The sequence below is a fragment of the Sarcophilus harrisii genome, chromosome 3 (assembly GCF_902635505.1).
Source record: "Sarcophilus harrisii chromosome 3, mSarHar1.11, whole genome shotgun sequence".
NCBI classification, from domain to species: domain Eukaryota; kingdom Metazoa; phylum Chordata; class Mammalia; order Dasyuromorphia; family Dasyuridae; genus Sarcophilus; species Sarcophilus harrisii.
In genome coordinates this window covers 67,091,603-67,668,229 of record NC_045428.1, presented here as the reverse complement: position 1 = coordinate 67,668,229, position 576,627 = coordinate 67,091,603, and the positions used below count along the sequence as shown (strand labels likewise).

Below are 576,627 nucleotides of genomic sequence, written 5' to 3'. Positions count from 1 at the left end.
CCTTTTTCCTTTCCTGGAATTCAAAGCCTTCCATAATCTGATACTATTTTGTCTTTGTAATCTTATTTTATATTTTTCTGATTCAGACCAAAAGACGTCTTTTCTCTGTCCCCTGAGAATCCCCTGCCCCTGCAGTTTCCTACATCTCTTTTGCTCATGGTGCACCTTATGACTGAAATGTCTTCCCTTTTCTCCTCACTATGCTCTTTTCCTATTCAACTTTTAAAGCCCAACTCAAATGCGATCTCTTCCATGAAACCCTTTCCATTTCCCCTTTTAAGTAACAACTCCTTAAATTTCATAAAGCATGTTGTTTGCTACCTCTTTGTATTAGAAGTATATGGGTCAGTATTATAACCTTCTGCTACCATAAGCTCCATGGTTACATATTATTTATATGGTATATTTTCACACTTTTCCTGATTCTTACTATAATGTTCTATCCACAAGTGGATGCATTAAACTGAATTGAGTCTATATCCTGACCCCTCATCTTTTCAGATTAGCCTTCAAACGCTAAGTTTGACCCATTCTCTCTCCTTTAAAAGGCTGGAGAGGAGGAAATAAGTATTAAAAATTAATATTGATACACAAGCTTCATTTATTAATTTGGTTCTAGAACTAATGGTATTGTTAATAACTTGTGACCAGAACAATACACTACTATAAAAATATTAGGAGTGTTGATTGTTTTATTTCAAATAAAAATCTGGTCTATGTCATAGTTTTCAGTAAATCTTATGTGTTTTGGATGCTTTGAAAAATAAAAATTCACCTAATTTTTGTGGATGACCCTGAACTCTTCAAAAATATCATAGGGACTGGTCAAAACAACTGCTTCAAAATCCTTTTCATGGAGACCCAACTAAAAAGAAAATGCTTTGAGCAGAATGACCAAATGTCATTCACTGATGAAACATGCTCCCCACCTCCTGACAAAGAAGTGATGAACTCAATGTGCAGAATGGAACACATGGACATGGTCAGTGTGGAAATTTGTTTTATTTGACTATGTATACCTATCACAAGCATTTTCTTTTTCTTCCTTTCTTTTGTTGTTGTTCTTTTCAGTGTATTGTAGGGGGCAGTAGGAGAAGGAAAAAAATAAATGCCTGTCAATTGAAGAAATAAAATTTAATTAAAAAACTTTTCATTAAATTTAAAATTTAATTTAAAAAACATCACTTATGTTTCATTCTTAAGAAGCAGGATGATATAAGACAAATCATGCTTAAGGATCTAGGTTAAAATCCCAGTTTAGCTATTTACTATATTGTGATCCTCAGTTTCTTCATCTATAATATCTACAAGTGTTATGCCTTAGTTTCCTAAATTGTTCTGCCTCAGTTTCCCTGAATTGTTCTGCCTCAGTTTCCCTGGTGGCAACCCCCCTTCCTGGCCATTAGGACTGAGATGATTAGGGCTGCAGAGCTCTCTCCACTGTAGCCTTCCAAAGAGTTATAAAACCCCAGATGGCTTATCTCAAATGTTTGGGCATCTTTCTGGCTCAGACATCCTGTCTTCTAGCTTCTTCACTTCCAACTTATAAGAATTTATGATCTTTCCTTCCTTACCCCCAACCTGTCAGAACTGAAGTTATGGTCCTTCCTGGAGTTTCTGCTCACCAGTGCTCTGCCCCACCCCTGCCTTTGTTTCCCTGGTTGCTGGAACCCTATAACACTCTCTGAAATCCCTCGCTTGTCATTAGATGCTTTGAGACAAGAGTCCCATCCAGTCTGCTGGCTAATATGGCCGCCAGTCCTACTCTTCACTATTAAAATATTAAAAACCCTCTAATCTCTGTCTTGCCTCAGTTTCTCCAGCATTAAAATAAGCGACTCTAAGGTACTTCCCAGATCTAAATCTATGATCCTCTTCTTTATTTTTTTTGCAGTGCTTAGTACAGTACATTAAACATATTGTTCTGTCATTTCAGTTGTGTCTAACTCTTTGTGACTCCATTTGGGGTTTTCTTGGCAAAGTAGTTTGTCATTTCCGTGTCCAGTTCATTTTATAGATGAGGGAACTGAGACAAACAGGATGAAATGACTTGCCCAGAGTCACACTTCTAGTAAGTGTCTGATACTGGATTTGAACTCAGGGCTTCTTGACTTAAGGCTCCATGCTTTATCCCCTGAATCACTTAGCTAACTCCACCTTAAGCGTGATAAGTGTTTAATAAATCCTTGTTGAATCCAGAATTCATAACAATGTGACCAAATAGGTAATAGATTGGGGTAAAGTATCATCCAAAGTGTCTATAAATGTAGTATATCATCTGTGCTTTAAAATAAATCATTTTTAATGAGAAATAATAATAGCTATCTATCAAAATAATACCTACTATCAGAACATTTACCTTGCTAATATATGTAGGGCTGCACTGAGGCATATACGGCTTAGCTCCTTCTATAAACCAAAAGTTCATATTTATAAAATAATCTTTAATCTCTTTACTTCTGGCTCCATTCCTGATGGGACACACATGGTTCTTCTCCATCCTTAAAAAAAAATCCTCATTTAACATTACTATCTCCTCAAAACAACCTGATTAGCATGGCAAAACCTGTCAGTATAGTCTATCTTTGACTGTCTTAATGATTAATTTGGTTTTCCACGTGATCAATATAGTTGTGTACTTCTGTATCAATCACATTGAATGGCTGCGGCAGACCACACATTGACCAGCTGTGACATATTATAGCCTGGTTCGTACACATAGACACAACCCTGATATCTTTTCTTTTTACTGTCAGACTCCTAGGACAAGCTGTCTACCTTCACTTCCTCTTCTCTCACTCATTTTTCATCCCTTTACAAACATGCTTCCAATCTCATTTCTCAACTAAAAATATTCTCTTCATATCTCTTAATGCCCATGTCCAATGGCCTTTTTTCATCTTCATCCTTGTTGACTTCCTTGTAATATTTCACACTATTGACTACCCCCTCTTAATGCATAGTCTCTCCTCGTTGGATTATTGTACTACTGATTTCTTTTGATTTTCCTGTTACCTGTCTGACAATTCCTTCTCCTTTTCCTTTGTTAGATCATCTATCCATATCCTACCCCCTAAGTGGGTATATTCCTCCAGGGTCTGATTTGAACCTTCTTCTTTTTCCTCTATGTATAGTTTTCTCTTTTGATACTTAATTAGTTTCCAATGATTCAGTTATTATCTCTACACAAATAACCCTATCCCTAATCTTCTGATCTCCAGTATCAAAAGCCTGGTAGATGCCCTGCGTAGATAATCTCAGCTGCAGAGTGTATAAAACACATCTTGTATCTGTCAAGGGGATCATCACTCTTCTTAGTTACTCAGATTCACAATTTTAAAGTCATCTTCAACTCCATTCTACTTCACCCCAAATAATTAATTAGCAGTGTGGTTAAAAAGATTGAGAGACATAATTTCTCAGTAATTTAATCATTTTTTAAAATAATGCCAGCATTTTGATAAAATAATGGTCATTTGGTTGACTCTCTTAGATCTAAGAGAGCTGGTTTAGACTTATATGTCCATTGGAAGCTGGGTTTTCCCAAGGTAGCAATCAACTCTGATTAGTTAACAGATAATGAGAGAATGATTATTATAATGAGGGGCTGGCCCTGAACCTTGATTATATCATTTGCTTCTAAGTTACCCTCAGCCTTAAGCAGTTTATTCAAGTTATTGATCCCCACCCAAATCTGAGTAGAAATCAATGGCTTTCCCACTTCAGTGGGGCTAACTAGAGGAGAAGGTTAACTTAATCTTCAGAGAATGAAGTCTTGAAATGAGGATAAAAGGGGGGGGGGGGGGAATCTGAATCTCCCCAAATTATTGATTATTAATAATCATTTCTCTCAGCTGTCAAATCATATTCATTTTACTGCCACCATATCTTTCATATCAATATTATTCTCTTGTTGGAGACCTTAACTTAAAAAGGCCAGGGTCATCCATTTCACCCAGGGCCGTATCTAGTTGACCTGATCAGTATTTGGCCACTAGACCCAAATGGCTCTGGCCAGGAAAGTGAGACAGGTGACCTTGTACAGACTGCATGTCACCTCCCTGATGTCACAACCATTCTCTCTGTTTACATAGTTCTCACCTTCTCTCTTTAGAACTATCACATTAGTCTCCTAATGAGTAGTCAACCTTCAAAGCTTCCCTTTGCACAGCTCTCCCTCACTTAAATCCAATTCACTTGCATATTATAACATCACCTTCCTGATATCATGGTCATATTAAACAATGAAGGACAAACAACAACTTTCCATTTCTAATCCATCCTCCACCCATCTCTCAAATCAATATTCCTAAAGTCCAAGGGAATGAATGAGAACACCATTTCCTTTGCTCAAAACAGCTGCATTGGACCCACATGTGCAAAACTGTCTGGGGCAGCCCTTTTTGTAGTGGCCAGAAACTGGAAACTGAGTGGATGCCCATCAGATGGAGAATGACTGAATGAATCATGATATATGAATGTTATGAAATATTATTGTTCTGTAAGAAATGACCAGCAGGATGAATACAGAGAGACTTGGAGAGACTTACATGAACTGATGCTGAGTGAAATGAGCAGAATCAAGAGATCATTGTACATGGCAAGAACAAGACAATTATCAATTCTGATGGTCGTGGCTCTCTTCAACAATGAGTTGATTTAGACCAGTTTCAATTGTTCTGTAATGAAGAAAACCATCTACACCCAGTGGTGTAGACTGTGGGAACTGAGCATTTTTATTCTTTTTGATGTTGTTTTTGATGTTGTTTTGATGTTGTTTACTTGCATTTTTGTTTTCCTTCTCAGGTTTTTTTTTTCCTTTATAGATCTGATTTTTCTCATGCCCAGCCATTTAAACATATATTATGTGCATATACACACATGTATGTTTGCATACTTATACATAAATATGTGTGTACATTTTTATGTGTGCATATATGTGGATGCATGCTATCTGTACCACAGAATACTATATAATATGTATGGCTATGTATACATTTGCATAACTTATGCACATATGTATATATATATGTGCGTGTATATGTATATGTAAAGTGTAAGTGCATGTCCATCTCTGTTTTGTTCCCAGCAATATCAGTTCATGCAGCAAAACAACATGATTGGCATGGCAGAACCAGTCAGTATAGTCCATCTTTGGCTGTCTTCATGATTGATTTGGTTCACCACATGATCAATACATCGTGTACCTCTGTATCAATCAATTTGATTGGCTGCCACATGACCAGATGTGACATACCGCAGTCTGGTTTGTGCATATAGACACAACTCCAAACGTCAAGTAGACCTGAGTTCCCTGAAAAATGACCTCAGCTAGATGTATCTTGCCTAGTAGAGGTATTTCTAAAGGAGATTTTTAACTTCATTTCTTCAGGAACCTGCTAGGATTTTTCTCCTAGCAGCAAAAAGTCACTAGACAAAGGGAAGAAAAAGTATAAGGACATAGTTATATTAATATGTCCCTCTAGCAGTTCCTTAAAAGGTTTTGGTATCTTCTATATTTCCTGATCATTTATCAAATTCAGTCTGACACAGATATTTCACTGGTCATTGTTTTTTGTTCAATAACACTCCAGAGTTCAACCCATTGCACTGCTTTTTATTGCTTGCTATTTTTAAAAAGATACTTTTTGGAGGAGCCCCCCCTCCTCCCTTTTTCCCCTTGTACTGTGTAATTACTGAACCACATAAAGCAGTTATAGCAGGAATTTATCACTTTCAGGTGGAAATACTCCCAGCCAAATAAAAGATAGAGTAGGAATGCCAGAAGCAATTTATAACAGGCTCACTGACATTTTGTGTTGAGAAGCTCTACCAATGCGTAAGCATCAAGCCATAAATCCCCGCCAACGTGACTGAAGCAAGCCGCCCTTATTCTTGAAGGGGATGGGGCCAGCAAAGGATACTGGGATGTGCAGCAGCAACCATTCTGTTGACAAAAATCACCCAAAACAGCTGTCAGTAAAATTTGCAAACAGCTTGTTTATGAATTTCTGTTGTGTTCCAACAGCTGTTTGTGCAGGCATAAAATATTCATTTAGGAAATGAGCATTGCCCCTAGTTTAGTTTCCATTGTACTTAAAGATTTCCTCATCATTTTCATCAAAATCCAGACAATCATTTTAAATCCCTTTCCAAAGAGAAGGGAGAGGTAACATAACTTATTCTATTATCATACTATAACTTTCTTTAAAATTGCTGGCCACTCATGGAAAACATTTTGGTTGCTTTTATAAGCATCCACATCCATATAGAGCCAGCCATATCTTACATATCATATAAAACAAGATATTTTATTTACTGAACTAATTTCACTAATATTCCTAATAGTCTTTGAAATTTTTTGCAGGAAATTTCAATTTTAGAAAGATGACTTTAATTGACATTATAAATAAAGAGTTATTTGCTGGGCAAGGAGCTCTGTCCATTTTAACCTTTAAATTTAGCTTCAATAGTTGTCTCTGTACCTTAAAACTGAACTACTTTTCTTATTGCCTAAAAGGTCATTTCCAGGATTTTAAAGAAAAGCCAATGCTCTGAAGATTCCATTAGAAGAAGAAATAAAGCAATAAATGATGATTAAAAAAATTGGTATTGCCCAATGTATACTCAAACCAAAATTAATTCAGTGGTTTTTTTTTTTTTTAGATGATTACCTCAATATCTGAGTATAGCTAAGGGGAACCTATGTCCAGGGATCCCTGGGATACATTTAACAACTATATGTTTATTACATAGTATTTCATGTTTGTGAACATATCCTACAATCCAGGCCAGATCTATTCAAGTGTATTTGCTTTTCCTTCATTACCCAAATCATTAAGAGAAAATTATTCTTCACTTTTTGATGTCTAAATTTCCTAAAGAAAGTATCTACAATGCCCAGATTCATCCCATAGTAATATAAAGCACCCATTTAATTTTATGTTGCATAAAAGCACTGTATTTCAGAAAAGCCCTAGCCCAAATTCATTACTTCACAGCCTTACCAACTACCTTATTATTCAGGTCAGAAACCAAGCCCTAGAGCAGAAGTGGTTAATCTGGATTTTATGAACTTAAAATTTTTGTTGATACCTGTATTTAAACCTCACTAGTATCCTTCATAATCTATGTATTTTATTTTATATATTTAAAAACATCATTATTAGTGATTCATAGATTTCATTGGGCTGCCAAACAGTTCTCTGACACAGGAAAAGTTAAAGACCTTTACCCTCAGAAGTTCTGCCTTCCTGATTAGTGTGATTAGGCCTCTCTTAAAACACCATTTCAAGAAAATCCAAAACACTATATTTCACTTCACTCTTTCCTCTCTAACCACCTTCTCCAGAGTCTTGACAAACCAGAATTCCTTTCTTTTCTTCCTCTCTATTTCCTCTCACTTCCATATGGTGATTTTAGGCTGGAGCTACAAATCACAATCAAATCAATACTGCATTTGTTATTGGATTGGCTGTATTAATCTGTTCTTCTACGACCTCACTCACTATTTCTGTAACATGGACAAAACTATCCCTTTATAGTTACCACTCTCTTCTTACATGTGTTTTCTCAGATTGTAAGCTTCTTTATTTGTCAAGGACAGTCATTGCTTTTAAATTTCTGTTCCCCACCAAAAAAATAAATAAATAAATAAGTACTTAATCCTTTTTTCATTCATTCATTTACAGACTTGAAAGACAGTAAAATGTGAGCCATACGAGTTTTTGTTTTTTGTTTTTGTTTTTTGCAGTTTCCTGTTATTCTGAGACAAATTTAGGATTTTCATAAAATTGAACTGGAAGGAACCTTGGAGAGCATCTAGTCCAACCCTAATTTTTTAGATAGTTTTTTGTACTGAGAAAATCATTTAACAGCTTTTATTGAAGGCGGTTTAGTTTATCATCTGAAGATGAGAGATTGTCTTCCAGCTGCTTCTGGATTTCTCACTCCTGTGGAGAGATCACAACACATTGTGGGAACTCTATAAGGACCAGGCTTCCCTTCTAAGAAGGGTGCCTTTCTCTTATTTTAAATTACTCTAGGATTAAACAGACTAGAGAAGGCCCTTACTGGGAAAAGGAGAGTAAATATCTTAGTTTTTCCTGTCCCCAGTGCCAGTTTCTTATAGTATTTAGGTACCTAATGAAGCCTAGAGCAGAGGAACCTCTTAGAGGGAGTAGAGGGGACAGGCTACCCTCCCCTGAAATCAATGAACCAGTGTTGCTACATGAGCAATAAGTCAAATCTAACTGATAACTTCAGTCAGAGTTCAGATGAGGAAGGTGACTTATGGTCCACCTCAGATTCTTAAATCCTGTAGGTTCAGCACACAAAATACTCTGGGAATGCTGAGACCTAGGCCTTCCCTCTGAGAAAGGAGTTTTTTTTTTTTTTTTCCTTTTTTTAAAAAATTTTAATTTACTTTTGGGTTGGGAAAGGCCTTTAAAAAAGCATAAAAGACAGTTGTCTAGAAAAAGTTAAAAATGATGCTTGTTAAATTATATCATCATGTATTTGGAACTATAGAAGGATATGAATTACAGAATTTTTTTTAATGAAACATGGACTTTCCCTGACATAGGGAAAGAAAAAAAAAAGATAAGACTTGAATCTCTCCAAGTCACTATAGAGAACCCAGCTTAAACTATGACTCAAGACCTCATAGGGGGTGTCATAACTGAATGTAGGGGTTGTAAAATTATTATTTATTATATACATATTTTGTATACCTATATGCCTGGGGTCACATAAAACTTTCTTGGGCAAAAAAAGAGTTGTGAGTAGAAAAAGTTTAAGAAACTCTTGTCTAGATTTTGGAACTATGGGTTTTGTCTGAATCTAATTTTGAGGAGAGAAACAAATGCTAAATTGGGGTTGGGAGTTCACATATAATGAGGGTAAGAAAAGATTCACTGAGCTCTGATACCTCTGTGGAGTGAGAATGACTTTTTGATTGAGCTATAGAATCAATTAATCAAAGGTGTAAAATAGGTGTGAATAATTCCTAGACACTTCTATTGAAACAAAAATTAGATGCCAACCACTTAGTTAATTAAGCTGGGAAGGAGCAAAGTGCTTTGAGCCATTGGGATTGATTTAAAGAATTAGACACACCTCTGGATTTATGTAGAGAAAGAGATTCCATTAGGAAAATTCTAGCAATTGCTTCAAATTTGGGAAGCATTTTAAGGAGCTAGATCTTTGTCCCTGTACCCAGATGGCAATAAGGGTAGGGGACAAAGGGTCTTAGGGGGATGGAATAGGTAAAGCCTGAGGGAAAGTCACAATCCCAGTCCCATTCCTCCCTCAACCCCATCTTCCCATTGACCACATTAGAGAAGCTGAACCAGTATAGACAGTACAGACCAGTATGGACAATATATCCAGATGGAAACTGAAAGAAGAGGGACTAGACCAGGGGTCCTCAAACTACGGCCGCATGCCAGATGTGGCAGCTGAGGACATTTATCCCCCTCACCCAGGGCTATGAAGTTTCTTTATTTAAAGGCCCACAAAACAAAGTTTTTGTTTTTACTATAGTCTGGCCCTCCAACAGTCTGAGGGACAGTGAACTGGCCCCTATTTAAAAAGTTTGAGGACCCCTGGATAGACAGACAACGGAAAAGCGACTTCAGGAAACATGACATCTTTGGGGTGGAGGGAATTGAAGCTCTGCCCCTCAGACCTCAGCAGAGAGCTCCACACACCTCCAGGGACTTCAGGAAGATAGGAAAGGAACTTCCATCTAACCAAGATCATATTCACTGAGGTGGAAACTTCCTCAGAGACACAAAACAGGATTTGAATACACGTTCCTGAGTCTAAACCCATTGCCCTATTCACTGCGCCACTTAGAGTTTTGTTCTTACCACACTACATTACAAAATGTCTTTATATAACCTGACCCTTTATACATCAAACTGTTATGCCAAAGTTCCCTTTAAATGGGGGGACCAGTTCCTCCATTTGCCCTATTTCGTATTCTGCCTTAGGTTATATGACCGGCCCCTCTTAATGGTTGAGATAAAGGTTTTATAGACATTCCTTAATGTCATTAGAATATCAGTAACCTCCCTATCCTAGGTTATCCCCACCTAGGTCCCTCCATTCATTATGTCATTGTTCTTGTTATTCCATAAAAGGCTCACTGCCCCGATACTCAGGGCTAGACTCTTTGAGATGATAGTCTCATCTAGCCCTGGGATCAACATGGATGCATTGGTTCCAGTATTTTTCTCCATTTAATAAATTATTGAATTGGTCTCTAATCTCTGTCTTGCTCAGTTTCTTCGGCATTACAAAACCAAGTAAGAATTGGGAAGAAAGTTGCCCTGGAGAGGATTTTTAATGAAAAACAAGAATTATCCCCATATCATGGGATATATATGTGTGTGTGTGTGTAGAATGAAGAACAACAAACAGCAACAGCAATCATTATATTGCCTTATTCATATACCTATTATTTACAAATCCTCTTAACAAAGATTTTATCTGTTTTGATATTTTTCAAAGGAAAAAGGGGAAAGGAACATTTATTAAGTGTTTTTATTAGCTATACAAATATAATCTCATCTGAATCTCACAACAACTCTGGGAGAAAGTTGCTGTTATTATCCCCATTTTATATTATCCAAGTGAAGGAAACTTAGACAGAGGTTAAGTGTCTGAGTCATATTTGAAATCAGATATTCCTGACTCCAGGCCCTAGAGATCTATCCACTGAGCCACCTAGTGACCTCCTTCTACCACCTAGCTGCCTTCAAATCATCTAAGATAATCGTTTTACTTAGTAAAACATTATATAAATTCTCACTTTTGTCCAGGATTATATGGTCTCTCTCTGGCTCTGGCCAAGCAGAAGCCTTCTCTGCTTGCTTGGCTTGTTTCCAGAGTCAAAATTGTTGAAATGATGTAAAGGGATGGGTTTACATCCTTAGGAGGAACTAAGATGATAATGATTCTCTGGATGAATGGAGTAAATAGGAAGTATGATTTGTAGTTGTTTTTTTTGTTTTGCTTTGTTTGTTTGTTTTTTAAGTTAGGAAGACCCTTTGATACTGAAGGAGACCATTTAATTAAAGGTCAGCAAACAGGTATGCATTCATTCCTTCATTCCACTTCCATTTATTGATTGCCTATTATGTGCAAAACATTGTACTAAGTAATGGAAGAGATAAAAAAAATTAATTAGGACATGGTTCCCTGATCTTATAGAACTTACAAGTTAGCATGGAGACAACAATTTATACACAGATATGCAACAGGTTTGAAGATCTTAGTTTCACAGGTCAAAGTCTCTCATTTGGGTCATTTCCACTGTTCAATAAGTGACCACTGAACCCAGAGGGCTCTGGAGAAGAAAATGAGGCAGGTGACCTTGCATGGCCCTCCCTCACTTAAATTCAATTCACTTACATATCATGGCATTATCTTCCTGATGTCATAATTCTCTTTGAGAACAAAGGACCAACACCAATACATTAAATATGGGTAGCCTAGGATTTCCTTGAATATATCCCCCCTCAGCTATTCTCAGGATCATGATTCAAATTATCAGTTCCAAGTCACATTTTACATTGATGAGTTCACAAATCTAAAAGGAATTGCCAACACAATGGATAACAAAGTCAGCATCTAAAAATATCTTGAAAAGGGGTCTAATAAGATGTTTCAAAAAGGATAAATCTTAAGTCCTTCACTGATGTATGAGACATTTATTTCACAGATATAAGAGGCAAAACTAAATAGCAATTTGGGGAAAATCTAGAGGTTTTCATGGACACAAGCTCTATAAGGGTCAACAGCGTAATGTGGAACCTAAAGATATTGATATAATGTTGGCTTGTACTGAAAAGACCTAGATTGTTGACTAAGGAGCTGATAGTGGTCTTCACTCTTCCCAGATGAAATCATCCGTGTAGTATTGTGTTCAGTTCTGTGAATAAAGTTTACGAGGAATATTGATCAATCAGCTGAAGAGAAACTAGAGGGCAATCAGAATGGCAAAGGACTTCAAGACATCATGTTTTTGAGGATTGTTTGAAAAACTAGATATGCTTAGTCTGAAAAAGAGAAGGCTTGGGAGTGGAGGCACATAAAAACTGTTCTTCAAGTTCTTGAAAGGTAGTTATATGGAAGAGTGATTAGATTTACCACACAGGGAAAATGAGGTAAAAATTGCAAAGAAGTACATTTAGGCTAAGTAAGGAAAATTATTTCACTATTAGAGCTCCCTTTAGGGAGCATGGGTTCTGCCTGCTTGATGACCATTGTTCTCCAGAGTAAATTCTTTTTCCAGGACAGATTAGATGTACTAGATGGGTTAGATGGGTAAAATAATCCCTAGTACTTAGGGTTCCTACTAACTCTAAAATTCTGTAGTCCATTAATCTTTTGGGCAGACCAAGAGGGATGACACAAAACTAATAAGAAAAAATAATTTTATTTGTAGCTCTTGTTGTTGAGACCAAGGAAAGGTTTTTTTTTTAAATGATTGCATTAAGTTAAATATATATATTTTTTAAAAAACAGCATTTAATAGAGATTCACACTATCAGTTACAATCCTGCTTTTTGTCTGTAAAATATTTCTGTTTATATTTTTTTAAATTTATAATAAAACAAGACAAACTTTTTTTTCCTCTTCTTTTACCAAGGCATGAATACCTGGAGAGTAAAGGGGGAGAGAAGGATTTGGAAAGGAAAGTGATATAAAAATAAAATATATCAATGTTAACTTTAAAATTTTTTAAAAAAATATTTATTGATTTGGTTGTTTTTTATTTTAATACACATTGCTTTATGAATCATGTTGGGAGAGAAAAATTAGAGTAAAAGTAAAAAACTATGGGAGAGAGGGAAAAAAAAAACAGAAAAAAGAAGTGAACATAACATGTGTTGATTTACATTCAGTCTCCTTAGTTTTTTTTTCTGGATGCAGATGGCATTTTCTATCCAAAGTCTATTGGGATTGCTTTGGATTACTGAATCACTGAGAAGAACCAATCTTTCATAGTTGATCATTGCACATTCTTACTATTATTGTGTACAGTGTATTCATGGTTCTGCTTGTTTTGCTCAGCATCAGTTCATGTAAATCTTTCCAGGTCTTTTTGAAATCAACTTGTTCATCATTTTTATTAGAACAATAATATTCCATTATCTTCATATACCACAACTTATTTAGCCATTCCCCGGTTGATTTCTACTCATTTTTCAATTCTTTGTTATCATAAAAAGAGCTGCTACAAATATTTTTGCAGATGTGGGTCCTTTCTCCTTCTTTAAGAATTCCTTGAGATACAGATCCAGTAATGGCACTGCTGGATCAAAGGGTATGTACAGTTTTACAGTTCTTTGGGCATAGTTCCAGATAGCTCTTCACAATGATTGGATCATTTCACAACTCCACCAAACAATCCATTAGTGTCTCAGTTTTCTCACATTCCCTCCAACATTTGTCATTATTTTCCTGTCATCTTAGCTAATATGAGAGGTGTAAGGTGACATCTCAGAGTTGTTTTAATTTGCTTTTCTCTAATCAATAGTGATTTAGAGCATTTTTTCATATGACTATAAATGGCTTTAATTTCATCATCTGAAAATTGTCTCTTCATATCCTTTTAGTATTTATCAACTGAGGAATGACTTGTATTCTTATGAATTTGACAGTTTTTTACATATTTTATAAATGAGACCTTTATCAGAAATACTGGCTGCAAATATTTTTTCCCAGCTTTGCACTTCCCTTTTAATCTTGTTTCTCTTGGTTTTGTTTGTGCAAAAACTTTTAGTTTAACATAATCAAAGTTGTCCATTTTATCTTTCATAACGTTTTCTAGTTCTTCCTTGGTTATAAATTCCTCCCTCCTCCAAAGATCTGATAGGCAAATTATCTCTTGTTCTCCTAATTTGTTTATGGTGTCATCCTTTATGTCCAAATCATGTATCCATTTTGATCTTATTTTGGTATGGGATGTGAGATGTAGGTCTATGCTGAGTTTCTGACATATTATTTTCTAGTTTTCCCAGCAATTTTTGTCAAGTAGTGAGCTCTTATTCCAGAAACTGGAGTTTGGAGGTTTATTAAATAGTAGATTGCTATGTTATGCCAAAGTCCCCTTTTAATGGGGTGACCAGTTCCTCCAATTGTCCTATTTCGTATTCTGCCTTAGGTTATAATCATCCCCTCTTAATGTTTGAGATGAAGGTTTTATAGACATTCCTTAATGTTTGACAAGATAAAGGTTTATTCATTTCATATGTCATTAGAATATCAGTAATGTCATTGTTCTTGTTATTCCATAAAAGGGTTGCTGCCCCAATACTCAATACTCGGGGCTAGACTCTTTGAGATAATAGTCTTGTCTAGCCCTGGGATGAACATGGATCCATTGGTCCCAGTATTTCTCTCCATTTAATAAATTATTGAATTGGTCTCTAATCTCTGTCTTGCTCGGTTTCTTCAGCATTACAGCTATAAGTCTTGATTATTGTGTCATGCATACCTAATCTATTCCACTGATCCACCACTCTATTTTTTAGTGAGTTCCAAAAGATTTTGATGAATGCTGCTTTATAGAATATCATTTTAGGTTTGGTACTGTTAAGCCACTATTCTTTGTATTTTTTTTTCCCATTAACTCCCTTGATATTCTTGATCTTTTGTTCTTCCAAATGAATTTTGTTATTATTTTTTCTAGTTCTATAAAATAACATTTTGGCAGTTTGATTGGTATGGCACTGAACAAGTAGACCAATTTAGACAGAATTGCCATTTTAATTTTTTAGCTCAGCCTAGCCATGAACAATTGCTATTTTTCCAATTGTATAGATCTGACTTCATTTATATGAGAAGTGTTTTGTAATTGGGTTCATATAATTCTTGGGTTGGTGTTGGCAGGTAGACCCCCAAGTATTTTATTTTGTCTACCATAATTTTAAATGAAATTTCTCTATCTCTTGCTTATGGGCTTTGTCAGTAATATATAGAAATGCTGATGATTTGTGTGAGTTTATTTTATAAACTGCAACATTCTTAATGCTATTAATTGTTTCAAAAAGGTTTTTGGGTGATTTTCTAGGATTCTCTAAGTATATATCATCATATCATCTGCAAAGAGTGATAGTTCTGTTTCTTCATTGTCTATTCTAATTCCTTTAATTTCTTTTTCTTTTCTTAATATTACAGGCCAATATTTCTAGTATAATATTGAATAATAATGTTGATAAGAGGCATCCTTGTTTCATCTTTGATCTTATTGGGAATGTATCCAGCTTCTCTCCATTATATATAATGCTTGCTGTAGGTTTTATATAGATACAGCTTATTATTTTAAGGAAAGCTCCCTTTATCCCTATATTTTCTAGTGTTTTAATAGGAATGGGCACTATATTTTATAAAAAGCTTTTTTGGCATCTATTGAGATTATCATATGATTTCTGTTGGTTTTGTTATCGATATGGTTGATGATGGTAATAGTTTTCCTGATATTGAACCAGTTCCTGGTATAAATTCCTGATATAAATCCCACTTGGTCATAGTGTATTATCCTGCTGATAAGTTGCTATAATCTCTTTGCTAATATTTTACTAAAAAATTTTGCATCAGTATTCTCTGTGTAAAGGTAAATATATAAAGGAGATATAAAGGAGATTGATCTGTAATTTTTATTCTCTCTTTGGCTTTTGCTGGTTGAGGTATCAATTCTGGTTTTGTGTCATAGAAAGAATTTGGCAATATTCCTACTTTACCTATTTTTCCAAATAATTTACATAGTATTGGAATTAATTGTTCTTTACATGGTTAGTAGAATTCACTTGTGAATCCATCTGGGCCTGGAGATTTTTTTCTTAGAGAGTTCATTAATGGCTTGTTCAATTTCTTTTTCTAAAATGAGACTGTTTAAGTAATTTATTTTCTGTTAACCTGAGCAATTTATATTTTTGTGAATATTCATCCATTTCAATTAGATTGTCAGACTTGCTGCCATACAGTTGGGCAAAATAACTCCTAATTATTGCTTTAATTTCTTTTTCATTGATGCTAAGTTCACCCTTTTCATTTTTGATGCTGGTGATTTGATTTTTTTCCTTTCTTTTTCCTGATCAAATTAACCAAAGATTTATTGATGTTGTTGGTTTTTGCATAAAAATAGTTTTTTCTTAATTTCTATTTTATTAACCTCTCCTTTAAGTTTCAGAATTTCTAATTTGTTATTTAATTGGGGGGTTTAATTTGTTCTTTTTCTAGCTTTTATGTTGCATGCCTAATTCATTAATTTCCTCTTTCTCTATTTTATTCATGTAGCTATTTAGAGATATAAAATTTCTGGTAAGAACTGTTTCGGCTGAGTTTTTTAGGTTTTGGTATGATGTCTCATTATTGTCATTTTCTTGGATAAAATTATGGATTGTTTCTGTGATTGTTGCTTGAACTACTCATTCTTTAGAATTAGATTATTTAATTGCCAATTGGTTTTTATTCTATCTTTTCCTCATCCTTTATTAAATATAGTTTTTATTGCATTGTGGTCAGAAAAGGAAGCATTTACTATTTCTGCTTCTCTGCATTTGATTGTGAGGTTTTTGCTCCAATATGTGTTCAATGTACTGCAAGGAAAAGGCCCTTCTTTCTGCCCCTATTCAATTTTCTCCAAAGGTCTATCATATCTAGGTTTTCTAGGATCCTATCAACCTCCCTAGTTTCTTTCTTGTTTTGTGGTTAGATTTGTCTGATCCTGAGAGGGGAAGTTTGAGGTCTTCCCCTAGAATAGTTTTGCAATTTCTTCTTGGAAATGGCTTAAAATCTTCTCTAGGAATTTGCCTGCTCTACTACTTGGTGCATACATATTTAGTATCATTACTTACAGTTACCCTTTATCATGATGTACTTTCTTTCCTTATGTTTTTTAATAAGATCTGTTTTTACTTTTTGCCATCGCTGCTTTTTTTTTTTAACTTCAGCTGAGGTATAATAAATTCTGTTCTAGCCCTTTACCTTTACTCTGTATATGTCTCTCTGTGTCAGAAGTGTTTCTTGTAAATAAGACATTGTAGGAGTCTGTTTTTTAATCTATTCTGCTACTTGCTTTTGTTTTATGGGAGAGTTCATCCCATTCACATTCACAGTTATGATTACCAGTTCTGTATTTCTTTCCATCCTATTTTTTCCCCTGTATATACTTTTGTTCTCTTTTTCCACTCTGTGCTCAGTCATGTGTGTTTTTTTACCTACTCCACCCACTACCTTATCTTCTATCACCTCTCCCCCTTCCCTTATTTATATTTTTTACCACCCTACTCACTGCCTTATCTAATATCACCTTTCCACTTTCTCTTAGAAATGTTTTTTTAACCTACTCCAAACACTACCTTATCTTCTATCAACCCTTCCCCCCCATCTCTTATTTTTCTCACTAGCATTTCTGCCCTCCTTTCTTATTTTGTCCCTCCCTTTTCTTTTCTTCTTTCTCCTTCTATTTCTTGAAAGACTTAAATAAATTCCCATATCCAACTGAATGATTAAGTTATTATCTCTTAGTCAAAACTGATGAGATCAAACTTCAGACTATGTTCATCCCCCTTCCTTCTTTCCCTTGATTGTAATAGATATTTTGACTTCTTCATCAGAATTAATTTTCCCATTATACTTCCCCTTTCCTCTTTTGCCAATACATATCTTTTCCCACCTTTTAACATCTTTTTCTTTGATATTATCACATCAGAGTTCATTCACCACCACACCCTCAGTACATGTGATGCTCCCCTCTGTTTGTCCTAGTGACGGATGAAGTTCTCAAGAGTTATAGATATCGTTTTCCCAACTAGGGATGTAAATAATTTAACCTTTAAACAATAAATATTTCCTTCCCTATATACCTTTCTATGCTTCTCTTGATTCCTGTGATTGTAGATTAAATTTTATGTTTAGTTCTGGTTTTTTCAGTAGAAATGATTGTAAGTTTTTTATTTCATTGAAGCTCTGTTACCTCCCTTGAAAAATGATGCTGAATCTTGCTGGGTCGTTAATTCTTGATTGTAACCCCAGGTCCTTTGCCTTCTGAAATATGGTATTCCAGGCCTTCTAATCCTTTATTATAGAAGCTGCCAGATGCTAAATAATTCTGATTATTGCTCTTTGATATTTGAATTGTTTTTATCTGATAGCTTGTAGTACCTTTTTCTTGAAATTGTAAATTTGGAGTTTTGCAACAATGTTCCTTGGGATTTTCCTTGCAGGATGTCTTTCCAAAGGTAATTGTTGGATTCCTTCAGTCAGTATTACCCCCTCTATTTCTAGAACATTTGGCAATTTTCCTTAATGAACTTTTGTAGAATGCTATCCTGGCTCTTTTTTTAGTCATGGCCTTCAGGTGGGCCAGTAATTTTTAGATTGTCTCTTCTGGATCTATTTCCCAGATCAGCTGTTTTTCCAATGATGTATTTCACACTTCCCCCCATTTTTTCATTCTTTTTAGTTTGTTTGATTGATTCTTGCTGTCTCACAAAGTCATTAGCTTTCATTTGCCTTGTAGTTTTAACGTGTGATTTTCTTAATTTAACTTTTGTGTATCTTTTTTTTCCATTTGGTTCATTCTACTATTTAAGGAGTTGTTTTCTTCAGACAGTTTTTTTCTTTCATTTTCCAAGCTGTTGAATCTCTCATCAGTACCTCTCATTTCCTTTCTCATTTTTTCTTCTATTTCTTTTATTGGTGTGTAGAATAGAGAGATAAGGTAAAGAACTTATAGGAATGTATAAATTCTTTTTCTGTATTTTATTTTCATTATTTCTGTATAATATGTGCAGGCCCATATTTACTTGAGCCTTGGCCAGCTGTAAAATATTTACATAACCTGAGCTGATGACATTTATCAGTATTTCACATTTATCGATATTTAGTCTATTAGATTGACCACTATCTGCTTGATTTAGCCTGAAGGCCTGATTTTTTGTTTCCTAGAAATCAGGTGATTTGGGAAATAGAAATCTTCCATTCCAATCTCTCTGAATAGCAACAACCCATTAGATGCCTCCCCCTCCCCTTCTCAATGCTCTCTTATTTATGATGTAATCTCTTGTATAAAAGCTGTGTATCTTTACTACTTCTTTAACTTTCCTACCGCGAGCTTTTTCTTTCTTATTTCATGATGGGATGGCTCATCCTCCAGAGGTTGTAATAAACAATTTTTCTGCTTTCTATTTTGAGTGATCTCTGAGTAGCCATTTTGGGTAAGGGTCTTCTACATCCCTCACATTGGCCTTTGAAAGTCTCTTTGAGCTTGAAACCAATTTATATCACTTTTTGAGATTTCCTCTGTGGACATTCTGACCTCCTCTGAGTTTGTGTTTTGTTCTGCCTGGTCACTATAGTAGTTTTCTATGGTCAAGGTTCTTTTCTGTTTTTTGCTCATTTTCTTTCCTTTTTTTTTGGGGGGGGGTGTATTTCCTTTTATCTTACTTTTATAGTTGACCTCTGCTCCTAGGGAAAAGGGACCACTGTCTCAAGTTTCCTGTGCAGCTCTGGGCCTTAGCTTTGAGCATAGGAGCCCCTTATGTTTGCAGGAGGTAACTTTGCCTGTTCTTTTCAGGAAATAGGCTGGTTTCCCAGAGTTGGCCCTCTGAGCTGGCACTGGAAGCTGCCCCACTGATTTGTTCCTCTGTTGAGCCAGGACTGAGGGTCTTAGTTGCTGATTTGCTATGATTAAAACCCTCTTACCAGGTTTCCCACAATTTGTCTGAGCTGAGCTGAACTCTCTTTGCTCCCCAGTTAAGACTGAGCTTTCTTGAAGTTTTTCCAGTCTATCTTGAGCTGAAGAGAGGTTTCATTTCCTCAGACTCTATTCAGAGACTTGATTTCATGTTGTTTTTGAGGGAAACTGATAGAGCTCAAGCAGCTTCCTGACTGTACTCTGCCATCTTGACTCCACTCCCAGAAGTCAAGATTGAGGAAGGTTTTAGGAGAATCTCCTTAGAATTGTGGAGGTTTTGAATGACCTTCCATGATGAGAAATTTATGGAGGACTTTCTAAGGACAGAGAATGCTTGGCTAGACGGATTGTAGACATTGAGGAGAATTCAAGAGTTTTTGTGTTTTGGGGTAGAGATGGCGTAGAGGTGGTTTTAGAGGCCTTGAAGAAGTGACTTCTGCCCAGATTTGGGGTCACTAGACAGAGGAGGCAGAAAGGCAAAAGCAAAATGAAAAAAAAAAAATGAGATATTTGTAGACTGGAACCAAATCAAACTAGCAAATTATAGCCATTGGTGAAAATGAAATCCAATCAATACTTCACTTCTTTCATTTGCTTTTCTGAGTTTAAATACAAAACTCTTTCTTCAGAACTTCCTTTCAGAGCAGCTTAGAGGCTATTTGAGATGTTTTTATTATTTTATACTATAAATTATTTAAATATTTATCTAAATCTACAAGTTTCCCGTTTGAGATTGAGAAAGGGAAGGGTAGCCTATGGCAGAGATGAAAAGGGTTTACATTATAGGGATGAGGGAAAAACCCATGAAAATGTAGAATCGGGGATGTTTGTGAAGAACAGCAAGAGGCCAATGCCAATAGATTATAAAGTAGTGGATGGGAATTAAGTGTCAGAAGATTGGAAAGGTAAGCAGGGGTTACATTTTGAAGGGTGTTAAAAACCAAATTGACAATTTTATGTTTACTCCTGAAATTTATAGAGAGCCACTTATGGAGGGTAAGGAAAAAGAGGGGAGATGCATGTGTTTTAGGAAGATCACTTTGACAGCTTCGTGGAGGAGGATGGGCTGGAGTGGGGAGGGAGTTGAGGCAGCAAGACCAACCCAAAGGCCAATTATGAGACCTTGAGGGCCTACACCAGAGTAGAGACTTGTATGAGTGGAGGGAAGCAATATTGTGAAGGTAGAATTGACAGAATTTGCAACAATGGAGGAGGGAGAATGAAAAAGTATGAGGAGTCAAAAATAACATCTAGTTTCAAGCTTGGGTGACTGGGAAAATGGTGGTGATCTCTACAGGGATAGGACAATTTGGAAAAGGGGAGAGTTTGGAATTTAATTAGGTATTAAATAGTTGTGGCAACCATTTTCTAAAGCTGCTGTCCCTAGCATTATTTCCTGAGAGTACTATTCTCCATTCTCAATTAACACCCCCTGCTTCCTCAATATAGAAGGAGAAGGATACATTACTTATTCATGGAAAAGGGGTAGAGAAACTCAACAAATCCAGGGCTTTGGAGTTCCTGGGTTCTCAGCAAAGCAACTAGAGAGAGTCACAGAGATAGCTACTGATTTCTCTCAATGTAGCAGCAACCAGGTAGAGTGCACTAACCTGCCTTGGTATCACAGGTGCTTCTGACTGCCTTCTTAGCCCCAATGTAATCTGGAGGTACTTCTCTCTTACCTCATCTTTCTTGCCTTTTTAAAATTAGTTTATCTTGAGAGAACCTGCAACCTTCCTTTTTAAATGGTATGCTTTACATTGCATTTAACCACATATATATGAACACACACAAATATGACAATATTTAATAGAGTACTCAGACTTTTGTGAACATAGAAACCCAATGGAAATTCAGAGAAGATACACTTTTGAGGGACAGAGTCAGGGAATGTTTAACAGATTAAGTGGAACTTGATCTAGGCCTTGAAGGAAGGGGAGACCTGAAAATTAGGCAGCAAATAAAGGGAAAATTTTTAACAGCATGAGTGAGACAAGAACAAGCTAGTTGTGTGCAAGGCATACTTAAGGGAATGACAGTATATATTAGGGAATAATAAGAGAAAAGGTTGAATAGGTAGGATAGGGTTAGATGATGGAGAGCCTAAAAACCAGGCAGAGAAATTTAGATTTATAAAGCAGGGTGAGAAACATTCATAGTTTTACTAAAGGAACTATAACCAATAGGAGAAATGAAAGGTTGTACTGCCCAAATAATTCATCATCTAATGGCCAGACATATTGTGAAAGCAGTATATAAGGAAATTCAGACTGATGCTTAGACTTGGAAAACTATTCAATTTTTCTTAAGCATAAGTTAATAAGAGCTTGGACTTGAGTGGCAATGAGACTGGAGAAGGTGGAACAAATGCAAGAAAAATACTCAGATTTTGGTGGCTAACTGGATATGTATTTATTCATTCTGAGGAAAGCTTTGTTTAGTAGTAATGTTGCTAACATATCTCATAAATCAATTTCTTCATCTCTACCTGCTTAAATTAAAAGTTTAAGAGAACTTTGAATGACGAAATTATTTGCATCTCATTCTTCAAAGAGAGCTCTTTATTTTTCTTTGATGGGATAGGAGGGAAGAGCTACTGTGCTAAATAGGAGCCGGCCAAAGCTGCACATCCAAACCCCACTTTCTTGCCTCCCCCCCCCCCCACAAAAAAATCCTAAACAAAACAAAAAACAAGACTTGCCAAGAGCGTAGTTGGTCATATTTCCAATAATAATCTCAACTGCCCCAACATTTGTTAAAGTAAGGCACAATTATTAGATAGGTAGGCCAGCAATTTTTTTCTAAGGCACTGAATTGTGGGTACAAAATTGCTTCTGCAAAAGAAGACACTCTCTTTTAAAAATATGACTTACGCAACTCTCATTACAATCAGTAGACAAATGTGGCATGCTTTGAAATTTCTCCTGTACCTCTCCAAGTAGAAATTAACTTTTCCCTTTGGAATTATAGGTTGTCAGAATAAACAGGTGAGGCACTGGGTAAAGATCACAAAACCTAACTCTTTCTGTCCTGATGCCTGAATTGCAGACAAAAAGCCCTGTAATTTAAACTGAAAGATCCTCAGGCTCTAGGTAATTTTTATTATGTGGCATGGGTACCACACACACTAAAGAACCTTAGGTCTAAAGATAATTTGTTTTAAAGACTGAATTAAAATAGCAATTTTCTCTCCTAAAAGATTAAATATAATATTAAATCAAGCTGAACCAGAGCCCCTGTGCTCCTTTTTTTGTCCCATTCAGTTCCCAATAAAAAGTTGTCCCTTTTTACAAAATTATAGTGTTATTATGCTCACTAATCAAGCAATCTTGACAGGCTTGGCAGTGCTAAGGATTTTTCATAATTATTCAAACTGTTAAAAGCACTACTTTAATATAATGAGAAACCGCCTTTTGAAACATTGGGCAAAATACAAACAATAGAAGGCCCGTAGATTTATTTTTTGTGTGTGCAAAGCTGAAGTTTACATATAAGAAATATAAGATGCTAATATAGACTGTATAAGACAATACAATAGATAAGTACATCATCTTCCCTTCCACTATTCGAAATATGTTTAATCTTTCTCAATAAATCAGTATCAATGTGTGAGCTTCCGTTGCGCAGAAAGATAATCTGTAGATTTGCCAAAATTTACAACTTAGTTAAATATAGGGCAAGCTACAGCAGAGTTTAGCTAAGATCAAATATATATTTTTATTGAGGCAGGATATAAAATTAAGGTGATTTACTATTGCTAAATTTATAAGGCTAAAGAGTCTCGGATACTAGAAATGAAGGAAAGAGAGATTCCTTCGGTAAATTACCACAGACAATTGGACAGTCAGAAGTGCAAAGGAGCCCGACAACAGAGGAATGAAGAATAAACAGATCACTAAATTTGGTTTATGCAGTATTTAAACACAGGCAAAGCAATTCCAGCCTTTATAAGGCATGTGTATTTTAAAATCAATTTGTAATGTGACAGAAAGCCAGTAAAAGAGTCTGAGCTCTGGTGTGATCTACTGTGATAGTTCTATGCAAACATGAATCAAGACCAACCTCATCCTGCCAAGCCAACAATGGTCTTAACCTTGCTCGGATTGGTAATGTGAATTCTTAACAATGTGGTTCTTCAAAGAAAAGTTTAAATTGAAAAATGGTCTCATGGTTCCTGGTGAAGAAGGCAAAGGGAATCATATTCACGGTCAACTACAACAGATCAAAAAGGGGGAGGAATTTGGGGGTGGGGAGGTGCTACTCATCAGGCAAAGGACTATTTAAATGATCACAGCAGAATTTGGAGTTCTCTGTATTTTAGTCCCTCCAGCAATTCTGAGCATAAACACTGTAGTTACACTATTCATTTTATTAAAGTGCTGGGTAGGGTAGAAAAGAATGGGGAAACAAATGTGAATGCAAAATGTGAAATGTCTGTTGCTTTTGAGGAAGAAGAGATCTTTTTTCCCCCCTAGATATTCACTTTTATCCTTTTTTTTTTTCATTTTTTTTATAATAACTTTTTATTGACAGAACCCATGCCAGGGTAATTTTTTACAACATTATCCCTTGCACTCACTTCTGTTCCTATTTTTCCCCTTCCTCCCTCCACCCCCTCTCCTAGATGGCAAGCAGTCCTATACATGTTAAATATGTCGCAGTATATCCTAGAATGTGTGCAGAACCGAACAGTTCTCTTGTTGCACAGGGAGAATTGGATTCAGAAGGTAGAAATAACCCAGGAAGAAAACAAAAATGCAAACAGTTTACATTCATTTCCCAGTGTTCTTTCTCTGGATGTAGCTGCTTCTGTCCATCATTGATCAATTGAAACTGAGTTAGATCTTCTCTTTGTCAAAGAAATCCACTTCCATCAGAATACATCCTCATACAATATCGTTGTTGAGGTATATAATGATCTCCTGGTTCTGCTCATTTCACTCAGCATCAGTTCATGTAAGTCTCTCCAAGCCTTTCTGTATTCATCCTACTGGTCATTTCTTACAGAACCATAATATTCCATAACATTCATATACCACAATTTACCCAACCATTCTCTAATTGATGGGCATCCATTCATTTTCCAGTTGGAAGAAGAGACCTTAAAGATCCTTGAGACCAAACAAATCTAATTTAGGGACCTACCCAAGGTCACAACCATCTACATTTTTGGCCAGCGTCAGGCCTTCCCCTTCCCCACCTTCCCTTTTCAGCTCTCTTTTGTGTGTTATATTCCCTACTTTAGATTGTTAGCTTCTTGAGGACAGGAAACACCTTTCTTTTCCTTATTTATAATCTCAGCTTTTTGCACAGTGCCTGGCACAAAGTAGAACTTAATTACTTTCTATTCACTGAGGGACAAGGGACAAGCCAGGATTGGACCCTAGACCTCTTAATTCTACATCCAGAGACTGCTGCTAAAACGGTCAGTAAATAGTTGAATGGAATTGAAATGGGTTAAATTGAATTAAAAGTGTGGTAAAAACCTACCTAAATCACTTTACCCTGCCTCCCCCCAGTGTATTCATCAGTACAAAATGACAATTTAAAAACATTCTTGAGTACTAATTTTTAGAAATCCTTAGTCTTTTCTCTTTTTGACACATATATGAATAGTGACATCTTTCTACAACATACTGATTATATTCTTTTATATAAGTTTTAATAGTTTAACAAAGAGCATTTCATCCCTGATTTTCCCAACATCTGTAATCACTACAGAGAAATATCCATTTGCCCAACTGATATGTTCATGAAAAGTAATATATAACCAAAAATTTAATAAACTGAATTATAGGCAAGCTTCCCTAGAGCGTTTAAAATATGGAATAGAATTACTGTAGGGATCAAATAAGATAATGTAAGTGAAGAGATATTGAAAATGTAGAGTGCTATTCATATGTGATGCATTTTATTGGGGGAAGGGGAAAATCCTAGAACACAGAAGAGCCCCCTGGTTTAGGCTTTCAATCCTGCCTCTACCATTATGACTTCCTTGTTACTGAGTTATTTTACTTATTTCTGATTTTCCATGACCCCATTTAGGGTTTTTGGGGGGCAAAGTTACTGTAGTGGTTTGTCATTTCCTTTCCCAGCTTATTTTACAGATGAGAGAACTGAGGCAAACAGGATTAAGTGACTTGCTCAGAGTCATACAGCTTATAAGTGTCTGAGGTATATTAAATTCAGGTCCCTGATGCCAGAGCTGGAGCTCTACTCACTAGGTCTCCTAGCTGCCCACAACCTTGTGGGAAACATTATTTATCTTGAGTAAAATCCCCCATTTTCTTATGTGTGACATGGAAGTCATAATATGTACCTTGATTAATACACAGTATTGATTTAAGGATCAAATTAAATGATATATATGACAGTATTTTATTTTATTTTTAAAAACTTTTCATTTTCAAAATATATGCATGGATAACTTAACAACATTGACCCTTGCATAGCCTTGTGTTTCAGATTTTCTCTTCCTTCCCTTCACCCCTTCCCTTAGATGGCAAGCAATTCAATATATGTTAAATGCTAAAATATATATTAAATCCAATATGTATAAAGATATTTATAAAATTCTCTTGTTGCACTAGAGAAATCAGATATGAAAGTATTTTAGAAACTACAATTTAAAATGTACTTGTCAGTCAACATACGAGAATTTGTGTAGAAAGTTATACTTGAGCTGATCTTTAAAGGAAGATAGAATTTTAAGAGATAGGAAGGAGGGGCATGGGGGAGAGTCAATACAAAGTCATGAAGGTGGGAGCTGAAGTGTCATGTGTGAAAAATAATAAGAAGGCCAATTTAACTAAATTGCAAAGTATGGAAGGGAGACTAATGCATAATTATGCCAGAAAGTAGGTTGGGGTCAGGATGGGAGGGGCTTTAAAATGTCAAATGGAAAGGAATTTATATTTGATCTTCAAGGCATCATTATTTTTTACAAAAGAATCCTTTTATAAAGCAACAACTTTTTCATTTTAGATCATCAGGTTTTCTTCAAAGATCCCGGGAAAGGGATGTGAATAAGTATTTTATGGTACCTACTGTGTTAAAGTTTTAATCATTTGATCCTCACAACAACCCTGTGAGGAACTGCTATAATCCCCATTTTACTCTTGGGAGAACTGAGGCAAAAATAATGGTTAAAGTGATTTGTCCAGTATTACATAGCTAGCAAATGTCTGATGTCAGATTATATATATTTATATATGTATCAATAATATAAATTATGGCCTCGTACAACAGACTTATAACATTGGATGGAATATCCATGCCAGGAGTTCCTGTAAAATATTCTACTCTGATGTTGAAGACAGAGTAACTAACAAATGTCCTTTGCCATCATTCTTGAGATACTTTCTGAAAACTCGGATTTTATGACAAAGCACAATATTCACCTCCATGAATTATCTATATTGGCCCAGAGGGTCCAGGTTCAATCAGAAGATTCAGTCCTTCTCCTGAAGAATTGTGGCCCGTTCCTTATTAAAGTGGCACAATGAGGGCAAGGATTCAATATTTCTTAGTACCTTCTCTTGGCACAAATGGCCCCAGGAGTCCATCAGAATGACCAAATCTCTCAGCCTCTTCTAGTTTTTTAAAATAATAATAATTCCTCCAGTTCAAATCTGGCAAATGGGGGGAAAAAGAGAGATTAGGGTTTGTTTGTTTGTTTGTTTTTTGGTTTGTGTGTGTGTATGTATGTTCTTGTTTGTTTGTTTTTTATTCAGAGAAGCATCAACAATGTCACAACAAGGGCATAATCCATTGTAGCTTCAAATCATTTAATATATAGCTGCTGTGTGTCTAGAATAACATCCTTGGGACTTTAGTCTCCCATGTAACAACTCCTTGAATTTGGAATCCACATTTCCTCAGGTTCCCCAGTGAGCAGTCCTTCCATGCAGCAACAGAGGAAGCTTTTCTTAGCATACCTGTACGTGTGACAGATTCACATGAAAGAGGGTGATTGCTATTGAAAGCTGAGTGTAGGTTTCCTCCAGCCTCTCTTGACTGCCTACCCAGGTCACAGCAGGATCTGTCTGCTCCATTCTGTCATTTATCATGGCAGTAGTATCTACTTTTTCCACAGCTGTAAACAATAATTGATTAATTGATATATTGATATATTACTCTAAGATTTGTTAAGTGCTTTGCAATTAGGATCCTTAAAACAATCCTGGAAGGTAGATACTTTAGTTATTTATGGGAGCATAGGATGGATCAATGGTTTAGAATGTAATGTATATGACCTCATGGATCATCTAACTCAACTTTATCATTTTTCAAATGAAGAAATCAAGACCTAGAGAAATATAGTTTTTTTAATAGTGGATTTTAAAATTTTATTTTAATTTGTCGCAATAGTATTTTATTTTTCCAATTACCTGTAAAGGAAATTTTCAACATTCATTTTTGTAAGATTTTGAGTTCCACATTTTTTCTTGCTCTTTCCCTTCCTTTCCTCCTCCACAAAACACCAGACAATTTGATATAGGTTACATATGTACAATATTTCTATATGAAATTACTTTTATAGAGTTATCCAAGTAGTAAGTAATAGAACCAAAATTCAGGTTCTCTATCTCCAATCTAATAAGACATGGTGACTAAGAACAGATCCCATACCAGAGGATTGGGGTTCAAATCCTACTTTACCACTGTGTGACTTCAGGCAGGTCCCAACCTTTTTGGGCCTCCCCACTGTGTTCATTTATAAGAGAAAGAAGTAGACTAAATGACAACTTAAAGTCCCTTCAGGTTCTAAATCTATGATTCTAGCTTCCAAATATAAGTGAGCAGTGCTATTTTAGTTCATAGGAGAAAGAATAGATGTGGCTTTGGGGTTCTAGAAGAGATTCAGAATTTATCTAGAATAGTATCTCAAAAGTAAAATGTCATAACCGTATCCCCAGGAGTATACAATCAACAGTTTGGAGCTTGGGAAGATGAGTCACATTTTACACTCCTCCCCAAATCAACTGGGGAACTTGTTTCCAATAAAACCATACCTGCCCTTTGTCAATTAAAACTCAACAATTCTACAATTTTAATCTCCTTTGACTATGGACATTGACCTTTTAGTGTGGTTATGACCTAACTTCTTACCTAGTCATCCACAGCAGCAGCTGCTGAGAACCATTGGCAACTTCACTCTTCACTCTCCCCCACATATTTTCCCCGTGAATCTTGTGGCTTGGAAGTGTGCTTAAATTTATTTATTTATTATTTATTTTTTAATAGCTAGGAATGTGTCTTCAAGAAAGTTTTGAGACCACTGGCCTAAAATGTTCACCTTAGGAAGCAGCTCTGAAATTAGTGAAAGGTTGATTTTTCCTTAAATAAACAAGTAGCATCATGTCTCTGAAGGTGTTAAGAACTCATTAAACAAACTTCTTGGCCCTTGATTTGAGTGGGTGGATGGGGGGTAGCAGTTGTAGAGTAGGAGTGCATTTTAAAAAAAAGCTGCTAACTATTCCTTAACAATTTATATTAAGCACACTATCTATTCTTCAAGGTTAATTTCACAAAAATGATCCTTGTAGAAATAAGGGCAAAAAGCCACAAATCAGCATAGTAGCTATTTAGGGAAATTTCAATCATGTTGACATGAGGCTTTAACTCAGATATGAAAATCACCCTCTCCCCGGTGAAGAGAATTGTTTACAATGGCTCTTTGTAGAGTATATTTTTGGAGGACCACTGGAAGTAAAGTACCTTTAATGAATGAGAATTCAGTTCTCATTAATTAAGAAATTAAGATCTAGGAAAAGAATAGAGATACTTATATGCTTATTCATTGAGTTCAGGACCCAGAATATATATATTTTAAATTTAATAGCCTTTTATTTACAGGTTATATGTATGGGTAACTTTACAGCATTAACAATTGCCAAACCTATTGTTCCAATTTTTCACCTCTTACCCCCCCCACCCCCTCCCCCAGATGGCAGGATGACCAGTAGATGTTAAATATATTAAAATATAAATTAGATACACAATAAGTATACATGATCAAACCGTTATTTTGCTGTACAAAAAGAATCAGACTCTGAAATATTGTACAATTAGCTTGTGAAGGAAATAAAAAATGCAGGTGGGCAAAAATATAGGGATTGGGAGTTCAATGTAATGGTTTTTAGTTATCTCCTAGAGTTCTTTCTCTGGGCGGAGCTGGTTCAGTTCATTATTGCTCCATTGGAAATGATTTGGTTGATCTCATTGCTGAGGATGGCCAGGTCCATCAGAACTGGTCATCATCTAGTATTATTGTTGAAGTATATAATGATCTCCTGGTCCTGCTCATTTCACTCAGCATCAGTTCGTGTAAGTCTCTCCAGGCCTTTCTGAAACCATCCTGTTGGTCATTTCTTACAGAACAATAATATTCCATAATATTCATATACCACAATTTATTCAGCCATTCTCCAACTGATGGGCATCCACTCAGTGTCCAGTTTCTGGCCACTACAAAGAGGGCTGCCAGAAACATTTGTACACATACAGGTCCCTTTCCCTTCTTTATGATCTCTTTGGGATATGAGCCCAGTAGTAACACTGCTGGATCAAAGGGTATGCACAGTTTGATAACTTTTTGAGCATAGTTCCAATCTGCTCTCCAGAATGGTTGGATTTGTCCACAACTCCACCAACAATGTATCAGTGTCCCAGTTTCCCACATCCCCTCCAACAATCATCATTATTTTTTCCTGCAGGACCCAGAATATTAAGCATAAAGTCATGCCTGCAAAAGACCCTTAGCTTGAAAACAGAAACCTATTCAAAGTTGTAGAAGGAAGATGTAGGACTTGAAATAGAGAGAAAAGTTAAACTTAGTGGGATGAGGAAATCTTTTCAGAAGGTAATGTTGTGCCACAGTTCCCTTTTATTGTCCTGCCTCAGTTTCCCCAAATTGTTCTGCATCAGTCTCCCTGGTTGCAACCCTCCTTTCCTGTTTATTAGGGCTGAGATAATTAGGGTTGTAGAGATCTGGCCACTCTGGCATTCCAAAAAAAACAAAAAACAAAAAACTCCAGATGACCTATCTCAGATACCTAATTGGCATCCTCTATCTTTAAGTTCCAGACTTTCTGTTTCTAACTGACTACTCCCTTCTCTCCCAGTTTATCAGAATTTATGGTCCTCATCCCCCACCCTACCAAAACTGGATTGATAGTCCATCCCTGGAAATTCCATTTCTCAGTGTTCGGACTCCACTCTCTGCCTTTGTCTCCCTGGTCTTGGAGCCACATATATAATTCATTGGAATCTCACATTCCTTGCTGCTGCTGCTGAATGCTTTGAAACATAAGCTCTGGGACCAAAATGGATCCTTTGGTCCCCAAAAATCTCTCCCTCTCAGAAATCCAAATAAAATATTAAAAACTCTCTAAGCTCTATCTTGCCTCAGTTTCTCTGGCATTACAGTAAACATGAGAGATATAATAAAGAAAAACAGTCCTGGCTTTGGCTCTCTCTAGGGCCTAAATTCCAGTCTAGAATAAATAACTTTCCTCACTCAAATGATCAAAACTCAGTCATGAGTGACTAGTGAAATTGTTTCAAATAAATTGACCATGCAGTTAAATACAGGTTACCTCCAAAAGGATGAACAGAGCTTTTGACAAGATCAGTGCAATATGTATAATGCCAACACTGAAAATCATGGGAAAAATATTTGCAGGGCCTGGAGACTCTCTACACCTAAAAATACTCTTAGGAAGATGGTCTTAAAAAGTCAGTCTTGCCAAACCAAAACCTCCAATTGAGGACTCTGAGGAGCTAGACAAAATTGGGCCTATTTACTCTGGTTGGAAGAATTAAATTAGGGATAAAATTATCTAGAAAAGAGTTAGATTAATTTCTTCTGTTTGCTAGGAAAACAAGGATTAACTAAAATTGCATTCCTCTTCCCTTTGTTATTTCAAATTTCTATGCAGAAAAGAGATTCATCACCTGTAGTTTGCCCACTTGAGGATGAATTCTTTGGCCATTACTAAGGTAAAATTCATGTTGCCTTTTTTCCCCAAAAAATGGCACCTAGGTCTATGTACTCCCCCCTTCACTTTCTGTAGTGCAAATAGTGGGAAAGGGAATCAAGAATCATATATTTTTAAAAATATCTATAAACTTTAATTTAGATTTTGGTATTATAAATGTGAGATCCTTATCCAGTGACCAGTGAAGGATTTATTACTAGAGGAAATTAATCATGTAAATTTTGACATTCTTGCTATAAATATAAAAAGAAAGAAGAAAATTACAAGCTAGCTCAGATGACAGCCTTGGAGACATTCACAGGACTATAGATTTAGGGCTCGACAGGAACTTAGAGGTCATCTTGTCAAACACCTTTATTTTATAGCTGAGGAATCTGAGACCTAGAGATAAAGTGATTTGCTGAAGATCTCAAAGGTAATAAGTATAAGAATTGGGATTAAAACCCAGGTCTTTGCACTGTTCTGAATTGCCAGATTGCGTTTTATTGCTCTCCCAAAGTAACAAGAAACATTATTTCATGAATCAAGTATTTTCAATTATGAAAATACTTTTAATTTATGTACCAGCATCTATTTCAGAGGATGAATGGTAATGAAATTGTGTATAGAACTTTTAAAGACCCTTAAAATTAAATCAACATATACTTTAAAATGTGGTGATTTCATTACAAAGGCAGGATTATATAAGGATGAGGAATTTATTAAAAAATATGGATTGGGGATAAGGAATGAAATAATAATCAGACTACAGACCATCATGCCTCTACTTTCTGAATACTGAGAAAAGAAATGGAACACTTTGGACATCGTGACAACCAATAGTATTCAAAAGAAATATATCCTATAACACAAAATGATTTGTTACTGATTTGACTATAAATGTGAATTATCTGTCTGTGGAGTCAGTTCAGCAACTTGTTAGAACAAAGACAAAAATGAACATCGAGCACCAAGACTAGAGTCAGGAAGATTTATCTTCATGTGTTCAAATCCAGCCTTAGACTCTTCTCAGCTGCATAGCCCTGGGTGAGTCACTTAACCCTGTTTACCTCAGTTCCTCAAATATAATAATGAGCTGGAGAAGGAAATGGCAAACCACTTCAGTATCTTTGCCAAGAAAACCCCAATTGGAATCACGAAGAGTTAGACACGACTGAAAAATGACTGAAGAAACAAAATGAATAAATATGATAAAAAGATGTGGTGTACAATTAAAATAACTTAATCCTGACATAATCAAATTATTGATGGTAAAAAATGGGATGTGGACAGAATGTAGACACTGGATGTAGACAAATGCTACAATAATTTAATATAGAAGTCTAATTGGTATAAATCAATTGCAATAACAAGGAGCCCCAAAGGGCCTAAAAAGCACATTAGTCAACAAATATTGGCTTATTTTCCAAGCAGAGAGATACAACAGCCTAAGGCAACACCAGTTTAGAATATACATTTGTTTATAAAATCTTACAGAGGAGGATGATGGAAAATTATTAGCAGTATTGCCTCATAAAACAGTGAGAAGCAGTAGAGGATAAAACCACTTAGAAGGAAACTGGATGGGAAATCCAACTAAGTAAAGTCATCCTGAAGGCATTTGAAGATGAAAATTGAAGAACAGCAAACAGGAGTAAAGTGAAAATAGTCAGCAAAGATTTTTTAAATTAAATATTGTTTTTTAAACATTAAGTATCTCTCCCCGCTCCCCTCACTAATCCCCATGAAAAAAGAAAAAAAACCTTCATAATAAATATGCACTATTAGGGAAAACCAATTCTCTTATTGACCATATTCAAAAATTTGTTATCTCATTCTGCATATTTAGTTTGTCACCATTCTGTTAAGAGATAGGTAGAATTCTTCTTTGTTGGAACTCTGTAATCATGGGTAATTACTGTCATGAAGAAAGTCTAAAAATTGTTCATTTTTATAATACTGTAGTTATTGTATGAATTTTTCTTCAGGTTTTGCCTGCTTCATTTTGTATTTATTAGAAACCTCATTTTTCTGAAAACATGTTTTTCATCATTTCTTAAAGCACAAAAGTAATCCATTCATATAACTTAATTTGTTCAGCTCTTCCTTAATTGATGGGCCCATCCTTAATTTTCAGTTCTTTATTACTATGAAATAACTATTATAAATATTTTTGTATGTAAGGGATGTTTTCCTCTTTCTTTGATTTCTTTGGAATAAAAGCTTAGTAGTTGTATCACTAGGTCAAAAGGCATACAATTTAGTATTTTTTGAGGAATATAGCTCCAAATTGCTTTTTAGAGTGAATATACTAGTTTACAATTCTACCAACAATGCATCAATGTTGCCATTTTTCCATAGCCCCTCCAATATTTTTCATGTTCCTTTTTGGTTGGCTTTGACAATCTGATAGGTGTAAAGTAGGTAGAGGGGAAAATACTAAAAAAAAAATCTAGGATATTATAAATACAAAAAAGAAATGATAATGGAAAAATCAAAAACTATTAATCTTTAAGTCTCTTTTCTTATCTATGTAGAATTTTATGAGCTTTATCTAAACACACAGATAGGATATTCTAAATGAGAGCATTAATAGGATTCAGGCAGGCTTTTGTGATATTCCACAACAGATCACAGACTGAACTAAGATATAATTAATTGAAAGATATAAAGAATACAAGCCCCCCACTGTGACTACTTTTAATATCAGTTTTCCATCTTTTTTTTTTTTTTTTTTGGTCATATTCATTTCTGACAATTTCCCTTGTTCCCATTCAGTGGGCCAGCCCTTACATCTGTTTAAATCTCTGTTATAAAGATTTAAAAAGGAGAAAAACAGTTTAGCAAATCAGCAGATTGATTGTGTCTGGCAGCATGTGCAATATTCCAAATCCATATGCTCTTATCTTTGTAATGAAAGAATGAAAGTCCTCACTTCTTCTCTAGGACTAAGCTTGATATTAAAATTAAACAGCATTGTTTCTTTTTATTGCCCCTCATATTTATATTGCTGTAGTGATCAAATAATTAAATGTTAAGTACTTACTATTGGGGGCAGGAAGCCCCCATACTAAAAGCCTGAACATAAACCTCCCCCTCCCCAAGACCATCCCTGCCTTCAAGGACCTTACATTAACCATGAGAGAAAAAGTGTACATCTATATATGCAAGAGATATATTATTATATTGTATATTATATATTACATGTTACATATCAATTATATAGAAAATGTCACATTTTGATATATACATTATATATAATATAATAATAAATATAAGATAAATACAAAATACTTATAAAGTAACTTTGAAGAGGAAGGTTAATTGCTTATAGGGCAACCAAGAAAGGTTTCTTGCCAAAGGTCGCAATTGAGCTGAATCTTGAAGAAAGCTGAGGATTTGAAGAAATGGAGAATGAGAATGGAGAACGAGAATGGAGAACATTCTTATTATGGGAGATGAGGATATGAGAGCTATAGTGCCATATGGATTTTAGGAAAAGCACTTTATCAACTTGTCGTTCAGTCATTTCATTTGTGTCCAATTCTTAATGACCCCATTTTGGGTTTTTTCTGGCAAAGATACTAGAGGGCTATTTCCTTCTCCAGAAAATTTTCTCCAGCTCATTTTCCTGATGATGAACTGAGGCAAACAGATGTAATGTACTTGCCCAGGGTAAATCAGCTGATAAATGTCTGAGGCCAGATTTGAACTTGGGAACATAAATTCTAGACTGGTTCTCTGCACTTCAAATTGAAGTGGAAGACTTAAGTCAAGGAGATTAGTTAGGAGGCTATTGAAGTAATTTAGGTGAGAATTAATAAGGGCTTGACTAGGTCATTGCATGAATGGGGAGAAAGGAATGTATGTGAGAATGATAAGATTTGGCAACCGATTGAATATACGGGGTGAGAGTTAGGTGTTAAGGATGACCTTAAGAGATGACTTGAAAGACAGTGGGAACCTTGACAGATATAAGAAATCAGGTAATGATTGGGCTTTGGGAGAAAGATAATGGGTTCTGTATTGGACATGTAAAGGAAGATACTTTTAGAACATTTAGTTTGAAATGTTCAATAGGCAGGTGATATAGAAATGGAGATGAAGAGAGAAATTAGATGTGATTAAACAGGCTTGAGACAAGAATATAGTCTTTTAGTTCAGGTATAGGATAGGGAAAAGAAGACTTGTTTGCACTGCTTGTTTTGACTCTACTAAAACTTTTATATTTTATATTTTTATATTTATATAAAATTTTATATTTTAAAAAATACAATAAAACTTTATTTAAAATATTAAAATCATTCTTACATCCTAGCCATACAAAAGCAGGTAGTGGGTTGGATTTGGCCCATGTAATTTGCCATCTGCTGAAAAGAACAAAGAGAAGAGGATGAGGTCATAACCATGGGGAATAGCCACAGTTAGTGGGCATGATATGGATGAAAATTCAGTAGGGAAAACTGAGAAGAAATTGTCAAGACAGATATGAGAATTGAGGTGGAGCATGGTCATGAAAACCAATGGAGAATGAAGTATCTAGGAGAAGTTGGCCAACATTGTCAAATGTTGCATAGAGTTTAAGGATAATGCATTATGAAGAGGCCTTCAAATTTTAGTTTAATATATCACTGATAACTTTGGAAAAATGCAGTTTCTTTTTTTTTTTTTCTTTTTTATTTATTTAATAGCCTTTTATTTACAGGTTATCTGTATGGGTAACTTTACAGCATTAACAATTGCCAAACCTCTTGTTCCAATTTTTCACCTCTTACCCCTCCCCCAGATGGCAGGATGACCAGTAGATGTTAAATATATTAAAATATAAATTAGATACACAATAAGTATACATGACCAAACCGTTATTTTGCTGTACAAAAAGAATCAGACTCTGAAATGTTGTATAATTAGCTTATGAAGGAAATAAAAAATGCAGGTGGGCAAAAATATAGGGATTGGGAATTCAATGTAATGGTTTTTAGTCATCTCCCAGAGTTCTTTCTCAGTTCATTACTGCTCCATTGAAAATGATTTGGTTGATCTCATTGCTGAGGATGGCCAGGGCCATCAGAACTGATCATCATATAGTATTGTTGTTGAAGTATATAATGATCTCCTGGTTCTGCTCATTTCACTCAGCATCAGTTCGTGTAAATCTCTCCAGGCCTTTCTGAAATCATCCTGTTGGTCATTTCTTACAGAACAATAATATTCCATAATATTCATATACCACAATTTATTCAGCCATTCTCCAACTGATGGGCATCCACTCAGTTTCCAGTTTCTAGCCACTACAAAGTGGCTGCCACAAACATTTGTGCACATACAGGTCCCTTTCCCTTCTTTATGATCTCTTTGGGATATAAGCCCAGTAGTAACACTGCTGGATCAAAGGGTATGCACAGTTTGATAACTTTTTGAGCATAGTTCCAAACTACTCTCCAGAATGGTTGGATTCGTTCACAACTCCACCAACAATGCATCAATGTCTCAGTTTTCCCGCATCCCCTCCAACAATCATCATTAGAAAAATGCAGTTTCAATTGAATACTTAGGCAGAGAAATTTTTTAAGGTTTTTAGCTGAAGTAGGGAGGAGAAATACAGGATAATCGCCAATGGATATGATAGACTCTATTTACTTTTCTGATTCTCCATCTTCCACCTCCATCCTTTTGCTCAGGCTATCCCCAAGACTCAAACATACTGCACTCCCTTTCTCTTTGGTTTCTCAGAATCTTCAGATTTCTTTCCAGACTTAGCTCAAGTATTACTTGCTAAATGAAACCATTTCTGATCCCTGAGGCTGCTAAGGCAGCACCCCACAAGCACTTTCTATGTATTTGGTTATTTGTAAAAAGAACTATCTATGTATACATCCTCTCTCTGACCTAAATTGTAAGCTCTTTGAGGTCAAGGACTATCATTTTTTTCCTTTGTGTTGCCTGGGCCTAGTACATGGTAGGTTCTTAATTAATACTTGTTAATTAATTGATTAAACTAGAAATAGGAAATCTGGGTCAAAAGGTACAGAAATTTTAATTACTTTTTTAAAGCATAAATCTAAATTATTTTTCAGTACAGTTGTCACAATCCACATTTTCACCAACAGCATATTAGCATGGCTGTTTTCCCCTACACTCTCTCCAACATTGAATTTTCATCTTTTTTTTTTTTTTTTCATTTTTGTCAATTTTCTAAGTATGATGGCAAAACCTCAGAATTACTTTAACTCATATTTCTCTCTTACTGGCAATTCAGAACAATCTTTCATGTGGTTATTAAGCATTTGCAATTTGTCTTTTTAGAACTATTTGTTCATATCCTTTGACCAGTTGTCCACTGGGGAAATGAATCTCAGTGTAATAGGTTTGGGTTATTTCCTTATAGATCTTGATTATCATTCCTATATCAGAAATATTTCATAGAACATTTTCTCCCCCAATAAACAATTTTTCTTTTTATTCTAGCCATATTGATTTTCTTCATGCAAAAGCTTTTCAATTTCATGTAATTGAAATAACCTATTTGATTTTTTGGTAATGTCTTCTATATTTGCTTGTTCAAGAATTCTTTGCCAGACATAGCTGTAAAGGGTATCTGATCTTTTTTTCTCTTAAATTTTTTTTTTATGATGTGACCTTTCATATTTAAGTCACACATCTATTTTCAACTTATTGCAATATATGGTGTAAGGTATTGATCTAAGTTTAATTTCAGGCATATTGCTTTCCAGATTCTCTAGCAGTCATTGTCAAATAAGGAATTCTTCTTTAGCTTAATGTTCATTGATTACAAAAATGCATTTGATTCAGGAGGTCACCACCTTACATTCTTTCTAACAAGATCTTTCTTCCTCTCCCTCTCTCTTCTCCATGTGTCAAAAGTATTCAAGATCCTTAAAAAGCAGAACACTATATACTCCTTAATATTGTTGTGCAGTCATTTCAGTTTTGCCCAACTCTTCATGACCTCATTTGGATTTTCTTTGCAACGATAACAGAATGGTTTACCATTTCCTTCTCCAGCTCATTTTACAGATGAGGAAACTGAGGCAAATAATGCCTTGCTCAGGGTCACACAGCTAGTAAGTGCCAGAGGCTGGATTTGAAATCAGAAAGATGAATCTTCCTGATTTTAAGTCTGGTACTCCATCAACTGTGCCACCTAGCTATCTTTATCCCATAATAATTATTAATAATAATAAATACACTTAATATATTCATATGTGTATATACATAATATCCCTTAAAGATATGACAATAGAAATAATCATGTCAAATAATTAATATCAGATTGGGCAGATGCCTAAATGTAATATTTCTTTGAGCTATGCTCAAATTAAGAATCAAAATTCCCTTGCTTAGCATTTAACTTAGCACCCACCTACTTCCTGCATTCAGGGGAATCACCATTGTTCAGTGGACAAAAAGCATCTGGCTCTTCAATCCAAAGGACCTGGGTTCAAATAAACCTATTCTGACAGTGAATAATTGTGGGCACATCATTTCCTGGGCTTCAATTTCCCCCATTTGTAAAATGAGTAAGATGGGTCAAATGGTCTCTGAGATGATTTTCAGGTCTAGATCTCCACAAATGCAAGCTCTCTGCCCGTACTCCATCCAGTCCCTGACCACAACATCACCAAGAATTTTTTTTTTTCTTTTTGCCGTTTTTGCTGCAACATCCAACTAGAACCCTCTTCTTTCAGGGAGTCCTTCCAGTCAGTCCCTCAATCAGTGTTGGTCTCCAACCAAGCATTTGACCAAGACCAGCCTTGAGGCTGTGTCCTGACATTAAATGAGTCCACAGAATTAGGAGCAGCTGTATCCCCTGCAGCTTCAGGGGACACAGCTGTCTTTCTTTTCCATCTCACATCATCCCCAGCTCCTGAAATTGAGAGAGGTAATTTGCACAACCCAGTTCCATTCCTTTATTCTTGTATAATATTCATGGCCTTGTAACCTTTTGAGATCGAGATCCAATTAGGGTAGACAAGTAGGTCATGCTTAGCTTCAACTCTGATGGGGGAACCATTAAACAGAGTTAATTACTGTAAATGGAAGAAAAGAATAAATTTTGAGCTTTATTTTTCCCATTTTGTTTGTGGGCCCTAATTATACAGTTGTGTTTTGTCTTTTGGTTAGAAAGGCGAATATAATATTCAGTATGCTATCTCTCTTTGTATTCTCTCCTCTGTTCAGGATTATGTCTTACTAAAGATAAAAATTGCCTGCCAGCTGATGAAACCTTACTTTCACTGCCAAGAAAAAACAGACCGGCCTAAGGTCATAAAATTGGATCAACCAGATTTGCTATAGTTGGTGTGGCCGCACCCAGGAGCAGTTATTTTACAACTTTCACAGTGTTACATGACTTGAGGTGAACTGAGCTGAGTAAATTTTGCTGTCCTAGTTGGAGTCCATTATCATATATAGATGTGATCTGTGCAGGCTTTACAGAATTATAAAATCTTAAAGCTTGCAAATATATTATAGGTTATCCCTGTTTCACAGAAAGAGATGGTTCTCACCCAACTCTCTACTCTCCCAAATGATCCCATTCCATCCTGTCTTCTCTAGCACATTACCCTCACTCTCCATATCCCTATCATTCTTACTCTCACTAATTGTTTATTTCTCTCTAATGACTGCTTCCCTATTGCCTACAAATGTGCCCATGTCTCCCCCATCTTCAAAAAAACCACTTGATCTGTTCATCCTCACTAGCTATTATCCCATATATTTCTTCACTTTTGTGGCTAAATTCCTTAAAAGCTCAGCCATAATAACTCTCTTCTTTTCAATTCTCTTTTTGACCCTCCTGCTTCCAGTCTCATCATTCAACTGAAACTGCGTTCTCCAAAATTACCAACAATCTCTTAATTGTCAAATTTAATGTCTTTTTCTCAATCCTCATTGCTCTTGACTTCATGTCAGCCCTTGACACTATCATTGACTCTTTTCTCCTTGATACTCTTAAGTTTCTCTCTAAGTTTCTATAAGATTACTGTATATCCTTCTACCTATCTGACTACTACTTATTATCTTTTTTCTGGGTCATGCTCCAGGTCATTTTGGCTAATGGTGAACATCTCCCAGGATTCTGTTCTGGGCTATCTTCTCCTCTTCCTAGATACTATTTCTCTAAGTGATCTCTTTATCTCTCATAGATTCTACGATTTTCATCTTTGTCAAGGATTATCAGATCTATTTATCCAATTTAACCTTTTTCTTCACTTCAGATTTTCATCTCCAGCTGTCTATTGGACATCTGGAACTGGATGTCTTATAAACATAATAAACTCATTATTTACATTTTCAGTTAGTCTAAAACTAAATTCATTATCTTTATCTCCAAACCCTCCCCTCTTCCAAACTTTCCTATTACTGTTAAGGGCTCTCCATTATCCTAATTCTGAAGGTTCACAACCTCACTCTCTCCTCTCCCATAGTCAATCTGTCATCAATCCTTTGGATTTTCCCTTTATGACATTTTGTATTCACCCCATTCTCTCCTCTGATACTATCTCTATCCCATTGCAGGCCCCTATTACTTCACACTTGTATTATTGCAATAGCTTGCTGATTGGTCTTCCTGTTTTAAGCCTTACCTCCATTCAGGAAGTTATCTAAAGCATCAGTCTAATCATATCAGATCCTTCTATTCAATAAATTCCAGTGGTTTTCAATCCCTCAAGGATTAAATCCAAAATCCTTTAGCATTCAAAACTCTTCCTAACTTAGTCCTTCTTACTTTTCTAGTCCTCTAACAATTTACCTTTTCCCTCACTTTCACACTCTCTGATCCAATCTTTGTACACATTACACTCCATCTCTTCATTCCAAGCTTTATCCCTGGCTGTTCTCCATGTCTGGAATACTCTCCTTTCTCATCTTCTCTTTCTTGATTTCCTGGATTCCTTCAAGTCTTCAGCTAATATCCCACCTTCTGCAAAAATCTTTCCCCAATCCCTCTTAATGCTAGTGCCATCTGTCTTGATTAGTTCCAATTTATCCCATATAAACCTTGTTTGTACATACATTTGTCTTCCCCACTAAACTATGAGTTCTTTGCCAGCAAGGAATGTCTTTTGTCTTTCTTTTTTCTCCCCAGTGCTAAGCATAGTGTTTAGAACATAGTAGATATCTAATAAATGCTTTTTGACTGATAACTGACTATAAAGTTGAGTCTTTTATGCTGTGTGGCTATAATGCTTGTGTTTGTGTGGGGAGGTGGAACTTAATTTACACTAGACTATCTAACTTGATCTTTCACTCTTGTAAAGAACTACCCTGCTATTGTTGACCCACTAAATTATTTTTCTTGTGTATCTGATTAAGGAGAACCAAAAGTAAAGCCATTCCATAATGTATGAAAATGTTGATGGCTGGTTCAGGCTATCTGCAAACTCAGGTTTGGGAATGTAGTCAAGTAAGTCTCAGGACACTGAAAATCAGCTGATAGCATAAAGCAGATCAGGTCTAGGTGCTTAAAAAGAAGTAGGTCACAAAAGAGCTGGAAGTACTGACATGACCAATTAATGATGTTTCAGAAGAAACAGGAGAAATGACTCTCTCTCTCTCTCTCTCTCTCTCTCTTTCTCGATGTTTAGAGACTCTGAGGAGGTTAAATAGATGTTTTCATAACTGACTAAAATTTGGATTTTGTTAGTTTTATCTTACAAGGGGAAGAAGTCACCCATTGCCCACTAGGAGTTTCTGATTTGATCTATTAGAAGCAGTGAAGAAGCCAGCAGGAGAGGAGTTAAGAAAATACTAGAAGAGGTAGACGATAGGAAAGCTTCAACTGTTGTATTTGAAGGCTGCTGATTAAAAAGAGAAACATTGCTTTGCATATGAGCAAAAGACTGGGAGTCCTGATTGGAAAAGAGCTGCAGGTGTTTTTTACCTTATTTATAATTTAAGAGAAGTAAAACTTCTCTGAGGTGACTTGTTCTTTACTGCTCCCTATTATTTGAGAGTGAAAAGCAAAGGGAGAGAAAATAGGCTTTACAGCTGCTTTGTTACACACGACAACTTGAAGCTGTTTGGACAAAGCAGAATCTGGTTGATTGAAAAGTGCTTACTCATTGGGGGGGGGGGGAAATGAGAGAGAGAGACAGAGAAAGACAGAGAAAGTATAAAAAAGAAAGAGAGAAAGTGGGGGGAAGGAAAGAGGGGGAGAGAGAGAGAGAGAGAGAGAGAGAGAGAGAGAGAGAGAGAGAGAGAGAGAGAGAGAGAGAGAGAGAGAGAGAGAAAGAATAAGACAACTTGAAGAGTTGCAGTTTTCTGGCTTAAGGAAATTATCATTATAATATACCACTTTCTCTGGGCCCTTTTAAGGGCAAATGTGAATAAAAAGATCTTGTCCCTGTTTCATCAACTTGAAAAGAGAAGAGGAAGAGTTCTACAGCAGTGGGGAATGAGGACCATTGGGGAAGCAGTTAGCAAAGAAATAATTTCATATACTGTCAGTTGTTCTTGTGTGGAACAAAAACTTCAAAGTTTGTAGTCAAGAATTATGTCTTGCCCTTCTCATTTGGGTTTTCTTTATTCATGTACTTTCCTCTTAGGTTTTTATAAGAAAATAACCTATTCTCCCCATAGAAAATGAATATAATTGTAAAAAAGTATGACATTTTTATATGCGGATTGTGACGTTTTATTACTTCATTTGCTATATTTTAATTACCTATGATGTTATAATTATTTTTGTTTTTGCCATTTATTAATACCGTAAGTCTGGGGTTCCAGGTATGAAATTACACCAAGGAGATATACCTGTAACAACTCAAACTTTCGTATAGTCATAGAATTAAAGTAGGAGATAGGCAGGAAAGTACACTCCTACAACTTACTTTCTAGTCTAGCTCATGAGCCCTCATTGATATAATTGCCATTTATAAATCAGACATTGTGACACCATTGGGTCTTAAACAAAGTATTTATTAAGCAACAAGGCAAAAATAAGAATAATTATAACATTATAGATAGTAATATATAGCAAATGAAGAGTGGAGGCCATGTCCAAGCCAAGTATTACATTTAGCAAACAATTAACTGTTTCATTGGCAAGGGATTTACCTGCCCAAATATGGATATAGGTCTTAATGTTTAACTGTATGTCCTTAGAAGAGAAAAGATTAGGAAGATTAATAATGTGTTTTTTGGAGGTTCCTAACATAGCTGACATTTCCTCGACTGAACTGGGCCTGAAGCAAGTAAGAATTATTAACATTTATACTATCCTATAAGATTTTTCAAAGTTCTTTACTCATATTATTTCAATTGATCTTCTCAACAATCTTTTAAGGCAGGTACAATTATTGTAGATGAGGAAACTGCATCAGGCAGAGGTTAAGAAAATGCCTCATGTTACACAGATAATAACTACCAGAGGAAGGACTCCAACACACAACTTACTGTCCCTTAGCTCATTTCTTTATTCATCAGGTCTTTCTCCTAATCTCCTCTTTAGGGACACCCAGCATCAAATAAAGCTGTGAGCCAAACGCTTATATGAGAAAATATCTGAATTATTCTACTTTTCTGGGGCAACTACAAGGACAAGAGCTAACGAGCTCATTTTATCTTCCTAAAAATCCTGTGAGGTGGATAGAATAAACATTATTGTCCCCATTTTATAGATAACAAAAAACTAAAGGAAAGAGGATTGAAAGGACCTGCCTGAGATCAGATATCAAGTTAAATGTCAGAGCCCAATCTCAAAACTAAGTCTTTGGATTCCAAATTCAGAAAGCTTTTTCCTAGGTCATTATCCTATGCATAAATATACTTTCTTTCCTTTTGAAATGTTAAATACAAGAACAAAATTGAGTAAATAATTGGCTCCCTCTTCCCTGCTTGTGGTTATTTAATAGATAAATTCTTGACAAGAAAGAAAATAGTCTTCCAAGTTTAATTGCTTTTTTCTCAGTTAAAATAATTACTCCTAAAACCATCCCTAAATTTGGTGAGAATTTCTAGTTAGAATATTGTTAAACTTGGTTTTGCTGTGAATTTAAGTTAAAAAAACAAACAAACAAACTATTAAACCAATAAATTCCATCTATTTAAAATTTCATTCTATTCTTGTGATATAATACATATTTACAGCTTTCAGGAGAGCACTGGCCCCAGACTTGTTGCTAGGAGATGAGAAGCTTCTGACCTATCATAATTTAAAACTAGCTCTCTTCCTCAGGATTTCTGGAAATAGTCTATTAAAAAGAAGTATTCATTTGCTTTGAAACTTTGTCTTTATTAGTTCGAATTTTTAAATTGGGCTTACACTGTGAATTGAGATAATAAAAATGAATATCAAGTTTAAGTTGATTTCTTTTTTCCTCTAAGTGGTAATTACGATGAGGGAATCTGGTAAAATTCTGTTCACACTTTGGGATTCACAAAATGCATCTTTACAACCAAAGTAGGAAAATCATTATGGTGCATTGTATGGGCCCATTCATATACTGTAGCACTTGGCTTCACAAAATAGCTGCATTTGGATGAAGTATCTTCATTACTTAAATTGTTTTGCATCTAGATGTAAACGAATTGGTGGTTTTTCCTATTACTGGCCAATAGGAAATAGGACTAAGAAGTGATTGGAACAGGAATAGAAGTCAGCCTTTGTATCCAGATAGTTTCTTTTCTTCATTTTTAATGATGACTGTTTCCAAGTAAAATGTAGTGATTTGTTTCTTTTACTGAAACATCCAACATTTCGTGGAAATGAGTGAATAAATGGACAGATGAATGAATTAAAAAGTGTTTTATGTGCTAGATATCATGCTAGAAGCTGTGGATACAAATATAAGCAAAATAGTTCCTGTTCTCAAGGAGTTTATATTTTAATTGGGAAAGGAAACAAATAAAGGGAAGCAGTGGCCAGAAGAGTTTCAGAACAGAAAATCACAAGGATGGTGAGTCAAATTATAGGATAATTGATGGACATATCCTTTCCATAAATGGTAGTTTTCATTGATTATTATTCCTTGATCAAGAGGTGGAAAGTAGGCCTGGGACAGAATTGGTTAAAAGATGGTTAGGGTGTGAAGAGGTTAGGACTATGATGGCTAGATATAGTTTATTCACATGGCCCTAGGGTGAGATCTGGAGAGCAAGGTCAGGGAGTGTACTGATAAATATTTAATAACTGGTTCTATGCAAGACACATTTTTAAGTTTAATCTACATTATTAACAATAACTGGTTCTACACAAGACATATTTTAAATTTTAATTTGTATTATTAACATGTCTAAATCTGCCTCAGATACTTACTAGCTATTGGGATACTGGGCAAGTCATTTAACTCTGTCTCACTTTGTTCATCTGTAAAATGAGAGGAAGAAGAAATTAAAAACCCTCCAGTATTTTAAACAAGAAAACTCCAAATGGAGTTAAGTTCAACATTAACATGTTTCTCATCATTTTATTAACTCTAGACAATCAACAAAACAATAAATCAAACTCTGACTTGCAGCATTTGCTGATTTTTAAGATGTAAATGCTCACACTGAAAATTTAACAATTGGTTTCAACACATCCTTGAATTAGGTGAGAGGTGGAGGAAAGAGTAGGTGGGTGACCTAGTCAAACTGTACATATACCACTGGCTATAATGACTTTTGTAGGGTTGTTAAATCTAAATAAAAATGGGTTTGACAACATTGAGTTTTGTTTATGATAAAGCATGCTAATAATTAAGATTTTGGTTATTTTTTGAAGATGTGTGGAGTTCTTTAAGCAAATAAACTGGATGAATCAAGTGTATTTAGCCCCTTTAGGGATCCTCAAGCAAGTGCTCGATGACAACTTGTTCACTATGTTGTTGAGCATTTCTTACTTGTACAGAGAATTGATGAGGTGATGCTTTGGAGCTCTGAGTATTCCCATACTTTTCGATATCCTTTATATACTAAATGATATTCTATTACATGTATGCACCATGTTTTGCTTTTTTTTGATCCTTGGGAAAGTATTTTCAGTTCTTTGTTATTATAATAAAAATACTGCTATAAATATTTCAGTATTTATGAGACCTCTTTTTCTATTCATGAGATAAATTTAAGCTGTAATTAGTGAAACGAGTTTTATCATTGAGTGATCTCCCCTTTAAGTAGAGAGCAGAAAGGCAGGTTTTAAAGGTCAAGGTAAGAAAGAATAACTAAGACTGTTAGAAAGTATAATTAATTACCTTAGGAAGGAGTGGCTCTATTAATGGTCTTTAAGCAGAGACTAGATGATGAATACTGGTGTATTATACAAAGTATTCCTTCTCAGGTATGAAGCAGGTGTCTGAAGTTATATTTAACTGAGGTTGCTGCATAGCAAGCAGGCTTTATGCTTGTTCTGACCCTTACTGACTTTCTTATTGCTTTTGGCACCAATGGTCAGTCCCATTAATTTTTCACATCTTTTTCTCAAAATCTCTACATTCTTATTGACTTCCCTCCTCAAGGTTTTTTCTATCACAACAGCCTGGGCACTCTGATCCTAGCTTCCTCTCTACATTATCACATACCTTCCCCATATTCTTGGCTTGCAGAATACCTCTGCTCTTTGTCAGATAAGTTATCATACTTGTCTCTCCCTCAACACACACACACACACACACACACACACACACACACACACACACTGTATATTACAAGATTAAAAACTAAGATTAATTTGTCTTTTAAAAATTCTCTTAGTAGAATTCATTATATACTATTTTAAATAATTTTATGATTCTGAATGGAGAGATGCGACAGACTTTTAACAGAACATTTAAAAATTCTTGCAATATTTTTGATAAATGCAAAATTGTGGCTGGCGGTTTTAATCATGTAAATTCTTAATAGTTGATCAAAAAGAAAAGATGCTCCTTCAGTGATATGAGTGAATTATGTGGCTGAATAATTATATAATTCACTTATAATAGAAAACAAAAATATTTTTCTAATTAATAATAAATCAAGATACAACTATTTTTTTTTAAAAGTAATGGCAGTGACAAATTGCTGGCAGGAAAAAAAACTAATAAATAAATGTGATTGCTAAAGTTGAAGAGGCTAATGCCAGTCCTTGGATTGGTCTGAAAAATGTCAAGTCCTATATTCCTTGAAAAATAAAATGTCTGCTCAGGGCACAAGAGAAATAGGCTCAGGAGATACTTCTTGAAATGAATGAAAAAAAAAATACAATCAACCACTCTGAAATCATTGAAAGACATATGCACCTTTTTACTTGGAATAAAAAAATGCTTGCTCATTTGTTTGATTTATGAACTAGTCAAATGTTCCAGAAGAGGAGCAAGAAGTGTAACTTTTCCTTAATTCAGAATATAGTATACAGGAATCATCACTTGGGTGATATCTGAGATATCAGCAAAGGATTGGCATAGATTAGACCTACAAGGGAACAGTCATCTAATTTAAAAAAAAACCTATTTAGGAACAAGTCAAACAAAACACAAACTTCAATAACAAAAACAATAGCTTTCTTTCCTAGCTGATTAGAATCTGAAATCCCTAGATTTCAGATTCTTATAAAAGACAAAGACTTTTATATTATTAGTTTAAAAATACACATAATTTTTTTTTCAGTCTTTTTTAATGTTGTGTGACCCTTCATGACCTATCTGAGGTTTTCTTGGCCAAGATACTGGGGTTGTTTGGTATTTTTTTTCCAGCTCTTCTTATAGATGATGGAACTGAGGCAAACAGGGTTAAGTGACTTGACCAGAGTCACATACCTAATACTGTTTGAGACCAGACTTCGACCCAGGAAGATGAATCTTCCTGACTTCAGATTTGCCACTCTATCTACTGTGTCAAGTAATTCCCTTCTGGGAAAGTTACACACTGACAAATTCACACAAAATGGTAAATTATTATTAGTAGAACCTTTTCTCAGACAGGGTTTTAGTAATATGCTCAAATATGGGTTTGAGCTAAGACTATTGCAAAATGACCTTGGGGTACTGAAAATCAATAATCAAGTATTTATTAAGGATCATTATGCTCTCAAAAATATATTTGGTGCTGAGGACAGAAAAACAAAAATGAAAGTCTCCTTTCTCAGGGAGTTTATGATGGCTGTTGAGAGCAAAATAGTCTCAATTTATGTATAGCACCTCCATAAAACTACTGCTCTTGAGATTTAGAAGCAAATTTGTGGGTTTGTATTCATAACATAACACCTTATGAACAAACCCCAATTTGTGTTCTTATAATTAACAACCAGACAATAGACACAATTAGGTATTTGCAAAGATATTTGCTAAAATGACAAAACCACTACACACCCCCAAACAAACAAAAAACCAGTAGCCATAAAACTTACTAAGTCTTGTTTAAAATAGTGTGTTTTTCCCACAAATTCCCACAGCAGTCACATGGAAGAATGGTCACAAAATACAGTAGTAATTAGACCCAAAATTTGTAACATGTGGCTACCATACTTGGTACTATAAGATTTGGTTCTTTCTTCAAATCTCTGTTGGGTATGTTTCTTAGTATGGCTACAAAGGGTCTGTCCATCTCTACAGATAGACTCAAGCCTTCAAGATTAGTTTGCTCTTAAGTCCATATCTGTCTCTCCTCACTATTGTAAGAAGTCCCATTCCTTCAAGTTGCTTTTTTCCTTGAGGGTCTACATTTCTGTAAACTTCTCTGTCTGGATTATGTCTTTGCTTGCTCCATTACATCTTGAACTCTTGAGAAAGGAGTATTTAATTCTCTGCTAGTCATCAGATCATTTCTTGTTGTGATCTCTTTCACAATGACTTCTTAAGCCTAAACCCCTAAGCTTTACTTTTTTAATTCATTCTGATTCTTCACGAACCCATTTAGGGATTTCTTGTTAGAGATACTGGAACATTTGCCATTTCCTTCTCTAGTTCATTTTAACGATGAGGAAACTGAGGCAAACAGGGTTAAAGTGACTTGTCCAAGTTCATAGGGCTCATGAATCACTGAGGCTGGATTTGAATTCAGGTTTTCCTGACTGCAGATCTGATGATCCATCTACTGTGCTACATACCTACCCCTAGACTCTGGCTATTTAAATTTCCCAGAGGGATGGATGATTAGTTTCTTCAGTTAATCTCTTCTAACTTAATCAGAATGGTATTCATACTTCCTAAAGGAATGATTCCTATTTAAGTCTGTTAACGACTAATTATATCTGTTGTTAATTCTTTGTTTTCTATGATCAACTTGGTTAGAGAAGGGAAAATCACATCCCCTTTGGCTTTATACTAAGTATACTAAGTACGCACTGGGTCTGTATTTTATTTACATTTTTATTTTAAAATATTAATTTTTTAAAACTTGAATGTAAGCTAAATTTTTTAAAACTTGGAATTTTATTTTAAGTACACCAAGAGAAAGTTACCATGACGTAGTAGATAGAAAACTGATCACAGATTTGGAAAAAAAAACCCAAAAACAAAACATGATAGATTTAAATCCTATCTCTGATATATACTAATTGTATGATTGCATATTCAAGGCAATTGTAGTATGGAACAGGTGCCTATCTTATTGACAGGAAAAATTTCTTCAAGGAGAATTTCCTATTCCAATGAAATCACAGGTCCCACAAAAAAGGGGAAGCATGTACCAAAAGAAGTAGTTTTTCCAAGTAATAATATGCATTTTGTAAATTATGCCTTGAATGACCTATTTTGTAAGTTTGATATTTATATATTGGATTTAAAATATATATTTACCTCTCTGTCTGGTTATGAAATCAACAGGAGAAAATTTTGCCTCTCTGCCTGGGATATGCTGATTTGTATTGCTTGCTTTTGCAAGATTTTGCTTGTCTCGACTTTTAAAGATTACTTTAGCTCCATTACTGTGATTTTTTTTCTCATAGTATGCACCAAGAGTTTAGAGTAAGAGTGTGTGTATCTGTCACTGTTGTGCTGATGCTGACATTTACTGAGAAAAGAGTCCTGTCTCAAAGAATCGAATACAAACACATACTTTCAATAGAATGACACAAAGTCATAGAATCGCTGAATTGGAAAGGACTTCAAAAATCACCTAGTCCAACTTGTTATTGTGACAAAATCCTGACCTCATGAGACCTGATAGGCAGAGGCTACTCTGTTTCAGAGGAAGGAATCTATCTTGGCATTAGCTTTAATCCTCCTATGGGATAATCACCAGTAAATTGGAATAACGTAGCTTATTGAATAGAGCTGTGTTAGAAGCTGAAGACTTCAGATTTAAAGTTGGGATGAAATAAAGCAATCATATATCATTCACTGAACAGTTAAACAGAAGAAATTTTCTTATCTCTAATGGAGAAAGGCTATACAATAGCATTTAGTTTGGGTAGTTATAATCTGTCTCCAAATGAAAATGCATCTAATTGGTGGGGCAGGATGGGATGACTTACATGATCTTGTAACATCTGCCAAATGTGAAAGAAAGAAATTAGCACTTATTAAGTGGTTATTATGTCCTATGTGCCTTAGCCCTCTACAAATATAATCTGATTTGATCCTCACAAAAATCCCAGAAGTTAGGTGGTTATTGCAGCTACATGGCACAGTGGATAGAGCACCGTGTTTGAAGTCGGGAAGATCTGAGTTTAAATTTGGCCTAAATATTTATTAGCTATGTGACTCTGGGTAAATGACTTAACCCTGTTTGTCTCAGTTTCCTTATTTGTACATGAGATGAAAAAGGAAATGACAAATCACTGCAGGATCTTTGCTGAGAAAACCCCAAAAGGGGTTATGAAGAGGAAGACATGACTGAAATCACTGACCTACAATAGCAGGAGATATTACCATTCCCTTTTTTACACTTGAAGAAATTGAGGCAAATAGTGGCTTGTTTGGATCACCCAACTAGTGTAGGAGAATGTATTTGAACTCGGGCTACCTCTATTAATCTCATGTGGTCCTTAGATGACCAGGAAACCTTATCAACACAATCAGAAGCTACTAAAAAGCTGTGTCAAGGGAGGCAATGAAGCCCAAATTTTGTCATCCTTTGGGAAAATCTAATCAGATTCATTAGGGTTTAGGAACCCTATCCAAACTGATTTTATTACAGCCTGAATCTTGGGAGGAGTGCACTGAGACATGAGTTTGGACTCTCTTTCACAAAGGAACAAAAAGGATGATGCTTTAGAAACTAAACCCCAGATTATAAGGTACCTTTCAAGATCTTCCACAGTCACTGACTTTGGAGTCACAGAAACTGCATTTGAATCACAGGCACTACCATTTACTAATTGTGTGATCTTAGGCAAATCCCCATGAATGAAGATTTCCATACTGTCTCTAGATCTCATAGATCCTATGCTTTGTATTTAGTAATTTCCACTATGCATTCTTGACAGGCAGGCCATTGCCCCAGTATCTGTTTAAAGATTTCCAAAGGTAAGAGTGATCTAGATTTTTAAAAGCAGTGGATTCTTATGTTCTTTTTATGGTTAAAAACTTTTTCTATATTTTTCTTTTTTTGTTTAGAAAAACAGAAGGCAAAACAAAACAGAACAGAACATTGTCATATGTACCCAGCAGAACATCAGCGAGGATTCAAAATCTTTCCATTAAAGAAAGGATATATAATAGTAAAAAAACTTATATTCATGAATGTCAATCTTTTCTATACTTCCTTTTAAGTTGTTCTTTTGTTCTTGACTGAACTTTTTAAATTTTATTTCCCCCCTCCCCTCCCTAACTCCTTTCCTCTCAAGAAGGATTTGATTAAGTAAGGATATATTTATGTATACATATATAGATATAGATATATTTATACACACTGTGCCCCACTCCACTCTATACACACATCTTTCTATCCCTGCTCACTCTTTGCTTTAGCTCTGCTCCTTAACTTGCCTTGCTATTACTTAACCTCCCCCCACCCATGAATCCCTCCTTTGTATTTTTATACCACTCTTTGCTTGATCCTCTCCCCTTATCTCCCCCCATTATTTTTTTTACAGATTTTTGGAGCGTGTTGTATCCTTCATGATATATAGGGAGTGTTGCCTATTTAGATCATTCCCAATGTGAATAGATTTTCAGAACTAAGAGTTATCATCCCCCTTCTAATACCTCTGTATCTATTCTTCCTCTGTACCTCATTTGTATAACATAATTACCAATTTTAACTTAACTCTGCCCCAGTCTTTCTTTTGAGCAACCCAATTTTAAACATGTAGTATACATTTCTATGTAAAAAAAATGTAATTTGGGCATATTAAATTGCTTGAAAATTGATCTTTGACACTGGTTCTTATAAGTTAAATCTTTTATTGAGTTTGGGTTTGGTTCAAAGTAGTCCTAAAAATCTGTAAATTTGTTGAATGTGCATTTTTTTCATTCAATATTATATATAATTTAGCTGAATATGATATTTTTGGCCACAAAACAAATTCTTTTGATTGTTGTTATATATGATTCCAGGATTTATAGTATTTTATTTAGGCTGCTAAGTTCTGTACAATTCTAATTGTAGCTTAAGTTTTTTTTTTTTTTATTGTTTTTTCTTTGATCTGGAAATTTCAAAATTTGGCAAAAATAGTCTTATATGGTTTCCATAAAGAATCTCTTTGAGGTGGTGATTGGTGGACTTTTTTTTTATTTCTACTTTTCTCAAATGTTCTATCACTATAGGACAGTTTTCTTGGATTATTTCTTGCATTAATGTATCAAATTTCTTTTCTTTTAGTTACAGCTTTCAGATAGTCCAATTATTCTTATATTTTCTCTTCTTAATCTATTCTCCAAATCTGTTGTTTTTCTTAAGTTTCACATTCTGTTCTTTTCTTTCATTCTTTTTATTATGTTTTGTTATTTCTTGGTCTCTTATAGCTTCACTGGCTAATTCTAATTTTCAAAGAGTTGTTTTCAGATCTCCTTCTTTAGTTGGGTAATTTGTTTTCATGATCTTTTTGTTTGTACCAGGAGGAGCCCTGTTCTGCCAAGTCTTCTTGATTTTTCATCATTCTATGTTTACCTTGAGATGTGAAATTTTTCTGGTGGGTGGTGGGGGTAGAATCTGGAGAGTTTGAAATTTACTGACCTACTCCACCATCTTCCCAGAATCTTCCCTCTTATGTTGTCCTAAGAGCTCTAGTTGCATCTAAAGAGCTGCACAGAATTCTACATTCTCTTCTTTATGATAACTATTAAAATACAATGATTCCCAAAAGCCTTATTGAAGAATTAAGCCTTTATCGCTCAAAGATGCAATAGCTTAAATCTGCACTAAGATTTCTGGGATACACTGTCTCTTCATAGGTAACCTGAGCTTCAAAATCCATAGGGAGACTCTCTCTTCATTTGTAGAAATCAATATGGAAGACTGTTGTAGGGATGGTCTATGATGCTGGGATTTCTTCTGGCTACCAGTTTTAAGAGAAATATGTGTGATCCCACTTTCTCTTTTTAGGCCACTCTGGGAAAAAACTGACATGAGAAGAATTGACATTCTCCATCATGGCCCAGCTTGCTATTCTAGAGACTTTGTAGAATTTTACCCTCCTGTGAAATCTACTCCTTTGTTCTTGATTGAGCTGTTACCTCATTCCAAATAGAACTCATTCACTCTGTTTTGTCTGATATATATTGTTCAATGTATGCATTCTCTGATTCCTGTTTTGCCATCAACTTGATGGCAATGGATTTTTTTGCTAATTACTATCCATATTGACTATAGAAGTACTATTTAGTGGAAAGGCAGTCAAGCCTTGGTTATAAAACTTGAGGTAATCCTTTCCCTGTTAATGAATAATAAGTTTAGTTTGAACCTAAAAACTACATCCCTCAGACTAGTAATATTTAAGGGAACAGATAGAAATAATTTTAGCTTAGGACCTGTCTCTCTGAGGAGAATAAAGTGGTAGCCTTCAGCCCTGATCTCTTGCTTTCTATCTAGGTAGGAATTAAAGCTTCCTTTGGAGAAGGCTATTCTGCTAGCGATGTCTATTCTGCTTCCCTTTGGGTCACACAATGACAATCTCCAGTTACATGTGGGAAACAACATAGTTATTATAGAATCACAATATTTGAGGGTTGGGAGGTATAACAGCAGCCATCTAGTCCAATTCATCCTTGAAAGAAATTCCCACTCCTACAAATACTCAACCTATATTTGTTCAACCTCTGCATGAAGATGTCCAAAGAATAAATACCCAGTACCTCTGGAGGCGGCTCATTCCAATTTTATACATCTCTAATTGTTAGGAAGTTTTTTCTTGACAATCAAGCCTAAATCAGCTGCAATTTTTGCAACATTCACACCCTTTGTTCCTGCTCTGTGGGGGCTAAACAGAAAAAAAAATTAATTCCTTTTTCATGCAAGAGATTTTCAAATACTTGAAGACAGCTATTATGTCATCTCTGAGTCCTCTCTGCTTAACACAACCAGTTCTTTTCTAATTTGTAAGTAGTTGAAATATCCTCTTGTTCCCCTTTCCAAATTAAACATTCTCAATTAATTTGACCATCTCTCCTAAGGCAGTTTAAAGATTCATCACCATTAGATGTTCCTCCTCTTAATACAGAATTGATTGTCTGTCTTTGTAATGTATTGCATTCAAGACTAGATGTTAGTATAATAAAGATCAGTGTAATAAGTACTCAGATATACATACTAATATGACATACATATTAACGTGATATACATACTAATATAATAAATAATTTATTCAAGAAAAGAAATTTAAGATAAAAAATCTGACATTTATATAGTTTCTTTAATTTCATAAAGTGTTCTACATTTTTGTCTCATTTGATCTTCATAAAAACCTTCTGAATGATTCCCTTTTTAATGAATACACTAATGTTTTGTTGTTGATATTCAGCTGTATCCAACTTTGTGGCCCTATTTGGGGTTTTCTTGATAGAGATATAGAAGTGATTGGCCATTTCCTTAGCTCATTTTACAGCTGAGGAAATTGAGTCAAATAGGGTAAAGGATCCTGGGATCCTAGGATCACATAGCTTGTAAGTATCTGAGGGCAGATTTCAAAGAATTTCAGGAAAATGAATCTTTCTGATTCCAAGTCAAGCACTCTCTCCACTAATCCATCCAGCTGTCATATGGAGGCTGGTGATATTAGATATAGTATTTGAACCTGGTTTTCTTCTATTTGCAAACTCAGCCCTTTTTGCATTATCTCTGGATTATTTCCATTTTAAAGATGAAGAAACTGGATGTTTGAATGGCTAAATAACTGTTGCTAACTGTGAGAGAAAATTCTAGGATAATTCTTGATGAACTTGAGTGCTAGGTACAGAAAAAGAACATTAGTCTGTTTTGCATCTAAAACAAGACAAGGAAATACACTCAGTCAGTGAGACAAAGGACATCTTCTGTTCACATATCTTTACTTAAGGTACATTACTTAATTTTTTCCCTCCGTTATTCTGGGGTATTGGGAGACTTCTGCTCTTTAGTAGGTCTGTATGCACCTAACCCATCTTTTCCCACCATCCACTCCTTTATCAAGGCTTTGATTATATTGCTCTCATATGGCTGCACTTTCCCAAAACCAGCCAGCCATTTCCAGCGCACCTGTGGATTCCCTAAGCCTCCCATTGACTTTAAAGTGGAACCAGCCTGTGATCCTTGGAAAATTTAGAGGCTATTATTGTTCAGTAGAATCAAATAACCAATTCATGCTAGCAAGACTCCAGAACAATGCATGTGATATCTAGGCATTACAAAGTGATTGTTAGTCTTATTTTTTTTTTTCCCCCTACAGCAACCTCAGAAAAAAGTAGTAGGCTTTTTTTTTTTTATAATCCTGTTACTTATATTTGCTCCAGTTCTTTTTTGCTGATAATAAGGTTAAACAATGTCAAACATTTAAAATCATGAAATATTCCATATTGGTCTTCATTGTTCTTCCTGCTTTCCATGGACTTTATTCCCCCATATTTGTGCCTCATTGGTCTAGCCTGATCCAGTATGCTTGTGGCAAATTCTAGGTCTAAGATCTTGTGATTCTTAGAACTGCCCTTAATAAATACACCTTACAACTTTTGCCCACACAAAGTCGTAACTCCCGTGATTTGCTTCTATATTGCTATTTACTTGCTTTGTATCTTATCTTGAAGCTGAATTTAACTAATAAATTAATCTGTGCTGAGGTGAGGAAGCTAGCTTATTCCCTTTCCATATAACCTCTCTTCCCTTCCAATTAAGCAGTAACAATCTGGAGATAATTATCCTGCCATTATTATTTTACTCAATTAGGTGAGTAATGATAGAAGGAGATATTGTAGGCAGTGGGGCTTGGGATACCTATCTCTCAAATATCATCACATAAAAGATAATGGATTATAATTCCACATAGGTCTAACTTTAGTTAGGAACTTTTGTTTTTGGGACACTTAATCATGAAACTTTGCCTGAGAAGCTCTTCCATGAAAATTGTTGAGCCCAATGTGAAAGGTGTATTTATTGCATGGGCATTTAGCATTTGTAAGTCATTCAATATATATTACCCAGAGAGATCACATTTGTTGTTCTCCTAGTATTTATTTCCATTTAGAGAAAGTATGACATAACAAAAAGATAGCTGTATTGAGAGGAAGAGGAGCTGGTTTCAAAACCCAACTTTGGCCACTTATAACCAGTAGGACCTTGTGTAGCTTACTTACCTCTCAGTTTTTGTCTTTAGTTGTATTACTTGTCTCACAAAGTTGTAAGAAAATTGCTTTGCAAACTTTAAGGCACTGTAGGAATATGATCTGTTAATATAGTATATTAAATGTGGTATGTGGTTCTAGGGCTGGATTTGGAAATACCGGTTAACCAGGTTCAGCAAAGAATGGGTAGGTTAATCAGTTCTGCAATTGATGAGACTGGTAGTTTAAGCAAAGCATATCCTTATTTCTGTGACTGGAATATCTTGATGAGCAAAGAGATGGGATTAGAATGAGAAATACTATAGAAGATAAAAAATTCTGGTGGTAAAATTATGGTAGATAATTTTTTTTCAATTCTTATTTAATTTTTAATTTATGGAATAAAACAAGCATTTACACCACATAATATAATTTAAAAAAATCTATTATGTGCTACTTGTTATTGCTTTAAATACATGATAAAGTTATCATGTAAATTTTTCTTTTCCCCTTTTTGCTTTCTTTCTCCCTGGAGATGGCTGTTAATGTTTTAAATATATGATATTTATAATACTATTTATTTATTAAAATTAAATATTGATGTTTTAACTAGTATCAAAATGTTCACAAATTTGTATCTGAATCACATTCCTGATGTGATGCAGAAGAGCAATTGCTAGTTCCAAATGATGTGTTTGGGATTTAGCACCAAATGATGAGATTGTAGGCACCAAATATTGGAGTTTGGTCAGGTGAAGAATTCACAATAGCCATTCTCTTTGGCAAAAGGTAAGTTTATTTAGAAGAAGTTACAGATAAAGAGATATAATAGACAACAAAAGTAGTAAATATGAAATAGGAGAGCATATAGTTAGCAAGGAAAGGTTTTTTTTTTTTGGGGGGGGGGGGAGTTGTTTTTGACAATTAATGATGGAAAAGATATGTTCCCTAGTGGAACTCACAATTAGCCAGGAGAAAGAGAATACTCTGTGAGGAGGGAGCAGCCCTTAGTTGGTAAGCTAAATCTATAGAAGAGTTTAGCACCCTAAAAGAGTTAGGTGTAAGAAGGAGAAAGGCATCATCAGGCATGGTGGGATGAGTGAAGAGACAACATAAGGCACAGTAGGGGGATGAGAAGAGAGTTACTATATGACATGGGGGAGATGTGAGGGGAAAGACACCATCAGGTAGAATGTTGTGGGCTATACCCCAAAAGGGGTTCAGCAAAGATGTTATAAGCCATGGATGGATTTTAGGGGAAATTTAACCTCAGGAATTTGATATAACTCTGATTTCTGACCAGACATAGCTAAGTGGCTATGAGGCTAACCTGTTCCCTATCAGAGAGTGCCCTTCCCTGTCTACTCCAGAGAGTAATTCCATTAGTACTCCAGTCCCTCTTTGCCAACTGCATCCAGTTACTCAGGGCCTTATCATTCCTTTGAAACTTTCCTTTTCAAAATTCCCTTTGTTTCCCTTAAAAAAGGTAACGTTTCACAAGCTAGTAAAATATCTTACATTTATTTAGTACTTTAATAGTTTATTCTAATTGCTTTCAGAACCTTAACTTCTTAGCTCAAGAGATTCATCATCCTTCCTCTGCTGTAGAAGCAGAGAATATGACATTATTCCCTTTTTCTTTTTTCTTTTAAAATTATTTTTATGGATATCTTTTGTTTTTACTTAAATTTTTCCTTGTATTCTTCTCCTCCCAGAGAGCCATTCCCTTTCTTTTCATTATGCTGCTAGCTTGCAAGAGTGGAAAGAGAATGGGATTGTGAATTAAGAGACCTTGGTAATGGTCCCTACCTTCTCACTAGCTCAGTGTGACCCTTGAGACATCACTTAATCTCTCTATGGCTGTCTTTCCTCACCTGTCAAATGGGGATAATTATAACTTTCTCATAGTATTGGTTTTTTAGAGGAATCAGATGTATAAGAGAGCTTTGAAAATTATAAAATGCCATACAAAATGGAGATAATTTTATTATTATGCAGTCCAAAATGCCTTTGCTCTTATTCAGATTTCAGTCACAAATTGAGCATTTAGACAAGAAGTAGCAATTTCATATAAGGCATATAGCAGGGTGAAATAAAGCAGAAAGAAACATTTATTCTTGCCTATAAGTTTCTATTATATTAAGTCACTCAAAAAGGAAAATGTGTATCTATTTGTGTCTTTAGTCAAAGAAAGGAAATATTCTTGAGCAGATACAAAGAACAAAGTCATTCTTTTAGGCTAAGGTTTAGACATCATTAAACCTTCTATTCTGTTCACCTCCACTCTCCTGCTTTCTCTCTAATCACTTATCCTACCAATAACTGTTGGACTCAAACAGAATTAAAGTAATAATCAAAATTTAAAATGCCTTTTTTTTTGTGGGGGGGAGAAGGTTAAAAAAATCCCCAACCAACGCTTTCAATAAATATAAGATCTCTGTCAATACCCTCTATGATTTATTATTATTATTATACATAAGATCATCCAATAATAGTGTCTTGCCTAGGATTCAGTATAGTTAAAAATTTTTTATAATTCAATTGTGTATTTTTATAATTAGAAATGTCAACAGAATCTTCAACTCTTTTTATGATTATTTTTGCTGCAGGGCTACAGACCTGTAGTCTGGAAGATTCAGTATCTAGTCTGCTACTTAAGAGGATTTGAATTCCATTCACAATCACCCAACTCATGGCAAACAAATACAGCACACAAAAATTCCTAAGCAATCATGTTTTTCAGGTCACTTTCCAATTTTAATGTCGTGTATGCTCAGGATCAGACTATCTCAGAGGAGTATACCGGACCCATTTTTCATAGCTAGGACTTTTATGGAGCCTAGTATAGAGATAGCCTGGTGTACCAAATGAAATTTTTGCTCAGAAACATGCTAGTTTCCTTCAGTCAGAGGGGTATTAAACATTTCTTGGATCAATGGATGTAGTGGATTGTTGTGAATTAGAAGGTGGGAACCTATTGCTTCTTCCCTTGATTTATATCCCATTCCTATTCTTTCTCTCTAGTTTCTACTCTTTTTGCTACAGCTTCATAATAAGAATAATTATCATCTTTGTCATAAAATGACCCATTCAGTTATTATTAGGGTAGGGTAAAGAAAGAAGGTGAGAATATGTTGATTTTGTAATTTGACCACGAATTCTGATTTGCAAATTAGGACATAAATATATAGGGTAAAAGATATATCACCTTCCCATTTCTGCCACTCTCAAAGAGGAAATTAAATCTCAGACAGGTTAAATAACTTGCCTAATACCACACAGAGGCTAATGGAAGAGAGAAGAGAAGCAATTACTATTGATTCTGAGAGCTGGAAGTGACTACTGGATGCCTACTCAAAAAACTTCCGTGGCTTCCACTTACTTCTGGAATCAAATATAAGAATAGAAGCAGCTAGATGGCACAGAGGATGGAAGACCAGCCTTGGAATCAGGAGGACCTAAATTCAAATCCAGTCTCAGACATTTACTATTTGTGTGATCCTGGACAAATTGCTTAACTCCGATTGCCCCCCACCCCCCAAAAAAGGAAAAACAGAAGCAAATATAGTCATTTATTTGTAATTTCAAGTTCTTCACAACCTGGTCCCTTCCTACCTTTCCAGTCTTCTTACACTTCCTCTTTACATACCCTATCATCCAGCCATGATGACCTTCTTGCTGTTACCTGAACAGGACAATTTAAATTCCTATTTCCATGCTTTTACACTAATCATCTCCTATGGCCACAGTGCTTTCTTTCCTTCAAAACTCAGCTTAAATAATACCTCTTAAAGGAGGCATTTCCCAGTCCCTAAATACTAAGAGTCTTTATCCCAAAGGTTAACTGATGAGGGTGGAGAAGACTCTATCAGACCCTCAAACTACGGCCCATGGGCCACATGCGGCAACTGAGGATGTTTATCCCCCTCACCCAAAGCTATGAAGTGTCTTTATTTAAAGGCCCACAAAACAAAGTTTTTGTTTTTACTATAGTCCGGCCCTCCAACAGTCTGAGGGACAGTGAACTTTAAAAAGTTTGAGGACCCTGCTAGATCTTTGATAGTTGGGGAAGTCCTTTATAGCAAGCAGTGGCACTAGAAAGCCTGAAATTGATTATCTTGACCCTTTGGTTTTTTTTTTTTAATTGAAACTTTTTATTTTCAAAACATATGCATGGATAATTTTTCAACATTAGCCCTTGTAAAATCTTGTGTTCCAATTCCCTCCATCCCTTCCCCTAGATGGCAAGTAATCCAAATATATGTTAAACATGGTAAAAATATATGTTAAATCCAATATATGCATACAGATTTATATAATTATCTTGATGCACAAGAAAAATCAAATCAAAAAGGAAAAAATGAGAAAGAAAATAAAAGATCATCATAAATTGGCAAGATCATCAGAACTGGCCTTAATCTGTTGAAAGGAGCTACATCTTCATATAATCTTGCTGTTGCCATGTATAATGATCTCCTGGTTCTGCTCATTTCACTCAGCATCAGTTCATGTAAATCTCTCCAGGCCTCTCTGAAATCCTCCTGCTGATCATTTCTTATAGAACAATAATATTCCATAACATTCATATACTATAACTTATTCAGCCATTTTTCTAACTGTTGGGCATACTTGACCTTTTGATCTAATTGGATCTTTTGTTATTACAATCCCACCCCAAGTTGAATTTTTAGCTGAATTCTTTGCTTTGCAAAACCATCATAGTTCCACAGTTACTGTATCCAATCAGAAAGCCAAGTTATGATGTCAGCCCTGAGGAGAAATTATATTTCTCCTATAAAAGATCAAATCTTACTATAATCCCCCCCAAAACAAAACAAACTTCTTTAGGAAATTAGCTCATTTTATGGCACTGCAGGTTCTTCAGGAACTTGCCACACCTTAATAGCATTTTCCTCCTTAATAGCATCTCCCCCTCTTAATGGCAAATTCTGCTAGAGATCTTAACCCTCATTTTTTCCCTTAATTAATTGCTAAAAATCCCATATCCCACTCTTAACAGTGTAATAAAATCTTTACTTCTTGATTTGGAGATCATCTAAGTCTACAAATTCTTTAGATGATCCTCCAGATACTGGCCCATAACCCTAATATACTTTTGGGATATCACTCCATACCCTATCAGTTATTTTCCATTTACTCTATTTTTTATGCATCTAATTATACTCATAGTATCTGTCCCACTAAAATGTCTTCCCTGACATCAGGAGGACCTGAGTTCAAATCTGGCCTCAGACACTTAACACTTCTTCCCTGTGTGACCCTGGGCAAGTCACTTAACCCCAATTGCCTCAGCAAAACAAACAAATAAATAAAATGTCTTGAGGGAAGGAATTCTTTTTGCTATCCCCAGCACTTAATATATGTAGTAGCAGGCATGTTATGAGTACTTAATAGATGATGATTGATTGATTGATTATGGCTAAATTCCTCTGCATAGAAAACACGGGACACATTAGAGGTAGGAACATAATACACAATCTAGAAGAAAGGCATACTTTATTGAGCCCTTCCACTATTCAGTCTGCTGCTAATTCATTTGCTTGATGAAACTTGAACTATAAGAAGCTCCCTTTTTGTTTTATTACCTTTCAGTTTTTACCTTATTGTTGTAACTCACTTCAGAATTGATGATAGTCCCATTGGAAACCAGTGCATCTCTCCATAGGCAGTAGACTGAATCACTCAGTTTTCCCTCTCTCACCAACCCAAAACCCACATTGCCAGTTGCAATGAACTGGACAGTTACTTTTCTATTTGGGCAAATTTGTGTGAAAGGAGTGACTTAGAAGGTTCAAGAACATCTAACTTCCCTCATTCACCACAGTGGAAATTAGATTTTTGTTATCTGGAGTTTTACCTTAGGAATTGTTTTCACAGAATGGATTCCCATCCCCTCCATCACAATCCCCTTCCCCCCCCAATATTGTGTAGGAATGAATGCAGTTATATATATATATATATATATATATATGTATTTTATATATATATATATATGTTTTTTTCAGATACATGCAAAGATAGTTTTCACATTCATCTTTGCAAAACCTTGTGTCTCATGTTTTCCTCACTCCTTTTACTCTTCTTCTGTCCTCTAGAAAGTAATCAACCTACAATAGGTTACACATATGCAGTTCTTCCTAACATATTTCCATATTTGTCATACTGAACAAGAAAAATCAGATTTAGAGGGGGAAAAAAAACATGATTAAAAAAACCAAGCAAAGAACAACAACACTAAAAAAAGAGGTGAAAATACTATGCTTTGAGTCTCCATAGTTCATCTCTGGATGCAGATGGCTCTTTCCATCACAAATCCATTAGAACTGCCGTGAATCACCTATTGTTGAAAAGAGTCATGTCCTTTACAGTCGATCATCACATAATCTTGTTGCTGTGTACAATGTTCTCTTGATTCTATTCATTTCACTCAGCATCAGTTCATGTAAGTCTTTACAGGCTTTTCTGAAATCACCCTGCTTGTCATTTCTTATAGAATAAAAATATTTAATTACATTCATATACTTTAATGAATGTGGTTATAACAAAGATTGAACTGGATAAGAAAAGAATAAGACCAGGTAGGAAAGAACTCTACTGCCTCTTATCAAAATGAAAATGGCTCAAGCTAGAGACATCCTCCTCTTCTGTAGTACATTGGAATTTGGGGTGGTGGTGATGGAAGGACAGATTGCCACTAGCATTGGGACTAAGTTTTTTGGGTGTAGCTGTCAAGGCCAGAGATTGGCTACAGTGGGAGAGAAAATAGCTAAAAAGAGAGGGATGCTTGGGGTAGGTGTATGAATAGGAAGAGAATGATGATAATGGCAGGAAAACACAGAAGAGGGAGTACCAGAAGGACCATTAGTATTTCAGTTGCCTTAGAAAGCCTTTCTAAGGCTGAAGAATTACAACAATTTTTGTTTTTACAAAAAAGTTCATGCTTTTTTTTTTTTTTTTTTTTTTTTGGATGCTGCATTTTGCAATGCAGACAAAGGAGAGGGAAGAACAGGACTGATGGTCTCAAAAAATTCTGATCCTTGTAGTGGAATTAGTTAAACCAACGTCTAATTTTCCTTTAGATCATAAGTTCCTTAAGGGCAGACATTGTCTTTTCCCTCTTTTTATATTCCCAGTACTTAGCACAGTGCCTACTACATAGTAGGTAGGCACTTAAATGTTTATTGATTGATTTTCCATCATAGTCTATTGGCTATTCTTTTAAGATCACCACGTGTTTTTTTTTTTTATTAGAATTCCCACTTTGATAGCTCAAAATTGTTTACAGGTTCCTTATTCCTTAAATGATAATACATAATAATATTCTTTTTAAAAAATGTACTCCCATATTTTTAGAATCTTTTATTTTACTTTATGACTACTTCCTCCATTGATCACACTTTTCTATGACTTAGTAATTGATTTTTAAAAATTGTTTTGCTTCAAAATTCACCATCCTGAAGCTAACATGGTGATTACCCTCATTCAAACTTAGTTGAGTTTAGCCTTGGTCAATAGACACCTGGTCTATCAATGGCACAGACTTATTGACTTATTAACTTATCCACTTGAAATTTAGTTTCTGAATAATTCTTCTTTTCTAATTGGTATTCTAGAGTTTATTCTTTTGATCATTAAATGTGAAGACATGTAATGAAACCATTGGACAATTTTCAGTTACTATGTGTCTTCTTTTATTCATTTATTTATAGTTTTTCATCACAAGGAATATCCTCTGTAAATAAGAATGATATGCCTTGGAAGTATTTCTGAAGGTTATAGAAGGATAGATTTTTTTTGATTGCTATTTTTGCTTTTACTTTAGTTTTTGGTATATGTGAACTAAATTAATTACTTACCAGAAGACTGCCTGATATTTGGTAGTATGTCAAAGTGTTTCACAAAGAGAAAAATAGAGTCTTCATTCCTTCCAATCTCATCTTTGATTTTATGGAGAAATTAGCAAAGAAAAATGAGTTACTGACAGAACCTGTACTCTATCAGGGTTAATATAAAAACATCTAGAAAACAGATTGTTTAATAACTAGTTCCTGGCACTGCTGACTAAGGCTCAGTCATGAGAAGAGATTTAGAAACCATAGCAGATGTTTTTCATCATTTGATTCATCTTTGGGATTCTGTACTTTCAAATCTATAATACTATGTACTGAACATAATACTCCAGACATCTGATAAGGTCAGAGTTCAGTGGATCTATCTACCACCTCTCTGGCACTGAATTCAACAACTCAATTAAAATAGATTCTTATTAACTCTCTTTTGGTGCCATATCATCTGTGGACTAATATTTAAATTAAATATCACTCAACCTCCCAGATCATTTTCAGATAAACTGCTTCGTAGTTAAGCCTCCACTGTCCACTTGATTTTTTTTAAACCAAATGTTTTTGTTTGTTTTTAATTCCAGCTTCCCCATCTCTCTCCATTCTGCTTAGGTGACTTAGACCACTTTTTCATTAAAGCATCTCTCACCACCATTGTGTCGCTACTCTTTCTTTTAGAGAGTAGCACCTTAGTGTTGGAAAGAATTTTAGAGATTATCTAGTTCAACACTTTTATTTTAGTTTCAAGAAAGTTGAGCAATGTTTTCAGAATTCTTACTTTGTAATAATTGACTTCAGAGAAAGTTATAATTGATTTGGGAAAACTACTCTCATTATTTTATAATTAAACTGTTTAAAATATTATATTATGAATATGTGTTATGTATTTTATAATATAGTTAATGCATATAATATATTATATTTAATATCATTATTAAATATATATTACATGAAATATGTAATAAATGCTATTACAATTAATATAAATATAAATAAATATTATGTATATTAATAATCTATATTATAATATCATTATATTGTTTTAATATTCTCAACCCAATCCATGCTTGGTCCCATCTTCTTCATCAATCCATGGCACAAATTTATTTTTGGCTATTTCCAGAAATCACCAAAATCAATTAATCAATTAATCCACCAATCATTTATAAAGTACTTATAAAGTATCATATGCCAGGAACCATGCTACATACTAGATATACAAAGACAAAGAATTAAATAATCCTTGCTCCTGGGGAATTTTATCATCCAACAGAGAAAAACAACATATATAAATATATGCAGAATAAATACAAAGTAGTAAATTACAAAGCATTCTAGAAGATAACTGATTTAATCTACTGATATTTCACAAAATATGCCATACATTCAGAAAGCAATAGACAAGGAGTTCCAATGATATTTTGATAGTGTCAAACAGCATTATAGGACAATATCCAAGTTACAAATTGATCATTTTGAAAGGCTCAGTATAGTTGTACTAAGAGGGTCATAGGGGAAATGAGCATTTATATATAGCTCCTATTATGTGCCAGCACTAAATGCTTTAAAAGTATTGTCTCATCTCATCCTTTCATCAACCTTTCAAGATAGGTGCTGTTATTATCCCTATTTTACAATTGAGGAAACTGAGGCAAACAGGATTAAGTGATTTGCTCAGATTCATAATTATCTGTGCCCATATTTGAACACAAGTATTTTTGATTCAAGACCTGGATATGTTCTATCTATTGAGCTATATGGCTCTCTCTGCTACATGAACCTTTAACCCTAAAATCTAAAATATATGACACTATCTTTTTTTTTTAATATGATATCTATTTATTGTTTAAAATGGTCCTTAGTTATAAAGCAAGAATACATGTAAACTTTACATCTGTGCCATACTCAGAATCATTTTTTATTCAATGAGAAATCCACTAAATAATTAACATATACTGCCTTAAATAGTAGCCTAAACAAATAAGTACTATCACTGACATTCATTATTGAAATTCTGGACTTAATTTCTTTTCTTTTTTTTTTTTTTTATCTTTTTCTATAATATCTCACCATCTCCTACTATTTCCCTTTCTTTTTGTCCTTCCCAACCTTTTAGAAATCTTCTTTTCTCATTCCTTCTTCCTTCAACCTAATCATTATATTGTTACAGATACTTAGGGCTAAATAGACTGCTGACCTCTATAATAATCTATAGTATATTATTCTAGCCTAAAACCTGTTCCCCCAGTTACTAGGAAATAGTAATTCATTCTTCATGGGTCTCTGACATAACCTTTGACTACTCTGCCCAAAATCATCACATTTTTTTGGTAGGCAATTGTCAGCAAATTAATATATTAAAGTGACAACTATATATTAAAGTGATAACTATCACTTAGTAAATGTGTGACCTTGGATAAATAATTTCATCTAGGTTTCTATTTATCCTCAGTCGTAATGAAGATTCTTGTTGTGGTAAAATAGATTGGCCTATCTTTTGATTGTCTAGTTTCTTTTCAACTCTGACATTCTATGATTTCTTTACACAATAAATATTTTTCCCTGTAGTTATTATTCAGTTCCACAAATGTGGGATAAAGATATTAAGACCAATGCTAGAAAAAAAAAATGTGATTATCCAAATGTCCTTAAAACCTGAACAAATATGCTTATTGTCGCATTGTTGAGCTTTTCTTCCTTTATCACTCAATTTAAAAAGGAAATGAACAAAACCATGGTATGTGTATTTTCTAAATTCACAGCTTTGTTTCTGGCCTTCTATGAATTTTCTGGAACCTTTTCCCTGATAAGTAATTGAATGTGTACATAAGATGAATTACAACATAAACTGGGAGAATACCAGTCCACAAATCCGCTCCCTGGAAAATATCTGCTGATTCAGAGGCGGTAATTCAATCCCCAACAAACAGTTTAGCAAAGTCACAAAAAGAATATTCTTTATAGCTTCCTATGCCATCAAGGAATGGACATAGTATTCGGCTTTTAAAAACTAGTAATCAACACAACTTGACATAATTCAAAAGAAAGGACTCTGCATAGTATTGAATGCTGGTTTCTTCCCCGAGTTTTGAGAATTGTCTCCTTTCCCAATTTGGACATCTTCAGGCAAGGCAAGTCAGGTTAGATCAATAAACATTTATTAAGCACTTGCTACATGCCAGTATTATGTTAAACTCTAGAAATGCAAAGAAAAGCAAGAATTCTTGTCATCAGGAAGTTCACATTCTGATGAGAGAGACAACATGCAAACTATTATATACATACAAGAGAGATGCAAGACCCATTGGAGGGTACTTCTCAAAGATAAGGCTTTAGAGATCTCTGGAAGAATCTTAATACAAATTATGTGGATGGGGAGGGAGAAGGGAAGGTGTAACTTTTTGGTCCCTGCGAAGCTTGAATAAAATCCTCATCCCTATTGTTGATGGAAATTGTGCTGGTTTCAACAGTGTAGAGAAGTGGTAGCCAAGCGTAGCTGTGCTCTCAGCAAGGACTTAGCCTTAATTAGCAGAACTGTAGGCCACATTACCTCTACTGGAACCTCCCCACTGTCAAGCAGCTGCTTGCTTTTCGCTACCCTCAATTCATGTGCATTTTTGGACAAATTGAATGGTCTTGCGGGTTAGACAGTCATTTAGCTTTTCCATGCCTCTGTTTTCCAATCTGAAAAACAAACCCATTTTTGTTATTATGTTGGAGGGTGGAGTGGTGTGGAAGGGTTTATGGGCCTATATATCTCTGTCTGTAAGGTATTCTGAGATTATTAAATTGAAAGTGCTTTATAAATTAAAAAAGAATACCACTTATCTGGCAACCTCATCTACATGGAATACAGCCAGAATTCAAAAAGTAAGCCAGAAACAATTAATTTAAAAAACAAACAAAAACCAACCCAAACCCAAGACTCTAAGCAAGAACAGATTTTATTAGTTCATTAAGTAAACATTTTTAAGTGCCTAGTCATGTGCTAAGCAGTATGCACTGTTAGCAAACATCTATTAAATATCTAGTATTTGCAATATAGAAAATAAAGCTTGGACTTTTTACTGATAGAATACCCTTACAGCTTCATTTGAGGAATTTAATTTTAACTTACATATGATTCTGAAAAGTTCATCTTTGTATTTTTTCTCCAACTCAAAATGGCAGCTAACAGAGGAAAAAAAAAGAGGAAAAACTTTTAAAAAGTCAGAGAACTTTAAAAGCCCAGTGGCCTTGGGGACTATTTTAATAAGACAAATAGCTGTATTTCCCTCACTAGGTATCATTATTATTGTGTATTACATCTGTATGATGTTCAAAACAGAAGAAAAAGAAAGGAAAAAAGAAACAAGGAAAGAAAAAGAAAGAAAGAAAAAAGAGAGAGAAAGAAAGAAAAAGAAAAAAGGAAGAAAGGAAGAAAGAAAGAGAAAAAAGAGAAAGAAAGAAAAAGAAAGAGAGAAGGAGGGAAGGAGGAAGGAAGGAAGGAAAGAAGGAAGGAAGGAAAGAGGGGAAGGAAGGAGGGAAAGGAAGGAAGGAAGGAAAGAAAAAGGGAAGGAAGCAAAGATTAAAAAAGAAAGAAAACAAAAGAAAAAGTTCATTCACTATTCAGGGACTTCTATTATCTGGAAAATTCCCCTATGTAGAACAATTATTTCATTCCTCAACAATAGTCTTATTGACTTCTCTAAAAAGGTAAACTTTACCATGTCTTTTGCATTTCAATGGACAGCTTATGTTTTATATATGTAAAATTTATATATATATATAATATATAAATAATTTGTGAGCCAAAACAAGCATTTCTATAACATAGTATAATTAAAAAAGATGATTGCACATGAAACTGCAAATCCACTATGTACAGCTTGCTATTCCTAAATATATAATAAATTGGGTAAATTTTTCCTTCTTCTACCTAGAAATAGGTACCATTAGACACAAATATGCATATATGTGTAAAGTTATTCTATATATACTTTATCAGTTTTTTCTCTGAATGTAGACAGCATCTTTCTTCATATATCCTTTATAGCTAATTTGTGTATAATAATAAAAAATAATTTTTTAAAACCAATATTACTGTTACTGTATACAATGTTTTCTTGGTTCTGCTCATTTCACTCTTCTTTATTTCCTGCAAGACTTTCCATGTTTTTCTAAGATCATTGAGCTCACCTTTTTTTTTGCTTATTTGTCTCATTTTATTTTGTTTTGTTTTATATTTTCCTCCAGTTACATTCAATTTTTTTTTTTACATTTGCTTTAAAAAATTTTGAGTTCTAGGTTCTCTTCCTTGTCCTTCTCCCCACAATAAAGAAACACACTTGAAGTTTTGCAAAACATTCCGTGAAAAATTAAGTTTAAAAAGAAGAGAGAAAGAGAGAATGCTTCAATCTGTATTCAGACACAATCAGTTCCTTCTCTGTATATGGATAGGATTTTTCATCATAAGTACTTCGGAGTAGTCATGGATCATTGCACTATGGAGAGTAACAGTAATTTTCAGCTGGTCATCCTAGAACATTGCTGTTACTTTGTATACAGTACATTTCACTTTATTTGAGTTCATGGAGGACTTTCTAGGTTTGCTTGTTTTTTCTTTCTGCGAGTACTCTACTCATCATTTCCCACAGAACAATAATGTTCCATCACAAACACTTATCACACTTGATTGTGTTATGTCACAGTCTCTTTTGGACTGTTCTACGAGTTTCTCTTATCTCAGTCTCCCCAACTATTTCCTTTAGTTGTTACCCCACTTCTGGTCCATTAAGATTGGGAACCATTTGCCCTAAGGTTATAAATTATTAGCACACAGGATAAACAAGAGAGTGGAATTCCCGACTCTTTCCTGTTCTCAAGAACTTACAATATCTCTCTAAAATAGTCCAAGATACCTCACTGACATCTTTATCTCTGTGTATTCAGACATCCTGTCCCTGGGCTTTTAGGATTTATGGCCTCCCCTATCCTGACCGAAACTTTCTCGCCCTTTTCATTTTCTTTGTTTCTAAAAGGTATTTAAGAGTTTGAGATTCTCCTATTCATTGCTGGAGGCTGTATGCTAGATGCTGAACGCAGGATACCTTGAGATGACAGTTTCCTCCAGTCCTGGGACCAACATGGATTCCTTGATCCCAGTATATCTTTATCTCTGTCTGACTAGATAATTTGAGATGAGAGTCCTGTCCAGTCAATTATACTCTCCAATTAATAAAATATTGAAAATTCTCTAATCTCTCTCCTGCCTCAGTTTCTCCGGCATTACAATTGAGCCATTTCCCAATTACTGGACAAAACTCAGTTTCCAATTTTTTGCCCTAAGAAGAGAGCTGCTATGAATATTTTGGTACATATAGGCCATTTTCCTTTTTTTTTTTTTTTAAATCTCTTTTGGTATTCATGTTTAATAGTGATGTTGTTAGGTGAAAGGATATGCATGAATTTATAGTCCTTTGGGCATAGATCATATCTTTTGATCATTTATCAATTGAGGCATGGCTATTTTTTTTTCATAAATTTGTCTCAGTTTCCTCTGTTTGAGAAATGAGGACTTATCATAGAAACTTGCCTCAAAGTTAAAAAAAAAATGCTATGTTCCCATCCCCCACTTAATTTTTTCCTCTCCTTTCACCCTGTCCATCCTCAAAAATGTTTTGATACTGATCACTATATACCAATATTCTCTCTCTCTTATCATCCTAACCCCATTCCATCCCCCTTAAATTTTTCTGCAGTTTAAAGATACATTTCTATACCAATATTGAATATGTACTTTATTTTCTCTTTGGAGCTCATCATTTTTTATAGTACAATAGTATTCCATCACAATCAATTTTAGAATAAAAGATTTTCATGACACTTGAAATTTGTTTTTACCATTTTGTCATTTTTTAAGACCGAATTACTCCATGTCTTTAATTTTGATTTAAAGCCTTACATGTCTTTGGCACATACTAGGAAGTACCAGTGTATCTTAGCAACGGCAATATTTAGGATATTTAATAATTTTTCTGCTATTAAACTTTTCTGATTACATAGTCTTTTATATTAAAATCAGTAACAATCAAAAGGAGAGAATTTGATTAAGAATTAAAAGACAATAATCCTCAAACTGAAAATGTATTTTACACTTTTTCGAGGGTAGTAGTGATGATTTTTTTTAAAAGCAGTTCTATTTTCGTCAAAGGTTTTAATCAATTTTAAACTAAGGAAATGGGAAAAAGTTGGCCAGGTATTGGGATAAACTTTCTTTCACTAATGAATATCCCTGAAAAAAATTTCCTAAGCTTCTTTATATTGAAGCATCCAGCTCAGAAATCAACTGTTTTTGTTTAATTAGCTTACTAAATTGCAGCATTATAGATTTAGAAGGGACTTTCTGAAATCATCTGGTGGTACACTCCCTACCTTTATACAACTGAACATCTAAATTGCCCAGCACAGATATCCGCCTCCTTATAAGATCTCATTCTACAAATGTCCAAGTTTCCAGACAGTATAGAAATAAATTTCAAAATGTTCCTCCAAGTAAATGTCCCAGAAGATACATTTAAATCAGTCTAAGCTGAATTAAGCAAAACCAGAGATAGAATGAATGTAATAAACTTGGAAGCTTTTTCTAGCCAGAAGGTCTCCCAGCTTTGTGAAAGTGACTTGGAGTGCCCACTAGAACATTGTAGGGTTTTCTTTAAGATTTTTCCCATTTAAGCTCAGGGGAATTGTTCTGTGACTAAAGTTGTGGGCAGAAACAATGCAGCACATTGAAAGCAGAGAGAGACAGAGAGAGATAGAGACAGAGACAGAGACAGAGAGACGGAGAGAGAGATAGAGAAAACAGAAAGAGACAGAGAGACAGAAAGAGACAGAGAGAGAGACAGAGAGGCAGACAGACAGACAGAAACAGAGAGAGACAGAGAGAAAGAAAGAGCATCAAATTTAATGTAACCCTCAAATTTTTTTTTTTTTCTCCAAGGGAGAAAGAACATAGCAGCAAATTATATGCATATGGATGATGATGGCCAATTACATTTTCTATTTGATGAAACATGGGAGTGTCCATCCGGTCATTCCATAGGCAAGGGATTGCAAACTTCCAAAGCTTTGGGGCACTGTAAAGCTTCCTCTTATCCCCAGGTGAATCTTTCTGGCTGGTACATAACAGAAGTTGGCAAAAAAAAGTTAAAAAAAAGAATGTTTTAATCAGAAATATGCACTTTAAGAAATCATCTCTCTTAATTTAGGTCCTTCTCAAAGAATTCAATCAGGCTTAACTTTCAATTACTCTTAAGTTACATTTTTGATTTTCTGAACTTCAGTGCCCTGGATTCCTGGGTCCCAGAAGGATTATTTTGTGAAGACATAAAAATGGTAAAAGGAAATTTTGTCTTAGAGTTTAAATCTGAACACAAATCTCCTGATTCTGGATAGTTAGGTGGATAAGAATATTTAGCTATCTTTAACTTTCTCTTCTCTTCGCTTGAACTTGTTCTTTTCATCTTTTTTCATGGGCAGATATCCAGTTCTCTGGAATGACTTACATTCAGGCAAAGACAAATTAAGTAATCCTTGACTTCAAACTTTGTGACCTGAGACTTTTGTCATATTGTTAATAATAATTAAAGCTCACATTTATATTTTGCTCAATGATTTGCAAAGTGCTTTAAGTATAGTATTTCACTTGAACCTTGCAATTATCCTTTGAAGTCAACAATATAGAAATTATTAACCTCATTTTATGCTAGGAAACTGAGAGACATTAACATATCCATGGTAACACAATAGAAGTCAGCTGAGATTTGAACCCAGGACTCCTGGGCCTCAAATCCGAATGATGGGGCATGGGGGTACAGAAACATTGGGCCCCTCCAAGATATGTTAGGGTTTCAGGACTCTCTGCCTATAGTCCACTAAATGTTGGGGAGAGGAAATTTTGGACCTCAAAAATCTATTGGGGTTTCAGGCAGTTGTGGTCAGGTATCTCAGAAGAATTTGTAGGCTAACACATCTCCAAAACAAGAGACAAAGAATTTATTATTACACTATTGACTGGTAGGCTAAGTTTCAAAAGGGAATTTTAGCCACTAACTAGGGGAAAGTGCAAGGGAAAGATGTCATTAGGCAGACTAAGTTCTCCAAGGGGAGATAAACTCCTAAAAATTAGTTTAGTGATTATGGTACCAGTAGGCTCTTTTATAGGGGGAAAAAATAACCTGTGGCTTGCCATCATAACTTCTGTTATGAACGTTCCGTGCAAGGAATTCAACAAGGAACAAAAGACCTACTTAAGAACAAAAGACCCATTTAAGAGAGAATCCTGTCAGTGCTCCTCCCTGCTTGCCTCAGGGAGTACTTTGGTGTCCAGTGATAGTGTACAGTAATTCAGACTCTCTCTAGTCACTCTCCCTCCCTAGAGCCCTTCTAGTTATCTGGGACCTAGGACTTCATCACTTCACTCTACAATTCTTTAATGCTTTCCATATTCCTAGTTTCTATCTACCATTATATTCCCCAATCTGGCTATTAGTTTGAGTCAGGAAGTCTATTGAGGTCAGCCTTCTCAGTAAATTTGCATTTGAATCTACTTTTATCAATTGTATTAAAATTTTAAAAATGTATTAAAATGTATTAAAATTAGAAATAACAATATTTTAATGATAAAAATCATAATGGTAATGATTGAGAGATGTAAGGTTCCCCAAATGCTTTTTATATGATATCTCATTTGATCTTCACAATAATTCTGGAAGGTAGTTGCTATTATCACCCTTATTTTGCAGATGAGGAAAATGAGGTTGTGAGCATAATTTGTCCAAGGGCAAACTAGAATTTGGGGCAGGATTTCAAATCAGGTGTTCCTGACTCCAGGTCAACCATCTATCCACTGAACAACCAACCTAATTGCCTTTAATGAATACCCATGCCATTACATTCTAATTCTGTCTCAACCACTGTGGTGTAAAGCTGACCTGGACTATGCCAGCAGAATGGGCTCTTGCAGGTGTTACTAACTAGGAAAGACCTGAGGTATAGATTCTCTGAAGGATTATACATCTGCCCACCAAAACCCAGTGTAGTTAAATTCATTGATTTTTCTTACCAGATTATTCTTAGGATGGTGATTTTTTTTTTTCTTTTTTAACTCACTACAATTTTTAATGACTTCTAAGTTGAGATCTGTATCTGTAGGGGGGAGAAACCTCCGCAATGAAATTAGATGTTATTGAATTTTGGAACAATTAGCAACAGATGAATGTTTGCCAGATTTTTTGGCTGTGAGATAGCTTGTTTGGATATATAAGCCAAAGAGTATTGGGCAAGTGGGTCAATGAACCCAGACATGAGTTCTTCTTGCTAGTTGTATGACATTGGGCAAACCATATAATCTTTGGGGACTTTAATTTCCTCTCCAATTCATGAGGAGGATAGACTAGGTGACCTCTAAAGGTCCCTACTAACTCTTGAATACTCTGATTTAATTGTGATAGTATTCTCTCTTGGTAAACATCATAGCTGCAATGATCTCACAGGCCACTTGTGTGATTGTACTTTTAATTGGATATAAAAAAACCCATTCTACCAAGAGTGAGACATTTACCAATGACCTGACTTCAACCTGGGATTTAGTTTCCTCAACAAAATATTACAATAGGAGGGATTTGGACTCGTTGACCTCTAAGATTCTTCAAGCTCTTAAATCTATGGTCTTATGATCCTTCTTTATCATGTAAATCAAATGTTCTGGATTAGAAAGCTATCTGGGCAGCCACTGACAAAAAAGAAAATATCCCTTGGGCTAATAATAAGTTAGAAGTAAAGCAGATGTAAGTCAAATTCCAGGGAGCTCTTTTCTTCCTAAAACATAATTCATAGCTTAAAAAAGCCTCCAAGAAACCTGTGATCCCACTGCTTAAGAGATAAATAAGACTGTCTGAGAAGCCAGACAGGTAAATACATCTCCCATATTGCTCTACTATAGTCCTAAAATTAATCCTGGGACCATAGTGCCTCCAAATTTCCTCAGGATCCTTAAATGCCAGAGAGAAAAACCATGCTTACAAGAAACCTAAAATTGCGTATGCCATTCAGTTTGTTTTCCTGAGAATGTCAGTTCAAAGATTTCAGAAAATTTAATTAATAATTTAGGTACTCTATGATTTCACATTTGTTTTTTCCTCCTCTGTGGTGATTCAGCCTCACTATAGTTTGGGCATTAGTTGAAAAAAATTATTTTACTCTATTGGTTTTTCATTTTATGCCATAGGCTATGGAAGACTAGATACAGAAATACCATCAAAGACAAGTAGCATTTTTACAATTTGTGTTAATCCTTCTATTGTGGTGAGATGCCAATAGCCCCCTGAAAGTTACAGTTTTAAATAGCAATTATTTTAAAACATGTTTCTTTTGTACACCCCTTGTAAATTGGATTATGTTTTCAGAGGTTCCCATGAGCATTAGCCAAAAGCTATAGCTAAGACTTTTCCAGTAATATAAATCATCTTTATAGGTTCACGGGTATTTTATAATAAAGGTTGGGATTTCCCTAATCTTTTTAATGTGAAAATCATGTTTCTTTCTCAACATTAATCCTCATCCCATTTCTTCTACTCAACTCACATGTTAAATTTATCTAAGCGATCAGATACATTAGCAGAAGAGTTGTTTACTTTCTTCTACCAGCCAAACTCTTTTCAGCCAAATTACCTGCAGGTTACTTGTATCTGTCTTCTGACCTTTTTGCTTTATAGGAATCAGGAAACTCAGTTACTGTGGAATGTTGGCAGGGTTTGCTAGGTTTATAAATTATTCAGCTGTCCGCTGTATTAGCTCATAAGAGGAAGCCTGTCTTTGCAGAATATATGGCAAAGATCACAAAGAAACAACTACAGCATCTTTTTCTTTTTTGTTCAGAAAGAATGTTGTATTCAAATGAATATATAAAGAAAAATCTGAAGACCCGAGTTTCACCAGCAACTTGCAGCATATTTTGTTATTGTGGGCATGTGCAGTTTAGATAGTCAAGTCCTTGTATTAAAAAAAAAAAAAAAAATTAATGTGCTTGAAATCTAATGTGTTTGAAGTTTCCAGTTCTGAGCCATATCTGAGCCAAATGATAGGAAACCCCAAACCACTCCACATGGAAGCTCTAGTCAAGTAGTTGGTACCATGGATTGGGAGATAAAATCTTATTAAAATTAGTTTTGGGGGCTATGCATTATAGAAAAAGAGAAAACAAAAAATCAAGGAACAAAACAGTATAATTGTTGTTGGCACTATCATCTTATCTTAGAATTAGCAGAAGTTTATGGTACCTGAAAACATATTAAACATCATTCCACCAAATATTGTTGCAGAATAGGAGGCAAAGATAATTTTGGTATATGGAAACATTTGCAGAACACTACTATATTGATGTCATTTTTAAATATAAAAATGTATTGATATCATTTAGTTCTGTATTTCTTAAAGGCTCCACATATCCTTCTTCTTTGTCCCTTGCTGTAGGTCATCCTGATGTGGTTAGTAGGCAGTGCAGAGAGTTGAGGTGTGAGAATCTCTTTCTGGCCAGCACAGGTCCAAGGCTTCAGCAGAACCTGAAAAGTTTGACTGGCAAAAGGGAAGTTTTGTTGTTGGCACTGCAGAAGCCAGCTTTACTAGGAAGACTGACTTCCTCAGTGACAAGGTCCTGGCAGAGAAATAACAAAAGGTTTTCACTGAGAAGAGGGTCTCTTTACAATGGGCAGGAGTCTTGGCAGGCAAGTGTGCCAAGGAGAGAGGTTCCTTGACAAGATATAATCCTGCTAGTCCCACCAAGATAACAGAATGAAGCTACTTTATCTTGATTCCTGAGGAATCTCCCAGATTCTCCCAGAGGAGAGTTTCTTAGCATTCATCCCCATGGCTCCCTACCCATAGTCAAGGATGACAGTTTCAGGGTTCCCCCCGTCATTTCCTCCCTTTCAAGTCGTCACCCCCAAATTCATTTGGGATAAAGGGGCAAAGGTCTCTTTTTCTGTAATTGCTTCAAACTGGGAAGGGTTGTAGAGATGTCCCTGAATTCACTTGGGGGTTCATGCCAGGAGGGGAGGTGTGCGGTCTGAAAACAGCAGCAGGCATCTAAGGGGTGTTGTGTGTCCCAATCAGTCATCCCATGATCTCCAGGCTGGAGGAGCTTGAAGGCTAGAGGAAACAGATCTCAGGAATAGATTAAAAGTGAAGTGTCATCCAGGGTTGAGATTGTGATGTTTGGGAATGGGACCTTTTGCAAAAAATGCATCAGGTCTTATCTGTGCCTTAAGGATGATGATGGCCCATCTAATAATGCTGAATGCCCCCATTGCCCATGGAGCTTCCTAGCTGCTTGCACAGCTGTAGAATGCTAAGGAGCTAATTGCTGGCAGGAGGAGAGAAAATGCTAGGAGCAAAAAGGTCTTGTCCTTAGTAAAAGTGTTAATAAAATCGGAAGCGGTTTCATTGGCCAGCTAATTGATTGTGGCTACAAGGTTGGAAAGGTTGGATATCCTCATGTTCTAAGTATCCCACCCAGAGGGCTAGCATTACTGTGCCTTTAAGAACTAAAGAACATTTCCCACAAATCCCTGCTTTTGTCTCCTGAAGGGGTGGGGGCTGTGTTTGAGGTGTTGGCATTGTATACAGTGAATGGATCACTTAAGTAGCCTAGGGTGAAAGACCAATAATGCTTGGATGTAGATCACTCTCATTCCCTTCCTCTGTTCCAAAGCTCTAGTCAGATACCTGTTAAGCCTCCAGATATCTATTAAGCCTCCCACCAAGCCACTGATGCTGTCGTGGTGGAGTGAGGGGAAACTTGACCAAGCCCCAGTCTCCTGCTGGAGGGTAGGGCATGGGGGGGGGGGGGGGGGCTGCTCGTCCCTTGTAGGCAGTCCTTCCTCCAGTGCTTCTCCTGCTTAAACTCAGGATAAGGACTGGGGAGTTTAAAGCACAGACCTCTCTGGTTCCTGGAAATAGCAGCCAAGAGTAGGGACTTTTCTCCAAATCTTGATCTAATTCCGTGGCCTCTCTCCTCAACTATAGCCTAATTCCTATCATTAAAGACTTCAACAGCTATTTTTAAGAGAGAAATTTGAGGGACCAAATCTGGCTTCTGCAGCTTCCTCCGTATATCTGGGGCAGATTGGTTAACATTAAACATTGTTTAACATCTCCCCAGGACAGATCAAGGAGGACATTGGCCTTGGACCCCTTAAAAGGCTGGGTGGGGTCCTCAGAGTAATGGCCAAGTTTCTCTTCAGTCTGGGAGAGATTAGAATCAGGATCTTAGAGGAGGAGAAAAAAAGCTGGAAGTCCCAGGATTTAGTTCACTCTATTTAGAAAAATAGAGTTAAAGAGATATTACTGGACATAAGCTCCTGTTCTGAAAGGGATTTAGAAGCCTCCTAATATGGACTGCATAGAGATGCAGAGGGGAGCTCCCTTGTCCTTAGAGGGGCTGGAAGGAGGGAGTTTGATTTCCTTCCAACAAATTTAAGCAGCACCCTACAACGTTGTTTTAATTTAAGGTTTTTAAGTTTGAGATCTTTCAAGCAGAATTTGTTTCTGCCTAAGAAAGTATCCTTAGAAACAGAGGTGTTTTGTCCCATTTTGCCAAAAAGCCTTAGTTTCCCTGATTCTATAACACCTCGTCCTTTTTTAGACATCTCTAGAGATGGAGAGATGACAAAATGCTCCCTGAATAAGGAGGCCTTTTTGTCAGAGAATGCAGGTATTCTCATTCAGGTGTCCCTGAGAAAATTCTGCTGGAGCCTGGGGCTCCTATGATCAAATCTTCCCTGGTATTTGAGTGTCCAGCTATAGAATAAAACAACAAGAAAAGGCTTTACCTCGCCCAGATTTTCAGGGATTTCCCAGTTAGGGAACCAAATGATGGGGTTAGTGGTAGCAAAGAGAGTTGTGGTGTGAGAAATACCCTTCTGATTGGCACAGGTTCAACATGAAAGAATTCATGAACCCAAAAAGTTTGGCAAAAGGGAAGTTTTATTCTGTTGGCACTGAGAAGCCTGCTTTGCTAGGAAGACTTATTTCCTCAGTGGCAAGGTCCTGGCAGAAAAATAACAAGAGGTTTTCACTGAGAAGAAGGTCTCTCACCACCTTTTTTTCTCATTCCTGGAATAGATTTCCTTGTTTCACCATTTTTGGAAACGCCACTTTCCTTTTTTCAAGGTCCAACTCAAATACTGTCTGTCACAAAACTTTCCCTAACCAATTTCTTCTCACCCACTCTGATCCCTTTCCTTTGGTAGGAGTAATAACTCCCCCTTCAAATTCTTAAACCTTTTTCCCCTGGATCTTTCTTTATCTCATTTTCCTTTATATTTGAGTTCTTTGTGCCTTTCATCTCTCTTTTTTCTATAGTATTTTATGATTTGAAGAATTTTATGATTTTATGATTTTGAAGGGCCTGCATGCTAAAGGTAACCCTTTAGCAGGTAGGACAATGCCTTACACATTTCAGGCACTTAAAATATTTGTTGACTGACTGAATGGGTTCCCATTTGACTACAGATGACATTATTTCCCACTTTTTCTCCTACTCTGCTTTTGACAGTAGCAAGAAATTCTTTAAGTTTCTTTTCTTCTTTCTTTTTCTCTCTCTTTCTTTCTTTCTCTCTCTTTTTCTTCCTTTCTTTCTCTTGAGATTTTGCAAATGATAAGAATGTCTATTAAAGAAGATTTATGAACAAAACAAGAATTATAAGCTTACTAAAGCTCTCAGAATCAATCTTGGTTCTATATGCCAAATGAAGAGAACTTTTCTTTCTCAATACTCTTTCTTTTTGATCAAGCCTTTTCTACGAGATCTTTTCCAAATTAAATCATTTATTGTTCTTTCATTGGTTTATTCAGTCTGGGAAGTAAGCTTGATGTCTCATTTTCACAGATGTCTCCCCAATCTTTAGATTCACATGTGGACAACCAGGATGTAAGAGTAAATACTTACCTTTTAGGATTGTCAAATAGACAAGTTCTTTCTTCTGGGCTTCAGGCATTCTATCCATATTTATCAGTGTTTATCTCATCCTTAAATCACTAGCAACTAGTTTAGAGAAGCCCTGTTATTGCTTCCTGTTTCTCTTGGTAAGACTCCTTTCCATCTGGTCTTGCAAGTTCTCTGCCCTTGATCTTCCAGCATTCTGATCTATTGAAGGATATTGAGAATCTGAAGAAGGGTAATCATGATGGTGAAGGGTTTTGAGTTCATGCCAAGAGGCAATTGAAGGGAATAAGATGTTTAGTCTGGAGTAGAGAGGACTTAATGGGGACTCAGCAGCTATCTTCATCCTCTCAAGCAACAGGGCACAGAATTAGAAGCAATACGTGGAGGTTGCAAAGAGACAAATTTAGGTCAGAAATAATGAAATTACTTTCTACCAATTAGACTTGTCTGAGAATATAATGGGTTATCCAGGGAAATAGTGCATTCTCCCTCACTTGAGATGTTTGTTCAAAGACTGGATGACCATTTGTCAGCTTTATTGTCAAAGGGGTGTTTTTATACTAGATGGACTAATTACTAGATGACCTTAGAAGTCTCCTCCAAGTCAAGGAAAGCCTGTAATTTTGTGATTCTGCTTCCCTCATCCTTCGGCGATATTAATACTATCACTATGATCCTATCTTGCTCATTTTTTTCTCTCTGCTCAGCCTGACTCAAACAAACTCCTCAGCTATATTTTTTCAGCTGACTGCTGTGGGTAATAAAATTTTCTATTCTACCTACTACCCTAGACTAGCATTGGTCTTGAGATCTGTGAGCATGAAGCTAAATCTTTCTGACCCCCACTCATTGATCCTTGATGTCTCTATGTTGCTCCCAACATTCTATCTTCTCCCAGAATTTCTATGTGATTCACCCTCCATCCCACTGTCTGATTGTTTTTTCTCCACTGTATTTCACTTGAAATCCTTGAGGTTTTCTTCTGGTCACAGAGAGATGCATACTTTCCTCTCTAAACTGTTAGATTTATACATATCTGGTCTTCTAATGTTTTGAGGATCTCATTGCTAAAATGAGATTATGGCTCCAAGACCTTTCAACCCAATGGCATACTTTTTCATTTATACTGGAAATGGTTCATTTATACTCAGGAAGTGCCTATCAATGGAATTTTTCTCTTATTCATAGGGCAGGACCTGGCATAGTAGTACAAGTATGTTACAATTACCAAATTACATACCAGTCATTCAAATGACTTTTCTCTAGCAATGTCATTGTTTAAAAAAAAAAAGGGTCACTGAAACTAACTGTAATTTTATTTCCAATTATAATTTCTGCATATTATTTTTGGTTTAGGAAACTGGTTCCATTTGAGATACCCTTAAAAGAGACTGACAGATTAACCCCAATTATACCTTCTGAGTTTCAACTAAATCGAGAAAAAAAATTAGTCCTCTTTTTATCACAAAATAGAAAGAAATTATAGAGAAGTGTTATGTCATCTCATAAAAAGCAAGACTAAGGAAGGGAGAAAATAAAGCAAACTTTTGTCACTAAAATGGAGCAGGGTTGACTGACTAGTAAAATAATTAGGGACCAAATCTCTGATGAGTACAGCCAATTTTACAATGGAAACCAATCAGATTAAATCGACATCAGATGCTACAATTATGTTCCACAACAGATGTATAACAGAAAAGCTGGTGCACCTGTTTTGTTCAGAGCAAAACTAGACTGCATTTAGTTTGAGAAGCAGAGGGTGACAGTAAAGCAGGGCTTCTCACTGAACTTGTTTCATTGAGAAGGCATCTCAGATTTCCTTTTTTAAATAAAAATATTTTTTATTGATAACTTCTATTTTAATTTCTACCAGCACATAACATGTCCAAAAATATGAACAAGAATCAATTTAACAGAGTAGTACAAAGCTGTAAATTGTATTTCCTAAATGTTTTGTTGCTGGCTGTTGTCATCATCATATATATGCAGTAAGTCAAGATTTGTATTACTCTTTTGGTTCTGACACCCCTTTCTAACCTGCTCCCTCCATAATTACTTAGAATCACAGATCTGCCCAACTTGAAATGCCTCAACTCTAGGACTTGATTTCCTGGCTGGGATTTCCATTTCATGGGAGACCCCAGTCATGCTCTCATGCCCAGATCAACTCACTCTCCAGATTGCTCTACTTTCTTACCACCAGCCTTACTTCAGTATAGGTACTCTTTTCAAATCCCCACTTCCTTTAGGGACTATATTGCTTTCTGGCATTTGTAGGCCCAAAATTACATATTTGGCACATAAATGCTTGATAAATATATGCATATATGTCTCCCTCTATCTATCAATATCTTGAGCTAAAAAGGACCTCAGAAACTATTTATTCCAATGACCTCATTTTATAAGTGAAGAACCTGACTCCCAAGAAGGCTAAGTGAAGTTACTTAATCAAGGTTACTTGAATAGTATGTTACAGAGATACGATTTGTACCCAGATCCTCTGACTCCAAAGTAAAAAAAAAAACATAGTTTTTTAGTTTGTCTAATTCTACCTTCCCTTCTTCTTCCTATATTTCGAAACCTTCCTATAGTTCTCTGTATTCTTCATTTTGCATTTCCTTAGAGCATAATAATATTTAATCACATTTATATGTTACAGTTCACTTACTCAATGATATTCCAGTCACTGAGTATGTAGTTTCTCTTTTGGGAGCTATTACATGCATATTATTATTATTACTATATATATTTTATATATTTAGCATTACTATGAATATTTTTGTTCTGTTGGGTCTTTTTCTTGTTAGTGACTTCCATAAAGTATAAATCTACAAATGAAATTGCAGAGTCAAAGGGCATGAAAATTTTTTGTAACTTACATTGTATAATTCCTTCCTGGGAAGGTACATTGCTTTCCTAGAGTAGGAATGCTAGTTACAAGAAAAGACAGAGAAAAACCTCTCATTTTCTTTAGCATTACAATTTTCACATGAGGCTGAAAAAAATGGATTTATGTTAAAATTTATTTGGCAAGATGATATTAGGGGAGTTTGGGTCATGAAGCTGACCACCACTGCCCTTGGATTTCCTTTAAACAAATCAATGGACCAAAGCTCATGAATGAATGAAACCTGCAAAACAGGGGGCTGTGATGAAGACATCACAAGGGCACCATGTTGCCTTTTGGGAATGAGGCCCTGGGAACATCCCCAAAGGAAGACCCAGAACTCTATACTCGGCTATGGTCAGAAAATCTTATTTCAGAAGGCTAATGAAATCATTTGCTTCCTAGGATTTTCTAGTCATAGAATCACAAGAAGGCAAACATATTTCTCTCACAATGTCAGAAGGATTTGTGATACACTAGTTAAACAAAGAGTTCTAAATTTACACAGCTAATTATGTGTTTTCCTTATTTTATAGATAAAAAAGTAGCTGATAGAACTGGAAAATAGAGTCAAGGAATAGACCTATTTAAAGGAACAGAACCCCAGTGCCAACTCTGTTTTAGCCTAAGACAAAGGAAAGCTTCAAAGTTTCTCTTGAGTTCAAGAATCATACAATTATGACTGTAATTAATTAGTGATTAATAGAGAATAAAATAATTAAGACTTTTTTTTTAAAGGAACAATCCCCAAGAGATAAGCTGCATTACTAATGAAAACAAGTGCACTACAATTTGGCTTGAAACATTTAAAAATACATCCTTCTGATGAAAATAGAGAGATACCATTTCATTAATCTGCTAATTTCCTTTATAAAGGCTTTTTTGTACTCTCTAGTCTTCTAAAAGTCAAAATCTCCATTTCAATAGAACATGTTTAAGAGGAGGTGAAAGGAGGAATAAATGAATACCTAAGTTTAAATTTATTAAGATTTGCTTTAGTGACAGGTTAAAGAGCTCTTTTATGTGTCTTTAAAAAAAATATGTATGGAGCCTAACTTAACTCTGAAAAACAGGATTGGCATCTCATTCAAATTGCTGGAACAGGATTCACTTTTATCTGGCCATTTCAACAGGCTTAAACTGTCACTGTCAGAGCAACAAATGGCTTTTGCTCCCAGACATCATGCAGAAATTGCTCCTGCAGCCTACTTCAGTCGGGGAAGTCAGGCTTTGGATAATTTAACCCTCTCCTCTCCAGCTTCTTCTGATTGATAAGAAGGGAAAGTGAACCACGAATCTCATAGGAAAGGGAGATTGTTATTGTTTGTTTTTCCAGATCCATCAGAGACAGCAAATGACCTAGAAGGCTCTTAATGGGAGATTGCATCAATAAAGAAACACTTCAGTACCTAGTTTTGTGCCAAGTGTTGTCATAGGTACTGGAGATAAGGGACAAGTGACTCACATTTCTTAACTCCTCCCACTCCCCAATGTTTTCTCATGGAGCTATTTATCTGTTCTGAAATATTACCTATTGATTATGTTACTCAGTTCAATTCAGAAAACATTAAATGCCTACTGAGTACAAATGCAAAACTGTCTATTCAGATCCCATTTATCTAAGAGCTTACAATCTAGTGGAAGAAATATTATAGATAAACAAATAAGGATGATACAATGTAGAGCAGGATATTCTTTAAAAGGTGGAGACTCTCCACCTTCCTCCTTCTCCTGCCATGGCTTTTTTTTTCTTTTTCTTTTTTTCCTGAGGTAATTGAGGTTAAGTATCTTGCCCAGGTCACACCTAGGAAGTGTTTAGTGTCTGAGGTTAGATTTGAACTCAGGTCCTCCTGACTTCAGGCTAGTGCTCTATCCACTGCACTACCTAGCTGTCCCTTATTTTTTGTTTTGTTTTGTTTTTTTGCAAAAAGATTTCTAAGCTTTGCACAGTGACTTTCCACATGATAGATACTTAAAGAATGCTTGCTGAATTAAATTCAAGAGTTGCTAGAAAGTGAGTCAATTAGTCAACAAGCATTTATTAAGTTCCTCCTGTGTATCAGACACTGTCCAAAGTACTGGAGAAAGAAAGAAAAGAAAAAAAAAAATAATCCCTACTCTTAAGAAGTTCACAAACTAATGGAAAGACAACATGCAAATAATTACATCCAAACAAGATATATATACAAAACAAATTGTGGATAATTATTTGAGGGAAGGAACTAGTTGAAATGAGAATTAGCAAAATTCAAATGTGGGATTTTATTTGGAATTTGAAGGGAGTCATAGACAGCAAGCGATGAAAGGAAAAGGATGATAATTCTAGGCATGAGGGTTCCACTGAAAACGTCCAAAGTAAGGAGATGGAGGGTCTTGTGCAAGATATAATAGGTAGGTCAGTTTTTTGGATAAAAGTATATACTTTAATGTGATTAGGAATCACATCTGGCAATATATATAATAGAATATCTTATAGTCAGCTAGCTGGCACAGTGAATAGAGCCCAGGTCTGTAGTCAGGAAAAATCATCTTCATGAGTTCAGATCTGGTCTTAGACACTTACTGTCTGATCTTTAACAAGCCTCTTTAGCCCTATTTGCCTCAGTTTCCTTATCTGTAAAATAAGCCGGAGAAGGAAATGCAAACCTCTGCAGTATCTTTGCCAAGAAAACCCCAAATGAAGTCATGAAGAGTCAGACACATTTGAACATGACTCACCAACGCAGCAATATTTGACAGTTTTGGCAGAATTGGCAAATGGAATTTATTTTCAGCATTTTGCTAAATATTTTTGTTATCCTCTTAGGTACTGCTAGATCCAGGACAGGCACTCAGTGCCTTCATGCTGCTTTTCTGATGCTTAGAGTACACCATTGTATTGGAGCAGCTACTGGCGTGGTAGATAGAGCACCAAGCATTGAGTCAGGAAGACCTGAGTTCAATCTGCCCTCTGATGCACACTGGCTGTGTGACACTGAGAAAGGTATTTAGGCTCTGTTTGTCTTACTTACTTCATCTCTAAAATGGGAATGATAATAGACTTACCTTGCAGGGTTGGTATAAGGATCAAATAACATAACATTTGTAAAGTGCTTAGCAAGGTGTCCAGCATTTAGTAAGTATTGCATAAATATTAGTATTTTCCTTTTTTTTTTTTTTTTTGCTGAGGCAATTGAGGTTAAGTTACTTGCCCAGGTGTCACACAGATATAGAATGTGTTATGTGTCTGAGACTATATTTGAACTCAGGTCCTCCTGATTTCAGGGCTGGTACTCTATCCACTGCACCACCTAGAGACCCCCAATATTGGTGCTTATTATTGTGTTCTTGCCTGCAACCATTTCCTTCCTAATCCAAGGCCTTCTAAACCAGATATCTCCTTCAACCTCATCAAAACCAACCTTCTATTTCTTCAAGGCCCTTTTCTTTTCTATGATGCTGACTTTATTTAGAAAATTAATTTAATCTCTGAATAAATTATGGTTTAATGAATCCCCCCACCTCCTTCTAGGACATCACATTTTATTTGAATGAATAATGTAGGCATTTCAGGTGATATTTGGAGGTAAGGAAGTCTTCCCTAGAGCCTATCAAAACACCAAACTGATCATGATTGCCTATTTCATGTATTTTAAAAACCATGGTACATAGTACCAATGCATAGGATAAACAAAAATCTCAAGAACTAGAGATGTCTGAATGTGTGCCTTAGGAGGTAGTGAGACTTTTCAGGCATATATAGATGGGATTCATACTTCAGGTGTGGATTGGACTAAATGACTTAATAATAAGAATATTAAATATATATAGTACTTGAAGATTTGCAAAAAATTTACATACATAAATCTCATTTGGTCCTTATAGCAATTCTCTGTGTTAGGTGCTATTATTATTTCCTTTTACAGATTAGGAAATAATCTGTAAGGCTCAGAAAAAGTTAAATGATATATAGAAGGTCACGAGCCACAGTTTGGACTTAGGTCTTCCTGATGACCTTCCTAATATTATCCTATCTGCACATCCAACTTCTTGGGTCTCATCCAATTCTATTATCCTGTGGTTCTTTAACTAGGTAGATGGACATATACATTGATTATTATTAGGGTCATTTGAAGTGGATCACAAGTTTTCATTATAAGCCCTGAACCCCCTAGATTCATCTTCATTGTCTCAGTCAGTTTTATTCCTCCTCCTCCTCCTCCTCCTCCCCCTCCTCCTCCTCCTCCTCCTCCTCCTCTTCACTACAACTTCCAATCCAAGTTGACTCATTCAAGGAAAAAAAAAGTTGGCAGTTATTACAATGTATTTTGTTTTACTCCAAGATTTAAAATATTATGTTGATGAAATTAAATATCTTCATCGATCCCTTTTAAAGCTGAAAAAAAAAAAGCCAAATAACACCTATTTTTCTGTCCAACTGTCATTCTGAGCCAAGGCAATAAGAAAATGACAATCAGCCAAGATTGTAAGTGCACAGATATTTCAGGTATACTATTCCTTAGAAGCTTGTAGGCTCTCATTCTGGATGGCAGAATGGCAAACCATTAAGCCAATGGCAAGATCTAGTTTTTTCTAATGTTCTTTATTAGTATCTAAGTCATTTCCACACACTCCACAATTACCTTATAAATTATAGGAAAATAAATGCAGCTTCAAAATGTTGAGGCTTTTTTTTTCACCTGAACAATAATAGTTGCTGTCTCTGCCTATATGTGGGCTTCAATACCCTGCAGCATAGAAACTATTTTTAAAATAATCCAAAACAAAACAAACAAAAAACTGTCTTGTTTTTCAAAATGTTTTGCATTAAAAAATACTTCCACATGAGTTACCTATAATTAAGAACATATTTTGCCCCCAAGCCTCACTTCCCTAACCAGATCGTTATTTATTTCTGAGATGTTTGACCCAGTATTTTTATATTTTTAATCTAATTCTAGAATGTGCCCAGTTTGATAAAAGTCACTGTCAATGAATAAATTACATTTGAAAATATGTGGACAAAAGGAACATTTTATTGAAAGTAATGACTGAACAAAACAGTTGGGTAAAAAAGTATCTGATATGAATTGCTTCTGATGTGAAAATTAATTTTTTACACTTGTAATTCATTTAAATAAATGAAATAATAAGTCCCATTCAAGTTCAATAATTTTCAAATGACAATAGACAGTTTTTTGGATGGTTCTTTCTTTCCTCGAGAATTCCTCCAGCTGGGAGGAAAAAAAAGGTGATATTGGACAAGTATAGGTGAAGAAAACTCTCTTGAATAGACAACTAAAGTATGAAAATTTAACAAGAATTTTCAAATGGAACTATCAATTATCAGTATGAGACTTGAAGTCAATTGCAAAAATGAATTCATAACTTTAGCTGTTTTTAGAGATTTTGTTTAATTGTCACTTCTATGTATAATTCCCAGTATTTATCTTATACTGAGAGGAGGAACATGCTGTTTTAATTAGCATATTTATGCCACAAATGCCATGAATGTAGAAGTTGCCCGAAGCCAATTTCTTTCTTTTTCTAAAACCTCCATGACCATGATATAGTTTGAAGAGGTTAAAATACATCAAATTGATCTAGTCAAGAAAGAATTACTCTCACAAAGTTTTCTTCCTGCTAAATTGAAGAAAGAAAGCATCTGTTCTTGAATGATGAGTCTTGACTTTTCTATTATTCTTACCTTTAGAGACATACTGGGCTATAGAAAGTCTTTTCTATAAAATATTTCTGTTTGAAACTAAGATGTGACAAATAATGAATCTGTGAAATACATTCAGAGAATTTGGAACTTTGTAAGGCCAAGAGTGAATTCATATTGGACTATATGAACACAATTTATAGGGGCAATATTTAATTTGATTAAGAAAATAACCTGCTTTAGAATGCCCTTAAACATTATAGAACCATCTAATGCAGTGTACTTTCTTCAAAAATGGGCTGTTTCTTTTTCTGTATTTGTGTCCTCATTGCTTGTCACCTAAAAGGAACTTAAATGAATACTTTTCAAATTGTATACTACTATATAATAATGTTCCAGATTTTTTAAAGGATTTATAATCTAGGAAAAAGCCTGCTATCATTTTCATATGAAGTATAACTATCTAATAATGAAACCTAATTTTGTTTTTCATGTTTTTGGACATTATATACTATTCCAATGATGTAGCCATTGTTTTGAACATTGTTAGAACTTCTCAGTGAGAATTCTTATGATTAATGCTATGTTTACTTGGAATACTCTGCCAGATACCAGAGGTCTGAGTTTTCTTCCTGTTAGCAGTTGTGCATAGTCTTCACACTCCCACACACTATCTGGGATCACCTCCTCTCTGAGTATGTTTATGCCCATTTGGGGTAAACCATTCTAGTCAATTGGGGCAAACCATTCTAGTCAATTGGGGCCTTTCATGGGGGACAATTGGGAATTCCTCTTGCTCACGGAGAAGAAACCTGGAATCTCAATTTCCTCTGAAACCACAGCATGGTTTGTCCTTAAGGTTAATTAACAAGGTTTCTCTCTTCCTCCCTCCTCCATTGTCCTTCTCCTTCTTTGCCTTATTACCTCCACTTAAGTACACTTATTCATGAGTATCAGAGTAATTCCCTACTATAATTGTCTGCTCTAGGTCTTATACAGACACATCTCATCACAGATCCCAAAAACTGTTTCTGTTTGATCACCCATAGTGTCCATGACTTGAAATGAATCAAAAAATTCAAAGGGATTTATCATTGGTTCATAAATTGATTTCTCCACCCCACTCCGCAAAGGTTTTAAATAAGAGTTTTTTTTTTTTTGTTTGTTTTTGTGAGACAATTGGGATTAAGTGACTTGCCAGCTAAGTATTAGTATTAAGGGTCTGAGGCTGAATTTTAAGTCAGGTCTTCCAGGACCAGTGCTCTATCCACTGTTTCACCTTATGGTTGCAAATAATGTAGGATTTTCCAAGAGACTTTCTCTAAATGGCTAGTAATCATTTGGGTTGGTAAGTTTAGGTTTGTTGTTTGGGACCAATCTTATTACTTTATATGGTCACATATTGTTTTAAGACAAAACTAGTATTATCAAGTTGAGCATGTGCCTTCCTCAATAGTTCTGGTGCAAATAATTATAGTTAGAATTTATACAATCTTTTATGGCTTATTTCATTCAATTCTCATCTCAACTCAATGAGAGAATGCTATTATTGTTCCCATTTTACAGATGAGGAAATTGTGACTGAAAAATTGTTAACTTACTTAATGTCTCATAATTAGGAAGTATCTGAGGTCATATGTGAAATCTAATCTTTCTGACTTAATCCAATCACTTCTTGACTATTTCCTGGAATCTTGCCTGTTATAGTGGTTAAGGAATGAATATGGTCATAAGCTGGAGCAAAGAACAGGACTTTCCAAGGGCTGGTTCCAGTGCAGGAAATAAGAATGAGTGTCTCTCAGAGGAATGTAAATTATATGTTCATAATGTGTTATTTTAAATTATCACATCAGCTGGGGAATCAATCAACAAGCATTATTTATTACTTGCTATGTGTCAAACAGTGATAGGCAATAGGAGTCCAAGTTAAAAATGAATCAGTTCTTGTCCATAAGTTTACATTCTATTGGGGATGTTAATACATATAGAAAGATATATGCAAAACATATTAAAAATAAAGGTAATTTGGGGAAGGAAAGCTCTAAAATCAATGGGGATCAGGAAAGAGTTCATGCAGATGATTGTAGTAAGCTAAATTTTGAAGGAAACCAGAGATATTAAGAGGCAGAGTTGAGCAACGAGTCTATTCTAAAGAATATAGTCCAAGGAGGAGATAATCAGTATATGGAGAATTAAATGTGAAGGATTTTCTTGGACCACATAATGTGAAAGGAGAGTAATTATTATTGCAGTAATGCTGGAGTAGTAAGTTGGAGCCAAGCTAAGAAGGCCTTTAAATTCTAGACAGAAAAATCTGTTTTTGATAAATAAAGCTAACAGGGAGCCCCTGGTGTTTGTTAAATGGGAGAGGGACTTGACTCTTTGTTTTAGGAATATCACTTTGGTAGCTGTATGGAGGATGGATGGGGAAGCTGGAGGTCAGAGGCAGGGAGAACAAGATTACAATGTTTCAGTTAAATGGAGATAAAGATCTATATAGTAGTGGTTGAGAGAATAGGGAAAGGGAGATAATGGGAGAAATGCTACAGAGAAAGGATCAAATAAGTTTGGGAACTGATTGGATAGATTCAGTAAGAGCAAGAAAGAGCAAGGGGTCAGAAGTAGAAAAAAATCACTTCTAAAAGAGGAATATATAGTATCATCGAGAAGATAATTTAAACTCTTTGAGGGCAGGTATTGTTGTTTTATTTTTTTTTTCCTATATCCCAAGACCATAGCATAATATGCATAGTAAGCATCTGTTATATTTGCAATATCATTGCCTATAATATAAGTATGGATGGTCCACCTTTCTTGGGTGATTCAATTAATTACATACTGTAGTCTGAATAATAGGTGTCCTCATCCATTTGATTTTTTAGTGAAGTTAATAAAGATGTAATCTTTTAAAAATATTTAATTTTTCCAATCACATATAAAAACAACTTTTAACATTTATGTTTTTAAAATTTGAATTCTACATTTTTTTCTTTTCCCCTCCTTCTTCTTCCCTATCATTGAAAATGCAAGCTATTTTATATAGATTCTACATGTAAAGTCAAACAAAACAGATGTCTGTTTTAGACATGTGAAAGAAAAAAAAAGAGTGCTATTGTTTTTTAAAGTATGCTTTGATCTGAATTCAGACTTCATCAGTTCTTTCTCTGGAGATAGATAGAATTTTTCATCATAAGGTCCTTCAGAATTATCTTAGATCTTTGCTTTCACTGTTGTATAGCTAAGTGATTCACAATTGATCATTGTACAATATTGCTGATATTATGTACAAGGTTCTGCTTTTGTTTATTTGTTTTTGTTTCACTTCATATATGTCTTTCTATATTTTTTTTGAAAGGCATTCTGTCCATTATTTCTAATAGCACAATAGTATTTCATCACAATCATACCATGACTTGTTCAACCATTCCCTGGTTCAGCCATTCCATTAACATCCTTTCAATTTCTAATTATTTGCCATCACAAAAAGAACTGTTACAAGTGTTTTTGTATAAATAGATCCTTTTCCTTTCTAAAGAAAATCTCTTTGGCATATAGGCTGAGTAGTGTATTGCTGGGTTAAAGAGTATACACAGTTTTATGGCCTTTTGTGCATAGTTCTATAATGCTCACCAGAATGATTGGATCAGTTCATGACTCCACCAATCATGCATTAGTGTCTCAATTTTCCCACAAATTCTCAAATATTTTTCATTTCCTTTTTTATGTCATGTTAAAAAATCTGATAGGTGTGAAGTGGTAAAGTTTTAATTTGCATTTCTCTAATCAATAATGATTTAGAGCATTTTTTTCATGAGATGGCTTTGGTTTCTTCCTTTGAAAAGTGCCTATTCATAGTCTTTGACCATTTATAAATTTTAGAATGAGTTAAATCCATGTAAATTTAACTCAGTTATCTATATATTTGAGAAATTAGGACTTTTTTCAGTCTTGATGTAAAAAAAAAAAATTTCCCCCTAGTTTTCTATTTTCCAAGTAACCCTGGTTGGATTGGTTTTGTTTGTGCAGAGCCTTTTAAATCTGATGTAATTGAAACCATCCATTTTACATTCTATAATGCTCTATCCATCTATTGTTTGGTCATATGTCCATTTCTTATCCATGGATCTTATCCTTAGATCTAATCTATTTTGACTTATCTTGGTAGATAATATGAGATGGTGATTTATACTAGTTTCTGCCAAACTGCTTTCCCGATTTCTCAGCAGTTTTTGTCAAATACTGAATTTGTGCCCCTAAAGCTTTGATCTTGTATTTATCAACATTAGATAATGGTGGTCATTTATTACTGTGTATTGTACACTTAATGTGTTCCACTGAACCACCACTTTATTTCTCAGCTAGTATTGTACTGTTTTGAATTCATCCTTTTCATTTTTGATACTGATAGTCTGATTTTCTTCTTTCTTTTCTTTTTTTTTTTTTTTTACATCAAATTAACCAATGGTTTATTTTATTGCTTTTTCAAAAAAAAAAAAACAAAACACCTAGTTTTATTTATTAACTCACTGTTTTCTTATTTTCAACTTTATTAATCTCTCCATTGATTTTCAATATTTCCATTTGTTGTTTAATTTGGAATTTTTAATTTGATCTTTTTCTAGTTTTTTTTTTTTTTTTTAGTTCCATGCTCAATACATTGATTTCTTCCTTCTTATTTTCTGAGATGTTTAGAGATGTAAATTTCTCCCTAAGCAATGCTTTGGATTCATTCTATGAATTTTGATATATTGTTTCATTGTTGTCATTCTCTTTAATGAAATTATTGATTGTTTCTATCATTTGTTCTTTGCCCTTCATTCTTTATGATTAGATTATTTACTTTCCAATTAGTTTTTTAATCTATGTTTCCATGGCCCTTTATTGAAGATAATTTTATTGCATTATTATCTGAGAAAGAATGCATTTAATATTTGTTTTCTGCATTTAGTTATCAAGTTTTATGCTCTAATATATGACCAATTTTTGGGTAGGTAACACGTACTGTTAATTAATCTTCTCTAGAGGCCTTTTATATCTGACATTTAAAATTTTTTATTTATCTCATCTTTTTTCTTATTTTTTTTTTTGTTAGATTTTTTTCTGAGTGGGGAAAGTTGAGCTCCACCCTAATATATTTTTACTGTCTATTTCTTCTTATAAGTCATTTAACTTTTTCTTTAAGAATTTGGATGTGATGCCATTTGGTACATATAGGTTTAAGATTGATATTACTTCATTGTCTATGGTACCTTTTTAGCAAAATTTGTTTACCTGCTTAATACTTCTGTTTTAACCCCTTCCTTTATTCTATGTATGTCTACTTCAAATGTGTTTCATGTAAACAACATATAGTGGGATTCTGGTTTTTAATTCACTTTGCTACCCACTTTCATTTTATAGGTGAGTCCATCTCATTCACATTCAAAGTTATGATTACTTGGTATTCCCTCCAACTAACTTTTCCTCTTGCTTTTCCTTTCCCCTCTTTCCTTTAACTTTGTCCCTCCTCAAAAGTATTTTGCTTTAAACCACCACCTTCCCCAATCTATCCCTTTTTATATGTGTTTCCCCTCCCCCTTCTTTTGTCTCTCTTCCTAATTCTCTATAGAGTCTGTATGTTATTCTCTCTTTGAATCATTTCCAATAAGAATAAGATTCAAGTGTTGATCACCTTCTTCTCTATTATAAAAGTACTTCTGTGCCTCTTATGTGAAAGAATTCCCCTCATCCTACTTCTCCTTTTCTTTTATTCCAGTGTATCCTTCCTTCTCCTTAATTTTATTTTTGTATATATCATTCCACCTTAGTTAATTCACATCCATGTACTCTATCTATGTAGACTCCTTCTACCTGCCATAAAAATGATAGTTTTTAGGAATTGCAAGCATTATCTTCCCATATAAAAATGTAAGCAGTTTAATATTATTGAATTCCTTATGATTTTCCTTTCCTGTTTACCTTTTTATTCTTTTCTTGAGTCATATTTAAAAGTCAAATTTTCTATTCATCTCTGGTCTTTTCAACAGGAATACTTGAAAGTCCTTTACTTCATTAAATATTCATTTTTCCCTTGAAGGATTATAGTAAGTTTTGCAGGATAGGTTGTTCTTGGTTGTAATCCTAACTCTTTGGCTGAATATCATACTCAAATCCTACCAATATTTTAAGGTAGAAGCTGCTAAATCATGTGTTATCTTGACTATGGTTCCATAACATTTGAATTGTTTCTGGTTGTTTGCAATTTTTTTCCCCTTACCTGGGAATCCTAGAATTTGGCTATAATATTTCTGAGAATTTTCATTTTGGGGTTTCTTTCAGGAGATATTCAGTAGATTTCTATTTTACCCTCTGGTTCTCAGATATCAGGTCAATTTTCCTTGATAATTTCTTGAAAGATGATGTCTAGATTCTCTTTTTTAATTATGGCTTTCATGTAGTACAATAATTCTTAAATTATCTCTTCTTGATCTATTTTTCAGGTCATTTATTTTTCCAATGAGATGTTTCATACTTTTTTCTATTTTTATTTTATTGTTTCTTAGTGGTTCATAAATTCATTTAGGGTTAGAGTCATTTTCCCAATTCAAATTTTTAAGGAATTTTTTCAGGGTGGTTTTGTACTTCCTTTTCTACTTGATGCATTATGCTTTTAAATGCGTTCTCTTCTGATTTTTTTTTTTTTTAACCATTTGGCCTATTATATTTTTAAGGTATTAATTTCTTTGATACTTTTTGTGCCTCCTTTACTAAGCTCTTGATTATTTTCTCATGATTTTCTTGCACCACTCTCATTTCTCTTGAAATTTTTCTCTCTACCTTTCTTATATAATTTTTCAAACTCCTTTCGATCTCTTCTAGGAATTAATTTGATGAGGGGGTGGGGTAGAGGAGGAGTGGGGAGGTTGAGATCAATTTAAATTTTATTTTGAGGCTTTGCATGTGGCTATTTTGGCATTATTGTCTTCTGAGTCTGTGTTTTTGATCTCCACTTTCACCATAGTAACTTTCTGTGGTCAGTTTATTTATTTTTGCTGTTTACTCATTTTTCCAGTCTATTTCTCGTCTTTAACCTTATGTTATAGTTGGGCTTTGCTCTCAGATTGAAGAGTGCATTGCCCCACATTTCAGGTATTTTGTACTGCTGCTTTCAAGGCTAATTCTGGGGATCTCTTAAGTTTTCAGTTCTTCAAAGATCTGCCACTATGATCACTGCTCTCCTGGCTTGTGCTCTGGTCTGAACTCTTTTTTTTTTTGCCCAGGAACTATGACCTAGGTCCTTTCTCCTACTGGTATTAGTTCTCTTCCTGGGACTGTGATCCAAAACTATTTGGGAGCAATGCAACAGAATCCTGCTCCCAGTGCCAGCGAAGGGTACTCTGTAATCTCCTTCTGATCAGTGATCTGATCCCTTTACCATCTGTGGGCTGAGAGCTCTGAAAGCCACAGCTGCTGCTTTAGTTAACTTCAAGGCCTGCTGCTGGTTTACCAGTATGTGGCCTTCAGTAGCACAGCCTGCATTGCACTGTGTAACACTCTCACCCCAGTGAAATAGACATTTCCTGCTGACCTTCTAAGTTGTCTTGGAGTAGAAAATTATTTCACCCTGTCTTTTCATGGGTTCTGCCACCCAGAATTAGTTTTGAGGCATTATTTTAAAAATTGTCTGGAAGGGAATTTGGGAGAGCTTGGGTGAAACCCTGATTTTATTCTGCCATATTCTTAAACTTTACTCTTAATCACTCTTTGTATCTATTTGCAAGTATATGACAAAACCAAACTATTGGAATAACTGTTGGAAAGGAAGGCCAGAGGGAATTAGCAAAAAAAAAGAATAATGAAATCTTGCTAAAGAAATACAGGTCAGTTGATTTTAAGTACATATGATGATATGAACTAACTGCTACTGATGTCTTGCCAAGAGCTTATCTTGTATTTCCTTCAATAACTTGATGTGAATAATTTTTCACTTAACAGAATAATTGTTTTGTTCTGCTAATGTCTTTAAAGTACTTGAAAACATTTCCTTGTTTTCCACAATTGATTCACTGAACAAATCTTCTTCCACCCCGAAATCAGAATATAGGAGATCTTCTGCACTGTGTTTTATTCTAAATTTTGATTATTCATCTGCTTACCCAAACTGTCTTAGACGCAAAAGCTCTTTGTTTTTAAAAGGACATATGAAGCTAGAAAATCAATTGTGAAGATGAGGGAGGGTAGGTCATATTGTCTGGCTTCATGCTATCAAATAATATTGATTTCCTGTAATTTCTTTCTTGGCAAGTTAATTTGGGGTCAGTAAGCCCAATGGGAGGGCAATGGTTTCTCTGATTTAAAAAAAAAATTGATATCCCAATATATTATCTCACCACTTCAGAAAGAAGAAAATATTTATAAAGCACCTATTATGTGCTAAGCGCTTTATAAATATTATCTCATGTAACCCTCACCACAACCCTCCTCTTTGCAGGGATGTTACTAGCACCGTGTTAAGTATTATTATCTCCATTTTACAGTTGAAGAAATAGAAGCACAGTTTAAATGATTTGACCAAGGTCACCTAGCTAGTAAGTGTGTCTGAGGCCAGATTTGAACTTGATTTCAGACTCAGTACTTTATCCACTGGGCCACTTAGCTGCCCCTTAAGGAAGAGGAGAAAGAAGGCAGGAAGAAAGGGGGGGCAAAAGGAAAGGTAGGAAGGCAGGAAGGCAGGAAGAAGGCAGGCAGGGAGAAAGGAAAGAAGGAAGGGAGGAAGGAAGGAAGGAAGGAAGGAAGGAAGGAAGGAAGGCAGGAGAAGAAGCAGGAGCAGAGAAGGAAAGGAAAGGAAGGAAGAGAGGAAGGAAGGAAGAAGAAGGAAGGAAGGAAGGAAGGAAGGAAGGAAGGAAGGAAGGAGGAAGGAAGGAAGGAAGGAAGGAAGGAAGGAAGGAAGGAAGAGGAGGCAGGCAGGGAGAAGGAAAGAAGGAAGGAAGGAAGGAAGGAAGGAAGGAAGGAAGGAAGGAAGGAAGGAAGGAAGGAAGGAGAAGGAAGGAAGGAAGGAAGGAAGGAAGGAAGGAAGGGAAGGAAAAGGAAGGAAGAAGGAAGAAGTAAGAAGCATATGAGTAATATTTGAAGAAAGTTTTAGAAAAATAAGTCTCTCTTCATATATTATGAAGTAGTTATTTTTAATATTTGGACAAAATTAAATTATGATTTCATAATAAACTAAGCTGGTTATATATTAGATTGAGGACTGGAAAGTAATTGTTAAAATATTTTGATGAAAACTTATTATTAATTGTTTAATTCAATTGAATTAGGATTCATGCCTTTGGTTAACAAATTTAATTTATGAATGAAAAACTTGATTACTTAAACTTCTGTATTAATTTCTTTAATTGGATTAAATTGAGTTAAATCCCAAGACATTTGTTTGGCAAGCAATAGTTTTCCTCTATTTCTCAATCCTGAATTGGATGAATATCCAATTGTACAAAATGTTAAAATGCAATAATTTTCTCCAGCCTTTAATTTCTTCACTGTAAAATTGGATGATTTATATCCTTCCTTGTAAAATAAATAGATTAAAACATTGCAAAATATTTTACTTTAAGCTACACTTAACATCCAAATTTCTTTATCATCCCTTAGGTAAATAGTCTAAATATCTCTAGAACCAGTGTTCTTCAAAGCCAGTCCTTCCAACTCTTCAACCACACTTTGAGGTTGCTAAGTCTTGGTCAAATAGAGGCTTAATCCCAAAAGCCCTTTCATAGCGAGGATTCATGCCTTAAGAGACTTTACTGACTTTAAAATTAATGAGTTAACTTATTAAGGTTAGAAGTCCTTTAAAACACCTTGAAGAAGATTAAGTCCTGTGTTATATAGTGAAACGAATTATATGAATTTATTGCCTATACTTTTGTTATCTTTTCAAAGACATGATTTAGTCATAGAAAAGTCTGAATCCAGGAACTCAAGATACTGTACTCATGGAGTATATTCTAACACTGTTTCTCTTTTGTTTACAGAAAAAGAAATAAAAGCTGTTTTCTTTCCAACAAATTGGGTGTCAATTTCCAAATTACAATTTGCTGAAATATTGTAATGAACCATTTACTTTTCTGCTGGCAACAACTACAGGAATGAGAATATACTTTTGTGCTACCATTTCCTTGTAAGTAATCAATTTACTATGGAAACCCAGTTCTTTCTGGCAGTTCTTGCTCATGGATACAGTAGCATAATGCATTTAATTGAAATGTTAGGTAGGATTTAAATGGTTCTCGGATAGAGCTGAGACAAAGCTTCTCCCGAAAGGAAAATTCAACATTAAATAATAGTCTGCGCTATGTATCATGAAAACAAGAAAGGGTAGAGCAATTATGACAGAAGCAGATGGAATGAATATTTTGGAAACTATTTTGGTACGTAACCACCTGGTTAGGATAACAACAGAATGCTCCCAATGATTGTCCCATCTATGTTGGCAAGCCTCACCACTAAGCTAAGAATACATTTCAAATGTAGTAGAGAGATGCCACATGAGGTGAAGAGAGCACTGGACTCAGACTCATAAAGCTCTGCCATGAGTTGATTTCATAACCCTGAGCAAAGGAAAGGATTGTCTCAAGAGCTAAAAGAGACCTCATTGGCTCATTAGGGTGATGATTCTAGATACGGTAAAACCTGAGTTCAAATCCAGTCTCAGACACCCTATATCTGTGATTTTGGATGAGCCATTTAACTTCTTAGTTTTCTTAAACTGTAAACTGGGAAAATAATAGAACTTACCTGCAAGTGTTGCTATAAGGATAAAAGAAGTGATTTGTAAAGAGCTTAGCATAATATCTGACAGAGTAGGAATTATATTTTTTGAATCTCCTCACTTTTCCATCAATTCATTGTTAAATTCCAATACTACCTATCACCTCCCAGATAAAATACAAAATTCTCTATTTGTCTTTCAGAGCCTTTCATAATCTACTGCCTTCTGCATTTCCAATCTTCTCATACCTATTTCCTTTTATTTATTTATTTTCATTTTTAATAGCTTTTTATTTTACCAAATACATGTAAAGATAGCTTTCAACATTCACCTTTGCAAAACCTTATGTTCCAACTTTTTCTTCCTTTCTTCCTCCACCCTTTTTCATAGGTAGCAAACAATTTAATGTAGGTTAAATGTGTGCAATTCTTCTAAATATATTTCTATATTCATCATGCTGCACAAGAAAAATCAGATCAAAAGTGAAAGAAAAAAAAAAACATGGGAAAAAAGCAAACAAACAACATTACCAACAAAAACAAGGTGAAAATGTTATGCTTTGATGCATATTCAGTCTCCATAGTTCTCTCTCTGGATGCAGATGGCTCTTTACATTGCAAGTCTATTGGAAATGGTCTGAATCATTTCATTGTTGAAAAGAGCCAAGTCTCTCATAATTGATCACTGCATAATCTTGTTTCTGTCTCTTGGTTCTACTCACTTCATTTAGCATGAGTTCATGTAAGTCTTAACAGGCCTTTTTGAAATCATCCTGCTGATTGTTTCGTATAGAACAATAATATTTCATCACCTTCATATACAATAATTTATTCAGCTGTTCTCCAACTGAAGGGCATCTACTCATTTTCCAATTCCTTGACACTACTAAAAGGGCTGCTACAAATATTTTTGCACATACGGTCTTTTACCTTTTTATGATCTTTTTGAGATAACAGACCTAGTAGAGATACTGCTGGATAAAAGGGTGTGCCGTTTTATAGCCCTTTGAGCATAGTTCCAGATTACTCTCCAGAAATGGTTGGATCAGTTCACAACTCCACCAACAATACATTAATGTTCCAGTTTTCCTATATCCCTCCAACATTTATCATTTTCTTTTCCTGTCATCCTAGCCAATATTAGCGGTGTGAGGTAGTATCTCAGAGTTGCCTTAATTTGCACTTCTCTAATCAATTTAGAGCATTTTTGAAAATATGACTAGAAATGGTTTCAATCTCTTCATCTGAAAATTATCTGTTCATATTCTTTGACTGTTCATTATTTGGGGAGTAGCTTGTCATTCTTACTTCCTAAGACATACTCTTCAATCCAATAACACTTGCCTCTTAGTTGTTCTACTATCAAGATCCCTTTTTCTCTTGTTCCCATCATTTTCTCTAATTACCCATGCCTAGAATATTTTCCTTCCTTCAAGTTCCAACCAAAATCTGTTCTCTCCAGCCTTGTGCAGTCATCCTTTTCTCCCCTAATTGTATCCAATCCTTCATGATCTCATTTGGGTTTTTCTTGGCAAAGATACTGGAGTGATTTGCCATTTCCTTCTGCAGCTCATTTTACAGATAAGGAAACTGAGGCAAACAGGGTTAAGTGGCTTGCTCAGGATTAGTAAGTATTGGAGACAGATGTGAGCTCATGAAGCTGAATCTTCTTGATTTCAGGTCCAATGTTGAGTCACTAACTGTCCCTTAGCTTTTCCTAATTCCGCTTAATTCTAATGTTTCCCTTTTCCTGTAGATAATATGTCTATATGTATTTGTTTGCTTGTTATCTTTCCCAATAGAGTAAGCTCCTTAAAAGACATTTAGCACAGTGCCTGCCACATAGAAGGTACTTAATAACTTGTAACTGACTATCCAATCAAACTTCTTTCTCCTCATTTTATAGATGGGGGCAGAAAAGGAAGGAACAACTTTTATTGTTTTATTACTTTATTTGCATTTATTACTTGATTTGTTTAGTCATTTTAGTTGGGTCTGATTCAGTTGAGGTTCTTCACAAAGACACTGGAATGGTTTACCATTTCCTTCTCTAACTCATTTTACAGATGAGGAAACTGAGACAAATAGGATTAAGTGACTTCCCAATAAATGAGGCAGGATTTGAACTCAGATCTTCCCGAGTCCAAGTCATCTTAGGTGCAAGCATTCATTAAGAACCTACAATGTCTCAGGCCATGTATTAATCTTATACATTTTGTCACTTATTTCTCACAACAATCCTATGAAGCAGGTATTTTTTTCTTCCATTTTGAGATAACTGAGGCAGAGAGTGATTAAGTGACTTTCGCAGGATCCCATAGCTGGTAAATGTCTGAGCCTGGATTTGAATTTGGGTCTTCCTAACTTTATCCAGTGTGCCACTTAGTTCCCTCATGAGGATGAGAAAATTGAAAACTAGGAAGAAAAAGTGATTTATTCAGAGCACAGAGGTAATGTGCATCAGAAGCTGGTTTTGAACCTAGGCTGGTAAACAGTAAGGTGCAATGGAAAGAATGAAGGATTTGTAGTTAATTAGTGGTTTCAAATCTTGTCTCTGTTACTTACTACCTGTGTGAACATGAAAAGGTCACAAACTCCCCGGGCTTCAGTTTCTCATTTGTTAAATCATGGGTTCTATTGAGAGCCCTTCCATCACTAGATTCTCCAACTTCAGAGACAATATTTTTTCTACTATAATTTTCTGCCTCCCAAATTCCCTAATCTCTCAGCCTCCATTTCATCATTTAAAAATGAGAACAATAATAACTTAGGTTGCCTGCCTCCCAGAGTTGTGCAGAAAACTCCTTGAAATTCCAAATAACTGTGCGTTACTATCATATTCGTTATGGTTTTTGCTGTTGTCACATTATTTGTCTCAGTTTTCCCACTTATAAAATGGGTATCATCCATTTTGTCTCTTCTTTTAGCAGGCAAAGGTTATTTCATATAGAATGAAGGAAATCTGTTTCTTAAATTCCTTGAGAAAAATCCCTCTATGAAGCACTGCCATTACAAAAATTAATAGCAGTCCCAAATGCACTGCATTTTTAATGATGTGCATCTTATCATGGAGCAGTAACATTTTAAATTAAACTGTTGGCCACCAGCACATTTTTCCCTCCCAGCAATTAACTTTATCCTAGAAAGTCTTAATTCCTAGCTTTCTTAAATGACTATAATCACATGAAATGTTAAAACAAAATCATTAGATAAATTTCTACATCAACACCAGACTATAATAAAAAAAATAGCCATAGTATCAAATAGTGTTGTAAAAATAATATCATACTCTCTTGGGATATTTATGTATTTCTTCTTTTTCCCTCCCTTTCCTACTTATTTTGGGAAATGGATGTAAGAATCACAAGTTCAGGTGACTCAGAGGCAATGGAAGGACACATGGTGATAATTTATCCCAAGTAAATTTTTTTTCCCCCTGAGGCAATTGAGGTTAAGTGACTTGCCCAAAGTCACACAGCTAGGAAATGTTAAATGTCTGAGATCAGATTTGAACTCAGGTCCTCCTGACTTCAGGGCTGATGCTCTAGCCATTGTACTACCTAGCTGCCTGGGTATGGTGATAATTTAATAAGTGGAAGCATCTTACTTATGATGATATGGGTCAAAGAAGGTACAGGAAAAGTCATGTCAAGGGTACACATGGCAAGAGGTCATTTGGCAAAGTGGAAGATATGCTAGCTGAAGTAAGAGGAATGAGTTCAAATCCTATTTCAGACATTTATTACTAGTGTAATCATAAGCAAGTTATAATGTCTCATTTTCCACATCCATCAAAGAAGGGGAGGGGGTGATGAAGTATATGTTTTATGAAATCTCTTTCAGCATTAAATCTTGGATTGTCTATGGACAATTTACAGAAAAATATGACAAATGTCTTGTCTGGGCAGGATGAAAACCTTGTCTAAATTTTTTTCCCAGTGGAAGGAGTACTCAGTCTGATGATGTTTATTGAAATGTTTAAATTAACAACCTTCTGTTATTCTAGGGCAGGAGCTGAAGACCATAGATTTAGAACTAGAAGACATCCTAGAGATCATATAATATAACACCCCCTCTCTCATTTTACACGTGAGACCACTGAAACCCAAAATAGTCCAATGACTTGCCTTAGTATACAGGTAGTATGTGGTAGAACTGAGATTTTAACTCAAATTTCCCTTACTTTAAATCCAATATTTTTTTTTCTATTGCACCATTTCTATTGTACCTCCTCCCTCCTCTAAAAGAAAAAAAAATAGAGAAAGCAAATATAACCTTTCTCTTAGACCATAGCCTAAGAAAATATAATTAGTTAAAATTTTTATTGATATTTTTTGTTTCTATATCATCTTGATTTCTTCTATATCCCTTTGTCTCCTTCCTTCCAAAGTACCATTACTCTCAACAATGGCTTTTTTTTAAAAAAAAAAAGAGGAAGAGGGGGGAAGTTAACAAAATTAATATTAAAAAATGGATGTTACATATAATATTCCATATCCATGAACCTTCTCCTCACCTCTCTCCTTAATTCTGGAAAAAAGGGGGAAAATAGCTTCTTATTGGTCTGTTTTTGGGATGTTTGTTCATTATATTTTTGCAATATAATTTTGATTGTTTTCTGGCGGTTGTTCTTTCCATTTACATTATTGTAGTCATTCTGTCATTTAGTTCTGCTTACTTCAGTTTGTATCAATTCATGTAAGTCCTTCCTTTCTATTCAAAATATTTTTTCCTAGACAATAATATTCTTTTGCAATAATTTATAGAAATAGTAATTTATATTAAATAATTAATTGTTAATTTTAGTAATTAATCTTAATAATGCTTTTCAGAAGAATTGACTTTTTTGTTTCTAGTTTTTGCTATCAAAAAAAGTGCTGCTGTAAATATTTTAGTGTATGTGTGGAACATTTCTTTTTTGTTGATGACCTCCTGACATCAATTTTTTTGATCATCAGTGAGTTGTCTCAAACAAAGTGAGAAGATAGGTATATTGCTTGGAAGAAAGTAGAGGAAATGGAGAATCATATATTGGAACAAATCATAATAGATTTGTTTCCCTACTTTTGAAATTTTGTTTTCTATTGTAAGGAGGTTACTACTTTAAGAGCAGATTTCCACAGCAGAAACAAAATTGGATACATCTTTACATGCAATGAAGGTAATTCAAATCAAGTAATTCCTTTTTGGTAGCATCATATAGACTGAATATATTTGTTTGGAGAATTATGTTATCTTAAATCACTGTAAATAATTTAGAGATGTAGAGTCAGAATTCAGTACAAGATCTGAATACTCCCCAAATATTTTTAATAGGAGGCACACCCAAGATGACAGAATAAAGACAAGGATTCATCTGAGCTCTTCCCAAATTCATTCAAAAACCTTCAAATAATGACTTTAAACAATTTCTAGAGTGACAGAACCCACAAAACATGGAGTTCAATAATTTTCTGGCCCAAGACAACTTGGAAGGTCAGCAGCAAAGAGAAAGGGGGGGGGTGACAGAAAAGAGGGGAGATTGGAGGAGGGAGAAGTCAGAAGCAAAACACTTGAGAAGGGACAGTGAAAAAAAGAGAATAGAATAAGGGGGAGTGGAAAGATACAGTTAGCAACAGTAATTATGAAAAAAAATGTTGAAGCAAGTTTCTTTTATAAAGCCCTCCTTTCTCAAATATATTGAGAACTGAGTCAAATTTATATATATATATATATATATATATATATATATATATATATATATATATATATATATGAGCCATCCCCCAGTTGAAAAATGACCAAAAGATATGAATAGCTTTCAGATAAAGTAATCAATGCTATCTATGGACATATAAGAAAATACTCTAAATCATTATTGACTAAAGAAATGCATTTCTAAGGTACTATCTCAGGCCTATTAGACTGGTTAATAGGACAGAAAAGGAAAATGACAAATGTTGGAGGGAATATAGAGAAAGTATCTTTGGAGTTGTGAACTGATTCAAGCATTCTGTAGAGCAATTTGTATATGTATAAAGGGCTATAAAATCATGTATACCCTTTGACTTAGTTATACTACTAATTGATCTGAATCCCCAAAGAGAAAATAAAAACAAAAATGAAATTTATTTATACGAAAATATTTATAGCAGTTCTTTTCTGTGGACAATGAATTGGACATTGAAAGGATACCCATCAACTGGAGAATGATTGAAAAAATTATGGTATATGATTATGATGGAATAAATTATGCTATAAGAAATGATGAGCAAGTTTCTCTCAGAAAAACTTGGAAAGACTTGCATGAATTGATGCAAAGTGAAATGTCTTGTGTACAAAATAATAGCAGTATTGTAAGATGATCACCTTTGAACAACTTAACTTTTCTCAGCAATACAATGATACAAGACAACTCTGTTGAACTTTTGATGAAAAACACTATCAATTCCCAGAGAAAGAAATTATGGTGTCTGAAAACAGATTGGCACATACTTTTTTAAAAAACTTTTTTATTTTTCTTAAGGGTTTTGTTTCTGTTTTCTTTCATTATGGAAATGTTTTACCTGACTATATATCATGCAAAACATTGTTTTTACATGTAACTGGGGGAAAATAAAAAAAAATAAGAATAACCTAAAATAATGTCAACATATGTTAATAAGCCTTGATTATTAAAAGAAATTGTGTAGTAAAAATATTGTGGTATATCCCGATGTAAAGCAAAGAACTACAGCAAATAGGAGATTGAAATAGGAAGATAGTTTTACTCAAATATTTGTTTGAAGATGCACAAATGCGCCTGATATATTTGGGAAAAATTTGAACATAACTCAAGACTGAATTTTGAGTTTATTTGCTGAGAGAAACTGTAAGAATGAAGAAAACTCAAATATTTCACTAAAACTCACAAGCTGCAACCCTTTGGAAACCAAATTCCACAAGCAAAGTTCAGGTCTTTCTCTAAATAAAATACTCTATTTATTGCATATCTTCTTGATTACTAGGAGCTTTGGGTAGAGGAAGACTGGTTCTCTACTCATGCACTCCATGCTCCCTATCTTCCACCATTACAGAGGCTTCCATCTCTCCATAGCTGTTGATTTTGCTAACTTTTACCACATGTGGAAATCTGGGTGCAGACCAAATAGGATCCAAAAGCCATAGATGGCTTTATTGTTTATTGTAGTATTTGTGTATTTTCAAACATTTTTCATGTATAAAACTGTACTACTGTTTTATTTAGTAGATTCCTATAATTTTTTTTTAATATCTGATGAAGTTTTTGCTGAAATAATAATGGAGTTTTTCAGTGTTGTGCCCTTAATTTTATTTTCCTCATAGTACCCATGATTTTAATTTGGTGATTTTGTATAGCACAGTGATTTTTAAATATGCAGTATTCAATATAGCAGCAATGACAACATAAGTAAAACAATGCCATTTCAATTGCAGAGTAGATCCATATGCCACAGGAATGCTGAGGACTCAGTGTTTGGGAGGTGCTGCTTTTCTTTTTATCAATGCTAAAGCACTGAAGAGCCCTTGTTGATTACTCTTGGAAATCAAAGGAAAAGGAAAATGTCTCTTGACTTGGCCTGAACAAGGACCCCTAAGATCCTTAGATATCCTTAGATATAACTCAGAAGAAATAATTGATAATATGGTACTGGCATTACCCAGATGCTCCTCATTCTTTGCTCCTCTCTCTTGTTCTGGCACCTGGTCTTCAGACTGCATCATGTCTCTGCAGGTTTCTTTCTTCCTTCCTTCTCTTCCTCCCTCCCTCCCTCTCTCCCTTTTTTCTTCCTTCCTTCCTTCCCTCCTTCCTTTCTTTCCTTCTTTTCTTTCTTCTTCCCTCCTCTTCTTCCCCTCTTCCTTTTTTCTTTATTCCCTTCTTTCTTTCTCTTTTCTTTCTTCACTTCTTTTTCTTTTTTCTTTTCTTCCTTCTTTCATTTTCTTCCTTCTTTCCATCTTTCCTCTATCTCTTCCCTCCTTCACTTCCCCTTCCCTTTTCTCTCCTTTCCCCCCCTCTCCCTCCTCTCCTCTTTCTGCTCTTCTTTCCCTCCTTTTTCTCCCTCCCCCTTTCTTCCCTCTCCTTTCTTCCCTCCCTCTTCTGCCTCCCTTCCTTTCCCTTCCTCTGTCCCCTTCCTCCCTTTGTCTCTTTCCCCCTCTCTTTTCCCTCCCTCCTTTCCCTTCCCTCCCTTCCCTCTCTTACTTTCCAACTTGCTTTCTCTCTCTTCTTCCCTCCCTTCTTTCCTTTCCTCTCTCTTTTTTCTTTCCTTTCTTATTTCTGGTTTCTTCTCTCCTTTTCTACCTTGCTGTGTCTCTCTCATTCTTCCTCTCACAAACCAGACACAATGAATGCTTCTGAGGTAATGTACTGATTTGGGGGAGATGTGGTTGAAAGACTTTCATATACTTTTGCAAAAGCAAGCAATCAAGACCCAGAGAAATGAAACCCTTTGCCTTTTGTCACATAGCTAATAAATGACACCAAGTCATCAAGACACTCAGTCTGAGGATCCAAAGTTCAGAGCTAGAGGGACATTGGAAGTCATCCAGTCTACTATCTCTATTTTACATACAAGAAAAGCAATCGAGAGAGGGCAAAGTCACATTGGTAGCAAATGGCAGTGGTAGGATTTGAACTGAGATGCTTTTTCTCCAAGTTCAGAATGCTTTCCACTGCACTATAGTAGAATGTCTTCCTGGGATGCATGTTGAAATTTTTTAAGATTGATGCCATAGCTTTCAAGTAAAGCCTTCCTCCTGACAGTACTGGTTACTATTTTGCTTTTGGTTCCTTCGTAAGCTTTGAGCTAAATGAAACACCTTATAAGTTTGATTTTGTTTTGTTTTTTCACTTCATGTTTATTGATTTTCAACACTGAAACAATTGTGCCAACACTGGCATTGTTTTATACATATTATATATACAAAATGTTACACTGAGCAAAACATATATAGAAAACACCCTAATAGCTATTATCAAGGATTCTGTCCCACAGCCACCCATGTAATCTGACTTAGCTTGTGCATTTTGGCTAAAAGTAATCTTTGAAGGTGCCCTCCTTCCCCAAAGTTACTCCCTGGGCAGAGGTGTGCCAAATGGCTTCATCAATAGCTGAAGAAAACTGCCTGCCTGCAGCACATGATTTCTTTCCCAGTTTCCCAGGCTCAATATCTGCCTGGTTGACAGAGCCATCTTTTCCCTGAAAGGGTATTTTTTTTTTGATCCCTAAGTCCCCTTATTGGCAGGGATGACAAGTCAGAAATGGGCATATATTCTCCTTACCACCAGGGTAAACTGTTCTATGCCACATTCTTATAGAAATGTACTTTCTTTTGGGTGGATGGGAGACAATATATTCCCATTGATAAATAGGTCCACGGGCTACCTATCAGGACTCAGTGCCATGCATCCATTCTATGGCCACAGTTTGACATTGATGTGAATCTGATCCTCACTCAGTATGGCTAACAGTGGGTGCATTCTTTTGGAGAAGATGCCTATCCTGTTGTTTTCTTACATTTGCAGTCTTTGCAAGACATTTCTATATCTCCCATTTTCTCAAGTTTTCTTCTTCACTCTGATTTTTGGACTCATAGTAACTACATCTCATGTTTTATTTTAAAAATTTAAATGAATAAGGGAAGATGTTGCCATCCACTCTCAAGCAGCTTTGCATTTTCTTTGAGAAACCTCACCAAAAACACGTTACTCTTCTTAGAGTCCTGCATGTGTACGTTCTTTTCAATAATGACGATACATGTCGTTCCTCGGGCTCTGCAGTTCAGTTACCTTGCTAGTCTCACACAATTCTAAGTTTTCATGCAACAGAATAATTTAAAACTAAGATACAGTGATGAAATGGCATCTCCGGTGGTTCCTTTTCACCATGAATGTTTTGGCAATGACCAGGTGGGAGTGAGTTACCCAGGGCTAAGACTCAGGTTGCTCATCCTGAGAGTCGCCACTGATGCTGGAACCTTGGCTGCTCGTTTCCAAGTTCACATGGGCTTTTTGGTCTTTGGCAAAGTCAATGAAAACCTGATGTTTCAAAGGAAAGCAAACAGTTACTACTAGATCAAATTAGATCAAAACACAGGGGTGTAGAAGGGGTGCTTACAGAAATGCATATACACAAGAAGTGAGACATGGTGCTTCTCCAAGAAAACTCAGAGATGCACCAACACATGTTCAAACACTTAATTTAAAAATGTTTATCTTAATTAATAACAAAATAATTATGAACATATTATAGACTCTGCCTAAAACATGGTCTGGTCCGGTCCATCAGATTTTAGGTTTTCTTGTTTAAAATGCAATAGGTATTTGCTAATCATAAACATCCTATTAAAATTAATATTGTAAGTTTAAAAGCACATAAAACTAAAATTAAAAGGATGTCAATTAAAAGGAAATCAGCAACTGAAGGAGGCACCATATGGGACCTGTCCAAGCTTCCAATATAGCATGTAATTTTTATATAATAGACTAATTAATTGATTAAATTTGAATTTTCTAAAATGATTGCCTGCCAAGATGAGGTAAGAGGACCCTGGCTTTATCTTCCCATATGTTTATATCTCTGATGGAAATTTTATCAGGGTCATGGGTCAGTTTATATCTAAACATTTCAATACAATTTTTTCTTCAGTCAATCAAATGACATCTATTAAGCAAAACCAAGTCTTTTACAGTTTTTTAAACATCTCATTAAGCTGACTAAGGCTTTTTTTTTTTTTTTTTTTGAGGGGAATGGAGAGGATGTTGATGCTGAGGAAAGTATTGAAGGTCCCAGAAGAAAAGACACAAATTAAATCTTCTATAATGTGAAAAGATACATGGAACCTCCTGCAATTTTCTGTATGCAATAAGGAAAGGGAAAGTCAGAAACTGTGAAAATAAATAAATAAATAAAAATAAAGTAACTACAAGAGCTTTGGCTCAATTCAACTTTAAAAAAATGTTTCCTGAATGCCTCCTGTATAATGCACAGAGGCATCACTCACAAATATATTTCTATTTCTATATAACTCATATATATATATATATATATATATATATATATATATATATACTCATAAAAACAGGTATGATGCTGGAAAATTAAAAGTTCACTTTCCACTCCCATTTTTATGATGGATACACTGAAGATTTTCTGTAGCACTGAGTTGGGTAATTTATAGTAAGTTAAAATGGAACAACTGTGTTAGAGGCTGATTTATGAAGCCCTTATTTATACCAAGTTAGATGATAGAAATGTCATTAGAGAATACTCTTTGCAAAAGCCCAATTGATTCAATTTTGTCAATCTATCCAAATTTGGATAAAGATTCTATTTCAATATATCTGCCTACACTCTTGACTGGATTTTTGCTCTATAAAGGTGACTGATAAAATCATTTACTTTGGAATTCTATCAAGTAGAAACTTAAGTAAAGCATTAATTGCAAGTTCACTTGTTGAATTAAATATAAACTTCTTATTGTTTTGTACAGGTATCTGCTCACTCTTCATTAATTCATTTATTCAACAAATATTTGTTTTATTGTGAAATGCATTGTGCTGGTCACTAGAAGAGATACAAAGATAAAAATGTTTTTTTTTTTTTTCTGTTCTCAAAAACTATATAATCCAACACAGATATAAAACATGTTTGAATATATGAATGTTAATTATCATACAAATTAGATTGTAAGTTCAAAGGAAGAATTATAAGATGTGTGACAGATCATTTCTAGCTGGGGGGAATCAAGAAAGTTTCATAAAAGAAATGGCACTTAAGCTGGACCCTGATGAGCAAGGACAGTATGAATGAGCAGAGATAAGGAAAGAGAAGGGGTGGTAAATATTCCAGACATAGGAGACATACTAGCCAATACTAGAACTGAAAATCATCAGTTGTTCATTAAAGAAATAATTGCTTTCATATGGTTAAAAAAAATCCACTAACAACTTTACCCTCAAACTCAAATATAAATTCATCAAAAGCTATGCTGGGATTTGTGGTTACATACAAAAATACTGCTCTAATTAAAGGCAAATTCTATGTCATTAAAAAGATATAAATGGGGCCAGCTAGGTGGTGCAGTGAATAGAGTACCAGCCCTGAAGTCAGGAGGACCTGAGGTCAAATGTAGTTTCAGACATGTAACACTTCCTATACCTGTGTGACCTTGGGCACACTTAACCCCAATTGCCTCAGCAAAAAAAACCAACCAACCAACCAAACAAACAAACAAAAAAAGGGACATTTACAGTTAACATTCACATTCAACAGCATGTAAAGTTTAAGGGATAAATCACATTTTTCTTACCTCTTCCAGAGTTGTCTGACTCACTAAAAAGTTTGTGATATTTAAGGCTGCCTTGTTTGTTTCTAGCAGATCAAATATATTTGCTACTCCTCCCGCTGTGACTGGCACATGATACTCCAGCATACTAAGATGTTGGTCCTGTGAGAATCAAAGAATACAATATATTTTGGGATGTCAGGTAGTATTGACTTGTCTAGACATAACATTAGTGAGGACTAAGGAAACTGAAGACATTTTCCCTCAGTAAATGATGTTGCAGAGTAAATATTGACTACATTGTAAAATAACAGTTTGCAAAGATGAAATGAACATTTTCACAAAATCTAAAAGATAGAAAGCAACATGAAAAGCTAATGAAAATAATCAAGTGCTCTCTATTAACTTTATGTAAACATTTATTCCAAAATCCTATAGACATCACTTTGAGAATTAATATCTTTCTATGAGAATTATTCAAAGTTACTGAGAATTGGAAATTTCACACTGCCTTCTTTTTCTGTCAACACTAGATTTTTTAAAGTTTAGAGCAGGACACCTACTCTAGTTAGGTAGGTCAAGTGCTTTATCCTAATTGAAGAGATAAATAAAATTGAGACCTGTGGGGCAAAAGGGGACCTTTCTAGCGTTTAGTATCTTCCCAGACCAGAATCATAGTTCACAGTCCTGGGCTCTTTCCACTATAACCAAGCTGTCTTTCCATAATTCTGGATTTTTTTTTTGCAGTTATCTTAAATCATATGACAGAATTGCATCAAGAAACCGACAAGAGAAATATCCTAAATTCATCATTCTCCTATAAAAGCTGCCTTACTTCTTTCATGCATGGACAATACTACATTTCCTCCTGCCTGTATTACTTTCAACACTTAAGGCCAAGTCCAATTTCTTATATTCTCAGAATGCTAGCACATTTTCATTTTTATAACTGATGAATCTTCTTCGGATGACTAAGTATTTATTCATTTTTAAGATCTATAAGTTAATAAGGATATATCCAGACCACTTTGAAGATCTCTTGCAAGTAATGAAGCTGGGATGATTATCTGAAGTATACTACCTTCCTAAGACTATATACATGTGTATATGTACATATACATGTATGTATATATTTATCATGTACAGGTATACACATATATATGTATGTATATTATATATGTACCTAAATATAGTATATTAGTATAGTATAGGCATTTAGATAATGCAGTAGAGTGCCAGAATTAAAGTCAGGAAGATTCATCTCCTAGAGCTCCAATCCAGCCTCACACATTTACTAGCTGTGTGACCCTGAGCAAGCCACTTAACCCTGTTTGCCTCAATTTCTTCATCTATAAAATGAGCTAGAGAAAGAAAGGCAAACCATTTCAGTATCTTTGGTAAGAAAATTGCAAATGAGATTGTAAAGAGTCAGACACAACTGAAAAATAACTAAACAACAATAACAACAACAATATATTCTTTGCATATATGATATATTTGAATAGTATATATATACTTAGCAAATATTATATATATACATACACATATAGAATGCATTTATATATACATGTCATATACATACACATATGTGTATTCTGTTGTTGTGATTTGATTATTCAGCCTGACTCTTCATGATCCCATTTGGGGTTTTCTTGGTAAACATACTGGAGCTGTTTGCCATTTTCTCCTCCATTCATTAAGGTAAATAGAGGTTAAATGATTTATTCAAGTTCACACAGTTAGTATGTGTTTGAGGTTGTATTTGAACTTAGCTCTTCCTTTCTCCAACCTCAGTGTTCTAATCACTGAGCCACTATATCCATACATGTATATATATATACACATAACTAAACATATATATATATACATAAATATTCAATAGATAGATCAATATTATATACAAACAACAAAGTAAAGCAACAATCACTATCCCATTTCCTGATATCTTCCCTCTGCCTCCAATTGAGGATTAATATTAATTTTTACTACATCCTGAAAACTCTGGTCTCTATACATTTGTGAAAATATTTAGTAGACAATATAAATAATAATGTTGATAGTTTGTATTCTTAGGATTTTATTTAACTTTATAACATGTTCTGTTCATAATAACTCTGTAAAGTCAAGTATCATTATTCCCATTTTACAAATGTGGAAGCTAAGATTAAATGGCTTACCCAGAGTAATACGATTAGTAAATACCAAAGCCAGGACCTCTGATTCTAAATCCATGCTCATATTGTGATTATTCAATAATCCTCCAAGTCTATATTCCATTTGAAATCACCCTTTTTTCAATCACATATTTACCTTTAGATATGTTTTTGGGAAGTGTAGTTGCATGAACTGTGTCAGAACTTCCATATTTGCTTTACTGTTTTTAAAATGAACCTTTACAGTAAATCCTCTTCCAAATCTAGAAGGAAAAATTGAAAATGTGATGTGAGCAATGCTATAGTAAAGTTGTTTCACTGGAAAACTAGGTGAAAATCAATTATTTAATTGTATACAAACTGACCACATTTTTTCTTTAAAAAAAAATATATATATATATATATTTCATTGTAGGACAATCAGGCTAATTTTTGACCTGAAAAGATTTTAATGACATGATTTAAAATTTTTGTCTACAATGACATGCAATCAGATTCTTTGAATAAAAGTTACATTTAAAAATATCAATATTTTACAAAGCTTAAGGTTGAACAGTTTTTAAGAATCTGAGCCCTAATTTGAATTCATATCTCCTGACTCCAGACCAAGCACTCTATATGCTATGGAACTACCTAGCTTCCTGCCCACTCCTCCCTTCCTCCCTCTCTCTCTAGATTGAGAGAGACTTTGGTGATTATAGGTTATCAATTTTAGTATAAATCAGTATTAATAAAATTATTTATGTGTTTATTTCTACACAAGAGATTCCTCCCCTCCATATATACATTTACCTTTACAGGCTTCCAAAGTGGTAAAATTATAAAGCAATTTGTGGAAGAACTAGGAAAATGGTAATTAACTTACTATCAAGTCTACAATTTAATGTATTTGTCAAAGTTCAACTCAACCTGAATTACAAAATAATAGTATAAATGCCTTATCTTAGTCTACTTCCTCTCTCTTTCTATATATATATGTATATATAACATATATATATGTGTATATAATTTTTCTGTCAAACACATCATGAGAAAAACCAACCTCAGTAAGCTTTAGATGTTTCCTATTGTCAGGTTTTAAAAGTAAAATAAACCCAAAGCAAATATTTTTTTTTAATTTTAAGGGGAAGATATTAATTTCGTTCAAATGATTAGCTTCCCCACTCCATTTTCTCAATTCATTGCATAATAGACAACTGAAATGATCTTTGAAGCAGAGCCCCGCACATATCTAGATCCATTTAAGAAACAATCTATTGGTTATTAACCTGCTTTTTATGTGCTGTAAAGAACCAATGCATTGGAACCTTCCATTCACCATAATGGCCAATCTGGTACAGAGAGCTTCACATTCTTCCATGCTGAAAAATAAAGTGGAAAAATCTTCAGTATTCTATAACAGGATTATAATTAAGTGCTCAACTTTGATTATGTGTGTCTTTTAATGAACTAAAAATAATGACTTCATTACTGGACTTTTGTAATTATGATGATTCTTCTTGCTATGTTGATCACCTCCCTCTTAGCCCATTATCTTACTTGTTCTCACCTTTGTACTTTTGCTGCTATCATCACTTCCAAATAGAATCTGTCCCTGATTTTCCACATAAATCTATTATTTCTTTCAACATATCCCAATTTATCATTTCAAAATTTTCCCTAAAGAATTTGTCTATTTCTTCTCTAACTTTTGTCTTCCCAGTTTGGCTGAAGGAACTATAATTTCTTGATTTCCTATGAGAAGATATCTATGACTCCTAAATCTCAGAGGAATCAGGGTCTTTCCATGTCCTACAAATTCTTGGTTCCCAAAGAAGTGACTATGAATATGGAGAAGAGGAAGCAATCCTTTATTAAGAGATCTTATATTAAAGAGAGTAATGGGGATTTCTGTCACAAGATCTAGGGTGCTTTGTTTAGGAGTAGAAGTGGATAAAGTCTATATTAGGATAGCAATCTTGAGTCACCAGTGGAAGTACCAGAATAAAAGACAGTAAAGGTAAATGATATTTTTAGGTGCTAAAGGCATAGAATATGCCAAAAACTGGAGGCTAGGGTGGGTTAGGACTAGAGTTATAAAGTTGCCCTGCTTAGCAAGACCTGGAATCTGTCCTTGGTGCTGAAAGGGATTTCTTTCCCCACTGTTTCAGCTTCCTGTCCCATCTTCCACCATAAGTCTAAGATCATTGTCTCTGGAATCAAAGGAGTTGGGTTCAAATACTTGATCATCTATATGACCTTGGGTAAATTATTAAATCTGTGCTTAGTTCCTCATCTGTAAAATGAAGACTCCAAGGTCACTTTCAATTCAGATCTAATGATCATATGATGCTCCTTTTGTTTCGAAAATCTTTTAATTTAGAAGGATTTTGGGGTTGAATTTACTGGGTGAAAATCACAAGAAAACCAGAGGAACACTGAGATCTAGGGAGGTACTTGCCTAGTTAGAGATGCTTAGTTCCTAAATAGAACTATCTTCTACCTAGTAATTATCAAGGACACAGGAGGAGGCCCCAAATAGCATCCTCACAGTTCAATAAAGAAAATGACTTTTTTAACATTTCTGAAGCAATAGTGATTACTCGTATTCTCAAATTAATTATAATGATAATAATAGTAATAATAACTAGCATTTATATAGAGCTTTAAGGTTTACAAAACTCCTTACAAATGTTATCTCACTTTAGCTTCATATAACACTGGGCACAACTTATTCCCATTTTACAGATGAGAGAATTGAGGCAGATGAGATTAAATGACTTCCCCTGAGTTACACAGTCTAGGCTAGACTTGAACCTGGTCTTCTTAATTCTATGTCAAGCTCTAGTACTTAGCCCAGGAATACCTTCTTTTGTTCAATCCATAACATAGGAGAAGAAAACACATCTAGAGTTGTATTCCTTTATTCCATGGCCAATTCATGTTGACTGCTCTGGTGTTGGTGAATAGCTCATCTAGTCAATGACATGGAAAAAACTGGTTTCCTTCCCTAAGTTTCAGCACTATCCCTTAAAAAGAATAAAATAACTATTGAAAGAGAGGGATCCTATTTGTACAAATTCCTAGATTTAACACTGATTAGCAGATTATGGAATATGGGCCAAAGGCACTTGGGGGTTTTGGAGAACAGATAGGTGATTTCATTGCTTAAAAAACTTCTGAATAGTATGTTCCACACATTAAAGCAGATCAGCAATTGTTTTGCAACTTCCAGTACTAGACAGTTGGCTGGAGCATTCTGAAGTTAAGTGGGGTGTGCCAGTGAAAAACCCTATCTCAGAAGCAAGATTTCAATCCAGGTAGTCCTGATTTTAAGGCCAGATCTCTATTCTCTTTTCCATGATTCCTCTAAACCAGGGGTCCTCAAACTATGGCCTGCGGGCCAGATATGGCAGCTAAGGACGATTATCCCCCTCACCCAGGGCTATGAAGTTTCTTTATTTAAAGGCCCACAAAACAAAGTTTTTGTTTTTACTACAGTCCGGCCCTCCAACAGTCTGAGAGACAGTGAACTGGCTCCCTATTTAAAAAGTTTGAGGACCCCTGCTCTAAACAGTCTTCTTTATAGTTTTAAAGTTTGTGAGAATAATCCTAGCATATAATTACTTTGTATTAAAGAATATGTTATCCACATCCTCCCTAATCTAATCTTTAAATGTATGTTTAGATTATGCTACATACTTATTTAGAAACTATTAAACAAAGATTAAGTTTAAACAGATAGTTTGACTAAACAAATATATAATTAAATTTAAATAGATGATGGTTTGTATCCTATATCTTCAAGGTGACTTAAGTCTGTATTCTTGAATCTGCCACCACATGTTTCCTAGAACATTGCTATGTATATATGAAGGCAGTCAATAAATCCTTATTGTTTTAATGAATTGTATTATAACTAATTGTTTTCTTGAATATCATCATGAAGATATATTTCAGAGTTTGTATTCTTAGATCTCTAAGTTTCTATAATTCTCTTTACCTGTGAGAAGTAAGTATCACTGAGCATTTGTTTTGTACTTCTTCTGAAATGATCTTCCAGAGATGTCGTTTAGATTTAGGATCCATTCCAGAGCTTGGCTCATCCTTAATAAAAAATCACAAGAAAAAGTAATTAATCAAATTAATTAATTTTTGGATGTGATGCCTTACATGAATCATCACCACATCTGGCTTCCCTAGACCTGAACTCCCTTAACGAGGTCCTATGACTGACTCATTTTAGGTTCCAGAGGCTTGTTTTTGCAGCTGTCAAAAAGCACCAAGATTAATCATTTTAAATTGTCGTTCCATTCCCCAAAGTGACTATGCAAAATGACACCTAGTTATTCTACACCTGCCTCTTCTGTTTTTTTGGTTGAATTTCTACCTCATCGTCTGAGAAAATAAGGTTGGCACTTTTCTCTCTGCATGGCCAGGTCCAGATCTGAGGCCGGAATGCTAGGCTTTGTCCCCATCTCACATGACCTGAGCCAAATTGTCAGTCCCCTTCTGAATGTAGAGCTATTTATTATTGTTGCTGAGAATATTCTCTCTAGTTGCAACAGAAAAAAATGGGATTACATGTGAGAGTGCTTGGAATGGTAAAGAAACTTTGGAATGACATTAGCTAGTGGTTCATAGTCACAATCTGGGAAGATATTTTTAAAATTATGCATTATTTATTGAACTGTGATAATTTTGATAAAAGCAACATACATTTACCTAGTGATTTAGAATTTAGACAGCATTTACTTTAAAATGCCCCTTTTGAGATGGATAAAATGAGTATTATTATTATTGCAGTGTGCCAGGCAGTTTAAAATATTACTATTTTAAAATGAGGAACATTTGCCTCAGAGATATTAAGAATTTGTCCATGGTCAAAACTGCCAGTTGGCAATGAAAGAGCTTGAACTTCAGCACTTCTATATCCAGTGTTCTTTTTATGCCATGATGCCTCTTACTGCACCAGGTTGGTGGTTTAAGCCAAAGAAAATGTACAAAAGATAAATGTGCCCTTAAGGAACCTATATTCTTTTTGTCTTATGATACTAAGTGCATGTGTGTGTTACATATGTATGTATACATATCCTATATAACAAACATACATATAGCATATTTACATAAATATGTACATATATGCACAATGGATAAGTGCAAAAAAATGTATATATATACATATATGTATATGTATATATATATACATATCTCTATATATCCATTTGGCTATATCTACCTGTATCTATCTGTCCATCAATCTATATGTTGAAGAGACATTGTAAATGGGAAAGTTGAATCCAATCAAATAACAAGTATTTATTAAGTGCTCTGGGAATACAAACACAACATTAAACAAGTTCTGCCATCAATAAATTTGATTAGGGAAGAAAATATATATTCATGTAAGAATATACAAAAGTAATCCATGGTCACTTATGGAAGAAAGGACTAGCAGCTGGGGAGTTCAGGAAAAGCCCTAAGGCCTTTGAGTTGTTAAGAATTTTGAAGGAAGCATGGCATTTATAGAGGCAGAGGTGAAACAGGAATACATCAGCCTGTGGAAAGGCATGGATATAGGAGACTGAAAGTTGTGTGGGAGAAACAACAAAAAGTCATTTTAAGTCCAATTTTACTTAACCATAAATTGTGAAGGGGGACAGTGTAAAATAAGCCTTGAAAGGTAGATTGGAACCACCTTGGGAAGTTATGTTCCAAACATAAGTTTGTCTTTGATCTTATTTGTACTAAGGAGTCAATGGAATCTATTAAATAAGAGTTTTAATGACATGATTAGACATATGCTTAGGCTACAGCAAGTGAATTGACAGATGTTTAGAGTATGGATTAGCAAATAGAGAGATTTCAGGTACAGAGACCATTTAAGAGTTCTGCAATATCAAAAGGTAATTCATTAAAGAGAATTAAAGCAAATGAAACTGCAAAACTTTTTAATAATATTCAATGTTTCCCTGAAATAAGGGTTATTCTTTTAAATAAAATATTCTATTGATGTTATATGGCTATAAATTATGGAATACTAGAGTATCAATCAGAAGGTAGTGGTACAGCACAAGGTGAACGTGAACAGTTCACAAAGTCAGATAGTGAACATTTTCTTTTTAAAAATGACCTTTTGGGACCACATGTGCAAAAATATTTGTTACAGTCCTTTTTGTGTTGACTAAGAATTGGAAATTGACTGGATGACCATCAATTGCAGAATGGCTGAATAAGTTATAATATATGAATATAATGGAATATTATTGTTCTATAAGAAATGATGAGCCAGCTAATTTCAGAAAAAGCTTGGAAAGATTTGCACGAACTGATGCTCAACGAAGTGAGCAAAACCAGGAGAACATTGTACACAGTAACAGGAACATTGTGTGATGATCACCTATGACAGATTTAGGTTTTCTCAGCAGTACAGTGATCCAAAACAGTTTCAATAGACTTGGAATGGAAAATGCTATCCACATTCAGAAAAAGAACTAAGGAGACTGAATGTAAATCGAGTATTGTTTTCACTTTTTTTGTTTGCTTTTTCTTTCTTGTGGTTTTTCCCCCTTTTATTCTTGTTTTTCTTTTATAACATAACTAATATGGAAATATGTTTAAAATGATTGTACATGTGTAATCTATATCCAATTGCTTGCTATCTTGGAGAATGGGGAGGTAAAGAAGGGAAAGAGGAAAAATTTGCAACTCAAAGTCTTACAAAACTGAATGTTGAAAACTATATTTACATATAATTGGAAAAATAAAATATTATTGAGAAAAAATTAAAATGTCCTTTCTTTGTTAGAAAATTCTGGTGGAATGTCTCTAAGTCAGTTTCGTTTCCTTTTTTTTTTTTTTTTTTTTTTTTTTAGAGTAGCCTAAAATAAGCAATGATGAAGTAAAAGACTCCTGACTGCAGCCTACATAGATTAGTTAGCTGTGATTTTGTTCATCCAGGAGGATGAACTATCCAAAAAATCAAGATTATAGAAACTGCTTCACTGAGGTAAGCAGGACAAGGGATTCAGGTGTGTTGAGAAGGCAAGCACCTCCTAAAGGACCAGAGCATGCAGACTTACAAAATAGAGTGAGATGAAAGCTGGAAATTTATAGAACATAACCTTTAAGGTCCAGATTTGTTTTGGGAGGGGGGATTTATTACTGAGAATTGAAGAGTGAAGAATAGGCTTCATAACTAGCGAGCCAGAAGGACTGAATGAGGTAGATGGGATCAGGAAAACAAGAAGTCCTTTCTGATGATCAGACTCTGAAGTCTAGAAAAAAAAAAAAAAGATTCCCAAAGGCTATGAATGGCAGCTCAAGGTAGTCAATTTTTACAAACAGAAACAGAACTGGGTTAGCATCAAAGAAATTAGGCAGGACTGTACTAAAAAAGTAGAATATATATGTAGCTGGTGGAAGATTATAAACTATAAAAACTTTTGCAATCTGCAGGGGGGAAAGTGGGGAAGGGGGAGGAAAAGATGACCTTTTAATTAACCAGGAATTAAGCCCTATCAAGTTCTGGCCTTAAGTTGGAATTCCCAGGAATTATTCATGACACATCTTATTACTCTGCTGAAATCCACATAGAGTTCTAAACTTTCAAAAGGAAGTATCATTTTCTGGCATCTTGCTTGAGTACAAAATTGATCTTTGATGTTAATTGATTTAGATGAAACATATAGACAGAAAAGTATGATCTGTGTGAATTTGTGAAAATGTGATCTGCTTTCTCTAAAGCTTAGCAGCTTTGCTATAAACTATTCACCTACCAATAGTAGAATTGATGGCTTCCCAATCAAAGCTATTGCAGTTGATAATTTTCTTTTTGTGCCATAGCTGCACATACATGTTGATTTTTCTTTATAGGGCATCAGCTGAAGTCTCCAAAGAAGTTTATAAACAGTCTGTGGAAAAAGCAACAACAATAAATTAGAATTATACATACACATGTATACCTTACAAAAAAAAAGTAGAAAAAAAAAGAATTTGTCTTTAGGAACAGAGAACTATACATGATGACTGGATTTTTAAAGGGAGATAGATTAGGGGGAGGGTCAATAATAAGAAGAAACTTCCCCACAGTAGAGTTGTCCCAAAGGGAATTCTCCATTGCTTGAAAGTTTCATCAAGAGCTATCATAAAAGGATGCCATGATTTAGAAGGAGTTGAATGAGATTATCTCTAGGATTTCTTCTAATTCTGTGTCTGTGATTTTATGATCTTAATCACTTCAATAAAACTAAGATTACTAGAGAAGACCATTTTTCTTTTTTTTTGTGAGGCAGTTGGGATTAAGTGACTTGTCCAGAACCATACAGCTAATAAGTATTAAGTATCTCAGGATTTGAACCTTGGTCCTCTCTACTCCAGAGATGATATTCAATCCACTGAATCATCCAGCTGTCCCCCAGAGTAGGGAACTTAAAACAAATGATGATGAAGTTTAAAATAAAAACACAAAGTGTCTTTTTAAAAATAATCATGTGAGATATTTGTTTCTTAATTTATAGAATAAAATAAGCATTTCTAAACATAATATAGTAAAAAAGATGATTGTACATGAAATTGCAAATCTTCTATGTACAACTTGCTATTCCTTTCAAAAGTACAATAATATTAGTATGTGAAATTTTTTTCTTTCCATATGAGATAATATTTATAAAGCAGTTAGCACAATGTCTGACACAAAGTAGGCACTATAAATGCTTGTTCCCTTTCCCTTCCTTTTTCTTTCCTATAACCATCCACTCCACAAAATTCTATGTTTGAAACAAAGGTCTTCAACTAAATAAGAAAGGAACAACAAAATAGGATAAGGAGATGGAATAGAGATTAGACTTGTGACTTCATTGATATAGGAATTTTTAGGAGGAAGCTCTCTCTACCAATGCAGATTAGCATTTCCTCTATAGCTTATATTCATAGAGAGTCTTCTAGGTATTGAATACTTAAGTGACATGGAGCCAAATTGACTCCAATGAAAGGATAGAATTTGATATCTCATCTTCTTTATTTTGAGGTAAATTTTCCATCAATTGTGTCTTTCTGCCTATTATCTTTGCAAACCTGCCTTGTTGAACAGAAAATGTAATATTTTCATTTTTAAAAAGAGTATTTATTGGTGTAAACAAAATCTTCTCTATTTAATCACTCTTCAGCCTAGAAATTTCAATAATACTTCTTGAGATGGTTAGTAAATATGTCCAGAGACTTCCTTCAGTGTCATTTTCTTTTGATTGACTCAGATATTTAGAGCATGTTCTTCCATATGACCCACCTCCCATATTTCAAGCTTAACTACAGTCCAGACTATACCATTTTAGTGTTGACCCTTCACTTGCCTTATTTTTAATATTTCATTCCAAGAATCTTTCAATATTCATTTTAGGATTCAAGACCGATGATCAGAAAAAATATACCCATTCACTCCTAGGTGTTTCTTTTAGAAAATGAACTAGGGTTATTGACACTTTATCAAACTGCAACAGCAGCCATGCCTATAAAATATGTTGAAGTCTCTGTTAGTAGTGGCACCATGAAATCCAATGTGCCTTTTGCATTTGGCATTTATCCTTTCAGTGGAGTGTATCTTCAGAAATTTTTCAACCTATCTAAAACCTTAGGGACACAATTTGGAAACTATTGAAGCTCAGCACAAATAATTAAAAAGAAAGAACAATGTTTTGAAAAAGTGGCTATACATAAAATATGAAATGTTGAAAATAGGTAATAGATACAAACATAAATAAATCCTGACAGAATCTAATAACAACCTCACAGGTTAATATTAGATGAAAATCCTGATATTCTTAGTGAGAATTTGCATCTACATGTAAAAGCTGGTGGCTCCCTTTTCTAATGAGGGACTAAAAACCATTTTTTTCTTGAGGAATATATTGTATTTTAGGAATTAGTAAAATAAAAAGAAAAACCCTTAAACATTTAGCTATGGTAGACAATTCACACATACATACATACATATATGTATACACACATATGTATGTTATCTTCTTATAAGTATTCTGTTCTTGTAAGTTTGGATTTCTTTATGCATTTTGAGCATAGAATTATATCATAGATAGAGGGTAGAAGAAACCTTTGAAGTCATATAATCCAACCCTTGCCTACACTGTGATATTTACTCAAGGGATGCTCTTGGAGTTATTTCTAGTGTAAAATTCTGCTAGCAAAGAGGATCCAAGCTGAAAAAAGGTACAAACCCTAGAGCCTTAAACATGTCTATAAACTAATCCATTTAATCTTTAATAAGTAAAGAGCTGTAGTTGATCACTAAAATCAAAATGGAAGCTGCTCTATTTGACCAAAATTTCAAATTATGCCTTGAAGTTCCCTTCCCATATGGTTTAAGTACTTAGTGAAATGATTGCCCATTCTGAATATACCTAAGCTTTATTTTCATAATCACTTCTATCTTTAAAGGACTGATCGATAATTTTGGTGCAAAGAAAGTTATTGGTTCATTTTTATTTATTTTTTGAAACTCCATAACTGAGTTACAGTGAGTTTCCCCAGAGACCTAATCAGTAGTGAACATGAGCTAGAAATCTTAAGGCCAATTCAAAGGTCTCAAAATCAGTTGTAGCTGATCTGAGTACTAAATTATACATAGGTACCAAGGCAAACTCCAGCTAAACCCCCCTGTAGGTATGTAATCCCTCATTTGGCATTTGAGAAAGGAGAGACTTTTCAGAGAGTTTTCAAATCTGAAATCTACAATCTGGAAGATGATGCTCATTTCCTCTTTCCATATAGTGCTTGCAAAATATTTAAAGCCCACATGAAGTCTATACTTTGGCACCTTTGACCCTTCACCCATTTTACTTCTAAAATTTGGAATGCAAATGTTCAGCAGGCACATTCAGAACAAATTCTAGATGATATAATGTCATAAAACTAAAGGACATTGCTAAAGCCTGGCTTCTCATGACATTGGCAATTACAATAGTTTTCATTTGTCAAATTGGTGGGGGTGTGGAACAGGAAGAATAATGGTTTTTCCAATGAGCTCAGCTTTTCAATCCCATACTCACTTCCTTAATGTCTTTCTCTGGAATTCCATGGATTCTGGCATAAAAGTACAGATGCTCTTCTACAGTCACCAGATCATCTAAAGCATCTTCCTGTGGGCAGTAGCCAATTGATGAATAGTGTGTGTCAACTCGACCAAGGGTTCTGAATCATGGGGATCAATGGAAGAGACAGAGATAAAGACAGAAATAGACAGCCAAATGTACACACATATATACATACATACAGAGAGAGAGAGAGAAACATACACACAGATACATACACAGACACACACACACACACAGAGAGAGAGAGAGAGAGAGAGAGAGAGAGAGAGAGAGAGAGTGAGTGTTAAATAGATAGGCATATAACTTTGGTAGCTTACATAAGCTAAAAGGGAGAAATGTATTATATAAGTTGATGGCTAGTTTATTGAATAATAATAATATTTATATGTTTCTTTAAGGTTTACAAAGAGTGCTTATAATTATTATAATTTGTTATTATAATGACTCTGGGTGGGTATTGGTATCCCCACTTTACAAATAAGGAAACCAAGGCAGATGGCAGTTTTTTTTTTTTTAAAATAACACAGAGTAACACAGCCTGGATTTCTACTCAGTTATTGCTAACTCACAGTGATTCTAGAAAGTCCAGTTTTCTTACAAAAGCCTACAACCTCATTACTAAAATAATTGAACATATTTTTCTTTACTTTAATGCTCCTCATCTAAATCTTTTAAAGCCATCAGTAAAGCCAAATAGGGAATCAGATATTCAGTATTCTCTCTCATCAGGATGGTATTTTGTTACTTAGGATAGCAGTTTTTCATACCCGGTTTGATTTCTGATCAGAATTTTTCCACTTGTTGCGATGATGTCTCCAGTCAACATTTTGAAGATAGTGGTCTTCCCTGCTCCATTCACTCCCAGAAGACCAAAACACTGGTTTGAGAAAAAGATTTATATAGTCATGAAGAATTTATAGAATATAATGAAATGATATTCCTTCTTTCTTTTTCATTTTGACAGTCAGTTATTGGAAAATTAAATGCTAATAGAATTACTTTTGGATGATGAAAAATAGTTACTCAAGTTGTATCTCAGCCCTGATACTTACTAATTATGTGATAAATGGACAAAGCATCTCTCCTAGTCTCAGTTCCTTGATATATAAGATGGGAGTGATAATTTTTAAACCACATATCTCACAGGATTATTGTGGGAAAGTTGTCTGTTAACTTTAAGGAATTGTGATAATTTTAATGATTGATATAAAATTCTAGCTCTTTTTTCATAGTTTTATGATTTATATTTCAAAATAAATGATTGGGCATGTGACATTTACTCATCCCATATATATATATATATATATATATGTATATATATATTATAGTTTAAAATATCATGCATGTGTTTACTATTGACTCAAGACCCAAATGACAGCATCAGCTATTAGACTCTATCCAAACCAGCTTCCAAAATAGGAAGGAAGGGTTATTTACCTAAGGCATTTGGTCTTGGTTTGGGATAAATATGTCTGCCATCATATATTGCTTGCTCTTTTTAACCTGATACTGAGTTATATATCATATGATTGCCAGTTTTTAGGCAAATCTACCAAAGGGTGGGACAACTATGCTTAATATACATGGCAAAGAAGCTCAATCTCCAAAGGAATGTGAGGTGACATGAGATAGAGACTACCAAAAGATACAGACATTACAGAATGTGAAGGCTAGAACTTTCTTCATTTTAATTATCCAAACATTTTCATATATACTTAAGGTATACTGCTTTAATACATTATGTTAAGGTACAACTACACGATAGAGCACCAGGTCTGAAATCAGAAAGATTCATTTTCCTCAGTTCAAATCCAGCCTCAGACCCTCACTAGCTGTGTGACTCTGGACAAATAATTTAACCCTGTTTACCTCAGTTTCTTCATCAGTAAAATGAGCTGGAGAAGGAATGACAAACCATTCAAATATCCTTGCCATGAAAATTCCAAATAGGGTCATGAAGCATGAGGAAATACTAGTTAGAACATAACTAGAAAGTTATGTTCTAACTCCTTGTCTGAAAGTGTACCACAAAAAAGATTTGCTGACCTGTATAAAATTAATGAAGATTTACAGGTTGTCTCCCATTGATAAAAGAATAATTTTGCTGAATGGCTCACTCTAGCAATTTCTCTATGCTACTATAGCTTTTCCCTTCAAGCCATCCATCTACCTGGTCTGTATTCTGTTTGTGCCATTTATTTAGAATTTAAGTTCCATGAGGACAAGGACTGGTATTGGATTTCTTTGTATCCCTAATTTTTGGGGTCAGGGTAGGAGATAGGAACAAGCATTTATTTAGTTATTAATATGCCAAGCATTTTACAGATATTATTTCATTTGATCTTTACAATGACCCTTTAAGGTAGATGCTATTTTGGTCCCCATTGTATAATTGAGGAAACTGAGGCAAACAATGGTTTGGATGACTTATCAAATGTCATATGGTTTGGAAGTATCTGAAGGGAAATTTGAACTCAGGTTTTCCTGAGTCTAGCTCAAACATTCTGTCAGTTTTACCATCTAGTTGCTCTACATATAGTGTATATGACATAATAAATGTTTAATAACTACTTTTTGATTGACCTTTGAATTCCATAAATGTAGGTATTTATTTCAAATCCATTTAGTTTATAACAAAAAAACACCTAGGTAGAAATAATAGGAGAAAGTAAGCAGGAATACACATATTTTTCTTTTAAAATTTGCTCTTATTTCATTGGAGATGGCAATTCTATGTTGTTCTATTCACATATTAATGGTTGAACAATAACACAATCAGGATAAAGAATGATTTTCTACCAACTGCTTTTAAGTTTTCCTCAACATTTTATAAACATCTTAGTTACATTCTAACATTTTATTCATAGGGGAGAAACCAAGGAAAAAGGATTTTATACCAGTATTCAAAGATAGAGAGACATCCAGAGAGACAGAAAGACAGTGAGAGGCACAGAGAGAAATAGAGAAAGATAGAGAGAGAAAGACAGTGAGACACATACATACACACACACATATAAAGCTTATTGTCTCTCTGTATGTCTCTCTATCTTTGTGTCTCTGAATCTGTCTTTGTCTCTGTCTCTCTGTCTCTCTCTCTCTCATATCTCCATATCCCCCTTTAGAATAGGTGCAATATTTTGTATTGAAAAGGGTTCAATAAATTTCACTGATGGACTTCTAATCTAATAGTCAAGACAGGCAAGGATTTCGCCTGCCACTGCCAGTTGAAAATGAAATAGACTCTGATGTTGAACTAATCATTTTGTTTGCTTTGGAGAGTCATAAATCCAAGGCAGAAGATAATCTCTAGTTCAGTTATTCCAAATGCCTAGATGATGAGCAGAGTCACTGCCAACTCTTAAAACCCTGTGCTATTAGAGAAGATTGTAAGTTCATAGTATAAAATGGCACTTGAAATATGATTGTCCTCTTTTTGATGACTTATCCTAGAACCTACCATTATTACTAAAGGTTCTTTGCAGGCTTTTCCAGCCTTTTCTAGCTCTGCTATTTATCAATGGAACCTTAAACTTGCTTCATTTTGGTCATGTCTTGCATAATGGGGGTGGGGTGTTTCAAACCTGTGATTTCATTGATATGGAAAACTCCACCCCATGGGACAAAAAACAAGCTGGTCATTCTGACATAAAATGAAAATACCCTCCATCAGTATATATTTACAACTTTCCAGGTATTTACAGTTTTAGAGAGCTGCTTGGGATAATGAAAGTTAAGTAGTTTTACTGCTTTTAAAAGTAAAGATTGGTTCTGAATTTAGGTCTTCCAGTCCTTTAGACTTTAGATCCATTATTCCAATCTTTCATTTCATATGTTAATTTCCCAAAATATGTGGATAATACAGATACAGATAGCTTTAGAACTGGAAGTTAGAAGATTAGAAATCATCTAATGCATGGGCTAATGTGGGTCCAGAAAATTAAAAAAAAATTTTTTTTAGTAAGTATTTCAATACAATTGGTTTCCTTGGTTATCCTAATTGTTTTATCCATTCAAAATGTTATTTTGAAAAGGGTTTTGTGACCAAAAATTCATTGATTCTAGTTAACCTCCTTCAGTTTACAGATTTAGAAATGAAAGTAAAAAGTAAGTAAAAAAGAAAGATTAAATAAAGAAAATGAAAATATTGTTCCTTTCTGAGAGAGGTTTAATAACTTACCTCTCCAGCTGGTATACCTATGCTTATATTGTTTACAGCTATGATCTTTTTGTGGATAAGTTGGTAGGTTTTTGTGAGACGCTGGAGTTGTACCAAGTCGAATTCGGCTCCTCCGGTTTCCACCCTTATCCTTTCTGCTCGAACATCTTCATCTTCCTCTATGTTCTCTAACATAGATGACGAATTCATATCTCTGAGTAAGATTCTAAACAGAGGCAATGATGAACTTGTATCAATGGCTTTTGAAAGAAAAACACCCATTTTAAATTTCTTTTAAAAGAGTCTCTTTTCCTGAAAAGAACATTATCAAATACAAATTGCCATTTCCTCCTAAATCTTCTATTTATTAGATGATCTAAAAACTATAAGAATAGGCATTTGGATTCTACTACAAATTTACTGGGAGATATGGTAATGAAATGTTTGTAATCCCAGTGGAACTGTCATAATCAATATATATATATATATATATATATATATATTTGCTATCATTGTTAGGACCATTAATTCTAATCTAGTTCATAGGAAGGCCTTCAGAATTTCTATTGTCAGTCCAAACAGCACAACTTCTAATCACAGCAAACATTATCTTACTTATTCTTTCTCCTTGTTTCAATTATCACCAATTTGAGTCTCAATTTCCTATTTTCAATGTAAATACTCTACCTGGGATATGACCAATGCAGGAATGCTAAAATCTCAAATTTGTCATACCTAAAACTGAGCTTATTTTACCCTTCCCACAGGGTTTCTATCTAGTACCTTTTAATTGCCCCTCAATGTAAAATAAGATCCTTCTTTTGACTTCCCTATTTGGTTTAATGACACAATCATTCTTTCAGGCACAGAATCACTTTTTTAAAAGTTTCTTAAATTAATAAGTTGCCTACAGCTTATGAACAAAGACTGGAATATTGATCCCTCCCAATCCATTCTGCCTCCTGTTCCCTCATGGCTTCTAAATATCAACTGTTTCATGGTACTTTACCTGATTTTTTTAATCAGCCATTCATTGATTAGGAGTCGTAAGAAAAAGAATACAGTGCCTTGAACAACCAAGGCAACGAACATTGCGCCTAATTTATTCATCTCAAAAGTTTCATTGGGATATTCCACTCCATAGGCTTTTAGAAAGTCTAAAACAGATTGTTGTTGAGATAGTTCAATCAAACCATAGCCAAAACAGAATTGTGGGAAAATCAGGAAAATCCGTTTAAGGGTTTCAGAGATGAGTTCCAAAGTCTGAAAGAAAAAAAAAAAAACCAAATGAACTTAGGGTTTTGCTTCTGAGGAAAGAATGGCAAAGATTAAAAACTTGGTGCTGGTTAATTTTGTATGAGAAAGTAAGACTAACACTACTTTATTTCTATGAAGTTCTGAGATAATTTCTTATTCGTCACTGTCTTCCTCCAAAATCTCATCTTGATAATATGCCAATGAATCACAAATTCTGGCAATTCTACCAAACTGAGTATGAATCCAATAGTGGTATATGTTCCTTTTTTTTTTTTTTTTCCCTTTCTTATGATCAGAGTAGTTAAGTCCTAATCACTAGGCTAATCATGGGATAATGAATTTTTTATCCTTGTCTTTCTTGTTCAGTCATTTCATTTGTATTTGACACTTAGTGAGATTTCAGGTTTTCTTGGCAAAGATTTTGGAATGTTTGTCATTTCCTTCTCCAGTTCATTTTATTGATGAGGAAACTGAGGCAAACACGGTTAAGTGACTTGTCCAGTGTCACATAGCTACTAAATGTCTCAAGTAAAATTTGAATTCAGGTCTTCCTGATGCCAGGTGTGGTGATTTATTCCCTGCATCAATTCTCAAAATTTATTCTCCAAGTTGTAAAGGGGTTATATTACTCTTCAGAAGAAGAAATGCCCATCCAGGTGACCCTTCCTTCCCTTAAAATTACTAATTACTGAAACAATGATTACTATCCTACATTTTATTCTGATACAGTAGTCCAAAACTGAAACAAATTCAGCAAGATTAGCAACCAGTCACATTTCACAGCCAAATTGTTTTAGGGTTTAGACTCAGCCTTTAGAATCTTCATATATCCTTTTTTTTTTCCTGAGGCAATTGGGGTTAAGTGACTTGCCCAGGGTCATACAGCTAGGAAGTTATTAAGTGTCTGAGACCAGATTTGAACTTGGGTTCTCCTGACTTGAGGGCTGATGCTCTATCCACAGCACTATCTATCTGCATATATTCTGAAGCAATTAATTGTCATCTTTGGAAGAGACTGAGAAACTCTAAACAATCGTCATGCCTTTAATTAGAATGAATGCAGTCTGGCAATTGGGATCAATTCAGAAGTTTGGGTCTGGTGTAGGGTTCACAAAAAGGCACTTGTGAAGAAAGGACAGTATTGCAGATATTCACTTACAACCCTATCTTTTAAAGAATATCTGCTTTTATATTAGATGGTGGCAGTTGCCTACCATTAGAAACTTCATAATATTTGGAAGAATTAAAATGCTTGGTAATGAGGAGGCAGGGAAAAGGAGGCATGTGAATGTGCAATGCAGTGTGTAAATGAATTTTGTGACCTTGAGTAGCAACTTCATGTCTCTGAAATATTTTCCATTCTATGAGTTGATCATTATATGAGATGAAGAATATACTACATTTTGATGGGAAGAAAATACTTCATTTTTGCATCATTCATTGTTTGAGAAAACCATTTCCAGTGTACTGATTTCCTTTCTGCTCATTGGAATATATACAAAGCACCAAACAAACCTTAAACTTCTGGGACTAATTAACTATGTGATCACTTAAGCAATTTTGTTGCCTCAGGGACTCGGTTTCTTTTTTTGTAAAGTTAATTAATTATTTGTGTATTACTCAGCAAGCAAAATATATTTATTAATTATCTGTTGTAGGTAGGCCAAAGAGCTAGACATAGAGTTATGACAGGGGAAGCTTTTAAAGTATTATATAAATGCAAGTTATTATTGTTATTATACTATTATTTCTGCTCTTCATATCTATCTATACCTATATTATGGATGTAGAACTATAAGCAGCCTCATGAGATATTTATTCCAATCCTCTTATAGAAGAAAAACAAACATTTCCATTCAGGCAGACTGACTGGTTGGTTGCTTATACATGATGATATGAAAAATTTTAGTTTGTTGAATATTTTTTAAACCAGAATTTGCACTGTGTAGAAAGCCATGATTTTTTTGTAAGAAGTAAGCCTTAAAAAGCTTTTCAAAAAACATGAATTTATCCTTCTTCCCAAATAGCATGCTCTCAAAAACATTTTCCTTCTCTATCCCAAGGTCTCAGAATATGAAAAACTCTTCCAATTTAGACTTGTGAACATTGAACCTTTTGATATATTCACTGAAATTTAAGAGACTAATAAAGGATCTCACCGGATCATTAGGCTTTTCCTTGGAAAGAAAATATACCACTGACAGTGAAACAATTGAATTGATGCCAAAGAACAAGTTGATGCAAACGTAAGTGATGAAGGCCATTCCAGTCTCATGGAAAAGTCCCGCTAACAAGTACATCCAAGAAAATGTTGCATACCTGTAGGTCAGCAATAATAAAAATTAAAATTGTGTTTTTTAATCAAATCAATTGTTATTATATTTTTATATCATTCTATATGTCCCCTCTCCTCCCTTCTCCAGACAGAACAATCTTATAAAATAGAATTTTAAAGTTATGTCTTAATATTTAACTTTTTTTTAATTAAAGATTTTTATTTATAAAACATACATATGGGTAATTTTTCAACATTGACCCTTGCAAAACCTGTTCCAAATTATCCTCTCCTTCCCCCAACTCTCTCCCTTAGATGGCAGATAGTCCAATAATGTCAAATATCTTTAAAAAAATGTTAAATCCAATATATGTATGCATATTTATACAGTTATCTTGTTGCACAAGAAAAATCAGATCAAGAAGAAAAAAAAACTTGAGAAAGAAAACGAAATGCAAACAAACAACAAAATAAAGAGTGAAAATGCTATGTTGTGGTCCACACTTGGTTCCTATAGTCCTCTCTCTAGGTAGAGGGCTCTCTTCATGACAAGATTATTGGAACTGGCATCAATCATCTCATTGTTGGAAAGAGCCAAGTCCATCAGAATTGATTGTTGTGTAATTTTGTTGTTGCTGTATAGTTCTGCTCATTTCACTTAGCATCTGTTCATGTAAGTCTCCTCTAAAATTATCCTGCTAATCATTTCTAACAGAACAATAATATTCCATAACATTCTTAATATTTAACTTCTACAAATAACTTGAATTTTTCAATATTAAAATAACATGGTGCAAAACAATGGCTGCCATGTTTCATAGTTGGATCCCAACCATTCTTATTACAGAAAAAAGTCTAAGAATGTTTAATATTTTTTCTTTAATGACACAAAAGTTTATATTTTTAAGAAACAAATTCTATCTGATTTTAATATCAGGTTGATGCTGACAGGTGTTCCTTATTCAAGACCAATATAAGAAATAATAAGGATAACACATCTTAGCCTGCAATGAGTACTTTTTAATGACAGTGATATTCTCCCTAAGTAATTAAACATATAACCAAGAGATCAAATCACATAAAGACATAAGTTTTATGTCATGTTATGTTACTTAGAGATGTTAACACACACATACATATAAAGGCAGAGTTAGTTATAATGGAATGTAATAAATGGAATAAATTTTAAATTTTCTAAAATTATGTAGCCCATTGCAAAAACAGTGGAAACTTTGTCCCTGTTTGATAAATGCAGAACAGAGATTGGTCATCCATAACTATAGCTTCTCCTCAAAGACTCATGAATTCATGGGAAGAGCAGTTAGTCAAATCTTGGTGATTTCAACCAAACTTCAAAACAGAAAACAGTATCATATCAGTGTGTATGGATTTTTCCCCCCTGCAGTTATAATATTATTTTGACACCAAACAGAGTACCACACACAAAAATGCACATATGGTTTTAATTATTTTCAAATATTCTACTCTTTCTTATTTTACCAATTGCATCAAGGAAGTAATAAAGCAAACTCCCTCAGGCTCTTAAGAAGTAATTTGTCTTTGTACTATTTTTTTTAAACTTGGCTTAAACAAGACTATATAAGAATAAGATGCTGTTTTAGATACAGATCAGAGAACTCAATTTTTAGTAAATCATCACAGATTGGATAATGAGCTTTAGATATCATTTTTAATCCTCTCCAGCATTTCCATTCATTCAACAGATTCTTCTTTCAGAAATGGGAAGGACACTTACCCAAAGAGCAGAAGGAGGAGAGATACTGCCCCTAAATTATTTTCACTGGAAAAAGCAGGTAACTTGAAAGCTGCAATAACTCCAATTGACATTGCAACAGGTACTAGATAGAAAACCTGTGGGAAGATGTAAAACATGATGTGCAACGAATGGAAAAGATTTATTTTTAATTCAATATCCTGCATAGCCTAAGAATGTAGAATGATATACAAAAATATGAGCTTTTTTGGTCTCAAGCAAGTGTGGTTGTTTGTATGAGTGTGTGTGTGCATGTGTATATGGATATAGACACATATATAGATATGTATATAAAGTACAAAAACATTTCAGTTGAAGTGTTGCTTTTTCTCACATGCATATTGCTTTCATTTTAGAATGGATCTCTTCCAATATTAGGTAAAGTTAGTCTTCAACTTTGCAAACTCTGCGAGTCGTCCCAAATAGTTCTGCCTCTAAATTGGGGAACTTGAGGCTATTTGATGACAGTATTTCACCAAAAAGGTTAAGCCATTTAAGTGTCTTGGTATTAGATTTCAGTCTTCAAAATAATTGATTTTATTTTGAACATTGGAATTCTTTCAGGTAGTTGTTTGACAATTTCTAGCTGTTAGAGTGAGTCACTCCATGACAAAACAGCTGGAGACTAAGGTCCAAATTTTCTTAGAATCACAGGTATATTAACAAAGACTTAGTATTTTCTCAGCAAGAGAAAGGTATTAAATGCTGAAAAGTAGTTTGCCACAAGATGCACACCATTGGAGGAGGCTGCAATTTAATTTGGGAGAGAAGTTTTCTGAATGAAAATGAGGACACAATTGATAATGGTAGAATCTGTAAGCTATGAGTCAACTTGTGCAGAAGCCTATGGTTTAAATGTTCTTAACAGTTATCACACATTAACGATACTATCAAGGCTAAAAAAGCCATCACCATTCTTTTAGTTTTGACTTATAAAATGTACACATTTCAAACCCCGCTGGGCACATTTACAAAATGGATATGCACTTAATTACTCTCAAGCACTTTAAGTCAATGATCTTTATAGTGAGCTGCCCACCCAATCTTATTATGATCAGGCAAGCACAGGCTCTTCCCAGACTTCTGGCCAATAGTTTATATGATTAAAGTCAAGAATACCCCTTACAATCAGGATCATCTTTTGCTACCAATGAAAATGCATCCTTACTGCACCTACTACATAATCAAACATGAGCCATATCTTGAATTTTTCTTATTAGTTGATGATATATTTAAGCAAATTTAAATTGCTCTTTTAATTAGGTGATATTATCAAATGGCAGTTTTTTGCCTCTATCCAGGCAGGCAGTGAATCAAGAGACCTGATTTCAGTTACATTTTGACTTCATTTTCCTTGGTACAGTAAGAGGATTGGGTCAAATGACCTCTAACATTCAGTACAATTCTAAGATTATTTGAAGAAATAATCTCTCTCTCTCTCTCTCTCTCTCTCTCTCTTTCTCTCTCTCTCTCTCTTTCTCTCTGTTTTTGTCTCTGTCTCTGTATCTCTGTCTCTATCTCTGTCTCTGACAGTCTCTGTCTCTCTGTCTCTCTGTCTGTCTCTCTCCTTTGACTGTCTTTATTACTCAGACTATTAAGAACCCTGCTTTAAGTTTAAAATTGAAATTAAGCTAAAGAGAAGTCATTTGATTCAAAGTCTTTTCATTTTACATAAAAGGAAATGGAGAAAAAAAACTAATTCTGAAGGGGATTTTGAGGACATATCTTTTGCAGTCCAAATCCAGTGCACTCTTCCCAATATCTGTTGTTTTGGGGCTGTAGCTCAGGGGTTTTTTAAACTTTTTTTGCATGTCATAGATACTATTGGCAGTCTGGATAAACCTATCGATGTCACTTCAGAATGCTTTTAAGTGCATAAAATATAATACATAAAGTTACAAAGGAAACCAATTGAAATATAGTTATTTTATATTTATCTATCTATATGTGTGTATTATCTCTACCTATCATTTATCTCTCTCTATATGCAAACACATTAACTATCTACCTATTTTTTGTCTTCTATACAAATGGTCATATTTCTATCTATTTCTCTATCTATGTCTGTCTGCACAGAGGTTCTGTCTATCTACCTTTTTTTTGTCTATCTATCAATCATCAGTTCATTCATCTTCTATATGTATTTGTATACATATATATGAGTTATATATGCAAATATGTGTACATGTAGGGAGATGTGTGTGTATATGTATGTGATATGTTTAGATATACATGTGTGTGTAGTAGTTCATAGATCTCAGATTAGGAACTCCAACTCTACTTCTTTCAGTGTTATGTAGATACCAAAAGAGCCTAGAAGTTTGTGGCTGTAATTTTCATGAATCAGAATAATAAGTCTTAAAATGAAAATAAGCAATGATGCTCCCCTGGATCCCTCTTGTCACACAGACTTCGACTCTTTTTGAGCCACTTACCATGTCATAAATGAAGTTTGTGATCCAGTAACATGTCACGCCTATGCCTGAGATGTGCTGGAGTTGTTTAGCTTTGGTCTGATGTTCCCTTACAACATAGGTCACAAAGCTTGCTGTGGTGACGGAGTAGCCCATCAGGATGGAGAGAGCCACTAAAATATCAATTAAACTGCTAATCCTATGCCAGGAAGAAGATGGAGAAGGGAACAAGGGTCAGTTTGGGAAGCTCATTTTCTTCGAAAATAAGAAAAAAAAAGATTTATGTCTAAAATTATTGAGAAAACAGCTTGGATATCTGGCTAAGTCACTAAAAACACTGCAAGCAAGGTAGCCAGAATAATATATATTACTTGAACATGCTATAACCCTGAAATAAAGGTGATTGAAGATTATTTTAGTAAATGTGAGATAGAAAAGAGCTCAGGCTCCCTGGATTACAGCATGTAGGCACAGGGCACATCCTTCTCAAGAAGACAAAGTCCTTAGAGCTTTAGAGGAAAGGTGAAAGGCATTTAAGAACTATATTAACAAAGATTATTTTGGTCTGCTATCAAGGAATTCCTCTTTGCAATCTTTCTCTGCATCCTTGCAGAGAAAGTGTCTTTATGACCAAGAAAGCAGGCTCTTCATCACCTCTACCAGACTGACCTTCATTTATATGTGACAGTGAGTTCAAAGGATGGAACTTTCTTTTCTGTCAAATATCTATTACAACAAAGGAAGATAGTGACAAGTTTATCAACTTACGTAGCTTGTTCTTGGTCTTGTACACCTGGGTATGGGTGGCTATACATGACAATACCTTAAAAAAAACATGATTATTATTAACAGATGTCACATGATGGTGACATATTTGTTCCTCATTTCCCATTAAAGAATAATGTAATTTTTCTTATCTGAACAGCTAAAAACTTGACTTTCTTTGGTTTCATGGTCATGATTGGTAAGAAAAATATTTTCCATAAGTCCAGTACCGCTTAACTTCAGTATTCACATGTGGGGTAAAAATAACAAATATTGTATTCCATGGTTTATTAGGGATTCCAGAAATCAAACTTAATAAAGTTACTAAATTGGTAATGCAATTAATTTTAAACTAAGTATTTGAGCAAGTTTTACATGCTATTCTTTCCTTCCTTCCTTTCTTCCTTCCTTTCTCCCTCTCTCCCTCTCTCCCTCCCTCTCTCTTTCTCTTTTTCTCTCTCTCTCTCTCTCTTTCAACCACCCCCCCCTCTCTGTCTTACCCCCTCCCCCCTTTTCTTTCTTTCTTTCTTTTCCTCCTGACTTCAGGGCTGGTGCTCTGCCACCTAGCTGTCCCTGCATACTGTTCTTGTATAAAAGATGAACGATTGCAGGGGACCCTTGCAATCCTCAAACTACGGCCCACACGCCAGATGTGGCAGCTGAGGACGTTTATCCCCCTCACTCAAGTTTATGCAGTTTCTTTATTTAAAGGCCCACAAAACAAAGTTTTTGTTTTTACTATAGTCCAGCCCTCCCACAGTCTGAGGGACAGTGAACTGGCCTCCTATTTAAAAAGTTTGAGGACCCCCGGAGATGATAGTACAGTTAAGTAGATTTGCAACTGGTTAAATTATTCACTCAAAATGTAATCATTTAAGGAATTAGGAAATTAATTTGGAGTAATGTCTCCAGTCACCCAAGAATCTGTTTTGCTTCTCTGTTACTTAAATAGCTATTTTTAAAAAATCAGTGACTTGGAGGTAAATCAAGTCCATCCTCTGACATGGAAAGGTATATGAATATGAACAAATTCAATCATATTTTCTGTGACCTACTCCTCCATTCCATCGCAGTTATACATAAGGATAATTGTACCCTTGATCTTGTCATCTCATGAAAGTATTACACACTCCTGATCTGAAATTCATTTATTTAATCACAGCCTTCTATCTTTCCATTTTTTCTTTTGCCAAATTCTTCTCAAACCTATTTTTGCCCTCACCATGACTTTCATTTCATTATCATTCCTACTCTGTTTCCTAAGTTTATAGATTTCCAACTAAAAAGAAATCAACAACTTAGAAGACATCATGTCCAACTCACTGATTTTATAGATGAGGAAACTGAATCCCATAGAGGTCAAGTGGTTTGCCCAAAGTAATATAAGCATTAAGTTGCAGATTCCCAATCTTAATAGTATAGTTAATTCTATAACCTACATTATAAATTTGAAGTCATAGGCTATCTTTTTGTATACTTAATACAGTGCCTGATCCATTTGTTGTTCAGTCTTTGCAGTTATGTCTAACCCTTTGTGAATCTATTTAGCATTTTCTTAGCAAAATACACTAGAGTGGTTTGCCGTTTCCTTCTCCCACTCATTTTACAAATGAACTAAAGCAAATGGGATTATTTGACTTGCCCAGAAAGTATTTGAGGATAACTTTGAGCTTATGAAGATGAGTTTTTTTGATTCTAAGCCCAGTTAACTATCCACTATGCAATCTAGCTTTCCTCACAGTATGTATTAAATGAATGTTAATTGAATTTAATTGATGAGTTCAGCTGTATACTACCCTATATTCTTGAATCTCTTGGCTCCCTTCAAACTGCCATTTTCTAATTTTACATCATTCCTACCATCCACCTTCTCCAATCCTGTTGACAATGATATTGAACAGAGCTGAAGGTAGTCACTCAACCATTCTTTTTGGCTCTTCTATAAATTTGTTATCTAATCTCAACTGGACCTTCAAGTCAGCAAGGCAATTCTTTTACTCCACTTATTTTTTTCTCTTGCCCACCATCTTCCCTACAGTTCAGTATTAAATCTTTTTTCCCTTCTTCAAGCCCCGACATCACCACTTCTGACCATTCTCTCAATTAAAAACCTTTCCTCATCTGTTTTTTGGGGCCAGGGGAATCTAGTATATTAAGATACTATCTTTACTCTGGAGGCTTCTTTGTCATTAGTTGTTCATATATCTTGGGTGATTGCTGGGATCAGTACTTACTTGATTTAAATAATATGTTTGATTTTGGTCTCACTATTGAATGAAGATAGGAGTGAATTCTTAATTTTTTTACTTTGTACTTAAGTATAAATAGTAATATTTTATGAAATTAATATTTTCTATTTTTAAGAAGCATTTACCATTGAGAACCACCACAGAGTAATCACATTATACCATGGTATCCCAATGGTAAATCCAGGAAAACCTAGATTTGATTCTCCAATATTTTCTAGTTCTATAGCAATGGGAAAAATTTCATTTGGCCATCTGTGTAGTAATGATAACAATACCTACTTCTGCAGATTATTTAAAATGATCATTTCTATTTTTCTTTTTTTAATTAAAGCTTTTTATTTTCAAAACATATGCATGGATATCTCTCAACATTTATCCTTGCAAAACCTTGCATTCCATTTTTTTCCCTCTATTCCGCCCCCTCTCTCCCCGAAGGCAAGTAATTCAAACATGTGCAATTCTTCTATACCTATTTCCACAATTATCAAGCTGTATAAGAAAAATCCAATCAAAAAAGAAAAAATGAGAAAGAAAACAAAATGCAAGCAAAACAACAATAAAAAGAGTGAAAATTTTATGTGGGATCCATACTCAGTTCCCACAGTTTTCTCTCTGGGTGCCAATGGCTTTTTTTTTTTTAAACTACAACTGGCCTGAATCATCTCATTGTTGAAAAGAGTCATGTCCATCAGAATTATGATCATTTATATTAAGTGCTAGGGAATCCCTAAAATATGATAAATTTTTCAGTTAATATTATACTTTACTTTTATAACCATTTTCTAATACAATTAGACCAAGATAATTCTCCAAATTTGTATTTAGGCTCATTTCAATGAGAAAGACACTCAAGTCTGAAACGTCCAATTGTTTGCTCCTCTTTCAGAATAGTTCTTAGGAAAAGATCAAATTATTTGTCACCTAAGAAATTGCTATAAATATTTACTTGTGATGGTTCTCACTTTAATGACCACTGATTTTTACCTTCTTAAGACATTTTTTCTCTGAAAAAAAATTAGCTTTCTGATATAATAGATATGCAACATTTTAATTTCTTCCCCATTCCTTTTTTTCCCCAGTGTGTTTTAATTTTTGATCCAGGCCTGTGTACCAAAAAAAAAAAAAAAAAAATGTGGGGTAATCTTTTCTATAAATGCAAATCATTAACTCATCTGTCATGTACAGTGTTAAAATGGGATACAAATTAGGATACTGAGAATTTAAATTGATTGCTCATGGTTACCCTGTTAGCATCTCTCAGGATCAGGTCTTATGATGCCTTGAAGCCTCTAAGCACTAGCCAGCTTTCTAGTATTTTAGTCATAAAAATAATTTTTTTCTAATTACTAGTGAAAATGGTAATAATTCTTAATCACCTGGGAATGGTTTGCCTGTATGCAAAGAAAGAAATCCCTTTGTCCTTGGCACAGTTTTACTGTTTTGCAATCTATAAGCCAAGGTTACAATGGTCCTATTAATATCTCCAAAGAGCGAACTAATTATTGACCAGAAGAAAAACACTAAAATATAACAGGCAATCTGTAAGCATTCTTTAGGAAAACCTTCAATTGTTTGGTCTTAAGTAAAGTGGTAAGTCTCTACCATGTCTCTTTAGCAATGAAGGAAAAAAAAAAAGAATTTTTATGTCAAATTAACCACTAGAGGGAACCACATGTATATAATAGGTATTGACATGGCTAAGCAAAGCTAATTAAAGTATTTTTATAAGCACTAGAGAATTCAAAGAAAATCAATTTTTTCAGGCTAAATGAGATTCCCAGTTCATACAGAATATAATAAAGATGAGTTAAGAACAAGTACATTATGGAAAAGGAAAATATAATTAGTTAGATTCTTAAAGATATTAATATTACCATACTAGATTCTCTATAGACTATAAAACAATAGAAATGCATTGAAGGCTAACAGATTTTCAATTTTGAATAAAATCTAATTTTCCTTTTATGTAAAAAAGAAACTAAAATATTGCAAATCTGTTAGCTATGTAAACCAAAGACTTTTTAGGAAAAAATGTTGAAAGAAAGTTTTGAAGGGTATGAAAACCAAGTATTTTTTTTTTTTTTTGGTATTAATCATCCAACCTGTCCAACTCACAATGCAGAAGTTTGCATATTTAAATCTGGTTTTACAGATATTTTCTCATTCTAGGATAAAGAGCTCTGATATGAAGGTTATCCCTTGTGTGCTTCAGTTAAAGGCCTTGTTCCAATATCAAAAGCAAGATCAATCTCTCATTCACAGGGCTTCAGGCCTGCCTGATGTATTTTTTATCTCATCATTTCTGAGGTTCTTATACATCCTATCAATATTTGCTCAAACAACAAATAACTTTTGCTTTAAGTAAGACATCCTCCTAAAAATCAATTATTCAACTGTATTTCAAGCCATGTTGTATCAAGCCCACTTGATTTTGGTCCCCATTTAATTTAATTTACCACTTTTGATTATGCCTTTTATTGATGTTCTAGATTTAAGGATTATCAATCACATGATTTTCTTCATGGTTTCTCCTGCTAGGAAAGAGCTAATTCAGGTGGGAAACTTACTATTTTCTGAGAGCAAACCAGTTAGATGTTTGAATAAACATTTGATTCCATGGACTGCTTCTAAAAATCACCACTATTAATTTGGCACACCCTGATCAGACCCCAGCACTGGAATTCAGGGGCAATAAGGTGAATATTAATATTTCTGAATATATTTTATCATTTCTTTCTGCTCAAAATATTTATTCATTTAAAAATTCAATATTGATAAATAACTGTGTTACCTTTAGTTTCTCCTCCATCTTAATCCTTGGATGGGTAAGGGAAAGTAATCAGAGAAAGTACAGGGAAGAAGAGAGAATGGTTGGATGAGCAGTAATTGCATTGGTAAAATTAGTCTCTTTCAATCTAATTTGAAAATGATGTGGCACTTCATGAAACTAGTGACTAGTAAAACCAGCTAAATGCCCTACATCTTTATTCTAAATGCAGAGGCATATTTATAATTATATTTTAAAATAATTTGAGAATAATACAGATAATTCTTAGCAAAAAGAAAAAAAATAATCATTGATACAAATTCCTATTAGGGCTTTTTATATCTGTTTTCTTCCCTTTCCAATCCATCTTCCATGGAACTATTATAAAGCAAATTAAAGGTTTTTCTCAAGAACATCCAGAAGCACCTTACTGCTTCTAGATTAAAATACAAAGTCCTTGGTTTGGCATCTAAAGCTCTAAACAATCTGACTCCACCCTGCCCTATAAAGACATTTTACACATTCCTTCCATTTATATATTTTGTTCAGTCATTTTTCAACAATGTCTAATTCTTCATAACCCTATTGGGGGTTTTCTTGGCAAGAATACTGGAGCAGTTTGTGCTTTCCTTTTCTAGTTTATTTTACAGATGAATAAACTGAGGCAAACAGGATTAAGAGAGTCATCCAGGATCAGACAGTTAGTGTCTGAGCCCAGATTTGAACTCAAGTAGGGAATCCTCCTGACTCTAGGCCTGGTGCTCTCTCTATCCATTGGGTCACCTAGCTGCTCCCAATACCTATAAAAGTTTTTGAAATATTTCAGACATGCCCAGCTACATAGTCTTCTCTTCCCCATGCTAAACACTCTAAAGTAAAGTACACTGAAGTTAAGGTATTCACTAATAGCATTTCAACTTGCAAATATTAACCCTTCAATTTTTTTATTCAGTAAATTTCTACACATAAAACAAAAAGGAACCACAAGTCCATTCTTCTTGAAGTAGAAGGAAAACTCTTCATTTTCTATAATATCATAGCTTGATTCCCTCTTTTTGCACAAATAATATGTTAGTTACTAACTCATAGCGATGTTAGGTAACTGTCAAAGTAAAAGCATATTTCTCTGCCATCAGTATGTCTGCCATTTCATCTACTAGATAAAGCATTTGCCAACCACATTTTCTATTCATGCATTCACATTTGTTCTCAATTGTGATTTAGAAGATGAAAAATATCTGTCAAGCCATGATAAAAATGAGTTGGCAAGTCTGTATTAAGCATTTACTACATTCAAGGCACTATGCAAAGCACAGGGTATATAAAGAAAGGTAAAACCCCTACTCTTAAGGAGTTCAGAATCTAATAGAGAAGGCAATATAAAAACAACTATGTATAAACAGGACATATAGGTATAAATATCCATATTGTATATATTTATATGTTCATGTATATTTATGTGTACACATACATGTAACACACAGTTATAGATATGTATTTTGCACATACCTATACACGTGTACATATATACACAAATATGTACATATAGAGGATTTTGTATATAAGTATACATATATACATATAACACATACACATACATGTGTATGGATATATGTGTTTCTGTTATGTGTGTGTGTATAGAGTAGACTCAAGATAATCAATAAAGACACAGTTTTTGGCATGTGGAAAGAATAGAAAGTTTAATTCAAGAAGTCTCAATACTAGGGCTTGCCTGCTAGAAACCTACCATGTCTGGCAGCATCATAGTCTGACATATTAATTCGAAGAAGGAAGTTGTTGAAGCTGTTGAGGTAAGCAGGAAGGGAGTGATAACCTTCAGGATCGTACCACACCTATTGCAATTCCGAGACAAAATAAGATCAACATCACCCTCAGAATTACCCAAGAAAGCTTCATGTTTAACTGTCACCCAGTGTAAGAAAATTCCTAATACATTTAAAAATCCAACTTGGAAGTTAATGACATTTTGAGTTGTGGCTCAGAGTCCAAGACACAGCTACCTCCATGTGTCTCAATACAGGGAATTTGAAAGCATATGTAATGGAATGGTGTTAACTTAGATTACAAGTCTGATGTAAAAATTAGCGAAGTATCATCCATTCTATGAAGGGTCATTAGCAATGTTGAACCTAGAACTAAAAACTGCTTTCCAGTAATATTTTTCATATAACTATGTTGAAGAAACAAACAAAAATAATAAACAAAGTTGTCATTTCTTGTGAATCAGTGTTTATTTTAATATAAAAGACACCTTACTTCCCTGTCTGATCTTCCTCCATTAATTGATGTATTATTCCTATCTGAGCTTCAACAATTTAATGAATTATTATATTAATCTGTATAAAAGACCCCAGGCTTTAAAAGGCAAGTGTGCCTCAACTTTAGAAACTCAATATCTTAAAAATACAGATTAGGGTTTATTATTATTTAAAGTAGTGAGTTATTCTCTAATTCATTTGCTGATTTGTCATTTTGTTGAATTTTGGAGACCTTGTGACAGGGAAGAAATTAAAAATTAAAATGCCTCTTGAAGATGAATTAGAAGTCAAAATATCTTGGAGATTTTTATGATTCAATTTATAAAACTGCACGTATAGGCAAACTTTTCAGAAATACATGAATGATGCAAATGGAATCACATCTATATTCTTTATAAAAACTTTGGCAATCACCTTGCAAATTTTAATATTTTGAATTGTTTGTAAAGTGTGAAACAATGATTAGAAAGTACCTTGGAAAGTGTTCTGTTTTCAGGAATGGTTGTTATATCAAATTGAAGATCCTTAGTCAGAGGCAATCCAAAACTCCATCCTCCATACCTATAAGAAAAAAAAGTTAATATTTATTTTAATGGGAAAAGGGTTATATTTTCTTTCATTCTAGATAGCATAAATGGGAATTCATGTTTATGTTCTCTAAGTTTGGACTCAATAATTCCTTGAGTTGGATAATATGATCTTCATAGTTCCTTTCAAATCTGTATTCAATAAATCTGTAGTACTATAAACTTAAAAAAAATTTCCTTTATGCCTTTTAAAAATACATTTTTTCAAAGCTCTGTTAATCATTTCTCTCCATGAACATTAGACTAGAAGCAAGTTATTGGTTTTAGGGGAAGACTCAGCTATTTGCATAGACTCTATCCTTATTGCATTTAATATGTAGTGTTCTGTTTTGTTTTTCAACACTCCTAGGTTAACTGATTGATGTTTTCATCTTGATTTTTTATTCTTAGTGCTTCATGAGTAGAATACTCCCCTTCTCTTGATATACACATCAACTTATAGTAAAAGAATTATGTCTTGAGCTATGCTAACAGCTCTGACTCTGCTCCTTTCTTGACAGTTGTCATATGCAAATAATACTTTATTTATATTTTAGATGAGCTACCTGAAGAGACTTTTACTTTAACTTTTCTAAGTCTTTCACGCTCAGGTTGACAGAAGTGGATCTGACAGTGCTGGCCTATGCCGATAGGTAAGAATGTGTCCACTCAGATTCGATATTCTTAAAAAGCTTAGAGTATATTTTATATTTTGACATTTTTTTCTTTAAGCAAAATAATTTCAAATTCTTAACTCTTCTTCTTGACTTCTGTTTTATAATTCTAATCTCGTTACTATTTTCTTTCCCCAGGTCAACAAATTTAAATACTAATTTTGTCAAGAACTATGTATGTGGCAGAATGTTGGAGGGGATGTGGGAAAATTGGGACACTGATACAGTGTTGGTGGAATTGTGAACACATCCAGCCATTCTGGAGAGTGATTTGGAACTATGCCCAAAAAGTTATCAAACTGTGCATACCCTTTGATCCAGCAGTGTTACTACTGGGCTTATATCCCAAAGAGATCTTAAAGAAGGGAAAGGAACCTGTATGTGCAAGAATGTTTGTGGCAGCCCTCTTTGTAGTGGCCAGAAACTAGAAACTGAGTGGATGCCCATCAATTAGAGAATGGCTGAATAAATTGTGGTATATGAATGTTATGGAATATTATTGTTCTGTAAGAAACGACCAGCAGGATGATTTCAGAAAGGCCTGGAGAGAATTACATGAATTGATGCTGAGTGAAATGAGCAGGACCGGGAGATCATTATATACTTCAACAACAATACTATATGATGATCAATTCTGATGATTGTGGCCTTCTTCAACAATGAGATGAACCAAATCAGTTCTAATAGATCAGTAATGAATTGAACCAGCTACACCCAGGGAAAGAACTCTGGGAAATGAGTATGAACCACTACATAGAATTCCCAATCCCTCTATTTTTGTCCACCTGCATTTTTTATTTCCTTCACAGGTTAATTGTATACCATTTCAAAGTCTGATTCTTTTTGTACAGCAAAATAATTGTATGGACATGTATACATATATTGGATTTAACATATACTTTAACATATTTAACATATATTGGTCAACCTCCCATCTGGGGGAGGGGGTGGGGGGAAGGAGAGGAAAAATTGGAACAAAAGATTTTGCAGTTGTTAATGGTGAAAAATTACCCATGCATATATCTTGTAACTAAAAAGCTATAACTGAAAAAAAGAACTGCTTATGTGACACTAAAAAAAATCACACATTCTGTTTCATCTTCTATGAGATGAGGGTTTAGGAATAAATGATCTCCAACTTTACATTTTCTGCCTAGAAGGAATAAAAATTAGGGAAAAGGCTAGTATATATTACTGATCAAACTCACTAACCCTTCTTTCATATGGCTTTATTCATTTTTGAGGTCACCTTTTTGAAAAATATTTTATTCTTAACATAAATAAAATGGGCATTTCTATATATATGGTAGAACAATAAGTAGGATTCTACATGAAGCTGCAGGTCTCTATTAATCTAGTTTATTTTTCCTTTTAATGTACAAGAAGAACAGTTTTGTAGCTTTAAAAACTGTCCTGCTTGTCTGTGCTTTTTACTGGACTTCCTTCTCTTCTTTTTTGCTACAGTTAAAAAAGAACAAAAAACAAAGCTCATAGACTTCCCTCCCTCCCTCCTTTCCTTGCCTCCTTCCTCTTTCCCTTCCTTCCTCTTTCCCTTCTTCCTTCTTTCTTTTCTTCCTTCCCTCCCCCCTTTCCTCCTTTCTTCCTTCCTTCCTTCCTTCTTCTTCCTTCCATTCTTCCTCCTTCCTTCCATTCTTCCTCCTTCCTTCCTTCCTTCCTTCTTCCTTCATTTCACCTTATCTCTCTTTCTCTCTTTCCCACCCCATCCCTATTGGAAGAAGGAGGGAAAACAAAATCATAGACATTATACAATGAATGGATCTTCATCTCATAGGATTTGGACTCAAGAAAGCCTTTTGATTAATTTTTTTAAGTCGACTGTCCATTGATATAATTTTTTTAATCAATGTTTTAATCTTGGATAGTAATCAACAATCTCAAGAATGTTATTAAGATGTAATCAGCTCTTCCAGATTTATACAAATAGTTTCTGCCTAGGCTTGTCATACTGTAATCACTGTCCCACATAGCTGGCTACTGATTTAATAGAAGGCATGGGGCTTAATTAACATGTTTTCTATATAATTGATATTTGTATTGGATTAGCTATTAGTTTTTCATTTCATTTTATTTTTCAACAAAGAAGCATTTATTTTCTCTCACTCCAATCTTCCCCCTTTCCAATTAAAAATAACAATAAAAGTAAAACAAAATCCTTGTAATGTATGTACATAGACAAGGAAAATAAATTTCCACTTTATGTTTTAAAAAATGTCTCAAAATATATCTCATTCTGTATTGTGAATCTATCACTTTTCTATCAGGAAGTAGGTAGTAAAGATTATTATCAGTCCTCTGGAATCATGGTGAGGACCAATTATTAGCAAACACTTTCATATAAAATTAAGATTGATAGTATATCAAGAGTTCTTTGGAGCTCCAAAGCAGTATCAATACTCCAAGCAATTATATTTGAACTTAACACTAACCTTGGGACAGCAGTTTTAGGGATGTAGGTAACCTCAGCCATCAACTAATTCAATCTCTTCATTTCACAGATGGGCAAACTGAAGCTCTGAGGGGTAATGTGACTTCTTTGATTTAATATAAGTAATAAATAGCTGAGCTGTAATTAGGACTTGGGTCCCCCTTCCCTTTACCAAGTGATGTTTTCATTATAAGACTCTGCCCTATGTTCTTAATCTACTTCAGATATTAAACATGCTCCTAAAAACAATTTAATTTATATTTTGTCAAAATGAAGTTTTAAAAATGATGTTTACAGCTTCCACTATTTTTTTCTGTAAAGGTATTGGAGATTTAGATTAAAATGAAAAGAAAATGGAACCATATAAATTATCAATAACAATCCCTTTCTCCTTGACTAATAAATTAACATTAGAATGTTGCATTGAGAAAGCAGCAAGTATTTCCAAAAATTAAAAAAAAAACCCAAATCAATCACTTAAGACATATTATGGACTAAAAAATTAATGTTAAAACTCTATTATAACATTGTTAAAGTAACTGTTTATTTTTACCTTTTTTGGGTGAATTCATTAGCTGTTGAAATAAGGTAATTTTCCATGTGATGCCCACTGAGGTTATAAAGGACTTGAGAAGAATACGTTGTTCGGTGAGGTGGGGAGTAGTTAAAGTTGGGACATTCCTGAAAGAGTAAATTAAAAAAAGAAAGAAAGAAAAGGAAGTTACTTCTGACAAAAGCCAAACAGATCAAACAGACTAGTGTCAAGAAGCTTCTCTCTAATGGTTTGTCTTCCATTGCAAGTGTTCTAATGAGATAAGAACGTCTCCTGACTAAAGAGCTTGGAAAGAAGTCAACTCATCTGTGCCAAGAAATTAGGACAAATAGCTATTATTTATGTAGAATGCACTTTATTTCTGATTTGTCATACAGCCAGCAGGAGGGACACAGGTTAACTAGTATGTGACATCCCTTGAACTATGCTGACAAGCTTGATATGGTTGCAGTGTAAATAACAAACAAACACTAGAGTGATTTCAAACTCCCTTGGTAATACATGGGAAGAAAGAAGAGGTTGCAAAAATAAAAGAAAAACATTAGTTTCAGTAAGTTACCCAAGACTCATTGTCAGGGATTGAAAAAAAAATAGCATTTACAATTTTAGATGACAGATTCAGATGCAAGAGACATTTGTAGATTTAATTTTCTGTATTTCCAGGTCCTTAAATGCAAAATTCTAATATTGGGTAATGGTTGAACTAATTTTGGTGTAGGAATAGAATGGAATATTATTATGCTTTGTAGAATGATGAATATGAAAATTCATAATAGGTAGCATGGGAAGGCTTATATGATCTACACGGAGTAAAGAAACAAGAAGCAGAGAACAATGTTTCTAGCAATCAAAACAATGTATATGAAGATAGCATGAAAAAAATTCATAGAATTCAGATAAAATGCAATGGCTACTGTTCTTTTCAGATGTATGATATTGTTGGAACATGTTCTATGTTCTTTCTGGTAAAGAGGTGATGGACTATGGTCAGGAATGCCAAAATAACAATCCTACTTTTTGACTCAGAGTTACATGTCTATGTATATGCGATCTACATACTCTCCATTTCCTATTACTTAAATACCACGGAGAAATAAATAGACAAGATGGATTGAGTAGAAGAGAGAATCTATCCCAGTTCTGCATCTCCTGAATTTGGCTAAAGTGTGATATAAAACTAGCAAATATATTTTGGGAACCATTAACTTTAGAAATGCAAAAATAAAACACCCCAAACAATAGCTCCAATAGACACAGCATAGAATTCTAAATGTGAAAATTTCAGCATGCTTATCAAATATATTACTTATTAGAAAGTAATAAGAAGATTACTCTTGGCTATTTTCCCAGTTGTTTTCATGTCAAAATCCCAATCCATCAGAGCAAAGATAACTAAAGCTACTTTGTAATTGCAGCAGAATTAATAAATTTAGTTAGCAGAATTTAGTTAGGATAGATCCTGCAACCACAGGTCTTCAAATCATATATTCTTTCCTTTTGATATAAAACTTCCAATTAAATGTGGATGTCTATTACAAGTAAAAAAAACCTAAATTTCATTAATCAGTGTATTAGTTGTACACATATATGAGTGAATGTGTTGAAATAGACTCATATAGAGTATTTTAATACTTAAAGTAAGAGTATTTCTCTTATCTATTAGCACTCCCTCCAGAGAACCTTAGTACAAGAAAATGTGTATTATAGTGGAAAGAACATCAGACTGGAGATTGTCATTGAGGAGGATCAGAACTACTATTTGCTTACTTATGTGACCTGGGTTTCCAAATCTGAAAAAGGAGATTGAAGTAGGGGATCTCAAAGGTCACTTTCAATCCTAACATTCATGCATAAGATTGACTTTACTTCTGAATAGTGTGATTTGTTCATTATGGTCTTTAAGTAACTAAATTGGATACATGTAATTATAGAATTAGGTATATTGAAAGAGATGCAAAATGAATTTAGGTGAAAGTTTTAAAAGTAGATAACTGTGTGATCACTGTTAAGCAAGGAGGATTTTAAAAATGCTTATTCTGATTACATTTGGACTCTATAAGAGACCCGTTCTAATGTTGACCACAAATATTCCTTTGTTTAATAATCAAGGAATCATTGCTGAATCCTGCCTATTATCATCAGCAACAACCTCCACAGAGTGATGTCACTAATAAATTGTATTTATGGAAAGCATTTTTCTTTTGCAATACAATAGATAACCATCCTGGTTGCAGGATGTGATTATATTCCATTTGGAAGAAAATATATTTAGATCTCTCCCCCCAAGGGAAGGTAAGTTGACAATATAGTGAATCTCAGAAAATAACATGTCTCTTCTCCCTAACCATCTTTAATTTCCCCAGTGAATTTGAGACTCTTAAAAGGTGCTGAATTGATATGCCTGGAAACCAAAGTGCTTATCTATGAAATAGGGGCAGGAGAAGTGAAGGCAGAGTAATGTTTTCTGCCTCTTTCAGTAAATGTGCTTTTATTATAATCTGGAGGTGTTACCAAGAAACATACAGGGCTGTGTTTTAGCCCTAGCTATCTTTTCAGCTGAGCTTTACAGGAACTGCGTTGCTGTATTTTCAAGTGTGACAGTTATGCTGACATGTTGTTGTGTCACAGAGTTTTCTAGATAGAGCTGAACTGAGACCAAAAATTCATTTTTTGTTAGTTGTGAACAAAAGCCATCATAAATTTTCTTCCCTTTAAATATATGACCCAAGATGGAGTTAAACCAATGACCTGTTGAAAAAGACTCTGAAGGTAAAAATCAATATCTTCATATACCGCAAACCAATCTTATTGACTTATTTGTTTCCTGTATTTAAGTGGCAGTAGAAGCAACAACAACAACAACAACAACAACAACAACCTTGTAACCTACATATCTCTTGCATGCTTCAAACAATCCATTTTCCTGAAATTCATAAATACCTGGATATTTTCTGAACAGGAACAGACACCAAAGTTAGTGATGGGTTCTCCGCTTGTATTCCATTGACCTAAAGTACCTTTCTTTAAACATCTCCTGTAAGTGAGAATAAATAAGAGGTATGTTGCATTTTTTTCTCCTGGTAAAGATAGATGTCATAATGTAGATTCAGATAAACTAATCCCAGAACTGATTTGTGAATTTTTCTAAAATTAACATCATATAGCTCTATATATCCCAAAATTTGGAGGATAAGCAAGGGGAGCTTTTAACTGTTTAAGAAGCACTAAGCCAAATTATTCTGAATTTTGTAGTATCTTAGAAATTTATTTTTGTAGTATCTTAGAAATTTATTTGGAGGCACAAGCAACAAAATAAACTAGAGAAGATTTAGGGAAAAGATGAATAGTATTGAAGAGATACTTCTACAAATTTCTTTTTTCCAAATATGTTTTCTTCAGATTAGGAAACTAAAACATGATGGAAAGAAAAGAAAATGGAAAAGAAAAAAGATCTTACGTATCACTGGTGTTCAAACATATGGTATCTATTCCAGGGAAAGTAAGCATTGCAGAGACTAATGGTTCTGTGCTTGGGTGAGAGTTCCTAAAAAATGAAAAAATATATTATGATTCTTCCATTATTTCTTGACCACACACACACACACACACACGCTTCAAAAAGGCTATGCATGTTATATATAAGTTTATAAGAAACAATCTGTTCTAAAAACTTTATGTCACAGATATGGATATGTGTTAGTACTGTGCAATCTATAGATGGCTATATAATATGCATTTTTGTCTTGTCTTCAAACATTCAGAATTCTGCTGATGTATGACTGTCTAAATCAGTGGATTAGTCTGCCCAAAGCATCATATTTAGATATAATCCTATTATTATTATTTTACATATAAAATTATTACATAGAATTGCAATCCTAATCCTATAAAATTATTTAAATAAATATTATTTTATATAATTCTATTATTATTAATATTTTAAGAACTATCAACAGAGACTTCGTATAGACTTTCGGTTAAAATCATTACCTAAGGTAACTTAATCAATGAACAATTAGTAATAGAGCCAAGATTTAAAAATAAGTTCCTTGATTCCTCATCCAGTGATATTACACAAATTGCTATCTTTCTTTTTTTTTTGTTGTTATTTTGGGGGATCATAGTATTGATAATTCAATGGGCAAAGATCCATGTTACTTTAGCTCCAATAGCTCCAAGGATTAAAGTATTTCTATCATTACAAGTGTCTGCCTGGTTTATGCTAGAATTATTGCTCTTAACAAGATTAAATTGTATCACTTCTCTGTATTGTTTTATATTGTTTTTCTTGCATGTGATTCAACACATGAAGCCTTTGCTTCTAAGGTACCTTACATCTTCTCTATATGTATCTAATCACTGACATTTCCTTCCATTAAAATATAAGTTTTGAGGAGAAGGGTTTTTTTTTTTTTCCCCCTGAGGCAATTGGGGTTAAGTGACTTGTCCAGGAACACACAGCTAGGAAGTGTTAAGTATGTGAGATCAAATTTGAACTCAGCTCCTCCTGACTTCAGGGCTGATGCTCTCTATATTGCACCATCTAGCTGCCCCAAGGGTTGGCTTTTTCTTTCTTCCTAATTTCCAGTGCTTGGTATGTGCATTATTCTTAATAAATACTAAGAGGTAGTTGCTGAAATTGGAAAAAATGTTACTTTATTTTAGAAAAAAACTTACCCAAAGAAAGCTGTCTGGTCATAGGTGCCGTAAAGGGATGGAGAAAGCTGTATCTCAGGATAAACCGTGCCAACATTTCTCAGCGTACCAAGACCCATCGCTGTCGTTACAAAGACAACTGGGAGGATAATCTGAGCGATGAGACCTTTCCAGTTTCGACGAGTATGGTGGAACCGCTTAATGAGAATGGCCACGATCTTCTTCAGCAAAAGTCCCACCCCATCTAGTCTCTCTGCTCTTGTCAAGACTTTGTCTATTTGAGAGAAACAGAGATGATCTGTTGGTCAAATCAGGAAATACATCTTCCAAAAATATGTGTAAAAGTTGTAAAAGATGCAGACAAACTCTGCATCACACATCAAGTTACACAGGAAATTTTTTTATATTCACAGTAGTATTTTCAGCATTAATATGAAAACTGCACAGGCAGACTAATATTGCCCTGATCAATCTCATTTTACAATAAAATTGTTAATACATCATAACCAAACTCTACAGTGATGCCATTTAGCTGAATGCACTCTCATTACATTTTTGACCTCACTCCATATTTATGACATTGCTCTTATTAACTTCCCTCTGTAATGTTGTTTCTCTTAATGTCACGTCTCCCTAAAACCAATTAATAACATTAGGCAGGTTATGCCTGATAGTCCCCAAAGACTGAGATAATTTTATGTGGGCTCAATGTGTATTAGATCAAATGGGAATAGAGTTCATAAATGCTAAAAGGAAGTTAGAGCATGAGCCCAATTTAGGAACAGAGCTCATAATAGTAAGAGGGAACTAGTACATGAAGTCACTCTTAAGAACTTCCTAAAATTCCTGAAATGTGGAGTCATCCTCTCTGTTGAGAGTTAACCAACTATTAAGTCTGAATGGTGATGTGTGATCAGTTATATTCAATACAACTTAGTTAAAGTTAAAATCTGTTTTATCTCAAGAAATATGGGTTCACTCACCCTTCTCTAGAGTTAAGACATATGTCTACAGTATTCAAAGCTCAATCCTTACTCTACTATGAGAAAATAAAAAAACTCATCAGTTCAAAATTTCTTTCTCATGACTCTCAAGCACTAAACATGTGCTGAAAAATTTTCCATGGCTGCTAACAGTTAAGAACATTTATAAAAAATTTTACTTCTTGAATAGGTCCTTTCTAGCTGATTTCTATATTCCTTCCCCCAATAGGTTCAAATATGAAAGTTTCTCAAAAACTTGCAGCAAGGCACTTAACATGTGAGAAGATGACAATGCTGTGGATATTTTAAATTTTATATCATGAATTATGCCATGCAGAAATCATGATCTTCATTTAGCTGATAAGGGAAATACAAAGCTGGGTAATTTAAAATGGGTTCCAATTAAACAGAGTGAACAAGTTTAAAATGCAAACTCCTATCTTCTCAAAAGGGAATAGTATAAGAAGCTGAATATTTTAAGTTAATTAGTATGCTTTTCTGTTTCTTGAGAAATTACATGTGGATGACTTACAGGTGTATCAAATAGGGTAAATGTGCTTTCTAAAAGATAATGTCAATGAAGGGAACATTTTGACTGAAGAATAGTTCTGAACTGTGAAACAAATGCAAAGGCAAATATATAACATTGACTCTCTGAAGTAGTCATTTGCTAATCAAAGTATTAAATTCCATTGACTCTATGACTATAATCCCCCAAAAGATTACAAATGAGTAATATGGCAGAGGCCAAATGAGATTGAAGTTGCAGAAATGTATAAAAACCCGCAATTATCTTTTAAAAGTTTCTTAGTAACTCTAGAAGGTTAATTAAAAGTTTTGCTTCCAGGAATGTTTCTTGATCTCAGCAATTTTCATCTTTTTTTTTTTAATCCTACATTATTTTAATATACTCATATTTTTCGAATTCAATTTATACTTGCTTCTAAAATGGCCCCAGTGCTGAAATTCTTGATGAAATACTATAGACTAGTTCATAGGCTTGCCTTTGGTAAAGAACCTAGCACCATAGAAATTATAGACTCTTTAGAGAGTTGGAAGGGATATATAAAGACATTTGAATATAATAAATTGAACTTCCTATAATTCCAACCAAAGTTACTCCATCTGGGAATTTATTGTCCTTATGTGACATCTAAAATACACTTTAGAATTATAACTCATTTTTAAAGAGCTTAAGCTCCTTTTTCCCCCTTTTCTTCATGTTTCTTCCCCTACTTACTAATATTTTTCCAATTACATATCTTTACACAGTATTCAAAATTCATTTTTATAAGATTTTTGAGTTCCAAATTTTTCTCCCTTACTTCCCTTCCCATTTCCTAAGACAGCAAGCAAGCTGATATAGGTTATACGTGTAGACTCATGGCAAATCTATTTCTTATTAGTAATATTATAAAAGAAGAATCAAAACAAAGGAAAAAATCATGAGGAAGAAAAAAAAAACAACGAAAAGTAAAAATCTTATGATTCAGTCTGTATTCAGATCCCATCATTCTTTCTTTAGATATGGATAGCATTTTCCATCATAATTCTTTTGGGATTGTCTTGGATCACTGTACTGCTAAGAAGAACTAAGCCTATCATAGTTGATCATTATACAATGTTGCTGTTACTGTGCACAAAGTCTATAAGCTTCAACAGACTGCCAAAGTCTGATGCCTGTGACCCCAAGAGGCTAGGGATCCTTGCTCTATATTAATAAGGAGAATCTCTCACGTTATCTTCTCATAAAACTTTTGATAAATTTATTTCTAATAGGGTTAAACAATGAAGGAAAGAAGGAAGGAAGATAGGAAAGAAGGTATATAGGAAGGAAGGAATGAAGGAAAGGAAGAAAGGAGGGATGTAGGGAAGTAGGGAGGCAGGAAGGATTTTAAAAATAATTTGTAATTAATAATAGTAAACCATAGAATTAATGTCTGAAAGTCTCTTTTAGTAATATATAAAGAATGTGTCTCCAGATAGTTCCCTTCATTTCACTTATTGAACTTAAGAACAAAACCAAAGTTAAATGTGTACCATCTCTTTCAGTGGTGATGCTGCTGCTGCTCATAGAAAGATCATCAGGGGTCATCATGCCATTGACTTTAGTAACTCCAGTTTTCTTTGTTGCAAATTGTTCTGTACTCATCTCTCCATCTTTCTGTGTGTCTTTAGTCAGTTTCAAAAACACCTACAAAACAATCCCAATTACTTCATAAGTGGAATAGCAAACATTTCTTTTCCCAGGAGGTATGATTTTGACTTTGCACGAGTCCTACATGTGTTGGAACAGATGTTTTCCATTTCTGTAGGGCAACAGTTTTATTTTAGGAATGAAAAAATAGGCTTCCTGGTCACATCAACATGTTTATTCTCTCAGATGACTTTTACTTGGAGGAAGAACCTGAAAACCTATTTCTTAGGACAAGATGATTTTGTGAAACATAACTTTAAATGTTCTTCCTCCTTTAAAAAAGTGAGTATTTTCCTTGATGTTTCCTGACGTTCACCCTAGCTTTCAGCAATAAATGGATGTAAGTTCATACCTCTTCCACAGTAGTATCAGAAATCCCATAGCAGCCAATGTTAAGATCACTCATGCCGCTGTCAAGAGCTCTTAGGAGAGAGAGATAGGCTCCAGAAACTTTGGTATTGAATGGGGGTAGCACATAGACAAGTTCTCCACCAATATCCTCCTTGAGATAAGCTTCAGGTAGGTGTGATTGGATCATGGAGGTTACTGCCAATGTGTTACATATTTTACTTGAATGTAGATTTGGGCTCTGGAAAAGATAAAACAATTGAAATAATTATATATCCATACACATGCATGTATTATCTATAATACATATATATACATATACACATATATGTTATATATAATTATATATACATATATCTACATATAAGTATTCAACATTGCATAAAAGGACCCTAAATCCATAAAAATTAGATTTCAGTATATTACTGTCTTTCTTTAGAACATAACTTCCAATTAATCTAGGAAAAAAATTGTATGGTTTTTAAATTTATGAGGTCTAATAATAATAATAATTAATAATAAAAGCTGACATTTATACATGCCAGGCAGTCTGTTAAGCACTTTGCAATTATTATCTCATTTGAGGTTCACAATAACCTTAGGAGGTAGAAGATTTTATCATCCTCACTTTATAGTGAAGAATATGACCCAGTTAGAGATTTAGTAACTTGTACAGAATCATATAGCCAGTAAGGATCTGAGATTGGATTTGAACTCAAGTCTTTCTCACACAAGACTTAAAATTCAAACCACTGCACTCCTTCACTGTCCCACATCAAATTTCAAGAAATTTCTAGGAAGAGATATAACTAGCTTAAGATTATGAAAACACACAAGCTTGGAAAGTCTAATGCTCTTTTGGCTAATTAAAGGTCTACCTTTAGTCAACATAATCAAATTTTCAATTTATATAAAGACATTATTGGGAAGGCATTATAATTCCATTTTTCCTCTCTGTAAAACTTTACATACCTTAATTTCAATGGGCAGTAAATTAAAATTTCTTAAATGATTCTATATTTCTTTCTTTGGAATAAAGCAACAAGTCTATAATGTAGTCTTTCACATTTCTCTCTTTCTGACATAAAAGCCTCACTCTGGAATTATTACTTAAAAGTTAGAAGATATTAAAGTATGAAAACCTAGTTGAAAGCCCTTAGTCACTCCCTTAGGGATATGATATATTGGTTCTTCTAGTACATAATGAATTTTATCAACAAGGCATAAAAACCTCAGTGTTATATTTTGAAATTAATTCATTTCAAACAACAATAAGAAGTCACTTAAATTTTTCAGGTGAATTAGTGAAATTTCTTTTCTAGCTCAACCAAATATAACAGACCTTTTTCTTAGTGAGAATGAGATGGTAGCCATCACCGAAGGCTTCCTTGAGGAAAAAGGGGGACCCACAGCACCTAAGGCCTCCATGCTCCAAGAAGGCAATTCTGTCACTGAGCACTTCAGCTTCATCCAAATGATGTGTAGAGAGAATTATTGTTCTTGCTAAAAAACATACAAAGACCATTTATTATGTGAAATGGAGAGTTAGGTATCAAACCAGGAATTTAAAGGGGAAAAGGTGGGTTTTTTTCTAAGGCAAAACCAATTGATTACAATTCTCTAAGTGGATCTAAAGTGATCACTAAAAAATAAAAATCTCTTGAATTAATATAAAATTGAAAGAAACGAAGTGTTGATTATGATTTATATCTTGTCTACTTCTCTCTTATTCTGTTTCACAGAACACAGGCAATGTAGGCAACAAGGTAGGTAACAAAACACTTCCCAATATATCTGTCTCAGCCTTGGTTACTCAGCTCCACTTTCCATTATTACTTTTTTCCACAATATGAAAATATTTTTAAGGTTTGTGAATATTCTTCCCTGATTAATTCCACTCCACTTTGATTGCTTCACATCCTGTTAGCACTTATTTAGTATGTTTTCAGTATATTTTCATTTGTGTATATTTTATATCTCTAATTGGATTCCAAGTTCATCTAGGGCAAAGTGTCTTTGGTTTCATTTACATGCCTCCAAAAGTCTAGTTGAGCTTTCAGTTCATAATGAACACTTAATAAATGTTGCTGAGGAGTTTTACCTATAGCTTCAAATTTTCCATTCTAAACTATTGAGTTTATTTGTTGCCAGAAAAGGCTTTCATTTAAAGGTATTTTTTCTATTAGAGTTTTACCTCTAAAAGCCAAGAGTTTCATACCTGTTTTATTCTTTGTGATGACTTCCCATATACTTCGACGTGAACATGGGTCAACTCCAGTGGAAGGTTCATCTAAAATTACAACCCTTGATCCACCAATAAGGGCAATGGAAATGGACAATTTTCTCTTCATTCCTCCTGATAATGTCCCAACTCTTTTATGCCGATGATTATACAGACCAGTATCTTTTAAAGTCCTTCAAAAACAACATAATATTTAGAAATAAAAATTTGGAGATTCTGGAAGAATATATGGAAAGTGGTATATCTACATATATACACAAATATGTATGTATGCCTATACATACTTATTTAAGAGAATATTATTACACAGTAAGGAATTGTAAACATGAGGAATATAGAGAAACATAGGGAGATTTACATGAATTGATGCAGTTAAATAAACAATGTACATGACTAAAGCAATAAAATCTCTCTCTCTCTAAGAACCTAGAGAAACTGAAAAACCAATAATAATCCTGGGAAACAAATAATAAATTATAACTCCTCTCTAAACAGAGAGTTGGGGAGATCACTAGGAGAGAATGTTATTTTCATTTTCAGATAAGAGCACATACAGGTTATTGTTAATCTTTTTTTTGTTGTTATAAGGAAGAGTTTGATTCTGAAAGGAGTAAAAAGAGGTTTTTTAAAAATGACAGATATAAATATAAATATAAAAGATATTAATAAAGCATTTTAAATTTAAAAAATACATATATCAACCTATCTTTAAGGATTCATTGAGCATCTACTTTGACTCATATTTATATTTTATTTTATTACATATTTTAAATTTTTATTTACAAATTTTTGTATTTTAATTTACAAATCATTTTTGTCATAGCAATCACATAATGTTGTCTTGTTAAGTATTATTACTCCCATGTAATAGTGGAGGAAACTAGATCTAAGGAATTAAAGTTACTTGCTCAAGAAAATCCAGGATTAAAACAAGTTTTTCTGTCTAAAGTTTTTTTTTTTTTTTCAAGACTCCAGATACTGTGGGACTGTGAGTAAAGAAAATATGACTCATGGTCCCTGTCCTTAAGGATCTTACAATCGAAATACAATCATCTATCAATGTTAAAGCACTAGCCTCCATAAAATAATATTATCTCATACAGTAGAGCATACATTGAAATGCTAAATCATGTGTTACAAACTATAAATTGGTATGAATTTAGAGAAGAGGGAGAAAGGGGAAGTCAATGAAAGCTGAATTGCTTGAGGAAAACTTTCTAGAAAAGCTGATTTGATTTGGGCTTTAAAGGATATAGAAGACTTGGATAGATAAAATGGAAAGAGGGCATTCCAGATGAGGGAGACAACAAGATCTAAAGCAAAGTTGAAAATGGATATGGTATACTCAAGGAGTATACATTTATAAGGAGAAGACAATTATAACTTAAGTGAAGGATAAATTTGAGAAGTAGTCAGAAATAAGGGAACAGGAAAAACTAAGATTTTGGAGAACCTTGAGAACTAGGAAGAGGCGTTCTAACTTGGTACTCTATGAAACTGGAAGCCCTTGAAGGTTTTGGAACAAAGAAGTGACAGAAAGTAGTATTAATGGAAGAGTGGAATGTATAAGAATTAGGTAGCTGGCATGGTAGATAACATGGTGGATAGGGAATCAGGGAGATCTGAGTTTGTATTCTGTCTTAGGCACTTATTAGCTGTGTGACCCTTGGGCAAGCTATCTAACCTCTGTTTGCCTATTATTTTCTCATCTATAAAGTCAGTAAGACAATAGCACCAACCTCAGAGAGTTGTGTTGATTAGTTGAGATAACATTTGTTATCTCAAAAAAAAAAAGACTCTTAAAACTTTGAAAAACTATATAAATATCATCTAAATAGTACATCAGAAGAGGAAAATAGAATGGAATATGGGAAGTTTATTCAAGTAACTTAATTTCAGTTATCCTGATGGATGAAGAAAGCTTAAAAAGGGAATAGTATTAGAAATAAAAAGGAAACTATGGATATAAGACACATTCAGGTATAAAAATTGGTAGGACTGGAGTAGCTAGGTAGTATAGTAGATAGAACACCACTCCTGAAGTCATAAGGACCTGAGTTCAAATCTGACCTCAGGCACTTAACACTTCCTAGCTAGTGTGACCTTGGGCAAGTCACTTAACCCCAAGTGCCTCAGGAAAAAAAAAAAGAGTAGAACTTAATTATTGATTGTTATGAGCCAGAACTTGAAACAAGGTGATAACTCAAAGGAGATGTTAGAATCCTAGTGTTAACTCAATGGAATAGATACACTGCTTATTGGTTCACACATTAGAGCAAATCCTTACAAAGTGATAAGTCAGTTGTCTGATTTAGCATGGTACTTAGCAAATTCTCTAACTCACTGATGTATTTAAGTACTCATTGGAGTTCACTCTTTTGGGAGATTCATAAATCAGTATTCAGTATGAGATTCACAAGTCAGAAACCTATAATCCCACTCTCAGAGGAGGAGTCAACCTTTTACACCAAGCATAAAAAGAGCTTCAGTGAGCCAGTCAGAGTCAGTTCGGAACATTGCCAGGAATCGGAGGAACACTCTGGGAGGAAGCCCACAAGCCCATTCTCGGAGGTGGAGTCAGATTCATTCCATCTTCCACCTTTGGGTTGGCTGGAAGGTGAAGAAAGCAGAGGCAAAGGACAAGCTGCAAGAGCTCTTGGAATCAAGGAAGGAGAAAATAAACATTTGGATTTTATCAGCTGGCTGTATTTGCAGTGATTATTACTTTGAACTGAAACCAAGGCTGCCTCCAGAAAACCTCCCCAAGAAACCTGCTCCCAGAGAGAACCATCATTTATTATAGAAAAAGAAGAAGAACATCACAATTGATGATAAGGAATAAATCAAAGATTTAACCCAAGTAGAGGAAAATGGTGTTATCATTGATAAAAACAGAAAAGTTCTGAGATGTAACTAGTTTTAGAGGTTTTGAATTTGAAGTGAAGGTAAAATAATTTCGAATCTAAATACAGAGTTCTTTCCACTGCATAATGTGACCTTTGACTTTCCCTTCTTGGTTTTCCTCACTGGATCATCTTCATCTTTTATTGCCCTGTGTAAACTTTTCCTAAAGCTTACTCTATCCTATTCTCATTCTCTCTCTCTCTCTCTCTCTCTCTCTCTCTCTCTCTCTCTCTCTCTCTCTCTCTCTCTCTCTCTCTCTCCCTCCTATAGATCTCATTCATTGATGGCTTTAATGATCAACCCTATGCGGACCAGTGACAAATGAAACTGAAGATGTCTCTAGTTCTGTCTTCTTAATCTAACTTTGGCTTTGTATTTCCAAACTATCCACTGAACATTTCAAGTTCAGTTCAGAGCATGGGACTTGGCGTATTTGTATTTAGGGTAACCATCATAGAGTTGATATTCAAAGCCATTGTTGGATAAAAACTACAAAGAGAGTCTAGATAGATGAGCAATATTTATAAAGTGCTTAGCATAGTGCCTGGCCCATAGTAGGTGATATATAAATGCCAGCTATTTTTATGATCATCATCCTAAACAGAAAAACAAGATGGTTTTAATGTCACTAAATTCAAGGAAGGAGAATGATCCAATGTAATCTCTCCTTGATGAATAACTCAGAGAAAAAGATTTGTAAGCAGGTGGCAGCATCAGAAAGATTAAAAATATTTTAAATTTTTTCCTATTAAACAGTTGGATAACATGAGAGATATAGTTTGCTGTGGATTACATTACCTTGCCACATTCCATACCTTTTTACTTCCTCATGTAGTTGTTTTTTGTTCCAGTGAGGAACCTTGATGGATCCATAGAGAAGAAGGTGTTCCTTTGTTGTTAGATAACTGAATAAGACATCATGCTGCATGCAGACACCCATGTTCTTTCGAATAAGATCCAGATCAGTTCTAGTGTCCTTTCCATAGATAAATATTGTGCCTGTTGTAGCACTAAATAACCCAGTCAACATGGAACTGGAAATAAATCAAAAGAGTAATTAGACATGAATCAAATAATTAAACTGAACTTATCTTGCTAAACTTGTCAATCTATTTGCAAATTGTATTTGAGCATACTAACTTCAAAAGAATAAATGGGAAAACCTAGCTACAAAATAAAAAATGAGAAAAAAACCAATTGCATGTGTGGCCCTGTCTACTTGAGAGTTTCATTCAAGGGAATTTCATTCATTCAGATTGGAGTCAAATGTGGTATCACATCTGTCTGTACTTCCTGTTGCCAGGGAGGGTAGTGATGGTGGATTCCATTAGCTCAGGAGTTCTGAGCTGCAAGGTGGGTATCTGCATTGATATGGTGATTCTACTGGGAATAGAGGTCTCATAGATGACCTAATGAAGGGCAAATGAGTTCTAGTTGTTTTAGGCTTCCATACCAAATAGAAAAACATTTAGTTTGAGTTGCCCCTTCACTTCCAGCCTGAGAAAAACAGGGATTTGGTCAGTCATTTCAGTTCTTCATTTGGTTTTCTTTGCCAAGTTTCAGATGTTGCTTGCCTTTTCCTTCTCCAATTCATTTTACTAACGACAAAACTGACACAAACAGGGTTAAGTAACTTGTCCAGGGTCACACAACTAGAAAGTGTCTGAAGCCAGATTTGAACTCATGAGAATGGGTCTTTCTGACTTCAGATATTCTCACTACACTGTGCTACCTAGTTGCCCATAAGTGATCGTTGTAGTAGTCTTCTTCTTCTTTTTTCTTTTTCTTTCTTTCTTTCTTTCTTTCTTTCTTTCTTTCTTTCTTTCTTTCTTTCTTTCTTTCTTTCTTTCTTTCTTTCTTTCTTTCTTTCTTTCTTTCTTTCTTTCTTTCTCTTTCTTTCTTTCTTTCTTTCTTCTTCTTCTTCTTTTCTTTCTTCTTCTTTCTTCTTCTTCTTCTTCTTCCTCCTCCTCCTCCTCCTCTTCTTCTTCTTCTTCTTCTACATAGAGAAACTCAATCTTTTAAAAAATGAGGCAAGGAAAAATTCATCCATGTCTGCATATTTGTACAATTCTTGTTAATATATTCCCATGGTATCAAAAATCTTACTCATCAGCTACATGCAATGTGGCATATTAAAGGGAAGTCACTAGAATTTAGGGGGAAAAACCTGTCAAGAATGTGATCCTTCTTTACACAAGAAAATATAAGGTAAGATTAAAGAGGAAAAGAAATAACCTGTGCACGCTTATTTCCATTTGTTTGGGATTCTATCTTCCAATAGGCAATTGGATATACTATATAATATTACAATCATTCACAGCAACAGTAGTTCAAGAATCAAGGTGAGCATAAACAGATTTTTCCCTTATTGCTTCAGGTTATGGTAGTTGGGTCTATGGCAGTTTCCAAGAGATTAATTCCTCATGAAGGCAGGCAATAGATGGTCCATGAAGTGGCTCATCTTTCTTTTATATGTAGAGAATAACTAATGTCTTTCTATATTTGAAGATGAGGATGTGTTAAGGTGAGCACGTGTTAAATAACATGTTGTAGGTTCTCTTGATAAGAATATGCCCTTCAAGAACTTACATGGTAGTGGTTTTCCCAGCTCCATTAGGCCCCAGCAATGAGGTGATATGCCCTTCATAAAAATTCAGATTGAGATTATCCACTGCAACTTTGGAGCCATACATTTTGGTGAGACCATGGAGAGCAACTCCAACTGTGAGATCTTTTGGTTCAGGCTCCAGATTAGGAGGAAACATATACTCAGGACCTGGATCAGAAAAAAATCATCAGTATACAAAATTAATTTAGTTTTTTTTTTTAATATCATGGAAATACAACTGCAGGTTCTAAATTATATTTGAAAAAATATTTGTCAGTAGATAACCATTTGAATCATCTCTGTTATAGCCTTTGGCCTTTTCATCTAGTTTAAAAATGAATAAGAAAAGAGCCCAATAATCCATACTATTCTCAAAGCTTTATGTCTTTTTTATCTGCTTGAAGAAAGGTGTCGCTGAATGCTATATGAAAATTATGATTTCTCATTTATTTAATTACTCTCAAATATGAGAAGGGCCATTCTTTGCTAGGGAAGACAAAAGTGGATTTTTTTATTAACCAAAAAGAGAGGATGATCTCAATATGTGAAAAAAACAAATGCAAAAATTATCAGAAAGTAATGTGGCAAATTTTATGGGAAGCCTATTGAAACCATCTCATTACTTTATAGTCAAGCCTGCATATGCACTGGAACATAATCTGTGTGTTATAATTATAATTAATAACAATAAGGTCACCATTAAAATATAAAGTTTTATTTAGTATTCTATGGTTTATAAGACACTCTCCTCAAAACCTGTGATAACAGATGAGCTAACCATTGGCGTCCAGCTAGTAATTGATACATGTAACTGTCAAAATGAGCTAGACTCCACTAGTCAAGTTTGGTGCTCTTTCTATTCTAATTTGCAATATATACCATCATTTTTCTATGTGGATGTTCAGTGGGACTTGACCATGAATTATTTTTTTCCAATTAAGCAAATGAATCAATAAATATTTATGAAATGCCTACTATGTGCTAGGTATTGGTGATACAAAGGCAAAAATGAAAAAAAATGTCTTTCCTTGAGGGGCTTACATTCTACTAGAAAAAGACAATTTGAATGCATAATAAGTGGGTCATGCCAATTTCTTCATACTCTTTTCTTTTTATCTTGATTCTCTTTGACAAAAGAAAGTTGGCTAGAATGAGCAATTAATTCTGTATAAGCCTTGTGATTATTTTATCCTTTAACTGTTGTAACTTCAACAGTTCACATAGGGCCTGACATATATATTAGGTGTTTAAAAAAATGCTTATTGATTACTTGATTGAAGAAAATAAACTTTTTTCTCTGTAAGGCTAACTAGGTCCAGAAGTGGTTCTGAAATCTTACCCTGATTAGAATCATATGCTAATTCCCTGAATTAATGAGCCTAGTCCAAGTCATAATTTAATCCCCATAAGAGTCCATATACATATGTGTAGGTATAACCATCCATGACTAACAGGATAATAATTTTACAGTTTGGAGAAACATAATGAAAAGCATCAGTCACATGATTCCTCTGTGAATCAATCCTCCAATAAAACATTTTATTAACTCACTTGTCTTACTGCCAGATATATTGGTGGTCTGCATCATAATATTGGTGAAGAGGAAGCTATCACTTTTTTCATGCTTTACTTCTGCACATCCAAAGTGCTCCTTCCAATAGGAAGGAAGAACTGGAAAATACCAGGGAGAAGCCACACCATAAGTCCCTGAAATCAAAATAAAGAACGATGATTATTAACTATTAATGAGCTACATTCAAAAATGAACAAAATGTATTCATTAATCTATAACGTAAAGGAGTTTGATCAGATGAATTATAAAATCACCTCCAGCTTGATAGTCCATGTCACTGTGTCCATTTTGCTTTTTTAACATATAAATACAACTAAATATCAAATTAAAAATGCTAACCAATTTTCATTTTTTCACCTGCATAGCATCAAGGGGGAAAAGAAACTACATTGTCATAAGATTTTTTTTGTATTTTATATTCAAAATTATTTGTATTTTATTGTCAAAAGTAAAAAGAGTCATTATGATATAGTTATGTATAGAATAATGGTTTTTAAATTTTTTTCACTTGTGAGTGATCCCTTTTTACCTGAAAAATTTTTTATGTAAATCTGGAGATACAGATATATAAAATAGGTGTACAAATCAAACATTTACTGATAACAAATCATCAATCAACAAATCAATCAAATCGCAATCCTCCATTCAGTTATGTGATCCCATGTGGGGTAGTGATCCATGGTTTAAGAAGCTTTGGTAGAGAGAACTAGATTGATGGCAGGAAGACTTGAGTTCAAATCTCACCTTTGATAAATACTGCCTGTGTGATCTTGGGCAAGTCATATAACTTTTCAACACTTTAGGCAATTCATTATTAAAGGGAGGTGTTAAAAAGAGAGAAGCTTTGTATAGAGAGTAATGTAAGGTAAAAGACAGTAGTTTTCAAAGAAGATAGAATGTTCAAACCCTGTGGCAAAGTTGATATGACTAAGGTCAAATCCCTAAATGGAGGAGAGGTTGCTTTGGGACCAGAGGAAAAAATCCTTTCTTGTTGGTAGTTTTGGGGGATGAAGTGTTAATTTCCCAGTCTGTGGCCAGTTGGTCAGAGAGAGCTAAACCAAGAAAAAACAAACTGGGGGCAATGTAGCAAGTTTAGGCAAATCCTTTCCAACTTCTACATCCTCCTAATTGTAGAAGGAGACTTGAGAGGACTGTGATGCATTAGCCCAGGATGACTAAATTCATAGCAATATGACTAGAACTCAGTTAACAGCAAATCTAAGCTTAGGCAAGATGAAATTGGGTGTAGATAAGGGAGAAAGGAAGAAAAGCAACCTAGAAAGGTTGTTGAGGAACAAGACACTTGGATTAATGACATGTAATTTTGGATTACTGCCAATCTCTTTAATTATTACTAAAACCATGTCTCCCTCTCTGTCCATTATCACTCATCCTACTAAATGATCTTTTGGTAAATCTTATTAAAATACTAACAACGTGGTGCATTATTAGTGGGTCACATAAAAGTGAGTGGAGGATCCACTGAGGTCTTTCCCCTAGAGAGATTCTGGGGTTTAGGGAATTTCAGAAAGTAAGGGTAAGTAGTATTTGGTACTATTGTGTTGTGTGCTGTCTTGCTTTAAAGCTTAGAAATTCTTAACTTAGAATCTGTAAACTTAAATTGATAAATATTTCAATATGTTTACTTTTGTTGTTTTACCTATTTTCTTTTATGAATTTAAAAATGTGATTCTGAGAAGAGACTCACTAGCTTTACCAGACCTATTGCCAGAAGGGTCTATGACACATAAAGGTTAAGAACCCCTGGTCTAGCTGGTATGAAAGGAAAGCATATCCTTAAGGCTTTTGTCATCATATTACCTGATATTCATAAAAACTACCAAGTAAAAGTGAAGAATGCTAAAAAGGAAGAAATATTATGACACTGTTTTGTAAGATCTCTTCTCTTGAAGCTATTTAACAAACTGACATTTATAGTGAACTTTAAAGTTTTGTAAATCACAATACACATATTATCTTATTTGAGTATTTTACATCAGCCTTGTGAAGGAGGTACTATTGATAATATCATTCCCATTTTATAGAAATGGAAATGGAGGCTCAGAAAGTAGAAGTGATTTGACCATGGCCAAGCAACTAGTAAGTGTCAAAGGCAGGATTTTAACCTAAGTCTAACATTCTAATCATGATACCATATTGATTCTCTTACACAATAATATCATCATTGAATCATCTGCTATGTTTTTAAATCTGGATAAATAAGAAATTAATAAATGTCATCACATATATATAACATATCACCTAAGACCCATAGTGAAATAAGGGTTCTAAAAACCTCTTCTATAAAGGGTCTCATATGTTCAGTTTGTGTAATTAATAATCATTCAAATCATCTAATTTCTAAGAAATACAGAAGGCCTGAATTGATTTGATTTTGTTTCATGTTCCTTGAGATTCTCTAGGTTAGGAAATAACATGAGAATAATAGGCTAAAATGTGATTTCCTCTTAGAATGGTTTTTAATTTTAGAAGTGACATTTAGCAGGCTTTCTGCACACTCTCTTCCCCCTCCAGTGTGGTATTACATACGTTTGAAAGGCAGAATGTCATAGTGGATAGAGTGTGATTCAGAATCAGCAAGAATTTCTGCTTCTGACATATTAGCTGTGTGGCTTCATATAAGACACTTAATCATGAGATTACAAGGTTCAGAACAGCTGCTGATTTGCATGGATAGAGGAAATTTCTTTATGGGGAACTGGGTACACCAATGAAATTCCAGGTACCCTTCCATACATACATACATATATATATATATATATATATATATATATATATATAATGATACACTATATATATACATATATATAATATACACACATATACATAATATATATTACACTATATATAATATACACACATTTTTAAATACAAACACATATATGTATATATGTATGGGAACATGCATTATATAAATATATTCACACATGCTCTGAAAGACTGTCTCTTCCATCTAGTCATGTGAATGTTTGCAAAATACTTAGAACTGATGTGCATAAAAGGCCTTAAAACTCCAATGGATCAGTGATATGATGTGGGTATGTCTACTAATGGTCACTATTCCAGCCCATTCAGTATTATATTTTATATCATCACAGCATCAGATTATTTGCTAGAATCGTGTTCTCACCTGGGAAAACATTCCTAACATACCACGCAATAAGAAAGTAAATGACAGAATCAATAAGAATTAGGCAACATAACCAGCCAAATGAGGTGGTATCATCATGGACGGGAGAACTGTACATATTTTCCCATTGAAGACCTACAAAATAAATACAAATAATGTTCAGTGAAACATATTATGACTGTGAAAGATGAAAATCCAATTTTAAAGAAAGTGAACCTACCAATGCCCTGTTCCTCATATTGGGCAATGTACTGACTGGCGTAACTGAATGCAGTCGGGGACAGTAGACTCTGTGAGAAAAACAAATAGCAGTGATATTTCATCTAGTCAACATGTATTTTACCCAAAGGGACCTTAAAATACTTAAAAGTTAGACACTGGTATATAGAAAAATGGCATTCTCTAAGTATACTTCGAAATATGGAAATATTCCTTAAATAGCACCCTGTTACCACCAGCACCACTGCCATCACCACCATGCACCACAACCAAGAAACTAGGGAATAATAGGGCATTTTGATAGATTTAAAAAAAAATTCTGAGGAATACAAATAGGAAAAACATCATTATTCTTTGTGCTGCCCAAGAATGTATGTTATAAATAACCACAGGTTGTCTCTTATGCTCTGAAAATTGTTAGATTCCTAATGTATGTTTTGACAGAAAGCAAAGTGCAGTATGTAGAGTTAGGGATAACTGGTTAAAGGATTGTTTTTATCATGTGCTTGCTCACCATTGACAAGTCAGTAAATCTCTCAATAGTTACTAAATGGGAACTCTCTAAGACTATAAATTACTGATGAGTTGCCAATTTGCCTCAAAAGGATGGATTTTTTTTTTTTACTAGCTTTGTCCACACAAATGAAACCACAGGTGTAGATATCTCTCTTCTACTATAATGGTAAGTTTGAATAAAGGCAGCTGAGGGGGGGGGAGGGGGGGATGGTGGTTAGGGTACAGCGATGGAGTTAAGAAAACTTAAGTTCAAATCAGGCCTCAGACATTAACTAGCTTTGTGACCCTGGGCAAGTCACTTAGCCTTGTTTGCCTCAATTTCTCCATCTGTAAAAAAATGACCTGGAGAAGTAAATGGCAAACCACTCCAGTATCATTGCTAAGAAAACCCCACATAGGGTCATGAAGACAGAGACATGATGACATGCCTGGAAAATGATAAACTTAACTTTCATCAAGAAAACGTAATTGATAAAGAGAAAATTTCAATTTAAGAATTTATTTCACATAACATAATCATTCAAAATTTAGAAATCTACAAATAAGCCCAGTGTTTCAGAATAAGAATTAGAAGACACACAGGAAGTATCATGCAAATGAAGACAAGTTTCCTTAAACTACATATCTCAGCCTATATGTACAACACTTCTATATTTTCGGGCATAGATGTCCCTCTGACTTATATTGTGTACCATGATTACAGGAATATTTTAGGGCTTTAAGCATTGGGCCATTCATGAAACAGCCATCTAATGTTACGTGGCATTAATACTATTCTTTTTTTTTTTTTAGGGCAGTATATTTTCGTTTTCAGTTTTAATAGCTTTTTTTTTCAAATACATGCAAAGATAGTTTTCAAAATTCACTTTTACAAAACATTATGTTCCAAATTTTTCTCCTTCTTCCCTTTCTCCTCCTCTCCTAGACAGCAAGCAATTTTATATAGGCTAAACTTGTACAATTCTTCTAAACATTTTTCCATATTTTTCATGTTACACAAGTTATACTATTCTTCTTAAGGATGCTGATAATCATTACCATAAAATAAAGACAATTAATTCATCATTTAGACATTGAAAAAGATGAGAAAAAGATGTTCAAATAGTTTTTGAAGCTATCTTCAAAATTGTCTTCACGAAGTCATATGCCATTTTGGACATGCAAATATATAAAAATGTAGGATAAAACTAAAGACTGGGTTTGTTTTCCTGCCACTTCAGCTTTAAATTTAGAAAAGCAAACTTTTAATTGGTGTCTAAGAACAAAAATTATCCACTTGTCACACCCTGGTAATTTCCACAATAGACTCACCATGAATGTCTTGACTATAAAGCTCAATTCACTTTCAACTGTAATTAGAACAATGAAGGGGAAAAAGGCAATGATGTAGATGAGACTTCCAATCAGGGCAGCAATATTAGTGTTGTTGAAGAAGACACTGATGAGGTAGCTCATGGCAATAACAGAGAAGCTATAGTCCGAAAAATATAGGAATAAGATGAATCCATTTGTTTTGGGGAGGATATTCCCAAACTTGAGTATTATAATAAGAATAATGATAGTAACAAGCAGGAATCCAATGCTCTCCAAGAGCCAGGCAAAAAAATGGCTGCAGGAATTCACACCCATCATCTTCATGTACTGTTAGGAAGAAAGAAAAGGGGTGGTTGATTTTCAAACTGTTCAACCATAAAGCAACAAAGCTACTATTAAATCACTTCACATGACTTTGGTCAATAGGGATTAATCTCTTAGATCCCATGATTGGTCATCTATGCATTTTATTAATTTATGTAAATATCATATTAACTGAGTGTATTGTCAACACCAAATTTACCTGTCTTAGATTATGTTCTTCAGGAGTATAATCTGTAATCTGTAATCAATTACCTTGGTGACAGTTAACTAATTGGTATTAATCCTATCCTATATCTAGGATGTAAATAGAACCATGGAGTGTTAGAACTAGAAAGGATCTTAACATTACATTGTCTAACCCCATTATTTTACAGATGGAGAAGCTGAGACCAGAAAATGGAAATGATGTGACCAAGGGAACACAATCTTTTAATATTTAGATTTGGAACTTGAAGGTAAATCTGTTGAAATCTAGCCTGACAATCCTTATTGATTAAACTATTGATTTTAGATAAAAATTTTCTTTTTATTATTAAAACTTTTTACTTTCAAAACATATACATAGATAATTTTCAATATTCACCCTTAAAAAACCTTGTGTTCCAAATTTTTTTATTTTCCTTCCACCACCCCCTCCCTCAGATGACAAGTAATCCAATATATGTTAAACATGTGCGAGCCTTCTAAACATATTTTCACAATTATCATACTGCACCTTTTTCCAAAAAGGAAAAAAAAATGAGAAAAAGAAAATTCAAGCAAACAACAACAAAAAGAGTGAGAATACTATGTTGTGATCCACCCTCAGTCCCCACAATCATCCTCTCTCTGGGTGCAGATGGTTCTCTTCATTACAAGACCTTGCAACAGGCTTGAATCATTAGATAAAACTTCAAATCAATTCTATGTCATATAGAATTTTACAATAAATTTTATAATATGTCACAAAAATGCATGCTGACATAATTCACAGAAATTGTGTCTCGTGTGGCTTTGACATTAGAATTGATGCTCATATAATAACTCAATTGTTATACTAAATATTCATGAATACAAAGTCTAATTTCAATAAAATATGAAAAAATGGAATAGGTCATATTTTAAAGAAGTAAAACATAAAAGCTTTATTAGGAATAGTATTCCTCTTTTCCTCAATTTTCCTTGAAATTTATTGATGGTTCAGGGTAAGTTTGTAGCCCTTAGCTTACAAAATACATGTTAACACTTTGAGTGAATTCATGTAACTGAGCATCCTCTAACTCTCTCTCTTCATTGATATTCTTTGGCAAATTAATTCAATCCAATTACATAACCAATTGAGCCCTTATTGTATACAAGGAATCAACCCAATTGAGTGATCAACTCAGAGGTTCCCCAGGAAGAAAAATAAATTCATCATGATCTTTCTTCCAATAATGTGTCATCTCTCATTGGGGGAATTGGGGATGGAAGAAAAGTAAACGAGGCCCTTTCTTTAGGAATTTGCAATAGTTTTCAAAACATATTACATCTCTAGGCCTATTTCATTCCCCCTATTTTCCCTACTCCAACAAAAAACCCCTCTATAAACATTTATAAAATCCATTCCTTTTGCAAAACCAAGATATTTCAAGTATTTTCTTTCTTTTCAATTTTGCCAAAGGGGAAAATAATAGGGAGCTCGTTGGATCTTTTGGTCTACCACTGCAATAGTGAATTTTTATTCTTTGCAACTTATCACATTTTGATAACTCTGCTGCTCCTCTTGTTCCCATAGAAACAGATACCTGACTGCCAACAGCCTAAGCTGCAGGCTATAAGGTAATCATCCCTGGGTAAAAACAAACCCTCCCCCCCACAAAACAAACAGACAAACAACAACAACCACAACACTTGTGATTTTTCCTCAACTTCACTTTCATTTTCATTCTCTTTTTCTATGGTCTTGTAACACAATGCAATGGAAGTCCAATCTTAGTCTCCATAGGAATGAAAACAAAGCTTCCTGATTTAAAGTGACAGATTGAGGTCACAAGTTTCTCTCATCTACCAAGTATAATGTCATTGAAAGTAAAATGTTTATATGAAAGCTTTCGTGGATATCTACAGACTCTATCACTTGAAGAGATCTTCAAGATCATCTTGTTCAATCTTGTCATTTTATAAATGGGGAAACTGAGTCCAAAAGAAGGAAAATAATGTACCCGAGATTTCATGGAAAGCAGGTATAAGAATTTGAATTCACAGCTGAGTCCTTTCACAACAAATTCAGGGCACTTTCCATTTTGGTGCAGTAAATATACTATAATCTTATTCTCCTGTCCCTATCTTATTCATGATGACTGATTGGTGTTAACATTGGACATAAGTTAATGATTTATGTGCAGAGATACTTTAGGTGAATTTTTTCTTTCTTTCCCAATATTTGTATTTTTGGAGTTTTACTGAGACTGCTTTATCTAGCAAAACAAAGACTGAAATAAATGAAATCATCACTTCAAACTTCATATTCTCAAATCTAATGGAGCAGGCCACTATTAAAAACACTTCTCCTCTGTCCCCAATTCTAGCCTAGAAAAGAAAACAGGATTTTAGTGTTCTTAAAGACAAATCATTAGCACAAACATCTTTGTTTTTCATCTCATTTGCAGAGAAATTGTAATTTTTAATGATCCCAAAGGGATCAATTTAAGGTTTTTATTAATTCAATTCACTTCATCAAATTTATTGAGTTCTTCTACTAGGTATGAGATACTGCATGATACTTACAGGGCAGATAATAAATGTGGAGTTATATGAAGCCTGACTTTGGTTTAACCAAAGGGCATTTCATTTTTTTTTGACAATCACAATTCAGGTTTTCACCTCTGAACTAATAATGAAATATATCTTCTTCCTCTCAGCAAAGAAGTGATAGACTATAGATACAAACCAATGGTTATTTATGTGTGTTGTGTGTGTGTGTGTGTGTGTGTGTTTCTTATTTCTACTTCTTTGTTACATATAGGTTTCTATGTTTTGGAATGCAGTTTGGATAGAGAAGTGTATCCCATGGGAAGTGGCGGTCATAAAAATGAATAATATCAATTAAACATTTAAAAACTTAGGTGAAACAGAAGTTTCATGTCTTGTGATGACGATTTAAGATGGCTATATTCAATTTAACATGCAACTGTGTCAGGATGTTCTAATAATTGACTTGAATGTGTATACCTTGGTTTATAGGTAATTAGAAATTTCTAAAATGGTTCACTTACTAAATAAATATCACATAAATATGAAATTAATAGATATGCTTAGATATTCACCAACAGGAAAGAGTCTTTTTTAAAAATATAGCATATGATAGCTGTAGATATGTCAACAATTTCATTAACTTGGGTATAAAATCTCTAGACTATTATCAGTCATGAAATACAGCTGATTTTTGATATAAACACCTGTACGTTTTTTTCCTTGACATTGACATTTGTAGTGTGACCCTTTTATATATTGAAAGTCCCTTTGTTTACTGACTTGTCAGAAGAGAATTCGGCAGACCTGAAGAATAGACTCAAACCCACTTAACTCTGGTTTGTAAACGTTAAAGACTCAAGATCAGAACATCATTTTCTAGACTTAGGTAAAGAGAGTCTTGACCACTGATCTTCACAAGAACCCAGTTATTTTGGTGCTATGGACAGCTATTGGAAAATAGGTTTGGATAATTATATCTTCTTTCTAGGAACTGATGCTGCATCAGAATGCTAACATGGAGTATAGTAGTTGTCCAAAAAGAAAAGGGGCAATCCCAGCATGCAGCAATTTGTTTGCATACACAGCCAAAATCACTATAATAATAAGGCAGAACCCATCATGCTGGTAAAGAATGGCTCACAAAAAAAGATGTTGGCTATACTTTGCTTTGTATAAGTCTTCTGTTCTGGAATCAACTTCACAAACAGCCTTGTTTGTGTTTCCCAAACCTGCCAAAAGTAATGATAGATCTGCTTCTCAAATTTAGATGTGATTTATTGCTATCAGTAGTGCTGTACCCTATTGAAGATAAGGTAAGATGAAGGGGATAGTCCAATCAAGATCAGATTGACACACAGCAATTGCCATGGAAATTTTAAGCTTGGGCAGTGACAAAAATATTGAGAGACTGATGTTGAGGAGAATTTAACATAAAATAAAATTAAGGAGAACTCAGAAAAGACTGGATCATATATTTATATATATATATATATACGTATATATAATATACGTATTATATTTACATAATCATCTTGATTATGTGTAAATGATCTGTGATCTCATAGATGATGTTCCCCTCACTACAAATTTAAATCCCAAGTCATATAATGTGATTTTTCTCAAATCATCTCATAAATTCATCATAGAAGTTTCTGTATGACTCCAAGTCATGTTTCTAGTGTGATATAATAATCATAAGTATCAATTAAAGGGCAATGAAATGATGTATGATCGGCATGAGCATGATTGGTAGCAAATAACAAAACAAAACAAAAAAGAACCATGGACAACTTGGTTACAGGATGTCCTCAAAGAAATATGTGATTTTTAAAATAATAAGGAGTGATATGTGATATGAGGAAAAGAGTGGGCAGGCCAACTATTCTACTGGCATCTTCATGATTTTGGAAAAAATCAAGGAAGGACCCAGTATGATAGAAAGATCCACTTGTGGTAAGTTTTCTATGTAAAATTTAAAACATTTTGTCTAAAAGTGACATGAACATAATTAGGAGAATATTGCACACAGTAAACTATTATATTGTAACAATGATCAAGTGTGAAAGATTTAGGGACTCTGAGCAATACCATGATCTAAGACAGTTCCAAAAGACCAATGATAAAAAAAAAATGCTATCTACCTCCAGATGAACTCTGAGTAAAGACTGAAGCATATTTTTTTTTTCATTTTCTTTTTCTTGCCTTTTTTTTTTTTTTTAGCACGACTAAAATGGAAATATGTTTTGCATGACTTCACATGTATAATTGATATCATCTTGGGGCATAAAGAAGAAATTTGAATCTCAAATTTTTTTAAATGAATGTTAACAATAAAATTTTAAAATACAAAAAAAAAGATTTTGCATAAACAAAACAAATGTGGCTAGGAATTTAAAATGAACATAAAGCAAGTGGTAAATCTTTCTCTGATGGAAGTTTGATATTCGGAATATAAAGAATTGACAGAAATATATAACTAAGAATAATTTATGCCCAAGAGATATGCAGGTAAAAGATATGTGTTTTTAAAATGAAAAAAATTCCCTCTGCTGGAAGAAAAATGACTAAATTCTTCATACTTTTGGCCCAGTGATGCTACTATGGAACTTCCAAAAAAGGTCAATGACAAAGGACAATGACAAAATCCCATAATTAATAAAATTTTCATAACAACATTGTAGCAGCCCAAAATTAGAAATAAAACATCCACTGCAGAAATGGTTGAACAACTTGTGTTATCTGAATGCTATGTAATGTATGGTACTATAAAGAATAAAGCAAGGAATTCAGGGAAAGATTTGATAAAGAAGAGATTGCAAGAAGAGAATGAGGCTGGAGAAAACAAAGCAAAGGGAACGATAGAAATAATGGCTACAAAAATGTATCTGAGAAGCAATACTAAAAGAAACCAGAATTTAGTTGTCACATAATGTCTATAATAATTTTTTTTTAGTAGCACAGAATTAAAAAGAAGTTCTAGGGATCTCAAGATGAAACACTTTCCTCTTCTTTCTAGAGAGGCTTTTGTGGACTGTGATGTCTATTGTCACCTATGCTTTCTGAGACAATCATTGGATTTGTTTTATTTTGCTTACCTGCTTTTCTTTGTTATGTAAGAGTATTTTATAGAGGGTGGTTTTATGGAAAATGATAGTAATATAAAAAGTATTCATAAAATATTTATTTTAATTGTTTTATTTTAGTTGGGTTTTAAAAGGTTACAATGAGGAAGACATAAATAGCAGGTTTCCAGAAATTAAAAAAAAAAAGGTTTAAAACTGGCTGACTTGTTTGCTTCTGTAAAGAATCTTATCTTGTGCTAATGTGTGCTCTAATTTCATTAGAAAGTCTGGTGGAGCAGGATTCCTAGAAAAGGCAGAGAATGGGATACTAGCAGCTACATTAAGGTACTAACTTAATAACAATGTTATAACCTTGTCCTGCATTGAGGGGAAAAAGCAGAGACTGAATTGGCAGAGATTCCTGGAAATCTGGCTATTCATAAATAGGACCATACTGTATTTGTATAGCAGTAGTCTAGAGAACTAGAAGCAAATGTTTGTAAATTATTCTGGGCCTCTGAAAAAACCCTTTCAACTTAATAGGCTGTGATCATTATGAAAAGCCCTTTGCTGATAATTCAGGAACTGTTGGATATTGATGTCTATGCTATCAAAATGCATAAGTAACAAAGATAAGGAGACAAGGGGACAGCATTGTTTGGAGAAGAGTGCCAACTGAGGCAATGGTATGTAAAGGTGAGGTAGGAATGCTGGTGTTGGTTCTGCCATTAATAATTAAGCACTTGAACATGGGCAATTCACACCCTCTACAAGTCTTGTTTTCTCCACCCATAAAATAAGGAGATTAAAATAATCTCCAAATCACCTGATTTATGATATTTAAGATTAGTAGTTTACGTATTATAAGAAAATAAACCAATATGACACAATGTGCCAATTTCATCCATCACAAATCACTCTTTTATCTGAAATGATCTGAATTTGTAATATTTAAGATTTATTATGAGAAACTATTTATGAGAACTATTTTGTTTAACTATTACTATTATATTAACTATTTAACTATTAATATTACTACTAACTATTAATTATAAACCAATATGAGACAATGTGCTAATTTTATCCATCACACCAAGCCGAAAGATGTTATTGATTTTGTTTGGGAGGAAGCATCCTATCCAACAATGTGATGAATAAGAAATTGGAAATGGATTAGATCACATGACCTTTGAGAATTTTTTTTTTAAAGTCTGGTGACAATATAACATCAAACTCCATCCAAACATTATTTATTGAAAACATAGCCCAGAAGACCAAGCATTGGGGTTTACAAAAATCTGATACAAGATTGCTTGCTTTGAGATTCAATGTATAATTCTGCATTCTGAGAAGCAAAATTGCAGAGCAGAGCCATTCTCCCTTTCATAGTTTCAATTTAGAAAAGTCTGCAAATCAGTAATACCCAGATATTTCCAGAGACTGTGGTATCATCATTATGAGTCTATACACTGGGTAAGGCAGGAAGAATGATGTTTTCCTAATAAAGATGGGAGGCTCTTTAGCTCTTACAGAGAAAGCTGACCAATCACTGGCATGCATAGGGAAGCTAATCTGCAGAACCTTTTTATAGTCATCAGCTCTCTCTTGTCATCCATCTAGACCCTATAGAACTCACTCTAATAAAATTCTCTTGCATATGTTCAATATGTTCACCCTAGCTTTCTTGAGATAATTCCTCTTTTCTTTCCCCTCTTAGGAATTTGAGTTCCCTCATTAACATGGAAATGTTCACAGCATTCTTGGCATTCTAACAGAATTTCAACATTGGATAACATTGAATAACATCTTTAAAATAATGTACTATTTTCACTTTGATCACTACCCCACCCAGGACAGGATCCTGAAATCAAGAGCCCCTCATAATAGCAGTATCCCTCCCGAACCCTTGACCTAGCCCACTGGCTCTTCTTTCTACCTGATGCCTGGAACCATGATTAAGGGAGACAACTCTTGGGAAGAAGGGATTGGCATCTTGAACACCAATTCAGAAAAGAAAGTTTTTACCCTTGAAGTCAAGTGGCTCCATGTCAGAAATGGATATTGTTATCCATAGCAATGATGTAATAACAGGAGATATATTACTATGCCCTACCCTCCAAAAATGACTAGGCCTTTTCATCTAATTTTCAGCTAAAACCATCTACATTTTCTCCACTGAAATGTGATCTCATTGAAAACAAGGGTTATCTCCATTTACTTGTATCCTCAGAGATTTGCACGAAATAAATTCTTAAAAATATTTTTCTCATTTCTTCCATATTAAAAAAAAACAGGAAAACATAATATATTCCAATATGCCCCAAATCTGTTTTTCTACAGCGATATTAAGTATATATATGGCAGGGGGAAAAGACAGTGATTGATGGAAAAGGAATTTCTAAGATGGGAAATTATTTCCAAGGTATTTTAGAAGGCATTGTATACAATGTGAAGACACACACACACATACACACACACAAGATGGTTATGGAAACTTTTTCTGGATTCCACTTTGTTATTATGCAAATAATCCTCCAGTTCTGGTAGTTACTATTTACACTTCCATTATCCAAATTATAATGCAGTTATTTTTGAGCAACAGTTGCATTTATGATAATACTATCATTATTTATTTATATTGCTAGATATATTAAAATTCCACAAAGAATATTCTATATCCTATTTCCCCAAGTTTGTAGGACTTTCCCCTCCTCATTTACATTATATTCTGTTCTCATATTGTATACTTTCTAGTCGAATGGAAATTTCTTGATGGCATGTATTATTTTGTTTTTGTTGCCTAACACTAGGCTTTGCATATGGTAGGCATTTAATAAATGCTTAATGGACTTAGATTTTTGTGTATGGTGGAGGAGGAAAGCAAGGGGTTGTGAGTTTGTTTAGAAAAGGCTTATCCATTTTCATTATGATTCTCAAAGGCTTTTCCCTTAGAGCTAATTCACACTGTGTGGTTAAGCTTTTCATGTTCATGCTGGTCTAAATGAAATCACAGCAACTAATTTTAATAAGAAATGAACTTATTTAAAATTTTAGGGTACCATAAGAATTCTCAACCTACCTCGTGGAGCCGCAGGTCTTTCTCATAAACAAGTTTTTTCACAAAGGCAGCTATAAATACAACCCAGGCTACCATAAGCACGATAGGAAGTGAATAAGAAACACTGGTTAAGAAGCTGAGGAAAAAAAAAAAATAAAGATAGCACTTACCAAAATGGATAATAGCAGAGTTGGACAATATAACATTATAAATATCCTTTCCCTCACAATGAAAATATATGCATGTTTTGAAAATAAAAGTAACCATTTTGTAATGTTTAGACTTATGTATGATTCTACAATATCAGGAAGAGTTGTTTGAGAAACTCTCCCAAACACAGATGAATCAATCACCTGGAATGGGAAGGGAAGCCAGGTGGTACAATAAATAGAGCACTTGCTCCTTGAGTCAGGAAAACCTGAGTTCAAATTCAGTCTTAGACATTTACTAGCTGTGTAATCCCGATTGAATCCAAAAAGAAAGAAAAAAATTGAGGACATAGGGCAAAAGAGGATCTGAATTGCCATTTTCCTGACTTCAAGATCAGCCCTCATTCAATATTCCATGTTTCCTTTCTGTTAATCTGATATTAATGAAGCAAAATTAATTGGGGCAGGGGCTTTCTGATTCCATGCTTCCTTGCTCTCAGTACAATCTGAAATTCCAGATAGGTAGTGTTATGTTTTAGAGATTGGTTTTGAGTAGTTTTGGTAAGAAAATTGACTTATAATCTTAAGAATCAAGATTTCACTGGCTGATACAAAATTGAATAGAATGGAGAAAAAGTTCATAGTATTCCCTTTGTTTCACTAAATGATTCATCTATTCAAAAGAATGATTTTTTACTCTTAGGAAGCAATTAGATACTGTTTCAATTGAAATTTATAACCATGAACATCCTGGGGTAAACATTTAGGCAAAACACTTAGGGGCAATTTGATGAACACTGTACGAAAGGTCCTCAGAATCCATACTACAGTAAGTGGGCTAGATGCCCATATGCAGCTGTAACCTGAGGAAGACCAAAAAAAGCCACCTACCCCCAGAACATATACTCTACATGCCTGTCAAAAGGACTAAAGTTCCCACCATTATTATTTCTTTTTTGGAACTAAGATATAGCTTCTAAAGAGCTTATGTAATGAAAATGTGTGTGATTCTTTAAAAAATCATCATTACTCATGATGATATTGTGCAATTAGCATATTTATTACACAAAATGTGAATGCTCATGGAATGGAAATAACATCCAGAGTACTTTTTTAAAGGACTCTTTTTTTTTCTTTTTGAGTTCTTTTTATTATTAAAGGTTTTTATTTTCAACACACACACATAGATAATTTTCAACATTCACCCTTGCAAAACCTCGTGTTCGAAATTTTTTGCCTCCCTTCCCCCCACACCTCCCCATAACATCAATATATGTTAAACATACAATTCTCCTATTCATGTTTCCACAGTGCACAAGAAAAAACTGATCAAAAAGGAAAAAAAATAGAAAGAAAACAAAATACAAGCAAACAACAATAAAAAGAGTGAAAATACTATGTTGTGATCCACACTGAGTCCTCACCGTCCAGAGTAGTTTCTTACTTCTTGATTTTGCCCAAAGTTAGTAGTAGTGCTCCTAATTACCATCAAAACCAATTCTATTACTCTTTTCATTTGATAATGAAATCTATATTCTTTAATCCAAGAGATTGAGTTATAACCCAGATAGGGTGCTGGCTATAATTGTATCAGAACTCAAAGAATGTAGCCAAATCCAAGAAGAAGGAATGAGTAGGTAATAGTCAGAAATCAGATGGGAATTTTAATTTAATTTACCCCCAAGTCTCTCTCAGATCTTTTTACTATTCAGGCTAGCCACTGAAGTTCACACACAGTTCATGCAACCGAAGTCCTAGCAGCTCTACATAATAGAAGCAGCTAACCTTGACAACCCACAAGAAAGAATTCTCATCTGTCTTCCCTTATCATTATTCAGCAAAGGGTTACAACCTCATCTCATCTAGACTTCTTGAAGCAGCCAAGGGGGAGAGAGTGAGGCATCAACAGAAAAACAGAACAGCCCCAAAATGATGCACACACTCCAAGGGCAGGTTGAATAATAAATTTTGTTACTTTAGAGTAATATTCACATGTCTCTAAGTCCTGTGTAGGTGGATGGGCTTGAAGCACATCTTTCTCTCTCTCTCTCTCTCTCTCTTTTTTTAACTGTTATTGGAGTAGGAGTCATTTTGCTCTAGCAGACTGGCAGACTTAATGAACATTAAAATTTACTGCCTGAAAAAAGTTATCTTTAATTGTAAAAGATTCATTTGCAAAGCCATTTGAAATGTTGCAAGAGTCCTTGACAAAGGTACTACTATTCCATAAAGTCATCCCAGATTTTTCTTGGAACATTGACATGCTTCTTAGAATGCTTATCACACAGTAACAATTCAGGCAAAGATTCTTTCTCTCTCTATTTTCTGATTTCTCCATCAAGTTTCCCATTTACTTTCAGAAAAAACTAAGGGCTGGAAAGAGGTAGCACTCAATTTATTCCTGTTTGTTATGCTTTGAACCATTGGTCTTTCTTCCTTACTTAGCACCTCTATCTATTAAGACAAGCATTGTCATAATGGAGCATCCTTCAAGATGGGGGATGATCCCCATGGAGGCCAGGAAAACTCATCTTCTGAGTTCAAATAAGGCCTCACTTACTAGTTGTGTGACCCTGGACAAGTCACTTAATCCTGTTTGCCTCAGTTTCTTTATCTGTAAAGTGAGCCAGGGAAGGAAATAGCAAACCATTCCTGTAACCTTGCCAAGAAAACCTTACAAGAAAGCCCCTTTAATGAAGGTTTGTACCAAGCATTTGATTCCAATGACCATATTTGAATTGATACCAAAAGATGCTCATGGAAGCTGCACCTAATTAGGTAACAAAGTATAGAGACTCACTTGTCTTTCATGAAACAGGGATAGGGGATTGCTTGAACTTGAACTGCTATTTCCTGTGAATTCCTCCCAGTCTGCAATTCAATTATAGCTCTTTCAATGCTATCCTGTAAGTAGATGAATGCTCTGCCATAGATCTGGTTTTGTGATGGAGAATTATGTGGACCAGGAGCCCAGAGCTTGTTCCGAAGGCTGCTGGTTGTTTGTGCTGTCTTGAGACTCATTCGGATGGTGTATTCTATTAGAGGAGGAAGGGAGCTGCCATCAAGATTATCTTTTCTCTGCCTGGTTCTGTTAGAAGGAAGCTTGAAAATAACACCTATAATGAAAATGATGAAAGAAAAAAAGAAAAATCATTTAATGGAAGAGGCTATTTGCTATAGTTTGGAGGCCTACATAAGAGGAAGGTCAAACATTTCCCCATCTGGGTTAATGATAAGACAAGAGGTCTAGGACTCTTGATTTATCAGGAGGGAAGAGGGGGAGGAATAGCACTTTTTAATCAAGGTGTAACTTGTGAAGTTTCAGTTTCTGAAAATATAATATTAAACTCAATAGTAGATTAAAGCCATTACCCACTATTTATAAAGATGTCAAAATTATTACAATTATGTAATTAATTTGACCAAAAAATCGTCAATCCTGTGACCTCTAACATTAAGATATCCTGAGGAAGAAAACGATGACTCAGAAAATCTTATAAGCATCACTTTTGCTGACCTTGTGACATTAATTTAACTCGGGCAAATTCATCCTATTTTCTTCTATTTTTACAACCTCAGGTCACAAGGAGGTATCCTTAGAACCAGGAAGATCTAGATTTGTGTTCTGTCTCTGACATGTCCTTGGACAAGTGATATCTTTCTGTATTATGGATCACTCTATCATGGTAATGGAAGGTCACTTGTGGGAACTACCACCATCAATATAATCACAGGCTCACTCCTTATTTTCCATCACTACAACCAGTAACACAGTCCAATTGCACAAGACACCCTCTACCCCTCTATTAGGTAAAACACAGAACATAGGGAAGCACATGAACAAACATAAGGGTCAAAGCAAATGAGCTTCCTCTCATTACAGGTCTCCAAATAAAAGCTGGATATTCAAATATGATGCAGAGCATATAGAGATTTTCAGGTATATGTGTCGTCTTCCAGAGATTCTTCCAACTTAAACATTCTGCCTTTCTCTCATTTTGCCGGAGTGGTATAGCACAACTGCAAAAGATTTGTTTCTCTTTCTGACTAAAAGCATGCTTGCTTTGGATATAATTGTGCCAGGGATGAAAATAGAGTTCTTGTGTATAAGCTGTGTTGTTCAGTTGCCTGAGGTCTCAGGCCTAGATAATATGGAAAGCACCTTGAGAATCTGATTGGGATGAATCTCTGTGTTGCCAATGGAATGGTTCAAACAAAAGCAGAGTTGAACTTACTTCCAAAGAGTTCATTGTTCTTGTATAGCTTTTGAGCTTCCATCTCCATTTCAGCTATTGTTTTTGCTGGCTGAATGCGATCATATAATACACAGGAGGAAATGTTAACTGTCAAGGAAGACAGTGTATTAAGCTGATCAATGAGACCGATGTTGTTCTGTAATTTTAGCCTTAGAATATCTGGAGTATTGAAGCAAAACAAAAACCAACAGGGGAAAAAAAAGAAAACATCACAATCCTGATTCTCATAATGATGTACCAAAAGCACTGATTTACCACTAAATATTACACATAAAAGGAAGCTCTAGAAAATTAAAGACATGGGGGAAATGTGCTTTAATATGAAAAAATTCAAAGAAGCATCAGGCAAAATTTGTTCTGTAGTACAAATATTCAACAGAGAATTTTTATGCAGTTGACATTAAAAGTAACAATGCCAAGATCAAGTTAAAGAAAAATTTAAAAACTTACATGTTGTAATATTTAAGATCAAGATCAAGAAGCTAATTGTTACCATAATGCGGTATGATACAGTGGAAAGAGCTCTCGATTTGCAAATAGAGGATACAGCTAAATCTTGGTTTTTCTACTTCTAACTATGTGACTTCAAAAAAAAAAAAGCACAACTTTTCCGGGGCTCAGTTTCTTTTTCTGTAAAAGGCAGTAGGGGAAGATTAGAGGTCTCTAAGGTCCTTCCCAGTTCTAAATTTATACTACTTCATAGTTCTCTATATCAGTTATTCCTATTTCCTATTCCTACAGCCTTCAGTAGTTTAACAGCACTATCCAGCATACATCTTCTTTCCTACTGGGAAGCACTCACAGGATAGGAAAGAACAATGAGCTAAATGGCTAAGTAGATAAAACATGGAACTTGAAGGCAGGAATACCTGAGTTCAAATACTAACTCAAATACTTATTACCTATGTGACTATAGGCAAAAATCACTTAACCTCTCTGTATCTAAGTCTCCTCATCTGCAAAATGGAGAAAATAATAACATATACATCCCAGGATTAAATTCCATTACATATGTAAAGTTCTTTGCAAATCTTAAAGTGCTAAATAAATGCTAGCTATTATTATCTATCAGTTACTAGAGGGCAAATTACAAAATAGGAAATGAAGGATGAATTTAAAATTAGCTAAACAAACGGTTGCCTATGGGAATATAGAGAAAAGCTGAGCAAAGGAAAGTATAGCTAGAATATGAGAATAATAACAGAGTAATTTGCAAATGAAATAAGCTATGGAAATATTTCTTTTTAAAAATTTTATTTAACATTTTCCCCAAGTTACATTTAAAACAATTTTTTTTTACATTTCTTTTAAAAACTTTTCAGTTTCAGATTCTCTGCCTTATCCCTACCCCAACCCCCATTAAGAAACTACATGTAAAGTTATGTGAAACATTATATTGTAAAGTTCTCTTCCTCCCCCCCCCCCCCCCCTTTTTTGTGAGGCAGTCAGGGTTAAATGACTAGCCCAGGATCACACAGATAATAAGTGTTAAGTGTCTGAGACCAGATTTGAATTCAGGCCCTTCTGGCTCTAGGACCAGTTTTTTTTTAATTCATTGTTCCATTTAGCTGCCTCTGTGGAAACATTTCTTAAAGAAAATGACTAATTATATGACAAAGATATAGATATAGATACTTAAATTATTTAAGGGTTATATGAGTTTCCTTGATATTAAGTTAGATTAAATAACTTAGAATTTATGGCATGGATGCATGGATGGGTGGATGGATTTGTTTTAAACAACCACTCTTTTTCTTTGATTTTATAATCTATTGTTATGAATGATTTATATGAAAACAAACATGAATATAACATTATGGTTGGTTGAATTTTCAACTTCTGACTCGATTGTCATGAATAAAAATATACTAAATATTTTGAGTTCTTCTTCACTAACCAAATGTCCCCCAAATCTTTTTTTAACTTCTTTGAAAAGCATTTTGCACTAGAATTTAAAGTGAATGGCTTTTGGTGTGGAAAATGGTGGGGGAGGGGGGAAATTATGGTTGAACAGTGGCCTCCAGTGGCCATAGGAAATCAATACAATGTAATCTGAGGCAGAGATTCTCTTGCAATTTTGAAGGATATTTAATTGGAATTTAAAATACAATGGGGACAAATGAAAAATAGCACATTTCTCTTTACCTCTATTCCATTCCAAATGGAAAATTTTCTCTTTGATCTTACCACAACAAACTCTAAACTACCTAATAATTACATGACCATAAGTCTTAAAGTTAAAATATCATCAGCCTCATATTTTAAACCTTATCTCTATATGCTCCAAAAATTTTCAGAACTGAAAATCATTTTATCCTTGACCCTTTGACTCAAAATATTTCTTAACAGAAATGATAGTTTAAGTGATTTTTTTAAAGACAGAAAATCCTTTATTATTGATTCTCTCGTGTCCCAGATATTATTTGGAGGCTATACTTAGATATAGTTACTTTCCAGTGGTTTGTAACCTATACCATCAATGAAGCAGCCCCCAAAACAGGGATACTACCTAGTATGAGGATGTGCTTTCTTTCATTCCACCTCTTTCTAATATTGAAGCTCTTATACCAAGGGTTGCATAGCAACAGCACATCAGACATAGACTGAATGAGATGACTTGCATCCTCTGGGTTGAAGGTGGGGATGTGGCAGAAGGAATACCTAAGTTCTCTCAGCTCCTTTGCATCCTCTTCACACATCCTTTTAAATGACCTTGAAAGAGAAGAACCCATTCCTGCTTTGCTAGCTATTAGTTTATTTTCATTACAAGACAATCCATCATCTTTGTCTTTCAACTCATAGCCTGATGCATATGCTCCACTTGTGTGTTAGCTATGGCTCAACAGTGGGCATAAAATGTTAAAAGTCTGTGTTACTAATGAATCATTTTGCCCTCATCCATAACCAACTTATCATGATGTCAGCATGCATTAAAATTAAGATCTTGCTTTGTGTTAAGAACTTTGGGTAATGAAAAACAATGCTTTATATTACGAACTTGAAAGTCATCTGTGATCATTAAAGGAGAAATTGCACTTGAAGGGTTTATTTTTGTATCATTACTATTTCTGAGTGCTTAGTGTCATCCATAATGAGAAAGATTAGCTATCTGAGAAGGTAATCATCAAAGAAGAGTTTTGTATCCCTTGTAAATTAACTTTAGGTAGCTGAATGTCCATGTGAATAGAGGGCTAGGTCTCTGGTCAAGGGGACTCTTCGTCTTGAATTCATATCTGGCCTCCGACACATAACTAGATGTATGAGCCTTTGTAAGTCATTTAATTTTGAATGCCTCAGTTTCTTGATCTGTAAAATGAGCTGTACTATCTTTGTCAAGAAAACCCCAACTAGGATCACAAAAAGTAGGAAATAACTGAAAAACAACTGAATAACAATAAGTATACAGCTGACTGAGGAGGCAGGGGATGGAAAACGTGGCAGAGGATTTATTTCCTTAAAGTAATGGAATAACCAGAACCTAGTGAGAAACAACACAGAATACAAAATGGAAAAGAGTTCTGGTGTAGGGTGGCATTTTTTTTTTTCCCCTGACAGAATCTGGGAATAAAAGGTCCCACGAAACTGCATAATCTAACAGTGACTTACCAAGCTCATTTATCTGTTTCAGGAGTTCAACGGCATCCAATCCCACAGAGAATTTTATAAAAACTTGCACAAAAGGATTCCTCAGAGTATTCTAACAAACAATAATAATAGAGAATTAGTTTAAATGCAAGAACAAAACAAGTTTAATCATTGTCTCCCTAATAACACCCACAGTGAGAGGCATTAACAGCTACTGTGCATTACCAATGCATCATTTTATAAAGGCTTACATTCAAATCCCTGACAAAGGAAGATAGTACGTGTGCTGCTGGTAATGAAGAGTTGGATCTTTGTTTAATTAGTCCTATAAGGAAGTAAACTTCAAAATGCAGGATCATTCATTGCTTGGCATCCCAATGTTGCTAAATATGATTATGACATGCAAGACTTGGGAATTGTATTCACGTTAACCTTCCTCTACTCTCTCTACAATGAATGCTATGATTTGTGTGTGTGTGATGAAATGGGAAATTCTTCTTTACATATGTAGAGGTAGACTAATAATAATGTATTGCAATGACCTAAGAAAGGCTCAGATAAGCATTTAGAGCTACTTCTCTTCTTCCTTCTTGCTAAAGGGTGAAATAAAGAAGGGCCAAAGAGAAATGTGGAGAAAGAAGAAAATTATAAAATGATTGTGAGAAATTATATAGGAAAAATGCTGCTGGAGTTTAAGAGAATTGTTAGGGTATAGTAGATAAATAAATGGAAAATCAATGGAGTTATTGGAGTGCCTAGCTTTGGGATTTATTCACTAAAATAGTCATATTTTTGACTACAGATGATAACTTTTGAATTTCAACTCTGAATATTTTGGTTTCCTAAGCTTCAGAAGTTAGTCTGTGTCCATTAATCTCCCAGATTTTTACATCTAGTTCCAAAAATCACAGTTGGAAATTCTTCTCTCACACCAAGAAATTTCTGCTGTCTAGGAAGACATGAGCCAGTTTAGCTAATTAAAGAAAAACTTACCTGGTTTAGAAAAACTTGGAATTTCTGGCTAAATAAGTAAAGGTAATTGCAGTAACTAAAGAAGACCCTCTACTTACTTTCTTTGAAAATCTTCTACTGCTCAATTATTGATTGTCAGTGGAAATGGCTTTCTAATCATTCTCTAAAATCAGATGAGTATTTATACTTAAAAATACATTGTGGAAGGAAAGCAATTAGCAATGAAAAGTGGTTGCAAAACTCTTGAAAGAAAATATATTGTAAAGATTGGTCACAGCTAGTGAGGGAGCTTATGGTATATCACTCATTGTAAAATAAAAAAGCTGTTAAACCAAAATTAGAATAGTTAGCATAAAATACATAGAACATACAAGGAATGAGATTTTATTTCTCTGAATAGACATCTTTATAAATGAAAGAAGAAGAGACTGATGGTATGGTGTGCCTGGAATATGTGCATATCATCGCTGAAGTTTGCCTGTCTGATTCTATAGAGGTAGTTCAAACTTATTGAAAACTAGAGATCAAACACCTTTGTTATTTTTTTTTCCTGGTGCTTGTTATTTCATGTAAATAGTTTAAGCGACTCAATCAGGTACATTGACCCCTGATGTTACTACTTTGCCACCTATAACCATTTGATATCATTTTATAGATCTATATATGTTGTCTCCCAATTAGAATGTAAGTTCTTTGAGGGCAGAAGTGGTTATACATACCTCTATTTTTGTATCACCAGTGCTTAGTTCAACACCTGAGACACAGCTTGCTAGACTTAGGACACTTTTCCTTCAGTGAACAAAATCCTATCTTTTTTTAATTACTTTATTTTGTTTTGTTTCTTTTGTCCACATGTGTAGAAAGATAGAATGATATTCTCAAAATACATATTTGGGAACAGAATGAATGTGCTATATATCAGTTGGCCATATGTACAGAGAGCACCTGCACAGTATTTCCTCTATATTCATGGCTAATATTACCACAGTGGAAAAAAAAAGGTTTTCTACTTAGAAGGCATTCATCCCCTAAAAGGGAAAGTCTGATTCAGTGTGTGTTAAGTATCTCTGTGGGCAATACATTGCATTAGTTGCTATATCTAGCTATTTTTTCAAATCTTTTCAAGTTTTATATTTTAAAAGGTTACAAAACCAATTATATGTGCGTCATAATGGGACTTAAGTCTGGCTTGAGATTTCAACAAGAAGTAGTGATGAAATAGGTTCTTTTGGTTCTAATCAGAATACAGCATACAGTGGAGGAATCCAAGCAGTCTACCTCATGGGAGTTTTCAGGACTTGCTTGGGGCAGGTTTTAGAAATGCACTGCTGGCTTCTCTTCTGTCTCATTCCTCCTGGCATTATAGGAATACACTCAGCTATCAAAAGAGAACCGGTTTCTATTTTCCTAACATTCATATTCTATAGAAATAGAATAAACAATAAGGTATTACTCTATTGGGCTTGGTAAAACTATTCTTATTCTCTCAGGAAGTGAAAATGGATATGTAGATAAATGATTTATTTTGGCCTAGAGTATAGCAATAATTCTTCTATCAATTAATAATTCTTAGATGAACATGGTTGTAGTTTGTTTCCCAAGCATGCTATGTCATGGAATATGTCCATTGCCAATTTGACTAAGAAAAGTTTAATGAGAAATTACTGGAGATCTTCAAAAGAAAGCTAAATGATCATATATAGGAAATGCTGCAAGAGGGAATTCCTGATCAGGTATAGGTCAGACCAGATGGCCCCTAGTGAGTCTTCTAATCTCTGAGTCTGTGAGATTGGCTTATAACAGAAAACTAGTTATTCTTCCTCCTAGGAAAATTGGGGATTCTTTAGGTAAGTCCAAAAATGTTAACCGAGAAGCCAGAGGCTATATAACACCTGAGAATAAAAGTGGAAAAATATATTTGACTTTCATATCAAATTCTTAATGTATTAGTGCAACTGGAACATAATACCAACCTGAGATACTCCAAAAATCAAGTACAGTTTTCAGATTATTGTTAGTTTAATGATGTTGAAAGCTTTCCTTTAGTTGCAAGAGGAAAACACAATTGGGAGCAAGGTAAAATATAAAAGTTGTTCTTTAAGGATTCTCCCTGAAATCCTGGAAGATCTCTTCAAATTTAAGGTTCCTTCCTTTGATTGGTCAAGCTTCTCCTCAAAGATACAATTTAAGACAACTGCCCAACCCAACCATATTTACTTTTTATTCTTCTCAGGGATTTACTTCTGACTTTCTGGCTCTTTTTTCCCATTATGTCCTCCTCACATCCATTAATTTCTTGCTTCTTTTTATATGTTGTCTTCCCCCATTAAAAAGTAAGGTCATTGAAGGCAAAGGTTATTGATCTTTTTGTTCTTCTACTTCTATGGTTTAGCACAGTGCCTAATAATCTTTTTTTTATTTGATTTACACAGCATTTTCTAATTGTAAGTAGATATTGGCTACTTCTTTTCTCATAAATTCCTTGCAGGGTAAGTCATTGCTCTTAGAGGGAAATTATGTGAAGAAACTAATATTTCTTACTAAGATGTTGGTTACAAGCAACAAATACATAATAGCAGGAAAAATTTTGAGTTTTTAGTATCCTTACAATGGTCCCATATTGTCTATCAGAATTAATAAGATAAATAAGGAGATGTTGAAGGGAGATGGATTTCAGGGTCTCCTCTAAAAAACGTTTTCTACAATTAGGTGTGTTATAGAAGGAAATTGGCTTCCTTGGGAAGTAATTGGCTTCTCTTCACCTGGTTGGACCATCATTTGTTAGATATGGCATAGAGAAAATTTCTGTGCCCTCTGGGTAACACTAGATAGTCTTTGAGATTTCTTTTAACTCTGACATTCTGTTTTTTCCTTCTAATCCTGCTCATTTTAATCTATCCAGTGTAGCCATAAATTTTGCCTGGGTACCATCCACTTATTTATATAACAATAATAATTAACATCTCAAATAGTTGTCATGCTTATTAAGGTAGATGATAGAATCATACAGGATTACCTGAAGCATTGGGATGGTTTGGTTTAACAGATGGAATGAATTCATGAATAGTGGTGACTTATCCATCCACTCTTGAGATTTTTCTCTCAATTCTGCCAGTTGTCTCAGTGTTACATTAGACTAAAAAACAAAGAAGAAAAAAATTAATCTGTTAGGGATTTTCTATACTAACCTGTTACCTATTAATCACTTTTATGGAAATTGGTCTAAAGCAGTTAATTTTAACCAGGAGTCTGCAAAGTTGTTTTAAAAAAACATTTTGAAAACTATGTTTCAATGAAGTTAGTTTCCCTTGTAATCCTATGTTTTTTATTTTATGCATTATTCTGAGGGGTATCTACAAGTTTCACCAGATTTCCAAAGGGTGCCATGAGATTAAAAAAAAAGATTAAGAACTCCTAATCAAAAAAGTGAAATTAAAGTGAAAATAATTCCCTTTATTGTCAATGTTTTAAGCTTCTTTAAACTAGCTAAGTATTATTCATGAAAATTCTGAAGGCTTTTAGAATTATATATTTAAAGCTAGTCCAAGCTTAGCCTACTCCATCACTTTACAGATCGAGAAACAATGAGAAAATCTCAATATGGGTTTGAATCATATCTAGAATTCAAACCTAGAACCTCAGGCTCCAATATAGCAAGAACTTTTCCCAAGGATTTCTTTAATGTATTAGCGTGATGAATGATCTTTACATGTCTTTTCTGGGGGTTTCATAAATATACTGTTACTCCCAGTGTAGAAAGCAGACATCAAGTTGCATTAGGATTCTTTGTAAATAATAAATTTCCCTGTGATAATCTACAAGTATTTCAGAAACAAATGATTCTCAAAGAATTTGTGCATCGGTCTAAAGAAAGATTATCGAGATATATAGAGTATTTTTTGTGATAAGTTAGTTTAGTTTAGGGACATTCAGGTGTAATTTTTTTCAAAGCATCAGTTTAGCACATAGTGTAGCTTTTCTGTTCAACTTCAGAAATGTATTTAAAATGTCATAATTTTGGAACTGGATAGTTCCATTAATTCTTTATTTTTCCTCATCTCTTATTTTTCAGTTCTTCAAATTTATATGTTGATTCATTTGTTAACATAAGAAGCCAGTTTTCAAAATTCAGAAGCAATTTGGCAGGGAAAGGGATCCTGATAACCCTAGATCAATCTCTGGCTCTGGTAATTACAACAATGGTGTAAAATTCAAATAAAAACAGATTGCCTCAGGCAGTATATTGATCTGGAAAACCACATTTTAAGATTATCTATGTTGTATTGTATTTTTATTTATTTTGTCAAAATGTTCTCAATTCCATTTTAATCTGATTTAAACTACAGAAGTTGGTTTTCAGCTTGCCAGAGGAGAGTCTGACTTCTCTACTTTATAATTATACCTATATGGATGTGATCAGATCATTTCAACTTGTTGGGCATTCACGCCTATAAAAGGATAAGATTGTATTGGTTTCCAAGGTCTCTTAATGTTTTAAAATTTACATAAAGTGAAGATTCAGTAATATAGGAAGCATTTATGTTACAGACTAGTTTTTAGAAGAAATATAGAGGTCAGAGTTAAAGTCAGGAAGACTCAAGTTCAAGTCCTCCCTCAGACACTCCATGTGAACTTCAAGTGAATCATTTGAAGTCTCAGCCTGTTTTCTCAGCTGTAAAATTGGGATAATAATAGCACCGATCTCAGAGTTGTAATGAGAATCAAATGGAATAGCATATATAACATGTATTTTACAAATATTAAAGTGCTAGCTATTATTATATAAATAATATATTAATACAAAATATATAAATGATATATAATATATAAAATAATAGCATCTATAATGATATAGAATATTCTACATCATTACAGATGCTATTATTTTTATTTTTTACTATTTTATCTTTACTATAATGCCTACTTTTCTTATTTTGTTTTTATGTTAAGTACTGTTCATATACAAACTTTCTGATTCTTAATTTCTTGAAAATTTTGAGGTCTTTTCGTTTGCAATAACTCCATTTTGACAGTGGTATATTGACATGGTTTATATTTTTCCAAAGGATTAATTATACTGCTTTTCTACAGACAGTGCTAGTGATGGAAATTATTCTTGTGATTCTCAAGAAGGATGTTAATGGAGTAACTCTTAATGGCCTAGGTTTACAAATTGATTTATAAATTCATGCTATTTAAATAGGAAAATATCAGTTAGGTACATGTCCAAACCTTTTCCATAATCGCTTTTGTGGTTGGGGTATAAGGTGCATACATAATCTTTCCCAATAACAATGGTTTCAGGAAGGCCCAAATTACAGGTCCAGCAGGCATATTAACGATATCTTTATAAAGGGAAAAGCAAAATGGTGCTGCAAGGAGAAATAAAATAAATAATTAAATGCATGTACTTTAAATAGCTTTTTGATTACAAATTAACCTAGAGTGCTATAATTCAAAAAATTCAAATATTTTAAGGGGTAAATGGTTCTTTTCTGTTGTGTGATTTGCTTGGCTACTAGTTAGAAAATACCTTGACTTCCAATACATTTTGAATCCACTCTGAAACAACTGAGAAACTCTAAACTAACAAATCTTCTTGAAAATGGCATTTTTGTGGTGCTCATTTCAAGCCCACTTACTTGCAGTCAAGGGAATTCCATATTTTAAAGCTATTTGTTTTTTGCTCAAGTTGTAGGTCAAAGGGTCTTTAGTGTGGTTGCCCCCTTTGGGCTTCTGTGAAGAGGGCAACATGGCTGTTAAGTAGTCAGTAGTGATTCCTTGAGAGCACAAGGCTTGAGAGATGGTGCTAAATGATCCTTCAGGGCCGTTAACATGATGGTTTCTATATATTGCCTGTGGGAGAAAAATCAGAGGCATATTAATTAAAATAAATCACTTGAAAAAGACCCAGCTGCATTAAAAAAAAAAAAAACTCAGCTCCCTAGATTTCGACGAGTTTCATCAAATAACATCCATTCATCAAATAATCTTCATTATAACAATAATGACAATAATACATAAAAATTAAAATAACAAAAATAACAATGATAAATAATATTTATATTGTGCTGTAAGGTTTGCAAAACAATTTACAGGGTATGACAATTAAACCTCACAACAACTCTCTGAAACAATTATCTGCAGTTTAAAGATGAGGAAGCTGAGAATTACTAACAATTATATTACTAGTCAATGTCTGAGACAGAATTTGAACTCCAGCTTTTTCTGACTCCTAAGTTCAGCACTTTATTCACAGTTTCACCTAGATGCCCTTCAAAATAGGGACATGGCATTGGATTTGCTGAATATAACTAAATAAGATCTCCAATCAGATGAAAGCTATGGAACAGTTAAGTTTCAACATGGAATCAAAAGACCCTGCATGGGCTACATCTATATGAACTCAACCAGTAAGATGTTGACAAAGAAGTATTAGACAAATGATTGAATCAGACGGATTTATTGATTAAAAAAAAAACCCAAAGAGATTTATAATGACAATTCAGGACCAGGTTATTGCCACCAGAAATTAGAGAAGGGTTCTCTTTAAGAGGGCTTATTGATCAATGCAAGTTATACATGGAAACAGTCAATACTGTTCAACACATCACTGTCAGTTAAAAAAAAAAATTAACACCTACTGAATAACTAGCAAGACATGCCCTGGGGGCAAGAAATCAATTTCAGAAGTTTGCTATGTTCTGTAGAAGAACAGCTTACATCTCAATGGTTTTATTCAAGTATAAAAGACACTTATTTTATCTAACAAAGGAGTAAGTTCAAAGAACATTAAATGTTAAAAAAAATAGTAATAAAATAATGACTTGATTTAGGACAATTTTAACCTAAATTTCTCCCAAAAGTATGAGGACAAGATGAAAAATAATCATAAGGAGATAGTGTGGTATAGTGGGACTACAGAGTGGGAATTAGAAATTGGAAGAACTAAATGCAAGGCTTAGCTGGAACATGTATTGTCATTGTGATCATTTAATCTTTTATTATCTGTAGGCAATTCTTCTTTTATTAAAGCTTTTTATTTTTCAAAACATTTGCATGGATAATTCTTCAACATGAATCTTTGCAAAACCTTGTGTCCCAATCTTCCTCCCTGCCTTCTCCCACCCTCTTCTCTAGATGGCAGGTAGTCCAATATTTATTAAACATGGTAGTTGTATAGGTTAAATCTGATATATGCATACATATTCATTCAATTATCTTGCTGCACAAGAAAAATAAAATCAAACCAGAAAAAAATGAGAAAGAAAAGAAAATACAAGCAAACAACAACAAAAAAATTTCTTGTGAAAATGCTATGTTGTAGTCCACACTCAGTTCCCACAGTCCTTTCTCTGGGTGTAGATGGCTCTTTTCATCACAAGACCATTGGAACTTGCCTGAATCACCTTATTGTTGAAAAGAGCCACATCCATCAGAATTGATCATCATATAATCTTGTTGCCATATACAATAATCTCCTGGTTCTATTTACTTCACTCAACATCAGGTCATGTAAATCTCTCCAGGCTTTTCTGAAATCATCCTCCTGATTATTTCTTATAGAACAATAATATTCCATAACATTCATATACCATAACTTATTCAGTCATTCCCCAACTGATGAGCATCCACTCAGTTTCCAGTTTCTTGCCACTACAAAAAGAGCTTAGGCAATTGTTTAAACTAAGAGTTTGTAAGAGTTGCCCATCTAAATTTGTAGAGGTAGCTTTCTTAGTTGTGGTTATCTGTGTCAACGAAATCTCAGGTCCAGCCCAAATACCAAGAACAAAAATTACATATTACATTTTATAGTTTAAAACCATAGTTTATAGTTTTGAGCTCTGCAAATAACTATAATTCATAAACGCAATATACTTATGTGTGTGTATGTACACATATAAGTGTGTATAAATGATAGATAGATGGATAGATGCATGTGTATGATGTATACATCCATCCATCTATCTATCTATCTATCTATTTATCTATCTATTTTTAGTTCCCTTCTTTGCTACTATATTCCTTACCATCACACATGTGAGACACATAGTACTCACCAATTTAGCTTTCTATATGATCAGTCTAAGAGATTCTAACACTTAGGGACTGAGGGTAAAAGGAACAGAATAAGCATTTGAAGTTCTATGTTCCAGGCACTATGCTAAGCATTTTATAAATATTAACATAAATATTTCATATATAACACCGCATATTATATATATATATATTTCATCTTCACAACTCTGTGAGATATAGGTACTATTATTGTTTCCATTTTACAGTTGAGGAAACTGAGGTAGACAGAAGTTAAGTGTCTTGCCAATGATCATAAAGCTAGTAAGTGGATATCAGATCTTCCTGAGTCCAGTCCATCTCACTACACATTACGCTGCTTAGCTACCTCATACCTATTGGGAGGTTTTATCTCTTTATTATATACAGCAGATGCTGGGTATAGCTCAGTGACTATGATTCAATGATATGCTAGAGCCAGCTCAAATTTGTTTATGAGTTACAGTTGTTAAATTTTCAGTGTGGGCATCTACACCTCAGGAATCAGCAAACAGAACAAATCAGCGCTTGATTTTGTTGGGTTTTTGATTGTCTATATTTAAGAAAGTGATGGAGAAAACATTTAATAATTCAGATTAAATGGAAGTGTGAGATGAATTGTTTTTTGCCAGGAAGACATTTATTAAACACTTATCAATACACAACTGGTAATATTTCTACAGAGATTTTATAGAAAGAGTATTATTAGTTAGTCCTATTCATACCTGGGATAATGGCACACTTCGAGACAGGTGTATTTGTTTTAGTGACCTCATTTTGTCGAACAGTGGTTGGGTGCCATTAACCATTTGATTGAGAAAGACTTTCAGTTTTATAATGAGTTCTATCACTTTATCTACTGGCTCTTGATCTTCTCTAGGGAAAAATACCTAATAAAAATGGAAACAAAACAAATGATTTGAAAAAGTCTATGAAGTTCTGGCCAGCTATGTAATTCACTATCTATCCTGTCATTCATAATCATACACTACACACCAAGAAAGCAGAAAATCTTGTATACTTCAACTAATGTACCCAATTCACCTCATTCAGGCAATTTCCTAACATTTTGTTTGTGTGATACTAAAAGAAGAAATCAGGAAATTATACCATGCTTCATAACTGGCAGAGATTCCTAGACCATCAGGTGTTAGTTTGCATTTTTTAATAGATGACCAGATAATTAAAACCACTTGTAACCCACCTTATTGTAAATTGACCAAATTTAACTATTGTTTATATTTAAATAAGAGGAATCACAATTATTTTGGAATGTCGCCTATTGATTCCTACATAATTTTTCTAAATCACAATCAATTTATTTCACCACTTGATATGAATATGTGTTTCTAGGTTGATATGAATAAATTCTTTTTTTTTTAAACCAGAAGCTAATTTTCCTTTCCAGTCAGTATCTTTGAAGCATTAAGTAGTGATCCTCCATTTGTCAAACACATAGTCATCAATCCTACATTGGGATTTTCCCATAGGAATATGATTACCACCTTAGACAGGCTTTATCTGCTAGGAAAAATTAGAGAGCTGCTTAATTACTGGATTCCCACAAGAAATACCATATCTGGTTTCTGCTCTGCAGGAGCATTTCACAGAAGGAAATGGAAATGCAAGGGAATGAAATAAATATGATGGAATGAAGAAAATAGCTTTGCTTCCTGTGTGTCTTGGATTGCACTTTGTACAAAATGTTTTCAGCTATAAATCATTAGAAATAGGAAACCAAAACATTATCATTCTTAGTGTTATATTGCACCCAAAACAGCCCATCAGATTTAGGCCTATAAATCCCAACTGTTTTCAAGAACCCATTTTTTTCCCAAATCTCTCACTGTGTGCGTAAATGTGTGTGTATGTGAATGTCTGTCTCTCTGTCTCTGTCTCTATCAGTGTGCATGTGTATATGTGTGTCTGTTTGCCTCTGTCTCTTTGTTCTATTTCTCTCTCTGTGTGTATATGTGTTTGGGGTTGGGAAGAACACTAAAAACAAAGGATAGGGATCTATGATTTCTATGATGGACCTATGATTTCATTGATAGAGAGAACCCCTAGATGAGAAAACTCCCTTTACCAGTGTAGTTTGGCCCATTGTGGGCAACTTCTCTGAGAGGGAGGCCAATGGCACAAACAGGTTAAAGGTTTAGAGGCAGAACTAGAAGCCCAGTTGCCTGGCTCTGAGGGTGGTTCCCTATGCTACACAGCTTATGAATTTATGAAATGGAAATTCAGAGTAATGTGATTGCTCAGTGTTATTGCTCCAATCAATTTAATTCTATCAGCATTAAAGAGTGCTTGATGTGTACATGGGGCTTACTAAATTAAGCATATTTACTAGACTAAAGATATAAAGATTAATAAAATGAAACAGTCCCTGTCCTCAAAGGAATTACATTCCATATATATATATATATATATATATATATATATATTTCAGAATTTGGAAGCTATAGTGAAGATAGTCTTTTGGTGTTGAGTTTGCATATTTGTCTTGCAATTTTCATATTCACTACATAAATATACATTTCATATCTTCTAAATGTAGAGTACACTAATTGCTGAAAAATTCCAGCCCTAGAATGATAGAGATTTTCCATTCTTTTTCAACATGCATTTATCTATTCATGCCTCTTCACCATATATTTTGCAAAATCACAAGGTAATAGATTTAGAGCTAACAGATAGCACAAAGGTCAAAGCCAGACCTCACTTTTTAGGATTAGAAAACTGAAACCCATAGAGTTTGAGTGATTTACCCAAGATTACACAATTCTAGAGATGAAATTCAAACCCAGGCCTTCTGCCTCCAAATCTAACACTTTTCATTCTACCGTGCTTTATATTTATAACCCAAGCCCCTGCCAGAAAATAGCAGAGCTTTATTCTATTGCTGGTTATTCCCATGAAATAGGGATCCTAACTTTTGATTGTTAGAGAGCAAATAATGAGTGTCATGGAGCTTTTAACATTTGGGCCAATTAGAAAATCCTACTTGTATAGTTCTAGGATAGCATCAACAAATCCCAGAAGGCAGACATACAGCATAGGCTACTACATCCCACCCTTCTCAGCCCCCACTCCAAGAAGACATGGGCTGCTGCCATTTTTTGTTGGTTTCTCATAGGATGCAATATGCTAGAATAAAAAGAGAATTTTGCAAGGAGATGCATTAACATTTGAAGATTACAAAGAGCAGATTTAGATTTGATGTAAGGAAAAACTTCTTAATGCTTAGAGTTATCCCAAAGAATGGAATGAAGTGTCTTCCCTCTAATAGAAAGGTCTTCAAAAAAAAAAAAAGATTGAATGAGTACTTGCTGACCACTTCATCTGCTGCCCTACCTGATTTCAACTCCATGGAATAAGAGGCCCATTCCAAATTAAGCTCCACAAATCTCATCAGTATTCTGCTAATTCAAATCTTGACTGATACCATGTCCCTCCTTGGATGGTAGAATACCAAACTCCCATCAACACCTTCCTTTATAGAGGACAGAAACTTGACTTTGTGACTCACACTTGCTCTGCTAGGTTTCAATTTCATGTAAAAAGATACCTCTTGGTGTCCCCTCTCCCCTACTCCCAGTTTCCTTCCTTTATGTATTATCTTTCCCATTAGATTATAAACTCCCTGAAGGCAAACACTATCTTTTTATTAACTGTATTCCCTAAGTTTAGCATAGTGCCTGGCAAATGCTAAACACTTAATAAATATTTATTGGATTGGATTATTGAGTGTATATGTTTGAATGAGGATTACTTTTTGGGTACAGGTTGAACTGGTCACTGAAATTGTCTTTTCAGCTCTAAAATTCCCTGATTCTGTGATCTTATAAGGATTAAATCTTTTTAACTTCCCCTTTCTTCTTTCACCTTATTTTTGCAGGTACTAGACACACACAGATATAGAAGGAATTGTTCTTTCTTTGTTCTGGGGGAAAATCATGGGTCTCTGGAGCTAGGGCAGGGGAAGTTAGGAGAATAAAGGAATCATTGTTATCATTATAGAACTTTTCCAGTCTCATTGCTTCAAAGACCTAATTTGCATTTTCAAAGCCCGAATTTTGGGTTCCCAAAAATGCAGCTGGAGAAGGAAATGGCAAGTCAGTTTGATATCTTTGCCAAGATCTTTTCCAGTATCTTTCCCAAATGGGGTCACAAAAAATTGGATATGACTAAAAACAATTGAACATGGAGCAAAACAAAATAACCAATTAATGGCTTTAGCTATGGTTTTTCTCTATTGGGAATGAGTGGAGATGCATTTGAGATATAAAATCCTGGAAATTTCCAAAGCAATAATCTCATAGTTGCCTAAGTGAACCTCTTTTCTGCTGTTGTCAAGAACATTAGTGAATTTTTAAATAGTAATTAAAGTAAAAGCAAAAGATAGCTGACTGACAACACAAACAATATTTACCTTGTAGGTAAAGTTATAAATGTCCAAGTAATGCAGAAGTGTAATTCCTGTAAGATAGGATAGACGGGATCTCTCTGGAATGGATAGGTTGCAGAATTCCATCATTTCGACTTCCAATTTCAGATCAGTGACATTAGAATCACAAGGATACAGCCAGAATATATGAGAAATGATCTGTAGTTTTGAGGGAAAAATATTTTTTCATTAGCCTGCCTTAATATGACTCATTCATCCTCCCATTTTGAGTGCTATCATATTTCAGCTTTAAAGTACAACAAATATTTTATCATTAGAAACCTAAATGTCTTTCTCCCACCCTTTTTCTTTGCTCCTTTTCTCCTTTATCCCTTCTAATTTTTTTGGTTCCTTTTTCTTGTTTTTAAAGTTCTCAGTACCATCAGATAAGCAGTATCCATATGTAATACTGACAGACCTAAGGCCTGGGCATTGAAACAGGGAAAAACAAACTGGAAGTAAAGGGGAAGAAAAAGAAAATAGTAAGAATAAACAGAAAAGAGACTAGGGAAGAATAGAGAGAAAAAAACAAAAGGGAAGATTTAGAAATTCTCTCATTTTACATATATAGACAGTTCAGGATTTAGAAGATATGGTAAAGATATTTTTTGGGTTCTTTTTAAGTTTACAATATTTCAAGTCTGACCTAGACTCACTATATTGTTCTACCCAGGTATTAACTCAGAGTTAAATTATAATAATAATAGTTCATATTTTTATAAGGTATTTTGGTTTTTCAAAATACTTTCCTTCCAACATACATTTGAAATAGTTGGAGCTAGTAATTTTATGGGCAGCTAGTTGTTGCAACAGATAAGAGTTGTAGGCTCAGAGTCAGGAAGACTCATCTTCCTGAGTTTAAATCTGACCTCAAACAGTTACTAGTTATGTGATTCTTAAGTGACTTACCCCTGTTTGCCTCAGTTTCCCCATCTATAAAATGAGCTGGAGAAGGAAATGGCAAACTACTCCATTATCTTTCCAAGAAAACCCAAAATGGGGTCACAGAGAATTGGGTATGACTGAAAACAACTGAAGAAATGATCTTATTGCTCTAGAATCATAGATTTAGAAGTACAAAGGCTCTAGGAGTCCATTTAGACCAGCTCTTTCATCTCACTGGGAAACTGAGGCCCAATGAATTTAAGTAACTTCATTAAGGTCATCATATTCCTTTTTAAAGTGAAGTTGAATGACTTGTCCAGTCACTTTGCCCATAAATCAAAACAAGAACTCAGACCCAAGTATTTGTTCTTTCTGTTCCTCAAGAAGCATTTATTAAGTACCTAACATGTGCCAAGGACTTTGCTAAGATTGGTGATACAGAGGTAAAAATAGTCCCTGCTCTCAAGGAGCTTATAACCTGATAAAGGGAGGTAAACACACAAACAAGAAGATATATATACAGGATATATTGGAGCTAATATACTATTAGAGTAGGCAGAGAAGAGGCAGGCTTTTAAAATATACATCTTTATTTTGGTTAAGACGCTGTGTTAGGTAATGGAGATAATAAGACAAGAAAAAAATAGTCTTTGCGCTTAAAGATCTTACATTCCACTTCTGCTTATATATAGCTTTACATGCAGAGATGTATGACTATTTGAGAATGTTAAGGGAAGTAGGACCAATTGCTCATACCAGCCTTTTCACATTTCTTTGTATCACAAATTACTATTTGAAGTTGGTTTGATGGTGGTTGTCCTTTGTTCCTAAGGAGGAACAAAATGACATTACTATGTTAGAGTCAAGTTACAGTGTGTCTGACTGGGGCTGATCAGACCAATATGAGCTCGGAATGCTCTGCCACAGGCTGGATATAAATAGTCCCTATGAACATTTAGGGCAGCTTCTCTAACTTTGGGCATCTCGCAGTTCTGAGCTAATTCAATTCTGATTTCCTCCTAGAGCACAGAATCTTCTCTGATGAAGGCACTCCATGCTGGGTCGTCCTGTGTCTGTCTCCCATGCCATGCAACCAATTATTGCATATGTCAACATAAAGCCTTCTGAGATACCCCCAGGGGAATTTCAACAGTGTTCATAGATTTCCATTGAGTTAAAAAAAAAAAAAAAAGGCCAAAAGGACCTGAATTTTGAATCAAATGACCAGAGTCTGACTCTGGCAGTTACTAACTGTATGAACTTCTACTGGACATTTTAGTCCATCAACCAACCTGTATTAAATGCTTATTATAAATCAGGCTAAGTCCTAGGGTCTAAAAAAAGGGAGAAAGTAAGGAGTTCTCATTCCTCTCTTGGCCTGTTTCCTCCTTAGAAAATAATCCCTGAAGAGTTTATCTGGATAATCTTGTTTAAAAACTAACAACAAATAAACCAAAAAACCCTAAAGCAAAAATCATCATCATCACAAGGCAATCTAACTTCAGCCAATTAAAAAATTATTCTGAAGGCCAGTGTGACTTTTCACAAATGTGAATCATGAAAAGTAGTTTATTTTTACCACAAATGTTCTAAATCTATTGTCCTTTGATCCTAAAATATGTGTGATAATGGATACACTTTTCACAAAAACATACAAGTCATAGGATGACACAAGATCCATTACCAGAAAATCAAGGTACAAGTTGGAGGACTGGAGGTCACAAGGAAGGTAATTACCTCTTGGTCAACTTGGCTATGTGCAAGAAATTTCCAGTAATGTTAAACCGAGGCAACCTTACACTACCAGAAATATGCTTCTATAATGAGTCAATCCAAAATAGATACCATTTTATATCTTTTAGAGATAGAGACTCTGTAGACTGAGCTATGGGAATCAAAAAGATGAAAGGCAAATAGGAGAGCCAGGGGATGACACATGATAAGGGAAAAGGGAGAGAGGGCAAGAGAGAGTGAGAAAGAGACACACAGACAGGCATACAGATGGAGAGAGAGACAGACAGACAGACAGACAGAGAGGGACAGAAATAGAAACAGAGAGACAGAGAGAAAAAGAGAGAAAGGGGGAGGGAGAGAAACAGACAGAGACAGAGAGACAAAGAAAGAGAAGAAAAGGGAGAAGGAAAGGGAGAGGACAAGGGAGGGAGAAGGGAAGGGAAAGAGAGACAGAGACAGACAGACAGTATCAGAGAGAAAAGGGAGGGAGAGAGGAAGGGAAAGATAAAGATAGGGGGAGAGACAAAGACAGAAAAAGGAAAAGGGAGAGACAGAGACACTGAGAGACAGAGAGATAAATAAAGTGCCTAATACAATTAAACTCTGTGAAAAGAGGAGAGTATTATAAGTGGGAATATGGAAGAATTCCCCTTTTCCTTTCTTTACCAGAAAGAAAAAGAAAGTTTTTGAAAATAAGAACTCTGGGAAAGTGATTTCTTCATAGCTTTTGAGAATAATAAGAACTCTTGCTGTCCATCCATGTGTTCTTGTTTTTTTTTTTTTTTAAACAAGATCAAAATGATTCTATTTTTCAGAAGCAAAAAACATGATTGCAAAATCAATACTGAAATTAGAACTTAGGTTCACATAAGCCAAAGGAGAACTCAAGGGGAAAAACCAAATGGATGGTGTTTGCTATCGCAAGGGACAGCAAAGTACAGGCTATAGGGTTAGAGTTTTCTAGGGGGAACTCATTAACAGGGCATCAGCAAATGGAAACGTCTGTGTTTTTGTACATTGAGACTTCTTTCAAAGACAACTTCAGTGGTTTTCCAATGGTCTAAAACAAGAGAGCGGACTTCCCAGAAAGCCATTCATGGCATGTTTATAAATGAATCTTTAACTGTGGTACCTCTGCTTCTTGTTTTATTTATTTATTTTTAAATTTTCCTTACAGACTTTCTACCAAAGAAGCAAGAAAAAAATCTGAAGCATATATCTAATCTCAAACAGTTAAAACATGGCACCACGGGCCAACATAAATTTCCACAAATACCATATTCTGATCACAAAATTTGATTCTAAGTACAACTTTGAGACATGTAACATCATTTTTTAATTTTTAAAGTGTTTTTAAACATTTTGTTTTTGCTTTTTCCAAGAAGTTGCATTGGGGATAGAAAATAATTGTTTCTCTTAACTGGGTCACTAGAACACAGGGACTTTGACTTAATTGAGATACTCTCCTTCAATGTAAAAAGTCCCTTCAGTTACATAGAAATAATCAATAAGCATTTATTAAGTGCTACTACAAGTCAGTCACTAGGCTAGATGTGGGGATAAAAATACTAAAATGAAACTTTTCTTCAAAAAAGCTAATATTCTTTTGGGGGAGGTATTATATATGCATATATATATCTATATCTATCTATATCTATCTATCTATCTATATATATATATATATATATATATATATATTTGTGTGTGTGTGTATATAAGGAGTGTGATCCCTAGAGTGGAAAATATGCTTTTGCTTTTGGCTAGATGATAATTGGCACAAAGGTTCTGCCCACTCCAGTCTCTGTGACCAATCATCTCTTATGCAAATTCCACCTCTGACAATCAGCAGGTATTGTGTCACCTTAACAAGGTACATATTTTTCAGGCAAGAGCCAAGACATGTGTTGAACTCCATTCAACCCCTTACACATCAACCCATCACATAAATGTGTACAAAGTCTGTACAAAAAAGAAAGGAAAAATAATTTGGGGAGGGCACTAGAAGATGAAAGGATCAGGAAAGGCTTCAGATGGCACTGAAGTTTGAGTATATGCAAACTAGAAATTCTAAGAGGTAGAGGCAAGAAGGGAGGCAAGGACAAAAGCATGAAGATATAAAATAATCTGTCCTGTATAAGGGACTTTAAAGAGCCTTTAGGATATGTCAGGAGATTCCAAAAGAATTCCCAGGAACAGGAAGAGGAGAAGAAAAGAGAGGAAAGGACATTTTATTTCTCTCTCTGAGACTCAGCTTCCAGCTCTGAACCTACATATAATCCACTGAGAAAGGAAGAGAAATAGGAACTTCAGTGTTCACGGTGTTGCTTCAGGGCACTGTAAAATCTCTTAGAAGATAAACCTTGCATACATCTCTGCCTATAGGGCAGAGTTATATTAGTGACAAATGTTGAATGTGACAAATGTGACAAATGCTAACTGTTACTTCAGCTTTACAAACAGTGGAATTGGGTACAAAGTCTTTCATAGTATACCTCAGTTCTGTTTTCAGGGATGGGCATTGCCAAGAGTGTATCAATACTTGTATTGGGCATTCCTGTTGTTCTCTGGAGATCTACTTTCAGCTGGTCAATATTTTTAAACATATCTATTAATTGACCTTTAAAGGAAAAAAAACACATTGGATTTGGGTTACAATACCATACTTTTATTCATTTTTTAGCCCCACTGAATCTATAGAACCCTCCACAATTTTTTAAAGAGTAAAGTATATATTTTCATAGATGCCCTGGGCCATGATCAAAATATTTCTCACTTCTGGCAAATGATTTGCTATGCTAAGAACTCTACCTGTCCATTTAAAATTAATTCTTATGAAAATCTCATTATCCCAAGGCATTCTAGTACTGGGGAGGGAGACATGGAGAAAGAAGTGGAAAGGACTAGATTTAGTTAGAAGACCCGAGTTTAAATCTTAATTCCATGAAACCTCGTTGATTGGCAATTTTTTCATCTGTGAAAGAGAGATAATGATATTTATACTACCTACATCACAGGATTGCAACAAGAATCAACTGTTTTTATACATGTGGATGTATATAAATAAATATAGTATTTTATCAATGTCAGCTTTTATTATTATCTCAAAGAAACAAGTTAATTTATGACTTGAATTTCTATGCAGTGTTCAAAATTAAGTTATTAGTGATCCAGAGAATATGTAGTTGGTTCCTCACAGAATATAGAAGTGTCTTGACAAAACTGGAAGTCATTAAATATTTCTTGGTTTGTAAAATCACAGAAAATCAAATTAATTTATGTCCCAAGTTTGTATCATTACCATATATTGAGCAGGGATGTGGATTTGACCTCTAAAATTCCTTTTAAAACCTTGATTTCTATAATTTCATACCATCTTCCCATATAGTCTTTGGAACACACACTCAAAATGTGTCAAAGCTACCACATTCAAAATATGAATAGAAATATGTAAAACTCAAAATGGTTCTAAGGCAGTGACTACAATTATTACTTTTGTTTGGGCATAATTGCTTTCCCATTGCATGCATAATGAAATAATAACAATTGTATTCCCCTTTCTCAGCAGATCACAATCTCCACTCTGCAAATACCGTTTTTATTATTTTTATTATGCTTCTTTTATGTAAATGTGCTTTCTTTTATTTTTGGACTTTGGTTCTACCCAGTCTTATAGCTGGCTACAAGTTGACAAAAATTCTAAATGCCTGTCTTTTCAACGTGGAGATATGCTAAGAAGGCATACATTCTATTACAAGAAACAAATGTTCAGGAGCCAGGACATTGATGGAAGGGTCTTAGATAAGAGGTCTTTAGACAGGACTGCTTTTTTCTCCTTAGATTTTTACATATGAGACAATTAGCTACATCTGATTTTTTTTCCCTGTAAAAGCAACTGACATGTAGTGTGCTCTTAATATAGCCAATTAAAAAGTAGAAGATGTAAATAAATTTAATTTATAATAATAATATAATATATATAATTATATACAGCATATAATTATATATAATATAATAATAACAAATAAAAAAAATTTAAAAATATCATTTGCTCTTAGCTTAAAATCTTTGTGCACTCTCCTCCTCCCTGAGCTCACTGGGTGACTTTGGGCAAGTAAGGTAATATTTCCTAGCCTTACGTTTTTCACATGTAAGAAATGATAGTCAAGGAAGTTGTTTAAGTTCCTTCAAAAACTGAAAGGACTCATCTCTTCTTAAACTGCACTATAAGAAGTACGTGCATGCTAATAAGTCAGATTTTCAAATATGGATGGGAAAACACCTGGTTTTTCAGAAGCAGTTGCGCTGTTATTGACATGCAGCAAGGGTTCTACGACTGGTATTAACTGTGTGATATTTTCCAAGTAATTCATTTGCAACACCTGTTCTAGGAACCTGGAACAAAATAGAAAGAGAATAAAATATTCAACTGAGCATTTCAATAATTTTAGAAAGATTCTGCCAGGGTGGGAAAAAAAAGACAATGGAGAAAACTTACCGATCCATGTTTAAATTAATTTTGTTTGGATCCCCAGTAAGCAAATCCTTTAGCTTCTGAGATATGATATTGTCATGGTTCAGTAAACCTGCTGCAATTTCTGTGCCGAGCTCAGCTGCTTCAAGGAATTGCATGTGGAAGTGACTCCCTTCACATAGCTTTCCAAAGCTAATATTAGGAAACTGGCAGGTTTCTTCTATCGAATCGAAGATCTCAGATTCACAAAGAAGTTTGGTCACGTTTCGGAGTTGTAGCAGCTTTTCAAAACAACAACAAAAGTTATGAGGAAACATGAGAATTCAGTATTGTATTGTAGCCTCTTTCTATGCGCCGCACCTATGTGCACAATCAGCCAATGGAAGGTCTGGACATGGCAGAATGTTTTCCCACTTTGAGTTAAAGGTCCTGGATTCAATCATATCCATTAAGTGATTTGGGGGAAATCTTTAAGCTCCTTTAATTTCCTCATCTGCAAAATGGGAAGTTTGAAATAGATGCCTGGGTAGCCCCATTCAGCTCCAGATGTATCATTCTATAATCTTTGTTCCTATTAGACTCTTAAAATGTTAACATTAAATGTATCTCCGTACTCTCTTTGAAGTAGTGAGAAAATATCAATGTAGTATATGACATACACTGTCAAGATTGCTGATGTACTGAATTGACTTTTTTTCTTTCTTTTTTCCTTATCTCTTGCAAGAGATAGTTTGCTAGGTGAGGAGAAGGGAAGGTTATATTTGGGGGAAAGCTTAAGCTTAAATAACCATATTTAAACAAAGAAAATCAAATTTTAAAATTCCCATCACTGGCTAGTGTTTTTCAATATAGTAGCATCCCATTAGATGCCTATGGCTCCTTTCAAAGCTTAGGTCAAGTGCCACCTCTTACAGAAAGCTTTTAATGATCTTCCCAGTGACAACACTGACCCATACAATGGCCTGAAATGACTCTATATTTGGCATTTATCTCCTATGTGCTTGTTTCCTCCCATTTATAGAAATAAGCCCTTTAAGGATGGGAACAATTTCATTTTTGTATCTGTATCCCTAGGGCTTCACACAGTGCTTGATACATAGCAACAACCTTATTCTACATTACATTTCCTATCATGATGTACTGTAGTAAATGTATGTTGAACTGAATTAAGTAGAATTAACTTGGTAATTCAAGCTTAAACTATATGTAATTCATGCCTATATCTTAATTTTACAACATTCTCAGCTGATCTTTGTGATGAATTAAGAACAATTTCCAATCAGAAGCCATATTTTGTTCACTTGTGACAACAATGACCTCTATTTTAATTCCCGACTCTAGTGCTTCATCAAGGTACAGAGGTGACTCCGGGTTCTCAAATACCAGTGTAGTATAATCAAGCTAGAAAGACTTCAGCATCTCTTGCATGAACCCCTTCTTTGTCACCACCACTCATGGCCTGAACAACTTAAATAGCCTTCTCATGGGCTTCTTTCCTAAAACCTCCTCTTTCTCCAATCCATCCTCTATCAGCTACCTGAGCAATATCATAGAAACATAGGCTGACCATGTCATTCACCTCCTCAAAAAATACAAATGGCTTCCTGTGACTAATATGCTTGGCATTTGAAGCTCTTCATAATTTGACTCCTGTTCATTCAGTCTTATAATATGTTACCTTTCTTAAACATGGAATCCTCTTTGGTTTAACCAAATTAGACTTACTTGTCACATCTCCATCTTTAGTTTCTATGTCATTGTATAAACTGCCCACCATACCTGTAGTGTACTCCCAATCTACTCTCTAAAAAACTCCCTAAGTCCCTTCAAGGCTCAGCTTGAGTCACCTTTTCTTACATGAGGCCTTTCCTGATTATTCCCATATGTTAGTGTCTCACACCATCCCACCCAATACTGGAAATTATCTTATATTTGCTTAAATATTTTTTCATTGACTTTTATGTATATATGTTGTTTCCCCCAATGGAATATAAGCTTCTTGAGGAAAGGGAATAGTTCATTTCTGCCTTCATATTTCAACCAGGCACAAAAATAAGAGTTTCATAAATGCTTGATGATTGATTTTAGTGGGGCTTCCCCTATAGGGAAACTCATTACCAGAAAGTTGGCTAGAAGACCAATTATCTTATTTTGTAGCAAAAGTCATGAAATTATCTAGTAGGGCATGGAGTGGGTTCAAAACAGCATTGTGCTAGAATATCCACAGTGATGAAAACAGAGAGAGCAAAGAATCATTGTAAGCTATAGGGAAACTCACAAAACATTTTCCTTTCTGACTCTGTCTCCATGTGTGACAACTTTGTCAATAATGCAGAAGATTCTCTACAGAGCAAAGCAGCCAAGATGGAACCCTGAAAATCAAATCCTTAACAAATCACCGTATCATAGGTGTTGGAAGAAGAGTTGAGCTGAGGTCTTCTCCTCCAAGGAAAGCCCTCTATTCATTGGGCAAAACTGTCTTTATGACCTTTGATATAATATAGAATTATAGTATATAATTACATGTCATTATGACAAGAACACATGCTTTTCTTGTTATATGACTACAGATGTAGCTTGAGAAATCCCTGCAGCATATTAACTATAAGAGCTCATATCATTCAAAGTATTAAGGGATTCAAAAGGAATAAAATAATTACAAGGATCTATGTAGTATCCCCTAGCCATAACAGTCTTTTATAACTACCACTATGAAATTATCATATAGGTATTAAAAATGCCACCAAATCACAGAATCTTAGAATTAGAAGGGAGCTCAGAACTCAATTAATTCAACTCATACATAAATATAAATTTTCTCTACAACAAAGGATTCAAACAGTGGCATATTATAATACTACCTAATGAGGCAAGAACCAGATTAAAATACAATTGGTAAATATATAACAAACTAAAGTACAATAGAATACAGATAATGTTAACATATGGTTATCTAAATCAATATGTGGATGTATGGATCATTATGTAGGGTGGGTTCAAGGCCAGTTTTCTATTGAATTTATGATAATATACAATGAAGAAGAAATCCCCACTTCTTGAGGCAGATTCTAATTTTTAGAGAACTCTATTCCTTAGAAACAACAGCTAGGTGATACAATGGGTAGAGTGCCTGGAATCAGGAAGACTTCTCAAATCTGGCTTCAGATATTTACTAGCTGTGTAACTCTGGGTAAATTACTTAATCCTGTTTTCCTCAGTTTCCCCCTTTGTAAAATGAGCTAAAGAAGGAAACAGTAAACCATTCCAGTATCTTTCCCTAGAAAACCCCAAATGAGATTAAAAAAAAGTTGGACATAGTTGAAACAAGTGAACAAAAATTTGTTAGGATGGTATGTCAAGCATCAAATCAAAATTGATCTTGCAACTTCTATTCATTGCTCTTGTTTTACCTTCTAGGGTCAAGAAGAATTTGTCTAATTCATCTACCTATGGCAATCCCTTCAAGTGATTGAAGACAGCTACCATGTCTCTCTATGTTTTCTCTTTTCCCATTCTAAACAACTTCCATTTTGTAGAACTAGTTCTCATGTGGTATGGCCATTTGTCATTATGGAAGTTTGGCATTTTGTTACAGGTTTATCAGTAACAAATAAGCAAATGCCATCTTCTTGCAACTTGAACCCAATCTCTTCGATTTCAAGTGCAGTGCTTGTTTTCACCATGCCATTTAAATTTCTACCTCTACAATGTCTGATGGCCAGTCTTCTAGTGATTATTGAAAGAAAGAGAAAGAGAAGCATACTATTACCTTAACATTTTCAAATTCCAATTTGGTTATTGTAGGATATAACAAATACTTTCAGTGAAATGTGGAGAGGAAAAATGCTGTATATGTATTTTAAAAGGATAAGCACCATTAATGATCAGAGTACATTCAAGGAAAACCAATATGAGTTCTCATACAACACATTGAATTTGATAGATCTTTTTTCCAGGCTGGACTAAAAGACAGCCTCCTTGCTCCAGGCTTAGAGCTTTCAAATAGGAATTAAATCTACTGTCAGTGTTATGGGACCCATCAAAGAGCATAACCATTATAGGGAAGCATTAGAATTCTACAGCAGTATTTGTTGTTTAGATTGTACTTCCTTCCCAACCCCCACCACCTTTACTCTGCCTACTCCCCAGCCCCTAAATCCAATTCACACAAAATCAAAAGGCAACCAATCATCACACACTGCCTTTGACTTTTATCTGTTGAGTGTGGAGTCTTGATGTGGGTCTAAAGAGCTAGCAATGTCACTTTTACTACTATTGCCACCAAAAGCCTTGTCAATTCAACTGTCCAAACGTTCAATATAATATATAGTCAGTTAATCCTATTTATTTAATAGGGCAATATTGTCTAATTCTTCTCTATACGTATACGTATATAGATAGATACAGATATAGATATAGATGAACTCTCTTTTGGAGAGATCACAAAACAGTATTTGAGAGCAGTGAGGGGTTTAGAAATCACTTGGTCTAGACTTCTCATTTTGCAAATAAGGAAACTGAAGCCCAGGGAGTTGAAGTGCCATATTTAAAGTTACACAATTACACCACAAAATAGACACAGTGAGTGAATGAGTGAAATAGCCAGGATTTGAAGACAAGTTTTTGTTGTTGTTTTTTCTTTTTACACCAAATCTAGTGATTTTTCCAGATCTCATTTTTGAGATTTTAATCTATATTTGGATTAACATAGTAATATGATGAGGGCAATAGATAAATTAAATGGGAAAGAGCCAGATTGGTCATGAAGAGCCAACATGACCAGAAGAAAGAGAACTGTGCTTAGAATTAGGAAAATTTAGTCTGAATCCTATATCTGGCATTTACAAGCTATATGGTTATAATCACATGCTTAACCTCAGTATTCTCATCTACAAAGTGAGATAACAATACCTGTGCTCACAAGGCTGTTGCGAAAGTCAAGTGAGATAATGTATGCAAAGTACTTAGTAGTCGTTACAGCATTATATATCCATTATTAACATTGGTTATGGTGGATTTAAAATTTAATTTTACTGACTCCCTTAGAAAGAATGTTGTTCTTAAAATCCACTATCTTGAATTATAAGATGTGGGAGACTTCATGATATCATAGCTTATTAGGTATATGTATAACTACATTGGACAGCTAGGTGGTACAGTGAATAGAGCACTTGGCTTGGAATCAGGAAGACACATCTTCAAGAGTTCAAGGCTGGTTTCAGACAGACAATTACTAGCTATAAGTGGGCAAGTCACTGCCTTGGTTTCCTTATCTGTGAAATGAACAGAAGGAAATGGCAGACCACTGCCAAATCTTTCCAAGAAAATCCCAAGTAGGTTCCTTCTGGATCAGGAAGAACTAAAATAACTGAATAATAACAATAACCTATATTATAAATCATGTTATATCCAGAGAAGCCAGTTCAGAAATTACCAACATTTTAAATATTGTGATGATAATTGTTTTTTTTTCCTTTTTTTTTTTTTTTTTTTTTTTTTTTTTTTTTTTTTTTTTTTTTGTATCCTGTACTCCCTAGGTATGAAAGCACTAAAGAGGAAATGACTTGATCCATCAATATGTTTCACTTGTGAGATCTAATCATATCTGTTTTGAAACTCAGTTATTCAGACCCCAAATATCAGGGTTCTTTCAAAAACAGGATCATTTGTACACATTTGGTAAATTCAATTGAATCTACCACCTTAATGAGATAACCGTATCATTAGGCACAAATTGATTAATAGGTACAATTTAGAAGAAGCTGAAATAGGCCATTTCATACTATTGATTTTCCTAGGTAACAGACACATGTTAAAGCATACATACATGCATACAAAAACAAAAACATCCTAAACCCCTCAAAAACAAAAACATGCCATTCAAAGAATCCATGTTTCTCTCTTCTCCATAACATTCCTGAACCAAAGAACAGCAAGAAATCCATTTACAATGCTACCAGTTTGAAACCTGAATGAAATAGATGTTTCTTCAAAAAAGAAAAATAACATGATGGGCTTTTTTTTTTTCTGTTTTGTTTTTGGAGTCTTACTTTTGATCTTATGATTTCTGAAACTGGAGGCAAGTAGTCCTCATAAGAGCCATTTCGATGAAAAGATTTTTTGAACCGAATGGTAGATTGTAGAAGTTTTAGATTTTCTATTAAAAAAAAGAAAAGAAAATGTCATTTTTAGAGTGAGCTTAGGATCATTTTAGAAACAACTCTTTTGAAACACTAAAGTATGGTTTATCATAAAGATATTTTGAAAAAAATAAAAACTATATTGCTGAGTTTAGTTAGAAAAATATGATTTTAAAACTGGGAAAATACACACTTAGTTTACTTTAATAATATTCTTGGATATTCAATGAAGAGACAAACCTTTTTCAAGCAAGAAGCTACCTTGAGGGATTTTTGTTACTTATAATATGCTTTTATCTGTTACATCTTTTAATACATTATTAAATTGAAATATTTTTGGAAAAACAGGTACATAATCAAATGTCCTTAGAAATCAAATGTCCTTCCAACTTTGATTAATTCATGACTGATTAAACAGAGTCCAGACTTTTCATTTGCTAGTGAGTCCTGTTAATTTTTTTTTTTTTTTTTGCAGTAGGCAGAATGTATATCTCTTAGGAAAGAATGCAAAAAAAATCCGTTAAAGGATAAAAAGAAGAGGGAAAGAAACATTTGATTAAATGCAACCTTCATGGTTGTCCATGCAAGCAGAAAATTGAAAATGAAAAAGAGAGAGAGACGGTAGGAAGCAAAATGGTATGCCATCACCACTGTCACTCCTTCAGTCAAGGTAACTTGTGTCTCAGTTTGTGAAAGTGACTGAATCATCTATATGCATTATTTTTGTTTTTCATTTTAAAAAAGAAATTAGAGGCTGCTGTAGCAAAAGGCCATGTTTACAATATTTATCATCTCTACACACCTGGCGTATGTTATTATTAAACAATATATTAATACTAGGAAAATAACAATCTCTTATATTTAACACTTATTTTTATATGTTCATGAACACGAGTGAGCAAGGCTTTCTCTTTTGGTTAAAGATATGGCAGATTTTTTTGGTATGAAAAAGGTTTCTAAAATTATGAATACTGTTTCAACCATTAAGAAGAGGATTACCTGGTGATTCATTGACTAAATTGTCAGTTACATTTCTCACACACATCAAGTAGGGTACATAAGGACTCTCAGCAGAAATGTTTAAGAGGGCATCTTCAAAGTTTTCCAGGATAAGGAGCCTGTGAAAATTTTAGAAAATGTACCAAATTATAATAAACACAAAACAAAGTTATACAAATGAGAGATTTAAAATTGTTGTTAAGGTAAATCTTAATCTTTTTAGTCCCTATGTTGTTATGTTGACTTTTCCCAATGAAAACATTTAGAGAATCTTAAAGCTGCAAGTCATTTTGTCCAACTCCTTGTTATAAATTACTTACTCAAGTAACTTGGTCATTGTGTTAGGTTTACTTTTTTTTTTTTTTTTTTTAATTTAATAGCCTTTTATTTACAGGATATATACATGGGTAACTTTACAGCATTAACAATTGCCAAACCTCTTGTTCCAATTTTTCACCTCTTACCCCCCCCACCCCCTCCCCTAAATGGCAGGATGACCAGTAGATGTTAAATATATTAAAATATAACTTAGATACATAATAAGTATACATGACCAAAACATTATTTTGCTATACAAAAAGAATCAGACTCTGAATTATTGTACAATTAGCTTGTGAAGGAAATCAAAAATGCAGGTGTGCATAAATATAGGATTAGAATTCAATGTAATGGTTTTAGTCATCCCCCAGAGTTCTTTTTCTGGGTATAGCTGGTTCAGTTCATTACTGCTCCATTAGAAATGATTTGGTTGATCTTGTTGCTGAGGATGGCCTGATCCATCAGAACTGGTCATCATCTAGTATTGTTGTTGAAGTATATAATGATCTCCTGGTCCTGCTCATTTCACTCAGCATCAGTTCGTGTAAGTCTCTCAGGCCTTTCTGAAATCATCCTGTTGGTCATTTCTTACAGAACAGTAATATTCCATAATTTTCATATACCACAATTTATTCAGCCATTCTCCAACTGATGGACATCCATTCAGTTTCAGTTTCTACCACTACAAAAGGGCTGCCACAAACATTCGTGCACATACAGGTCCCTTTCCCTTCTTTATAATCTCTTTGGGATATAATCCCAGTAGTAACACTGCTGGATCAAAGGTATGCACAGTTTGATAACTTTTTGAGCATAGTTCCAAACTACTCTCAAAATGGTTGGATTCGTTCACAACTCCACCAACAATGAATCAATGTCCCAGTTTTCCCACATCCCTCCAACAATCATCATTATTTTTTCCTGTCATTTTAGCCAATCTGACAGGTGTGTAGTAGTATCTTAGAGTTGTCTTAATTTGCATTTCTCTGATTAATAATGACTTGGAGCATCTTTTCATATGACTAGAAATAGTTTCAATTTCTTCATCTGAGAATTGTCTGTTCATATCCTTTGACCATTTTTCAATTGGAGAATGAGCTGATTTTTTATAAATTAGAGTTAATTCTCTATATATTTTGGAAATGAGGGCCTTTATCAGAACCTTTGACTGTAAAAATATTTTCCCAGTTTATTGCTTCCCTTCTAATCTTGTCTGCATTAGATTTGTTTGTACAAAAACTTTTCAGTTTGGTATAATCAAAATTTTCTATTTTGTGGTCAGTAATGATCTCTAGTTCTGCTTTGGTCATAAAGACCTTCCCTTCCAGGTCTGAGATGTAAACTATCCTATGTTCCTCTAATTTATTAATGATTTCATTCTTTATGCCTAGGTCATGAACCCATTTTGACCTTATCTTGGTGTCGCGTTAAGTATGGATCAATGCCTAGTTTCTGCCATATTAGTTTCCAATTTTCCCAGCAATTTTATCAAACAGTAAGTTCTTATCCCAAAAGCTGGGATCTTTGGGTTTGTCAAAGACTAGGTTACTATATTTGTTGACTGTTTTATCCTTGAACCTACTCTATTCCACTGATCAACTAATCTATTCCTTAGCCAATACCAAATAGTTTTGGTAACTGCTGCTCTATAATATAATTTTAGATCTGGTACAGCTAAGCCACCATCATTTGATTTTTTCATTAATTCCCTTGAAATTCTTGACCTTTTGTTTTCCATATGAACTTTGTTGTTATTTTTTCTAGGTCATTAAAATAGTTTTTGGGAGTCTGATTGGTATAGCGCTAAATAAATAGATTAGTTTAGGTAATATTGTCATCTTTATTATATTTGCTCGCCCTATCCAAGGCATTTAATATTTCCAATTGGTTAGATCAGACTTAATTTGTGTGAAAAGTGGTCTGTAATTTTGCTCATAAAGTTTCTGATTTTCCCTTAGCAGATAGATTCCTAAATATTTTATATTATCAGTAGTTACTTTAAATGGAATTTCTCTTTGTAACTCTGACTGTTGGATTTTGTTAGTGATATATAAGAATGCTGATGACTTATGTGGGTTTATTTTATAACCAGCAACTTTGCTAAAGTTGTGGATTATTTCTAATAACTTTTTAGAGAATCTCTGGGGTTCTCTAAGTATACCATCATGTCATCGGCAAAGAGTGATAATTTGGCTTCCTCATTGCCTATTCTTATTCCTTTAATCTCTTTCTCAGCTCTTATTGCTATAGCTAGCGTTTCTAATACAATATTAAATAGTAACGGTGATAGTGGGCAACCTTGTTTCACTCAGATCTTATTGAGGAATGGTTGCAGTTTGTCTCCATTACATATGATGCTTACTGATGGTATTAAATAGATGCTGCTGATTATTTTAAGGAAAAGTCCATTTATTCCTATACTCTCAAGTGTTTTTAATAGGAATGGATGTTGGATTTTATCAAATGCTTTTCTGCATCTATGGAGATGATCATATGGTTTTGTTAATTTGGTTATTAACATGGCCAATTATATTGATAGTTTTCCTAATATTGAACCAGCCGTGCATTCCTGGTATAAATCCTACTTGATCATAGTGTATTATCTTGGAGATGATTTTCTGTAGTCTTTTTGCTAATATCTTATTTAAGATTTTAGCATCAATATTCATTAGGGAGATTGGTCTATAATTTTCTTTCTCTGTTTTCAGCCTACCTGGTTTAGGTATCAGTACCATGTCTGTGTCATAGAAGGAATTTGGTAGGACTCCTTCATTCCCTATTTTATCAAATAATTTATATAGCATTGGGGCCAATTGTTCTTTAAATGTTTGGTAAAATTCACATGTAAATCCATCTGGTCCTGGGGATTTTTCTTAGGGAGTTGTTTAATTGCCTGTTCTATTTCTTTTTCTGAAATGGGACTATTCAAGCAATTTACTTCCTCCTCTGTTAGTCTGGAAGTCTATATTTTTGGAGGTAGTCATCCATTTCACTTAGGTTATCAAATTTATTGGCATAAAGTTAACAAAATAACTCCTTATTATTTCTCTAATTTCCTCTTCCTTGGTGGAAAGTTCTCCCTTTTCATTTTTAAGACTACTAATTTCATTTTCCTCCCTCCTTTTTCTAATCAGATTTACCAAAGGCTTATCTATTTTATTGGCTTTTTCATAGAACCAACTCTTAGTTTTATTAATTAGTTCAATAGTTTTTTTACTTTCAATATTTTATTTTCTCCTTTTAATTTTAGAATTTCAATTTAGTATTTGATTGGGGGTTTTTAATTTGGTCTTTTTAGTTTTTTTAGTTTAGCAATTCATTAATCTTTTCTTTCTCTGTTTTATTCAAGTAAGCCTCTAAGGATATAAAATTCCCTCTTATTACCGCTTTGGCTGCATCCACAAATTTTGGTATGATGTCTCATCATTGTCATTATCTTAGGTGAAATTATTAATTGTATCTATAATTTGCTGCTTCACCCAATCATTCTTTAAGATGAGATTGTTCAGTTTCCAATTACTTTTTGGTCTATTTCCCCCTAATTTTTTGTTGAATGTAGTTTTTATTGCATCATGATCTGAAAAGAAAGCATTTACTATTTCTGCTTTCTTGCATTTAATTTTGAGGTCTTTATGTCCTAATATATGGTCAATTTTTGAATAGGTTCCATGAACTGCTGAGAAGAAAGAATATTCCTTCTATCTCCATTCAATTTTCTCCAAAGATCCAACATACCTAATTTTTCTAATATTCTGTTTACTTCTTTAATTTCTTTCTTATTTGTTTTGTGGTTTGATTTGTCTAATTCTAGAGGTGCAAGGTTGAGATCTCCTACTATTACAGTTTTGTTGTCTATTTCTTCTTGCAACTCTCTTAACTTCTCCTTTAGGAAGCTGAGTGCCATACCACTTGGTGCATATATGTTTAATATTGATATTGCTTCGTTGTTTATGCTACCCTTTAGCAGGATGTAGTTTCCTTCCTTATCTCTTTTAATTAGATCAATTTTTACTTTTGCTTGATCTGAGATAGGATGGCTACCCTCTTTTTGACTTCACCTGAAGCATAATAGATTTTGCTCCAGCCTTTACCTTTACTCTATATGTATCCCCTGCTTTAAATGTGTTTCTTGTAAACAACATATTGTAGGGTTCTGACTTTTGATCCAGTCTGCTATCTGCCTCCTCTTTATGGGGGAGTTCATCCCATTCACATTTACGGTTAGAATTACTAAATCTGTATTTCCTGCCATCCTAATAACCCCAGATTGTGCTTTACTTATTCTTGCCTCCCCCACCCTCTTTTCCCCTTTTAAACTTATGTCCCTCTTGTATCACGATGCTTATCCTCTTTATAATCCCTCCCTCCCCCTTTGGTCTTTCCCCTTCCTTCCCTTATTACTCTTTTCTTTTCCCTTTTCCTCTCCCCGTTTTAATGAGGCCAGAGAGAATTTTCTCTAAAACAAATGTCAATTATTTTTCCTTTGAGCCAACTCTGATGATAGTAAGATTCACACAATGTTCCTCCCCCTCTCTAAATTCCCTCAGATATGATAAGTTTCCTTAGCCTCTTTGTGGGATGTGGTTTCCCTCTTTTTATCCCTCCTTCCCACCTTATTCTGCCATCATCCCTTTTCCATATCTACTTCCCTTTTTTATGTTATATCAGTACTATCAAATTTTACATGTATTTTTTGTATATCCACAACAGAAATACAATTCTCAAGAGTTATTTTTACCTTTTTCTGCATCTCTTGAGTTCTATTCTTGGAGATCAAATTTTTGTTTAATTCTGGTTTTCTTCAGAAACAAATGGAATTCATTTGTTTCATTAAATGTCCATCTTCTTCCCTGGAAGAAAATGCTCAGCTTAGCTGGGTAGTTTATTCTTGGCTGCATCCAAGTTCTTGTGCCTTTCGAATATCATATTCAGGCCCTTCTTTCCTTTAATGTAGAGGCAGCCAGATCCTGGGTGATCCTTATTGTGGCACCTCGAGTATTTAAATGGTTTTTGGCTGCTTGTAAATTTTTCCTTTATCTGATAGTTCTGAAATTTTGCCACAATATTCCTTGGTGTTTTTATTTTAGGGTTTCTTTCAGAAGGTGTTCGATGAATTCTTTCAATGCCTATTTTACCTTCGATTCTATTACATCTGGGCAGTTCTCTTTGATGATTTCTTGTAAAATAGTATCTAGGCTCTTTTTTCCATCATAGTTTTCGGAAAGTCCAATTATCCTCAGATTCTCTCTCCTAGATCTATTTTCCAAGTCTGTCATTTTAGTCAAGTAGATAATTCATGGTTTTTCAGTTTGTCATTTTTTGGTTTTGCTTGACTGATTCTTGCTGTCTCAATGCATCATTAGTTTCAATTTGTTCAGTTCTAATTTTTAAAGAATTATTTTCTTCATTAGCTTTTTACTTCTTTCTGTATATGTCCAATTGAGTTTTGAATGTATTGTTTTGGTCTGTGGAATTTTTTCCATTTCACTAATTTTTTTAGTGAATTATTTTCTTTCAATTCACCGATCCTACTTTCTAGTGAATTCTTTGTCTTTTCCAATTCACGGATCCTACTTTCTAGTGAATTCTTTATTTTTTCCAATTCACAATTCTTACTTTCCTGTGATTTTTTTATTTTTTCCAATTCACCAATTTGCACTTCCTGGGAATTTTTTAACTTTTCCAATTCGTATTTCAGGAAGTTGTTGCTCTCTTGTAAGGCTTCTCTTTCCTTTCCCCATTTATCTTCTAACTCTCTTTTGAGACTTTTAATGGTCTCTTCTATGAGAGCATTATGTAAGGAGGACAGTCTGATGCATTTTTGCTGTTTGAGGTCTCTTCAGGTTTGCTGACCTGCTCTTTTTCTGCATAGAAGCTGTCGATTGTTCTTTTCATCTTTTTATTCATGTTTTAAAGCCTTTAGGGTAGGTCTCCTAGGCAAGGGGGTTACCAGCTTCCTCTGCAGAGCAGGGAAAGATTAAAGCGATTTCCGGCTCCGAGGTATGGGAGTGCTCTGGGTGAGAGTTTTCCCTTCCCCCAACAGGAAGTGGATTCAGCACTGGCCGAGCTATCAAACGGCTTAGTAGGGCTGAGTGGATTATCGATTGCCCTAGGCTAGAGACTAAGTGGTGAAAGTGTCACTGCCCCAGGCCGGAGCCTCTTGTGGGACTGTGAGTATTAGCAGCTGAGCGCAGACCGCAGACCGCAGACAGCCGACAGACGGGAACTCTGCCCCAGTGTCTCTGCCCAATGCAAATCGGCCCTGGAAAAGCTCTATGGCCCCAAGCCGAGCTCCCCACTGTGCAGATTGGAGGCTAACCCGGGCTGCGTCCTCCTGCCGTGCAGGATCACAACTGCCCCAAGGAAAAGCCCTTACTGCGGGTTGGGGCTGCGCGCTTGTGCTGAGATCTGTGCTTTCACCCTCGGTTTGAGACTCTCCTCGGAACCTAATTTCTCTCCCGTCTCGCCTGATCCCCCCCTGGCCCCGGAACCAACCTTTTTTGGCGAGACTACAGATTTTCTTCGGCCGGTGAGTTGTTCTACTTCTTATCTTTCCGAATTGTAGCAGTCAAGACTATTTTTGAGGCTCGATATAATATTGGTAACGAGGGTAAGAGAAGAGCTTAGAAAGTCGCGTGTGTCTTCTCCGCCATCTTGGCTCCGCCCCCCCCTTAGGTTTACTTTTTACCTGAAAGTCTTATATGGTTGATCCCAAGAAAAGAATTATTCCCTTAATTTAACATTCATTCAAATTTATATTTGCTATATATACCATATTAATTCATAAGTATATTTTAATTAAAATATAAAATATAAATTTCTTTATGTATTCTTATGGAGATTTCTATACAATCAAATCTGAAAATATATATGTAATTTAATTCAATAAGTAATTTTTTAAAAGACAAATTGTAGTTAGCATAGGTCAACAAACCTAAGGAAATCAACACTTTAAAAATTTCCTTCAAAATTACTAATTATGCTAATTAAAAACATTTATTTTAAAAAATTAGCTGTCATATGTAGATAATCCGAGTGTAAATCTTTTGTTATTATTTTTGGAATTATATATGCCCATATGTGTGAATGTGTCTGTTATCTATTCATCGATAAATTAGAAACTCTGTGAAGGGAGGAGCTCATCTTTTGTTCTCCCCCAGCTCTACCTGTTACAATGTCCAGCACATGTATCAGTACACAGTGGGTATATAACAAATATTAATGACTTTGTGATAACTTCTTTGTAACAAAATGTAAGAGATGAATACTTTGATTTTTGTTAAATTATGTTACAATTAAATAGAAGTGCCATATTGGGATTATAAAAAACCTCTACTAGGAACTTTCTCCAAAGGCTTGGCTTTTGTGCTCTTTCTAACTTCAAATTACTTTGTGTTATGCATATGAATCTGCATGTTGTATGAGGAATAAAAGATCTTTGAGGGAAAGGATTTTTTTTCCCATGTTTCTCTTCTATTTCCAGTTCCTAATAGAATGCTTTGCATGTAAAAGATATTTAATAATATTGAAAAGCAAAAGTTAAGTGTTTATAATCCCATACATATCAGTGTTGACCATTACCTTTATAATTTGTTCTGATTGCTCAGGCAAAGTACTTGTTCATTTAGGGAGGAAATGTATGTACACTTACTGGGCAGCCAGACTGCTTGGAGATAATTTTTCTTCACCTTCCTCATTCCAATGAGATGTTGCATTGCTTGGTCCACCTGGAAAAATAGCATTGATATTGACTGTCCTTTAAAACTTTTAAAAAACGTTATTAGCTTTTTTGTTGTTATAAAACTTAAAGTAGAAACTTCCTGGATCTATTTTGAATTAATGAAACAAGAATAAAATCTTGAGGGTTTTTTTCCCTTAAAGAAATGATGAGACACCTTTGATTTCATAAATGTTAGAAACATTTTATAAAAAAAAAGAAAAACATCTGCATACTAAACAACCTTGCCTTGAAGATCAAAGCCCTATATTTCTAACAAATTCTAGTCTCATTCAAACTCTACAGTCAAAGTATCTATTCTGCCTTAGGCCTGGAAACATAGGTGGCTATTGTAAAATAAAAGCAAGATCAAATGCTAAACAAAGCAACAGGATAACTTCCAGTATTTAGGGTTTTGACCTGAAGATGTTCTTCCTTCAACTGAGCCAAGCTCTGCTTAGATGCCTACTGACATCATTGTCTATTGCTTCATTGCATCTATGACCTTTCCTTAACACAAATTCCTGATCTATTATGATTGCAGCTGAAAATGCAGATTGGGCCATGTTAGCAGAACTGTTTTGGCTAGCTTCAAATATCGCATGTATCAAATGTTTTGGCTAGCCTCAAATATCAAATGTATCATGATACATTGAGAAAGAGGTTGGTCTGGTGCAAATCATATTGAATGTTGAAAGATTTAATCCAACACCTTGCATTCACCTTAGAAGTTAAACATTTTGCTAATTCAACTTCCTGCAGAAAGTCATATTGTAAAAATATAAATATCCAATAGCATTATATGAACATTAAAAAGGAAAATGTTCTCAATGGTTGCAACATAAATAAAAAAAACATGCATTACACTAATGCTTTTATCTATCCTATTTGGTGAAATGATATCACCGTGCTTCTCAGTGCAATCACCTTCTCTTGAGATGCTCTTCATTCTTTATAAACTAATACATCTCAGTAATTGCAGCTTTTATATTCAACCCAATCTCTATCAATAGGAGGTTTTATTATTGGATCTAATATCTCTTTTGTTTTCTCCAGTTAATGTATTCTAATGTTGCCTATGAGCTCTTATTGACACAATATAGTGTTATTGTACAGTCTGCCAATCAATGTAGCAACTTAACTTCTTGTATTAATAAAAAGAGCTCTACAATTTCAAAAGGGTCTTTCTCTAATTGTTAGCTTAGTCATATTTCCATAGTTTTTGCCTCTGTTATTATTGTTTAGTACCAGAGAACTGTTTAGTTTGATCATCTCTGCTCTCCTACAGAATTTAAATCTTACTGATCATGAGGTAAGACTTGCCCAGGCTCTTTTCAGGATATAAGTGATGATTTCTTCCTTGGAATAACTAATTCTAAAGACAAAGGAAATATCAATTAAAATGAAAGCTTGGGAATGAAGAGGCCTGGGATAGAAAATTGTCTGTCATGAATGGCAGACATGTTTGAATGTATGAGGTAAACCAGTGATCTCTTATAATACGACTAATAATAATCATAGCTGACATTTATATAGTACTTTAAAGTTTGCAAAGATCTTTGCTTATATATTAGCTTTTATTGCTCTTTCTAGGGTTCCCTCTGGATCTACCACTAGGTTCCCATGTGATGCTAAGAAATTTGCTTTGTGTGTATAAAAAAGTAATGGAATTTCTCTTCCTCATTCAATTAATAAAATGAATAACTAGGAGAAATGATTTTTTTAACATATGAATATTGGCCCCAACCCTGATGCCAAGATGGGAATAAATTGACTTTCTGAAAGCAAATTTGGTCTCTCGTCCCTAAGGGACTAAAAATATCTTTGAAAAAATGATGTACTAAATAGATCTTAATGAAGTGTAAAATTTAATGGACCTCTATCAAGTCAGAATTTACTTCTTTTTCACTGGTGAGATCAGGCATGTTTAGAAAGAGTATACATAAAAATCTAGCATAGTAATAACTTCCACAAAGCAGGGAGGGTATGGCTATGGGGATTTTTTTGTTTCATTTTGTTTTACTAACTTACAGAAAATTTCACATTTTGTTAAAAAGCAGACTTCAATGAGGTACAAAGTTAAACTTTGCTTTTAGAACTCCAGTGTTCCAAATTGTAAATATTAAAATTCTAATTACCTATATGAACATTCAAGAACTTAAAAAACCTAAAGCATACCAAAATTACTATGAGTTGTTTACTTAGATATTTTAACTAACTTTTTTTATTTTATACATTTTTCTCCTTTCTGGGTTAAAAAAACAAAAAACAAAAAACAGTGATTCACCTGAAACGGTTGAAAGTCCACTATCACAATAAGGAAAGAGGCCTAGGGGCAGTAAAATGTTTCAGTGGATAGAGCACTAGCCCTGAAATCAGGAGGATCTGAGTTAAAATCTACCCTCAGAAGCTGAACACTTCCTAGATATGTGACCCTGAGCAACTCACTTAATTTACACACACACACACACACACACACACACACACACACACAGAATGTTTCCTGGTTGCTGACTGGATAAAATTATTTTGAGGGAAAAGTTGAGTTATAATATACATACACACATATATATTTCTGCATATATATATATATATGTACACATGGGCATGTGTGTATGCTCGTGTTTGTGTGTGTGTATAAAACTTTTGCTATCTCTGTTAATCTCAACTACTATTTATTTCTTTGGCTTTAAGAGCACTTGAAGAGCTTTTGAAACTTTTGTCCTTTGTGAAATTTCACAACTTTATCACCTTGCTCTATAATTATAAGGTGTGAGTCTGATGATAAAAGAGGATGGTGGCGAGGAACTTGATAAAGGTTCTTGAAACTTTAAAATACAAATGGAAAGACCACAAAGAAAAAGAGTGATAATATATTAGTGAACTGACACTGAATATTAGGCCTAAGTTTTGACTGCTTTGGCTCTTTTGCTGATTTTTTTTAAAGATCATTAAAAGACACATGAAACTAAACTATCACATCAATCCTGCCTACTAGTCATTAATACAATAATCAGACAGAAAGAAAAAATTTGTAAAACTAATAAAACTTTTCAATTTAGGCTTTCTACTGGTTATTATCCTAATTCCTTTGCCTCTTGCTTTTCATTGAAATAGGATAATAGCACTGTTCAGAATTGATTAAAAAAAAAGCCTATTAGAATCATGGAAGAAGCATTAATATTGCTTTTATTGTTGTCTTGAAGATTAAAAAAAAACTACTACATAGGATTTCGAAGTGAGAAATTATATCTATGGGAAAAAAATCACATGACAAAGAGCGGTTCCTTCATTTATCCACAAGTGAAAATAAATGAGAGCAAGAATATATGTGAAGGAGGAATTATTTTAATAAAATTCCAGATTCTCTCCTTCTCCTCCTCCAAAATATATGATACTGTCCTCCTACTTAAAAAGTCACCAATAGAGGGCATGATTTTTTATTTGTTTTATTACTAGAGATGGTGGAGCTGTAGTAATCCTCAAATCCTTGACTTGTCCTCCTTTAAAGCAAAAAGATATCCATTTAGAATGATGAACAGGGGTTATTATGTTACCGTTAATGACCAAACTTTACCTATTGATTGAAGTGCATGGAGGAGTGAAAGGGGGAATTGTAGAGTAACAAAGATAAGTAGACTTCAGTTGAGTTTATGATTTATGATATAAAATAAAAGCTTATGATTGGTTAAATTAAATGAGAATTACCCTCCTAATTCCTGCCTTCAACACATTAAAGAGTCTTGCTGAAGTGGAATCCTGGATTTTATATCCAAAAGTTCAAATTCATTTACCAATAATGGTCATTTCCATGTTAAACAAAAACCTAACCAAGCACAATCTATTTCCCTCTTTGTTTCTCCACATTCTGAAGATCATTTTGGGATAGTCTTTAGCCAAACCATAGACAACATATAAATCCAACATTACATGTTATAATTTGTACTTGGTTCACTTTGATGCTATTCTGGACCATATAATAACACTTTGACCATAGTAACATTGAAGTGAAATACCTTGGTCTGAAGAGTCCAGAGTGTAGAGCAGATGCTTAACAGACTTCTGGATGGTCTTGAATCCTTCGTTATTCGTGACACGTGGAGAAACCTTCTGCACTACCAACAGAGCACTAACGAGTTGAAAAACAATTAAACCAGATTGTGTTTCAAGGTTTACAGACAGAAACAAAAGGTTACTCAAGTGGAAAATGGCTGGAGAGTAGGAAATTATTCCTATAACATAACAGACAAGAGGCTGCCTTTGTAATTTAATTACTTGTTTGCCTATTCATGCACAAAATCCCAGCATGGTGTTCTCAAGCCCAAGTGGAGCATGACATTCACAGAAAACCCACAGCCTCAAAATAGCATTTGTTTTTTAAAAAGGCCAAAACATGAAGTAAGTAAAGTTCACATTAGTTTGACATTCTGCTGTTAAGATTATAAAGGAGAGGATGGGTAAAACTGTTTTTTTTCCTTAAAAGAAACAAGATTGGAAATCATATCCAAGATTTAATAACAGAATCATAGAACCACTAATTTGGAATTAAAATAGATATTGGAGGTCATGAAATCCAATAGTTTTGTTCTTAGATAGGGTCCATGAAAAAAAATGCTGAATATTGAAGTATATCATGCCATTTAAAAATACTATATATTTTTTCAAAATCACTCATATTTTAGCTAAATTCCAGACTGTACCTTTAAATGTATTCATGAAGCCAAAGGATGATAGGATTAGAAAGGACCTTTTTTTTTTTCCCCTCCAGACCCATAATTTCATTAGTATAAGGAGCTCTCAGGTAAGGAAATCCCTTAGACCAAGAATCCTTCTATCTTGATTGGAACTAAAAATTAAGGGCCTAATTAATTAATTTTCAGCACTTACATAGGCCTGGTTGCTTCTGCTAGGACTAACGACTACCTCATAGGAAATAAGACTAATTAGAAAATTCACACATTATGCTTATGTTTTACTTTATCTTCTAAAGCAATGGATGGCATAAGAAAATTACTTTCTCCAGATGATAGCAATTTGTAAATGAAAATATATTTGCACAAGTACAGGTATGTTTGCATTTTACAAGTAAGGAATTTTAAAATAGTATCAAAGAGATAGACATTCAACATTTTCATTTACTGAGAGTGGCAATCAAAACAAAAGGTTTTTTATCAAATGATCACCTTTAGGCAAACAAGCTGAGATTTCAGTTCATATATTTGATGAATTAACTGCCTTGTTTTTTCCATGTCAAAAAGGAGATAACAAGAGCACCTGTTTCCATGATTGTTGTAAGAATCAAATGAGATGGTATTGGTAAAAGTGCTTAGCACAATGCTTGGCACATGGTAAGTACTATAGAAATACTTATTCCCCTTTTCAAAGCACAAAAAAGGCTTCCAAGTACCTTGAGTTTATTTTATATCATTAAGTAGTTTACTGCTAGTTGACAATCCGGGAGCAGGTTCACTCTATGTGATTTATAATTCAATAGTAAATCTTCAAATTTCTTTCCTACACCACGTCTTCTCAGTGCATATGTGCAATTTGGAATATAAAATATAATTCTTTTCTTATATTCCAATTCATGTAGGCAGACCGTATGTGTGACAATAGAGTTTGGGTTTAACTTTTAATGTTTTCAATGAATGGATCTCATATTCAAAGAGAATAGGGTCATGAAATGTTAATCCTAAAAGTCCTAGAAATGGTCTTCCTCTATTCTAACAATCCTCCTCTCCATGGCATTTGGTATAGGGAACTCCAAGGTAAGGAAATTCCTCTAATGACAAAGATCAACATCTAATTTGCAACTTCATGTCTTAGAGCAAGAATTGGTATAGGAGGCCAAAACTAAGAATTATTTTTACATATTTAAATAAAACTTTAAGTGTAAATAAGCAGAGTAATTTAACAACCCCCGTTGTAGAGGACTGTTTGGGAGAATGTGAAAAATTAAGTATATTATTCAGACAAGTTAGTCTTACTTAGCCAGTATCAGACATAGGACTTGACCACGTCTTCCCAAATCTATGGTGACCTTCATTTGCCATTTAACCTAATCTCATCTTGATATCTTGATCCCTTGAGTCTGACTTCTGAATTATACTTTAAAATCCAACTTGTTGGTCCCACACTGAGATTTATGCTCAGCTTTAGCCTATTACCTGTCCTGGATGTCAATGTTTTCTTCTCTGAATAAATTAAGGCTTAAAAAAAAGTTCTTCTCTCCTTGTTCCATTTCCCACTCCACAAAAAATACTTCCCACAATTAATTTTCTGGGTGATAATGATTTGAAATATTTTCTCCTGTAAACTAGTTTTTCCCTTCTTCATCTACTCAAAGTGAAAATTTCCGTAAAACATCCATAGGAATAAGGCAAAAAAAATGAAAGGTAGAGAATCGTACACTTGTTAATATATGTCTAGGCCCAAAATTAGCTTTGACCTTTACTTGTATAGCTTTCGAGCACTCTCGGTTTTGCTCAATTGTGTCACAACTGCAACATTATTGAAATCTGATTTGAGTGATTTGGGGTTTGGAACCATTTATCATTGAACAGAACAATCTAGAGGAAATGAGGGAGAGTATTTATGAGGCTCATTTGTGACTATTACTTGTTCACTAAAGACCAGGACAAGAGCAGTGAGGCCACAAGCTAGGAGATAAATATTGTCAAGCTTGAGGGAACTTATGGCTTTTTAAGGAACATCTTGCCAGTATAGAAACATTAATTAAAGGAGGCCCAAGTAAAGAAAAAGGTTTACAAATTGGGGACAATTAAGTAGCCACTTAAAGAATGACAATTGTTTAGGACCAGATAAGACAATGAAATGACCTTTTTTTTTTTTTAAATTAATAAAGAACTGCTATTTCTTTCTTTCTTTTTGAATTCTGTCAAGAATTATCTATGTAATTATTATCTAGTAATCCAAATAATTATAACAAACAACATTTTTCTATCAAATAAAATAAAAAACATAATACCAGTAATTGCTAGCATTTATACAGAATTTTCAGTTTGAAAAGTATTTTAGAAATATTCTTACTTGGTCCTCACAACAACACTAAGACATAGTTTTTCTTATTTTCATTTTACAGATGAGGAAAATGAGGTGGATAGATTGAATTTGAACTTAAGTTTTACTGATGGCTTTCTAATTCCAGTTCCAGTGATTTATCCACTGTGCTACCTGATTGCCTCAATATATTTCTCTTTCTACTGATATCTACTGTATCACATATAGAATTAGTGTTTGTTTTTCCACATGAAATTCACATGGGGGGGAGTTTATGTTTGTTTGTCTATTTGTTTTATTCAAACCTATGATTTCCTTAGTGTAAAGAATTTCAAAACTGTAAGTTCTCTCCACTAAGGCAAACCAGCAAGTTTTCTGTAACTTAATGATATCAAAGAATTGGCAAGATCACAGAGTGATCAAGTCCCTTGTCCCTTGGTCACTCATCCAGTACGAGAACTCAGATCTTCACTCAAAAACTTATGTCTCGGTGTCTTTCATTCTCACACATTAATAACAGGATATTCATATGAAAATTCTACTTTTTTTTCTTGTAATTGGAGCCCAAGCTCATTTTCTTAGGTTGACTACTTTTTACTTATTAACATCACTTGGTGCAGTGGTCTCAAACTCTAATAGAAATGATGGACCATTAAATTAGACATAAGCCTCTTGGAAGCTGCATATTGACTTTAGAAAATCATAAATTAACATTATGTATATTTATATTACATTTTTGTTTATTTATTAAATATTTTCAATTTAATTTTAATCTGGTCTAGAGTGTGGTGAATTGCAGGTTCCTCAAGGGCTTTGTGTGTGACATCTCTGGCATAATGAATAGAGAGTTGGCCTTGGAGCCTGGACACATAAGACATATTAGCTTTGTAGTAAGTTTTCATTTCTTCAGACCACACTCTCAGAATAAAAGTTACAGAGAAATTGCTAACTTGAATTGGGACTTTCCTCTTGCAAATTTTTCCCTATATCGATGAAATCACAGATCCAATTCTTCCTATCCCTTACATTTTTAAGAAAAAAAATGCACTTTCTTCTTATTAATGTATCTGCTTTTTTCACACTGAAAGGAAGACGATGGTAAAATAGAAAAGAACCTGACAAAAATGACATGTTTTTGAGAAAGCAGACTAATTTTGCAAAGGAATGTAAGGACAGTAATTACATTTCAGACATTTAAAACTGAATGAACCATATCCTGTACTTGAAAACACCCTGTAAAGAACATTCTGGCACAAGATCTACAGGACATAGTCTAAATTGACCTTCACTCACCTTGCCTCTGTCATACCAAATGTCTGTAATTACATGGTGTGGGATTGTATGCTTGGCATTTCAATGAACTAAATACCTTTTCGTGGCCTTCATAGGTGACCTTATAAACATACTTTTATAAGCAATCCCTTCCTACCTGAGTCTCCTATACCCTTACCTGTTTGCGTTATGGAGGATATCTAATAACTCGTTTAATTTTGTGTCATTTTGGAACAAACTGGGAACACTTGAGAGAAACCGCCACAATGCAGTTTGATCCTGTAGTTGTGAAAAGAATGACAGCACTCTGGCTGATTCTTGGAAAACTATCATTTGATTGTTGGGGTTAGTTGAGATCTGAAGAAAAAAATCAAAGGAACAAAAATGATATTAGAACAGTTTTAATCTTCACTCACTGATTTGGAAAATGTGACTGTGTTTTTTTAAAAAAGAAAACATTTCTTTCAGAACTTACTTATTTCTAAAAGAGCTTCTATTTCTTAAAGTCCCAACCCCCATGATGTGAAATTATATATAAGGGAATGCTTATAGTAGCATGGAATAGGCAAAATTAATTACTTATAACCTATTTTATGGATACATGTTTATTATTATTATCTCCTGAAAGTAGGGGCATTTTGTTTTTTCTCTTTCTTTTCTCAGGGCCTAGTATAATGTTTTAAAAAGACTTAAATACTTATTGATTGGTTGATCATAAATGTTCCATAAAATTGAGATTTTCCATTAAGTAGGGAAAATTAGGGCTGGATCACTGCAATTTCACTGAAAATTACTAAATTGATGTTAATCTACATACCTTTAAAAAGTTTTTTTTACTATTATTATATTCTACAAAGAATATTAAAACTAGATAGTGATTGCTAATGTCTCTGGAATGAATGGAGAAAAGAAATTAAGTTCTTGGATACGGGGGAATGGTCTTAAGTATAAAATATCATGTTTAGATCTGTAATTTAAGGCTCAGCTTAAGTGCTAACTTCTACATGAGAGTTTTTCCCTTATGCTTTTCCCCCCTTCTTCTCTCTTGACCCATTTCCCATCCCTTAGCCCTTCCTCTCCATCCCAATCATTTTGAATAAACTTTTTTTATTACTTATTTGCATAATATTATTAGAACATAAAATCCTTGAAGGCAGGGACAATTTTGATTTCACTTCGTATACTTAACACTTAGCACAAGACCCTGGCATTTAATAAACAACATTTGAATTGTATTACTAATGTTTATTTGGGAACCACAGGAGAATGCTCTTGAAGATACTCTGTGATATTTTTAAGGGGAACGTTGACCAGATTCAACTTATGATCCATCAAAAAATGTTACAGCTGGAAGAGACCATAGAGATCATCTGGTAGGACACTGTCCCCTTCCATTTAATAGAGTGGCAGAGCCAAGTCCAAAAAGTGGATCTCCTAATTCCTAGCTCAATACTCTTTCCAAATTCTTTCCTTATTAATGCCCCTTTTAGATTATGTGTTACTATTTTTTTAATTGTTACTACACTTTCACATGTCATACATCTTGAGGCATTCCCATAATGATCTCCAACATATGTGAACTCTAATCCACACTGAAACAAAACCTTATCTCATAATCCATGGGCAGGTATGCCTTAACAGCACTGCAACCTTTTAGATTCAATATTGAAATAATGGTGATCCTACACAAGGGAGGATGTTGCATAAGATTAAACAATTCAAGAAAAATCTTGAGGAGACACCCCTACAATAGTGAGGTATAGACATTATGAGAGCAGAGAAATATTCCTGCAACCATTGCACCACTGATCTAGGTCAATGCCAACCCTTTGACTCAGAGTGACTCAATAGCAGAGGAAGGATGGGAAACAGGTGATGTTTGACTCTTCTAATTAAGCACTTTCAACTTACCTGAGAGAGCTGGTTTCTTAGTTCTTGGATAGATGATTCTAAGAGAGTTATGTTGGAAAGGCAAAACTGGCTGAAAATATTTTTCCCTAGAGTGTTCCACGAAAAAGTGTCATCCACTGTATAGGATGGATGATTCTCACAGATTTCTCTTCTAAGGTTTTCTGAAGTTGAATTTTCCTTTAGCATCTAGAAAAAAAGGAACCAACAATAGCAGTCAATATAAAAGATTCAAAAGTCAATGTTCTAGGGTTCTTGGAAATTATCTTTACTAAAACTAAGCTGTCTTTAGTGAATGCTCAATAATTTCACTTAGAATAATACTTTGAATATAATGAACACATATATATGAAATCATGTATGTATGACAGAGAAGAGAGGAGGGAGAGAGAAAAAAGAGAAGTGAAAAAGAAAAAGACAGGGGAAAAGGAGGAGTGAAAGAAGAAGGGGAGAAAGTATTGGGGAAATTCTTGCCATTAATAAAAGTACAGAATTTACATAAGCTACATTTAAATAAATTAGTTTTCCTTCTCTGACTAATCTAAATGTACCATGGAATTAAAAATCTCTGCCAGCAAAAGAAGTTTTTAAAGCATGAAATTTTCTTTCTTTTTTTCTTAGCAGGGAGCCAGAGAGACTCAGGAGGTACACCTATATGTGAGACTATCCAGAAAATGTTATTATTTTTGAACAGGACAGAAAAACGAAGACCCTTAGTATAAGTGTTTTAGGATCTATAAGTGTTCATTTGTGAATTCCAAATTTTGACTCATTTCTCCTTTGTCATGTTTCTCTTTCAAGTGAGTTATGGATCACAGAATTTTGGAGCCAAAAACAACTTTAGTGATTATTTAATCCAACCCTTTCATTTTTCACAGATGAAAAATATGAGTTTCATAAAAGCGAAGTTTAGTGTGGAAAGACTCTAGAGCTGTACGATTGAGTCCTCTAGAGTTGTGTGACTGAACAAATAACCTCACTTCTCCAAGATTCAAATTCTTTATTTGTAAGTTGAGCATTTTTGACCAGAAGAGTTATAAGCAGGAAGGAACCTAGGAAGGCCTGTGAATTAGATCAAGCTTCTTGTAATTAACAAATGCTCTCAAGCTAAAAAGTTTTGCTAATGGAGTCCTAAAGGATTCCCTTATTGGTAGGAAGTCTCTGATGTGCCATTCTTATCAGCCTTAAATTTGACCACATTCATTATGATCAATTAAACAAGGCATATACAGGGGCACATTTTGCTTAACTTTTATGATTCTACAGAATTTAATGCCTGAGCATGACCAACACAAAATTCAACTACTATCCTTTGTCTCCTGTTCTGCCTCCAAATATCATAGGAAAATACAGAACAATCTAGTCTGAAAAGCACTCTAAATAGTGCCTTTTCCATGTTTCCACCTACTGATCTTTGTTTCACATGGATACACATGAGCAAGTCCCTAGGATTAATTCATCTGATCATTCCTGGAAGGGCAACAAAAGCCATGATACAGGAAGGGGAGAAGAGGAAAAGTCAAGATTATTTGCAAAGGTACTATGTTGACATCCTTCTTCCGTTACACCTTACTCTAATTTTTACCACCTGTATAGTATAGCAGAAAGACAACTGATCTTGGACTTGAGATAGACCCATATTCAAATCTCTCTACTACATACTAGTTGTATGACCACGAACAAATGATTCTCTTTTTAGAGATTCAACTTCCTCATCTGCATATGAGACTAATAACAATTACATTGCCTACCTCACAGAATTGGTAAGTATGAGAATTCAATTAGATAATCTATGGGAAGGCCTTTACAAATTTAAATATATCAACTATTATTATGAATTCTTTTATTGGAATTACTGTTTTTTTTTAATTTACTGGGCACTATTGGACAATTTCCAAATGTCTTCTTTTGCAAATTAGGAAAATCTTAGAATTTCATCACTATTGAATAGTTTTATTGAAGGGTTTAAGTCAGTTTCAGTTAGGTTAATAAACATTTATTAATATTTACTGTGTGCCAGGCACAATGTCCAATACCTGGAGTACAAAAAAGAGGCAAAAGACATCCTTGTCCTCAAGGAACTCACATCTAATGATGTAGAATATAAACATACATGTACAAAATCTTATACAAATACATACAATGTATTTTCAGATTCTATGCTATTTATCCAATTAAAACGCAAGATGAATTCCTAGAGGTCAACATAGCAGAGGGTAAAATGAGACCATGTAATTTTCTCCTAGTTTACACCTTGTCAAAGTGGCTTGAGAACAGAATTGAGTTGCCATTTTAGGATCCAGGAAATATTGGATACTTCACAGTGTGCTTGGTTCAAACTCAGATTTCCAGAGACTGGACTAGTTTAAATGATAATAGTTGCTTCCCTTTACAATGATGAGCATTAATAAGCATATTTTGTTCTATGGCAGTTTATGTTGGAATATCAACAGAGCAGGAAATGTCATATCCATTTTGTCTTTCAATATGCCATTTATTTATGAGTATATTTATTGAACTATTTATGCTACACAAAAAGTTAACTTACCCCCAAACACTTGACTAATATAAACACATATACTTATTGATGAACTTGATTACAGAATAGTGTCTAAAGACAAATACAGTGCCTCAGTGCACTTTTAAGTAGTAAAATATAAACTATTTAAAGTTTAAGCTGCTGAAATCTGCACAAAAATTTTGTACACCCTGTGTATTTTTCTAAAGTTCAAAAAATAGCAATTAATCACTGCACTATAATTCTGAGTGGTCGATAGGACAAGCATTATTACTCCTCTCATTTTAGTGATGAGTAAGTAAACAGCGGCTAAAGGTGACAGAGATGCTGCTTGAGATAAAGTTTAAACCCATGTCTTTTTTTCCCTCTAATTCTAGTACTGTTTCTCCTCTTCCTCCTCCTCCTCCTAATAATAATAATAGATATTTATTCAATGCTTTAAGACTTGTAAATATGTTTTATATACATTATCTCATTTGCACCTCACTACAACCTAATGCTATTATCTCCATTCTACAGGTAAAGAAATTAAGGCTCAGAATGGTAAGAGATGGGCTGTACTTGGAATCAGGAATATCTAAGTTCAAATGCTACCTCAGATACTTTATAGTATACAACCCAGGAAAAGTCATTTTACTTACTATCTCTAGATTTCAGTTTCCTCATTTGTAATATGAGGGAGTTGGACTTCATGACCTCTAAAGGTCACTTCCAGGTATGATCTTAAGTCGTTTTCCCATGACTATACAACTAGTTAGGGTCAAAGTAAAGATTTGAATCCAGTTATAGCTGATTCTAAATGAAGGATTTCCTTGACCATGTCATATTGCCTCAGATACAACTGTTAGTAGATGCATTTCCTCTTACTTAAATTAGTATTACATTCCTTATACATTTGAACCTTATAACAAAAATATTATACAGCTAATTGTACTTTCAATTATCTGTGGATAGTTTGAACAGCACTTTTATTTTAAATAATGAAATGGTTGAGGCCAGTTCCAATGATCTTGTGATGGAAAGAGCCATCTACACCCAAAGAGAGGACTATGGGAACTGAATGTGGATCAGAACATAGCATTCTTACTTTTTTGTGGTTGTTTTCTCTCATTTTGTTTTCTTTCTCATTTTTTTCCTTTTTAATATGATTTTTCTTGTGCAGCAAGATAATTGTATAAATATGTATACATATATTGTATTTAACATATTAACATGTTATTAAGATGTTTATATATATATATATATATATATATATATATATATATATATATATGATGTTAACATGTTAACATCTGTTGGATTATTTGCCTTCTAGGGGAGGGAGTGGAGGGAAGGAGGAGAGCATTTGAACACAAGGTTTTATAAGGGTCAATGTTGAAAAATTATTTATGCATATGTTTTGAAAATAAAAACTTTAATTTAAAAAATTGGTCCTTATAGGTTTTCTTTTTTTTTTTTTTTGAATGCCCCAAACTGGTATTTTCTTTATTTCTGAAGAGTCCCCAAAGTTATATCTATTATCTTGCAGCAGCACTTAAAAGTAAGTAGATGGACATGAAATGATTAACAGTAGAAATTCTGTGGGTAAGTTTTACAAAAGATATTATTAAGGATAGAACATTTCGTCTTTGGGGAAACATTTGCAACAGAAATCTGCCATTCAGATTTCCAGAGGCAATAGTATGGAGGAGTCAGCAGGTTTGATGTACTATTTTAGTCTGGTTTGTTTTTATTTCCCTCTTTAAGGGATTAAAGGATCTTGTCGTATGATACTTTCCCTCTTGCCAAATAAGATCTTGGATATTGCTGGGGACTTAAAAATGAGCTAGCAAAAAATATAGAAGACCCATAGGAATCTTTAAATTCAGTTTCTAATGTGAGAACATCTCAGGACAATACCATCCTGGCCACTGGCTCCAGAGTGGAAGGAATTTAAGGACCACATTCTCCATGAAATCAAAAACTATAGTCATGTATTTATAATGAAAAGTTTCCAGGAATGTATTAGCATCTGCTTTTTTACAAAATTGACTTTCAGGACTTTGAGAGAAAAATGCACTGAAGGAGAAGAAATTTTACTTGGGAAAAATGGAACTGAATCACAGTCATAAATTGTAATGACTGACATTTAGAGAATATTTTAAGGTTTTCTGAGACCTTTGCATTCACTCTCTCCTTTGAGTCATACAACAACTCCCTAAAGTAGGTGATTTTTCATTTTTCTTTAACCATGTATTAAGCTTTAAGTAATGATGGAAAAATTTTTTATAACTTCCTCTAGAAATATTCATCCCAAAGTCCTATATGGGGTACCTCATTGAACACCATCTATTCTCTAGATAATCTGTTCATTGTGGTGTGCATACCGAAATTACCTTTTCCAACTTTAGAATCTGTGCAAGCACCTGACTGCTGTTGAATGTGGAGATGGAATCTGTTACGGTGTTTTCTAAATCAGGTCTTGAGCTGGAAAAGACTGTAAAAATAATGATAGAATTAGTATGCCAAGCAAAAACTATTGTAGAATAGCTATTTAGCCCATTAGGAATTATGAGGGCCCTCATGTACCATATCCTTCAAAATCACTGCCTGATACACATCTGTCTTAGTAATTTCATCTTCATTCAAAAAACAGCAATGATTACAAATTTCTGACTGTTTCACCTCATCAACACTCCTGAGCAATCTTTTAGATATTTTGATTCTAGGTTAAGTGCTTGTACTTCATTACTACTATTTTTGCCCAATTAATCAAGTCCTATCTATTCCTTTTTAAAAATTTCTAGGTAGCACATTGGATAGAATGCTGAATCTGGACTCAGGAAGTTCCTATTTCAAACCCAATCTCAGACACAAAACTCACTGTATGGACAAGTCACTTAACCATTATCTACTTCAGTTTCCTCATCTGTACAATGGGGATAAATAGCAACAACTGCTCCCCAGTTTGTCATAAGGATGACATAAAATAATATTTGTAAAGTACTATGAAAATAGTAGTTCACATTATTATTATTACTGTTCTTTTTATCCATCATTTCAGACATCTACTTTAAAGATCTACCAATAAACATGAAATGTTTGTGATCTTATTTTAAAGTAGTTAATTAGAGGAAAAGATATAAGAAAACACAAATTCTATCTTCCCCCAAATCTTAGCTATTTTCATTCAAAATCAAAGGCTAACATCATCATCCCAGAAAGCAATGCTCTCCTTCCATTAAATAACATTCAAAAGAACTTCATGAAGTACGATTTCCAATGTGATACCTATCTCTAGCTTTGTGGAATCCATTCAGGGGAACAGACCTCATGTCTTTATTATTTATACACATCAAGCCAGTCTCTTCTATAAACTAAAGTCTGAAAAATCTCATTTTCACAGTGAAAATACTGTCTATATTTCAAAATAATGTTCTGAGCCATTAATAGCATGTGTGTTTTGAGGGTTTCTTTTTATTTCCTTTTTTTTAATGTTACTCCCATAGTGGTAAGAAATTGATGGATTTATATCTCTTTTATCTTTATATCTGATGCCCCTTGTAACCAAGACTATGTACTGAGGAAGTGAGAGATGCTATTTGTGGCCATGAAGAAGAACCCTAGAAATCAGTTTCTTTGGCTCATGTAACCACAGCTTCATTACATCTGTGCTTTCACAAATAGAGCTAAGCAAACAACCACAGATGATTACATGTGTTTATGTGTTCACTACAGACTAATCTTGATCCCAGGGCTTCCCTTATTCAAAAGGCAGAATTACATAGGAGATAGAATGTGGAACTGAACAACAAGAATCACAAAATCATAGAATCTGATAGTTGGAAGGAACTAAGACATGATATTTAACAATTGTCCATTTAGTCTTTCTATTTGAATAGAAAATATTTTGGGTCAAATCTACTTGTTACACATTAGCTGTGTTGCCCTAAGCAAGGCACTTAGCCTTTTTGTATCATAAACAATCCCCTAGATCAATGAAGATTCTCTGTGCTGACAAAAATCACAAATTCTTCCACTTATTAATTCATATTTCCACTGACATTGTAGTGAAATTATTCAATATATTATTGAATGTATTTAATATCTTAACCATCCAAAATTGACATTTCTCAATGACAATAAAAACAGGTCTACAATAAAACTATATTCTCAATTTATGGGATTCTACAGGAGCCAACCAGTGATGACATCTGAGTCACTGTGATATGAAAGATAAAGTTTCTGATCATTTTCTTTGCAATCATACACCTTACTCCTAATTTTTTGAGAGTTCCTCATTGCTGCTAGGAACTGGGCATGATCCCTATTCATATATGATCAAGAGCAATGTGAAAGTTGCTCATATAATCATTAAGGACTCTGCCAATTAAAGGAGGTCTTAGTATGTGTATATTCTAAAGAGCTTAATATAAAAGCACAGCCTCCCCCAACCAATCATAAGACATGTTTCAGTCTCTTAGGGATACCTTTTGGGGCAGTCCATTTCAGTTTGGAAAGTTTAGAGAATAGATTTTCAAAAGATTAGACCTTCACCTGCTTTACCAAAAGAACAGAACATTTACCCAGTGATGTATTCCTTCTTTCTGGAAATTTAACACTCCGAGGTGATGAATTACTGTCCTTCCTCAGGTTGGATGACTTTCTCTGGATTTCACTAGAGAGGGATAAGAAAGAATCCTGTAACTTTACACATACTAATTTCCCACTGCAGTTACAATAATGTATTACATAGAAGATTTCAGGAATGTGATACCACTTTTCTCTCATGCTTCCCTTAATCTACTTTCCAGAATTTTAACGGATGAACTCATCAAGAGTTACATGACCAATATAAAGATTCTTACAAGGTGAACTTTTATTCATGTGAAATGGTCCAAAAGATAGTTAAGAAAAGTTATTTTTGTTTTAACCTTGTATTAAGCTTTCAAAAAAAGATGAAAGGTTTTATAATGAAATATGAAAGCTTATATGAAAATTTATTCTTTTACTGAAGACTAGACAGAAATATCATTTGAGGGCAGAGAAGGGTACATGAAATCTGTTTATTTTTTACCATGAAAGGAAAGAATATCTTTCTATGTAAAGACATTTAAAACCAGATTTGAATGTGGCACAAAATGAATCATTTCTATCACATATTCAGATAAATGCTAAGACATTTCTTGCAAGGAAGACAAGGTATTGTGTTAGTTTATTTAATAAATTCATTTCGTATAAACAACTTTTCAATTTCTGTATGACAATTCATTTTCCAAATAAGGTTACTCTATTACAAGGAACCAGAACAGGAGTTGATCAGATTAACATTTGGGAGAGAATCAGCAGATGATAGAAGAGGGCTTGAAAGGGGATCTCAGATGTCATCTAGTCCAGGGCTTCTTAAAATTTTTTCACTTGTGACTCTTTTGTACAAGAAATTTTAGAGTAAATTTTTACTCTAGGTATGTAGGTATATAAAATATGTATACAAATAAAAAAAAATGCCAATAATAAATCATAATTTCATGACTCCCCCACATTCAGTTACAAGACCCCATATGAGGTCATGACCCACAGTTTAAAAAGCTAGAATCTAATCTAGCCTTCTCATCTTCAGATGAGGAAACTGAGGTCCATGGAAGTCCAGATATTTGTTTAAGGTTACAGAGATAATCAGTCTTAGGGGCAAGATTTGAACTCAGGTACACTCCATTGGATAAATCATTGGATGTTCATAGGAATCAACCTTTGAATAAAGGAGAATGTAGACTATATCTCCGGATTTGGACCAGTATAGTGTGTGTATGTGTGTGTGTGTGAGTGTGTGTGTGTGTGTGTGTGTGTGTGTGTGTGTATTTTTGGTCTGTATTTAATAAAGGAGCTTGGCAAAGATGTATAGAGATTCATGTCAGTAGTGAAGAGGAAAATTTCCTTTAACTGTTCTCCTTATAATTAACTTAATTTTTGAAAATCAGACTAGAATTTTCAAACCAAACTCTCAGGTATTTTCTAATTTAGTTGATTTCTTCTTGAAATTTGGATCATTTCCTTTCTTACTGTGCCACTTTTAAAACAGTAAAGAGAAAGTAACATTTGTTTGCCTTCCTTAATGTTTTTCCTGTCTCTTCCTATAAAATGTGCTAGGTGCAGCAAAAGTCCTGCATTCATTCATAAGGTATATGTGAATTATTCATGACTAGATACTGCTCCCTTAAGTCCTTTCTCATTCCTTCTGCTGACTGTTTGGGATGGGAAAACTAGGCAAGATTAAAATAAGAACTGACCTAAACCTTTTTCCTTTTCTCAAGTTGAAGTTTTTGAAAGTTTGAGAAACTTGAGTTAACTTGGCTATTTTCTCAGTACTTTTCAGTTTGGGTTACTGCAAGAAAGACTAGAAAACCATAAAAATTTTAAATTGTAAAACAGTTGTGTTCATGAGATTTTCTCAAGAATAAAAACCTAAGTTCCTCAAAAGAGTGTGAATTGTTTCATCCTTTGAATTTATAATTCCAATGCTTCGTATATAGTTGATAGTGAATAAATATTTGATTGATTGATTAAATAGAATAAAAAAACCAAATAATATAGGCTGAGATGAGAAAAATAGGAGGGCAGTAAAGAAAATAATAGTAATTAGTGATAAATGGAAAGGAGAGAGGAGTGTAAGAATACAGAAAAGAAATCATCATAAGGGACCAAAAAAGCAAATGAAAACACCTAAGTTTAAGAAAACCTTAAGAATTCATTTAGTATATTTTTTTACTTCCAGATGAGACTAAACCATCTCAGAGGTAAAAATAACTCTTTATTAGTATATATACTCTTTTATAGCATATATATATGTATACATATATATCTACATATATATGTATATATACTATTTCCTCAGAGAATATGTGTGTTGTGTATGTGTGTGTGTGTGTGTGTGTGTGTGTGTAGAAGTGCAGGTCTCCACAACACTTCTCTACTTTTTCCCACTTTATCTCTCTCACTCTTTTCTCCTTTTTCTAGCACTCCTTTATTTGCTACCTTCCCCATTAAAATATGATCTCCTTGAGGTCAAGGATTATTTTGCTTGCTTGCATTTCTATCCACAGTAAGTGTTTAATAAGTATCTCTCTCTGCATGTGTGTGTGTGTGTGTGTGTCTGTCTGTCTGTCTGTCTTTCTGTGTCTCTGTGTTTCAGTCTCTCTCTCTCTCTCTCTCTCTCTCTCTCTCTCTCTCTCTCTGTCTATCTGTCTGTCACTCTCTCTCCTTCCCTTCTCTCCTGCCTCACTCTCCCCATCTATTCATCCATCTATCATCTTATTTATCCAACATTCCTTTCACTTTTCAATACATACTAATTCCTGGGTTGTAGGAATCTCTTTTGCTTTTTGGCTATACTAATTCCCCTATCATGTTGTACCTATGATTTTCTTCCAAATGCAACATCAGTGCATGAGATATACTCTTTCCCTCTCATCTCCTACCCACTCTCATTCAAAATTTACATCTTCTTTGCCAAGACCTTTCAGGGACTTCCTAGATGATTGGCAAGTTAATTTTGTAAATTTATTTAGCTAGATTTGAATTTAGCTAATTACAATATCTTTCATGGATTGGGATACTTTCTCCATTGTGAATACTTTCTAGTGCAGTCATGTTTTCTCACCTTGTTTGATTTTTATACCTATCCTTCCATAAATTTGTCTACCCTTTAAGTAAGTCTTAGTAGGACAGAGGAATTTGCATCAACCTGGGTTGAGTATGTGATCCCTTGTTATCACTGAAAAACTAGCATTTCTCTTTTTCTTGTCATGCATGTCCTTGATATCTTTTATGTCATTTTTTTTTTTGCACAGAGGTACAATTGATAAAAGTCTACTTATACCAACCCATAGACTTCTCTTTTAGTGACTCATGGTTTTGATTAATAGAATTATGGTGTTCCATGATTTAAAGACTCATACTATCATCAGGAGAATATTGGTGTTTAAAAATGAGATTTCATACAAGGAAGCAACTTGGGATCATGGACAATACTGAATAATTTCCCACATGCAAATCAGGCTATTTTCCTATTCAATTCTTGGCCAGCTCATTGCCCATCTTGTACAAGATACAGGTGCTTATCTGTAAACTCAAAGGACTGTCTATTCACTTATATATCATGCTATGATCTTGCATCCATTTTTTCCCTCTTGTAGATTGCTGCATCAATCACTCCTGAGTGAATAAGGGTGTCTCATTAAGAAAGCACTAACATTAGAATTAGAATGAAGAGATTCATCATAATGTCAAATGAAAATAGAATATATCTGGAAAACCTCCCCTTTCAAAAGGAATAGTTCTTCCATTTGGACTCTATACATTCCATAACACTCTAGAAGACTCCTAGTGAGCATATGTTTCCCTATTTTATGCTTCAATTGATTTTAACAATAAGATCATTAAACAAATCTGTCGTTAAGAGATGGATTTGTCAAGGAATATTTTATGATCTTAATATATGTAGTGAAGATATTTTGAGTTGGAAAAGCCTTAAAAGCTACATTTTCATCTAACAAATCAAACTTTTTTGGTAATAAAAAACAAATAATGTTAATATATAAAATGAAAAGCTATTCATCTAAGACAGCATTAGATGAATATGAACAATCAGTCCCCCAAATAATAGCAAATTGTCCACAATAATATCAAAAATCATTCTAAATCACTAATAATTAGAGATATGAAAATTAAAACAATGATGAGAATTCATGTTATGCTCAGTAACTCAGTAAAAGTGGCAAAAGATGGAAATAATCTATATTGGAGGGAAAATTGGCCTACTAATATATACTACTGATAAAGCTGTCAAGTCATTCAACCATTTGTGGGGAGAAAACCTTTGAATGATGTAGAAAAACTGACTAAACTATTTAGACACCTTTCATCAGAGAGCCTGTTGCTCAATAAATATGCTCCAAGGACTTCAAAATTAGAAAACAAAAGATCTTACACATATCAAAAATTTGTCAGTAGCATTTTTCATGGTATCAAAATTGAAACAATAACATTTCACAATTTCATAATTCATTGATTAATTGTTAAGCAAATTTAGGTATGTAAAGTTGAAGGAATATTATTGTGCTTTATGTAAAATTCAGGGAATATAGAGTACCCCAAAATGTGTGTGAGGTGGTAATATGAAATAAGAATGGAAAGGTATGTTGGAGCTATAGTGTAAGAGTTTAAATGCATGCTGAAAAAATGTATGTTTAATCCTAGGAGCAATTGAAGATGTTTGTTTGTTTATTTTTTGAGCAGGAGAGAGATTCAATGGGAATTAAAATAAAGTTTATAGTTAAGAAAAAAATCATACTGTCTCTACCACCATTTCTAGACATGACACCCCATTTGGGGTACTAATCGCCTTGCTACTTATTGCAACATCATGCTATATATTATTGAAATAGTTTCCTGCCCCAAGCCTTTTTCTGTACCAATCTGCCTTATATATGCTAGGAACAATGTCTTTCTCAAGATGGAAAACCAAGCCTTCTCTTGACTATCTAGGCACTTTCTCCCAGTCTACCCAGTGTCCTGGGTAGAACACATCTGAAATAAATGCTTGCACAAAAGTCAAGACATTTTTCTATTTTGCTTATACAAAGTGAGATTTCTGCATTGCTTTTTCACCCCATCTTTGCATAAAAGTTGAAATAGGTAATGCTTTGACCAGTCAAATACTCTGAAAAGAAAACAGCAAAATGAAATTGATAAATGGGAAAATGCTGGCCAAAATATGAGCAATTTTCTCTTTTTTCACTTCATAAGTTTCTTTCTCCTGTAACCCCAGTCCCAAAGCCTACTGGTACTCAAGGTAATGTTGACCTGAACAAGTACCAAAAAGTCTGGGCATTGTGGAACTGCTATTTGGTTAGAAAGGGGGCAAGACACGTTTATAAAATTTGGAATCCTGCTTTCCCCAGTTAATAAAATAACATCTAAAAGTTAGCTTAAATCTGCAAATCATATTCCCTAGATTAGCAATATTTAAAGGAAGTTAGATATAATCATAGTCTCATAAACCTTCTTCTCTCTGAGGTCAGAGTAGTCTCCCATAACAACCTTTGCTTTGTCTTCCTTCCTGACAGGAAGTAAAGTCTCCTTTGGGTAAGGATGAGGGAAGAAGAGACTAAAGAGTTCTATCCTACCTTTTTTTGAGCCACATAATGACACCTCCATGCTACATGTTGAGAATAGCCTTCTCAATACTACTTGATATCTTTTAGATTCTAAATCAAAGATGTGATGTTCCTCAATTACTCAGATCTTATTATTTCAAACTTTCTTTGCAGGAAAGTCAATAGGGGCAGAATGATGATATTTGTATCCATTGGGATGAGATTAGTGTCACAGTGATGGAAATACAGTAGTTAGTTCATTGACAGTAATTCCTCTATGGGATCGGGGCGGGGGGGGGGGGGGGAGGGAAGGAAGAGGTGGAATGGGTGAAGGAGTGACTCTAAAATAGTCCTACCCTTCTTCTAGATTACTCACAGATGCATCCTCCCTTATGTTAACCACATGAGCAATTACAGAATGCAACACTGTTCTAAGATATTCTTAAAGAGTAAGGGAGGAAAAACAGGAGGGGCAAGTTATTTAGGTCAGGATCATCAAGGGTTACAAAAAAGGGAGAAAACTTAAATAGTTCTTATTTTCAAAGTAGCAAGTACTATGAAATGGGAAGAGAACTACAGTCATTCATTAAAAGGCAAGTCATATCAAAGCTGATGCCCAAAGCAACATGAACTTAATAACAGAAATCTGGTGCTAGGGCAGCAAGGTTCATAAAAAATCTTGGCAACTGACCAATAAGAAAGGGGCAGAGTGTGATTATGGCTTCTCAATGAATTTGACATGGAAATGAGTATCATGGGCTTCCTTTCACATCACTGCCAAAACCAGTATTTCTTTCTTCTTTCCAATGCAGAAAAGAAACAAACATTTTCCTTTCTAAATGAAATAACACCATACCCCAGTTTAGCTACAAATTCATCCAAGAGAGAGAATTCAGAGCTGCTAAAACAGCAGCTATATGACCCAGCTTCACCACATGGCTATATAAGGCATAAAAGTTAATAGCATGGTGGGAAAGAGCATTAATGCAGTTTTATTGTTGTAGTTAATTTTGTAAATTAAGTTCCAATTACCTGCTACTTCCAGAAAATACTGACTGTGGTAGAAGTGGGAAATTGATGCAAAGTTACTAACCAGCTCTGGGTTATGGATGTTACTGATAAATTACAGCAGGTGAGTCTAGAATAGAGCTTAACCTCTTTTTGTGTCATGGTCCCCTTTGACAGTCTGATGAAGTCAATAGACCCCTCCCTCAGAATCATGAAAAAAAAACTAACATGTGCACTGGCCTAGCCCCTAAATCCCTATATCCTACCCCCAACACATCAAACAAATTCTTACTCAAACTCTTGAACATCTTTTCATTGTCAAATGTAAATTCTTTAAAGGAAAAGATTTTTTCACTTTTTAAAAATTTGAATCCCAAGCATCTGGCTCAGTGCCTGGCACAAAAGTGCTTAATAAATACTTACTGATTAATTAATCCATTGAAATAGTGTCTCTGCTTCCAATCTTCCCATCCTCCAAAATGATCTTCTGACTATGTCATTCTTCTCAACAGTTATTGATAGCTCCCTATTGTTCAGCAGTTCTCAAAATGTGGAGTAAGGAGTAAGGAAATGTACAGATCTCTAAGAACCTTTTTCTGAGTTGAATTGAACAAGATCCCAGAGACCATCCAGTCCAACTCACACTTGAACAAAGATCTTGACGACAGCATACTCAATGATTGGTCATTCCATCTTTGTTCAATAATCTTTCAAAGAAAGAACTCACTACCTCACATTTTTCCCCTCCTCTTATTTGTTAAAAGTCCCCCTCTTCTTTTCTGTATTGAAATCTTTCTCCTCCTTCAAGTCCCAGATTAAATACTACCTTCTTGATTTCTTCTGAAAATTACCTCCAGATCTATATTGACTTCTCTCTCCTCAAATGTTCCCAGAACATTTTGTCGAACTCTCTTCTTTGGCTCACTTATCTTGTATCCTAGTCATATATTTATGATAGCTCTCCCTTTCAAATATAAAATTCTTGAGGATTTATAATATAATCTGTGGGGTTTTTTTGTTTTGCCTCTCAAGTATTTGGACTTATTTGCATATATAGGTGTTTAGTAGATATTTGTTAATTGAATCATAAGCAGACTGGAATTGAATCCTAAAACTCAAAAGTTTTACCCTGAGCTCAAGATTCCAATTTCACAAGTATATGGTGGGCTAGGTCATATCTCTTTTAAAAAGAGATCTGAGAGTGTTGGGTAACTGCTTATCCAAGATGGGTTAGCAATGGGATATGGCAAGCAAGAAATAAAGTGTAATCCTATGTTATGTGTAAAGAGAAATAATATTCAGAAGTAAGGTAGTGATAGTCCTCCTTTATTGTGATCGTGATGAGACCACAAGTGGATCACTCTGTTCAGTTCTGGTCACCACATTTACAACAGGAAGAATATTAATAAATTGGAGCAGATCCAGGATAGTGCTACCGAGATGGTAAGGAGGTTCCACTTCAAGTTTTATGAATATTGATCAGAAGATCTAGTGATGTTAAGCTTAGAAAGAAAACTTTTGAAAGAAAAGGAAAGAAGTATGATAGCTGAGGGGAAGTATCTGAAATAATGTCACTGGAAGAAGGAGATGACTCAAAAAGCTAAATAAAATATATTGGGTGGAAGATAAAAAGTTGCAAGTTTAAGCTTGAGAAAAAACATTTTCATAATTAGAGCGGTCCAAAAAAAGAATAGACTGAATCAGGAGTTGATTCCCTCTTCAAGGCTTTTCCTGATATCTACCAAGGGCTGGATATCTACTTACTTGTCAGGTATATTGTAGAGGGCATTTTGATTCAGTTTTGGATTGGACTCTGGGATCTTTTTGAGCCTTAAAATTCCAAGAATTGAAGCTAGAAAGTAATTACTGACAAATTATCTCCTCTACTTCCCCAGGAGACAGGAAGATCTTGAGACCCATATATTTGAATTGGGTGGAAAAAATTTGATACTGTGAACCTCAAGGGAGGTTCTTTTCCGGTAATAGTATTTTACTTTTTTAGTTACATGTAAAGATAGTTTTTAACATTCAGTTTTATAAAATTTTGAGTTCCAAATTTATTTTCCTTTCTTCTCATTCCTCCCCTCTCCCCAAGATGGCAAGCAATCTGATATAGGTTATGTACGTACAATCATTTTAAACGTATTTACACATTTTTCATGTTGCGAAAGAAAAATTAGAATGAAAGGGAGAAAAGAAGGAAAAACCAAACAAATAAACAAAGGTGAAAATAGTATGTATCAATCCACACTCAATTTCTACAATTCTTCCTCTGGATGCAGATGACATTTTCCATCCCAAATCTATTGGAATTGTCTTGGATAACTATATTGCTCAGAAGAGATAGGAATAAGAATTTCTGAGCAATAATGGTTATTAATTTGGGGTCTGATCCATTGTCAATGAATAGTAAAGATTTTGTGAGCAGATTTGTGAATGCCATGTTATAACCTTACCTATTGTCCTTCAAAGGCAAGCTAAGTAGGGTAGTAGATAAAGCACTGGCCCTGGAGTCACTTTTAAGACCAGTTAAGTTCTATCTACTTCAGTTCTCTCAACAATAGCAGCTCCTACCTCCCAGTATTGAAATGATAATCAAATGGGATAATATTTATAAAGTGCTTAGCACAATACCAGATACATAGTAGATGGTATATAAATGCTTGTTGTACCTTGCCCTTTCCTTTCCCAAAGGGGAAGACAAAAGAAAGTCCCAGTTCTTTTATGGCTTGCCTGCTAAGATATCTATCTAGTGCTAGTTTAAGTACTAATTAATTTTCTATATCTGGGAAATTGTAATTGTGTTGAAAGAAGAGTTTAAAATGTCAACCTAAATTAATTTACTACAATAACAAAACGAATACAAAGTAGCAACTCTATCCCTGAGTCTGTCCTTAGGCATCTTTTGAAACAATTCTAGAGCTGTTTGAATCTAGTACCATACAATTTAAAATGGCTCTGGATTAAAGGAAACATACTATATCATATAGTGATAATTATGATAAAATCAGACCCCATGTTACAAAATCTGATTCTAAATAATAATAACCACTCATTGGCTGTTATAGGTATGTTTTTTCTAAGAGATTACTTTTGTCTTCATTTCTAATATAATTACTTCAAGATAGATATAAATTCTTGACACTGGGCAAGTTACTTAATCACTAAATGCCTCCAGAAGCTCTCAAAGACTAGATTAAAGAGTTAGAGTTCTGTATTTTTGATGGAATGCTTAATTCTAGGAGTTTATACACACACACACACACACACACACACATCAAATTGAAGTAAAAAATAAACACATCGCTAAATGAGTGGATGCAGAAATGCATCAATTAAGAAATTTCTTTGAAAATTTTTTTCTTTAGTAGTTTTTTGATGTGCCTCCTGTACCAAGCTATTGACTCTTTTTCATGTTTGTCTCATTTCTTTTCCTAATTTTTCCTCTACATCACTCATTTGATTTAAAAAATACTTTTTGGACTCTTTTAGAGTCTCAGACTAATTCACATTTTTCTTTGAAGCTTTGCATGTAGCTGCTTTGATTTAATTGCTTCCAAATTTGTGTTTTGATCTTTCCTATCAGTAATTTTCTTTGGTCAGGTTCTTTTGTTGTTATTTGCTCATTTCTGTTTCTTGTTTTGCTAATTACTATTTCTTGACTTTTGATTTTATGTTACAGTCGGGTTCTGATCCAGATTTTTTTTTTTGGCTGCTGTGTTTAGAACTAGCTTTAGAGGTCTGCAAGATTTTAGTTCTTCCAAAGTAGGTATGATTTGAAGAGAGATGTGGTTTGTGGTTTGATCTTTGAGTGATTACAAGCATTTTTTTGCCCTAGAACTGTGACCCGAGTCCTTACTCTTGGTAGTACTCCACTTTGCTTTGGTAATGCAATCCAAAATCACATATAGGCAATATAACAGAGTCCCACTTCCAGTACCAGCAAAGGATCCTCTGTATTCATCTTCTGATTAGTTATCTGATTCCTTTACTGAGAGCTCTGGAAGTGAACTCTGAAGATTCGGTTACTTCCAAGGCCCACTGCTAGCTTGTCAAGGCACAGCCTCGGATGGACTATGTTCCACTCTCACTCCAGTGAAACAGATGTTTCCTGTTTAGCTTTTAATTGTTTCAGATGGAAAAATAATTTTATTCTAGCTTTGCATTCATTCTGTCTCTCCAGAAGTTATTTTGAGACACTATTTTAACATTTTTGGAAGGAAATTTGAGAAAACTCAGGGGACTTCTGCCTTCACTCCACCTTCTTGTCCAAGATTTTTTAATAGGGAAAGTAAAATTTCACCTACTAATCTTAAAAAAAAACAAACAAACAAACAAAAAAAAAAAACCTAGATTCCTGGGGACCTTTTTAGAACTGCAAATTACATTGAGAATCTCAGAGAACTTTCAGTTAAGCTAGGTCTAGATTGCATATCTTTCATTCTCTGGTAAGTTTTACTTTTATTATAGGCATCTTAAATTCAACATGTCTAAAACAGAACTCATTATTTTTCTTTTCAGACCTTCCACTCTTCCAAATTTTTCTTGGGTTATATCTCAGTCAAAGTGAGATTTGTTAAAGATTATTGGGGACACAACTGGAACTAGCCAATTGAGCAACACACATCTTCCCTTCCCTAGCCTTGCCTTCCTTTCTTTTCCCTTTTTTCTTTCCTTTCATTTCCTCTTTCCTTCATTTTTCTCTTCCATTCTTTCCCTTTGTCTATATAAGACATTTCGCTCTTACCTATACATGCTCTGCCCAAAGGAATGTAAATCTGGATCTCTGAAATCTAACAAGATATCTTGAGGTTAATAAGCTAGATTTCTTTTTTTTTTAATTCTTTAAAAAAAATTTAAATTGTAGCTTTGTATTTTCAAAATATATATATGGATAATTTTTGACATTCATTCCTACAAAACCCTGTGTTCTAATTATTTTCCCTCCCTTCCCTTTCTTCCCCCACTCGGTAAGTGATCTAATATATGTTAAACTTGTGCAGTTCCTCTATACATATTTCCATAAATATCATGCTGCACAAGAGAAATCAGATCCAAAAGGAAAAAAAAAGAGAAAGAAAATAAAATGCAAGTAAACAACAACAAAATGAGTGAAAAATACTGTATTGTGGTCCACATTCAGTTCCCACTGTCCTCTCTCTGGATGCAGATGGCTTTCTTCATCACAAGACCATTGGAACTGGTCTGAATCACCTCATTGTTGATGAAAGCCAAGTCTATCAGAATTGATCATCACATAATCTTGCTGTTGCCATGTATAATGATCTTCTGGTTTGGCTCATTTCACTTAGCATCATCATGTAAGTCTCTCCAGGTCTCTCTAAAAACATCCTGATAAACTAGATTTATTTCTTCAGGAAAATACCTTAAACACAAATTACTCTGGCTCTCTATGATTAACCAACAACTGGTCTCAGGTCAACCCTCAGCTTGGTCATTGTTTGGGCCCTGATTAGCTCAGAATGAAAGTAAATGACAATTGTTTTTGTTTTGGCCAGAAACACTGAAAGTAGTTTGTCTTCCTCTGCCAGAGTTACATATATACATACAAACATACATATACATATAAATGTATGTATGTGTATATATCTATATACATAGATGTATATGCTCATGTATATATTTATGTACACAAATGGAGAGATAGACACAATAAAAAAGTCCTCTGCCTCATTTCTTACCTAGCCTTAATCACTGAATGGTCATAACCTCAGTTAGACTGAGACTTATCTTACAAAAGCCAAGGTCTCCCACTGCATCCAGGGCCATCTCTAGTCATCCTGATCTTGCCACTGAACCCACATGAACAAAGAGGAGAAAGTGAGACTGGTAACTTTGCAACATCCCTTCTTCACTTAAATCCAATTCACTTGTATGTCACCACACGGTCCTCTTTGGGAACAATAAACAAACAATATTACTATCAAGGGCACTGCCATCCCCCCAACTTCTACCATTTTTTGTCCAAAACCTTCTTCCCTCCCCTTACTTCTTATACCATCCCACTGAGGATCATCTCCATTCATTCTGATCTATATTTTGCTTTTGGAACCCGAAGCCTCTGGAGGAAAAAGTGAGGCAGGTGACTTAGCACAGCCCTCCCTCACTTAAATCCAATTCACCTGCAAGTTTTGGCAACACCTCTCTGATGTTGTGCTCCCCTTCCAGTACAAAAGACAAACAACTCCCACCACCTATTCCCACCACAGTTGCCTTTTATATTACCTTCTATCTACTTTAAAAATATCTGTTTTAATATGGTGTTTCCAATTAGAATAATAATTTCTTGAGAACATATTCTATGTTTTTGCTTTTTCTTTGTATTTAGAGTACTTATAATGTTTGGCATATAGAAAATACCTAATAAATGCTTATTGATTGATTCCAGTAGTATGTGGAATACTTGGAAAAAGTAATGAGGTTAATTCATTTAAATTTTTTAACCATGGTGGTCATGCATTTGTGCTTATACTAATATTAGACTGACTCAAAATGTTCAATGTGAGCATTTAAAAGAATATTGTTCTGGCTTCACTTCCTTTTATTAGCTCTCTGTCGGTTGAGTATGGAATTTCATTGTTTTCTTTTGTTGTTTATAACTCTGATATTTAAGGACTATTATTCCAGGGAAGGGGCAGCTAGATGATACAATAAATAGAGTAGCATGTCTGGAGTCAGGAAAACCTGAGTTCAAATGTGGACTCCTTCTTACAAGCTCTGCGACCTTGGGCAAATCACTTAACCTTGTTTACCTCAGTTTCCTAAGCTGTAAAATTAATTGCAGAAGGAAATGGCAAGCCATTCCAATATCTTTATCAAGAAAAACCCAAAAGGAGTCATGACAAATCAGACATGACTGAAAATGACTACAAACAACAACAACATTCCCAGTGAAGCAGGCAAAGTCTGTCGCTCTTAAAGACCACACTTCAATGACTGTTAGAAATATTGTCCCCAGAAGTTGGTATGAAGACTAAACATTTCAAGGCTCATTTAAGCCCGCAATGAAATAGGATGAATAACAGCGAAGCTCAAATTTATATTCAAAAATTTAAAATGACACCAAGAATTGAAAAACTATTACAGCAAAATAGCCTGATTTTTTGAAATCTTAGAAAACAATTTTAAAATTTAAATTATATATATATACAAATAAATACAATTGAAAAAAAATCTTAGAAAACAAAGCCTTTAAATGGACCTGGAAGTTCTAGGGCACATTTATAAACCACTATAATGTAGCATAGGTTTCTCAAAAAGGAAAAATAGTTTTAAAAAAGTAAGTTTAAAAATTGTTAACCATTGTTATAAAAATGTTTGTTATCAAGCTAGAAAATATAGAGACTGGAATAGTAGAGATTTTTAAAGATAATTTTTTATTCTTGAGATTCATTTTTTAATTCAAAGAAGTCTAGGTAAGCCTGTAAGTTCTAGCTATCTTTACCATGTTATAAACATCTACCCTCAAAAATGTTTTGGCAATTTAAAAAAAAAAACCCATAACTCTAGCGGGGCTGGAAGTATTATTCCTAATAAGAGAATGAGAATCTCTATTAAAAATATTATATAGAGAGAAATAAACACCTTGTAATTATAGAAACTTCCTATAGAAATGAAATATTGCAGCAAGATGTTTACATCTATGCCTCCAAGTTAGCTGAACATGCTTAAGAAATGTCCTTACCTTTCTTTAAAAAAGGTGCTATCAATTCCTTTTCTGCGCAGTAAATCTTGTGGTCCATAGGGAGTATCCTTGCATTTGGTATCTGTATCACAGAGTAGTGTTTGCAGAAATGGGAAAAAGCCAGTACTAGGAAGGTTTCGAGGTGCAAGGTAACCTGAAAATAAATTCATAGAATTTTAAAAGTAGTTTCACTATTTAATCTGGCATGAGAAATATGCTCTGAAAGGTAAAAACAATACAAGAATATTTCTCACACCCACACACCCCCACACACACCCACATTATCTTCTGGTGGAAGGAAAAAACTGATTCCTCTCAGTAACTTACCCTTCCACATTAATATTTCCCTTAAAGATAAGGAGATGGAAGGATATTTAAGTTGTCTGATTTTTTAAATAAAGTTATTCTTTTGATGAAAGGAAAGTCTATCCTACATCCCTACCAAATAATCTTGAGATCAGCTGACTAGCATCCACTCTGTCTTTTAAGACACTTGTAGGAAAGTGTGATCCAGGTTTACAAGTATACTATTATGCTTTAATTTTTCCTGATTTTTTCTTTCTCTTTGAGGGAACTGAAGAGATTAGGATGGCAAGTGACTAATTGTAGGAATTTAGTAAACCATACTGATTTCATCTCATGACTTGATTCTGGAGATAGCTCAGTTCCCTTTCTATTGATTATGGGTCTAGTCCAATTTCTGACTTGTGAAAAAACTTCCTTCAGTTTAAGAGACCCTTAACCAAGATCTCTAAATTATGCTGACCAGAAATCCAGTCAGGTGCAAAGACTGATATAAGGAGTTTTCTCATAATTGGACATTTTAAGCAACCCATATGTGTTATTTGAAAACTAGCCCTGTACTGATCACTCAGCGATTGTTTCCATGTTCCTTTGATTGTTTATAAGCACTTGGGAGGAGTGGGATACTCTCTTTTTCTGAATTCAGGTAACTGGACCTGTTAACTCTCTCCCTCCCAATTTAGAAAGTCTTTAATCTTTCATCTGATTAGAAATCAGATTACCTAATGTATTGGTTTTTTTTTTTAATTAGTTATGTATACAGGACAAACTTGTACATTCAAGGGATTCCATGGTGAAGCAGTTAGACAGTGCAGTGGATAAAGTTCAAGACCTGGAATCAGGAAGATGTGAATTCAAATCCAGCCTCATATACTTAACAATCTGTAACCGTGGCCAAATCAGGTAATATTTGTCTCAGTTTCCTCATCTGTAAAATTAGGATAATGATAGTACCAGCCTCCCAGGGTTGTTGTGATTATCAAATAAGATAATAATTAGAGAATATAGCACAAGTGACTGGGACATAAGTGCTATATAAATGATAATTATATAGGAAGCTCCCAGAATGGAAGTTCTTCTACCAACTTTCCTCTTTGTAATTGATAGAGATTTTCTTGGTGCATTAAGAAGTCAGCCTCTACTATGCTTAATTCTAAGAAATTGTTTGACAGGAAAAATTTTTTCCAAAAGTATTATAGCTGTTAGAAAACAATAGGTTTATAATTTAAGTTTTTTATATCCTTAACCATAATATTTGCCATAACAAATGCAACAATGTATTTTGTTCAGTCCTTTCAGTTAAATTCAGTCCTTCTTGATCTTACTTGGGCTTTTCTTGGAGTGGTTTGCTATTTCCTTCTCTAATTCATTTTACATATGAGGAAATCAAGGCAAACTGGATTCAGTGACTTGCCTAGAGTCACATAGCTAGTGAGTGTTTGAAGCTAGATTTGAACTCACAAAGAAGAGTTTTTTTGACTCTAGACCCAGCATTCTATCTCTCCACCTAGGTACCCTAACAATGGACTAAATAAAAGATAATGTAAGAGGTGAACTGTAGAATTCCAATCTCTATGCAATTATTTGATATCATGTGTAGAATGACACCATAACAGTGAACTCTCGATAGGGTAGCTTTTAGAACTGAGCGAAACATCAGATTGATGAGGAAAGTGAAAATTAAAACAAACAAAAAACCCTCTACAAAATCTTTAGAATGATGCTATGGATTTGAAGTTGTGGAGAGCATTGCCGAAGGTATTACTGAAGTCTGCTTTACCTTTGAAGAAAAAACAAAGACTAGGGGAGAGTAAGAATTGTACAGCTCAGTGGGGAGTCACATACCAGATGAGAGAAGAGAAAAAGGAAATCTGATTCAAGTAACATAAATACATGTGGATATAAAAATTACTTTAGGTAACAGAAAGTGAAAACTGGAAATAAAAGGAAATAAGATATGGAGAGATGAAGAGGAAAAAGAAAAACCATAAGGAAAAAAATGAAGAATGATATTGATGTGAAGGTTTTAAAATTCGCTCTCAGAATAAAGTTCATGCAACTAAATCCCCACTTTCCCTGATGACCTTAGCAACCAGTGTCTTCTGATGCCATGAAAATCATTGCTTCACCCAAACAATTTTGGCACAAAACTTATTTTTGACTCATAACCAATCTAAATCCAAACCATAGTGGACCAAGAGTAATTCCCTTTTGTGTTCTTCTATCTTGACAAAATTCTTTGTAGGTTATAAGACAAGTTCCTGGTCTCCCTCTCACATTTCCCCTTTATGAAAAAATTCCACTACAGTAGACTATATATGGATAAAACTTCAATATATTTAAACCTCTTATAATGGCTTCTCTACAATGATTACTGCAACTATAACAAGACTTTGATTACTAGTGTTTCACTCTCTTTGGGTGTGGTCTGGGGAAGGAAAAAATTAAAGTATATAGTGTCTCCACCCTTCAATGCACACTGCATCCCTCTTACCTGTTCCTAATTTTCAAGGTAAAAAACAAAGGTGCAGCAGAGATAAATCAGAATCATTATCAGCACCCACTTTGTCCCTGACTACTGAAGGGCAAAGGAACTGAAGAGGAGTATGTTATAGTAAGAAGACAGACAAGAAATATTAGGTCAAGGGAATGAATAGTGCCAAGAAAAAGGCAGGGACCTTCATACTAGCAGGTATATTTGTAGCAGGTCCAGGCAGGCACTGCTCACAATTAATAGGGAGTGTCTTAAGAAGAACTTGCTCCAAGTGATTAATTAGCACTGAAGTATTCTTTGGTATATGCAAGGATAGATGTGTCTCTTTTCCAGAAATCTAAATTTATGTAACAGATCAGATGACCCAAGGGCTACAACAAGCATCACAAGCCAGTTAGTCTAACACCATCATTTTAAAGAGAAATAAAATTATTTTTCAGTGGGTGATTATTCCATTACAAATAGCTTCTTGAGTTATCAAAGAAGTTTTCTCAGTGTTCCCTTCAAAAATAAGTTGCCCTCATACCTTTGAAATGTCATAAAATTTACAAAAATTTGGTTTCCAGAGAACTTTTCAGGAATACAACTGCTGTATAGAAGGTGGTCCAGCTCTTATAGGATTAAGGTACCAATATGGATATAAAGGAGGTAGGGGAAAGTTCAAAGGTGTATACAGTTTCTAAAAAAATTAGAAAGTCAGACAAATCCTTATGAAATTCTCCTAAAGAACTACCACTAGATATTTTGATATTCAGAGCAAATATAACAAACTATGCCAAGGGCAAGTGACATGAAACAGCATTTAGTTGTGGGCTAGTGAAGAAAAGACCAAGATTTGGAAAGGTTTAATGTGAGGTCATTGTCCAAGAAGGTCATTTTGTTAGAGTAGAGAAATGTGAAGCACCTGGTATGGTGGAAATTAAGGTGAATTTGAAGTCAGAGACTCTAGATTCTTATCCTAGGCTCTGCCATTTATAAGGACTAAATTTATGTTCCTATGATCTTGTGACCTCAGTCCAATATCCCATCATACATTAATACCTGAAAGAGTCTATGAATGTTACCTAGACTAATACCTTCAATTTTACAAATGAAGAAAGTGAGAACTATATTATTTACATGACTTGCTCAGGATCACAAATTTTGTTAAATAATTAAGGTACAATTTGAATCTGGGCAATGACTCCTTATTCAGCACTTTATTCATGGTATTCAGTGAGATAACAAATGTAAAGCACATTACAAAATAGAAATGCTATCATCATCATCATCATCATCCTGACTCCAACATCCAGTAGCTTTCTATTTTTTTTATTTTATTTTTTTATTAATTAAATGTAAAAGGAAGCTAGTTGATACTGTGGATAGAGCACTGGGCCTGGGTTTAAGATGATCTGAGTTTAAGTTTGGCCTTAGACCAAACTAACTCTTTGACCCTAAATGAGTCACATAACTCCTATTGGCCTCAGTTCCTTATCTGTAAAATAGGAATATATTGGAGAAGGAAATGACAAACTACTCATTCTAGTATCTCTGTTAAGAAAACTCTATAGACAAAGTCCATGGGATCACATAGAATTGGAAACAATTGAATGACTGAACAACAACAAATCAGGTGCTAAATTCAACCCACTAAAGAAATATTTTGAGTTCTATTGTTAAATTCTACCAATCTAGTGCCCTGGAACAAAGGCCAGTGACTCTATCTGAGTTTATAAATCTATAAATCTATACTCCTCAATCAGAAAGGAATACAAAGTTATTAAGAAAATTCTATTGTTCTCTGAGTTAATCTGCCTATTTTGGGTCTTGGATCATGATATTATAGATACTCTCATAAAGTATATAACTATTTCAAAGTTGCCTTTACTGTTAGAATTCTTTTTATGGATTACAAAAAGCTAACTACATCATCTGAACAGACACTCCAGCAATACCTACTGGCATTCAATGTCAGTTACCTTATTCTTCCTCTCAAGAAAACCAAAGCTGTCATAAATCTTGGAGATCCTACAGGTAAAATTCACACTCACATAACCAACATGATAACAGAATTAACACTTCACTTTTCTTTCAGCAAAAGGGAAAATGGAGTTGAGAATCCTTTTTCTCACACTGATTCCTTTTCTAAAGTTTTGACATAATGAGACCATGGATAGACTTTTGAAAACTTTTGATTTGGGCCTTAAGATTGTACTGGCCAAAAGTCATCTTTTGTGTCTATAGACTTCAAATCCTAGACTTCTCTTTAAGTTTACAAGTGACACAATAAAGTAAAAAAAACCATACCCCTCCACATCACCCCCAAAAAACATACATATTCCCAAAGTATCTTCCTGGATAACACTCAATACAGTCCAATATTATTTCAGGACTTGAGCCAAACCAAACTATAAACCATGGACTGGAACAAACTGCATTAATTTGATGAATAGCAAATTAAACTAAACTGAAATATTAGATTTTTTTTCTTTGCTGAATCCTAAAGGGAGCCAGTTTATTTTTTTATTCAAAACAGGGTTCAATTCAAGGCCAAACACTTTAAAACTTTAAATGCTTGGTAAATAATTGAGTTATCAGCCAACATAATTATATAATCAACATTTCTCAGCTTTTCTGTGTTTAACTTTCATGACGTCAAGCATGTGTCTGATTTTTTTTTTTGTAACTGCATTTTTGCTTTTGCTTTAGCAATCACACATTTGCAGCTTTCTGCAGTAAAGAAAAAATGGCAGGTGCAATGAAGACATTTGTGGAGTGTTTGATATCCTATTAAGTGCTTCCCTCATCTGTTCATCCTACTGTTTAAGAATCAAGACCTCTGGGTACATTCAATGGATATTTTCATTGGTTACCCTATTTAAAACTCAAATTTTGTTTTGCAAGTATGTACCCAACACATAGTGTAAATCCTATGGGCTCTAAAGTGACAGGCTTCTTAGAGTATGACTAAAGTCCCAGTGACTTTTTCTCTTGGTTTTTAGAAGCTGGCTAAGACAGAGAAGTTTAAATTAGGAGAATATACAATACAAATTCACCATCTGAGAGAATAGAATTTAAAATTTTGGTTAAAAATAGTTTTAACTTTTTAAAATAATAATAGCTTTATATTTTTCAAAGTACATGCAAACATAATTTTCAACATTTACACTTCTTTGCAAAACCTTGTGTTCCAAATTTCTCCCTTCCTCACTGCCTTCCCCTTCCCCTGGACAGCAAGTAATCCAATATAGGTTAAACATGTGCAATTCTTCTAAATGTATTCCCACAAAAATGTCTTAGCTTTAAGAATTTAGTTTGCTATATGATATTTATGGTACTGTAGATTTTATGTGTTATAATAAGTGGAAATTGTTTTTAATCAGTAATTTTTAAAATTGAGATGTTAGCACAAAGAGTCACAAAATTCCAGAGAATTAGTAGCAAGAAAAATGTTTTTCATATCACCAATTTTATTTTGTGTACTGCATTTTATGGGCTATGTTATGATTAACTGTGTTATGAAAAATGTTCTATTATCATAATTAATGTTTTGTTAAAGAATTGTATACAGAAAAGTATATTTTTTTTAGCAATTTCTAAAAAAATTTATAGTTTTTGGCAGTTGCAGGAACCTAACTCAATAATCCCTCCTAGTTCAATGTATCAACAGTCACATTTTTGGCTTTCCCACAAATTTTCTCATAATATTATTCCCCAAAAGTTGAGGATTAACTGTATTTCCTTTGAAGGCCTGTGGCCAAAATTATCATATCCAGTAAAATTATCCATAATTTTGAATGAGAAAAATGGACATTCAACAAACTTGCAGATTTCAGGACTATTAACCAAACCCAAAAATAATAGAAAATTTCACATATAAGAGCCAATATGAAAGATCATTTATAAGGAACTTAACATGGAAAAACTGCTTAAACATGGACAAATTATTTATGTTTTTATATGCGTACATTTTACATTTAAGATTCACATCAGCAATAGGTTAGCTCAAAAGAAAGATTGTCAGCATTAATTTAAAAATAATAATCATGTCATACAAATGAGGCACAGAGGAAGAATAGACACAAAGGCATTAAAGGAAGAAGAGGACTCACAGTTTGAAAATCTACTCAAATTGGGAATGGATTCAATAGCATATATACTATATGCTATATATATACCACAAAGAGTACAGCACCCTCCAAAATTTATAAAGAAATAATGGGGGGAGGATTGGACAGATGGGGAAGTAAAGGGTAAAGAAAGAAGACAAGGGAGAAATCTTTGGGTGAGTTGTACCAAGGCAAGTTATGGAGTAGAATTTAATTAAAGAGGCAGCAGGAATAGAAAAGATATGTGTGTAGGTGGTTTGTGTATGAATGTATATATGTATATATCTACATAAATATATCTTTTCTTGACTGTAGCTTGCTTGGGGGTAGGGGGGGTGAAAGGGTGAAAAAAGAATAAAATACATAATGTACGTACCAGAGAACCAAAGAATAATTTACAAGTAAAGAAAAAAATTAACATTCATAAATATAATTTCTTCTATTAATATATGTATATATACATATATATATGCATATACTTCCTTGATCTGGTAATTTGTAGTTATATAATTTGAATCTTAGGTCTTTATGACCAAAGCAGAACTAGAGATCATTACTGATCACAAAATAGAAAATTTCGATTATACCAAACTGAAAAGTTTTTGTACAAACAAAACTAATGCAGACAAAGATTAGAAGGGAAGCAATAAACTGGGAAAATATTTTTACAGTCAAAGGTTCTGATAAAGGCCTCATTTCCAAAATATGTAGAGAATTAACTCTAATTTATAAAAAATCAAGCCATTCTCCATCTGAAAAATGGTCAAAGGATATGAACAGACAATTCTCAGATGAAGAAATTGAAACTATTTCTAGTCATATGAAAAGATGCTCCAAGTCATTATTAATCAGAGAAATGCAAATTAAGACAACTCTAAGATACCACTACACACCTGTCAGATTGGCTAAGATGACAGGAAAAATAATGATGATTGTTGGAGGGATGCAGGAAAACTGGGACATTGATGCATTGTTGGTGGAGTTGTGAACGAATCCAACCATTTTGGAGAGTCGTTTGGAACTATGCTCAAAAAGTTATCAAACTGTGCATACCCTTTGACCCAGCAGTGTTACTACTGGATTATATCCCAAAGAGATTATAAAGAAGGAAAGGGACCTGTATGTGCACGAATGTTTGTGGCAGCCCTTTTTGTAGTGGCTAGAAACTGGAAACTGAATGGAAGTCCATCAGTTGGAGAATGGCTGAATAAATTGTGGTATATGAAAATTATGGAATATTACTGTTCTGTAAGAAATGACCAACAGGATAATTTCAGAAAGGCCTGGAGAGACTTACATGAACTGATGCTGAGTGAAATGAGCAGGACCAGGAGATCATTATATACTTCAACAACAATACTATATGATGACCAGTTCTGATGGATCAGGCCATCCTCAGCAACGAGATCAACCAAATCATTTCTAATGGAGCAGTAATGAACTGAACTAGCTATGCCCAGAAAAAGAACTCTGGGAGATGACTAAAAACCATTACATTGAATTCCTAATCCCTATATTTATGCACACCTGCATTTTTGATTTCCTTCACAAGCTAATTGTAGAATATTTCAGAGTCTGATTCTTTTTCTACAGCAAAATAACGTTTTGGTCAGGTATACTTATTGTGTATCTAATTTATATTTTAATATATTTAACATCTACTGGTCATCCTGCCATCTAGGGAGGGGTGTGGGAAGTAAGAGGTGAAAAATTGGAACAAGAGGTTTGGCAATTGTTAATGCTGTAAAGTTACCCATGTATATATCCTGTAAATAAAAGGCTATTAAATAAAAAAAAAAAAATTAAAAAAAAATCTTTCCTGAGTTCTGCTGGGCATATAACAATGTTCTCTTTTGTTTTGCTTTATTTTGTTTTGCATTTCTTTTCTTTTTTTTTCTTAGTCTTTTTTTTTTCAAATTAAATAAATTAAAAAAAAAAAAAAGAAAAAAGGAATGACTGGGATATTAAGCATGTCTGTGGAATCCTGACTGTGAAAACATATAATACTAGTAATAGAATACAATAAAGGTGGCTTCTTCAGAGGGCTAAGGGAATTTCTGGGCTAATTATTAGGTCTAGAGTGGGGGGCAGGTATGAAGGAACTGAAAAATTAGAACCTCCATTGTCTCATTTCTTTTTCTCTTACCCTTCTTTTTTCCTCCTATTTTTTTCCTGTTTCTTCTCTTCTCTGAATTCAATATGTACTTATAGATTTCCCCTTTATTTTATTTATCGTTCTTTCTCACCTTCCCCTTTCCTACCCACTTATATCTTCTCTATCCCCTTTGTTGGTTCTTAATATATCATGCCCACTAACCTTGGGTCTTTCCCAAAGTTCTGCCATCTTAAGGATTCTTTTTATTTCTATACTATCTCACTATCTCACTCACTGATCTCATCTGTACCTATGGATTTAATTATCATTTCTATGAGGAAAATTTCCAAAGCATATGTACAGTGTCTGGAATAGAGTTGATATTTAATAAATGCTTGTTAATTACATGAATGACTGAAATAGGGAACTAAGTTTCAGACTCAGACTATTCTATCCTTATTTTTTTACTTTTCCACACCTCATAGGATAAACATGAGTTTATATAAAAATTTCTGGTAATATTGGTCTATTTGCAGAATTCAGAAAGGAATTTTCCATAATTTCAGGTGTTAATGAAAAAGAAAACCGCACTGGGCCAGATCTACAAAATATTTAAACTAGTTTTTGGAGCAACATGTCATTTGAATTCCCTTTAACTGCCTTGCTGTCTTGCCCCCCTTACATAATTAATTGTTGACAACTGATTGTGAGCCACAGTAGATAGAGGGCCAGGTGTGGAGTAAGGAAGACACCTTCCTGAGTTCAAATTTGATCTCAGGTTCTTACTAGCTGTGTGACCCTGGGCAAGTCATTTAACCCTGTTGGTCTCAGTTTTCTCATCTGTAAAATGAGCTGAAGGAAATAGCAAAGCCCTTCAATGTCTTTGCCAAGAAAATCTCAAATGGGATCATGGAGAGTCAAACATTACTGGAAAATGACTAAACAACAATCATAACAATGATTCTAACAGACATTGACACAGGATAGTTTCTACAGTCATATAATACCATCATGTGGAAGACTTACCAGTCCCTTAAAATGAATTTAAGTGAGATCTGGTACACGAAAATGGGGCAACATTCCCCAAGAATTCTAGCCTCCACAGGCTACTTCATAGATCTATCATTAATAAATGTACTTCGATTTGCTGCCAATGTGATTAGGAAGCTCTGAGTTGAGCACTTTGATAATAATAACAGATAACGGAAATTGGAATTGATGTCCCTCTGTATTTCTCTTTATTTTTACTAGAGCAAAGCAGGCTAAAGCTATTGGTAATGCTTCTATTTGCCCTAGAAGAATATTTAGGGAAAAAAAATGTCTCTTTACTTTGTGCTAACCAATTATGAAAAGGAAATTCTGAAAAAGAAAAAAAAAGACCATTATTTTTGCATTTGTTCCAGATTTTTTTACCTTCTGTTATTCTTTAAAAAAATAGGATTTGGAAGCATATTGAAATATGTGGAAAAATAAATCCTATGAATAATTATTTAGGCTTGATTAATTGAATGACAGGCCTACCTTCAATGAATGGAAACAATTATAATAGGAAATTATGATGTAAATTGAGAAAAATAATAATAGTAGACTTCATCTTTAAAAAGCAAAGCAACTACTGAGGGATAATAAATACCATATCATTTTATGAAAATTATGCATAACTTAGAAAATTTCTAAATTTACTAGAAATATTCTTACTTCATTACCTAGAATATAGACACTAAATATAACTTTTTATTTTACTTATAAGTATTGAGTGGTTTAATTTTCATTATTCTTAATTGCATTTATCCAAAGTAATAAAACTAATTATAATATTAAATAATTAAGCCTCCTCTTTGTGACCTCTTGTATATCCTTCTTGCATATCAGTATATAAAAATATATGGAACTTGATTTCTCCCACATTTTAATTTGTGATTAATTAGAATATACCTTAGTTGATTTTGCCCAATTTCCTCTTTCCTCTTTGATGATAATCATTTCAAAAATTTCACCATGGATTCTTTCAGAAGAATACCTGAACATAACAAAGATGACTTGGGATTTGGGTTCATTCATGAAAGTTAGCATTATTTCCATAATAGAAATTAATTTAGTTATTTGTAGGATCTTGTTTAGAAAATGCCTTAATACAGTATAATGCAGTATAATATTTGGTCCAGTTATATACCATGCATGATTTTTTTCCCCATTCAACAAATGCTTACTGGATACCAACTACGGTATCCAACCAACTACTCAGAAATTGTGTTGGGCATTGGTGACACAGAGATGAAAAATAGCAAAGTTCCTATTGTTTAAGAGCTTAGAATTAGGGTGTGGAATAAGTTAATAAGATCAGGATTTAGAGGTGGAAGAGCTCCCACCAGTCTATCTTTCATATTTTTCCAGAGGAGGAAATTGGAGTTCAGGAAAATATGAAAGTATATATAATACAAGATAGAATTTGAGGAGAAAAAGATCATTTTCATCTAAAATAAGGAAAGCCTCTAGGAATCAATGAAACTGATTTTTGTAAGGTATCTATGAAATCAGATCATATTTTAATACTTAATTATGGATAGGTGGAAGGATATTGCTTATCAGAAGTAATGGCTCTACAATCTGTTAATTCCTATTTTTATATCCTTTGTGCCTATCACACTGACTGGACCTAATGAGTCCTTCATAAATAGCTGTTGATAGTAATATGAAATAATAAATGTTTATGCATAGACACAAATAATTTAAAAAACTGAGAGTGGGAAAAATCTGTAGAAGTCATCTAGCCCAGACTATTTATTTTACAGATGCATCATAAAGTTGAAATAATTTGTTCAAAGATATCTACAAAGTTTGTGGAAGAACTGTCACTAGAAGCCCAGTTCTCTGCCTTCTAGTGTCATGCTACTTCCAGTTTCATAATGTGTCTAACCCAAGGACTATTCCAGTTAAATAAAGTTTCTTTTCTTATTAAGATAATTTATTTTTACTAATTATAAACTGGTCTTCCATGATACTTTCAGGTGGTATGGATAAAACCAGGGATCCTATTCCAGTAAAGCTTATTGGTCCTATCAAGTTATTAAGGCTCTATGTATGGGCCTGAGCTGGCCATTTAAAACCCAACCTAGTGACATTTGGAAATTTTAATGAACCACTGGCCAACAAGTATTTGTGCTTCCTTCTTTCTTCTTCTTCTTCCTTCTCTTCCTTCCTTCTTTCTTCTTATTGTTCTTCCTTCTTTTTCTTGTTCCTTCTTTCTTTTTCTTTTTTCTTTTTCTTTCTTCTTTCTTCATCACAGAAACTGATGAAGACTATCTATTTAAGGACTGTTGTTTCTGTTATTATTGGTGGTGGTCCTTCACTTTTGAAAAGGACCAATGACATCAAAGGGTGATATTTTGACTTGAACATGAGTTAGATTTAAATGAGGCAGAATCATACAAATCATTAGCATCACTCTTTCTTTTGGTATCACCAAAGTCCAGTGGCAATATGAAAGTCAAGATGACGAGCAATGGTACAGTATACAGTAGATAACCTTGACTTAAAGATACAATTACATTGGTGGAGAAGCATTTCGTGTGATTGTAGATCTTTGCAAGATTGGAATATTCTCACCTATAACATTTTTAAAATGCCTTCAGCTTTTCAAAGAAAATAGAATTGTGTTCTGCTTAACATATAATGGGGGGGCCACTTATTTTGTGTTGTCAATATTAAAAATTTATATTTATACAGCACTTTACATATATATGGTACCCAAAAAATTTTGGTTAAGTTTTAAGCTTTAATAGCTATACTCTACTAGAATTGTTGTTGTGGTTGAGTTGTTTCAGTCATATTCATCTCTCTGTGACTCTATTTGGGGTTTTCTTGGCAAAAGGTTTGCCATTTCCATCTCCAGTTCATTTTACCAATGGGGTCAACAGGGTTCAGTGACTTGCCAAGGGTCACACAGCAATTAAGTTTCTGAGGTCAGTTTAGAACTCAGGAAGATGAGTCTTCCAGACTCCAGATCTAGCACTCTGTGCACTATAGCACCACTAGAGATAGTGTAGACTTTACAATCTATACTAGTCTCTACTAGTTGCTATAGAGTAGCTGTCCTATACTAAGAAAAAAAAAAACACTGAGGGTTTGGGGGATAGCCTATATTATATGATGAAATAAGCTGGTGAAGTAGATTACTGCAAGCATTATTATTGCCATTTTATAGAAAAGGAAATCAAGGCACTTGCCCTTGATCAAACAAGTTAATAAATATAAGGGGAGATATCTGAGCTCAGGCATGTCTTAACTTCAAGGCATTCAAGTATCCTTACTACTACTACACCATACTGTCAGTATCCTAGATAAACATACTGAACAGAAATGGAAACAGGGAGATTCAGTACTTGTCAATTTATAAGGATAGAACTCATACTGGCTGAGAATTAAAAGTGTTGGCACTAACTCCGCTCTTTCTTGCTGATTCACTGAATGACCCTAGACAAATCATTTAACCTCTCTGTGTCTATATTTCCACATCTATAAAATTAAGCATGATATCACTTGCCACCTCCTAGGAAGTTGTGAAGATTAATGAGATGATGCTTATAAAATACTATGAACTCTGAAGAAGTAGGTCCAATAGAAATGTGAATTATTATTGTTAATTAATACTCTTTATTTCATCATTTGTCTTATTTACCACTCAGGAGCCAAGGATTGGCCGGTCTTCTTAGTGTCTTTTATATGTGACTGCATCCAGTGAATACTTAAAAGTAGCATGTTATCTATTTCTCACTGTAGGAATTCATAATTAGCACCTGCATAACTAGTATAGACCTTCAAGTTTTGGTGTGTTTCTGCGTGTGGTGATGTGACTAACTAACCAACTAATTTTTCATAAGCAAGTCTTGCTTCATGGCCCAGGTATGAAAAAAATAGACTTATCTTGCTTATGGTAGGGATGAGGGCCTATGGCTAATCCTTAAAACAATGGGTTGGGAAATCTGGATTTCCAAACATTTCTTACTTTATATGTGCTTGCGTGGAATGGTCACTAAAAGCAGAGAATAAGAAAATGCCTTGTTTTCCTTAGGAGAAACTTTTCAATTTTTGTCAAATGTAAGCTCCTTGAGCAAAGGGAGTATATTTTTGTTTTATCTCCAAATCCCTGATGCTTAATGTAATACTTGCCATATAGTAAGTTGATTTAGGCCTAATTTCAAAGATTCTATTCCATAGAATAGGCAATGTAATATAATAAACAAAGCGTTCACACTAAAGTCAGGAAGGACTGGATTCAAGTCTTATCTCTGACATGTACTGGCTAGTTATTCAACCTTTCAATGGCCTAGGCAACTCTCTAAGATTGTAAGTGGGAAAGAAGGAAGAAAGGAACCAAATACTATGTGCCAGGCACTGTACTAAGTACTTTATATATATATATATTTCAGTTGATCCTCACAAGAGTTCTGGGATATTATTAGTCCCATTTTACAGTTGAGGAAACAGAAGTAAAGTGATTTACTCAGTCTTACACAGCTAGTCAATGTGTGCAGTGAGAACTGAATTCAGGTCTTCCTAAATTCCTAACTGCCTCTGAGGTGCCCATCAACTTCTCCTTATTCAGGAGTTCCCTATAGCAATAAAATCACAGATGATCTCAGTCCCTAAGATCATAAATTATTTAGATCAAAAAATCTGGAAGAGATCTAAGCAGCCATCTGGTCTACCCCAATTCTTTTCCATTTTACAGATGAAGAAACAGACTCAGAAAGATCAAATAATTCAGCCAAAGTTTCACAGATGGTGTGGGAAGTACAATTTGATCCCAAGTGCTTTTCCTTAGCTTCCCTTATAGCTGCTGCTACTTCCCACAATCGGAAATGACTTGGTGGGTACATCAAATATTACTTGAGAGCAGGAAGAAGAGAGCTGGGTTCCTGCTGGTTCCCTTTTCCTCTTGGCAGATGTATTTATGAGAGAAAATGGGGAGAATGTGGTATTGTATATCAGAATTTTTTTTTTCAGTTTCTTTGAAGTTGACCTATGTGATCTAAAACATGCATAGTAAGTTTATTGCAAAATTGAGTTGACTCAAGGTCAAGAGTGATGTTCTACTGCTATCTAAAAGAAAGATGCTAGGTCAGAAGCAGCCTTATCCTTGCTGTATGTTTAAAAAAAGTTCTTCTCTGGGCTCGTTCCAAATGACCATGACCTAATCTATTAATGTCTTAAATAAATTTGCTTAACTCAAGTCTCAGAACGCACAATTGTAACAGGTATGGCAAACAACCAATTCTGAGTGAATTGTAGAGAAGGCAAAGAGAGATTATGTTAATCAACTCTCTATGAATGTTCAAAGCTTTTTCATTCTCAATATGCTCAAAGTACCATCTTAGGGGAATATTTGGACCTGCTGATCTGATTGGGATGGGCCCTAAAAATCTCAACTGTTTTAAAAATCTCTAGGTTATAAGCCATTCCAAATAGCCCTCTTACACTCAGCAACCTTTTCTGTTTATTTTTTTTCTTCCAAGACGCAATCAAAGGGAAGGAAAAATGGACCCAAAATAAAATTATGGCCAAAGGAGAGCAGATTTTCGTGTTTTTAAAAAAAAAGCCATCAAGGGACATTTTATTTCTTTGAGGAAGCTCACTAAATATATGCCAGCTAGACTCTTCAATACAGTAACCATGTTTCTGATTGCCCAATAGGGATTGGGAACAGAATCAGTCTCCATCTTCATCAAAGCACCCATCTTATTCTTACTATGATTGATAGATATAGGTATCAGATATTTTCATTGCTTCCTACATATATGTATATATATATATATATATATATATATATATATATATATATATATATATATATATATATATATTAAAAAGAACTAGAGGCTTTGGAAATAGCTGATACTTTCCCTAGTAAACATGGTTTCTTAGTTAAAGGTCCTTTGGTTCAATTTCCTAATTATCTAGATGAGGAGTAGTGTAAATTGCCCAAGGCCATAGTAATAATTGGCAGAGTTGGGATTCAAACCTAGACACTTTTCCTCTAATAACAGCATTTTTTCTTGTGGGAACATGTTTTACTCAAGGAAAAGGTGCTTTAAATGGTAAAGCAAACATTTCTTATTTTGTAAACTTTCCCCAAAACATTTCATTTTGGTCATTTTAGCCAATCTTCATTGATCAACTCAGCCTTTGTCTATGGCATTGCAGAACTTTGATTACTTTAGAGCTCCCTTTTCGGCAATAAAGAATAATAATCCATACGGTTATTTGGAGGAATAAATCAGATCACATATGTAAGGTACTTGCTACAACTTAAAGCACAATATAGATGTCAGCTATTATCATTGTCATCATCATTCCAGTCAAGAATATATAATCTGGTACATTTGTCTACTTGATAGAAATCTTCTAAACCTGGGACCATCCCCATCAAACCAAGAAATGTGGTCATTTTATCGATTGGCCAAACTGACTTTGACTATTCTTTTTAACTTTTATAAAGATTGCTTTGTTATTGAAGAATGTGCCTGACATTCCACCCCTCTTGTTCTTTGTGTGTCTCAGTATTTATTCCTTTGTTTTGAAAGAAGGGGTTGAATGGTATGACCTTATGAGTTGAGTTGATATTGATTTTTTCACACAGTCTAGCATTGGTGCCCCCAAAATTGAGAAATGAATGACTTGGGGATCCAGCTGCAAAGTTGAAACCAAGACTCATCTAGTGGGGATGACACATTTGGATATTTCAATGCATTTTAGGAAGGACATTGTTTAGTTGAAGAATGTTCAGAAAAAGCATTCAAGATGGTTTTAAGATAATGCCATGGAATTCAGTTGAAAGAATTAAATATACTTATCCTAGAAAAGAATAAATAAAAAGGGGGAAAGGGCAGCCATGAAAACTGTCTCCAAGAATTTGAAGGACTGTTATATGGATGAAATAGTAGAATTAATTGAGTTGACCCCAAGAGGCAAAACTAGTAATAAGTAGAAAGTTGGAAAGAAGTAAATTTGGGTTTGAAACAAGAAAAAGTTTCACACTTAGATCTATCCCAAGTGAAATGGGCTGCAGGGAGTTAGTAATGGGTTCCTTATCACTGGATTTCTTTAAGGAAAGATCAGGTATGTTGTAGAGAAAATGCTTATTCAGTAGGGTTGTAGAAGATATCCCCTTCCACAATTCAGTGAGTACTGCATGTGAAATAAGGACACCTGGGTTTTCTTCCTAACTGGGATTCTTTCTAGCTTTGTGACTCTGAACAAATCCTTTCCCTGACTGATGCCTGTGTTTTCAAATCTTAGAAACAAATATACTATTTCACTACCTATCTTAGAGATTTGTTGTAAGGATGTAAGGTATTTTTAAGGTCTTCCACAATCTGTCTTCCAATTTTTTTCCTATTTCATATTTCATAGCCCTATTTCATACTATTCCTTACTATATATTTTATGTTTCATTTTCAAACTGAATACTACAATCAACTGGCATTCTCATCTTAAACTCAACATGTACACAATTGAACTCATTATCTTTTTGTCTAAACCCTTTCTTGTTCCATACTTGACTTTTTTTTTTTCTCAAAAAATCCTTCCAGTCTCCCAGATTACCAAATCTAGGTATGTTCCTCATCTTCTTTCTCTTCTTCCCTCCACATTTCCAATCAATTGCCAAACATATATCACAACCAAGCCCTTCTTCACCCTCACAAAGCTGTCACTGAACTAAAGTTCAGTTCCTTATCATATATCAACTACATTATTGCCACAGTCTCCTTGTCTCAATTATCTTCCATCCCAGACCACTCTACACATGGCTACCAAAGTGATTATTTTTAAGAACAGATTTGATCATGTGACTCTCTTCCTCAATTCCAGGAGCTTATGTCTCTAGATCCTGAATTAAAGTTACTTAACCTTTTGAATAGGCATGGACCCATTTGGTAATCCAATGAATCCTAAGGACCCCTTCTCAGAATAAGGTTTTCAAATACATAGCATTACAAAGGAAACCAATTATATTGAAATACAGTTATTAAAATACATATAACACATATATTTGAAAAATCAATTTTTATGGACTCCCAGGCCAAGAATCCCTGTATCTCTGAGAAACAATAAACTCCTTTGCTTAGCTTTTGAAGCTCTATGTAAGGTGGCTCTAAACAATTTTTCCAATCTTATTTTTCCTCATTTTCCTTCCCTCTCTTTGCAATCCAACCAAACAAGGGGTTTCTCTCTTCCTCATATATTGATACTTTTATACTGTTCATCCTCCATGCTTAGAAGGTATTAATATATTTTTCTGCTTCCTTTTTTCCTTGGAGACTCAGCTCAAATACCATCTTCCACATCTTTGGAATCCCCTCAACTACTAGTGTCCTCCTCTCAAGCTACCCCATGATCAAATTACTCCTTTATTTGTATTTATTCAGTTTATGTGAGATTTTATATATAGGGTATTTTATTGTATACTCAGAATGCTTTGCACATAATAAAAGATTAATGTCTGTAGGACTGCTGATTTATTTTATATCCTTAGAGGTTGATACATTGAACACTGAAAGAGGACAGGATTTTCCTAGTTCTAGCTTTGGGATTTTCTGGGTGTATGACCATGGACCTCTTTGGGTATCACTTCCTTCATTTGTAGAGGGGGAAGGGAAAATAATCATAATAGTAACTCATATTACTGAAGTACTTTAAGTCTTACATAGTTGTGGGGAAAGGACATTTATGTAGCACTTATTTTGTGGCAAGCACTGGACTAAGCTCTTCCAAATTATTTCATGTAATCTTCAAAACAACTTGATGAGGTTGTGCTGTTATTATTCCCCTTTTATGGTTGAGGAAACTGAGGTAAATGGAATTTAAATGTTTTGGCTAGAGCTCTCAGATAGTAATTTTCTGAGGTCAAATTTGAACTCATTTCTTTCAGACTCCAAGCCCAGTGTTCTATTGATTATGCCAACAAGTTTCCTCAGAATTGAATGACTAGAATCTTGGTCTCCTGGCTTTGAATTAAAGAACTGTTTCTAAGGTCTACATGCATTCTGTTATATAGCTCTACCTCTGCATTGTTCTTTCAGTAAGAAAAACAAAGAACGTGTCTGATGAAATTGAATACATACATATATATATATATATATATATATATATATATATATACTGCTAAAAACCATGTCATTTATGAAGTTTGCAATAGTATCAGTAACACATCCTGCCTAGATGTTAAAGCTAGATGGTTTAAAGACGTGACAATGATATGTCTTAGTTTTTCAATCAATTAACCAAATAAGCATTTATTAAGTGCCTTTGCAAGGCCCTAGAATACAATTACCAAAAAAAGGAGTCAGATCTTGATCTGAAGAAGCTTCCATTCTACAAAATTTGTTATTACTTATGAACAATATGCCCCTGGCCAAATCTTTCTGTGTCTCAGGAAAATAATTTTTTTTGGTAAAATTAAAAACTTGAATTCAGTAGTTCTAGTCTTTTTCAGTTTTATATCAATACTGTTGTGCTTTAACAAAATCGAAGATGGGTTATATCTATCATATGAATACCAATTTAGAGATTTTTCATCATCTTAGAAGGTTGAGCACTATTTTATAAACTTTTGGGTTATTGCAATTCATACCATCTTCTAAGGAATTGAAAAAATGTTGCAAGGAGATCTAACTCAGCTGGTTCACCAGTTCTCACATAAATATGCTATTATTCTTTGTTCATTTTCTATACAAGTACTATGGGAAGACGTAACTGTGTAGATCCCAATAGGAGATAAAGAAAAGTAACCCCTAATTCTTCACCAAATCAGTGCTGAGTAATTATAATACCGCTTGTGACACCCCAAAGGCTAACAGGTTTTACTATATTCTTCATTATGTAAGCTGGTAGAACCTATTCTTCCTGTTACAATAGAAGAATCATTTTATAAATGGTGTAGGAGCACAAAAGAAAAAAAAATCTTCTTCTTCTAAATTAGAGAAATAATTTTAGTGACATGTCAGGTCAACCGAGTCATTTACCATTAGCCCCAGTTGGCTCCTCTGAAAGCTTTTATAAGTCCTTTTCTTCCAGCTAAAGGTCAGATGACCTTATGAAAAATGATTCCCTGCCTTTGGGAAAAAATTTCTCCCTCCCTCCTGCAAAGGGCCCATCAATTGCACCTTACAATTGGATGAACTTGTGAGTAATATCAGAATTAAGTAGACATGGGAAAATAGCCAAATTCATGACTGAAGAGTTTGCAAATTGTGACAGGCCATGCCTAGAATTAGGAAATTCAGAAGTTGTAAAACATGTAGATAAGTGACACCCTTGATGCTATCTGGTCCAATGGGTCTCAGAGTATGGTTAGAGACCACGGGTCAACCTTATATACTATGAATGTTTAAAGCATCAATGAACAAATATTTATTATTTAATACCTATCATGTGCACTGTGCTTGATGTTGAGGCTAAAAGGCAAGAACAAAATAGTTCTTGCCTTCAGGAAGCTTTCACTGTAACTTATTTTCTTATATGCAACATATTTTATACAAATAGGTACAAAAAATACAAGGGGATTTGGGAAAGGAATTTGAAGCTGAGGGGTTTGGAAGGATAGACCTCATATATGAGGCTCTATTTTAATTGAAATTTGAAGGAAACTAGAGAGTTTAAAAATTTCAGAGGAAAAAAAAAAGAGTTTCAGAGGAAGAAAGGATCTTAGAAGTCATCATTCCATTCCTTAGATTAGTAACCAAGGCCCAAATAGTATTGATTTAATTATTAAATCAGATTATTAATTTGCCTTTCCAAACCAATTTTACTTTGTCTTTATATATTCCAGATTTCAACCAAATAGGACTCTAGATTATAATCAAATTACTTGTTCCTGATCTCTCACCTGGCTATTTCCCACCCCCTAATCTTGAAATAAGACATTTAATCATGCCTGGAAACTCATTCTCTTTACATTTATATTTGCTGAAATCCTCCATCACTCAGCTGAGGTTGTCATTTTCTTTGTGAAATCCTCCCTAATTTTGGGCCACCTACTACCACCACCATAACCATCACTACCATCTTCTACCCACTATACAGGTAAAAGTGATCTTTCCCTTCTGAAATTTTGTGGATAAAACTGTGTGTATATATATTGTATACCTATCCCCAAGAAGCAATATGGTGTAAGTGTAGAGAACTAGCTTTGAAATCAGGAAACCCTAGATTCAATACCACTTCTTTATAAGTAGTGATTGTGACTGCAGGAAAGTTACTTAAAACTCTCAATGAGTAGGCAACATAGTAAGACTGCAAGTTATAGACCAGTTCCTTATCTGTATCACTTAAAAGAGATTCCACATATGGGCGTTCCCTACTACCATTATGTAATAGGTACAAACCAAAAAATTCTTTCCCTTCCTACCCATTAGATCATAAGCTCTTTGTGGGCATCATCTTATATAATCAGCTCTGAACAGTGTCTTGCATATTCATAATTGATGGTTAATAAATGTATGTAAAGGAAATTTTAAAAATAAATAAATGTGTGCCCCTTTTAATAAAGTCCTAATTTTTAAAAAAATAGTTCACTGATGTTTTATTAAAAGCAGTCCAATTATTTCTATCCATAGCAACATTTTATTTTGGCTGACAAACAAGAGTGGATATATAGTCAATAGTTTTTTCTCTTGTCTCTCCATTCCCTGTACCCTCTTCTGATACTGAACTTGATCTTGCATCCCAGGGCTAGTTTTACATGACAGTGGAGAACATCAGCAGAAGATTGTGTAATAAGGTCTTTTGCCCTTGACTTTCCATCTGGAGCCTTTTAACCTCCACCTCCAGGCAGGGTCCAGCCTCAAGCCCTAGGAGAAAATCCCTCTACGTAGTAGGAAAGATAGCAGGATTTATGAACCACTACCTACCTACTACTTTTTGTTCGAAGTTGTTCCTGATATAAATAAAAAATGTTTAAGTAACACCAACATATCCACACATTAATCTTTAGACTCTCTCATTACATAAATAATAGAAATGCTACCAAGTTGAAACTTCCTCAATACTTTATTAATCAATCATTCAATATTTATTTATCACCTACCATGTGACAGACACTATCTTAGGTGCTGGGGATCTAAGTAGAAAGAATCAAATAATCCCTACTTTCAAGAAGCTTACATTCTAACAATGAACATCATACTATTAAAAAAAAAGATAGAGAAATAGTACAGAGCTAGTTTGAATTTGGCAAAAGCAACAATTCATGTATACACAAGTACTACAACTTCTAATTAACTCATTTGCTTTGATGAACAAAGCAAGAATCCAGTTATTTCCCACTTCCAAGCTTTCTCACAGGCTAGCTTTCTTTATATTTTTACCTTCTAGCAATAATTTATTGACAAGGGTTTAAAATTCTGCCACTAACAAGTAAAGGACATGGTCAAAAAATTGATATAATCATCGTCTTGCAAATGCTACCCTATGTAACCATAGACAAATTGTTCCCTTTACTGTGGCTAGCATTCTCAAGTATCCCATAAAAATAATGGTGATTTATCTAACATGAACCTAGTACTTCAAAAAGGAGGATAAATCATATCCTATAAAATGCATAGGTTATCTCCAACTCAGATAATTCCATGAAGATTTTTTTAACTGTTGTTTAAAAAATAATAATAAAGCTTAAGCTAATGTTAAGAATTGTGGATGAAATTAAAGACTGTCCCAAGAAGCCAGAGCTCAGTAACTTCTTTCACTCAACAGATGGCATATTCACTTGGGAAACCTGAAGTCGGGTTCCAGATCCCATCACTTCTCAACAGCCTGAATCATTCTTGGGTCTTTGGTATTCATGTGATGTCTATCTACAAAGAGAAGCGTGTCACAACCTGCCAACAGAAAATGTATGTCACAACCTTTTCTTTCAAACGGAGCCGCTGATAGGGAGCAAGGCTGTCTTCCTGTCAGACTTGATTTTCCCTCCTAGACAAAAGATTCCATTACCCAGACCTCTGCCAACCATAAAGAGACAATCTGGGTGACCTCTGGCCTTACAACCAAGGCTACTAGTCTCTCCCTTCTGCAACATCAAGCTGCTCTCCTCCAAATCCATTGCTCTCTTATGCAAAGAACAGCCAGAAGGGAAATTCACTCTTGGTATTTTTCAAGTTCTAATCGCAAGATGATCTGTAACAAATTATTTAAAGAAGCCTAATATTCCATATCTTCAATCCAGAAAAGATTATTTCATTCAAAAAATAATGCAAGAATCTCATTATCATACAACTGCTATTGAGCAGAAGTCAAGTTTCTCTTGGTTCTTACTCATATATCTAAAGCTGGAAGGGAACTCAGAATTCATTCAGATTCATCTATTTATTTTACAGAGAAGAAAACTGAGGTTCAGAGAGGAAAATGAGGGTGCAGTACAGTAGAAAGATCCGCAGGTTTTACCATCCACTCTGGTGGTGAACCCTCCTATATTCTTCATCTCTCCCTACAACCCAAGCTGCTTGAAGCAGAGACTGTTAGCAATTTCTTATTTGTACCCCCAACATTAAGATAGTCTTTAGACCTTATCAAATACCTAATAGTAGCCATTTAAGAACAATGACTATCTTTTCTATTCACATCCCTGATGCTTAGCATACTGCTAGGAACATGGTAAATGCTTTAAAAGTACTTTATTCATTCATTTATTCATTAATGAATGGTCATTAAATGCTTAAAAAGTACTTTATTCATTCATCCATCTGGTAGACATGGGGTCAGCTTATGTTCAGATTCTACCTCTCTGCCTTACATGTTGTATGACCTTGGATAAATCACTTAACCTATTCTATTCTGAGTTTCTTTAAGTGAAAAAAATGAGCAGATTGGATTTTTTGGACACTGAAGCCTCATGAAGCTCTAGATATATTATGATAATGTAACTTGCTCAAAGTCACAGATAGTGAAGAACAGAATTGATATTTATCTAATATGATAAATGGTTACCACGGGTAGATAGATGGCACAATGGATCTAGTACTTAGCCTAGAGTAAGGAGAACCTAAGTTGATAGTTGACCTCAAATACTTACTATCTGTGTGAACCTGGGTAAGTCACTTAACACTATTTACCACAGTTTCCTTTTCTGTAAAATGAGTTAGAGAAAGAAATAGCAAACCACTCTAGTATTTTTGCCAAAAAAAAATCCCTAAATGGGATCTCAAAGAGTCAAACATGACTGATTTGACTATATATTTTTAATACAGAGGAGAGAACTATAAGTATGAAATGACTGCAAATATAAAATTCTTCCCTGAAACACCATAACACATTGGGTTTAGCTAGTACAATTATAAAGGGCTCCCATTAACTGTAAGACAGCTTTACTAATGTGTTAAGTAAAGAATGATCATAAGGATCTTCTATATGATGAGCCCAAAAGGCTTTGACTTGGATACTTCCCTGTAACATATTGACAAAAACTTTGGAACTTTTTGACCTTGTGTATGCCTTAAATTGTTTGCTATGAGATCTCTTCTCCTGAGAGACACAGCCAATTTAGAGCTCATTAATGTGCACAAACGCAAAGTCTTCCATTATATATTACCTTGCTCTCATCTCCATTGAGTATCATCTGCCATTGTGTTACTCCATTACCTGGTTTAATTAAGTCCTTTGTGGGTTTCTTCAAAATCCTCCATAGCTTTAAATAACTTAAATGATTTTGTACTGTTGGCAAAAAAAAATACCATTTCTTTGCATCTCTTCTTAAATATTAATAAATATGTTAATATACTTGTTTCTAGGTCCCACAGTCAATACTAACCTTTCATTTTCTTTTATTATTCTTAACTGGGTTTAACTCTGTTATTGGTCTTGACTTTTCATTCCACATTTATGAATCCCTTAATAACAACAATAATTACTCAGTTTACACTGTTTGTGTGTATGTGTGTGCGTTTACCATTTATAAAAACTTTCCTTGGGAGTCAAGTAGAGTAAAGTATCGTAATATTTCATAAGATTGAGGCTTAGGGACATTGGTGATTTGTCTAAAGTCACAAAGTAGGGACCTGAACTCAAGTTTTCTACCCAACAATTCAGATTTCACTACAAGAGTACTACTTTTGTTGTGTCCAAAGAATCTCTTGCCATTTTCTTCCATTGAATTTCTGTCAACTTATTCTTTATGCCCCTTCTTCACTTTAGTGGCCCCCAAATACATATTATTCCTTTCTACCATACTGCCTCCTAACTTACCTTGTAGAATTTTTTAAAAATCTGAGACTTAACAGACCAGTCAGAGATATGTTACTCACCAGTTTGTCTAATCATTGATATTTAGATAATTCTTTCAAGAAAATCAGCAGCAGGGAATTAAAATTTATTAAAATGAATAATTTTGGTTCCAGAGAACACATCTTAAAGGGATGGTAGACTACAGTTGCAGAATTTTGTGCACAGTGTTAGAAAGTATTGCTTTATTGGTACGTGTTTCATAACTGTTTTTCTCTTTTTACCAGTAACTGAGGAAAATACAGGGAAATAAGAGTAATGTTAAGACAAACAGCAATCAAAAGAAAGAAAAATTGTCAGATTAGAAGGGACACAATTGTTGTTCACTTTTAAAAGTATGAATAGATAATAGGGCTTTTTCCCCTCCCCTTTCCTTATACTAAGGGAAAGTTTTGCAGAAACTGGTTGTGTAATTCCCAGGATCTCTCTCCCTTCATTTTTAAAGGCTGGTTAGCCATTAGCCAGCTGGCAGTTCTTTAGTGATGTGCTGGTGATTGATGGGAAATTACGACGGCTTTATCAGCAGCTCAGTTTCTTTCCACAGCTTCCTTCTGTCATTTTTTTAAACGACAGCCATGTGGCACTTAGGGAGACACTGCAGTTTCATTTCCCTTGGTTGTTAAAACCTCTCTGTTTTAATATCCCATACCTGCTGCTGTTAGCTGCTGTGCCCACTTGCATTGGCAATCTCAAAGCAACTCCCCCTCCCCCACAGGGCAGAGATTAATGATGCAGGGAGTGACTGCATTGAGTTCAGCTTTTATTTTCTCTGCATGTTCCCTTAGCAGCCTCCTGGCAACTTTGGAAATGTCTCATTGCTGTCCCTGTATTGCACATTTGGCTACTCAGTCTTCAAGACCTGTATTCTTTTTTTTTTTTCAAAATTCAAATCTTTATAAGCCCTTTACTCCTATTCCCATGTGTTTGATGGAGAGGGGATTATTCCAAACCATTGACTTGGGCTAATATTGAAGAATTCAAAAACCATTTACATAATCATAGAATAGAGACCTAGAAATCACATTGGAAATCACAAAGCCAAAAACTTCTCTTTATTAATAATTACATTTTACTAATTATAATTAGTTTTATTAATAATAATTTTTCGTTGTTTTTAGGTCATGTCCAATTCTTTGTGACCCCATTTGAGATTTTCTTGCAAAGATAATGGAATAATTTGTCATTTTTTCTCCAGCTCATTTTATAGATAAGCAAACTGAGGCAAACAGGGTTGTGACTCTCTCAGTCACAGCTATTAAATATAAACATATAAATTAACATATATAAATACATATGACGTGAATATATTATACATAATATAATGATATAATGAACATATAATATATACATTTATAATACATGAATATAATCAGATTTATATTATGTATATATTTATATAAATATATATAAACATAAATAAATACAAGGTCAGATATCAACTCGGGAAGATGATTCTTCCTGACTCTAGGTCCAGCACTGTAGCACCTAGCATCCCAATAATAATTACAATGAGGAAATAAACACCTGGAGATACAATGAAATATGACCAGGTTCACATAAATCAGAAAGCTAGAATTAGATTTCAGATCTCCTGATTCATGGAGAAGGAAATGGCAAATCACTATAGTATCTTTGCAAAGAAAACCCCAAATGGGGTTTCCAGACCCTTAGTCAGACAAGACTGAAATGATTGGACAATAACAAGGCCTGATTCCAAATCCAATACATGATGCTTCTTCACTCATTCCTTCCACAGATATCTATTAAGTATATACTTTGTGCTTTATACAATCAGATGATTATAGAAATAAAGCTTCAGGGACCTTAGGGATTGTCCAGTCCAAGACCTTCATTATACAGATGGAGAAACTGAGGCTCAGGAGGGCTATCCAAAGTTGTCCTTTCCCAAAGTCACACAGTAATTTTCAGGATCCTTAACCTAAGGTCTTTTCCTTTAAAACTATCAGTCTTTTCATTCCAATGAAAAATTATATAGAGAAATATAGAAAAGTATAATTCACAGTGTCTGCCTTAATGAGATTCTAAGAAAAAAATCTAATTTATGTCAATACCACCATTATTCTATCCCCCATCTCCCGAGGCTACCCCACAGCATCTACATTTCCCAGGAGAATACAGTCAGGAAAAGCAGCACTGGGTAGCTTACTTGGTACCTAAGAGGAACTGAAAGTAGGGATAGAGATAGGAAATGGATTAAATGAGAAATTGAGTACATTTGGCTTCTTCTTTCTCTCTCTTTTTTCTTCCAAATTTAATGGACTGTGTTTTTATTTGGGCACTCTGGGGTGACCTAAGGAAAGCAAGAATTCTGAGTCTCAGACTAATGGAATGAAGAGTAACAGAAGGAAATTCATCAGCTTTAGATACTCTGCTTTCAGGCCTAGAGAAGAACTGAAATTACAATCTTCCCACTAGCTCCTCTATTATTTTCTTTCTTTTCAGTGTCTGACATGTCCTAGACCAAATTGGAAGAATAAAACTATTAGCACACACTAAAAAGTGCTTTCTGCCTAACTCTCCCTTCACAGCAGAGATGGGGGACTATTAGTATTGAATATGGCATATAATATTACATAAATATGTTCCCTAGTTTTTGTCAAACTTTTTTTTGTTACAAAAGAACTCATTGAGTAAGGGAAAAATGGGATGTTTTTGTAAATGAAGGTGATCAAACTAGACCTGTGATGTCACTGATATAAGGCCAAGCTTCTTAAACTGTGGGTCAGGCTCCATATGGGATCATGTAACTGAATGTGAGGATTGTGAAATTATGGTTTATTATCAGTAAATTGTTGATTTGTATACTTATTTTATATAGCCATATATCTGGGCTTGCATAAAAATTTCTCAGGCAAAAGAGAGTCACATGTGGGAAAAGTCTAAGAAATACTGATACAAGGGCCTTGGAGAGAAGAAAATTGCCTCAGCCAATACAGGTCACCACTATCTAGGAAACTGAGGGGTTAAGAGATTAATGCCTTGCTTAAGAATAGCCAAGATGGGTCAGAAATGGGACTTGAATTTAGGTCATCTTAGCTCTGAAGTCAGCTTTCTATCCACGATTATACTCCTTATAAAAAATAATATGGTATGGAGTGGCAATGTCATTTGCCAGTTTGCAAAAACAAAAAAACAGCAACAAAAATTTTTTAAAATGTAAAATAATTGGTTTCTTTAAGGTAAAATCACAACTGACTATAACAAAGTATCACAAAATCTGGGGCAGTGAGATACCAAAAATCACAGTAAAGTTATTAAACATTAGCTAGCATAGGTGCTCTAAAACTAAGGGCTATAAAATTCTAAGTTTCAGGGGGAGAAAATATTTGCCCCTCTCTTACTTTTTATGAGATATCTTGACCTGTAAATGAGGGATATAGCCTTGTTAAAACATTAATCAACAAAGCTTTAATGCCAACACTTTGGCATATTGGTAAATAAAGGAAATAAGGCCTGGGTGAGCCTCTAAAAACTAACCTGCAATTTCAAAGATGACCTCTCATGTGGCTTTAGGATTGACTGCTTCAAGGTTCAAGAGAAGCAGCTTAATTGAGGGTGATCTTGCTCATTTTTTCATTTTAATTTTCATGATCTTTTTTTCTTCTTGCTATGTGCAAATTTTATAAATCACAAACTTTTACCAGCAAGACATCTCAATAAATATCTATTCATGTTCATATTCATGTCAGCCTCATGCACAGCACATTGTTTGAAGTAAAGTTGTCCTATAAAATGGGCTGTGATTTTTGATTGCCATCTATCTGAAATCCAGGCAGTCTGTCATAGTGAAAAGAGTCCCTGCCCTTGAATCAAAGAACGTGGTGATTTCAAATTATTCCTGTAATATTGACAACATTTAGGAAAAATAAGCTAATCCTATTGACTCTCATTTTCACACTGATAAAATGAGGGGATTGGATTAGGTAGCTGCTGAGTTTTCTTCCAGGTCTTTGGCCATGTGAACATTAAGTCAAGTTTAATTAAACCCCATGAGAATTGGAATCAAAAGTTAAATAAAAAAGTAGGAACAAGTGAAGGCTGATTGGATCCCAAAGTACTTCCCAAAACTGAGAGACAACATGGCCAAAGGTGGGTGACCAGACTGATGAGGGTGCACTGAAGAAACTAGGATTTCCTAGACTACTGAAAGAGAGAGTTGGGGAGAAAGGGAGAAGATAATGGATACTTTTCCTTATTTGAAAGTCTGCCACATGAAAGAAAAGCTTCTTGAATGCAAACAGCACCACTGGGACCAATGGGTGGAAGTTACAAAAAGATAATTTTTTAATATAACAGTATTTTATTTTTTCCCCAGATGCATGGCAAGAAAGTTTTTATCATTTATTTTTTACAAGATTTTTGAGTTCCAAAGTTTTCTCTATTCCTCCTTCCCCTCCCCTCAAAAAGATGAATTTTAAAGCTCAATTAGAGCTTTCCAACAAATGGGTAGCTAGCTAGCGCAGTAGTTTGAAATCAGGCTCATCTTCCCGAGTTCAAATCTAGACTGAGATGCTTATTAGTTTTGTGAACCTGGGAAAATCATGGACCCTATTTGCCCCAGTCCCTTATCTATGAAATGAACCAGAAAAAGAAATGCCAAATTCCTCCTGTTCTTTGCCAAGAAAACCCCCAAATAAGTCACAAAGATTCAGACACAGCTTAAAAAACTGAACAACCAAAAGCAAATGGAACAGGATGCCTCCAGAAACAACCCACCAGTTAGCTTCAGTCTCTCTAGTTCTAATTTGAGACTTGCTGGCCCACAGTCAAAGTAGAGAAATCACTTCAGTGCCTAGAATAGCATTTTTTGGTTTGAAACTTTGTATGTAGTAATAATAATTTTTTAAAACCCTCATTAAATATCTTTCTCCTTTCACATTCAGCCACAATTAAGCATCATTTTTTAATAAGAGAAAACTTTTCTAGTAGTGAAGATGGGAGAACTAAAATCTGAAAATCCACAAGTTAAAAAGAGATCTCTGAGTTCGTTAATCTAACTCAGCCAATTCATAACTCTTTCCTCCCATACATAATTCCTATTGTCCCTTACCACCAAGTATATAAATCAAGGAGTAGTGTAGTCTTTGCTTTACCTTAACAGCCTCTGGAAAAAACTCTACCTCTGGCAGGGCTTCTCAGACTTTTTCAACTTGTGAACCTTTTTTGCCCAAGAAATGTTTACTTCAGTAAATACTTAGTAAAGAACTTTCTACTTAATAGAAGAGAAGTTTCTACTTAATAGAAACTGTTGAGAAAACAGAAAAGCATTCTGGCAGAAATAAGGCTTAGGCCAGCAACTTACACCATATTCCAAAATGGATCAAGATCTGAATGTATCATTCACTGACTTCAGGTCTATAAGTATATAAAATAGATATATGAATCCAACATTTGTTGGTAATAAACCATAATTTTATGACCCCCCTCCCCACTTTCAGTCATCAGATTCCATTTTCAGTCAGGACCCACAGTTTTAAACCTGGGAGAGATTTGGGTTCAAATTCAAAATCACATTTCTGGTGTGATGTTTTGATGTGTATGGAGCCTTTGTTTTTAGGTGTGTACCTCACAGTGGAATTTCTAGACTAAAAGAGAATTACTATTTTAATCACTTTATTTACAGAATTCTGAATTGCTTTCCAGAATGATTGTCCTAATACACAACTTCACCAACAATGCATTAATGTTTATCTCTTTACACAATCCTTTCAACATTTAATATTCCCATCGTATTATCTTTACCACTTACAGAGAAGAGGTGAAACTTCTAGGTTGTTTTAATTTATAGTTCTCTCATTATTAGTGATTTGGAGAATTCTTTCATATAAGGTTTAAAGTTTGCAATTTTTCTTACCAGGTTTTTTATGGATTTGACCATTCATTTATGAGAAAATAGCTTTTGTTTTTATGTATTTTTGTTATTTGTCTATATATTGAGGAGAACAAACTCTTGCTAGAGATATTTGATATAAAAATTCTTTCCCCCAGGTAACACTTCCTTTTACATTAATTTTGTTTGGACAAAGGCTTTTCAATTTCATGTCATCAAACTTCTATTTTGTAATTGTGTCTATCCCTTTTTTGGTTATAAATGTATCTCCTACTCATAACTATGAAAAAATATGATCTGTTTCTCTTCTAATTTTTATGGCATCATCATTAACATGTATCCATTTTGGAATATGGTGCAAGTTGCTGGCCTAAGCTTTATTTCTGCCAGAATGCTTTCCCATTTTATAACAATATTTATTAAGTAGAGAATTTTTTCTAAGTAACTTATATTTTCAGCTTTATTGAACGAATTCCACTATTTTTGATTCTCTTTTGTTTATTCTGCTTTGTTTTTCTATTTTAAACCAAGGTTTTAATGATTGCTGCTTTATAGTGTTTAGTATAGAATAGGTAGATTTATGGTTTGATTTCTAGAATTAGATCACTTAACCTTTTTCATTCCCAGTTTCTTCATCTATAGAATGAATAAGTTGGATTAGATGACTTCTAAAGTCTCTTGTAGTTCTACATCTACTTTGCTATATTGACAAATTTTAAAATGCTCCTACAAAATCTGAGTCTTTTCCCCTCAAAAAAGATGATTCCAAGTACTTTGATTTATGAGACTGTCTTTTTCCCATCCAAAATGAAGTTGCTTCCATTCACTTTTCTCTCAAAGTACAATGATTGTTAAGCCTGGGCAATACTTGCCCTGAGCAGGGAAGCAAGGAAAATGATTCATATACATTTTATAGACTGAAAGACACAAAGATAAGATGATATGCCCAAGGTCACATGCCACACAAACTCCAAAATAGGACCAATTTTTTTTTTTTTTATAGGAGACCATGCTCTTATCTTCAGTGCCTCCATTTTGCTCTTGCAACAGTGTCTATTCTTTCATCTACAACATGAATTTCCATTCCTAATATTTACCCCCAAATAGATTTCACACAAAGAGGGCATGTTTAGTGTTAGGGGAGTAGAAATCCATTACTTTTCGTAAGTCACATTTTATTTGGTAATTTATCTTTAAAAAAATCTGGCATTTGATGAATACCAAAATAAAGAAATCTATCCTATCGCTCTGCCTCTCACCATTTAACCAGAGAAAATGATCACTTAGTTATCTATTATACATCTTTGGTATTCCAAAGTAATCTTTACTGGTTTAAATTTCTTTTGGGGACAGGGTTCTCCCATTTTCTCTGCATCTGTTTTAAGTAAGATTGCCTTAATTGAGATTCAAAAACTCCAGTTAAACCCAGTCTTCAAGGACCTCCTGAATTATATTCTTCTACTTTCTACAGCAAAATAATAAGGCTTTATTAAGGGAACCATCTGCTCTTGGAATTTAGGTACCCAAACTACAATTCCCCTATCTGAACACATTACTCTTCGTTGAAATCAGAACAGGATCTCAAAAACTTGGGGATTTGTTTGTTTGTTTGTTTGTTTTTCCTGTAATAAAGAAATAGTATGCTCTCATCACCTACATCAATACTCTCAGGAAAAGTCCAGTTTGCTTTGGGCAAACTGTTGAAAGATTGGAACCTATTACTGGAATTGAGCACAATATACATGCCATCCATGCTATTTTTCATTGCAGCATCACTATAATGAAAAGAGTTACAGTTAGCACCTGTCTCCATGGTATGATTTTCAGGTTGCTAGAAGGCTACCTGATTAACAATACCTCCCTTACTAACTTGCCATAGATCTTAAATTCCCAACATAGCAGTGGCTTCTTAAGAAGCTTCTAGAGTTCTATCACAGAAAGCTAAAGCTGGAAAGGATTTTATTTTATTTTATTTATTTATTTATTTATTTATTTTTTGCTGAGACAATTAGGGTTAAGTGACTTGCCCAAGATCACATAGCCAGGAAGCATTAAGTATCAGAGCCTGAATTTGAACTCAGGTGCTTCTGACTTCAGAGCTGGTGCTCTGGAAAGGATTTAAAGGTCATATAATCCAGCTAACTTATTTTACAGAGGGAGAAACTGAGGTTTAGAGAATTTCTGTCTTACCTAGGATCACACAGCAAGAAAGTAGATCCAGGATTCTGCAGACTCCTAGTCCAGTGTATTTTCCTTTATAGTACCTTGATTCAGATACAGTTGAATCAAGTTACTGCATAATGTTGCTTGGTATTATAAGACCTTAGCTACCTAACAATTCAGGGGGAAGGGAAGTATGTTAATTGATTCTTGGTCATTAATTTCTATTTTTACTTATCAAACAGCATGTTAATGAAGTAATGAGACAGGGAACAGTAAAGTTCTGATGAGAAAAGAAGATAGGGAAAATATCAGGGCATTGGGCTTTGTCTAAGACTGTCAAATAGGAATCCTTTCAACTTAGTTCTAGAGTGGAAAAGAATCTCAGAATTCAACTAGCTCAACTCTCTTATTATAGAGATGAAGAAACTGAAGACCAAGGAAATTGAATGTCTTGTTAGATATCAAAAAGCAGGATTTGAACAGAGGTCTCCTGATGACAACATCAGAGCACTTTATACTATATCAGACCTGGGTCAATCAAATTGACCAGGGTGGCTTACAAAAGTCCAAAGGAGAGGGAGAGGGATATTGCATGATCAGGAAGCATTGATTAAAATGAAGATGAGGATTTTTAAGCACCTCTCAGAAGAGCTGGATATTGTCTTGATTATGGAAAGCCCATGGAATGTCAAGGAATGTCAAACTCTTGCTTTCCCTGCTCCCCACTAGTTCTAATTCTAGTACTGAAAGTACCTTGACCTCAGATAGGGGCTTTGAGGCAGAGAGGTTCAAGTTGCTATATTTTTAAAGCTCTTAGCATTGTGTAGTATACAGTAGGTGCTTCAGAAATGTTTTTTCCTTTATCCTCCCCACCCTGTTTCTAAAAGGGAAGAGAAAAACCTGCTGTACAACACAATCACTTTGACATTAATAGTCATCCCATGCAGTAGTCATTCCATGCAGTACTCATCCCTCAATCTCACTTCTCTAGTAGGGACATTTTATTCACCTGCTCTCTTATATCCACACCCTGTGAGACTCTTGGATGTGTGTGTCCCTGTGTAATGTTTTGTAATTTTCCTATGTATAATTATAGTTTTTCTCCCTTCCCACCCTCTCTACATATGGATCCTCAAGAAACCATCTGCAATTTTCCACATGAATCACACATGAATTACTGGTTCACATTTACAATTTACACTTGCACATACACCGTAAAAATTGTCATGATTAAATTTATCAACTGTTGATCTACATGAGGACAGGTGGTTTCTAATTATCCTGTGGAGCTAGCATGATGGGTGATGGCTTCCATTTTCTTCAGGGACAGAGGGAAGAGGTAAAACCAAATAGCTACAGAAACTATTCTATTGCTACTTCTCATAAACAACACTCCATCTCCTTCTTCCAATCCTTCTCCATATAGGAAGGGTTCTCTCTTCTCGCCTCTGCCCTTTGAAATCTCTAACTCCCATCAAGGTTTAATTTAGTTCTTACCAACTATATGAGGTCTTTCCTGATCTTGGTGTTAATACTCTGTTCCAAGAAATTATTTTGCATTTGCTTTCTTCTGTTAATTCAAATATGGCATAGTGGAAAGAGAGCTGAATTTTAAATCTTGAATTTGAAGTCACCAAACCTTGAGTTTGATTTAGCTTAGTTATATATGTTCAAATACTTGCATTTCTTGTGAGAACTATTAAAACCCTATGAAAGGCTGCTCCAAACCACTAATGATGAGAAAATGAAAATCTAAAGAACTCTGAGGTTTTACCTCCCATATAGAAAATTGATGATAACAAAAAAGATGAAGGGCTAAATGTTGGAGGGTGTTGTAGAAAGACAGCTCTACTAATGACCAGTTGGCAGAGCTCTGAATTGGACTAATCATTCTGAAAATCAATTTGGAATTAGGCAAAGAGAAGGAATAAAATATACATATACTTTGATTTAGTGATTCCACTGGTAGGTGTGTATCTCAAGGAGACCATTGACTACAAAAATAAATAAAGGTACCATGTGTACACCAAAATATTTGTAGCAGATTTTTTTTTTCTTTTATGTATGGTTTTATTTTTTTTTCTCCTCTTTTTTTTTTTTATTTAATAGCCTTTTATTTACAGGATATATACATGGGTAACTTTACAGCATTAACAATTGCATTTGTAGCAGATTTAATCTTTATTTATCCATCCATCCATTCATTCATTTGTTTGTTTATTAGCAAAAGGCCAGATGAAAAATAGAGATGTGTCAATGGGAGGATGACTAAACAAAGTGTGGTATATGAAGTAATGGAATTTTACCTTGCTATAAGAAATGATGAATTAAATAAAGAAAAACAAGAAAATTTATATGAATTGATGCAAAGTAAAATATACAAAAAATAGGCATAGTGAATACGATAATGTAAAAAGAAAAACAAAAACAATAATATCAAAACTGAAACTGAATGATGGTTCAATTATTTCTATGTTGACAATTCTCAGATCTACTTATCAAAACCTAACCTCTCTCCTGACCGCCTATCTCCTATCTCCAAATGCCAATTGGATATTTTGAATTGAATCAAATTCATTATGTCCAGAATTCCTTATCTCTCCCCTCAAAACCTCTCATCTTCCAAAATCCTTCATTTCTGTTAAGGATACCACCAACCCTACCCAGGCTTGCAACCTTACTTATCCCCACCCCACATATCAAACCTGTTGCAAAGTCATCATTTCTACCTTCAAGAAATCTTTTAGCTTTGTCTTTTCCACTCTATTCACACAATTGCCACGCTGGGGTGAATCCTAATTACCCCACACATAGACTGCTGTTACAGACTGCTGGTTGATGTCCTTAACTCAAACCTCTCCCCACTCCAATATATTTTTCACTCAGCTATCAAAATCATCATCCTCAAGTACAAGTCTGACTGTGTCATCCCTTTAGTCAACAAACTTCAGTGCCTCCCATTACATTTGGAACCAAATATAAAATCCTCTTTGACTTTATAAGCCAAATTTGGTCTCTTCCTAACTTCCTACATATCTTTAAATGATTTTCATATATATATAATCTCCTAGGATCATTTATATTGGTCACCATGCTGCTTATTGAACTGAATCTCCCAACTCCATTCCTTTTCACTGGCTGTTTCCCATGCTTGGAATGCTCTCTTTCCTCATCTCCACCTTCTGGCTTCTTCTTACAAGAATCAGGTCAAATCACATCTTATGCAAGAAGTCCTTCCTGTCCCTCCCTTTCCCAATAATATTTTTCCAGTTTGAACTGTTTATATATTTTATATGTACACGGTCTTTTATATATTATTTCTCCAATTAGCATGCCCTCCTTAAGGGCAAGTATTGTATTTTCTTTTTTCCTTTCTTTGTATCCCTAGTGCTAAGCAGAGCACCTGGTACATAATAAACATTTAATAAATGCTTCTTGACTGACTAACCAAGCCTGACCTCAAAGAAATATGAAACAGCACCTCCCTTCCTTCTTTGCAGAAATAGGGAAATGTAAATGTGGTATACTATAAATAAGAGATGGTGGACAGAACTTTTTATTTAGAACCAAGAACACCTCAATTCAAATCCTTCCTCAGTTACTACTAGCTGTGTGGCCCTGGGCAGGTAAAGACATTTCTCAGCTTCAGTTTCCTTTTCTGTAAAATGGCAATAATAATTGCACCTTCCTCAAAAGGTTATTGTGAGAATTAATAAAATCACACACATAAAGCATTTATAAACATTAAAACCACATATGGATGCATATATGTATATATGCATACACATGCACATATGTATGTGTATACACATAAATATATATGCATGTGTATATACATATATATATATATATATATATATATATATATTGCTAGCTATTATTATTATACTTTTTGAGAAGGTTGTCAGTTTGCTGAATGATTTTTCCCCTCTTGTTTGTTTGGCTTTTTTTCCTTTGTTAGAGTACCCTATCCTCATGAAATACCATATGTAGTCTCTATCCCTTTATTATAAATGTGACGATGACTGAGCAATAGGAACTCCATTTCAGATCATACCAATGTGTCCAAACTCATAGGGTGACTTGATGAGATCCCTTCCCCAAATCCCCAAGGTCATGTGTAATGTAAAAACAAAAGATATCAATAAAATGAAATTAAAAAAAAAACACAAAAATGACCAAAATTGGGAAATGACTAAACCAAATTTGGCACATAAATGAAATGGAATCTTCCTGAATCCAATTTAATATAGGCTTTCTATAAATAGCACATGGCAAATAAATGTTCTGTACTCTTATGATACCCAGGTATTCTTGGCTCTAAGCATTCATGCACTGTAGTTGTGCTATAAAGATCAAACTTTGTCCCATAAAATTCCAGGGGAATTCCAAAGTTTTTTGTCAGTACTAAAATCTTATGCTATGAAGTATTGGCTAAAATAAGTGAACTTATAGCTTAGACTTAGAAATCTTTATTATAATACAGTTTTCCATTTCAATGGTATTTGTTTTAATAGGATATAACCAATATTAATTTGTTTTCATGTGCTATCATTTTGTATTTCTCATGTCATAAATTTGGGGAGAAAAGATTTATTTTTGGATTATTAATTTGTTTACTCATTAAACAAAGCCAAATATGTATGGAAATGTGCTGCTCATAATCTAGGTCAGCAGTTCTCAAACTTTTGGGGCCTTAAGATCCCTTTATACTCTTAAAAATTGTTGAAGATCTCTTGAGTTGGAGGTTTTATTTATGTGAAATATTCTATCAATATTACTGTATTGAAAGTTAAATGTCAATGTTATTGTAAAAATAATTTGACCCTAAAAGGGTCATGGAGATCCTTGTAGGATTCTTGGATTAGACTTTTGAGCACTGTTGACCTAAGCAGGCAATTAAGATTTATACACGAATAACTGTAGAGAGCTAAGGGAGAGCATCTTGTACTTAGAATCAGGAAGACAAGAATTCAAATCTTGTCTCAGAGAATTAAAAGCTCTATGACTTCCTGTCTACTTCTATTTCCTCATTTGCATCATAATAGAATTATTCATAGAACATGGTGTTAGGGACTGGAGAAAAAGGGAAAAGAGACATAAGAGATGCAAAGACTAAGTGATTAAAACAATTATGGCACTTTAAGGTCCATCCAAGAGGATAATTGAGTTTTGTCTAATGTAACATTCTATATTTTTCCAAGATAAGTGGGGGAGCAAAGGATTAAACAATGATCTCATTTATGAACTCGATAAACACCAATGCCTCCCTATTTGCTTCAGGGGTCAAATAAAAAATTCCTTTTTTTAAGCATTAGCCAGCATGGGCCCAAACTTCATTTCTAGCATGATCACATATTATTTCTCTTCAGAAACATGATGGTCCAGTCAAAATAGCCTTATAATGCCTCAGACATGATACTCCATGCCCATCTCTTTATCTTTGCAACAGATGTCTCTCATTTCTGGAATATGTTACCTCCTTACACCATTTCTTAAAATCTTTAGCTTTCTTCAGAGCTCAGCTTCTATAGGAAACTGTTACAGATGTTTTCCAGCTTCTAGTGTCTTTCCCACAAATTTATCTTGCATCTTCTTGTATATATTTTATGTACACATATAAAGTGTACATGTTGTCTCTCCTAACTAGATTGTAAGCTCCTTAAGGACAGGCCCTGTTAGACTTCTGACTTTGTTCCCTCAGGGCCTAATTCAGTAGGTTCTCAATAAAATCTTTGTTGTTTGATTGATATTGTAAAACAGAAATGCTGCCAAAAAATTGTTTGTTTGTAAGCTCAAATTTGAATATGGATTTTCTTCATAAATAGGCTCACAATAAATATGATTGACTGATGCTGTTAACATTCAGTGGAAATTTTTATATTTAGTTAGAACTACAGTGAACCAAGAAATACTTGAACCAAGAGTCTATAAATTCCCAAGAAATACATGTCCTGGATTATACTTGTCCCCATCGACCTATTCCCTGTGTTATCATATTATCTCTCCCATTCCATGAGGCCTTTATGATACAGCAGGAGTGCCAAACAAAGCTCCAAACAACCTCAACTTAGTGATTTAATTATATCTAAAGGCATTATAGAGTAGTTGTGAATTGGCTGACACCCAATTCAAAGAAAAGCAGAGCATATTCTGATTCAATTGAAACCAATGGGATCTAATTGCAAAAGAGGAAGAAGTCAGGACACTGGGATAGAAGGCAGGAGAACCATAAGGGAATAATCTAGATTCAAGATGGGGATGGTGAGAGAACAAAGAAATCAGAAATGTTCAAAGAAGAGTTGAAAGTAAAAGACTGAATTGTTGGATGAACACCTAAGCTTTGAAAAATGGAGTCACCCTGCATTCCTCATTTGGTATGAGCACCTCATTGGTGAGATAAGGATAAAACGTATATTAGTGGAGCATTAGTAGAGTCATGAGATAGCTAGCAAACCCTAAAGGGTGGAATTGTGCAAGTATTTAAATTACTAATCTTAGTTTTAATTGGCAGTGCAGTAGATAGACAGTGGTGAGACATCTTTCCGAGTTCAAATATGGCTTCAGACACTTAAACAAGCTGTGTGATCCTGGGCAAGTCATTAAACCTTGTGTGCCTCAATTTCCTCATTTGTAAAATGAACTGGAGGAGAAAATGTCAAAACACTACAATATTTCTGCCAAGAAAATCCCAAATGAGGTCAGGAACAATTAAAGACAATTGAAACTACTGAACAATGTCAATTTTTGTTTAATTGAATAAAAATAAAAACACTGTGATATACCTTGTGATAGGTACTGATGATGCAAAGATAAATAAGCAAGAGTACCTTCCCTCAAGAAGCTTGCCTTCTAATAAGGCAACACAAAAGCATAAGTAAATAAATGCAAAATACATACAACATAATTTCAAGAGAGAAACAGCCAAGGGTGATGGAAAAGGCTTCACAGAGAATTCCTTCAGAGGAGTAAGTAGGCTAACATGTTTACTTATCATTATGAGAGAAATGCTGACTATTGAACCAGGAATACATTGTAGACTATATCATTATTTTAATACACACACACATATAACAACAGCAACACATATATTTAGTAATAATAGTCAATACTAAAATTTATATAGTGCTTACTATGTCGCTGTCACTGTGCTAACTATTTTATAATTATCATCTCATTTGATTCTTACAACAATCCTGGGAGGTAGGAGCTATTATTATCCCCATTTTACAGATGAGGAACTTAGTCAAATAGTGGGTAAATGACTTGCCCATAGTTGTACAACTGCCTAGTTGTATGCATCTGAGACTAGATTTAAACTTGTTCTACCTGACTACTATACAAGAACATTTACTAATTGAGAAATTAAATAACTTGCTTGTGGTCTTAAAGAAAATGTATGTGAGAAAAAAGGACTTGAACCTAGATCTTCTTAAGTCTAAGAACAGTTCTCTAATCACTATCCATGAATATTAGCGGTGTCTAATATCATTTCTAGATAATTGAACATACAGTAAGCATATCTCCTAATATTTCAAAAATAATATCAAGGGTCCTTGATATGGTGCCTTTATTTTAGAACAATATGACACCTTTAGGTTTTACCAAGCCCACATAGGCTGCATTATTTTCTCCATGTCCTTAATTGTTCTTCTAGCTAATACACTTGGGTTGCTTTATTTTGTATAGAAGAGTAATAAGGTTTTAGTTGCAAGAACTATTTTTAAATTAACCACATAGGTTGAGTAGGAGGATTTGGCAATGAAGCTACTCATTACAGCCAGGACTGCCCTCTGAAGCCAAGCAATATTAGTCCCTCATAAAAAGATTAAAATGAAACACAAAGAAGTAATTTAATGAAACAGAAAAGGGGAGGTGAGAAGTTAGGGAGTTAGAGGAAAGCAAAAGTTATCAGACACTCATAAACATAAATATCAAAGGGATAATATTCTTACAGAGCATGAAGCAATTAGGAATTTCTAGCAAATACAGGAATTCTTGACGCCCACACTTCTCCAACCTGCCTCAGGTCAGTTGTCAGATTCTATATCTCTGGAATATGCCTGTTCTCTGACACTCCTTCCCATCCCCACCAACACCACTCTAATTCAGTCCCTCATTAGTTCACATACGTATTATAATAGATGCTCCATTGGTCTCATTGCCTCAGTCTTGTCTTTTTCCTCTTAAATCTATCCTACATACCATTGCCAAAGTAATTTTTTTTAAAACATATTTCTCTTATCAGGTCACTACCCTACTCCAAGATATTTAATGACTAAACGATTAAAAAAAAATCATCTTTGTTTTTTAGAGGAAATCAGGGTTAAGTGACTTGCCCAGGATCACACTGCTAGTAAATATCTGAGATCAGATTTGAATTCAGGTCTTCCTGACCCCAAAATTCATACTCTACCTACTGCACCACCTAAATGCTCCTAAAGTATAATCTTCTCCAAGCATTCATAGTCCATCCTATTCTAACTCTACTTTTTCTGTCTTCACACTCTAATTTCATATACTTCTTTGCATCCAAATTGAACTACTCCAGTGGTGTACTGGTAAATGTTTAACCATTTATTTTCCAAAAAAGAGAAAAGAAAAGTATCCATCACACATTTTTATTTTATCTATATTAGTGGCATTTTCACCATCATTTTCTTAAGTCTAGATAATCAACAAAACAAAATATCAAGCCATGATTCGGTTCGCCAATTTCTAATGTATAAAGGCTGATTCTGAAGATATATAAACAGGTTAGAGTTAGTTCTAGCACAATCCCAAATTTCATTGTATCCTGCTCTCTCCTAATTTTGTGCATTTGTCTGTAATGAATTCCTTATACGGGTCAACTTGTTTAAAAAAAAAAAGTCTTTCTTCAAGACAAGTTCAAGGGTACTCTTCCACCAGACTTTTAATGATTCCTCCACATTCCCCCAATAAAAAACAATACATCTCTTCACAATGTCACAGAATCACAAAACTTAAATCAAAAGGGTTGTTAGGAATCTAGTAGTTTAATCTAGGCATCTACATGGCCTAATAGATAGAACCTGCAATTGGAATCAGAAAGTTGTTATAGTTCAGTTGTACCTGACTCTTCATGACCACAAATAGTTGTCCATGGGGTTTTCTTGGCAAAGACACTGGAATGGCTTTCCTTTTCCAATATGTCCCCATTTTACAGATGAGAAACGGAGGCAAATAGGAGTTATGATTTTCCCAGGGTCACATGCTAGTAAATGTCTGACTCATAATTTGAACTTAGATCTTCCTGACTCTAGGTTTGATGCTCTATCTACTGTGTCATGTATCTGCTCCCCTTCCCACACTCCCAGAAAGTAGAAAGACTTGAGTTCAAATATGTCTTAGATATTAGCTGGGTGACTCTGGGAAAGTCACTTAACTTGAGATAGGGACTCAGATTCTTCACCAAAAAATGAATAATAATAGCCCCTAATTCTAGCTAGGTTGTTAAGAAGATAAATGATATTATATTTGTAAGGCACTTTTTTCATATGTTCCACAGACCAATTATTATTATCTTTTGTTTTATTCATAAGGACATGATTGTTTTGACAACACTTGTTTTGGAACCTTTCTGAAATATAGTCAAATACTAAATCTACTCCAGAGGCATCAAACCTAATTAGAAATAGGTGACTAATTCATGTGAGGATCCCTGCAAGTCACATATTGACTTAATTGTGTGTGTGTGTGTGTAGTTGATCTTTGTAGCATTTTCTACTTCTTTTTTTAATAATAGCTTTTATTTTCAAAATATATGCAAAGTATATTGTATTTAACATATACTTTAACATATTTAACATGTATTGGTCTACCTGACATCTGGGGGAGAGGGTAGGAGGAAGGAGGGGAAAAATTAGAACAAAAGATTTCGCAATTGTCAATGCTGAAAAATTACTTATGCATATATCTTGTAAATAAAAAGCTATAATAAAAAAATAAAATCTATGCAAAGATAGTTTTCAACATTCATTGTTACAAAATCTCATTTTCCAAGTTTTTCTTCCTCCTTTCCCCCAATTTCCTCCCCTAGGATGCAATTAATACAATATATGTTAAACATGTATAATTCTTCTATACATTTTTCCATATTTATCATTATCATGCTGTACACACACACACAAACAGATCAAAAAAAGGAAAAAATGAGAAAGAAAACAAAAAGCAAACCACAAAAATGGTGAAAATACTATGTTGAGATCCACACTCAGTCCCCAAAGTCCTCTTTCTGTATGCAGATGAATCTATTCATCACAAATCTATTGGAATTGGCCAGAATCACATTACTGTTGGAAAGAGTCACATCCATTAGAGTTGATCATCACATAATCTTGTTGCTGCGTACAATGTTTTCTTGGTTCTACTCACTTCACTTAACATCAGTTCATGTATTTTATACAGGTAACGTTATCTATGTTTTATTATATCTTTATTTATTTTGTTAAATGTTTCTCCATTATATATATAAAAATCTGGTTAGGTCTACATTTGGATTGTAGGGCTTCCTGGTTTATAGCATCTCGCTGATTTACCATACAATTAATATAATAACACACAAAGGAAATCTTTGGTATTGAATTCCCTCTGACAATAAAAAGCACAATCTGTATGTAATCTGGTGGATATGTTCCATAGAGATGTTTAAAGCATGGTCACATAGCTATGAAGAGTTAGAAGCCTAATTTGAACTCATATCTTCTTGACCCAGAATTCTAGGAAAAGAATTTAACATGTCATCCCCTGTTTTTGAACAGGCCATGATGACTCCAGGTGATTACTACATCCCTTTCTAATTATTAAAGAAGCATCTCTTCACCATTTAGTTCTAGAATCCTGACAGAAATTTAGGTTAAGCTCACTGGACCATGGTTTGAATAGTTTGGAGATTACATATGCTTTGTTTTTTGGAGAATAAGGGCAGCATTTTCCCTATTGTCAGCCCTGTGGCATCACTTAGATTCTTCATGATTATTTAAAGAACACTGACTCAGTGGCTCAGTAATCATATCTACCAAGGCTTTTAGCACCTGAGGATGTAGTTCACCTTGGCCTAATGATTTCATTTCCCTGAAGACAGATATGTGCTCACTTGCCACCTCCTCACTTTTCTAAATTTTCAACTTTTTGTTAACCATGTTTGTCCTGACCTGAATATTGCTTCTTTGGTAAAAAAAATAAAAATAAAAATAAAAATAAAGTCAAATAATAGTTATGTAGTTCTGACTTGTCTCTTTTATCCGCTTCCTTCCATTCTTCTTTAAAAGCACTAATATTACCCTTTCTTAACGACATTTTAATTGTTTTTAGTACTTACTGTTTTTCTTTAGTTCATATTTAATTTTAATATTCCTAATACAATTATTTAAGGTAGTAGCAGTATCAGAGGAAGTAGTGATAGATTCTGTTGTTTTGGAATAATGGATACACTTCGATACATAACTAAATTGCAGTCATGAGTCATATTCCACAAAATCTCAAAGGTGCCTTATTTCAAATGCTTTCACAGCCCTTCTTCATGTATTAATGTAGAGAGTTTTATGAATTGTAATGGATCAAAATTTCAACATCTAGTATTTAATCTGCTGATGAACATCCTTGAAATCAGCTAACCTTGTCCTTGGATGACATACTATTACTCACAGTCTGAGTTGATAAGGTCCATCAGAGCTTTTTGGAATAGTCTTAAAGAATACACTTCTCTCTTATGGCCTTCAAAACTCCTCTAGTGAAGGGCAATGTTATGCATAAGTAACAGAGCTGACACTTAATAGGTCAAATTTACCTCCTTCTATCAAAAATGAAATAATAGTATCCATAGTCTATAAAAATAGCATCTAGATATATGAAGTGTTGGGGTTTATTATTGCCCATATTCTTGAATATCATATCCAGAATTACTGGCTTGACAGTATTCATAGGCACATTTCTCCCTCCCTCTCTTAACTCATTTCAAAACCCTCTTTACAATATTTGTGTCTCCAGAAAAATAGACGTTGCTAGATATCATGAGATGCACTCACTGATCACAAATCAATTATTTCTACATTTCAAATTGTGGACCTGAAATCCAACTCAGACTCCATCTTCTTATCTAGCTGTTCATTTCTTAAATTTGTGTATGCCTTCTACACCTCTTTCCTTCAATCAACACCAGATTCAGTTTCTTGCCAAGGGTCTCATAATTCCTATGAATGAGATTTTAGTTTCCTTAGAATATCATTCATCCATATATGAATCACCAGAAGTAGATAGAGGTTATCAAGTCTGGTATTTTTAGGGAGTCTCTCTCTCTTTCTCTCTCTCCCTCTCTCCTCCCTCCATCTCTTTCTCTCTCTTTGTCTCTCTCTCTCTTTCTGAAGTTTTCTCTTTCTCATTCCAGACATATGCCTCAGGAAGACAAAATATCTTCCTAAGTCTTCATGTGGGATCATGGTGCTCTATAGCTCTTTATTTTCTAACTGCTCTTTCTTTTAATGCTTCTGACTAGACCAGAGCAAACTATCAAGATTGTGCAATATTAGTGAATATATTGAGTATAGATGAACAACAGAAACTAGATGATAGTCATTATTAACTGTGTTTCAACAAACCTAGGAGCGATAATCCTCCTGAAAATTCCAGTATCTGACTCAGCAAAAACCACCAAAAATGTTCAGAGAACAACCATTTCAGGATCACCCTTCACTTGTGTTTTCTTATCACCTAGTTGTATATATTATTAAAGCAACAAACACATATACACAGCACATGTGACTTAAGGGGTCTAAAATGTGCTTTTATCTAACGATTTCATTTAGTTCTAGATTTCTTATTATCTAGATCCTTTTTCCCCCAACCATTACAACTTCTTCCCCTCTAATTTCTGATGATCTCTTGACTAAATTCAAATATTTTCTATTATAGCTTTTCCTTCATTTTATTTTTTGCATTCTTCAATATTGGTGATCATTTTGTTCCTTTGGCTTCTTATGACCCTTTCTGTCCAAACACCTACTATTAGCTTTCAGTCACTATCAGTGGAACCCCTAAAACACTGCTTTTTAAAAATTGAAATTTATTTATTTTTAAAGTGATGTTAAGACCAGGTTAATGCTATGGGGGGGGGGGGGGGGGGGGGGGGGGGGGGAAATGCCATATTTGGGTCAGTTAAATGTTGCTGTGGATAGAATGTTAAATTTGGAGTCAGGAAGACCCGAATTTGAAACCTGCTTCAAACACTATCTATGAGCCCCTAAGTAAACCACTTAACAACTTTCAGTCTCACTTTTCTCATCTGCATAATGGGAATAGTAATACCACCTACCTCACTTGGTTATTTTGAGGATTAAATAAGGTAACATATGTAAAGTGATTGTAAGGTATTTAACAAACTTTAAAGTGATTAAAAATGCTAGTTCTTTAGCAGTAAGAGTAAGAGGCTCTGGGTTTAAATCCAGCTCTTTCTCTTACTACCCATGAGACCCTGAGTAAATAATTTTGCTACTTTGCCTCAGTTTTCTCATCTATAAAATGAAAAGGTTGGATTCTATCATATCTAAGTTTCCTGGGGAAAAGTTGAGATCTTTCATTTTGCTTTATTATTTTCCAGAATAATTTAATTCAATAAGCTTCTCATCTTCCATAAAATTGGTCACTATAAACATGAACCTAATTTGCCTTTGATATTTAGCTTAAAAACTGAATCCTTGTGGATTACTGTGCTCTTTGGTGTTTGGAAGTATTAGTTACTACAAGCATCATTTATAAATATTTCTAAGTTATGAAATGAGAGAACATTCCAAGCATGAGGGACAGTTAGAGAAAATATCCAGAGTTAAGAGATATAGCATCTTGTTTGTGGAACAGAAAGGAGGCCAATGTCACCCTATTGAAAAAGGTATAAGAAGATTGGAAAGATTGGGACAGGGAAGAATGAAAGGTTATAAAGGACTTATAATAAGCATTTACAAAAATTAATGTCTTTTTTACTTTAATTGCATGCAATAAACTCCACTAAAAATGTTAGCCTTTCTCTAGTAAGGAGCCAAAGATAAGCACAATAATAGTTTATGATCCTCTATTCAGGACCAGAAGTGCACAACAGAATATTGTTGTTGGACAACAGAATGGGTTGGAGGATGAAGGGTTAGAGCCTTGGGACAAGCAAAGCAGTAGCACATTTCTATGCTGTCTCTCAAAGAATTACTTTTCATTAGGGAAAATGAGTTTGAATTCAAAATGCATGTCCATTTTCCTCTTTAGAAAGTTAAACATCATAGAGTTACTTGAGTGCAACAAATGGGGAAAGGTTTTAATGCAATACAGTTCCCATGAAAACATAAATATTAACTGACATTTATGTAGCACTTTATGGCTTTCAAAGCACTTTATATACATCATTTCACAGAGCCTGATGACTCCTTGTGAGGTAGATATTATATGTATCTGCATTTCTGAATAAACCAAGAGTCAACAGCATTAGAGATTTGTTCGTGATCATATTGCTAGTAAGAACAGTGGGAGTGGAATCCATATGTTCCTTACTCCAACTCCAATCTCTATATCCATTTTTTTAATGCTGCAAGACAACCAGAAGCAGAGACATGTATACTTCCTAGAACATACAATCATTATGAATTCAATTAAATATTTATGACTTGCTTAGTCATAAGTAGGCAGGCTAAACCAACATGTCAAATATGGAGAAATAAAAGAGGATACTTACTTTATAGATATTTACAGGGAAATAAGTTATATATAACCAAAATAATTAGAGACCAACATAATGCATTATTTAATCAACTATACAGGACATAAATATTATAGAAAATTCAGAAAAGAAAAAAATATGTTTTTGACTGAGGAAATTTGGGGAAACTTTATAGTGAATAAAGATATTCAGTTAAATCTTGAAGAAGTAGGGAAATAGAATTTACAGAAAGGTGAGCAAAAGCATTCAGAAAAAAATAATATGAGTAAAATCAAAAATTCTGTTTGATGAAATCAATTGATATGAAAAGGGAGCAGTAGAGATTAGATAGGTAAAGTGGAAGACCAAATTAAGGAATGTGGACTTAATGGGATAGGGAATGAGGGAAAGGGAGATAGACAATGAAAACAATATCTTTGGAAAGACTAATACAGTAGCAACATGCAAGATGGTGACCATATTTTAGAAGGCTTTCTAAAGCCTTCTCTACAGGATTAAAGAGATTAAGGCCCTGACTTAAATTGTATATAGTAGGAATGAAGAAGGGATAAATATTGGGAAAGAAGAAGAAAAGGATTTGCTGGCCCACTGGATATAGAAAACATGGGAAAGGAAGAATATTTTTTAAAATGCCCTCATAAATTTGGAGTTTGGAAAACCAAGAGAGTCATGGTACCAGTTCTTTTAAGAAAATTTGGTTTTAAACATGATGAATTCAAAATAATAGAAAGATCCTTTAATTTTTCACCGAAAAAAATGGGACACTGATTCTGATAATGAGAGAATAAAAATGAAGAATTATAATTCTTAAATTAGCAAAAGAGAAATAATTATGGATGATGATAGAAAGAAACAAAGAATGCTATCCCCAAGGAAGTGGCTGTAGAGAAAGAAGTAGAGAAAGTCAAGAACTGAGCAATAAAGGATCCCAACAGTTCAAGGACAAGAAAGGAGGGGAAAAATAGATAAAAGGAAAACCAGAAAAAAGGAGTGCAGAAGAGATTGCTAGGAGAAAGAGTAGTAGTATATATTATCAAATGCAGCTCAAAGATCCAGGCAAATGAAGATGAGATTGGTTACAACATCCAGGCCCAGTGTCAACCAGTTCTTTCTAGGTCTCAGGTTCTTCAGCTGTAAAATAAGAAATTTTGTTTAAATGATCTCTAAAGTCCCTTTCAGATCTATGAAACCTTCATCATGAATGACCATGATGAAAGCATGTCTGTGCATAGGGGCCTTTAAAAACAGATATATAATGATGACCCCTTGCTACAAGTAAAAAAAAGTATTTGCTGAATTTTCAGCTCCAGGTACTGCCTACAGAGTTTTCTACTTGTCAACACTGTGTCCCTCCGAACTGAATGTTGGTAAGGATTTCCTATTTATGATATATACCAGTTGGGCTAAAAATCCAACATGTCATTGTTTAATAAATCCTATCTCCACTAGGTGTGAAATAACAGTTATGTTTGAGTGTTAAGTTAATAAACTAATGTTCCTAAAAACTGCTATTTTCAGATCTTAAGATGAAAGCTTCTGAATAATACAGCAAAATATATAATAGGAATCTATTGATCAATTATTCTATTTCCCAGTATTTATCATGCTTTCCCCCCCCAATTTAGTGATGTCTAAACTATGGGAATAGTATATTGCATTTTCTTTTGACATTATCTTCTTCCTCCAAAAAAAAGATTGTATGGCATATTCTTAACAAAATAAAGTAATATAAAATTAATTTATTTTTGGAGTTTTATATCCATCATTTAAGATAAGTAGCAACTGAGGTGTCATAAAACTAGTAGTTGGAATCTCAATCTTACTCATTTGTTTTGGACTTGAGGTAAAACCTCCTAGAGACCATATATAAACATTGAAGAAAAACTGATTACTCATTATTCTGGGAGGTTGGTGTTATTATCTAGAGCTATCACAGAGTATGCAATAATTCAAGAAATAAATTTGCCTATGAAATTCACTGCCGTAGATCATATACTTTCTGGATTATATATTTAATGCCAATTTTCTACGTAAAACTAAAAATAAATCAGTAAAGACATTAAGTTTTTGCATGCCTTGAATTAAGCTTGGTTATCTACACAAAACTGAATTCTTCACAGCTTTTTTGGGGGTGGATGTGTTTAGCAAGCTATTTCAAAAGTAGCTAATAAGAGCTAATTGGATTCAGAGGAGATAAGCAGTTTCTCTTAAAGGTGTTCAAAGTTTACAGAAATTTTTACCAGGATAAATGGTTTGAGAGTAGGATACTGAACTGCAATGTTATAAGTCATGATAACTTACATTTATATTACATTTTACATGCTTAAAATACTTTGAGGTAAATATTAACTCATTGTAAAGAAGTTTAGCATGGTGACTAGAGCTCTAGACTTGGAGTATGAAAGACATGAGTTCAAATCATTTTTCTGATATTTAGTATTAAGTTCTATTAAGTTTGTGTTAAGTTGATACTTTGTAGTAAGCTGTATTACCAGAGGTAAGTCATTTAACATTTGAAAGTTTCTATTTCCTCATCGGCAAAATGGTATCTACTTATGAAGTTATGCATGAAGTCTTTTGATAACCCCAAACATTGATATCCTCCTCACAAAACCAACTTGTGTTTAACTATTTTGTACATGTTTGTATTCATTAACTCTATATTTATGACGTCTGTCTAGTTTATGTATGTATCTCTGGCAGTTGGCACTGACAACAAGCAAGATAATTTTGACCACCCTCTTCTAGGATGCCATTTTCTGGTAGTATGGAATCATCAACACACCTGGTAGTATCTGCTAAAGAGCTCTGTTTCTAAAGATCATCACTTAGCTGAAAAGGAAGCAAAGAACTGAGGCAACTGAAGTAAAAACAGGTGTGGAGTTTAAAAAAAAAAGTTTTATTCACATCTTTTGTTTTTACGTTAAACACATTTACAGATTACTACTCCCATTCAAAAGCCAATGCTCTTTCCACTGTCATATTTAAAACTTTTCCAACTGGCTAGGAACCATCAGAGTGTTTCCTAAGCTGACAGAGTTTTCATTAACCTCAAGCTCCTAGATTCTAGAAAAATATCACCCTCTTCCACAAATGCATTAATAGTGTTAGTAGAACATTGCAAATTATTGTTGGTTTTTAATGTTGTTCAGAGAGAGAGAGAAAGAGAAATGGATGGATAGATATGTGTATTATGCTATCACCTATTTTATTTTAAAATTCATTAACACCTGTATTCAAAAGCACAGATGAAAGACTAAAATTCTTAACATAATGTGATTTCCCCCTCTTTTCAGATACCATAAGTATTTTCAAGAATCTCAATTCGTGAACAGAAAAATAGGTTGAGAGTGTCCTAGAATCCTACTCAGTATCTTGACAGCATTAAAAATGAACACATCTCACTTATGGTCAGCAACATCAAGGCCACCATAATGTCTATCAGACATTAGCCAGAATAAGGAAATGCCAAAGAGAGCAGTGGAGATGAACATGTCTCAATAGTCAAGGGGAAAGAAAGTATATTGGATCTGGAAACAGAAATCTGTGCCCGTGTTCTGCTTACTACTTGTGTGTAACCAGGACAAGTCCTTTAATTTCTCCAAAAATCACTTTCCTAATTTGTAAAGTGTGAGGGTTGGAGTATTTCTACATTCCTTACGGCTTACAGCTCTAAATCTGTGATCCTATAAACTATTCTGTACTTCTTAGTTCTTAATTTTATCTTAATAAGTTTTTTTTTTTTTTATCTTTAGCATTACCATTGTCCTTCAAGTTAGGTGTTAGGTGGTACCACAGTGCAGAGTGCTGGACCTGGAGTCAGGAAAACTCATCTTCCTGAGTTCAAATCTGGCCCCAGACACTTCCTAACTATGTGACCCTGAGCAAATTACTTAATTATGTTTGCCTCACTTTTCTCCTCTATAAAATGAGCTGAAGAAGCAAATGGTAAACCATTCCACTATCTCTGCCAAGAAACCCCAAATGGGATCACAAAGAATTGTATACAGCTGAACAACTGAATAACAACAGCCCATCAAGTTATGTATTTCTCTTGGACATAACTGAGTGATGATGTTGTTATTCAATTGGGTTTTGGGAGAACATTAATTGAGTAATCTTTTGGACTTGGCAACTAATATTGGGTGTGATACCATCTAAATGAAGGCAAGAATTTCAATGAAACAATTGTTGAACAAGGCAAGCTAACTCTTCTGGAAACAATTTCATTGATGGTTAGATATCTTGGGTCCTACTGTGCATTCCATGTTTCCATACTCTTCCTTGTTTCATGGATACGTGGAGAAAGTTTTAAGTGTTTTAAGTTTCATCTCTGGAAATGAGGCGTATTGCTGGCCTTAAAAAGACCTGGATTTAAGTCCATTTTCTGACATGTATTGGCCATGTAACCCTCTGCCAAGTGATCTAGGCCAGGTTTTTGCCACTCTTTAGGCAACCCACCTCAAATCTGAGTTGAGGCAGCATTTATACATATACAGTGCAAAGTGTCCATGGTGTGTTTTTAAAACCAAGGTTGCAGTGAAGTCACATGATGCATTGTTGTGTTTGATTTTGAATTAATTTTTGGTCATTGCATTCAGACACTTGTTTTTGTCACCAAAATTTTAGCAACTCACAAATTCAATTATGTGACACCCCTCCACACACATACTATAGGGGTAGGGGTTAAAAAGCTTTGTTTCTTAACTAGGTAACTCTGTAACATCTTAAAGTTGAAGAGGAATTGCCATTAGTAGAGCAAATTTCCTTAGCTGGTAGTTTCTTATTCTTATAAAATCATAGATCCTTTCTCTGTCTATCCTCGATTTTAACAAGCTCCATATTATTATAAGAGATTACTGGTATCATTAGCACCAAATCTTCTATCTGCAGCACTGTTGCTGACAGAATGTGCTAATCCTACCCATTAGAACCCACTGTTCCAACATCTTCTGGATTCTCACAGACAAGAGCCAGATAGTAAAATGTCTCTTGAATTCTCATTGACAAGAGCCAGAAGGTAAAGTCTCTCCCACACAAAAATCTTGCATGCACAAATACTCATAAGAGGAATTCCTAAGGGGTTTGCTTGCTGTTCCCTTTACTTACACAATGACATCACAAAGGCCTCAGAAAACACAGTAAGGCTTTATGTGTATCAAGGAAGTAAAAATCAAATCCAAAGTAATATCAGCAATTCACTCTCTGCTCATTCCCTCTCTCAGATCCAGAGTAGGTCTCACCCACTGGGTGGGTTCCTGGAAATGGTCATAACTCTAATCAGAACCCGAAAATTATGGTCCATAATGATCAACAACCAGAACTTAATTGAGCTATTCTTTGTACTCACAGGCAGACAATGGATAGAGCACTGAGCCTGGAAGGTAAATTCTCTAGAACCATTTTACAGATAAAGAAGCCAAGGTAGACTGGTAAAGTCACTTGCTCTGGATCACATAGCTATTTAAGGCCAGATTTGAGGTCAAATCTTCATGAATTTAGATCAAGCACTCTATCCAGTGTTCATCACCCAGCTGCTTCAACCCAGATCTTTTGTGAGACAAGAAAATAATAGTCCACGATGAATTCTGAATACAAATTGAAACATACTTTCTCCCTTTACTTTATTTTTCTTGCCTTTATTCTTGCAACATAGTTAATGTAGAATTATGTTTTATATAACATCATATGTATAATTAATATTATATTGCTTGCCTTCTTAATAGATAGGTAGAGGTTGGAGGGAAGGATAAAATTTAGAACTCAAAATTTTCAAAAAATTAATGTTAAAATAAATATATATTTTTTAAAAAAAGAAGCTAATGGTTTATTTGAAGAGATGAAACTGATATGTCAATGATAATCAGAAGAAGAATGACATCAAAGAGAAAATAATCGAGGAACAAGAAATATTATGTCAAAAACCATAGTGTAGTAGAAAGGACATAGGTATTGGGATCAAGAGATTTGACAGCTCACTCAATTACTCTAGGAAAGTCCCTTTACCTGATTCAATTTCCTTATCTAGAAAATGGAAGTAACAATACTTCTACTTGAAATTATATAGTTCAATGTGTACTATAAGAACACCCAAGTATAATACAAATTTAAAGAGGGAGGAGAAAGGAAAATAATTAGGAAAGACTTCATGGAATTGCCTGAAAGGTTATTTAGGATTTAGAAAAACAGAAAATAGGAGAGCTGAGGTAACAGGAAGAAAAGAAGACAGTTTAGACTTAACATTGTATGTGTTTGGAATATCGAGGAGGCAGGTCAAAGTGAAGGGTAAACACTGAGGAGTTGTAGGAAACAAAAATAGGTGTGGTGGATGCAGAGTACAAAGGCCTAAAAAAGCCAGTCTAGGGAGTTTAAATTTGGTGCTGTAGGCCAAAATTTCTTAAACCATGGATTGTGACCCTATATGGGGGTCAAATAGTTGAATGTGGAGGTTGCAAAATTATGATTTATCATCAGTAAATGTTTGATTTGTATTCCTTTTTAATATACCTATATAGCTGGGGTCAGGAAAAAATTTCTCAGGTAAAAAAAGGATCATGAGTTAAAAAAAAAGTTTAAGAAGCCCTGGTGTAAAAAAAGAAAGAAAGAAAGAAGCCCTCGTGTAGGCAAGATGTGACCATTTTGAATTCTGAAGCAGGGTAGATGACATGATTTTAAAAAAAAAAGCGTTTGAGGAAGATTAGTCTTATTTTTTTTTTCTTTCTATCCCTAGAACAAAGTGCAGTCACTACATATCTGTGCTTAATAAGCACATATTTATTAAGCACATAGTAAGCACTTATTCAATACTAAATGAATGAAACTGAAAACAATAGAGATGATGGATTACATCAGAGAAAGATTGCTAAAGAGATGCCCTAGGAAGTTATTGGAGAAATACAAGCAGGAGCCCTGTGATAAGATCATAGATTTAGAACTGGATGAGACTGCAGAGGTAATACAGTCCAGAAGATTTCAGTGTGAATTCACTGGTTTAGGGATTGGCTCCCTCCAGCAATCTAGTCCATGCTTGTCATTTTGAGGATGGGGAATTTGAGACCCAAAGATGTTAAATGATTTGCTCCGAGAACTCAGATTCAAATCCAGTTCAAATTCAAATCCAATCTCTCTCTCTCTCTCTCTCTCTCTCTCTCTCTCTCTCTCTCTCTCCCTCTCTCTCCCCCCCCCCCCCCCCCCCCGGGAACATTCATAGGTTGGGGAACTACTATGAACTAGATGATACAGTGGCTACAATGTGGAATTTGGAATCAGAAAGACCTGAGTTTCAATCCAATCTCAGATATTTACTAGCTATGTAACCCTGGGCAAAGCTCTTAATTATTTCTGCTTCAGTTTTCTCATCTGTAAAATGGAGATAAGATTATCCACTACCTCCCAAGGCAATTGTAAGGATCAAATGGGATAATATTTGTAAAGCACTATGCAAATCTTAAAGTGCTATATTACTATATATGTAGCAGTTTATTATTATATTAATTACATGTAATATTAATATATTATGTTAAAAACAACAATATTGCAGTAATATTATTGTTAAAAATAAAAACTAATATTGCCTTTACTCCACTTTCAGTGATAAATATAAAAGTTGTTGACTGTGGGTCCCTTTATTCCTACTGTGAAACTATCTACCAAGAGAGGAGTCAGAACTTTTTGGAACTGGTTTCCATGAATCTCCATCTTCCTCTCTTTCTTTCTACCACTAAGTAGCACAGAAAAGGTCATAGTAATAGTATAGCCAGACAACTTCTCTGACATGTGGTTTTTCTAGCTTTCTCAGCCCTATTAAGGTGTAGGCACCTCAATAGCTAATTTAATATAAGAAGAGTTGGTAACTACTTTTTAATTATCCATGATGATGTGGGCAGTATAACATTTTTTTGGATCCCCAAACCTCCAGTTAGCTAATAGTTGGGTTCTCCCTTCCTGTCCCGTCAACTTGACACTTTTTATTTGCTACTAACCAAAAGCAAAACCAATAGATTAAGTTCTTCTTCCTGGTGCCCACTCAGGGTTGGACATCTTAATGAAATATGAAACCAACCAAAGATTGCCAGGAAAAAGAGAAAAAAGGGTAGAAAAAGCCTGACTAATTCTCAAATCACGAGTGTCACCATAAATACCCAAAATTCTGGATCACACAAATCCCTAACAACAAAGGTCAGAACATTATGGGGCAAAGGTTATGGCAGGAACATGGGGAAATCTCACAATTCCCCAAACTGTTGAGTCATACCAGGATGGGTGGCAACCTACCACAAAGAGACTATCAACCTCTGAATAATTAAGAATTTTTTAAATGCCTTTTTGTGTGGACATACTTGTTGCTCAGACATAGGTACAATTTGGGGGAAATCTCCCAGCCTCAGGGTGCAGCTGAGCTTAACCCAAGTTGCTGTTTTTACTCTAAGAAGGATTCTGGGGCTCAAGTAGCTGCCTCCACTTCCCTAGCCTGCTGTATCAGCTCTTATAGTATGGATTTTAACTGTTGACAAGTCATTGCATGTGGTTGGGACGTTTTCAAACTCAGTGACTCTGCCAATTTCTTCCCTATGCCTAAGCAGGCATTCAAAGCCTGCTTGCCAGGTTTGGAAAGCTGATGTGCTATGGATTTATGGATATGTGACTTGGATTTATTGCTTGCTGGTACTAGTTTCCAAAGCATCTCTCATAATCCAAAGGGGAGTAAGCACAGGATACACAGAATAAAGATCCTGTTCTGAGAAAAAGTTAAGGCAGGCAATGTGATAGCCAAGACCAGCTTCAAAGTAAGAGAATCTTAGTTCAAATCTTGTCTCTATTCTTTATCTCTTTGACTATTTCAATATCTATAATCCCGTGTAGTAGAAATAACTTCAACCAACAACTGTACACTTCAACCATCTGATTTTTTGTTTCAGATCCCAAAATCATTGAATAGGAACTAGAAAGACCTTAGAGATCATCTAGTCCTCAGTTTACAGACAGAGAAACAGATCTATGTAGGTCAAGGGACTTGCCCAGTGTCACCTAGGAAGCATCATATTTGAATTTATATCCTTCTGGTGCAAATAAGAGCTCTACTACCAGCACCTAGAATGTCCAATGAAAAAATAAGTCATAGATTTTATTTATACAAAATAACTTTTCAATCTAGCTACTTCTGGAACAGAATATAAATTGTTCTCCCTTCTTACATTTTCTGGGCCATTAATGTAGGGTATTCATTTTATCCATTTTCCCAACTGGCTCCCCCAAAAATTTAGTTTAACTACCCGAAGTCTATAATTGAGGCACGTAGTCCTATAGCTATATTCAATTTAAAGAGAAATTAAGATAAAATAGGATCCTGCAAAGTATACCAAAGTTTGGCAAAGCTCTGTGAAGTTCCAAAAGACATACCTCTTTCCTCTTTCATGTCATTTCACCATAAAGACAGTGAGAAAAATATGGTATTACATTCCTTATTTTTAGTTCTTAGCCTTTATAATGTAATACTTTAAGTTAGACAAGATGAGGAATTATTACTGATCTCACTGGATTTTACAGACCATAATTATAAATAGAATAGATTCTATAGTGTGGTGTTAGGAATCAGAGTATGGGTTTCTCAATCTAAACTGGATCCATTTTCAAGTTACCTTTTCCTAGCTAGTGATTAAAAAAAAAAACTTTTCTGTATTATTCTGAATCATACTAGATTTTTGTTCAATCATTTTCAGTTATTTCAAGTCTTCATGATCTCATTTAAGGTTTTCTTGGCAGAGATAAAGGAGTGGTTGACCATATTTTTTCTCTTGATCCATTTTACAAATGAGGAAATTGAGGCAAATAAGGTTATGTGACTTCCCCAGGGTCCCAGAATTAATAAGTGTCTAAGGCTACATTTGAAGTCTAGAAGAGGAAGCTTCATGATCCCAGGCCCAGGACTCTTATCTACTACACCACCTCGTTGTCTTCCTTAGCCAGCACCTCCACAAAAGAGAATCTTCAGTAATAAAATTAAATAAAATTGTCTACATATTAGCATTTAATTTAAGGGTTCCTTGATGAGTCCCAAACTCAAAACATAATTTATATTAATAATAAGATATCTAGCATTTATTTAGTGCTTTAAAGTTTATAAAGTACTTTATGAATATTGTCAACTCCCATTTGTGCCTTCCTACTTTCAAAGAGAAATAATAGCCACGCAACTGATGATCACTAGATTATAAAAGTTGCATGATGAGAAATGGTGATTATTTTCTTTATATTTCTAGATGCTGTATATATACACTGGTAGTTCATATTAATTGAAGGATTTCCCTGTCTTATAAAAATATTACCCAATTTTTTCATTTCTAAAAGCAGTTACTTCAGTAAGTTGTCATTTTCTTTCCCTGTTTCTCTCCACATACTTCTCAAAACTTCTAAATAAGACAAATTTAAAACTCTTCACTCACACATATTATCTTTCTTTCTTGACTTATGAACTGAATTCTATACAATTAAAAATTCTTCCCAAAAACCAAGAAAAGCAGAAACAATAAATTGGTTCAAGTTCCTTTGGCCTTCTTCATTTAATTAGCAAATTGTGAAATTAGCTTCTTAGTAAATATATATAGTACTTAAGGGAATCATCTGCCATGTTTATTTGTTACCTATATTGAAAATACAAATTTTAAATTGTTAATGTGAATTTAAAAGTACAACATAGTATTTGAAATCCAAGCAGCATATAATGGTACCAACTAGCTAAAAAAGTGAATCAGCAAATACAATGGACAATAATTTTATATTATTTTCCATAACAAACCAAGCTGATTCCAACCCATTTAAGTATTAAGATACTTTCCAACAATTTGCCAAAGTATACAGAAAGTTGAATGATAATTCCATTCATTTATATTCCTAAAGATAAAGACTTTTTATTCTTTAAAAAAAAAAAGGGAAGCAAATGCTATTCTTGCCTATTAAATTTAGGGTTTAGAGACATAAAAGTCATCTTATTTAATACTGCTCAATGAACTAGGCCCCAAATTATATGTTATAAACTTTAGGGAATCATGCACTAAACAGAGGGCCTACAAACCTATAAATAAACAAGCATTCTGAATTGTACATATATGTGCTATTGATTTTCAAATCTATGTAAATGACATCATTAATAAAATACAGATTCACAGGATTATATATTTCTATCTAGAAAAACACCTCAGAATTCTTGTAGACCAGCTCCTTCACTAAACATGAGGAAAATAAAGCTACATTAACTTAAGTTATTTATTTACCCAAAATCATAGAGTCAATAAGTGTCAGGACACAGCTGAAATCAAGATTTGTGACTCAAAGTTCAGTGCCTTTTCCCAGCATGTTTCCTCTTATTTATACTTTCATTAAAAAACTTGAATGATCTTTGGTAAACAATGGCTAAGATGGACTGTATTTGTTATAAAATAGCATAGATTTTTGTCCTGATTTCCACATCCCATTGAAGTAGCTTAGTAGGTAATTCCAATTTTTTTTTACTTGACAAATAGTAAAACAAATTTAAAAAATGCATTCCCAAGTCCATTGAACTTTCCTTATTAACATTATCTTGATCAGTCTACATATATTCACACATACACACACACACATACACACACACAAACACACACACAAGATGGTGATTTATTGGACAAAGAGATTCCATTAAATTACAAGTTCTGTCTATTTGAAACACAATTTGCTTCACTCACAATTTTTTTTACTCTACAACATTTTTGGGTCACAGCCATTGGAAAGACCACATGGCTTATTAGACAGCATCCTTGGATTTGAAGACAGAGAACCTGGAGTCTTAAAATCAAATTCTGAATCTGTAACTACTCTGATCTTCAGTAAGTCACTTAACCTAGATATAAAATGAGGGGATTGGACTGGATGATCTTCAAAATTTCCTTATAGCTCAATGATGCTAATATGAAGTAAGGCACAATTTTCTTTATATGCTTTGAAGTCTTATAAGGGGATTGGTTGAATTTTACTACTATGTGTCTAAGACAGATCAACACTAGGAAAAGCCTGAGTGGTAAACATCATTTTAAAAATGTTATTTCTCTCTTGGCATTAGCTAACAGCTTTATGAATTCTTTTTCTCTGTATTTTCTTTTAAAATGTTTATAAAGAACTAGAACAGATAAATCATCCACTTTATAACCCGCCATAGATAGGGAAAAGGTCCTGATGAGACAACTGAGACTTTTGATAACTTAAGTATATTTTATACTTCTCAAAACTTCATTTACAGCAAAGAGAGGTGTAACTAGGATGTAGTGATCAGAGCTTTGCCTCAGGGCACTGGCACAGAAGAGTTTAGGCAATTGCTCATCAGAACCACCTTTCAGCTTGACAAACCTGCATTTTATTGTTCTCCACTATTCCTCACCATGTGATGCAACTATCCTCCTAGTCCTTCACGCTTCCATAAACCAACACACCCAAAATTGCATCTCCATGGTACCCCTCTTCCAGGTTCAATCTCGGCACTTTGCTTCCTCCTCAAGGTATAAGGAACAATCAGTGTGTCTATATTTCTAGCACAAATTAGTTTGTATACATGCTACCCCCATTCTCTTCACCTCCTCCTCTCAGCCTACACACTGAATTTTCATCATTTGTACTGTATCCTTAATTATGACTACAAAAGCAAGAAACTACTGAGGAAATGTAATGCTGAATCTTTCTAAATATTATTTTATTTACTGCAAAATGTAGGGAATAATTCTCAGGAATTCTGATTCATGTTGTATAGGCCAAGTTGAATTTCAATTGCACATATATAACAAGTGAGTCAAAATTTTATAACTAAAAATAAGAAAACATCTTGAATCTTTGTATTTTCTCTCCTCCTACCCCCAGAACAATAAATATTTCTAAGGCAACTTTCTATTTGCCAAATTTCTATTTGAAATAACATGATGAAGACCACAAAAAAAAGGCTCAAGTGAAAATTAATTTCCTAAGAAGTCAATTGGAGAACAATACGCCAAGGTGGTATAGAAGTCATGAGAATTTGAAATCAAATGCAGAAGATAAAAAAGAAAAATCTAGATGAGGTACTTACAGGTTGGTTTTGCTATTGGAGGGAATTTCGTCCGGGTAATAGCCAAAATTATGAAAATAATGACAGGCCATAAAATCAGGACAAGTGACCAAAGCTGTAAAATAATATTTAAAAAATGTTAATTATATTGACTGACCACAAAACCTGAGTAAGAAAAGGTATATAGTACCATGGGCTACACATCTACCTGCCTCCAATCTGTAATGAATTATTAATGGTAAATAGTTGGAGGTCCTAATACATGTAAATTATCCTTTAAAAAAGGATATGTGGATGACCAAAATCCTATCTAGGACAATGAAATTCTCTAGAGAAAATTACTTCAAAGTCAAGGTGGGATGAGTCATTTTTTTCTCCCCAAACCAAGAAGATTCCCTTAGAAAAACACTAATGGCATGTGATTTTTATAGACCTATAAAATTAATAACAAGGAGAGTAGAAAAATATATTTACAAAAAGATTAGCTGCAGTGCACCAGCAAATATAGAAACATAGGGGAACCATAAAAAATACTGTTTTGAACTAGTGTAATAATCTGCTAATGGCTCTCTCTGTCTCTGCTCTTTCTCTATTCTACAACAAATACTTCACTTCTCTTCAGAAATATTTCTAATGTATAGTTTTGATCATATCACTCTCTCATACAAAATCCTTCAGTCACAATCCATGGTCTGGTAAATAAATAGAAATTCCTTAGCCTACTGTTCAAGGCCTTCCACAATCTAGTGCCAAACTATCTTTACAGTCACAATATTTCTACTTCATAATTAATGACATAGAAGTAATATGGTTGTGAGAAGGTTCAACTGAGAAACAAGAAAACTTAATTCTAGTTTAGGTTATACAACCAATTAACTATATAACCTTGGTTCATTTTCTTCATCTAGAAAATGAGGAATAAAAATAGCTAATTAGCACCCAAAGTTCTTTGCAGTCTATGATTCTAATTCACTTGACTAAAGTTATATTCTGAATTAGGTTAAAAGAGAAACATTCTCAAGGAACTAAAATGTGATGTACTATAGGAAAGGAACCTTGAAAAGCCATGAAAGGCAAGGTTCTTAAGCATCTTAAGTGTCCAGTATTGTGCCCAGAGTATTATTATTGCTGTTCAGTTATTTCTGACCTCATTTGGCGTTTACTTTACAAAGATACTGGGTAGTTTGCCATTTCCTCTCCATATCATTTTATAGGTGAGGAAACTGAGGCAAATGGATGAAGTGACTTAACTAGGATCATACAGCTACTAAATGTATAAGGCCAGATTTGTACTCATGAAGATGTCTTCCTGACTTTAAACCTGATACTCTATCCACTATGCCACCTAGCTACTAGTCTGTTGTAGGTACTTAATAAATACATAGTTTTTAAGTACTAGAAAAATATAAGGTATAATATTATCTTGATCAACATCTCTGCTCAGAGCCCAATCAATGGAGATAGGTCAAAGAATCTTCGGAATATCAATGCTTCTAGCCCAATGTCAAGTGCCTCAACATCAGAAATGGATAGGAGTTTATCAGTGAAAAAAAATGACATAAAGTAAGCAGAGGCAAATAGAGTCAGGATTGGGGGTAAATAGGATTTTAATGTGGAAATAAAGAATTCAGTCTAATCTGTCAAGTTTGTTAGCAAATTTTCAATCAATTATAAAATGAAATGGGGATATTAATTATATAGTTAAATATTTATATAAATGAAAACTTTGTTTTGTTTTTGTACATTTTTACTTTTTGCATACATAAAATCTTTCCTTCTGATCTGCAAATGAAATCTTCAGTATTTTGTCTCCTCATTGGAATGTGAGCTCTTTAAGAGCCGGGACTGAACTTTTACTCTTCTGTTTGTATTCCCAGCATTTAGAACAGTTCTTTTCATATAGTAAATTATTACGAAATGCTTCATTCATTCATTCATTTGCTCATTCATTCTTGCCTGCCTTCCATTTTAGTAAGAAATTTGTACTTATCCCACAAGGATGTTTGACATATAGTCATTCCTTTAACACTGAAACATTTAACCTTTTTTTAACTTGGGTGTTTTGGGACTTTTTTTAGTTTTCTATCATGAATAGTATCTCCTTTTATTTATGAACATCCTTGTCTGAACAGTTTCAATGATCTCACTGTAATGAAGGAAGCAACATAATGTAATTGATATTGGGCTGATCTTGGGAGTTATGTTAACTTGGATTCAAGTCCTTTGACACAGACTAGCTGCACGACTATGGACAATTCATTAAACTTCTCAGGGAACTCGTTTAATAATATTAATATTTTCTCCTTCATTTTCCCAGCAATGATAACTTTATAAGGTCTTGAGAATTAACAATGAAATTCAGATAAATTAGACATCAACTAAAATTTTGTTTCAGATACAGAAGCCATCATTTTGACTGCTTTGGGTTGTTAATTTGGTCATTTCTAGGGTTTTTTAATTTTTAATACATTTTTTATTATAGCTTTTTATATACAAAACATATTCATGGGTAATTTTTTAACACTGACCCTTGCAAAAACTTCTGTTTCAACTTTTCTTCTCCTTCCCTCCACTCCCTCCCCTAGATGGCAGGTAGTCCAATACATGTTAAATATGTTAAAGTATATGTTAAATACAATATACGTATACATATTTATACAGTTATATTACTTTACAAGAAACTTTGGATTTAGAAAGAAGGTAAAAATAACCTGAGAAGAAAAAACAAAAATGCAAGCAAACAATAACAGAAAGAGTGGAAATGCTATGTTGGGTCCATACTCATTTCCCAGTGTTTTTTCTCTGGGTATAGCTGGTTCTGTTCATTACAGATCAGTTGGAACTGATTTGGATCCTTTCATTGTTAAAGAGAGCCACATCCATCTAAACTGATCATATAATATTGTTGTTGAAGTGTATAATGATTTTGTTTCACTTAGCATCACTTCACGTAAGTCTGTCCAAGCCTCTCTATATTCATCCTGCTGGTCATTTCTTATTGAACAATAAAATTCCATAAAATTCATATACCACAATTTATTCTCCAATTAGTGGGCATCCATCCAATTTCCAGTTTCTAGCCACTACGAAGAGGACTGAATTTGGTCATTTTTTATAAATTTTAAATTCATTTTAGATGTTATCTTAAATATCAACCATTATTCATGATTAAACTGATTTGATTTATTTTGGACTATGTTAATGTCAAGAACCATCAGAAATCTCTTAAAACTTGTCATTGAGAGATTTCCCTAAGGATTGTAAATTCAGATGGACCTGTTCATACCTGGGTATGTTATGTATATAATAAATATATAGCCCTCCACATAATATTCTTGCAAATGTGAAAGCTAGAAATGTAAATGTGAAATTGAGAAATAAAAAAAAAATAATTAATGTTTTCCTAGCAGCAACATTGTTCCCCAAACAAGCTGACCTTAATCATAAACAACCTGGAAACCTATGTGGTACCAAGAACCCTATAGGCACTCAAATATTAAATCTATGAGCTGTGTGTTTGGATGATATATATTTGATATTAAATTTTTTGAAATCAGGGTTACTTCAGAATTTTTGGAGGAAGTAGTTAATTAATGTTATACTTGAACTAAAAGTAATTCTTTCACATCACTCCTAGGGATTTCTCATTTTAGCTTTCCAAACCCACAGTCCCTTGGCATATAACTTCAAGGAATGTGTAAACATTTTGTTATTTTTTTTTGAAAAGTATCTATTGCATCTTTTTATTTCTCTAAGGTTTGGTTCCCTCCTGTCCTATTTCAAAAGGTTCTCCACTTTTTAAAAATGAAGGAACAATAAAATATGGGTAAAGATTTGAAAAAAGGAGCAGCTAGGGAGATAAACAATGCACTAGGGCATCATCCAGTATGCTCTACCCAGATATGGGAAAATAAAGTTTGACTGACTTCATTTCTATGAAGAGTCAGTCAGCCAATCAATAAACATTTATTAAGCACTTTCTAATGTTCCAGTCATTGTGATAACCTTTGGGTCAATAATGCCACAGGTCAACAATTTGGTAACTGGGTCAAGTTTAAGTCTGGAGGTGTCAAATATGCCCATTCATTCAACAACACTACTGAATACAGCTCAAACCAGATTAAAATATAATTAGGAAATATTTAACAAAGTTTAAAAAATACAATAAAACTTAGATAACATTATATTTTAAAATGAGATCAATAAGTATTCCACAGAGATTCCTAGTGTTGCCTATTGTATTGGCCCTGTGAGTTTGACAGGGTGGATATCAATACTGGGATTTTAAGCCAGCGATAGAATTCTTGTTCTTACCTAAACTTGGAAAAGGACAAAGAGAATTCTGTGACTTAGGCTGATGGTATCATAGACTTAGTCCTGGGAGGAAATTTAGAAGTACTTTAATGAACTCTCTTCATTTTATAGATGATGACATATAGAAAGATGGGAATATATATGTGTATTCATATAAATGTACATATATATGTATATATCAAAGCCAATAGTTTTAGCATCAAGTTTTGAACCTAGTTTCTTAGACTCCGGGTACAGTGGTTTTCCTATCTATCGTGCTGCCTCCCCAGAAGTGTTCTTTCTACTGATACTTTCCTTGATTCTTCTATTCTGTACTTACCAATTAGGCCTTAGCAATTGTACTACACATGAGTAGAGTCAAGATTGGGAATACAGTTTGAAAGGGAAATAGAAAGAGAATTCAGACTAATCAATTAAGTTTGTTAGCAAACTTCCAATCAATTATAAAATGAAAAGGGAACATTACTAATATACTTAAATAATCATTGTGACCCTTGCCCTGATATTATTCTGGATATATGAGACATGTAAATTTTTCTTTAGTGATGACTGGTACGTTCTAAATTGATAATTTGTGAAATTATAAAATAATGTCATGCACATTAGTCTTTGGATATTTGCTGGAAAAGACCATAACTGGAAAAAATTAAGGGAAAATCATTTAAATTAAGCACAGAAGGAATCTGGGCAAAAAAAAAAAAAAAATCACCAAAACACAGACATAAGCAGGGTACAGTGGCCAATGGAGTGGAGACAAGAGATGGGATGGCAAAGAAGGCAATATGAGGAAGAATATATATGAATATAATAAATATATAGCCCTCCACATAATGATCTTGTAAATGTGAAGGCCAGAAAATGTGAAATTGAGAAATTAAAAAAAAAATTAATGTTTTCCTAGCAACAGCATTGTTCCCCAAACAAGTTGATAAACAATCTGGAAACCTATGTGGTACCAAGAACCCTAATGGGGAAGGGGATTGGTAGAGAGTATTAGTTGGGAGCACAAGATAGCATGGACTCAATGGAGATGTAAGAGGGCTTGGGGTGGGGGTGGGGGAAGACAGGGATTTGAGGTCTCATTTTGATAAAATTTGGGGAGTTAGTTCATTAACATATCTATATCATTTCAAAGTTTTCAGTAAAATTTTGAAGTTAACATAACTACATCATGTCAAAATGATCAAATTTGGTGTTCTGTTGGTCTTACTAGGGATTTCTTGAACTAGTCTGAGATTTACAGTCTAGGCCTTAACAAAAGTTTCTAGTTGTATTCTGCTGATTCAATACATACCACCAGGATATAAATTTTGGTTAATATATAGCAATATGCATTTCAATTGACACTTATAAATTCCAATATGCATGCCTTTCCCCAACTCTATTAAAAAGTAAAAGGTTTATACATCTTACTTCTCATTAAAATAATAATATTTTAGAATTGTGATGAATCTTAGATATCAACTAACCTGACTTCCACTTCAATGCTTATATCCCTTCAAAAATATTTGATCATCCAGCCTCTGCTTAATCTTTTCTTATGGGAGAATTAATATTTTCACTTAAATACAACATTATTAAACTTCTTTCTTCAAAAATTCCAAAGTACCCTTTCCAGTGATAGGAAGCCCATTACTCAATAAGATCCTTTATTCTATTATTGGAAAACTCTCATAGTCTCCCTATATTCTCTTTTTTGTAGATATACTCAATTCCTTTCCCTTCACATGACAGTTTCTAAACCCCTTACTCTATCTTATTTGTTTACTTTCCAATGAGTTTCCAATGAACTTAATCTATGGTTATGTAAGTGATACTCTCTACCTCCCTCCTTCCTCATACTCTTCCTCACACTGCCTTCTTTGTCATCCCATCTCCTGTCTCCACTCCATTTGCCACTGTACCCTGCTTATCTGTGTTTTCTGTGAGGTTTTTTTTTTTTTGCCTCCATACCTTCTGTGCTTAATTAAAATTATTCCCCTCAGTATTTCCAGTTTGCTCTTTCCCAGCAAGTATCCAAAGAGCCAGTATTCATGACATCATTTCATAATTTCACAATTTATCAATTCAAAATGTGTCAGTGATCATTAAAGGAAAATTTCCATGTCTCAGATAGCCAGGGTCCATCAACATCTCCTTAATTTTTGATACTCAAAATTGAATGTAATTTTGCAGATGTGCTCTAGCCAGTACAGCACATAACCTCCCTTGATCTGGAAACTATATTTCATTAAGAGGGATATGGATTGAACCTATAATTTCATTGTTATAAGGAACTCCCAGATGAGGGAACTCCCTCTATCAATGTAGGCTGGTACCTTCTCAGCAATTTACAGTCTATAAATTCCAATCTGAAACACTAAGAACTTATGTGACTGACTTGCTCCATAACCCAGAATGTATTAGAGTTGTATTTGAATCTTCTTAGCTTTGAGGTTAGCTCTTTATCTACTACCATCATAATATAACCTAAAATGGAATAAGTAATATTGACAATAATAAGTTGTCAAACTTCAATTTTTGCCTCCCTCTAACAGATAAGGAATACTTTTGATTTATACTTTGAAAAAAAATGTTCAAAGCTTCCCATAGGAAATATATTCTTTGTTCCTTCTTTGCCTTCCAGTTGTTTACCCTGAACAAAGTCATCTTGAAAGGCAACTATGTGTAGGATATCACTGTCAGATGAAAACAAGATACTTCAATATTTATGTAATGCAAACTCTACATTATAAAAATTGAAATCACAAAGGCTTTTTTGGTTGAAATGTACTTCAAAGATTATCTGGCTCAATCCCCTCATTTTCCCCTTTTTCATTTAAAACAATTTTTGAACTTTATGTTATCATACTGCATATCTTAGAAAACAATGATTTTTAAAATACAAAGCATATCAACTTTTATGTGTACTTAATATACCTTTCCCCCAATAAATAAATACTTCCCATTCATTCCCAATAACAGCAATATTATTTTCTAAAATTTTACTAGTGAGGAAATGGAGGCCCTTAGAGAATGAGTGACTAGCCCATAGTGATGTGGACAACAAAGTCTCAACTCCTAGACCAATATTTTTACCACTATCCCACACTATTGATGATAACTAAATGGTGCTATGTATAAGACTGTCATTAGAAAGGCTTGAGTTCAAAGCTCACCTCACACACTACCTGGCTATGTAACTCTAGGAAAAGTCATTTAATCTCTCTGAGACTCAATTACTTTATCTGTAAACTGGGGATAAGAAAATTACCTTCCTCTAAGGGTTGTTGTGAGAATGAAATGAGATAACACATGTGAAGTGTTGGATTTGTTTTCTTTTAAAATCTTAAAGCACTTTTGAAAAGAGAGATATTATTACTCCTAAATAATTCCATTTCTCATTCACAGTTTCCTCACCTATAATGAGAGGTATTTTGACCAGATGATCTTTCAAATTTCTTCCAGATATATATTTTGTGATCATAGGATCTTATGATCTAGTTGATTTCCTCTAAGTGGAATGTAAACTTTGTGAGAGCTGGGACTATTTCATTTTGTCTTTGTATACCCTGTGGGATAGCCTATTCTTAATAAATCATCTATACTTAATAATGTTTTGTTGAACTGAATGAGAAAAAAATCAATTACAAAAAAATTTAGTTATGAAGGTTCGGCATAATATGTTTGGAGTTTAGTTAAAAATTGTAGCTGCTAGGTCTTTGGATTCTATTTTACTCTACTCCTTTGTTCATATTACATTTTAGCATAGCTAAGACTTTTTTCTTTGATTTTCTCTACCGATCATAATGACCAGCTGAAAAATCAAGTCAGGATCCTAAGTTGCTAGAAACTATATGCTCTACTTTGATTCACATGAAGTCATCAAATTTCTCTACCAAATACTTAAACAATTTACCCTTAGCTGGCTGACACTCCCTAAAGAACCAACATCCATAAATTTTTTCCTTGTCACCATAGGAGTAGATTTAAGTTTGGGTGGTAATTAAAAAGTACTAATAGACTGAGTGAGGTGAAGCTAAGGAAGTGGAGGCTTATAGTTGGTACAAAGAGAGAGGGGGTCCCCACATGTAAAGATCCTAATTCATTTTAACTCCCTTTTGGTTTAGGCCTTCCTCAATCAACATAAGAACTAGGTCCCCTTGTTTTCCAACTGATCACCAAGATGGAAGGAAAAGACAAGAGAGAATCTTAGCTATCAAAGAAGACGATATAGAACAGGGAAAAAACTCAAAAACAATTTAAAGCCTCATCCTTAAGGATGACTACTTTGTGCCTCATTCTTGTTGTCTTTCACCTTGCAAACTCTACCATCTCCATGACTGTTTCCTGTTTTTAATAAGCACCTCATTAAATAAGCCTCCTTATTACTACCCACCTCCTCCTGGAATGTATTTCTACTCTCCTATTGTTTTTCTGCCTGGCTATTAATCCCAGGGGCTGTGCTTAACTGATATTATAAAGCTTCTAGAATACTGCTGATGCTTGATGCATTTTTACCAGCATTTTAGAATGAATGGTGACATGAGTTATTAATTGTCCTTCCAACTAATACTAGCAGACTGTAATCTTTGTAGATTTTCCAATAGGTAAAAGTATATCCTTGATGACTAACACAAGAAGAAAAAGTCATCTGTTTAAGAAGAATTGGGCTGAGGCTGAGTGAAAAGAGCAGAACCAGGAAATCATTATATACTTCAACAACAATACTATATGATGATCAATTCTGATGGACGTGGCTCTCTTCAACAATGAGATGAACCAAATCAGCTCCAATAGAGCAGTAATGAATTGAACCAGCTACACCGAGGGAAAGAACTCTGGGAAATGAGTATGAACCACTTCATAGAATTCCTAATTCCTCTATTTTTGTCCACCTGCATTTTTGATTTCCTTCATAGGTTAATTGTACACTATTTCAAAGTCTGATTTTTTTATTGCAGCAAACTAACTGTATGAACATGTATACATATATTGTACTTAACTTATACTTTAACATATTTAACATATATTGGTCAACCTGCCATCTGGGGGAGAGCATAGGGGGAAGAAGGGGAAAAATTGGAACAAAAGGTTTTGCAATTGTCAATGCTAAAAAATTACCCATGCATATATCTTGTAAATAAAAAGTTATAATTAAAAAAAGAAGAATTGGGGAGCAAATATTTCTCCAACCTTTGTACCCTTTTGATCCTGCCAATCCTTTTTATTGGTGACATGGTATGGTGAAGGAAATCAGAAAGCCTGCTTTATCTCTTAATTATATGAATAACCTTTCTGACTCCTGATTTCCTATAAAATGGAGACAGCAACACCTAATTTATCTAAACCATAAAGTCATTGTGAGGAAATCATTTTGTTAAATTGTATATATTATATAAACCTGAACTAGTAATATTACCAACCAAATCCAACCACCGAACTTCTATTTGACAATCTATATAACTGTCTATTATCCTTTCTTTATTGCTATACCTAAGTATAGATTTGTATTATAATAAAAATAGCTAGTGATAATATGGCACTTTAAAGTATACAAAAGGTTTTATTTTTCCATCATAAAATGGGAGGTAGATGCTAGTATTATTTTACAGATGAGGAAACTGAGGGTTTAAAGTGATTTTTCCAGGATCATACAATTAGTAAGTTTCTGAAGGCAGATCTGAACTCTGGTCCACTTCCAGTAGTTTAATCATCTTCAATTTATGGGAACATTTTTATTATGATTAGATTTGCTTCTTCATTTTTGATATTTTATTCTTTCTGTTCAGAACCTAACAGTGACTATCTTAAAAAAAAATTAGTTTGGGCTCAATAATTGTTGGTTGAATGGGAGAAGTTGATTCAATTTAATTAGCATAAATTAAGTTCCTACCATATATCAGGTGCCAGACTAGGGATTAGCGATACAGAAGCAATAACAACACTATCTCTGCCCTCAAGGAGTTTCAGTGAACGCATGTTTTTTTTTTTTTTTTTTTTTTTTTTTTTTTTTTTTTTTTTTTCTCTCTCTCTTTTTAATAGTTTGGTCCCTTTTCTCTCTTTTTCCTCCTTGTCCTCCTGATTATACTCCCTATGCCTGCATTTTGTGTTTTCTACAGCTTTCTTCTCTGAAAAATAACAGTGTTTTTCTTTAAGATAAAATGAACAATTTCATAGTAGAAAAAGTACTGAATCTGGAGTCAAAAAAGGTCTGGATTCAAATCTTGACTCTGATATTTTCTATCAGTGTAACTATGGGCAAACCTCAGTTTATGTACCTACAAAGAACACATCTGTAGGACCTAGATCACAGAATTGTCATGGGGATATGAAGTAAGCGCATATATAATTCTTTGTTGTCAGCTATAGCCCAAATTCATCATTGCTTGGATGCTAAAAATTAGCTCCCTGATATTCAGTTTGGAGTAACAAGTTCAGAATCCTCCTGGAATAGGGCTTAATTTGTTTTAACATGATGCCTGATAGATTATAAAGCATGACAGCAATACCAAGACTTTCCTTTATTCTCACTAGACTCCCTTAGATCAGAAGAGATCAGCATTAATCCTAGTGCCTGGCACATAGCAGGTGCTCAATAAAATACTTCTCGATCGGTCAATGCTATGACCTGGTTGCCAACTTTCCTGTCATGTTCTTCCACATGAAATGCTTGACAGCTTACAAGACTAGCAAGAGTTTTAGTTAGTTGGTCTTCTTTCCCATTGATCACCAAGGATCACTATATACTCAGATACGGGGAAGGTAAACAATATATTGAATATTATAGATCTGACCAAAGATTTAGAAAAGAGGTTTCAAACATATGGTTTAAAGGACACAAGGCATCTTACAACAGTCCTGAATGTGGCCCAAACCATATTAGATGGTAACTGGGAACTATTTAAGAAAATAAATAAAAATACAATAAAACAAATGTGGTTTTCTAAGTTAATATGCAGCCTAAAGGGAGCCTTATATTTAGTATAGTGCCATCTTTTCTATTTGCATTTGATCCCACCATCCTAAAAGAACACCTGATATTCTCTGATATCAAATACAAAAGAAAAGGAGATTTTCTATACACTACTAGACTAACTTTACAACTTACAAGAAAAGAGAAAAATCCTATTTCACCTCCATGTATCTAAATTGCATTCCAGTCTCTGGAAGAGAACTTGTAAAATGCTTTTCTATATTTTAGTCCTATTGCTCCTTCAATATAAGTCCAAAGTGTGTCAAGAACAAGGATAGAATTTGGCACAGAAGATGCACCAAATCATCAGTCTTTGGGGGTGTTGGGGAGGAGAAATGGAGATACTGGACCAAAGATATAGAAATAGAAGGAAGCTGAGAAGTCATCTTTAAAAGTCCAATGTCCTCATTTTACAGATGAGAACATTGAGACCTTGTGAGATTGAATGATTTGCTTATAATCACATAGTTAGTAAGAACCAGAAAATGGATTTAAATTAATTTCCTTTGATTCTAGAATCAATGGAAAAACTACTGGACCAGATTGTATAGTGTTGTTAACTAGATAATAAGTAGTCAATTCTCTCATTGACAAAGCAGTTCCCTATAACTCATTCCACAGATATAAACATATATTACCAAAATGGTAGAATCCTTTATCATCCAAGGTGAAGTTTAAGACCATGAGGAAGATAGAGTGAGTAAATTAAAATTATTCTGTACCATTTAAGTATTGATTCTATTCTGTAATCAGACATTCTATATTCAGTTATTTTTTGTTTGATTGTTTGTTTCTTTAATCTTGTCCAACTCTTTGTGATCCCAGCTGTGGTCTTCTTGGCAGAGATACTAGAATAGTTTCCCATTTCCTTCTCCAACTCATTTTACAGATGAGGAAACTGAAGAAAACATGATTAAGTGACTTGCTCAAGGTCATATAGGTAGGGTCTAAGGCCCAATTTGAATTAGGAAGATGAGTCTTCTTGACTCTAGGTCCAGTAATTTGTCTTCTATAATACCTAGCTGCCCATTCTGTGTTACTGTCCTATTTTGTCTAATCATTCAAGCCACATTTCTCCTTCCCGAGTTAAGTTCAGGAACACAAATTTTCCTTTGAGTTAGTTTAAAGTTACAAGTTAATTTTATTATTTAATCAAAAGTCACAAGTTAACATTTTAAAACAGTATATTACCTATCCTTGTCTGTCCTTATAAGCCCTTCTAGGCATCAGAGAGTCTGATAATTTAAGTCTACCAAAAAGGCTTGCAAGATGCTGATGGGTCCCATAAAACAATGAACAATTCTTAATTGTTAGAGGAGGTGGTCACAATGTGTATATTAGCCCACTTTCTTTTTTTAAATCTTATTTAATATTTTATTTTTCCCAACTACATGTAAAAACAATTTTACCATTCTTTTTCAAATTTTGAAATTCTCTAATTTATAAGAAACCAAGCCATTCTCCAATTGATAAATGGTCAAAGGATATGAACAGACAATTTTCAGATGATGAAATTGAAACTATTTCTACTCATATGAAAGGGTATTCCAAATCATTATTGATCAGAGAAATGCAAATTAAGACATCTCTGAGATACCACTACACACCTGTCAGATTGGCTAAGATGACAGGAAAAGACATTGACAATTGTTGTAGGGGATGCGGGAAAACTGGGACACATGCATTGTTGGTGGAGTTATGATCGGATCCAACCATTCTGGAGAATGATTTGGAACTGTGCTCAAAAAGTTATCAAACTGTGCATATCCTTTGGTCCAGCAGTGTTACTATTGGGTTTATATCCCAAAGAGATATTAAAGAAGGGTAAGGGACCCACGTGTGCAAAAATATTCGTGGCAGCCCTCTTTGTAGTGGCTAGAAATTGGAAATTGAATGGATGCCCATCAATTGGAGAATGGCTGAATAAATTATGGGACATGAATGTTATGGAATATTATTGTTCTGTAAGAAATGACCAGCAGGATGAATATAGAGAGGCTTGGAGAGACTTACATGAAGTGATGCTAAATAAAATGAGCAGAACCCGGAGATCATTATACAGTTCAGCAAACATATTATGTGAGGATCAATTCTGATGGAAGTGGCTATCTTCAACAATGAGAAGATCCAATTCATTTCCAATTGATCAGTGATGAACAGAACTAGCTATACCCAGCGAAAGAACACTGGGAAATGAGTGTGGACTGCTTGCATTTTTGTTTTTCTTCCCAGGTTATTTTTACCTTTCTAAATCCGATTTTTCTTGTGCAACATGAGAACTGTATAAATATGTACACATATATTGTATTTAAGATATACTTTAACATGTTTAACATGTATGAGACTACCTACCATCTAAGGGAGGGGGTGGAAGAAAGAAGTTGAAACAGAAGTGATTGCAAGGGTCAATGTTGAAAAATTATCCATGCATATGTTCTGTCAATAAAAAGCTATAATAAAAAGTTTTTTTGAAATTCTCTCAAAATTTTGAAATCTCCAAATTCTATCCCTCCCTTCCCTTCCCCCACATTGAATAGGCAAGCAATTTGACATAGGTTATACATGTGTAGTCATGCAAAACACATGTCCAAGTATGTTATTCTGGCCAAAAAAAAAAAAAAAAAAACCTCAGACCAAAAAAAAATAAGAAAAATAAAGAAAGTAAAACAAGAGCATCTTTGATCTGCATTTAGTTTCTACAGTTTTTTCTCTAAAGATGGACAGCACCTTTCATCATAAGTCCTACAAAATTGTCTTGCATTATTATATTGCTGATGATAGCTGTTATTCATAGTAGATCATCATACAATATTGCTTTCACTATGTACAGTTTTCTCCTGGTTCTGCTCACTTAACTTTGCATTAATGTAAATCTTTCCAGGTTTCTGAGAGCATTCTGTTCATCATTTCTTAAAGCACAATAGTATTCCATCACAATCATAAACAACAATTTGTTCAACCATCCTCCAACCGATGGAAATCTCTTCAATTTCTAATTCTTTGACACCACTAAAAGAGTTGCTCTGAATATTTTTGTACACATAGTCCTTTTTCTTTTTTTTTTTTTTTTTTTTTTAATCTCTTTGGAATACAGACCTAGTAGTGGTATTGCTTGGTCAAAGAGTATGCATGGTTTTTTTAATCCTTTGAGCTAAGTTCCAAATTGCTCTCCAGAATGGTTAGAAGTATACAACGTCATCAATTCTACATTACTGTTTTGATATTCCAACATTTCCTTCAACATTTGTTATTTTTTCTTTTCTGTCATATTAGCCAATCTTACAGGTGTGAGGTAGTAGTTCAGAATTGTTTTAATTTGCATTTTTCTCATGAATAGTGAGTTAGAGTATTTTTTAAATATGACTATAGGTAGCTTTGATTATTTTGTCTGAAAACTGTCTGTTCAAATCTTTTGACCATTATCAACTGAGGAATGACTCGTTTTTATAAATTTGAGTCAATTTTGAGAAATGAAGTATTTATCAGAGAAATTCACTGTACTTATTTTCCATAGTAATAATTACCTAGTATGTATTTTCATCCATCTTATATCTCCTGCTAACCTATTTTTCTCTACTTTTACCCTGTCTGGTCTCAAAAGTATTTTGCTTCTGATTTTCACTTCTCCCAGATTTCTATCTTTTCCTTCTTTTCTCTCTTTCCCTTCCTTATTTCCTACATGGTAAGACAGATTTTTACACCCAACTGAATCTGCATATTATTCCCACTTTGAGCTAATTCTAATGAGAGTAAGGTTCATGTGTTTCTCTCCCCACTTCCTCCATTTTCCTTCCACTGTTTCAGGCCCCTTTTATGTATGACAATTTATATCTTTCTACTTCTCTGTTAACCCTTTTCCAAGTACATTCTTCTTTTTCATTTCTTAATTGCATTGTTTTATCAGGGGTCCTCAAACTTTTTAAATAGGGGGCCAGTTCACTGTCCCTCAGACTGTTGGAGGGCCGGACTATAGTAAAAACAAAAACTTTGTTTTGTGGGCCTTTAAATAAAGAAACTTCATAGCCCTGGATGAGGGGAATAATCATCCTCAGCTGTCGCATCTGGCCCGAGGCCGTAGTTTGAGGACCCCTGTATAAGATAATCATATCATCACATTCAACTCATACCTCTACCTTCTTTCTAGGTAAACTCCTTCTAATTGTCCTAAGAATGAGAAAGTTTTTAGAACTTATAAATATTTTCCTATATAAGAATAGAAACAATTTAACCTTATCATATCCCCACTTTTTTTTTATATAATCAATTATGCAAATACTCTCGTTGTGATTTCTACCCCATAACTGATTGTATTGTCTCCCCCAACTACACATGTACTCCTTAAAACTGTATTAAGACTGGTAAGTCCTCTAATACATTGCTGGTGGAATTGTGAACTGATTCAACCATGCTGGAGAGCAATTTGGAACTATGCCCAATGGCCTTACCAAACTGTGCATACTCTTTGATCCAGCAGTGTTTCTACTGGGCCTGTAGCCCAAAGAGATCATAAAGAAAGGAATGGGACCCACATGTGCAAAAATGTTTGTGGCTGCCCTTTTCGTAGTGGTAAGAAAACAGAAACTGACTGAATGCCCATCAATTGGAGAATGGCTGAATAAATTATGGTATATGAATATTATGAAATATTATTGTTCTATGAGAAATTATCAGCAGTATGATGGAAAAGCCTGGAGAGATCTACATGAACTGATGTTAAGTGAAGTGAGCAGAACAGGAGATCATTGTACATGGCAACAGCAAGATTATACAATGATCAATTGTGATGGACATAGCTGTTTTCAACAGTGAGATGATTCAGGTCAGTTCCAATGATCTTGCAATGAAGAGAACCATCTACACCCAGAGAGAAGGCTGTGGGAAAATATAGTATTTTCACTCTTTTTGTTGTTGTTTGCTTGCATTTTGCTTTCTCATTTTTTTCCTTTTTGATTTGATTTTTCTTGTGCAGCATGATAATTGTGAAAAAAAAATATATATATATATATAAAAGTATTGCACATGTTTAACCTATATTGAATCACTTGCTCTCTAGGGGTGGCAGGAAGGGAGGGAAAGAATTTAGACTACAAGTTTTGCAAGGGTGAATGTTGAAAATAATCTATGCATATGTTTTGAAAATAAAAAGCTTTAATTAAAAATGAAAAATTGCAATTGGGGAAAAGTTTTTGAAAATAAAATTTAAAACCCTCTTATATCTTAAAAAAAAAAAAACACTGGTAAGTTCTAAATCGGACTGTGTGGTCATTGAAAAAAACCACTGACCCCCCAAAATAAATTGATTCCTGTTAGCCTAACTAATAAATTTATCATGATCACATCACTGTATCACAGTTTGCCTTAATTTTCAAATTAAAATTTTTAAAATTTCAAATATATAGTTATCTCCCTTTAGCATTCCTCCTGTGAAAGATATTCCTACCCCCTCCTCCAAGTACCTAATTCTCTACTGTTGTCTCCTATCTCACTAAGGACCTTCCCTGAGGTGATTCACTTTTTTTTCACTGGCAGTATTTCATGTTTTATGTCTTTCCTTACTATCCTTTTTGTCATCAAAACTGCTCACATTCCCCTAAGACACTTTCCATGTGACACTCATTCCATCACATAAACTTATTCAAGCTAATGAATTTCTGATACTGATGTATTTTTCTTTCTTAAATAATTGGGTTTTTCAAAGACTCTCCAAAAACCACATTGCTGCTTCAAGGCAGATATTTGAGGTAGATTAATGAGAGAATTATTTGGAGGCAGCAGCACTATACATTTTGTTTCTCTATCTCTTACCCTTTTTCCCCCTTGAACCTCTCACCTCTCTACCAAACCTTACTACATCCACTTGTTTCCAAATTCAATCTCCCCTCCCATTCACCTATGATTCCTTTACTCCTTTCATCCTTTGGGTCACTGCTGAAATCATATCAGGCAAGCAGCAATCTGCTCTGCCTAAATAACTGTTGGTCCTAGAGTAAAGAAAGATTACAATAACTTCCCAGATAAGGAAGAATATTGTTATTAAAATGACAAAAGGTGCAATAATCAGGAGAAATTTTTTTATAGGATTTTCTTACCAGTGAATAATACTCATGGATCTCTGGGTTATAAGAAAGAATCTAGATTCATGATCTGTTTATTAATGGCAGTGTCCAACATTAAAAGACATTGGCATTGAACTAAAGAAGGAACTTACCTAGGTATTTCATCTTTTCTTTAAGAACATTGTTTTATGCAAACTGCCCTCTTAACACACTCCCACATAAACACAATTGTTCTAAATAACTTGTCACAACACCTTTGAAAAATTTAAACTTGCCCTTAAACAACCTTTCAAATTTCTCCATGGTAGCTGTTATCTGACAGAATTATTCATTCATCTTTATTCCAATTGCAAAGAAATCACCAAACTTCTAATGAGTTTATATTTTTACATTTATAATCTTATTGACAGTTACTTCCTTCTCTTGGTATATTTCATAATTATGTTCAAGTACCTAGGTAATATGTTGACTATTACAAAAAAAAAAAAACCTAGAAATAAAAAAGGGACACATAAATGCTGGCTTTTCATAATCCATAAACTATTTAGCTATTATTTTACCTGTTCAACAAAATTTTTAAAATATGTACTTGACCAGAGCACATAGAATTCCCATTCTGAATTTCTCAAGTTTTCAAATTCTCTTCTGAATTTATGACATGCAATAAGCATAAGTCATTTCCACTCCCAATCTCCAGGGATACTACCTGATAAGAATCTAATAGCCTACTCTACAATTTGAAAAGAAAACATCAGTGTCAGAACAGAAAAGGATTTTGCAATGATCATGAGGAAAACAACTATGGTAACAACTCAGTAACACCATCTTGATTTTTTTTTAATTTCCCATTTCCTTAGAATGAATTCCTGATCTTAATAGTCCTCAGATGTCCTATTATGAAAGTATTGATTTTAATTTGCCTATACTTCTACCCCCCATTTTTCTATCTATCAGTTTTCCACTGAATATTATTCTCCATTTGTTTTCAATTCTAACTGAATTTGTAAAGAAAATATTCAAAAGCATTTTGGCCTGAAACTAGAAATCATCCCTAGCTCTACATACTGGGTTTCGAGCTACACCATAATAAATAGTAATAAAATGAATAATGTTTTTCTTTGCTGAGATAATATGTTGGCTAATTCTTTGAGTCTATGGAAAGCCAAGCTTTTTTTTTTTCCATTTCCATGTTTAGGCCTGTTCTACTGACTACAAAGCAATAGAAAAATGAATTCTAAAGAACTTGCTACTCTTGTTAGAGCTTTCCTCACACATTTTTTTCTTTGGACCTCCTGATAATAGGTTTTATGACTGACTAAAATAAAATACCCCAACTTCTACTCACCGGCTGTCTTTTGACACCTAGCCAATTTTTCCACACCAGAATCCGTAGTTGATGGAAGTGTGAAGCCATCTTTCAAACAATCAAATGAAACAATCCTTTCTTTTCCTGGAAAAGTGATATATAAAATGGATTCACTGTCCCACTTGCAGTGTCCAGCAGGATTGAACCCTTTTCAAGGCATAGCTTTAGGAGCAAGGAGACAGGACAGAAATCCACAGTAGTGTTCTTCTGGGTTTATTCTCTTCTTATGCTGAATTTTCATCCAATAGAAATTCTTAATGGACTTTTCTTCCAGAAAGAGGCAAAATCAGAGGCTTAAGTGGCTTTTGCTCATTCAAGAATAATATTCAGTTGATGTGAGTTGCATTATGTGAGGCTCCAAAGAGAATGAATATCATTCAGATAATGTTCTCACTGTTAAAAAAAAAAAAAAAAAAAAAAAAAAAAAGCAAAACACACCTCCTACACTCCATGAAATTAACTGCCTATCCACGCCTTCAAGAACATGTCACCTGCATAGGACGCGTCATAAGGAATTAGGTGGGACCCTTGACAGGCCAGTATGACTTGTCTTGAATTTTCTTACCTTCTTTTATCATCTGCTTTAGGAGAGGCATGACACAGAAAGTATTGCCCTGTACTAGCTCTGGGCACAATTACTTTTTTTTTTTTTTTTTACTAATTGAACTACTATTATATCTCCTGAGACAATAAACTCAGAGTTAAGCCTAAAATTTCCAGCTTGAACTTTAACACATTGTTGAATGTAATTGAGAAAATCTTATTCTTCAGGTTTACTATTTCCATTTTTAAGTTTATTGAGTAAGCAAGAATTTATTAAATTCCTACTCTATGCTGGGCACTATGGCAGAGATTATTCCCCAGTCTTAATTATACTAAGGCATTATTTGAAGACATAAATTCATAGCCTGGGGTTCTTCTCTATTTGGAGTCATTACAGTTTGATAAGCTCCCCATATGAAATTATAATATGAACCCACAAATCTGCAGATCTTTATAGGTGACATGCAAGGTATACAGGGAAAAAAATTGAGTAGCAGTAGCTTCAGAGGCCAGGGTTCACCAGCAACATTATATCAGGTAGTTTTGGTCAGTTGTATATGCAATAGTGTATATGTGTATGTATGTGTGTATATATGTATATGTATATATATGTGTGTTTATATATGGATATATGTATACACATATGTGTATGTGTGACTGATTCAAATTCTTAGAATTAGAAGAGATTTTAGAGGGCTATCCCGTCCCAATCATCTCATTTAAGAAATAGGGAAACTGAGATAGGAAAAGGTTAGGGGACTTACCTAGAATCCCTTAGTCAGTGAGTGAGATGATATTTGAAATTCATCTTCCTGAATCTAAATCCAGTGTCCTAAAAGGCAAGTTGTAACCATATTTCAACAACCAGATCAAGAGAAGAAAACTGGTGCCAATAAATGACTAAAATAAAATGTTCAAAGAGGAAGACCAGGCTACTTTCTTGAATCATTTAGAGTGATTTTTATAATTGAACAATAAAATGAGGTATATAGAGAGAAGACAAATGAGGATATCATGGAGAAATTGAGGAAATAAAGGCTCCCAATAGCTTAAAGCTCCTTGTGGCAATGCAGTTTTAGGCAGTTCTCCTTCATTTCTCACTTAATTAGATCTCACATGGGAAAATAACAAGCTGAGGTAATAAATTAGGGACTATTTATGGAATATGAGGGGAAAAGACCCTAAGAAAAATCAAAATTTTACAATTAATAGGTTATTTACTTATTGGATTCAATGTTAAATTAATACCTTTCAGTCACTTTTTTTATTTCTGTGATCCATTCCACTCTTAAAGGGCTCTGAAAGTGTTTCCTTCTATCAATCTGAAACCTGTCTCTATACAGTTATTGCTCATGGTCCCTATTTTTACTCTCTGAGACCAAACAGAATCAAATCTATTTCCTCTTCCAAGACACAGTCCTTCAAAGTCCAGAAGGCCATTCTTAATCTTCTCTTCTCTAGGTTAAACATCCCCAGTTCCTCCCACCAAACTCTATAGGCTAAGAATTCAAAGTCTTTCAACATTCAGTTTACTTTTCTCTGGGTACTTTCTAAATTTTTAATGTCTCTTAAAAAATGTAATACTCATAACTGAACATAATACCCCAGATGTAGTTTGACCAAAGAATAGTACTTGGTTATTATCAAGTCATTTTTCAACTTTATGTCTCTATTAAAGCATTTAAGATTTCATTAGCTTTTACAATTTTGATTTATATTGAGCTTCCAGCCCACTAAATCCTTCCAATCTTTTTCCTACTAGATGTTGTTTAGCTATGTAGCTCTCTTCTTATATTTGCAAAGCTGATAGCAAACTTCATGATTTTTATCCTTAAGGATTAGACATACGCCCAAAGATTTCTAGTTTTTCTTTAGGTAGACATCTATAATTTTTCAGAACTTAGTAGAAGTGTGGGTAGCATATCAAAACTCTTGCAATTGTCCTGGCTAAGGGATAAGAGGTGGCCCTTCTATGTCATCTCGGAAAACTGCTAAGATGGGAGGTTTAATCAAAGGAACTGGACCTAAAAGGAACTGCAGAGGTCATATTATCCAGGGCTTAAACTTTTACCATTTGTGACTTCTTTTCACTCAAGAAATTTTTATACAACTCTGAATATATAAGGTATATAAACTAGGTACACAAACCAAACATTAAATTATAATTTCGCAACCTCCACATTCAGTTACATGACCCTACATAGGATTGTGATCCACATTTTAAGAAGCTTTGATCTAATCCAAATATTTAATTTTTACAAAGGAGAAAATTGATGCACCAAAGAGAGGTCTGCATACAAACAGGGAGTTATTTATTACAGCAGAGATTCAAACTTAGGTCTTTTCACACTCAATCTTGTATTTTTTCTCCCATGTCAATTATTGCATTTCAGTTCTCCAGGAGGTACTCTGATTGAGATTAGAGTAGATTAGATTAGATTCAAGCTAACATTGTTTTTAGTACACGCAAAATCATTTACAGGGTATTAAACAAAATCAATGTTGTCCAGGTTACCTGATTGGCTGGTTACTAATGTAACACCTACTACAATATAGTAGTAACAAGATAAAAGTGAAAACTTTAGGATTGGTAACAAGGGGCAGGGAAACAAAGAGAATAAAGACAATTCTCACTATAATTACCCCTTGGTATTGTTTGGCACGTTAGGTAAATTCAGATTAAATACTAAATATTTTTTGTACCAAGACCTGGTTTGTATGATATTAGATTTCAAAGCTATAAATGATTATACTAAAAATTTAACAATCAATTTGAGTCATGTTGAGCTAACTCTAGCATACCGTATATGATAGGACTACTTAAGTCAGGGATTCATAAGAATATGTATAATAGTTTTAATGCTGAAAGGAATATTGCAGGTATTCTTCTAGGGGCGAGGAAGGAAGGGGAAAGATAGACAGAACTTGAGAGAGGTGCATGATGATTTTGGAACCTTGGAGAGGGACATTCTAGAGAGAGGTGAGGAAGCAATTTGGTTGGGCAGATGGTTCTCCTATAGGAGGAAATGCCAAGGCAGGGCAGGAAGGAGGAAAGGAATATCTCTACCTGGTACAAAGTCCCATCAATATCTTTTTTTTTGAGTTCTGATCTAGTAAGAGACTGAACATTCTCAGAAAAGATTCAATAGAAATTTCTTTAAAAATTCATCTGGAATATGGACATTGTTCTGGGGCTTCCCACAAGGCATGCTTTCCACAAGAATTTTTTTGGTTTGTTTTTTTGTGTTTTTCTTCAAAAGTTTTATTTCTAGGCCTAATTTGTTTTAGTATTTAATCTGCTCTTTTTGCTTAATTTGCTCTTATAGCAAAGGAAGAAGCTGATTGCAGAAGAGAGGGTGCAGAAAAGCTTGAACATACCAATGCTTTGGATAAACTACAGATTTTCCAGTTGTAGTTATACGTTATGAGAAAGGATGGAGTTACAACTGAGAATTATAGGACCTGGGATAACTTGGGAGAAATGGGGAAACCCAAGTATAACCACTACTGGGAATGCTTGAGGTAGTCCTGGGACAGAGGTCATGAGAACTGGGCAGTTGAGGAACTGGTTCAGTCAAACCAATCATTTTATTATTATTATATATGACATGTTTTCTATCCTGAGTTTTTGCATTGGCAAATCGACAGTCCCTCATGTCTGTTTCATTTTTGTCTTTATTTCCCCATTGCTTGTAGTGTGTGGAACATAACAATTTAATAGATATTTGCTGATTAATTGTTTGTACCAAAAGAGACAATAGGTAAATGAAGACTGTATCATAGATACGGCGCAAGAGTGACTAGGAATCTGCAGATAAAAGCAACAAGAATCTGGGGAGGATAGAATCATATTGAAAGGATGAAAAGAAGTTTTTGTGGGAGGGTTTTTTATAATAAGTGCAAAAAAGGTCTGAAAATGGCATGGGGGAAGCAAGGAGAAACCTACATGCTCCTCCTCAACCTGCATGTTAATTAACCTTAGAGAAAATTCTGAGTAAGATGCCTTGTCTTAGTTTTCAGTAAGTACCAGAAAAATGGAAGGGGAATTTGCCAATTGCTATGAATAGTAATATGAGTGGAAAGGAAAATCAGAAAATTTTAGGGATTGGAGGGAGCTATGTTAACTTCTGGGTTTGGGGAGACAGCAATGGCAGCAAGCTACTTTTACTATTGATTCAACATAATTCACATGCAGAAGTATGGAGGTAAATGTTTAACAACTGGCCCTCCCTGACTTCTATCCATTGCTTCCCCCTCCCCCCCCTCATTATCATCACCTTCTTAAGTCTTAAAAAATCAAAACAACAAATCAAGACCTGGTTTGTATGATATTATATTTCAAAGCTATAAATGCTTATACTAAAAATTTTAATTATCAATTTGAGTCATGGTGAGCTAACTCTAGCATACTGTATATGATAGGACTACTTAAGTCAGGGATTCACAAGAATATGTATAATAGTTTTAATGCTGAAAGGAATATTGCAGGTATTCTTCTAGGGGCGAGGAAGGAAGGGGAAAGGTAGACAAAACTTGAGAGAGGTGCATGATGATTTTGGAACCTTGGAGAGGGACATTCTAGAGAGAGGTGAGGAAGCAATTTGGTTGGGCAGATGGTTCTCCTATAGGAGGAAATGCCAAGGCAGGGCAGGAAGGAGGAAAGGAATATCTCTACCTGGTACAAAGTCCCATCAATATCTTTTTTTTGAGTTCTGATCTAGTAAGAGACTGAACATTCTCAGAAAAGATTCAATGGAAATTTCTTTAAAAATTCATCTGGAATATGGACATTGTTCTGGGGCTTCCCACAAGGCATGCTTTCCACAAGAATTTTTTTGGGGTTTTTTTTTGGGGTTTTTCTTCAAAAGTTTTATTTCTAGGCCTAATTTTTTCTAATTAAGTTGGTTTCTTGACATCACTGCTCTACACTTTGCCCCCTACTATTCATGTCACATAATCACTTTGAAGTAGAACAACTTTACTACAATGGGAGGAAATTCAGAAATATGAATCAACAAGTCAATAAGCATTTGTTGAGCATTTACTATGTACCAGGAACTGTGCCAAAGGAACAAATTACACATAGAAAAGAAAAGTTATCGTTATAATATCTCTTAATATATCTCATCATTCCCATTAAATCTACAGTATTTCCTAGTTTTTCTATTTCTATGGAAAGCACCATCGTCCCAGTCATTCCATGTTTATAACCTCACAGTCATTCTTACTTCTTCCTTTTCATAGAAATCAGCTGCAAAGTTCTGTTTAGCCCACTACCATAATCACTTATATCTAACCACTTTTCTCTACATGATGCTGAAACCTTCCTTCAAATGTTCATCACGTCTTGCACAGACTATTGTAACAACATCATAATTGGTATCTCTGTTTCAGCCTCTCCCTCCTTCAATCCATTCTTCACACAATGACCAAAATATTCTTCCTATGATAAAGATCTGACAGAATTACTTACTGGCTTAAAAACTTTCAGCAGCTTCCTATTGCTTCTGGGATGTAATGCAAATTTCTCAGCTGAGTTTTTAAAGTGTTTCAAAATTTGGTTCTAATCTATCTTTCCAGCCTTATTTCATTCTCTTCCTTTTGTTTACTCTGCTGAACTTGACTACCAGCAGACTCATATATGATGTTCCATCTTCCACCTTTGGTATTCACATTCCCCCTTCACATTTCCCCTTCTTATCTTCCAGAATCCTCATCTTTCTTTAGGTAAGCTTATATTTCACTTCATCCATAAAGCTTTTTCTGATACCAGCCTCCATCCCCACAGGACAATGTAATGCTCAAAGACAGGGATAACAGTGTTTGTCTTTGTAATCCTGCACAAAACCTTTTCTAATGCCTCCCCATGACATAAAAGTGACCTTCAGTTCTCAAAGGATTTCTAATCAGAGGACAATGACTAAAAGATTGGACCATGCTGGAAAGTCTTTAAGTATGGCCCCAAGAACAGATTATGTCTGCTTTTCAATGATCAATCTATTTAAATACAGAAACTTATCACTGGTAGAATAGTAGACTAATCACTTGGTGATGGATTATTTGTCTATAGTATCTCATGAAACAAAGACAGTCAGGTAATGACAAATAGTCCCATATTGGCCCCTTTCTCTTCTGTAGTAATTAGGACAGACTGATGAGAAAGTGGGCACAGTTTACTAGGAATGAGGTAATTTTTAGACCATCTATAAACGTTAGTTATTGATGCTTGAAATCTATAAGTGAAATCCTTGTTCCATGACCAACAAGTGGACATGCTATTGGAGAAAATGAATCATATAAATACTGACATTTCCAATATAAATGAACCAGAAGAAAGAAGAAAGCTACAGCTAAATATAAGAATGTTTCATATACTTATCTCAAAGAAGCAAATATAGTGGTCAATGATGTTAGTTTTATTGGGCATACAAAAGCAACAAGGCATTATTTTTTGGAACACTTCTATATTATAGCATTTATGACAAACAATAGCCATATTATGCAAAAGATCTAATACAAAGATGTTGAGGTAGAAAAATTGTATTAAGAACACAATTTTGAGACCCAATGAATTAAATCAACATTTACTTTAAATCTTAGGGAGATCTATAGAAAAATGGACAGAAGATAATGAAAAAAATATACTGGAAAACATTATTTGATATTACCAAAACTTAAAGATTATATTAAAAGTTCATTCCTATATATCATGCATATTTTCTTGAAGAAGAAAGTTGAGATACCAACAGGATGAGCAATAAAAGGCATCATGAACATGAAAATGATGTTTAAGCAGATAGGGAAATGCTAGTTACTGACCTGATACCAGTCAGCCATTGACTTCTTAGTTCAAAGACTAAAATCAATATCAAATTAAAAGAAACCATCAAAATGAGAAGGCATGTGCCACATTTGAAGTGACTACAGGTTGATTTATTTAAACGAAAAAAATGGTAGATGAGTAAAACAACAGACTTTCACACACATTATGAACATTTCTGTAAAACCTCATTCAGCATAAATCAATCAACACAAAGAATATTTCCCTTTTAATCATTTTGGGCAACAAATGTTAATCTCTTTGCCAAGCAGTAAGATATAGCATTCAAAGTCAACACTACTTTTAAACATAAATTTGTTTCACTTATCTTATTGAGATGGTTCTTAGAAATTACACATGATATCTTCTCATGTAGAAGAGAAAAAATATTTACTAAAATTTGGTGAGAGATTCAAAGAAGCCAGATTATCTCAGGACATTAAAAAATAAAACTATGGGGCAGCCCTCTTTGTAGTGGCCAGAAACTGGAAACTGAGTAGATGCCCATCAACTGGAGAATGGTTAAATAAATTGTGATTTACGTATATTATGGAATATTATTGTTTGGAAAGAATTGACCAATAGGATGATTTCAGAAAGGCCTGGTGAGACTTACACGAACTGATGCTGAGTGAAATAAGTAGGATCAGGAGATCATTATATACTTCAACAACAGTACTATATGATGATCAATTCTGATGGACCTGCCATCTTCAGCAATGAGATGAACCAAATCAGTTCCAATGGAGCAGTAATGAACTGAACCAGCTACACCCAGCAAAAGAACTCTGGAAGATGACTATGAACCGCTACATAGAATTCCCAATCCCTCTAATTTTGTCCACCTGCATTTTTTATTTCCTTCACAGGCTAATTGTACACTATTTCAAAGTCCAATTCTTTTTGTACAGCAAAGTAACGATTTAGACATGTATACTTATTTTGTATTTAATTTATACTTTAACATATTTAACATATATTGGTCTTCCTGCCATCTAGGGGGAGGGGGTGGGGGGAAGGAGGGGAAAAATTGGAACAAAAGGTTTGGCAATTGTCAATGCTGTAAAATTACCCATGCATATAACTTGTGAATAAAAAGCTATTAAAAATTTTAAAAAATTAAAAATAAAACTAGAAGGAGGACAATAAACAGACCAAAATGGAATACATTCAAAATAGTTACTATTATAGAATCTTTTTTTTCTCGATGACATTTCACAGGAAGAGAGAGATAGAGACAGAGACACATACACACAGAGAAGCCTATCAGTCTACCTACCCTTTTCTATTTATCTGTCTCTATCTATCTATCTATCTCTAATCTCTAAGAAAAAGTTCAACATGTGTGCTTTGTAATTATGTATAAGATGAAAACACATCTGATTGACTAATGTAGTAATAGAAAAAATTCTGGTCTGGGAGTGAGGTATTCTGAATTCTAGCTCTGGATGAGCTATTAACTACCTGCTCTTGGATATATCACATGCTCAGTCATTTATGATGTAAAAGGAGAGAGTTGACCTTGCTTTTAAATTGTAACAAGACTAATCAAAAGCAGAAAATTCCAAAAGTTCACAGAAAAGCTTGAAATTTAGTTGGTAGTTGCCTAAAGTGGTCATACTGCCACAATCCCATTTCTAAGACTGGAGCTACACCAAAGGGTTACAGTGTCAGGGGGAAAGGGAACATAGAGAAGATATTGCAGACTTGAAATTAAGAGGACATAGCAATGGATTAGATATGTTGGGAGGAGGAAAGGAAGAGGAAGTAAAAGAAAGTAGGGAGTTGAAGTTGTTATATGTGAGCTAGAGTGACTGGAAGGATACTGGTGCTATCAATAGTAAATAAGGAAATTAGGAAGAAGGGTTTTTTTTGGGGGGGGAGGGGGTTGAGAAAGATAAGAAAAGAATTAAGTAAAGGAAGAAAAATCCTTGATTTAATTTGGAAGCAGTAAAAAATATTGGATAAAATGAAGTGATTTTGTCCCAGAAATATACCTTGAGGGGAGAAGAAATAGATTTCCACTGGGAAATCTGACTTCTGGTTTGAATGATGGGAAAAGGCTAGGAGAGTAGCTCCAGATATTGTGAAGATTAAAAATGATGTAATATGGTAACAGATTGGATACATAGAATGATAGTGTAGAGTTAAGGATGAGGTGCATGTTTTGAGTTCAGGTGATTGGATAGGAGAATGTTCTCAACAGTAATGTTGAATGTTGATGCTCTCAACAGTAATAACAAAGTTTTAGAGAAAAGAGTACTTAGGTGTTTGACACATAATAAAATCTATTTTGAACATATTGAGTGTGAAATGCCAACTTGAGATGTCCAAAAGGCAGTAGATGCATAAATAGATAAGGAGAATTATTAGACTTGGAAATGAAGATCTGGTAATTATCTGTTTAGAAACTATAATTCAGTTTTTCCCTCCCAAAAAAAAAAACAAAAAAAAAAAAACCACAACAGCTCCAAACTCAATCTTTTGTTATCCTAGGCTTTATTAAGAAAAACATAGTGTCCCAAATAATAAGTTAGATGATATTGCTACAATACTCAGTTCTGCTGTGGCCAAACCATAAATGGAGTAGTGAACTGAATTCTAAGCATCTCATTTTAGTAGTATTTTATTTTTCCATATACATGGAAAGATAGTTTTCAACATTCACTTTTTGTAAAACTTCGTGTTCCAAATTTTTCTCCCTCTCCCTCACCTCTTCCCTCCCCAAGAGAGCAAGCAACCTGATATAGACTAAATATATGCTATCCTTTTACACATATTTCCATATTTGTCAAGTTGTAAGCATCAGTTTTAGGATGGAGAGTAATTAGCTGGAGAATATTCAGAGAAGGATTATCAGCATTGTAAAAAGAACTAAAATCCTTGCCATTCCAGGACCAATGAAAGGAAATGGGGAAAGATAAACAAGACATCAAAAAAATGAAACAAGTGTCCGAATTTAACCCCAGCTCAAAGAAGCAACAAGAGGGGTGGGGGAAGTTACAGATAACTCACCGCAAAAATAATAGCAGACTCCTTTCATGCAGAGGGCGGGACCTAACCATGAGAGTTAGGATAATGAGACACCAATTACTAATACATCATTACCAAAGATCTACTCGAGATGCAAGATGATGATATGATATGATGTGCTATGTAACATGTGGGTGTGGGGAAGGTTTCAGTTTCAAGAATTTCAAGTGCTTTATCAGGAAAGAAGTATTCCAGTGATGACACATGGACAAGAGAATTGCTCCAGGAAGCAGAGGGTAAAAACCTAACACCCCCTCCAAGTCTCCAAACAACAATAATAATAAAATCTGGTGATAAAATATAAATGAATCTGAGCAGGACTCTCAGCTAGAATCAACCTACAAAGACAAATGATGGGGCAATTTTCTTACTCAATAACTTTTTTTTTTTTTTTTTAGCTTTAATTTCCCTTAGTTGATATTATTGATCCAAGTCAAAAAAGCCATTTTGAAAAGAGTATTATTTTTCGTACCATGAAATTTGTGGCACTAGAAAATTCAGAATGTGATGCTTTATAATCTTTTTAAGAACACTGGTCAATCTAGTCCAAAAATGGTGATAAATTGACAGATATCAATTTGGAGTCATAGAATCAACAGGAAGAGAATCTATTGAGAGACATGAATTGAGTTTATTTTATTATCTATTCTGTACATATCTTTATGTACATAGACATTTGCATAGTCTTCCTTCTTAGAAAGTGAGCTCCTTAAAGGCAGAGATTGTATTTTTGCCTTTCTTTACTTCCTCAGTGCTTAACACAATGCCCAATATATACAAATACTTAATAAATGCTTTTTGACTGTGCCTCAGATTCCTCAACTGCAAATGATGTAGCTAAAATTAAAATATTTCTAAAATCCCTTTCACTTCAAAAATCTTAGAATCCTATAAATTTGCTATATTTCTATAAATATTAATCAGTCAAACCATCAACAAGTATTTATTAAGTACCTACTGTGTACATTGAGAATACAGAAAAATGGCTCCCTAGAGATTATAAGTTTTTAAAAAGTTTTCCTAGGTGCTAAAAATATATATTTAGCCTCAATTTGAAGGAGTGAAGAGAAACTAAACTATACCTAAGGATCCTTGTAACTGCATATTGATTTAGAAAACCATATATCAACATTGTCTTTGTCCTATTGTATTTTTATTTATTTTGCTAAATATCTCCCAAATACATCTTAACTTGATTGAAGTTAACTTTTTGTTTTTGACACCTCTAGTGTAATGGATACAGTACTGGATGTGGATTCAGAAAGTCTGGATTCAAACTGTGCTTTGTACACTTACCAAATGTTTTACCCTGGGCAGGTAACTTAGCATTTCAGATCCTAGTGTCCTCATCTGTAAAGTGAGCAGATTGTATTTGACCTTCCAGGTCTGTTTCATCTCTACATCTGTGATCCTACAAAATGGAAGCAATGGCTCTCCAGACCTCTAGTTTGAGGAATTTGACTAAGGAGGAAAGGTGAAAAATTAGATAGTGGTTGGAAGGGCAGAACAGGATAAAACTGGAAGTAAATGAAGGTACACAATATGGAGTGAGTGGCACTCAGCAGCCCATTATGGGATATTTGTATATATGTCTGTGGAGGGAAGGTATTATGAGGAAACAGTTATATATTAATGGATAATTGATTATAGTAAATTGAACATATACCTTCTGTCATTCTGCATAGTGACCACAAGGTTTCTCATGGGGAATATTATCTTAAAGGGAAACAGATTCATTAAAAATCATTCCTGAGCAATTTTCTTAAATTTAAATTTTTTTAGTGATAACTTAGGTTTTTTTTTTTTTTATTCTAATCACTTCTATTCCAATGAATTCTCTCTTGAAACAAAGAAAATTGGGGCAGCTAGGTGGTGCAGTGGATAGAGCACCTGCCCTGAAGTCAGGAGGACCCGAGTTCAAATTTGATTTCAGACACTTAATACTTCTTAGCTGTGTGACCCTAGGCACGTCATTTGACCCCATTTGCCTCAGTAACAAAAAAAAAAAAAAAAAAAGAGAGAGAGAGAGAGAGAGAAAGAAACAAAGAAAATTAGTTAAGCTAAGTCAACTTAGCAAATATGTGTGTGTGTGTGTGTGTGTGTGTGTGTGTGAGTGAGAGAGAGAGAGAGAGAGAAGGAGAGAGAGAGAGAGAGAATATATTAGTCAACATTCATAGACTCTCATCTCTTTACTGAAGGGATAAAATTATGTGTTTTATCAGCTGTTCACCTGAACCAAGATTGATCCTAGCAATTTCATGAACCAGAACAATGAAGATTAAGGTATCATGGTACAGGGCAAAGTCAGAGAAACTAAGTTCTATCTTTGTTCTCCCTCTTACTATCCATGTAACCCTGGAAGCCTCTCAAGGTCTCAGTTTCCTCTTCTGTGACTTTTGAGGTTTCCTCTAGTGCTATATCTGGATCAAATAGAAAATCCTCTATGTCCTATTTTTCCAGTCTTCTTAGTCTTACCCCATGTGCTCTGTGATCTAGCGACAATAACATTCTGGTTAGTGCTTGAACTAGACAGTTAAGACTCCAGGCATTTTCACTTGCTGTAACCTGTTTCTAGAACTCTATCCCTTCCCTGCCTCCACTAAACATCTCTATCTCCTACCTTCACTGACTTTGAAGTCTCAGCCAAAGTCTCACTTTCTACAAATCTTTCCTAATCCCCTTAATGCTACTACCTTCCTTCTATTGCTTACCTCCAACTTATTCTGTACATCATTTGTCCATTGTTGCATGTTGTCACCCTCATCAGGCTGTGAGCTTCTTGAGAACAGGGACATAGACATTTGCATATTGTCTTTTACATTTCTTTGTATTTTTAACACTTAGAAAAGTAATTAGCAAACATTGTTGTTCTTCGGTCATTTTTTTAGGCATGTCCGACTTTCATGACTCAATTTGGGGTTTTTTTGCAAAGATACATGGTGTGGTTTGTCATTTCCTTCTCCAGCTCATTTTATAATTGAGGAAACTGAGGCAAACAGGTTTAAGTGATGCTAGTTGACTGCCTAAATAAATCTATCACAGGCCCATTAAGAGAGAAAATGTACTAGACAGACCTGCCAATTCCTAAATCACAAGAGAACGTATAGTCTTCAGACAAGAACTGCTCAAAAAAATATGATCTGGGCTGCTCATTTTATTTTTCTTCCCTTCAAGGTAATTTCTGTTCATGAATAGATTAAAGCTGTATTCTACTCAGCTTAACATGCAAAAATCTGGACTCACAGAAACAAAATTTCCAATGGCAATAGTTCAATGAACAAAATAACTACTTGAATTAAAAAAAAAAAAAACTTACCACAGGGTCCCTTTATAGTTATTAAAAAAAACTCTCAAGGGTTGAAAATTTATTTATATACAGTTTTTAGGGAAACATCCATTGCAAACTTACCTATAGCCTGTTCCCTGTTGTATGTTCCTGGACCATAGAGCAGGCTGCTGTAGATGGAGGGGAAACTTGATGGGAAGTGCAGGTGGGAGGGTGGGATGGAATTAATTCTACCAGCCCCTCCAGTGTAATTAGATTACCTTCCAGGTGATTTATAGGTGAAACAACTCTTAGCTATCAAGACAAATTGGTTTAAAAAAAAAAGAAATGAATCTTGATGTATCCATAATATAGGCACAGGTCAAATAATATTTGGGTCATTTGTGGCTCTTTTTACTTTCTGATACCAGGAGGAAAAAAAAGGAACACGACTCTAGTTAGATCTAAAGTTACAGAGTGAGTGGAAACAATTGAAAATAAAACCATAAAGTCCTGAGTTGGTCAGCAGCAAACAAATTATTAGAATTTCTTGGGGGAAAACTCTTATGGCATGAAACATAAAGTTAGCTAACAGAATCACAAGAACACCAGGAAACAAATAAGACTGGAAAAAAAAACCTTGTTCAGAGCCATCATATGCTGTGTCCCCAAAGTTTAAAATCACACAAAGATTTTTGGGACAACCTGTACAATGATTCATATTTAATATGTTTGTCTATAATTTAAGAAGGAAATAAGATTACCCAGAAAAACCTAGGATGGCTTAATTTATTTAAGCAATTTAAGCAGGTGAATATTTCCTATAGGAGGCAATATATAAAAATTTGTCATGAGAAGCAGTATGGCTTAGTTGATCTCAGTGTTCGTAAGAACTAGATTTAAATCCTGCCTCAAAGAAATCCTGGCAATGTGACCTGAGCTATGTGCTTAACTTGTCAATGCCCCAGACAGCAAAGAGTAGAAGTTTTAGACAAAGTGTCAGATTATATTAGTACAAAGAGTTTTCTTAACAAATGTGCCTTATAACAATAAAAATCAGAGGCATGATTAAAACACATCCACATATAAGCATACAATATGCACATATATGTGCATGTACATACATGCAGATACATGGTATATAATGTTATACGTAATCATAGAAATGCACTATGATATTAACATATCATACATATATGGCTATATTTTTAATAAATCTACACATCACATATATACTATCATGTGTCTATATTATATAATGTATGATATATAGGTATGCATATACGAAATAAGCAAAACACAATTGTGTATATATAATATACAGTACATATGCAATTAAATATATTACATATACATGTTATGCTGTGTGATTATATAATCACATATGTAGCATGTAATATATATAATTACTGTTTATGAATAGAATAAAGCTGTATTATACTCAGCTTGACATGCAGAAATCTGGACACACAAAAACAAAATTTCCAATGGCAATAGGTCAATAAACAAAACAACTCTTTGACTAAAAAAAAAAAAAAAACTTACTATGAGGTCTTTAACTTTAAAATTAAACATATACATATGTGTGTGTGTGTTATATATCGAGAAAATTATTAACTAACCAATATCTCTACCAAAGTTAAAACAATAGAGTTGTAAATGCAGCATAAAAAAATTTAAGAATAAATCTACCCAGAAAATAAGAGAAGGCATTTATGAATTCTGTTGTTACATCTGGAATTGAATCAGAAAGGATCTTGTTTTCATAATGGCATAATAAATATTCATTGAGTGATTTATTGATTCTGTTAAAGAAAATAGCTTACCTGGCTATGAGGCAAGTTAGACCAAGAAGTTAGACTTGTATATAGGCAGGACTCTGCCTATAAATTGGCTACCTAGAATCAAAGGAGATCATCTAGTCAGAAGTTTCTAGCCTGAAATAGATTAAACTATAAGTGAAAAATATTTAACAAAATAAATAAAAATACAATAAAATATAATTAATACAAATTGGTGGTTTTTTAAATCAATATATTGCTACAGTTTGAATATGGCATCATTGTTCTACCCAATTTCCTCAGCCTCAAGATGAGGGACCTACAAGATAGTGGGTTCAGCTAGCCCTGAGCAGAACACAGGTTTTCAATTTAGTATTTGGCCCAACTCATTACAATTCCTCTCCTTTCCCTAAATTGTTATATCAGGAGGTTTTTCACACCCTCTGAAGGGGTGCTAAAAAGCATTAGTAGAGTATATTGGGAAGAATACTGGCTCTTAAGTCAGAAGATCTGAGTTCAAATGCTATTTTTGATACTTTCTAACTGGGTAAGTCATTTAAATGTTGGGAATGGTCTAGATGAGCTCTTTACTCATTTTTAGTTACAGATCTATAATTTTATTCTTAAGAGCCTGAATGTTCAAATGTCATGAAGGTCTAAAATGAATACCTTTTCCCTTCATTATTATTATTATTTTTGAGGTAATTGGGATTAAATGACTTTCCTAGGAGCTCTCAGCTAATAAGTGTTAGGTGTCTGAGGTCAGATTTGACACCAGGGTTGGTGGTCTATCCATTGTACCATCTAGCTGTCTCCTTTCCTTAATTTTCAAGAAACACATTTTCCACAGGTTTTCATTACAGCTATATAGATTATCAGTTCAAAATATATGATGTTTCTATCTATATTCAAAAACTAACACACTCTTACATTATATGAATATTATATGCCAAAAAGCAATTTACACAAGTTACAGGATCCAAAGAGTTTCAAATATTTTATGAAATGAATTAATAAGTAAAAAGCAGAATCTCTTCAGCAAGTTTTACCTGAAAAGCCTGGCACAGAAGGATAGGCAAAATATCTTGGAGAATATTCAATTCTTTTTTTCCCCTGTTACTCCCATAATTACTGATGGGTGAGCTCCCCCTAATGTTTTATGGCATTCTAATATTTGAAAGCTAAGCCCCAATGCCCGCAAGCATTTTTTTAGCTACTGGGCATTTTTTTATGTCTTTTTAGTGGCTTGAACAAACATTTCAAACTACTTTCTCAAGATGATCAACAAAACAATAAATCAAACTCTGATTTGTAGCCCTTGTCAATTTCTGAGGTGTAATGCTCACCCTGAAAATTTTACAATTGGCTTTCCTGGTTTGAGCTGATTCTTGTACTCCTATGGATAGAAGAAAATTAATTTCCAATTCTTTTGGAAGTATACTTCAGGCATTCTTGAATGCTCTAAAATGGAATAGCTAGCAGCAGAGCCCTAACTAGCATGAGGTAAATAGGGTTTTGCTCCAGAGTGCTAACCAATTATCTAGAGAGCACACACTATCCAGTGGACTGTGCTTCTTCCCTAGGTGACTATGTCTCTTCTCAGGGTCTTGCAGAAAGATGCTAAGCTGCAACCAGTCATATTCCACCTCCAGGATCCTATTGCTAAGGTATTATCCTTCCAGATCCCACTTCCATTGGACAAAGGTGAGGAATCTGTTGGGGAACTGAACATTCCAAAGCAATTGTACTCACAACTGAATTGTCTCTAGGTCACCTCTAATTAATTATAACAGCTCACCTAACATTTTGGAGGGTGAAAAATGTTTGTCGAGTCAATCAATATATAAATATTTATGCCTGAGAAACCCCGATGAACTCAAAGAAAAATTTTATGAAGCCCTAGAGAAGATCATTATCAAAATGTTGAAAGAGGACAGGTTTATAATTCTGGGTGACTTTAATGCCAGAGTAAGCACAGACTTTCAGACTTAGTAGGGAGCTCTTGAGAGGAATGGAATCAAAAACAATCACTCATTACTGAAGATTGTGTATTTCATGGCCTCATCACCAACACTGTCTTCAGTTTACCTAAATGCAATTAAAACTTCATGAATGCACCCTCACAGCAAACATTGGCATTTAAAGTGACAGATGAGATGGGAAAGTGATGAGAGTAGGATGTGGCACAAAATGCTGGAGTGATCACAGATTTATGCCCTCCAAACTAAACATTCTCATTTAACAAGACAAAACCACAACCAGAAGACAATGTCAACAGATTAAAGTGCTTCTCTGTGTACAAAAAATTCATTGCTAATTTGAAGGGAAAGCTGAGCCAACACATGGTGAGCTACATTGGAAAAGAAAAGCAGTGAGCATTTTTCAGAGATTTTGTGTATGATATCACATTTAATTGATCTGCACCAGAACACTTATAAACATCAAGATTGGCTTGATGAAAATGAAGAAGAAAGTCAGAAGCTGATAAATGAAAACTGAGAACTCCACACAGTTTACCAGCAGGATACTTTATCTGTTTCTAAGAAGATAGCATTTAACTATACCAAAAGTAAAATGAATTAAGTTTAGAGAGATGCAGGATTTTTGGCTCAGAAAGAAGGCAAATTAAATCCAGTTTTATGTTAATAGTATTCAAAGTGCTTTTTATGATGCCCTAAAGACAAAAAACCAATAGGTCAAAAGATCTCAATTATTCAATACTGATGGAACCACTGATTAGTGAAAAGAATATGATCCTAGAAAAATAAACTGAACATTTCCATAGTATTCAACAGATCTTTATCAATCAGTGCTGAAGCCATTGAACCTATATCTCAAGTTGAAGTACATGTCTCTCTAGCCAAACTTCCAAATGAAAAAGTTTTGAATGTCATTAGACTCCTCTCCTGAGGCAAAATGATTCTATTCACATTGCTGATTCTATTCACATTGAGATTTACAAGACAAGGCATCCACTGAGCATACAAAAGCCGACTGAAAATTTCCATGTTATTTGGCAAGATGAGGTTATTCCCCCAAGAGTTCAAGGATGTCTCCTTTGTCTATCCCTATAAAGGAAATAGGTTGTCCTGTGACAATCCCAGGGGTAGATGGATGGATTTTGATCTCTCTGTTAATCATTGCTAACAAGATTCCTGCCAGTGTCTCCTTTCATAGGCTGATCCTTCACTTGGAAGATGTTCATCTACTCAAGAGCCATTATAGTTTCAGAAAGGGCCAAAGAACAGTTGATATGGTGTTTCTTGTCTAACAACTTCAGAAAAAATGCCAGGAGCAGAATAGAACTCCAAATGACCAAGGCTTTCAATACAGTCAGTCATGAGAGCTTATGGAATATCACATCAAGTTTTAGTTGTTTGGAGAAATTCATGAGCATTTTTCATTAGTTTCATGATGGCATAGGTTCTGAGTAATGGACAATACCCTCCTGCTTTCCCAGTCACCAATAGAATTAAAGCAGGGCTCTCAGTTTTCTCCCATGCCTTCAATAAGGAAGAAAAAGGCTTCAAGATCAGTAACTACACGGTTAGCAAGTTATTTAATTTGAAAAGGTTATAAAGCAACACTAAAGTACAGGAAGAGTTAGTGCTTGGTCACAGATGATAGTGTATTCAATGCAGCCTCTGGGCTGAAATGCAACAAAATATAGATTGATTCTTTACTGCTTCTGCTAATTGTACCCTAATAATTAACACACACACACACAAAAGAGGCATCACATTGTGTACACGTTGAATTTTTTTGTATGCTGTAGATAAGTTTATTTAAGAGTGTATTTTCCAGGGATGTTCACATAGATGGTGAGGTTGATGCACATATTGCCAGAGCTAGATCAGTGTTTGGAAAACTCTGAAGCAAAGTGTGGGATAGAAGAGGTATTAAACTGCCTACCAAACTGAAATTCTACAGAGCCATTTTTCTGACCCCATAATTGTATGTCTATGAAACCTGTACATAATTATTCCAGGAAACTGAATCACTTCCATTTAAATTGTTTTAGGAAGATTCTGAAGATCACCTGGCAGAATAAGTTACCAGACACTAAGGTCCTTTCTTGAGCTTAACTACCAAGCCTTCAGACACTACTGTAGGTAACACAATTCTGATGAGTTGGTTTAAATGCCAACTTACATTTACCTAAAAGAGCATTTTATAGAGAATTCACAGAAGACGAGTCTTATATGGAGGTCAAAAGAAGCAATACATGGACATTTTCAAGGTCTCTCTGAAGAATTTTGGAATCATTTGTGAGACATGGGAGACACCAGCACAGGACAACTTAGCATGGTGTGCCCATATCAAGGAAGGCTCTGTGCTCCATGAGTAAAGCTGCTGAATAATAGTAGCTCAAGGGAAATATGGGATGAACAAATTTAGAAATATCTCCATTCTGAATGTTCATGTGAACTATTTGTACCTAATCTACGATAGGACCTTCTCAGATCAGATTGGTCTGATGAACCACAATTGAATACACTATTCATTTACCCTGACAGAGTAATGCCATGTTGTTTCTCTTTGAAAATAAAGGACAATAATCAATCCACAAACAATTTAATAAACTCTACCAAGCAATAGAGTACAGTTGCAAAGGAGAAAACACTCCCTACTCTCAAGGAGCTTACTTTTTAATGAAGATATGAATCCATATACACAAAATAAATGTAAAGAGAATAAATACAAACAAATACAAAGTGGATAAACATTGAGTAATTTGAGAAGGAGAACAGTTTGAGAAGATTAATAAAGGCTTCAAATATAAGCTAGCGATTGAGCTTCATTGAAATGAATTAAATAGTTAAAAATCCTGGCATAAGCTGATGTTATTTGATTTTTATCTGTAAGAGGAAGAGGTTGTTAATTTTTATATGTACTTTTCACAAAACACAAAAGAAAAAGAAAAACAGATTTTAGGAAGATTTGTTGAGGGTATGTCACACACATAAAATGTTGAACCTGGAGTCAAAAAGACTTGAATTCAAATGCAGACCCAGACATTTATGAACTATGTGATCCTGGAGCTATCACTTAACTTTGGTTTACCTCAGTTTCTTCATCTATAAAATAGTAATAATAATAATAATAGCATCCTATTATTGTTATAAGAATTGACTAAGATGATAATTATAAAGCACTTAGTACAATGCCTGGTACATAAATGAACACCAAATAAATAAATTACTATGAAAAAGACTGAAATAAATCAGTATATTTAGAGATTATCATCTTTAAGGAGATAATAAATCATTTAATTCTGAAATATTAATTTGGAAAGTCTTTCCACTCTTATCATATGTATCCAAATGTAAAAAGGAAAGATTAAGGATATAGATATGTTTTCTCTCCTCTAGACTCTTATTTAAGCATAAACTAGAAAGTGATCCATATTTATTAAGGACCTATTATGTGTCAGGCACTGAACTAACCTCTAAGAATACACAGAAAGACCAAAGACAGTCCCTGATCTCAAAAACTGCATAGTCTATTGAGGAAGACAGCAGGCAATCAATGTATAACTTCAGGGAAAAAATCCCCAATTTTTTTTTTCATTCATGTCTGATTCTTCATGACTCAATTTGGGATTTTCTTGGCAGAGACACTAGAGTGGTTAGCTATTTCCTTCTCTAGCTCATTTTAGAGAAACTGAGGCATACAGGGTTAAGTGACTTGCTCAGAAGTATCTGAGGGTACATTTACATTTGAACTCAGGCCCAGCATTCTCTATCCATTGTAGATATCCACTTAGCTACTTATTTCTAAATCCTAACCCATTCTATTTGATTTCCTATAAGCTTCAGTGTAACTATATATTTTTTTAAAATAAGAATCCACCTCCTTTCTCTAAGTAGACCAAGTAACTTTGAGAACTAGAATTTTAGAAGCAGATTATTGCCTTTAATTCTACCACCCACAACTTTGGACTAGGCACTCAGTTTCTCCAAGCCTAAATCAAAGGATCATAGACCTGGTTTAGACACATAACTGTCTAGGATTCCATCTAATTTAATGCTTTCATTTTATATATGATTAAGGTAAGTGATTGGTTGAGATCATTCAAGGAGAGGCAAGTTTTTGAACCCAGATTTTCTTGAGTCCAGATTCTATATATATGTGTATATATATATATATATATATGTACATATATGTATATTTACCAATAAACCACATTGCCTTCCTTAAATTCCATATCAATAAAATTATTTCATTCAGTGTTTGTTAAGCATTTATGTAAAACACTAGGAATACAAAGTCAAAAATTTTTTTCTTGCCCTGTAGGTGCCTACATTTGGGGGAGAGGGGAGAGAAACATTATTATATAAATATTCAGCCTATATAGCAAATGAATGTATATATATATATACAAAATAATACAATGTGATTTCTTTTTTTTTTCCTTGTTGGAAAATATATGCCTTATTCTACATTCATAGTCTACCTCCCCTCTGCTGAGAAGTATAAGACATGCTTCATCATCAGTCCTATGAAATTATTCCACTAATTAGAGTTTAAATGCCTTTTATTCTTATCATTATTATTATTGCTGTTCAGCTGTGTCTGACTCTCGGTGATCCCATTGGGATTTTCTTGGCAAGGATATAGGAACAGTTTGCCATTTCCTCCTCCAGCTCATTTTACAGATGAGAAGACTGAAGAAAACAGGGTTAAATGACTTGCCATAGTTAGTTAAGTATTCTGAGGCTGAATTTGAACTCAGATATTCCTAAATCCAGCCACCACCCAGCTACCTGTGGGAGAGTTCTAATAATTGAAGGCAGCAGAAAAGTTCTATTATGGCACTCAGTTGTGGAAGTACCTGAACTGGACAGTAATGGAAGTTATCAAATCAGATTTCTAATGCTGAATAACTCCCCAGTGTTGATGTGAAGATTACCTGTAAAAGAGAAAGGATTCTTCTCATTCCAACATTTCCTCCTTCCCTCACTTCCTTCAAAGAGTAAAATATCAGAAATCTGGTAGTTGAGTCTCCCTCCTCTGGAAGATTATTGAAGGAACTGGACAACCTTTTAATATGCATGGTTTAAACATTCCTGACTGAATGAAAGGAAGATCAGGTCTCTTGATGTTCTTTCCAGTCTTATTCGTCTCCAAATCAATGCAATTTCTATGTAAAGCCTCTGGGCTTGAGGAAAGAGAACATATTCAAGTGATTCAACAGATTGTTTTTTTCTCCATCTCCAGTTGCTGCCTGATTGAATCAGAGAGAATTCTAGAGTTGACAGGTAACCTGTCTAGACTCACCTGTATTTGAACAAGAATTCCTTCTCCAAATTTCCTGGCAAGTATTCACCCAGGCTTTGCTTGAGCATCTCTGATGAAGAGGAGCTCACTACCTCTCCCAGTTAGGCTATTCCATTTAGGATAGTGCTAATGATTTAAAAGTTTTTATTTCATCAAGACTCAACATTTCCCTTGCAACTCCACATATTTCTTCTGCTGTTGCCAAGCAGGACGAATCTATTCTCTCTTCCTCAATCCAAGAATTTGCAGATAGCTATCATGATCCTCCTGAGTCTAGATATTTATATATAAGATTAGTGAGCTTGCATTTTGGTTGGCTTTTATATACATTAAAATGTATACCACATGGATAAGACCATCTAGAATTATGCAAAGTCTCTCTTTCAAGGATATCTTCCAAGGATATCAACTTCTGTACAGTCTGAGGGTTGCAACTGAGAAAACAATCTGTCCTTGATCTCAGGTAGGAGTAGAAATACAGTGATAATCTATGATTATTGTCTGAATGCATTAGCAGGTCTCAGAGTTCCTCTCAAAGAAGAAGGTACAGGTGGCTAAAAAGCCTAACCTAGTTTTCCTATCATGTTTCATTTGGTGCTAATGCTACTCTCTACCCTATTTAATCCTCTTATGGAATAATAGTAATCATTTTAGCTTCCCCTTGCTAAAGGCCTCTGAGCAGCTCAATTTATGAGAAAGAGGTGGGGGGAAACAACAGCAAATCTCAGTTACAATGTTTATAAAATGTAGGAAGGACATAGGTTTGCATAATGGATAGATCAAGTATGCCCACACACAACAGAATGTGTCAAAAAAAAAAAAAAGCATTTTGGTATCTTGTATCTGTTTTTAAGACTTATAGTATTTAAGCAAATTTAGCTAATTAAAATATGTAGTTTGGTTGTTTTAATGTCTTTGGTTTATTTGATGAATAAATATAATATCCTTTGTGATCAAGTATTTAATAAATATTTGTTTAAAAAAAATCCCTGGGTGAGTATCTCAACCAAATGTGTTGTAAGTACTTATAAGCAAGGGGGTACTGTGCTCCCCCACAGCAGGATGGGGGAAGCTCCCTCTGAAATTTCTAGAAGATCATTTAAAATACAAATCCTTAAAAATTTTTATGGAGCAAATTTCTGAATCTGTCTTTAAGAGAGAGACATTTATATTTACTTGAGGCAAATTATTTCAGAATTCATTCTCACAGTATTACAGAAACAGTACTAGATAGACACAGGGAGACAGAGTCATTGATATCAATAGATGCCCTCTGATCTTGAGTAGGGTGAATTTTTTGAAATTTCCTTATTCCATTTACAAAATAAGGAGAATTATTTCACTTATTCATTTTGCCAGAATTTATTGTTTCCAGAATCACATGGTTATTAAGTATCTGAGGCAAGATTTGTATTCAGTTCTTCCTGCCTCCCAAGCTCTCTATTCAATATGCCATATATATATATATATATATATATACAAACACACATATATGTATATATACACATATGTATGTATGTATATGTATGTGTATATATTATATATGTATTCACAACCATTCACACATACCTATATGAATATCTACCCATATATATCCATATATATATTTATATATGCATCTGAAACAATATTAGCATGACTGACATACAATGTAGATTTCTCTCTTGATTAAATCTTTAAATTTGACTTTGTCTAAGATCAATGATTACTAGTCCTATTTTTTCTATTTAATTCTACTCCTGATCCTTATTGTAGTATTTGTATATATCTCTTATTACCCATCTTTGATAACTTTTTTTACTTTAATTCTGTTCCTCAACTTGCCTTGATATTACTTAATCTCCTCCATTTGTGGGTATTTCCCTTCTCTTCTCCCTCCATCCTTTCCTTCCTTTCCCTTTCCCATTAATGTACACACCTTATCCTACTCCTGTTAATCTAAACACCCTTCTATACTCCATCTTATCCTATGCCATCTTTCTCTCCCCCTTCATCCCTTTCCCATTAATCTACCCACTTTGTCCCACTACCATAACTCTATAATTCTTCAATATTTCACCTTTTCATATTCTCTTCCTCCTTATTTCTTTACAGATTTTGGAGGGTGCTATACTCTTCATGATAGATAGATAGATAGATAGATAGATAGATATAGACAGATATATATAGTGTTACCTATTTAACCAATTCCTGATGTGAGTAGGTTATCAGAATTATCAGCCCTCCTCCCCTCTCTAATGCTTCTGTGTCAGTTCTTCCTCTGTACCTCATTTATATAACATTACAATTTTTACTTTTACCTAGAGACTTTTGCTTTTTAGACTTAGATCGTACTCAACTCTGCCCCAATCTTTCTTTTGAGCTATCCAATTATTGATGCCTGACTTATATATGAAAAATATATGATTTGTCCATGTTGAGTTCCTTGAAATTAATCTTTGAGTGGCAGCTAGATGGCACAGTGTATAGAGCACCAGTCCTGAAGTCAGAAAGGCCTGATTTAAAAGCTTAACTCAGACACTTACTAATTACTAGCTGTGTGACCCTGGGCAAATCACTTAATCCCAATTGCCTCAGCAAAAAAGGAAAAAAAAGGAAGGAAGGAAGGAAGGAAGGAAGGAAGGAAGGAAGGAAGGAAGGAAGGAAGGAAGGAAGGAAGGAAGGAAGGAAGGAAGGAAGGTCTTTGATTTTGGTTGTCTGGGTTCAGTTGAAACAAATTCCTGAAAATCTGCAACTGCACTGAATGTCTTTCTTTTTTTTTCTTTTAACATCACGGATAATTTTGCTGGATACAATGTTTTGTTTTGTTTTGTTTTTTTACCACAGGCTTAGTTTTTTTGATTGTTGGTAGGTATGATTCCAAGACCTGTGGTCTTTTATTGTAGCTTCTGAGAAGTCCTGTACAATTCTAAGTGTGGCTCCAGCATATTTGAATTTTTTGTTTGTTTCTTGAAAAATTTATCTTTGATCTTGGGGATTTTGAAATTTGGCAATAATATTCCTGTGTTTTGTGCAGAAGATCTCTTTAAGGTAGCGGTGGGTGGATTTTCTCTTTTTCTTCCTTCTCATATTCTATCACTTCAGGACAATGTTATTGGATTATTTATTGCATTATTGTGTCAAAGTTATTTTCTTAGTCACAGCTTTTGGGTATCCAATTATTCTTATATTTTTCTCTTCTTGATCTGTTGTCCACATTTGTAGCTTTTCTTATAGGATGTTTCACACTCTGCTCTATTTTTTGTTATTTCTTTTTCTCTTGTGGCTTCATTGGCTCCCCCTTGCTCAACTCTAAATTTTCTTCTTAAAGATTCTGGACTGCCTTTTCTAGTGGGTTAACTTTTTTTCATAATCTATTTTTCTTGAATTGTTCTTATGGGGTTTTTTTTGTTTAGTTTTTTTTCTCCATCTCTCCCTTGATTTTTAAAGTCTTTTTTGAGTTCTATAAATTCCTTCTGAGTAGGTAGTCATTTAACATTATGGAACGGAAGAGGTTTTTTGGTTTTTTTACTTCATTGTCCTCCTCTGAATTCAAACCCGAGTTTTTCTTATTCTCTTAGTAAGTTTCTATTGTTGGGTTCTTTCTTCTTTGCCTGTTATTATTATTATTTTTTTTTAATGAGACCTATGAGTGTAAGCAATTCTAATCCTGGATTTGGGGCGATGGTGCCTCTAGATTCACTTTAGCTCTTTGATCTGACTTGGAATCCCAAACTAAAAGTTCCACACTCATGCAAGTGCCTGCAGCTAATAGCATCCCTGCCTTACTACTTCTGCACTTACCAAGTGTGCTAGGTCCTTTTCACCTAAGGCTGAATCTGGACACCACATGTACAAAATAATTTTCATTCTTTGTAAATCTGTCCCAATGGACATAGACAACATATGGATATTGAGGTATATTTTAGAGCAGAATCCCATTTTCAACTTTCTTAATAATTTTATGTGCCTTGATCTGTAGATATCTGTAGAGATTATCTGTAGAGATAAATGATTGCTGCATCATGAAGGCAATATACCACAGTAAATATAATATAGAGATATAGATATAGATATATAAATATATCTGTCTCTATTTCTATCTCTATCTCTATCTCTCTATCTATCTCTCTATCTATCTACCTATTGGCTTTTTGCAGTAGGATTCCAAGATTCTAATCCTACCTTTGACATTTACTATCCTTGCAATCTGGGGCAAGTCAACTTACACTCTCTGTAATTCAAGTTCCTTAAATATAAAATGCAGGAGCCACACCTCTGAGATCATTTCCAACTCTAGATCTATTGTCATTTTTCCTATGTTTTTGAAGAGGACCAAAGACCTCACAGGATAATGTCTTGACTCTCAACTGAATTGTAAGACAGAGTTGCACAAAATTATCAGTCTTACTCTGTCTTTAAAGTCCAGTGGGAGAACAAAAATCAGGACAACTGGAGATGGCCTGGGTTGCCATGAATGACTTTGGTATCTTTGTCTAAGTACTCTACACCTCTTACTTCATCCATCTTCATGATTATTGTTCTCATCTACTCTTCTGTCAGGGGAAGTCTTCACATAATTAGTGGACAAGTCCCCCTAGTTCATTAGTGGGTTTGAGGCCTGTTACTTTCAATATGATTTATTCCATCTGTCAAGATAGTTTTATCAGGGTGTGGCCACTTCAATGTTACAGGTCTTTGAAGTCACAGGTGAGAGTTAGGTGAGTGGCAAAGACCAAAAGTGGATGAGCAGCCCTAAAAGAGGCTCAGGAAACTCTTACATCAGAGGTACTAGTCCTCCATAAACATCCCATATACCCCAAGATCTATGATTCTATTATCTATTTAAGATCTAGATCTGTGAACCAATTAAAAGATTAGAGAATGATTCTCCTTCTCTCTGTCCCTCCCTCTCTCTCTCCCTCTCTCTCTCTCTCTCTCCCTCCCCCCCCCCCCCCCCCCCCCCACACACCTATGCACTCTGGTATTCTTTTTGCTACACTTCCATTTGCCTTCTATTTTCTTGGGAAAATCAAATAGCAGGTCATCTATCAACCTTTTCCCACAACCACGTTTTTTTCCTAGTGAATTTAATAAAAGCCATATAGAAGCTATATCCAGAGCAAGACAACCAAAAGATAATAATAGTTTTATTTGTGGGTTGCTTCCTCTCTGACTGCCCTACTCCTATAACAGTAGTAGTTTCTTCTAAGGGTACAGAGAACTTTCTCATCTTTTATCAGTTTAGAAATCTGGGGTATGTATCTTCCCCATAAATATTGCCCAACAGATAAACCTACCCTCTCTCCTCCCCTATTGCCATTTGTGACAGAATTCTAAAATCCTAAATATAGATACTCATCACAACTCATATCATTAGGCAATGTTTAATAATTTGTATCTTTGGATAATTTTTGGAATTTAATTGGTAGGATTAGATCACTTACTGGTTATATTTATGAATTGGATAGGAAGAAAATGGTTGAATGTATCAAGTATCTCTAGCAAACTAACAGTAATGTTTATGAAAACAGGTCGAGTTAAAATATATTATTTTCCAACATGAAAATTTATTTTAACCAATATTTCAATGAATTTAGTTCTATAACATGATCCAGGATTTTTACATCTTTAGAAGGATACCTTTTTCTTGTTGTTTTAAAAATAGATTCAGACTGAGTGGATGCCCATCAGTTGGAGAATGGCTGAATGAGTTATGGTATATGAATGTTATAGAATATTATTGTTCTATAAGAAATTATCAGGAGGATGATTTTAGAGAGGCCTGGAGAGACTTACATAAACTGATGCTAAGTGAAATGAGCAGAACCAAGAGATCATTCTACATAACAATATCAATATTATATGACGATCGATTCTGATGAACATGATTCCAACAAGGAGATGATTGATGCCAGTTCCAATGATCTTGTGATAAAGATCTACACCCAGATAGAAAACTGTGGGAACTGAATGTGGATCACAACATAACATTCTCACTCTTTTTGTTATTGTCTACTTGCATTTTGTTTTCTTACTCATATACTTTCTTTTTTTATCTGATTTCTCTTGTGCAGCAAGAGAATTGTATAAATATGTTTATACGTATTGAATTTGACATATATTTTAAAATGTTTAACATATAATGAATTGCTTGCTGTCTAAAGGAGGGAGTGGAGGGGAAGAATGAGAAAATCTGAAGCACAAAGTTATGCAAGGGCCACTGTTGTCAAACTATCTGTATATGTTTTGAACATAAAAAGTTTATTAAAAAAAGAAATATAAAAGAAATAATAGAATCAGGAAGAATGTAGCCCTTGTTACTTAGCCTAACTTGGAGGCAGGGAGGGAGAGTGTGGTATTGATGACTGTATTTGTACTTCCATATTATAAAATTGTAATGAATGGAGTTTGAGAAAATATATTGCCCTTGGTAAAGAGAGCTTCAGAGTATGAGTTATTTAAGCAAACCAAAAAAAAAAAAAAAAAAAATGGGTGGAGCTAAACCATGATCACTCACTGAGTTCAAGACTTATTTACCATTTCATTTCTGCCAATAAGCCCGGAGCTAAAGGTATTCTGAAAATAGTAATTTAGCAAGAAGTCCAACAGTTGGTGTGGGATTTGAAGAAAAAGAAAAGTTGAATTTACTGGAGCCTCATTTCAGAGAGTAGATATGAGGAGCCCATCTCAAAAAAAAAAAAAAAAAGTAATTATTTAGTCACATAAACAATCAGAACCATGTCCTCTAGGACATGTAAGTGAGCTTAAGTTGTAGGCTAGAGCAGGTGAAGAACATCAAAAGAGCAGAACCAACCACAAAAACTATCTAGTGAATTTTCTTCAGATAAACTGATTGTAACAAAGGGAAAGAGGTCAAAGATTATATTAGGATTTCCAAAAGCCAAAATCACCACATTCTAAAAGGGTTAAAAAAGACTATTACAAGGTCAGTGTAGCCCAGGAAAAAAAATCTTTGGAAACCAAAGAGAGAGAAGATCCTTTTTTATCTAGGAAGGCATGGATGGATAAATATAGGAATGCAAAGGAATCTGAAATCATTAAAACTCCTTCAAAAAATTCACTGAAAAGTCCTGACAGGATAATCTGAAGACCATGGGAAGAATCTCAAAGAAACTGACTAAAAAAAAAATGCCTTCTGCAAACCTAGAGGCCTAAAACCTAGAAATAAGGTTTGGAATGTAATCCTAGAAGAACTTGTAAAACCTATCCACCTTACCAACCTGACACTTCTACAGACTAGAAACTTGAATTCAAGCTTCTTTGGACACTGACAGCCTACTTTTCCAGCCTTAAGTTACATTATTATCCTTAAGGCACTCAATGGCTAAATCAAAAGATGTCTTTTCTTAACCCTGGACACCCTAAATGTTTCTATCTCCATGCTCTTGCTAATACTACTTACTGAGCTTGAAAAATATCCCCATCTCCCCCAAATTCCCACCTATCCTTTTAAATCCAACATAAATGCCTTCCTCTTCAAGAAGCCTCCTCTGCATCCATCCCATTGGTGACCATCTGCCTCAGGCAGCTACTTAGCTTTTGTCATTTTCCTTTTGCTGAATTTAAATTACACAATAGCAGAGATTATATTTTACCTAGTTCTCTATCTCTCCAAGAGTCAATAGTAAAGTACCCTGTACACAAGAAACAATAATTATTTATTAAATGAACTAGCATTCAGCTATAGAGAAGGAAATGGCAAGCCACTTCAATATTCTTGTCAAGAAAAGCTCATGGACAATATCATCCATGGGCTAATGAAGAATTAATCATGACTAAACAACAACAGCATTCAACTCAAATAGGCTAGGGCCTGAGTGCCTCTGGGGACATGAGTCAAAAGCAGGGATTAATTTAGAAATATATATATAGAGAGAGAGAGAAAGAAAAACTACAGTGAAGCATCTTAATTAGAATTAGATGACTAAAACTGGAGGTTCAAACCAGACAGGAGGGGTAGGAATGAAAGAGGTTCTCAATAGTCATTTGGGATTGCTGTATGGCACAGTGAATAAAACATAAAACTTGGAGTCATGAAGACAATTCAGATCCTGTCTCTGAAACAGATTAAACTCACCTAGAATCTGGGTAAATCATATATAATTCTTTTGTGCCTCATTTTCCTCATCTGTAAATAGAGTACCTACCTCTCAGGATTGTTGTAAAGATAAAATGAGTTAACATGTAAATAACTTTATGAACTCTTAGAGCAATATATAAACACAGGGGGATAATACAGAGACAGAAACATAGAAAGACAGACAGACAGACAGAGATTAATAGCTAGAATATGAATAATATACTTACTTGATAGGTCACTGACCTAAAATACTAAGGAATCATACATATTCTGATTTACGAGATGCTTTAAAAAATAAGAAAATACCCCATATCTGGATTGTGTAGATAGATAGAGATAGAGATTAAATTTTGTTTTTCAATTTGCATGGGGATGTTATAAAGTCATTCATTCAGTTCCATTAAAAAAGATAGAATCAGTGGCAGCTAGATGGTACAATGTATAGAACACTAGCGCTGGAGTCATGAGAACTTGCATTCAAATCTGACCTCACACATTTGATACTTACTGGTCAGATGACCATAGGCAACTCACTAAATCCCAATTGCCTTAAAGAAAAGGTAAAATTGACTTTTTGTTTAGAAGAAAATAATATTTTCAGCAAAGTATCCACAAATGAAACCACTTTAAGAAGCTGAAAGTGCTATATCATTGTATTGTTTTTGTTATGTTATTCCTATTTCCTCTCCTCACTTTTGAGACCCAATGTCTTTAATTTCCATTGTTATAAGGCTCTAGTTTCAGCTCTCTGGGCTGACAATGTCAAGAAGGGCTCACAGCATAGCTCCAAATACCAGCAATGCCCAAGCCTGTGATCTAGTGCTATTTGTCATAAAATCATCCAGAAAATATATATAAATTACATGTCTGATGGAATTTAATTATTATCAAAGGCTAAGAAGATTTTTTAGGGAGTGGAAGGAGATGAGGTAGAAGACATACATACCTGTTTGTCATTTCATCCTTTGGCAAAGGTTTCTGCAGGACTTTTAATGTTCTTTTTAGTATTCGTTCAAACAACCAACTGAAGAGGCTGTTGTGATTTGGAGAATGATTCTCTCAGACACATTTGCATCTCTAATTTCTTTTTTGAACTAACTCAGTCAAAGTGCCATTTGGGAGACACCTGGAAGGTACCTTGTTCTAGAGCCCGCTGAAAAGTCCATTTGCACTTGAACTGCCTGTAAATGTTTCTGAAATTCTCCTGGAACTATGGTAAAGGAAAAATGGAAAAGAGCAACTGAGCCAGTTTAACACAAGGCTTTCTGATTTCTTTGTTTCAAATGTATATGCTTGGAATATATGCAGCCCTCATCTCTCTTCAGGGTCTTATTGAAAATAGGCTGAAAGCCAGCCTATTACTGTCCTTTAAAAACACTTGCAGGTGGTGTCCCTCTCTCTTTTCAGTCTTGCTCCAGCTGCCTGGCACTCACCTTAGTTTTGAGGCACTGACGTATGCATCATAAAAATAAGGAGAACAAGGTGAGTACATATGCTTTTCAAATGCCTCTAGGATAACACACAAATTCTTTAGCCTGTCATTTAAGGCTCTCCATAATCTGCCTCCAAACTTATTTTTTTTTTTTCAGACTGTCATATTCATGTACTCTACACTGCATCCAAATCAGAGTATGCTGGATTCAGATGTAAAATTTTCAGTATTAACATTAACATCTTAAAAACTGTCAAATGTTACAAATCAGGCCTTGATTTATTGTTTTGCTGGTAATCTAGATTTACAAAAATTATAATAGAAAATGTTAATAATACAGATTAAATTTACAAGTGTGTCATGCATACATTTTTTTCCCACCATAGACCTGGTGGTTTTATCATTTACCATTTACTTTTACCACCCAGACTAGTATCTCCCATTGATTCTGTGCATTGGAAATATCATCTCTCACTTCTGATAACCTCTCAGAATCCTTATCTTCCTTCGAGAAAGAGCTCATGTGCCATTTCCTTTGTAACAGCACCATTGTTGGTTCTCAAATGATTAGAACTCTTTCCTTCCTTAGTTTTCCTAACTTTGTCTCTTTCTCTGAGTATCTGTCTCTCTCTCCCTCTCTTTTTTTCTCTCTCTCTCTCCAATAGATAGATAGATAGATAGATAGATAGATAGATAGATCTGTGCACACATTGAATGACTCAGATAGATTCTGTCCTGGAGGACAGAAACTGTTTCATTTTTTTGCTTTGGATTGCTTTGTTGTTAAGTTGTTTCAATTCTGTATGACTCTGTGACCTCAATTAGAGTTTTCTTGGTAAAGACATTGGAGTGGTTTGACATTTCCTTTAAATTTTACAATGTAGCCACTGTAAAAAAAAAAATCTCACTTTAAAGATGAAAAAACTGAGGCAAACAAAATTGTGTGACTTGCCCAAGTTCACACAGCTAGGAAGTGTCTGAGGCCAGATTTGTACTCAGGGGGAAAAATCTTAACTCTAGGCTAGTTACTCTATCTACTATATCACCTAGCTGCCTGTGATACTTCATGAGGCTTCATTAATATATAAATTTTTTTACTGACCAGCCACAAAACATATTGGATTGAAATCAGCCATTTGATCAAAAAACCTAGCAAATAGTAATAAAAAAAAAAAAGATCATGCATGCAGTAGGTTATACTTCCCTGAAGATCATCACACTACCAACTGGGGAGAACAAATACCCAGAGGCACATGTGACCAGGAAATATTTCTGGAAGACATATCTTAAAGAACATGTATTGTCAGGGTAGCTGAAGTCTTGGATTCAAAAGAGCAGCTAATATCCTGCAATGACTTCATCATGTTGCTCTACACTAAGCATCCCATTAAGTTACCATTGGTTATTAGGTCTCTGTTCTCCATGAGACATCTTTTTTTCTGCTACCATTTTCTAGGCTTCAGGTTTTGGGGGCTATCTGTTAGGAACTCTGGAAGACTTTTTCTTAGCTTATTTGATTTTTACAATATGCCCTCTACTTCATGCTCAGGATTCCATTGTTTAATAAACTATAGTTCTTATAATACCTTAAGGACCTATCATGCCATCAGCTTGGTGCAGTAAAAAGAATGTTAAATTTAGAACTAAGGGCCCTAGGCTTAATTTCAAGCTCAACCAATCCAAGGAGATAGCTGCTACTGTTATTTCCATTTTACAGATAAGAATGCTAAGATTGTGATTTGCCCAGTGACACACAACTCACAGATGTCTGAGGCCAGATGCAAAACTTCCTGACTGCAGGTCCAATATTCTACTTGCCCCATCAAGTTCACTGAGGAAAATGCCTCTATTTTATCCAACTTTATTCCCAAATTGTATTCATATGTTTGGGAACCAAGCCTTTGAGACCCTTGCTTCATTTGAGTCTATAAACCTTGAAATCTTTTCCATTTACACAAGCTTTACTCTTTTCAACTCCAAGTTTTCCAGTTTGATCCTTTTTATTTCAGTAATTTACCACAGGGTTTTTAAAAAAAAAAACACTTGTTCTTTTACTTTGCAAACTTTTGGTGCACTGACCCTTTTTTGAACTTTAAAATATATTGATTTTAAATTTATTCTATAATAAAACTTCACAAAAAAAGAGTATCACAATCAAAGGTTCTGATAAAGGCCTCATTTCCAAAATATATAAAGAATTAACTCTAATTTATAAAAAATCAAGCCATTCTCCAATTGAAAAATGGTCAAAGGATATGAACAGACAATTCTCAGATGAAGAAATTGAAACTATTTCTAGTCATATGAAAAGATGCTCCAAGTCATTATTAATCAGAGAAATGCAAATTAAGACAACTCTAAGATACCACTACACACCTGTCAGATTGGCTAAGATGACAGGAAAAAATAATGATGATTGTTGGAGGGGATGCGGGAAAACTGGGACATTGATGCATTGTTGGTGGAGTTGTGAACGAATCCAACCATTTTGGAGAGTAGTTTGGAACTATGCTCAAAAAGTTATCAAACTGTGCATACCCTTTGATCCAGCAGTGTTACTACTGGGATTATATCCCAAAGAGATTATAAAGAAGGGAAAGGGACCTGTATGTGCACGAATGTTTGTGGCAGCCCTTTTTGTAGTGGCTAGAAACTGGAAACTGAATGGATGTCCATCAGTTGGAGAATGGCTGAATAAATTGTGGTATATGAATATTATGGAATATTACTGTTCTGTAAGAAATGACCAACAGGATGATTTCAGAAAGGCCTGGAGAGACTTACACGAACTGATGCTGAGTGAAATGAGCAGGACCAGGAGATCATTATATACTTCAACAACAATACTATATGATGACCAGTTCTGATGGACCAGGCCATCCTCAGCAACGAGATCAACCAAATCATTTCCAATGGAGCAGTAATGAACTGAACCAGCTACGCCCAGAGAAAGAACTCTGGGAGATGACTAAAAACCATTACATTGAATTCCCAATCCCTATATTTATGCCCACCTGCATTTTTGATTTCCTTCACAAGCTAATTGTACAATATTTCAGAGTCTGATTCTTTTTGTACAGCAAAATAACATTTTGGTCATGTATACTTATTGTGTATCTAATTTATATTTTAATATATTTAACATCTACTGGTCATCCTGCCATCTAGGGGAGGGGGGGGGGTAAGAGGTGAAAAATTGGAACAAGAGGTTTGGCAATTGTTAATGCTGTAAAGTTACCCATGCATATATCCTGTAAATAAAAAGGCTATTAAATAAAAAAAAAAGAGCATCAACTAGGATATCACTTTAATTTTAATAGCGTTATTGTGCAAACAGTATACAAATAGTCCCCATTAGAGAATGATTCCTTCTTTTCTTTGAAAGCTTTAGTCTATAATATATTCCAGCTCTCCTAGTTCCCTTTAATAGTCTCATCTATCCCAGTCATTTCTACCTGCTACCTTTTGCATTTTTAAGCTAATTGTATAAGTATATTTCTTGTTGTTTGGCTGGCAAAATCACTGTTCAACCCGTTGAAAGAAGTTATTTCCTAAGTTTGGCAAGGACCTGGTATTTACAGAACAGCCTGAAGGAAAAATAACTAGTTATTCTACAATTGCCATGGACTCTTAATTATCCTGAAGAATTTATTTCAACACACATTTCATTAAACTAAAGTTATTTCTTAGTTCTGCTTTTAAGTTTCTGTCTCTTCCATTTCACACATATACACGTAGGGTACATGTGTGAGATTATAGAAGAAATGACCTTGTCACTTGGTGAGCTGTTTCAACTCATGCAAATTTAAAGAGATGGCTTTTAACTCCTAAGAGGGTGGAAAATCATTTTTGATTTTGAGATAAAAACTGAATGTACTGTACATTCACATTATTATTACTATAGCAAAAGAATCTAACTTACTTCTAGCACGGTAACATAGAACATTCTATGCAGAAATTCAGTTTTACCTAAGGGGAAACTAAGAGACAGAGTACTGGCCCTGGAGTCAGGAGGACCTAAGTTCAAATCCAACCTCAGATAACTTACTAGTTGCAAGACATTAAATCTCTAGCTCTTTCCAATTGCCTCAAAAAACAAACAAATAATTTTTTAAAAGGTCCCTTCACATAATCCAGAAAAGTAGAGTGTGCCACATATAGGACTCCTATTTTACAGATTAGAAAACTAAAGTTCAGAGAGATACAATGATCAAGATAATAAGTCATAGAGCCAGGACTCAAAAAATCACATCATAGAATCATGGAATCTTAGAGGTGATTTAATCTATTCAGAATTTACCTGGTTGAAGCACAACTCAATCAAGAATCCCCTTTACAAGTTGTCATTCAGCCTCAGCTTGAAGATTCAAAATTATATTAAGAAGTAGAATTCAATTTCAACTCTTATTGGAGGGAAGGAAGGAAGGAAGGAAGGAAGGAAGGAAGAAAGGAAGAAAGGAAGAAAGGGAGAAAGGGAGAAAGAGAGAAAGAGAGAAAGAGAGAGAGAGAAAGAGAGAAAGAGAGAAAGAGAGAAAGAGAGAAAGAGAGAAAGAGAGAAAGAAAGAAAGAAAGAAAGAAAGAAAGAAAGAAAGAAAGAAAGAAAGAAAGAAAGAAAGAAAGAAAGGTTGTCCCATATAGAACAGATAACACCATGTTTTATAGCAGCTAAGAACTGGAAATAAAATAGGTACTTACTAATTGTGGAATGGTTAAACAAATTGTCATGTATGTATGTCATGGAAGATTACTGTGATGTAAGAAAATAAAAAAAATAAAAATTGGGGTAGTGGTATAGTAGATAGAGCGTTGAACCTGAAGACAGGAAACTGCATCTTCATGAGTTCAAATCTTGCTTAGATACTAGTTGTGTGACCTCAAGCAAGTCATTTAATCCTGTTTGCCTTATCTGTAAAATGAATTAGAAAAGGGAATGGCAAACCATTCCAATACCTTGGCAAGAAAATCCAAATGGGATAACAAAGAAGTGGATATGACTGAAATAACTGAACAACAAGGGGGAAAAATGAATATGATGTATACAGAGACACATAAAAAGACTTAAGTGAACTGAGGAAAAAGGAAGCAAGCAGAACCAGGAAAACACTATATACTGTACTACAAAAATGTAAATGGAAAAGTCACAAATTTAAATGATTTGATGTTCTAATGACCAAACTCAGTCCCAAAGAAGAAATATGAGAATACACTTAATCCCCTTACTCCCTACCTCCATTTCAGGGATGGAGGATATTATAGAAGTATTCTACTTCTATATAGTATTCTACTATATAAAGTAAGACTTTTTGTGATATCATTGGTTAACTGTGCTGAAATTTTTGTCCTTTTGTTTTCTCATAACAAGGGTTAGCTCTCTGGGAGGAGATAGGGAAAGGAGCATAGTGGGAAACGTAGATGACAGAAAAAAAAAAGTGATATAAATCAGTTTAGCAAACATTTATTAAGTTCTACCAAGTGCCAGGCACTATGCTAAGTAAGCACTTCTAGGGATACAAAGAAAAGTGAAAATAGTTTCTGCCCTCAAGAAGGTCAAGTCTAATTGGGAAGACAATATGAAAACAACTATGTACAAAATGAATTGGAAATTATCAACAGAGGAAATGCAATAATTTTTTTATGAAGAACTTCGATATCACCAACTTCCTCCAATAAAATAGTTCTCTTCTCTTTATTTGTGTATTTTGTTGTTGTTATTTTTAGTTTATTAGCAAACAACTAAGAAATAGTTTAAGGCAGAACTTCTTAAATTTTGTCCACATGACCTCTTTTCATCCCCCAAATTTTTACATTTGAGTATATATAAAATGTGCATACAAATCAAACATTTACACAATAAATCATATTTTTATGATCCCCATATCCAGTTATTTCTATAGGGTTATGATTCACAGTTTAGGAGGTTGAAGATGACAGCATGGTACAGTGAAATGAGGTTTAGATTTAAATTCAGATGATCTCCCTGGATTCTTTGTGACTCTAGGCAAATGAACTAATCTCTTTGGTTTCCAGTTTCCTCATCAGTAAAGTCCCTTCCATTTCTAAATATTTGTTGTTCCACTTAACACCGTACACCAAGATAAGGTCAAAATGGGCTCATGACCTAGGCATAAAGAATGAAATTATTAATAAATTAGAGGAACACAGGATAGTTTACTCTCAGACCTGTGGAAGGGGAAGGACTTTATGACCAAAGAAGAACTAGAGATCATTACTGATCACAAAATAGAAAATTTCAATTATACCAAACTGAAAAGTTTTTGTACAAACAAAATTAATGCAGACAAGATTAGAAGAGAAGCAATAAACTGGGAAAATATTTTTACAGTCAAAGGTTCTGATAAAGGCCTCATTTCCAAAATATATAGAGAATTAACTCTAATTTATAAAAAATCAAGCCATTCTCCAATTGAAAAATGGTCAAAGGATATGAACAGACAATTCTCAGATGAAGAAATTGAAACTATTTCTAGTCATATGAAAAGATGCTCCAAGTCATTATTAATCAGAGAAATGCAAATTAAGACAACTCTAAGATACCACTACACACCTGTCAGATTGGCTAAGATGACAGGAAAAAATAATGATGATTGTTGGAGGGGATGTGGGAAAACTGGGACATTGATGCATTGTTGGTGGAGTTGTGAACAAATCCAACCATTCTGGAGAGTAGTTTGGAACTATGCTCAAAAAGTTATCAAACTGTGCATACCCTTTGATCCAGCAGTGTTACTACTGGGCTTATATCCCAAAGAGATTATAAAGAAGGGAAAGGGACCTGTATGTGCACGAATGTTGTGGCAGCCCTTTTTGTAGTGGCTAGAAACTGGAAACTGAATGGATGTCCATCAGTTGGAGAATGGCTGAATAAATTGTGGTATATGAATATTATGGAATATTATTGTTCTGTAAGAAATGACCAACAGGATGATTTCAGAAAGGCCTGGGGAGACTTACACGAACTGATGCTGAGTGAAATGAGCAGGACCAGGAGATCATTATATACTTCAACAACAATACTATATGATGACCAGTTCTGATGGACCTGGCCATCCTCAGCAACGAGATCAACCAAATCATTTCCAATGGAGCAGTAATAAACTGAACCAGCTACGCCCAGAGAAAGAACTCTGGGTGATGACTAAAACCATTACATTGAATTCCCAATCCCTATATTTAAGCCCACCTGCATTTTTGATTTCCTTCACAAGCTAATTGTACAATATTTCAGAGTTTGATTCTTTTTGTACAGCAAAATAACGTTTTGGTCATGTATACTTATTGTGTATCTGATTTATATTTTAATATATTTAACATCTACTGGTCATCCTGCCATCTGGGGGGGGGGTGGGAGGTAAGAGGTGAAAAATTGGAACAAGAGGTTTGGCAATTGTTAATGCTGTAAAGTTACCCATGCATATAATCTGTAAATAAAAGGCTATTAAATAAAAATAAATAAATAAATAAAATATTTGTTGTTCAGTTATTTCAAACATGTCCTATTCTTTGTGACCCCATTTGGGGTTTTCTTGGCAAATATACCGGAATGGTTTGCACTGTCTTCTCCAACTTATTTTACAGATGAGGCAAACAGGGTTAAGTGACTTGCCTAGAATCAGAGTAAGTATCTGAGATCACATTTGAACAGTGTGAAAATGAGACTTCCTAATTTTAAACCCAGTGCTCTATCTACTGTGCCACTTAGCTGCCCATCTCTACATATAAGATATTGTAGTTTTTTTTCCCCACTTGATACGGTTTCCAAAGGTGGCCAATGATTGTTGCTCCTTTCCTTAATTCTAAAAAAAATACTTTATAGAACTTTAGAAAAATGCCTCATTGTTTTCTGAAAAATCTGATTGGAAAGACAATCATGAGAACAATTAATGGATTTTTTTTTTATGAGCTTAAAATTAAGGGATCTTTGTGAGTAGGAGAAGGGATGTTTCCAGGGCTTTTTAAAAGTTTTTTCACTTACAACCTCTTTTCACCCAAGAAGTTTTTACATGTCTCTGGGTATATAGGTATATAAAATAGGTATACAAATCAAACATTTACTGATAATAAATCATAATTTTCTGACCCCCACATTCAGTTATAAGATCCCATATGGGGTCATAAACCACAATTTAAGAAGACAAATATTAAACTATAGAAATCCTTGGATGCTGGATTTATAAAAAGAAGTTTAGAATTTTGAACATTGTCTTTATAGCAATATCTAACATGTCCAGTGCAATTCAGTGAGGTATTAGAGGGAAAAAAAGGCAAATCAAAGGACAGCCCCTGCCCTCAAGGAGCCTACACTCTATTCAGGGCTGGGGACAATATGAAAAGAAGTAAGTATATAATGATAATCTGAGCTGAGAGAATTAAACTAATAATTAGGAAGATCAGAAAAGTGCTCCCATAGAAAATGGCACATAAGGTAAGCCTTTAAAGGATCTAGGAATTTTAAGAGGGGAAAGTGAGGAAGAAATACATCCTAGGTATGGAAAAGGCAAAGAGGAGGAAATCAGAAGGCTGAGTTCAGAGAACATCAAATTTAGTCAATTTAACTGAAACATAGTATAAGGAGGAACGTGAAGTACAGTAAGCCTAGAAAGATACAAAATGAACCAGATTGTGGAGGGTTTTAAATACAACGCTAAGAAGATCTATTTTATCCTAGAGCCATTGAAGGTTCCTAAATAGAAGAGTGGCATTGTCAGACTTATGCATTAGGAAAATTATGGCAACTGTGCAGAGGATAGATTGGAAAAAAGAGAAGAGTAGAATTCAATTAGGAGACTATTGCAATAATCTAGGCAAGAGGTGATAGTAGCTATATTAAGGGAGCAATGGCAACACAGGATAAAAACAAAAGGGATAAATGTGAGAAGTATTATAGAGTCCAGCTTCTTAATCTGTGATTCACTATTCCATATGGGGTTCCCTCATTGAATTGGGGGGAATCACAGAATTATGACTTATTATCATAAATGTTTGATTTATGTACCTATTTTGTATACCTAAATATGCAGGGTCTTGTAAAAATTTCTCAGCCAAAAAGGGGTCACATGTGGAAAAAGTTGAAGAAGCCCTGTTACAGAGTAGGCTTGATAGTTGATTAAATTGTTGATTTAATGTTGATAAAAAGTTAATCCAGTGGCTTCATAATTGATTAACTATGGGGGAAGGTGAAGAATTGAGAATGTTTCTGAGTTGCAAACTTAAGTAACCAGAAAAAATAAAGATAGGAATAAGAAAATATGGAGGATGATTGTATTGGAGCAGGAGAGGAGAAGATAATGATTTCCAACTTGGATATATTATGTTTTCAATTTCCAATCTTTTTTAACACAATCAATTAAGTCTCTGCTTTGCTTAATTTATTTTTTTTTACTGGCTTAAGCCTTTGGTAGTCCAAATACTCCTATGTATTTGCCTTTTTTCTTATTAAAGCTACTCTCTTCAGCCACAGCCCCAGGAGTTAATATTCCTCACCCTAACTGAAAAGACTACAATTTAAATCTGCAAAAAGCTGACACAGATGCAGGTGAACAGATGGCTTTAGAATAACAGCAACCTATTTCTGAGGGGGAAAAAAAGCTCAGGTGGGGAAACTTAAGCTTCAGTTTGGGATAGGTCTCTTACTAAAGTAAAATGAAATTGTCCTGGCACTTTTAACAGCCCAAGTTTGCAGGTGTTTATTACCAGGGTGGAAAGAGGAGAAGGAGTCATTCTCAAGAGAACCAAGCGCTGTTTCTTCTGAAAGTTACAGCAATTAAATCCGAACAGCTGGGGGACCTTGAGATAATGTGCTGTATCTTGTTCTGTACATTTCCAGAGGGTCTTGAAGACAACTTGCTGCCATGTGCTGGGTAACATTCCCTCAAACAGACATTTAAAACCAAAGTAACCACCTTAAGGCGATTGAACAATACATAAACTGCTACAATCTTCTGTGGTATCTGTCTCTCAGAGTTCTTAAGAAAGCTGATTTTGAGAATTGTATACAGATTATAATATAGTACTTAGAAATAAACCAGGTGATTTATTCAATCTGTTCTTAAATACAATAAGCTTTTTTTCCCCCTTATTCAACACTGGTAATGTGAGGTTGAGTAAGTAATCTAAACCCTTGATTTTGCTTATAGGTAAAATGGGATGATAATATTTGCACTAAGATCTTAGGATCAGTGGTCTAGAGCTAGAGGGAATTTTAGCGTTCATCTAATTCAACAACCTCTTTTACTATTTAGAAAGTCTCTGTGAAGAAGAGCATTAAGAATGTAAAATGCTGCATGAACATGAGTTGGTCTAAGGAAGAATTTTCCTTTTCTATTATAACCATTTGGTTGGGAAAGCCCTGATTTGATTTTGATAGATCTCAGTTATTTCATCTGTAAAATGGAGCATGATCTCTGAAGTTCCTATTTTAGTTTTTGTTTCTGCCTTGCCAAATTTTAAAATGATCAACTGCCTCATTAGAGCCCTTGACATTTTGCTACCTCAGTGTTCAGATTTCTCACCTTACATACAATTCTTCTGTTTGGAATCGGTATATAATAGTCATTTTTCTATCTCCTCGAATTTGCTTGTTAACACTTCTTATCTGAGATTTAAAGTGACTTCTTTACTTTCATATATTTCTATCTCTTCTGTTCCTTCCTATTGCCACCAGATCCAAATGGCTTAGTAGGAAAAAGTGAGGCTGTTGGCTTTGCTACAGCCCTCCCTCACCTAAATCCAATTCAATTACAAGTCATAGTAGAACCTTCTGGATGTCAAGGTTCTCTTCAAGAATGAAGAATGAAGACAAGAATGTGTGAGTAATGCCCCACAGGGGACCCAACTGGAACTGGTCAAGACAACTACTTTCTTCTTCCTTCCTTCTTTCCTTGACCGGTATTTCTGCTTCTTCCCTTCTTTTTCCTTCCCTCCTTCCTCTCTCTCTAACCACATAGGGTATACTTGCAAGTGCCCTACCCAAAGGAATATAATTTTGATCATAGATATCTAACAAAATATTCTGGGGTTTAAGAACTACATTTCTTTCTTAAGGATCATATCTTAAACTTAAATCACTCTGTCACTCATTGGTTAGGTCCCAGCCCAAGCCCACTGAGTCTTAGGGCTCTGATTGCTCAAAGTGAATGTAAATAGCAATTGTTTCTGTTTTGGCCAAAAACCCAGAGAGTCTTACCTTCTCAAATTGACCTTGAGCCCCATTTTCTGACCTAAGGGAGAGAGCGGATGATATAACAATAAAGATTTGTAGTCAAATGAAAGACAAATACAGGTCCAAGTCTGTATATTCAAAGGATATATTATCGTCTTATATGTTATCAAAGGACAAGATGTTTACCACCCCCTTCCTCTGTCCTTACTTGAAGATAGAATCTACTTAGACTAAAAGAAAACTTTGGAGAAACTCTCCTTTCTTCCTCAATGATTTCAGTGTCTGTCTATAACTTTTCTCTTCAACTCTTACATTTGTTCTAGACAACTTCAACAAACACCTTCAGACACCTTATCTTCAATTCCTCAACTTACTCATTTCCCACAACCCTTAGCTCTATCCCACCACAGCTGTACCCACAGATAGGGGGTACAGATACCCGTGTTCTTGCCATCACCCACAGATAAGTGTTCCACACCCATGTTCATGAACTCTCTGAAATAATCTGCTCATAATCTATTGTCATTCCACTTTTCTCACTGCATTTTAAACTGCAAAACCTCTTCTTCATCCTCAGAGACCTCCAACCCCCTTAACCCTCAGCTTCTCCAATTCATCACTTGGATTGATTTCAGACTCTTGCTTTCTCCATCTTGACCCAAGGGTGAACCAGTTGAATTTTACACTCTCTTCTTTTCTTGAGCTCCTTACCCCTTTATCCTTTCAAAGATCTCACCCTGTCAAAAGCAGAATTAGACTATTTCTAACATTGTAATTCTTTTATACCTCCCTCCTTGGTTAGATATGCCACTTACCACAACTACTTTCCCAAATACTTTTATCCCTTCCTAAACTGCCACAGTTTTTCACTATTCATTCTCTCAGGAGAGAAATCATCAGAGAAAGATCCTGGGAAAATGGCAGAGTAGGTCTGAAAATTTCAAGTTCTTCAGATTTCCGCAAGAAACAAAATAAAATTTTACCTCAGGGTGATTGTAGATGGATTATAAACAAATTGAGTTGAGAAAGAACAGGGTCCTCCTGGAACAATCTGAGAAGATCCAAAGAAAGATACCAGAAGGGAAGTTTGGCTCCAATGAAGTGTAAACTCCTTTAGGCTAGTTCCCACTGAAATAGCAAATAGAGAGCACAGGTGCTAGCTGGGTTGGGAAGTTACCCACAGCCATAGGAACTTTCACCTTCCTGTAGTGTGAGCCATCAAGTATCTGAGTTAGGAAGATTGAGGGAAGCTCTGTTGATAAGGAACGTCAGGTCCAGCTATGCTACCCAGACTCTGCCCTGAGTAAGAAGGAACCAGCTCACACCTGATGAGTGCAGTAGTAGTGGGGGCAGGGATACAGTTGATTCTGGGCACTTTAAAGAGGGTGGAATTATTGATTTTGGAACCCCAGGCCCAAAGGGAAAACTGAAGGAGGACCAGAGACCACAAGTATCAGCCCTATTAGTAAGGGAATAGGGAAACGTGGAATTCATCTTCAGAGGAACATATAAAAATAAAAAAGCCTCTGCTAATCTAAGAGTAATGTCAAATGGTCATCTTTTTAAAACTTTTAAAAGATTTTGAAAATTAAATGAGAGAAGAAAAACTAAAAAAAGAAATAAATAAGAATAATCCAAGCAAAATAGGTTTATATAAAGGAAGTCAACCAACTAGAAAAAGAGAACCAGAATTTTATAGAAGAAAATGACTCCTTGAAAATTAGAATTGGGCAAGAGAAAGACAATGAAGTTCCAAGAAAAAAAATATAAAGAATTTTTTTAAAATAGAAGAGAACATGAGACATCTCATAAGAAAAACAACAGGTCTGGAGAACAGATTAAGAAGAGAAAGCAAAAAGAACTGGGCTACCTGAAAACTATGACAACGACCTGAGAACTATGACCTCCAATTATTTTGATATAATACAAGAAGTAATTAAAGAAAATTGCCCCAAAATATTAAAACAAGAGGGGAAAGTAGAAATAGAAAAAATCCACTAGTCATCACATGAAGGAGATCCTATGAAGAAACCCTACAGGAATGTCATAGCTAAATTCCGAATTCTCCCCCCAGACCAAAAAGAAAATATTACAAACAAGAAAAAGACATTAAAATATGACAAAGTCACACTTAGAATCACACAAGACCTAGCAGCTGCTACGTTAAAAGAAATGAGGGATTTTTGAGCATTAAGAAGACATGAATGTGCTTGTAGGCAGTAGGGGAACATCTAGTATATGTAATAAATATCACACATTGTATTCAGAACTAACTTTTCTTTGATTCCTTGTAGGCTTTCTTTTGTTCTCTGCTGTGTACTTCTTACTTTTTTTCTCTCTTTCCTCCTAGCCTCCAGTTCTCCCAGGCAGACTACAATTAAACAGATATATTTGTATTTATATATACATATACACACATATGTACATATATAAGTATGCATATATATATAGAAATATATATAATCACACACATAAATCCTTATCACACACATACCATCTAATTGATACTCTCTTCTCATTAGATTGTCATAATCCCACTCTTTTCTATTTCTCCTTCTCTGTTTCCTTTTCTGGATATTCACCTGTCTCACCTACTAATCATGGAACATAAGGCTTTAGTGATCTTGTATGAGTTAATTTTTTTAGACCACAATTCCATTATCTGCCAAGTGGAAATAAATTTGATAAGAATCAGCACTAAAAATTCTATTTTGTAATTAATAAGATATTCCCCATTAGATTTCTTTTTATGTATATTTCTATTATTTTATTTTATTTTTCCAATTACATATAATTTTTTCTTAATTACTTTTTTTAATTTTTGCAAAACATTGGGTTCCAAATTTTTCTCCATCCTTCCCTTACCTCCTCCATTGCCAAGACAGCAAGCAATCTGATACAAGTTAAATATGTGCAATCCTTTTAAACATATTTCCAGAATTGTCATATTGTACAAGAAAAATCAGACCAAAAGGGAAAAAATCCAAGAGAGAACAAAATAAACAAACAAAAAAGTGAAAATACTGTGTTTCAATCTATATTCAGTTTAGTTTTCTTTTAATTCTCTCTGTGGATATGATTGCCATTTTTTATCTCAAGTCTATTGGAACTGCCTTGAAGTGTAAAAACAATTTTTAAAGTTGATTTTTTTAAAAAATGAGTTGCAAATTCTCTCCCTTCCTCCTTGAAATGACAAGCAATTTGACATAAGTTATGCATGTGCAGTCTTCCAAAACTTATATCCCAATTAGTCAAGTTATAAAAAAAAATAAAATACAGATCCTCAAAAAAACACATGAAAAAATAAAGTAAAAAATAATATGTTTCAATCTACATTCAGATACCATCAGGTCTTTCTCTGGAGATGTATAGCATTTTTTTCATCATGAATCCTTTGGAATTATTCTTGAATCTTTGTGCTGCTGGGAATAGCTAAATAATTCACAGTTGATCATCATACAATATTGCTGTTACCATGCATAATGTTCTCCTGGTTCTGCTCACTTCACTGTCCATCAATCTTTGCAGATTTTTCTAAAATCAGTTCGCTCTTCATTTTTTTATAGCATAATAGTATTCCATCACAATTATACAACATAACTTGTTTAACCATTCCCCATTGATGGGCATCCCCTCAGTTTCCAATTCTTTTCCATTACAAAAAGAGTTGTTAAAAATATTTTTGGACAAATAGGTCCTTTGCTTTTTTTGTCTTGATCCCTGGGAGACAGTTCTCTCTCTGGAAGTGGATGGCATTTTCCAACCCAAGTCTATTGGAATTGTCTTAGATTTTATTGAGAAGAATTAAGTCTGCTGTAGTTGATTTTCACATAATCTTGCCATATTGATGTACAATGTCCTCCTGGTATTGCTCACTTCACTCAGCATTGTTTCATATAAGTCTCTTCAGGTTTTTCTAGAAAAGCTCATCATTTAAAAATGTTTTTTATTTATTCAATTTTTTTTTTTTTTTTACTGAGGCAATTGGAGTTAAGTAACTTGCCTAGGGTCATACAGCTAGGAAGTGTTAAGTGTTTGAGACCATATTTGAACTCAAGTCCTCCTGACTTCAGGGATGGTGCTCTAACCACTGAGCACCTAACTGCCACCCAGCTCATCATTTCTTATAGAGCAATAATTGATGGGCATCTGCTCAATTTCTAATTTCTTAACACAATAAAAAGGGCTGGTAAAAGCATATTTGTGGGTCCTTTTCCCTCTTTTGTAATTTCTTTGAGATTCAACTTTAGTAGTGACGATGTTGGATCAAAGAGTATGAACAATTTTATAGTCCTTTGGGCATATTCCAAATTGCTCTCTAGAATGGTTGGATCAGTGCACAACTCCACCAACAATGATTAGTGCCCCAGTGTCCTCACATACCTTCCAACATTTATTACTATCTTTTCCATGCTCTTAGCCAGTCTGAGAGGTGTGAAGTGATACTTCATGATTGTCTTAATTTGCATTTTTCTAATCAATAGTGATTTAGAGCTTTTTCATATAGCTATAAATGGCTTAATTTCTTCATCTGAAAATTGTCTGTTCCAGAAAAAAATAATGATGAATGTTGGAGGGGATGCAGGAAAACTGGGACACTGATGCATTGTTGGTGGAGTTGTGAACGAATCCAACCATTCTGGAGAGCATTCTAGAATTATGCCCAAAAAGTTATCAAACTGTGCATACCCTTTGATCCAGCAGTGCTACTACTGGCTTATATACCAAAGAAATACTAAAGAAGGAAAATGGACCTGTATGTGCCAGAATGTTTGTGGCAGCCCTGTTTATAGTGGCTAGAAGCTGGAAAATGAATGGATGCCCATCAATTGGAGAATGGTTGAGTAAATTGTGATATATGAATGTTAAGGAATATTATTGTTCTGTAAGAAATGACCAGTAGGATGAATACAGAGAGGCTTGGAGAGACTTACATGAACTGATGCTGAGTGAAATGAGCACTACCAGGAGATCATTATACACTTCAACAACAATACTGTATGAGGATGTATTCTGACGGAAGTGGATTTCTTCGACAAAGAGAAGATCTAATTCAGTTCCAATTGATCAATGATGGACAGAAGCAGCTACATCCAAAGAAAGAACACTGGGGAAATGAGTGTAAACTGTTTGCATTTTTGTTTTTCTTCCCAGGTTATTTTTACCTTCTGAATCCAATTCTGCCTGTGCAACAAGAGAACTGTTCAGTTCTGCACACATATATTGTATCTAGGATATACTATAACATATTTAACGTGTAAGACTGCCTGCCATCTAGGGGAGGGAAGGGAAAAGTTGAAAAAGAAGTGAGTGCAAGGTTACAACATTATCCCTTGCACTCACTTCTCAAAAAAACAAAAAAAGGAAATAAAAAAAAAATAGAAATGAGTGCAAAGGAAAATGTTGTAAAAAAAAAAATCACGCAGGCATATGTTCTGTCAATAAAAAGTTACAATTTAAAAGAAAAAAAAGAAAATATCTGTTCGTATCCTTTGACCATTTATCAATTGGGGATGATTCATATTCTCATAAATTTTATTTATTTTTTTATATATATTTGAGAAATGAGACATATCAGAGAAACATTCTATAAAAAATTTACCCCAGTTTTCTATTTTCCTTCTAATTTTGGCTACATTGGTTTTCTTTGTATAAAAATTTCTTAAATTAATGTAAATAAAATTAAACATTTTGTTTCTCACAATATTCTTTATCTCTAGTTTGGTCATAAATTCTTCCCCTTTCTAGAAATCTGACCAATAAACTATTCTATGTTGTCTTGATTTGCTCATGGAATCACTTTTTTCCCCCTAATTCTTGTATTTATCTTAACCTTATCTTGTTATATAATGTGAGACTCCAGTCCACACTTAATTTCTGCCATATTATTTTCCAGTTTTCCCAGAAGTTTTTGTCAAATAGTGAGTATTTGTCCCCAAAACTTAAACTTTTAGGTTTATCAAACACTAAATTACTCTAGTGGGTTACTACTGGGTATTATGTACCTAATGTAGTCCACTGGTCCACAACCCTATTTCTTACTCAGTGTCAATTGTTTTGATGATTATTGCTTTGTTAGATAGTTTGAGATTTGATACATCTAGGCCAATTTCCTTTTTTTCCCCCATTAATTCTCTTGATATTCTTGACTTTTTGCTCTTCTAGATGAATTATTTTTTTAACTCTATAAAATAATTTTTATTTTGTATTTTTGGTTGGTATGGCACTGAAGAAGTAAATTAATTTAATTACATTGGATTGTTCTATCCATGGGTAATTAATATTTTTCCAATTGTTAAACTCTGACTTTATTAGTGTAAAAAGTGTTTTTAATTATGTTCATATAGTTCCAGGCTTTCTCTTGGAAAATTAACTCTCAAGTATTTTATATTGTCTACAATCATTTAAAATGGATTTTCTCTTTTTATCGCTTGCTTTTGGACTTTATTAGCAATATGTAGAAATGCTAATGATTTATATAGAATTTATTTTATATCCTATAACCCTGATAAAGTTGTTAATTATTTCAATTAGATTTTTTTGGTTAATTATGTAGGATTCTCCAAGTATATTATAATATAATCTATAAGAAGTGATAGTTTTGTTTCCTCAATGTCTATTATAATTACTTCAATTTATTTTTCTTCATTTATTTCTAGTATGATATTAAATAATACTGGTGATAATGGATATCCTTGATTCACACCTAATCTTGCTGGGAAAGATTATAGCTATCCCCATTAGAGATAATACTTGCTGATAATTTTAAATAAATACTACTTGTGATTTTGAGGAGATTCCATTTATGATTTTGTTTTCAATTTTTTAAAATAAGAATGATTGTTATATTTTGTCAAAAGCTTTTGTCACATCTACTGATATAATCATATGACTTTTGTGATTTTTGTTATTGATATGGTAAATTATGCTGATAATTTTCCTAATATTAAGTCAATCTTATATTCTGGTATAAATGCCATATAGTCATATTATATGATCTCTATGATATATTGATTTAATCTCCTGGCAAGTATTTTGTTTAAAAATTTTGCATCAATATACATTAAAGAAATTGGTGTATAGTTTTCTTTCTCTGTTTTTGTTTGGAATTTGATAGCACCTCTCTATTTTCCAATTTTTTATATAATATTTAAATTAATTGTCCTTTAAATATTTGGTAATATTCACTCATGAGTCTATCTGATCCCAAAGGTTTTTTTTTTTCCTTAGGGAGCTCATTGATGGCTTGTTCCATATCTTTTTCTAAAAAATGTGCTTTATTTAAGTATTATTTTTTTGTTAATCTAGGTAATTTATATTTTTGTAAATATTTATATATTGGGAAGTAAAGCCGAGATGGCAAAGTAAAGGCAGGGATTCACCTAAGCTCTCCCCCCAAATCCTCCAAATTCCTTTAAATAATGACTCTAAGCCAATTTTGAGCATCAGAATTCATAACAAGATGGATTGGAACAATTTTCAAGCCAAAGACAACATGGAAGGTCAGCAGGAAAGGTCTATTTTACCAGGATGGGAATCTAGCACAATCTTAGAGCAGGCTCTGCCAGCACAGCTCCAGCTCCAGCCTGGGCACCAGGTGTTGGGGTCTCTGAATCGGCACTAGCAGTTTCCAGATCTTTCAGCCCAGAGACACCAAAGATGACTTGGAAGGTCAACAGGAAAGGTTTGTCTCCCTAGGGTGAGATGGCCTTGGGAAACCAGGAGCAGGTGATAGCAGTGGCAGCAGCAGTTCTGGAGGCCTCAGCTCACCAGAGGTCTCTACTAGCACTAAGGAAGGTCTCTGCTACTTTAGCAGACTAGAACTTACAGCTACAATGGAGCAGGGACCCTTCTCACAGTTCAGGGTAGAAAAGAGGGACTGTGGTCAGCTCTCTAGAAGGATCCCTGAAAACAGTTGCACAAAACTCTTGAAGCTTGGGACATTACATGCTCCATCCTGATCACAGAGACCCTATTTTAGCAAAGAATTAAAAGTCCAGTAATAGGGTGGGGTACTGAGTGACAACAGAAAAAGATTCTGACCATAAAATATTACTATGGGAGTGACAAGGAAGATCAAAACACACACTCAGAAAAAGATAACAAAGTCAAAACTCCTAAATGGAAGAGCTCAAAAGGGATTTTGAAAATCAAGTAAGAGAAATAAAGGGAAAAATGAGAAGAGAAATGAGAGTGGTACAAAAGGAATACAAAAAAAACTAATGAGGAAAAGAATACCTTAAAAAGTAAAATTGGTCAAATGAGAAAGAAGATACAAAAAGTTCCCTGAGGAAAATAAATTCCAAGATAAAAAACTTCTCTCTACTAGTGTGGATCCCTACCTTGTTTTCAACTCGGTCTTAGAACGTTGCTCAGGCCACTGAGATCTAGCTGAATTTGTACAGGGTCACACTGAAATTATAAGTCAGCCCAGAATGTAAAGCCAAGTTTTCCTGGTTCCCAGGCCAGAACTCTATCTACTTCCTTATGGTGCCTCTTCAATAAACAGATATTAGGAAAAGAGACTTGACTTGTGATTTGGTTAGAGCAGGAATCTTCCTCTACCAGTGTAGCATATCACCTTCTCTTTATCTTATAGTCTTAGCAAATGACCTAAACAGTGGTTTGACCACTGGTCAAACGCAAATAGAAATAGTAACCATTAAACCACATATTAGGATCCCTGTAGCCTGCATGTTGGTTTAGTTTTAAAATACAATATAATCTGTTTTGTTGTGGTTTTATTTATTACTTTCTAAATACTTTCTAAATAAAATTTTAATCTGATTCCAGGAACATCTGGAAATGTTTTAAGCCCCATATTGCTTATTGGTTATGTGTTTGACACTCTGTCATATAGGGAGGACTCAATCAGAATCTTTTGGCTTACAACTGTCCTCCTGTTACTGATTCAACTGTTCAGATTTAAGGAGATAGTCCTAAAACTAAGAGGCTAAATTAGTTTTCCAGGATCACACACATGTGTGTGGCTAAAACTAAAGTTTTGCTGGTTTATAATCTAGTTTGCCTCATTGCTTCTCTAAATAAATATTAAGTTTTTTAAATAATGAACTAGGGAGGAGTGGTGGAGGGATTATTATATTTTCCATTTTCACTTTGCATTATTAAAAACATCTAAAGCAAGGTCAATTCCCTTTTTTGTTCTAACCTGACACTCATTGAGATCCTGATTCTCCCATTAGATTTTGAGCTCTTTGAGAAAATCTTTTGTTTTTCTTTGAAGCCCCTAGTGCTTAGCATGGTGCCTGACACACAATAGCTGCTTAATAAATGCTTGTTGACTGACTATCTCAAAGACATGACTGAATTCTGAAGCTCAAGCTCTGACCGGTACTACCCAGTTGAAAAATCTTGAGGATGAGCCAGCTGGCATCTTATCCTTCTATGATCCAAGGGTCAATCCTTCTAAGTTCAGTGAGGTTCATTGCCATAATAGCACCCACCAGATGATGGTTTGTTTTCTTTTTTGTTTTGGTTTGGGAGTTTTTTTTTTTTCCTTGCCACGGAAACTTATTAAAACATCAAACTACAGTGTAAGGAGAAAGAGACCCATAAATGATGAAATCACATCCCTAAAGTTTGGAAGGAGTCATTTATGGGCAAAACTCCAATACTATCGCTTCATAAAAGGAAATCTTAGTGAAATGATAGACTTTTCTGCTGTGGTTGACACATTCATGATTCAGACAGCCTGTGTTCCATTAGGACGCCTCTTTACTATTCCTCAACTCTTATTCTCATGTCTAAATTTTCTTTTCCTTCTTTGATTGCTTCACTTAACACTCTAAGAGGAAATGCAGGAATATCCTAGGGCCTCCCTATATGACTCAGTCAGAATCTTTTGGCTTACAACCTTCCACCTGATACTTATTCAACTGTTCGGATTTAGGGAACCAGTCACTGGGATTGGTAACTTTCCCAAATGCTTTGTCCTACAGTGATAAGAAACATTTATATTTAATGAAATTCTTGGCATACAGATATTAGCAGGGTTTTGTTGGAGTAGATTTCTTAGTCCTACAATGGAATGCAATTTCAACCCCTTAAATATAAAATCTTACTCAAGCAAATTCCTGAAAAAAGTGTATTTATTAAAGGGGCAATTTGAAAAAAAAAAGTTTAAAGGTATCTTGTGTAAGTAAGATGGAGCACCACTCCCTGGTGAGTGTATGATGGTGAAGAGATGTGCAGTGTGGGGGTGGAAGGAAGTAAGGTGTGACAGAATGTGTTAAACACACCCAAAGCTTATGAATGAATCTACACTCAAATATTTTCTGCTGAACTCTCTGAAAAAGAAAGCCTCAAAGAGGATATAGTAATAATTCTTTAAAGCTTTCTTTAAATGACTGTGCAAGGTTTAATAAACAAAGGAAAAGAGTAAAGAATTGCCATAGGGTTTTCTTTTTTTGAAAGAAGGGTAATCCACTTTTAAAACGGTTCTTTACACAGCAATAAGGTAGCCTGGGATCAGGTTAATTAAGTTGTACAAATAGAAAAACATGAGACCATATAGGTTTATACAACTAGTCCAGTGTCCCATTAAGCAATCTCAGACACCTTTAAATACAATCTTCTCAAAATCTCCATTACAAACCATTCATTGTAATACAACCTGGAATTGGTGTGCCTTGAAAGGAAGGGCCATACATAATCTGTCATTTCTAAGAAAAATTATAGTGTCCAGTTTTTAATTATTGTAATTATTTAATACATTATGTAAGAAAATTTGCCTTACAAATGAGGTTTATCCAGTATTGACCTTCAAAAACTTATATTACTGGATTGTTAAAGGATTAACTTGGCCAGTTCATACTTGCTAATGGTTGGAGCTATTTCCTTGATGGGTCCTGCCTATATAGTTGGTTCTTTACTTATTAATTTGCTTTGTCCTCTGGGCATTCTATTAGTGCAGTCAAAGTATTCTCTCCCCTAAAGGAAAGCTCTCTTGCTATATTTTAAACTATTTTTTCTTTCCTTTAGTATGACTTTGCTATATATTTAATAGAGTCATATAGTTAGATAAATACTGTTATCACTTTACTGCATTATAATTGTAGGTACATATTTAACATAACTAGATAAGAGTAACATAGTTTTGTATGTAAAATAGCCATGTATTAAAAACTTGTGATTCCATCAATGTGAGAACTTCTTCCACCAATATACAGCTTAACTCCAGAGAGGAACAACTAACATTTATAAAGTACTTAACATTAGTAAGGCACTTTTACAAATGTTATCTCATCTGATCTTCACAGCACTATGCTGAATCACGTCAATTGTGAAATTCCTATTGTAATCAAAATCAAAAGAAAGAAAAAAGTTATAACTAAATGGAAAGATAGTCCACAGGTTGACTTAGAGGAAACAGAGAAAAGAACAGAGTTCATTTTGTTGAATTTGTGAAGCCAAAAAGAAATATCATTCCATGAGTTGTCTGGTCATTTCAGGCTGAAAAATTCATAATAAAAATATACAAAAAGCTGCCATAAAAATGAGGTAAGGTGATCATTCCCATCTTTCCGATAACTATCACTCAGAGGTTAAATGACTGGCCCAAGATCACACAGTGTCATAGATGGATTTTGAATACTAATCTTCCAAGTCTAAAATTCCCAAATCTAAAATTTAATAATGGTAATCTTGGGCAAGTGATTTAACCTTTCTGGATGTCAGTTTCTTCATCTGTAAAATGAGAGGGACAGACCAGATGGTTTATATCTTTAGTATGAGTTTTATATCTATAGCTATGAGCTATGGTCTATGTTCCATTATGTAATATTAGCCCTAAATTTTATAGTCTGAGAAAATTACCTTCAAAAGGCTAAATTATTTTTCTCCTGTCAGGTTGTTCTATTAGACTGTGAATTCCCTGACAGTAGGAAATGCTTTTTGCCTTTCCTTTATCCCCAGTGCTTAGTACAGTACTTGGCACATAGTAGGTGGTTAATAAATGTTAGTTATCTAAATGAAATGCCCAATAATCTTATTCATCATTCTACAATGCTTCTTTATTCTATGTAATATATGATTGCTAAATAGTAATATGCTTTGTTCTCTGTATAATATTTATCATGTTCCATTTTTACCAGTTTATAAAATACATGAATGGATTACCACTTATTTCATGGCCACACGTATGGATTTTATGGTGATGAGACACTAACAAAAGCACAAAGAGTCAAATCAATCTCATTCATGGGCTAGCCGAGCTGTCAGTCAATCTCAGGTTAGATAGCAGTAGTATTAACTGTTTGATACTCAAGACCTGACTGATTGGTTTAACTAATCAGAGGATGCAGGAATAATGAAGGACACTGGACATGTCTTCCCAAGGCAGTCCTGGCAACTTTTCCCCTTTTCTCTTTTACTCCCATCTGAATATAAGGAAATGAACTGTGTTCACTTGAAGACATTAATAATAGAAATGAAATAAATTAACTAGCACTTGATGTTTTATAAAAAGCACTTTAGACATGTGTATGTGGAGTATTGTATGAGTGTATGTGTGTGTATATATCTACATATGTATACATAAATATATTTTTTTCTTAATTGTAGTTTTATTGGGTGGTGGGGAGAGATGAAAGGGAGATATGTGTTGGTCTATGTGTACGTATTTATCTACATTTGTATATGTAAATATATTCTAAAAAAAGAATAAAAAAGCACTTTAGATTTTATTTCTTTTGATCCTCACAATGCTGGGAGATACGTGCTACCTAATAATTTATAATAACACATAATTTATACAATTTATATAATAATACTAATTTATCTCCATTTTATAGAAAAAGGAAAATAAGTTTCAAAAAGGTTATAGAAAGGGTCTGAGATAGGATTACAACCAGTCTTCCTGATTCCAGGGCCAGTGTCGTTCTAATTGCTAGGGCTAGGAACTAGTGGAAAATAAAGAGGGACAGAAGGTTGAGAGATGGGAAAGAGAGCATCCAGTAACAAAGGAGCATGTGAGAGTCCCATCTTGCATAAGGAAGAAAGCACATAATGATATTGCTTTAAAGATTCATCATTGGGGCAGCTAGGTGGCCTAGTGGATAGAGCACCAGCCCTGAAGTCAGGAGAACCTGAGTTCAAATCTGATCTCAGACACTTAACACTTCCTAGCTGTGTGACCCTGGGCAAGTTACTTAACCTCAACTGGCTCAACAAAAGGGAAAAAAAAAGATTCATTGTTGTCTTGACATGGAAATTTCAAGAATTAGGTTACTGAATTATAAAGCTGAGAAGTGCCATGATAAATAAAGAGAGGGAAAGAAGAGCCCTTTCTAGGGGCTAGACCTGTGGAACTAGACCTGATAGAAGGTGGCTTCCACCAGGGGAACCCTTAATTTGATTTTTTTAGGAGACTGTCATTGAGACTAATGGTTACTCATTCAACACTCAGTGTTTTGTTTTTCACTTTTTAAATAAAACTTTATTCTGTAATCTTATAGCCAAGTCAGTCTCAGTACATTAAGGAAGCAACATACAAATATTTCTTCTATTTCCTGAATATCTTATGGCATCTCAACTTTGGAGTCTGCCGTGCACAACCTTCTGCAAACAAAAAATCATGCATCAACACTCCCTCCACTTTAGTTTTGACTTGTACCTGGACCTTAGATGTTTTCAAATGTAACAATGTCCCCATAAGCCCCAGTGTAGTTATGGAAGCCTTAGTAATTTCTTTCCTTTTTCCATTAAGCCTTATAATTCCAACATGTAAGTTATGAAGATAGTTCTTTACACATGGTTGAAAAATATATTTATACTTGAAATGAAAGTGTTTCATATATAATGTTTATAGAAAAAATTTCCATGGATTACTTTAGACAAAGTACAAAATGCTTCATCTCCAACAACTACCACTTAAAGGTAAGAAGCCAATTATAAGAGTCCTTTTAAAAAGAATTTTTCATACTAAAGAATCCTGAATGCCATAATTTTGTAGTTCCTACTTGCTCTCGAGGACTAATGGAGCTACAGATTGTAGCCAACCAATTTTCTAGGTCAAATATCATTCAATTTGTTTCTATCATTGTCAGTTGGCAGTTCCTTTTAAAGTATCTTTTCTTTTTTATCATAGTTGGCACTTAGGAACTGAAGAACACTTGAACTTTGATTCTCTGTATATTTTCTTAGATAAATCTCCAGTAATCTGGTGATATAGGGATTATTATTATGGCTATTGTACAAGTGAGGAAACTGAGGTACTAAAAAAGGTTTAGTGATTTGCGTATAGCCACACAACTAAGGTTATAGATGGGATGTGAACTCAGAACTTATTGACTCCAGATCCAGTCCTTGATCCATCATACTATTTTTTGTTAGTCTATGATAATCTACAAGGATGTATTATCAAGTATCTCCATATATGCCTATAACCCCCCCCCCAAATAATATCACTATGCTCGGTTACAGGGGGAAAAAAAGGAGGGGGGAAAGAAAATGATTAAATATAATTAATAACTTGAACTAAACATTAATTCTGCATTTGCCTAATAAAATTTGATGATTCCATACCTATTACCAAATTTAATGCCTACATTTTACAATTACATTTCATTCCTCTCCAGCCTGCATTCTTGACTTTCTCTATGATGCTGCAGAAGCCTTATCATCCTTTCACCTCTGAACTTCACATGTTGAGAATGATCTCTTTTACTATATCTTCTTCCTCTGATTGATTATTCCTTCCAGAATCTTTATTTTCAGGATGATGTCCAAGTATCCATGTCTTCATTCCTCCCCAGTCTCTTCTCATGAATCTCCTAACTTTTTTCCACCATGCCTTCTGTGGGTACCTCCTGCCACTCATGCCATTTTTCTAATTCTTCTCGTGCCTCATTAGATTGTAAAGTCCTTGAGGATAGGATTGTCTATTCCTGCTTGTATTTGTATCAACATTAAGTATGGTACCTGGCACATAGTAAGTACCTAATAAATGCTTCTTGATTCTATTTGATTACACTTTAAAAATATTTCATGAGGGCAGCTAGGTGGTGCAGTGAATAGAGCACCAGCCCTGAAGTCAGGAAGACCTTAGTTCAAATCTAATTTCAGACACTTAATACTCCCTAGCTATGTGACCCTAGACAGGTCATTTAACCCCAATTGCCTCAGCAAAAACAAATAAATAAATAAATAATACATCATGGAGGGTGGGATGGGAGAAGAGAGTAGGTTAGAGAAGGAATTGTTACAGAGAGAAAGTAGAAAAAAACCAGAGAAAAAGAAAGAGATTAAATGTCTGTTAGGTACATCCCAAATGACCAACATCTTTCATCAGTAATTTTGAAGAGTTGTGCCTCCTAGTGGCTCAAAGGTAGTGAAACAAATTGGGATCTAGCCAAGAAATGGGCATTGATGCCCTTAAATAAAGTGTCCTCAAAATAAAGAAAATGCTATTGTCATTTCTTTGATTTCTTTTTTCCTGAAGTTCCTTTTCCAAGAAGAAGAAAAGAAAAGAATCATGGCTTATGGATGTCAGCATTCAAGTTGTAGATTCACCTCAAATCCAATCTTCTGTAGAGTTTCCAATTTATTTATATGTATATATATATATATATACATATGCATATATATGTGCATATGTGTATATATATGCATATGTATATGTGTGTATATATATATATATATATATATATATATATATAAAACTATGTTCATAGTTGTCTCCCACAATAGAATGTAACTTCCTTGAGGGCAGAAACTATTTCTTCCATCACTTTCCTAAGTCTATACAATAAACAAAACATTAAATCAAACCTTGATTTGTATCATTTGATAATTTCCTAGGTATACATATTAACACTGAAAATTTTAAACTTTGCTATTATGAGCTAGATATACTCCTAGAAGCAGTTAATCAAATCGTTGGGCAGAAGGCATAGTTTCAAATTTGATTCTCCCTATTGGCTGTTTTGTTTTTTCTCCAATTGCCAATAGCATCATAGTATCTAAAATAACCCAATTCCAATACCCTAATGCCTTTGGTTTGGTTATGGGAATCACCTTTATTTTTTCTCGCATCTCTTGAGGCTAGTCTCTACTTCCAATCATAAGCTCAAAATCATTAAAGAATAACAAAAGGAGAAGAATCTGGAGCCAACCGAATAGGTATTCTCAAAAAAGCTGTATAACTAGGAAAAATATCCAAGATCACTGAACATTTTTCTCCCCAACTTCCCAATGGTTCTTCTTCATGCCATGTGGGAAACCCTGGTTCCAAGGAGTTCTTATGGCTTTAGACTAGGCTCAGACATGCAGTGAGTTCAAGCAGCATTCAGCTTATTTCATTCACCTGTTTACCATTAGGGGTAGCTAAGAGATGCAGTGGACAGAGTGCTGAGCTTAGAACCAGGAAAATCTTAGTTTAAATTTTGTCTCAGATACTCAATAACTATGTGACCCTGGGCAAATAACTTTACCCTGTTTGCCACAGTTTCCCCACCTGTAAAATGGAGAAGAAAATGGCAAACCACTTCCAAATCTTTTCCAAGAAAACCCTAAATAGGGTCATGAATTGGACACAACTGAACAATTGTCATCGTTATATACAGAACTTTTTGTTATATTTTTTAAAAGAAACATTTCTAAGTTTCAAATATTTGGTTATGAAACCAAAAGTAAAAATTAAAGTCCCTATTAAGTATATCTCAAGAAAAGAAAAAGAATTTTTAATTTTTTTATTTTTATTAGTTTATTTTTAATACAGATTCTTTTATGAATTATGTTGGGAGAGAAAAATCAAAGCAAATGGGGAAAACCATGGGAGAGATAGAAAACAGAAAAAAAGAAGTGAACATAGCATGTTTTGATTTACATTTAGTCTCCTTAGTTCTTTCTGTGGTTGTGGATGGCATTTCCTGTCCAAAGTCTATTGGAATTCCTTTGGATCACTTGAACTATTGATAGTACTTAGATTGGGTTTTGAAGGAAGCTAGGGATGCTATGAGGCAGTAGCTAGGATGGAGTATGTAAGGGGAGGGGTGCACAGCTTGTTGTAGGGATGGGAACCAATGCTACTTGTTGCAGAGATGGGAACCAATGGGAAAGAGCGTGAAATGATTGTGTCTAAATAATCTATTGTTCCTTTAGCATTATAAAGAACTATACCATAGGTATCACCATATATGTATGTGGCTAACTTGTAGGAGTGTTCCAAATTAACACACCTATTCATTTTTAAAAGTTCAATTATAGGCACTGCTAGGTGGCACAGTGGACGGAGCACCAGCCCTGAAGTCAGGAGGACCTGAGTTCAAATCTGAAACACTTACTATTTCCTAATTGTGTGACCCTGGGCAAGTCACTTAAGCTCAATTGCCTCAGCAAAAAAAAAAAAAAAAAGTTCAATTGCAATTTCATTATTTTGCATATGCAACACTTTTCTCCTTTTGAAAAAAAAAAGTTTCTAAGTGATGATTCTGTTCTCAGACTATTCCCCTCCCCTCAAATTTACTTGATCCATAGTAATGATAATAATGTCACAAATTTGTCTAAAGTTTTACAATTTTCAAAGTCCTTTCCATACAACAATCCTTTAGAATATGTAGTTTTTTATCCTTGGAATTTTATAGCCGGGGTCTCTAACAATTATATTTCTTAGCCAAAGTCACAAAGCCATCAAGTAATAAAACTTAGAGTTGAATAGATGGAGGTCCATGAGAGACAGAGAGAAAAAGAAGGTAGAGGAAAAGGGGGAGGGAGGGAGAGAGAGAGAGAGAGAGAGAGAGAGAGAGAGAGAGAGAGAGAGAGAGAGAGAGGCAGGCGCAGACAGACTTGTTTGAAGATGGACACAGCTACTTTTGAAACATACTGGGGAGGAATATGGTGTGTAATTCTTTCCTAGTACTTTATCTCCACACACACACACACACACACACACACACACACACACACACACACACTCCCTGACTCCTCCCTGCTATATTTAGCAAGTTTAAAAAAGAAAAACTCTCATGCAATGAAGATAAAATTTTTCTGAAAGAGTCATTTGTTTGGATTTAGCCTGTTCACAAGCACTTCTTGTAAAGATGGTATTTTCCCCTTTTCCTTAAGTTGTAATCTTCACAGGTGGAGATGTTAGTTTCACTGGCTCCAAGGTTTCTGCATCAAGCCAGCTTTCTGTCCAAAATGCCCCTGGGTAGCAGGCATTCCAGGAAATCCATACAGGGACAATGAGGCATTATTTTTCTAGTTCAGGTATATCATTAAAGAAGACAACAATTTATTGTGCATAATTCACATGATGTTATTAGGAAGTTTTCACAACACCCAGAGAATAGAAGGTGGGTGGGAATTTTTTTTTTTAATATATCCACCTAAGGAAGGTGAAGAAATTAAAGTTAATGATTTGCCAGAGGCTGCCCGGTAAGACAATAGCAGGTAGAAGCCAAAGCACCTCTTCATCCAACCCAGTGCCCTCATTCCTTCCTTCTTTGTCCCTCCCCCTTTGTTATGAGTACTCCCACCTTTTTGGGACTGTGTCAGTATTACGTTCTCTGACAAAGGCCGTGGTAAAGATCATTTATAATGCATCCACAGACATATCCTATATCCCAATTTAACTAATGATCCAAAACTGATATAGCTAAGGAATGCTACCATGCTTTCATGAGTTGTCTCATGTCTCTTTCCTTTGCTCTGCTCCTTAGAATTCCCAGTTCTCTTCAAGGTTCTCAGTGCATGATCTTTTCTGATCCCAGTCCCCAATTTATTTTACATTTACTCTGTTTATACTTTGTATTTTCTTACCAGTATGTAACTACCTTCTCTCTAGTTAAAGGTAAGCTTCATGGGGGCAGAGATAAGTTGTTTGGGACTTTGTACAGCCAAACCTTGAACTGTACTTTACATATATAATAAGTTAATGATAAACACAAGGTTACGTCAAATTGATTTCAAGAGAATACTACCAGCTACTTTTCCTGATTGCAAACGTAGTTACAATCTGTCAGACTTTAAGCTCTTTGAGGACAGGAAATTAGTCTTCTCTAAACTTTATATCCTGTCTCCTGCAGGGCCTGGAAGGGTGCCCCGCACCCAGTAAACCCTTAACAGATGTTTCTTGAAGGAATTCTAATTTCAGATTATACAGATGCCAAGACTGAAGTATACTTCAATGATTTGCTACAAAAGGATATTAATGTAACTGCAGAATTTCCAAACTCTACAGTCCCATTTACCTTATCAGCACAGTGCTTTATTTGAATTTTTCTGCTATCAGCCTGAGCATGGGACCTAGTTTGATTGACACCATTCCTTTGGATAGGAGCTTCTTATGTCTACTAAATATGCATCTCACTCCTTACCATGACAGTAATTCCAAGGTCTTCAATATGTAACTGAGTCAGAAAGCCAGAAGGTAAGTTCCATCATTAATATGCTTGCTGGCAGCCTAGCAGAATGACAGTGGCAAGAATGAGTTGCTGATGGAGAGCTTAATATTTTTTAACTGTAAAAGTTTGTAATGGAAAGTACTTTACTATCCAGTTTGGATAAAAGCCTCTTGGCAGAAATTAAATCAATGATACCCTGAAAAAGTAGTATATATTTAATGTTGCAAGTTAGGTATAGCATCAGAAGGTACAGTATTTAATTCGATCAAAAATTTTTAATCATTTTTGTGTCATCGATCCCTTTGATAGTCTGGGGAGGCATATGGGCCCCTCAATAATATTTTCCAACATAGAAAATGAAATAAATTATAAAAGAAACCAATTACATTGAAATATAGTTATCAATTTTAAAAGAAAGTTCTTGCTTCCCAGGTTAAGAACCCCAGAATTAAATCATATTCAAGCATAAGTCACCAATTAATAGTCTAATCACAGGACCCAACAAAGTAAATGTTTTCCCTTCTCCAGTCTTCAACGTTCATTGAATACCTCAACTAATGGAATTAAAGAGATAAACATTTTCCAGAGCTGGGACCCCCTCTAGTTATAGATACCTAATGGAGAAAATTATCACTGATTTAAACATTAGGTGGTTACTATGGCAGACTATTAATGGATACTGTGCTTTTAATCTTTAGCTACTTCTTTCAGACAAGTACTGTCTCAAGTTTTTTCTTTAAATAGATCTGGAGAGAGTTGATGCTTTACTTAAGCCCACAAATCAATCAACATCCCAGGCAGTTATATAAACTCAAAATGCCAGTCTACCAATCTGTGCTAAGTATTATTTAGCATGTTCAACCAGGTGGCTACAGATCATTCTCCTCCTTGTATTCAAGTCCAACCCACAGGGAAAGGTATTATTAAGTGAAGCAGGGTGAGTCACTCATTCATTTATGCCTTATATCCCTGAGGAACAACCTGACCCAGGAAGTGCCAATAATGGGCTACTATTTGGAAAAGATATTTCCTTTATACACATATACTCAAAAATAACTTCAACATTTAAAAGATAATAGAAATAACTCAAAAAAAGTACTAGCTAGGAAACTTAAGTCCTATTTTCTCATTGAAAATTTCTCTTACCACTACTGACCTGAAGATTGAGCTTTCCCTCCAATATTATATCTTCTTTAACATTTATTGTATGAAATACTCATTTATCATTAATGAGTATTTGTTGCCTCCTATTTTTAGTGAAGAGGCAGCCTGGAAAAAAGTGGATACTTTGCTGAACTTTGAGCAGAAAACACTGGGTTCTAATTCTACCTCTGATACTTATTTGCTCTTTGGGCAAATCACTTAACATTTCACCTGAGTCCAGGTGAGGCAGTTTATAAATTCTCAAGAATTCTGCTCACCTCTCATTAGTTCTACCCACTCATACTCCAACTGAACTCAGGCCCAATAGTTAGCAAGCTATTCCAGAAAAGATACAAAAAAGAAAGAAAGAAAGAAACACAATTAAAAAATAGAAAAATAAAGAAATATAATTTTTAAAAAGAAATTTCAGTTGTCTCTATGGTCTAAAAAATAAAAAACCAAGAACCCTAACAAAGTAAAATAAAAAAAAAATTTTTGATGAAGTTAACAGCAAAAAAGACTGAACCAATAAACTTAGCAGCTCTTCCCCTACCAATCATATGACTCTAGCAGAGTGGTACAATGCAATTCAGGGATTTTCAGCAGAATTCAACTGTGTTTTCATCTACCCACCCACTCAGTTACAGAAAAGGGGAAAGTTTGCTCCTAGGGTGCTCTGTCAGAAAATTAAGGAACAAAGGAAGCTGAGACAAATTCTGTGTGTGTGTGTGTGTTTAAGAATTGAGATGAAAAGCTTGAGTCCACAGTAGCAAAGCTTGCCAAAGGTATAAACAGAAATTAAGGAAAACCTGGCAGAAGAGAAACAAAATTCAATAATGTTAAATGAAAACAATGATATCCATATAAACAAAATATGCTGATCTTGAATACTAGATGCATAAAGATAAATTAGGAATTATAGGTTTCCCAGAACATAACAAATAAAAATCCCTGGACAAATTCAAATAACAAAAGACTACTCTGCACCTATCAGAAATTGCTGGAGAGAATATTATGCATTTAGAAGAACAAAGGAGCCTTCCTGCAAAGAAAAACAGAAGAAGGCAGACAATGTTCTATACCACAAAAGTTCAAGAAAAGTAAATAATTGCAGCAACCAAGGAAGATGTAAGTAACAAAATAAATAACCCCAGAGTTATTTATACTTTCTGAATCCAATTCTCCCTGAGCAACAAGAGAAACTGTGGTTCTGCACACCTATGTTGTAGATCTACTGTAGCCTCTTTAACATGTATAGGACTGCTTGCCATCTGGGGGAGGGGGTGGAGGGAAGGAGGGGAAAAATAGGAACAGAAGTGAGTGCAAGGGATAATGTTATAAAAAATTACCCTGGCATAGGTTCTGGCAATAAAAAGTTATTTAGAGAGAGAGAGAGAGAGAGAGAGAGAGAGAGAGAGATTACAACTAACCTTAAAACAAAGCAAAACAAAACAAAAATTAAAAAATAAATAACCCCAGAATAATAGAAAAAAATTTAAAAGAGGAAGACATCTGCATTAAAAATAATAATACCAGAACAACACAAGTACGTCCAAGAGATTCCTTATAAAAAATACATAAAGAATCAAGGGTAAAAGTTTAAAGTAAATAGAATTGATATTGAAAAAACAGGCCTGAAAAACTATTACCTAAATCTTCTAGAATGCATTCTCTTTGAGGGAAGGGAACTGTGTTTTTGCCTTTTGTGTGTGTGTGTGTGCATGCGTGTGTGTGTGTGTGTGTGTGTGTGTGTGTGTGTGAGTGTGTGTGTCTGCAGCACTTATTGCAGTGCCTGGTATATAGTTAATGCTTAATAAATATTTGTTGGCTATCTAAGTAAATGAGCCCCCATTCTAATCTCAACTCTACTCCTATAATGTACCAAAAGAAATCAGATGTTAAGATAGATGATGTTATTATCACATATTCTTGCAAACTATATTTGTATGAAAGAATACTTCAAAATACTAATATGAAGAGAAATGCAACCTTGAGCCATCAAACTCAATAAATTGGCAAAGATGGCAAAATTAAAGAATAGTCAATATTGGGTGAATTTGTGGTAAAGTAAGGCACATTCATGCATTGTTAGTAAAGCTGTGAATCAGTACAACCACTTTGGAAAGCAATTTGAATTATGTAAGCAATTAAAATGCCCACACCCCTTGACCTAGAAATTCTACTAATATATATATATATACATACACACCAGAGAGTTGCCAAAAAAAAGATACCTACCTAGCTGCTACACAAATAAGGTCCCTCGGTTGTTAATTGCTAAAATTGGTTCCTCAGTTGTTAAATGCTTCAATATTTTCACCTCAAGGGTTTTCTTATCTCCAGTAGTTAGATAGGGAGCTGGAACTGAGCATTTCTCTCTTCTAATAAAAGTAGGTGCATAGTGATAGCTTCTTAAACTTTTTCCACTCACAGCCCCTTTTTACCCCCCGAATTTTTATACGACCCCAGGTAAATAGGCATATAAAATAGACAGACAAATTACTGAAAATAAATCATAATTTCATCATCCCCATATTCAGTTACTAGACCCCATAATAGAGTCATAATCCAGTTACTAGACCCCATAATAGAGTCATAATCCACAGTTTATAAAGCTGGAGAACAGAGCACTTGACTTGGAATAGAGAAGACTCAGCTTTCTGAATTCAAATAAAGTTTCAGGTACAGACTAGCTTTATGAACTTGGGCAAATCACTTAACCCCGTTTACTTCAGTTTCTTCATCTGCAAAAAGAGCTGGAGAAGGAAATGGCAAATGACTGCAGTATCCTTACCAAGAAAATCCCAAAATGGCATAAAGATACCCACATGCAATGAAGGCCACTTGAGAGACTCTCAGGGATATTTAGGAGTAACCAATCCTATCTATCTAACCTGATACTGGTTGTTACACACTTAATTTTGAACCAGATTCTGCCAGTACACAAGTTAATTCATGAAAGTAAATTAAGTTCTTCAGAAATTCAATTAACATAACATACAATTAGATTTTTGGATAAGATTAACTTTAAGTGGAAGTCATACCTTTACAATCACATGCAGTTTAAAATGATCCTTACAAATTGCAAAAATGGTCATTAAAAATAGAATACTTAAGAGGAACTAATACATAGAAGGTCTTTCTCACAAGGGTATTGCATGTGGGTGACTGCAAATCTGCTGGACAGAGTACAACACCTACCAGAGCACCTGGCACATAATAGGTGTTTAATGAATGCTTTTGATTGGCTGATTGACCGAGGGAGAGCTCAATACTTCAGGTGTCTGAGGTAAAGTGGTAAGATCATGGGATGCACAGGGAGAAAAGATCCTTATCAGGATGTGCAAGAAATAGTAGCCTGCTTGTGAAATAAGGGGCAGCAGTCAATTTGTATATTGGTAAAGAGGGTGGAGCTGATAGAAGTCTGATGTAAAGAATCTGGCAGCTGAAAAGAGAATCTGGGCTAAGGATAGGGAAGGGGTAAAGGGGTAGGGAAGGGGGGCCTCTTAGTGTGTATGATGTGATGTGCTTATGGTAAAGCCTGTTCTCTCTTTTTGTAGAATCAGAAAATAAAACAAAACACAGCACAAATTATGGAAGGGAATGTGGGAGAGCTGGTTCAGACAAGCTCATTTAGAAAAAAGGAGGGGCCAGGTTAAGGGAGGGAATGCTAATATTAGCTGGGAAGATAAGGCAATAGCTGGGGGGAAATGGAAATTAGAGGTAGAATGTTTATGTAGCTGAGGCTAACCCTCCCAAATACAGAACTGCGAGATCATACATGGAAAAGGAAGCAAGTGAGTTGAATATTACATTTTTAAGGTCAAAGCACAAGGATTTTCTTTAAAGAGGGAAGCAAGTGGGACTCTGGTAAATAAATGTAACATCTATCTACTTGGTATCATTTAGTATTCCCTCTATAAAATCCTGCTGATTTTACTGTTGTAATATCTCTCACAAATAACCCATTCTCTTTTCTGCTACTGCCCCCACCCAGATACAAGCCTTCTTCTCTTCACGTCTGGATTATTGCAATAGCCTGTTGGTGGCTGAGCCTTCTTCAAGTCTCTCTCTATTCTACCCAATGGCCAAATGAATCATTCTAACTGCAGATATGACTTCTCCCTGCCTTCCTCTTCAATAGAACTCCTTATCACCACAAAATATAAAATATCCTGTTTGGTATTCAAAACCCTTCACACCTTGGCCCTCTTCCTATCTTTCCATTCTTACATTTTGATCCTCAATATATATTCCTTGATCCAGAGACACAGGTTTCCTTCAAACTAAACACTCCATCTCCTAACTCCAGATATTTTCACTGTGTGCTATTCCAAAAACACTGTGCGCTTTTGAACTTGTAATGCCGAAGAAACTGAGCAAGACAGAGATTAGAAACCAATTCAATAATTTATTAAATGGAGAGAAATACTGGGACCAATGCATTCATGTTGATCCCAGGGCTAGACGAGACTATCATCTCAAAGAGTCTAGCCCCGAGTATCGGGGCAGCGAGCCTTTTATGGAATAACAAGAACAATGACATAATGGAGGGACCCAGGTGGGGATAACCTAATAGAAGGAGGTTACTGATATTCTAATGACATTAAGGAATGAATGTCTATAAAACCTTTATCTCAACCATTAAGAGGGGACGGTCATAACTTAAGGCAGAATTACGAAATAGGACAATTGGAGGAAGTGGTCACCTCATTAAAAGGGAACTTTGGCATAACAAACTCTCTCATGCTTCATCTTCTCTTGAATTTTCTGGCTTCCTTCAAGTCTAATCTAAAATCCCACTTTTTACAAGATGCCTCAACACCCTTTATAATCACCTGTGCCTCTCGCTCTGTTGACTGTTTCTAACACACCAGGTATATAGCTTGTTTATACATAGTTTGTATTTCTGCTTTCTCCTCACCTCATTAGCCCATGACGTTCTTTTTTGTTTGCTTACTTCTAATTTTTTGCCTTTCCTTTTTCCTTTCTGCTTAACACAGACTGTGATACAGAAGAGATGCTCTATAAATGCTAATTAACTGAGGGAATATGGCAACTTCATGATACTGATAGGAAAAATATATATCACCGAACAAAAAAAGCTATTCTGGAGCTACTTCTAATAGATAAAAGGGAATTAATACAGAATATCAAAATGGAAGTTGGGTATTTATGACCATTGTATGAATTTATGAAAACAAAAATTTAAAAATAATTATATGAATATCAGCAGCTAAGAAGAAAAAAAAATCCAACAGTTATGGAATCCCTGCTGTGTGCTAAGTGCTAAAATAATATAGCTACATACAGATTTGACTCCAAATCTGTCATTTATTTTATATATATGGAGAATTTGTCCTCAGGCTAACTGCCTCACATCTTAGAGAGAAGTTTTGGGGAAATTGGAAAGTTAATTGACTTGTCCAAGGATACACAGACCAGATTTCCAACAACCACAATTAGATGTCTCTTTCATATCTACACATAGCTAATATTTGAAGTTTTCAAAGTGTTTTACTTGCTTATCTTATCTAATCTTCACAACAATCCTGTGAGAGAATTAGGAAAGGTATCATAATACCCATTTTACAGAGGAAGAAATTAATCAAAATATGCATTAGTATTTTTACTTTTTTTGTTTGTTTGCTTTTTCATCCCCATGGTTTTATTCCCTTTTGGTCAGATTTTTCTTATGCAACATAATAAATATGGAAATATATTTTAAAAGATTGCATATGTTTAACCTATATCAGATTGCTTGCTGTCTTGGGGAAGAGGGGGAAAGGGAAGGAGGGAGAAACATTTGGAACACAAAATCTTACAAAAATGAATGTTGAAGACTATCTTTGCATGTAGTTGAAAAAGTAAAATGCTACCAAGGAAAAAAAAATCAATATGCATTTACTGAGTGAGTACTCTGTTCCAGGTGCTATGCTAAGCACTAGACACACACACACACACACACACACACACACACACACACAGTGAAACATGTATATAAGTTCTCAGGAAAGGCGGTGAAAGCATAAAAAGGAGATGATCACGCCCTCCCTGACATCTCAGGAAGGGAGATGAAAAGCACCAAAGGGAAGTGGGGGTTGCTAGTGCGTTTCTGGGCTGAAGGGTCTTATTATGCACAAACCCATCAGCATGGGAGGTATTACACAAGCACATAGCAATAACGCAGAGGCTATTAGGGATGACTCTCCCCACCGTCAGTGCAGGCTCAATGTGGTGTAACAAACATGAATTATACACGCAAGTAGCGGAATAGCAAACAATATAAATCAACATGGTGTTGGAAAAGATCACCAGAAGTCCTAGAAGGAGGGTATGTAAACAACAGTCACACATACACCTTCTTCAGCAGCCAAGAGATAGTCCAAAACCAATCTATTGTCCATTGCTTCACATGTCAGGGAATCCAATGATCCCCCCGAGTTTTTGAAGTCCTGCAAAAGTCTTTTTATGTGTTAGGGAATCCAATGATTCCAGCAGATTTTGAAGTCCTGTAACAGTCTTATCATTTCTCAGAGAATCCAATGATTCCTGAGGGTTTTCAAGTCCTATGTCTCAGAGAGGAAGGCAATGAAGAGATTAATGACCATATCCCCACAGGGCATGGAGACTTAAGTGAGCAAGGGTGTGGTGACTTTCTACCTCAGGAGGCAGCTTCAGCCCCACATTGGGCGCCAATTGTGAAGACCGTGTATTTTTAAATCAGCAGGAGTCAGGAATTCAGGTTAGGGGAAAATCGTCAGTCTTTATTCTCAGTGAAGAAGGATCAGAGGTGGAAGATAATCGGCGATAGCAATGTGTTTAGCTGAGTCAAGAAGCTAGCTAGATCAGCAGCCACACGACCAGCAGCTAGGAGTATGGAACCAAGGTCAATCTCCCCCAGCTTCCCTTCCTGTCTCTCTGTCTCCACCACCAAAATCGTCATTTCCTATACAACACATCAGGACTTGCACAGAGAGTGGGCAGGCATCATTCTTTATCCAATTATGTATATTAATAGAGTATAGTCCAATTACTATTTAGCCTCATGTACTTGGGACCTCAGTGCATCAACTCAAACCTCAGCCCATTATACCAGGTGCTATGCTAAGCACTAGACACACACACACAGTGAAACATGTATATAAGTAGATATATGCAAGGTAAATACAGAATAGATACAAAATTCTCTTAGGAGGAAAACTAACGATGGCTGAGAGAACCTTCCAGCAGAAGGTGATTTTTATACTTGAAAGGATTCAAAAAAGCAGCTGTAACAGGGGAGCATTCCAGGTCAGTGGGAAGGTACACACATGGCAGACGGATCATAGTATTTGAGGAATAGCAAGTAAGCCAGTATGGCTAGATTGTACCATGCAACAAAGGCCTCATCTAGCCTAGAAAGCTAGGAAAGGGCCAAGTTGTAAAGAGCTTTAAATGTCAGAACATTTTGTATTTGATTCATGAGGTAATAGGGAGCCACTGGAGCTCACGTATTAAAATAAGTGACATAATTGCCCTAGACTTTGGAAAAATCCCTTTGATAGTTATGTGGAGGTTAGATTAAAATAAATGGATGCTTGAAATAGAAACCTAGCTTAAGAAGTCAGGTGCAAAGTTGAAAAGGGACTCTAAAAGGGTAGGAGTCATGAATACAGAAAAGAAAAAGAGCAAAATGTGGTGGAGATAAAAAAGAAATACAATTTGTCAATTGATTGGATACATAGGAAAAATGAAACTTATAAAATTTAGCTATCAAATTGTTAAGGATAAAAGATGATCCAAAACTTCAGCATTATTACAATTCAGTTGAATTATTTTTGAAGATCCAAACATTATCTGAGCATACATTATAATTTCCTGGAGTAGTGGGACAAGTTTCAAGAATGAAGTGTATTTTGGAAAATAATGGAAAAGTCAATAATTTAACCTCATCCAACTGTCCAAAATCCTTTAAAACCTGTAGAGAAAGATGTGAGCAATTAAAAAACAGACAAATAGAATGATAATGCTAGTTCATGGAATCTCAGGAAATAAAAAGAATTTCTTAAATATTATCATGTGTCCTTTGAGCTAATACAATCCATTATAAAATGGGAAGGGGCTTGAATCCACTGAAGCTGTAAAGGCCTAGTACAAATAAATTGGATTTAGAGAAAATCAAGTATCTGAACTCACATATGTAAAATATATGTAAACACATACAAATATAAATATATTATAAAATATATAAAAATATAAATACACAAAATACATGATATGTTTAGGATTTACATATTACATAAAATATAAATGTATACATATATCACATGAAAAATTTACATATTATACATGTAAATATGTATATATATAAAGTATATAAAAGTAAAATATCTAGTTTCTTTTTTAAAACATGTTAGGGAAAATGCACATTTTGAACAGCTATATGCAAATCATCAAGTCTGATATGAATTCTAAGTTGATAAGGGAAATAGTTAATGAATTCCCTGCAGGCAAGAATCATTTTTGAAAAGTCTTAAGAAACTAAGAAGTTTCTAGGGGACTAGAAGAAAATAAATGCAATTCTGTTGATCAAAGCAAAAAAAAAAAATCATTTGAGCAATTAACCTCATGTTAGCCACAAAAACACCCAACAAATTAATGCAAACAATGAAGAGAAAATGTATTAGTGTTAAGTGGTATTACTTTCTAAAGGAATATTCAACAGAGATAAAATGGATATGATTTCAGAGCGGGGACATGGATGAATTAGTGAAAAATGAATTACTATGTACCAGATGAACAAGATAATGCAATATAATTTGACTTTAACCAACTATTCAATTTAAGACCTAATGAAATTTCACCAAATGTATTCAAATTGATTTGTACATAAATAAATGGTAATGGTGAACAATGATGTTTAAAACAAAAAGACTACAGGACATGAGACTAAGTTTACTCTTTATTGAGATGTTCATTAGCAATCTGAAGGAGGGAAATAAAAATGTGTTGCTTTCCATTAAAACTGAAAAGGCCAAATGTTAGAAAACATTGTCTGGAATAATCTTAAAAGTGTATATAACCTAAATAACAGAATGGAACTGAGGTTGGTTATTAGATTGAGAAAAACAAAACGTTTCCATTGATTCTCCTACTCTTGCTTTGATGGATGAGCCAGATAAACAGGGGATTTCTGTAGTGCAGATTGCACAAGATAGGTTTGACTTCCTTGAACATTCACCTATTATAAGGAAATATGTGTATTCAAATAATTCCCATCAGCCTCCCTAAGTGAAAAAAAATAAACAAAATCTTCCAAGTTTGGGTCACTTCCCTTTTCCTGTAAGGGCTCACATCCATCTCAAATATAAGTGGAAGGAATAGGTGATGTAATCTTAGTAGCAATTCCCAGTTACAAATGACATTTTGGAGTTTAGAACCAAATGATGAGATTAAGCAACTGGTACCAAATGTTGGGGTTCTGTCGTGTGAAGAATTCACAATGGCCATTCTCTTTGCCAAAAAAATAGGTTTATTTTAGAGAAGAAGTTACAGACAAAATGAAGAGATCCAATAGATACCAGGAATGGAAATTGTGAAATAGAGTTGGGACAGCATAGAGAGAGGTTTTAATAATTAATGATGGAAAGCACAAGTTCCCTAGTGGAACTCACAATTATTCAGGAGAAAAGAAATACTCCATTGACCAACAGACTAAATTCAGAGAGGAGTTTAGCACTCTAAAAGAATTAGCTATAAGAAGGAGAAAAACACCATAAGGCATGGAGGGAGGGGGATGAGAGGAAAGATACTATGTGGCATGAAGGAGGGATGAGGAGAAAGATATCATGAGACAGAATGTCACAGCAGACTGATGTGGGCCATAGACAAATTTATAGGCGAAATTTAATCTTGGGGGTTTGATATAACTTAAATTTCTGACTGGACATAGCAAAGTGGAGCTACTCACAACCTCCATAAAGGGACTATAAAATTACATTGACCCTCATCAGTGCCCTTCTCTGCCTACTTCAGGGAGTAATTTTATCAGTATTTTAGGCTCTCTCTGCCAATCCCAATCCCACCTAGTAACCCAGGACTTCATCACAGGGACTGGATTTGGGATTTACTGGCAGAGGAACTGTCTTGTGGGGAAAACTTTTATCGAGGTAGGTTGGCAATTTATAGTTGGCAATTTATAGTCTTCTCTATAATATGTAGCCTTAGAGTTAGATTGGGGCTTTCAGAGATTATTTGACTTTCCTGGTTTACACAGGCAATATATATCATAAGCATGATTTGAATGCTTATTTAGGGGTCTGCTCTCTATAAAACCTTTCTTTCATACCTCAGTGCTTATAGAAGCTAGATGGTGCTCAGATTGGAGTCAGGAAAATCTGAGTTCAAATCCAGCCTTAGAAATGTACTAGCTGTGTGACCCTGGGCAAGTCGATTACTTCTGTCTGCTTCAGTTTCCTCATCTATATTTGTCAAGAAGATCACAAAGGGGGGGTCCCAAAGACTCAAACACAATTTAAACAACTAAACAATACAGTTACAACTTTTAAAATATCCTCCTCTGTCAGATATCATACTTTGATTTTTCCCTTCGGGTACAGTTTCATTTGAGCTACAAAAACTATTATATGTATAGGTCTCCTGAGTATTTTGATAAAATAGTGTGTCTAACATTGTTTTGAAATTTTCTATATAGTACTGTGAAGACAAAACAATAAACAAATAAAACTCTAATGCCATATATATAAAAATTTCCCCACTCTTCTACCCCAATATTAAGATTGCCAATGTAACAAGATCACCATAGTCAGGTTTGGGTTATTTTTAATCAAATAAGCATGGCCCAAATATCATGAAATAGACTAAAAGTAGCCTTCACTGAAAAGACACCAGATGTTTAAATTTAGAGTTTCTGTTCCTTCCATTGTGAATCTCTGGCACATCTTTCAGTGTTCTGTAGAAAAGAAAGGATTCTATATCTTAGATTATTTCCCCTAGGGGAAGACACAAAAGTTGACTTCCTCAATAAAAGGTGACATTTCAGACTTTAGCTTAGTGTCTCTTATTCTGTGACAGAAGTCTCCTTTCTTTAGCACTGAACTTCTTTTTCTTTCTTGATGAAGAGAGGGAAATACTTCTGGATGGCTAGCCAGTGAAGACCGTGATTACTCAGTTTAAGCAAGCCTGAATTTGGGCATGGCTTAAAATTAGAACTTGATCGGTGGTAAATTGCTGGTCTAAGAAAAAAGGGGCTGAGGAAGGTATGTTGTAAACTTTGAAGATGACTGAGCTCAGTTGAAATATTCTAACATTTTGAATTTATAGTTTCTCTTTTCTGTGTATATGGAAATAATCTTTTTGGGTAATGTTTGTCAGGCATAGAACAAAAACAAAGCAAAAAAAAATATTACTTTGGAGTTTGTGAGAACCTCAGTGTGGCTCTTTTCCTTCTGTCCCCTTACTTTGGTGGGCAGAAAGGAGATATCTACTCATCTACTTAGGTAAGTAATTAAAAATATGAGAACAGCACCAAAAGTTCAGCTGCGCTTTTACAATCAGAGATTTTAGTCAATCAATAAAGATTTTCAAAGTGCCTATTATGTGCCAGATACTGTGCTAAGTACTGGGAATTCCCAAAAAAAAAAAAAAAAAAGAGGGGGGAGAAAAAGATAATCCCTGAATTCAAGGAGTTAACAATGTAATAGGACAAGACAACACATAAAAAAGAAACAAAAAGGGAGGATACCCAGCTAGTGTTATGTTGAATCCAGATGAGTGCAAGCTAGGTGGATAATTTATGAGATGGCTGTCCCAGCAGTCTCCTTAAATAAAGGATTTAAGAGCTCTTCACTGTCCCTTTTCCACCCTTTCCAATTAGAAGGAGAGGCCCCAGGACAGGGGTACTTTAATGCTAGAAGAGACCTCAGAGTTTGTCACTTCTAAATCCTTGATATTAGTAGATGAGGAAACTTAGGACCAGGGCAATTGAATAACTTGCCCAAAATATTACAAGTAATAGCTAGCATTAAAAACATTTTTAAAATTTATTTTATTTCATTAAATATTTCCTGATTACATGCAAAAAAATCTACATTCTTTTTTTTTTTTTTAAATTTGAGTTCTTTTTTAATTTTTATAGACTGAAACTATGACTGGTACAGTCTTGGGTATGGCCTGAATCAGATTAAAATGTGTGTGAAATATTTAATGAAATAAATAAAAATTCAATAGAATGTTTTAATATGCAATTTTCTAAGTCAGTAAGTAGCTGACAGAGATAATTATGTGTAGTTTGGTGGCCCCACTTTCTCTTTGAGTTAGACACCATTGCTTTAAAGAATTAATAACTAACATTTGTGCTTTAAAATATATTATCTCCCTTGAGTCTCACTGTAATGCTCAGTGTATGGCAGACACTACAAATATTGTTATGCTCATTTTCTAGAAGAGGTTGCTGAGGCAAAGTGAGGTTAAGTGACTTACCCACTATAGCTGCTAAGTAGAGCTCAGGTCTTCCTCCAAGTCCAGTGCTCTAATAAATGTCAGGGTCAAAGATATGAAACAGTCAATAAATAAGCAAACATTTATTAAATTTCTGCCATGTTCCAGGAACTGTACTAGCCACTGAGAATGTGAAGGAAAATATGAATAATCCCCATTCTCAAGGAGCTTACATATTAAAGAAGGAATGGGACTAACGTACCTCAAATATGTACCTAAGAGATACAAGGTGATTTGGCAGGTGCTGGTAACTGGAAAGATAATGAAAGGTTTCATGGACAGTTGAGGTTGTGAAGTGATACAAAAATTCTGGAAAGCAATTTGGAACTCAAATTGCAAGTCACTAAACATTGGGTATCTCCTCCTTTCACACAGAGATACTGCTACTAAGCATAAACCCCCAAAGATCTAAGACATAAGGCAAGGATTCATAGAAATAAAAAATATTTATTATTGCATTTTGTTTTGCAACCATGAACTGAGAGTAAGGAAGGCAAGTTGGGAACAATTGAACAAACAATGTCATGAGAACGTAATAAAATAGTGCTGTAGGTTAAGAAATGACGAAAGCAACAGGCTTAGGGAAGCCAGGAAAAGCTTGATGGTAAACTTGATGAAATGATACAGAGCCAGGAGAACAATTTATTCAAATGACTACAATAATATAAAGGGGAAAAAACTTTTAAAAGATTTAAGAACATTGTACACAGTAATAGCCACTGTAAACGACTCAGCAGTTCTCCACAACACAGTGATCCAAGAATATTCCTAAGTATTCATGATTGAAAAATGCTCTTCACCTCCAGAGAAAGAACTGATAGAGCCTGAGTGAAGATCAAAGTATACTTCTAAAATTTCTTTTTTATTCTTGCTTTTTTTGGCATATATTTTCTTTTGCAACATGGTTTAATATAAAAATGTTTTGCATGATTGTACATGTATAATTTATATCAAATTGCTTATCTTTTGGGGAGAGGGACAGAATTTGGAGCTCAAAATTTAAAAAAAAAAAAGAATGTTAAAAAGTTTTGTTTACTTGCAAACAAGAGAAACAAAAAAAAAAAAAAATTAAATGAAGGATTTAATGAATTCCAATACAATGGATTCCAAGAAGACACCAGAAAATTGATGATAAAACATTCCTCCCACCTTTTAGCAGTGGGGATGTATTAGATGTGCAGAGAGACTTAAGTTTTCTCCCACCTTTTGGCAGAGTAGGGATGTATTACATGTGTAGTGAAACTTAAATTTCTAGACACAACCAATTTGTAAGTTTGTTTGGCCACTTGTTATGAAGTATTTTAATTTTGGGGAGAAGAGTAGTAGGTGGCTCAGGGAGAGGGGATAGAAAAGATAAGGGTAGTAATAGTGAAGAAAAGCAAAAAATAAGAGAACCAATGAAACATTAAAAAAATACAAAAGAGATTGCAGAAGGAAGTTCAGAAGGAAACACGGAAAAGCAGGGTAGTGCTTTTGCTAAATAAATAATAAAATATTTAAATATTTGATGTAGAAATTGGCTCTTGAACTGGGTCTTGAAGGAAATTAACATTTTAAAAGGAATGGATTTGGGCAGAGAGAGCTTCCCAGGTATGGAGGACAGCAGTGGGAAAAGCACAGAGACAGAAAATGGGATATCACATATGAAGAAAGGTGAGGTCAGATTGCACCATAGTTTATGAAGGAAAATGTATATAATAAGACTGGAAAGACAGGTGGGGAACATATTTTGAAAGAACAAAGAGAAAAGATTGAATTTAATTTTAGAGCTCCTTATTTAGTGCTACTGGAATTTATTGAGTAGGGGAGTAAACTCATTGCCCTTTAGGAAATTGATTTTGACAAATGAGTCAAAGTATTGGATGGATTGGAGTGGAGGTGGCACTTGAGACAGGAAGAGTAACCAGAAGGCTATTTTAATAGTTTAGGAAAGAGGTAATGAAGTCCTGAATCAAGGTGGTCATTATATAAGTGGAGAGAAGAGCTCAGATCAGTCATGTCATAGAGATAGAAATAATAAGATTTAACAATTGTTTGACTCCGTCAGGCTTCTCAGATTCCATATCTAGAACTTGATCCATTAAGCTTTGTAGCTGATTAGGAAGTGGAATTCTGAAGTAAGTTGCCTCAGTTACAAGTCCTAATATTAATGGTTTGATATAATTAGTAAACTTTAAAAGCTTACTAATTATTTAAAATTATTTATTTACATATTATTTATTTAAAAAACCATTATTGCTGTATACTTTTAAAACTACCTTGAAAAACAATTGGCCTTAAGCCAATGGCTCTTTTATTCTTGTGCCATAAAACAGCTTCCTTTGGAGTTTCAGTGATAAACATCATTGTACTCTTATTTTCCCTATGATTTTGGAAATTGTTAACTAGGTCTCCACTCTTCTCATTTAAAAATACAGTATTCATTTGACTTTAAAGGATAACCATTATTTATATTAATTTGGGAGAAAAAAGGAATCATCCATCCAATTATAATATTGATGTTTATTTTGTCTAATTGGGTAGGTCAAGGCACTTGTTTGACTCACAGCTGCGGCAGGTTTTTATAGACGTTAGTGAACTTTAATTGCTATAAATATTGGATTGTGTAACAATGAGCATTCAACGGAATTCTGTTCAGCCCCATCTGCTTTCAAACTTTTGACAATATGTTGTCCATTTCAGGAGAATCATTCATTCCAAATAGCCCTAAGGGTAAAAAAGAAAGGAGGCTCACATATGGCTCAGAGAGTTGAAGTCCATTAACAAATTTTCAGCTGACATTGTCTAATGAGTTATTGTCAGTGAAAATATTGTAAATAAGCCCTTACTTGGTTAATAATAATAAAACCAAGCTACAAAGAAAACATAACTCCATTCCTTGTAGTGTCATTTTGAATAGTAGATCAGGTATTAAAATCATTTGTGATTCCAAGACTGGTATTGTCTTAATTAACTGATTATATAGAGGAATAGTTTGGGATATTTAAGGGATGGGTGGAGAAAGAGGGAGAAATCAATACAGCTGGATTGGGAAAGATTTGACTTGCTTCAGATCATCAGAGCTCAAAATAAAGCAGAAGTAAAAGCTACATGTACACACACATTATATGCATAGGTATTCATTCATTCACATATGTACAAACATATGCGTATATGGATATATTCGTGTGTGTGTGTGTGTGTGTGTGTGTACCCCACACACACGTTTCTTGAGTTCTCCATGAATAAATTTGCCCACTCCCAATATTGCAGAAGGTATGGTCTTCTGATATCTCTGGGTTCCCCTCTTTTTCATTTGCAAGGACTAGGTGTCTTGGGTAATGTCCCAACTATAACACAGTTGGGACAACAAAGGAGAATCAATGGATAATTTCATCATAGTTACTCACTAGCTGTTTGAGCCTAGGCAAGTAAACTTTCCTCAGCCTCAATTTCTTTATACATAAAATGAAAATGATAATAGCACTTAGCTCAGAGCATGACTGTTGTCAGGATCAAATGAGATTACCTACATAAAGCCTTTTGCAATCACCAAAGCATTCCATGCATGTCAATTGTCAGAAATGTCATGATTATTGCTTCCATTATTATTTGTGAACTTAGTCCTTGCAGCTTCATTATTAAAATGTATTTCTAGGATTGGCTGATTAATAGAATCAGAACTAGATATTTTTATTTACTTGTGGCAAAATTGATCATAAATTGTCTATTGCACCTTCTCAGAGCCAAGGTACAAAAGTCACCAGAGCAATGAAGAAGGGAAAGGGGAAGAAGATCTGCTCCTCACCTCCATAAGAGTTAGGAAGGTGGCCCTGGGAGAGTGACGCCATAATATTTGGACACTGGAAATGATGGCTATGGCTTAAAAGATATGAATTGTGAGAGAACAATGAGATGAAATGCAGGGACATTGTTCAGCAGAGAGAGGAAATATGCCCCTTTCAGATATGGGCACTCTGTGGCAAATACCCTTTCATCTCATGCTAGTTATGTTTCTGCTCATTAGCCATACTTTTTATGTACTCTCTTAGTGGCAGCTATGACCCATCTCAAGGTGGATCCTTTATCTTGTGATTATATATACAGGTGTTGGCAATACTAATTCTTCCCACACCATACATTTATCCCTATTCTATGGCTTTACAATAGCAATCTTTTCAATTCCAAAATACTGATTTCTTCATATTCCAGAAACAAAGTCCATTGGCATAGGCCAAGAAAAATAGAATTTTTTAGCTCCTTTTCTCTGGCACCTAAGGTGAGGAGTGAGTAGAATTAGCAAAGGCAAAGTAGGTGACAGACTGGGAAGCACAAATACTACAGCTTAGCCCAATATGGATCATGACATTGGAAATTTCTTAAGGTAGGCTACACATTAATGTAATTCAGCAAAGAAATTTTCAGAATCCAGAGGACAATCTCTCTCTCTCTTTTGGAAGTGATTTATAAAAGACCTGATTACTAGGAAGAAAATAAGGTAATTTCTCAATGATTGCAATTTGTATGTGTGGCTGTGTCTATATATAGATTTCATATGTACATATTGAAATACACATTGCAAATTCTTATATACATGCAAATTATATATACATATATATTAATGAAAACAAATTGACAAATTTCTTTGTAAATGAATGACATTCTGACAGTTTAGTAAATAGACATTAATTTTTAAAACAACATAAGGAAAAACTTTTTTTTTAGCTTACTCAGTCTATGAATCACAGAATTTCAAATAGTTCCATTCTTCTAGTGTTGGCAAATGGTCCTCTATTGAAGTCATTTTATTTGTAAGATGATTGACCATGAAGAACTCCAAATTTTCATTTTTACCTCACTATTCTTTCAGAGTTTTTTGAAAGCTAGGGTTTCCCATGTATGGTCAAACTTCCATTAACCATGCTAACAGTGGCAAATGATGTTGAACATCTAAAATAGAAAATAATTGAAAAAAGAAATGAGAAAATAATTTTCATCCATTGGAGAATGGCTGAATAAGTATGTGGTATATGTGTAAGGAATAAAATTGTGCAATAAGAAATGATGAACACAGATTTCAGAAAAATCTGTAAAGACTTTTTGAAATGATGCAATATGAAATAAGCAGAACCAGGAAAACATTTTACACAGTATCAGCAACATTGTGTTTTGATCAACTAGGAATTCTTTTCAGCAACACAATGATCTAGACAAGTACAAAGGATTCATGAAGGAAAATGCTAAAATAACCAGACCAAAATCTAATGGACTCTGAATGCAGATCAAAGACTATTTTTTCTACTTTATTCTTTCTCATGTTTTTTTTTTTCCTTTTGATCTGTTTCTTCTTTCACAACTATGACTAATATAAAAATATATCTTACATAGCAGCACATGCATAAATTATGTCAAACTACCTACTTTCTTCAGGGGAGGGAGAGAGGGAGAAAACTTGGGAATTCAAAGTCTTATAGAAATAAATGTTAAAAATTTTCTTGTCATGTATCTGGGGAGAAAATACTATTACATATATATATAAATATGAAAAATATATAACAATATATATTATGATATGATAATAAAATAAAACATATAACACCTAAATATAAAATATTACACATATAATAAACAATAAAGTAAATCTTTAAAATTTTTTTTAAAAATTAAGATAATTTTTGGTTAAAAACCAAATTTTTGGTATTTAAAAACCAAATGTTTGGTTTTTAAATACAAAGAATATATAGCCTACAACAAGCATACCTTTATAATTATTGACACATTCTTCTTGAGCTATCTTCAAATTACTCCTGCTTACCAGTAATCATGTACTGATAACATCAAGACCTCTTCAATAAGAACCATAGCCACTCAAAAGAGCCCTCTCTCTTGATTGATACAACTATCCATAGTGGAAAAAACAAAGTAAATAAAGAATAAAATGTACTGAAATAGACAATGAGATCTACTTCTTTTCTCAAATGAGTATTATAGATAGAAAATTTCTCAGGACTGTAACTGAACAAATGGAAGATAGGGCACCCATTTGGAAAACTACCACTTTTACCTATGCTGAACTGTTCAGTGATACAAAAACCCATTTTTTTCAACTCTATTTTAACAACCACCATCACAACAACCAGCATTTATAGAGGACCTACTACATGCCAGGCACTGTGCTAAATGCTTTACAAATATTCTCATTTGATCTTCATGACAACTCTGGGAAGGATTATTCCCATTTTACAGTTGAAGAAACTGAGGCAAAGAATGTTTAAGTGACCCAGGGTCACACAAATAATAAGTGGCTGAGACCAATTTAAATTCAGGTTTTCCTGACTCTGGATTTAGTAATCTATCTGCCATGCCATCTACCTCATGGCTTTCACATAATGGAAACGAGAGTAATGCAATCACTTCAGGGAATTCATTATTCACACTAAACAGGAACTAACTGATAAATTAATATAATAATCTGAAGAAAAGAGGAGGATTAGAAAAGAGTTCTTATAAGAGGTGGTACCTGAGTCGTACCGTGAAATAAGTCAGACTTGAAGATTTGGTAGTGCATTCTGGGCATGGGGACAGGGAAGACAATCTATGTAAAGAAACAAATGATCAAGATAAAACATTGCATTATGGCATAGCTATAATTTACTTTAGCTGGACTACAGATTATGTGACAAGGCGTAATTGTCAGAGATTCTCTTGTTACACAAAAGGTCCTACATATATTTTGGCAACTTTGCAATATCCTTATCCAGGTGAAATGTGAAAAAAATCAGTATCTACTATTTCCCCCAAAAAATAATCACCAGTTTCTCTTACAGATATAAAGTTGGAAACATAGAATGGGTTTATTTAAAAATTAAAGAACATAGAAAAGATTTCCATTTATGTTCCCAAAGAATCAAAGACTATTATCTTCCCCCAAACTTTGACAGTCTCTATGACTTACATGGTGCCCTGGGTTGGGATTCCAAATGAGAGATTTGTTCCTGAACATTATTGGATCTTTCTTGTATATACCTTGTTTTTTCCTTGCTCCTTTGACTAGGGGGGTGGCTAGCTCTTTAGAAGCCAAATCAATTAAGAGAATTTTATTATATAATTCTAATGTGTTACAACTCAAAAACATATCTCCTAACTAGGCTGCTATCATTCTTTGAAAATATATTTCATATGATCTCACAGCTTTGCTCTTCCTACTTCAAGTATTTCAGAGGTTGTTATGCTCATCCTTCTCATCCTCTCTCCTTCAGAATTAAGAATAGGATGGTATTGCTCATGTCAGCATGTCCCTCTATGTCTCAGGATTCAGAGGGGAAATCACATTCTCTCCTTCTTGTAATTTTGTCCCCTCATCCTTTAAGGCAGATTAGTAGCATTATTTCAAGTGTCTCATGGTTGCTTCCTAAAAGATCTTTAACATGGAAATGGAAGACCAGAATCTGTTGATCCCAAAACATGTTAGAAGAGAGAAGCTTACCTGAAGAGGGAAGAAGATTGTTCTATTCTGTTTTGTCTTTTTTTAAATAGCTTTTGCTATATTTATTGTATATAAAAGACTATATTTCTATCAATAGCATAATGGTATCAGGAGCCTCTCTAAATTTTTGATACAAAAGATTACTAAGGGAAATCTGTTTTCATTTCATTAGAAATCTAGGAAAAAATAAGCATTTTTCAACATCTCTATCTTGACATGATCCTTGTGAATAATGTTAAATTAAATTGATAATCTTCCTTAAGAAACCTTATATTTTATATTTTGGTCATGTTGAATGAATAATGTTGTCTTTATATTCTAAAACAAAGACTTCTTTGTGTGTCTTTGTTTTTTCATCTATAAAATGGGAAAATATCTTCCCTCTCTATCCTATCCAACTCCAGGTGAATAGAAAATAGTGAAAAATGTCAAACTATGAAAGTAAAATTACATTAACATTATAAGATCATCATCCATTTTGAAATTGTTCAAATGGCCAAAATTTTCTATTAATACCTATTATAATGTTTTATCATCTATTATTTGATTACTTTCTATTGTAATCTACTGCCTATGTTTTTTCTAATTTAGTAAAAATTGACAACAAAATGAAAAAGGAAGGATGTAGAATGGAACAAACACTAAATTACAATCTTAGCTCTACTATTTAGTTCCTGTGCCATTTGGGACAAGTCACCTAAACCCTCCTGGCCTCAGTTTCCTTACCTGTAAAAGACAGAACTTGGCCTGAATATTCTTAGATGTCTCATCCATCTCTAAATCCTATACTAAGGGCAATATAAACAGAGAAGGGAATGTTAAAATAAAGTTGAATAATATCCTTTTAGGTAGATAGATCTATATTAAAATTTCTGGGAAATAATCATGATTTCATTGAACAAGCAAGGCTGGATGTAGACTGGAAGTATAGCTCAGGGGTGCCCTCCTGTTTTCTCTCAATATTAGCATAACTGAACAAAAAGCCAGGGTAGTCTAGCCATATTTTAGATTACCAAAAAAAAAAAAAAAAAAAAGGTATAATCATGGGATACAAATGGAATAAAATGTAGCATAAAACATTTTTAATGGGTGCTGGAGCTTACTGATCCATTGCCAAATCTTACCTACCAAGTAGAAAAAAATCAAAAATAAAAGGAGACGTTTACAAGTTTGTTGAAGGTTTGTGAGTTAATCCTGGTCCTACCTAATTCCTAACTCTTTTTTTCTTCTAGCTGTTCTGTGGGTCAGCTAATCCTTTCCTTTCTAGGTTATCTGGTGGATCTATTCCAGCTCTTTTGCTAATAGATTCATAATGGTAATATTATATTCAAAATATATCTTAGTTCTTATGGAATGTCCTCATCCAGCCCTGACCAAAATCCAGAATGCTCTGCCCTATCAAACATTTCCATTCTTGTGTGCCTTGCCTGAATGTCCTCTTGGTTACCAACACTGAAACAGGGAACAATCCCATCCTGACCACTGGATAATTGAGTTTTAGGGGGAAAATATTTCCTTTTTGGACCCCTGAAAATTCTACCCTTGGGTTTCAGGCTGTGGGTCCTGATTTTGTGCACCTGTCTCATCTGCTTTTTATTTTTAAAATGTCTTGAGGATTTATCCATCCATTTGCTATTGCCCTTAAACTATTCCATCTTAATCTTGGTTTCAAGGAATTCCTTGAGCCATTTCCACAGATAACATTACCTTTGGTTTGAAGCTTGCTTTTGTATCTTCTCACCCTCAGAACGACATCAAGGCTATTTCCTCAGGTCATAATGTTGCCACAATAAAGAAAGCAAGAGAGCTGAACTTTGGAGACCAAAAAAAAGTAGCTGTTACCCCAAAGCTGAAATTATCTACATCCTGCATATATAAGCAACATAAAGCAGATTTCTTATATGGTACTTCTAAAGTCTAATCCATCATAATCCATCATAAGACTTATTATCCTGGCAAAGGGGAGGGATTGTGAACCAAGTCAGACTTCTTCACAGTGGAACAGTATGATTTTTCTATTTATGCTTCCTGGCATTGTGTGGGCTCTGAAGAAAGCATAATCTGCTAAAACCTTTTGAAACTCTTCATCATATGCCAAAGAAAGACTTCATGTGTAATGAGTCAATGATCAAAAGTAATACCACTTACAGCTCCCTCTGACACATCTTCCAAGGATTTCCTAGTCTCTTAAGAATAATCAGTTACTATTTGCCTTTATTAGTGGTCAGAAGACATTGTCACACATAAAAGGGAGAATTAAGTTGAACAAGAAAAAGTAAATGTTTCTTTATACTTCCTTGTAAAATTGTGGGAGTGGACCTCTCCCACTTTGTACTCTGTCATTGTAATTTATGGTAGTCATTCAAAATTTGGAATAGTTTTTGTTCTACATCATTACATGTATCAAAGTGACTATTATAAACAAAGTACTATGCTAGATACTAGAAGAGATACAAAATTTAGATTAGATGCCAGCCCTGCCCACATGAAATTCACTAGTAAAAAAGGTCAAAGTCATTTGACTTCTGTAGGCTGCTTTTGAGACAGAATTTAGTATGTAAATAGGGAGATATCTTTGGAGCCCAGTTTGACAGAGAAATAGCTTGAAGGAAACAGTGTTCTTTTCTTCCTTTCCAGGAAGAGCCTTGAGGATTGTAATGGGAATAATGTAGAGATAAGACAAGGATATTTTAAATTTAAAACAATAAGGAGGGGCAGCAATAGCATTCTGACTGGTAAGAGAGACACATGGAAGGAGGAGGAACTAGACAGTAATGCAACCGAATCTCTACCAGCATGGCTTGCATTTTCATCCATCAAAAATTGGATCATTGTGATCAGGATACTTACTTACTCCTTGTTTCCCCCCTCCCCTTTGTTTTTAAAGTTGTTTACTTGGCTATTTTAAATAATATGTTCGATATAAAGGATCTATCTTAATTGTCCTTGAGTTGCGCTTTCCTTATTTGGGAATAAGAGACTACAACAAAAAGAAATTATATTTAGTCTTGGTACACAAGGATAGAAAAAGGACTAAAGTTCAAGCCCTGATTCAAAAATCCCAGTCTCTCTCCTAGTTAGAGTAAGACGCCAGTCAAAAGAAAATCCTATTAATAAGCTTTAATAAAATTCCTAGGAGGCAAATATAAAGTGGATCCAAGGTTTGTTTTTGTTTTTTCATTTGTCCTAAATGAAAAAGCTGAGTTAGAGAACCATATTATCTCACAGAAGATACTATTGCCATGTTCCTTTGATTAAATACAGACTTGGGGGGAGTGGGACCCCGCCTTCTCATATTTCAGGGAATTGTATCTATTCACTTTCCCCCTCCCAAATTGGAAAGTTCCTAATCTTTCATCCAATTAGAAATCAAATTATCTAATTTTGTATCCTGGTTAATTGTTTTCTTTTAATTAATTGGTCTTATTTGGTTAATTTTTTAATGCATAAAGATCTATCTCCTCTATTTGAAGTCCAGTGACAAAGCTGAAGAGGCCAAATCCTGATTTATTATACAGTTGGTATCCCTTGCTTAACAAATTGGTGGGTTCAGAAGCTCAAACCTTTGTTTCCTTAATCATCTCATCTTTTACCCTCCACAAAAGTCATTTTCTTGTTCCATTTCCTTTTTTTAGTGACTGGAGAAAGGAGACTGCCTGGCAAAAGGAGAAAAGGTATAGAAGGACTAGGCCAGTAAGACTTACATTCAAAAGTGGGAGCCAGAAGCAGGGAGTCAGAAATCTACATCTAAAACTTTATCCTGACAGGTATAAAAGGCAATGGTTACAAAGACTAGTGTCAACTAGATTTATTCTAATTCTAACAAATGGCATTAAAGGAAATGGACCTAAGCTATAGCTCAAAAAATTTATCTTTTAACTTTTTTTTGCCCCTGATGCAATTGGGGTCAAGTGATTTGCCCAGGGTCACATAGCTAAGAAGTGTTCAAGTGTCCGAGACTAGATTTGAACTCAGATCCTCCTGAATTCAGGGCTGGTGCTCTATCCTGCATCACCTAGCTGCTCCTATTTTTTAACTTTTGAGCTCAAAGTGTATTAAAAGATAATATAACCCAGAATTTCTTAATTTAGAATTTATGAACTTCTTGTTGTTGTTAAATATTTCCATAACTGTATTTTGGTATAATTGGTTTTCTCTATAATTCTATGTATTTTAAAATATTGTTTGGAGAAGGGGTAATGGACTTCACCAGACTGCCAAAGGGATCCAGAACAAAAAGTTTAAGGACCGATACTCTAGCCCAAGGTTCTTCATTGTACAACTTAGGATAGCCAGACCCAGATAAATGAAGTCACAAAGTCAAATAGAGCAAGAAGTAAAATAATGATATGGACCCAAGGGTGGTGACTCCAAGAGTAGTGCTTTTTTTTCTTTTTTTTTTTTTCTTTTTTCTTTTTTTTTTTTTTTAAATTTAATAGCCTTTTATTTACAGAATATAAACATGGGTAACTTTACAGCATTAACAATTGCCAAACCTCTTGTTCCAATTTTTCACCTCTTATCCCCCCACCCCCTCCCCTAGATGGCAGGATGACCAGTAGATGTTAAATATATTAAAATATAAATTAGATACACAATAAGTATACATGACCAAAACGTTATTTTGCTGTACAAAAAGAATCAGACTCTGAAATATTGTACAATTAGCTTGTGAAGGAAATCAAAAATGCAGGTGTGCATAAATATAGGGATTGGGAATTCAATGTAATGGTTTTTAGTCATCTCCCAGAGTTCTTTTTCTGGGCATAGCTAGTTCAGTTCATTACTGCTCCATTAGTAATGATTTGGTTGATCTCGTTGCTGAGGATGGCCTGGTCCATCAGAACTGGTCATCATATAGTATTGTTGTTGAAGTATATAATGATCTCCTGGTCCTGCTCATTTCACTCAGCATCAGTTCGTGTAAGTCTCTCCAGGCCTTTCTGAAATTATCCTGTTGGTCATTTCTTACAGAACAGTAATATTCCATAATTTTCATATACCACAATTTATTCAACCATTCTCCAACTGATGGACATCCATTCAGTTTCCAGTTTTTAGCCACTACAAAAAGGGCTGCCACAAACATTCGTGCACATACAGGTCCCTTTCCCTTCTTTATAATCTCTTTGGGATATAATCCCAGTAGTAACACTGCTGGATCAAAGGGTATGCACAGCTTGATAACTTTTTGAGCATAGTTCCAAACTACTCTCCAAAATGGTTGGATTCGTTCACAACTCCACCAACAATGCATCAATGTCCCAGTTTTCCGGCATCCCCTCCAACAATCATCATTATAGTAGTGCTTTTTTTTCATAAAACCACCCTAATTTTTTAAGTGGCTATGATAGCCTTCTCTGAGTATGATCTACCATTGCTATTACCCCCTAGGAACATTCTTCTAGGTTGAGCTTCTCTTCTTGATGGAAACCTATGTTTCCCAGGAGCTTTTGGTTTTGGTTTTTCTTAGGTGTTATTGATTGTTAAGGCTTTGACAACAAACATCCCTAGAGTCCATCAAAAAGAAACACCTTTCCTTGGCCATTATTCTTATTCCAAATCCAAAATTTGACACTCAGTTCTCTGAATTATTTCTCAGACTACTCCTCTGGGGTCAGGGAGTAACAGTTCTCTCTAAATTTTTAGGACTCACCATAAGGAAGAAAAAATATATAGTACATAATAGTATAAATATTTTGCCTTTCCCAAAGAAGAGCAAGATGTGGTACCAATAAGTCAGACAGTAATTAGAATGAAGAAAGGCATATCTGGATAGATGTGTGTGTAGGAATAAAGGGAAGAGAACATGGATAAATGAAATAAGAAAGCATAAAAGTTGGGAAAGGGTAAGAAAATGTTTTAATGTATAACACTTATATTAAAATATTTTCTATCTCTATTTCCCTTTGCTTCTTATTTTAAAAAAAATATCAAAGATGATGAGCAGAAACATTCAAGATAGGAAAATATGTGATTTCCTTCTTCCCATCAAGCAAGCTATTGGGGGAGAAGAAAGCTGATTTCTGCCTCTCAAGGGGCACAGAGAGACAGTCAGATGGCAGAAGTCTCTCACTAGCCTCAGGTTTCCTATGACTGTTTTTCTTAGACAAGATGCTCACAATAATGGAATGTTTTCTGCCAGAATTCCAGCTCCCCATCCCCAGGAGTCAAGATGCTTGAAACCTTTTTTTTTTAATTGACAAAAGAAGGATATGGAATGTTCCCAAAGAATTAAAGTGTACAACAATTGCATAGATGATGAGAAGGCATTTGCAGTCCATTTTTAATTGAAGAAACTACAACATGTATGTGTGTGAAAGCCCGAAGGATACATTATTTGATTAATAGCTTAATACCAACCAGATGCTTGGTGATTGGTATCTTAGAAATGGAACAGATACCTATAGAAGAGAGGTAAATGATCCAAATCTAGCTTATCTATTTAGCTCTTTAATAAAACAACACTTTTTCTGGCTCCTTCACCCTTGCTTTCAATTTGCATTATGAAATTGATTATAATATCAAAATAGCTTCCAACAAAAAAGCAGTTTAAAAAATATAACAGATTCTTCATGTAGAAATCTATAAACAAAGATAAATAAACATGTGGTGATCTTTGCAAGATGCTCTTCTGGTATTCATATTTCTGACTGACACTGAAAAAGATGCCTGTTGGGTTTTGAGTAATACTAGTGCACCCTAGTGGTCAGTAATAATTGATGCAATTTAGTGTCACCTTTGTTTCTAGAGGTTATCTAAATAACATCCAAATCATACCTTTTTATTATTATAAGTTGTTTATTATTATGATTGTTATCACTATTAATACTACTACTGTTATTGTTCAGTCATTTTTCAGTCACGTCCAACTCTTTGTAACCCCATTTAGAGTTTTTTTGGCAAAGACACCGGAGTAGTTTGGACTTTCCTTCTCCAGCTCATTTTACAGATGAGGAAACTGAGGCAAAAAGAGTTAAGTGATTTGTCCAAGATTACATAGCTAGTTAAATGTCTGAGATCAAATCTGAACTCTGGAATATGACTCTTCTGGACTATGCACTATGGTGCCACCTAGCTGCCTCTAATACTATTACTGACAGTAGCTATAGAACAAATCCGGGAAAGAGCATTGACTCTGGAATCAAAGAATTTGGATTCAAATCTATATGATCTTGCCTAGTTTTATTGGGCCTCAATTTCCTCATCTTTAAAAATGATGATTTTTGGTTTAAATGATCTCTGAGGTCTCCTCTATAGCTCTGGAGATATGGTTTTAAAAAAAAAAATAGAACGGTTAATCTTGAACGGATCCGAGTTCTAATTCTAAATCATAATGAACTAAAAAACCTAGCAGTTATCATTAAACCAATCACCAAAGGTAATATTTTAAAATATTCATTTCAACTCAATTCAACAAGCATTTACAAAAAACCTACTGTATGCTACTATTGTTATAAAATAACATAACATAGTATAGAATAGGATATTAGCATATCATGTAGTATATATAGTATATTACATATTATGTTACTATATTTAAATATGAATAGTACATTATAACAATATAATATTATTATAATAATAATAATGTGTGATATAGTTATATCACTAGGTAATCAAAGGGTCAGTTTTCACAGTTATCCAGATAAAGCATTTGAAGAATCTTATCTAATTCTGCATCTTTTATAAAGGCTTGTCTAACTGTTACTGATGATCTGTAAGCCTCTGTTTTCTCTACTTTAAAATAAAAGCATTTGACTAGATAACCAATAAGGTTTCTCCCAACTATTCTCTCTTCTAATGTTAGATTCCTTAAGAAATAAATAATAATAAAAATAAAAGTTGAAGTTGTCCTTCTTATAATTAAGTAGAAGAACTTTGTTTTTATTGGTCATTCCTTTACCTCCTGATGAAAAAGAAAAAAAGTATTTTTTCCTAAATAATGGTACTGGATTTTCAAATCTCATCTGTACTATTGCTACTTTGGACAAGCTCTAGACTCTTAAATATCTCAGTTTCTTCATCAGTAAAATAAGACAAATTTATCTAAATCTATGATCCCATGATTCATTACTGATAAAAATTTATTTTAAAAATGAAATTAACCTCTTTATGGTTGACCTTTAACAAGATGAATGCAAAGAAGTATTCCATTGCTGCACTCAGTGGTTTATTAGCTAATGCATTATTGTACTTGTATGACTGCATTGCATCCAAATATTACATACCTAACATATAACAAAATGAACAGACAAGAGATGGAATCTTGGTGTCCTTGAATTTGAATAGAATGCCAAAAGAACGAGGCATTACTGGAACAACAGAAAATTGAGAATGAAGGGGAGGAATTTCTGGTTAATCTTTCCAGATATACAGCTGCCAAAGTAAACCAATGGAGATTCTGAGACAGATGTTCATCTTTGAAGGAAGTAACTTTTAAAACCAAAAATATTATGGGGAAGGAGTTGAAAGAAGGGAGAGAGAAAGGGAAAGATCATGCAATCTATGCTTGCTGAAACTAGCTTGAGCCTTGGGTTTACTTCTGACTCACATGAAATTATGTCACTAATATAATCTTTTACACTTTCTCAGAGTGCTGATCCCAAAGCACCCATTTTTTTTGTTCCTAGCAAGCTCTTTGGTTAATTCTTTATGTCAGTTACATCATGGTAGGGTGAAGAGACTTATCCATTCTAATTTTTTTTTTTTTTTGGCAAGACAATTGAGGTTAAGTGACTTGTCCAGGATCATACAGGAAGTGTTAAATATCTAAAAATGGAATTGAACTCAGGTCTTCCTGACTCCATGGCTGGTGCTCTATCCACTGAACCATTTAACTGCCCCAAGAGCCTTATCCGTTGTAAACATTTGATTCTAAATGAAATTGAATATTTTAAAAGGTATCTGTAACTACTGATGAGCAGAGTTATGATGAAGGATTATATGGAAGATAGTATGGAATGGTGGAAAAAATACTGATTTTGGAAGAAGATATAAGTTCATATCCTGCCTCTTTTGCTTATATCCTAAGTGGCTTAGGCAAATAATTTAACATCCATAGCCCTCAGTATTCTCATTTGTAAAATGAAAAGGTTGAAATAGATACCCTCCAAAGTCACTACTATCTCTAGAGAGGATTTTATGAAAAAAATAATCTTTAAAATACATAGATTAATATATTTGATGGAGTGGTAGGTAGTTGGCACAGTGGATAGAGTACTGGGCCTGGAATCAGGAAAACCTGAATTCAAATTCAAATCTAGCCTTAGATACTTACTAGCTGTGTGACCCTAGTCAAGTCACTTAACCCTGTTTGATTCAGTTTCCTCATCTATAAAATGAGCCAGAAATCGAAATGGAAAAGTACTCCACTATCTTTGCCAAGAAAACCTCAAAAGGAGTCAAGAGCAACAACAACAAACAAATCATATTAAAATGTTCTTAAATGAAACAGACACTTCTATCTTTATTGAGAATTCCATTCTCTTTAAAATGAGAGGGTTGAACTCAATAGCTTCTGAGATCCCTACTGTTTCTAGATATATGATTCAATGAAAAGAAATAACTTTCAAAATGTATAGATTGTATACTTTGTTTGGGGATGGAGGAGATGAAAGAGAAAAAAAGAATAAAGTAAAATCTATAGACTGGCTTATTTTTCTAATACATACTTAAATGCAACAACAACAAAAATTATCTCTGTCAGGGTAAAAACTGACCTTGGAATTCCATTCTCTTGAGAAAGAGTTTGACATTCAATAACTCAACATTGAACTATTGAATTCAATAAATTCAATTGGACAAACATTTGATTAAATAAAAGGGCAAGCTGCAGTAAACTTGAAAGTTGATTACTAATTAGAACTGAATGGAATAGTGTAGCTAAGTCCAAATTCCTTTCTTTAGTTAATTCATATGCATTCACCAGTTATAAACAATTATTTATTACCTGCCCTGGAGTCAGGAATACCTGAGTTCAAATATAGTCTCAGATACTTACTAGCTGTATGACTCTAAGCAAGCCAATTAACCCCAACTACCTCCAAAACAACAACAACAACAAAAAAAACGAACCAAAAAAGCAAAACCCACACACAAAAAAAAACCCTAACAAGTATTCATGATATTTTCCATGTCAAGAAATGCAGGTGAATAGAGCACGACATCTTGGCCTCTCCAAATTAGGAAGACTTTTCCGAAACTGGAAAAATCAAGGTCCAGAAAAATATGGTATAATCAACATTTATTTAGTACCTGCAGAGTTCAGAGCACTGAGGACTAAAAATTTGATTCCTAAGCGTCATAGATAATCAAAAACAAGATGACCAGCATTATCAGCTCACTGAGATTCCTGCAAGTTAACTCAACCTGCCTCAATGATAATTGTCCCAGAAAAGGCTAGCTGAGTAATTCCAGGATAAATTGAAATAGAGACAGGTCACATTTGTAAGTGGTAATTATTTTCCTAGGTACTCCTAGCATGGTGATAATAATGTGGTCTCAATGCCCAAAGAGAAGAGATTTGCTTTCTTTCATGGCCAAAGTCTTCACCCCAAAGCCCAACCAGAAAGATGTTTTTTAGACAAACCCACCATTCATTTACGGTCACCAGGAAAGAAAGTATAACTCAATTAGCACAAATGCATTTTTACTCCTAAAACACAAATTCAAAGACTAATATCAACTGGTAACTGGTCACTGACATTATCCTCATAGGCAAAAAAAAATACATTATTATTGTTAAGGACAAGTTGTTTCATTGAAATGACTGGTGAGCGACCTACCTGTAGGCTTGTCAACCTTAAACAATATGTATGCATATAATTGAGTGTTGAGGCTCTGAGAATAACTAACCCTTATGGGCTGTGGGAGATGGTGTACTTTATTTGTGACTGTAAGGTCACAATTTTCTATGAGGTTTGCAAATTTTCACTTAAGGTTAAACTTTCTGTTGATTTTGAGATGCAAACTATTAATTATTCACAGTATTTTAGATTAAACGTTGGAAGGGCCCTTAGAAGCATCAAGTTCAATCTTTTCCATCTTATGGAAGAGGAAGAGAAGGGGTCAGGGGTTCTTGAATATTTTTTTATATCACAGACCCCTGTGGCAGTGTGGGGAAGCCTATGCCCCTCCTTCTCAGAATAATGTTTTTAAACGAGTAAAATAAAATATATAGGATTACAAAGGGAACCAGTGTATTAAAACACAGTTATCAATTTTTTTTTTCATGGAGCTCCTGCCCTAACCATTAAGTGATTTTCAAAAAGGTCACAGAGGTAGTAACAATCTCATTTTGTAGATGAAAATAAATATTTAGAGATAAATCTACATTAATAAGGGGGAAAGCTTGACTGTATTTTTATTACTCTTGTCATCATTACAGTTTCTTCCCTCTCCTTTATCTATATATTTATTCAGCTATTAGAATCAATCAGGTTGATTCTTCCTCTGATTCCAGAGGGTCATTCTGCTGCCTTTCAATAAACTTCCTGCCTTTTAAACAAGAAGCAGTTGGTAAAGCCCTTTTCTCTAAATTTACCTAGTAATGACTTTATATTAGCAACTGTCCTTGAGGAAAGAAGAGGGTGGAGATAGAAAAGACTTCCTTAGAAGGTGGCAAGGGATTCCAAAAGATGAAGTGAGCCAAGAAGAGCATTCTGGGCAGGGTGCACAGTGCAAAACAGTCCTGGACCTCAGAGTGCCAGGAGATGAGTGATATGCAAGAAAACAAAAATGATGGAAAGGGGACATATTGTGCTGATCAACTGTGATGGTCTTGGCTCTTTTCAACAATGAAGTAATTCTGGCCATTTCCAATAAATTTGTGATTAGGAGAGCCATCTGGACTATGAGGACTGAGTGTGGAACACAACATAGTATTTTTTGTTGTTATTTGCTTGCTATTTTTTCTTTCATTTTTTTTCCTTTTTTGATCTTGTTTTCCTTGTGTAGCATGATAAATGTAGAAATAAGTTTGGAAGAATTATACATATTTAACCTATATTGGGTTACTTGTCTAGGAGAGAGGGGGGTAAGAGGGAGAAAATTTTGAAATACAACGTTTTACAAGGATGAATGTTCAAAATTATTTTTGTATGTATTTTTAAAATAAAAAGCTATTATTAATTTTTTTAAAGAGGACATATAAAGAGTTTTACTTGCCAGAGAGTGAACTTAATATTTCATCTCTGAGGTAACAGAGAGTCACTGGAGTTTTCAGGCGGTAAGTAGCTTGTTTATAATCCTCTTTTTTCTATCTTATATTCACTCCACCTGTGTGACTGCAACTCTAAGGACAAGTCCTGAGATGTTCACTTCTACATATCCCATAGGTCCAATATTTGTCAACACTTATGTAATTACTTGGAGCAGAAAATTAGCAATCTTCTCCTTCTGGCTTGTCTCCCTGTTTCTGAAGACTACCCTTCCTCCCCTAAGCCTGTAGCCACTGGGATTTAAAAATATGAGAAGAATAAGAGACCAAATGGTGTGGTATTTAAAATAGCTTCCAAAACCGTTTGGGGGAGGGGTTGGGAGGGAAGTGCTAAATTTGAAGTCAGAGGCCCTTGGTTCAAATTCTGGCTTTGCTACTTGTTATCTGTGTGACCTTGGACCTCAGACCAGTGGACATTTCCCTCTGGGTCTCAGTTTTCTTATCTGTAAAATTAGGTAAATTGGATTAGGTCCTCTCTTAAGTCCCTTCTGGGCAGCTAAGAGGCACCTGGAGTTAGGAAGATTTATCTTCCTGAGTTTAAATCTAACCCTAAACACTTACCAGCTGTATAATCCTGGGGATGTCATTTAATCTCACTGGTGTCAGTTTACTCATCTGTAAAATGAGATGGAGAAGGAAATGGCAAACATTCTGGTATCTCTGCCAAGAAAATCCCAAATGGGATCATGAAGAGTTAGATATGACAGAATAATGAGTGAACAGCAACAAAAAAAGGACCCTTCCATCTCTCTACACCATCCTGATTGTAATGAGTACTTCTTTTTCTTCCCTTGTAACTTGTGATCTTAGCCTCTTAAGATTAATTATGATAATGCATTCCTAAATCAAAACAATCATAGAGAAAGGTTGAAAGGGTGCCACCATTTAGATATATAGATATGCATGTCATTGGCAACTTGGCTGGTCTTAGACCTTTATCCAAGACAAATGACCTCAAAGGTCCCTTCCAGCTTGAAATCCACAATTTAATATGACCTGGGGAAAGAGTAGACTTTTTACTTGGATTAGCCCTCAAATGTCTCACCCCTCCATTAGATTTCCTCCCTCCCTCCCTTCCTTCCTTCCTTCCTTTTTCTTTCTTTCTTTCTCTTTCTTTCTTTCTTTCTTTCTTTCTTTCTTTCTTTCTTTCTTTCTTTCTTTCTTTCTTTCTTTCTTTCTTTCTTTCTTTCTTTCTTTTTCTTTCTTTCTTTCTTTCTTTCTTTCTTTCTTTCTTTCTTTCTTTCTTTCTTTCTTTCTTTCTTTCCTTCCTTCCTTCCTTCCTTCCTTCCTTCCTTCCTTCCTTCCTTTCTTTCTTTCTTTCTTTCTTTCTTTCTTTCTTTCTTTCTTTCTTTCTTTCTTTCTTTCTTTCTTTCTTTCTTCCTTCCTTCCTTCCTTCCTTCCTTCCTTCCTTCCTTCCTTCCTTCCTTTCTTTTTCTTTTTAAATTAAAATTTATTTATCTTTTTTGTTGTTATATCACCCATTTCTTCCTGTATTTTTCCTTTTTTCTTCTTTCAGGCAGTTGTCATAAAATGAAAATTCTTAAAAGAAAAAGAAAGAAAAGGAAAAAATAAGCAAAACTAATGGCACATCCACAAAACTCCAAATACATATCTAATATCCCATACTTAGAAGCCTGCCACCTTTACAAAAAAATAGAAGGTGCCTTTTTATATCTCTTATTGGGAGTACCTAAGGAAAAAAATGTGGCAAATAATTGAAAAGCTCTACTTTATTTGATCAAGTAATTGAGAATGAAAAATAGGTAATGAAAAGCAGAAAAGGGATCAACAGGAATTATAATCATGTTAATTAGAAGTTTAAGATAGGATGGGACTAAATCTCTGAGTTAGATGGCTTAAAGGCCTCCTAGATAGTGATTTCCTTCATGTAAGGCAACACTTTCTCTGTAATTCTTAGACTTAGAAATTTACCTCAATCAAGTTTTAAGATGATGTAGCCAGAATGGGTCAGAGATGGGATGGGAACTCATGTTTTCCTGATTTTAAGATGAAATCTTTCTCTATTATACCCCATTACCTTTCCAAAGAAATTAAACTATCACTTATTCTAAATAAAAAAATTTATTTCCCATTAAATTTTATTTATTTTCTGTATTATTTTCTAATATGGCAATAGTGTTGCTTCTACTGTTTTATTGCAATGAATTTCAGTCACATGATAATTGAAATTTACAGGTAAAATCAATCGATACCTCCTCATGGTGTAAGGGTCTTCATAACTTGCATTTTACAATTCTCAGGTAGGCCATTCTAGTAAGACTCGAAAAATGGGCAGTTGCTAGATTGTGGATCTATCATCTGAAGATTTCACCACCAGATGATTATTTTTTCCCTATCACAGACTGACCACCAGGTAATTATTTTTTCCCCCACCACAGATTCCTGAAGACCATCTAACTAAGGTATGAAGCATTTGTAGCCTATATCAATGTAGAGAATAGCTAAGTAAATAAAACACAAGTATAAAGTATTGAAATATATAGACCAAATGAGATTCCATAGTCTGGGCTGGGAACAACCACCATTTTCTAAACTGAGTCACCTAAAATGCCATCTGCCCAGGAAATCTCTTCTGAACCCTCCAGCCAGAAGTGATTTTTGCTTCCTTTTTAAATCACAAAAAAAAATTTTTTGCCTTTCTTATTCATTTATGTTATGGTTTGTATTATAACTATTTCAATATAAGTCATATATCCAACTAGATTTCAAGCTCCTTGAGACCAAGGACTAAGTCCCATTTATCTTTAAATCTCTCTCAGAACCTAGCACATAAAACGTTTAAAAAATGTTGAAATTACTTCTTTGGTAAAGAAGAATAAATGAGTTCTCCTTTCTCTGTCTCTCTCTGTCTCTCTACTTTGTTTCTATCTGTCTCTGTCTGTCTCTCTGATTCTGTTTCTCTCTATCTCTCTACTTTGTTTCTATCTCTATGTCTCTGTCTCTCTCGGTTTCTGTCTGTCTGTCTCTATCTCTATCTCTGTTTCTGTCTGTCTGTCTCTATCTCTATTTCTCTCTGTCTCTTTCTTTCCGTCTTTGGTTGACTCTTCTTTGTCTGCCTTTGTCTCAGTCATTCTGTCTCTCTCCTTTGTTTCTATCTCTATCTCTCTGTCTCTGTCTCTTTGATTCTATCGCTCTCTTTCTCTGTCTCCTTTTCTTTCTCTGTGTGTGTGTGTCTCCTTTTTGTCTGCCTTAGTCTCTCTGTCTCAGTCTCTCTGTCTGTCTGTCTCATTTCCTCAACTCCAGAAGTATAATATGATCTGGGGGAAAAAATTATCCTTTCAGGAAGACCTGAGTTGCTGTCCCATCTCTGACCCATAGTGGCTATGTAAGCTCAGTGCTGGAGCTAACTTTCTAAGTCTATGAATTACAGAGAAAGTGGAAAGAGTCACCTTACCTGGGAGTCCTTTAAACCATTGAACTCAGAGGTATAGTTACCATCTCTGTTTTAGTAATTTCTCCACCACAGAAAATGCCTAAGCTTGAATAAACAGAGGATATAGATAATCCTCAACTAGTCCATTCCATTCACTTGACTCATTGGATTTACATTGAACAAGTATTTCCTATTCACCTCAGACCTACAACATCTAAGCAAGACCAGGGATGATTAGAAATGTCAATCACCCACAAAATTGATTAAGCACCTACCATATTCCAAGCACTGCCCTAGATGCTGGGTATACTGTTCCATATATTTTTGCTCCATAAAGTATAATTCCAGTCTGTTGACTATGGGAAGGGTCACTGTCTCCTCTGAGGAGTGCATTATTAAAGAAACTTAAGTGATTTTTTTCCAAGCCACTTACCACACTGTGACAGAAAGGTCACAGGCATGTTGTGTTGTTGGGATTTTCTCCCTTCCTCTCTCCCTCCCTCTCTTTTTCTTTCCATCTGACTCTTTTCACAGTCTAAGTAAGCTTGTTTCAGATCTCTTCTGCTAAAGAATTTAACCTGGAGGCAGGCTCAACCTTCCCTTCGCAAGTATGTATTTTCTTCTGGGCCAACAAGCTCAGCATTAATTCACAGGGCGTGTGTCTCATCTTTTTTGTTTCTGGGAGGACACAGAAGCCTGGTGGGAGCCTACAGATCTTCACAAGTCTGCTTGGGAATAGGAGGAATTGGAGAGCAAGGATTTTATCGTACTATTTTCTCTAGAGCCACAGAGAGGTACAAGGAATAAAACCGGCTGTGGGTTGTGGTCAAAAGCCTCCATGGGGCGAGTCAGGACACATTTATTTGGTCAAGGTCTTCTATGACAGTAATGCTTCTAGTAGGAAGCACCAGAAGGAAGCAGGAGGAGGGGCTGGGGAAACTAGAGCCAGAGCAATAATCAACAGGAAAGTTCAGGGGAGAGAATGGCAGGAAATATAAGTCAAGAAATACAAGGGAATATAGAAATAGTGAGCTCCAAAGGTAAAAACCAGCAAGTGTGGTCAATGGTGTAGGAGATTTGGGATGTGACATACACTAAGAGAGATAAGTGTGGTCGTAAGGTAGAACCAAATATGCACATAGGTTCATCCAAATAGGATACTTCTGTTTGAGTCACTCATTGCAAGGATTAGACCTCCAGTCTATAACTCTTAAATTTAAAGCTAATCCTCTCCCAGTTTTGTCCACAATTTTTTTTTTTTTTTTACCTTCAACAAGGGATAGCTTCTTATTAGAAGAAGCTGAGTTTGTGTGGTGCTTTGTGCAAGTTAATGAGAGTATTAGCTGCTGATTAAAACTAATTTCCATCTAGTCTAGGGATTCTTAACATTTTGAGAGGGTGGGTATCATGGCCCTCTTTTTTTGTTCTTAAATGCATAAAATAAAGTGCTTAGGATTATACAGTCACTATTAATATGGAAATATCAGAAAATTCTTGGACCCTGAACAAGTCACTTAATATTATTTGCCTCAGTTTCCTCATCTGTAAAATGAGCTATGGAAGGAAATGGCAAACTACTCAGTAGTTTTGCCAAGAAAACCTCAAATAGGATCACAAAGAGTCAGATGTGACTGAAATAGTAACAACAGCAAAAAATAGAATGCCAGACTTGAAATGAGCCAGACCTGAGTTTTGCCTCTGACACTATGTAACTCTGGACAAGTCAACTAACTTCTCCAACCCTTAGTTTCCTTAGATGTAATATGGGGATAATAATAGCACTGATCTCATAGTCTTATTGTGAGGATCAAATGAAATACCATATGTAAAGTGCTTTCTAAATCTTAAAGATCTATACAAATTCTAATTATTATTATTCAGCATCAGTTCCATTGGATTATTAATGAGGTAAGGTCCTAAGACTTGCCCTGTCTACCTCTATCCAAATATCTAATGACTTCCAAGGCAAGCAAAAATATATTCCAGATGCAGCTTTGTCTACCCCTACTCTTCACTCATTTTAACCACAGAAATTGGTCTTTCCTAAGCATTCCAGAGTTGGAATAAGTTGGACTCTTGCCACTATGACTGAAATTATCAACTACAACATGCAGATTTCAGAATAGGATGAGCCTCTGGAATCTCTCTGCTGGCAAAGTGCAACAGAATTTTTTCAGGGAAAGTTGACAATCGAAACATCCTTGGGCGCTGTCAGCCAGGGAAAATACCCATGAGGAAAGAAGGAGATAAAATAAGAGAAGTCCCAATGTATTGCAGTCAGGTGAGAAATGAGATGTTTTGAGATGAGCCTCCTTCTGAGGTAGACTATCAAGGGGTCTTATAAGATGGTGAAGTTTTCCCATAAATGAGTATGTCCAAAAACAAAAATAGGCAGTGAACTAGGTCCAAAGTTGAAAAGGAAGAAGAGAATGGTTCCTTTTTTTTTTCTTCTTTTTTTTCCCCTCTTGTAGCTTTTCCCTTTTGCCCTAATTTTTCTCTTGTAATCTGATTCATAAAGAATTATGTATTTAAAAATATATATATTTGTACACATATAACCAGAAAAATAAAGAAAACAATAACAAAAGGGAAAAAAAGTCAAAGAGAATGACAGGATTATTTTTGGGAAATTGAAAAATTCTTTTATCACTGTGCCTCCAGCTTCTCATTAAAGTATAGTGGAATGTGGTGGGATATAAGAGGGTTGCTACTCACTATTCTGGGTTCTTGGGATCAGATAATAAAAAGTTATTTAATTGTGAAGCAAGTCTTTTACTCTGGCCAAGCAGGACAGATACCCAAATAGAAGGCATCTACTGTTGTACCAAAGTTCTCTTTTAATGTCATGACCCAGTTTCTCCAATTGTCCTATTTAGTTATTCTGCCTCAGGTTATAACCTTTCCCTCTTAATGTTTGATGAGATAAAGGTCTACCTCAGTTGCTCTGCCCCAAAACTCCAGGCTATAATCATTCCCTCTTAAACGGTTGATGAGATGAAGGTTTTATATCTTTAGGTTATAGATATTCCTTCTTAATGTTTGACAGAATAAAAGTTTATCCATTTTAGATGTCATTAGAATATCAATAACCTCCCTCCATTGTGTCATCTTAGAGGCCTCCCCCACCATTAGGTTCTCCCCATTTAGGTACCTCCCCCATTATGTCACTGTTCTTGTTATATTATAAAAAAGCTTGCTGTCCCAGTACTCAGGGCTGGATTCTTTGAGATGATAGTCTCGTCCAGCCCTGGGACCAACATCCATCTGGTCCCAGTATCTCTCTCCATTTAATAAACTATTGAATTAATCTCTAACCTCTGTCTTGCTCAGTTTCTTTGGCATTACACTACAATGAGCCCAGAATAAGAGGTTCCTAAATATACAATTTAGGGCAGCATTCATAAATCAAAAATTATTCAGTGTATCATTGTGTAAAATTAATAAAAGAAAGATGACTATTCAAAAAAAAACATAGGTGGTTATATAAAATATATAGTATACATATTGAAAACATATTAATAGTTACAGGAGATATACAGGAGAGTTATCATCTTGATATTGCTAGTTGAGAGAAAACTGCCAGTCAGGCTAGACAAGGAGAACTTTCCTAGGATTTTTCAATCCTCAACTTTTATCAGCTAAGTTTTTACGCCAATAAAAGGTGAAAAGGAGCTACTAGAAGACGTTAGCTGTGACATCTGATCTTATAGTTCTCTAGGAGTCATTACAGTAAAATGGCTATTTCAGAACAAGATGGAATCTGCATATTTGAAGTAAGGTTTCTTCAGGATCTATGTGAGGTATAAATATGTCAGGGAAGTCCAAGATACAGTAAAGGGAGGAGACAGTTGATAAGGGATGTTAAGGTGAGAACACTGAGGAGGCTCACTGGAAATTGCCAACCTCATGACACTTGCTGAAGTCAGTCTCTGGACCATCTGGGGAGGATAATTTTGTTCACTTCTCTCACAAAAGCAAAAGTTCATCTTTGCAATACAAATATTTTACCAGAAGCACTATATGGCAGCAAAATATGGAGGTGAACATGAAAAAAAAAAAAAATCTCTTAAACTTGGAGCTTATTCTCCCATAAATACATGCCATGTTTATGGGAAAAGTGACTCACAATGAGAATGCAATGGTTAATAAAGAACATATGGAGGCTTTTGTTGGCAAAGTCAATCCCTACTGAATGGTGCTTCAAAACCTGCAAGTTCTCTGCCTCCTGATAGTCCTAGAACTAGATTCTCAAAATCTGCTCTTCTTCAGAGCCCACCTATTCATTATTGGGGGATCAAAGTTTGTTAGAATCCTAGTGTCAACTCAACTTTAAACAAGGTGAAAACTCAAGGGAGATGTCAGAATCCTGGTGTTAACTCAATGGAACTGATACAGTGCTTATTGGTTCACACCTTAGAGCGAATCCTTACAAGGTGATAAGTCGCTAATATTGATAGACAACTGTTGGGGTTTTCCTGGAGGCAGCTTTAGTCTCAGTTGAAATAAATAATTACTCCAATATAGCAGCCAGCTGGTAAAAAGGCAAACGTTTATTTCTCCTTACAAATTAGCCCGGTTAGTTGAGGCCTATCTCTCTGCCTGGCTCTTGCACCTTTGTCCTTGCCTTCTGCCTCTGCTTTCTTCAGCCTCCAGCCAGCTCTGACTAGTGGCTTCTCAATCTCCAGTTTGTCCCACCAGAAGAAGTAACTTCAAGCTTCAAGAGCTCCCTCTATTTATGTGATCTCCCAAAGGTTAACTTCTCCTTCTCAAGGCAGGGATTATGGGTTATCTCCCAGAGTGCTCTCTGGTCCTAAGAATTTCAAGGGAGGTGTGAATTCAGACTAAGCCAGCCCTGAATTCTCGTGTGAACTCCATTGAGTACTTAGATACTTATGAGCTCTCTAAAGGTGTGAACACAAGCATTGTTCAATCATTTCCACTTAGTATCTTGTTTCAAGTTCTGGCCCAAAATAACTCTAAGATTAGATTAACTCCAATGTCTTTAACACTTTGTAAAGAAATGTCTTAACACTTTAGTAAAGATTCCAACAGACAACAATGCTTGTATTCACACCTTTACTCATTGGAGTTCACAAGTATGGGAGATTCACAAAAGTTAACTTTGTAACTCTGTGAATTCACACCTCCCTTAATCCCTCCCTTGGAGGGGAGGAGTCAGCCTTTGGGAGATGATATATAAGAAGTGGACAGAGGCTCAGTACAGAGTTCAGTTGAAAAGATTCAGAGTGGAGGAGCAGCAGTCAGTTCAGCAGAAGCCCACTCAGAGACGCAACCAGATTCACTTCATCTGGCACAGCTGTGGTGGCTGGGCTCCTGTGCTTCCCCCACTGACACCAACGCTGGTCTGAAAGGCTCTCCAGAAAGCTGCCCAGCCCCAGGCAAGTTGGTGCTGGCTGGGGGCTGAAGAAAGCAGAGAACCAAGGAGAGGGAGAGGCCTCTAAGAACACTAACCGGGCTATATTGGAGACAATAAAAGATCTAAACTTTTAGCAACTGCCTGCATTTGGATGATTATTACTTTTAATTGAAAATAAGGTTGCCTCCAGAAAACCTCCCCAAGAAACCTGCTCCCAGAGAGAACCATTATTATTTTAAAGAAAAAGAATACCACATTTTGGCACCCCAAACGTGGGGCTGACAGGCCCCTCAGTGGATTTCAGTGGAAAAGCTCTGATCCTGAATCCAGTGGAAGTCTTCTTGACCCAGAAATTAGGATCCTTTTCCACCCAATGGTGCCACCACCCGTTGGACGTCATCCATTGATGCTAGCCAATCCTTGGGGTCAACCAGTTATTAATGAAATTCTACCTCCACCATCTCCAGAACCCCCAACAGAGAGTGCCTGGGAGAGAGGACTCCGGAATGCAAAGGAGATTTTAAAAAAGGCAATGATTCGAAAAGAACAGGAACCTGATTTTGAAGAAAAAAAGTTTACAGTGACCATTGGAGAAGATGAGCAAGAATTTGACAAAGAAAATGAATTTTTCAGAGAATGGAATTATTGGATTACTGGAGATACAGCACTTGAACCATATTCAGATCCTTATTACGATTATCAAATAGAACGATTTTGGCATGGTGGACAATATAAGAACTTTAGAGTGCAATACACAGCAACTGAACCATATCGTAATTATCGAGAGAGGGAAAGGGAACGAGAGAGAGAAAATAGACAGAGAGAACGGGAACGAGAACGTGAGAGAGACCGAGAAAGGGAACGGCGGCAAAGGGAGAGAGAGAGAGAGCGAGAAAGAGAAAGAGAATGGGACAAAGAACGCCAACGAAGAAAAGAGGAGTGGGAACGAGAACGAGCCAAGCGAGATGAAAAAGACAGACAGCACCGAGACCGGGTCAGAGAAAAAGAGCGAGAAAAAGAAAAGGAAAAAACAAAACCTAGATCCTCGAAGCCACCAAGCCGTCAACCTGAGCCACCAAAGAAGGAAACCACATCAACTGGCCTACAGGTGAAAAGAGCAGATGAATGGAAGGATCCTTGGCGACGATCTAAGTCCCCTAAAAAGAAACTTGGTGTATCAGTTTTTCCAAGCCATGCACGGAGGCATCGAAAAACATCTGCCTCATCAGCATCTACATCCAATTCCTCCAGGTCATCTTCTTGTTCATCATCATACTCTGGTTCTGGCTCCTCACGATCCCGGTCCAGCTCCTCATCCTACAGCTCCTATTCTAGTCGGTCTTCTAGACACAGCTCATTGTCAGGCAGCAGATCCAGGTCATCTTCTTGTTCGTCATCATACTCTGGTTCTGGCTCCTCACGATCCCGGTCCAGCTCCTCATCCTGCAGCTCCTATTCTAGTCGGTCTTCTAGACACAGCTCATTCTCAGGTAGCAGATCCAGGTCTCGGTCTTTTTCATCTTCCCCTTCTCCATCGCCAACACCATCCCCACACAAACCTTCTATGAAAACTAAAGGAGACCCTGCCCCTCCTGCTGGAAAAGGAGAGAAGTCTCTGAAAAAGCCAGTTCCCCCTCCCATGCCCACTAAAACCATTACATCTGCAGCAGAGCCAACCAAACCAGAAGATAACAGAGAAGCCAGAAGGAAGGACCGCCCAACCAGAACCCTACCCAGGAGGCGGACCATCAGCGGCAGCATCAGCCGCAACGCCAGTAGCTGTAGCGGATCTAGTTCCCCATCCAGGTCCCAGAATGTGAGCAGCGTCTCCTCCATCTCCAATGCCATGTCAAGTAGCAGTTCTGTTCACAGTGCCGATTCGAAGGACATGTATGCTGATCTGGCCAGTCCTGTTTCCTCAGCCAGTTCCCGGTCTCCCATGCCTGCCCAGCCGAAGAAGGAGAAAGGAAAGTCGAAAAAAGAAGACAATGTTAAAGAAGAGAAGCAGAAAAGGGAGGCACCCACACAGTCCCCCAAATCCACAAAACCTGCAGCCAGTAGTAAATCATCCCAGCAGGCACCACCTCCCCAACAAGGAGGGTTCAGCGCTCACAAAGAGATCAAACTGACGTTATTAAATAAGGCAGCTGATAAAGGAAGCAGGAAAAGATCTGAACCATCAGACAAGGACAGGCAAATGTCTCCTCCAGCAAAACGAGCTAACCTATCTCCTGAAAGAGGTTCTCGTTATAGGAAGCCAGGTGGGAGAATCTCTTCTCCTAAACAGGAACGCCAGAGAGGACAGAACCCCAAACCACCTCTGACTCAAACAGATAGGAAACGCCAGCTGTCCCCACAGTCCAAGAGTTCGAGCAAAGTCATCAGTGTGCCCGGCAAAGCTTCGGACGGGGGCCCGGCCACGACTGGTGCCAAATCCGGCAAATCAATCAAGTTGTCGAGACGAGAGGAGCTCTTGAAGCAGCTGAAGGCCGTGGAGGATGCCATTGCTCGAACGCGGGCCAAAATCGCTGGGAAAGTATAGTTCCTGGCCGGGCCTACAGAGACTCTTACGTGTTTTCTTCCTCCCTCTCCTCTACTTCCTCCTTTCTTTTATTCTTCCAACTTATTATGTAAATAAAATGTTAAAAATATTTTCCTAAGCAAACTGTTTAGTATCATATCTTAAACATCAAAAAAGTATTGGTTTAATAAAAATGCTGTTTAAAATTATGCATGTCATAGTTCTGCTGTATTTTGTTCTCGTCAGAATACATTTACAGTATTATATTCAGTTCTGGGAACCATGTTTTATTAAGGGCATTGACGTATTCAAAGGACGATAACCAAGGTGATATAAGAGCTAAACCCCACACCATCCAAGGATTCAGTGAAGTAGAGATGGTTAGTCTGAAGAAGAGAGTATACTTGTTGGGGATATGATAAGTATCACCAAATATTTGAGTTGTTATATGAGAAAGAAAATGCATTTGTTTTTCTCAGATCCAAATAAAATGCCTAGGAGAAATGGGCAGAAGGTACAGAAAGATAGAATTTGTTTCTCTATATAAGGGAAAATTTCCTGATAAGAAAAATTAAAAAATACAATGGACTATCTTAAAAGACAATGGGTTTCTCAATAGTATAGCTATTCAGGTGAAAGCTAGATGAACTGCTTGCTGGGGATAGAGCCATAAGTAGAATTTTTTACCAGTAGCAAAAAATATTGTTTGGGTAGCAGAGGTGGTAAAGAAGACAATCCAATAATAGGTCCAATTGCATCAGAAGAAAGGATACCTTCTAAAAGAGTCAAGAGGGAATAAAGACCTTAAAAGAAGGACTCTCTAGTTAGTGGCACCCCATGGGTGGCTTCTGAGAGCTGACAGAAGGCTATGGTGAAGTACAAGGACAATGGTCATCGTAAAGATGAATTATGTTTTCCCACAAAGGAAATAAACCTTCAGTACATCTTCATATTGGGTCACAACCCCATGTATCCTGTGCTCTGACTGGGGACATTGTGTAAGAAATTCTCAATATCTATAACTACTTGACTCATCATCCTTTCCTTTAGTTTTAGACATGATTTAGTCATGAAGTTCCCAAATAAAAAGCATTTGATTCCTTGGTATGCAACCCAAAGATCTAGTATATCATTCGATGTACCCAAGATACTCAGTGAAAATAGGTTTCATAAATAAGAAAGTATATAATTTTCTTAAATATTTGTTGAAAAGCAAACATAAAGCAACCTAAGTCCATTAAGTCTGTAAATCCCATAAAACATACATTTAAAAAACTATATCCATTCACTGTTGACATACCATGAGTTTTTATGACAATAATTTCATTATAAATTATATAGATTTTGTTCCCAAATGAGTCTTATGCTGTAAAGGTGTTTTGACATCTAGTTTCAATAACCAAGAGTAAAGACAAGATACATTTTTGTGGCGTCTAGAATCTGGTATTTAATCTTGTTTCTAAACTAGATTCTTGTGGAAATGGAGACATGTGACAAAAGGCAATTGTATTCCATCTTGCAATTGAGCATATCAAGCTTCCTTGCCTCAAGATTTTTCTTTTTTCTATTTTTGAAAGGTTATCCATTTTTTTGCTCCAAGGAAAACATTCAAGATTTTTTTTTATTATTCCCTTATTGTTTCAAGTGATCCAAAATATTTTTCTTTTGCTATTGATTTTTATATGGAACTCTTCCCAGATGTGAGATTGAAGATTTTACTTTAACCTTGCCAACTGACCTTTTCTTTTCACACACTTATGAAATTGCTTTCAACTTCTCAAGACATGATATATTGTTGGAGTTTTTATTTTTAGGTTGCTTGAAATAAATTCTAAGAAGTTGGAGATATTACACATTCACCAAGTATTCCATATGTACTTAAAATGAGTATATGCAGTGCATATTTATAGATATTATATATATATACACACACACACAAATATTTTATTTCTATGAAAAATATATGTAATTAAAAAAAATGAATTCCAACTACAGGAATTAGGACCAAAAGTTCTTCACATTCTGGCATCAAGCTAAATTTCATAAAAGCTGGAAGGATGTTTAAAAGCTTATGTTTAGAAACAAGCCAATAATATTAATGTTACAAAGCTAATTGTCCTTGGAAGTATAAGGGAAATAGCCACATGAGTCCTATTTGTCATGAGAATAGGAATTTGGTGTTATTAGATGATTTCTTTGGTGTGTAGAAGTTTCTGTTCCTTGTGTTAAGTATATCAATATTTAATTAACATTTATTAAGTGCTTACTACATATCAGATGCTCTATTAAGAACTGTGGGAAGAGGGGAGGAATACAAATAGTGAGAGTTCTTGTGCTCAAGGAGCACATAATCTAATGGAAGAAGACAACACCTATACACACATATACAAGAAAGCTGAAAAGTAGGGTGATCTGAAAAGTGGGTAATGGGGAATACAATGCAAAGTAATAGAGGTCTTCCCCACGAATTAAAGAACATCTAAACAATAAGCTAAAAAACCTGTAAAAGCTTAGAGATAGTTACATCCTCGATAACATTCTCTAAACCATTCCCCATGCTGCCATGCCCAGGTTACAAATGTGTAAAAAGTTACAGAACTGGGATCATTCAAGAAATTGAAGCGAGTGTGAGTTTCTGGTAAAACCTCTAATTAGGTGCTAAATCCAATTACTATTTCTATTTGTTGAAGCACCAAAGTCATTAGCACTTCATTCAAGTTTATATTTACAAATTTCAGCAACTGTTTCTGGTGAAGGGAGTTCCCTAATAATGACAAAATAATGAAGTTTTTTTTTTTTTTTAAAGTTGCCACAATTCAAGCAATTTGATTTGAAGTCTATAATTAAGAATTTTAACTTAAACTTCATCCCTTTCCACAATTAGTGCCAGAAAAATCCCACTACATAGAGATTCAAGAGAAGTGTCTTCTAGTCTTAACTCTACACTTGCCTACTTACTACTTGGTGTGATTGTTGACCAAGTTACTTAAGTTCTTTGGGTCTTTATCTGAAAAAATGAGAACGTAGAATTACATAATCTTTTAGGTTGATTACAACTTAACATTTATATTTTGTGCTTTTATCCAGCTCTTGATATTTATAGGGTACAGCTTCTAGTAATAATCCTGAGATTAAACAATCTGTCAATGGTGCTATTGTAACAATCTGTCAATTATTCTAAAGTTTTCTGGCCTTAGAAATATAATAATATGGTTATAGATTTTTTTCCCTAGATTTTTGGGAAAATATAGCAATAATCCTAAAATCTCCTGACCTTAGAGTGATATTGTTTTTCCAATCTGTCCATCAATGATTTTTAAATCTTCTAGCCTTAAAATAATCCTACAAACATTGCTGACTGTCAGATAATCTGCTGCTCAGTGATAACCAAGTTCCTGAGACAATAGTGAACAGACCACCCCTCAAACCTATTCGTAAGCCATAAAATTAACAAATAAGTAACATGAAATTCTGGTCTCTCTAACCTTGACCTATAAATTTATCTTCTTTCTCCTGGCTTTTTTGCTAAAAATTCTTTTGGAATTTAGGTTGCTTCAATTGGCATTACAATTACAATAAATTTTGCCCTTTGATTTGGAGATGGGTTTAAGCCTGCAAATTCTTTTGAGAGACCTCATGACACTGGTCTGTGACCCCCAACCTTTTGGGGTCTCCTTCTGAACCTCAACAATATGAAAATATTCAGGGATTTGTTGGTAAGTATTGCTGCCAACATTGTTGCTGCTTGTCTTTAATTCTCTAAGAGGACCAGGATATCTGGGAGATGATGATATGATATACAAATGAAGTGAATTAAACTGAGGGAAGCTGGGCAAGGTCACCTGCCTCACTTTCCCCTTCAGAGCCATCTGAGTCCAGTGGCTAGATATAGATCAGGATGGAAAGGGAGATTGTGGCCTTTTTAAGCTAAGATTTTCAACAAATTTTAGACTGAGGTTGCACTCATTTAGTGATTTAAGGCTAGGTATCAATTGAGGCAAAGAATCTCTTTTACCTAGTCCAAAATAAATAAATAATCAAATAAATAAATAAATCTGGGAGGGGAAGCCCCTCGGGGTTTCTGGCCAAAGCAGAAATGATTGCTATTTACATTAAATCTGAGTGAATGAGGACCCAAAAAATTATCAAAAGGGGCTTGGCTTGGGACCTATCGATGGCAAATGATTGGTTTTGGTTTAGGTCCTTAAAGACCAAGGACCATGATGCCAGCATACTTATTAACACTAAGAGACATTTTAATTATAGTTTATTATATGCTCAGTATAGTCTTATAGTATCTAAATAATCAGTGAGCCATGAGTAGAATTTTCAAAATTCTTATGTTTGCTACATTAGCAGGAAGGATATAATTATACAGTTACAGTGGACAAAGGGAAGGAAAAGATTTACATATAAAAACGCAGATTGTGAAGTTTTACCTTAGGTGAAACAACTGATCAGTAAATGCCAGGGGATCTGTTCTGAAATTTGCAACTAGACAGAACACATCATGAAAAGTTGACCCAGAAATTCTTTCATCATATCTAGTTAATCACCTGGGTTAAATTTGTGGAAGTCAGCTAAATTAAGTAACTGGCTCTTTCAGGCAAAATGATGGTTCTACTAAAATTTTCCTATGATCTGTACCTTTATAATACAAAGGTTTTATGAATTCTCTCTTTTGTTTCATTCTCCCCAAACTGATTCTCCCTCTTGATTCCTGAAATCCTTTTATCTTTTTTCTTCCTCTTCATTCTGAATGGTACATCACAGTAGTTTCCTGACCAGTCTTTTGGCATCTGAGTTTAATTGGTGATCTAAGGGCCATCCCCAACTCATCGGCTTTATCATGGCACCTTTCCTCCCATGATTTTTTTTATCTCCCCAGGGTTGAAAATAGAACCCTCTATTTGGCTTTAAAGTTCTTTATAACTTGGTTTATTCTTAAATTTCCAGTCTCTTTACCCTTTACTTCCCTTTACAGTAAAAGTCTCTTTGCCAATCCTAGAATAATATATTCCATTTTCCTAACTGGGATAATCCAAGGTCTAGAATTCTCTAGACTTCCTAGGCCTCCTTCAAATCTCTGTGAAAATTCTACAATCTACATGAGGTTTCTGGTTTTTTTTTTTTTTTAAATATTAGTATTTTTCTGTATGGTTTAACTTCTTTTTATATCATATCTATATATCCATATATCTTCTCTGTTGTTAGAATCACCAGGTGTTTCTTGACTTACTTGTGAATTGGATTTAAATGAGAGTTGCACAAAGTCCTCCACTTCACTCTTTCTTCCATTCATCAAAGTCCAGTGGCAAGACAAAACTCAAGTAAGATGCTGGCAATGGTCAGGGATGCCATCTCCTATATCTGATCAAGCTCTCGGTCTCGCATTGCATCCAGGAACAATGTCCAGATTCTGATCTGTATCTGGCAGTGGACCTAGATGGCCCTGGAGGGGGAAGTGCACAGCCCTCCCTCGCTTTAATCCAATTCATTTGCATGTCATGGCCCTGATGTCATGGCCCTAGCAAACAATAAGCACTCCACAATGCAATGCTGGAGAAACTGAGGCAAGACAGAGATTAGGTTTTTAATATTTTAATAGTAGAAAATTTGGACTAGCCCAAACTAGCTGGCTGAACGGGACTCTTGTCTCAAAGCATCCAGCAGCGAGCAATTACTTCCAGAGACTTTTATAGGGCTCCAGCTATCAGGGAAACAAAGCCAAAGGGGGGGGGGCAGAACACTGAGTGAATGGATGGGGCAAGAGAAAGCGAGCAATACTGAGGCATTTGAGGTAAGCAATCCGGAGTTTTATGACTCACTGGAATGTGAGAGTGACTAGATCATAATGGGGTAAGGAAAGGGGAGGGGGGGGGCATAATAATTCAGGGAAACTGAGGCAGGGAACCAGCACCTGCTTCAGTTGTCTTTATGGAGGTTGGAAAAGTTATTCCAATCCACCCATTTTTCCACATGGGTAAATACCTCTCTAACTCATGGGTTTGAGACCTGTTGTTTATACCATTTGCTGACATAGTTTTGCCAGATTGTGGCAGCTGGGCAGCTACAGTAAGAAGCACATCTTCTAGGGACATCCATGTTTGCCTGCAGTCTCCTCCATTAGAATGTGATCTGTTCCTTTGTATCCCTAGCGCTTTAACCTGTAGGAAATACTTAATAAGTGCTTATTGATTTAACTTAGTATTATCCAAATAACTGACTGGAAATTCAAATTCATTATTTCAGTTTGGTAGAAGCACCTTATTGAACAAAGGGCCAGTTGCACGGACTTCCCACCTCTGATACAGTTGCTCATTTTACTGATGAGGAAACTGACTTGCCCGGGATCACCCAGCTAGTAGATTTGACCTCAGGAAGATGAACCTTCCTTCACTTACAGCCTCAGAAACACCCGCTGGGTGACTCGGAACACTTCACTTAATCTGGCACATTTTCCCCCTCTGTGTGTTTTTGTAAGCTCCGTGAAGAAGGACACGGATTGCAACTAGTCTCTGGACCCGCAGCCCTCTTTAACACAGTACCTGACATAGAGGGGGGATCTTTAATTTATTAATTATTATTAATTAATAGATTTAATTAATAGACATTAATTAAATTATTAGATATTAGTAAATTAATTATATTAATTAATTAATACTAATTAATAAATTTGTCTATTAATAAATGTCCATTCATTGAGTGAGTGGCTGGTTCTGCGGACAGTGTTGCACTTGGGGTTACCAATTCCTTGGTTTAAATCCTGATTCATTCACTAGGTGTGTGACAGCCTCAGTTTTCTGATTTGTGAAATGAGAATTGTTATTCACTCGCACTGGGTAAGCAGTTACAGGAAAGACACAAGAGTGGTTCTTTGGGGGAAGTGAACTTGAGAATTGCTGGCGGGAGAAACGAGAGGGCGGGGTCGCTTTCTCCTCAGCCGCGCGCGCGTGCGCGTCCGGGAGAGACGCGTACCCGACCGTGTGTCCCAGGCACATCTCCGTCCCGCTAGCCCCGCCCCCCCGCGCGCCTCCACCAATCATGCCCCGACCCCGCTCTTCTCGACACTTCCGAAGCCGACACTTCCGAAGCTGCCTGGCGGCCCGCGCCGGGTTGGATTGATTGCCCACGTGGGAGCGCGCACGCGCCACTCACTCCGGTGGGGGCCCCCGTAGGGAGCGCACGCACCCACCTCCTGCTGCTGCTGCCGCCCTCCCCGCTGGTCCGGGCCCGAGAGAAGGAGCTCTCGCGCTTCCTGCCCGATGGGCCCTACTTCTGCAGCCGCCGAGATGGCCGCCCGTCAGCTAGGTAATAACCTCCCCTCGGGCCCTCAGCGGGGCCCCGAGCCGCGGCCGCTTCCTCTCCACCCGGAACCAGGCCTGGCGGAGTGGGCCCTGGAAGGGGGCGGGGTGCCCGGGACTCTGGTCGGGGCCTAGGCCTGAGGTGGGGGAGGGGCGTTCCCAAACGGGACCCCGCTGGGCGGAAGCGGGGGCGCGCGCTAAAGGACTCATCCCCGCTCTTACTTGAAGAGGGGCCCAACTCCTCCCCAAGCTTCCGGTCCGCTTCGCCCCTACCCTCCCAGACTCCCAAACTCCAAACCAGCACTTTGCACATAGTCGCGCGGATCTTTCCCCTTTTAGACCATTTTTAACCTCCTGTATTCCGTGCATATAATAGGCGCACAATAAATGCTCATTGACTTGGCGGGCGAAACTTGGCTCCGCATCTAGGCCTTTCCTCTTGAACTTGAGATAAAGTTTCCTAGGTTGAGATTATTTCCCCTTCCTCTTGTCTCGCCCCTAAATAATATCGACAGAATGATTTATGATTCTAATAAAAAGTCAAGTGGTGGGGAGGGGAGGGAAAGAGAAGGAGGAATATTAAAAAAAAAAAACAAAAACTGCTTTTGTTTTTTCCAGCCTTGCTTAGTGTCTCCGACAAGACAGGACTGTTGGATTTTGCCAAAAATCTGAATTCTCTTGGTTTGACGTTGGTGGCTTCTGGAGGAACCGCAAAAGCTCTTCGAGATGCTGGTCTCACTGTTAGGTAAGATATCTGGCACTTTTTCTGTTTCAGTATAAAGAGATAAGACAGAGGCTTTGTCTGAATTGTTTTCTTCTCGTGGAATATATCCTAAAATGTTTTGCAAATTTTGCGAAATTTAGGGGTTCATGGAAGCAGATTAAATCCTAGGAAATGGATTGAGGTAGGTAGAACTTTTTTAAAAATTTATTTATTTTTAATACACATTGTTGGGAACACAATATGCAACTTTGCTTTACTTCAGGTAGACTTTCTTCTCTTGTGAGAGGAGGATGGTGATTCAAGGAGACTGAGAGGCAGTTGCTGTTCTCTGTCCTCCCCCACCTTTCTCCTCTTCCCTCTGCCTCCAGTTTATTTTCTCAGTCCACAAGTAACACCCGTGCCAGTAAAGGCTGCTTTGCAACTCCTTCCGATGTTCACAGCTGTGAAGGCTCTTGGAAAATTGACCTGCTTTTTTCAGTGCACTTAGGCATAGTCCTTAATAACACATTGCTTTATGAATCATGTTGGGGGAGAAAAAAAAATCAGCAAAAGGGAAAAACCATGGGGAAGATTAAAAAACAGACAAGAGAAGTGAATATAGCATGTGTTGATTTACATTCAATCTCTAAAGTTGGCAGGTAGAACATTAGTGACTTCCTCTTGATAAGCCCTCAAGCCACATAGAAACCTAAAGTTGTTTGTAAAATATTCTTACAAGCCCATACTGTCTTTTATGGACTACGGGGCTAATAATAAGTGTGATGACATCTCAATTCATCATATACTTAAATGGCAGAAATGGGCCAAGAACCGAATTCCTAGAGTGAAAAAAATGACAAAAGCCAAAACACATTCTTCCCTCAAAAAGAGCTTAAGTTGTAATGGAAAAGTCATATAATCCAATGTGGGGGGTGAGAGGGGGGAATATATATATATATATATATATATATATATATATATATGCACATGTACAGTAAATACAAGTGCTTAGTACAGTATCTTGTTTTAGTAAATACTTGTTAACTAAGTTGACAAGATAATTTTGGAGTAAGTTGGAGTAGATATGCATTGACAGTGGATCAGTTAGAAAAGATCTCTTATGGGATGCCCTATTGAGTGCTTAAACCCAACTTTTGAAAATTACTTATTAACTTTTCCCTTACATCTGCACTTTTTCTGAAATTTCTGTTGGGGGCACCACTCTTCTGTCACCTGGACTCAGAATCTCAATGTCACTCTTATATAATACAATGGATATATTATAATACATAAATTCAACCTTATATACATTTATGATAGATATATGCACACATATACACACACACACAATTAATATACAGTGTATATGCAGTGTCGCTCTTTGTTGTCTATAATCACATATACCTAGTCAAATATCCTGTTTCTACCTCCATGAGGTGTCTGTGTTTTGATATCCCTTTACTCATGTATTTACCACTAGGTGCTTCAGGCCCACATTTCACCTCTCTTGAATTATAGCATTAACCTAATTGATCTTCTCTACTGTGGCCCAAGGCCTTAAAGTGCAGGTCTCACCAAGTTATGTAATTCTCTTAGTCTGTCATTACCTTGAGGAACAAAATTTGTTGTAAACTGTTTAAAGCCCTTTATAACTTCTTGCCTTTGTACCCTTATGTATTTCTCCTCTTGCCCATTCCCCTTCTGCTCCAAATTGTCCTTTTTTTTCCCCCTGTTGCCCACACCTGATGCATCATCTTCTCTTGCCATGCCTTTGTACTTCCTGTCTCCCATGCCAGAGATACTTTTCTTTATTTCTGCTTTTGAAATGCATGTTTTCTTCAGGATTTAAAAGTATAGAAAAAAGTAAAATAAGATACTTTGCTTTAAAAAAAAAAAAAGTGAATTTATATTCCTGTGCCTCAGATCTAAGTTAAACATGCAGAAATATAACAATAAGAATTGTTAATATATTGTTTTATAAAACATTATACTTGCTTACAACTTAAAATTTCAAAGGAAATTTCTATTCTATTTGATCATAATAGTTCAAAATTGTAATATTGTTGAAAAGAACTTTCTCTTGTTTTGGGGGTTTGGTCTGGGAATGGAGTCTGGCTTTTGGATCCATGCCTAGGTAATGGCATGGCATACAGCCCTAATTCTCCTTGTTGTTCCATTGTTTTAGATGTATGTCTCTATGTTCTTCTGTTTGGAAATAGTTCTTAAGAATGTGCTGTTAAGTGGAACTAATAAACCTATTGCAGTCTATATAGAATTCAGTATTCAGAAGTCTTTGATTATCTATTGTGGAAAAAATTTGGAATAATACGAAGAAAATGATTACAGCATCTAGACCCCTTTGATGCAGGGATCCTATTGCTAGACACATACTTCATAAAAGTTAAAATTTTGGGGGAAATAGAGCCTACATATACTAAACATTTTAGAGGTGCTTTGTGTGGTAGCAAAGTTTTGGGAATACCCATTGATTGGGGAATGGGTGAATATTATGGTACATAAATATGAGAGTATTATCCTGCCATGGAAATATATCCTACCTTAAAAAAATAGTGAAAATGAAAAATGTAGAAAATAATAGGGAGATTTTCAAAATGCAAATAAAGTAAGCAGGAACCTGGGAAACTATTCATAATGACTATCAGCCATATTAAGGGAACGAACAATACAATCAAATTGCTAATAAATTATAAAGAGCAAGGTTGGTCCCAAAGAAGAGAAGAAAACTTGACTTGCTCCACCCCTTTCTTTGTATTGGCTAGGGACTATGCCTTAAATCAAAATCATTATGATTCTCAGTGGCCACCAATAGGTCCAGGGTCAAGGCCCATTTGATCATTGTTTGGACCCTCATTCACTCAAATTGAATATAAATAGCAATCATTTCTGCTTTGGCCAGAAACCCTGAAGAGCTTCCCCTCCTAGATTTTTTTTTTTTGTATTTGGTAAAAGAGATTCTTTGCCTCAATTAATACCTAGTCTTAATCAGTAAATGGGTGCAGACTCAATCAAACAGATCTGTTGAAAATCTTAGCTTTAAAAAAAAGTCAAAATATCCCATTGCCTCCAGGGCTATCTCCAGTCATCCTGATCTAAATCTGGCCACTGGACCCAGTTGACTTTGGAGGGGAAAGTGAGACAGGAGACCTTGCCTAGCCCGACTGTAGGATAACTTTTGGAATAATCCTGTATAAGGAAATATAAATGTAAAAAAAAAAAAAATTAACAAATTTTTTTTTTTTTAAGAAAAGAAAAATAATTTCAGATTGAAAAAAACATGATTCAATGAGAATCCAATCATTATGTATTATACTTTATAAATTTAATAGTATCTTCAGATCTTTGAAGAGTGAAATGAAACAGGTTTTAAAAATTGCTAGAAAATGTTCTGGTAGGAATTAGGTTTAGACTAATCTTAATTACTGTTCCACAATGAAATCAAAATGGATGGTCTGAATATTAAAATATATAGCATTAAAAATGAGATCAGGACATCTTATACCCTATGCAGCTGTGGGTAGGATATGAATTCCTAATTCTAGGAGGAAGTAGAAGCAATTATAGAAGATCAGATAATTTTGATTATGAAATTTAAAAAAAAATCCTTTGCACGGGAAAAAATGCATCTAGTGCTTGATTGGGAAAAGATATTTGTATTAAATATTTCTGAAAAGGATTTGTTACTCAAAGACAAAAAGAACAAAGAAGAATGCAAACTATTAAAACCTCATGAAAGAATGCTCCAAATCATCAATAAAAATTAGGTTTCACCTCACATCTAACAAATTGGCAAAGGTAACCAAAGATGGAAAAAAGTTTCCTACACATCAAAATATTAAATAAAAACACTTTGGGTAGTAGCAAAGAACTGGAAGCAAAGTGCATACTTTTGATTTTGTGGTAAATGAATGCAATTGAATTACTATGCTATAAGAAAGGATGAACATGATGAATACAAAGAAACATGGAGAGACTTAGTATAAAGTAAAGTAAGCACAGCCAGGAAAAAAAAATAAACAAAAGGACTACAAAAGTGTAGTGACAACCATGAAACAGTTAAAAGTATACATTGTGGAATTGTAAAGAACAAGATTGGCTCCAAAGAAGATATATGAGAAGATGTAGCTCATTCTGCTTCTTCTACAAGGGTAGGGAAAAGATCCATGGATATGGAACAGTAGCTATAACACCAGGCTTTTTTCAATATAGTAATAAGTTTTGCTGAAATTTTTCTTTTCTCTTTTTCTTAAGTTTTTTGCTATAACAAGTGTCTATACAAGAGCAAAAGAAAAGGGTATGTGGGGAAGTCTACATGATAGAAAAACAATAAATATTAATAAAGATCCATTTTAAAAATGAGTGTGGTCATTTATATAGTTGCCCCAGATGAAACTTAAATGTTTGTGAACCTATCAATTGTATGATTTGTTAAATAGAAACCATTGTCTTTTTTTTTTTAAACAACTTCTTTATAGAGATGTTTCTGAACTGACAGGATTCCCAGAAATGTTAGGAGGACGTGTGAAAACATTGCATCCTGCAGTACATGCTGGTAAGTACTTGTTTGGTGTGCTTATAATTTGAAATGTATAAAAATAATTTCCTAGGAAATTCTTGAATAGTGTACTTAAAAGCATTAGTGAATAGAAAGAATGGAATCATCCTCAGTTTTTATTTTCTCTTACCTGTTATCAATTGGAAAGTTTTTTCAGTTCTTCAGAATGTCTCTTGCTTCCCTTTTTTTCACTCTACTCATATGGGTACTATCCTAGTTGAAGCTTTCTTCACTTCAATAGCCTCCTAATTAGTTTCCTGTCAGTCTCTCCTCTGTCACATAAATGCAAAATTGATATCCTTAAAATACAGCTTGCCATTTAAAGCTCTTAATAGAATGGTTCCTTGCCTTATTTTTTTGTCTTATTTCACATTTCATCCATTTTCTGCTTAATTAGGCTGTTTCCTTTCTTTCATTTAGTGTCCCATATTTTGCACACTCTTGGAATATACCCCTTTACTTATTATAAGCTTAAATCTGTTGTCAACTCTTCCTGTGGGAAGCCTTTGGAGTGCACATTGAGCCAATATCTTGGCTCCAAAGGACCCTGGAAGCTACTAGAACTTACTTATCTTGCTTACTTTTTATAATGTTATTCTGTATATCCCTTCCCCATTTCACTCCTGAAGAAGGCCAGTGGATAAAATAATAGACCAGTGCTACTAAGGTTTACTTCCTCTCTGTACCTTGTTGTGTTTAGGACTCTGCTGACTCCATTTGCTGTATATGCCTATCAGGTTTCACTTCTAGATTTGTGACTTGAGCCAATAAGATTGCATTTTACACTATTTCCCTTTGCTTTGGTTGTGATTAAATATGAGGAATAGAGGGAGAGAGAAAAATGATTTGTTGAGGACTCCTGCAAAGTGATTGATTACTATGATGCTGACTTTTTTTAAAAAGTAAGGTAACTTTTTTACCTTAACTTTTTTTGTTAATTTTTTTTAATTTTATTTTTAAAAATTTCTCTCAGGAATCTTGGCTCGTAACTCTCCAGAAGATCAAGCTGACATGACCAGACTTGATTTCAGTCTTATAAGGTAGCCTATTAAGTGATTATTCCAAAGATCAGCTAGAATAATGATAAATAAAAATAGGCTTCTTTTTCTCATAAAATTTTAGAACTCACTGTTGCTTCTCTGTTTCTTTGTTTAGTGATCACTTAAACGTATGTTTATGTGTGTATACATACTATCTGGATAACCTAGATGAGAAAATTAGATATAAGAAATCACAGAACCTAAAATTGCTGAGAAAATTTTGATTTATTACTATGTGAACTGACATTTAATTTTAAAACAATTTATTGATGACTCATTTTGACAAAACATTCTTCAAATAAATATCTTTACATTAAGTTAAGTGACTTGCTCAGGGTCACACAGCTAGGAAGTGCTACATGTCTGAGGTCAGATTTGAACTCGGGTCCCCCTGACTTCAGGGCTGGTGCTCTATCCACTAGACCAACTAGCTGCCCCTACTGTTCTTCCAATAGAAATGTTCCTGTACTTCTGTTAATTCATATTTCATATGGCACCATGATATTTATATATCACATCTTATTCAGCCATATCTTTGGATATCTGTTGTTTACAGGTTTTTATTATCCCAAGTAGTGTTGTTGTGGACACATACATACGTGTATATGCACACATATGTATGTTTACACATATATGTGTATACACACATACATAAATAAAAAGTTTTTAAAAGATTTTTATTGGAGAAAAAGTTACCTGCATTTAAATTTTCTCTTGACTGTCTTAACCAGACCATCCACACAAGCTTCTCTAAATAATTTAAAATCATAACTTAGAATTAACAACCTGCCATAGAGGTCTTCGGCATGCAAAGTGTTTTTAAGTCAAGTATAACATATATTCACAAATTAGTATGAGTTGTCATCAAATAGGAAGTTTTTCAGGAAGAAAAAAAATCTAATTCAGATGTACTTGTGGCTTATTTGTCCCTATGAAATAAAATTCTGATAAACATTTTTTTTTTTGGGGGTGGGGATAAATATACAAAACTTTTGGTTGCAGTAGGGTAATTTAGATGTTTCTATTTCTAAGCTCATTTTAACATTTCCCAGTTAAGAAGGAGGGTAGTGTTAAGAAGAGGGAGAAATAGGTGATTAGGGGTTGAAATGAGGATACAGAAATAAACACTTTATTTGCTTTCAAAGAGAGGCACACAGAAGAGTGGGGGGAAATGAAATCCAATTTGTTATGAAAGGATAGAGATTAACTGTTAAATTGAAAAGAAAAAATTATTTAAAAATTAACTGATGTTACAAATAATGGTATGACAGAGCATGCAAACAATATTCCTTTACAATGCAATGACTAATGGTAACAGGATGAAGTTAACATATATGGAGTTGAACTGGAAAACAGTAAGCACAGTTGTTCTCAGGATCTTACACTTTAATATAATTAAGAGGACCAATCAAAACAATGTGTGGGCATATTTTTGTAAATATATCTTTTCTTGCTGTTGCTATTAAGATGTTAGCCCCTTGTCCAATTTGGTATGTTTGAACTCTTGAACTCAAAAATTAAATATTTTTAGAGTTGAGGGGACTGAGGCCTGATTTTGATGCTGATTTTAGTCTGAATAGCCTATTTTTTATGTTGAATATTTTCATTTTTTAAAGATTATAATTTTTTAAGTTAAAGAAAATTAATAATGTCCATTTTTAGTGAATTCTAATTTTCTTCCACCTTCAGAGTTGTTGTTTGTAATCTATATCCCTTTGTGAAGACCGTGGCTTCTCCAGATGTAACGATAGAGGAAGCTGTTGAACAAATTGATATTGGTAAGACGAGAATTTTTGATAGAATATGTAATGAAAACAGTTATGAGACAAGATTTTGGTATTCATTATTACTGAATAAAATTTCCCACACATCTTAGTCTGTTTTTGGAAAAAAGATGTTTTGATATTTTAGGTTTTAGTGACTAAGGTGGTTTTGTTTTTTTTGTTTGTTTGTTTGTTTGTTTGTTTTTAAATAGCAGCTAGTCTTATCCCAAGAGATGAAGTTAAAATATTTCATTTAAATGACTTGAGATTTTATTTATTTTAAGAAGATGATATTATGGGTAAATAAAATTGACTTTTGATACTTCATTGAAGGTGGAGTAACCTTACTTAGAGCTGCTGCAAAAAATCATGCTCGAGTGACAGTCGTATGTGAACCAGGGGATTATGAAATGGTTTCAACTGAAATGCTCAATTCTGATACCAAAGATACTACTATGGAGACTAGAAGGCAGCTGGCATTAAAGGTATGAAAACACTTTAAAAAGTTTTTGAAGTATTACAACTTAAGCCATCTTCTATAGGCTTACTTAAAGTCACTTGAGGATAAGTCCAATAGCAAATAGGACAATGAGGATAATAGGTACCTCATCCTATTGATGTAAGGTTTTTATTTTTTTTAAGATTGTTCGTATTAGGTAAAGTTACATCTATTGAAGATGTTTCTCTTAAATGTTTATGGATCAATGTTATGTCTAGAGAATTGTGAGCAATAATTTTCTTTGTAATAATGCCTTGGTTTCAGTAGAGTTTATTTGTTGAATTCTCAAAGATATTTTAAGATTTGTTTTTGTTGTACAAGGATTTGTTATCTGTTAATATACATAAGATAGTAAACTTTTGATGTATTATTCTGGCAAAAAAAGTTTTTTGAAAAATAAAATGGCTATCTTACTATATAAATGTCTGTTGTATTATTTGTAGGCTTTTACTCATACTGCTCAGTATGATCAAGCAATATCAGATTATTTCAGGAAGGAATATAGTAAAGGAATATCTCAGATTCCTCTAAGATATGGAATGAACCCTCACCAAAGTCCTGCACAGTTATATACAGTAAAGCCCAAACTTCCTCTTACAGGTAAAGTTCTAATTTTGTGTTTGTTTGGTCTGGTTGTTTCTGTGTATACAAAAATTTTGGCTTTAATGTAGTCTTTTGTGAAAAACCCAGGAGTTTTTGGTTGTGATAAATTTTCCTTTTTTTTTTTTTTTGACATAAGATTTCTTCAGTGTCTTTGTTTTCTTATGTCACCACAATTTCCCTCAGAGGAAACAAATACTATTTTATAAAATCAGGGAAAAAAAAAACAACATTGTAATTCATTACTATATTGAAAAAAATCTGAAAATGTGTACAATTCACAATATTTGTGACCCTCCACCCTCAAAAAAGGGTAAAATTGAGAATATCTTTTTAAATCTCCTTTCAAGCCATGCTTATTACATAAATTTGCAACATTCAATTTTATGTTTTTTTTTCCATTTACATTGCTGTAGTTACTAGGATTTCTTGATTCTATTTACTTCTTTCTGATCAGTTTACATATGTATTTCCATACTTCTCTGTATTCATTGTATTTGTCGTTTCTCACAGCAGAATAATATTCCATTAAATTCATGTGCCACAATTTATTTAGTTATTCCTCAAATTGAAGGTCATCTGCTTTGTTTCCAAAGAATTAGAAATATCACTCTTATGCTTTAATGGTCAAAATAACTGTTTTTCTCTTGGTCTTTGTTTTTGTGGTTTCATTTTCCACTGATATGAGTAAAAGCTTTCAAAGATAATAGTGAATTTATAGTTTTATTTTTCTTTTTAAATATTTAAAATTTTTCTCTTCTCATATTGCTATCACTTCCTAATGCCTTTTCCATTTCTTCCCAGTAGAACCATATAAAAGGTATAGTCAGGCAAAATAAACAAAACAAATTAGCCATTTTTGAAAGCTTGTGTTTTGTTTCACACTTGTAATATACCACCTCAGAGGCATGATTCATTTTTAGTCCTCTGAAATCACAGCTAGCTAGTACCTTGATCAGAAATCTGAACATTTCACTGTTTTCTTTTATATTATTGTCATTATGCAAATTTTGTTTATTTATATTCCATGCCATAATTTTTTCAGCCATTCTTGGTCAGTAAATACTCAGTTTTTTTCTCCAGTTCTTTGCTATTTGAAAAGGTGCTGCTGCTGCTGCTGCTGCTGCTGCTGCTGCTGCTTCTTTTTTCTTTTTTTTAAATTTAATTAAAGCTTTTTATTTACAAAACATATACATGGGTAATTTTTTCCAACATTGAACCTTGCAAAAACTTCTTGCTCCAAATTTTCCCCTCCTTTCCCCCACTCCCTCCCCTAGCTGGGGGTAGTGCAACACATGTTAAATATGTTGAAATACATGTTAGATCCAGTATATGTATACATATTTATACAATTGTCTTATTGCACAAGAAAAATCAGATCAAGAAGGAAGAAAAAGGAAAAACTGAGAAAGAAAACAAAATATAAGCGAGTAACAACAGAAAGAGTAAGAATGCTATGTTGTGTTCCACATTGTGTTCCCACAGCCCTCTCTCTGGGTGTAAATGGTTCTCTTCATCACTGAACAAGTGGAACTGGTTTGAATCTTCTCAATGTTGAAGAGAACCGCGTCCATCAGAATTGACTGTGGAATAGTCTTTTTTTTTTTTTTTTTTTTTTGCTGAGGCAATTGGGATTAAGTAACTTGCCTGGGATCACACAGCTAGAAAGTATTAAGTTTCTGAGGGCAGATTTGAACTCAGGCCCTCTTGACTTGAGGGCTGGTGCTCTATCCATTGTATCACCTAGCTGCCCCCATCATTATAGTCTTGTTGCAGTGTATAATCTCCTGGTTCTGCCCATTTCATTTAGCGTCAGTTCATATAGGTCTCTCCAAACCTCTCTGAAGATCCTACTAGTCTTTAGTACAGTACTATTCCATAGCATTCATATACAGTAATTTATTCAGCCATTCTCCAATTGATGGGTATCCATTCAGTTTTCAGTTTCTTGCCACTACAAAGTGCTGCCCACTACAAAGGGCTGCCACAAACCCTCCTTTAAGATCTCGTTGGGATATAAGCCCTGTAGTAATACTGCTGGATCAAAGGGTATGCACAGTTTTGATAACTTTTTGAGCATGGTTCCAAATTGCTCTCCAGAATGATTGGATCCGTTCACAGTTTCACCAATAATGTATCAGTGTCCCAGTTTTCCCACATCCCCTCCAACATTTGTTATTATCTTTTCCTGTCATCTTAGCTAATCTAACAGGTGTGTGGTGATAAATCAGAATTATCTTAATTTGGATTTCTCTGATCAATAGTGATGTGAAGCACCAAAAAAGTGCTTCTTTAAGTATTTACATGCACATATATTTTTTTCTCTGTTTCTTAGGTCTTTGGGGTATTTACCCAGTAGTTATAGCATTCGTTTGTTCATTGGTTTTGCTATTCTTTTCATGGTCAGTTTAGGAACAAATATAGAATTTAGTATAATTATAGTCAGATTCTTGCCATATTTAGATAATATTATATTTATAAATAAATGCATACACACATTTCCATTTTCTGTACTAAAATACTTCATATATAGCAGCACATATCAAAAATATTTTAAAATATAAAATAATATAATTCCATCTCAAGAAAAAGCAAGCTAATTGTGCCATCCATTTAAGACATTTCATCAGCAAAAAAGAAAGCAATGCATTTTTGAAAAGGACTGCCCAAGAAAATGTTTTTAGTTTATGATATTAGAATTTGGACATAGAACTTTCTTTATAAATTCTAAATTTGAAATTCATGGTTTTGTAATAAATGAATAAAAAGTTGAATAAATGACAGTTAATTTCCAATTATCTATAATCACCAGGATTGTGTAACATATTTTCATCTTCCTTTAATATATCTCTTTATAACCTGTTATGTGCTGCTTCTACTGTACTGCACATAATCTAGAATGCATTTAAAGATAAGAAACTAAATTTATTAACATGTAATACTTTCCCTGACTGCCTCCCCTCAATTAAATTGTAGCATAGAGTAGATCTCTTTCTCCCTTTCCCCTCAAATCATTGTTGTATTTGGTCTAAATTAAGTTTGAGCTAAACGATAAATTTGTTGTCAAGTTTATTGAACTTGAAACACTATATAGTCTTCAAAAATCTGTGATTTCATTGTAATCACTCTCAGTTTCATGTGAATGGGAACTTAGGGGTGTCTCAGCAGATGACCCCTAGTTAGTATGCACAACAATTCATCATACTAAAGATAATGAATTTCTCTACTTTTAGATAGGCCAGGTCCTCAGATGGACATTTTTATGCATATACATTTTATGGCACTGCCATTGTACTTAGAAGCTTTCCAGGTGGTAAGATGTGCTGTCATTTGGGTTATATTCTACTGAGAATGCTGGATGCCTCCATGGGTAATTAATTTCTGAGCTAGAATTTGAATGGAAGATTGGAAAGGCAAATTGTGGAAATCAATTTTTCAATCTTTGTTTTTTATTTTCAAATTTTTAAATTACTAACGGTTGGTGTTGGGAATTAAGGGTATTTCTACATGACCTCTAGAAATTTGTCTTGGCAGATGTTATGTCATTAAGAAAAAATGTACTATTCAGTATTTAAACATTAGATTAATTTAGAAGAAAATAAAAGCTCATAATTGCTGATATAACCTCAAAGTTCTTTTTTTAAGTTTAATTTGTCCAGAAGCAAGTAACGATTTTAATAAGTAGTGATTTTGCTTGAAACCTTATTTATTTTGTTGCTTTCACTAGTATCATCTGGGAGGCATGTTAATATTTTACAGTTGCTGTTTTCTTTTAAAAGTGAAAAAAAAAATTCATAATTCTATTAGTCTTGATTTATGAATTTGCTTGTCTATCTATATTTGGAAATATTAACAGGTGCCATTTAGTTCTTCACTAATATCCATACTTTTATTTTCTTGTAATTTGGTGTTTTATCTAAGTTCACCTGTTTGTCTTTGAGCAATTTGTTCCTAAGTTGTCAGCATCATTGTTTGTGTTCTTTAAATCTTTAATCAACTGTGTTTCTTCATATAATATATATCTATTTACCACCTTCCCCCCTTACACTATTTAACTCAAAATTGAGAAAGAAAGAAAATGTATTTGAATAGATTTTTCTTGGGGGAAAGAGTTGGATCTTATTTTTCTCTCAGAATAAAAATCCTATTTTTTTGGTTTGGGAATGATTTGAGAATTAAACAGTCTTGAATACTTCATTATTCTTACTACATTTTAAATGGTTGTCTGTGACAATTTAAATTCTCATCAGCTAAAAATAGGCTAGGAATATTAACTATGTGATCTTTTTGGGCAGTATTACACATTTCTTTCCTATCCTCCATTTAATGGTAAAATAACTTTGAAAAGAAAGTATAGTATGTGAATGAATATCCTGTTCCTTATTGGTTTTGGCAGGTATCCTTCGTTGTTATTTTTAATTAGGTAAAAAACCCAGCAATTTATTTGTAAGATCAGTAGTAGTTTTCTTATTAAAGTAACAACTGGGTACTGTTTTTGGTATAGCTTTTACTTCTACATCAGAATTATTTTTTGTATGTTTGTATGTGTATGTGTGTATATATACCCAATAAGGAAGAGGACATTAAAAGAAATATGCTCTCCATTTAAACTTATCAGGTGTTTATACTGTATCTCTGTTTCATATGCAGTTCTGAATGGATCCCCTGGGTTTATAAACCTGTGTGATGCCTTGAATGCCTGGCAACTAGTGAAAGAACTCAGAGAAGCTCTTGGCATTCCAGCAGCTACCTCCTTCAAGCATGTCAGTCCAGCAGGTAATATGTCATATTTTTAGCCAAAAATTTTTTTCCCAGCAATGCTCAAAATATATTTTTCGCATTCTTTTCTTAGTTTTTATCTTTAACATCTAGAGTACTTAACTGCTAATAATGTCTATGCTGCCTGAAGCCATCTTTTCCACGTCCTTGTTACCAGTGTAACAATAACTGTCAGTTTATGTGGAGATTTTGTCCTAAGTAGTACAAAGGATTTCACATATCAGATTTTTTGTAGAGGGGAGGTGATATAATTTATCGTATTGATCAGGATCTAAGACAGGAAATTAAAATGAGAAGAAACTGAGGTCATAGCAGTTTATTGGAAGTCAAATTTACATTCTGTATTTTTAGAATAACTGAAAAATTAATATATTATAAAACAAATGATTAAGAATAAGATGGAGAAAGAAAACCTCACCTAAAGTAGGATAAATGTGGAACCAAAAACTAGATCAACTGAAAAGGAACCTTTACCCATTGTTTCATACAGATTTCCCTCTCACCACTTAGAGCCAACTTGTAAAAATATAGACATAATTGAAGGATATGATCTCACCTTCTTATTATGCTAATTATCTAATTGGGCTTAGATTCTTTTTTGTTGTTTTTAATTAGATAAAAAGACCTGCAGTTTATTTGTAAGATCAATAATATATTCTCTTCTTAAAGTAACAGCTGAGTGATTTCTTAATATAGCTTTAACTCAGTAAGAATAAAAATTCTACTTTTCTGATCTAATGGGAGCATTGTGTTCCTCAGTGGTTTAAGAAGGGGAAGTGTCTAAATGAGAGATGATTCTTTACTATTCAGTATTATGAGAAAATTAAAGGTATATGGCAGTGGATTTATTTGTCCCTGGGGCCCAAGGACCGTGGACAATCATTTCTTTAGCACCCAGGCTAAACACACTAAAACTTTAGTTCCCCTTTCCTACTCATATATTGGTCAGCTGGTTCCTTTTCATATAGACTAAACAAATTTGGGTGTGAATAATTAGAGTTTATAATTCCAAGTTGAATTTTTCAGTGGTTTTATGGTTTTGTCCACCAGGTGCTGCTGTTGGAATACCACTCAGTGAGGAAGAGGCTAAAGTTTGCATGGTTCATGATCTCTACAAGAGCCTTACTCCATTGTCAACTGCATATGCAAGAGCAAGAGGTAGAAGCATCATAATTCTGGAAAGGAAAAGTACTATTTACCTTGAATAGTATGATAAGAAATTAATGATGCCTTCTCAGACAGTATGATTTCAGGTTGTTAATTTTAAGTTTTTCAGGCATATCTAAACATACTGTTTAGGCTAATTTGTAGATTTATTTCCAAATTTTATGTTGAGATCTTAATGAATTAGCATGGTACAATGGAGAAATTTTTAGCAGAGGATATGTGACATTGGGCAAGGTACTAATCTTTTTGAGCTTTACTTTTTTCAACTGCTGAAAGGAGGAGGGTTGGACTAGTTGTTTTCTAGTCTAGGTTTAAATATTTGTTCTTTTGTGACCTTAAACTCTGCTGGTTAATTGTAAAATCAATGTTTATAATGTAGCTCTTTTGGAATTCAGTGTGGTCCCCTATAATGATTTATTTAATGTTCTGTTTACTGAATAATTTGATATGAGGTGGGAAATGCCTTCATGTTCTATTTTCGTAATTTGGAAGTATTTTTTGTGGAAACTTTTTTTTTTTTTTTTGAGGTTTTGAATAGTTTGAAAGAATCTTTGAAAGAACCCAATAGTTTGGGTAGGGGAATGGATTGTCATTCATATTTGTTGCTTCAGTAATGATTTGTGTTAGATGGAATCTACTATAAATGGAGTGAGATGGTGGCAACAAATAAGAAGATGGAGTCAAAGAGAGTAAAAGAATGGGAAGGAAGCCCTGTGGTAAAGAGACCTAGAGCCAGAATAAGAAGTTTATATTTTGTGCTCTGAGCAAGACAGAGTAGTGTGAAAAATGGGATAGAGAAGAGCATTCTTAGAATAATCAAACCAGGGCTGAAAAGGGCCAAATGGATGTAAGCAAGATTGTGGGGTTAAAATCACAGAGATCCTTACCATCAGCAGGAACGTTTGCAGTCATGTCACCCAGCTCTTCTGTGGCCCAGCAAGATTATATGACTTGTGCAAGATTACAGAGACACTAAGTGACAGAGCTGGATTCAGATCTAAAAATTATAGATGGCTGTAGTCTTGAAATCTTGGCAACCAAGATTATAATGTTGCTCCCAGTAGAGATTGGTTAGCAAGAAGAAGGGGATTTACATTGTGAATATGAGCTTTGGATTTGTTCATTACAGTTACAGGAAATGTTTTTCCTCTTCAGATGATATTTTATAATTATTATTTTGATTCCAGAAACTTATGTATTCATATTACCTAGACTTTGCATAGGATAGCTTTTAGCAATTTTTTTAAACCTAGTAAAGCTTTTAGTAGTTTGGAAAATGTTATCATTTTGTATTTTATTTCTAGGAGCTGATAGAATGTCATCATTTGGAGATTTTATTGCTATATCTGATGTTTGTGATGTCACTACTGCTAAAATCATCTCCAGAGAGGTTAGTAACTAAGATTTTGGGCCATTTCTTCAGTAGTATTGGCAGATCTTTTAAAAACTGTCTCCTAGAAATTTTACTTACTGAACATAGACAATTTCTATCATTTAAAATCAATAATATTTTTTGTCACTATTTTTCAGTTACTATATCTTGCTGACTGAATTGTTACAAAGTTAAAATTTGTTCTAGAAATTAGCAAGGGGTTGAGTAAATTTGTTTTCCATCAAATTCATTGATAATCAGTTTTGAAAAATTACTGAATCATTTCCAATGTTAATAGTAATTTTAAAAACTTTCATAAGTGGACTTTTGAATGTGTGTTAAACCTTAGAAGTATTTAATAAGTTAGACTTAAAGTATAAAGTAGCTCTTTATGTAACTAAATATATATGTTTGAGAGACTGATGAGCAACAGTCAAAAAGCACTTGTTAACCATCTATTATGTTCCAAGTGCTAAAAAGAACCTTATAAAACACCTGAGCTTATTAAAAGCTTTAAATTCCAAAGAGAGGAGTTTTATATTTTATTTCAGAGGTAATTAGAGGCCATTGGAATTTATAGAGTAGGAAAAGGACATGATCAGATCTACAATAGAGAAAAAAAATCATTCTGGTAGCTTAGTATAGGATGGATTTGGAACAGTGATAGACTTGAGAAAGATGACCAATTAGAAAGCTGTTAAATAGAAAGCTATGTGCTTAGCACATATTGGGAACTTAATAAATGTTTATTGAATTTAATCCTTACAAGAAGAGTTGATTAGGGCCTGAATTAAGTGGTGAATATGGATTGAGACATGCCCACATATGTAAAAGATGTTGAATCAGAGATGACATTGAAATTTAAGCCTGGGTGATAGAGAGTAGTTGAATGTCACAGATTAATTCCTGTAATTTCTTTTGAGATACAAAATAGTTAGTTTGCACAAAAAACCTCCTTCCTATAGGCCTCTTGCATTCTCTCTCACAGGAGACCTAGAATAATTCTTGATTATGGGGTAGGAGGTTGAGTAAATGTTTTATTAGAAAAAAAAAAAATTATGTTTGCTAGTTATCAGCTATAAAGGAATAAGGTTTCTAGAAATAGAGCAGTGAGCTATAATACAGCTGAGGCATCAAACAGATTTAGGTATCTCAAAAGTCTTTGAGTGAAAGCTTACTGAGTGAAAGCTTTGTGCATTAATCTCTTAACTACCATTAAAATAATTGATGTTTATAATAATAGTTCCAGCTTAGCAAAAAGTTTAATTATCTTGTTCTTTCTTGATGCTTTATTGAAAGTGGCAGTTAGCTGGGTATGATAATTTTCTCCTGTAGTAGGTTGGCTGAGGCTAATAGATTGCTTGGGAGTGGGAGTTCTAATATATAGTGAGCATTTGTATTGTTGTTTGCTCTGTGCTCTCAAAGAGGACCATGACATATGGAGATGATGCTATGACATGCAAATCTAATACTTACATTGTGGTGTGTGGGCTTTTTCAAGTCATCAGTCACTCTCTTCTGTAGGCCATCTATGTCCAGTGGCAAGATATAGATCAAGATGACTGGAGATGGTCCTGGATGTAGTAGTAGGCCTTGGCTTTTTTTAAACTAAAGTCTTTAATAGGTCTCAGTTTGACTGAGGCAATGCCTAATCATTAAGGCTAAGTAGGAAATGAGGCCGAGAATGGCCTCTTTTACCTAGTTTAAAAAAAAAAAAAATCTACTCTGGGAGGGAAATAATTAGTATGTACATTCACTCTGATAAATCTAATACCGGTATGAGTTGGGAAGACCAGGCCCAAGCCATCTTATGAACAGCTATTTTATATTCTTATCAATAAGTGTTCCACAAAATGTCTATACTGCACACATCAGGCTTTATGCAACATATTACAATACTAAGTGTCTCTCTGTTTTCACCACCTATTTGCCCTCTTCCTTTCTCCTCCTTTTTCTTTTCTTTAATACTTTTAATACAATTTTTTTAAACCATCTTCCCCAAGCAAATCATGGATAGTGTGTTCAATACATACTTAATACATATATATGTCTTTCCATTGATTTTCCTCTGGTGTTAACTGATTATCTTTGGTAATAGGGAGCAGTTTGCAATCACTAAAAGTGCGTAATGTACATTAAGTTCCTATCTGTATTAAGAGAAATAGACTAGACAGAGTAGGCCTTTTCTATATTTATCAAAACATTTAATTCAAAAAACATGATGAGTTTGCTATATAAGCAGGGTTCCCTGAAAAGCACTAAGCATAAATGGGGGAACGCAAAGATAAAGTCAAATGGAGGATCTCTGTGACCTTAGTTAAATTAAGTATGGAGGTGATAGCTAAAGAAAGGTCACTTTCTTTAGGAACTTAGAGTGGATTCATGGATTTAACTGAGTTGGACTGGAACTGAAGAAGAAGATTTCAACAGGTTGCACATTGTGGAGAGTAGTAGTTCCAGTGCTTATTAACACATCACTTTATACATAGTAGGTGCTTAGTGAATTTTTTTTCATATATTCATTCTTCTGGTAGTTTGAATTTATTGGTACAAGTATAAGACTTTGAAGAACAATTAGTAACCCACTTTGGAATAGTTTGTGATAGGAGGCTACATTGTGAAATAGTACTGGGAAGATAGTTCAGAAACAAGTGATAGAAGGCCCTAACTTCTGGATTAGTTATTTTATCCCATGGAGGCGGGAGAGCAATTAAAGGAATTCAGAGATAAGATTAACTGTGTGAAGGTTGGATTTGAGAGTGAAGAAGGCTTTTGCAGAATTTCAGCCACAAAATAATATGGACTGATTTTTGGGTGGTGGGCAGTGTAAAAGAGAAAACAGATCAACATATATTCTGGGGTTAGGATCAGCCAGATTTGGCAGCTGGTTAAGGATGAAGGAGAAAATCAGACTTCAAGAGACAATGTGGTATGGTGCAAAGCACACTGGATTTAGACTTGAGTTTGAATTCTGGTTCTCCTGGGAATTTTGGGCCTCTAAAATAAAAAGAGCTGGGCTCGCTGACCTTGAGGTCCTTTTCATCTCTAAATTTATTCTGACTTGGAGGATCAGAAGACATACACAAATATTATGGGGCAAGGCAGGAGCTCTTTTGAAGAAGTGCTAAGTGACACATTTCTAAGGATAAATGTCTAACAGAAACATAATACAAGAGTTTATTGCTGCTATGTTTATCAATTCAGTGGTTTTCTATCTAAGAATGAACATTGAAATCAGAAAAAAAAGAGAGTGGGGAAATGTTCAAAGGAGAGAAATTCTTTACCACCAGGAGGAAAAAAGAGTACTCATTTCATAAGATATGCGAAAGATAGAATTTTTTTCTTATTTTAAAATTTACAATTTATGTACAGAAAGTAATTAAGAAGTCCTATGGTAAATAAGGTGATTTCCTCTTATTTTTCTAGGTAAAACCATCCTTTTTTTTTCCTTGTATATTTTCAGGTGTCTGATGGCATTATTGCACCTGGATATGAAGAAGAGGCCTTGAAAATCCTCTCCAAAAAGAAAAATGGGAATTACTGTGTACTTCAGGTTAATGCAGACATTTTTTTAAAGTATATTTTGTTAATCTCTCCTCCTTTCACATTAAATCCCAACCTGTTGCACCTCCTATAAAACCCCTTTATGAATTTTCCCTTTATTTTTATGTTCCTTGAGATATTACTCTATTTTGCTTTTAAAAAAAATTATAATCCTATTGCCTTTTTATGGTTATCTACTTTTATACCCATAAGACTCTTCTTCCTCATCTGTTTGTATTATTCTCTTTAAAAGTAATTTAAAAATTCTTAAATGTCCCCCCAAAAACTTTTTCATAAACACAGCAGAAAATATAAAAGGATTCTACATGAATCTTATTCATACTACTTTCAAAATGTTACAGTGGCTTCTTGGTTATCATTAGTGCTAACCTCTCTTCTTCAACCCCAATTTAAAATTAAGAACAAGGTGAGGAAAACACCTTGTAACAAATGAGCATTGTCAAGAAAAAGGAATTCATAAAACAGCTTTATCACATTCCCAAATGAGTATCTCTTTTTGGTTCATTTTTGCTATCATCTTTTAGGGAGTGGGCAATGTACTTCATCATACATTCCCTGGAGATATGGGAATAATCATTGTATTGATTAGACTTTTTCTTTATAAGTCTGTGTATAAATTGTTCTCCTGATTCTATTCATTTTCCACTTTTGTCAGTTTATACTACCCAAGATTCTCTGAAAACTTCCTCCTTTTTTATTTCTTACCTTCCAGCAACATTCTACTACATTCAGATTCCATAATTTATTTTAACAATTTCCCAATAATATGAAGAGGCAATATAAAGTAACCCCTTAGATTCTAGTCTGCCTATCCCCATTCCCGATTTTCTTTTTCATCAGAAGTACTTGTAAGTCTTATATCACATTAAAAGTACTTTTCTTCTATCAAGCTTGAAGAGCAGAGTTCACAGTGAGAAAAATGAGAGCAAAATCCAAAAGAATTAAACTTTACATTCCAAAATATAAAGGCTCAGATAACCAGTTGTCATCAAATGTTTATTAGATATTTTGTATAATTAGAAGGATTACTTTTTATGTCATTATCTAATTTTGGTTACTGACAAATCTTCCCTATTCACTTTCTCTTGAAATTACATATTTTTAACTTTCTGCTAATCCTTGGCAAACAGATGTTTATGATGTATTTGGTTTATCTTTTCCTTTACAAATCTTAAAAGATTTATAACTTGGAGAAATATAAAATTTATTAACATTGTTTTAAGTAATAGGGCTGAAACATTTTGCATTACACTCCTGCTGAAATGATTTCATAAATTTCCCTTATGATAAGTGTGCCAAATTTTACTTTGTTGAATTTATCCTACTAAGAAAGAATTGTTTTAAGAACTATTTATTTCTTGTTATTTTAATAAAATCATATAAGAAAAAAAACTTTAAATATTCATTGTTTTTAGATGGACCCTGGTTACAAACCGGATGAGGATGAAATTCGAACTCTTTTTGGATTACATCTAAGTCAGAAGAGGAATAATGGTGTAATTGACAAGTCATTATTTAACAGTATTGTTACAAAGCATAAAGATGTAAGTTTAAAGTATAATTTAAATGGTATTAAATATTTTATCACAGATGTTAAAGTATTGAATGATGGCTTACTTTTTTTTAATTGAAAAGCCAGCCTCTAATCTGGGGGGGGGGGGGGGGGGGGAGTATGTTCCAAAGAGTCAGTTATTTGTTTTCTGTGGAAAAAAACAACAAACTATTTTCTTAGTTTCTGTATCCCATTTGTAGTGGTTAAGGCCATACTCTAGAAGCTTGAAATGTGAATGGAATCATTCTGTGTAGCAGTGTTGTCATTTAAAACAGTACTTAGTATTTAAGTTTTGACAATGGAGGAATAAATCTCCCCTCTCAGCAGCCATCTATACCATGAGAACAGGAGTTTCATCTTCGGTTTCAAGTTTTTGAAGATAGCTTCTCCTAGCTTGGAGACTTAGATAGAGGTGGTAAGACACAGTGTTCTGATGGGGCTGGACCACCTTTCTATTCATTAATTTTCTTCCACAGCACCCATATGGTCTTCCTACAGTCTTTTGTCATAGTGTTATAGTGCTTTAGTATAACAAAGGGAAAAACTATATGTAGTTTTCCCTTTTTCTTTTCACTTAAAGTATAGGAGGCCACTAGTTTGAACTTTGTTTTAATTTGACCCTCTGTCTACACAAAAACATCTCATTCAGAAATGGTTCCTGTTGTGTGTGTGTGTGTGTGTGTGTGTGTGTGCACGCACACGTGCATGTGCACGAGAGAGATATTAGTATTTACATTGTTCATTGCTTTACAAGTTTCAAAGAAATATTTATAAGGATGCAGGTATCATCTGAGAGTTATTTAGTAGCTGCTTTGATTTTTTAATACTGAACCATATTTTTTGCAATTCTGCCTGTATACCCTTCATCAGATATGACGCCATTAACTCTTAGTTATATGTGTTGACTTGTTTGTGGATATTTAATCAAGGTCTTAGTAGAAATTCTCTCATCCTTTGAAATACTTGTTTTATAGTGTTTTTATCTGTCTTTGCTCGTCAAGGAGTAGCTAGGTAGTACAGTGGATAAACTGCTTGACTTTGTTTCAATCAAGATCAGATCTGGCCCTAGGCACATTACTTAACCTCTTAGTTGTCTCATCTGTGAAAAAGGAATAATAATAGCACCTGCTTTATAGGGCTTTGAAGGTTAAATGGGATAACATCAATAAAATGCTTTGCAAATCTTTAAGTCATTATTTTAATTTATTATTGTCTTTATAAATACTAAAAGGCACAGTGACCAAATGTACCCCAAATGTTTCTTATTTCCTTTGGGTACAGAATGAAACCTGCTAATGAAACTCATTAGCCATTTACTACAAATTCTTTGTCTTCTATTTTCATTAATTGCTAGATTGCTAATTTTGATCATTTCAGTTCTTCAAAAACATGTATTTCAGTCGCAGCAAACATCTAATGTGTGCCTCATACATAATGTGCTAGATCTAGGAATACAAGTAAATTGATTGAATTTGTTTATCCTTAGTCAGAAACTACATTTTTAGAATATCAAAGTTAAATTTATGTTTATTCTCCCCTTTTCTACCACCAGTACCAAAAAAATCAAATATTTTTGCTTTTCTTTTTATTCCCTTTGTAATACAAAAGGTAGCTTAACATCAAGGCCAACGAGTTCTAGTCTGTAGTCCATATTAAAATGCTGTAAGGCATTTTTAGGTGTACATTTTCAGTTATAGATGGTTTTACTACTTTTTAATGATGATAGAGAAAGAAAATCCAATCTTTTCTTCTTCCTCGATTTTCTAAGTGATTTGACAATGGCCTGAAATTATTCATACTTCAGTTTTTTGTGAAATAAAATATAGCTTAAATCTCTTTGCCATGATAATAAATTAAAGTTTGTCTGAACTATTTCTGTGAGTTAATGATAAAGATATTCATTCCAGTGATGGTCATTTTTTAAAATTAAAGACATATTGGTGGTCTGTGTTTCCTTTTCCTTTCTGGCATCTCTCTTACTTTGACCCTGATTGAGAAAAGATGTGACTTGGTGTGAAAAATATATACAGAAAATGAACTCTGAAGATGAGATGTGACAAAAGGCCAGGAAGAGTTTGGTTTGAGGCATGAATTATAAAATAAATAACGTATATATTCTAGAAGGCATCACAACATTATGTAGATGGAGTGCTTAAAGATTTATGAAGTTTCTATATATTAAGTTACATTTATTGAACTCCAAAACCATATATCCTCAAATCAAGTATATATTTTTTCTAATCAAATAAAATAGTTCATTTGATTCCTGAATAGATAAGGGCTTGCTTCAAGTAATCTAATAGTAATTTACTGCTTCTGCAGCAAAAAAAAAAAACGCAACTATTAGTTTATACCATTGATTTCATCTACTTTTATATGCTACATTGAAGGAATAAGACAATGAAGCACTTTAATGCGTTTGTGAAATGTAAAATTATTAATATTTTTTTTTTCAGTTGCCCGAGTCTGCTGTCAGGGACCTCATTGTAGCTACAGTTGCTGTCAAGTACACTCAGTCCAATTCAGTGTGCTATGCTAAGAATGGTCAGGTAAATTGATTAAAGAATGGCATACTTGTTTATTATTGTGTCACAGCTCTTTTTAGGGGACAGTGTAAAAATCAGTTTTCTTCCTAATTAGATAAGATTTATTCTGTACCTTGTTTTTACCTACTTTTCATGTCAGTGTTTGTTTCGAAATAATGATGTAAAGAATCTTTTAAATAAGTACTTTTCAAATAAGTACCAGCTTTTCTTGTTCGGCCTATTAACATTCAGTGATCACAGTGAAACCTCAGGCTCTGTGTATTTGGATTACATCATGATCTTTAGACTTCATTTCGAAATAAATAAATTTATTCTATAAATTTTTTTATAAATATAAATTTACCCTAGAGAATTTTCAAAAGTAAACCTACCTATGTACCACAGATGTGTGAAAATCTAGTTCCAGAAGCTCTTTGCTTCATTAATATTTTAATGCCCAAGCCCATGAGATAATGGCACATTTACATACTCATATTTTCCTTTCACTGGCCTTCAGTGTATTGTAATTCTTATTTGGCTGTACAGAGTACTCAGAGATATCACAATGATTCGAGGAGCTGAGACAAAAAGAGCTGCTTGGTTTGCATTTAGAAACTTTAAAAATATATATTAAAAAAAAAAAAAAAATTGTCCATGGCATATGATTGTTTTGTGATGAAACACTTCTTGTAAAGTTACAATGAAGATTTGAAACATCTAGTTGACACTAATATTGGATAAACGTCTCAGAATTAAAAAAAAATATATTTTCAGAATTCTTCTGGCCTATGTATATAGTATTTTTGTGCATATGTGTGTATAAATAAAATTAATCAGCTTTAAAAATGGAATTAGCTAAAGAAACTATAGTCTTTATCTTCATAAAAATTGATGTTTTCCTAATTCTGAGTTGAACATAGTTATGGACATCAATTATTTAATTATACTAGTCTTCATTAATTAATGGACATGGTGCATTTTGTTTGTGCTACAGGGTGAATGAAACTTAATGAATGGATGCTAAGTGATTCCATTACTGTGCTGTTTTCCCAGTTTAAGTTTTTGACATCTGTTGCTCAATAGTTTTCTTAAAAAATGTTAGGTGTTTGACATTTTTCTGCTTTCAGTGTGTATTCTTAGTTGTAATGGCTTAAGTTAATGAATCTGAGTAATAAGTACTTGAAAGTACTTTATTTTTCTGGTTTTAAAACTTGTTGGTCCAGACTAATTCATCACAAACCCAATCTTTATATAATTATATAAAGATTTGTCTTTGTACTTTATATTTCTAAATTGTATATTGAATCTATTTTAAAAATTATGCATATAAGGATGTGAAAGAAAGGCTTTTTGAGAAAAATCAATAAGCTTTTTTTGTGAAATATGTTGTTCATTTTAACCAACTTATGTATTTCAGGTAATTGGTATTGGAGCAGGTCAGCAATCTCGAATACATTGTACTCGGCTTGCAGGAGAAAAGGCAAATAATTGGTGGCTTAGACATCACCCCCAAGTGCTTTCAATGAAATTTAAAGCTGGAATAAAGAGAGCAGAAATCTCTAATGCTATTGATCAATATGTGACTGGCACCATTGGTGAGGTATGTACAGAGCTTCTCTCCATGGATTCTTTGCCATGTGTCTGGATATTGTTTTGGAATAAACAAATGGGTAGAGCTGTGGATAGTGGTCAGACTTGGGTCAGAAAGACCTGAGTTCATCACTGGCCTTAACCAGATTTGCCTTAGTTTCCTCATTTGTGAAATGAACTGGAGAGGAAAATTTCAAACTATTTCAGTGTCTCTGCTGAGAAAATCCTAAATAGGGTCATGAAGAGTTGGACATGACTGAAACAACTAAACAGGCCACACCTCCCCCCTTCCCCCCCAAAAAAAAAATAACTACCTTAGAGAAACAAGGGGGAAAGGCATTTTGCCAGCAAAGTTTTTCTTAACTAGGACATGTTATATATGTGTTTTTGTCATGTTTTTCCACATTTTTTTCCCCCTATGGCTCACTCACAAGGAAATGACTAATAATTGGTAATAATTATAAAGCTACTATTTTTTTATGCTTTCTTGGTTTTAACTAGGAATTGATTTTGGTAATGGGATATTGTGTTAGATTAAATGAAGTACAGTAAATTTCATTATAGTTTTTAATTTATGCCTTTCTCCCTGAAAAAATCTACTACTACTAAGTGTTGAGATCCTGTCATTTACATTCAATTATTTAAATGTGTTCTGTCCTTCTAAATTATTAGTACTCATTCATTAAAATGTCAATTGAATAGAAAAAAAGAAAGGAAGCAAGTGTTTATATGATGTAGGCCTAAGTGGATTCCTGAATAATTCATTTAGAGTGGTACATTTGAACTCAGCATTTCTCTCTCCTTGGTTTGTGTTTAATAAGGAAAATTTGCATAACTGTCCTTATGTGAGGTTAGAGAGTGATACCCTCTTGTCATAAAATATATAGTTCACTATAACTGCCAAAGAAAATCTTTGAAGTTGAATTTTTTTTTTTAAACTAGGCATTTTGCTTGTCATATCATTTTGCCTGTTGCAACCCCAATTGATCAGCTTTCTGGCAGCTTATTGACCTTTCTTCTATGTCAGAAACTCTAACATAGCTAATATTTCTTTTAAGGGTAGAAAGCCATCATTTAAAACAAGAACTTTTATTAAATAAAAATACTGTGAATCACAATGATGTTTTGAATCTGCTTACTTAAGAAACTGGTATGGAAATATAGTTTCACACACATAGAAAGTGAATTGAAATTAGATTTTCTATTTTTCATTTCTGATAATCCTTGAAAATTCTTTCTAAAAATTCTAATTTATGAGTATACAGTACATCTACATCACCTAAACAATCAGAGATTAAAGAATAAAATTTTAATAGGTGGATTAAAAGTGATATAGTTATGACTTTATTTGATTTATGACACAGAATTCCACTATTAATAATTTTCTACATAAAAACTTAGTAACATCAGATATGAAAGGACTATATTATGTAAATGGGATTGTGGGAAAAAAATGTTATTGTTCCTAATAGGAATGAAACAGGATTGCATTGTGGATAGAAGGCTGGTCCTGGTATTAAGAACACCTACCTTCATTTACATCCTGCCTATGTCACGTACTACTGATGTGATCCTGGGCGAGCCTATTAAATTCTTTTCTTCTGCAATTTAGATTGCGGATGTAGATCACAGAATTCTGTGTTGTTTGATGGATATTCCTATGTCAGTAAGTGATGGGTCCAGATTAAAATAAATTAAAAAAGTAAAAAATGCCAAGGAGAAATTCCTAGAAGTTATTTTAATGTTGAGTAAACTTATCTTTTTTCTTTTTGTAGGATGATGATTTGGTTAAATGGGAAGCGATGTTTGAGGAAGTTCCTAAACTTTTAACTGAGGTAGAAAAGAAGGAATGGATTGATTCATTAAAACAAGTGTGTCTCAGCTCCGATGCCTTTTTCCCTTTTAGGGATAATGTAGACCGAGCTAAGAGGGTAAGTTCAATGGATAAGAGAATATTTTCAGAATGTAGATATTTTCAAAATTATTATGGTTTTCTTAATTTGTATGTATAGGTACTGAATTGGCAAGAAAATGTATGATATTTAAGAGGTTTTGTTGTAACAAAATTATACTATTAATCCTCAACTAATCTGACTTACTTGAGAAAATTCAGTTGATTCCTTATAACATTTTTTTTTTTTAATTTTAGAGTGGTGTAGAGTTTATTGTGGCTCCCTCCGGTTCAGCTGCTGACCAGATTGTGATTGAGGCCTGTGATGAGCTTGGAATAACACTCATTCATACAAATCTTCGACTATTTCATCATTGATTCTGACGCATACTTTTATGTATTATTTGCAAAAATGTATCATGAATTATTGTGGACACTCATGATAGTCATGAAAAATTTTAATGGATATCTTTTAAAAACAAATTTTAATGCTTTATCTTTTTTGGCGTTTTGAAAAATTATAGTAAGAAAGCATTATCAAAGAAATTAAATCATGAATAAGTTTCATATCTTTAATTTCATCTTTGAGGACTGAGCTGCTGCTGTATGTGATCTCTATTGTATATCTTCATGTAAAAATATATGTTTCAGCTATTCGGAAAGCCATCTATGTATACTTATTTGAACACAGTTAAGAAGTAAGCAAAGTATCAGCAAAGGGGCATGTTACAAATTCTGTATTTTCCCTTCAGGCACTTACTCAGATTTTATTTAATCTTTATTTTATATCCAAATAGATTACATGTTTGTGTTTTCAGACACTAACACATCTAACAGATGTGGTCATTTGATTTTTAAGGTCCCAGGAAATTTGAAAAAGCAAATTAGAATCAACTATACCAGAGGTAAGCTTACTCTCCCATTCAAAAGAAAAAATTGCCATTTTGGTAACCTGTCTGTTGAAATAGTTATATCTCCTTGTATTCTTTTTTCACTCTCCCCCTGTCCTTTTTCAAAGGCAAAGAGAAAAATGTCACCTAAACTTGCCATTTGATAGGGTATCCATCACCTGAAGAGTGATTGTATATTCACTCCAAAATAAAGTGTGAAAACAGTAATAACTAAAGAGTGATATGATAATTAGGCATATAGAGAAAAAATGGGCCTCATTAGGCAGTCCCAGTGCTGCTTCAGACCCAAGTTGACCTTCCTTTGTGATAGTTTTCATCTAGCTCTCTTGGGTAAACCCTTTGGGTCCTCTGAATGGACTTTCTGTAGAGATATCTACAAATGGATGATAGCAATAAGATGTTTCTGTTTCTGTGCTTTTTAAGACTTGGACACATTTCTTACTGGCATATATCTAAATAGTTTGCTTAGAGTACAGACAAAAAGAAGACAACCTGAGATTTTTCACAAAATTAGTAATGAAATTAACAATATTTTAGTTTTGTGTTTTTAAATGGAGACTTTTGATTTCATTGGTGTAGAAAACTCCCATTGAAGATTCTGCCAATGTGGAATGGCAATTGTTTTGGAACTTAAGAGTATTAGAACCTTTCTGAGGTACTGATAAGTCAAGTGACTTGACCAGGATCATGTGCCTACTGTAATATTAAGACTTGAATCATTGTCTATCACTTAGAAGCCTTCTCAACATCTGCTGTGCTGAGATGTATTTAATAAACGCTTTTTCATGATTTATCCTTTTAAAAACAACTTTACCGGTATGGAAACAATGCTGAGGTTCTACTGAAGTTGATTGATATCTTTTTTCAAATTGATTCAGCTCAAATGTATCTTGAATTATTGAATTATCTTAGCACTCTATAAACATTTTCTTTTGATTCGGCTCAAATGTACCTTACTTTGAATTATCTTAGCACTTGGTAAACATTTTCTTTTTTTTTTTTTTCCTGGGGCAGTTGGGGTTAAGTGACTTGCCCAAGGTCACACAGGAAGTGTTAAGTGTCTGAGATCACATTTGCACTGGGGGCTGGTGCTGTATCCACTGCACCACCTAGGTACCCCCCTCTGTAAACATTTTCAACAGTTAAGCATGTGATCAATCTTCATTTTATCTGTGATATGTTCATATTTCCAGTTTGTAAACAATTTTAACATTGAGATTTGTGAATGCCACATAAAACATTGGACTGATCCTTGCAGCAAGATTTTGGATTTAACTTAATAGAGATAAAATTTGACTTTAGTGGTTTCTAATCAGTTCTATTTTTACTTTTATTAAGGGAGTATGTGAATTTTTATCATATTTGTTTTTCACATTTTAAAAACTTGCTTTTATAATTCCCATACTCCTATGATTCCTTTCAGTTTTTTAAAAATATATTTTTTGTGAACTTTGAATTAAATGTTTTTGTTACTTAGCTATTTTTCTAGTGCATGAAAGCTTGATTCTGCTTCGTAGAGACACCATTCTTCACAATTTGATGTGGATTCAATGGTCCTAATTTTCATTTATCTTTTTAGGCCCTTTGAACTGCTTTTCTTTAACCACTCTTTAGAGTCACTGTTAAAACTTACCTTTGTAATTATAGTTATTTCATCTCTTTAGCAGTTTTCCTTAGTGAAAGGAAAATAAGACAATTCGTTTTAGTCAGTTTTACAACACTTAAAAGATCCTTTGTTGTCGTAAAGTACCCATACTTTAGGAATATAAACACCAAAAAAAGTATAAATGTCACACAGATCAATCAGCATTTCTTAGTGAAAAACACCTTTTTATGTGCTAGTTATTTTGTTAGTCACCAGGAATACAAATATATGTTAGAAGTTTGTTGTTCTCAAGGAGCTCACATTCCCCAGAGGGCTGGGGAAGAGTAGCACAAGTTCTTGGTTGAAATAACTACGAGGTGCAAAGTGAATACAAAGACAGAATGGGAGTAGAGATTTAAATAACCACGGAAATTGGAAAGATTAAATTTGAAGGAGGTAAAAGGAAATGTGATATAGGAAATAGGCCAAGCCAGTTTGTGGAGGACTTTAATTATCAAAAAGGAGTTTTTAATACTTAATTTTTTCCAATTAATGAAAAAGTTTAAAACATTTTTTAAACAAGTTCTCCCCCTTCTATCCCCATTCCTTTATTGAGGAGGCAAGTGATTTGATAAAGATAATACATGTGCAATCATGTAAAACATTTGCATAAGTCAGGTGAAAGCAAAAAAAAGTATCCTTTAATTTGCATTCAGACTCCATTTCTTTCTCTGGAGATAGACTGCATTTTTCACTGTGTCTTTTGTAATTGATTTGGATCATTGTATTGCTGAGAATAGCTGAGTCATTCATAGTTGATGATTGTACAATATTGCTGTTGTGTACGATGTGCTGGTTTTGCTCACTTCACTTTATATCTATTCATGTCTTTTTTGAAAGCACACTGCTTGTTATTTCTTGGAGCATAGGTATATTCCATCATCATCATCATATTGCTTAAATAATGTGTTCAGCTATTCCTCAATTGATGGCTATCCCCTCAATTTCCAGGGTTTTTTGATGCTGCAGAAAGAGCTACTTCTAAATATTTTTGTACAGATATGGCCTTTCCGTTTTTCCTTGACTTCTTTGAGATTGGACCTAGTAGTGATATTGCTGGGTCAGAAAGTATACATTGTTTTATAGCCTTTTGGGCGTAATTCCAAGTTGTTCAATTCTCAACTCTACTAACAGGAATTAGTATCCCAATTTTCTCACATCCCCACCGACATCTGCATTTTTCTTTTTTTATCATACATGATAGTTGGGGGCGGGGGTTGCTTTATTTTATTTTATTTTTTTTAATTATAATTTTATTGACAGAACCCATGCCTGGGTAATTTTTTACAACATTATCCCTTGCACTCACTTCTGTTCCATTTTTCCCCTCCATCGCTCCACCCCCTCCTCCAGATGGCAAGCATCCTATACATGTTAAATGTCACAGTATATCCTAGATACAATATAGGTGTGCAGAACCGAACAGTTGTCTTGTTGCACAGGAAAAATTGGATTCAGAAGGTAAAAATAACCCGGGAAGAAAAACAAAACTGCAAACAGTTTACATTCATTTCCCAGTGTTCTTTCTTTGAGTGTAGCTGCTTCTGTCCATCATTGATCAATTGAAAGTGAGTTAGATCTTTTCTTTGTCAAAGAAATCCACTTCCATCAGAATACATCCAAAATACATATTTTCGTTGTTGATGTATATAGTGATCTCCTGGTTCTGTTCATTTCATTTAGCATCAGTTCATGTAAGTCTCTCCAAGCCTCTCTGTATTCATCCTGCTGCTCATTTCTTACAGAACGATAATATTCCATAACATTCATATACCACAATTTACCCAACCATTCTCCAATTGATGGACATCCATTCATTTTCCAGTTTCTAGCCACTACAAACAGGGCTGCCACAAACATTTTGGCACATACAGGTCCCTTTCCCTTCTTTAGTATCTCTTTGGGGTATAAGCCCAGTAGTAGCAGTGCTGGATCAGAGGGTATGCATAGTTTGATAATTTGGGGCATAATTCCAGATTGCTCTCCAGAATGATTGGGTTCTCCAACCATTAGTAAACTCCACCAACAATGTATCAATGTTCCAATATTCAGCATTATTTTTTCCTGTCATTTTAGCCAATCTGACAGGTGTGTAGTGGTATGTCTTAATTTGCATTTCTCTGGTCAGTAGTAATTTGGAACCACTCATATGCATGGAAATAGTTTCGTTTTCATCTGAAAATTGTCTCTTTATAAACTTTGACCATTTATCAATTGGAGAATGGTTTGATTTCTTATAAATTAGAGTCAATTAATTCTCTATATTTTGGAAATCAGGCTTTTATCAGAACCTTTAACTGTGAAAATGTTGCTTCCCTTCTAATCTTGTTTGCATTAGTTTTGTTTGTACAAAGGCTTTTTAATTTGATAAAATCAAACTTTTCTGTTTTGTGATCAATAATGATCTCTAGTTCATCTTTGGTCACAAATTTCTTCCTCTTCCACAAGTCTGAGAGGTAAACTATCCTATGTTCCTCTAATTTATTTATAATCTCATTCTTTATGCCTAAATCATGGACCCATTTTGATCTTATCTTGGTATATATAGTGTTAAGTGTGGGTCCATGGGGAGGGGTTGCTTTTATGAACATTTCTCTGATCAATAATGACTTAGGTCATTTTTTTATGACTATATTAGCTTTGATTTCTTCATCTGAAAACTTTTCATATCCTTTCATATCCTTTGACCAGTTGGAGAATGACTTGTATTCTTATCAATTTGATGCAGTTATTTATATATTTGAGAAATGAGACTTATTAGAGAAACTTGCTGTAAAAATTTTCACCAGTTTCCTGCTTTCCTTCTAATTTTGACTGCATTAGTTTTATTTATGCAAAAACTTAAGTTTCATTAAAATTACCTGTTTTATATCTCATAATTCTTTGGTCATAAATTCTTCCTGTATCCATAGATCTGAAAGGTAAACTATTCCATGCTCCCCTGATTTGCTTTATAGCATCATTCTTTAATGTCTAAATTATGTTCTCATTTTGACTTTATCTTATGATTTGTTGATTCATCTTGTTTCTATCAAATTGCAAACAGGTATTTGTTTCTGTTTTATCCTGGAGACAGCAATGAGGTGTTAGAGCTTGAGCAGAGGAATCAGGCCTCTGTTTTAGGAATAACAGTGTGGCAGATATGTGAAGTCTGAGTTAAAGAGGGGGAAAGATGATGCAAAGAAATAGAAAGCTGCTGCTGTAGTCGAAGCAAAGAGTGATGAGATAATCCACATGAATGGAGAGTAAAGGATAGGGGCAAGTGATTTTAAGGTTTTTTAATTTAAAATTTTAAGATTTAGAAGCTGATAGGGCTTAGTTAGGTAAGTGAGTGATGGCCTGAGAGTAACATCAGTTGCAAAATTTGGCTAAAAGATTGATTGGTTTTTATCATGAAAAGGAAAGTGAAAAGAGAACACTGTTGAAGTTAAGGGAATACATTCCAGACATGGCTTGGGGACCATCTGTACCAAAGTCAATTGGGAAACAACTTAGTCCCATCAGCTGGTATGTATGCAAGAAGGGGAATAATAAAATACTTGGAAAGTGAAGTGGGAAAGTTGGTGTGGGAAATATCAGGCTGAGTTTGTTTCATATTATGAGCTATTTCATACATTGAGCTATTTTGGGGGGGGGGGAGGAAGGGAAGCTGAGGCAATTGGGGTTAAGTGACTTACCCCAGGGGCACACAGCTATGAAGTGTTTAGTGTCTGAGATCAGATTTGAACTCGGGTATATCTGACTTCAGGGCTGGTACTCTACCTACTGAGCCACCTACCTGCCCCAATTGAGCTATTTTTGATGAGAGGAATGACATAACCAGATCTATTCTTTGATAGTGATTGTTGTGGCTGCTATATGAAGGATGGACTTGAAAAAGCAATTTGGAAGCCTTTGCAAGGAGAAAAATGATGGGAGCTTGTACTGGGGAGGTGATTATAGTAATCATAAAAACTTATTTACATCTTAAAGAGTTGTGAAGCACTTTTCAGATATCTTATTTAATCCTTATAGCAAACTTAGGCATCAGGTACTATTATTCCCACATAAAAGATGAGGAGAATAAAGTGGCCTGGATAAATGACCTGTCCAGAATTGTACAGCTGGTGAGAAGGGAAGTGATGTAAAGTATGAATGTAGAATTGATGAGACTTGGATAAGCCGGATAAGAAAATTAAGAATAACTCAAGTGGCAAATTAAGATAATTAGAAGGATGGTGGTACCTTTGGCAAAAATGATGATATCAGAATTTAAGAAGGTGGTTTAGGACAAACATGATAATAGATTGATAGATGACTGATAGAGACAGCTAGATGGTGCAGTGGATAAAACACAGCTTGGGGCAGGAAAACTTCATGAGTTCAAACCTGGCCTTAGACACAATGTGACTCTGAGCAAGTCACTTAACCCTGTTTGCCTCAGTTTCCTCATCATAAAATGAGCTGCAGAAGGAAATGGCAAGCCATTCCAGTTTCTTTGCCAAGAAAATCCCAAATGGGGTCCTGAGGAATTGGACACAATTGAAATGTTTCAACAACAGATGAATTATGATCCAACATGGGAAACTAAGGAGAACCAAGATTAAAAGCTAAAAGAGACAAGTATTCAGAAAGGTTGAAATATCAAATAGAATAGGGACTAAGAAAAGGCTATTGAGTCTGGCAGTTAAATCATTTCCTATGGATTAAATTATCATTTCTATGCAGATGACTCCCAAATATGCATATTCAATCTTCATTTATCTCCTGAATGCCAGTCTCACATTATGAAATGGCTATTAGACATTTTGAACTGCATGTCCCATCGACATTTCGAATTCTAAATGTCCATAATCTAATTCATGTCTTCCTAAACTTATCTCCCAAGCTTTTCTATTACTTTTTCTATTACTTTCTATTATTTTTTCTATTATATTTAAGTTTACAACTTAAATATAACTTTTTCAGTCTCATCTTAGCATGTCACTAAAGTTTGTTTTTTCTATCATCATAATGTTTTTCGAATGTCCCTTTTTCTTCATTCACCCAGACTTGCTTCTGGGCTTGGCTACTGCAGCATCATCCTACAGTATTTGGCCTTCCTGCCTCAAGCATCTCCCTCATGACAACCCATTTACCCTCTGCACAACTGCTAAAGTGATTTTCCTATAGCACAGGTTTGATCTTTGCCTTCCAATAAATTCTAAATCTTTAGGATTAAATATATACACTCTTCATAATAATCCTGTCCTTTCTTTCCAGTCTTCTTAAACATTACATCTCTGCACATTCTAATCTTGCCACACTAGTCAAATTGTCTTCCTCACTGTTTACTTGCCTTTGTACTGCTGGTTGTCCCCCCCTTCCCCTAGTATAATTTCCTACACTTCTGACTCTTGGAATCTGTGGCTTCCTTCAAGATTCAACTGAAATATTACCTTTCAAAGTCCTCCTTATTCCCAGTTCTAATGCTTTCTTTTCATCCTCCATTCTTCATGTAAAGGTTATTAACTTATTTTTACAAGCATTTATTATATCTGGCCCACTCTCCCACCATCCCCAATTGAACAATAAAAAAGAAAAGTGTTACCCTCATAAATATGTATAGTCAAATAAAACAAATTCTCACATTAGCCATGTTCAAAATGTTTATCTCATTTTTTAAGTCCATCATCTTCATTACAATGCGGGTAGCATATTTCATCTAAAATCCTTGGGATTGGTGTTTATCATTATATATTGACTAGGGTCTTTTAAATTGTTTTTCTAGTTCTATTCACTTTGCTCTATATCCCTCATGTCTTCCCAGAAACATCATCTATTTTCTGACAATATTCCATTATATTTATATACAATAATTTATATAATTATTCCCTAGTAGGTAGACACCCCCTTAGTTTCCAACTTTTGGCTTTCATAAAGAGTTGCTATAAAAGTTTTAGCACATGAGTCCTTTTCTTTTTCCTTTGATCTTGGCGAATAAGCCTGGTAGTGGTATAGCTGGATAAAAGACTATGCACAGTTTTGTCCACTAGCTCTATCAGTTCCCAGCTCACCAACAGTGCATTAGCATGTCTGTTTTCTCACAGAAACTCCAATATTTGTTATTTTCCTCTTTTGTCCTATTGACTTCTGGTTTGTATTAATTCTTAATATATTGTGCATAACTTGTATATATGTATGCATGTGTCAGGCATTTGTTAAGTGCTGGCTATGTACCAGGTACTGTGCTAAGTCTGAACCTTTCCTCAAGGAGTTGACTTTGCAGTGGAGGAGAAAACAAATAACCAGGTATATGCTGGATATATAAGTAGATATTATTATTTGTCCTTTGTTTTCAAGGAGGACCAATGACTTGTGTGTGATTTAAGTGAGGCAGAGTTGCACAAAGTCCTTAGCCTTACCCTCCCTGAGTCATCAAAGTTTGGTGGCAAGACAAAATTTGGACACCTGGCCATGGCCCAGGAGTCAGGGGTTGACTTTGGTGTCTTCTGTGACTGACCAAGCTGTAAGCTTGCTTTAGCCACCTTTGTAACTGTTGAGACAAATTGTTCTCATCCATCCATTCCACCAGAGGAAAAATGAAATAGCTCATAATATGAAACAAACTCAGCCTGATATTTCCCACACCAACTTTCCCACTTCTCTTTCCAAGTATTTCATTATAGGTAGTAGAGATCCCTTAACTCACTGATGGGTTGGAGATTTGTGGGTCACCCTCCAGATGGTTTACAAATTATGGCTTCTTGGAACCACTGGTAAGATTGGATGAGCAGGCCCGAAAGGGACTTGGCAAGGCCTCGCACCAATGGTGTGGAACACCTCAGAGCAGTGGATAGTTTGTTCTTTGTTCTCAAAGAGTACCAGTGACATCAGATGGGTGATGTCTTGACTTGGCAGTGAATTGAATTTTAAGTGAGACAAACTCATCAGCCTCACTCTCTCCAGAATACAGTGGCAACACAGGTAAGAACTAGTGATGGTCTTAGATGCAGTGGGAGACTTAGGCATTTTTAAGCCAAGGCTTTTCCTAGTTTTCTGTTTGAGGCAATGCCCATTCAGTGATAGAGGCTAGGTAAGAATTCAGGCAAAAGATGGCCTAGTTTGACTTCACCAAAAAAAAAAAAAAATCAGTCTGGAAGAAGACAATCCAGGTTTCTGGCAAGAACAGAAAGAATTGGTATTTACACTTGTCGTCAAAAGCCAAAATATAAATAAGTGAAGCTGGGGCTGGAACCTGTTATTGGCCAATTAATGAGAGCCAGAGTGATTTGGGTTAAAATCAAAGTCAAGTAGTTCCATTTGAACCTCAGTGGGTTATATCAAAGCCTAATTTACCAGAACTATATTTCAAGAAAATATAAATAAAAACTACATAAAACAAAGAGAATTGTCCCATTTTTTTTTTGAAACAAGCAATGATAGAATAATAAAGAAAAGAAAAAAAATTGTCCCTCAAACTTGTGAAGAATAAGCAATCAAAATTTTTAATCTTTTCGACAAAGGACCTGCACATAATGGTATGGCAAAGACTGAATTAAATAGTGACTCCTCTTATGGTGGTGGAGAAGGTGCAGGAGGAGGAGATATGAGTAGAAAGGTAATCTGAAAGCATTAGTAGTTAGAGGACTGGGAAAACTGACCGAGATCAGGAGGGACAGCATTCCAGATAAGGCAGACTCCTGCTATAGTTATGTAGCTGGAAATGCAGTGTTGTTTGTCCTACTGACAGCAGTCAGAACAATGTCTGTAGATCAAGTGTAGGGAGGGGCACGAAATATGGAAAGGTAGGACAAGACCAAGAGTTTAAATGCCAGAGAACTTTATATATGATATATATAATTTTTAGAAGTAAATGGGACCCACTCGACCTGGCTTGGAGAAAAATGATGGCTATATGAGTAATGAGGAAAAGGGTACATGTACCAGAGATGTAAAAGGAGAAAGGACAAGGATTGGCAATGGATTGGATTTTTGGGAGATCCAAGCCTGAGTCATTGTGAAGATGGAGCTATCTTCAATAATGGGAAATTTAAAAGAGGTGAGAGTCTGGGGAAAGATTGCGAGTTCTGTTTTCATTTCACTAAGTTCCATGCACACATTGCTATACAAATTGAAATGTTTAACAAATAGTTTGTGATGTGAGATTGGAACTTGGTAAAGAAGCAGGACTAGAAATACAGATTTAAGAGGCATCTGTATAGAGATGATAAATGAACCCAGGGGAACTGATGGAATCACCAAATGAAATGATATAAGTGAAAGGAGGAGCCCCAAAACAAAGCCTTAGGGGACATCCTGGTTAATGAAACAAAGAGGTTGAGAACGAATAACTGAAACAAGAGGAGGAGGAAGAATAACCAAGAGAACAGAATCACAAAAATCACCAGAAGAGAGCAGTAACCCTGAAGGAAATTGTGATCAAAAATACTAAATGTTGCAAAGACAATAAATGAGGAGGATTCAGAAAATGCTCATTGATTTGGCAAACTACATCATTGGCTTCTTTGGAGAGGGCAGTTGGAGCTGAATGATCAGGCCAGAAGCCAGACTGAAGAGGGTAATGAGAGGAGAGAACATGGAAGAACCAGTTGTAGACTGCTTTCTCAAGTTTTGTCAGAAGTAAAATCTATATAGAATAAGGGTGGATATAGTGACAGTGAGAGAATATGCAGTCTTCTGGAAAAGAGGGGATGAAGTATAAATAGCCTATAAATGATTTTTAAAATATATTTTGTAAGGATGATCATCATTTTATAGTAGAATTGAGATTATTTCAACGGATGTTGCCAAAGCCATACAAAAAAGTAGAAATTAAATGATCAGATTTTGTCACATGATGGAAAGAACACTGTTTTAAGTCTAATAATTATAGGATCATAGAATTTCAAAGTGGAAGGGATCTTGGAGCTAATCTAGTTCAATCTGGATCCTTGTCAGATCTATCACTAACTGTGCTTAAACCCATTTTTTTTTTTATTTGTCAAAAGAATATATTTCCACATCATCTCAGGTATTACATTTATCATTACTAGACCTCTTGGGTCACTTTTAAAAGACTTCAAGGCAGTCGAAACATTCTTTGTGCCTATTTTCCTAGCTATAAACCCAGGATAATTCCTGCCCTTTTTATGCCAAAGTTTTTGTATGAGTCTGATTAGTCAACCTTGGACAATTTCCTTTTCTAATCTTTGTATTTCTAGCACTTAGTACAATGATCCACATAACAAATGTTTGTTAAATTGAATATACTAAGCATTAAGTACTCATTCAAGTTATTATTCATTATATTTGGATTCTAAAATTAGTAACTTCATGAATAACTGAATTCTTTTAACTCCTACTCCAATTCTTCCCCTTTTTTCTACTTCAAAACCTTTCTTTAGCAAGTAAAAGGTAGCCAAGGGCTTGGAGAGAATAGAGGATTGGGTGGAGAGTTGGGAAGATCAGTATTTGAATCCTGTATCCTTGCTAGATATGTGACTCAGGTCATCTCACCTTTTTCAGCTTCAATTTCTTTATCTATTAAACGAGAGAATTAGATTCCCGTTTTTTCAGTTAAAGGAAGGCCTTCCTCAGAGGAATCTCTAAGATCCCACCTAGCTCTAAATCTGTGATCCTATGATTTTAGAGCTGTTAAGTGACATATTTTGGAAGAGGTAAAGGACTTGGTCTCCCTCCTATGAATGTTGAATTATAGAAATCAGATTTTGTTTTAAAGTTCCATCCTGCTTCTGGTGCAGGTCTTGCTTCATTTTGACCTAGGAGAGCTTCCAAATAACAGTGTGATGGAAATGGGACATTATAGAGATTCCACCTAAAGCAGACAGAGTCAGAAAATTTATTCTTTCTACTATGGTGAAACACCAGATAGTTGCTGTTTAGTCATTTCGTATTCTTGAAGCCCCATTTGGAGTTTTCTTGACAAAACTACTGAAGGATTTGCCATTTCCTTCTCCAGTTCATTTTCAGATGAGGAACTGGGGGCAATAAAGTTAAATGACTTGCCTAGGATCATGCAGCTAGTAAATAATCTCAGGTCATATCTGAACTCAGTTCTTTCTGATTCCAGACCCAGAATTCTATTCCTTGCACTACCTAGCCATCCCTGAAATAACAGATACAGAGTACTTTCTGTCACTAATCCCACATGACTACTCTAAAATATTTTGAGAATTCTTATAATTCCAAAAGGATTATAATTTGTAGTCTTTTGAAAATGACTAGCAGAAAAGTTTAGTAATGATAAACCTAGTACCTGAGTTTACATGGAAACATTAGATTCTTTTGGCAAATAAGAAAAAAATAGTTTAGGCAAGTATAGGACATGCCTTCAGATATTTAATTGCTAAACACACTGAGAAACACTAACAAAGGCATTTCCAGATTGTGTCTTTTGGAGTCAAAACCATACTCTTTTACCCTTATTCCTTATAGTATTTTCTTCTCTCAGTTTGTATTTAATATAGGTTTTGTCTGTAATCTGAAAAAAGGCACATTATTTAAATTAGGAAAGAGAGAGGATATAGCTATGAAAATCCCTTCTTGCATTTGGGGGAGTTCTTTATACTTTTCAAAGAAGATATGAATTCTTTCTGAGTTTATGAAAAAAATCTGGAGTAGGTCAAGGTCATCTTTATGCTTACACTTTATCTTTAAGTGTTCCCAAACATAAGAAGTCCCAAGAGGGAAGGTTTTTTTTTTTTTTTTTTTTTTTTTATGGTTCACTTGTATCCCCTGAAAATGGGATTTTATAATTGTTGCTTGCTTCTTCCCTCAACATAGTAATGGGAACTTACTGAATAAGAAGTAATTTTAGCACTTAAACGTGCTGATGGGATGTTTCTTAATCACTTTAATGAGTTTCATACAAATAGAAGTGGAATGGAATTTTCAATGGAAACATAATTAAATGGAAAAGTAATCTCCTATACTTGTAATTTTCACCTGATCATTTCTTTCTTTCTTTTTTTTCTTGAAGAAAAAAAAAAACCTCTCCTCTGAAAGTGTACCATGGGCTTCTAGTGATATTATTATTATTGAAATTAATTTGCACAGTTCACTGGGATCATTGTAGCAGACAGACCCATGGGTGCCTGCCTATTAAATGAGGAACCTCAGCATAAATCAAATCTTCACTGTGGCTAAAATGTCCTTAGAATTATGAGATTTCTTTCTTTTTTTTTTTTTTAACCCAAAACCATAGCCAGCCCAGGAAAGTATTGCTTTGCATTGGAAATTTCTTTATGTTCTGGAATTGTTTATGTGACATTAAAGCACTATTCCAGTAGTAAAGTCTTCTCATGTGCCACTGAAGAGCTATTGCTTTCAGGCTGTTTTGCCGATGAAAAAACTCTTCCAGAAAAAGGATTAGTTAGACATGCTGAGAGACGTGTTGAAATGGTATTTAGGAATTTGTTCTGAGTTCTTTTGGCCAAATGATTCTCTAATATGAAGTCTATAAAAACATTTTACTGCAGTGGGGGCCTCTAAAAGACTAGCTTAATTTGGTCTGTAGTTCTGATTATTTAAATGTGGTCACCAACCTATTATTGGAAATTATTCATTTTCAAATGGTGCTCCACTCACTTAAAAAAAAAATAGATTAACACTCTGGAAAGACAGCCTGCATCATTTTCTGAAATGGGGAACAAGTTTGTGGTTTGGGTTGCAGAGAGGCAGAAGTCTCTCGTCCTGTTTAATTCATTACATTACAACCCAACCAGTTTTATCCAAAGTACTCTTTAAGGATATTTTTAGCTTTGTGGTAAAGCTGTTTGAGAGGAACAAAACTTCCCATCCAAAACTGCTCTTTCATTAAGTCTGTCCAAAAAATACATATGTACATATATTTTTAAACAGGGTGGAGTAGAGGTGTGTCTTTTCAAGATTAAGGGGAATGGACTGTCTCTTCATAGACAGAGGTAATGCAGCTCACTCTCTATCTCCCATATTATGGAACATATTCTTTGAACTGTTTTTCCTAGTTGTAAGAAAAAGTGTTTGTACAGAGCCGATCTGGGTTCCCTTGTGACCAATAACATGCTTGTAAACCCGTTGACTGAGTTTAAAGGAGACATTTAGGCAGAGGAAATCTTAACTGGCTCATACACACAAATATTGAACTGGAATCCGAGTTCCTTTAGATAGCTGAGCCATGAACCTTAAGGTTTAAAGCTTTAGTCAAAATGTAGCTCACATTTCAATTAATCCTCTGTAATTTTTGTATCATGGTCATGGTTCCAATCCAGTCTCTGATATAAGCTTGCTGTGTGACTGACCTGTATGATGCTACTTGCTAGTCAACTACTAGGCAACTCTCTCTATAGGAAGAATTGTAGATGAACTATACAACTTGAAGGAGTAAGTGTCCTCAGCAGGTTCCTACACCGATGAAATCACAGATTCAGATACCTTCCTCTTCCCTACCAAACGCTCCCCCTCCCACTCACTGAATATGTGTATTTCTGGTGACCATCATGCTGCATGTGAATTGTTATCCTATTTATCCTTAGATTATTCTTCTTTAAAGACTTCACCACTGGCTGGAGGGCAGGCACTGTTATCCAGTTGTATATACAAAAAATATATATATTAATCAGTGTGTCCCACCAATCAGAGTATAAATTTGCTCACTTCTATTTTTGCTTCTGTTTACTATTTCTGAATGCCAAAGCCCAACCTAACATTTTAGAAAAAAGCTACTTTTGAAAGTATAAAAGACTAATTGGTCATGTTGGAGGAAACTCCTCCTAATGCACCCATATTAGGATCATGCAACTAGGAGGGGCCTTCTGAAGTCATCTTGTCTAATTCACCCATTTTATAATTTATAATTGGGACTCGCTAAAGTTTAATGATTTGCTCACGATCACATAGATTGTAAATGTCAGAGGTGAGATTTGAACTCTGGTCATTTGATTCTAGAACCAGTGGATTTTCCACTACACTAAATTACCTCTCAGATACAAATAAGGAGCAAGGCAAATAGGAAAAAATGGAATTTACATTCTAATGTAAGTAACCATGCTACCTAGCTATCCAAAGGTACAGAAGAGCTTTTACAATACTGTTTAGAAGAAGTGTTCCACCTTCCTATCACTAGCCATGTGAAGAACAGGACCATGGTGTTGTGAAAAGATTGAGGGTCTGACTTGCTGTCCTGCTCTGTTACTATCTATATGACCATAGAGAAGTCTTTGGAGGAAGCTGGGCAATGCATTGGACAGATCCTTGAGCCTGGAGTCAGGATGGACCAGGGTTCAAATGTGACCTTACAAGCTATAGGACTCAGTGTAAGTAACTTAATCTTTGTTTGCCTCAGTTGTTTAACTGTACAATGGGAATATAGTAGCATCTATCTCTTATGGATGTTGTAGGGATCAAATGAAATAGTATTTGTAAAGCATTTAGCAATATGCCTGACATAATAATTAACTTTTGTTTTCTTCCTTAACTTCTCAAGGCCTCAGGGTTCCTCATAATAAAATAGAAGAGTTGGATGAGATAATCTCTGTTTCTTTTTGGCTTTGACTCCTATGATTCTAAGTTCTTTAAATGACTGCTGTATTTCCAAAGATGGCCCTTGAATCTGGCTTGATAAATATTTAGATTTAAGTGGCAGTTAACATTCGAAAATTATAATTGATTGCAATCAATATGAAGTAATAACATTGAAGAGAGATTAAGTGACCAAGAAAAAGAACTAAAAATTTATTTGAAATGCATTCATTTGAAAAATCCATTTGAATATATCATAACCAGTTGCCCTTTTGTCGGAAATAGTACTACTCTTCTTAAAGTTCTTGGTTTATGGTAGGAATTCAGTAAATATTTGTCTGATTGAAAACAATATTCATGAATATTGAGTTTTAATTTCAGGGGATAAGCAGCATCCTGTATGAAAAGAAGCAAACCTTGGAGCCAAAAAAACCTGGATAAAAATAATGTTTCTGATTCATGTGTGATTCCAGGAAAGGGATAGACTAAAACAACTTTCTACCCTGACTCCAGGTCTGGCCTCTTACTATTAGACCATAGAAATCTATTATTCTTAATTTCCCCATTGAGGCCATGATGCTAAGTTATTGAAGTTATTTTCAAGACACCTTAGTGAGAAGAGGAATACTCAGACTTCTCCCTTAATTTCTTTGTACAAAGAAGAGCCTGGATTGCAGGGCTCTGGTTTGTAAATCTTTTATTAAAAGAGTTGTCTTTCCACAGTAGTAAAGCTTTGGCACTTACAGTATAAAAAAATAATCACCAACCATCATTACACCAAATTCCTCTTGTCAACTGTATATTAAGTGTCTCCAATACAATTTTCTTTTTCCATATTGAAAAAAAAACCCTGGGGGAAGTGGGGGAATTGATAAATAACAGGTAAGAGAGAGCTATTGCTGGGAAATTACTAGAATCGTTTGGGAAACAAAATTAAGACTGTGCATATTTTAAATATCACAGTGACAGGGAGATGCAGGACCTTCAGGACTGCAGGCCACACAGTTAAGTGACTGCAGAAGTGTTTGGTGACTTTCCTATAAATTTCAATATATCACTTCCATTCACAGCATTTTGGTTGGTTCCAGATGCTTCCCTATAATTGACCTACTTATCCTCAACCAAATCAAGAGTCAAAATCAATGCACTTAAAATACTGAGCGGTATGGAACACTGTAAGGGCAGAGCTGACAGTGCCCTGCTGCCAATCATGAATAAGAAAAGTCTTAAAACACTCCCAGGGTGATGCTTGTAGAAGCTGTGAGCTGAGCTTAAGCCGGGGAAGTTGCTCCAGAGCAGAAGGCTTTTTAGTGTTTACTTTGAAAGATGGGTTTGCTAGCATCACTCCAGTTTGGACGGTGTCTCAGCGGAAAGTTGCTTGCTCTTCAGGGCTGTAGAATATTACTTTTCTAGGGAATCTCGTGAATTTTCTGTGTCTGCCTGTACATCCAAAGGCATGAAACACTCAATTGGGCAGTTGACATTCTGTTCAAAGGGAAGAGGGGGAAAAAAGCTTAATAACAAATATAGAAAGCTGGCAACAACTTAAATAAATTATAATTTCCTTGAATTTGTGTTACAAACTATGGTGCTCTTTACCCAGACTTGCTTCTTTAAGATCAAAGGTATTTTATTCATGTGTAAAGAGAGTGATGGTTTTAAAGAAGAATCAGACAAATAAAACATCTAGAGTTTCCATACTTATAGCATAAAAAGGCAGGCATGTTAACACATAACTCAGATTCTATAGTTAAGGTTTACAAAGCACTTTCTTAGAGTTACTCTGTGAGTTAAGTGGTGCAAGTAATATCATCCCATTTCACAGATCCAAAACAAAAGCTAAGGGAGGATGAATGATTTTTCCATGGTCAGGTAACTAATAAGTTTCAGACCCAGGGATTAAACCCAAGACTTCAAGCTCTAAACTTAAATATAATAGTAATGAACTAATGAATGTATAATAGTAATGAAATAACAAATAATAGTAACAGTATAATAAAATATAAAAGGCATTTATAATAATATAGTAAATAACATAGTTGTAATATAATAAATCATAGTAATATAATAAAATATAAATAGTACATATGAAAGTAATAATATAATACTACATAATGATACACCAATAAATCATATATATGAGAGTACTATAATAATATAGAAATAGTGTAATCAAGTGTAATAGTAATATAATCAAATAATAGTATATAATAATGGTAACAACTAATGATAAATAATAGTATAATGACAGTATAATAAAATGATAAATAGCACATATAATAGTAATATAATAATAATAAATAGTAATAGTAATAAGGAAGAATCATCCAGATAGAAACTCTCAGGGGAAAAGGCTTGGGGACTGTATACTCACAGTATTTGTTCTCTGATGGTATCTCTGAGAATACTGGGAGTAGGAATGGCCTGCTGAGCCTTCAGGTGCCGTCTCTACCCCAGGCCTGCGGCAGTTGTCACAACGCCATCCCTGTGCAAGCAGAGAGAGCAGCATGAAGAAGGGCTTTTTGATAATACTTAAATCCTGATTGTCTGCTTCAAAGTTCTGTTTAGGATTCGGGAACAATGTAAAAAAGTCAGGGGTCTAAGGGAACCTCAACATTAACGTTTCCTGTGTGTTCCCCTTACAAGGAAGCTTGGTGTGTCAGGCACCCCAGATCCTCAATGATATCTCTGTGTGTATATATTCTTTCTCCCCTTCCTAAAATAATCCTCCCAGGTCCTTACTCTGTTCAAATTCTACCTATTTTTCAGGCTCCAATTCAAACTTCACCTTCTTGAAGAAATCTCTCACAATTAGGTCATAGAAGAAACTTTTGAGAGATCATATGAAGTGACTTTAAAAAATTTTTATAAACAAGGAGACTGAGACCTAGAGAAGTGATATAATTTGCTTAAGAACTTGTAGCAAATTAGTGGCAGAATCTGGATGAGAACCCAGATTGGTTAACTGCTCATATGGCACTAATTTTGACAATTCAATCTAAGTCAATTCAACAAACATTTAAGTGCTGTCTATATTTAAGGCGATGTGTTAGGCATTGAGGATATAAAAATTCTAATAGGAGAGATACCATGTATAAAATGAATATAAAGTAGCTTGGAGATCAGGAAAAGCATAATGTAGAAAGGAAATCTTGAAGGAAATGAGGGCTTCAAATAAGAGGAGAGCTGGAAAAAATGCATTCTTCTACGAGAGGATGACCAGTCCAAAGACAGCAAGATGAGACATAGAGGACTGGGTACTCAGAATAGTTAGTAGGCCAGTAAGGTCAGTTGTAAAGAGGGGAGTAAGAAAATTGGAAAGATAAGAAGGGGTCAGAATGTAAAGAGTTTTAAATTTCTTAAAACTAGAGTTTTCCTATTTGATCTTGGAGGGAATAGGGAGCCACTTAGCTCTATTAAGAAGGGGGTTTGAGTAACATGGGCAAACCTGGGCTTTAGAAAAATTACTGGCAACATTTTGGAGGATAGATTGGAAAGGGGAAATAGCAAAAGAGGCAGAAAGACTAAATAGAAGAATAGGGGTAATGAGGGCTTGAAAGAGACCAGTAGCTGAGTGAATAGGCAGAAGGCTATTTTTGAGAGATGTGAAAACAAAAATGATAACATTTAGTAATTGTGAATTGGATATATCCAGCCCAATCTATATTCCTCTCTCCATCTCTGAGCTCTTGAACTTCTAATCAAGTACATAGAGTTGATCTCTTACTTTTAAATTTTATCCTATTTCTTGCATTTTTTTTTGTTCACTGTAATTGGATTGTTATTGTTATTGTTTGTCCTTTGTTTCCTTAGAGCACCATAATATCAGGGAGGTGATGTCAGGACATACAAATGAGTTGGATTTATGTGAGGGTGAGGTATGCAAAGTCACCAGCCTCACTTTTTCCTCTGGAACCATCTGGGTCCATAGTCCTCAATTGGATTATAAGCTTCTTGAGGAGAGATGCATATCAAAAGCATCTTTTGTATTCTCTCCTGGGGAATACACCACAGAAAAAGTAATTGCTGCTCAATAGCACAGGGGCAATTAATATAGGAATAGACGTGATTGCTGTTCAATAATCCTTTTTGATTGCTGAAAAAGCATTTCCTTGCCTCCCTCATCTTGCCCCAAATATACTCCTATAATGCTGAGACATACCTGCTGTCCACCAAAACATGTGCAAGAGCAGATGGCCCCGAGGTACTCCTTTTGCCACTGTTCCCCTACATGGTATGTCTTTCCATCATCATAACATGTGGCCTCATCTGTTAAAAAAAAAACCAAAAACAAAAACATAACAACAATGCAGAAGTATAAGAAAGACCTAGGAATTTTCATTTGATGAGTGGCCACTGGGACTCTCAACACTGATTTCTTGCCACCAGAAAGTAGGATTTCCATGTGGGACTCTATAGGTTCTATGAGGCTAAGCTGCTTTACAGACTACTATCTTCCAAAAACTGAATCTTCTAATTAAATGCTACTAAATACATGGAAAGATTTTTAAAAAGTGAATGCAAAGATGAATAAAGTAACATGGCTTCCATAGAACATATGTAATGTTCAAAGTACTCAATGCTAAAAAGAGTTAAAGAGCTTCATAATAATCACAAATCATTTCTCATTTCTGAAGTGTGTCAGCCCCTTCTTAAATTACAAAATTAACAAGCATATTAATCCCTCCTCCAAGGAGACCTCAAGTTCCCAATCTTTTCAATGAATGAGATGGTAGCAGTTATATCCAGCTATGACAAATGGTAGTGCTTAACATGGCACTAAAAACAATCTGTTACTACGTACGAGGATCACACTTGAATTCTCCTTTTCCATTTCCAAGACAGGTGCAGCTCATCATCTGTCCATTCTCTCCTTGGCGATCCCACTTGTCGCCAATCTTGTAGTTCACGCCATTATCATGGCACCATTCTGAATAAATGTGAGCAACAAAAGGTAAGTATTATTTGTGACTGGTTCTTAGAACTAGGAAAATCACAGGGAAGAAGACAGAGTCACAAAGAAATCTGTGATTATAGCTTTGTCCCGATTACTATGGATAATGAATACTCTTAAGTGGTCTCATTATGTGAATTCATGCTACATATTTCCATTGAGCTGGAATCAATGACCATTTCTTATATAATTTCAATATCCAATAGTGTGAATTCAAATCGGGGGATTCATTTGTCTACGCTTATCAGGACCTAGCTAAAATCATTATTTTGTGGGATTTAAAAAGATGTAAATTTTTAATTTGATAGGCTCCATTTCACTCCATTATTGGCAGTAAAAAAAAAAAAGAAAGAAAAGAAACATTAGTCAGTGATTGTCATTTGAATGCCTACTTGTAGGGTTCAAGGAACAGATTATAGATGAATGTTTCTTCTAGGGATTCCAGAGATGAGTATGGGTTAAAGTTGAATGAAAGGAGAAACAAAATTAGATCTGGTATTTTCAGGATTCTGTAAATTACAATCTATTTCACATAGTTGGAAGGAAAGGAAAAAACATTTAACATGTAACAGAAACAAAAGATCCAATAGTAATACCTGCAAATTAAAGTCTTATTCTGAAAACTGTATGCTTGGAGGTACTTTTATACATATTTCATTATAATATATCTTATTTGCTCTTTTACCCATGAGACTTCTATTACACCAGAAACATAGTTGAAAGGACAGTATAGAACTACAGAGTCTTCAATTTATTCAATTCTTATAGGTCCTCCCTGCTCACACTTAAGGTTTTCTTGTTGTTTCAGTTGTGTGATCCCATTTGACATTTTCTTGATAGAGATATTAGAAAGGTTTACTATTTCCTTCTCCAGCTCATTTTACACATAAGAAAACTGAGGCAAATAGGGTTAAGTGATTTGCCCGGGATCTTACAGCTAGTATTTGTTTGAAGTCAGATTTGAATTCAGGTCCCCCTAGGGGACTCTAGGTTCTTCCTGCTGATCCTTAAACTGTTAAGAGGAGACTATTGAACAGTTATGTCATTTGATCAAAAATATTTAAAGGGAGCTAAAAGATGATCTGAGAATATATAGAATGCGTTTTCATTAGTCCTACAGGCTTAGGTAACAAACTTAAAATTAGAACATTTATAGCATTAAAAAAACTAAACAAAATTAGTTGTTTTCACATTCCTGAGTTTTTCTCATATCTATACATCACTTGTAACTATGTTACTTTTTTGTTTTTCAGAATATCTATGATGATCTGGATTAAATCATCTCATTCATATTAAAGTAAAATGCTGTAAAGATTAATTTAAAAAAGTTTAGCTGGCTTAAATACGTTTTAGTTGCATATATAGGTAATGATATGTAGTAAGCTTTTAAACAAGTTCTTTTTATAATTATGGAGAGTGAATGAATTCATCTATATATTTTAATCACTCCATAGAAGTTTGTCCACTTTTATAATAATTAAAAATTACAAAAATTAATCCTTTATCACAGCCCCCCTCCAGTGCTTTCATGGAGCAGAGGAACCATTATGTAGTGACCCTGAGATCTACAAGACTATGATTGTGGACCATTAACTCTGACAGGTACTTTACCAAACCAGGGAAACTTTGCCTATGCAGTCATGGATAGTTTGTAAAATGCCTTCCTTAGATTAGACTATTTAATTTTCAAAGGAACATGAATTGGTTGATTGCTGAATATAATCACAACTTTCAAAGACCATTTATGAAGTCATCAGAATAATCTTTCAAATGTTGAAGCAAGTCTAAAAATTAAATACTTGTCAGCAGTGATAAAGTCTTCTAAAAGTTTAAATAGCAGTAGTAATGTCCTGGGAAATACTGATGCCAACCTCCAATAGTTCTGATATAATAATTTGAAGTGATGGTTATATCTCTCAATTTATCTCAACTTTCATACTTATATTCCATCTCTTTACAATCGAATGAGCCCAACTGAACAAAAAACTCTGACAAATAAACAAGTCTATAAATTATTCTTTCTTCTTTTAGGATTGTTATTCAAGAGTTGAACTCCTTTAATTGTTTGTATATCAGCAGAAAAAAAAGTTGTGATTAGTTACCAACTGATCTTTGATAAATAATGACATCCACGTGTGACCCCTTGATTTATTGCAGTATTCAAAAAGCAGCATTTTCCATCATTCTTTAATGATGCAAAATATTGCTTTGAGCTAATTTGCACCATGTTTGGAACTGTCAATGTTTGCCAAACATGCTTACTTGGCCCATTAGTACTAATGCATGAAATCTGTAGGAATGGATGAACAAATAGATAGATAGATGGATGGATGAATGGATGGACAAAGCAGGCTACTCACTAGATGAATCACATCTGAAATGACCGCTGCCAAAACCTAAGCATTGGCACCAGAGTTTAAAGCCAGAGTCAGATAATCGCTCCCATTCCTCTCCGATGGAATAGTGAGTGACAGTGAATGGATCAAAACATGTGTCATCTGTAGGTTGGTTCAATCCTTCATTAACTGTTCAGGAAGAAAAGGGGGAATAAAAAGAGATGAGTTATGAGTGTTTTTCAAATTACTGAACAATGAATGCTTAATCAAGCACCACAATCTGAATAGTACTTATTAATTTTTATTCTTACTTCTAATGCAGTATTAACTTCAGTCATGTTCTTTGAATTTGGCAAAGATAAGTACTGATAGTTTTTCCAAAGAAGACATAGTACCCTTCAATTTCTAGTGGCCATAAATTTGAATGACCAGGTCAGAAAATATAGAATGTAGAACATATTTTAGTAAAATTACATTCTTAATAGGACAAGTCTGAATTGTGAATAAATCATGATAGAAATATTATCAACACATTTAATGCTATGGCAGCTAATAAAATAAGCTATTCCAAATAAAAGGAAATGGAATCTGAGAGATTCAGGCAAACGTAATAACATTGAGGCTGGTTGTTAGCCTAGTCCTGAGTTTCCTTAAAAGCTTAAGCCAAAGTGATGGATGCAAACAAAAATGTATTCCAAGTTATTCTCCACTAAGTGTGAAACAAATTTACTGTGATTTTAAACTTAAATTAGAGATGCTATGGTTCTTTTCCCACGGAATGAATCAAAAAGTAATAGTATATATTTGAAGTGTCAATATTTTAAAAAGACATCATCCTGGAAAAAAATTGAGTTTTTGGCATAAACTAGTTAAGTCTGAAAGTTCTCAAAGCCAGGGAAAGTTGGCTAGAACCCAAGCTGTGCCTACTGGGCTGAAGAAATTGGAAAAAGTACTGAAATAATCTGGGAGTATCAACAATGACTCCAATTTTCTGAAAATAGCTAGAAGTTAAAATTCCCCATGTTCATAGTTCCCTCAGAAAATGATAGGCCCATCATAATATTCAAGAGGCCTTTATACTGCTACAAACGCCTTTCCAGTGACAATTCTACTGGAAATAAATATGAGATATCAGACAAGTATTATGCATACTCCAGATAAATTTACATCTATGCAAAATTTATAATTAATTTTTCAGAAATAGTCAACAATTCATAGGGAGTATGGATGACTTAGTAGTAATGGGGTAGTAACCCCATTCTTAGATGAGGAAATGGAATAGAGTTTAGAAATTAAATTGGCCTTCAGTAAATCATAACTCCTTGAGAGATCTGTTACTTAATATTCTCTGTTGTATATTAGAAAACCCTAATATTAGAAGATTCCCCACTCTGAATATTCCTGGCCTTGTGTCTAGCATTAAGCTGCCAGGAGAGGCTGAAATGTAGCCAGAAAGATTAGGGGGTAATTCAGAGAAATGCTAAACCCATCAACAGCTAACTGGAATAGTCTTGCTGATATAATCAGAACAGAAATAAAACTGCCCTAAAAGAAAACAGCATACTTTACAGAAAAGAGTAAGCTCATTTTTGTGTCAGGAACAAATATTTCAGATCTGCTCAATCACAGGAAACTAGACCAGAGGTGGGGAACCTTTTTTTTTTGCCAAAGGTTATTTGGATATTCCCAACATCACTAATGAGTCAAAAATTATCAGCTTATAGAACTCAAGCAAGGAGAGGTTGTTGTGTCCTGTTTTCAGCTCATCATGCCTGTGGTTGCATTAACAAATGATTTAGCTGGCATTATATCGTCCAGGGGCTGGGTGTTTCTACACCCCGATCTAAAACTTCACTTCTCTGTATTTTTTCCCCTGAGCCAATTGGAGTTAAGTGACTTGCCCAGGGTCACACATCTAGGAAGTGTTAAATGTCTGAGACCAGAATTTGACTTCCTAAAGAGGGCATTCTCTTCTAGTTGAAGAGAAAAAAATTTATCAAACTAAAGTTAATTTATCTGTTTGAAAGTTCTTCACCCTAATTTAACCTAATTCATGTGTATATTAACATTCATAAATTTTTTTTTTTTTTAAGTTTTTGGAGAGAATGCCTCTGGAACTGATGAAAAGAAAGGACTCTGAACACATGCTGTAAATGGTAACATACCAGAGTTGCCCACTGTGATCATCTCTTCCCGAACTTTGTGTCTCCTCTGGTTTTTCAGGGCCTCCACTATGATGTTGTAGGTAGCCCCTCGGGTAAGGCCGGTCAGTGTGGCACTAGCTGAAGTTCCAGGAACTCTGAACTGTAATTATCAGTAAATCCAAGGTGGAGCAAAAGCATTATAGTGAGGAATAGTCTCTTAACCCTCTCAACATAAACAGGAGAAGAAGGGAAATAGAAGGGCCAGAGATGGGGAAATGCTGTGAAGGGGATGGAATGAAGTTATATAGCATCACAGATTTCTAGAAGGCTCTTAAAGGCCACTTAGTTCAATCTGCTTATTTTACAGATGAGGAAACCGTGGCCCAGGGAAGTTAATTGACTTGCTCATGGCACTCAGATTGTAAACCTCAGAGGCAGAATTTGAATTTTCTTCTAACTCTCTCCACTAGAATCTGCTACTTTGGGGGCCAACATCCCATCAAGTGGGAAAACATCCTTTTTGCCTTACCAGGATTCTTTCCCAAAAATCTGTTTCAAGAAGTCAGCCAGTCAATCAATAAACATTTATTAAGTGTTCCAGACACTGGGCTAAGTGCTGGGAGTATAAAGAAAGGCAAAAGACAGTCCCTGTTCTTGAAGAGCTTACAACTAACAGGAAACAATGAGTAGTTATTTGAAATTAAACCAATGCTTTTCAAAATATTGTAGAAAATAGGATCCATGGTCTTGCTACCAAGACATAATTTTAGCAAATAAAAAAATAAAACTAAATAAATTTGTTTAGCAAAATGAGAAACCAGACCTGGACTCTGGCACAGAGCTTATCAGCACAGTCCCACGTCTCGAGAATAGCTGTTAGCTTCTGATACTGATTGTGATTATGACATATCTGTGTATCCTCACAAACCCATTTCCTCACACCCTTAACTTTTTCAAAGTGTGTGAACTCTGGCCAGATAGTCAATACAATTGAATAAAAACTTGGTAAGTTCCTACTATGTCTCAGTACACTATACTAGGAACCGAGGGAAGGAAGAATGGAAGTACAAAGACAAAAATTCCACTGTCCTGCCCATAAAAGGTTTACATTCTGTTAGGGAGAGAAGACATGTATATCAATAAATATAATGCAAAGTAGCCTGTGATGGGGCAAAGGAGATAAAATAGTCTAGGAAAATTTGAGGAGGGAAACAGTCCTTTCAGCTAGGGGAAAGGACAAGAGTCAAATATAAAAGGATGCCAGAAAAATTAATTATAGGGAATTATAGGGAAGGGAAGGTTTTGGTATTATTACAGTCACATATAACAATTTCTCAAGCTGCTTTTGTATTATAACCTTGATAATACATTCGGGAACAAGGTCAAAAATGATTATTTCTTTCTCATGGATGTCTTGATGGGAATCTGCATGGGCTTACTACAGAGATGGTATTTTACTCATTCTTGAAAAACCGCAAATTCAGATAGAATTATAGGGTTTTAAATAATCTGTCAATCAAGATCTCTAGATATATGAGAATTACACTGATTTTAGCCTGCTGAGCTTCAACAGTTCATCATGGCTTCATTCTCTTTCTTCATTTAAGACTAATGATCTAGTGCTGGGAAAACACAATGGGATCACACTTGGGGAAAGTGCCAGATCCTAACCATGCTGTCTTCCCAAAGGCTTCTGGGAATGAAGCCATTTGGAATTAGGTCTCATGACAAGGAGTCAACTAAGCTAAGTTAAATCACTTGGTTTAAACCTTCTGTAGTTTCAGTGCAAATGACAAGAAAATAAGCAATTACCTGTAAAGGTTCTTCATCAATGCCAATGGGATGGCATGAAATGATATATTCAGAACTTTCCTGGAATGGTGTCCAAGAGATGGTAGTCTGAGAGAGAGCTTCTTGTCCTGTAGAGGCATTTGGATTGAGCCCAAGAACATGAGGATATGGAAGATGATCTGCATCCCCCCTGGGGATGTTAGCAATCTGAATCTCCTCATCTACATTCGGTGGGTATGGTCTTGGCCTATGCCTTATGGGGGTTGCTGCTGTGGGTGGTGTAGTCCGCCTAAAGCCATGTTCCTCAAAGATCATTTGTTGCCCAACACTAGGTTGCTGGCCGGTAGTGCCTGGAAGCTGTATACCATTTCCATTGTCATACCCAGGATTTGTGATGAAAGGGGTCTTTTGAACTGTGGAGGGAACATCCAAGATCTCTGGTCCATTAGGGTGTGGAAGGGTTACCAGTTGGGGAAGCTCATCTAGCCAAAGAGAGGTTAGAAGCAAAGCATATCAAGCTCCCGAAAATAAAGCAGCATTAATCATTATCAAATCAAGCAATAAGTATAAACTATTTTCCAATCTGATCAAAGCCACTCATAAGTTAGCAACTTTCAGAATCACAGCACCCTTTTACAAGGAGAAATCTCTATGATTTTCCCAAAAGTTTCTTTATAGCTTAGAAAGAAAGTGTTAGTATGAATTCTTCATACCACTTAGTCAAAGCCCTGAGCCCCTGCACCCCAAAGAAGCTACCTCTTCTCAAATTTAGAAAGATAGTGAATAGGAGTATAATCTGCATCATAATCTTATTTTATCCATTTGAGAAGTACATCTGAAAAGATGTAATTTCAGGTTATATATGATGGATGGTATTAGGAAGGTTTAGCTTATTTTCCATAGTTTCTCAAGAATTCAAATAGTAAATTAGATGAATATATACTTAAACTGGTTTTAAAATGAAAAAAAAATCTCAAATATAAATGAAACATTTTGTTCATAAAAAACAAACTGAATAATCAAACATTCTTCAACATCAGGGCTTCAGAGAGGGAAAAAGAATAAAGATTTAGCAGCATCTTTTATCAATTTCTTTAACACTTTAAAATTGGATAGTGGGCTTTAAAGAACCCAGCTACTTAGAGATTTTGTTTGAATTTGCTATTAAAGTCAATATCAACTTCTTTTATATTTCATACTGCAAAAGAACAAAAAAACGACCTGTAATGTATATTGAAAAATTGCTGTTACTGAGAGGGAAAAAGAGATCAAAGTTATGCTGTTAAAAAATAGTAAGTTAGACACGGCCTTTTCAGACTGCCAACATGATCATTCATTTTTAGTCTTGGTTAGAATTCCTCTTGACAACCAATGCATTCTTTACCTGTCTTTTTTCTTCCCATCAATGGTTCACTCTTTTGATTGTTCTTCAAGGCAATGACATAGATGGTATACTCAGTATCTGGTTCCAGCCCTAGAGGAGAACAAAATGATCAGGTTATCTCCTTTTCAAAGAAAAGTTTCCATGAAAATAAACCTTCCAATGTCATATCTGCTTTACTACTGGAATTTTAAATTGAGTCAGAGAGATTTTTGTACTCGGTGACACACAGTAATGACAATAATAATAGCTTATATTATGAATTGTTATTATCTAATTTGATCATGCCATTATCAGAAAGCCTAGATCTCCCTAGTTAGATAATAACCCTAACTAAACTGTGAATTTCTCAATGACAAGAACTATAACTCGTTTCTTTTGTAAAACACTTGTAAAACACTTTTGTAAAACACATTTATTTAATGCCTACTATATATTAGACACTGTGATAAATTGTGGGAATATAAAGAAAACAACTCTCCCCCATAATCCTTGTACATTCTAATGGGGTTAGCAATATGTAAATAACTGGGTACATATACTATATATGCAGAGTAAGTAGATAGATCCAACTATTGTAAAAATATATAGTGATGGCACTGTCTTTCAGTAGTCATGTTAGATCACTAGGTCTGGGAGGAAGGATACTTGGTGGGTACATGTTAAAAACATTTTCTGGGTAAATATAACTGTTTACTATAATTATCCATGTAACTTTAGTGCTTGAATAGAGTGTAGAAATCATTTAGTTCAACCTCATATAGCAATACAAAGATAGTAAACCATTTGAAATTGAAAATTCTTTTATCTGGAATTTAAAAGACTGGTTTTAGGTTAGTGTAAATAACTTGCTTTGAAAAAATCCAATTGTTGCCATTGTGATGGAAATGCCATAAAAACTTTTTACTTAACTCATCATTATTTGGCACAGTATAGAAAGGTGGCCCCCATCTCTAGGGCTGCTTTTATGATTAGATGTGGAATACTGTTAAAAGACACCAGATAGTGACTTTTGTACCCTGTAGTTTTTAATCATCAGTGTCCCAGAACAATAATGTCACTAAAGGTCCTTCTCTAGCATGTCTGCAAGGAAATGCTTACAAGTTTGTTATCTATGTGGCAGATTTCAGGGAACAAGACAGAAAATTCTCACTAGAGAATAGACATACCAGTGATAGTGGCCTCTGTGACCCCAGGACGAGGTCGAGGGACCACCTCTCGGGAAGGTGACCCAGGCTTCTCATACTTGATGATGTAGCCAGTGATCCGAGCTCGGGGTGGTTGCCATGAAACAAGCAGTGAGTTAGGTGTTGTTGTGAGGAACCGCAGGTTGGATGGTGCATCAATGGCTGAAACAGATTAAAGTTGGAATGAAAAAATGAATAGCCATTGAAAGAAAATTAATTCACTTTCTTATATCTATTTGCCTAAACATAATCATAGGATTGGTAATGGCATTTTCCATAAATAATTAAGGAAATGAAATATACATCATAATAATAATAAAAAAAACTTAACTACTTTCTCAGTATCACCACCAAAATTGGCATTTTTAACACATAAAAACAAATGGGAAAACTAGTTTTGAGCCAGAAGAAAATTGAATAAGAGTAATAGTTTGCATGCTAAATAGGAATATGAAAAAAGAAAATATATTCTCTAGAATAGAGATGAATGAACAGTCAAAGATCAGAAGTATATGTTATGGACATATTATAGTTACTTAATTTTACATATACATAACTATCGATGTATGAAAATATGGCTTCATTGTCTCAAGTTCAGTGCAAAATAAGGAATCATTCAATTAAAAAAAATGCTTACCAGTTGAAGCATCAATCACTACAGGTGAGCTTCGGGCATTGTCATTTAGAGTGTAGAGGTGGATCTTATAATCAGTGCCTGGTTGTAAACCTAGAATTGGAATTTTTAAAAATGTTTCTGTGTTCTTACATTATAATGAAAAACAAAACTTCCTTTAATTATGTGGATTCTATCATTCTCTTTTCCTTAAATAAGTAAGTAATCTCAGGTCAGATCCATTTTAAATTAGATAACTAAGTAGGATTATTTATATAAATTATTTGGGGCTGAAAGTTCTTAAATACAGAAAGGAAATCATAAATGCAAAGAATCTTAGGGAAGAAGAATTTTAGGTAAAAAAAATCCAAATCAAAATCTCTCATTAAGCGATTCTTTTAGTGCTTTCCCCATCCCCTCCTCTTCCCACAGAAACAATCAGAATTTTAGAGCTGCAATTGACCCTACTTCTTCAACTTTCTCTAGACATGTTTGCTCTCTTGTTTAAATTTCATGTCTTTATTTGTAGGGTCAACTCTATTAATCCTCACCACTAAAAGTGGTGTTAAGAACATGTCACCAATTAGCTCATTTTTGTTTTAGTAGCCACATGCTTAATACCTTAGAAAGAAAAGGATGAGACTGGAAAATATTCCCAACTTAGGTTCCTTCTTTGGATCAATATTACAAGAAACCAGTGTTCTGGAGGACATGATTTTGTGTCCAGCATAGAAAAGAACTCATAATGAAGAAAATAATTGAACTATAAACTAAATAGTCTAAATATAGAAATAAAATACAATCAATTTAAGTCAGAATTTTGCTTCTTTTGGTCTAAATTGATGATTTTCATTAATATAGAGAAATTCCAGTGTGGGGATCTCTTCTATAAAGCAGGTCACCAATTGTTCTGCAACTCATACTATTAGAAAGTTATGTATGAAGTTTAGATTAAATGATCTGAAGAATCATACAACAAATGTCTCTAGAGAGACATGAATCTAAATCTTCCTGATTTCCTGACTGCCTATTTATTACATTAGGCAGCGTCTCAGAATATACAATACTAATGCTTTATTGATTAGATAAAACCAGAGACTAAAACTATCTTTCTTCTTTCTCAGTTTCACAAATACTTAGCTACCTATGAAACTCCATCTGGAAGAGTATTTTTGTAAATCTAATCTAGAAACATGGAAAAATATGTAACGTCTCTTCTGTTTTCCCAAATTAGCTTTTTTAGATTATTTTTTTTTTTGACAAGAGAAAGGCAGGAACTCTCAATTCTCACCAGTAATGGTATAGCTTCTGATTTCAGGGTTGATTGTTCTCTGTACAGGGCTTTGACCATTGGAGGGGATAGCATCAATCTGGAAACCTGTGATAGTTTCTGTCTTGGTTCTCCAGTTGAGAGTGATGGTGGTTTCAGTAGCATCTGTCACACGGGCTCTACGTGGAGGACTGACATCTACATGACATCAAAGTATATGGGTTTTTAGTGTAATATCCACAGAAATGGTGATTTGGAGTTGTTTTTTAAAGTATATCTTATTATTCCTTAATATATATAATTATAAGTATTGCAAAGAATAGATTTTTTAGAAGATTGATCTCTTATGACTATGATGTTAATATCTAGTCATTCTAAAGGGAAAATTAGTAATAATTTAGGAAATTGACATCAGCACTTCTGACTCTTTCTATGATGACAACATTCCATTATTATTGATGTTATAGTGAAGGGAATAATGAATAATAATTAATATTAATAGATAGTACACTAGTATAATGTTTTTATTCTTTTCAAAATGTCATATATCTTCTAACTCATTTGATTCTCCTAACAATCTTATGAAAAAAGTAATTCCCTTCCCTATACAGATGAAAAAATGGAGCCATACTTTTAACAATGTAGTGACGCAAGGCAATTCTTACAGCCTTGGGATGGAAAATGCCAATCACATCCAGAGAAAGTATTATTGATACTGAATGTGGATCAAAATATGGTTTTTTCATCTTTTTGTTTGTTTTTTTTCTTTCTCATTTTGGTCTGATTCTTCTTGCAAATATAGAAATATGTTTGAAAGGATAGCATATATTTAATCTATATCAGATTGCTTACAGTCTTGGGGAGGGAGGATGGAAGGGAGAAAAAGAGAAAAGGTTGGAACACAAAGTTTTGTGTTGAATTGAACTGAATGACAAAAACATGTATTTACATGTATTTGAAAAAAATAAAATATTTATTGAGAATAAAAAAAAGAAAAAAAGAGAGAAAAATAGAGCCATCGTAGGAATTCAATTGCTTGTATCTAAGATCTCAAAGCTAGTTATCAGATTTATCAATAGAAATCAAAACATGAACTTGTATTTTTGGTTATTCCAGAAATTAAGACAATTCTGTTTCCCATGCCCAGTGTTATGAACTCCCCTGCTACCTGTACCATATTAGTAAAACAGAAGTGTTTTATAATAAGTATCCTTTCCAGTAAGTTCTGGGCTTGTCTGCAGCTTTGCCAAGAGACTTTGCTGTAGCTGCCAATGAGTTCTTTTTTTTTCTTTTCTTTTTTTGAGGGGAATGGTGATGATGGTTAAGAAAAAAATTATGATCCTCAAAATAAATTTATTTGTAAGGAAGTCCTGCATCTCCTCCATTGCCAAGTACCATGTCCCTACAGATTTAGGTGTTATTTTTCATCAGTTTGTCCTTTTCCTACATAATCATGGATATAGGAAAGTCTGAATTACTTACTCTCCAAAGTAGTAACTACACCCTGTGCTGGCCTGCTGGTGAGAGTATCCTTAAGAGCATAGACACTGACTTCATATTTAGTTGATACCTACAAATAAAGAAACCACAGGAATATTAATATTCAATATTAACAATGTAATCTTTGGGGGGAAATAAAATAAAAAAAATCCAGAGAAAATTTGAAGATATAACTAAATCTAGCTAGAGTCCCAATAAGCAGAAAAATAATGTTAGGAGATCTCTACACATGCAGCCTTTGTGAACTTTATTTTTAATGTTTATAATGTTTATAATGATGATCAGGGCAATTTCTCAACTAACATCTAAAAAATTTATCCCTGTGGCTAAACACAGATACATTGCAACTTTTACACTAATACCGTAATTTAAAAAAATACTGAAAAATCTACTTGATGTGTCAGTCAACTGACACTTTCATGAACTAGAGGTTACCAGAAATAGATGGCCCTGGGTACCTTCTCCTGCCTTCCTTCATTTTATTTTCTCCTTGAAATGATTAAAATCAGGTTTCACAAGAACACCCTTTCTTTGGAATTCTATGACTGTTACTGGCAAAGTGGCATTTTTTTTGTGACAATTCATATACCTAGAGGGAGTTGTAATGGAGGCAGAGTAAAGTGAGGTGAGTGCCAATAAGACGTTACTGCCATCATGACAGATAGCTATACCCTAATCATTCCAAAGTCTGTTCTTTTTTGAGGCAAAGTTCTTAAAATTCATCCTTAGAATATCTGCATTTTGGCCATCAATGTAATTAATGCCTGGCTCTCCCATCTTTTCAGAGATAATGTGGGTGAGAGAATAGGTAGGCAAGAGAATCAGTTGAATTGAGAAGTTAGTAATAATCCAAGATTCTCTATTATCTTTAGCTTAATATCCCAGATACAGTTGGAAGAGCTAATGTTCTCCTGAAAAAAATCCTACTCTATGAACTGCAGTTAAGAATGTATATAATACTTCTCTACATTGAGAAAATGACTGGAAGATGATGTATTTGAAATCTCACATAACGATCATATGTACTGATCAGACATCAGTAAGTTTTGCTCAAACTGTTTTAGGTCATGAGAAGGTTCAGAAGTGACTGATATATTGGGAAATGGCTGTCATAAAATATAGGGTATCAATTAAAAAGAATGAATGCATGCAGGAAATAATCTTCATCTGAAGACAGTATATAATGGGATTTTAGCTTTATGACAAAATTTAATCCCTCCCTCTTTGGCATGATATGGCCTGACCTGGACTGAGAATTAACCTTAATTTTTTTTACACTCAAGAAGAGAGAACAACATGAGTTACCATTAGTCCTGATACCACCACTGAGGTGCTATCTGGAGAAAGGTTGATTTCCTTCATTGGTCCTGTCTTTTCCTTGGGTGTCACTCGCACTCTGTATCCAGTGAGTTGAACATTGGGTGCTGTCCATTGTGCTGTCAAGCTGGTTGGAGTAACCTGAGTGAACTTCAGGTTGGTTGGTGAAGGAATAGCTGTCAAGATGGTCATTAGTTAGAGGTTATCTTGCAGAAACTAAGGGATGGGCAGAGTCATAAGTGTTCAAGGAAGCAAAACAAACTGATCTGTGAAAAGTATAAAGCAGCCCTGAGGTAACAGATCATTTTTGTTAAATAGTTGGGGGCTTTTTTTGCTAGGGAAGAATGTCTGGAACATTCAGACCATGTGAAAGGGCATGTTGGAGCATAAGTGACTTTTTTCCCATTTCCACTGAATCTTAACACCAAGGATAATTGTCAGCTCCCTGAAAAGAAGTCTTAGATGCTGGTCATTGTGTTCTGTTTCTCATAAAGAAGTATTTGCTTTTTTAGAGACTGGACACAGCCTTCAACTTATGCATCTGTTAAAGCCAAATTAATTCAGGAGCCAATATCATCCCCCCCCCCCTTTTTATTATATTTGTATATAAAGATAATAATGATTCAATTGTGGAGTTATTCCCCACATTTTTAAGCATATATAGATATTTAAGGTTTCCATTTCTTACTGAGAATTCTTGGCTAATTTTGAAGCATCATCTATAGTACAATACAGACTAGTTAGATTGACTTCTGACACATGGAGTCAGGGGCCAATTTAATATATCACAAACTTTCACAGCACCTCAAGACTACACCTACAAGCCTTTTCTGTTTCTGTGTTCATGAAACAGAAAGGAACAAGTTGTTTCCAACAACTCCCCCAAATTTTTAATCTTTCTTTCCATTTTGTATGCATATAATCAATGTTCCTTTAAGGAGATTAGGTGATTAAATATCCAGCAGATTACCAATTGAAAAAAAAAAAACCACCCCAAAACTTACCCTTGTTGTCTCAGAAAGATTGTTGCTGTCAAGTATTTTTTTTTTTTTTAAAGAAAACAGTAAGCAGATATGATGTCAGGCCTTTATAAACATAGTGAAGGCAAACCACAAGGAAACACGATTTAGGAAATAATCCACATATTTTAGTTTGAAGCAAAGCATCAATTTCTAGTCTGCTGCTTTTAGCTCCTGGTCTTGTGCACAAGCCATGCATTTCCTAGATTTCCTTGTATTAAGCATATTCGGCTCTGACCTCACCTAAGCATCTTAGTAGACCACCATTTCCTCCTCCAAAGAGGAACAGTTGGTTTCTGTTCTTGCAGAAGGTTGGTGGTTTTTTTTATTCTTGAGATGGACAACAGTTATTTAAGGCAGTGTCTTTCACTTAGCAGGGCATAAAGCCACTGTTCCCATGACCACCTGAGTGGTGCAATGAAAGGTATACCTGTGGACTGGATTCCAATCAGGGGCTGGCTCTCCATATCATCGTGCAAGGCAACAACACTGACTGTGTACTCAGACCCAGGCCTGAGACCCTGCAGTTCTGCTGTATCTTCTTCACCATCAGGGGCAGGAAATAGCTCATGGATTCCATCCTCAGGGCTTGAGTAGGTCACCCTATACCTGGAAACTTGCCCCTGTGGGCTTTCCCAAGCAATTTTGATGGAATCGACATCCACATCAGTGAATGCCAGTCCTTTAGGGCGATCAATGTCTGTTAGGCAAATTAACGATGAGAGGTTATGGGAAAAGCAAGAAGGGAAATAAGCATTTTATAACGTGCAAAGCAGTTTTGCAGATACCATTTCTGTTTACAAATTAACTCCAATCAAACAAACCACTATTAATTAAATGGAATATTATTCAACAGTTTCTGAAAATATTTATTTATTTTTTCTGATTTAAAAAAGTTATTATCTTTTTAAACTAAAAGCCAGGTGTACATGGATGAGAAATCCAGACACCCTGTAAAATATACCCACAATTAGGATTTTATATACCCCCTTAATTCCAAAGTAATAATTCTTTTTATTTCTTCATTTCTTTTTTGCAATGTGATGTTAGTTTTACAGACCAACTTTTTCTATGCCTTGAGGATGGTAAAGATGATTTCCAAAATGAGTTTTAGACTCTTACACGTTTCCATGTTTCTCCAACACCTGTTCTTTACCTCCCTCTATCGGGTATTTTCACTGACATCATCTAAGAAACACTTCACATTTTACTACTAAATTTACTACCTTTACTGCTAAATGGAAGGACGAGCACATAAATTCAATTTTACCATCCAGACATAGAAAATGAGGTCCTGGCCAGAAAAAAAAAAAACATTTTGTAGATTTGCTAAAGCCAAATCACATTCTGCCAAGGCCATCTGAGCAAAAGGAATCTGAAGCAGCACCTAGCTAGGGCTGTTTGATGACATTGTCCCCTTCAAGTGCAATATGGCGTCACTGAAAAGGAAAATTGTCTGCTAACGGGCCAGCTGAAGATGTGAACCAGTAGACAGCTATTCTAGCAGCAGAGATGTGCATGGAGCTTTTGGATACCTAAATACAGAATTTTACCTTTGAAATTGAAAAATAAGTTAGATACGTACTAGTGACTGCAGTCTGCACCAGAGGCTGACTCTCTCCATTTTGATTCTGAGCATAGACACTAACTACATATTCCACTGTGGGCTGCAGTCCTTCAATGGTCATTTCTGTTTGATCTGAAAAAAAAGTTCATATAAGACTCATATGTAAGTAATGTATTGTGACACATAATGAGTCTATGATGGTGATTATAATATTGACAAATATTACCTCAAACTGCCAGAGCAGGAGAATCTGGCATCAAAGTAAAAAAATAAAAAAAGGAGGAGGGGGTAGTTGTACAAAATTGTCCTCTCTGGCTCCACCATCCAGTAGGAGTTTGGCATTGTCCCTCCCAGTACAAGTATTTTCATTTCTTAACTCCATTGACAAATGTATATATTATTAGATAATTTAGTTTAATTAATTGTTAAACCAATTGAGGAAGGTAAGAACCTACTTAACTTCTGAATTATTTGATATAACTTTCTAGATGGTCTCAGATTCTGACTTGATATAGCACATAAATATGTTGTTGAATTGTGTCCAACACTCCATGACCCCATTTGGGGCTTTCTTGGCAAAGATATTGGAGTGGTTTGCCATTTCCTTCTCCAGCTCATTTTATAGATGAAAGAAATGGAGACAAATAGGATAAAGTGACTTGTCCAGAATTATACAGGTAGTAAGTGCCTGAGACTAACATTAACACTCTACCCATTGAGCCATCCAGAACATGTAAATATTAGGTCTGGGATATTCTGGCCAGGGCTGAGAAGATGCCTAATCCAATCTAATTAGCATTAAGTACTTATATGCTGGAAGTATAAAGACAAAAGGGAAAGAAATCCTTCTCCCCCAAAACCCTATATTTTTATTAGGAGAGGAACTTGTATTTTCCTAAGGAATACTTCCCTTTGCTCTTAGGGTGGTGGTCTTGTCAATCACAGTGGACTTATACACTTAAAGATATTATATTCTTAAGAAGAATTATCCACATGGAAAGAACAATACGTATAGTACCCTCACACCACTACTGTGGAGTAGGATGGCAAGAAGTATGAACTTTATGCCCATGAATGAACATGCTCAGTCATATAATAAGATACTATAATGAAAAAGAAACTAGATTTACAGTCTGAAGATCTAGGTCCAATCCCAGCTCTGTTATGTCCCTACAGGGTGATAGTAGATCATCCAGCAGGTGATCTGCTACCCATTTCTTTGTTTCTTTTTTGCAATGTGATGTTAGTTTTACAGACCAACTTTTGCTATGCCTTGAGAATGGTAAAGATGATCACCTAGATAGACTTTAGTTTCCTACATAAGGAAATAAGAGGGTTGAACAGGGTAATTCCTAAGGTTCCCTCCAAGTTTAAATTCTATTATTAAATTCTATAATCCGATGTATCTAGAAAGGAGAGATTGTATCTTTGTATTCTTCAGTGCCTACCATAGCACTTTTCAAATGGTAATTGCTTGATAAATACACGTCTAATTTAATTGAATTAGTGACATTTATTTTATAAAAATAATGACTGAATCTCCTGAATGAGAAACAGACTGCTCTTACCTGGGCCAGTAGTTTTTGTTTTAGATGGTCCAGGGCCATTTTTGGGAGCAGTGGTCACTCTGTAACCAGTGACTGGGGAATTTGAAGGTAGCCACCTCACACTGATGCTGTTGTCCTGCACATCAGTCACTTGCATTTGTGATGGTTTATCAATTTCTAGGGAAAAAAACAATATAAAGAAGTGAGGAAAGAAAACAAAGTGAGTTTATACTTTGGCACCATAATGTTCTGATATGATGATGCTTGCTCAGCTGTGGGCCATTTCCTTTCCTTAGGCCACTTGGAGGAAAAAATGGCAAGAAGATTAGGTTATTTGTGAACAACTAACTTTGGAATTCAAGAAATCAATGCAAAATTAAATCACATTTTTTCCTGATGGAATGGATCTATACACAAAACACATTCAAAACAGCTGTAATCCTTCCTTATTTACATTTACTTTCAACTTCAAGGTACTTTTGCCCTCCATCTAACTTTGGTCTTAGGTTGGTCCTATTTATAGATTGGCTTTACTTCTCAAGAAAGTCAACAGAATGGCTATTTGCTCAATGATTTAGGAGAAAATGAGATCAAAAGACAATTGGAACTATATTAGTGGAAACAAATCTGTGGTAGCTTTAGAATGGTTCGCACCTGTTCGGTATGAAATGGTCACGGGTTTGCTGCTGGCTGGACTGTCTCCACGACCGGTTACTGCATACACAGTGATGGTATAATCTACTCCAGGTTTAAGGCCGGTGATGGTGGCTGTAGATTTGGTTCCAGGCACAGTGAACTCCTGCACAGGGCTATTTCCTCCTATAGGAACAAAGTAGTAGAATTCAGTGGGACAAGTTGGATAAAGGGATAAAATCTAGTGAATCAGTATTTCAAAGACAGAAAACTTGACTCATTCACTTTTCAAAACTAGATAATTTATTTTTGTTGTTCAGTTGTGTCCAATTCTTCATGACCCTTTTTGGTGTTTTCTTAGCAAAGATACTGCAATAATTTGCCATTTCTTTTCACAGCTCATTTTACAGATGAAGAAACTGAGGCAAATAGATATTAAGTGACTTGCCCAGGTCAAACAAGTAGTGAATGTCAAGTTTTCCTGACTCCAAATTCAGCACTTTAACCTCTGCACCACCTACCTGCTCAGGTAATTATAGTTCATGTCAACTAATGAAGAAACTAAGGAAGATGGCAATAATTTAAAGTTTTAGAACTCTAACATTGGCCTTGGATTAGGAAGTGGAGAAGCCTTGGATCATATTTCTTACCATTCATCTTAAGTACAGTGTGACTGAAGTGGATACTATTTTGCTGTCTTACCTGTTTCACCATAGGTGATTCTATAATATCTGACGGTAACTGCAGGTGCATCCCAACGAATAAGCAGGCTAGTGGGGGTAGTAGCAATCACTTCAAGGTCCCTTGGAACATCAGAAACTGAGAAATAATTGAAAAAAGTTCCATTTTCATTAGTTTCAAATACTAATGAGATTTATCATTATGTAAGTTTGCCAATACTTTAATGACAATTTCAACATACATTTTTCACAAATCTTACACAAGGATGTATGAATGAAAATGAATTCAGGGTCAGGTAATCTACTAGAGGTCTGATAAACCAAATGTGTAAATTATTTTAGAATTTAAATCCATGAGAAGAACTATCACTAGGGGTAACTTAAAAACACAACAAATTTTGTATTCAGACTTTAATTTTGAATAAAACTATAGGTCTTGTTTGTATGTATAAATACCTATATAAAAATTCACTCTATAAACTTCTTAGGATGATAGAGTTTCCCATCTCCACTCACTACCTCTATCTTTTATCTGTCAAACAGTCTGAGGCATATAAGACAAAAACACATTTCATAGAAGATACCACATGATATAGGACAACCCCCTGAGTTTACCTACAATTCAGGATTAGCTTACCTGTTGACTGTTGGCCAACCAATGGGGCACTTTCCTCTCTGCCGTTGACAGATACAATGCTGATCACATATTCTGTGCCTGGTTTCAGGTTAGTAAGTGTGATGGAGTTTCTTGATGGGGGAACCCGGTCTTCACGAGGTCTTCCACTAGCATGTTCAGGATGGTGGCGAATTCTATAGCCAGTATTGGGGGCCCGTGGAGACATCCAATGGACAGTGAAGGAGTTGGCAGTTATATCAGAAAAGTCAATGCCAGTTGGGGAATCAAGACCTATTTTCCCACCAAAAGAAAGAAAATATTCAGAAAGGAAAAAGGAGTGCTAAGGGAAAAATAACCAACTAACCTCATTAACATAATAATAATATTTCAGGCATGATCTACTGAATAAAATGATATATCACTCAAACAACATTTAAGGAGCACCTAATATGCACCAGACTTAGGGCTAAGAGTTGGGAATATAAAAGAAAGTAAAAGACTATCCCTGTCTCCATGAGCTTACAATGGGGAGAAAACATGGAAACAAATAAATACTAAGTGAGCTATATACAAGGTAAATAGCAAATAATTAACACAGGAAAGACATTAAAATTAAGAGGGAGGGTCAGGGAAGGCTTTCTGTAACAGGTAGAATTTTATTTAGAAGTTAAAGGAAGCATAGGAGATCGATAGTCAGAATGGAGGAAGAAAAATATTACAGACACAAGGGATAGCCAGAGAAAATGCCCCAAGCTGAGAGATGAAGTGTTTTATTTATGGAACATCCAGGAGACCAGTGTCAATGGATTAAAGAGTTGATGTTGGGAATAATAAAGTAAGATTTTAGGGGGAAAGATACAATATAATATATAAATGTTAAGGCAACTTCAAATTGGAATTGTAGATAACTCCAAAACCATTTCCACATATCTCTGGGATATATTTATGGATTGACAGTTGAATATGGACAAGTCTGAAAAGCTAGAAATTCACCTAAAAAGTAAATAATGAAGTTCTACAAGGAAACATTAATTTAGGAAGAACTAAAATGTTAATTAAGGTCTTCACCTTGATGTCCATACTTTTATTCAGTGCAAAAAGCTGATAGAAGAAACAACAACTAATAAGAATAATATTGGACTTGGAGTTTAGAGTTTTTGTATTTCTAGATAGCAATGTGCTTATGCTAATCTTTGCCTCTCAAAGCCTATTTCCTGAGAGATAACTTTAAGATCTCTTGTAGTTCTAAAATCCTATGAATTTTGGAGTTCAGAACTCAGACTGTTGCAGAGTCTACCATTACAAATCCAAGTCTTCAAAACTCTCTGGACTTCAGTTCTCTCATATATGAAATCAAGGATTGGGGGAAGATCTGAAAAGAACCTTTCAAGCAATTAATAGTTTGTGATTGTATTCACCTGAAGCATTTTACCTACACTATACCATGTACTCTATTTTGTAATTAAAAGTGCTGAAAGAAGAGTTAATATTTAAGAAAAGGGAATATAGTCATTTGAATTAGGACATGACAAACTGAAGTAAACCTGCACACAGTTAAAGAAGCATTTAATTTGGTGGAGAATTTAATTTAAATCTTTAGTCTGATGAAGGGAAATAAAGACCTTATGTTTTCACTAAAGAGAGAATAAGAAAGAAAAAGATGGATACAAATGGGAAAGGATATGGTTAGTCATTAGAAAGAACTTTCTGATAAAAAAGAAAATAAATGCTGATTTAGTCATTAAGAAGGATTGTAAAAGCTTTTTTTATGGTGACCATAAGAGTAGAGATAAATAATTAGCTTCTGGAAATTGCTTATTTTTATCTGCCACTCATAAGGCAAAACTATTATGGACCCACTCTGTTAGACCAAAAGGATTTAAGAATTATTCAGCAAGAAGTCTTTTCTACCCAGAGTACTAAGAGTGATAACAACAACAAAATAGTAATAGTAACAAATCAATTGGTTTTGTTAACTGTAATTAGCAGGTGTCAGCAACCTGGGAAACTGAATGAGTTCAAATCTTGCCAACGTAACCTACCTGTTTTCTGTCTTCCTTTAAGAGGTATGCTCTCATGTTGTTCATAAACACTGGAAACACTGACCAAGTACTCAGTACCAGGAAGGAGATCTGAAGAGTAAAAAGAAAAAGATCATTTTCAGCTTTGAGTTTGTCATAAGTATTCTCTGAACCATTTCAGTGGATGAGAAAACAAATCCTTGGTTGACCCATTCTCCCCTTGTATGTAGGACAGATCAAGTGTTTTTACATATGACACTGACTCTGGAAGTTTTTGGAAGAGGGGAAGCTTATCTCCCTTGGTACCATATTGCAGGTAGATCTATTCCAGCAAAAGCACAGTATCCTTATCACCCAGTAACTAAGTCACAGGAAGATCTTTTTGAGAAGAAATCTTTCTCTGAAGGGAATTAAGACTAACTCCATACTTGATGGGCCACTGTGATTGTCTTGGATTTTCCTCTTTTAGCCACTATATGGAGGAAGGGATGAGGTGGTAAAGAAAAGAAGCCGTATTATGTTGAAAATAGGAATAGAGATTTGTGCCTGTGTTTTCATTGCCATAAGCAACTCCTAGAAGAAATATTGTCTTTACCAATGCAGACCTCTCCAATTTATAAACTTAAAACGTTGCACAAAACATTTAAATGTTCAGTGATTTGACCAAGGTCTCTTGGCCAGTATGTGTCAGAGGCAAGACCTGAATCCAAATCCAAATGTCTTTGAGGCCAGTTTTACATCCACTGACATGACATCTGTTTGACATAAAATAGTTCTTGCTCTCAAGGAGCTTATGTTACTCTGGGGAAGATAGCATGTTTATATACATGTAGAATGTACAGAAAATAAATAGTGGATATTTTTAATAGATATTTTAAGTCTTTCTGTAGGAAATGATGATAGATTTTACCAATTCCCATCCCCAAGGCTGGGCTGCCCTCCATGACTCCTAAGGTCTCTTCCTTCTCTCAGTGTGATGATTCTATGATTAGTACTCCTCTATTGACCATTGCCACATCATCTACAAAATGCAGATTAATAATAATATATGTGCCTAAAGGAGGAAAAATATTTTGGGGTTTCACCTGTTTCTAAGATTTGTGATGGAATTCCTATATGTACCTTTCCTTTATTCCAGGTGTTTATTCTGAAATATCAATTCAGAAAAGGTTATTTGGTGGTGATGTGTTGGGTTACAAAGAACTTTTGCAGTGCACTAAAAAGTACCACAATAGGAGACCAGTGGTAGAAAAAAATATATATGCAAACATATTTTCTCTTTTACACATTGAAAATCTGAGGGTGTTTCTGCAATAATAAGCAGATTTTCTCAACATGTTGCTTACCATGAATGGCATAGAGCTCATATGGTATTGCACCACTATGATTAAATTATAGAGTGATGCTTCTCAATCATATGAAGACAAATAAAGCTATAGTGTTCTTCAATGATCCTTTCATCTTCCCAAAAAGCTCCCCAAGAAATATTAAGTAGTTTTTCAACTCAGCCAGCTGAAGTAACTTTTAACAGGAAGTAACAAGAAAGGACCATGATGGGAAGTGGAAGTGAAGTTGCCAATCTCTAAATATGTTGGAAATATAAAAGACATATTATTATTTGGGTCCCTTGCCTAGAAGTTCAACTTTCTTTGGCCCATGTAGTAGTTTCAGTTATAATTAGAAACATACACATATAATTAATGTTTGCCTCAGTTTCTCATTTGTAAAATAATCTGGAGAAGAAAATGGCAAAAACATTATAGTATCTTTGCCAAGAAAAGCCCAAATGAGGTCACAAAAAGTTGGAAACGACTAAAATGACTGAAAAACAATATGTATATGTATGTGTAATTATAACTGAAATATATATATATATATACATATAGGTATTTGTATAATTCTTTAACCTTTATTAAAAATCCTTATTGGAATTTAGTTAATTATTTCTCATAACTCCTCATTTCATAGCAAGTAATATTTGTTTTGATTTCATGAGGTTTTATTTCATGCCAGAATAACACATTGCCTCTCAAAGTCAGTTTTGCAAAGTGTTACTTTCTCTGAGTTCTTAACTGCTGAAATATCTAGCTAACAGATGCTCACTGCAGTCTGGATTTAAATATATCCTCTTCCTTTAAAACAAGCAAAGATACAACTTACTATATCAAGTAATCATTCATTTTAGTCATTCTAAAAAGTTCATTCTGAGTTTTCAAGTGCTAAACATATGGCCCAATGACAAATTTTTACTTAATAAAATGGAAATGGTGACAAAATTTTAGATCTATTCATTTCTACCAAAAATATTTGGCTCAAATCTTGCATAATTCATTCTGACATTAGCTTGACTTGCATGTGTTTCTTTGGTTTATATATTAGGTTCTCATCACCAAAGTTTTTCACTCTGCCAATATAATCAGAACCATACCAAGAAAGCTATATACACACATAAAGATTCACATAATTATCTGTTTGGATTTAAGAACTAAATTTCTAAGTATTCCAATAAATTTCTTGGTTTTAATTACAATTATATTGGGATGCTGCTAACATATTCAATATGCTTTTTTTGACTGGCTCACTTGAATCACTTACTTGTTAGAACCACCATGTTATCTGAAGGAGAAATGCTCAACTCTGCGACATCTTCCTCATTTTTCACAGGTGAATATCGTACCAATAGGTTAGTCAATTCAATAGATGGGGGTGGAGCCCATGTCACACGCATGGTGTCTGGGCCAACATTGGTGAATCTCAGGTCAGTGGGAGGAGGGACAGCTGAGTTCAAATAAGAGGGAAGAAAAGTTAAATTGAAGAATGGAATACAGTTGAAATGAAATAACAAGGAAGTTTTAAAAGTATATTTCATGCAAAAAAGGAAAAAAGACAATCAGATTCATGCAAACACTTTTCTAATCTACATAAATTTCCACTACTGTTATTAAAAAAAAAAAAATCACACACAGAATACTGTTAGGCTCCTTTAACCTTTCTGCCATCTTTGATATTTAGAACATGAATTTCACCTATTTTGCAAACACAATAACAGATTTCAAGTACATTATCAGTGCCATTGGACACACTATTAAACCCAAGGCTAAGAGAGGCTTAAGTTGCCACACAGCAAAGAGAGACAGAGCAGGACTTCCAAATACAAATGCATGCACACAGAAAGAAAGAGAAGAGTATCCTGGATGTGCCCATGACCGGTCTATCTACAGCTACTGGTATGGCTATATTTTCTGAGTCAGTGGGTTCTACTCATGCAAAGAGGTTCTCAGCATGTTGTTTTTTAAATTTATTATTATTATTATTATTTTTACCATGCACAGCAGAGAACCTTTACAGTGCTGCATGCTTGTCACTAGCCTTTGGTTAAAGAGTGGTTTTCTTTCAAAAGAGGCACTAAATGTGTTCTTTGACTCAACCAATGTGAAAGGAGAAATCCCAGAACCTTGCTGGGGAGCAGAGAGGAGAACAGACCAAAATATTTAGAAAATAGTCATCTGGAAGCAAATAGTCCTGGGAGCCCAGGACTCAGGTTTGTGAGGAACGGCATAACATTAGGCAACTATAACTAATTATGTCATCTAGACATAAATATAAAAGGCATCAGATATATTTTCTTGCTCTATATAGTTTCAAATGGAATCTAATTTCACATTCATTTTAAATATATCACATCTGACACCATCATCTGCCTCCTCTCCCTTTCTAATCCACTTTACCGAATGCATATTCACCCTTCTTTTTAATTTTAGCATTGACTTGGTTCTCCTTTGAAACTGCCACACCTTTGACCAAAGCAGCTGGTACCAACATGCAACACCATCCATGTCTTAAACACAGAAGTTTTCAAAATTCACCCGTTTGTTGTGTCAGAGTGGTAGGGGCACTCTCTCCTCCATTAATGAGAGTGATAACGCTGATGTCATAGTCAATGCCAGGCTCCAGCCCTGTAACTGTGTAGTATCCTACTGAGGAGTCCACAAAATCTTCAAAAATAGGGATACCTTCTCCTGCCGCAACTACTGTGATGCGGTACCCAATAATGGTGGAGGCGTTTAGCGGGGTCCACCTCAGGCCGATGCTTGAATCGGTTATATCAACAAAGCTTAGGTCAGTGAGTTGGGGTACCTCTATTGGTTATAAAGCAAAAGGGGCAAAAGGAAAATAGAGGCAAAAAAAGAGGAAAAATAAAGCAGTGTTCATCAGGTGACAAGTAGTAAAATTGATAGAATGCTAAAGCAATGATGGTAATATGCAAACTTTTCTTGTCAAAGTTATCTAAAAATGATTTCCAGATCAGCATTTTTTGGCTTCTTTCCAGCACAAAATATATTACAAACTGCTGTTTTAAATTGCTATGAATTTTTTAATCCCCCACCCCAACAGTATAGTTTGAACCACATAGGTTCATAAGACAATAAAACTCTTTAGGAAGCCAAAATTATTTCCAGAATCCCAATATCACATCTTCAACATATATCAGTTACTAAAACAAGAAAAAAATGGAACCAAAATCCAAACTCTTTTGGAGTAGTAACATGAAGCTTGTTTGGAAAAGGCTTGTTTGGTTTTTTTTTTTTTTTTTTTAAGAAGGTTGCTGGAAGAAAAAAAATGGAACCCAAATCCAAACTCTTTTGGAGTAGTAACATGAAGCTTGTTTGGAAAAGGCTTGTTTGGTTTTTTAAGAAGGTTGCTGGATAGGTTTTCTATAGAAAATTGAAAGCAACACCATCCCTCATCATGCTGTATTTTACACACAAAACTTGCCATCCAAAGATGAATGGAAGCAGAGAACAGATAGGTCTGGTTTATGCGCCTTCTCCACCAAATTATATGCATATGCTCAGAATCTGTGGTTTTGTCACCATTCTTAGTGTGGAAATTCCCTTCATCAGCAGGGCTTTCAATCTCTTTTTAACTTGATAGATAAATACTAGGGAATTGCTGAACCACACGGACATTTAGATGATTCGTCACATATCTAGACAGCATTAGAAATGAGAAGGGAACTAAGGTCTTCTAGACCCAAATCCAGCACTCCAGCTGGTACCACATATTGTCTCTATGTTTAATATTGTCATCAAAATAAATTATAATTGGTAAGCGATACTATAAAAATATTGAAAGGCAACATTCCAGGTATATCTGTCCAGTGCATGGCACTTTGTAACAACTTTATTTTGGATGGATCAAAGCCAAGGTGACTAAACAGTATGGCTTACACTTTCCTGTTCACTTTTTTGACCAAGAAAGTCATGTTGGTTTTCATAGCACACCCTGAAGGTGTTCTCTTTACCCAGCATGATATTTTAAAATAAAAAAAAAAATATATATATATATATATATATATATATATATATATATATATATAGGCTAAGAAGTTACAAGATATTGATTTGTTTAATAACTGAGCTCATGTTAGGGCTTAGTTTTGAGAACAATTATAAGTTTTGCAAAACATGTGAGAAAAGAGTTATCTATAAAATAAAGCTGTAACAGGATGCATTTACCACATTACTTTTAGTGAATATTGAATGTGCACAAATAACATCATTTTAGTAAAATTTCCACTTTAGAGAACAGTGCAGGGTTAATGCCAATATTTGCTATCATTACGCCACTGCATCAGGTATCTGTAGGAGCAAATAGCGTCCCAAGAAAGCACAGACATTTAAAGCTGCATTATCAGCAAGCATTTGTCCAAACAGCTGGTGTAATTTCTTGGCTTGATGAAGAGACAAAAAGTTAAAAAGCCCAAACACACCAGATATACAGAACCTCTTGGGGATCAAGGGCTGAATCCCCACTGCTATTGAAACTGCTCCTCTGCAATCAATAGCCACAACTACAGTTTGTTTTGCCATTACCTGGAATGATGGTATCGGAGATGGGGACACTTTCCTTGTCACCTTTGACAGTGTACACACTGACATTGTACTCCAGGCCAGGACTCAGATTTTCAAAAGTGCAGGAACTCTGATCTCCATGGACCACTTCTTCCAGAGAATAACCCTCTCGGCCATTTGTAGGTGTTGTGGTTATTCTATACCCAGAAATGTCTAAATATAACCAAAATGTAACAGTTAATGATTAAATTATTATTCTCGCAGAGGATATACAATAGATATCTAACAAAATAAATAAAAATGCAATAGAATGTAGATAATATAAATAAGTGGATTTCTAAATCATTACATATGTTTTAGTAACTCCCCTGTTCAATTTGAGCTTGACATCATTGCTATAGAAAACATACTTTTAATTGCTTCAATAGAGTAGAGCATTATTTATCTTATGGGGTATTATATATCTTAGTTCCCCCTTTCCCTTTTTTATAAAGAACAGAGTTTAAATTCTGAAGCATCCTACCAATAGGACTGGCATTCAGTAGCCTGTGGAGAAACTGCATACCTATTGTCTGAGAACCAGACAATTAAGGTTTATCAGCATAAAATTGGCCCCCAGGGAATGAATGTTGTTGATCACAACAATTCATGAAACCATCTACTAAATCATGAGATGATCATGGTCTCTTTTACTGAAGGAAGTCCTCACACATGAATGAAATAAGAAATGGGTTCACATGATGCTTCTGACTCTTACTACCTATATGATGCACAGCAAGCCATTCAATCTCTCTGGGGCTTGGTTTCCTCATCTGTAAAACGGTAGGAATTGGAGAAGATGGCTTTGGAGAACTCTTTCAGTTCTAACTTTTTGATCTTCATACCCAGAAGTATAAGTACTATCACTTTGCTCACTTGCAAAATGAGAATCATAATCATACCTGCCTTAGAAAGTTGTAAGAATCGAATGAGATTGATCTATATAAAGTACATTGCAAACTTTAAAGTGCAATATCAGTCAGTATCATCATTTATACCGTTATATCAGTGAAGCAGGGAACGTCATCAAGTATGCTAATAATTCCCATGAAAACATCTTTTCTTGTTTTAGCTTATATTTTGCCCAACTATGAAATGAGTAACAATGTGGTTTTTTTTTTTCCTTTGTGTTTGGTGGATGGGATATGAAACAAAAAATATCCATAATTGGACAAAATTTTTCAGAATACATTTTATCAGTTACATTAAGACTGATCATTTTTATATATTTTAGAAATAGAATATATATTTTAAATTGCTCTTGTGTCCTAGGGTTGCTTAGGTGGAAAATAAAACTTTTAGGAATACAATATAAGGAAGAATAAAAAATAATTAATATAAATGGCTATCACTGATTTTTCCTCATCTTGTATATTTAAAAAACCCCAAAATATAGCCTTTTCATTGCTACATTATTGAAAACAAGGCCCCATTATAGCAGACAATTCAAGGAAAAATTTTCAAAATGGTGACAGAAAATGGGCTAGTTAATTCTCAGTAGTGTGTGTGTGTGTGTGTGTGTGTGTGTGATACTTGCAGTAGAAGTCTTGTGGATAAAACTCATTTGAGCCTTTTGAAAAATCACACTTGTGTAACCACTTGACCAAATTTTCAGTGATGAATAAAAAGCATATATAAATCATTTCAGTTTCAGATAATTATCTGCAAATTTGCTCTTATCTTCATATGCCAAGCTATATTTCCATTTCGCTTGTAATAATACTTAGCTTTAAGACAAAATAGAAAAAAAGAGGCTTTCCTGAGCCATTTCATCAAGTTTTAGAGAGTGCTGGAAAATAGTTCCTGCCTTTCAGATGGAATTGTATCAAGTTGCTGTGTGAACCACTCATAATCAGGGAAAAGTGGAGTCTATTCAACTATGGAACCCAAAGACATTTATTTCCCCATTGTGGATGCCATCAAGCTGAAAGCATGACCCTCTCCACTCTTTTCAACTCACATGAGCACTTTGGATTAAGAAAAGAATAAACCACTATAATACTGATCGTGACTCTCTGTATTTCTTCTCACCCTTTTCTAATATCCTCAGACTATATTCCATAGGTGACCCCTGTTTCTGCTAAGAGTCCCCCACTAAAAACATAATCATGTATTTAGATCAAAGTTGTGAAACACATGCTTCATTCCTGAGTGTAGCCCAAACCAGACTTAAAGGTAGCTGAATATATCTAACAAAATAAATAAAAATGTATTAGAATGTAGATAATATTGATAAATGGATTGCTAAATCATTATGTATGTTTTAGTATTCCTCCGTTCAACTTGAGCTTGACATCATTGATAGAAAATACACTCTTAAATGCTTCAATAGAGCATTATTTATTATGGGATAATATATATCTTAGCTCCCCCATTCTCTTTTTATAAAGAACTGAATGTTTATAATTCTGGCTCCACTATTCTATGGAATCAAAACAATGAATTAAATTCTTGTCCCAGGAGACTATTTCTTTTGTTTGTAATGCTGTTTCCAGCATCTTTTTACCTGGGGTGGTGCTTCTTTCCCAGGAGACAGTTAGGATTCCAGTGTCTGGGTTTGAATCCAAGTGGAGGTTGGTTGGTGGAGACAGTGCTATACAAAACAAGAAAGTTAAATTGTTGTTGAAAGTTAACATATATCATTTTGATCATTAACTTGTTTTTGAGAAGACAGACATAGGATTACAGAATTTACAAATAATTAACAAATAAGAATTAACAAAAATTTCCCAGCTTGCACACTGGGAAAAGTTATAAAAAACCTAATATTCTATCAGATATATATCTTATGAACAGCACTTCTCTTGGTGTTGTAGACTAAAATTCTGTCCAGGAATGGAATGGCCAATTCTTGAAGCCTTAAGATAGGTAACAAGATTTTATCCTGCTGCTCATCATTGGAGATAAAACAAATGTTAGTGTCCCATTTATGATGGGACAATAATAACATGGAAAGAATTATTTATGATGGTGAACTAGGTGAAAAGGGATACATGTTACCTTTTAGAAAAGACAGTACTTAAAAATAAAATCTCCTTACGTGTAACCACTTTCTTTACAATTGGAGCATCTTTCTCCTGACCATCTTGTAAGACAGAAATAGAATATATATATTCCACTCCTGGAGTCAGGCCAGACACAACAATGCTTCCAGACTCTGAAGTCACCTCACGAGGAGCTTCTCCACCTTGACTTGGTCGTACACCCAACTGGAAAGAGATAAGCAAAATAATAAAATGATTAGCTTATTTGTAATATCAAGTAAATTCCTCTTGTTCTATGAGTTATTGATTAAAGAGCTAAATTCATATAACTTCATGTAACATGATTCCATTGGGAAATCCTAGAAAGAAACAGATAATTAGACAAAGTATACAAGAAAGTGGTTTTATCCATTATAGTTTGAAATTTAGCATATTTATCTGTCATGAAGATAATGACTAGAAAGACCAAAATGAGAATAGAAAGGCAACATACTATAATTGAAAAAAACATTGAACATTGATTCAGGAAAAGAGTTTGAATGTCACCTCCAATACTTAACAGCATCATAAACATAGGAAAATCAACAATTTCCTTTGAGCTTCAATTTTCTTGCATGTATAATAGCTATGATAAAGAAACAATCTACCTCAAAGAATAATTGTGGGGCTCAACAATAAGATAATATGTGCAAATCACTATGAAAATGAAAGTTGTATAAAAATTCCAGTTATCATTATTATAATCCTTTTTTATTGGAAAAGATAAATTCCCAAATGCTATGGACACTGACGTAGGTGGGGTGGGATGGGTCTTAGGGCAAAACCCAGTGTCTGTTTTTCTTTAAAAGATTTGCCATGTTAAGAGTTCTCTTGCCTTCTTGTGTTGTCTCTATCACTTGCTAGCCATATGGCCTTGAACCGCACATGAAATAATATTTATAGAGGCTTAGCACAGTGTCTGGAATATAGTAGGCACTTAATAGATGCTTGTTCCCTTCCTTTCCACTTTCTCTCTCTGTTATTTGTTTCTTAATCTGGAAAATGGAGCATAATGCTACTTCTAGCTAATTCACAGGAGTATGCTAAGGAATAGATGAGATAATGTGTGTGAAAAAGGCTCTGTGAACTGTGGTATACTATCAAACTGCAAAATATTTAATTTTCATCATTATTTGATGTGCCAGAAATTTCTTTAACTCTGTTTTAATGAGACCTATACATGAGCAGAAAGCTTTTTAGCTGCAGTTTAGAGACAACAGCAGGTGTTGTACCATTTAGAGAAAAAAAAAAAGTTAAAAACCCAAAGATTTTTTAGCAGTATGGAGTACAAAGACTGAGATAGAGAGGACCACTTATCTTGTCCAAGCTGAAAGTACAGAGGCTTATTGAGATCCCATTGTGAGCCCTTATTATTAATCTCATTACTGACTGTCACAGGAGCTTTTCTTACCTAGGCCAGGTCTTCTGCTTCTGGGAAATTAACTATATTGGTGGCAGACTTGGTTTAGAAACCCAACTCAGTACTCCCATTAGCAAGGATTACATGTGCTCCCCATTATACCTGGTCCCCAATACTTTGAAGCTGTGAATATTCCTTCCATTACAGAAAGATGTTTTATAAGTGAAGAATCCAATATTGTTTTTGAAATTTTACAAATAATGAAAACTTTGATTTTAAATTTCTTTTTAATTTCTGATTTTAGCATGTTACTTTTTTCAGTGTTAATTATGGGCATAGATTTTTTTATATAAAAAAAATTTCTGAAAGCCAGAATGGAATATAGAGGAAGTTTCAGAAGGCACAGTTTTTGCAAGAATATCCATATGTTATCTCAAACTCTTAATGATTTAACACAAAAAACCTCAAACCCCAAAATATTACATAAATGTATTCAGTACTGATCTATGGTCAACTATATTAAAAATCCTGACTACAGTTTGCATTCTAAAGCAAGAATTTAATGATAATGATGACAATGGTATTCACTGGTTTTCAAATATTCCTTCCCTTTAAAAAAAAAAAAAGCTAAAATACTAAATCAGCCATTTACCTAGAGGAACTTAGTTGTTATATGTAATGAGAATCACTAAAAAACTGTTAGAATGGATAAAAATGTTATTGTCAAATTATATTAAGTTAATATTTCTTGAACTTATGGATGATACTCATGTAAATCATTATAGATGCAAATTGTCTATATTTTCTAAAATCTTCATTTTCTTCTAAGAATAAAGACAAAATATCAAGAGTGCCTCCAGAGATCTTTAAGGTTAAAATACCACTTCACTTACCTTAAAACCGATTCTTGGAGCTGGTGTCCAGGTGATGATAATCGTTGTTTCAGTCACTTCTGTATTGTAATGAGGAATGGAACTGGCAGGTTGCACTGTAGAGTGAAATCAATGAATAAGCCATGTTCAAGTGTATCTACTCTGGACTTTGAAATCCTCTAGCACATAACACAAACTTACATAAATATTTTAAAGCCTCCTTGGAATTTTACAACCTTACTTTAATATTACATTTGTCCTGATTTCTTAATGGCCAAGGAAATGGTTCTGGCAACAATATATCTTCTTCTATCTGTTCCTTTTAATTAAAAAAACTTTTCTTAGGCAAGTCGACCACAAGAAATGGTGACTATAATTTTAGAGTTCTCATGTTCAACGAATAACTAAACAACAAATATGTTACTTTGTAGATTAATATTTTTAAAAAGTATTTTAATAGTATACTACCTCATATGGGCTAACTGCTTTTTTTTTTAAGTTATCCTTTTGCTTTCTTGTTTTGGCTGCAGAGGACCACAAAAGAATTTGTAACATTATATTACCAAAGTCTTAGTTGCTAGCTAACATATGTGAAGTGGGATCAAAGAGATAATATTGTTAAAACATTTAGCATGATGCTTGGAATATAGGAAGCATTATCTAAATGTTTATTTTCTTTCCTGTTATATAAATGTCAGTAATGATGATGATGATGACATAGTCACAGATTTTATATTTTTAAAGGACATTTTTCTACTCAGATCATGCAAGTATTAACATCTCTTCTTATTATCACCACTTCCCCTTGGAGACACCTTAATATTCTTGTTCAAAAATAGCATCTATTTGATGATCCTAAAATCAGAGAACAGAGCAAAAATTTGTTATTTTGAGACTCCTAGAATCTTGACCACATGCTTATTTCCTTAGTGGAGACCTGATGTTTACAATAAGAACAGAAAAGGGCCTTGTATAAGTATGGCTTGAGGTAGACATTTCCAACAGCCTTAAAAATATCACCCCACATTTAGAACTTGTGAAAAGATCTGGATGGAAAGGTAGAAGGAGGTTTTTAATGAATAGAGCAGGCTCTCCCATGACTCATCCTTTCCAGCTCAGATGGAGGAAAAGCAGCTCATCTCTAAAATGGAGAGAACCACTCTTGGATTCAGTGAGGTAGGTTCTCAGTGGGCGAGGTGGCCAATTTGAAGGATGTCCAACGTATTAACTGGGCAGGGCTGAAGGAAAATTGTTAAGCAGACAAAGCTTGTCTTTAGCAGCAGCCTTCTCTCTGTCCTATTTGGGGAAACTCCTTAACATTGGCTCGAGTGACTTTTTTTTCCTATGCTCTTACTGTTTCCAATATAAAAATCTGCTCTCGTGAAAATATGATAAATCCATTCCACTCAAGTATAAGTGATTGTTAAAGGCTTTAAAGATTGTCCTTCTTAATGGCATTTTTATTTTAAAAAGGGCAGAATAGCTGCTAATCCTGCAATCAGGTTTCAGTAAGTGGTCACTTAGTATGTCTACAGCTAAGAACCAGTTGGTGTGACATTGAAACACAGCAATGCTGAATTCCCTTTAGACAATAATACCATCTAACATTTACAAGAGTGATGTTTGCAAAAGGATATCTGAAATCAAAAGTGACAACTTTCTATTGTGATTTCCTCCTCATGTGAACAAGGCTCTAACATTGGTTATCTCTGTAGAACTTTAACTTACCACTTGTAGACTCTCAAAATATGGTTTGAAAAGTAATTTGTGTTAAAAAGATAATTGAGGGAAAGAAAAAATCCCAAACTATACACACCATGATATCAAACAAAAGCTTTGACTTGGACTATACATTATAGATTCTAGCAGCTTTGCTAATGCCTAATCAATAATTAATTAGTAATTAATGCTAATTGCTGGCTAAAGGACATATGTACCTGATTATTCTTTTAGGAGAACAAACTTGGAATCAGAAATAAGAGTGGATTCATATCCTGCTTCTAATTCTAGTCTATGTGGTCTCAAGGAAGAAACATAACTGCTCTGTGTCTTATGTTACTCTCCAGTTTATGAAGTAAGGTAATGTTGTGATTTGTATTGTCACGCTGGTATCTACACACACACAGTAAGGAAATCAGAACCTACATGTATCCTGTCAGAAACTCAACATGGAGTAGATTCTACTTACAAAAAAACAGCTCTTATCTCTACCATCTTCTGTCTAGTCCCCATCTGAAGCCTTAATTTGAAGCCTGAACTATTATTATAATGCTATTATTAGTGCCCTAAAAAGGATTTTTTTTGCTTGTACTCTACTACCCTAAATATATTTCACAGTGATGACAAAATTATTGTCCTATGCTAGAGATCTGCTCATATAACTCCTTTGTTCAAAATCCTTCACTGGCTCACTATTGCCTTTTTGAATATAGTTCAAAACTCTTAATATCTCTATTTTTGTTGTTTCTGTTTTAAGGCCCTTAACTACCTGGGATCACTTTACCTTTCTTAGAGCTCCCCTCCCTTCTAGCTAAACTGGGTCTCTTAGTACCTTTCAAACATGTTTCAAACTTCTTCAAAGGTTCTTTAGTTTTGACTGTACCTTCAGTTTCTGAACAAGCACTGCCCCTTCACATTTGTGAGAGGTCTAAAATGTACTCTACAAATTGAGGTGAACATTCAATCACAAGTCTGATAGATTAGATTGCCTAAAAGGATATTTGAAAAGCTTCTATGTTGACATGTCTGCTTTGACATAATTGAAACTGTTTTTCCTTTAATGGAGGCTGTATCTAACAAAGGCCACAAAAATTTCTATTGTGTAAAAGAGCTCTCAGAAACAAGCATGCTAGTTTTCTGAGCATTTTAAAAACTATTTCTAAAAAGTTTTTTTTTTTTTTTTTTTTTTTTTTTTTTTTTTTTTAACGCAATCTTAGGATACTCTGCTCTCTTAATGGTATAGTTCTCTAAGGTCATCACAAGGAAACAATTGATCCTTTGGTGATAAATTACATAATAGCATGGTTAGGTACACTGAATTATTGATTTTCTCTTATAATAAGGCATCATTTAACATGATTAAATGGAAATGTCATTTTCATTGGGTGAAGGTACAATAATTAGGGATGAAGGTAAGCTATCTGACCAAGCCTCATTCTTCAATTTTAAATGTGGGATAAATTTTAAAACACATTAGAAATTCCCAGAGAAGGAATCAGTTCATACTTGAAATGATTTTAAGAAAATTCTAGTCAATACCTGTACAGTTTATATTCATGTACAAACCTATCTCCAATTCCAAATGTAATCAATAGAAATCATGACAACATGGGCTGCAGCTGAGAAACTCAAAGGCCCTTATCCTGGGAAGTCTATTTTCATTAGGGTAAAAGTGAATCTTATTGACTAAAAACAGAACATGTTTAATGAAGGCTGCCTGTCACCCATCCATTTCATTCCTTTCAATGAGCATGATCTGCTGAAAGCATTTGGAAGACAATGTACATCACTCATGCCTATCAAAGGTTTTCAATTTGCCAAGGAAAAAAATGAGTGTAGAGGCTGCCATATTTCAAGATACTCGTCTCAATGAACACATAGTGTTCAGCTAGAAATAAAGGTTTACACTTCCCTTTGTAATGTTAATGGGAAGGCACTTAATAGGAATAACTTTGTGAATAAGGCCCTTTATTATAATGTCATTGCATTTAGGGTGGTAGATTTAAGACCATTTTCTATAAAACAATTTCAAGAGAAGAGCATATGTGCATATGCTCACAATTTATTGTCCAGTCTTTATTGCTATGGAATTTAAAAGCCTTTTAAAAAAATCTGCTGTGCTCTGTAGAAGTATTTTAATCTGCTCCTGATAATGCCATCCTAAATAAAAGAATGAATTGTTTCTTGGTTTAGCTATTCTGTTTGCTTTTATGCATAGTACTGGAGGGTTTGAATATCAGTCTGAATATTACAAAGTCCTTTAACCTTTCTATGCCAAATTTTTACATCTTTTAAATAAAGATAATGATATTCCTTGTACCTCTTATAGTACTCTTACAAGGAAAGAGCTTTGTAAACTCTAAAGCCTTTGAGAATGTAATTTATCTTTATTACTCGTCAGTGTAGCTATTAGCCCCTGTCTTATACCCATTGGCTAGCATCCAATAACTTTAAAATATTAATGGAAAGGCATGAATTCTGATTTTTTCTTTATTTCTCCATATCCTGATATAACTAGTCTTTGGGGACTTATTTGGTTAGAAAAGATCATAGAATTTGAGAGGTGGGAAGGATCTCAGCAGCCATCTAATCCAACGTATACATGAAAGGAATTTTCCCTGTCCATACCCAACTAGTGGTCATCTATATGAACTGAATTCAATTTTCAACCAGTCATGTAACCATCTGTGCTATAAATTATGTCCCAGTGTAAAATGCATTAATGAAAATTCTTTTTTTTGAAAAATGACTTTGCATATAGGAGATCTACATAATAGAATCTGACCAAATCAATATCACTTGTACAGAGGTTTGACTTACAGGTAGTGAAGATTCCAGTTTGCTTAGGACTCTGTTGATTGCCTTTGACAGCCACTAGGGAAGCAGTGTACTCAGACCCTGGTTGCAGATTCCTCAATGGGTATTGGGTGGCAGATGGTCCCACATTATATTGCTTAGGTTGGTTTCCCCTAGTAGGACTCACAGTCAGTCGATATCCTGCTATCCTGGCACGAGGTGGAGTCCAGGTAACCAAGACTGTGGTGTCAGTCTCATTGACAAACCTTAAGTTAGTAGGAGCATCCAGTTCTTTAAAAAAGGCAAAGGAATGAATAAGGAACAGGGCATTTTTTTTCAGGCAATATTTAAATGATCAATTAACTAGAGATAGCAACATATGCCTAGTTTATCCATCCTGACAAGGATTTAGCCTTAGGCACTTATTAGCTGGGTGACTCTGGCAAGTCATTTAATTTTTCCTCAGCCTTAATTTCTTCATCTTTGAAATGGGGATAACATAACTTACCTCCTAGTGTGATATTTCAGATACTTGTACAAGTTTATACAAACAAGATATTTGTAAAATATTTTGCAAACCATAAAATTTTCATAAATACCAGAAATATAAATATAAATATCACGATTACTGTCTTGTATGTTCATCCATCTCCTATGTTAGAATATAAGTTCCATGAAGACAGGGACTGTATTTGCTTTTTCTTTGTAACCTCAGAATTTAGCTCAGTTTCTGGTACATAGAAAAGGTTTAATAGAGTTGTTGGCTTATTTATTGATTGACATGGACACTTTACTAAATTTCGCCTCAGACTTGTAAAACTGCTGATATCCCTGAATGATACTTCCTATTGTATTAATTACAATGTATGATTTTCCCATCATTGGATACACAAAATAAAGGAAAATAAAACTCTATTTTATGATAGCAAATTTCTATTACATTTCTTTTCACATTATTTGGAGAAATTAAATATTTTCTTCATGTGACCCATGTAAAGATAATACTTTTCACTTGTAATAGTATAGTTTAGTATCTGCCTTCTGGGGTAAGAAATATTTATGGTGAAATTTGTGGATGGTTTAGCTTCATGATTATTTAGTCTGAGAGTTTTAAAGTGGTGTGTGTGTGTGTGTGTGTGTGTGTGTGTGTGTGTGTGTTTGTGTATGAAAGAGACAGAGACAAAGAGACAGAAAGAAAATGACAGACACACACACACACACACAGAGAGAGAGAGAGAGAGAGAGAGCGTTATATGCTCCTCTGGTAGGCTAGTGAAACCTACAGACTCCTCAGAATAATGTTTTCAAATCATAAAATTAAGTACATAGAATTATAGGGGAAACCACAATCATATTGAAATAGTTATCAAAATATTAAAAAAATTGCAAAGCCTAAGTTAAAAACTTCTGGCTTACCAGAAAATACCTGGGTAGTAGAATTGGAACAAGTGGGATCTAAATTGAGATTTGATGATTAATAACTGTATGACATTAAGTCTGTTCAATCAGTCTCTTATGTGTTAGGCACATAAGTGCTGAGTATTGGGAATATAAACAATGGTGATATAGCTCCTACCTTCGAGGAGCTTGCAATTTAATGGGAGAGACAACATGCAAACAAATATTTACAAAACAAAGAATAAACAAGAAATAATTAAAAGGGGAAAGGAGCTGGAATTAAGAAGGTGTGAGAAAGATTTCTATAAAAGAAGAGGGAGAGCATTCCAGGCATGGAGTCAGCCAGAGAAAGTGTTTGAAACTGAGAGATGGAGTGTTTTGTTCTTGGAACAGCCAGAAGATCGGCATTACTGGATCAAAGACTACATATTGAGGAGTCAGGTGTAAGAAGACAGAAAAGGTTGCAAAGGGCTTTAAGGCCAAACAGAATATTTTACATTTGATCCTGGAATTGATTGAAATGATCAGACTTGTTTAGAAAAATTGCTTTAGTGGCTGAATGGAGGATGTTCCGGAGTGGGAAAAGATTTGAGGCAGACAGACTCACCAGCAAGCTCTGGTAGTAGTCCAGGAATGAGGTGACAAGGGACAGTACCAGAGTAATGACACTCTGAGGAGAAAGGGGGGTATATTCCAGAGTTGTTACAAAGGTGAAGCGAGCAGACTTTGGCATTAGCTTGAAAGATCATGAGGAGATCAAGATGACTCCTAGTATATGATGGTTTTCAGTAAAAGGGAAGTTGGGGGGAGGGATTAGGGGGAAAGATAATGTATTGTATTTGGGAGATATTTAATTTAAAATGTCCATTGGACATCCAGTTCAAATTTCTGCAAGGAAGCTGGACATGCAAAACTGGAAGTCAGACGAAAGGACAGGGTAGTTTAAGTAAGTTTAGGAATCATCACCATAAAGATGATAATTAAATCCATGGCAGCTGATTAGATCAACCTCTCTTGGTTTGTTTCTTTATAAAATGAATGGGTTGAATTTTATAAATTCTAAGCTCCCTACCAGCTTTACATTCAATGATTTTCATTGTCCAAAATTTTAGGTTCTATATTGCCTTTATAATATCTCAAACAACCATTGAACTTTCTGTGAAAGCAAGGCTAAGTGGCAATTAATCTTCCCGTTTAGTAATGAGCTGAGGTTAAATCCTAGTTATATTTAACCATTGGTATATTTTATATTAAGAGGGTCTGAAAAAGGTTTCCTGTAAAAGATAGAATTTTAGTTAGGACTTAAAGAAAGCCAAGGGAGTCTATTGGTAGAGATGAGGAGGAAGAGCATTTCAGGAATGAGGAACATCCCTTATAAAATTCTATTTGACACATAAGTACCATCTTATATTTTTATACTCCTTAGATGGTTCATTATAAAGCTGATTGTAGTGATCACCACCCTAACAGCATGCATACAGTACTTTAAGATTTGCAAAATGCTTTATGTATACATGATGTTCTCGCTTGATCCTCACAACAACCCTGAGTGGGTTTATTATTATTTCCATTTTTATTATTATTATCCCCACATTTTACAGATGAAGAAACTGAGGCTGAAAGAGATTAAGTTACCCAAATCACATAACTAATAAATAACTGAGGTAATATCTGAATTCAGGTCTTTCTTACTACGAGCCAGTCCTTTATCCAATCTACTATATAGCTACTTGTGTCTAATTTATAACTATAATTTTAAAATAGTTATTTATTTTCAAAATACATACAAAGATAGTTTTCAATATTCATTCTTGCAAAACTTCGTGTTCCAAATTTTTCTCCCTCCCTTACCCCAATCCCTCCCCTAAACAGCAAGCAATCCAATATATATAAATATATTATATATATATATAAAACTATAATTCTAATGTTACAAAAGGACTCTAAAATTTGCTGATCACAATGAAAACTAGTTTGCAGGTGGCAATAGATGATAACAATAATAATTGTGATGTCATTAAAGTTTGCAAAATGCTTTTCAAATAGAATAATAGCTAAAGGAGATTCTAGGGATATGTAATTCCCTTCTTTTATAAGTGCTTTGTCCAAGGTAAGACACTAACTAGCATAGGACCACCCAGGATGGCATGTCCTCATCAAAGAAAATTCTGTGCTCTATAAGCAAAGCAGAATTGCAAAATTCAAATGTGAGATGCACAAATTTAGAGACAACTTCATTTCAAATGTTCGGGTAGACTATTTGTGTCCAACCTGTAATAGAGCCTTCTGAACTCTGAACTTCTGATCAGCCACAGTGATGACCATGACCCCAACAAGGACAATAACCAACCAACCAACCAAAGTCAGATGGCAGAATCCAATTCAGACTTACTCTAGCTTCAAATTCGACACTCTATTGCATCAACTGACCTCAAAGGTTTCATATTGTACTTCAAGAAAGAAGAATTTGGATAACAAAAAACTTACTAGTGGTCTGTTCTCCTGTCAATGGAGTGCTCTCTTTTTCCTGGTTCACTGCAAAGACCTTGAAGTAATAGGTAACTCCAGGGGAGAGCCCAGTGACCTCAGCAAAAGTATTCCTGCTGACTGGCAGCCTCTGCCCATGCTCCCCAGGAAGATTGACAGGGACCACATCCACCCGGTAGCCAGTCACTGCACTTTCAGGGGGGGTCCACATGATGGTGACTTTGACATCTGTCACTTCCACAAACTGCAGATCCTTAGGAGGAGGAACTTTGTCTAAAAATATGAAATGAGGGATCAATAAACTGTCATTTAAAATCACTGTTGAAAATTTGTAATATATATATATATTTAAAACAATATAAGGAAAAGGAGAAAGGAAGAAGAGACTATAAACTTCTTAAAACCAGGGATTATGTCTTTGAATCCTCAGCCTTTGTACATAGTTGGAGCTTAAAACAAAACTTGTTGAATTGAATCAATTATAACATTTTCCACTAAAAATGTTTTCCCATATTATTGTCATGACTTAAGTTTTGGCCTTTGATACTTTTTAATTGGAATATTTAAGTAAGAGAATGTGTTTCCAGAATTTATATTCCCAGCCAAAAAAATTCATTATAATGACATATATTATGCTCTTTCCTTTTACTGAGCACTTAAGAGTACTTGGTATACATCTGCTTTCCCTGTAATACTTTAGTAAAGCTACATAAGAGCTACCTATGGTTCATTTTTAATCAGTGATAACTAAGTACATAAAGTGGCCATTTTAGCTAAAATGTCGCCAAGACTACTTGCACATATGAGGCATTGGCAGAGAGCTAAAACTCTCCTCCAAGGACAATGCTTTCTTTCTTTTGCACAACACAAAACTTATTGAATAAATAGTATATGTTTGATAATGTCATCACAAATAGCATTTTGAATGTTACCTGGACGCTGAACTCCAGTGGTTTCTTGCTGAATGAAGATGGGGGCACTTTCTTGATTTTCTTCCACAGCATAAATAGTGATGTTATATTGAACCCCAGGTTGCAAGTCACTAAGAGTTACAGAATTAGCAGTTTCTGGGAGATTGAGCTCTGTGCTGCTTCCTTCAACTGATGGGGCATAGACAATTCTGTAACCTGTAAGACCAAAAAAAATGTGATGTACTTTTCCCTTAAGCAAACAATTATTTGATAACTTTTTCCTAACCTCAGAGATCATAGTCCTTTGATTATTATAGGCTCTTAGTGGGCAGGGACTGTGTCTTTGAAGCAGTGCTTAACAGGGTGCTAAGCATACAGTGATTTAAAAATGTTTGCTGAATTGAACTGAATAATGGTGTCATTTACAAAAATGACCACCTGTTCCTTCATTTTAGCACAGGAACAAATAAAAAACCAAAAAAGTAGAGAATCCTAAAAGAAAGACACTGAAGAATTTTAACATTTTTCTTAAGCAAACAATTTCAATCATATAGCAGCTCCCTATATCAATGCAGACCTGCAATTTCTCTGCAATTCATAGCCTGGAGATTGTAGATCAGGGTGCTGAGAAGGGAAGCTCTTGATCACAAAGCTAACATGTGTCAGAGTAAGATTAGACCCCAAGTCTTTCTGATCCTGAGACTAGGTTTTTTTAAATTTTCTATACAACAATAACTCAGAATATACCATATAAAGGTTCATATAAATGCCCAAAAAGAAATAGGAGGGTTAAAAATTTTGCAACAAATAGTTGTGTTTACTGAGCTTGGAATAATTTTTTATATAGTTACTGTAAAGTTTTTAATATTCCTAACCTTTAAACAAAGTAAGTATTTAAAAATTTTTGTTAATCATAATGGGTTGAAATAATGAAAGGAGAATCCCCTTTTTAATTCTTCTTCCACAGCATTCCTTTGAATTTGGTCTATAGGAGAATTACCTATTTAAAATAGTCTAGAAAAATGCTATAGTGAGGAATAATCAGAAAATTTTTAAATAGTCTGTAGAAGGCCCAGTTTCATAAATAATAATTTTGCTTTGTCACCATCTGGTTTTTCATACTATATATGGTTGCTATGTATTAAGATCTTACATTTGGAATATGTTTCTATATGTAGTGTAGTGTGTGTGTGTGTGTGTGTGTGTGTGTGTGAACTGCAGGATTCAGGAGCTATGTCAGATAGATTATAAGATCTTTACTTTGCATCACTTTTTTGTTGCAAATAACCATATTTCCAGCAAAATCCTGAATTATTAAAATATCTGCTTAACCTCAGTTCAAAATTTGCTCTCTTGCCTCCCCTTCTCACCATACTTGGAAGAAGCCCTTCCAGTCAAAAGCAGAAAAAAGTAAACTGACCTGTGATGGGGGCCTGTGGTCTGCTCCAGCGAATGACAATTGAGGTGTCATCTACTTTGTCCACTGCATGGTCAGGAGGAGCATCAGGTGCTGAAAAGTGAAAGGAACATGGAAGAAATAAAAGAAATGTCCTCAAAATTAGATTTTGTTTTACAGAAAAGTCTTAGCCAATTGTAAAGTCCAAACATACCTGTTGTCTGTGAGGTAGACAGGATCAGATTTTGTTCTCCTTCTTCAGAGATCTGATAGACATTTACAATATATTTGCGTCCAGGAAGCAAGTCAGGAATGTTAACAGAAGTGGCTGTGCTTGGAAGATCTTTGAAAAGAAATACCAAATTTCATAAGCAGATTTTATTCAAGAGCATAGATAGGATTCTGTCCCAGTGCCAACCTGTCCTACCATAAAACCGGTCAATTTTGATGCATGTAGAAGGTAAGGTGGCAAAATGTCTTTTACTTCCATTATTATGATCATTTTTTAAAATTGCAAAACTATTTTAGGGATAAATAACCTAGATTATGCAACCAATAGCAGAGCTAAAATAGAACCATAAATCTTCATTGTGGGAAATGATATGGTTTTCCCTCTAAAATAGGAGTTCCTAATGAGTGTGTGTGTGTGTGTGTGTGTGTGTGTGTGTGTGTATTATAGACACCTTTGATTATTCGATTAAAACCTTTTCTGAGAAAAATGTTTTGAATGCATAAATAAAATACATAGGATTACATGGAAATATGCTGAGCTTGGAATAACTTATTATATGAAGTTGCTTAACAAGTTACTTAAGAAGTTAAGAATGAATGTCTAGAATATTTTACTCTTTTGTTTCACCCCATATTTCCTAAAATGTCCTCTTCCATGTCATGACTGATTCCCCAGCTGTTGTTTTTTTAACTCAATGGTTTAGACACTAGTTCTTAAACTAGTTCATGGAGCCAAGAGAATTCTCCAGTTATTATGTGTGCCCTAACTCAATAAATCCTACTGGAAGAATAAATGGATCAATGAATTAGAGAGGGGAATGAGACTTTCCAGGATCTTAGTGGAAAAGTGTGGTACATACATACATGTCTATCTCTGTATGTTTACAATTACAATGTAATTCAATAAAATGCAATTTCAGACTATGTTAATTAACAATTTCAAAATCACACCTGTGTCCTTTTTGACTGATGCTCCCTCTCCTAAAAACGGTGTCTTAAAAGACACCCCCAAATTATATAATATATAATAATATGTATAATATATAAAATAAGTCAAAAGCAAACTTACCAAGGTACTGTGGCTCATCACCTTCCTCGCTCAGTTCATATTCCACCCGGAATCCAGAGACAGTGTCAGAGGCTGAGACCCATGAGACCACAAAGCTGCTGGCTGTAATTTCCGTAACAGATTCCGAAGTCGCAACAACAGGAGAAAATGGTGTTGTCTCTCCTGTGACTGTGTTGGCTAGATGACACAGAAAGGAAACAGGCTATACATAAAAGAATATCTATTCTCAGTTACCCCAGAAACTTTTCTCCCTCTCCATCCCCAGGGAAAACAATGCTAAAGAATATTTCTGGAGGAAGGCAGGAAAGGGAAGACTACCTTGAGAACCCATTCCTCAAGGCTTTGGGCAGAAATGGCACAGGCTGGAGTAGAGTATCTTGGTAAAAGCTCATTCTCCCAAGCACTGGGCAGAAATGGCACAGGCTGGAGTAGAGTCTCTTGGTCAGAGCTCATTCCCCAAAGCTTTGGGCAGAAATGGCACAGGATGGAGTAACTTACTGGACACAGCAGGGCTGGTGCTAGTGGTAGTGAAGTCAAAACGAGTGACTTCCTTGTGTCCATAGTGTTGTACACTGATAAGCTGTCCCTCATAAATCACACCAGGCCGTAGACCTTTGATTGTGTAAGAATTTAAATGACCAGGAATAATAGCCTCTTTCCAGCGATTTGGAGAATTTTTCTTTAAAAGAAATAAATTAAATTAAATTAAAACAAAGAAGGTAGTATTTAAAAATCTCTTGTTTTCCTCAAAATTCTGCTAAGATAACACTTTCTACATTGTCTTTCCTGATCTCCTTCAGTTGCTAATGCCCTTCCTCTTAAAAATGTACCTTATATTTAGTTTATGCATTCATGGACATGGCATTACCAGTGTTAGAATGTAAGTTTTTTGAGGGCAAAAATACTTTTATTTTCTTTATTCCATGTTTCCTTACTCCAGTCCACTCTTTCAATAAGGACCTAAGCTCCCACTTTGTGGTCTTGGGTTTCTGAGTGGCAAGAGCTCTATTATTTAGGTCAGACCCAGACTAACCCTGCCTCATTCTAATCACCATCATTCAATGTTGCCAGTGCTTGTTTGTCCCAATTTAGGACTTTCACTTTTTGTCTTTGTATCTCTAGTGCCTCATACACAGCAAACATTTAATAAATATGTATCTTTCCTTTTTTCCTTTCCTCCTTCCTTCTCTTCATTCATTTCCCCTTCCTTCCTCCATTCCTTCATTCTTTCCTTCCTTCCTTCTTTCACTCATTTCTTTTTTCCTCTTATACATTCTATTGTTAGTTTTCTATCTTGAGTTTCTAGCATAGTGTCCAGCACAGGATAGGAGCTTAATAAATGGTTGTCAATTAACCAATTGAATATAGGCAAATATACAGGGATACAGCAATGAAATAAATTCTCTATTGAAAAGCATCCCAGGTCCATCCCCTTTTATGAAAATTATTACCAAAATAATCTTTATGACAGGAAGAGGGGGTGGGCAACTGCAACAAGGGTACTTTCATTTTTGCTAGACTATTTATTTTAATTCAGAAACTTAATATGAACAATCTGTTTTAACTTTACTAATTTTATCTCATGCTTGATATCAATACCACTAAAACAGAAATCTTTTATTTTGAGATGAAAGTGACCAAAATATTCCATTTTTTTAAAGTTGGCAAGACCCAACACAACTCTCTTGCTTTGAAGGGGAAGGAGTGAGAAAACAGAGGGTCTACCTGGCTTAGAAGAACAGTTGTCTGAGTTGGTATAAAACCTACTTCTGGGGTCATCATAAACCAGGTTCATTTGAACTAGTTCAAAGGGAATGAATAGTCCTACAAAAAGTGGTTAGGCGATTTTGGACATGTCTGTAGAAGAAAACAGATTCCTGTTTGTTTAATCCTTTGCTGCTGTTTATACATCCATATCCTGCCCAAATTCATTCATGTGGTACTCACCACACAAATCTGAGCCGAGTGATAGATGTGGAGTGTGGAACCAACCTTACTTAAAACAGGACATTTGAATATATGCAACTAGACCAATCTTGGCAAGCCAAAATATTATTTGAAATGACTAATATCTGAAGAAGTCTGTCCAAATCAGCCAGCATATAAATACTTCAAATATTCAAATGTCCAAATTAGTTGAAGAAATGAGAATAGTCATAGCCTTCATTAATCTTAAAGTTTAGCTCACATTTTCAAAAACAAAAATTATAGCTTAAATCAAACTACATACTGTAGTATGACTTCCATCATCTTAAATTTGAACTTTTCTCTCATCATTGTTGTACCTTAAATTCAATGTTGTGTCTTTAATGGTGAGTGTAAGGAGAAAAGACTGAGAAATGAACTTTCAGTTCGTTCAAGAGGAGAAATATTCATCTTTTATTTGTTATTCAAAAGCTGTTTCAAAGTTATTAAACTTTAGCTCTTTAAAAAGCCTTCTAATTTTAAAAATGCTCATGAAGTTGTTCTCTTTTATGCATATTTAATTCAACTAAGATTTTAATCTCTGAGAAAATGTCACAGTCAAAAGTCCAAATGTGGAATAAACAGACTAAAACATACAAAAATGGCACTACAAAGAAAGGAAACAGTAAGTTAGTTTAAAGCAAACTTTTAAAACTTTGCAATTTCTGAAAAAAAACAACAACAAATTACTCCAGAGTATGGTGTGGTGGAATAGGAACCCTGGACTCTAGTACACACCTTTTATTACTTAATCATATAATGTCAAACTTTATTTTTTTCACTTATCGAAACATCTCAGTGTCAATAACCTCTTGAAATTTGGAACTTGAAAGGAATTTGGAAATCATAGAAGAAATCAAAAGAAACATTCGAGATTATCTAACCCCAACCTGTTCATTATAAATATATATATATATATATATATATATATATATATATATATATTATCATTATACATATATGAGAAAGCTCAATTTCATGAAGAATACATAAATAAAGAAAAAGCTACCAATCCAGAATTCTCAATTTTCATCTTAGTCTGTCCATTTATAGGTCAATTGCTAAAGAATCAAGTGGATCATGAATGGTCAATCCATATTGGTTGGTTCAATTACTAAAGTAACTAGTTTACTAATTTGGCATTAAAATGAATATAATGAATATTCCATGATCAATCCACTAATCACCTTGATGATAGTACAAACTCCTAAAACATTCATTTACTTGATAAATATGGTACCGGGCTGCTGAATATGGTACTTACAGGCTTCCATCTGAGAATGTACTTGGAAATGTGAGATGGTTCAGGTGCATTCCACTGGATAGGATGAGAATTGGGCTGACTAGGGTTTTCAGTGATGATTACTTGGACTGGACCAGTTGTGCCTAAAAAAATAAACACTTGGCATTTTAATATCCTCACAATTCAGAATTAATGCTATTAAACTTAATAGTCAATAAGTATGAGATGGTTTTCCTGCTAAAGTCCTACTCTAATACTCATCAATAGATAGAGGTGACTACCAGTAGATTACAAGCTCTGGAAGTTTCTTCAAAGTCAGAAAAGAGTTCAAGTATGGGCTAAATGATGGATTATGAGCATCATTTCACCTGAGAACCAGCCTACCTAAATTTGAAAAGACTCATCATTAGGAAGTTGGCCAGAAGATATATTTTGAAGTAAAATTAACTCATGAAATTGTCTGGTCAGGTACAGATGGGGCTGTGATTTATCTCAGTGAAGGGAATGCCTATATCAATGAAATCACAGATGTTTTAAAGGATATCCTACTTAAAGATTAGACTGTAAGCTTTTATGAATTGAAATGGATTATTGTGTCTAAGTTAAGTGATATGTGTGCTTCTGTGTTAGAATTTTCAGGGTTTTCTATTTTATAGTAATTCAGGAAGTATTTTTGAAATATTAAGTCTTGAAATATAGCAGTCTCACTTTATTTATCAAAGGATTTCTCTTAGCATGAGAAATATAGCCATAGTCTATTAATTTGCTAATTACTATTTCCTATAACATTATTGCTATTTTTACTTCTATAGATATAGAGTTGTTTAGCCAGATGTATCATGAAAAAAGTTGCTGAGAAAATGGTGAAACATTACTAAAACATTCTGGCATGAACTATGTCCCCAAATCTATAAATTACAAACAAATACTCAAATTTCTGAATATGATATAATTTGGGGCAAGAATTAAAGACCTAACCTTATTTCTAAACCTTCTAAGCAATTTATAATTCATGTTAGAATTTTGCCAAGTCTCTTTTTTCTTCATAGAAAACACATCCTCAAATTGCACTTTGTTGTTCAAATAATGAAAGCACCAGAGACGTCTCTTTTACTCTCCAGAAAACAATTAGTAACTCTCCAATTCAAACTGTAAAATATATGGCAAATGTGACAGCCTCTAAGTCTTGTTAGACATGGCTAGTAAAAGAAATGAGAAAAATACTAAGGATCCCATTTGAAGAAATCTGAAATTAAGGGAGGATAAGTCAACTTTTTAGAGTGCGGACATCCCTAAATGGAGAAAAGGACCATCTGGAACATGCATGCTTACAAATCAGAATACAGCATACCATCTTTTTTCATGTTCTAGCTTTAGTGAACCTAAAACTCATTAAGACAAAATTGAAAAGCCCTAATCTCTTAACCTTTTCCAGAAGGTACCCTTTTAGTCAAATACAAAAAAAGTATGACTTTTAATAAAGAACTTCACTAACTTAACGACAGGTTTAAGTTGTCTGAAAACACCAAAAAAGAGTCTTCATTTCCAAATGTAGTTGTTATTTTAGCTGTTATCATCTTTTTATACTGAAATTATAAAAACAAACATACAACTTGCGTACCTGTATGAACTCAGAAATCCAGAAAAAACAAATCACCATCAATTTGGGAAGAATTCAGGGCTGGTTAAAGACCAACAGCTACAATTTTTTCATTTGTATTTCATTTTGTTCACACACTTCCTAACCATTCAACTAACAAATGTAAGGCAGCAAAATCCTTGGTTTCCCAGCATGAGTTATATAGTATCATGGACTAGCTAGATACTTTCTTAAGCCATTTGAAAGATATCAATGGAGCCAAGTAGAAGTCCTAAGGGACTCCAGGCAAAGATTCCCAAGATGGAATTCAGTGTTGCTTCCTTGAGAAGCAAGTTTATCAGAAATGGCTCATTACTTAAGGAAGGAAGTCAAAAATTTTACACATGTTTGTTGAATGAAAGAATGTATCTAAAAAATCCCAGGAAGAATAGAATCTTTATGCATAACTGTAAAGGTATAAGCCCTTAAGAGGGCTAGGAATGTTTTTATATTACATTAATATCTGGGAATCAAACAGAGGATGCCAACACATTTCTTGTGTTTGGCACTCATGTTGTTTAAATGCTAAGAATTTGAACTACTTAATTAGTGGATTTCTGGTCCCCTTCTTGCCACTGAAATTCAGTACAACTTACTTTCTCCTCCAACTATGAATCAAATGGTTGGCAGGACTGCCATGTATATTTGCTTTGAGATTTAACAGGGAAAAAGAAAAGTAACCAGAATGGTGATATTTCCCCTTTTGCTTCCTTGCCTGCAGTCAAGTTTGACCAGGCCACCATGGCCAAATTCAGGCTTTGCTGAGGAAGGAAAGAAAAACAACTGAGAGGAGAAAGAAGATCAAGGAGGAGCTTTAAGCTTCTGACTTTCTCCTTTTCAAAACTTCCTCAGAACAGTTTTTTCAGAATATACGTCTGACCATACCATTCCCCTACTGTGAAGTCACCAGTGAGTGACTATTTCTTTTAGGATTAAAAAAGCACAAAATCCACAATTTAGCACTTAAAACTTTTTTTTGAGGCAATCAGGATTAAGTAACATGCTTAGAGTCATATAGTATCCGAGAGCAGAATTGAACTCACATCCTCCTGATTCCTAATGTGACTGCTCTATCCATCTCATCATCTAGCTATCCTTGTTTAAAGATTTTTTTTTTTTAACAAGCTGGTCCTAGCTTCCTTTTCCAGGTTTATTTAATTTTATTTTCTTTGATACGGCTCAATCTAAATGGATTTATTTGTTCCCTGAACTTAGCATTTCATCTCTCACCTCTGCACCTTTGTACTGGAATACTTACCCTTCTCTAATCTACTCCTTGGCATCCTTCAAAAGTCATGTCATGTATCACCTCTTCCAGGAAGACTCTAGTTATCACCCTCGTTTTTACTGATATTTCTATCTTCAAATAGTCATACATGTGCCTAAGACACTTTATGTCACCAGGACAATGTAACCTTGAGGGCTGGGATTTTTTGTTTGTCTTGCTTGTTTTATTTTTGTATCCACATAGCACTGTTTCCTACACACAGTATGTATTTGTTGAGTTGGATTTAATTAGAAAGGGATGAAGCATCCTCAGAGGATTGATAATCACTTAAAAGTGAGGGATTAGAACTGCAGCAGAACCCCAAGATGTTGGTGCTCTCCTTACCTTATACATTAGCCTGGATTTTTTTGTTCTCAGTTATAAGGGCAAATGGACCTGAGGGTCAGATGCTATATGTTTAAAATTTTGCAGAAAGCCAGAGGGAATATATACTTAAGTCAGATTTACACCTAGCATATTAAGGAGAAAATAGATCCTCCACTAACCAAATTGCTTATCAACTACCTACATAAACTTTCTCCTTCACCATGGCAGAGATGGCTCTGAATTTCTTACAGGTTATGCCAGGAATACAAACTCTAGTAAGTCTGAGCAGTTAGGAAGACTCCTACTATAAATCCAGGGTCACACTATGAAAACCAGTTCAGATAGGCTCAGACAAACTCATAACCAAAAGGCTCGCCACCAAGGGATGATTTGTTTCTTTTGGCAATATTATTTTGTGAAGATCATTTACTAAAGTGGGCTACAGTTATAAACTAGTAAATTTGTAAATTTAAAACTGGCAAATGCAAACTGCAAACACCCACACTGATACAATTACAGATCTTCTGAAGTTCAGTTGATGCTTACCAAAAAAGCCAATCAAATTGTCATTGTAATGCTTTAATATTTTCCTGTTTTATATTGCACAAGATCTAGGGTGGGATACCTGGAGGTTTGTGCAGAGTTGAACCATGTGGATTTTTATGATTAGTTTCATGAAATGTGTTATTTGCTGCAAAAGTGTTAAAAAACAAATGCCAGTCTAGAGACTTAACCATCATGTATTTGCTGTTACTTCGCTGTTACCTGCCCTCTGCTAAATGGCTAGATATCTTTAATTGATGAAGTCTCTCCATTGTAACCCATATTAAAAAAAAAAAAAAAAAACTAAACTAAACCTTTCATAGACTCTACTGACCTTCTTGGTCCTAATCAGCCAAACTATTAAGATATGAGAAATTTGCACATTTCTTAAACAAATTGTTTAAATAAAAACCCACAAAGATAACTTGGGAAAAGTTAAACATTCATGAGTAAAACAGGGTTTTTTTAATCATTACAAAATCTCTTCCTTTAATTTGCTGAGCTCTGTGTTTTCCTACTTGCTTATTTACACACCAAATGTCTTATCTTCCTTTGGTTTGTTCACATAGAGGACTACACAGAATTCTTCAAACAGAGGAAACTCAGAGATAATTTGTTACAGGAATTTGTACTTTGTTTGCTATTCTGTTTCTTCTACAATCCTAACAGGAATTTTCTGTGAAGAATGGAAGCTCCTCGAGGTCATAATCTATGACATTGATCTTTATACCTATTACAGTACTCTTCATATAGTAGATACTTAATTTATTAGTCTGTCTGTCCATTTGTTCATCTATCTATCTATCATCTATTTATTCATCCATCCATCAACTACTTATTGTTTCTATCTACTCATCTATAATACATCTTTCAATTATTTATCTTTTTTTTTTTTGCTATTGAGCCCAAACATGGTTTGATATACTGAGTTATCTTAAAACATGGAGATAAACTAAATACCTATGTGCATATGTGCTTAGCAGCATAGGTAAGGGCAAAAAGCAACTTGCTGCCTGTGTCTTTCTTTTTTTATAATCCATAAGATATTTGTTGTCTTCTTCAGGAAAGGAGAAATGTTATTCTAATGGGTATCCAGTATATTATTTCTTCCTCATTTGTAGTTCCAGGTCTTCCCCAGTTTTATTTCAATCTATGTAAATTAACAAACAACTATGAAGAAAAGTCCATTTCCCCCATCTCTGATGGTTTTATAAAACCCTTACAATAGCCTGTGGAGCTATAGTACTAATAACATCTTTTTTTTTTTTATGTTTTGTGTGGAAATAAACAAACAGTTTTTCCCTTCGGTCCAGAATCAAATAGTTGTATATATGTGCATATAGATATAGATACACATAGATATTTAAATATATAATGCATGAGCACTGCTTGAACTTGAGAGATTTGGGTCCTAATAATGGTTCTCCCACTAACTTGCTGTGTCACCTTTGGTCAATCATCTTGCATCCCTGAGCCTCAGTTTTCCCCATCTGTAAAATGATGTGATTGGAGGCAAATTTTGGCAACTAACTTAACAAAATGGTTATTATGTGTAAAATAAGTGAGCTGATTTAACTGATCCCCGAGGTCACATCCAATTTTAAATCTATACATTTAAATCTACACAGTGACTCACAACAGGGATGGAGAACTTTTTTTTCTGCTCAGGGACATTTGGATATTTATAATATCATTTATGGGGCATGAAAAATTATCAGCTTATAGAACTCAAGCAGTAGGAAGTTATTGTACCCAGCTTTCAGCTCATCATTATCTGCAGTCGCCTTATCAAATGATTTCATGTGCCTTACATAACCTGCAGTCAAGATGTTCCCCACCTCAACCTATAAAATACCATATAATTCTAACAATCTAAAAAAAAAAAAAAAAAGGATCAGAGATAGAAAAGGGACCTAGTGGATCATTTCTTCTACCTTTTTTATTTTATAGACAAACAAATTAAAGTTCAGAGAAGGTTAAAAAATAACTTGACAAAGTAGCAGAGTTAAAATTTTAACCTAGATTCTACCAAATTCAGCAATTTTTCCATGGCTTATATACTTTCAAAGATATATAAGTATATTTGAATATTTACTATTTTCACCATTAAAAAGGACACCATTTTTATATTTAGACTCAAAAATATTACAAAATGTCACTAGTCTGCAGAAAGTCATAAGAAATCTGTTTGTCAGATTTTACATTTAGCAAATTAAGGATAGAATAGAATCTCAATTATCCAAATTACTTATCTGTTGTTATGATTAAACCAATTCCCTGGAGAGAAGTAATTTAAGACTGGCATTATCCCATGCTATGCTTCATAAAGCATAAATTTAAGTATCTGAAATACTTGGGAGCCCAGGAAAGGAGATGGTCTCCTTGTTTTGCATACTAAAGGTAATACCACATGGTCACTATTTAGAATCACAATGCTTTTCATACAGTTGTGCTTAATTAATGGTTGGTGAATTTTTAAAAATGAAGTTACTGAATTTCAGACCTTGAAGAGCTCTTTATTTAGTTTCACCCTTCATTTTCTATGAGGCTCAGAAACATAAAGCAATTTATTCAAAGGTCATACAGCCAAAGCTAAAAGTACTATATGGTTCTTCTGACTCAATTCTATATTGCCTCCTTCATATCTTACAGCACACTCAATTCATCATCATGGAAAGTTTTAATTAATTTAATCTCCTTTTCCTCATGAATTTCATCTCTTCTAAAACTTCCTATGAATGCGGTTACCTAGCATAAGATGTTCAAAAATATTCTTGTTCAAATTCTGCTATATTAACATCAAAGTACATTTAAATGGGAATAAGAAATTTAGATCTTAATTCTGTAATTTATGAGACTTTATTGTAATTCAGTATTAACCACTGAAGAGCCAAAAAAAAAACTCCAATGTAGTCTCAGAGAAATCAGTCTAAGAAGGTTGGTCATGTCTCATGTCTCTCTCTCTCCCAATAAAGACTCAAATTGGCTCTTGTAAATCATTTGAAGGCAGCTGTAACTGTCCAGGTCACTCAAACACTGACTGATCACAGGCACTTTGACCCAGATTTCATCAGGATAAACTGAGAAATATTTGTTCCTCAGAGGGGAATTAGATAGGGACTAAAATCAGAACTATGGACTGTCATAGACTTTCTGCTTTATATTGAATTTTAATAAAACTATTTGGAGAATTGACTCAATGTTACATCCAAATTCTTTATTTCTGAGAAATAGTTTATATAACCTGACTAGATGCCTTTAGAACAGTAAAGATTCTGCTTTAAAATGGAAAATTTGCTTCAAATGGAATTTTCTACATGGCTGAAACCTAAACTATAGGAATACACATTTTTATAACTTTCAATAATCATAACTACCAGGGGGAAAATCACTCTAGGACTGTGCTGGTTGATTATTAGTTATTTTATAACGTAATAAGGAACCATATGGTTTTGTGGAAGGAACACTGAATATAAAATCAGAGGATCTTAGTTCAGCTACTATAACTATGTGATCTTGTTTAAGTTATTGAAAGGTTGGACTGACATTCATTATAGCGCTAACTTTATTTTGTGATTTTAGATTTAGTAGTGTGCTTAAAGTCTGAGTGACAGTGATATGATAGAAGTAATGTTGGCTTTAGAGTAAGAATTTCTGTTAATGTTCTGTCAACTACCTCTATAACCCCAGGAAAGACCAGTCTCAGTTTCCTAATAAGAAAAATGAGTAGATGATTCTGAGGTCTCTTTAGGGTCTCAATCTATAAAAATATATTTACAGGCTAGATAATTTCCTTTTAATTGCATTACTGATATTTTGAACAATGTATCTATTATTAATGAGTCTTACCTGGATAGGTCTGTAAGGGTTGGCAGTGCCATTCTCCAATTCCCCGGCCATAACAGTAGCATTGATATCTAACAGCATGAACGTATTTCTCCCATGAATCTCCAATCTGGTAGAATGTACGGGTTTCTGAATCCTGGCATTGGTCTAAAATATATACAGGTAATAGAATCAACATTACATGCATTTGCTCAAACTGTTTTCTAAGACCAAAGACCCATATTAAACCTTGAACATGCTGCATTATACATTCAAATTTTGAATTTAAAACTGTGACTTCTATCCCTTTAAATTAAAAACTCTATCTCAAAATACATAAAATTCTTTCTTGGACAGTCATGCTAAAAAAAAAAAAAAGTTGCTTGTATTCTTTGGTGGTTATATATTGCTAGACATAAGCCCCTTAGGGACAGGTAATGCTTTTTATTTTATCTTTATAGGCTCAGGGCCTTGCCCAGTAAAAATGAATTTTATCCCTTGTTATCACAACATGCTTACAATTTGAAAATTAAAAGCAAAAGCTTGCAATAATTCTAGTCCATATCTTTTCTTCACTCTCCCCTCACCCCCTAACATTGGCCTCTTCATAAGGTAAACTGAATGACTTCGTTTATTAACTCTGTAGTGCTTGCCAAACAGCTTCCCAGAATACCTTATAAGCTCCTCTTTTGGGTTTAGCAATCTCAGATAAAACAAACTGATCTTATCACCAGAACAGGGTTTGTTTTGTTAGTTAAAAAACATTCAAAGCTTCTTTGTATAAGTAGGAAACATGGGTTTATGGTCTAAGAAGCCATTCTTCTAAGTCTCAGTCTCTGCAAAACATTCTAGGGATAATATATAAAAATAAAAATCTTCAAGAAAAAAAATATTTTTAAATGCCTTTAAAGTTCTGTGCAAATCATTGCAATGGACAGCCAAATAAAATATTTTTTTTCTGAAGGCAAAGATTGGCCCAATTTTTACTTTTCCCCCTTTATTTAGGAGATAATACAATAATCAGTTAAGGAAAGAATGTATAGTTTTGGGTCACATGTTTCCCTTGCCCCAACTGGGCAGTTCCCCTACTCACACAATAGAGTCTTGATAAGTAAAAGTGTATTCAGTTCCTAATGACCAATGGCCAATTCAAAACTGCAACTTCTTAGTCATCTACTGATAACTTCAATCAACTTAAATTATGCCATATCAAACAACCCATGCAATCATTCCAAACTCATATTTGGAAGATGGGAAAAATTTGATCACCTTGAACCTTTTCAATTATTAGGTATAATTTTAATTTCTGAGGGAAAACATATATAAGGAAATTAGTTAGTATTTAACTTACCAATGGGATCACATTTCCACCTTCCACGGCCCTGGCCAAAACATGTGCAGTTCAGCATATGACCTTCTTCATGACGCTTATGGAATGTATCATTCACATTATATGTAATACCATCGACAATACACTGATCTATGGAGGAAATATCAAGAAAGATTTGGTCTGGAGCTAGTAGGGCATTATGAAAGAAAGACAGTTTTAGAATCAGGAGAATTTGGTGCAAGTCCTTCTGCTCACACATCCTGGTTGTGTGACCCTGGTTAAGTCAGTAAACTAAGAAATTTTTGGATTATTTGTTAATTCATGTCTGATTTTGGGACTTCCACTGTTCCAACTGTCACATTAGAACTTACATAGAATGATGAAATCATAGATTTGGAATATAAAGAATTTATACCAAGACTTCCTATGTTGAAGAAATGATTGATCTGGAACAGGAAGAATAATATAAAAAATAAAGTTTTTACAAGGAAACAAAAAAACTTACTCTTTCTTAGAATAAATAATTCCTCTCTCTTATTTAGATTTCTAATCTACATGGCATTTTGGTTTTTTGTTTGTTTCTTACTGGTATGTGATGAACATGAAAAGGGTATTAAGTGATCATTTTGACACTTAACAAAGTGACACAAAAACAAAGAAAAAAACAACCTCATGTAATATACTTATTTTTTTTTTCCCTGAGAACCATACAGATGCAAAGGATTAGAGTTAACATAATATACACATTGAGAAGCAAATGTGTGCTATATTGTGAGGTTATTTTTTCACAAATACATTCCCTATTTTCTGAAAAAAAATTTCTTCCATTTGACTGTTTTCTTTAATTCTCTTTTATAATAATGTGATAGTAAAAGAGGCCAGATTTTAAAAAAAAAAAAAAGGTATGCAAATACCTCTATTATATGGAGCTAGCATATTGTAGTAGGAGGAGCTTTGCTGTATAGACTCAGAACCCTTAAGTTCTAGGCCTGACCCGGAAATTGCAAGGTCCACTGTTAATATCATCAGGTACATACTAACACAGAAGGGTATAGAGAAAATAGTGTTCAGTCCAAAGTCTCTTTGGGTAGGTGGACATGAATAAAAGCAAAAGATGCGCTGAAGGAGCATGATCGTGATCTCTGTCTCAAAACACTAAAAAGCCAGGGCTATTTTTCTAAGCAAGAAATTCCTCATCTATATTCCTTTCCATTTATCTGTTTGAAACTGGATCTTCATCAGTGGACTCATAGCAACAGCAGAGCCTTTTGTTTTTTCCTTCTCTTTTAACCTTCATAGTAACTCTACCCCTTTTCTAGACATGATTTCAATGGTTAAAACTAGTAGGAGGATGATCAAATGTCTGTGATCTGCCCTTTGAAGTCATTTTTTTGGCTTGGTCCAAGTGCTTGCACACCAGGGCATCCCAGAATCGCTGAGCTAGCTAGGTCATTGGCTGTTTGCCCCATTCGCTTCACCCAGTACCACAAACTAGAAGTACAGCATTTCAATATAACAGAGCGACCAGGATCCCCTTGCTGGTCTCCTTACCTCTGAGCTGTGAATACGCCACACAGGTCCATTCCCCTCGACCATTTCCTACACATGTGCACCTCATCATATGTCCCATATCATGCTGTTTGTCCCACTGATCTCCAATGCGATACATGACCCCCTCATTGGTAGTGCAGATCTCTTCATGAGCTATTTGATAGAAAAATGAATGATGATAATCTAAGAAAAACTGTAATCTGAGAAGAAACCCTTTTTATATTAGAAACAAAAGCAGTTGATTCTTTCTTGTCGATTATATAGAATAGACTAGTATAAAAGCCCCATATACCTTTCAAATACAGACACAGGTTAGGGAAAGTAGAATTTCTACCTCAGATATGTAAGTAATGAATTGACCTGATACAGATTGTGAATCCAATCAGGCTTAAAACTAGGGGGTGGCAAAAGGATAAAGGATATCTACTTCTTACTGCCAGTAGCCTGTGTATAAAAAGAATAATCATAGCATTTTTCCTTTTATACTAATTAATTATAATCTAATTAATTCAAGATAAAAGGAAATTTTACAGAATGATTCATAACTTCCACATCCAGCTGAATTCATGAATGAAAAACTTCTTGGGACCTAAGTGGTAGATTCGAGCTGAATAGAATTAGCTTTCTTCTTTCAATGAATGCATACTAAATTATTTATAGAATTGTTGTATTCATTCACATAGTTCATATAATGGGACTTCCAGCTATGAGCCCTAAAATGTAGAAATAAAATATGTTCTAATACATTAAGACTGTACTGAAGGGCTTCAATGTAAGTGGTAGACCCCCTTTTTCCTTCAAGCCAGTCAAGCTTGTTTCTTCTAACTTGATGTTGTAACAATGAAATATGGAACACTAAAAGGGATCTGTGAGTCAAAGTGATTGCTACAGTCTTCAACACAATAAAACTAATAGAGTTTGTATGTAAACTCTGATAATTATAATATTAGCAAAAACTTGTATAAAATATTCAAAGGTACCTTTATGGGGGAAAAATACAAAAATCTTACTTTTAGATTTTTAATTCTAAAATTCTTACCTATTACCCAGTTCTAAGAAAAACCTTTAATCATATCTTAAAGTTGTATAAAATTAAAATGACCAGATACATATTTATATACACATATAGTTATAATAATGGACCTTAATATAATTCTTTCCAATTTCCATAGTATATCTTATATGAACCTCTCAGCATCTCAGTGAAGTAGGTACCCACCACTAGTTTCCAAGATGAAGAGCTCATCTTACCAGCCATAGGACAGAATCCAAATTTCTGATCAGCATCGTAGTTGATGGTGGTTCCACACCATTTCATGTTGTCTCGCCTTCCCTCTGAAGTACAGTCGGTGTAATTACGGTTGTTGTACAAGAATGGGAAGTGACACAAGGCACCATTGGAATTGCCACCTCGAGTCTGAACCAGAACTACAGAGAACAAGAAAAGAAAGAAAAAAAAAAAGATTGTAATCTTAGACCACAAAGAATTACTATACAAAGATTGCTCACTCCTAGGACCTTGCCTCAGTCTGAATGATGTTTGATGCTATGGGGCTCGTTTTCTTTATACATTCTCTTCACCTTCAAACTAGATTTAAATTTCATTATCACTCACATCTACCAAGGAAAGAAATGTTAAAATAGCAGCTTTATATAAAACTCTAACTTTCAAGAAAATTCACTGTTATAAGCAGAAAATGAGCCAAGACATGTAGATATTCTACTGCTGTATTCTTCAACTTTGTGGGATTTTCTATGGATTACACTACACATATTTTTAATAGCACTGCAATCATAAAATGCCAAAATAAATGAATTAGAAAGGATTTTTCTTGTAGATGCCAATCTCTCAAGGGAATGGGGGGATCTCAAAATACTGCTTGGTCTCACTGTTAGTTGTTTTAATTTTTGACTTTAAAATAGTTAAGTAGACCAGACATCTGAATAAAAGTAATACTTCCAGAGTGGCCTAAAAGTCAAGAATAAATTGAAAGCAAAAAGGTAAGCATTGTGCTTGATTTGTTGATGCCACATTTTAGGTAGAAGGACTGAGTCTGGACATACCCAGTGCCTGCCTAGCACATAGTAGGTGCTTAATAAATGCTCAATGACTCTTTGATCAAAATGGTAAAGGGGGCATGAGACTATGCCTTCCAAAAACTAACTGAATGAGAGGAGACTTAGAACATGAGAATCATCTTCAAGTATTTGAAACTGTGCCATAAAAAAAAGCTTGTTCTGTCTGTGAATAATGGGAAGAAGTAGTCAAGAGGCAGGTTTGGTGTTCCTAGCTATTAATGGTTCCTAAAAGTGGAATGGCCTAGTGGAACTGAGTTGCCTATCTGCTTCCCCATCCCCGAGGATGTTTCTAATCAGAAGCTGGATGATCACTTGTCAGGGATGTTCCAGAGAAGACATTTATTCATCAAAACAAGGGGATCTTTGAAGTGTTTTCCAACTCTGAGAGTCTATGAGTCTATGTAATTTAAATTTAAAATAGTACCAACTTCACTTGACAAATGAACAGCTCAGAATTTTCATATTCTGTTCTGAATTCTACTTTTGGGGTAAGGGGACACTCACCATTCTGGTCTGTACAGAAAGAATATTTCTGGTCTTGTTCATAATTTGAAGTGGTACTACACCAAAGATGCCCATCCTGACGACCTTCAGTTGTACAAGAATAGTAAGTCCTGCCATTGTATGTGAATGGCAAGACACATGGTTCTCCATTGGAATTGCCACCATAGGTTTGAGTTACAGCTGCAAACAAAGCAAGAAAGAGTTGCATTTGACCATAAGAAAATAACAAGAGGTAACTTACTACCCCCTCCAGTTTATAAAAGTATGACACTGAGTTCAAGTAATCAACTATTTAATTTAATATGTAATATTTTAATAGACAATGTAGAATTTTGCTTTAGATTCTACTGCTGTCTTGCTTTGCTTCCCTTCATTAAATGAATGTTGATTGCTTCCTAACTGTCCCTCACAAACATCTGAAGGATATGTCCTTTTTTTGTCTGTAAGAGCAGCCTATAAAAGATTTTTAGGAGAGAGGGATGCTCACATATATTTGTAGGTATGCTAATAAAAAGAGAAAGATCAACATGTTGAAAATTTTAAAATAACATTTTAAATTACTTTAGGAGCCACAAAAAGTATTATTCTATAGCCTTTAGATGTTAATTATAAAATACTAGGCAAACCATGACAATGAACTAAACTTCAAATGTATGACTCGCAATGGATTGCCACACCACTAAACTCAGATTGATGGCTGATACGTCTCTTCTCACTGTATAAAAAAGCATTGTGATTGGGCGAGAGCTGGAGAGACATATTTTGTAATAATGCCAAGAATGGAAAATAAGCATTCCTCCTTAAAAACCACTGGCTTTTATCCTTAAGGTGAAAATATGCAATGTTCATGTAGATGTACAATTTTTGACAACTTTCATGGTATATATCCTCCTATATAATGGTGGGAGAAAAACAATATACACATACTCAGGGATCTATGATCTCATTCATTCAGAAGTTTTCTATAATAATTTAGATTAGAACTCATCAATGCTTCCTTGTCCTGTGCTTTCGTTGTCCATAACTTCCCATACTTGGGGTCCTTGGGATGTACTAGTAGAAAAGACTACTCACAATAGTGTTGGGAAAATAAAAAGAGTTTATATCATCAGCTATCTCAAATTAAATATTAGAAAATATATAAACTATGTATACATATATATGCATATATCTTAATCATTAGCTTTTATATAAAGGGAAGTCAGCTGTAATCATTGAATTCTACTTGTACAAATCCAATGTACACAGAGTCATGCTCACCGGTTTCCTGGCAGCTGACACCATTGCCCAGACATGTGCATAACATCTGTTTGTTTCCTTGGGTCTTGAGCCACTGCATTCCCAGAGAGTAGACCACACCACTATCAGTGACACAATGACCATATGGAGCAGGCTGAGGCTGAGGCTGAGGCTGGTACAGTGCTGTCCGAACATCTGTGACAGAGCCAGGCCCTGAAAGGAAAGTACATGAAAATTAATATAATAATAATAATAAGGATATTATCTAACATTTACACAGCACTTTAGGGATTTGCAAAAATACTTTACATATACTGACATTTGATTTCTTAAAAATATTTTATTTTTAATTCATGGAATAAAACACATATTTTCTATATTGTAAAATAATAATAATAATAATAAAAGATTATTTTAAATAAAAAATTATTGGACATGAAACTGCAAATCTATTATATATAGCTTTATAGTCCTTTTAAATATAGAATAAGATCATCACATAAATTTCTTACCTCCTTCTTTTTGTTATTCCTTGAGAGAAAAGTTTAAACTATTATCTAAAGAATAATTAGTATGATTACAGTGTAAAAAATATCCTAATAAAATAGAAATTTCTTGAGGGCAGACTAAATCTATGATAGGTCAATTAGACAGACAATCCATTCTATTGTTTTTGCTCCTCTTAACTAAAGTGTTCCTTGAATTCTTTGATGCTAGACTCAAAGTTGCCTTCCATGAAAGGAAGTGTGTGTGTGTGTGTGTGTGTGTGTGTGTATACATATATATATATGTATACACACACAAAATAAGAATAGAAATTCTTCTTTTCTAAGAATAGAATAGAAATTCTAATTGACCTATCATCTGATGCAAGGTTCTATTCAATAGTATCTTTAATAAGCAGTCATTTGGAATTTGTCTGAACTCTTCCTAGGACCATTAGCTCACTACATCACAAGTCAACTCATTTCATTTTGAGACAACTCTTATTATTGGAAAGTTCTTGCTGTTGAGTTGAGTCTAACTTCCTGTAACTTTGATCCATTTGCTCTGTCTTATACCTTCCACCAATTTGTTTGGTTTCTACCCTCTTGAGCTAAGTAGAATACAATTTATTTTTTTAAATGCAGGTCCTTCAGATATCTGCACAACTATCATTTTCCTCTTAAAATTTCAATACATATAGCCCCAAGTTCTTTTAACCAATCTTCAAATGATATTATTTAAAACTTTTTTTAAAATATGACTCCAAGGTTAGAATGTAATACTTCAGGTATGTGCAAAACATGATGGCACTGTTCCTTCTCTTGATTTGAACACTATCTTGATCTATGAATACAAGTGAATCTAAAATTTTTATTTAAAGCAACCTTGTTATTCATAATTGAACTTGTAGTCAACTGAAGCTCCTTTTTCACATGAACTGCTTTTAAGCCAATGTCCTTCATTTTGCACTTAGGCAAAAGTTGACATTTTGGATTGGACAGTTGGACTTTCCATTGATCCCTTTCTCATTTGACCTCAAAATTTCAGATTTAGCTCAATGTTCTAGCCATTTTATAACATATTTACATGTTTCTCACCCCAAATATTAACTAGCCCTCTCATTTATGTCCTCCACAAGAATTGTAAGCATTTTTTTTACAACTTTCTCTAAATTATTGATAAAAGTGTCTAGCAGATTGAGGCTGAGAACAGAGTGCTACTAGATACTAAAGGGAACTACCTTCTAGGCTGATACTGATGGCCCAATGCTCTTAGCACTAATTCATCTATCTATGAATCCAACTGTCCACTTATCTCTTCTCCATCCTTATGTCTTCTCTATGACAAAAATCATGAGGACTTTTGTCAAAGGCTTTGATTTTCAGCAATATTGATATTTCCTTTAACAGTTTAGTCATCTTATTAGAAATTATTGAGTTCACTTAGGAATGTCTTATTCTTAGTGAACTTATATGACTCCTAGTGATCTCTCCTTCCTTTTTGAAATGTGCACACACCATCTGTTTTAAGAATCAGTCCAACAATATTGCTAGAAATTGAAAGCAAATTTACTTGTCTCTAGTTTGTGAAATCCCCTTTTAAAAAGTGTTAAGTTGGGAGTAGTTGAGTAGCACAGTGAATAGAACATTGACCCTGGAGTCACAAAAACCTGAGTTCAAATCTGCCCTCAGATAATACTACTATGTGACCCTGGTCAAGTCACTTAACCTGATTGCTTCTGAATAAATAAATACTATAATTTTTTAAAAATATACTGCCCTAACTTTATTATTCTCTCATCTCTTCTTTTCCTTATTATTCTAAGATATTAAAAGATTCTACAACCATATTTGCAAGTTTATTCTCTTACTGTTTCCTTACCTAATTTGCACTTCAATTCCTTTTAAAATATTTTGGTTCATTCATCTACTTTAAAGATCTTTCTTCTTGATAGAGGAAATGGAAGCAAAAGGACTTTGGCTTTCTCTCCTTCACTGATCTCATACAATACAATCTCATACACTGATCTCATTATCCTTGTTTTCCTTTTGGTCTAAGGACAGCTTTAAAATCCTTTTAACTTCTTTAATATCGTTCATTTTGGTCTCTGATCTTTTTTATACATTAAAATTATGTTACTCTTGAATTTATCTTTCATTTTAGGTCCCCTCTTTTATTTTTTGTATACAAGTAGTATGGTAAAGTGGAAAGAGAAATGGATTTTTTAGGCAGATTAATAACAGCACCTGCCTCTTGGGATTGTCATGGAAATTAAAAGAGATATTCTTCTGAAGTTTACTTCATGTCTGTCCATTCACAGGACTGACTCTAAATAAGTTCGTGGGTTTAAGTCTATTTTTGATAGATTTATATCCACAACCTCCTTCCTTTATTTATCTGCAATGAATGTAAGTGAATGTTAGAGTCAAAATAATAAGAATACTTTTTCTCAAGCCTGATCTCACACATCAAAGACTTCTTAGAACAAGAGGGAAATCTATGAAAGACTATGAAAGACACAGAAATCTAAGCAAATGGAATTCATATCTTTAACTGAATGATTATTAGTGAACAGATGCACAAGATTATATTATTATGAATTTAGTGCTAGAAAGAAACTCAGGGGTCATTTAATCTAACTCTCTCATTAATAAATGAGGAAATTAAAGGCTAAGAATGTGAAGTAACTCTAACCCACATTCTCTGACTCAATAAAATACATTTGAATTGGCCTATAAAGACAAAATTTGATGCAGAAAATCATATTGAGCAGAAAGGGGGAACTTATGTGTTTTATGGCTATATTTCTTTGTTCCTATTTTGACAAAATAGTGACCCAATGCAGATGTTTTTCTTCTCTCTTTTCAACCACAAATAATGAATAACTAAAATAAATGAATAAATGCTTATACTTTTCCGCAATTAATATGTTAGGTGGCACAGTGGATAGAAGCTGGAGTCAGAAAGAATTAAGTGCAAATTCAATTTCTGATACTTTCTAGCTATGTTATCCTGGCCAAATCACTTAGTCAGTCCTATTTGCCTCACTTTCCTCATCTATAAAATTAACTGGAGAAGGAAATGGCAAACTACTCCAGTATCTTTGCCAAGAAAACCCCCAATGGACCACAGAAAATTGAACACAACTGGAAGATGACTAAATAACAACAAAATGGGGATTTTCCAAATTAATGAAATGACTGTTACACGAAGGTAATGGTTATAAATTTTTAAAGATACAATGGGTAACAAAATTCAAAGGCTTTTTCATGTTGAAGAGCTAAATATCAAAAGAAGGAAACAGTCTCTCTTCTGAGACAAAGAAATGGAAGTATAGCTATGTAGACATTTACTTTATTGTAGGGGAGGAGCCAAGAAAACACATAATAGGTCAGAATCCTACTCTTTCATCTCTAAGAAGAGGAAAAAAACACTTTGAAAAGTAGAGCAATTTAGAAAAAAAAAAGATGAAAAAATTGTTTTTGTTTGCTTGTTATTTATACAAGTGAATAAATTGTTTTTGTCTACTTGTTTATAAAGATAAAAAATTGTTTTGTTTGCTTACAAAGTGGAAGGCTTATGATTGAATTCATCAGAGAGTGAATATTTTTCTGTTTACTTTTGATTTGTGGGCCATAAATTGGGGAGAGAAGAAGAACATAGTTTCAAAAATTCATTATAAAGTCATTTATTATTATCCTCCTCCTCCTCATTATTATTATCAGTAATTTCACAAGAGCAATGTAGTATAGTAGAAAAATGGGTGAACCAGGAGGCCAGAATTTGAATGATACTTCAGAGACTTTGCAACTGGCCAACAATCAAGAAGTCTTTGCTCTTCATTCTACTTTAGCTTTCTCATTCTAGAATAGTATAACTCTTTAACTATCTACTTTTACAGGTATTTGAGAGGAGGTGGTTCAAGCAGGTAGTACTGTATAAACCTTAATCATATAAATATATACAGATATTAACTATTACTGTTAGAAATGAAAAATTGATATTTAAAAATAAGCAATTAATCTGCAATCCACCTAGATGTTCCAACTAAATGTTGGAACTAAAGAACACTAAAGAACTGTTGAGGCGAGTAAATTCAGTGGAAAGGATAATTTTCATACATATTTCTGAAAATGGCTCTATAATTTAAGTTTTCACTCTGTTGGAAGGCATCTTTTACCTGTAGCAGTTGTTTGTAAAGATGAATGTCTTTCACATTTCCATTCTCCCCTCCCATTACCAGTGCAGATACACTGAAGCAAATTTCCACGATTGTCTTTCTTGCTCCAGGTGTCTCCAATTCGATAGGATGTCTTGGTGTCCTGATCATTACATCTATCTGCATATGAAAAGCAAAAGGATATTTCAATGCCCAGATCAGCCCCCAACTGGGAAATGATTAGTATTTCAATTACTATACAGGAAAATCCCACAATAGCCCAACACTGCATGACATGTTTAAACTCTGCAAGAACTCCAGCTCTCAGTTTTAGCCTCCAGAAAAGACAGAATCAGTTTGGTAAAAGAGGAAAGCAGTAGGATTTGACTCTCTTCCCTTTTCAGTGGCTGAAAAAAAGTTGTTGTTTTTTGTCCCCAATCATGTAGTAACTTGTTATCTTTGTCAGACTGGTCTCTTTTCTAAACTCCCTCTCAGGTTTTAACTGTTCTTTACAGGCTGATCTTTCAACAAGGATCTTTGGGGAATTAGAAACAAAAGAAGACAGCAGATTCTCTGCAGGCCCAAAGGAAGCAGATTCAAAAGACAGAAGTGTTTCTTTATCCCATTTTTATGTAGAAACCACAGGGGACCAACAACCTTTTAGCCACCAATTGCTTTCCCCCTACAGACAATACTTTCCAAATCCCAGAAAAGCCATCTCCATTCAGTGGTTTACAGCTAATGAGAGGGTCAAACATTCTCCTACCTCAGGGTAAAGAAAGATAGGACTCACTATTGTATTTTAGCAGCAGGTAATAAAGCAATCACTAGTCTATGTGTTGGAAAGATGGAAATGATCAAAGACCTTGGCTCATAAGATATAGTTTAAATATAAGGGAGAAGAGCTTTAATTATGCTGCACAATTTCCTGACATTGAGTTCCCAAACTTTATGGAAAATTGTTAGAATTAGGGAAAAAAATAAATTCAGCATGTTTGCTGCATAGTGTCATGTATTCAGATTAGATTCTTACTTGGAAAAATCTCTAGAATTAAGGTAAGAGTTCAAATCAGTCAATCAGCAAGTATTTATTAAACCCCTGTCATGCATGATAAACACTATACTGGGACTCCAGATTCAAAGACAAAGAATAAAATGATTCCCCACTCTTTAGGAGCAAATATTCATCTTCCTCCCTCCATCCTCCACTTCCATTTGGAGCTACATTGTAATTCTGTTGGATGAGTGGAAAGATTTGGAGTTAGAGATCTTGGTCTGAGCTAAAGCTTTCAACCCAAGTAGAACAAGTTACTTCTCCTTTCTAAGCCTCTTTATTTGTGAAATGAGGGAATTGGATTAGATGGTTTCTAAACTCCTTCCCAACTCTTAATCTACCATTTTATGAGTTCCTACAGTTCCTTGCTGGTACTTTTCTTATGGCACTTACTATATTCTCATTTTTATAATACATTTTTTTTGTATATGTCTTATCTCCTCTACTAGACTTGTCTTATTAATTTTTCACATCTCCCACACAAAATGTTAAATAAAGGCACTTAATATTTGACTTGTTTTTCTCTCTCTTGATACCCTTCCATTCCCCTTATAATTATAGAAGAGTAAAACATTAATCATGCAATTTTTTTTCTTTCTAGAACATCCCATTTACTTTTAAGCTGGAACATCACAATTAGGTATGGAAATTCTAACAACTATAATTACAAAGGATTAGTACAGTTCAAAACCATAACATGGTCCAATTTCAGTCAAAAGGACTGATCAGAAGAAATCAAATATTGTAGTCTACAATTTGCCATGGTACACATAGTGCATCTCCAGCACATAGGCTCAAGGTTTGGCACATGAAAGTTCACATCATTTGATGCTCCACAAATCCTTCTTGCATTAAATTTAGAGCTTGAAGAGACCTAAGAAATCATATGATTCAACCTCCTCTTTTTACAGATGAGGAAATTGAAGAATAAGAGTTAAAATGCTTTGCCCAAGGTTGATAAGAGTATCAAAGCCATGATTTTAACAGAAGTTTTTCTGACTTCAAATGCAGTACTTTTTCCTCTGCATAATGATATAAGATATCAAAGCTTGATTTATTGCCTTTCTTTTGCTTACATGGATCAAGAAATCAAATTAAAAAGAAAAATCCCTCAAAAAATAACTATCACACAAGATTTAAAAATATATATAGGTTTAGACTAGTTAACAATTTTACAATTTGCCCTGTGATGCATTTATTTTGCAAAACCTTACAGCTTTCATTAGTTCAAAGCTTTGGAAAGCCTTGAATTCTAAGACACCATGTGATCTTTAGGGAAGGTAAATGACAAAGATTCAGGAGACCAAATTTTTTACAGCTTGTTTTCAAATCTATTAAAGGCCCCAAAGAAGAAAAGTCATATCTCACTGAAGTCACACATTTCAAACAACTTGTTTTGACTTCCAGGTTAATTTTTTTCCAAGCAATTAAGCCAAGAGATAGGTACCATTCAAAGTTCAAATCCCCACCAAGAAAACTCACATTTTAGGGCTTTGCTTCTATTTGCTAAACCTTAAACCTTCCAAATTACAAAAGCAAGAAGATATCAGATAAAGTGAAGTGAACCTTTTCCTTCATGAATGTTTTTGATCTGGAACTTACTTTAACATATTAAAAAGGGATGAAGACAATTGAAGATTTCCAACAGATATCCAAGGATATTTGAATAAATATTGAGGCCCCTCTTCTTTGCAAATGATCAGTTTCCATGTATTCCCTTTCAACAATGATTGGTTCATTCTTCTCTGAATACCATGTTTGTTTTGCTTGTAACATAGATATTGCAAACACTGGTAATAGATATTTTTCTGCAACCAAAACCTGAAAATCTGTGGAAATCTTTTTGAGTTCTAAGAATTACATGAGATTGCATCTTCTCTCAAAGAAGGAAGAAGAGATCTCTTTGTACCACTGATGACCCATCGAAAGTTTTGATTCTCAATAAAGGCTAAGAGAAGGACAGTGAAGGAGTAGGAAAATGGAGCACCTGAGCATATGAAATGCATCTACAAAAGTCAGAAGGGCAAAGTAAGAGGGGAGAGAAAGGAGATTGGTGATATTATTTTCAGTTATCTCCATTTTATTAAATCTTTGTCTAGATATTCTGGGACACTGTGTCCAGCTTCTGTTCTAAACCAAATGCTCTAAATACTCAATATTTTTCTTGTGCTTTACTTATTCCATTCTGAAACTGGGGAGACAGTGGGTATTTTGACTATACGTAATTTTTAAAATTACTGACCTTCAAGTGCACCCAGGGAATACCTGTTTAACCTGGAAAACAACCCTATTTGTCCAGAAGCTAGTTCATTGTTCATTCTTCACTCTATTATCACTAGCCTAGTTAAAGTAGCTCTGGATGCATTCTTGTCTATGAAAACTTAACCTTAAATGTCTGAACTCTGGGACAAATATTTCAATGTCTTGAGCACTGATCAGATGTCTACCCTTAAATATTAAGGTTCAAGAAATAAACAAACATACTTCTAGAGGTACATGTGATACGTCCACTGCCTTCTCCTAAACAGGTACAATCCACCATCATCCAGCCTTGATAGGGCTTTTCCCAAGTCTCTCCAACAACATAGGAAGTTCCACCAGTGTTATCATAGCACCTTTCAGCTGTGGAACAAAAAGAAAAGAGTTATTTGGAATTGTGTAACCTCCCTGTAATTTAAAGTGTAAAGGTCAGTAGAAATCTAGTTACATTTTTTTTTTAAAGAAGAAACTCATTGACAAAAATCAGGCCTTAGGTACACAATAACCACCAATAAAAGAAACTGTATACAAATTGGGAGACAGATTATTTTACTATCATATACATATGTATATGTATATATATATATAAAACAGATTTTCTGCCTTTTATCCACTGGTATTAAGATATTTTGCCATCGTTTCTAAATTAAAGAATATTATTTTCAATAGAACTTTAAATTAAAATCAGTTTATTTTTTAAAATGGCTAAAAAAATCTAAAAGAATAAAATTTTAGTCTTCATCGGAATGGTCAAAGTCTCCAATTTTTATTTTAACAATTCCTTCTAATACTTCAGTGAAGGTTTCCATTTTTTAAAAGTCCCTATAAAGTTCAAGAAAAAAATTCAGGAATGACACAGTACAACATTTTGTGCTTTAAGGACCCATTTTTATAAAGATGTGCAACTTTCCACCCTTATAAATAATTTAGCTTAAGGGAGTGTTCTGAATCTGATAGAAATCTGATACCTGATAGTGGAAATGTTCCCTTTTCCTCAGGCAAATGGCTTCTTGCCACTCCCAATTTTGTCTGGGTGTTTTGGGGAGAAATATCTAGGATTCTATCATTCTAAGTCAATGTGATACACTTACACTGTAACTAGGAATCAGAGGCTCTAGCTGTGTTTAAATTTTGTCTCTAGCACTTACGACTTGTATGAGTCAAATTAAGTCTCCTAATTTCTCTAGGCCTCAGTTTCTCTTCTATAAAATAAAGTAATTGGATTAGATGGTCTCTGTGAATTCTTCCAATTCTATACATCTATGATCCCAATCACTATTTCATCAATTTTACCCAGCAAAATAGAGGTAACATAACATTTGACGTTTGACTCAACTCTGTTTTTAATTCAAGATATAAGTCTTTGTCCTATTATCTTGGTTCACTGAAATACAATTCCTATCTATCTTTCCTTGAAAGCTGGCCCTTTTTTTCCTCCTTTGAAATGTCACATACCTACAGGTTTGCAGGTCCATTCTCCTTTTCCATTCCCAAGACAAACGCACTCAAGCATGTAGCCTCCAGTCTCATGTGGGCGGCGCCAGGTATCACCTATTTTGTATGACTGGCCTCCTTCATGACATCTATCTGTTGTTTTTGTTTAAAAGGAAATTCAATTAATTCTTTGTTGTCAAGAGGGCAAGAAGAACAGGCATTTTCCCCAGTTCATTTTCCATGCATGTAAACATGTAACTTAAAAACATACCACTTTTATTGGTAAACATGTTAATTTATAGAAAGCAAAGCAGTATAGTGTCATGGAAATATCAGTGTATAGGAAGACCTAGGTTCAAATGCCATATCTCCTATTTACAAGATGTAAGATCTTACTCCTAACACTTTTGAAATTGTTTCCTCAATGTAAAATGGAGATAATACAATTTCTACTCTATCTCACTGGGTTGTTATGAAGAAAGTACCTTATGAGATTATGAAAATGCTACAGAAATGTGAGATATTAATGAAAATGTCTACAGTTTTCCAACTGTCCTTAATTCTTCTAGTCATTTCACAATGAAATGCCTACCAGGTAACTTGAATGGTTGATGAGACCCCTAATCACAAAATATATCTCAAATCTTGCCTTTCTTTGAAGATCACAGAAAATCTAATTGCTAAAATAAGATTGAAATAAAAAAGAAAAGAAAAAGATTGAGGAAGATAGGGTGAATGATTCTCCTCCACCCAAACAGCTGTGATATAGCTAGGTTGATCCCAAATCTAATTCTGACACAAAGAACACTACACATATATTATCCCTCCTTTCTGGAAAGGGCAGAAACAATAGTAGGGAGTTATTTTCATGCTTATCTCAATCTAACACACTTGAGAGTAGAATTACAATTCTGAGGAAAGCATCACAAAAACAAACCTAAGAGTATAATAGGTTCTTACTTTCCAAGAAACATTAGATTCATTGATAGAAAAATACTGTTTTTGGAGTCAGGGGTCCTGTGTTTAAATTCTGGTTCTTAAGTTTATAGCATATGTTACGTCCTGCAAGTCATTTATTTTCTGAGGCTTGGTACCTGAACTATAAAATAAGGAAGTTAGACTAGATAACATTGATGGAATCTTCTATGTATAAACTGATGAATCAAAGTCAAGGAACTGTAGTAGACATAAAATATCCTTGGAAATACACATACACAGACAGAGAAAGACAGAAAGACAGAGACAGGAAGAAAAGCAGACAAAAAGGGGAGGGGGGAGAAATTTTTGAGAGAACTTAGGTTCTTAAATTTAGATGTCTCCAAACTGATGTATTAAGAGACTGGGGCACAAATGAATATCTAAGTATGGTGTCTCAGATTTTTAAGTTGATAAAGATATAAACACACAAATTCTCTCTCTCTCTCTCTCAATATCCAATATATCCAATCCACTTTGTGTTCAGAAGCCCATATCCTGGCTGAACAGTTGTGTAAAAGCAGTCCAGAATGCTCATGGGAGTCCACAAAATGGATCATCCATTTTGCAAATAGTAGAAAGTTGTCTGTGATTGGAACTGAGTTCATACTTGTAGGGAAATTTACACTTTGTCTGAATGAAGATAACTTTGTCAGAAGTCATTGGGTGTTAGGAAGAAAATAAGTCATAAGAAGTGTTACTTACTTGCAATGGTACAGCTGATTCTCCCTCGGCCAGCGCCAATGCAAGTACAATCCCAAATCATTGAATCCTTTGGGCGCTCATAAGTGTCCCCAACCCGGTAGGTGTTTCCAGTATATTTGTCAAAGCATGTTTCTTCAGCTAAAAGGAAAGATTAATTTTTATATTTCTAGAATCTTACTTCTACAAAGAATTTTCCATTCTATTAGGAGAACATGGCAGAGTGGAAGCAAGGGACAAGGACTAAGAAGATTCAAATTCTTCCTTTGGTTCACACAATGCATCTAAGGCCTTAGGTCTCAAGCTTTTATTTTTTTTTTAATTACTTGATTTCCATTGTAAAAAGTAGGTGCCATATAAGGTATTGTGCTTTTGACATACTCTATGCTAGCAGGGAAGAGGTTTGAGTTATACATCAAACTGAGTGCTATACATAAGTCTACAGTTTATTGATGTCTACTCTACCTCTTCTCTCACTGGCAATCAAACTTATTATTTGATCTTATTTCCATGATGATCCAATAATGCTTCTTTTTGGTGAGCTTTGACATTCTTAAAGAGAAATAATATTAACGATTACAAAGGTGAAAAGTTTGTTTTAAGAGATTGGAGGTCAGGGTTAAAGCTATAATTGACAGTTTTTGAAATGTAGGGGTATTTAATTCTCCTAATATGGTTTCTGGTCTACAAAAATTACTTCTCTGCAGTTTAAACATTGAAGACTTTAAGCTGCAGAAAAGATGACAACCTGCATGGTTAAGGGAGTTTCCTCAGCTGGGAGGTCCCAAAGAATTCACAGGTCCAGTCCTTTTCCCTTACATTTTTAAAGTCTCCTATCTCTTCTCAGTGATAACTATTTTATCCTGTGGGCAAATAATAAACATATTTCTCATCAAAGTATATCATAGAAGGCTTAGGAAGCAATTTATTCTATTTTTTAAAAATCAAAATTACTTTTGATACTATCACCTCTAAGACAGAGATGAGTGTACAAAGAGAAGAAATATTTTCAGATGTAAAAGTTATAGACTGTAACACTAAATAAACTCTGAATTAAGAAAAATCCCCTAGAATTTTAATTTGTAATTTCTGTCTAGTAGTTTTCCATTTAACAAAAGAGAATAACCATCTCTCTCACTTACGTTCAGGTTTGCTCTCACAGTTAAAACCTCTGCTGCCTCCATAGCAGGTACAAACCAGTGCATTGCCCAGATAAATTCGTTCCCATTGTTGATTGATCTGATAGTGTTTTCCATTATCATAACAGCCGGCTGCAAAGAATTCATAGGAAAAAATGCATTATCTGTTACTGACTTTTCATTTCATGTCTGGAAAGGGAAATTTTTCTACTCAACTAAATTGACCATAATGAAATAAAGAAACCAGAGTGAATAAGAAACTAAATTAACAATGATGATAAGTGAATAGAAGTGAGCTCTAGCCTTCAGAGCACCAGGAAAGCTGGAGAGAGAAAGAGCTAGCACATCATCCAAAAACAATTGATTTTAAAAAGTTGTCTAACAATCACTATTTAGGGAGTCGGGATAGCATTTGGTTGCTACTGACTAAAGTTATTTAGTGAAATGATTTCCAGTGGGTCAGAAGTGAAAATGTTTCTAAAAAACAGACTAAAAAGAAAAAGAAAAGAGTTCCCTTAAGCCACATTGACATTGTGGAGATAAATGGAGCAATGATTAATGATAGAAACATGTCCTACTCAGCAAGTTTTAGTGGTTTCCAAACATTGAGAAACTGTTCGCCCTCAAAGCTGGAAAAGAAATTCCATCTTCCTTACACGGTGAAGTATCTCCAGAGGCTGAAGGCAATTTGAACCAAATGCCCAAGTTTCAGAGTTGGCTCTGTAGCAGCAGCAGATTTTGCAGGCATTCCCTTCCCACCTCTTCCACCTATCCTTTCATCTTGACAACTTTTCACCAATAAAAAGTAGGGAAAAGAGGAAAAAGCAAAGTGTCCACAAGAACCACCCAAATCCTGAATGGACATTCTGAGAAAACGCCAACTGCTCAGATTCAGCCATAAAAGACCTGGATGGAAAGGAATCCGATCTATAGGAACGATGGGCTTTCCAATGAAATACACTCCCCCACCCCTCGTACACCCACTCCCAGGATTAGAGCTGCAGCAAGCTCCGAATGTCCCTGAAATGTCTTTATGCCTACGCCGGGGTCTCGTAAGAAATCCATTAACAGACCCAGAAAAGTTTCTTCCAGCAAACTTTGGGCAGACCTGTCCCATCCTGGGAGAAAGTCTTTTCTCCGAGTAAGTTACTCACTTTTGCTTTGGCTGACAGCCACGGGGGACGGAGGCTGAACCTTTTGCTGAGTTTGCCTCCGGGTTTTCTTCGACTTTGCCTCTTGCACTGATGTTCCCACACATAGTGCAAGTAGCAGTAGCAGCAGCAGCCGCCGTCCCGGGACTGGGTCCCTGTGCATCTTGCCCTAAGTTTCTGGTTTACTTTGCAACCCGCAGGAGGGCAAGTTGCATGGAGCACTGGCTTGCCCTGGACTTCTCCGAGAAGGTAGGGAATCAAGGATGGGGAAGGGGAGGGAAAAGGGACTGGGGAGAAATAAAGAGGTTGGGGCTGCTGCAGGTCCCTCTGCTCTCCAATGCAGTGCGCCCTCCTCAACTCTCTGGAACCCTGCAGCCTGCTCCAGCGGCACAGCCAGAGTGCGCGGGGGTTTATATGGGACCCTCTACTCCCGACCCCCGCGAGGCCACTGGCGAGTCGGGGTAGGTGGGACCCGCCCGATTCCCTAGCCGGGGCCAGCGCCTCTCCGATTGGTCCAGGGGCTCCATGACGTCACGGAGGGAAGGTTCTGCCGGGCCGCTAACAAAAGAGATGCTGATCGCGGGCCAGGCTGTGGGGAAGAGAACTTTTTTGTTTCCTTTAAGAGTCGCCAAACTTTTTTCCTCTCCCCTTCC

The 576,627-nt window shown here is 34.6% G+C and overlaps 4 protein-coding genes across 17 annotated transcripts; 2 read left to right on the top strand and 2 right to left on the bottom strand.

Moving 5' to 3' along the window:
* Positions 1-109,221: 109,221 nt before the first annotated feature.
* On the bottom strand, positions 109,222-352,573 carry ABCA12 (ATP binding cassette subfamily A member 12). 3 transcript variants are annotated; one of them, XM_031958095.1, is made up of 56 exons: positions 352,500-352,573; positions 350,818-350,988; positions 338,320-338,387; positions 336,992-337,405; positions 318,343-318,436; positions 257,268-257,421; positions 242,987-243,078; positions 240,797-240,897; positions 235,907-236,092; positions 234,174-234,352; positions 229,720-229,832; positions 225,638-225,713; positions 217,669-217,787; positions 216,580-216,686; positions 210,554-210,810; positions 210,338-210,450; positions 208,551-208,675; positions 203,425-203,598; positions 199,718-199,882; positions 196,580-196,793; positions 196,170-196,309; positions 193,954-194,073; positions 189,987-190,077; positions 186,360-186,539; positions 184,925-185,240; positions 181,997-182,111; positions 172,814-173,143; positions 170,988-171,057; positions 170,768-170,902; positions 167,595-167,750; positions 166,025-166,211; positions 164,251-164,469; positions 160,508-160,704; positions 159,632-159,792; positions 158,294-158,530; positions 157,785-157,938; positions 154,783-155,035; positions 153,563-153,649; positions 153,046-153,139; positions 150,106-150,233; positions 146,340-146,427; positions 145,335-145,440; positions 138,575-138,629; positions 137,828-138,005; positions 135,375-135,490; positions 133,503-133,662; positions 131,096-131,349; positions 130,108-130,312; positions 126,698-126,807; positions 125,886-126,027; positions 122,604-122,738; positions 118,829-118,932; positions 116,115-116,207; positions 115,004-115,109; positions 112,718-112,855; positions 109,222-110,444 (listed from the first exon to the last, which is right to left on the bottom strand). In XM_031958095.1, exons 4-56 carry the CDS (start codon positions 337,058-337,060, stop codon positions 110,337-110,339), a joined length of 7,806 nt encoding a protein of 2,601 aa, XP_031813955.1. In that variant the 5' UTR covers positions 337,061-337,405; positions 338,320-338,387; positions 350,818-350,988; positions 352,500-352,573; the 3' UTR covers positions 109,222-110,336. The 3 variants fall into 3 exon arrangements, with proteins under 3 accessions (XP_031813955.1, XP_031813956.1, XP_031813957.1); XM_031958096.1 differs by having other exon boundaries at positions 336,992-337,096; XM_031958097.1 differs by lacking the exon at positions 203,425-203,598.
* An 86,209-nt stretch (positions 352,574-438,782) lies between these two features.
* Positions 438,783-444,584, top strand: LOC100928546 (zinc finger CCCH domain-containing protein 18-like). The gene is given in 4 exon segments (XM_031961141.1): positions 438,783-438,797; positions 442,251-442,274; positions 442,276-443,270; positions 443,397-444,584. Coding segments are annotated over 4 exon segments (2,073 nt in total). The 3' UTR covers positions 444,436-444,584.
* A 6,891-nt stretch (positions 444,585-451,475) lies between these two features.
* On the top strand, positions 451,476-481,188 carry ATIC (5-aminoimidazole-4-carboxamide ribonucleotide formyltransferase/IMP cyclohydrolase). Its single transcript, XM_031958094.1, has 16 exons — positions 451,476-451,725; positions 452,337-452,463; positions 456,915-456,991; positions 457,968-458,034; positions 459,724-459,812; positions 460,131-460,282; positions 460,740-460,896; positions 465,547-465,672; positions 466,726-466,833; positions 468,147-468,232; positions 471,678-471,767; positions 473,194-473,322; positions 475,787-475,879; positions 477,273-477,455; positions 479,221-479,376; positions 479,595-481,188. The coding sequence occupies exons 1-16, from the start codon at positions 451,680-451,682 to the stop codon at positions 479,712-479,714; spliced, it is 1,806 nt and encodes a 601-aa protein (XP_031813954.1). The 5' UTR covers positions 451,476-451,679; the 3' UTR covers positions 479,715-481,188.
* A 14,863-nt stretch (positions 481,189-496,051) lies between these two features.
* FN1 (fibronectin 1) lies at positions 496,052-576,412 on the bottom strand. 12 transcript variants are annotated; one of them, XM_023500639.2, is made up of 46 exons: positions 575,978-576,412; positions 574,827-574,955; positions 573,688-573,825; positions 572,029-572,160; positions 570,799-570,936; positions 567,282-567,440; positions 562,637-562,828; positions 561,377-561,556; positions 560,045-560,221; positions 558,794-558,946; positions 557,264-557,392; positions 555,937-556,080; positions 548,333-548,454; positions 545,602-545,782; positions 545,104-545,280; positions 544,018-544,146; positions 543,828-543,917; positions 542,429-542,623; positions 541,497-541,769; positions 537,636-537,902; positions 533,118-533,212; positions 530,882-531,050; positions 530,348-530,434; positions 527,824-528,015; positions 525,814-526,086; positions 524,543-524,725; positions 521,969-522,058; positions 519,948-520,217; positions 519,333-519,449; positions 518,652-518,816; positions 518,019-518,174; positions 516,469-516,582; positions 515,314-515,583; positions 513,853-514,040; positions 512,530-512,617; positions 511,069-511,245; positions 509,802-509,891; positions 509,147-509,326; positions 507,981-508,070; positions 506,618-507,078; positions 504,827-504,965; positions 502,686-502,850; positions 500,176-500,301; positions 499,534-499,640; positions 497,746-497,856; positions 496,052-496,856 (listed from the first exon to the last, which is right to left on the bottom strand). In XM_023500639.2, the coding sequence occupies exons 1-46, from the start codon at positions 576,135-576,137 to the stop codon at positions 496,773-496,775; spliced, it is 7,452 nt and encodes a 2,483-aa protein (XP_023356407.1). In that variant the 5' UTR covers positions 576,138-576,412; the 3' UTR covers positions 496,052-496,772. The 12 variants fall into 12 exon arrangements, with proteins under 12 accessions (XP_023356407.1, XP_031813950.1, XP_031813953.1 ...); XM_031958090.1 differs by having other exon boundaries at positions 506,618-507,009; XM_031958093.1 differs by having other exon boundaries at positions 506,618-506,724.
* Between the last annotated feature and the right edge of the window lie 215 nt (positions 576,413-576,627).

Bases quoted from the DNA above. Each gene is read 5' to 3' on its own strand.
- ABCA12 (XM_031958095.1), bottom strand. From the start codon at position 337,060: ATGGCTTCACACTTCCATCAACTACGGATTCTGGTGTGGAAAAATTGG. The intron at 185,241-186,359 runs GTAAGTTCAACT...TTTTCATTATAG, and splicing joins GAACAATGAACTCTTTGGAA to GTGTTATTTTCAAGCTTCCT. The intron at 112,856-115,003 runs GTAAATATGTGA...TGATTCTCACAG, and splicing joins TCCCAAAAACATATCTAAAG to GACCAACATCTTAGTATGCT.
- ATIC (XM_031958094.1), top strand. From the start codon at position 451,680: ATGGGCCCTACTTCTGCAGCCGCCGAGATGGCCGCCCGTCAGCTAG. The intron at 456,992-457,967 runs GTAAGTACTTGT...AATTTCTCTCAG, and splicing joins GCATCCTGCAGTACATGCTG to GAATCTTGGCTCGTAACTCT. The intron at 459,813-460,130 runs GTAAGACGAGAA...ACTTCATTGAAG, and splicing joins TGTTGAACAAATTGATATTG to GTGGAGTAACCTTACTTAGA.
- FN1 (XM_023500639.2), bottom strand. From the start codon at position 576,137: ATGCACAGGGACCCAGTCCCGGGACGGCGGCTGCTGCTGCTACTGCTA. The intron at 561,557-562,636 runs GTGAGCATGACT...CTTTGTTTGCAG, and splicing joins TGTCAGCTGCCAGGAAACCG to CTGTAACTCAAACCTATGGT. The intron at 520,218-521,968 runs GTAGGTTACGTT...GTGGGAAAATAG, and splicing joins TAAAGGAAGACAGAAAACAG to GTCTTGATTCCCCAACTGGC.